Genomic DNA, 569,637 nt, shown 5'->3' with positions numbered 1-569,637 from the left:
ACTACGGACGCAAATATATTCCGGCCGCTATCATCCTGTGGCGCTGTTCTGCGTTTCTATGAAGAGCGGCTCCTCTCCGGAAAGTTCATTCTTTTGAAACTTCGCTGAAGGTAAGTTTGGGCTTGATTTCCTTCTAAATTAATGAGGAAACCTTTCGTAATTGTGCATAGGCTGTGGCCAATTTTGTCCTAAATTAGCAAGGAACATGTTATAATTGGCCCTAAATTATAATGTATTTGTCATGCTACAATATACTCATATCTTGTCCAGCTAGTTTTTTATATTTTATTATGGTCATAACTCGTCGCCAACTTTGTCGATTATTTTATTCCACCCTCGGTGACTGCTAAAGACAAATTACAGGTGAAATATGAACGTGCAGAACAAACTATGTATAGCCAGATCGCTCCAATGAAACGCCAAGGTTGCATTGAGATTCTAATTCAATATTATCTGTGCTTGTCTTAAATTACACGATAGTGATGAATGAACTTGTTGATATTTTTATATTCAAGTAATCGATTTACTTGTCGTGGCACTGAAATCTCGGTAGTTGGGTTGTAAACGACGTGCTCAGCACCCTATGTAAAGAATTATTATAAATCTTAAATTATGAATGAATATTGTCATTCTACACATCAGAATGTAAACTTATTGGTCTGTCGGTCTCTGTGGGTTTGTGTGTTGGTGGTGTATTATTATTATTATTATTATTATTGTTGTTGTTGTTATTATTATTACCTCGTATGGCAGAACGCTTTGGCAATCATTCGACAAAGGGGGGGATCCCTCAGATAAGATGGAGGTGCTGGGAGACTATGTCCTGCAGTTCGGTAAATATAAAGGGAAGTCATTCAGATGGCTTTTGCACAATGACGTAGGATCCACCGTGTATCTTATCAAGAACGTGCAGAGCGAGGAGGCAGCAGGTCTTCGTATGGCTGACAGCCACAGTAAGGACAGCCCCAGTCATTTGTGAGTTATGCCCTCAGTTTCCAAGAAATCCAGGCTCTCCTCACTTATGAGCCGGAAGAGGGGATGGAGCTGGACTGCCTCATCTGAAGACGACCAGCTGGTTGGATTTGGTGCCCGAGCCAAGAGCACGTGGAAGGAGATCTGGGACAGCAGAGGTGATGGCTATGCCCGATTTTGTCATAGGCAGGCGCTGCGTTCCAGGTACACGAATGTCCAGGTTGCAGCAGAACCTGCTGAAGAGGCAGCAGCCCACCACATCTTCACACCTGCTGAGCATCCCATGAAGGCCCCAGCTGAGCCCCTGGGTATGCTAATTCCTTCACTGTGACAAGTTCAACTTTGGGAAAAGGTTTTTTTCTTTTCTACTTATAACCTGTAGCTCAGTATTTTTGTCTTAACACAGCCATGGAGGAGGACGTGGAGATGGAAAGGGAGATGCTGAGCATCCATAACTCTGATCTGCAAGTCCAGAAGCTGTAAATACACCGTTACCACATTTATTTCATGTCAGACCAAACAAAGTCCATGCCGTATCGATTTCTATTGTTTTTCTTTTCATCTGTGTGCAGATGCTATGCCAGTAGCAGCAGCCGCCCTGCCCCCGCCTCTGACGCAGGACTCCATTGAAAAAATTGTGCAGGGCATTCTAGAGATGCAGCAGCAGCAGCAGCGCAGCACCAGAGCAGAAGATGAGACAGACGAAACCCTGTCTGGCCTGTGGACAGCCCAAGTCTCGGTATGGGACTGGATGGATCTTCCATCCACTTTTTCTATCAGCAGGGTCCTGTTCGCTACTTCTACTGCTCAAGGAAGGTGCATCAAGACTTATGCTGCTGAGGGACTCTCTGAACCCCAGAATGCCCCTTTTGAACAATTTGCCGCGTCAGAGTTTTTCCAGAGGGAGCTGGAGGCCACCAAAAAGCGTGTGGAGGAAAAGCTCGGAGACAGAGACCCGGCTCAGCACCCTGATCGCCTCTGCAGGTTCTGCATTTGACTCTTAAACAGGGACCAAACAGCCCACGATACATACAAGGTTCCCTGGAGCTGGCATGTAAACACATTTACTGCCCATCCAAAGTCTTTTCTCTATATCGGGACAAGGGGATGGCCCGAGAGATGACTTGGAAAGAGTTTGGGCCACTCCTTTCTTTGAGGCAGAGAGACGAAGATCGGATGGAGGAAAGGACAAAATGAACTACATTGCAGGAATGCATGTTGCACTACTGTACATGGTTATGAAAGTAATGTGCACTATTGTACATAGTTTTAGATTTAATATTTAACTCCTGTACACACTTTGAGATTTATTGTTGCACTCTTGTACACACTTTGAGATTTAATGTTGCACTGAGATTTAATGTTGCACTATTGTAGATTGTTTTACATTTAATATTTAACTCCTGTACATAGTTGAGATTTAATGTTTTATGAGTGTGTTTGTGTTTGTGTTAAATAAAATTGAATTTCCCACATTGGTCCATACTGTTGTCAACATTTCTGTCTTTGCAAAAGCCAACTAAGGCGGGCCGAGTCTGAATTGAAAACAAGATCCTAAAGAACTCATGTATACTACTAACAACACTAATATTCCATCTGTCTATCCCCAACTGAATTTGTTCCCCACCTATCCCATCAGATTATTTGCAGCAGAATAAGGGATAACGTAGCTTTTCCCTGTTCATATCTGCTACTTGCAATTTAGAATTTGTCACTAAAACTATGCTATGATACAAACTACACTTTAATAGACTGCTGTGCTCCTAAAAAGAGCAGCAAGCATTTGTGGCTCATTAAACTCACAGAAACTCACAGAAACTGCTATGCTCTTTAACACATTTTTATTATCGTGAATTTTAAAACACATATCTTCGATTTGATAATGGCCCAAGCTGGATTCGAACTCGCCCCCTGAGGTCTTCGGGCCGCTTCGATCTGATTGGCTGTTCTCCGTTACAACTATTCTCGACTGGCCCCGCGCGGGGATCGAGAGTGTTTAGCTAAACGGCCCCTAAACCGTTCCCATTCATTTTCAATGGTAGTGCTAAACCACTACGGACGCAATATATTTCCGGCCGCTATCATCCTGTGGCGCTGTTCTGCCGTTTCTATGAAGAGCGGCCTCCTCTCCGGAAAGTTCATTCTTTTGTAACTTCGCTGAAGGTAAGTTTGGGCTTGATTTCCTTCTAAATTAATGAGGAAACCTTTCGTAATTGGTGCATAGGCTGTGGCCAATTTTGTCCTAAATTAGCAAGGAACATGTTATTAATTGGCCCTAAATTATAATGTATTTGTCATGCTACAATATACTCATATCTTGTCCAGCTAGTTTTTTATATTTTATTATGGTCATAACTCGTCGCCAACTTTGTCGATTATTTTATTCCACCCTCGGTGACTGCTAAAGACAAATTACAGTGAAATATGAACGTGCAGAACAAACTATGTATAGCCAGATCGCTCCAATGAAACGCCAAGGTTGCATTGAGATTCTAATTCAATATTATCTGTTGCTTGTCTTAAATTACACGATAGTGATGAATGAACTTGTTCATATTTTCTATTCAAGTAATCGATTTACTTGTCGTGGCACTGAAATCTCGGTAGTTGGGTTGTAAACGACGTGCTTCAGCACCCTATGTAAAGAATTATTATAAAGTCTTAAATTATGAATGAATATTGTCATTCTACACATCAGAATGTAAACTTATTGGTCTGTCGGTCTCTGTGGGTTTGTGTGTGGTGGTGTATTAGTATTATTATTATTATTGTTGTTGTTGTATTATTATTATTACCTCGTATAGCAGAACGCTTTGGCCGTCATTCGACAAAGGGGGGGATCCCTCAGATAAGATGGAGGGTGCAGGGAGACTATGTCCTGCAGTTTGGTAAATATAAAGGGAAGTCATTCAGATGGCTTTTGCAGAATGACGTAGGATCCACCGTGTATCTGATCAAGAACGTGCAGAGCGAGGAGGCAGCAGGTCTCTGTATGGCTGACAGCCACAGTAAGGACAGCCTCCAGTCATTTGTGAGTTATGCCCTCAGTTTCCAAGAAATCCAGGCTCTCCTCACTTATGAGGCCGGAAGAGGGGATGGAGTGACTGCCTCATCTGAAGACGACCAGCTGGTTGGATTTGGTGCCCGAGCCAAGAGCAGGTGGAAGGAGTTCTGGGACAGCAGAGGTGATGGCTATGCCCATTTTGTCATAGGCAGGCGCTGCGTTCCAGGTACACGAATGTCCAGGTTGCAGCAGAACCTGCTGAAGAGGCAGCAGCCCACCACATCTTCCACACCTGCTGAGCATCCCATGAAGGCCCCAGCTGAGCCCCTGGGTATGCTAATTCCTTCATGTGACAAGTTCAACTTTGGGAAAAGGTTTTTTTCTTTTCTACTAATAACCTGTAGCCGGTATTTTTGTCTTTAACACAGCCATGGAGGAGGACGTGGAGATGGAAAGGGAGTTGCTGAGCATCCATAACTCTGATCTGCAAGTCCAGAGCTGTAAATACACCGTTACCACATTTATTTCATGTCAGACAAACAAAGTCCATGCCGTATCTGATTTCTGTTTTTCTTTTCATCTGTGTGCAGATGCTATGCCAGTAGCAGCAGCCGCCCTGCCCACGCCTCTGATGCAGGACTCCATTGAAAAAATTGTGCAGGGCATTCTAGAGATGCAGCAGCAGCAGCAGCAGCAGCGACCAGAGCAGAAGATGAGACAGACGAAACCCTGTCTGGCCTGTGGACAGCCCAAGTCTCGGTATGGGACGGATGGATCTTCCATCCACTTTTTCTATCAGCAGGGTCCTGTTCGCTACTTCTACTGCTCAAGGAAGGTGCATCAGACTTATGCTGCTGAGGGACTCTCTGACCCCAGAATGCCCTTTGAACAATTTGCCGCGTCAGAGTTTTTCCAGAGGGAGCTGGAGGCCACCAAAAAGCGTGTGGAGGAAAAAGCTCGGAGACAGAGACCCGGCTCCCAGCCACCTGATCGCCTCTGCAGGTTCTGCCATTTGACTCTTAAACAGGGACCAAACAGCCCACAGATACATACAAGGTTCCCTGGAGCGGCATGTAAACACATTTACTGCCCATCCAAAGTCTTTTCTCTATATCGGGACAAGGGGATGGCCCGAGAGATGACTTGGAAAGAGTTTGGGGCCACTCCTTTCTTTGAGGCAGAGAGACGAAGATGGATGGAGGAAAGGACAAAATGAACTACATGCCAGGAATGCATGTTGCACTACTGTACATGGTTATGAAATGTAATGTTGCACTATTGTACATAGTTTTAGATTTAATATTTAACTCCTGTACACACTTTGAGATTTATTGTTGCACTCTTGTACACACTTTGAGATTTAATGTTGCACTGAGATTTAATGTTGCACTATTGTAGATTGTTTTACATTTAATATTTAACTCCTGTACATAGTTTGAGATTTAATGTTTTATGAGTGTGTTTGTGTTTGTGTTTAAATAAATTGAATTCCCACATTGGTCCATACTGTTGTCAACATTTCTGTCTTTGCAAAAGCCAACTAAAGGCGGCAGAGTCCTGAATTGAAAACAATATCTAAAGAACTCATGTATAATACTAACAACACTAATATTCCATCTGTCTATCCCCAACTGAATTTGTTCCCCACCTATCTCATCAGATTATTTGCAGCAGAATAAGGGGATAACGTAGCTTTTCCCTGTTCATATCTGCTACTTGCAATTTAGAATTTGTCACTAAAACTATGCTATGATACAAACTACACTTTAATAGACTGCTGTGCTCCTAAAAAGAGCAGCAAGCATTTGTGGCTCATTAAACTCACAGAAACTCACAGAAACTGCTATGCTCTTTAAACATTTTTATTATCGTGAATTTTTAAAACACATATCTTCGATTTGATAATGGCCCAAGCTGGATTCGAACTCGCCCCCTGAGGTCTTCGGGCCGCTTCGATCTGATTGGCTGGTTCTCCGTTACAACTATTCTCGACTGGCCGCCGCGTGGCAGGCGAGAATTCTACCACTGAACCACCAATGCATAAATTGGGCCAAAAACCCGAGATTTTTAAAGAAACTTAACCTGTTAATTAACCAGACTTAACTTAATTCTCAACTATAAACGAGAATAAAAGCGTTCCAAATAATGGCGTCTCTTGAGTAACTATGCTGCCATCTAGTGGTCAAATAGAGGTATCTACACGCATAAATTAACACGCACTTCACGTGGTAATTAACGATATAAAGCTTGGACAGAAATTGTCACACACTTAACAGCTTGAATACGACCACAATAATGTCGTCTGACACTAAATAAAGGGTATAATCCTCAGAACAACCATCGCAATGCAACCACCCAATTAACAAACAGAAACCCAACTACCAAACATAACAACATAAAGCAATAGCCACAACCAAACTATAAATATGACACAGTCAGGAAAATGACTTAAAATTTGTCTGAGATAAACAATACCGTCCGAACTTCATCTGGGCCGTCTCTTCAGGCGATGAAGACCAACTGGCTCCGCTCTGACGCGCTCCCAATTAACGCTGACCAGTGTGGTGTGCTCAGCGCCCCTCACTGCGCATGCGCTCAGGCTGTGACCCTTGGTTCCCTTGCTGTGACCCTGGTATTGCTGGATTATTACCTCCATTTCCCCTGCGCAAACTGACTGTTTATCAACCCTCTTTCCCAATAAAACACAAATTTCTGGCATAAAGAATAATAACTAACGCTGTATGCTTGTGCAGATTGTGGATTGAGAACAAAAATTCCATCTTTTTCCTTTATTTAATAAGACGTCTACTGTAGCTTTAGGAAGGTTTAAGTACTGCGGAAAACGTACTACAGGTCAGAAAGCTCCCGTTTGGCTTTGATGATATTTTGAGAGTTCCGTCCGAGTGTGCCTTTTTTTTAAGACCCTAACAGGTAATGTTGTGTTCATCCAACAGTTATTGTACACATCAGTGGATTAGGAGAGATTAGGAGAATCAACAGATCATAGTACACTGACGCTGGGGGTGTCATATCCCTCTATGGACACAAGGGGGCGGTGAAGTCCACGACATATGTCAACCTTGGGCATTTCGTTACAGGCCCCGATTTACACACTGCAGGTTCTGGGTCTGCGCAAGTATTTATGGACCGGAACAGTAAGACAACGACTGCATGTCATACGCACGACTTCTGTTTTAAGTCGGGCAGTACTTTTGTAAAACGACCCTTCTTGCTAATGTGAACATTGCTCGTTGAGCAGAGCTTGGAAGTAGTCAAGTTTCGGTTCAGCGAAATCTTGTTCCGAATAATCTTCAAAATCATGGTCTCAAAAAGCAGCAGTACCTTTGTCATACTGTATAGCCTTTTGTTTTTATTACATTTGAATCAGTTCTCACGGAGGATTTATTATTACTAGTGCATTTAACGTGACGGTTACGTCATTTTGCGTAAGTGACTTTAACCCAACTAATATTAGTAACTCTCCAAATATGAGACATAATTCTAATGCACTGTGGGGATTCTCCATCCAGTCCTGTCATGGGATTATTAAAATCATTTTTTTCAGGTTGTTGATTACATGTGCAGGTGTAAGAAAGTGATCTGTACACAGGCGAGATCACCATATATCCCGTAGACCAGGGGCCGGCAACGCAAACTGTTGAAAGAGCCATATTGGACCAAGAAAACAATAACAAATCCGTCTGGAGCCGCAAAAACTGAAATGCCTTATAATGAAGGCAACACATGCTGTAAGTGTCTATATTAGCTTTATTAGCCTACTATCAAAATGATAATTAGGCTACAAATACATAACGAGCATCCTGGAGCGAATGACGCACCACGTGACCACTCTGCTGTACGGTGGTGCTTTAAGTTTAACTTCCATTATAATGAGATGTGGAAATTAAATATTTATTATACAAATTTTTACAGCATTGGAAAACTTTAAGAATGTTTGTCATGTTTTTCCTCCTACAGAAATTATATTAAAACAAAAAAATATATTCACACATCTTTTCCCTATATTTGCTAAAGCTCCAGAGAGCCACTAGGGCGGCGCTAAAGAGCCGCATGCGGCTCTCGAGCCGCGGGTTGCGACCCCTGCCGTAGACCTTCCAGTTGTGGGCGACACAGATCTCACATTGGCATTGAACAGTACCTCTCTTCTCTGGAGCAATACCCCTCATAAAACTAAGAATTCCAATCTTCCACGGACCAATAAGGTAACACCTATTACTGCTTTTTATGACCAGGTTTGCATCCTCAGTCACAAGAATGTTCCTCTTGATTGTGGGTTAAAAAAACCAACTATCTGTCCTTTTTTTCCTCAGACAACCATAACAGTAAACAATGTAACGCGCTTTGCAGCTGTTTGAAGATGGTGGAGCTGACTGCACACTGTTGGCGCTTCACCCCTCCGGTGACCCAACACAAGGTCCGGAACCAGACTTGTGATCCCCCATCAGACGTGAAAGACAAGCAGTAAAGTGTCGTGTTTCACAACTCAGTCTTGGCTGTATACCTGCATGACGAGTGGTGGCCAGTGGATGATGTATTACGAACCACAGTCGAATCCAGACGTGGTTTGTTATCGGTAACAGAGCGTCTTTACGTCAGTGAATTAAACAAATTATGCTTCTTATTGTTTAGTAAATTAACTGGCCTGAAATGTGGAGGGGTAAAAGTACAATAGAGGAGCCTGGAGTTAAAGTACACTGCAACGGAAGATAGAAACTGGATCAACTGGAGCCTCAAAACTATGTGAAAGGCAACAGGAACATGTGAATGTAGTCTTTTTTGGTAAATATAGGACTTGTGGGAACGTTGGTCCCTCCTAAATCAGTGTTTTTCCTCTCCAGGTCCAGTCGATTGTGGAGAGGGTGATAGTGTTCCTGCTCAGTTGGGATGTGGACAGATCTTTGGATGAGACCGTGGCTGTTTCCGAAACCACACACTCGTTCCCTATTCACTACTCACTACATGGGGGACATGGATTGAGTGAACTACGTAGCGCACTCAATTCAAAATTAGCTTTCGGACACTACGGCGCACGTAAAATGACGTAATGTTGTCGCATAATAATAACGAACCGTTCCCCGTTCCCCGGGAAAAGTGGCCAGGTCCATTTAATTATTTTAACCCATCCGAAACATACCCAAACACATTCAGCGCTCGTTTCTTTGAAAGTGCAATATTTTACCCTATTATTATCATCTTTATATAATAATAATAGATTAAAATATTAATGTCAATAACAATAACATAACACTTCCTTATTATCTCAAATAATTAGTGTCCGGTGACATTTTCGCGCCATGACATGATGGTACATTCTCAAATATCTATATAAGTAATACAGGAATTTTACATACAGGAATTTTACATCACAAAATGGCTCCAGAACTGCTTTTCATTATCTTTAATATTCTTTTGCTGCGATCCCGCCGTCTGGTGAGGAACAGACGCGTCCGAAGGACAATTTCAAACTGTACAGATATCAAACTGTAAGTGAGGGGGGGGGGGGGAACATTTGATGGTAGATGATTTCCACATTTATGTGTTATTTAAGATGATCATATTGTATCAAACAGCACAGTGGAAAATTGCCTTTAAAAAAAACAACAACAACTTTGTTTTACCAACAGAACGAGCAACCATCACAGTATTGTGTGCAGAACAGGCATGTTCCATTGCTGGCGATGTACATTGATGGCCAAACTGACCTGAATCGAAAGCGGGTAAGGACTTCATCGTGACGCAGGATGGACGACATGCAAGTGGCCTTTTGCCCGTTTTGTGGCAAACATTTGAGCAGATTGACGCCGATTTGTGGTTTCTGTGGTCGGTCTTTGGCGTTTTCTGAAGTACGTACAACGTGAATCAGCTGTACCATTGGTTAGCGGCTGCTAACTTTCTAACTGAAGAAAAGAAGGACATTGTGGCAGACTACGTCCGAAGGTATGTCATTGACCTCAACTCATCTGTAATTGACAGGTAAGTTAAATTTTCATTTGTTTTTTGTCGTTCCACCCCACCCCCCAAAAAATGAAATTTGCTTGAAATGTCTCATGGCATGTATATCTATGGTGTTACAACTGCTAGCCTATATGTCTGTCTCTCCATTCTCTGCCTTATGCTAATGTATAAATACTCAATATAACGAACAAATATAACCTTATAAACTTATAAAATATATAAACTTAAGATAATACAATTTAGGTAGTTTAATTGGTTGTTGCCGTTGGCACTACACAGCAGTGAAAGTGTTTGTGTTCACTTTGTAGATTCAAAGATGGCCTTTCAGCCCTTCAGTTTCTGACAGCACTACAGCAACACCCTTCTTTGCTGACCCCAGTTCTCTGCCACTCTGAAAAGCGACTAACTGGCTTTGACATTGAGAGACTCTTTACACCTGACGTCAGCCCTGCATTTGCATTTAGGCTACTGTCCTGATTAGTTGGATCTGCAGAGTATGTACTGGAAGCCAATAAATAAAATTCCTGAACAACATTTAGGGCTTGTTGTTATTGATATGCTCCGTAAGGTATCCCAGAGGGGGCTGCTAAATAAAACACCTGATTATTAAATTCATGTTTCAGCTCCCGTTTTTCTTTCAGGCAGCCTCTGGGACACCTGGAGTGGTCAGGGCTACTTGCTGCCTGGGTTTGGACACGCCTGGTTCAAAGCCTGACATAAAAGGCACAACATCAAAGACTAAAGCTCTACTCCTAAACATAAATCCTAATATACTTAAACTATCTACTTGTGTTAGTGAAACAGCATAACAGAATAACATAAGAGAAGCTGCTAAAGTGATCTACATTTTAAACAAAAAAGTAAGAACAGGAAGACCAATGGAGAAGATACAGGAAGAGAACAAAAAGCTGCTGAGGTCAGTGACGGAGCTTCAGCATGAAGTCAGGCAGCTAAAAGAACAGCTGGCTGAGAAGGACGAGCAGTTGAGCCGGAGCACCAAAAGGCGCCAGATAAGAACAGTGGCTCATATGGACACCCTGACCCAGCTGAACCAGGCAAGGGCTGATCTCACAGTCAGCCAAGAGAAGTGCGCTGATCTGGAGGAGAAGTTGCTTAGTGGAACCAATGACAGCCACCAGAGTCCGGAGCACGGAGACCACGTAGAGCTCTCCAAGGAAGAAGAGGCTCTGAAACTGCAATTCTCAGAAAAAGAACAGCAGATGGAGGCGTGGATGAGGCAGAGGCTCATTGGCGTGCAGGAAGAATTCCAGAGGAAGCTCTTGGAGGAGAAAGTGAAGGACCAGCGTGAGATGCGTGAGAGAGAGGAGAGGCTGAGACAGCAGCTTGAGAGAGGGATGAGGGAAGAGAGGGACGACTGCTTGAAGAAGCAGCTGACCACGTTGATCGAGTCCTGGCAGACCGAAGCTCAGCGGTGGAGAAACCACCAGTCGGAGCTGGAGGAGAAACTCCACGAACAAGAGACCCTGCGCAAACAGCAAGAGGAGGAGAGGAAGCAGGAAACTGAGCGCTTCCAAGAGAACTTCCAGCAGCTTTGGGTAAGCAGCCGCAGATTTGTTTGTCCCGTCACTCCTGGTTTTGGAAGTTTAAATGTGTGGATGTGAAAACTAAAACCAATTCCTCCTTTCATCAGAACTACATTGAAAAGAAGGAGAAAAAGAAGAAGGAGAAAGGGGTCTGGAGCAGGATTCTAAAATTTTGGAAAAAGTGAACCCCAACACTTTTCCTTGCTTCCTGCCCTCAGTAGTTTTCCACTCTACCTGTCAGCCACTCCCACCTCATCAGGCCAACTCCACTCACCTGTCGGCTCCGCTGCAGCTCATCCCAGACCTGCCTGTCTTCATCCTGCCCGCCTCGCCTGTTCCCCAGGAAACCTGCCTGCTTCCTGTCTCCGACCACGCACTCTGCCTCCGTGGCTCCAGCTATAATCTGCTTCCCCGGCTTCGACTCCTCTGCCTGGCCTCGACTCGTCTGACGCTCGCCGCTCATCGGTACCTCTGCCTTGCCGCCCGGCTCTGGACCCTCCCCTCGGCCGTTCCACCAAGAGTAAACCCATTCCCTTCCCCTAATCCTAAACCCAGAGGCTCCTTTTGGGCCACTGGTCTGAAGAAGACTGTTTCCTGAAATCACGGGGCTTCATAAATGCAGAAGTTGTCCTGGAAAAAATGTTCTATGTATCTAATGGCTTTTAGTTTTTGGGGATTTTTTTATGCTGAAGTAATTCACAACATAATTGTGGGATCCTAAAATGAGTTTTTCCATTAATATTGTAATTCAATAATTTCAGACTGCTCAAATTATTTGCATCCTTATTTGAAAATGTAAAAAATGCAAACACTCTTTGAATCCAGCAGAAGATGAAGGTGTTCACACCCCCATGTGCATCTGCTTTCATTTATTTTATGCATTCTGTCATTTTTGCCATTTTCTGTTATAATTAAAATACATTGAAACAATCAAGCGTTTCCTTCAAAATAGTCAACAGGGTCGCAAGAAGCGTGTGGAAAAACCATTGCGCAAAATAACTGCCCATGAACTGAGAAAAGTCAAGCGTGCAGCTGCCAAGATGCCACTTGCCATCAGTTTTGCCATATTTCAGAGCTGCAACATCACTGGAGTGCCCAAAAGCACAAGTGAGCAATACTCAGAGACATGGCCAAGGTAAGAAAGGCTAAAAAACGACCACCACTGAACAAGACACAAGCTGAAAAGTCAAGACTGGGCCAAGAAATATCTCAAGACTGATTTTTCAAGGGTTTTATGGACTGATGAAATGAGAGTGAGTCTTGATGGGCCAGATGGATGGGCCCGTGGCTGGATCGGTAAAGGGCAGACAGCTCCAGTCCGACTCAGACGCCAGCAAGGTGGAGGTGGGGTACTGATATGGGCTGGTATCATCAAAGATGAGCTTGTGGGGCCTTTTCGGCTTGAGGATGGATTAAAGCTCAACTCCCAGTCCTCCTGCCAGTTTCTGGAAGACACCTTCTTTAAGCAGTGGTACAGGAAGAAGTCTGCATCCTTCAAGAAAAACATGATTTTCATGCAGGACAATGCTCCATCACACGCATCCAAGTGCTCCACAGCCTGGCTGGCAAGAAAGGGCCTAAAAGAAGAAAAACTAATGACATGGCCTCCTTGTTCACCTGATCTGAACCCCACAGAGAACCTGTGGTCCCTCATCAAATGTGAGATTTACAAGGAGGGAAAACAGTGTCTGGGAGGCTGTGGTTGCTGCTGCACGCAATGTTGATCGTGAACAGATCAAAACACCGACAGAATCCATGGATGGCAGGCTTTTGAGTGTGTTTGCAAAGAAAGGTGGCTATACTGGTCACTGATTTGTTTTTGAATGTCAGAAATGTATATTTGTGATTGTTGAGCTGTTATATTGGTTTCCCTGGTGAAAATAAATAATTGAAATGGGTATATATTCGTTTTTTGTTAAGTTGCCTAATAATTATGCGCAAAGTAATAGTCACCTGCACACAGATATCCTCCTAAAGTAGCTAAAACTAAAAAAGCCCCACTCCAACTCCCAAAAATATCCAGCTTTGATATTAATGATTCTTTTGGGTTCATTAAGAACATGGCTGTTGTTCAATAATAAAATTAATCCTCAAAATTACAACTTGCCTAAAAATTCTGCACTCCCTGTAGTGCTGCTGTTCCATTGGCTGGTTCTACAGAACACTGTCTTTGATGTGCTCTGATGATGAACGGTTAAAACTTTTAAAGCCTGACAAAACCATAAAGCCTTGTCAAAGCCTGACAAAAAAGGACATTAAAGGCACAACACCAAAGACTAAAACTCTAGTCCTAAACATAAATCCTTATATACTTAAACTATCTACTTGTGTTAGTGAAACAGCATAACAGAATAACATTACAGAAGCTGCTAAAGTGATCTACATTTTAAACAAAAAAGTAAGAACAGGAAGACCAATGGAGAAGATACAGGAAGAGAACAAAAAGCTGCTGAGGTCAGTGACGGAGCTTCAGCATGAAGTCAGGCAGCTAAAAGAACAGCTGGCTGAGAAGGACGAGCAGTTGAGCCGGAGCACCAAAAGGCGCCAGATAAGAACAGTGGCTCATATGGACACCCTGACCCAGCTGAACCAGGCAAGGGCTGATCTCACAGTCAGCCAAGAGAAGTGCTCTGATCTGGAGGAGAAGTTGCTTAGTGGAACCAATGACAGCCACCAGAGTCCGGAGCACGGAGACCACGTAGAGCTCTCCAAGAAAGAAGAGGCTCTGAAAGTGCAATTCTCAGAAAAAGAACAGCAGATGGAGGCGTGGATGAGGCAGAGGCTCATTGGCGTGCAGGAAGAATTCCAGAGGAAGCTCCTGGAGGAGAAAGAGAAGGACCAGCATGAGATGCGTGAGAGAGAGGAGAGGCTGAGACAGCAGCTTGAGAGAGGGATGAGGGAAGAGAGGGACGACTGCTTGAAGAAGCAGCTGACCACGTTGATCGAGTCCTGGCAGACCGAAGCTCAGCGGTGGAGAAACCACCAGTCAGAGCTGGAGGAGAAACTCCACGAACAAGAGACCCTGCGCAAACAGCAAGAGGAGGAGAGGAAGCAGGAAACTGAGCGCTTCCAAGAGAACTTCCAGCAGCTTTGGGTAAGCAGCCGCAGATTTGTTTGTCCCGTCACTCCTGGTTTTGGAAGTTTAAATGTGTGGGTGTGAAAACTAAAACCAATTCCTCCTTTCATCAGAACTACATTGAAAAGAAGGAGAAAAAGAAGAAGAAGAAAGGGGTCTGGAGCAGGATTCTAAAATTTTGGAAAAAGTGAACCCCAACTCTTTTCCTTGCTTCCTGCCCTCAGTAGTTTTCCACTCTACCTGTCAGCCACTCCCACCTCATCAGGCCAACTCCACTCACCTGTCGGCTCCGCTGCAGCTCATCCCAGACCTGCCTGTCTTCATCCTGCCCGCCTCGCCTGTTCCCCAGGAAACCTGCCTGCTTCCTGTCTCCGACCACGCACTCTGCCTCCGTGGCTCCAGCTATAATCTGCTTCCCCGGCTTCGACTCCTCTGCCTGGCCTCGACTCGTCTGACGCTCGCCGCTCATCGGTACCTCTGCCTTGCCGCCCGGCTCTCGACCCTCCCCTCGGCCGTTCCACCAAGAGTAAACCCATTCCCTTCCCCTAATCCTAAACCCAGAGGCTCCTTTTGGGCCACTGGTCTGAAGAAGACTGTTTCCTGAAATCACGGGGCTTCATAAATGCAGAAGTTGTCCTGGAAAAAATGTTCTATGTATCTAATGGCTTTTAGTTTTTGGGGATTTTTTTATGCTGAAGTAATTCACAACATAATTGTGGGATCCTAAAATGAGTTTTTCCATTAATATTGTAATTCAATAATTTCAGACTGCTCAAATTATTTGCATCCTTATTTGAAAATGTAAAAAATGCAAACACTCTTTGAATCCAGCAGAAGATGAAGGTGTTCACACCCCCATGTGCATCTGCTTTCATTTATTTTATGCATTCTGTCATTTTTGCCATTTTCTGTTATAATTAAAATACATTGAAACAATCAAGCGTTTCCTTCAAAATAGTCAACAGGGTCGCAAGAAGCGTGTGGAAAAACCATTGCGCAAAATAACTGCCCATGAACTGAGAAAAGTCAAGCGTGCAGCTGCCAAGATGCCACTTGCCATCAGTTTTGCCATATTTCAGAGCTGCAACATCACTGGAGTGCCCAAAAGCACAAGTGAGCAATACTCAGAGACATGGCCAAGGTAAGAAAGGCTAAAAAACGACCACCACTGAACAAGACACAAGCTGAAAAGTCAAGACTGGGCCAAGAAATATCTCAAGACTGATTTTTCAAGGGTTTTATGGACTGATGAAATGAGAGTGAGTCTTGATGGGCCAGATGGATGGGCCCGTGGCTGGATCGGTAAAGGGCAGACAGCTCCAGTCCGACTCAGACGCCAGCAAGGTGGAGGTGGGGTACTGATATGGGCTGGTATCATCAAAGATGAGCTTGTGGGGCCTTTTCGGCTTGAGGATGGATTAAAGCTCAACTCCCAGTCCTCCTGCCAGTTTCTGGAAGACACCTTCTTTAAGCAGTGGTACAGGAACAAGTCTGCATCCTTCAAGAAAAACATGATTTTCATGCAGGACAATGCTCCATCACACGCATCCAAGTGCTCCACAGCCTGGCTGGCAAGAAAGGGCCTAAAAGAAGAAAAACTAATGACATGGCCTCCTTGTTCACCTGATCTGAACCCCACAGAGAACCTGTGGTCCCTCATCAAATGTGAGATTTACAAGGAGGGAAAACAGTGTCTGGGAGGCTGTGGTTGCTGCTGCACGCAATGTTGATCGTGAACAGATCAAAACACCGACAGAATCCATGGATGGCAGGCTTTTGAGTGTGTTTGCAAAGAAAGGTGGCTATACTGGTCACTGATTTGTTTTTGAATGTCAGAAATGTATATTTGTGATTGTTGAGCTGTTATATTGGTTTCCCTGGTGAAAATAAATAATTGAAATGGGTATATATTCGTTTTTTGTTAAGTTGCCTAATAATTATGCGCAAAGTAATAGTCACCTGCACACAGATATCCTCCTAAAGTAGCTAAAACTAAAAAAGCCCCACTCCAACTCCCAAAAATATCCAGCTTTGATATTAATGATTCTTTTGGGTTCATTAAGAACATGGCTGTTGTTCAATAATAAAATTAATCCTCAAAATTACAACTTGCCTAAAAATTCTGCACTCCCTGTAGTGCTGCTGTTCCATTGGCTGGTTCTACAGAACACTGTCTTTGATGTGCTCTGATGATGAACGGTTAAAACTTTTAAAGCCTGACAAAACCATAAAGCCTTGTCAAAGCCTGACAAAAAAGGACATTAAAGGCACAACACCAAAGACTAAAACTCTAGTCCTAAACATAAATCCTTATATACTTAAACTATCTACTTGTGTTAGTGAAACAGCATAACAGAATAACATAACAGAAGCTGCTAAAGTGATCTACATTTTAAACAGAAAAGTAAGAACAGGAAGGCCAATGGAGAAGATACAGGAAGAGAACAAAAAGCTGCTGAGGTCAGTGACGGAGCTTCAGCATGAAGTCAGGCAGCTAAAAGAACAGCTGGCTGAGAAGGACGAGCAGTTGAGCCGGAGCACCAAAAGGCGCCAGATAAGAACAGTGGCTCATATGGACGCCCTGACCCAGCTGAACCAGGCAAGGGCTGATCTCACAGTCAGCCAAGAGAAGTGCGCTGATCTGGAGGAGAAGTTGCTTAGTGGAACCAATGACAGCCACCAGAGTCCGGAGCACGGAGACCACGTAGAGCTCTCCAAGAAAGAAGAGGCTCTGAAACTGCAATTCTCAGAAAAAGAACAGCAGATGGAGGCGTGGATGAGGCAGAGGCTCATTGGCGTGCAGGAAGAATTCCAGAGGAAGCTCTTGGAGGAGAGAGAGAAGGACCAGCATGAGATGCGTGAGAGAGAGGAGAGGCTGAGACAGCAGCTTGAGAGAGGGATGAGGGAAGAGAGGGACGACTGCTTGAAGAAGCAGCTGACCACGTTGATCGAGTCCTGGCAGACCGAAGCTCAGCGGTGGAGAAACCACCAGTCAGAGCTGGAGGAGAAACTCCACGAACAAGAGACCCTGCGCAAACAGCAAGAGGAGGAGAGGAAGCAGGAAACTGAGCGCTTCCAAGAGAACTTCCAGCAGCTTTGGGTAAGCAGCCGCAGATTTGTTTGTCCCGTCACTCCTGGTTTTGGAAGTTTAAATGTGTGGGTGTGAAAACTAAAACCAATTCCTCCTTTCATCAGAACTACATTGAAAAGAAGGAGAAAAAGAAGAAGAAGAAAGGGGTCTGGAGCAGGATTCTAAAATTTTGGAAAAAGTGAACCCCAACTCTTTTCCTTGCTTCCTGCCCTCAGTAGTTTTCCACTCTACCTGTCAGCCACTCCCACCTCATCAGGCCAACTCCACTCACCTGTCGGCTCCGCTGCAGCTCATCCCAGACCTGCCGGTCTTCATCCTGCCTCCCTCGCCTGTTCCCCAGGAAACCTGCCTGCTTCCTGTCTCCGACCACGCACTCTGCCTCCGTGCCTCCAGCTATAATCTGCTTCCCCGGCTTCGACTCCTCTGCCTGGCCTCGACTCGTCTGCCGCTCGCCCCTCATCGGTACCTCTGCCTTGCCGCCCGGCTCTGGACCCCTCCCCTCGGCCGTTCCACCAAGAGTAAACCCATTCCCTTCCCCTAATCCTAAACCCAGAGGCTCCTTTTGGGCCACTGGTCTGAAGAAGACTGTTTCCTGAAATCACGGGGCTTCATAAATGCAGAAGTTGTCCTGGAACAAATGTTCTATGTATCTAATGGCTTTTAGTTTTGGGGGATTTTTTTATGCTGAAGTAATTCACAACATAATTGTGGGATCCTAAAGTGAGTTTTTCCATTAATATTGTAATTCAATAATTTCAGACAGCTCAAATTATTTGCATCCTTATTTAAAAATGTAAAAAATGCAAACACTCTTTGAATCCAGCAGAAGATGAAGGTGTTCACACCCCCATGTGTATCTGCTTTCATTTATTTTATGCATTCTGTCATTTTTGCCATTTTCTGTTATAATTAAAATACATTGATATTTTATTGTGCTAGTCATTTTACCATTCAATCAGTGCATCCTTTTAAGTCCATCTCCAGCAAAATGAATAATTACCACAGAGATTCGACTGAATATTGAAGGGGGAAAAAAAGGTCACATGATCCTAATTTTAAAAATATTCCACTAAACAACTTAATTGGTTGCCCCCATGATTGTTTCTAAGCTGACTATAGATACACTGATCAGTACCGCATTACAGTTTATTCTTGTACTCAAGATTTGTTGCACTCTACAGCATTTAATGTACACAGGATAAAGGTAGAGACTACACTGTAGTACATGCATGATGACATCACACTGTGAAATCTCTGGTGTGGACGTTCCATTGTTCCCCTGCAGGTTCCCCCTCAGACACAGAAAAGTGTCCCAAGGAGCACAGAGGCAACACCCATCAGGCAGCTGATCTTCAAACCAACCATCAGAAAATAACGCTGCAGTAGACGACTGTTCAACGTACGATCACAACAGTTCTTAAGGCAGAAACATCTTGGAGAGGAAGATGAAGGATGAAGCAACAATGAGGCTCAATTTTGGAGAGGAACGATGAAGGCGTTTAACGTAACGTGTTTTAAATGATCAGGTAGTGTGTTGTTCTTTCCTGTCTGTTCAACCAACACATGAATGTTAATCTTGTAAGATCATCATTTCATAACAAATCTTAATTTACTGTATAAGAAAAGATATCTGTAAATAATAATTTTTAAAAAAAGCACCGACATGGTACTGCAAAAACTTTCTCCTGTCATGCTAACTGCTTTAAAGGGGCATCATGGGAAATGATGTCACATGATCATATCAGCCACACCCACATCTGTACAATAAAGCAGATTCAATGCCTTATAAATTGATTATTTAACTGGTATGGTGATCTTAGACTATTTTTGTCAAAATAGGGAATAAAATTGAGTTTGGCACAAAGTCTGGGGGAGAAGGAACAGAGCGCAGATCTTCTAAAGGCGGCACGTGAAGACAGTCATCATAAAACAAACCACTGAACAATCATTGACTGCATACGTGAATTTAAAAATAATAAAAGGAGCCCCACAAAACTGCACAGCTTTAATATTCCACCTTTTTCTCAATCTCTTGGCAGCTTGTGTCTCCAGTCTGAGGGGGCCGAAGACACGTCACATGATTTTTGTGCTTGTTGCGTCATGTGTGAGTTGGTTTGGAGCAAAGTTTTGTGCCATCGGGGAGGACGGAGATGATCCCTCCATCGCGCGGCCACCGTGAATATCATATAAAAATGTATGGCGAGAGTTCCAAAAGTGAGGTCAAGGGAGGAAGCAGCACCTGCTCTCACGTTGTGAAGAACTCGAGCCACGCTGACCCAAATATTCCAGCAGATATATGCCAGTTTTAGTCCCAGCCATCACAGCCTTCACTGCAACGATCACGGTTTACTTTTCCTTCATCTCCACTTCCATGAATGGGTCTGTGTATAATTACTTGGTGTCTTACAGTTTCATTGTATTGACTGACTGTAAAAATATAGTTATGCTGCTCTATTACCCATAATAACTGATGCACTTTTATACAGGAAGTTCCTGTTTGGTATGGCTTGCAAACACGTATCTGTGATGGAGAATGTGTTCTCAACACTGTTGCTGTTGTATTAAGTTGGTTTTAATGGTCCGTTAGGTTCTCTAAACTTGACTGACACGCTCATCGCCACCACATGGCAGCACTCACACTAGGATTCAGTGGCTTCACTTTGGTAGCGCAGGCGTGAGAGGCTCGTCGTCCATCCTCACGTTAGCGGTGGCAACAAGCGACTGATTTTCTTTGATAGGAGTATAAACACAGGCAGGGCTGTGGTTGGCTGCAGCCTGCAGGAGCTCTTCACCATCAGGGCTGCAGGCCATTTGTACAGAGCGCTCAGATCATGGTAGTATTGTGCCGTTTGAGCTGGAAGCAGCAGGAGGAAGATCACATTTAGATCTCCTTGATCGTCCGTTCAGAGGGCCGGTACTCCTCCCTGCCTTTAGAGGAAGACAGGTAGAAGGACTGGGTCTTGCGTTTTAGGCGAGCTCGCTTGTTGGCCAGTGACAGGCTGTGCTTGCTGGAGGCGATAATGTCAGTGATGAACTTCTTGCAGTCCACACACACCTCCATGCTGGCCCAGTCTTCCGTCATCTCGGGAGGAAGCTCCAGTTCATCGTGAGATTTGAGGGAGCCGTGTTTTGATAACCTACAGGGAAGAGAGAAAAGGGATTAGAACACGTCTTTCTGCATTGAGCTGCTGGACATGTGTTGCAAGTCTGTATGGCAGCTTGTTAACTTTTACTGTCATTTATAAACATACTGTAGTGATATTTGAATCCATTTAATTGTGATGTACAGCCTAAGCAGCTGTGGGTGCTGCTCTTACTTGGACATGGTCTTCTGAATGCCATGGCGCTGTTGGCTCGTGGAGGATTTCTCAGATTTGGCAGCACCTACAGATCCAGTGGGTTTTCCAGCTCCTTTAGATGCTTCTGTTTTGCCTCCTTTGAATGTGCTCGGCTCAACATGGTCTCCAAGTCCTGGCAGACCAGACCCTCCGGCCGAAGACAGCGCCTGCCCGACGGCAGCGATGGCGGCGAGCTTGTCCCTGGGCAGAGTTTTTGTCGAGCCAATGGAGTAGATGGGTAAGCTGGAATAAGGTTTAGACGGGAGCCGCATCTGTGAGACAGGGGAGAAGAACCAGAATGACAACTGAGTAGAAGGAATATGAAGAGGATCACCACTGGACATGGATCCCAGTTAGAACAAGATTTGCAAAACAAATAATAACCAACACACCTTTTTGCAGCACTGTGAACACACAGGCCTGTAAGGAAAAGGGAAGAGACGACAGGATGCAGAATTAGACTATTTTCATCATTATTTGCGTCTTTGAAGGTTGACAATAATCTGAAATGTGTTACTTTTTGCAGAACTGGCAGATGTAGGACCACGTGAAGAGGGAAAACCTCTTGGTTCGACAACAGAAGCAAAGCTGCGGTTAAAAAAAAAGCATAAACTCAATGATGAAGAAAACAATTCAAACTCTGCTACAAGCACGAGTGTCATTAAAAACCACCTTTCCCTTCTTCATGGCGTTGTAGACGTCTTTGTACTGCTGGAACTTCTCCAGCTCTGCCTTCACCAGCACCTGTCTGATGTGCATCACCTCCTCCACGGTCAGGGACAGACACTCCACAGGGAAACAGAACTCCTCCTGCACCGACACACACAGTCATCAGATATGCCTCCAATTTCACCCAACCAGGACAGACAGCAGCTGAAAGCCCCCCCCCTCCTGCTCACCAGCGACTTCGAACTCTGCTTGGTGGGCGGCTGAAACTGGCGGACGTTGGTCGGGGTTTCTTTCTCGATGGAGTGCCTCCTCTGGGGGGTCTGACGCCTCTCCGGCTGGGGTGTCGAGGAAATGGGCAGGAACATGGGGGGGGCTGGTGTTCAAAGGAGGACAAAATAAAATCTTCAGAATGAATTTTATGGCAATAAATTTTAGGTTTTTAACAGTTTCTAGTAGAAGATAAATGCTAATATTTCAGGCTAATTGTGTAAGCATTTTCTTTCTGATTGCCTTAAATCATGTCTACGGACTGTAACGGCCTGTATACACACTTTTCTTCCCCACTGCTGACTCTGGGGACGTATCATCCATCAGCGATGTCGCCACGCTGGAGCTGCTGACTGATGTGCGTCCTAAAAACTCATCCTGGATTAGAAGCACAAACATTTTGACCACCTTTCACTCGGCGCAGCCGACAAGCAAAAAACAGCCCCAAAGGCTCAAACTTGGACTGACGTCAGAGTCGGAGCTGTCCAGCTCGGCCAGGCTGGGAGCCTTCAGGAGCTTCTTCCTCTGGGGTACTGACTGAGACCCGGAGGGTTCCGCCAGAGAGGACACATTGGCCAGGGAAAGAGTGCTGGACGTCCTCCTGCCCATGTAGGGACTGAACTCATCTGCAGAGACCCACATGGCAAAGGTCAGTCAGACAAAGGAGGAGGAAAAAACTCAAGATGAATCTTAAACATCTCCTCATATAAACTGTTCCTCTAAAGTAGATGGTTCTTTTTTTAGCCTCTGGAGAGAAGCAACTTTCCAAATCTAATTCGATGTGATGTCAAAGATTCCGTGTATATGAGGAGGTTTTAGATCCACCTTAATGTTGGAGAAGGATGAGGCAGGGTGAGTTAAGCTGGTCTGGGGGGAGGCAGCCTGGTGTTACACAGAGCATGGATGCCTGATGAAAACTCCACAATAGAACTATTGGAAATGACCTTTTCTCTGCAAAACTAGAGTGGGCCTGAATCTCTAACAGGTCAAATTCCAACTGGCTGAAGCTGGTGCTGGTGCAAAATAATTTGTAAAGAGGGTTTACACAGAGGTGGGGAAAGTGCTGGAAGTGACAGATCAGAGAGTTTCCCTTCTTCGCTCCTGTCCTGGACTCAGTATGCACATATTACATTGGTTCACAGCCAAGGAAGCAGACATACAGGACCGTGAGGTTATGGGTCAACAAGGCCCTTCAAGGCAGGGCAGCTCATACTTTACCTACTCCAGTGCGGAACAAATCCTGTGGCATACTGCGAGTAAAGCCAAAACCTGGAAGGGGACACCTCCTTTATTAAGATCACAGGATTACCTCATTTGTCTCATCATTACCTCACGAGCCTCATTTATCCCCCTCAACCCAGGACTTCTACTGTGGACCTTCACGTCTGCACACATACAGACTCTCTGAAGCATGAATGAATGGGTGTGAGGCGCTAAATGATGTGAGGATACACAAGCCTCGGCAGGAGGAACAGGACTTTGATTGGCCGCCTCAGCAGAATTCACTTATACTCATAGATCATACATCCAGATATAACGTGAAGCAGATCAGCCTCTGCTCTGATCCATCTGCACACTAATTAAACTCTGCAAAGTCACTGGGGTCACAATAAGTCTTCTGCTGATGATTCTTGAAGGCTCTTTGGTGGCTTTGCTGCCTGTGCACATTTATCACCATGCCAAGCAAAAAAATGAGCACAATTTTATACTTCCTCAGTTATTCTGGGCCGCTCGCAGGTTGCTGAAGACTGAAAATAGCAATAAAAATACCATCATGTCTAATCCTCTTTATGAAGCTTGCTTTTCCTTACTGGTTTTTTTTTGGCGTACTGTACTATGATTTTTTTCCCAGGTTCACCAACTGACTGTCAGGTCAGTCGACCTTTAACGGGCTCCTCCAACTTGACCGGTGTGTCACATCAGCCGACCACCAACCACAAATGGGGAGCGTTCGAATGAATGATCGATGGATGGATGGCGAGCGCGGGCTCAGACAGCAGACCACAACGACGGTAGGGGGGCATAAAAAATAAGGGAGCAGAAGTCAGGTAAGCAGCGGTGGGGGGTGCACTTTACCTGACGCGTCAAAACTGAAAGACATGCTAAGTGGGCGAAATACTGCAACGAGAAACAGCCATGGCATTTGACGGTTATCGACTGGCATCAAGAGGTTAATCACACCGGTTTGAGCTTTTTATCCCATAAACCTGCTGCCTGTACTGGACAACGTGCATGCAGGTGTGTGACGTACATGTTACAGCTTTGAAAATAACTGGTATCACTAGAACTGAAACCATGTCCATCTGCCACTTTTAGCAGTGTACACAAAAGGGATCCAATTGTAATTTAAGCACTGCTGGACATTTTTACAAAAGCTTGTGTGTTTAAGTCCACGTGTGCACGTGTGTGCGTTCGTACCCAGCTTTGCCCTGCGCATCTCGCCCGGCGACACGGGCCTCAGCTTCCTCTCAGCTTTGATTTCCTCCAGGATGCGTTCGTGCAGCGTGGGAGGAGGCTGCGTCTGAGGCTTCAGTTTGCGAGCAGACACCTGCGACAGGGAGCACGTGCACAATGTTGCATGAGCGCCACCGGCTGCGTCTGTCATCAGATGTGTATCAACAAGCAACCCGAGAAAGTTAAAAGCGAGCGTTTCTTCTTTATAAAGGGAAGCTTACAGGGTTGAGTGGAGGTCTTGAGCGGATGAATTCCAGGATAACTTCATGGGCACTCTTCTTCAGCCGAGGAGGGATGTCTCCATTCACCTTGACAACACAACAGAAATACAATATCTTATTTCATCTTTCTGATGTGGATCAATGTGTGACGGACAGAAATGTTCATGGTGTTTATATCTATCAATATAGAACACACTGAGCTTTTTCTAAATGTTGAATAAAATGAAGTTAGAGCAACTGAGTGGGACCACAGACGCTTCAACAAGACAGGAAAGTCAGAAAGTGCTTTCAGTTGATGTGTCGTAGGCACATTGGGGGTAGATTTCTGATGACTTAATTGCTGACATAAATATTCAACTAAAAGATTAAATACAATTGGAGAAACAAACAACAACAAAACTAGCATTCCCACTAACGTTGCTGTTACATTGGCTGGTTCTACAGAACACTGTCTTTGATGTGCTCTGATGATGAATGGTTCAAGGCGGGCATGTCCAAACCCAGTCTTTGAGGGCCACAATCCAGCCGGGTTTTCTATCCCACTGAATGCATTTCCAGCCTGGTAGGACAGAAAACCCGGCTGGATGTGGCCCCCGAGGACTGGGTTTGGACATGCCTGGTTCAAAGCCTGACAAAAAAGGACATTAAAGGCACAACATCAAAGCCTAAAACTCTAGTCCTAAACATAAATCCTAATATACTTAAACTATCTACTTGTGTTAGTGAAACAGCATAACAGCATAACATAACAGAAGCTGCTAAAGTGATCTACATTTTAAACAAAAAAGTAAGAACAGGAAGACCAATGGAGAAGATACAGGAAGAGAACAAAAAGCTGCTGAGGTCAGTGACGGAGCTTCAGCATGAAGTCAGGCAGCTAAAAGAACAGCTGGCTGAGAAGGACGAGCAGTTGAGCCGGAGCACCAAAAGGCGCCAGATAAGAACAGTGGCTCACATGGACACCCTGACCCAGCTGAACCAGGCAAGGGCTGATCTCACAGTCAGCCAAGACAAGTGCTCTGATCTGGAGGAGAAGTTGCTTAGTGGAACCAATGACAGCCACCAGAGTCCGGAGCACGGAGACCACGTAGAGCTCTCCAAGGAAGAAGAGGCTCTGAAACTGCAATTCTCAGAAAAAGAACAGCAGATGGAGGCGTGGATGAGGCAGAGGCTCATTGGCGTGCAGGAAGAATTCCAGAGGAAGCTCCTGGAGGAGAAAGAGAAGGACCAGCATGAGATGCGTGAGAGAGAGGAGAAGCTGAGACAGCAGCTTGAGAGAGGGATGAGGGAAGAGAGGGACGACTGCTTGAAGAAGCAGCTGACCACGTTGATCGAGTCCTGGCAGACCGAAGCTCAGCGGTGGAGAAAACACCAGTCGGAGCTGGAGGAGAAACTCCACGAACAAGAGACCCTGCGCAAACAGCAAGAGGAGGAGAGGAAGCAGGAAACTGAGCGCTTCCAAGAGAACTTCCAGCAGCTTTGGGTAAGCAGCCGCAGATCTGTTTGTCCCGTCACTCCTGGTTTTGGAAGTTTAAATGTGTGGATGTGAAAACTAAAACCAATTCCTCCTTTCATCAGAACTACATTGAAAAGAAGGAGAAAAAGAAGAAGAAGAAAGGGGTCTGGAGCAGGATTCTAAAATTTTGGAAAAAGTGAACCCCAACTCTTTTCCTTGCTTCCTGCCCTCAGTAGTTTTCCACTCTACCTGTCAGCCACTCCCACCTCATCAGGCCAACTCCACTCACCTGTCGGCTCCGCTGCAGCTCATCCCAGACCTGCCTGTCTTCATCCTGCCCGCCTCGCCTGTTCCCCAGGAAACCTGCCTGCTTCCTGTCTCCGACCACGCACTCTGCCTCCGTGGCTCCAGCTATAATCTGCTTCCCCGGCTTCGACTCCTCTGCCTGGCCTCGACTCGTCTGTTGCTCGTCCCTCATCGGTACCTCTGCCTTGCCGCCCGGCTCTGGACCCCTCCCCTCGGCCGTTCCACCAAGAGTAAACCCATTCCCTTCCCCTAATCCTAAACCCAGAGGCTCCTTTTGGGCCACTGGTCTGAAGAAAAGACTGCTTCCGGAAATCGCAGATCACATCCGAATTTGCTACTGTTTTTGCTGTTTTGCTGCTGACCAATTGATCCTGAGCTCAAGTGTACTGCTGTTGGGTCCATATCCACCCCGTCACACAACTCTTACATCACCAAAATATAATCGTCTATTCTTTGACACATTGTCAGCATTTCCTGAAAATTTCAGTAAAAACTGTTCAGAACGTTTTGAGGTATTTTGTTCACAGACACCGACTGTTGTATGACCTCTTTGGTGGAAGTAATAAAACAAAACTTTCTGAGGCATGAACACACACACACACACACACACACACACACTGACCATGACTTTTCGCAGTTTGTAGCGTCTGGACCTGATGTCGTCCATCAGCATCTCGTAGGGGGTGAGCTGGAACTCGATGGGCAGAGGGTTGTACTGGCGCTCCTGCACCTTCTTCAGCTTGACTCCATCCCGCAGGTTCCTCATCACCTGGACCCAGCACCGAGCCTGATGGTGTGTGGGGGGGTAACATGGATGAGAGGGGGAGCTGCTGAGCACTACACGTTTGAATGAATGACCACACAGTGATCGAAACAGCTGACTTGGGCTAAAAAAAAATCTATTTTCTAAACGAATTTTGGCGGCGGCCTGGAGACCTACCCAGTCAGCATTCTGCAGCTCGTTCAGGTCTCGGCCAGGTTCTCCTGATGACTCTTCCTCCATTTTACGGAGGTTCTGGATGTGAGAGATGGAGATTCAATATTTTAACGCCCAGGAAATGAAGGAGCTAAAAATGAAATATGAAGCATTTTTCTCCGACAGGAGCAACATCTCGTTCGACATGCATCCAATGCTGGAGGAAGGGGAAGGTCACTTCCTGGATTTGATTTGACAACAAATGTATCAGGTGACATCACAGCAGGGCCGTCTCAGGCTTTGCTGTGTAAAATGATGCGGGGGGTTGCTTGAACGGTCGCTCACGGCAACAGCTGAGCATGTGTCTGGAGTCAGAGAACAGCAGAAGATGTCTATTGATCTTGAACGCAACCCGTTTTTGTTGGAAGGGAGCGTTTTGTTTTACTCCCATTATATATGACACAGGTCTACGCCAGTTAGCTGTCGGCGTCCATCCTGGCCTCCGTCTGAACCTGAACCTGCACAACATGAGGTCATTAGTGTGTTGCAAAACACTGACAGGCTGACTGACAGCTTCTCTGGGGGGCTGAAAATGTGTTTGACGCTGTTCCTCTGAACATTAAAATCAGATTTCCTTTGTTTTTACATCTCATTCTGTTCAATTCCACAAAACTTAAATTAGATTAAAGGACAGCATTAAAACACAACTGACTGGGCTAACAGCAGACAAGGCGACAGCTCGTTCTTTTAAACAAAAAGAAAATGCGCAGTATATAGGGTATCTGTCATTTCTGTAAAGAAATGCTCATCCGGCTGCAGAGACAAAATATAGAAAACATCAATATTTTGGCCTAATCAGTGCATTTTATTTAAATGGATAACGGTGTTAAGGTTACACACAGTTGGTTCTAAAGGTCTCTCCTAGCATTGAAACTGTAATCACAATAGTAACCATGGTGTTGAAAGGGTTCACTGCTTTGTTTTTCAGGTTAAAAGTGTTGTCATCCGTCACACGTCCTCTTCTTTAGCCTTTTCTGCCCCGCAGTGAGTCCTCTCTGCTAACAGAGAGTTACGCAACCGCTCCTCTATTCATTCAGATGCATTACACACTGAGGGCATCGGCAGCATCAGTGCATACCAGGAAGGAACCCTGTCGTCTCTCTCTCTCACACACACACACACACACACACGCTTTCTCTCTCTCTTCTCACGGGAAACGTTCCAAGTCACAGCTGAGCTTCAGACCTTTGCCTGAAAACAACCAAAACACTCCCACATTTTCACGCTCACAGCCCCCAGAATGACGTGCCACACTTAAGGAATTATAACTCACTTTTGTTTGGTATGGTAATGGGAAAACAAATCATTGTGAGGGATTTTTCAGGTTTTTAACTTAATTATAGCCCGTTGCCCATTGAAAATGTCATTTTTAAGACTCTGAGCAGATACAAATTTAGTATAAGCATCAGAAGTGCAGCAGTGGCCTCCGCCTCAACTGTGCGCACACATGACCGGCAAAAGAAAAGCAGAATTAATCCTCTGTGGCATGTAGACGAGTTGAAAACACAGACCGACCTTGCAACAACCAGACCTCAGAGGGATTATGTATCATGTCGTGAGTATCAGCTGTGAGAACCTAGAAGCCCCTGGCAGCATCGGCGTGTCGTCACACACGGCCACCTCAGACGGGAGCATCTGAACAACAACCTGAACCACGTGTGACCTTATTAAATATGAGGTATTCAGCTGTTAAATATCCCGTAGATGATTGGGGTTGGTTATAAATAAGTAACCAAAACCATTTTTCGAGGTCGTGTCCATTGACTGTTATATTCAAGGACGTCACCATGGACGCGCCTTCACATCAGCGGATGTTCTCCACTCTGTCACACAGTTAACACAGAGGTCAGCACTTCTCCGCCTCTCTGCCTCCTAACCATCCAGCTCTGTACACTGGAGTTAGGTACACACCATACACGTTTGTTCTCCATTTGCCCAGCACTGATTGCGCCGAGTGCGGCGTCAGGTACAATTAAGAGTCATAACCTCCATTTGCAAATATCAAAACAGCCTCTGACCACGGGGGAGATGAGGAACCCACCTCTTTAGCACTCTTGATCTTCTCCAGGAAGGTGTGCAGCTCCCTGGTTTCTGTGTACAGAGCCCGACACACGGCCTGGTAGTGACTGGTGGCATCTGACAGTGCAGGTAGATGAGATGTGCACAGCTGTGAGAGAGCACACACACTTTCAAAACGCACCTCACCTCAATGGCGTTTAAAAGCTGGGTGTTTACATTCACGTTTGAGCTTTATCTTTTCTCGTTCACACTCACAACAATGCTGTTCATCTGTATTAAGGAAGCAAATGCGAGTTAGCGGAGCTACATTGTGACCTCGGTCAGTCTACAGCAGCGACAAGAGTAAAAGAGCAGTGGGTCAGTGGTGGGTGAGAAGTCCTTGGATGACAACAGTAACTGACAGCTAGCTTCTACTACGAGTGTGTGTGTGTGTGTGTGTGTGTGTGTGTATCTGTGTGTTATCAGGAATGCTAGACTAACGCAATCAGGGTTCGATGTATGCAAAAGATGATGTTAGTTTCCTTTATTACAAGAGCCCAGTACCTGCAGGATGTCTCTGTAGCCACTGGGGATGCTGTCAGACTCATCCTCCATCTCATCCTCTTCCTCCGTGGCCTCGTAGCCTTCGTCGGGGCAGGCGTCCCTCTCGGCCTCTACCATGTTGGTCATGAAGGCGATGAGCTCCTCCAGAGGAGCGCTGAGCTCCCGCTCCTCATTCTCCTTCAGCCCGTAATCCAGAGCCTTGTAGATCATGATCCCCAAAGACTCGATCACCTGGAAAAGCACCGGATCAGACGGATCCTCTTCACCTTCTCCGTGCGTTGTGTGAAAACAAGTGTGGATTTGTGTCTTTGTTACGTAAAACGATCCTCTGTCCTGAACAGCTGTGATGTGCCTGACCTCCCGACTCGACCTTTAAGGGAGAACTCCCTCCATCACCCGATTCACGCACGCAAACAGGCTGCCTGAGAGGCTTTGACAGATTCACACTAGAGGCAGATTACTGATCTTGTGATCAACTGACACAGAGCAAAATGGCCTCATGGTTGCACGTCTCACATGGGTTCCTGTGGATACAATCGGCCTTTTAAAGGCCGGTGGGATCTTAGAGTTCAGCCACTACGGCAGAAGCTTTACGATAACTGACGTGAACCAAAGATGGAGGCGTCACCGCCATAATGGTGATGGCTAGTTTTGGGTTTTGAAAAGCAAAACAAAATGGTTTTCACCTGAATCTTGATTTAGCAGCTTTAAGGATTTGTTTTTTGGTATTTTTGCCTTATGTTATTTTAAGACACCTCAACTAGTGAGGCAAGTTCCTCCCACAGCCCTTTCAGAAATCAAATATAATACACACTGACATGGTTCATAACGACCTTAGCACACTGATCAGGTGTGACAAACGTGGACCGGAACGTGTGCATTCATATTCCTCGTCAGCACTAATCAATCAGGTTCGGAGTTCACAAACAGGATTTCACTTCTTATCTGTCCCAATTTGTATACTTGAGGATGCTGCTGTGAAACAAATCCATTTTATCTGCACTCATTGGCTTTATGCTCAAGACAGGAAGTCTTATGGGCTGCTCCATTAACGGATTTACCGTGCAATAAGATAAATTCTAAAAATATTAATGGAAAACTAAATACGTGTGTGTGTGTGTGTGTGTGTGTCTGTGTGTCTGTGTGCGTGCGTGCGTGCGTGTGCATGTGTCTGTATATATAAATATACAAAATACTATTTTAGCTTTGCTGCTTGCAGTTTTTGGCTCTTTCGGTACAGCACATTTATGGTCGATGGAGGCGCCGCCGCCAAAGCTAAACCAAAGAACAAGAGTGGGGGAGTGAGAAGTCACACTGGGGATTATTCTGCAGCTCTGAACACTGAGACAGGACTGATGGGAGAGTTCCAGGGGAGGAAGCCAGACAGCACAGAAACCACCGGAGGAGGGGGAAGGGGTGTGACCTGAGACACTGGAGAAAATCACTGATCAAAGCATGGGGGGGGGGGGGGGGGGGCGACGAGGCAGGCACATCAGGGGGTCAAGGGGGAGGAGACAGGTGAGGTGGGAAACAGAGATCCAGACCAGACCCACCCACCCTCCCACAACACATTAGAGCTGAGGTTCCTGCGGCAGGGAATGGCTGAATGCCACCTCTTTGTCTGGACCACAGTAACTGCAGGCAGGCAGGCAGACAGACAGACAGGCAGGCAGGCAGGCAGACAGACAGACAGGCAGGCAGGCAGGCAGGCAGGCAGGCAGGCAGGCAGGCAGGCAGGCAGACAGGCAGGCAGGCAGGCAGACAGGCAGGCAGGCAGACAGACAGACAGGCAGGCAGGCAGGCAGGCAGGCAGGCAGGCAGACAGACAGGCAGGCAGGCAGGCAGGCAGGCAGGCAGGCAGGCAGACAGACAGGCAGGCAGGCAGGCAGGCAGGCAGGCAGGCAGGCAGACAGACAGGCAGGCAGGCAGGCAGACAGACAGACAGGCAGGCAGGCAGGCAGGCAGGCAGGCAGGCAGGCAGACAGACAGACAGGCAGGCAGGCAGGCAGGCAGACAGACAGGCAGACAGACAGGCAGGCAGGCAGGCAGAGAGACAGACGGACAGACGGACAGACAGACAGAAACTGCAGGGAAAATTTAAAAAAGGCGTGGAAATAGTGGCTCACTGCATCAGGCATCATCCTCCACAGTATCTGAGTTAAACTGAAGGGAATCCACTTACCCTAAAATAAATCTAATGAATCAATATGGATAAACAATCCTGCCGGTTGTAAAATATCAGGCGGGGCCATCGTGGAAGGATGGAGGGCATCCAACAAACCTAACCTGATCAAAAGGATGGTCTGGATAATTGACTCTTTATCAGTTTAAAAGCAAAATTGTTGGACCTAATAACATTATCTTCACTCCATCTCTAGTGATGCTCAGGAAATTTCTCTGAGAGAGACATGGAGTGCACGTCTTTACATTTTTTCGTGACCAGGCCCAACCTAGAACAATTCTGAGACTACTTGTGAATTGCTCTCTGTTATTTGGACTGAAAACAGGAGAATTACCACTGGGATCATTGACACTGCACATTTGCTCTGAGCCAGAGCGACGTTTACGGCCACATGGAGTCCACACAGAAGTGATGCACAGATAATGTGTGCCAGCGTTGGCTGCCCGTGCTCATCTAGCTTTAAGCTAATTCAACACCGTACACGTGCAGCAAAAAGCAGCAAAAAGCTGCCACAACTTAGCAGTTTTTGACAGTGATTTTGAATTGTGAGTGTTCATTTCTAGTGCAAAGCTGCTTAAGGCAGCTTTGTCTATGCAGTTTCACGTTCTCTGCCTGCACAGTCCGTCTGTTATCACAGCCACGTCGCTCCAGAGCCCCTGGGGCAACGATAATGTGCAGCCCTACGTGAATTATCAATAGTATTGGTGAAATTATCATTTTGGCAGACTCCGGATCCACCACAGAGTACTACTGTAGCACAAAAACAAAGGAACGCTTCCTTTCTCATCACATTCCCACATCAATTATTCCATGGCGTCCCAGCTGTCGCCCAGTCCAGCAACCCTCTGTGAGTTTGGAGGACTCGACGCTGTAATGTGGGCGACGGTTGGAGACGCACAGTGGAAAATGGCAGGTTGCGATACATGCATTACATCCAAAACCCAACTGAAGCTATTTTAAAATCACACTGAAAAGCGAAGATGGATTCTGATCTTGGAATCTCTTATTATTATCAAGATGCTATTAAAAGTCCAATATTGAACTTAAGGTGCCAGCTTATTGGTCCTGTTAGCGGTCTTTATGCAGAGCTAAGCTCATTAGATTCTGGCTCTGGGCAAAACATTTCTAAGGTAGCACGGAGCACAAATCTCTCCAAGCATGTGGTCAGGAAAAACATGGAAGTAAAGCAGATTTACAGCGCAGTTACTCACCTCTGTTGTTGTGCAAGGGCTGTATTTACCTGCAGGGACACAGGAAAGCACCAGTCAGACACACAGCAGCTGTAAGCATGAAGCAGCTTAAACACGTGCCTGATCACAATGTCTGCAGGAAAAAGTACAGCCCGGCTAATGCATCTGAAGGTTGAGGGGAGCGTATGGTTTATGCACTATGGCCTTGTTTGAGTCCTCAGTGCCACTTTTCACTGCAATCTTCAGGGGAAAAGCTCAGTCTGAAGTGTGTCGACGGAAAAAAAGTCAATGAAAATGCCAACAGACATTTCCAACCAGCCAAGAAAATTACAATAAATCAACCAACTAAAAAAAGTCAGAGGTGATAAGTCTAAGTTTAAGGAGGGCGTGGCTGTACACTGACACATTTTGGATTTTATTATGGACCCCTCTTCTATAGTGAAACTGGGTCGGTGAGTAAAATCCAGTAAAGAAACTGGGCCAGTGTTAATAAAAAATGCTTCTTCATCTCCAGCTGCTGTAGTACGCAGAGAACCTTGTGACCAATGACGACAAAACCCCGTGATTGTGTTCCCTTGAGAAAAGATCCCCCTGTTAGATGTTTCCCCAGCCCAGCTTTTACCTCATGAAGACACATTATGTGAACAAACAGCCTTTTTTGTACTGAAACACGCAGCTCTGACATCACCGAGGCGTCAGAAGGTCTGAATTCCACGAGGAAGCTTTGTGACACGTCCGCTTACGGACAGTGGCGCTTCTGTACCTGTACAAGAACCGTCGATGGGGAAAACATGCAGCATGCCTCATGGTGATCGGAATTTCCCCCGAGGATCATAAAAACAAACAATAACCTTGTGCTGGATGTTGACGTCTTTCTCTTTCTGGCGTCTCAATAATGGAGCCGAGTCCGTCCATCTGTCGGGAGCCAATTATTTACGCCGCTAATGAACGGCTGGCAACGCTCAAACCGTCGAAGTGAGATGTGAGAACATGCCGACATTACGTGAGGGAAGAGCCACAATCCTGCTGCTTTCACAGCTTTAGATGGGAGACGTTACAGTAGCCATCAGAGCGCACCTCTCATCTGGCACTGAGCCTCGAAACTAGATACATTTAAATGTAAAGTGGTCCTTCGGCCACTCCATCTTGTTTGGTTGCTCGTGTCAGGATTGTTCATCTGAAGAACTTTGCCAAAGGACCCACTGAATGTTATTTCCTTTTATCTGACACCTTTAAGCAGCTCTGGGAAGTCTGCACAGTTAAATAAGAGAGGTATAAAAGCCCGGACCCCACCCCTGTGATGGTTGCCGGCGTGCGCCTAAAAATATCCCATTCATGCGGAGCAACTAGACCTACAGGCCACAGCATCATCATCGGCGTTGTCTTCAGCATCATCATCATCATCATCATCGCAGCTGTGCCGCTCAGATTTGCTCAGGAAACTTGATTGTGCGACGCACTCGCTGCATTTATTAAATCATAATCCAAAGCACTGACTCAGCACGGCCCTGTCTCGCACGTCCAGCGTCCCTGAGGCCGTCCTCTCATCCATCAAAGACGAGGACGGAGAGGCTGACAACAGATCTGTGTTACGTGCGTTTTGAACGTGTTTTCACACATACACAAACACACACATACACACACACACACACCTATATTTGATCAGACTGCTTTCCTGATAGGATTATACATGCACGTGCCTTCAAAGAGGGGGAAATCAGTGAAAACATCTGGAGAACCATGAGACTGGGAGCAGTGGGGGGTCTCCACTGGTATTCTTTTGTTTACTGGTGATGGGGTCAAGTGTGAAGAAGCCGAACACTATTTTACATCTTGGTGCAAATGAAGCTGGTGGGCATTAGGTTCAAATAAATACTCTCATTATAAGTGCCTGCATGGGCCTTGAAATCCCTTCGGAATATGTGAGGACCACAACAAGAGCTCAGCTCCGTCATGGCCACGATTTCTGTTTTAAGGCGGATTCCCTCTTAATAAGGTTTTACCTTCACAGTCCTGGTGTTCCACCCTCACGGAGCCGTCTTTCTGTATCCCAACATCCCCCGGTCCGGAGATCCTCCTCGGAAGCGCCGCAGAGGACGCGCCGGTGGTGGCGGCCGCGGAGGATCTCCTCCTGCCCCGCTGCTCCTTCGCCAGCGTCCGGCAGCACTGGTAACACACGGCCCAAGCCTGCTCCTCGTTGATGGGCTGACTGTAAAGTCTCAAGATGTCCTCCAACGACAGGCAGTCCTCGGTGGGTTCGTTGGGCGAATTCATCGTGTGGTGGCGCCGCTGCTCCTCCCGGTGAGCGGCCGCAGCAGCATCCGTCAGCCCCGTTTGGTCCCCGCGGCGGCGCTCGGCCATCCTTTCATTATGTCAGCGCAGGAGGCCCGATGAAGAGAGCAGGTCCAAGGCCGGAGGACCTGGAGGCATGGAGGCTTCCCTCTGCAGCGGCGGCACCGGGGCTGATTCCCCGCGAGGGTCACGGATGAGCGGCGGTCATGAGGCGGTGGGGGTGATTATTGCCTTCTTTTGCGTGCGCACGTCTGTGTGCGCTGTGTGCGTGTGTCTCACATCAGCACCGAGCGATCCAGGCGCACTCCTTTATCACATGACTCATAACACACGCAAGTACACACTCACACACACACACTCACACACACACACACACACACACACACATTAAAAGGCAATTCATTTCAAATGCATATTTATGTCACACTGAGGTAATGCATACGGACAAATACAATATTTGACAAATGTAAATTAAATGGATCACTATTAATTATTGAAACAAATACGGTCGCTGTAATTATTTACAATAATTCTTATATTAAGATTACATATAGATTATATAAGATGTACTACTATAGTCAGCTTTTATTTTTAGACAGACGGACGGACAGATAGATAATTCCAGATAGTGTGTGTGTGTGTGTATGTGTACAGATTTCCCTGAACCAGCCTGTGGCTCTGCATGTGATAAGTCATCACAAGTTTTCACGCTGGATTGTTTTTACTATTCAGACGCTGTCTGCGTGTCCCATTAATCTGCAACTAACTAGTAATTCTAATTTCAATATAAGGGGAAAGACAAACATGTCCTTTTAGATATATTCACACACACCTCCAGCAGATTTATTTGTCCATCAATCATGTTTAATGACTCAATGGATTACACAATAATTAGATCTCTTCTGACAGCAAATATACACAACATGAGACAACACACACTCATATATAACATGTTTCTTGCACGGCATATGCAAGGATTGATCTTCAAAACATAGATCTGGTTGCCATGGGCACAGGGCCCACGTGAGAAGAGAACCACAGTCACAGAAAATGCAGCGGTGGAAACACACCAGAACTTAGGGAATGTCACAGCCAATGTGCAACTCTGGCCTGACTCCTTTATCCGTTTGTTGCTCCTGAAGGAAATACTAAAAATAAAAGTGTAAACAAATACGATCATTTGTCCTCCCTTAGTGGTAAAAGTGATGTAAGCATTTTCAGCACAAGCAATGAACATGCGGCGCTGTCGGACAGCGACGGGGAAAGAAAGCAGAGCTTAAGAGGAAGCTTGTACCAGGGAAAACGCCACTTAGTCAACACACAAGTTAAGCACCCAATAATTTAAACTTTCAGGTCCAACAGGTTGCATTCGATCTTGTAGTAGACGTAGGGGTAATATTCCTGCTGGCTGAGGTTCAGGCCTGGGATGTCCATTGCAGACTGTAAAAGAAAAAAAGCTCCTGTTCAGGAAGAAGATGCTGTTTCTGAGACTAATGTCACGCACTGGATCTACTTGTGAACATTCTGAAATGTTTTTTGTTGTTTGGTACCAGACAGAATGGAAGCTATGAGTTAATATGTCAAAATTAAAGCACAATTAAATAAAATGCACTATAATTTCATAATCCTGCAGTTACCACGCATGGCCACAAGAGGAAGCCAACATTATTCTCTGAAGATCTACATTATTTCATAAAAACACACAAAAGAGTGATGGAATCATCATATGCAATAAAGCGTTTAGTCAAGGCTACTTAAAATACATTAATACATTTTTTAGTTGCTGCTTTGTTGCTATAGCAACTGCATTAACTGATCAGAGTACTTACGTCAATGATGGCTGCTGCACTGCTGTCCAGATGTTTGTACAGATCATTCAGCACCTCCCTCAGCTTCTTCATGGTCTTCTTGTTTGGTTGCAGGAGCATGGCCTGGAAGTTCACTGGCAGCCCATATCTGGAGAACAGACACCGATCTTTCAAAATGCTGCACGCCATTCAGCTAATGTATGTTTACACTAAGAGACTGAGCAATGTGGCGACCGCACCTTAAAACAGATTCCACAAAGACCCGCAGGGCTTTAATGTGGATCCAGGCGATGAAGGCTTCACTGAAGTTCACTTTAAGCCATCGGACAAGTGGACCCTGCAGAACAAAGTAAAGGTTGGGGAGAGGCAGACAGGTAGGCTACATTTGCTTTCAAACCCTTTACATATCTGTCAATTGGGCTTAGCAGCAACATTAAATGATGCTGAATTTGCTTAAATACAACTCAACAAAAAGCCGATCTCCTACGTATTTCCTGAGAAAAATTAAATCTGTTAAAAATCGGTTGCCATGTAGTTCCTTTCTTCGGCCACAGGAGGGCAACAAACAGTCATGTTTGTAAACCTTGACAACAGTAGAAGAGCTTGTACCTCTGCTCCTTAATCAGTTCGCTCCTTGTTTGCACATGTTGACATTCACCATGTCCCATGTCACTTAGTGTTCTGTAAACCATTTAAATGTCACCAGGCTCAAGCCTGTCAACTAAATACTTACAAACTGCTTTTTCTTGTCTGTTGAGAGCCGCGCCATCTCCTCTTTGTCGGCCTTCATCTCCTCTTCATTATACTGGAAGTCTCTCACTATGAATCTAAAACCACAAAGCCAGAAATCAGACTTCTTAAGCTCATAGAGTCACTGCCTGGTTTGTTTATTTAGCTGGAGCTTTTTGGACTTACTTGTTCTCTCTGGCTTTATGTTTGAAGTCATCAACAGCTTTCATGAACAGAGTGACGCTGTAAAGCCCACTGTCACTGTCCTCGAACAGCAGACTGCAATTTAAAAAGGCCATATCCAGAATTAACAGTGTGTGTGTGTGTGTGTATATATATATATATATGTATATATTATATTTGACCAATGTTTCAAAGATGACATCACTTACTCGGAGGATCGAGGCACCACCATCTCAGCCAGCGACTCGTACGTCTTCTGCCACTCAGTGTACGCCGTTCTGCAACAACAACTACAGGGTTAGAAACTACATCGCTAATTAAAAGTCTCAAAGTGTTGCAATGGAAAAAACAAACCTGTTTCTCAAAAATGTGCAGAGTAACAGTGAAACTCAAAAGGTTTCAAATTTATTTAATCATTATTACACATAAGAACAGCACATGACTAATGTCGCATGATAAAATTACTCACTTTGGTACAACTACTAGCAGAGTTACGAGGTACTCCGAGTTAAGCACAAAGTGTTCTTTTTTGACTATGTCGGCCAGGCTCCTGGTCAGCAGGCTCCCCCTGGTGGTACAAAACAGTGTTGCAGTAACTCAATGGCAGGTTGAGGGCTCCTCTGAAATATTGGAATTCTCCGACTCACTCTTTTCCTTTGGCCCCTTTTAAAGACACGTTATTTCTAATAAAATCATGAATTTACTTACGCATTCTTCCTTTCCAGGTTTTGAAGGTTGCCCTTCAGGTTGTTATAAGCCGATGCTCTAGTCTTCAAGTCGTTGTCTATCTGGGTAACTTGCTGTAAACAATGGGAAAACAAACACTCTAACATCTTTATTCAGAAGACTTTGAAAAAAGATTTTATTATTGCTATTATTCCTTTTGGAACAGTACCTTTGAAATTATTTCAGAGATGTTCTTCAGGGATTGTTTGATGGGATATTTTGCCATGTCCCACTGAAATCTTGTAATGTAGGTCACTAGATCCACTGGCAAAATATAAATACAGCATACTTGTATTTTAAAGTATACCACAATAATGTTATTATACTGTCGCCATGTAACTACAAAGATATAAATCCTAAGGTATTTGTCTGCTTTGAGTGGTTTTAGGTTTTTCCGGGCACAAAGGTAACAAATATGTTGAGAAATATTATGAGAAATATGGAAATTGCAGATAATAGTACTGATATTATAGCAGTACATGTTTCTAGCTTTTCTAGTACGAAAGTTTGGAGCTGGTGTGCTGCAGAAGTCACTGTACCTCCGTTAGCCAGCAGGTTCTCCTGTACTTTGTCTCGACTGTCCTCCAGCACGTCAGCCATGTACTGAGCAACCTTTTTCACCACACTGTGAACGGTGGGGAGACATCAAACACATCATGCTCAACAGAAAACATCAAACACTTTCTCAAAGACTTGTAAAACTCATTTCTAACATGGCAATGCTCGGGAGAACTTCAAAGCTGTCCACAAATATGAAATCAGGGAAAGATGTTTCCTTTTATAGCTTTATATGCTATAAATGCATGGACAAATCTAAAAAAGTAAAATGACAAACTACGGTAATGCAATCCAGCATAACTATGTTGCAAGGCTGATGTTTCACAGTCTCCTGGTATCTATAGAGGAAGCAAAGCAGGACGGTTTGTCATGGGTGGGTTTGAGCTCTGGGTGTCAACGTCACCAAAAGATGAGAAATGGCAAACATGTTTGCTGTGGATAAGTCACCAAGTATAAATATGATAATGAAATTAGCTGCCAGCCTGTCATCCAAGTGTAACTCGTCAGGTTTGGAGTGACCTGCGAGACTCAGGCTGATGTGAAATTCCTCATTGTTGCAGTGTACAGGTAGAGCTTTGGGAAGGCTAAACTGACCACATGAGGAGGCCAGAAGTGATACACAGGTTAGAAGAAATCTTTTTTATAGTCTAGAATCAGCACAGTAGCATACCTTTCCACAAAGGAGTCTAATTTGGCCAGTTCATCTGACAGGCCAACCAAGACGTCCAGCGTCCCGACCTGCATCAGAAAATAAAGAGTGAAATTTCAGTGGATTGAGGCCCTGGCCCAGAGATCTGGGTCTTTTTCAGTTGTGTCAGCAGGACTGTGTTTAAACAGTGATGTCTGGGGTTCAGTCTGCAGTGACATGCAGGGCGCCCTATGTGCTTAGGATGGCGCCTCTTTGTCCAGAGCCATTCATGCAATGCTAACAGTTCCAGGAGAGCATTACAGCCCCATGTGGGGGCAAGGTCAGTGGGGTTACTTCACCTTCAGCGCCAAAAGGAACTGAGTTGGACAAGCTAAACTGCTTCTGTCGAAAAACTTTCTCGATACCGAAACTTCAACATGCAAGCAATGGATCCGTGTACAGGCTGGGCCACATCCACACAATCCGCTAACTCTTGACAGTGGTTATAGTAGGTAAGTGGTTTCCATTAGCCTACTTTTCATGCATCAAGTGTATAATTTAAATTTTGCAACTGAAAAATTCACACCAAATAGATTAATTGATTATCAAACCAGGGCAGAATTTCTTCATATTGGAATGACATAGAAATCTACCAGAAGCAGGCAGTTAAGCCAATAAACCCTGCTAACCTTAAGGTCTGGGATGCTGAACTTATGGTTGGTCGAGAGGTTGTTTGTACGTGTGGTGGCTGCCATCATCTTGTCCCATGTCTGCTGGCACGTCTTTTCTCCCGGTGCAGAGATCAACCAAAACTCTGTCATGGTTACACTGGCACAGGAGACTGAAACAAGAACTCTTCTCAATTACAGCGGGAAAACACTTATCTGCACATGGATTACATTAAGAGGCAGGACTCCTGTTTTACTAAGCATTTAAACTCCTAAAAATATATTATGCTTAAGAAATTATGCTTAATCAACAACCGAAATAATGAGATCATCCTACACCTACACTCACTGCTCCAGTTCATTCCACACGAAGCTAACGTTATCTCCACCCCTAAAACACTGAATCAATTCTTGACGCAAAATGCTAAAAAAACAAAACATGATATGTTGATAAATTCGAATACTACAGAGCAGTATACAATCAAAATAAACCAGTATGAGGTCAAAGGAATGTAGCTTCAGGGGATTAGCCAGCAGTCCTTGTTAGCTACTTAGCTTTGGTATCAACCACATCAACATTAACACAAGAGGCAAAGCGTTTGGTACTGCAACTTCACTCACCTCTAAATACCAAAATACCACGCTGTCCGTAAAAAGAAAGTAGCAATATCCTCTCTCTAAGGTGTATTAATTTTCATAGTGGCTATTTTAAAAAAGGCAAATGAAGAGTAATGACAGCAGCATCAGTCAGCTGACCTGCAGTGGAAACCGGAAGGCCTCACGCGCTGTTCGCCTACTATTAAACAGCGACCACAGCTGGTGAACAGTGGTACTGCAGGGAGCGTTAACGTGTGATGACGTGATTCCAATAAATTTAATAATCAGGCTCAAGCGCAGGTTGGAATGATCTTTGTTAGCATGATTGCATTCTATTTTAGAAGATCGTGTCAAGACAGTTTTATTGCTAAAATGTACAAAAAATATTGTTATTGTATATTTATATAACCTTCTTTAAATAATTCCATCTCCCTTGATGAAAATAGGAATCCAAGAGCATTTTTACCTAATGAGGAGACAAACGTGGGTGGTAATTCAGCAGCATTTGAGGCCTCAGAGTAACTAAATTTAAAATTGTCAGGGTCAGATTTCCTGACATTGGGTGTCTCCTGGACAGAAGCTTTGGAAAACGCCCCCATAGGGACATGTTTATAGTTTGGTGGGTCTGGGGTTCATTGTTTGGGACACAATGCTCGGTCTGCCTGGAGCCAACCCTCGACATCAAATAGCAGGGTGAGCTTGCCCATGGCTGGCTAAAGGCCAATCTGCTGGGAAGTTATCAGGACACGCACACAGAATACAATCAGTCGGGCTACAGAACGCAGACAGTGGTGTTCACGTGTGCTGCATGTTGAAGAGAAAATGAATACAGAATAATGAATTGATATGTCATAATTAAACTGCATGCTTAATGTCCCACTCACCTGATACTTACCTGGCACAGGTGTCTTACTGGCTCGCCAGTGCTTTGCACTGTCATTTGTCTTTAAAGTGGTTTAAATTGTTAGAATTGCTGCTCCATCACACAATAAAATCCCATCTTGAGGCCATTTTTGATACTTTGATAGAAAACTGCAGGTGTGTAGGAATCATTAGTTACGCGGCAGCATCAAACCCATCAGACACTTGCTAAAGATATTGCTTTTATTTGCTTATTATTGTCCCTCACATTTATCCCAGAATAGTTGCCTGCTTGAGCAAAGATGTATTACACAGCAGACATGATTTCCTCATAATCTGTCTCTCCAGTAAACTCCATAGTGGCTACTGACAGACTTATGATGTTGCTGATTTGACTTCTTTTGTCATTTATCTTGGGTGAAAGGAAGCAATATTGTTACTGCTCGACCGGTATGAGATTTCTTGCTGTACCTCTTCACCACTTTGAAAGCTCACTATTGTTAGTACTGACAAGTGGCTTCCTTTTAAAATGGAGACACTTTACAATTAATGACGGGCGGGTTTCAATACAGATAGCAGCAAATTTGTCAAATATTTTGGGGTAATTATGACAAATATCTCAGGAACATTTGCATTCCCGCAGCTGTTTGGTTTATATCTGTTAAACTGGAGATTTGGGGTATTTGGGGTTAATCAGGTGGGGACTTTCTAAATCTGTGTGTTGATGTAATCTATTTGCAATGTTTGCAAATAAGAATTCCTGCTGCACAATGCACCCACTGGCGTATTTGCCTTCGCAGTGGGTGGTACGCATGTCTCGCCGTCTCATACCGAGTGGCTGCGGTGGCTATTCTGATCCAAACAATGGAAATCAAACATTGTGCTTTACTGGAAGCCACTTTAGATTCTATGTGTGATTAGACTAACATATACATAGTCTCATTTACTGTTGGAGAAAACAGACACAAAACACGGAACAGCTTTTGTATTGCAGCACAAGGAAAAGTCGTTGCCTCTGCTGATTTCACAATAGACTAAAAGCAATTGTTTTATTAATGCAACAAGCATTTATGTTTATTTTCCCCTAATGGGTACTTAAAGTTCACCAAACACTCAACCACTACTGTAAAACTTTTAAGGATCACGTTTATAGTGAACACATTCAGCCCGGCCCCATCTTGGATTGAAGGTTTCAAACACATATTTACATCAAAATATGATTTAATAATCCTCACACAGACCTGTAATTTTTAAAATACAGCTTGTGACAGGAAGAGATAAAAATTATCTCTCATCTTCTTGTTTGGGCCCCAATGTTTACATTAAGACAACAATTCTGGGTTTCTGCTGGTGTACTTTTCAAATACTGTATACATTAAAAAATTTAAACTCTATATTATGACTGCATTCAAATTAGCAAATTTATGTTCTAACATGATTATTGAAGCCATGATGTCATTATTCAACAATGTCAGCCTGGAGAAATGGCCCGTCTGTACTGCAGCAGGTTTTCCTTGGCACCCTCCTATTTCACTGTTAAGGAGGGAGACATGCAAATTCATCTCCTTTTCTAGAGAAAAAAATGGTTGAGGAGTCTATTTTCAGAGAGCTGCATGACTTGTTAGACTCACATCAACAAACAGCTTAGGAACAGGGATATATAGTTTCGGTTTACTGTACTTGATTTGGGAGTCAACGGGGCAGTCTGCAAAGAGAACTGGACATTTTGAGCTTCCTGCTGAGCAGCCACAAATGCTATGAAGACATAACACAGGTATTTCTTACCAAATTTGACTCTATGATGTTATATGCGGCATCATTTCATTCTTTTTATCTATTAAAAACATTATTGTTGTAACCAGGCTGCTGTTAAATATGCAACAGCAGCCACCTGTTACTAGGTTGTAAATCCAGCAGAGTTGGTAGAGAATCGGCTCAGGGTCCTGCGCTTGCCGATGATGTCAGAGGCATAAGAGGTCACGCTCTATCTTGATTTAATTTTTTAAGCATAGATCAAACATTACTTTTCTAGTATACAATAGTATGACAACAGAAAAGCCATCAAACCCACTGATCTACCCATCAACTATAACATTTGTGTAGACTGATTCGTAATTTCTGCCTACAATGTGCCCTAAATGTTCTATGGCTTCCACTTAGGTTGTTCTGCTTGTGTAAGATTTTGACATTTATTTTAATATGATTGTGTAAGGACCAACATAAATGTGCACTGTCTGTAAAATAGGATTGTTGTAACGCTTGTGATAATGTGCCTTTTTAATATTGGTGAAAGTCTAGTCATTTTTAAGCAACAACCGATGGGAACACTTGATCAACCATAAGATTTAATACATGTACATCTACTTCAAAATAGCTTGTAAGGTACTTTGGCTACACAGTGAAGTACTGTAAACAATTAACATAAGAGTGAAAAATAAAGGTTCAAAACCTTGCCACTGTCAAAAATTCAAGATTCAACAATTTTAAGATGAGTGGGGAAGGGGATGAGAGAATGATTGATTTTCAATCTATGATCATCAAAGGACAAAAAGTAAAATAAAAATATAAATTAAAGATATATTAAAAAGCGTTTAATATAAAGAAGCTCAAAGGAACGCACAGTTTAGGTTGCAACCACTATTTCAAAACGCGAATAGATGTATTTTATTTTGTTGTTTAACCGGATGTGCTCTCATTTCCCGTTTGTCTGTCTGCGACGCGTTCGGACGTCACAGATTATCTCAAGAAGCTAGTGCACACATGGTCGAACCCTGAAACGATCCTGCGATTTAACAGTATTCTCAATGGCCTTTATTCTTTCCTCTTATAATAGCCACATCACTCTTTAAAAATTCCGCCTAAAAAGAAAAAGCGTTCTCTCCCAACTTTTGGGGTTTCAGCCGACGTAAGTATTGAAGGCTAACCTTGCTTTTAGCACGCTACTTAGCATGTAGTGGCCTCGGTTTCTTGTAAGGTCTAGGTTTAGCTGCCTTATACGGATAAAACTGTACTAGAGTTGAGATTAGTTACTTTAATTACTTATTTTAAAAAAGAGAAAAAAATCAACCGAATGACGAAATAAATAACGACACCTCTTGTTGCTTGGCTAATATGCTAATAACGTCAAAACAAAATGAACGGTTTGCGATATTAAACTTAAGAGCTACTGCATAGTTGGGGAAACGTTACCTGTGTTTTTGTAATTGTGATTCTCGACTTTTTTATTTGGTTGTTAATCCTCTCCCCTCGTTTTTGCAGGTGTATAATAATTATCCCAAAGATCTAGGGGCAGCTCTATACAAAGAGTCATTCGACTTCAACGCCGAGCCACCTTGGGATCCTAGCTGATAGTGGACGAGCTCCTCTCAGGACTCATCCATGTAAGAAAAAAATGCAAATGAGTGCAATTTCTCCTTTAATTTTCTGTTGTTGCAACAGTGAAAGAGTATGCGCATGCTCCTCTGGAGCTACACCTTACTTATTTTTAGATCTTTCATTTTGGATCTATTTTAAGCATCTCTTTTCTAACATCTCAGCTGTTACTTTTAGCCCGGTTATGCTGCATCAACGCCCCACTCACTGGCAGTGTTGTCACAGTTCAGCATTTTCTGACCTCAGTACGCTCGCAGCCGCAGGCAGGTCACATCTGGTTCAGTCTAGACTGCGCTGGCTGGTGTATTGTGTAAAGTTATGGCGAGTAAAGACGTGACACCAGCGCCGCCAGTATTGTAACTTGTTTAAAAAGAACCTCTGTGGGTCAACAACTCGGGGATTCCAGCTGATTGTTGAGGGTAATTGATGGTAAAGTAAATGAACTCTGTGCCCCAGACTGTGTGTTTGGACAGCAGTGTTTCAGAAGAATACCGGTAGGTCTATTCCACAAAGCTGTGCTGTAATGTAGCGGCCGCACTTACTGATTGGATGGACGTGACTGATTTGATTGTGGATCTCATCGGGCAGGTTTAAGTTGCAGTGACTCCTAAAAAAGTCACACTATTTATTCTACAAATGTGCCCCTTTTCCTTTCTTTCATTGGTCTAACGAGATTTTTTTGTTCTCACTTTGTGTACAGTTTATTGCTTGAGACTAGGACCCCAGGGGCTCGAGGAGGTGTGAATCAGATCTCTTGGATTAGCCACATTCTTTATGCCTGCCGGATTAGGAGAAAGCAGAGGACAGGATGAAAGAACTCACTAATGAATTACAGCATTCTGTCAGCCTCCTGGAGGGAAACGCCTCCCTCTGCGATGTGATAGACAATTACATTTATGAGCAAACTCTGGTAAGATGTATATAAAACCTGTTAAAGCACCGTACGATGGTGTATGGAACTGCTCACTGTTTTCCATTAATCAGATTTGTTTCCTTGTGTCAGGCTGGGAAGAATGCGTTCTTCATAGCAGATCTTGGCGTTGTAATGAGGCAACACGTTCGCTGGCGAACACACATGGCCCAAATCAGACCGTATTATTCTGTCAGGTGCAACAGCCGACCCACTGTTATCGACATTCTTGCTGCTCTTGGCACTGGATTCATTTGCACTAATAAGGTATTTTCTCATGCATGTTTGCTGTTGTCAGTTCTGCTTTTTGAAACACGGGCAGTGTCGCCACCTAGTGGACGCCAAGTCTCAATGCAACAGTTTTGATCCTGTGTGTAAAAAAAAAAAAAATGTTTCGTGGATGTTTTGTTAAGTCAAGCCTCCTGGAGTGAAAGTATTTTAATGGGATACTCTCTTGTCTTTGTCTCTGTGTTTCAGACTGAGCTTGAGCTGGTACAGAGCCGAGGTGTTCCCTCAGAAGACATCATTTTCAGTGGCGTCTCTAAACAACTATCCCAGCTGAAATATGCTGCCAAGAATGGCATTGACCTGCTGGTGTGTGATAATGAAGTGGAGCTGTGCAAGATTTCCCGCTGCCACCCCAGTGCCAAGTATGTGTTGACATTGAGCTTCACACTGGCGCTCATGTGACTTGAAAGCTGGAGTATTTATTGTGATTCCACTCAAAATACTTATTTATTCTGTCTCTAAGCCTGCCAACCTGTTTTTCTATGTTCAGGCTGCTGCTGCAGGTTTCAACGGAAGCTTTTTGTCAGGACAATGACCTGGTAATGACCTTTGGCTGCTCCCTTAAGGACTGCAGGCATCTCCTGGAGAGGGCCAAGGAGCTGGGTGTGCAGGTGGTTGGAGTCAGGTGAGTTCTGGAAAAAACTACATGGAAAATTAGCACTGTTTCAATCAAGGACAACTGGTGATCAAATGTGACTCAGTAAAATCAGCGTGTAGTCACGACTAATGTGGCCTCTCTTACACAGGTTTAACATTTCCAGCTCCTGTGAGGACCCCCAGCTGTATGCTCACGCCATGTCTGATGCCCGCTGTGTTTTTGATATGGGAGTAAGGGATAACCTCATTTCAGTTATCAGCACCTTGATCTTTTTATTGTGTGTAGGTATTCTGACGACACTTGTGCACATTTTGATTGTTTTAGGAGGAAATTGGATTCAACATGAATATTCTGGACATCGGTGGTGGTTTTAATGGCTGTGAGACTCAGCTGGAACTGGTCAGCACCTTAATCTTCAAAGTTGATAGGACTGAATTCGTGGTGCATTTCTAACATATTCCCTGATGTGTTATTACACCCATTTAACACAGCAGCAGAATAATTCAGACTAATAAAATAGCGACTCCTTTCATGGGATTTGGACAGGACCGGTTATGTTTAATGTCTTCTGCAGGTCAATAACACAGTCATGTCCATGGTGGACCTTTACTTCCCTCCTTCCAGCGGGGTTTGCATCATTGCCGAGCCTGGCAGCTTCTTCGTGTCCTCTGCGTTCACTCTTGCTGTGAACGTCATCTCCAAAGAGGTGGTGGCCCGTGATTCCCACGACCAGGCTCATGGTAAACCACCCGCAACTGCACCGAACTCCGGCTCGTGTGTGAATCCGACTTATTTTGATGTTTTGGGTCCGCCACCAGATGAACCATCGCCCAATGACGAGCCGGCGTTTCAGTACTTCATGAAAGAAGGTGTTTATGGCTCTTTTGCCAGCAAGCTGTGCGAAACCCAGATCGTTGCCCCGTCTGTTCACAAGGTGAGTCAACTAGATCCTTGAAATGCACAGATTTCCCTCATGTCTTGTGTAGCTTCAGTGCGCCCACATGCACTAGTTCAGGTTGTGTCTCCTCTTGAAGACGTCTCCTCTGTTTGCAGAGCACGTGCCTGGATGCTGCACTGTTCAGCAGCAGCCTGTGGGGTCCCTCCGGGGATGACATGGACCAGGTGGTGGAGCACTGTCTGCTGCCTGAGCTCAACATTGGGGACTGGCTCATATTCAGCCAGGCGGGGGCCTACAGCCTGGGTCAGCCCCTCTGCAGCACCGACGACTCCCCACCACCGCATGTTTGCTACGTCATGTCCTCAGCAGATTGGTGAGGAGGCCAGCAGTCTTGTATTTGTTGCACCAGTTCGTTGGCCAGCTGTTAATACTTTGGTCTTCTCCCAGGTTTGAGATGCAGGACATCGGCATCACCTACGAGGGGACACTAAAAAACATGGCACTGGTTCCATATTTCCTGGATTCCTGTCAAACCGAGGCTGCGCTGTCTGTCCCAGCTTAGCAGTCCCTCTCTTCTGTACTGCTTCCTGCTTTCTAGCTTCCTCTGGGCCGCATTCCGCCAGGCCGTTCTCAACCCAGCTTGAAGTCGCCAGGAACAGACCCGGTTTATCTCTTTACTCTTAATGTGAAATGTTTTCATGCATATTCATATTTGACAGATGTTTTATCTCTAGTTGTTGCCTGTTTTGTGAAGTAAGATGCGTTTGTGTGTGAAACAAAGGCTTTGTTTTGTTGTTTCTACATTATACTAAGATGAAGCTTCTTTGCTATCAAATGTGTATTTATGGTTGGATTTCTCTGTATAGTTTTGGGAGATTTTTCTTTTTAAATATTGACATTCATTGTGTAATTGTTGTGTTTTGCTCCGGGAGGCGTGTTCACTCCAGTCTGATGCAGTAAAGTCCAACTGTCCAGGGTTTCCAAAATAGCCAAAATAAAAGTAGAGAAAGGCTCTCGGCACGTTTGGGAGTGACGGCGTTTAGGCGGGAGAAGCAGGACTGTTATTCAGCAGGTGCTACAGTTGAAACAGGAAGTGTTGGTTGGTGAATCGGCGGACATGGAAGCATTAATTTAAACGTAAAGCTTGACCCCTCCCCCACTGCTCTGCTGTTCCTCTTATTTCTGCTTATGAGGAAAGTAATTGTTTCAGCAACTGCATCCCTCAAGCTACAGAACCGTCCTTGCCTCGCGTGTAAGGCAGGAAAATGTACCTGAGGTTTCTCAGAACACTAATAAACATCCTTGACAGAACCGTGAATAACTGTTTCCATCGTTGAGGCCTGTTTGCAGCCGGAGACAAACAAAAGGACCTGATTCTAACAGTGTCTTTAATAGAGAATTTTCACTGCGGACGGTCCTGTGCAAACGTATCAACATTCTTTGGTCAAACATTCTTTGGTGTGAAATGAAGCTTTGATTAAGGACTTTCAGTGTAGCCACAAGCTAAGACATCAGTTTGTGCTCATTTGTAAACAGTCGTGACCTCGACACTGCGATCACAAGCGGTGGACAGTATTAGCACCGTGAGTCTTCCTTCCATTTTTTAGAAAAGCAAACGCCAGAAAATGTCAGTCTCAGTTTTCGGCCTTGTTGATGGGCCTCCCAGTGTTTCCTAAAGTGCAACGTCAGCACAGCGGGTGGCTCCTCGTGTCCAGCAGGGCGCCCTTCCTCATGGCGAGGTGCCGCCGCGCGTGCTTGGCCAGGTGGTCGCTGCGCATGAAACGGCTGTGGCACATGGGACAGGCGAACCTCTTCTCCCCGGTGTGGGTGCGGTGGTGGCGAGACAGCTCGTCGGAGCGCGCGAACTGCCGCTCGCAGTCTTCCCACTTGCATCTGAAGGGCTTCTCACCTGTTCCGAAACAAGTTCTGTTAGCGTTCTGTGTTGTCTCTTTGTCACACTGCAAGGTCTCACCTGTGTGTGTCCTCATGTGGGCCTTGAGGTGGGAACTCTTGAAGTAGGTCTTTTTGCAGTCCTCCTGGGGACAAATGTGACTGCGTACACGAGATGCACCTGGGTACGGTGGGCTAAGTCTTTGCTCCACCGGCGCGGCGCTACACGGCGCCGGGGCGATGGCCGGCAGCTTGGTGCCGCCCGGTGTGACGAGTGTGGGCTGGACATACAGTGTGGGTACAACTGGCTTTTGGAGGAGCAGCATCATGGGGGCTGTGGTCACCTGGCCCTCTAACAGGAGAATCTGTGCAGGGGGGGCTGCTTGGCTTTGTGGGGACTGTAGCGGCGCACGCACTGCAGCCGGCGGGGACGTGACGGGTAAAAGGTGTTGCCTCCCCAGATCTGTGAGGGGGTTCTGTGCAATGTTGGTGAAGGACAGAGACAGAGGAACCTTTTGACAGTAGACGGACTCAGGAGGACCACCAGGGACCGCTGGAGGTAGGGTTAAAACAGGCCGTGATTTGTCGCCCACGCGTGAAGGAGGCGACTCGAGTGATTCAGAATCCAGAGTCCAAGTGGCTCCAAGCATATGTGTCAGGGTGTCAGTCAGAGGCGTGTGAGGTGACGTAAGCCCTGAGCCCGACTGTGCCGCCAAGCGCCGTTCTGGCGCAGTACCACAGCTCAGGTGTGAATCCAGGCTCCTTGGATTGGAGCAGCAGGAGTGGCTCTGGCACTCTGACGTGTGACGGATGACACTGATACACTGGAACTGCTGCTGAGGTCCTGAGGTCTCCTCTGATGCCCCCCTGGTTGGACCACGAGCTGCTCCAGGTCTGTGCAAGGACGCTGCTGAGGGTTCCTGGGTGACGTCAGTGTGGTGTGGACTGTACGGGGGTGTCAGACACTGAAATAAAAGGAGATGTTGGAGATAGCGTGCAAACATAATGCACATTTTAGTGCTCTTAGTCCTCACAAGGGAGCCCTTACCAACAGAGATTCTTGCATGGCAACAGCACCAATGGTGGCAGAGTCGTCCTCTGAGCAGTCCGAGGATGGAGTCAAGGGTCTGGGGTGCCTGGCCCTGAAACTCAGGGTGCTACTGTGCGTCATCATGGACATCAGCGCTTCCACAGCCTCCATGTCTCCAACGCCCAAGCCCACAGACGGGGGTGCACCCAAATTGCCCGAAGCCCGTGCCTCGACTTCCATCCTTCCAGTCTGATAAGAGGAGAGAGCTGGGTTAAAGGGGGGGGGGGGGGCTGCTCGCCGTGCACGGACAGTTGATCTGAAGGGAACATCTGCAGAACGTGTCAGGCTGCATGTGAAGACAGCCTGGCGACTGGCGGCTCTTCCGGGCTGCCCTTTCACCCAATTCTCTGAGGACAATCTCACAAACTGTTCTGCTTACACAAACACAGCTCCGTGACCTGCTAGAGCGCACGCGCGCGAGCACGCACTAGCCTTCCCCCTCACATCCCAGGTGAAGCCGGCTGAATGCATGACCTCTGACCTATATACCCATGACCGTCGGCTCCGCTACACAAGCACATCTAAAGGCACATGTGGCATCACATCACGCTTGAATATGTACAAAAAACCACCATTTCCTTCACTTATCTTAGCAGCTATCAACAAGTTGGAAGGTGGAAAAGCTGTTGTGAAGTGTTGTTACGGAAAAGAAAAGACCGACTTACGTCCAAGGCGAGTCTGGAATCCCCGATGAAGAGATTTAGAAGCCCGCTAACGTCTCGTCTTAGAGACTTAAAGTGAAACTCGAAACTAAACCCGGGTTTCTTCCCCGCGTCCCTCACGTTAAGGTTTCAAATGCGGTGGGGGGGTTGCGGGGGGCGGGGCCAAAGGCGGCACCAATTGTGAGCAAAGGTGTGTTCGGCGCGCGCCAATGGCGGGGGAAGCGGCGCGTGATCGGGGGCTGCGGGGCGCGTGGAGGCGGCGTGGTACACAGCGACGTTCCCTCCGGCGCAGTCGAGCTGACCTCTGACAGACTTTCTGCCTATTTTAGGATGTTTTTTTTGCCTTCTAAACACGAAACGTTACAACATTTTCAGGTGTTGTTGGTTGCAAAGGCACTGTTTGAAACAAACAATCAGAAACAAACAAAACAACAACAAAAAAAACCCAAACTTTATTTGTACATGAGCAGCAATGTGTCTCCATCTACTTAGGACTGTAAAAGATTTGTATTCATGAACGCTCGTCTCAATTTGCCCGTCGTAAAAGCGGCTAAAATGCACCCAGAAATCTGATTGAATGAGCTGAGCGGGATTGTTCCCAAACCGATGGCGTTCCAGATACTCGCCATCTTGTGGGGGAGAGGTCATCCCACAGGAGCTGGCGTCAGACAGCCGTGTGCACGAGGTGAGTGTCATCCGTCTAGACCTTCCAGCACGGCCCAGAGAAGCAGAACAAAAGGCTGACTGTGGGAACACAATGGAGGAGTACACATGCATTACGCTGGGATGTTCCTCAAAAGCATCCAGGAATGAGCGAGAGGAAGCAGCACAGTTCCTCTTGTGAAGAAAGTATCACGTTTCTCATTTCAACGCCACCGAGGGCAACGGCAGAGTATTGGGGCGCACATTCACATAGATCCGGTTTCAACTTTATGATCTTTGGGCCAATGAGGTTGCCCCAGTTTAACCAGGATGATGCAATGGAAACCCAGTTTCTCACCCAGTTTCCCTCCATGATCCTTGAATTATGCAATGGAAAATGCTTTTTCAGCATCAGCGCTGCTCTGGCTTTGGGCTCTATGTACATACAATTCGGACCGCACATGCAGAAGCTCCGATGGGACTTCAAGGCCTTAAAAGAGAAATTGTTCAGAGCAGCCTGACAAGAACTATTAAGTCTCCTTTTGTCAGTCTGAAGAGAGAAGTTTCCTTTAAACCGTGGTGATGTTTCTGTTTTTGGCTCCGTCTTTTAAAGCCATTCAACGGTGCCGATGAGTCTAATCTATTAACGCTGATTTATTTAAGGTACATTTGCATCGAGTGCACGCCGCAGCCTGAATAACCTCGCTCTGATGACGGTGCCGTTTGCTACTTTGAACCCACGTTTAACACCAGAGGCCACATGATAACGAGTGCTCGCTGTCTAAAAATAGCTGAGCAGGTTTCAAGGGTTTCCTTGAAAAACGCTGGTGTTTGCAGGCCGTTGAACTCTGTCCTGCACTCGGGGCGTAGAAGAAAAGGCCAAGTGTGGGACTTTGCCAATGCTATCATGCCAGTTGAGGCATTTCGGCTGCTATCAGCTATCGACGACATTCATTATTCGGCTCTAGATTACATATTTGCACATCATCGAGCTGGTTCTCTTCCAACTTTCAATGCCAATTAGACCAGAAAGGCGGTGGAAAATGTGTCAAACGCTGCCACCTGCTGGCGATAAACTTGTAGCTTTACAGATTGATGCCTTTTTCTATTTTATCACTATTTCATCACCAAACTTTGGCTGTATTTACCGTTTCTTGGTATAAAACGAATAAATTGCCATTTGAAATATTGCTTTTTTGTTCAAACGCTGATGATTTATGGTGAGGCATCAGCAAAGGGCCATTTCTCCGTGCATATTTACCTAATAAATGACAAAAAAAAGCCCAGGTGCCCTTAAACTCCCCCAAAATACCCCGCCACACAAAAGGGAGTCAAACAATTCAATGATGCCGTGTTGCACAATAACTTGTACAATATTGGTGAGACGTGGCCTCCTTTTTTTAAACAAGAACGACACCCTTGGCTGCTGTAATCGTGCACTTTGCTGGAACACGCTGCAGGATCGCTGATATTCCGCCCCCCTCCTGCGCTGGTGTCAGCCGGGTTCGGCGGTTCTGGAGCCCCACCAGCCTGGACGGGGCGAGAACAAAGACTCGGGTGCGTGAAAGTGGAGTAATTCTCCGATCGCTGCCTTCCTGCCTTTCTTCTCCGGGCCAATCGTGTCCCACTTTACACGCTTCCTGTTTGCGCTCCGGGTCCAACCAGCGGCCCGGTTCCATGTGCGCCGATCAACACAGAGAAGAAGCTGGCCGGAGAGTTAAGATGGCGGCATGTGGGTGAGCAGGCTGGGATCTACACTCGAGCTTTTTCCGCCATCAAACGATTCCTATGAGTCCGCAGACGCGCAGCGACCGAAGAGTAATCGTTTTCGCCTCTTTCACGCGCCTGTGTGCCGTTCCGGACCGAGCCAATGACATCGATACACTTCGTGGTCCACCCGTTGCCCGGGACCGAGGACCAGCTCAATGACAGGTATTTCGCCGCGGCCCGTGGAAACGCGTGATTTTAATCCGTATTTCCGCGTGTCGGACGTTGGGAATTATGCGGCGCGGTGTTCGGCGTTGTTGTTGACGTTGCCATGTGTGCGTTTTCGGGGTTATGTTCTTTAAAAGACCCCCCCCCCCCATAAGGGCTGAAACAAGGCCCGGCATCTCAAACGCTCCTGTTAGCCTACCACTACCTAAACACACCGCCTGATGCTAACGCAGACGCTAGCTTGTTAAATGACTGTTTGCGAAGAGCTAACGCTAGCAGGCTCTCTCCTTGCTTCTGTGGCAGGATTGGCTCACAGTCAAAGTTGAGATAGACAATGCGGGTTGGGGGATGGGAAAAGACCGTGAATTAAGCATCGCGAAACGCAATGTTGTTAAAGGGGCAAACGTTTTGGCGCAAATAATCGGCCACCTAGGCATTTGGCGAGCGTTTGTTTTTGTGTTCGCCTCGCCGATTATCACGATCAATGAAGTAGCTAACGTTTGCTAACTAGCTAGCACAGCTAGGATCGTTAGCACGCCGATTCTCAAACACGCTTCTAACAAAGCCAAATTTTTATGTTTCTTTTGTTTTCGTGCCACCAACCTCAGGCACTCTGCCATAGACTGCTTGGCTGTATTGCTTCTAATCACTGATTATACTTTGGTTTGTTTTTTACATTGCTTATCGGGCTTTATATCTAAAATATACAGGGGCACGGTTAGCATATTTGCATACTCATTAATCCAGTCACCTACTCTGATAAGAGTCCAGGTGTGTTTTTGTGCACATAAGAATACAACATTTCTTCTGCATGTCTCAAAACAAAACTGGCTATTGCAGGTGGACATCTTTCTCCGTTGCAAACTGTTTAAAATATTCTAAATAAGAGTTCAATGTAAACCATCTTGTCTTTGACGTGGTTGGAACAAAGATTCAGCAATGGGCCGTGTCTTTTATGATGAACCCACTTAAATCATCCATTGAGATTGAACTGATTAATGAGCTGTGCTATTTAAAGACAAATGGGTTGAGAAGTGTTTTTAGCATGACCTGGAGACCAAGACTTGCAGCTAGGTTCCCTTTTTCATTTGCATTTTCAGGTGATCTCACAATAATCTGGCTGTGTTTCGCTCGGGGTGACGGGAGAACTGCTTACGTACAGCAAAAATGGCTGGTGCTTGTTTACCGGACAGATTAACGAAGGACTGGACGTGTGTTTGTACTTTAGTCGGTGTGGTCTCCAGATGAATGATGTTCTCTCACAGGGGAAATCACAAAGTCCCGGTTGATGGGAAATAAAGAGGCAAAGATGCCAAAGTCCAGTGTCAGATTGCTTCTCTGATTCTAAAATCCAATCTTAAAAGAGAAGCGTTGCTGTTAGCGGTTGAGCGTTTTTGGTGCTTTCTGGTTGGATACTTCAGGGGTTCTGGTTCTGATCCCTGGAGCCCGATCAAGAGCCTAAACGCTTCTGGCAGAGCCGAAGGGGATCGGAACACATCGGCGTGTCGGTGTGGAAATGATATATTGTGCAGACTGGCTTTTCGAACATGTCAGGAAATAGTCCCAGCCGTCCCAGCTGGCGTTTGCCGGCCCGCACGGAGCCAGCTGATGGAAATGCCTTCAACTCTTCGGGTCGAGTCTGGTTGGTTTTAGAACTGGAAGAATGTTGGCTGGAACCAATCAGCAGGCTGGGAGGCAGTAGCAGCGTATCTCCTGGTTAAAGTGGAAGCACGGTGAGCAGCAAACATCCCGGAGGCCGCAGCTCCCCGTGACATGTGTCAGTTGGAACCCACCACGAGGCGGCATCGGCTAAATCCACGTCCGTCTTCACGCCACTTAAGACACGTCGCGCTTCTAACGTGGGCGTGCACAAAGGGGCAGGTTGAGGACGCGGAGTGTGAACGGAGGCAGCGTTTTCATTGGCTCGCGTTGGTCCGATTTAAAGAGTCGGCCATTAAAGCCACTTTGTTATCTTTACTGCCTCCAGGCTTCATTGTTCTTGCAGCCGCTGCCTGACTCCAAAGCAGATCTCGGCGTCTCATTTCGATGTCCTAAAACTCCAGAATTCCGTGGGTCATCTGTGATTAGGCCTCACCGCCCTGCGTCGCGTCTGCATCCCCAAATGACCTGTACCTCAATTTAGTCTTTTTCTTCCTGTCAGGCTCCGCGAAGTCTCAGAAAAACTCAACAAATACAGCTACAACAGGTACGTTCATTCGGCGCGTGCTCTCTGTCGCCGATATTGTGGCCTCTTTTACGCCGTTACTTAGCTTTGGGTGTGTTTTTTCCATCCCAGCCACCCTCACCTCGGTCTGCTGGAGCAGGCCACCCTAAAACAATGTGTGGTCGGTCCCAACCACGCTGGATTTCTGCTGGAGGTAATTGAATTCTACTCTGCAATGATTACATGTTGTTTACACCCACAGAAAAAAGGCTTGTTGTATATTGGGGACGTTCCAAATTTGGCAGTTTCCTATTTTAGTGTGACGGGATTTGAGGGTTTGTGGCGTTTTCGGTCTGATTAGGAAGCTGCAGGTGAGAGTAACAGGAGTTCCTGCTCCCGGTTGGATGAAGCGCACTCGGCATTTCAATCCTGGCCACTACGGGCGTCTGTTTTCCAGGATGTAATAAGCAGAAATCCATCATGTTTTTTGTTTTTTCAGGATGGACGGGTGTGTAGGATCAGCTTTGCTGTCCAGCCCGATCGCCTGGAGCTCAGCAAACCGGATGGCAGCGATGGGTGAGAGCCTTCTTTCAAATGGAGTCTGTCCCACAAAGTGTTTCAGCTTTGGCTTTGAGCAGGATTACTCGTGGAGACGTTTACTACGGCGGGCTGCATGCTCAGACTAACTAATGATGGCTGTAGCCGTCTGAGTTTGGCACACGTGCTGTTTCCGCCTCAGCTCCAGGCCTTAAGGCCGCGTTATTAGCATGGCGCTGGGCTTTAAAGGTCTCCGTGCGAGGCTACGGAATTCTCCGCTGAATATAAAGAGATTTAAAGTGTCTCCACGCTGAAGCGAGCCCACGAAGCCCCGTTGTTGTGGGCACGAGCTCGTTTTTCATGAATGTCTCCTGCTTGTCGTCAATATCCTGGTACCAAAGCAACAATGAGTCCAGGGTTGTTTCTGCCTTCAGCCGCCATGTGCATGTGAATAAGGCCGACTGTTTCCTGAAGAGCGAGAGAACGAAGTGGTTTCGAGTTTTAAAAGCCTTAATAGGAGCTGGGAAGAGCATGAAAGGTTGTCTTTGGCTCCCCGGCTGTGGTTTTTCCTGCAAAAACGGATTCATTTTCTCGAGGTTTCCTGCTCTCTATCCTGCTGCTGTTAAATGTTAATTCTGTTGTTGTCATTTGTTCTCTGTCATGAAACGTCGGAAGGCTGTCACATCCACAGCAAAACGCCGTTTACACCCACTGTTTACTGAACAGAGAGAAATTGATTTAAATGTAGTTATTTGTTATAACGTTGTGATTAATAAGAATAAGAAAAACCCCACGAACTAGCAGGAGGAACGAGTTGCAGCCAATTCTGTTTCCCAAGGGTGTTGCCATGCTAGTCTCCAAAACCCCCCTCCCAACTGACAGTATATTATTAATATACTGGAACACGGGGTATAATTTAAGAAATATCTGCGGCCTATTTCAGGGTCTATTAACCCATTTAATGTAGGAAAAAGGAAAAAAACAAAATCTTTGGTCCAGTTGAGGACTACTGTAGGTTTGTAACTGTATCTCCCATTTTTTGTTTCCAGTTCAAAGTTGAGCAGTGGTTCAGGGACAGGAAGGAGCTCCAGGCCAGGCAGGACTAGTGATCCGCCCTGGTTCCTGTCTGGCTCTGACACACTTGGCAGACTGGCAGGCAACACCCTTGGGTAAGTCCTGGCAGGGTTGGCAGAGACGAACGGTCCCGCGAAAGCCGCAGTGCTTCAGGAGCGGGTTCCCCACACGGTCCCACACCTTTAGGATGCTGGATGTTTGTGCCCACCTGACACGAGTGATTAAATGTCTTTCTAATACTGATGGTGAAGTTCTGTAGAAGTGAACAGATTAGAATGTCACAGCCAGCTCGACCCCCGCGTCACGAGCCCGCCCGCCCCCCCTCTGGCGTGCTCGCTTTGTTTTCTGACCGTGGCCTTGAACTGTCTGCAACAGGAGTCGTTGGAGCTCGGGCGTGAATGGAGGTAACGGAGGAGGCGGAAGTGGCGGCGGAGCCGGGGGAGGCGGCGCAGGAGGGGGCAGCAGCGGAGGAAGCGGGAGCGGCGGTGGCGGCGGAGGGACGTCCGGGAGGTCGTCCACGGCGGCTCGGGATTCTCGTCGGCAGACCAGGGTGATCCGCACGGGCAGGGACCGCGGCTCAGGCCTTCTTGGTAGCCAGCCACAGCCGGTTATTCCGGCTTCTGTCATCCCAGAGGAGCTCATCACTCAGGTGCAGCCATGTTTGGGCTCTCCTTCTTGGTTCTGTTGCTCCGCGCACGTGTCTGGTTGTCTGGAGGAACAAGGGATCATTCTTTGATTTGCGTTTGCACCTCCAGGCTCAGGTTGTCCTACAGGGTAAGTCCAGGAGTGTCATCATCAGGGAACTCCAGCGGACCAACCTGGACGTCAACCTTGCTGTCAACAACTTGCTGAGTCGGGACGATGAAGATGGAGACGACGGAGACGACACGGCCAGCGAGTCCTACCTCCCTGGAGGTTTGTCCAAAAAACAGCGACGGCTCCAGAATCACCCCGGATTAGCGCTCAATCGCGCCTGGTTAGATGGTTCTTTTGAATCTTCCTGTCCTTTCTTACTGTCTTTTCCCCCCAAGCAGAAGACCTGATGTCGCTGCTGGACGCAGACATTCACTCGGCTCATCCTAGTGTGATCATTGATGCCGACGCCATGTTCTCTGAGGACATCAGTTACTTTGGATACCCGTCTTTTAGACGCTCCTCGCTGTCTCGCCTGGGACCCTCCAGAGGTAATTCAACAAGTCTCCTCTGACTAGTGGAGCGATAGTAGGGTGTTGGACAGGCTTTGGTGACAGCACTGGTGATGGCTTTGTGTGGAAAGGGAACCCAAAGGCATATTAATGATGAGGGCAAAAAGGATTGATTGGAAATAATGGTGGTTTATTTTGGTGTTGCTTGAGATCAGTTAACAGGCAAATCAAATTACAATCAGGCTACCTCCTTACCAAATGTGTACCTGCTTAATATCGCTTTGACACGGGTAAAATTGGGCTCTTTGGGCCGTCCAGGGAAAGTGTCTCTGCAGTCTTGTGACTGAATTGTTTAATGGGTGTTTTAATTACAGGCTATAACTATCTGGTGTTGCATGGCTGTAGTGCATACTGTCAGCTCTCTGAGAAAGGCCCGCTAGGCTCACCTGTCCAGGGACCCTTAAATATATTCTAAAACCCACCTAGTTCACTTTTAGCCCATTTGCATGCATTCTTTCTGTCTGTCCACCTCCTTTCCTATCTCACAAATGAGTCACCAGTTTGATTGAGGCTCTCTCTCAATTTCCAGCGCTGCAATTTTGCACTACAGTAGTGATTTTAAACGAATCTAATTTTCTCTCTATTCTTAAAACAATGTTGACGGGTCTTTCCCAGAGAGTGGCTTACTTCTGTCCCACTGGTGTGACCTTATTGCATACCAGTTCTCCTTCTTCCTTTAGAGCGCGACTCAGAGCTGTTGCGTGAGCGCGAGTCTGTGTTGAGGTTGCGTGAGCGGCGATGGCTGGATGGAGCCTCGTTCGACACGGAACGAGGCTCCACCAGCCGTGAAGGTGAGGCCAACTTGGACAAGAAGAGCATTCCTGTCCAAAGCCCAGTCTCTTTGGGAGAGGAGCTCCAGTGGTGGCCAGACAAGGTAAGCAGAGCTAATGGCTGTAGGTTCAACCGTATAAATGCTCTTTGGAGTTGATTTGCCAGTCAAATGGCTGCTTCCATGATCCCCTTTGACCCCCACAGAAAATGTAGTGAAATCTTTCATTTCTTTCCCAGGACGGTGTGAAGTTTGTAAGCATTGGAGCCATGTTTTCAGAACTGGTGGCTGTCAGCTCCAAAGGGGAACTGTATCAGTGGAAGTGGACTGAGCCGGAACCATTTAGAAATGCACAGGTCTGACCGAGAGGCACTTAAAAACTGAGGTCATTCTGTTACGTTGGCACGGTAATGTTTATTATTCTGTATTTTGCTTAATCAGAATCCTTCCATTCATCACCCACGTGTGTCATTCCTGGGCTTGGCCAATGAGAAGATCACCTTATTGTCTGCCAACAGTATCAGAGCGACTGTAGCTACAGAGACCAACAAGGTACATCGTGATTGCTGATTTTTTTTTTTTGACATGCACAGATGATCTGTTGGATTTGACCAAAGAATCATTTGGGTGCTCATTTGAAGATGAACTGTGTTGAACCTTTAAGTCTGGGTCATTTCTTCGCTCTTTTAAAATGAGCTAAAGTTCCTTTTCAGCCTTAAGAACCACTTTGTAGCAACAAACTGGTCGTTTTCACATAGCTCGTATTTATGTAATGAACTTATTTTGACCTGTGTTTGTTCAGGTGGCAACGTGGGTGGATGAAACACTGAGCTCCATGGCCTCCAAGTTGGAACACAGTGCTCAGGCTTTCCCCGAGCTACAAGGGGAACGTATGGTGTCCCTGAACTGCTGTGCACTCTACACATGTGCACAGCTGGAGAATGGCCTCTACTGGTGGTGAGTTCAAGTATTTTGACATGAGGTTTAGAATTTACCTAAGGGCAGTGAGTCTGTTAAGGAACAAACTACATTTAAATTGTAATTCAAAAATATAAGGAACAAATCATGCCTTTTCTTCTTTCTGCTGCTGAGCTTGGTTTAGTTCCCAGTTAAAACTGGTGTATTCTCCCAACATAAATTAAGATGTGTTGACGACAGAAAGGAGTCAGACTTTTACACCTCACTGCTCGTCCTGTCTGCAGGGGTGTTGTGCCTTTTAGTCAACGGAAGAAGATGCTTGAAAAGGCCAGAGCAAAGAACAAAAAGCCAAAGTCTAGTGCTGGCATGTCCTCGATCCCCAACATCACCGTGGGAACACAGGTGAGAGACAAAATATTGACATGTGTGCCGCCCTCGTTTTAATAGTTTTTCATTTTTTCCTCAAATGTAATTCTAAGTAATTTCAACAATTCCTTTTTTCCCTGTGCACTGTTTTTCCTGCTTCCCTTCTCAGGTGTGTTTGAGGAATAATCCCCTTTATCATGCTGGTGCAGTGGCCTTCTCTGTCAGTGCTGGCATTCCTAAAGTCGGTGTGCTTTTGGAGTCTGTCTGGAACATGAATGACAGTTGCAGGTTCCAGCTTCGCTCACCAGAAAGCCTCAAGACTATGGAGAAGACCGCCAAGACCCAGGAAATCAAGTTGGTTCAGTTTCTGTCTGGCAGCATACTGTTAATAATAAAACAGAGTAGCATAAACACCATTCTTTATGCATTCTTTTTTGACCAAACAGGACAGAAAGCAAGCCAGAGCTGGTAAAGACCGAGATGGGTCCTCCTCCTTCCCCAGCATCCACCTGCAGTGATACCTCGTCCATTGCTAGTAGTGCCTCACTGCCCTACAGTACGTCGGCTCTGCTTACTGCTTCTCCCACTTAACTTATCGTTGTTTAAACTGCACTTTCATTTTGCTTCTCCTTTCTTTTTCTCTGATCTTATTACTAATTTTATCCTGTCCTAGTGCAAATAACACACGTGTCCTTTTAATAGAATATTGTACGATCGCCAGACTAAATGTCAGTATTCTGTCCTCGCAGAACGAAGGCGTTCTACTCCTGCTCCTAAAGAAGAAGAAAAGGTGAACGAGGAGCAGTGGCCTCTCAGGGAGGTGGTGTTTGTTGAGGATGTTAAAAATGTCCCTGTAGGAAAGGTAAGGGCAGTACAATAGCCACCGGCTCTGTCGAGTAGCTGATGATGATGTAACGGTAATCACGCCGGTACCTGATATTTTGTCCCAGGTCCTCAAAGTGGATGGTGCCTATGTTGCTGTAAAGTTTCCAGGCACATCGAGCAGCGTGAGCAACCAGAGCAGTGCTGCTCCAGCTGATTCAGACCCGTCATCGCTGCTACAGGATTGTAGACTCCTTAGAATAGATGAGCTGCAGGTAAAACATCTTAGAAGGTTTAAAGTGTTTCTGACAGTCAGAGAGTCTCTTCTGATGTCACTGTTGTCATTCAACGTTTTTTCTTAATATTATTAATTTTGTAGGTAGTAAAAACTGGTGGAACTCCAAAAGTTCCAGATTGTTTCCAGCGCACACCCAAAAAACTGTGTATCCCAGAGAAAGCTGAGATTTTGGCTGTGAACGTTGACTCCAAAGGTTAGTTTCTAATTGATCGACGTATTTGTGTGTTTAAGTGTTTATCGAACCAGTGTTTGTAACCCCGACATGTCTCTCGTCATTCCAGGAGTTCATGCAGTGTTGAAAACTGGTAACTGGGTACGGTACTGTATCTTTGACCTGGCCACAGGCAAAGCTGAACAGGAGAATAATTTTCCTACTAGCAACCTAGCCTTCTTGGGGCAGAGTGAGCGTAACGTTGCTATTTTTACAGCTGGGCAGGTGAGTACTTTCTAAAACCTACTGATTTGTTGATACCCTTACTACCAACAAATCCTAATGTTCAAATTGTTTCCCCCCCCCTCAAGGAATCTCCAATTATCCTCAGAGATGGAAATGGCACAATCTATCCCATGGTCAAAGACTGTGTGGGTGGGATTCGGGATCCTGACTGGTTGGACCTGCCACCCATAAACAGCCTGGGGATGGGTGTTCACTCTTTGGCCAATCTCCCGTCCAACTCCACAATTAAGAAGAAGGCTGCTATTATTATTATGGCTGTGGAGGTAAAAATGTCTTCCAAGCATGTGTTTGCTCTCAGCTGATGCTTTTCGAACATGGTTGTCGCTATAGTATTTCCATCTGTTGGCCATGTTTATTCACTCGGATTCTCTGTCTTTCAGAAACAGACACTCATGCAGCACGTGTTGCGTTGTGATTACGAAGCATGTCGACAGTACCTGGTCAACCTCGAGCAGGCTTTCATGTTGGATCAGGGCAGCCAGGCCCTTGGAGCTCTTCTAGATCATCGCTGTGATGGAAATCGCAACATCCTCCATGCTGCTGTCTCTGTCTGCTTCCCTGTTAGTAACAAAGAGACCAAAGAGGAGGAAGGTGAGCTGCTATTCTAGCAGTATGATTTAAAAACATCAAGTTGCTGTTAGAATACTGTAATATTAATGGATTTGAGATTTGGTTTACCATTTCTCCTCTAATGTCCGGATCTTGTGTGTGACTCTTCTACATGCTAAGTGTTCATATTTCATTTCAGAAGCTGAGAGGTCTGAGAGAAACACATTTGCAGAGCGCCTGTCGGCTGTGGAGGCCATAGCCAATGCTATTTCTGTGGTTTCAAGCAACAGTTCTGGGAATAGGACTGGCTCCTCCAGTAGCAGAGGGTAATAATAATATTCTCTTTGTTGAGTTGAGGCAGAAAATTGTCTTGGAGTATATAAGGGAGTATTGAGCCTCTCGATATTGGCTTTCTCCTGGAATTTGGAGGCACAGATTTTCTTGCTAAATTGTCATTGCGTTTTGTTTCTGTATGTCTAGCCTCCGCCTCAGGGAGATGATGCGGAGGTCTCTGAGAGCAGCAGGTGTTGGCCGTCATGAGTCTGGCCCATCGTCTAGTGACCACCAGGATCCCGTATCGCCACCAATTGCCCCGCCAAGTTGGGTTCCTGATCCTCCACCCATGGACCCTGGTGAGTGTATCGAGATAATGACGCTTTAGTTAAAAATTTCAGATTTCAGAAATTTTCAGAACTTTAAACTGCGTGATTAACGGCTCCAGTTTATTACTCACTGACACTTTGTCTAATCTAATCTTAAATAGCATAAAAGGTAGCATGAGGATTCTTTTATGTCACTGTAAGCTACTGAGATAAGAGTAATCCTTTTGATAAAGGTGTGTTTATGTGAGTGAACAGTTTATCTTGTTAAATGTGAATTTATTCAAGACGTTAAGTTGTTTTATTTTTTTTATCGACAGATGGCGACATCGATTTCATTTTAGCCCCTGCTGTAGGGTCACTCACCACTGCTTCCACTGGAACCAGCCAGGGCCCCAGCACCTCAACAATACCAGGTAAACGTTACTATATTATACCCTATATACCGGTACTCATATGTACTTTAGCCTTACTTTCATTCACATAAAGAGTCTATTTCAACTTTTAGCTGTATAACAGTTATCTAGTGTGTTTTAAACTTTGGTCCAACATATGAGATCTCTATTTTCTCCACATATACACAGGACCCTCAAATGAGTCTCCTGTGGTTGAATCTAAAGACAGGAAAGCCAATGCCCACCTCATCCTAAAGCTGATGTGTGACAGCGTTGTTCTGAGGCCGCATTTAAGGGAGCTCCTTTCTGCTAAGTATGTTTTCTATTGTAAAATATATCACTTTCCTTTGCCATAGATAATGCTTTTTTGGGATGCACCTGACATTCTCATGTCCGCTGTTTGACAGGGATGCACGTGGAATGACCCCTTTCATGCTTGCCGTTAGTGGGAGGGCGTACCCAGCAGCCATCACAGTACTGGAGGCGGCTCAGAAAATGGCCAAGGGTATTTCATCCTTATCTTTTCATTTGTAGTCAGGCCATGTCATGTGAATTGAAAATGTGTTTGCATGATTGCAAATCATTTATATGCCAACTTCTTCTTTAATGTTTCCCTCCCTCACATTTCTCAAATGCAGTGGGTGACCCAGGCATCACAGAAAAGGAAGATGCTGACTCGGTGTTCATGGAAATGATTTGCCCTTCTGGGACCAATCCAGATGATTCCCCTCTGTACGTTCTCTGCTGCAACGATACCTGCAGCTTCACTTGGACTGGAGCTGAGCACATTAACCAGGTCAGTGTTTAAAGATAAAACCTTATAAAATTCAAAGGAGAGAAACCTTGACATCATCCTGACTTTTGATCTAGGACATCTTTGAGTGTCGAACGTGTGGACTGCTCGAGTCTCTCTGCTGCTGCACCGAGTGTGCAAGAGTGTGTCACAAAGGACACGACTGCAAGTAAGTTGTGGTTTTCTTGGAATCCTAAAGAATGGCCATTTCTACTCCTCAGCATGAATATGAATATTCATCTGCATCTGCTGTGTTTGCTAGGCTGAAAAGAACGTCCCCCACAGCATATTGTGATTGCTGGGAAAAATGCAAGTGCAAAACTCTTATTGCTGGACAGAAGGCGGCCCGCCTGGATCTGCTGTACAGGTTACTCACCACCACGAACCTGGTCACTACGCCAAACAGTCGGTAAGACAGCTGATTCTTTTGTGTACTGATATTTCTGATGGGTTTTCTTAATTTTATGGTACAAAATGAGGAACTTTGAGGAATGTATGTAGTGAATTTTCATTTCCCTCTCTAGGGGAGAGCATATTTTACTGTTCCTGGTACAGACTGTTGCCAGGCAGAGTGTTGAACACTGTCAGTACAGACCACCACGCATCAGAGAGGACAGGAACCGCAAAGCCACGAATGCTGAAGGTATGATCTGGTTCCTACCTGCATGTTCTGCATATTTTCAGTTTAAAAGCTTTACTAAAGGCAATGGTTTTATCTTTTATTTTACCGCAATCAAGCCTGTGACACTACAGCCTCAGTGTTGTCGGGGGACCGGCTATATTAAAACATTAATCTGATTCCCTGTCTCTTAGACTCTGATATGCCAGATCATGATCTGGAACCGCCTCGATTTGCGCAGCTGGCATTGGAAAGAGTTCTACAGGACTGGAATGCTCTTAAGTCCATGATCATGTTTGGCTCAGAGGAGAATAAAGACCCGTAAGTATGACAGCAGAACTGCAAATCCACCAATTAAATTTCATGTAGAAATAAAAAGTAAAGATGGTTTTGGAGCAGTACAGAATTACTCCATTAATAATGACAGTAATATGTCTCTGGTGTACAGTCATGGATTATCCAAAGATTTAGGGCTTTTTACCAATCACACATCACCCAAATCTGATAGTTATTACTTTCATTGCTTTGTAAGCATCTCATTACTTTACCACTGGGATTATTACTTCATACCGTATGATATACAGGGCTGTTCTGTTCTGAGTCCTGGCTTTCTGTGTGTTCTAGTCTTAGTGCCAGCAGCAGAATCGCCCATCTCCTTTCTGAAGAACAAGTCTACTTGAATCAGCAAAGTGGCACCATTCGCCTTGACTGTTTCACCCATTGCCTCATTGTCAAGTGTGCTCCTGACATCACTGTGAGTCCAGTTAATCAGCATTATGGCTGCACCCAAAGTCTTTTTATTTGACTTTATATGTATTTTCAATTAATTAAGTGGTAATGATTACGTCTTAAAATAATATTTTCATATTTTGCTCATAAACTCATTAACATGCATTTTTTTACAATTCATTTTTTAATAATCTCTGGAGAATTCTCAGTGTCAAGAATATTTTTTATATTTGAAAACATGCAGTAAATATAAAAGTGTATGTTCGGACACACTAAAATTCTGTTGTTATGTATTAGTTCATAGATACTTTACTGAGTACGCTAGTGAGGGAACTACAGAACAAGTACACTCCTGGACGAAGAGAGGAGGCAGTGAATGTCACCAGGAGGTTCCTGCGCTCTGTCGCCAGGGTGTTTGTGATCCTAAGTGTGGAGATGGCCTCATCCAAGAAAAAGAAGTGAGAACACATATCTTCACCATTTCAGCGTAACAGAATCTAGAGGGAATTGTTTGACCTTGTCATGACCTCTTCCCTTATCAATTTCCTTCCTACAGCAACTTTATCCCTCAGCCCATCGGGAAATGTCGCAGAGTTTTCCAGGCTCTGCTGCCCTATGCCGTGGAGGAGCTGTGTAACGTAGCGGAGTCACTGATTGTTCCAGTGCGAATGGGCATAGCGAGACCTACTGCTCCGTTCACTTTGGCCAGCACCAGTATTGATGCGGTTCAGGGCAGCGAAGAGCTCTTCTCTGTTGAGCCGCTGCCCCCCAGACCCTCGCCTGACCAGTCCAGCAGGTTTGCTAAATTGCAGCATTTTCATGGCTAAAACCCGCTCGTGTTTTATCACCTCATTGGTTTAGGGCAAAAAAACAATTGAATTGTCTTTTTTACAAGCTGAAAAAGGCTCGGGTGAATAACATAATTGTTTTCATTAACCTTTACAGCTCTAGTCAGACAGCTGCGTCTTACATCATCAGGAACCCCCAGCCTCGGCACAGCAGCCAGTCTCAGCCTGTCAGAGGGAGAGACGAGGAGCAGGATGACATCGTGTCAGCAGATGTGGAAGAGGTGCAGAAATACATCTGTACTTATTGGGTTGTCCCCATTTTAAAATTCTCGCTTTTAAAACTACGAAATTAGTGTTACTGTACATTAGATTAGATTCAACTTTATTGTTATTGCACATGTACAGGTACATAGAGGAGTACATGTATAAGGATGTTGAATATGTCCTCTAGGTTGAGGTGGTTGAGGGAGTCGCAGGGGAGGAAGACCATCATGATGACCAAGAAGAACAGGGAGAGGAAAATCCAGAAACTGAAGGGCAGCATGATGAACATGACGAGGACGGTACGAGACACTAGACGTTTTTTTAATTTATAAAATGCATGAACTAAACCAGCGAGCTGTAATGCTTTTGGTGATTGGAAATCTGAACTAAATGCGGGTAATACAATGAATAATGTACTTGTTTGTTCTCTCAGGAAGCGACATGGAGCTCGATCTGCTGGCTGCCGCTGAAACGGAGAGTGACAGTGAAAGCAACCACAGCAATCAGGACAATGCCAGCGGCCGCAGGAGTGTTGTCACGGCAGCAACTGCGGGTTCTGAAGCAGGTTGGTCAACTGCGTTTTTTTCTTTTTTTTTAACCGAGTTATTTTTCTTTTGGTTGTTTTATCTTTAACTAATTGTCCTTGCCTTCTTGCTTTTTAAGTTTTTGTGGAAATGTGATCACCTGCCTTATTTACCTCCTCAAACTTTGTCCAAATCGTGCAAAGGCTGTGACTTGGGCTGGGGGGTGTGGCTTTGGATTCAGATCATAGCGAGACAAAACACACATCATATTTCATACATTTGTGATCAACATTGAGGGAGGAGCTCTAATAAATACAAACACATATTATTATATCATCTTGGATATTAGGTCCATTCCCAGAACGTTTCCCTGCAACACTATCAGAAATTGGCTAAGAATAATACTCGTGCCATATCACATGGTATGTGTCTTTACATTGCCCAGCCCTGGCTCCGGCTTTTAACTAAATAGAAAAGCATTTCTCTCTGTGGTTTAATTCCCCTTTGAATTGCAGACTAATTCAGTCCTCGCAAAACCATTAGTCTTTACAGTCAGCATTTTGGTTTGTGGGGATTTGTGTTTGGAGAGCAAATGATAACAGCAGACAAAATGCTTCCTGGCTGAATACCCAATGTATTTCATTTGCAGGCAGTAGGGTGTCCTTGGCATTTCCTATTTTTGGTATGAGATCCTCTTTACTATAATGCTTATACAGATGTTAGGGCAAGACTGAATTTGCAAAATGCATACAGATTTATTTTCCTGCTGAGAGTTTCTTCAGTTTGACCTTCTCTCACATTTCACTCTGTTGTCTCTTGTTCTTTAACTAATACTATTCCTCGTCACACACACAGTATCGCTGTTCCTTCACTTAAATAACAGACTAATCAACTTGTACCTTTTCCAGACATTGTGGTGTGTGCACCCCCCTCCTCCTTGTCATCTATAATATCGGTTTCTTACTAATGGTATTTCATTTTCATGTTAAATATGCAGTGCTGTTTATTTGTTGTTGGTCTTTTCTCCCTAATACATAGAATAGATGATGCAGATTAGTAAATTAAATTGTATTTCCACTCACATATATTGAAGTGAGTGCAGGTGTAAACATTTCCAACATTCTGAGTGTTATTTGGCCCTGTAGTGGTGTGAATCACTAACCTGCACTCCTGCTTGAATTTATCTTATGTGAAAGGCACAAACATTGAGGTGAAATGGCAACACAAGCCACTAAATATGGCTCCTTTTTTGTTTTGTGTTTTATTTTCTTGTCCTTTATTGTCCTTCTCCCTTAAGGTGCGAGTAGTGTCCCTGCCTTCTTTTCAGAGGATGACTCTCAGTCCAATGACTCGAGTGACTCAGACAGCAGCAGCAGTCAGAGTGATGATGTGGACCAGGAAACGTTCCTTTTGGATGAGCCTTTGGAAAGGACAACCAGTTCTTCCCACGCCAACAGTGCTGCCCAAGCTCCCCGTTCCATGCAGTGGGCTGTGAGGAACACCCCCAGCCAGAGAGCCTCTGGAAGTGCTCCATCCAACTCCTCAACACCATCTGGTCCGTGGAATTTTGCGTATTTTTTTTTTTTTTTTTTTTAATATCTCCTTTTTTTTTTATATACAGAATTTGTGGATTTATATAGTCATTTTTGTATTCCTGTTTTTCTATCCACAGCAAGTTCCACGGGTCTGATATATATCGACCCTACCAACCTACGGCGTTCAAGTGCCATCAGCTCCAGCGCTGCAGCTGCTGCGGCAGCTCTGGAAGCTAGTAATTCTAGCAGCTATTTAACATCTGCCAGCAGCCTGGCCCGGGCTTACAGCATTGTCATCAGGCAAATCTCAGACCTCATGAGTCTGATTCCCAAGTATAACCATCTGGTCTACTCCCAATACCCCGCAGCTGTAAAACTCACCTATCACGATGCAGTCAACCTGCAGGTAATAAACACGATTCACTTTATGAAGTGGAAATAAAACTCTGCATATGTTTTAAAAGGTTGCAGTCGATACAGTTGTAAGGGTTCTCATGTTTTTATCTTGTCAAACAGAATTATGTTGAAGAAAAGCTGATTCCCACCTGGAACTGGATGGTGTCCATTATGGATTCTACTGAGGCTCAGTTACGTTATGGCTCAGCGTTGTCATCTGCTGGAGACCCTGGCCACCCCAGTCACCCGCTCCATGCTTCACAGCACTCTGCCCGCAGGGAGCGCATCAATGCACGAGAGGAGGCCAGCCTCCGCACCCTGGAAGGTCGAAGGTAAAAGTAAAAACGTGAATTAATCAACCCATTTTTTTAGTCTATCTTTTTCTAGTAAAATTCTCAGACTAGCATAATTTGAATTCCCCCGCCCCAATGTATTTAAACATTTTTTGTTGTTTTATGTTGGTTTCAGGAGAGCAGCTACCCTACTGACAGCTCGCCAGGGCATGATGTCAGCACGGGGTGACTTCCTGAACTACGCCTTGTCACTGATGCGCTCCCATAACGATGAGCACTCTGATGTGCTTCCCGTTCTCGACGTATGCTCATTGAAACACGTGGCCTATGTTTTCCAGGCTCTTATTTATTGGATTAAGGCCATGAACCAGCAGACCACTTTAGATACCCCACAGATGGACAGAAAAAGGTGAAGAAGGAATAGAATTTTTTTTATATTTGATTGTAGAACTGTGTAATCATGTTGTTGGTTCATGTGAAAATTCATTTTAACAACAGCTTTTGCTGCTTGAACTTACTTTTTTTTAACAATTCTTGTTTCTCTCTTGTAGAAATCGAGAGATTCTCGAACTTGGTTTGGACAATGAGGATTCTGAACATGAGAACGATGAGGACACTAACCAGAGTAAAATGATAAATACAATAAATAAGTAACTAATAAGTAACTACTTGGGTATCCTTCAAAATATCCTGATATGTGTTTTTTTTTTTTCTCATTCAGGTTCAACTTTGCAGGATAAGGATGAGGACCCTGTTCCCGCTGAAACGGGTCAGAATCACCCTTTCTTCCGTCGGTCTGACTCCATGACCTTCCTTGGCTGCATCCCGCCCAACCCCTTTGATGTTCCTTTGCCTGAGGCCATTCCACTGGCAGACCAGCCGCACCTCCTGCAGGTCAGAGTTGCGCATGATTGAATTTGTGTTATTGTTTTTGTCAGGTGATGGTTAAGATCTGATCGGGCCTTAAATTAGTTTCCTAATTGCTTCCTCTCAACAGCCCAATGCCAGAAAGGAGGATCTGTTTGGCCGTCCCTCCCAGGGCTTGTACTCATCCTCCTTCATGGCAAACAAAGGCCTAGCTGAGGCAAGCGTGGACAGGAACTGCCTGGAGGTAAACATGGGCTCCTCTCTACCCTCCCCCTCTCAGGTATACCACCCCTCTTCACTGAACAAATGCACTGCCAGCTGTGTTCTAATATCCAAATATAACAGTTAAAATGCTGAAGTTACTTGGCTTTTAAGTACCGGTAGTGAGCTAAAAGGATTCTTTTACAACTTAGATTTCCTCCTCATTATTTCCTATGGTCATTGGGGGAAGTACAAATAAAACACTGAAGGACGTAATGGCTAGCATTTATTTATTTATTTATTTATTTAATAGAATAAAAGCCGAGAGTGGATTTTAGAACATGGGCTGTCTTCTTTGTATCATTTTCATATTTCCATGTTTTCATCATCACTGTCATCTTGTAAAAGCTGTTCACCTGACTAAAAAACTTCTCCGGACCCCTCCACAATAGATCCTGCCCACTAAGATGTCTTACTCGGCAAACTTGAAGAATGTGATGAGCATGGAATCTGGCCAGCGCAATACTGGAACCCAGTCCATTGCCGACCATGAAATGGATACTTCAAAACCAGGGCCTTCACCCCAAGACCTGGCTGCCCAGCTTAAGAGCAGCCTCCTCGCCGAGATCGGCCTCACTGAGAGCGATGGGCCTCCTCTGCCCTCATTCAGGTGCACATCAATACTGTGTGTTGTCGAGTAGCCAGAACTGGCATCAGTTCAATTGGGTTTTAAATGATAGTAAACATGCAGGAATTTGGGGGTTGTGGTTTTGATTTGATGCAGACGGAACTGTCAATGATATTACCGAAGATGTATTTATATAGCAGTGATCTATCTGCTCACAGATTTCAAGTTATTTTTGTTTTTCTTGTCTAGACCCCACTGTAGTTTCATGGGGATGATGATCTCACACGACATGCTGCTGGGCCGCTGGCGTCTCTCACTAGAGCTCTTTGGGCGCGTCTTCATGGAGGATGTTGGAGCTGAGCCCGGATCGGTACAATGAGACCTGGAAATTACAATGTCTTCATAGGGACAAATAACTAAAATAATTTGGCCTCCTGTTGTGTTTCTTAGATCCTTACAGAGTTGGGTGGGTTTGAGGTAAAGGAATCCAAGTTCCGACGGGAAATGGAGAAGTTGAGGAACCTGCAATCCCGTGACCTGGCCCTGGAGGTGGATCGGGATCGAGACCAGCTAATACAGCAGACCATGCGCCAGTTGAACGCACACTTCGGCAGACGCTGCACAACCACGCCCATGGCCGTGCATCGGGTGAAGGTGACCTTCAAAGATGAGCCAGGCGAGGGCAGCGGCGTCGCCCGCAGCTTCTACACAGCCATCGCTCTGGCCCTCCTCTCCAATGACAAACTGCCCAACCTGGACTGTGTCCAGAGTGTCAGCAAGGGAATGCAGGCCAGCAGTACGTGTCATCACGATTACAATTCAAGTATGACAATACATAGAAACTATACTGTACATCAATGAACTTGATTTGATTGTAATGATGGTGGTACTTTTCTTATGCTGTTGTGATTTTTTTTTTTTTTTTTTTTTTTGGTGTATTTGTGATATGTTGTAGTTAGACTTTAAAATTAAAAATTCTCCAATGTCATCTTTAGATCTAATGCAGCGTTTGAGGAACAGAGATCGTGAAAGGGAGAGAAGAAGTGGAGGGCTTCGAGCAGGATCTCGGAGAGACCGTGACAGGTAGACATCGCCCGTCATGCAAGACTAGACTAACTTTTAGTGTTGGGAGATTCCTGCTGTAGACTGAATCATTTCGTGTTATTTGCAGAGACTCAAGGAGACAGTTGTCAATCGACACGAGGCCGTTCAGGCCGTCATCAGAGGGAAACCCCAGTGACGAGCCTGACCCGCTGCCTGCTCATCGACAGGCGTTGGGTGAAAGGCTCTACCCACGTGTCCACGCAATGCAACCGGTAATTATCCGCACCCATCAGACCGGACTTGAGTTTATTCAATGTTGAAATAAATGGAAACATACTTGGTTTGATCTGCTTTTTATCCACCAATCCAGAAAACTAATGATGAAATGAAGCAAGCTGATGAAGACTTCTGTTACAAGCTGTGTGTGTATTGTTGTTCACAGGCCTTTGCCAGCAAAATCACAGGCATGTTGCTGGAGCTGTCCCCAGCCCAGTTGCTTTTGCTTCTGGCGAGTGAGGATTCTCTTAGAGCCAGAGTGGAGGAAGCCATGGAACTGCTCATCGCTCATGGAAGGTATCATCACCATAATTAACCACATACATTTTCAAACTGTGCCAGTTAGCAGTGCTCACAGTGGTGACGTTTATTTTTACATGTCAAAATTCTCTGTCCCTTCCAGAGAAAATGGTGCCGACAGCATATTGGACCTTGGTCTTCTGGAAGCTCCGGAAAAAGCACAAGTAACTAACATTTGTTTCAACACTAGGGACTCACGATAAACAAGTTTGTTCCGAGCTGGTTGTACCTGCAGGCCACTTTGTCTCATTTTTAAACTGAACACTGTTGCCAGTGTTTTGAAGGATTGAGTGTTTGATGCTTAGGTTATTCTGCCTCCTTTCATTGGATTGTAGCAGCAAGAGAACCGCAAGCGTCATGGCTCAACTCGAAGCGTAGTCGATATGGAATTAGATGACCCAGATGATGGAGAAGACAACGCTCCTCTCTTTTACCAGCCAGGCAAGCGGGGCTTCTACTCCCCTCGCCCTGGCAAGAACACAGAAGCCAGGCTTAACTGCTTCCGTAACATTGGCAGGTAATGAATTATCTCTTTGTTTGGTTACATATGGGGATAATTATATCAAATTGCTTTGGTCTAGGAGGAATATATAGTTTGCCAAAACCCTGGAAAATTGTGACTTTGGAGCGAGAACATTAATTGTTTTGTTCCTCTGCAGAATATTGGGGTTATGTCTACTTCAGAACGAACTCTGTCCAATCACGTTAAACAGACATGTCATCAAAGTGCTGCTTGGAAGGAAGGTGGGGGTATCTTCACTCAGAGATTCTCGTATGTAATCATTGGTGCCTTCCGGGAGGAAATTTACATCCTATTTTTGTTGCTGCAGGTAAACTGGCACGACTTTGCCTTCTTCGACCCAGTTATGTACGAGAGCTTGCGGCAGCTTATCCGCCACTCTCAGGCTGGTGAAGCAGATGCAGTATTTGCTGCGATGGATTTGGCCTTTGCCATTGACCTCTGTAAAGAGGAAGGGGCAGGACAGGTAAAAGACCACACTGACACTGACGATGCCAACAAACAACATGTGATCTTGATATGATCAATCCGTAATGCTTCGACTCCACAAAGTCATACGTGCACCTTCCTTCTTCCTGGACCAGGTGGAGCTTCTCTCTGGTGGGGTCAACATGCCAGTAACACCTCTTAACGTGTATGAGTATGTAAGGAAGTACGCTGAGCACCGAATGCTTGTTGTTGCTGAGCAGCCTCTTCATGTAAGTAAACTAATTGAATACCTGTTGACTCCTTTATGTGGTTGCGTAAACACTGAAATGTGTATTCCCTGTTATGATTTCTTTTTTTTATAGGCGATGAGGAAAGGTTTACTGGATGTACTCCCTAAGAACGCCCTGGAGGACTTGACCGCGGAGGACTTCAGGCTGCTGGTCAACGGCTGCGGGGAAGTCAACGTCCAGATGCTCATCAGCTTCACCTCCTTCAACGACGAGTCTGGTGAGCTGCTCGGTCTGGATTTGCTTGTTTCTGCTTTAACGGTGGAATGACAGATTTGTTGTTGACATATTTCACGAGCAAACATGTATGCTTCACTTACAGGGGAAAATGCAGACAAGCTACTGCAGTTTAAACGCTGGTTTTGGTCTATTGTGGAGAAGATGAGCATGACTGAAAGGCAAGATCTGGTAAGTTTGTTTTCTGGTACATTTCAGTACACATTTGTAGAAAAACTGATTTATTGAAGTTCATCTTATTCAAACTTAAATTATGTATAGGGTTTTTTTTCCTAAAAAAAACTTGGCATAGAAAGAAAATTATCATTACCTTCCAGGACTGATTTAGTCTGGTATGATATGAGAAATGTTAAGCTATGATTTCTCTTGGCATCAGGTGTACTTCTGGACCTCAAGCCCTTCTTTGCCAGCCAGTGAGGAGGGCTTCCAACCGATGCCCTCCATTACCATCCGGCCTCCGGACGACCAGCACCTTCCCACAGCCAATACTTGCATTTCACGTCTTTACGTGCCACTCTATTCGTCAAAGCAGATACTCAAACAAAAACTCCTGCTAGCCATTAAGACCAAGAATTTTGGTTTTGTCTAGAGGTTCATTAAAAAAAGAATAAAGAAAAACATGTTTACTGTTGTGTAATATTTACCTAGCAACATTTTTGTAGATTTATTTTTTGTCTATACAGTTTTATTAAATTCGACGTACTGTCGCTTTCTCCCCAGGTGGTAATATATGTTTGTGTTGTGAACACAAACGGCTTGTTATTTTTATTTCAGTTTTTATTGTTTTTTTTCCTTTGTGTTCCATGAAGAAGGTATACAGTACAGAACATTCCTGCATTGGCACTGTATAAAGTAAAGCCCACAGCCCTTCAAGATTGGCTAAAATCTTTGCTTCCCAGGAATGTGGTTTGACAGAAGGCTGTCTGCCGAAACCCAGCCAAAGATGACAGCAGTAGAAGTATTTAAAAGAAGACACACTGTGATTATAAGTTTTTTCCCCCCTTCCCTAGAAAAGTACTATCACTGACAGTTCACTGCTGCCTTTGTGGAAAGTCCTCTTTTTTCTTGTACAGTGGGAGTAGGGAATTTCAAAATAAACTTGGATGCAAATTCATTGTCTAGTGTCTTTTATCAGTGGAATCTGTAAATTGAGATAAGACTACAAGTAAGACTTTGTTGGATCTGCACCGAAATAAGATTAAAATCTGTCAAACCGTTAAAGATGCGTACAGTTAAAACTACAAACATGGCGTCAGTTCTGAAGCGTTGGCCAATCGGCAAAGAAGAAATATTGGCCCCGCCCCCATATATGTCACCGCCCAATGGTGTTACCTTCAGGTAACTAATTCTGTAGCCTATTGCAAATTCACATTTCTTTAAGCTCTACAATAAAAAAAAGGGTAAAGCTGGCTGCATAAAGTGATTATCGTATAAGTAATCACTTTCTGCACTTACTTTTTTTTGTCTTTATTTAAATAAAATGAATGTCAATTGAGCTGGGACGTACATCGTTTCGGAATATACGAGGGACATTGAATACACCATTTCTCCGTCAGTAGAAACTGATCCTTTTGAGGTGAACCTGTCTTACTGGCGGTCACAGCGGGTGCATTGTGGAACCCAGTTAACGGTTATTCATTGTTTTACCATGGTGTCGCCTCGCTCGACTGCTAGTTAGCTGCTTTTTAGCGCAGCCATTGCAAGATATTAGTAGATAGCCGGCCGATGTTGCCGAGGGAGGAGGGGTGTAGTTATTGTCTTCCATCATGTCGAAGTCGTTCCGTTATTTTTAGCTAGTGCCTCAAGTTATCGTCAAAGGTTAGCCTGCAGCTAGTAGCGGCAAGCAAAGCGTGACTAATCGGTCTGTTCGAAAGAAAATAGGAATGGAACAGTGGCAGGACTCGGCCTCTCAGCAGGTCAAGCTGCTTACAAATCATCTGAATGGACTTTTGTCCAAAGGTCTTGGGCTACTACGCTCCGAGCTTGGAGTGGATTTGGGACTGAAGCCCGAGCTTATTCCGCCATGGGTGATCCTCTTAGCGGCATGTACCGGGCTAGTGCTGATGGTGGCTCTGTGGGCCTCGGTGTGTCGCGCTGTCTTCAAGAAACGAGGCGCTGCAAGACCTGAGGACGATGGCGTTGAATTAAAACGGACCGCCAGCAAACCGGTGAAGTCCGAGGAGCCGAAGAAAAAAAAGAAGAAGGTAGAGAAGGCTCCTGTACGAAATAAGACTATTTTGTCTTTGACCCTTTCTCAACCAATAGCTGTAGCCTTAGCAACGCTAGCTGTCATGCTAACTCCTAAATGACAGTTGGCTAGCTAGCTTCAGGTTTCTGACAGCTCTTGCTATGCTAACTATAGAGCTCATTCTTGTTTTTTGTGAGGAGTATCAAGGGAGCGTGCATTAAATGACATTTTGATCCTGTGCGTGTGTTTAGAAGACCCAGTCAAACGGGAGAGCTGTCGCCGAACCGCAAGAGGAAGCCAAAGTATCGGAAGAGTTAGTGCCACATCACCAGCCGCCCCCATCAGAAGTCAAGGCTGAGAAGATTCCTGAGGTAATTTGCCCCAGATTCTCTTGCAGTGATTCTAAAGGCACATCGGCTGCCAGTTTAAGGTCAGGGTCACAGTTTGCCACTGAAAATAGTGCATAATTTGCTTTTCTCTCAAGTTGGAGCCTTTTCCACGAGCAGTGGCCTAGAGGGTGCTAAAGGGAGAAGATGCTAATATGTATAGATGGAACTAGTGCTTCCAAGTAGGACCTATACCATGTAGGGAATCTTTGACAGTGGATGGGGTTACACTTATAAATAGCCTTGGCTTGATTATTCTGGAGTCTAATGATTTGTGCCTGAGGTGTGAGATGTAAAACCGTGTGCTGCAATTTAGTCTCCACCATTCTCTATCACCCAACCTTTTACACATTCATTTTTAAAGTCTGTTTAATCCATTTTTATTCTCCTTGTAGGGGAAGAAGACAAAGAAGAAGGCCAAACAGGCTGCAAAGGAGACCAAGTCAGCTGCAGTAGATGGCAAAGAACCAGAAGAAGGTAAAATAATCAGGTGTCCTCTCCTAGTTTTATTAGTTTGATCGGAAATTTTAGCTTGAATTCAGATGTTTGTTTATTCAATATAAAATGTTGCCTCAGTAGTAGTGAGAACATAATTCATTGAAATAAAGTTATAGGTTCAGACTGTTTTTCTGTGTCTATGCCGAGTTTGTAATAACGTTTCCTCAGTGTTTCCTAATCTTTTCCACACTAATCCCATTATGGAGCTTTGCGGTATTTTGCAACAAATTCCACATCGTGGTCAATGGTTCTTTTCAGGGACATGGGAGACCAAGGTCAGCAACAAAGAGAAGCGCGAACAACGCAAAAAGGACAAGAGCTCCAGCGATGGCTCAGCAAGCCCTGGAGGAGGGGACACGCCAGTGGGCACTCCCTCAGAGCAGCCCAAGGCCGCTGCAGCCCCCACTCCTGCCAACCAGAAGAAGAAAAAAGGTGCATCTTTAAAAGTTTCTTAAACCTTCTCGATACCTGTGGTTGTTCCACACACCACAGGCCGTCTCTGGTAAACCCTGAAGAGAGTTCCTCTTATCCTCGACACACCGGTGTTGTGTTTAGTCGCTCTCTTGTGGAATAGACAGAACACAGAAGCTTTAGGGGAGTTGAAATGAGTCTCGGGTGAGTTTGCGCTGAGGTGTTTTGCTCCCTTGACTAAGAGGTTCACCTGGAGCTACAGGTGACAGGTAACTGACCCTGTTAACTATTTCACTGCAGGAGAATCTGCAAAAGTGAAGGCAGAGAAGACTGAAGTGGTTTTACCTCAAGGTAAGTGGGCAAAACCGCATTAATGAGCTAATTTAAGCATCTCATTTAATTGTCTCCACCAACAAGCCTTTTCCTCCACAGTAGTCACCAACAGCAAAGCGGCAGCTGTGTCTGCCTGCGCGCCTGAGGTCCCCATAAAAGCTCCCGCTCACAACGTTCCCACCAAGACGGAACCCTGGAAAGCCAATAGAGAAGGGGAGACTCTGTGGGGTGGCGACATCGACGGTAAAATTGCATTTTGTCTGCTAACATGTCTTCAATGGTGCTTCGTCGAGTCACGACAACCTTTGTCATCACAGCCTGCAGGCTCAAAGGTCATTTTCAACAGCCTACCTGCAGCTCCTTTAATAGCTACTGTATATTTAAGGCCAGAGAAAATAAGGGTTGTCCTATAACTGGAAGTTATGTCGCTTCCTCACGGCAAGATGGTTTAGCGTAGCTGCCACATGACCAATAATAGTAAACGGGGATTTTATTTCAATAAAAAGGGATTTAAGCCTCGTGGTAATTACATTAACTCATCTCCCCTGCCTGAGGGTCAGTGGTGCTCCAACACGTAGGAGGACATAGTGCTGTAATTACATTAAACATACTCCTGCAGCTGCCATCAAAATTACTTTAAACAGCCACCACTATTTTTGTTGGGATCAAGTCGCGTCTGCCTCCCCCAGTTAACCTCCAGATGTAATTTTCCCAATCTTTGTGTGTCTAAATATGCTCTTGAATGTCATTTAAGTGATGTCACTCGTATGATTGCGGTGCAGAATCGTGGACTGTGATTGAGCCTGGGATGCCCACAACTGAGCGGAAACTGGTGACTTTCGCTGGGCTGAACGCTGGTGAGGGCACACGCTGATGTCGCCACTAGATGGCGCAGTTTACAACACTTTCCTGACCCGCGCTTTACTGTCTCGTAGAGCCTGTTAGGGATCTGCCCTGGCTCAGTCAACCCCGAGTGGACGACGAATGGTCCGGACTGAGTGAGTGAGGACTCTGTTCATAACTTCCTCTGCCCTCTCAGAGCTTTGATTCAACTCTAATGGTCTTTGTGCTCCCTCAGACGGCAACTCTGTTGACCCCAGCTCAGACTGGAACGCACCCGCTGAGGTATGGGGCAACTATGAAGAGCCCACTTCAGCGCCACCTCCCACCCAACAGCAGCTGCTTCCTGAGCCCACCAGGGTGAACCTGCTGGCTGGAGTCGCGGTAAGTTTTTCCTGACTAACGGGTCAGTCACCGACGTAATTGTTGTGGTATTTGTCTCTTTTTCTCGGCACCTGCGCACGAGAAAGATGCTGGAAAATTCAATAAATGGCGCGTTGTTTGTTGATCTCGTTAGGACGATGATGAGGACGATAAAGGAGAGACTGTTGGTGACGCAGCAGCTAAAAAGAAGAAGAAAAAGAAGAAGAAGAAGGCTGCTGAGGAGGCAGCAGCAGCAGGCCAGGTAGTGTCAGAACACCGTTGAACCCTTGGCGTCTGCACGCATCTGACAGTTTGCTGACATCTCATCTTTTTATTGTGCGAAGGCCGATGGGCCGGGGAAGGAGGCGCCTCCTGCACCGACGAAGAAGCAACCCGTTCAGGAAAAACCTACCACCGTCCCACCTGTGAAGGTAGCTGCTGTCGAGGTAACGAGGTCTACAGTCACGAAACCTTCAAAGGTTATATTCATTCAGCCGTAAGGCTCTGAAACAGTTCACTCCAGCTGCATCTGGCCAAACATCTTTTCGTTGTTACCTTCTCTAGCCCAAAGTGGAGAAACCAGTGAAGGACAACATCTCCCAGAAGCCCCCTGTCACACAAGTGCCACAGAAGCCAACGGACGTTGAACCCACTGCCAAGCAGAACAGCGTCTCTGCTCCAACACAACAAAGTCAGCGCCTTTTTGTGATGTTTACTGATGTTAAAAGCCACGCGCTTTGAGACCAAACTCCTTGGTTTTTGTTTTTCTGCAGAAAAACCTGAAGATAACCAAGCCCCGAAGCCGGCAAAGAAGAAGAAGGCCAGAAGAGAGACATGAGACCCATCTGTATGCAAAAGACTTCCTCTCCGGTTTATGCAACACCCTTTTTTTCTTTGTCAGAAGAACTTTGACTAAAACTCTTTTATTTTTTTTTTCCCTGATTGGAGCAGAACATTTAACAGCAGCCTGGAAGTCAAACCGGCTTTTATAAACATGAAGCATCACTGGAAACTGATCGTGGATACAGTGCAATCATTTGTAAAGTGGCGTCGTTGATTTTCACCAATGGATTTGATTCTTTTGATTCTGTCTTTAACTCCACTGAATCTAGTAACCAATTGGAAGAGCTGTATTGTAGAATTTAGATGTAGAAAATACTGGTCACATTCGGAAATGTGCCCTCGTGGGAGGTATGGCGGCTTTATGGAGAGCCAAAACCAATCCTTGGGGTCGCACGACACTGGGCCATAACCATAAACTCTGCTCTTGCTTTTATAATCATTATTTCTTTTTGAACCGTTTGTGTAGGAAGGGACAACAAGCGCGGTTGTCGGAGAGGAGCCAAGATCAAACGGATGATTCACATTAACATTTTGGGTGTAACAGGGTGTGTAAATGTGCGACTTGGACGAGGTTCGAGGGTCAGAAAAGGGAAAAAAAAAAAATTCAACATTTTTATTCGTGACGGCTGCATTTCAATCGACTCGGTCCACCTGGTTTGTCCTGTCTGATATCGTGCTGCAGTGTCTTGACAGCTTTTCCCCCCTCTGTGATTGCTTTCACCCACGACCACGTGGGAGCCTCTGATCGTAGGCGTGATCTCATCAGTCCCATCGACATCGTCGTGATTTTCCACTTGTGTTTGAGTCGGCGGAATCTTTTGTAAAACTTGTTTGTAATAAAAGAAAAGCTAAAGCCATATGTAAAAAGGTGAGTTTTTCTATTTATTTACTTATTTTTTTGGGGGTGGGGGGGACTCCTGTATTGTAGGTGGGGTTTGCAAGTGACATTTTTCTCGAATTACTTTGAAGGAAGCTGTTGTAAGAGATAAGATCTGCAATAAAAGTGAGGATGTTAACAGGTGAGAAAATAACTAATCTTAATAGTCCATTCATCTTGATCTGAGATTTGTTGCAGGATTTACAAACTTCTATATATACATATATTTAAAAAAAAAAAAAGCCTTATTTTGTCATTTCCAGCCGTAAACATTTAAATGTCAAAAGCTGGTGATCTCAGAATAAAATATTTGGGCTGATCTGTACGTAACTTTCTGGAAATTACTGCTTACATCATAGGATTTGATCCCACCAACCTCCGGTGTTTATCTTCAGCGGGACTAGTTAATGCGGATTTATCCAGCCGTGTCAAGTGAGCGCATTTGAGCAGATTGTGACCGGAAGTTCTTGTATTACTACGTTAAAGTTCGAGTTTCTACTGTATTTAAATTAAATTTAAAGTATTCAAAATCTGTATATGATTTGGGGTTTTATCATAACATAGAACACGAAGTGATATATATCATTTAAATTCAATGTGCACGACACCCTGTGAAAAGTTCTCGACAAAAGTTATATTTCACGCTGAAAACGAGAATATGGAGGTTTATTTTGAAAACCGGAAGTGTCACGCTAAGCTGACGCCAACTTGACGCCCGTTCTACAAATCAGCTTTCGCCGATAAGTGACGGACAGGTCAGAGGATCCTGCTGGTCTTGACGGAGAGGACCGAATCTCGGCCGTCGTCGCCTCGAAACGCTCCGGCAGCGGTGACAAAAGGGAAGGATAAGATGATATCCCCGTGGGACCGCTGGTTCTCCACCAGCTGCTGCCTGTGTTGCCATGTCCGCACAGGAACCATCATCCTGGGGGTCTGGTACATGGTGAGCCCCGTTATCTGTCACCGTTATCTGTGTGGATATTTACTGGCCCTGTATGGTCACTCTGTTGCTGTTACCGGGTTACTGCCGTGTAGGTCTAAAATGAAACCCAGACTAAACTTTGTAAAGGAAATATGAGTTTTATGCTGTTTATAAATAATGTAGCACAGAGGGTTTAAAAAAAACAACACTCCTCCTCACCTGTATGAATAAATCAACAGCCTCGTCAGGTTGCAGGTTTTGTGTCAGCCTGCCTATTGATTTCAGAGAAATTTCCATCACATTTGCCTGATCAAAGGGGATTTTATGACGCCTGTGCACATTGTGCACCGCTAATTTCGCCATAATCTGAAAGAATGACATGATATATAGGTTTAAACTCTGGAGCGTGTCTCTGGTCACCACCCATCCTTCACCAGCCCCTCTCCATATACTGTCGCCTTGATCTGCCCATATGTGCTCTCTCCTAAGCTCATCAACGCCGTGGTCTTACTCATCCTGCTCACAGCGCTGAGTGATCCCGACCAGTACCACCTGACCAGCGCCGAGCTGGCGAATGACCTGGACGTCATGGACGACGCCAGTAAGTAGCCCAGAAGGCCCAAAGTCAGAGAAGTTTCAGAGCATTACAGCCTAACAGGTGCCTACACAAGGAGAAAACCCTTCCTCTTAATCAAGGTGGACACTTTCACAGTGGGAGTGGAGGTGGGACAGCAGGAGCTGCTGGGAGCCGGATTGGGAATGACTGGGGTGTCCCAGTTCCAAGAGATTAGAATATGTGATGATCTCACACTGCAGGCTGGTCTGGCAGCTGCCACCCCTGGATTAGAAACTCAGCCAAAAACAACGCAAAACGCTTGCGTTTGTTGGAATAATAACTTTTGCTTCTAATCCGGCGACTAATTTAGCCAGTTAATATCTGTAACAGATGGTGCTTGGTTAGACTTCATTTAAACTGAAGGATTCTATTTATTATTTATCATCTCCGTCCCCGTTACTGAGGCAACAGGTCATTCGATGCACGGCTTCTTTATTTATTAATGAAAACACATTGTTTTACCTGGCTCTTACACCAATGTTGCTGTTGCTGATTGGTATTTGGGGAAATCTGGTACTTTGCTTCTGATCCTGTAATTTACCCGTGAATTAACCCACATTTCTTTAATAGATGTGGTAGAATTAAACTTATATGAGGGGTGACTACATCTCGGGTTTTTAGTCGTTATTTATCATTTATTGGTCCTTTATTGGTTTTACTTAAATATAATCACCGTTTTCACGGCCGCCCTAAACTCTTAACAACCACAGGACTCAGAAATGTTGAGTTTTCTGCTTCCTGCTGCTTTTCCGGCGCCGTCCTTATGTAACTGGTGTGAGATGAGTTCATGCTGACATGGAGGGAAATGACAGAGTCGAGGTTAAACCCTCTGCCTGGTTGACAGATGCAGCCCGTCGTTTATCCTCCTGCCGCGGGGCAGCTGCTCGCCATCTTCAGACATGTGATTTGCAGTCCGCCCGAGTGACCTTTAACCGACCTTTAACCTCTCTCTGCTTCAGACATGTGCATCGCCTCGGCCATCTCTCTGCTAATGATCCTTATATGTGGGATGGCAACGTATGGTGCTTACAAGGTAAACAAAGGCATCATGACAGGTAAAGTTCAGTCTTAGTTAAACAACAAAGGCCTGTTGTAACGAAACTCTTGTTTCAGCTGCGTTCTGCCTGGATTATCCCATTTTTCTGCTACCAAATATTTGACTTTGCCCTCAACACGCTGGTGGCCGTCAGCATCGTGGTCTACCCCAACACGATACAGGACTACCTGCAGCAGCTGGTGAGACAGGCCGTTTTGGCACAGATTACGCGTGGCGTTGATGCGGAACTCCTCCCACATCCTTCTCCCTTTGCAGCCGGAAAACTTCCCTTACAAGGATGAGATCGCTGCTCTCAGCAACGTCTGCTTGGTCCTCATCGTCCTGCTCTTCATCGGCTGTATTCTGGCCTTCAAGGTAACCGGTTGCTCACTTGAGCCGTAGTTTCAGACCCGTTCGGGCCTCCTACATTATATCTGCAGCAATCGGACTCATTTATGTGAGACAGAGTGCCTTTGTTTAGTTAAACGAGCAGACGCTCACCTGTCAATATAGATGTAGAGCATGTGTGCAGGCCGACATTTGGACCTGACCCGTGTTTTGCGTCCAGATCTATCACTCGTTTTCTGCGCAGCCTCATCTGCTGGCATCAGAATTAACCCGCCTCTGCTGCTGCTAAAGGATCCCTGCATATTCCTTTGGGGACCGTAAGAAAAAGGCAGCTGTCAAAGCATTAAACCGACTTCTTAATTGGTTTATTGTGGAAGTTTGAAATCGCAGTCTGACTTTGGTTAGATGGCGGCAGCAGATGGTGTTGTGGTTGGCCCGGCTGCTCCAGTAGCTGGTCTGAGAACCAGATGATCAGCGGATGACAGAGAACAGCAGCAAAGGGACGGAATCCTCGGATTGTTTAATAACACAGACTAATTCACCCCGTGGTTATTTGTATTTTACAAGTTTACTTCCGTTCAACAGTGATTCGGACCTTTTACTACTTTCCGGTGTTGCACACAAAAAAAGAGTTTGTGCACAAAATGAGACACAAAAAAGATTGAAATCCTTTGGAGGCACATTATTTTGCTTTTTGACTCTATAAAGCAGCGTTTTCTTTCACGACCTATTAGCCAGTTAATCATTAATAGTTTCATTACCCTTCATTTTGCAAGTCTCTCATCAAAAGACGGTTCTTATTTTAAAGGAGGGCTGCAGACTACAAGTTAGAATTATAACGTCCTTGTTGTTCTTCCAGTACTACTGTGGTGTTGAACCGTCATATTCATGAGTTGGTTGAAGAAACATGCAGGAATAACTACATTTGTTGGGCCTGCAACCCTCCCGCTCCCATTGAGCTGATGGACCACAGGCGCTGTTTGCATTTCTGATTAGTGTTTCCTCTCTTTCCATTTGATGTCAGGCCTACCTGATCGCGTGTGTGTGGAACTGCTACAGATACGTAACCAGCCGAGGCTCCTCTGAAGTTCTGCTCTATGTCACGACCAATGACACCACAGTAAGTCGCACACCCATTCACAGGAGGCATTAGCCCCGCCCCCTTCCCCAGGTAATCGCCCAGATTATGCTTTGAGATCTGCTAAAGCAGTTTGGATTGTGTTGGATCTCAACCAGCACCAGATTTCATCGTAACCCTTCTATTAACCTCCATTTGAGAACGTTTCTTCCTGTCAGGCCACCAGCGCGAATGTTTTTCTTTTCTTGAAACGAGCTGTTACAAACGTCTTTGCTGAAACTGTCTGCACGCAGCCTCAATAAAACAGACGTGTCTCGTGTGCAGTTTACGGCTGCACAAATATTTTGTTAGCATTAGCAGCAGCAGAACTGATTCCAAATGACTTACAAGTCAGCAGATTGTAATAAAATCATGGGAAAAAATGAAGAAAAAGCAACTGCGGTGCAGCATGTTGAGACCCTCTGGTCTCCAGTTTGACTTTTTCAGTTCTGCGTCTCTAAGAGATGAAATAGGCTCCACATTCATGATTCAGACATCAGTGTACGATCTTTAGTTCAGGCCAGTCTGGCAGCTGCAGACTCATCCTGTTGGCGGGGGCATGAAGGTATAGAGCTGAGCTGTTGTAGAAGCTACTTTTCCACATGCTAGCATGAATGAATGCACAGACATTAGACGGCTGGCAAAGTCATTATGAGGGCAGCAGAGTAGCAGCAGCAGCAGCAGTATTGTGTCAGCCCAGGTTGCCCCGGTTGCCCAGGTCCAACCCTCCAACCGCAGTAACCATGCTCTCCCTCCGTTTTGGCTCCTTACACTTAAGGCAGAGGGCTAAAGAGAAATCAGGAAGCTGAGCAGACGCAGGCGATCTGCACTAATTGACTCCAAATGAACAACAGCTGTGAGGAAATAATGGTTCCACAGGTATTTAAAGAACCAGCCTGCTCGGGTTGACGGTTCCGTACGCCGTGTGTGGCTCCACGTGAGGTTCAGGGCTTGTGAGACAGCTTTCACGGGTCGCTGATGGGGAAACCATGTGTCACTGACATCAGGGTCTGAAACGTGTCAGAGAAGCAAGCAGTTGGGGTCAGGCCTGTTCAGAACCCACCGCAGACCAGGGGTCAGTTTGTGGCTTTGGGTCGGCAGCTCACACGACGTGCACGTTCGTCAGATGGTCCAAGTTTGCCAGTGAGACGACTTTCCTGACACATACAGCTCAGGTAGAACAATTTATAGCAACCTATAAAACCTTCAGAGAGAAACGTTGATTAAACTTAATTTCTCAGCACAATTTGCTCAAAGTGTCCATCTGGGTCCTCAGCTGCTGAAGCTTTCAGAGTGCATCTGATCCACCTGGTGGACAACGGCTGGCTGGACCAGCCTGGCCTGACTTCTGTCAGTCAGCCAGAAGTTTGAGGAGCGGCATCAGAAAGAGCCAGATTAATTTTTTGTCATTGGGGCAAATCTTGTGGTTATTTTGTGCGTTCCAGTGATTAATCCACAGAAAAATGAGAACTGCGAGAGATAGCGAAACTCTGGACTTTTATACTGGAATACCCACAGAACTCTGATCTGCAGCCTGCGTCCATCAGCGACCCACACGGGAGGATTTGGCCTCTGTAACAGCTCTCGACAGTTATTGATCGCTGTTAAATCGGTGCGACGTCACTCTTGCAAAGCAAAGACGTGCACGAGTGCACATGCAGTGAAATCCCAGGAGAAATGGCTCAGACATGTTGTTTTGTCATAAAGCTGATTTATTGAACGTTGGTCTCCAGGGTAACGTCAAAAATCCTTTTAAAAAGACTAATAAAGAGTCTACGAGCGTCAGTTCTTTGCTGGTTTCCTGACCTCCGCGCTGTTCCCAGGTGCTGCTGCCTCCCTACGACGACGGCGTCGGCGTCCCCGTGAAGCAGGGTCCCCCGCCGTACAACACGGCCACGGCGTGAGGACAGCGCCACCATCCTGCCGCCTCCCTGCACCTGACTGCCTCTCCAACAGTGGATGGACCATCGCTCCACACACATGCACACACACACACTCCAGAGTAAAGCCATTCGTGTGCACATCCCACCCTGGAATCCCTTCCCAGTGTCACTCTTCCGTCTTCTTGGAATACTGAGAACCTGTCATAGCTAATTTTCTATATTTTTATTACTTCTACCTGTGCTGTGTGTACCAGTATAGTGCCGTGTCTGTCCTAGATATTTTGTGCACAATTGTGGAACTGGGTGCACTCAGAGTTTTCCTGTCTGACTCTTCTCTTCTCCTGATCAGGCTTGGTTTGCCTTCATTCATAACTTTGTTTGTGATGGGTGCTGTTCACACAGTAGATATGAAGTGTCCCCTGGACAGAACTGGTCTCTGAATATGAAACATTTCGTATGAAAGAGGTGCTGGGAGGGCGATCACGGCCTCCAGGAGCTTCTGGACATTGGTCAACACTCCGTTTTCTTTCCACCAGATGAAGAAAATGTGCTGCGAGGACACTGACGTCAAATCTGAGGACGGCACTTGGAAAATATAAAGCTGTGACATTTATTAAAGTGTGTTTCCACCGTCTGGCTGTGTTTTATTTTACTCTGCAAAGGCAGCAGATGTTTTGGTCTGTTCCTGCAGACGTGTCCATGGACGTGAGAAGTGAGCGTATAAATGTGCTCATCGTGTTCCAGAGCTCATCCAACCACTTCTGGTAGAGTTAGAAGATTCCTCTGGAGCAGATGTGTGGAGAAGATGTGCGAGAATCCAACAAAGCTTTGTGTTTGAAGCGTCCACACCTGTAAAAAGGCTCTAGAGGTCCTGCAAAAGTCCGGATTTGTCTCTCTGACCTAGCCTGAGCAGAAAAGCTGCAGAGGGGGAGTGAACAGACGAAGAGTGGAGGGAGGAAGGGGGCAGAGCCAAAAAGCCTGCGAGAGGTCAGGGGTATGTACGTCCTCTGCCGGAGTAGCCCGTCATTCCTGCCGGAGCTGCCTGGACCCGCGGCTGGGACTAACCGACTAGCTCGATGCTGCAGGAAGGTTTGAGTTTCATAACAGAGTGAGTAGAATTTTAAACACTTTTCAGAAAGGTGCGGGATTATTGCTTAATCTAATAATGCATTTAAAAAAAGTGTGTCTCATTTTCCACAATAGCAAATTTGAGCATGGCCGAGTTGAAACAAAGGTAGAAGAATAAAGGCCAAAAAAAATTAAATAACTAAAAAAACACTTTAAATATGATTTCAAATGTAAATCAGGGGGTTCCTTCAGCAACGTCACCCCACTGTCTCTCAAAATGCAGTAAAATGATGCAGTAATTCCATCCTTACCTTGTTGCTAAAGTGTTTCTCCGCAGGAACACAGGGATTACATGTGACAGTAGCAGACCCATCGATAGCTGATCAACTCCCAGGACACCGTGGGGGGAGCTGCTGTCGGTTCCTGTGCTTTCCTCAGCAGTTGTTGCCCCTCATCACGATGAAGCCGCTGGCCCTCGTCCTCCTCTCTCTGCTGTTCTGTCTGTCCCAGGCTGGAGTAAACAAACACCGTCCCAGATCTGCTGCAGCCAGAGGCCAGAATGAGACAACAGTGCAGAACAAAGCAGTGGGTGAGTGGGCAGCCGTGACCTAGACTTGTGTTTTCAGGCGTAGCTGAACACAAACCTTTTCCTCTCTGGTCCCAGAGAATCCTTGCAAAGCCGTCCCGCTGGACTTCGTCTTTGTCATCGACAGCTCGAGAAGCATACGCCCCAACGACTACGAGAAGGTCAAGACCTTCATCGTTAATCTGATCCAGTTCCTGGAGATCGGGCCAGACGCCACCCGGGTTGGTCTGCTGCAGTACGGCAGCGTGGTCCAGCCTGAATTCTCCCTCAACACCTTCACCAGCAAGGCTGAGGTGGAGCAGGCAGTGAGGAACATGAGGCACCTCGCCACGGGAACAATGACCGGCCTGGCAATCAAGTACGCCATGGAAACGTCCTTCACCGAGGAAGATGGGGCACGAGCAGCACACTTGCACATCCCGCGAATCGCCGTGATTGTAACCGACGGGCGGCCGCAGGACACGGTGGAGCAGGTGGCTGCACAGGCGAGGCAGGCGGGCATACAGATCTTTGCAATTGGGGTCGGAAGGGTGGATATGAACACGCTGAAGACCATCGGGAGCGAGCCGCACTCTGAGCATGTGCACCTGGTGGCCAACTTTAGCCAGATAGAAACCCTCATCTCAGTCTTCCATTCAAAATTGTGTGGAGGTGATCTCTGATCTCCACTTCCTCTCCAGTATCCCTGCTCATTTTTGAAGGCTTGCATGTTCCCATCATTCATCTGTGTGTGTGTGTGTGTGTGTGTGTGTGTGTGTGTGTGTGTGTGTGTGTGTGTGTGTGTGTGTGTGTGTGTGTGTGTGTGTGTGTGTGTGTGCGTGGGCTGTAGGTTCGGAGACCTGTGAGCTGGTGGACCACCAGTGCCAGCACACATGTGTGAGCAGCCCTGCCTCATACAGATGCAAATGCAGGGAAGGCTTCATCCTCAATCCTGACGGGAAAACGTGTAAAGGTGAAGGACCTGGCTGCTGACGCTCAGCCCGTTAGCAGTTAGCAGGTTTGATGAATTTTGATTCATCTTTGCTCTGGTGTCTTGGCTGTAGCCGAGGACCTTTGTGCAGAGGTGGATCATGGCTGTCACCATTTCTGCGCCAGCCTGGCTGATGGCTATGAATGTCGCTGCCGACCAGGATACCAGCTCAACCTGGACCTGAGGACGTGCAGCAGTAATCACCTTTGTTAACCTCTTTATGCTGATAAGTGTCTTCATCATCACTTTACAGTTTAGTATGTCTGTCAATAGGTCCAGTCAAACCGGTGATGGACTTCAGTGTAACTACAGGGAGGATGATTAATGATGATGCATTTAGGTGCACGATGGACGGCCACATTGCAGGGCTAACTTCAGGCAGTCATGTGACTGAAATCAAATGAAATAAGAGCAGGTTCTTCTGCCGGTGACGTCAGTCCACCCACAGTTGGAAAATGTCCCTTTCAGTTCCTCTGCTTGATCTTAACAGCTGGGGTAGATTTCCTGGAGGAAGTTTGCTTTTGCAATCATAGGGGCAGTTGCTGGAACTCACATCTCCGCTTGATCCTCCCCGTCTTTGCTTCACACGTCCACACCTTCAACTGAGTGCATTAAAGGCAGGAGTAGTACCGGTTACCGTGGCAATAATATTCATCTTTATTAGAAATAGACTTCTGCGACCTGGGAGACCACGGCTGTCAACACGACTGTTTCAGCACCCAGGAGTCCTACATCTGCAGGTGTAAGAGGGGCTACGTCCTCAACCTGGACGGAAAGACCTGCATCAGTGAGTGTTGGTCCTCCCCACAAGTGTCGTGATCCCCACAGAACTTCACCTTTCTGTTTTTATTTCAACTCGTCCCTCCAGAGACCAATCACTGTGCCGACGGGGCTCACGGCTGTGAACAGGAGTTTGTGAACACCGAAGGCTCCTGTGTGTGTAAATGCAGGACGGGCTTCGTACTCAGGCCTGATGGGAAAACATGCAAGAGTAACTCTCCCAGGTTCTCATCCCATGACCAGATGTTGCCTGCTGTGTTTGTCATCTCAGTGGGTTTTTTTTTTAATCTGCAGAGGTGGATCCTTGCGCTGATGGGAATCATGGCTGCGAGCAGGACTTTACGAGCACAGAAGATTCGTGTGTGTGTCGATGCAGAGCCGGATTCACCCTCCGACCTGACGGAAGAACATGTCAGAGTGAGTCTGACCGGCCTCCTCACCATGGAGGACGTGTCCTCTATCAGATGGGAGGGAGAAGACAAAGTGTTCCTACTTAAAGACATTTCTGAGAAGAAGTGCATGTTGCTGGACTATTTCTGTCTCCTGCAGTGTTTACGTGTTACATCAGTTGTGGGGTCATCTTTAATCCTCGCTGTCGCTGAAAATTCAGCTTCGTGGATTAAGGGGATCTTCACGCTGCTATCTCTCTGATAATGATACGAGTTTGTGCTCGTGCGTTAATTCGACAGCTTCTCTCATCGATGAAAAGTGTCTCAAGAGAAAAACACAGTAATCTGTGTTTCCTTGCAGGTCTGGATGTGTGTCTGACGCTCGCGCACGGCTGTCAGCACCAGTGCATCGGCACCACTGACTCCTACGTGTGCAGATGCTCCGAGGGATTCGTTTTGGCAGAAGATGGGAAGAGCTGCAGAGGTATGTCTTAACTTCTGTTTTACTACATACATGCTCACTGGCTGTCAGGTCACTTCAAGGTCATCTGATTAGTTCATCAAATCCGATCTTTAGGACGGAAAACCCCCAGATATTCAAAACTAATCAGATCCGGTGTTCCAAATGTGAGACTTTATTCACACTGGTTGCTGTGGTAACCACAATGGAGGCATGCTTTGGAATTTAGGACACATACTGGGTGCATACTTGCTCCTGACAGCAAGGAAAAGTGTACAAATTCATCACAATCCTTTTTCCATTTAAACTGAATTGAGAATTCACAACTTGCGCTGATGCTTCCTGCAGAGGCGGCGTGTGGGGACGGAATCATGGATCTGGTCTTCGTGATCGATGGCTCCAAGAGCATGGGCCCTGCCAACTTTGAGCTGGTCAAGCACTTTGTCATCAGTATTGTGGAGTCCCTGAACGTATCCCAGATGGGCTCGCACGTTGGCCTCCTGCAGTACTCCACCAAGGTGCGCACGGAGTTCACCTTGAGGCAGCACACCTCAGCTCAGAGCATCAGGCAGGCCGTGTCACGGATGCAGTACATGGGGAGGGGCTCCATGACGGGCTCCGCTCTGCGTCACATGTTTCAGTTTAGCTTTTCTGCTAAAGAGGGGGCCCGGCCCAACGTCCCCCATGTCGGTATCGTGTTTACCGATGGGAGGTCACAGGATGACGTGTCTGAGTGGGCAAATAAGGCCAAGAAATCCGGTATTCCTACTTTATTTCCATATTTCATTGGAATCGTTGGATTTCTGTCATGTTGTTTTCTGCCGTTTTTAGGGGTCACGATCTACGCTGTGGGCGTGGGCAAAGCCATCGAGCAGGAGCTGAGAGAAATAGCTTCAGAGCCTGATGAGAAGCATCTCTATTACGCCGAAGATTTCCAAGATATGGGAGAAATTACAAAAAAGCTAAAGTCCAGGATGTGTACAGGTGCGTTATTGGTTAGCTTTAAAAATGTCCCAAACTATTATTTCAGGCTCCGGCCTGCTGCCCAGTAACTGTAACTGGTGCTTCACTGCCACCTGCTGCTATCAAGAAAAGATTACAATAGATAGAAGAGGAAGAAATTCCCACTTATCATTTGTTTCTCTGCAGACAAACCGTCAGATGAAAGCATGTGCCAATGTGAGAATATGATACTGTTTCAAAATCAGGTGACCGAGAAGCTGAACATCCTGGTGCAGAGCAATATCCTTTTAGAGATGTTTTTCTCTTTTTAGTTTCAGATGGTTTCTATCACAGGAATTGAAATCAATCTAAATATATTTTTGCAAACAACTGAGCAACACATGATGCAACTTTCACTAAAAAATGATGCAGAAAATCCCATTTATTCCTGTTGAAGTTTTTGGTTGTGATTTGCAACTGTCCTTAACATGCACACTTGAAGCCGTGTCATCGAGGCTGCAGGCACTTGAGAGCAAAGCTGCGCTGAAATAAAGAGACCCCCCCAGCCCCCACCGATGCCTTCAAGGAACCCTGTAATCCCGCTCTACACCTACACTGAAATATATGCAAATATGTAATTTCTACTTAAGTTATTAATATCCTTTTGTACACAACATAATGGCTGATTGTCAGTTTCTTTGTGAGGATAAAAAATAAGTGTGCAGATGTCTGAAAAATAAATATTTTTACATTTGACAGAGTTGGTCTCCAGTTGTTTAATTTAAGCTGATTCACAAGCATCCCCACAATAAACCGAGGATGATACTGTGCCTGTGCCACACTAACTTTTGCCAGCAGGTGGATTCCTCCTCTTACATCATGTGCACATTTTCTCCTCCTCCTCCTCCTCCTCCTCTAAACCATGTGAGTGTAAGTTGGGAACATCCAGCAGAAGAGTCTCTGCTGCTTCACTCAGGCAGATGTTGGACAAGAGGGCAGCACGCGATGCATAAACAAAGATGCCGGAGGAGACGATGAAGGACTCTTAGGGGCTAAAGGACGCGGTCTCTGTTTTTGATAGTAAAGCTCACTTATATTCGCTAAGTCTTTATTCCTTGAAGCATCTCTTATCTTTGTACCCAAACATGGGCTGCTCCTCATCCAGCGCACAGACCGTAGAACAGGAGAAAAGACCAGGCACAAAGCCAGAAGAGAGCAATGGAGACACACAGGGTGAGCAGTCCTGTTGATCTTTGAAGTGTCTTTCTTGTGCTGGTGAGCAGGAATCATGGCTTGCACAGATATGTGCACCGTGCCTGGTCTTGCTGATGCGTGTGAGAGTTGTTCCGGTACACCGTGTGCTTTCTCACTCCAAAGTGCTTCAAGAGCAGAATTATTTATGTTCCCTACTTCTCCTCAGAGCGGTTGCTGTTTTTAGCCCATCCTGTCTGTCCATTCAGAATATACCGCGAGAGTGTTTACTGCCTCTCTGACTGGTGGGATCCTGTCTCTGTTCACATCAAGGTCCCCTAAAGGTTTACACATGCTGGGAATTAGCTTGTTACCCAACAGTAGCCTGGAGCGAGAGTTGCAACCTAACCTGTTTGTTTGCTGCCGCCGATTTAATGACTCTGAAGTTCTCGCCGTGCCTCAGAATGGCGTGAGGTGATTTCAGCTTTCTTTGCTTCTTTACTTACTATGTGTGCTCCCCATTAATTCGGTAAACAGCAGTGTGTGAGGCAGCGCAGCACAATGTTTACAGCTTTGTGTAAAAGGACATAAGAGGACGTATGGTCTTTCAACCTGCTCAAGCTCTGAAACGACCTCGGGTCCACTCTGTGTGTTGTCCTTGTGTCTTATTGGCAGAGGCCCTTCAAAAGGACAGAGACAGACCACGATTGTCCCACTCACGAGACTTGGCTATGTCATACTGGGCATACTCGTCTGTACAGTATGTTCCCGTTACAGGCTGTGTGGCTGGATGGGTGGAGGTTTAAACCCCCTCCTCACCAGCAGTGGCAGTGTTTTGACTGGGACCTCTGTAATCTTTGGCTGCTATCGTGTTGACATAAGAGTCATCCATGCCTGGGGAGGATGTCTCCATGTTCATCCAAACAAGAAATCTGCCCTTGTCATCAGTGGTGGTGGAGCTTTGTGTTCCCTGTGAAACGTTGGCTTAAAAAGCAGCTTAAAGACCAAGAGTTGGGCTGTGTTTGAATAGGATTCATGCCGGGTTGTCATGTGTTAAAGGTGGCAAGAGGATCTGGATCAGAACCTCCTCAATGACCAGTCTGCATGGCTGCGTTCCCCAAAACTCACTTTTCATATTCACATGTTCTTTTCCTGGCTGACTTTCAGCTGCCCGGCCATCACATTCCCTTCCACCCATCACTCCCAAATCTTTCTACCAACACTGACAGACAAGTAAAACCAGGAAGCTGCAGAGTCCAATCCGATCACGCATCTTTGGTTTGATTTGAATAAAACGCCTTTGCCAAAGCCCTTAGCTGTGACAACAGTTTTAATGGAAAATAAAAAAGAAATCAAAATTAAAATTCTTTTGTCGGACTGTTGGGATCCATTTAAAAAATGCATGTTGCAGTTTACTTCTCAACTGAGACCTGATGGCTTCAGGGGTCGGGGAATGTTAGAAAGGAAAGCACACGCATAGTCACATGGGTTTTATTTTCCTTGAAAGTGGCTCAAATGTCCTCAAGGCTTTGAAGAACAAGCAGTTTCAAAGAATCTGATTTTCAGCTGAGGAAATGAAGAGGATATTTTGTGCCGCACGCATTCTGCTTGGCTCACTCGCCTGTTTCTTTCCTGACGGAGTCACGATTGTTCGATGGTCAAAGCAGAGCCAAACATCAGGATTGTGTGATAAAGCGGTGAAACCCATGCTCTCCTTGCTCTGCCCAGATTTGACCAGCTCCATTGTGATCTTGTTGGTCACTGCTGAGTCACTGATAACTGTTCTACAGCTGAGAATCCTAAATAAGATCCTCTTTTCGTCCCTTTTTTTTTTTGACAGCGGTCAGAAATGGCCTCCTTGCTGAAGAGGCCCAAACCATCGAGGACCAGCTGCAGTTGCCCGTTCAGACTGCCTTACCAGAAGATCTCCAACCAGTGACTGATAATGAAACGCAGGATGTATTATTAGCCACGGAGGCCCAGGAGGATCTCTGTTTCCATGAAGACAAAGATCCTTGGATGGAAGATGTTGCCCCTGTTGATCCAGCTGAAATCTGTGCTGAACTTGAGGCTTCTGAAGAGGCTGTGGAGACCCTCCCCCAGGAAGATGCTGGTCCCATAGAGACCCCACTAGAGGACGCTTCCATCGACCAACCCTTGAATGAGGCCACACAGAAGGAACCGGAGTTTGTAGCTATGCTGACAGAGACTGTGGCTTTGGTGGAGGAAGTTTCTGCCGAGACAGCTCCAGAAGTTACCATTGGTTCTGCTGAAACCACCGGTTCTGAACCATTGGAGGCTTTAATGGTTGAGGAAGAGGCAGCAGTGTTAACATCTGACCAAGCTGCCAGACCAGGAACAACTAAGTCCACAGAGCCAGTCCTGAGCGGGCCCACGGAACCAGGAACAACTGTGCCCACTGAGCCAGGGTCAAGTGAGACCACAGACCTTGCAACTGCTGAGCCCACAGAACCAGTACCTGATGAGGAAGCTGAACAAGCACCGACTGCGCCCACAGAGCCAGCACCCAGCGAGCCCACAGACCTTGAAACTGCTGAGCCCACAGAACCAGTACCAGGTGATAATCCAGAACAAGCACCAATTATACAGACAGAATCTGGACCAAGTGATGAAGCAGGACTACCAGTAAGTGAAACCACAGAAACGGCATCCAGTGAGTCTGCAGGACCAGTACCAAATGAGGCTGTTGGACCAGAATCAAGTGACAAGACCGACCCAGCTCCAAGCGAGGACAGAGGACCAACAATTGAGTCAATGGAACCGTCTCCGAATCGTGATACAGAACAAGCATCAATTGACTGCAAAGGACCAGAACCTAGTGAGGAAGCAGCACTACCATTAGGTGAGCCCATAGAACCAGTATCAAGTAAATCTGCAGGACCAGTACCATGTGACAACACAGAACCAACCCCAAGTGAGGACAGAGGTCCAACAACAACTGAGACAGCAGAATCTGCACCAACTCGTGAGGCACAGCAAGCAACAATAGAGACCGAAGGACCCGAACCAAGTGAAGATGTAAACCCACCATTAAGTGAGATCATAGAACCAGTATTGTCAAATGAGGCCTCGAGACCAGAACCATGTGATGATATAGAACCATCTTCAACAGAGGATGCAGGGCAAATAACAACTGAGGAAACAGAACCCGAACTGAATGAGCCTGCAGAACAAACGCCACTGGAGACTTCAGGACCTTCACCAAATGAAGGTACAGAATCAGTGATACACAAGATTGCAGAACCAGTAGAACCAGTAGAACCAGTCCCACCAAGTGAAACTACAACTGGAAATGAGGTTCTGGGTGTCACTCCAGTCCCAGCTGAAGCTGCAGAACCTTTAACAGAGGAAGCGGCTGTAGAATCGGTATCGGGTGAGGTTGTAGCTGCATGTGAAGATGCAGCGGCGACTCTGGATCTGCCACCAGATGTGGCTGTGGCACCAGATGTGGCTGTGGCACCAGATGTGGCTGTGGCACCGGATGTGGCTGTGGCACCGGATGTGGCTGTGGCACCGGATGTGGCTGTGGCACCGGATGTGGCTGTGGCACCAGATGTGGCTGTGGCACCGGATGCACAAGCAGCAACAACAACGATGCAAGCGATGCCCGTCGAATGTCTGGACCTGGTAATAGATCCAGAGATCGCTTTAGCAACCATTCCACAGCTGCCTCCATCACCTCCCCCCACCGGTACGACCCAAGGCCACCATCCGCTCGCTGAGGAGGAGGGAACAGCAGTGGAGGCATCCAGCCCAACAGAACCCGCCCGTGCTCCAGCCCCCAAGGACAGACTTCCCGTCGCCACACTGGATCAGGAGGAAGAGTTTCCAGCATCTAGACCTGAAGAAGCAGAGACGGTAGTCAGCACGCCCATGGCAGAGGCTCCCATGGACGAGTCCACCTCTTCAGAACCTGCAGGTATGAAACCCAGCACGGTCATATTGTTGTAAATATTTTGAGTAGCTAAATAAAGCCCAGCTGAAATGACGCCGCCCAGGTGACTCATTAAAGTCGCATTTTAGCAGCCGTCGGATGCCCCTCCCCCTCCATCGATGAACAATCCTGAGGCCACGGCTGTCATGTTCAATTTGACGCTGAGGACTCACAACAGATTTTACCTGCCTGATAGAGCACGAAGGGCAAATTCTGACAGATGGATTTCCACCCAGCGACTGTCAGACTTCCAAACATCACTGCTGAAGAAAGATCACGTGCAAACAAGCACGTGAACATTGGCTGGGGATTAATCCAACCACTCATTCCAACTTTCAGGGATGTCCAAACCCAGCCCTGATCCAGCCTGGTTTTCTGTCCTGCCAGCCAGACCCCTTTACCTGGGATCCCACTTTCAATCAGGAATGCAATTTTCTGCCTGGTAGGACAGAAAACCCGGCTGGATTATCCGTCGGGACTGGGTTTGGACACCTCTGCTCAATGGTAACTGAGCAGATAGCCAACACATTTAGACAAAACCCCCAAACTGTTCAGCCACTCTTGCTAAATAGACCTCCTTTGTATGCTGCTGTGATCGGTGGCAGCTGACGGTGTAATAGAATATAACGAAAGATCACGAGTGGCTGGGAAACGATTGCACGACAGCTCTCGTTCATTGGGAAATGACAGCAGAATAATCACAGCCTGCTGCTCCCAGTTACAGGGACAATGTAAAGGCTCTATAACCTGGGAGGAAAATGATGGCCTCCTTTACCACAACAATGATGTGGTGGAAATCTCCCATTCATGGAGTGTACACAGATTTTCGGAGCATATTGAGCATATTAACTCGTTCGCTGTGTATTCACTGGTCATTGGTCGGTAGTGACACAACCGAAGCCTCTCTGGCCAAGCTGCTCAGCTCTCAGAGAACATGTTGTTCTTGTCTGGAGTCCCTCCAGGCAGCATGTGTTAAATTCTTGCATAACTTTTATGAGCCTTTTTTCTGGAGGTTTGGCAGAGTGTGCACGTGTGCCTTTATTTCAGCGACCACGCAGGTGAATTACTAGAGAAAAAACAGTTGACCTGTGTGTGTGTGTGTCTGTGTGTGTGTGTGTGTGTTTGTGTGTGTCTGTGTGTGTAGCGGGATCTGCACTGGAGCTAAGTGACAAAGCCAAAATGGATTAAGAAGGTAAGAAAAAAAAAATACTGTATAGACTTTAATGCCTTATTATTTATTCAAACATGTGACTATTAGAACACTCCCATCCATTAATTAATCACTAAAGTTTAAAATTAATTTTAAGTAATGTTTACTTTTTGTACCCAGTGACAATTCTAATATGGTACAGATAACAATCAATACAGTAAATGTCATAAACAATATTAATAACCATAAAATAAAGATAATTCATACATTGTTTAGGCTAATAAGGGACAACAGTACATGTGTCAAAAATGGTTATTAATGATAACAGGTAAGTATAGACTATAGTAAATATTTGTCAATCCTTTAATAATCAGAATGCATTCTAAACACTCTTTTTCTTTTCTCGTTACAGAAGGAATAAATCCAACAATAACCAAAGATTCCCAGAACTCCCGGCTGTAAAACTCAAGGAAAAATAGAGTGAAGCTTATTTACGCTATGATCCATTAATGAGGCCTTAATGACATAACTGTAAGAAAATCAGGACCCCCCCCCCCCCCCCCCCCCCCCCCCCCGCCTTCATTATCTACTTTGTAAATAAGACTTTCACACCTTTCATCCTTCATTTCATTGATCGTAAAAGATGCCAGAGTTTAGTCTGGAGTGATACTTAGATTTTATTTTGAAAATCACTTAATGAAGAAAATGTATTTGGGTTTATTGAGACACATGTGGGCAGCAAGAGCCACATTATGAATCCCGAGTCATTTCCAGGTTAATCTCAGTATTGATATAGTGGGACGGGTTATTTTCCACCATGAGGCCCAATTGTGCAGCTGCAGCACAGCTGGCACATCCATAAAAGCCTGAAACCGGAGACATGATGTGCCTGCAAACACTAGTATATGTTGAATGTATTGCATATACATGTGTAGCACGAGATCTCCCGCAGAGGTTTTATTTACTGGTAATCCTCAAACCTGTTTTTTAAATATTGTGACGGATGATGGGAACTAAACCTGTACTGATATTTGCTTTTTTCTTTTCTACTTCATGATTCTTCATTTTCTTAGAGTGTGCTCTAACGTAGTGTACAGAATAAAAGATTTAATCTTGTTATTAAAGACTCCATTATAGCCTGAGCATTCCATCCTTCTTTCATTCAATAGATTGAATAGAGACCTTCAGAATTTTAAGTTCAGATTTTTATTTTTATTTTTTTTATAGTGCATTGGTCAGAGGTCCCAGTGCAGCAATAGCTTCAATCTCCACTAAACCACCCTGAAAGGAAAAACAAAACATGCATTTCAGTGCACAGCAACAGAGGAAACTCGCACGTCGGCATCCGTCACTTACTCTGGGAAGAGCAGCGACCTGGTAGGCAGCTCTGGCTGGGAAGTTTGCAGTGAAGACTAAAGACAACAGCAAATTTCACGAGTATAAATGGGTGAAAATTCAATGATGATGGAAATGTATTACTAAAGCTGAACATGACGAAAGAAATCCAACACGTATATCCATACACGAGAGTCCACTGACATCTAGTGGCAGGGGTCGGAATTACAGTAAATTAAATCTAATGTCAAAAGAAGGGAGGTTTCATTTGGGCTGCAAGTAAAAATAATGACACTTACACTGCTTGTAAACATCGTTGACGGCGTTAAAGTCATTCATGTCGGCTAACAGCACTGTGGCTTTGACAACTGCAGGAAACAATCGATAACAATGCTGACTAAGGAGATGGAACTTTAAAATGATCAGGTCAGATTATGAGGTGTCTCTTTACCATTGTCATACCCGCATCCAGCAGCCTTGAGGATTTCACCCATATTCACAAGGGCCTGCACGAAGAATTTCCAAATGTGGATATATCACACCCAGAACAATGAACGAAATAAGCAATTGAATTAATAATGACTGCCCCCCCCCCACCCACCTGTCTGGTTTGAGCCTGGACACCACCTCCCACCAACTGCCCACTTGCAGGATCCATTCCCAGCTGTCCTGAGATGTACATGGTCCGATCTACCAAGACAGCTTGGCTGGAAGACAAAGGGAACACAGTTCATCTGTTCGAGTTCAAATTGTGGGTTTTAATCTTGCGCATAGAATTATAGTTTAAATTTTAAAAAAAATCTTAACCAAAAAGCATGTCTTAACTTATTGAATACCCTTTCTCGTTATTATAGTTACAATTACTATAAACTCGAACATATTTTAGGGCAAAGACACTGAATCTGCAAGATGCTTGTGTAGGAAAAAAAAGCCAGTGTGCAAAGTTCAAAGTACAATTCAGGTCCAAAATCATGTATTAACTCGGTTAATTTTGTCCCCATTCACCTGCTTAACACGGTGTCATAACCGTTTAAATAGAATTAGTAAAACTATAAAAGCCCAACATCGATAGTTTATGATTCTTTAAGATAATTGCATTGCATCATGTTTCTGCACGTTTGAGTCAACCCCAACTTTGGGTTCCCGTGCCTTTGGTCGAACTTGTATTGGAATTCTCACCTGTACGGACCAATAGCAGCAGGAGCATTTGTTGTGTTAATTATCCTCCTGATAACTGCTGACATTTTACTCATCAGATCCAAATCAATAACAGGAACAAGGTAAAAAATGTAAGCAGTCAGAGCGTGACCAGCGAGGAGGAAGGAGGAATGCAGGCGCAGATGAAATACCGTAAAGTGTAAAGTAGAAGCGCATGTCCTCTTTTTTAAAAAATTTTTAAAATATTGAATTTCTAGGGAAACGCAGAAATGTTTGGTTTTGATATAAAGACATATAGGATGCATCCATAAGGAAAGATTTAGATGAATGTGCATGAATCACTGATGTTTTACTATTTTGGTTGCGCCATTACACCACATAAATTCACGACCACCGCACCACCCGGAAGCAAATAGTAGTGCGGCATGACGAAAGTCACATGGAAGTTTAATTCAGTTATCTAAACAAGAAGAAATGTTACATGGGATTTATGTGTTTCGGTAATATCTACAAAGTCCACATGTTAGCGTGCTAGTACTTAAATAGTTGGAATGCAAACGTTGGTTTAAATCTGCGTTGTCATGTAGCAAGTTGAGCGTCAGCTTTGAATCTAAACACAGGAGGGAAAAAAGACCGAAGTGCCGAATTGGGATTTTCTTCTACGTAGAAAATGTCTGCTTCTAAAGTGAAAATGCGGGAGAGAAAGTTGAAAAACCAGCCCGTCAGTGTGCAGTATCTATCCAGCAGCACGCAGCATTCTGGAAGCAGTGGTATTTATTTATTTATTTTTATTAAATAAGTTGGTGTAAATGGTTGACGCAATGCGATTCGTGTCCGGTTGGCCGTTAAGACAATAAGACACATTTTTATTCTCTGCGATTAAGGAGCAGTTGGTGATGCTGGCCCATCCGACACGCACACATCTGCAGAACATGCAAAGACTCCACAGCAGCCGGGTGGATGGGTCCGTGGACACCAGAAAGATGGTGGAGGCTACACCAGGGAGATGCCCAGCTGCATCACTGGTAAATGAATTACGCAAGACTTGGTTTTCTAAAAAGAATAATTGGAAGAAACTCATATAAAACTGGCAGTTAATTAAGGACTTTCTGTCACCTTGTCTCATGCCCCGCTCAGCTGTTGCCTTTGCCCAGGCCAGGGCAGCAGAGGTGAGTGCCATGCTGAAAGCTGTCACCAAAACGACAGGCAGCTGTCATGTGTTTGGAGCCCTGCCCAAGCACATGAGGAGACGGGCCATGAGTCACAACACCAAGCGGCTCCCCTGCAGGCTGAGAGATGTGGCCAACAGAATGGTTAAGTTCACTGGGGTTCCTATTATCAAATGCACCAGTTGGAAAAGGGCTGATTCCCAGAGGCTGGTGCATCTGCATCTGACACGTTGACGCTGACATTTCTGTTCCTGTTCCCCTCCAGCGGGAGAAGAGCCTCCAATCTGGTTCAAAGAAGAAGGAACAGGCAAAGAACAAGAGTCGCAAAGCCCGTCGCAGGCATGGAAATCTGCTGCTGGAGTTTAACCGCAGGCAGAGGAAGAACATTTGGCTGGAGACCCATATTTGGCATGCGAAGCGCTTTCACATGGTTAAAAAATGGGGCTACTGCCTCGGGGACAGACCCACATACAAATGTTATCGGCCATGCTACAGGGCAATGAGTAGCCACTGTTTGCTACAGGTAACACTTTCAGAAATGGAATCTGATGGGATAGTTTTTGGTTAAGGTTGCAAGTTAGGACCTCAGGAATAGGCGTGAATGTCTCTGGTTTTGTTGACCTAGGACCTGTCGTACTACTGCTGCATAGAGCTGCAGGGAGAAGAAGACAAGCTGCTTTTGGCTCTGTCACAACTGACCAGCAAAGAGACAGGTGGGGATGAACAATACATCATTTTGGACAGCGTTCTTTACTCATTTTATGGGAATGCAGCACAAAGAGCATTGCAGCATACGATCCCCAAAGGTTGTAGTGAGATGCTGGTGGTGTGTGTTTCCAGGTCCTACATTTGCTGCAATCTCAAGTCTGTCAGGGCAAAGACAGGGGAGCTTGGTGGTGTACAGAGCAGGAGAATACCCATCGCAGCCCCTGGGCCCGGTCACCTTCCTCTGGAGACCCCGTGCACAGGGCTCAGGCCACAGGCATCTGTGGATTTGGGCTCATCCCACCATGAAACAGGTACTCAACTGATGAAATCGTGCCTCGTATTAGGAAGTCTTTCCATGAGAGGAGTTGAAGAGCAACCATGTGATATTGTACCAGTGTACATTTTTAAAAATGTATCTTTAAATCTCTGCTGTGTCTTTTGCAGGATCTTCTGCCTGAGTTACAAGTGGTGTGCCAGTGTTCAGAGGCTGTTTATCCTCTGCTTCTCCCAGTTGGAATACCTGCTGGGACAACCCATGAACTGCAGCCTAAACCTGAAAATTCCTCTGAGGTTGAGCAGGTTACTGGAACAAAGAGGAAGCGATCGAGTGAGGATGCCAGCGTACCTCCAGCCAAGAAGATCCTGGGAGATGGAACCAGATCTCCCACTACCCCAGTTACCTGGAAGTCAAGCTCAACTGGGATTGTCATAAAGTCAGTGCAACACATTTACCAAAATGAGTGACTGACCTTAGATTGGATTCAAAATAAATGCGTTTTACTTGGACGTGTTTCAGTGATCTCACAATGGAGATTGTACGCTACCGCCTGATTGGACCGCAGTCCCACGCTGTTCTCGCAGATATTTTGGAGGCTGCTACAGAATGTGATGTAAGCGATTTTGGCCCAAACCTGGTTGAAAAGAAAGCTGTGGAAATGTGTTTGTTTGGCACTGTTAATTTCATTGTTTCAGGAAAAGAGTAGAGCTCACCCCTCCTCCCTCTGGTGGCCTGAGCACTGCCGAGATGAGAACAAGATGAATCTGCACAAGCAGCAAGCTGAAGTCTATCAGACCCTGAAAGGTCTCCTGTTTATTCCCAGTGTCGAGATCATCCATACACACTGTGTCTCATGTATATCATGATTGTGTGATGTGTTCAGGTGTTTCTAACTCCGGAGAGCTTCCCCCGGGAACAGTGCTGGGCTTGACTGTGGATGACCCCAGGTTGACCTTACCATCAAAGAAGGTTAAAGCTTTGGCCAGTGTGAAGCCTGCAGAAGGTAAAGTCTGGCCTTCTCGATGTCGTGGAGCCCGTTGGGTAGTTTAGAAATTCCTCAGATTCACCGAGGGATTGGACATTTTTATTCTATCTCCAAATGTGGCTGATTCTACTGAGGTTGTTACCGAGGGTACTGGTCTGGTTCTGAGCTCTGGGGGGCCTCTGCCTGGCCATGCAGATGTTCCAGGTTCGAATCCTGGCAGGACCCTGTACTCCATAGACCCCCTCAGTGAGTGACATCAGCTGACTATAAAGACTACAGTATATACATTAAATAGGTCGATTTGAGAGGAATTTCCTAATACTATTTCACACAACAGACCCTCATGCTCTACAGACTTAGAAACTGAAATTTCAACTCCTTTGGTCAAACTTCCACCGTTGTGTGTGTTTTCCTTGAGTGTGAGCCTGCAGTGGTGCTCTTCATACGTCTGTGGCTGTGGTGCTGGTCATAGAGGAGCACGCCGTGTCTCTGTGCTTTGCGTGCTCGTTTCAGACGTGGACGAGGAGAAGAGACGGGAGCTGATGCTCCGTGGCGTACCTGAGCACTGCTGTCAGAGTCACCTGTGGGAAAAGTCTGTCCGCGACAACGTCACCGATCACAAGATATCGGAGCAGGTGATGCATTTATTTCTCCCTGTCACACAGTAAACGGGGGCGCCGCGCTTTCATTGGTCACTCATCTCTGCCGACAGCAATTAAACCGTATGAAAAGTGAGGTCCTGGTGCCGGGATCCAGGCTGACACCCACTCCCCCCCAGGGCCGAGTCCCCATCCTGCTGGTCCACCAGCCTGGCAAGCAGGTGGGACGTGAGATGAGCTCCTGGGGAGCTGGATGGGACCTGCTTCTTCCTAAAGGGTGGGGCATGGCCTTCTGGGTCCCACTGGTAGGTAACACAAACGGTGCTTTTAATTGTTTGGTTATTTGAGTAATTGTGGGCTTGTTAAAGGCAGTGTTAAAAACAAACAAACAACAAGCGTGTAAGACTATTTTTCATCTGAAGCCTGTGAGGGATAGGCACCATGATCCCACAGCTCATCACCGTTATGAGTCCTCTGTTAAAAGCATTAGTGTCGCACTGAGGGTTTTTTGTGGGTACAGACTTCCTGACCCCACTGCTGAGACAGCAGGAGAACCCAAACAGGTCAGACTGGTGGGTGCTTATGTGGGAGAGCCCTAAGGTCCAAAGAACAATTTAGAAAACAGTTGTGACACTTGATTATTTAGGCATTTGAAAACCAACAGGAACCGTATGTGTCCCTAATTAAAGTGCTCCAAACCTGTATTTCTATAGCAGACGTCTGCATGGAAAACTCAAGATGGTCTTTTAGGTCCAGTGTCGACCCTTTCAGCGCCCTTTCTCTGCTCCACCAGGTGTACAGAGGAGTCCGCATCGGAGGGCTGCACATGAGTCTGAAACACTCTCAGAACAAAGGAGCCCCTCACTTCCCCCACGATTACCCAGACTGCCCTGCAGGAGTTCATTTTCAGGAGGAGCAAGAGGGAGAGTTCCTGGACAAGTTCAAGAGGTCAGGAGAAAACTGAGATCTGCGTGTCCTTAATTTTACCCTCATTAATATTATTGTCAGAAACACTCAGAACTGTTTTCAATAGGGACGTCTTGTACTGCCAAAGCTTTTGTGTATCTTGAAACAACATTTTGGCGTCTTGCTTGTATGTCAGCCCACTGATAAAAAACAGAATCTTGGCTGGGATGTAGACGTTTTAACAGACGGACATGTTTCAACTATATTCTTTAATCATTTGTTGGCAAACTGGAAACTACCCTTTAAGCTTTGGGGGGGAAACGTTTTCAGTTGAATTGGCAGATTTTTTTTCCCCCGCTAATATCGGTATAAAGTGGACATAGATGACTCAATACGATAGCCGCAGAAGGCTGAAAATGTCAGCGTTTAGATTATCTTTCACTGTGCGGTTTAACCTCTCACTCGGGAATCACGTTGGAAAATGAAAGCTGACTGGTAATCCAGCCAGTCTGTCAGCCTGGCGCTGTTTCTATCAGTTTTATTATCCCCGCTTTAATCGATTTGGTAACATGGATGCTGCCAGGAAAGTAGAACCTCGTCCACGTCGTCGTAGCAGCGCGGCCAACAACACCACCTGGCAACAGTGGGGGTGAATCATTGTGTGAAATGAAAGTAAGGTGCTAATGATGCCGCCATTCATGGGAGCTCTCCGTGCTTTGTAGTGGTCTGTTACTGGATGACTGTTCAATCATGCCTGCAGCTTTAGTAAGTGGTGAAAATATCAGTGGATTAGAGGATTGGATGGAGGGAAGCACTCCAAAAGCTGCGACCCCACTTAATTTCCATCGCACGGATCTTTTCCCACTGTGCAGACGAGGGTCCTATTGCTGGGATATTCCTCCCAGACTCTTTGCTGCCTAGCAATCGCGATGTGTTATATAAATTGGCTGAGCTGCCCCGGCAGTTAGACAAGGACTGACCTTCCGACCTGTTCTGTAGGCGTCCTCCTGCCAAAAGGACCAATTACATTAAGCACGGCTGTCTAGCTCCGTTCCGTTGCCCGTGGCAACAGCTGGCAGAGGAGTGGGAGCTTATTTTGGGGGAAGGAGAGAAGAGGAGGGGAGAGAGCCAGGCCCAAAACATGGCACCGTCTGACACAGTGATGGAGGAGCCGATGACATCACAGAGAGATGTAGCGAAGCCTCGGAGCCGTGCGGCTGTTCTGAGGTAAGTGTTTGATTCATGATTGGTCCCTGACCTTTATTCAATTTTCAGTATAAGTGCTGATCAAATCACTGTTGGTTTACATCATACCAACCCCTGAGATTTCTTCCACAGAGTTAAGTGTTGATGACTTTTTAAGGTCCTTTCTGAGCCTCGGGGCTCCGGTCATCAGCTCCTCCTCCTCCCAGCTCCTGACAGGCCTGATGTATGGCGCTACTCCCACCTCACTCCGTTTCATCATCATGTCTCTGATGAGAATACCCAAATTACATCCAGCCACAAATTGTAGCAATACATCACCCAGATTAGTGAGGGGAAGAGTAACATCTATCCTTATAAAACCATCAGCGAAGCTCTGAGTAATCAGAAAGAAAATGGATCTCCGCTGTGCGATGGCTTGTTGTTACTACGAGGGGTTCAAAATGTCCTTCAAACCTGTTTAACTTTGTTTTAAACTGGCTTGTTTTATGCTCCAAAGGAACAGGAAGTCACTGAAGCTGCTCTCCGGTTGGTGCAGGCCGGTGACATCCAGAGGTCAAAGGGCATGCCGCACTGCCGAGATGCCCCCGCTGGATCGCTCGGGTGTGGCACGCTTTATTGCCGCGCACGAGATGAGTCTGGTGTGGGTTCGCCTGTCGCTTCTTTCCAAAGGCAAACCAGAGGTCCACGCTATGGTGTGCGTGCCCACTGCAGAGGACCTGCAGCTGCTGGGCAAAGGGCCGGGCAGCAGCGGCCCCCAGGAGCCCCCCCACAAAGACCACCTGAGAAGCAGAACTAAACACAAGAAGAAAGCCAAGACCTCTTTACCATCTAAGATGGACTCCTCTGAACCAGCTACCTCTGAAGACCTGGAGCCCTCCTCGGACTCCACGCTGGGGCTGTGGCCGGACCCGCTGCCGAGCGTCACCTCTCACTGCTCCCGGGTGACACTCGGCTGGGTCACCCAGGGAGACTTCTCCCTGTCTGCAGGCTGTGGGGAGGCTCTTGGCTTCATCAGCGTTGCCGGACTCCTCGACACCCTCGCGAAACAGTCGATGGAGCACAGGGGGGTGGTGCTGCTGCGTAACCCCGCCTCCCTGCATTACCGCTTTGCTAAGGTCAACATAGAGGTGTGACTGGAAACACACCTCTGTTTCATGGATTATATGATGTGCGTATATGTGGCCGATGCTCTGGAGGTGAAAAGTATTGAGTATATTTGTTGCCTGTGGTGAGGCATTGACTTCTTTAGTATTCTTCTTTGACTTATTTGAAGGTAATAATTAAGAGAGCCTTGGTGTGCCACAGCTGAGGTCCACAATCAGTTCAGTTTACACAATAAGATCGAATGAAAAAGGGATGGAATTTAAGTATTTCTTTATACGCCTTGAAAATGAGCTAATAAAGCTACTCATGCTGAACTTGACTCAATGAATCCTTTGTACATAATTACTGTATCTGCATTACAAATGCATGTATCAACAAATGTTTAACTGCATCCTTTCTTTAAATAGTAGAATAGGCACTTGTTTTCCCACACATCCCATAATGTGTAGGTGGCAAGGAGTTTTGTTGCCTGGCAACACTTAAGTTTGGTACCAGTGGAGCACTTCATCTTTGGGTTTACTTGAGGTAAATCTGGCTGGGTAGGCTGTGCATTAAGACAATTTATTACTACTCCATGGAAACAGGGTTGCCAGTAATGTGTGGTCCAATTATTTTCACATAAATAACATCCGCAGTCAGAAGGAATTCATGTTGGCCACACGGGAGCGTTGTGTAACTGCTGCTGGTCTACATTTTCTGTTGATGTGACCTGATGTCAGTGAATTTGGTAAACTTGAGTTTAATGCCATTGACACCCACCACTAGAGGGCAGTAGTGCGCTTTATCATATCAGGAATAAAACGACATCTGTTCCCCCATTTCTTTTTTTTAAAACTAATCACACAAACAAATTTATTTGGTCCATAAATATAAAATACATGTTACAGTGGCAATCCCTTAACAGTGTTCCTCTGGGCTCTGTTGCTGCACACTCTGATCATAGGGTTTTTCCCATCTGGCATTTCCAGCAGCTGTGGGGAGAATCTCTTTTTTGGATGTTGCAAGAGATGCCTGCCATTTTGTAAAACACAACCTGATTAGCACGGCCATTGGTCCTGCAACTGGGGTCAAAGGTTGCAATTCATATCTGCTATTTATGTACATAAAGGAGAGCGGCAGCAGAGGGAGCGGCTCCTACGAAGCGTCCGTTTGGACACCACTGCTGCACATGAGTTTGGCTGCCAGTGCTCCATATGCCAGAGTCTTTGCTTCAGGCTGCACTTTGTCTGTGTGGCTTCTCCCTGTGCACAGGGACAGCACAGCTCATTAGGTGGACCACGAGCGGGTTCAGTCACTGTCACGCCCTGCTAATCAATGCATCGCACATGTGCCTGCACAGGGAGCACAATGATGTGGACGGTTCATTAAAAACTTACTGGGAATCTTCTCCATCCTGATGAAGTTGAGATCTGGTTCTTTACTTTTGGGTCTGTTTCGTGCAATGAGAAAGACTCCAAGGAAGCACAAAAGACAACTGGAAAGAAAAGAGAGCCCGCCATGAATGCCCGTTTAAAAACTGCAAATATTGCTGTGCTTTTCAGGGCTTACCCAAAGAGAAACATAAAAATGTTCAGTAAAGCCAGGCCTTGGAATTCCTGGTAAAACACCACCCCTGAAAAATAGGAAATGCTCATTAAAATGCATTTCATTTCTCCGGGAACAAAAAAACTTAATTAGCTCAATCCTTTGTTTGCACAATCCTGCAAACCCTGAGCAAACATGCCGGCACGAGGAACATTTTAGCACACGGAGCAGCTCAGAGGAACCTAATAGAAACCTGGTGGATCTTTCCCTCCAGCCTGGTTGGAAGGGAGTGAAAAAAGGCCCATGTGGACTAAAGTTCATCTTCACGATCAACCTCCAGATGTTCTTACATCGCCAAATACATCAGCAATTTGTTGCTCAATGCGCTCGACTGTGTGGGCGGAGGAAGCAACAGTTATACCAAGAACAACATCAGAGCCGATTTGTCCAATCATCTCTCGATGACAAACGTCTCCCTTATGGAATTTCACTGTGGAAAGACGGAACGATGTGATTTAAGCCAAAAGCTGAAAAGTGCCGTCGCTGTTTTGGGCTGCCGGAACCTTTTCTGCTCCCTTTGTACTGGAACCAGATTAAAATGACATGTAATCTGGGAATTTGGTGTACAAATTAAGCGATTTGTTCTGGCTCTCTACATGGAAATTCCTTTTAGATACTGACTGACTGCAAAATAAATAGCTTCCATAGTCAAAAAGAAAAATCCTAATTAGCTTTTTCCTCTGCCTCACCGTCCTGTTAAGACTAAATGCGATTATGCAAATGAGAATACCTCAGTAATGTGTTTTTAATAGGCAGATGTAGCAGTTTACTGGATTTAACTGGATTTGTCTCATTACCTGGAACCCACAGTTAACACACCTGCAATGATGGCACTGGCAGTGAAAAACACAAAGTTGATGGGAACCACCTCTGTGGCGTCAAACACCTTCATTGCCTCATTGAGAAATCTATGGGGAGGGAAGAAAAGAAAAAGAGAAAGATATAGAAGCCATAGGTGGCAGCAAATGTAGCCATCAGGATGCTGGAGGTGCACATAGTCATTATTTGAGAGTTTTGTCATCAGCCTTGAGTGCACACAAGGGCTTTGAGCAATAAAAAGAAGAGTAAACAGAAGGAAACTGACTGACTTGATCTGGAATCCACAGGAGGCGAACATGACGACGAGCATGACGTAGAAGATGGGGTAGATGAACTGCAGCTGACCTTTTATCGACTCCGTGATCATCCCTGACACAGCTTTGACCGAGATGACGGTCAGAGAGGCTGCGGAGGCATAGATGAGAGTCAGACTCGCTCATTCATGTATTAAACTCGCTGCAATAAAGAACTTTTGATCTGTATTGATTTGTCCGCCCCCCCCCCCCTGACTGGAAACAGGAGGGCGAGTGGCCATTTTTGGTAGCCAGGCAACAAAACGAGCTCTGGTTACTGAAAACGGTTCCAGCTGTAACTCCTGACCCTAACTGGGAAGCGTCTGCTTGTCCGTACCGAGCAGGGCCACCAGCAGCATCACCACGACGATGTGCTTCACGTTCCTCCTCTTGTACAGATACAGCAGGACGGAGAAGACCACGACCTCGATGAGCTGCAGGGAAGAGCACGTGACACATGACGCGGTTTGACTCTCAAACTGGAAATCAAACAGCGCACTTATCCAGCCTTTCATCGCAGCCTTGAGCCGAGGCGGAGCGAAGAACCGAACACACACACCACAAGAGCCTCGGGCCTCAGCTGAATTTGGCTGTTCAAGGACCTCAGCTGAGCAAAACTCCAGCGGACGGAGAGAAAGACAGCACCGTTGAAGTGAAATGGACCGACCTTGAAGTACTCAAGGACTCCTGATAGAGTTTGTGGAACAGCAGAATCTTTCATGTCCATAAGCTGCATGTCCACACATCCAACTGAAGCAGATTTTAGCTCTACAATGGTCACCCAGTGTAAATATCAACTTCATCAACACAAAGTGGTGTCAAAATAAGTATGAAGACATGACAGGGATAAGCCCCTCCCACTAGATTAGGAATAGAAATCATGAGATATTAAAATGTTTGGAGTTGAGAATACCATTTCTGAGGTTTATATTGGATCCGCTGGCCCTTGTGGTAATAAAAAGAAGGCTGAGATATTTAATTTCCCTCAGATTAACGTCTGCCTGCAGGTGATCCCAGACAGAGGACGGAGCTCCTCGGCCCGGCCGGTACTCAGTGCACATTGCCAGGAATGGAAAGCAGATTCTCTTTCACACGCCATCAATCACTGCAGCCAGAGGCGGCGGGACAGTCTCAATTAACCGGCTGTCTGTCCATCCATCTGTTTCTCAGCTGCCTGAACGTTTCTCTTTTGTCTTTTCCCCCCATCGGCTGTTTTTCCTCACGCTGAATATGTTTGTGTTGCTTCAGAAAAGAGTCGAATGTGTGGAATGAGAGGATAACGGCGGCCCTGCGACCTTTACAGCTGACCCCCCGATGAGCTGCTGGACTGGCAGGTTTTATTCCTGTCGGTAAAAGACCGAGATGTTCCATAATAATGAAATAAACTGCTCCTGGAAACGTGATGCTACATTTTATCGGGGATCGAATCGAGGCCAAGGAAGATCTTGCCCTCACTTCTGACACAACCTGCCGCTCGGTCTAAGAATGTACGGTGATTTCTTTGTGATATCTGGTGGTAACATTTGCAGCTAACGTTTACATTTCGGTGATGAGGTTTCACTCTCCGACAGCTCTGCACCACATCAGTCACTATGGTAACGGCTGTGTTTATGCCAATCCGGCCTGACACAGGCGAGGCACAGGTAAGTGTTGATGCACTTGTATGAACATATTAGGTTAAAGCAGACAGACTCAGTGAAACAAGAGCTCTTTCCTTGGACGCAAGGACCGTTTACATCATCTTTAGCTCCAAAGGTCAGGCTAATCATAGCCCCTTTTCCAAAGATGAATAAAAAATGTGACACTGTAATTAACTGTTGTGACTGAGGAGAAGATTAAAGGTCGGGAGGAGCAGGGGAGACAACAGTTGGATGCACACACAGGAAAGATATCGCATTCATCAGGGGGAGCAAATGGGTCTTTTAGATCGATGCTCACGAGGTAAAGCAGGAACTGCCAGGAGAACATGTAGTACTGGACCAGATGAGCTGTGATGTGCACGGAGCTGTGAGGGGCAAAGGTCACCAGGAGATACGTGCCCGTAATCGCCAGCGTACCACCTGTGGCCGAGAGAGAGCAGAGAATTAGGCTGTTTTCGCCCTCTGAGCTTTCAACCATCACAAGCTCAAACTTCTGCCCCTTCAATGAGAGGCAGGAAACAGTAAAGGTTCCTGCTCAATCAGGCTGCATGTAAAAGGGCTTCACCCATTTCCTGCCTGCACAAATACAACATTAGTGCAGTTTTGCCCAACACACGGCGATGGCAACCATGAGACAACAGCGAAGCTGGGCAAATATCCCTGATGGCATAACCAGTCGAGCATATGGAGGCTGCATGGGGCTGATATTATTGTTCTAGCAGCTTCGGTGACGTGCGGCGCTATCGCACTTAGTGGCAGCCTGAGCAAACTGCCATGGCACACAGTGGTTTTCCATAATAAAACAATAAAATAACATCTGTTGAATAGACCTCTGGCCACCAGCAGCCCCTGAATTAGCAGGCGTGCACCTCCAGCCAAACGTTCACTCACCAAAGATGTCAGAGGCGCGCACCGTCTCCTTCAGGAAAACCACAGATATGATGGCGCTGGCTGGGGAGTGGAAAAAAGTTGCTTTTAGACATTTAATCATAATGAAAAAGCATATCGTAAAATGAGAGGGGACAATAAGAAATTGGATTTGAAATGGAAACATTGCAGCTTCTTAAAGTGAAATCAAATCATCGCTTGGTGTCAGTCAACTGTGACCACGTGACTACGTTTGACTGAATACTGACCCCATAAAATAGCAATTATGTCAGCGATATTGCATAAAAAGACCACTCCAGACAAATTTAATAGTGCAGCGTTAAATGTAATCATTCCACATTTATGATGTACACAAATTCAATGCAGCTTCACACACACACACACACACACACACACACACACACACACACACACACACACACACACACACACACACACACTCTCTCACTCATGTCCTCGCCATGTAATCCAGGGGACACGCTCGTATTGATCATGAAATCTGTCAGCCGGCGTTGTTGAAAATAAAACTCGTTAGAATTTCATAACGGTGGCATCAAATTACAGCGGGGTTCAGTTCGCTTCCACATTCTGTCACAGGCTCATTCATCAAAATCACAGTCAAGGATCGCGGTGCTGGAAAGAAATCATTTTTACACCAGCAAAGCCTCAGATCAGTCATCTTAATGTTTCCTTTAGGGCTGCACGTTAAGCATCTGGTTACCGGAACAGATTAGTGAGGAGCAGGCAGACACACGGGCGACCACACAGGCTGATTTACAGCCAGAAACCCTTAAAAAAAGCATTTATTTTGTTTAAAACTTACAATTTTGAGACATCATTTTAAAATTCTGACATATAGTCAGAATAATGGAATCTTAAAAAGCTCCGATTCATGAGTTTCGGCAACTATGAGTGATTCACAATTGAAAATTAGGAGCTGCGAGTGATCAGGTCTCATCAGCAGCAGCAGCCGGGATCTCCCTCAGCTGAAGACACTCAGCCTTTAGAAACCCGTCTGCTGATGTGACTGACCCGTCTGTTTGCCCAAAGAGCTCAAAGTTGTCTGTCAGTTTTGGGTTTGCTTATTATTATTGTTGCTTATTTGAATCATCTTGCAGACAGACAAGAGCATTTTACCAAAATATGCGTTGCAATATTTAAAAAGAAGTGCCAGAAGCAGCAGTTTTTTAACTCAAAGGTTTCTCAGAATCACTCAGAACCTGAACAAATCGAACAACAAAACGGATCCCAGTCCATTTCTGCAACCCTCCCCTCCGACGCTGCCCTCATATCCTCTGAGAAAGCTTTCTCCAGACTGTCTGACTGATAACTTGGTTCTACAATTTTGAATGGGCCAGAGCGCAAGTGCCAAGTAAATGAAAGCCTCTCCATTAGGAGGATTTGTGCGCCTGCTGAGAGCCACGACGATCCTGCCTGGCCCAGCGGCATCACCCTGGAGGGCCTGGTAGGTATAAAAGGAAACGGGGCCAATGGAGAGTTTAGCCCAGTTATTTGTCACTGGACTTGTGGAGGCTGTCAGGGATGAATATACCAGTGTGGGTCCACATAAAATGAAAACACCATTTTCATATATTCACATTATTACAATAAATGGCAGCAAAACGGGTTTTGGTTTTAAGGACTGACATTTTTATTTTTAACCACCAATGGTGCAGCCAAAATTCCTCGCTTTTCAGCGCAGCGCGTCGCGTCGACTCAGTCTTTTGCTGCCTGTAACCATTTCGTATTTCCTCAGCGTCGACTGTGGCAGCTGGGTTTGTGGCGAGAACTGAGACATCTCTGTTGGGAGCCGGTGCCAACCAGCTGCTGCACGTGACGCCGCGCCGAGACGCAGCAGAAAACCCCCCCAAAAAATCAGACAGGAAGTTTGTGTGCGGCTCTGCCTCCGTCTTAAACAGATTAGCTGCAGCTAGCGCTGGATATTCTGTCAGATTACTGCTGCAGGATGACAGACAGGCCGCACACAGGGATGGTAAACCGCCGAGCGCAACAGGAGCTTCAGCCGAGGGGGCAACTTCGGGCTACGCTAGCAAACTCATTACTAAATACAATAAGTCAACCCAAAGCTTCATCCCTCAAATAATTTGAGTGGATTAAGGGATGAATAAAGGAGGGAGGGCTGCATCAGCCTGCACGGACGCCACGGCCACATTAGGAGTTTATTAAGGCTCTCACTGACAACCTGATGAAACAGTCGGCTGTTAAATATTTCACACTCTAACTGTGTTCACATACACATTTAGGACTCCTTTGCCTCTGGGGCCAACTGGATCCAACCAGTAACCATAGCAACTCCATACAAAGTGAGATTCACACGTTTTGATAGAGTGAAATATGAGACAACACGAACCGCTGGGGCGCATGTGGCTTTTTGTGGGTGCGTCTCAGCGTTGTTCTGAGGTGCACGTACACGTACACGTACGCTTGGATGTGTCTCGATGGGGGGGCTCCCAGAGGGAAAACAAGCATGTCATCTATTCTGTAACTCGTGCGGGAGTAGACGTGCGCTCATGAAAGCAGCAGCAGCAGCAGGAGTTTTCCCAGGGAAGCTTGAGTGGAAAAAGTTGGACACATTCTGTCCACGCTGTCAAAAACTGGTGATTTTTAAAGACGCTGTCATGAGAAACGCTGACTGGACTTGAGAAGCGCCAGACAAGTGTCACCATGGGGCAGCAGCAGACAGATATTGCACCAGTGAAGGAGGTAACTGTACAGACAGCGGAGGTGCAGGAGGGGTGAGCACGGAGAAATCTACTCCAGAACTAGACAGGATCAGTCCAGGTCGCACAAAAATGGATTCCCATCTTTTTAGACTCTTTGTTTCAATACTCCTGATCCCAGCCAAACGCTTTTTGTTTTGGCACACGTGAGTCGGGGTGGCTGCATGAGGGGCGATGCTGCCACACCATGTTAGACGGGGGGTCTCCAGGGCCGGGGGGGGGGGGGGGGGGGGGGCACTAACCCCTCTCAGAGCTGCACCCTGACATCGAGGGACGGGTGGATGACAGCAGTGTCATCGTTCCCTCCTGTGTTCCTCCCGTCCGTCTCATCCGTCCTCCTTCATTCCTCAGCCCCCCACACTTGCCGAGGCCTTTCCTCCCCTTTCTTTATTCACTCACGGCTGTCTGTTGCCCCCTGTGTACCCTGAGGAAACGGGTGCAGCGGGCCTTTGGGCTCGTGTCTCTACATACAGAGCCAGACCGAGGTGAGAGGTGGAGCCAGGATGGTGGAGAGCTTCACTCTTTCATGCGTTCCATCCAGAGACACCTTCCTCTCCTTTCACCGCTTCATCGTCAGACATCCGTCCCTCATCCAAAGCCGCACTGTTTCCTCCAACAATGGCTGCGAGATGACAGCGTTTGCTGCCCCGGAGACGTCAGCTTGACACGGGCTGACATCAGCTATGGCTCTATAACTACCACGCTTCTGTTGCCGTGCTAACATCTCTTACTGTGATGGACGAGCCGCCGCAACCTTAACAAGACGCCTTTTCATTCCAGCCTTTATGGAAACGATTCCTCCACTACAGAGACGCCACTATAGCAAATGCGTCTGAAGCTCCCCGGTAATAGCTGTCATTAATATCTGTGACTCACTACCTCCTCCAGCTCAGGAAGCGACGGGTTGCGCGGACGTAAGAAGCGAAGCTGTTAAATATTTAACCTGTGTTTCGAGTGTTTTCCAGCCAGAGCCACCGGGCTGACTTTGTTTTGATTGGCTAATGAACCTGGCAGAGTTCATTGCAGTTTCAGTCCATGGCGCTGCGGGTTGTAAAGACACTTCAAAAGAGTGATGCTGGATTTGTCATCTCACCCCTCCGGAGTGTGTGCTGTAAGCAGAGTGATGAGCCTCTTTTCATTTAATGAAAAATCATAAAAATCCACTTTTCGAGGCCCAACTTTTATGAGACAAACCCAGTGGAAACCAGTACAGTTCCATTTTTAACAGAGGAAATCAATCTTCACTCATGGGTAATGCTTGTGTGTGTGTGTGTTGGGGAGGGGTTGTAAAGTTCACACCTACCTATGACAGACACACAGCCCAGCGGGGCAATGAGCGTCGCCGGGGCAAAGCCATAGGCAGCAAAGTTCCCCATCTCCCCGACACCCATGAGGACCACGCCGAACCACCACACCGGGGAGGTGTAGTAGGGTTTGGAGCCTCGCTCAGCCTGACGGAGATGAGTGTATTTCTGTTAAAAGAGAGCGGCATGAGGCAAGCTTTGGGTACATGGGTTGTTTTTTTTACCCTTTTGCTGATCATTAAACGTTTCTGACATTTCCCTGCCCCAAACATCCCAATTCAAACCAGTGTTATTGAGAATATTACCATTAAGGGGTATTATTTAATATTTGAGCCACCATGCAGCCTGAATTACATTTAAATTACTATAATTTGAGAACATGCTTAAACCTCTAATAAAACCAGAAGCAAATTTGCGCCTTTACTTAAGCATCCTGATTATGAATGAGGTGCACGTGGATGGAGCAGAACAGCCAGTCCTGTTTTTGCTGCCGGCTGTGAACGTGTCAGCAGATCGCACAGATGCTGTGCACGTTTGCTAAAATTCAGAGGCGCACGCTCTGTCAGCCAGAGCCAACTGTCTGGGGGGAAAACAGCCTGGCTGCGGGCTGTTAAGCGCCCGGTGTGCTGGGTGTCTGCTTCTACCTGCATGTATACCTACCTGCACGTTGAGTGAAATGCTGATGAGGACGTTCCCACATATGGAGATTATGATTCCCAGGAGATACATCTGTAGAAACAGTACACAGACCACAGATTAGATGACCGTCTACTTGTCATGCAACAACATCAAACGCTGCTGGAGTTCTCCAGGCCGGTCTCCCCTGCAGCTGCTGCAGCTGTCACCAAGAGTCTGAGGGTTCTGTCGGTGTTTTGTCCTTCAGAGTGTTTGTGTAACAATTAACTTTCCCACGATATGTGACACCTCACAAAGGGCTGGCACAGACCTTGAGGCTCTCAAGCACCCTGATCAAAACACTGATGGATTCAAAGCTGCACACTGTTGCTTAATCTGCTGGTAAACGTAAAAATCAGTGAGAAACATGAAACCAGATCAACTTTAGGCCGTGGGATCAGCATGTAAAATGACCACAATTACAGATTTTTATGATTTCATTATTATTTTTATTATATATATATATATATATAGGAAAAGAAAACATTTGAGTTCCTTTTTTGGGGTTGGCAGCAAAAAGATAAGTGTTTTAAGTGATGAGAGGATCCATTTGAGTGTTTAACGATCCTTCCTGGCTCCGTTCCCCCATATGCTTGGAAAAATGATTGCCAAGAGGAAATTTAATTTTAGGTCATAATAAACATCCAGGTGGCTGTGGGCAGGCAAAATGGACAAAGAAATGGAGGTGTGCAGTGGGAGTGAGATGATGAAAAGCAGAGAAATTCGGTCAGATGTGGCTGGCTGTTGTTGCACCAAGCGTTTATCTCCGAGACAAAAGCCAGGGCAGAGATACGGCGACGGGAGTTTAAACTGGAGGACGGGGCAGAGCCAGAGCCGCAAAATGAGAGAGGAAGTCGGAGAAATGATGCAAAAGAAGATGAGATTTCAAATAAATGAAATAGGGGAAATTGAAACTCTCTACGGGTTCAGCGATCCGTTCTCCGTGACAGGCGGAGGGTTATTGTCACATTCATCTGATAGTGGTGACAATGAGATAACGGCTCTGTGGACAGAGGCTGGCGGAATAAATAAAAGTAAATTAATTTTTCCAGCTCCCAAAACGCAAGGCAATCTTTTTCAGGGGTTGTCCGTCGTTCTGAGAGCTGAGAGTACAGAGCGTCTTCCTCCGAAGGCGCTTCTTCACGGAGCCATTTGGCAGAGATGGATGCCCAGCGTGAAGGGAAAAAAAGGCGCAACCTGGTGTCAGAACAGAGAAAACAGACGCTTCTCCTCATATGTGCTTCCTGGCACAACCGGCAGGTGAAATAATGAGGTTGAGATGCAGGTTCCTGCAGCAACAACTGGGCTTTTTCATGTTTTCCCCACAGGAGGCGGCGGCTGATCACCACAGCGCTACGTCCACAGGCCTCCATCAAAGGAAAGCTGCACTTGGCAAGAAGAAAACACGGATATGACTTTCAAGGGGCTCATTTTAAAGTGTCTCCAGTTTATTTTGAGGTGTTGGCGAGTATTTTCATCATCTACTACCTTAAACATCAAGCATGTGACATTTTGGTAGCAAATATTGTAGTGTGGGTGTGCTTTTACTGAGCAAATATTTCAGAACCTTTAAAGAGCAAACAAAAGCCACTCACAAGCTGATGTGCGCTTACGTTGATGTGTGCCGTGACCAATTTTAACTGACTTTTAACACCTGGCAGACAACAAAACAGGGGATATTTGATCTCAAACAAAAGAAAAGCACCCAAATCCACTCAGGATATGTTAAAAATGACTCTGAATGAAGCGTGACACCTACATTTATGTTATCACACACAAAGTACCACCAACAACCTGCTTTAATAAAGAAAGTCCGCTAGTGTTTTTCCTTGGATGTGGCTCATTATCTCCTCGCTGATAAAGATTTAAAGCTGCGAGGATTTACGGGTGATTTTATAATTCCAAAGCACATCCCAGCCTTTCACCTCTGCTTCATGGTCTGTCTCCTCACGCTCTGCATTCACCTTGACAGCAGCTCTGATGAGATCACAGCGCTCTGACACACACGTGGAGCGAAGATACCACTCTGAAAGTAAACACGCTTTAGCCTCCTGTGTGTGCGTGCGTGCGTGTATGTGAGTGCGTGTGTGCAATGATTACAAGGTTACAGGTAAACAGTGGGAGAATTTTGTGAGATGATGAGCGCCAAGCTAATCGGATATGTGGAGGATCTCATCAGCTGGCGTGCGTGTGTGCACGTGTGTGTGTATCTGATCACATTCTCCTTTGCCGTGTGTAAAAACACAATAACAAACTGTATCATATCAATGGGAAATATGTAAATCTCCACCTTTCCACAATAATTCTTGCACTAATTAGTGAGATCATTATTCATCGGCGTGCTAACTTTGTCTGGCAGATAAAGGCAACAGCATTAGCATGATTACACCCGCTAGTAGTTCAGGTCAGGCGCTGTCTGTCATCAAAACAGCAGTTTTTTTGTAGAGTAAAACTTTACAAGTTATCGACCAGACCTTTTTTATAGCCTATGGAGTGGGCAGCCCTCAACCTTGCCCATGTGGAGGCTGTAGGCTGATGCTGAGAGGAAGCAGAAGGGCTGAAGGACAAACAGTGTTCGTGTAATAAGGTGTTGAAATTGCAATCTGTGACTTTAATTACATGAGGGATGAGATTCAGCTCATATTTTATCAGGCTGATTTGATGTACTGTATTCAATTCCAGCCTGCAGAAATGAAATCCTTAAACTAATATCGATAAAATATGAAAAAGGTATTTGGAGCGTTATTGGAGAACTGAGGTCGATGTGTTCGGGTCTGACCAGCAACAAGAGCAGCAAGAGCAGGTGGACACACACTCGGATGGGTTGAAGCAGGAACCTACGGCACGGCAACATGTTCCCCACTGAGGAGTAACTCCGTGTGAGAGTGAGAAGAAGCAGCAGAAAGTGTTCCTGTGACAGGAAATGCAAACAAAACCTTAAAGGCAGGCCAGGCCGGTGCACAGGGAGTGCCCCTAGAGCTGCTCTGCAAACATTAGCAGAGCAAAAGACGACATCTCTTTTGTTATACACCAACCCTGCTCTTAAAAAACGTCCTGCTTTTCTGCCAGTAAACTGCTCACGTTACTATTCTATCAAGATTTATGGAGATTTATTGAAGGTGATGAACGCAGGTAGATATGAGAAGGGTCTGGCTTCTCCCAAGTTGTGTAAATCCCTCAAACCACAAATAAAACAAGAGTATCACAACTTCTTGTTGGAGAGAACCCCACTGCCTCTGGAGCTTTACAGACACACTGGTCATGAAGCCACATAAGAAATCACCCAAAAAAACATCCATCATCCTATTAAATCCTAAATATTATATTTTCTTTTTGCAGGTAAATGTTGTACTGGGTCTTTTCCTGACCTGATATCTACCTCTTGAAGATATTTATAGTTGAAAGAAGAAAACAAACAAACCACTATCTAAATGCCAGATTGTGGGAAAAACCCGGCTGACCTTTCACTGAAAGCTGCTCCACAATTTGTGCTTTTAAAGATACATTTTCAACAACTGGGTGAAATTCGATGCCGTTCTCTTCAACAGACCAGAACCCTGATCTGTCACTAGCTATTTGTTTTGTAATTAAAGGTATTAACTGAAAGGAGTCCAGGTCTGACATTTGTTGGAGTCCTCTATAATTGAGGCACCATTTGGGGTCATTTGGTATTAAAAGAAAAATCAATTACGGCGACGCTCACTTTGAAAAAATGTAATTTCTGTTTGGTGGCTGCAGAAAATGTCAGGGGAGGAAAAGTGATGGTAAAGAACCTATGGGGTAATTGGGGAACAGCAAGAGGGAGAAAGATCCTGGTCAGTTTTGAACGCCGCTGCAGGAAGCTGCGACTTGAGTGAGGTTTAGAAGGATGCCCGACATCACTTTTGTGGAGAATTCAGGCACCCATGCGCGCACACTCGGGTGTTGTCATGTGTGCTCTGCATCCCGAAACCTGAGCCACTGACGACAACAACAACAACAACAACAACAACAACAACAACAACACTTCCCTTCTGAGAACCTTTGGTTTCCGCTGGCAGGCTGCCCCACTTTAATTAACACCAAGTCCGGGACAGAGGATATATTACTTCTGAGTTGACCCTAAACCCAATTTAAATTCCTAACGCAAAATCCACGTCTCACACGCCTACAGGAACACAAAGCTGCAGGAACGTCTCACGCAAAGCAAAACCGGCCCCCGAGACATGAACACGTCAGCGCAACAACAGGTGAACCAGCAGCAGAGGCAGGAGCGGCTTTGCATCTGATGAAGGGAGTGACAGCGCTGGTCCCGCTCCTCCTTATCACTGGGACACTGACCCACAGGCAGACACAGCACAGCTCTTTGTGTCTCCTGACAATGGGGGGGTCTGTCTCGGTCCGGGCTGGTCTCAGGACGAAGCCTTTCACTCTCTGCTCTGAGGGGCTGGATGGCCGAGGAGAGCTTCAGTCCGGCGACGGACGCCAGCCAGAAGGGCAGAAATGGTTCACCTGTATCAGCAAATGAGTGTTGCTGCGGCCTTTAAAGGAGAGACAGCATCTTAATTTCTTCTCTCTTGAAAAGTGATTACAGTTATAATAATATAATAAATCACACTTGCCCCACGGATTATGCAAAAGCAAACAAGTCTGATCTGTAATATTTTCAGACGTAGTGTTGAAAACATTCTCCGTGGGAGGCAGTTAAAGCCCGAGACAGGCTGACATTGTGCCCTGGGTGTGGAGATGTTCTTCTGGGACGGTGTCAAAGGACAGAAGGGGACGTGGGACCATCAACCAGCGAGGCAGGACTCGTACAGTAGCTCAATTCTCTCATCTCACCCGTGGGGACATTACTCAACCCCCCCCCCCCCACCAAACACACACAGATGAGTGTGTGTGTGTGTGTGTGTGTGTGTGTGTGTGGGGGGGGGGTGACCACGGAAGATGAACGTGAGGAGAATGTGCCTGAATCCAGGCAGAAGGACAAAGGATTGACTGACAATATCAAAGACATAAGATAAGAGGTTAATGCACTGTGTCCACCTTCAGAAGTTTAAAAGGCATTCCAATAATGATTCAGTCATGATCACTTTGCAAAATAGTCCCGAGTGCCAACGCCAATAGATCTCTGCACTGTCCAGCTACCTCATCTACACTGAGTACTCATTATCCAGAAAGCTTTGAAGGATCAGTTCAAGTTTAAGGATTTTTTAAGGATACTTAATCCCCCCTTCGAACTTCCTGCTCCACACTGAAGGGTAGAGGAGGAAGTTCCCGAAAGATAATACTCTGAGAGTTCCAATGCTGCAATAAGCATGATTAATCTTCTATACTGGTTTCATTTTAATAGACATTTTAACGCAATCACGATGAAACTTTCCGAAACTCGTGACATCTTCTGTTAAATTCTGACCTGCAGTGGATTCTCCATGACTTCAGCGCGCCGAGCGTCCACCAGAAGCGCATGCTGAGAACTTGCATTTCTCTCCATGACCTTCGTTCATAAAAGGCTGTCCCTCTATTCCGTAACTCCCACTATCTTCACATCATCGTCCGCTGGTCTTCTCCTCACGCCATCCCGTCCACCCACGTCCCAGTCGCTTCACTGGAAACTCTTGTCAAAAGTCCCACACAAGCCTATGAGGCGGATCTGGAGTTTGTGGTGCGTTCATGTGCAATCAGAAAAAGAGGTTATTAAACTATCAATTAGAATAAGAATTACAAACACACTTCAAACACTTGTGTTTAACTGTTATATGCGCAATTAATTTTGAGAATTTAGCTGTTATAAAACATAGTGGGTAAAATAAAATTAATTTCTTAAGACATTTGCCATATATCATCTCTTTTACGACATAATAAAATCTATTGAAGGCAGCAGAGAACAGGTGTGGATCTGCGGCTCGGATCCGACTGCCCGAATATAATGGCCGCATACAGACTACTGTCATTAAACTTTTTGCTTTATTTTTTTGCTTGAAACGCTCGAATCCCCCCTGTTTTAAGCGCTACGTGCTCGCAGGTTATAAACACGGTGCCCCCTGCTGGGGAGATCCAGAAATACTGTCATTTTTTAAATAATGACCCAGATGGCAGCATAATTTACCTTACACAAAGAGGCACATTATGCTTCACTAATTGTTGTGCTGATGGAGCTTTCACCTCCAGAGAACGGGTGTTTCATCACATCCATCGTCTTTTGTAAATCTCACAGGCAATCTGAAAGGATTTTTTTAAAAACTAAAAAATGCATTATTAATGTAACAAAGTGATAAAATCAAAGGCAGTGTCTGATCTCCATTCTGTATGGCTCCAGATGTGGATAGTGAAAGAGATGAAGTGAGATGCACTCTTGCTGCCTTTTTACGGGATCTCATTGATCTGAGTTCCTTTTCCTAACAAGATGAATTATGGAGGCTCATTTGTTCGGGTTCACTTTTACAAAAACAAGAATATCATGCATGGGTGACGCAGCCACTGGTGTAAGAAATTAGCGCACAATTAATATATTGCTTATGTAAAGTATTCTAGCTTCAAACAACATTCAATGGATTCAATCTGAGAGCAGAGTTTGCTTCTTAAATTTGCTTTAAACCTTGAAGACCTTGCCTCAGATTAAAAGTGGAAAAGGTCAACAATGGCTTGGCGCTGAGGACGGTTAGAGCAGAGGGAGTCCTTGACATTAAGACCATATTTTATATTCAAGGGACACTCTGCCAGCAGAGACAACATCCACCTCCACGTATTAGAAGACCATTACTGTTATCACAAGATTTCACTTTTGTAATTATCACCATGGTGCTGCCTGTAGGAACATTATCGCGTGCATTAGAGTCAATTGTCGCTAAGATATACTAGCAACAGATGCTCATTGCTGTTATGATTTGTGCAGAACATGCACACGTCCACATTAACTCTCCTCAGCCGTATCTCCAGCTTCCATCTGTATTCACTCTACTCCTTCGGTGTCTGCACTCTACCCTGAGCCAGACAGCTTCCCAGTCACGATAAGCAAGACCCAGTTGATGTTGCTGTGGTGTGAAGGTGGAGAAGGCACAGGCCAGTTAACACATTAGTTCAGGTGGAGAAATAACATAACTAAACCAATATTATAGACAATTTTGATAAAATATGAGCGCAGGTTGTTCTTCCATCTGCTCTGGATGGGGATTAAAAGACTTTACCATCATTGAGTCCCCTCAAAGGTGCAGATGACAGCCATCCACTCTCAACAAGTGAGGATTTAAAACTACAGGAAAGAAAGAGGCTGTATAGTGGTAACATAGATACATCAAACCAGCACAAATCTGAGAAGGAAAGCAGGAGGAGATAGAAACACACAGCCGAGCACAAGGTTTTCAGCCAGCAAATCTCAAAAAAACTCCTACACACAGACTCTCCTGAGCCCACAACCTGAGCTTTGAGAAGATACGTCATCTACTGTGTCCTCAGTCTCTCACTCAGTCTACTTTTCTAGTACGACTTGAGAGTTAAAGACATGGTGTTAAAAATACTTCTGATAGTACATTTAAATTCAGATTGCAAGTCCAGTTTTGCACCACCATCTATAAACCAGCTAGCAACAAGCTCAGTGGGCTCGTTGAGGAAAATGCTGGTAAAAGTCACTCCTATAAAGCAGCAGATTAAACTCAATAAGGCTTCAGCGAAAGGAGGATGGAATTTTCGTTAGCATGGCTAATTAAGAGGAAAAAAACACCTTGGTAATCCAGATCAAACTCCTGGTGGCATATGTGATTGCAAACATCAAGCTTCTTTACCCACGCTAATGAAATCCGAGGAGGTGTTTGCATGCTGTCGGAGATAGCTATTAGGACTGAGGGAGCCCGCAGAGCCATTATTTTCAACTAATTCAGACACAGAAAGGGAATTTCTCCCAGCAGGTGAAGGATTAACGCTTGATTCTATAGTCCTGAGACATCACCAGCCAAATGTGATTTGGTAAGTGCATGTTGTGTAAATGCTAAAAGTGGATCACAAACATCAAGACTCTCACTGAAAAAGGTGAGAACGGTGTCCAGATCCTCAATACAACCAGGCTGGATGAGGTTAATTAGAACCTTTAAAGCTCCATGGATCCCACTCACGAGGATTTTTGTATAAAACTGGGGACTTTTGCAATTCTAAAATTAACGAGAAGGGGCTGTGCATCCCACTGCTGAATGTATGTGGGTGTAACATGCAGTTTTAGAATCCTTTAGAGTACCTGAAGAACATAGGCTTTGGAATTAAACCCCAAAAAGCATCCAGGATGACGAGTGTGCGAGTAAGAAAAACGAGAGCAGATCTATACAGGAACCCTCGTGGGCTTCTGTTAAGCTCCAATTGTTGGGAGGAAAAAGATATGAAACATTAATGTGCTGGCCTGGGAGGGAAAAAAAATAACTCTGGGAAGCAAATATCCCATCTCGGAGTAAACAGTTCCTGTCTGTAGCCTCTGGTCACAGTTTCACACAAGCGTTGCAATATAACACAGCGAGTGGGAAATCACTGCCTCCAATAATCAGAACGTGTTTTCAAGTGAAGATAAAGCAGCGTGAGAACAGGTCGGCTATCAGAAACGTCAGGTTACCGCAGAGCTCACGGGACCAATATTAAAGCAGCCCCTCATGCAGCCTCATTCAGCCGAATGAAGTGGCTGATGCGGGTTTTAACAGCTACTTAAACCCAGCTGGGGCTGAAAATAAGGCCGGTACTGATGATCAAGCACCAGAAAGCAACTTGTTTCTGCTGCTTTCATGCTGACCTTGCGTGTGACCTGCCCATAATATGTGCACTGCAAACTAGAAGAGAGACGCCAAGGATGCACCACGAGACGTTTATGCGTTTACATTTGAATCATGAGGGTTTTACCAGGCGTTTCTGCAGTGGACCGACAGCAGCAACATTTATCCTTAATTAATACACGCTAATTTCAAAATTGAAAAGAAAAATCTCACGAAGATCCCTTATTTTATCTTGAAACTCGTTGCGTTAATCCATACGTGTGAAATGGGACGCGGTGAGGTTTATTTATGGTCAGATCGTTGGTGTATGTTGTGCCAGCGCCTTGCGTGTGCGCGCTGCGTTGGTGACTCCCTCTCCTCCCGGCCTCGCCCGTCAGCACCGCGATGCTGGGGAGGATGGTGCAGAGAGAGAGCTACGTGTTGCTGCGCAGCAACAGATAAAGAGACAGAGACGGAGAGAGAGGAATTCCCTCGCACAAGCGCAACGGCGGCCGTCAGGGCGTGAGTCACTCCCAGAATTCCTCCCTGAATTCACGACTGAAGGAGGGCTGCGCCGGGTGGAGGCGGGACGGCAACAACCCCAGCCCCCGGGTCGATTCGGGGAAAGTGGAGTCGGTTTATTCCTACCTGGAGGCAGCATCGTGTCTGACGTATAGTGCTGAGGTGTCCTCCTCCTTTGAGCAAGCAGAGGAAGCCGTGCAGAGAGAGACGCGCCTGTCTGGACTCCACGGGGGCAAATCTGCGCGTTTAATGTACAACTTGGCCACAAACTGCAGGCTGTTGTCAGTGGAGTTGAGATGCGGAGCCTTCTTGCTGGAGGATTCGACAAACTGGCGGGTCTTTAAAGTAAGTTCCCCCTTCCTGCGTGCGCTTTCGTTGAACAGGTTGGAAGCGTCGTTCTTCGCGCGCACGTGTAGTTGTATAATTTACTAGTTTTATACTAAAAATAGATCTCACGTTTATCCAAATTCGACTAAATGAAGTCCGATTCTTCTGTTTATCCGTGCCTGAAGCCAAGTGCGCTCTGATTGTCCGCTGTCCGCCTCTTTGTGTCTCTGCGCGTCTCCTCTTCCACTCTCTCACCCTGAGCATCGTGTCTCTGTCCGTGTCACCAGCTCCAGATATGACGGGTCAGGTCTTGGGGGAACTGCACGGCGGGGCTTCTATGGATGACAACGCCGGCATCCGCATCAACGTGGGCGGCTTCAAGAAGCGCCTCCAGTCAGACACACTTTCCCGGTTCCCCGAGACGAGGCTTGCGCGTTTGCTCCACTGTCGCTCCAAAGAATCCATATTGGAGCTGTGCGACGACTACGACGACGCGGAGAAAGAGTTTTACTTCGACAGAAACCCCGCGCTCTTTCCGTACGTGCTGAACTTTTACCACACCGGGCGGCTGCACGTTATGGCCGAACTTTGCATCTTCTCCTTCAGCCAGGAGATCGAGTACTGGGGCATCAATGAGTTCTTCATCGACTCCTGCTGCAGCAGCACTTATCACTGCAGGAAAATGGATCAGGACCGGGAGGACTGGGATGACAAGAGCGATGAAGGGAGCACCACTTCCTCCTTCGATGAGCTCCTGGAATTTTACAGCGACGCCTCCAAGTTTGACAAGCAGCTGCTCGGGAGCATCAGGAGGCGCGTCTGGTTGATGCTGGATAACCCCGGCTACTCCGTGGCCAGCCGCATCATCAGCATCCTCTCCATCCTGGTGGTGCTGGGCTCCATCGCCACAATGTGCATGAACAGTATGATCGAATTCAGCTTGATGGACAGTGAGGGGCAGCCCGTGGAGGACCCCCGCTTCGAGGTCGTGGAGCACTTTGGCATCGGATGGTTCACCCTGGAGCTGGTCGCCAGGTTCGCGGTGGCGCCTGATCTCCTGCACTTCTTCGAGCACCCGTTAAACGTGATAGACCTGGTGTCCATTCTTCCTTTTTACCTGACCCTCCTGATAAACCTGGTGGTGGAGAGCAGCCCGGCGCTGGCCAACCTGGGACGCGTCGCACAAGTGCTGAGACTGATGAGGATTTTTCGGATCCTGAAGCTGGCCCGCCACTCCACCGGGCTGCGCTCCCTGGGGGCCACGCTGAGGAACAGTTACAAAGAAGTAGGCCTGCTGCTACTCTACCTAGCAGTAGGGGTGTCCTTTTTCTCAGTCATAGCCTACACGGTGGAGAAGGAAGACAACGAGGATCTCACCACCATCCCGGCGTGCTGGTGGTGGGCCACGGTCAGCATGACCACCGTGGGTTACGGAGATGTGGTGCCCGTGTCCATAGTGGGCAAGCTGACTGCCTCGGCGTGCATCCTGGCGGGTATTTTAGTCGTCGTGCTTCCGATCACGCTCATCTTCAACAAGTTCTCCCTCTTCTACAAGAGACAGAAGCAGCTGGAGATCGCGATGAGGAGCTGCGATTTCGACGAGGGGATCAAGGAGGTGCCCTCGGTCAACCTGAGGAACTATTACGCGCACAAAGTCAAATCCCTCATGGCCAGTTTGTCAAACATGAGCCGCAGCTCACCCAGCGAGCACAGCCTGACCGAGTCGATACACTGAGGCAGTTTCAGGCTCCGTGACCCCGCTTGTCCACCGTGGCTGCATGAGGAGCGGCTGAAAACGCTCCCTGAACTCCTTCGCTGTCTGACTGTTCGCCCCTTCGTAGTCCAGTGCGATAACGTGTTAGTGTGCGTGTCGGACACGTCGAGAACGTGAGCAATCGCGCAAGACAGCCTCAATGTGATGTTCACTGTGCAGTCGTGTGGCCGGAAAGAGCAGAATACGGCAGCCTGACCCCGGCAGAGAATGCTGTTGCTGTTCGCAGTCCTACTGTAGGTGGTGTTCCGCTGTAGTCCACCCTCCAGCTATGCTCGTTGTGATCAAATATGTCAGCCGTGTCACCCGTGGGGAATGTTGGTATGTGCTGTAGCTGTGTGGTTAAATGAAACTGTATTAAAAGAAAAAGCAAACCTCAAACAAACCTCTTCCCATTTCTTACGGTCTTCAAACGCCTCCTCGAGCAGTGAAACGTGTACATTTGAAAGGTGAAAGGCAACATTTGCGGCAGAGACTGATGCCACATCCAAAACAATCCGACAGGCGCAGCAACAGCCGCTCGGAGCTGACATGTCCAATATATTTATTCAGGAGATTCGGCCGTGGCTTCAGTGCAGCAACAACAAAAACGATTCCTCGAATATTAATCAGTGTTTTGCGAATAAACTGTCACAGAATTGTAAGTGATGCACGCATTAGCACGGCGGCTAAGACGCGTTCCTCCCCTTAAATCTCGCAGGTGCCTCCTTCACGTTTTGTCTCGGAGCATTTGTGTGAAATTGAGGTGAGCTCTCTGCACCCTCCTCCCTGCATCTGCTCCACGTCACTCGCAATAACACAGCGGGGGGTCCGCGCTGAAGGCCCAAATCAGTTTGAAGGAAAAGGAGCCTTTCGGTTCATTTACACAGTGGGTTTGAGACGCATCGCCTCAGATTCCTGCATGGACGCGGCAGCTTCATTCACATAGAGAGCTCCTTATTGCAAAAGTGTCTTTGTGAGTTCTATAAAAGAGATTAGTCACGATCTTTTCAGGCCAGTATGAAATCAGGTCATCTCTGTGAAGCTCAGAGTTGTCTATTTTAGGAAATAATCAGAGTTTCATAGAGAGATTAGCAGTTCCCGATCATACAATAGATAAACTACAAGGAGGTCGTATGTGACAAGACTTTTCTTTACAACAGTTATTGCAATAAATCTACACTGGAATATTTCCCAGAATCCTCAGTGTGATGATCTGTTTGATCTCAGGTTTTAGAATGATGGTGTTGGAGCAAAACCCTTGGGGGCAACGAGGAACCTGAACTACGCCGCAGGCTGGATGAAATGACCCAGTTCCAGGAATCAGTTCTGTTAAAGGCGACGTCATTGCCATAAAACTGCATTTAAGGCACCTTGTGGAAGGAAACTTGTGGTTTAAACAGAGACCCTGAAGCATTAAGCTAATTAAAGGAAAGTGTGCCGGGTGGACTCCCCAACTATAAATTGTGTGAATGGTGAGGGTTTGGTGCTGACCTTTCTTTGATTATAAAAAAGGAAAAAATGCTCAGCTCAAGTATGTGCAGTAATCACACAGCATAGGTTCAGTTTCTTTATTGGTTCCTCCCCAAAAGTCAGAATTTCAGTCCACGTGTTGGTTGATTATTTCTTCACATCTCACCTATGAAAATCCTCAATGATGTGCAAGAATGATGAGATTTCTGCAGGTTTCTGTCCCCCTTTTATATTTCACAAAAGGACATCAGGCCATGATTCATTCTGTAGAGTTAAGATCATTTTTAAAATGGTAAATCTGATGCACTGTAGCAGCATGATCGTGCTCACTTACTAATTAGGTAATCCACTAGTTGCCGGCGGTTTTCCAAGTATTTCTGTGGAGCTCATTTGAAAATGTTTCCTTAGAGGCCAATTAGATCAGTCATATTTTTTCACTCCTGGACCTTTAAAATCCCCAGACCATCACTGCCTGGGGCACACTCAAAACACAGCGCAGGGCAAAAATAGAAAAACAAGTAAATGCTTTTCCCGCTGACAGCAGGTGACATTTCGACAACGCGGGCGCGTCGAAGAAGGACAGCGGTTAACCTTTTCATGCTCGGGAAATGGCAGCCAATTATAGAATTTGGTAAAAGATAGCGATGTACTTCAGGAGTGTTGGAAATGCAAGAGGAGATGTGGCCAGTGTCACTCCTGAGTGGAGGTCACTGAGATTCCTGCGGAGGAAGATGAAGATGTCTGGAATCTCTGCTGGCTCCACTGCATCATTATCCTGATAGATGTGATGGATCCTCAGCCCAGATGGCTGCCCAGATTGTTGCTTTCTTCTTTAACCTTCAAATCCAGTTCAGCCACTTCTAACATAATAAAGAAAAAAATACATTTGAAAGAAAAAATCTTCCACTTGTTTAATGGTCAAAATACAAAGACATAGTTGCTCATATGCTAATAGGCTAATCTGAATAATCAGCCACAAAATCAAAAGAGTTCATCTTCTCTACCAGACAGTGACTTTTCTGGAATGTTTAATAGGTTTTAAATGAAGTAAAGGGAGGAAATTATGAAAACGAGGGGACAGTTTGGAGGCTATATCATGTAGGATCCACATGTAGGATCATGTGTTTGAACATACTGTTTACACTCCAGACAGTGTGTCTAATGTGGAATTTATTGGATCTGGCAGCGCACATGTCATCTTCAGCTCGACGTAACGGTGATGTAAAACTCTGTTACTAACCAGACAATCTGTGTTGCTACACATTACCATCTGCTACTATTTCCTTCCTTTCAACGCGGGGGGATGATTGGATCTTTGCTTGTATTTACTCGTCCTTGATGTGACATCGGAACAGTGTAGCTGAATATCACCTATGGGTTGGATGCAAATCCAGAATGCAGGCTGTGTCGACAAGAGCCGCTAGTTTTATTTCAAAGCGCATGAGTGAGAGCAAAACAGTCACGGATCAGGCAACTAACCCGACTTTGCTAACACAGCTAAAAATCTGCCTTAATGTTGCGAACAGGAGAGATTTCTCTCCCCCAAAACTAACTTCTGCTCTCAGACCCATGGTGTTCTTTTTAGTGTGACAGCTCAGCAACTCATTTGTTGAAACAGACACTTTGGGACCTAAATCAGTTACTGCAGAACTTTAATGGAAAGCACTTAGTGCATAATGTGTTAACTCCTGGGTTGTATAATTTTAGTCTTAACAGCCGAAGAAGTTGCTAATGTGCTTTGGCAGTTTTATTTGGATGGTAGCGGCTGATGTAAGAGCAAAATACTTAAATTACAAGCCTGTATATTTCAGGACCCTTTAAATGCCAGCAGAGGAGCTGAGTCCGAGCTAAGTGCCAGTGCAAGCTAGAGTGGATGCTTCAGTGGCTTCACTAAACATGACACCGGGGGGTGCGTTAACCCTTAGTTTCCCTGTCAGAAGGTGTTACGTAATACCAGTAGGAGCCGGAATACAAAAATATGCCATTTTGGTGCTCCTACAGTTAAAATCCACGGTCCAATTCAGTAGCACCAATTAGCCTGACTTGCAGATCCACTATTTGGACGGTTCCCATCGGGTAGATTGCAGACACATTTAAATCAATTCCTGCCCCCAAAACACAAAGAAGAGAGGTTGCATTAATTGCCAAAAAGATGTTTGTACCTAGTGAGATATCATTTTGAAGTCCGGCAACCCTGTAAACATCGTTATAGAGCAATGATATCCGGTATTTTCAAGCACAAGATCCGTATCACAAGATCCGCAGGCCCGTCTGAGTAAAGAAAGAGTTATCTGGAGATAGATGCCGGGCAGCACAAGTGACACAATCACTCTCCTCTGTTAGCAGATCAGCACAGTCTTTCTGTCTCAGCAATGCATCGCTTCTCCAGTATGTTCCTCTCCTTTTCTCCATCGATTTTCCAGGATCTTCATCTTACTCAACAGTGGGGGCTTCGTTCAGCAGTGGGGACTGGTGATAATTGCCTAATTTGTTATAATTGCGGTGCTGTACCTCTACTGTGGTGGTAATGGCCTCTGAAATCCACCTGGCATTAGAATTTTAGCGCTGCAACCACTGTTGGGGGGGAATACATGCTGTCGAAATGAATGTGTGTTTCTGTAAATTCCTACTTCCAGGATTTCCAATCCCTTTCTATGAGTAACCAGAGTCCTTCAGAGGACCCTTTAGTACAGACTCAGACCTGATGTGATCATCCTGGAAATTCCCATTTTGATTCAGAGGTGTGGGGGAAATGAAAACTCACGGCTCGACTGCCTGAGCCTGAAAATTAAATTTCAGCATCACGTTCCTGGTGCAGCTCACATCTTGAAGCGTTGCTGCAGAGGAATACACAACCAGAGGCCAACCCAGTGATGGCAGAGTCTGCAGCACAGCTGGATTACACATTTAAAAATGGATAAAGGGAGAGTGAGTGGGTGATTACGTTTAATGGTGATTTAAAAGGTGGAGCAGCACGTCGAGCTGCAGTGAGATAGTGATGCTGTGAGCATTCATCTCTGGGTTATTCAGAACGCTGAAGGGACCAGCTGAGAGACCCTGGGTCTGATCATTGTTCTCCCACTTGTGGCCACAGAGGTGTGAATAAAGAAAGAAGAAGAAAACAAGTCGGTCCACAGATTAATGGCTTCTCCTTATATATCATTACGGGGTCCACCGAGCCATATATCTATTACTGCGAACACCAAATACTGTGTATTCTGCTGATCTCCTCTATAAAGAGGTCTTCAAGTGGCCTTTACGAGGTCTTTCATTAAGGGTGTGTTTGTGTAGAGTTAAAACTAAATGCATTAGCACTGTAATCAGTGTTAATGTGAGTCTGTTTTACTGGATACGCTCCGTAAAAACCTGTTTTTAAAACCAACTGCCTCATCAAATAAAATTACTGGTGCAAGAGAAAGAGTTCAGGACTAAAGCAGACATCTTTAATCAATTAGTCTCGACTGTGTTTGGGCTCACACTCACGTGCCGGTCACCCGTGCACGTCCGTGACTCTGTGTTCTGGTACGGATGAGGCGTCGCTCCCAACGGTCCATCTCAATTCCAGTCACATCTGTGGGAGCTGCACTGCGCCGACCGGGCACCTACAGGAGGTGCTGAGGCGTGTGGCTGGTGCGCCGGAGTGAGACGCAACAACAGGACCTTTCTTAAGGAAGCCCTCCGTTGAGGGGGCGTGTCGCTTGTGCACCTCAGGGACAGGACGTAGTGGTGTACATGCTGTCAAATGCATTCTGGTGAAATGCCACAACGATATCCCCTTCCTGAGAGGAAGGGAATCACCCGGATCTCCAGGGCCGCTGGGGACCGATGCATCATTTGTTAGAGCCTATTACTCTTTCATGGACCTCCTCAGTAATTGAGTCCTCCTCACATTCAGGAGAAGATTCTCTGGAACCGCATTTAATAAAAGTACATTTCTCAACATTAAATTGTGATTTAAAAAGAGTTGGGATATGGAATTTTGTCTCTATCGAGTCTCTCCAACTAATTTCCCTCTGCTTCAGATGCTGAGCGAGGAAGTGCACGTCACAGTCCGCCTTTCACAAAGAAGGTCAGCATTAATTAAACTTTGAGATGACGGTGATGGATGGTTGGTGTTTCCTCAGCACACTCGGTTATGGGCGGTTGTAAATGGGGCCCATCACTTGGATTTAGATTTATTTATCCTAAGGTGGGAATTTACTTGGGTTTTCCTTTGAAAATGGAAAGTCAGACTCTAATAATTCAGACTCTTTCATGCCTCTGCACATTCTGACAGGAGATCCTGCTAACAATATTATGATCTGAAACTCTCTCAATACCTTTTTTTTGCTTGCTATTTCAATGTGATGTGTGTGTGTGTGTGTGTGTGTGTCTCTCTCTCTCTTTTTTTTTCTCTCTTTTTTTGTGCATGCAGACACCTGGAGCTTGAATAGAGCTTGATCATTCATTATTCACCAGTCAAAGCTGCTGCACGTCTTGATGTTTGCATTTAAAATATATTTCATGCATTTTCCCTTTTTGCTGTACCAACATGGTTGTGCTGGAAAAATCAAGAAGAGCCTCTGCGTGCAGCTCACCAACAACATCTGTCAGGTTAATGACATCACTGCTAAAAAGTGATAAAATCTGGAAGAGCAGAAGGAAACCACAAGGGCAGCACTTTGGAAACAAAGCTGCTTAAACATTTAAGCATTGTGGGGGTTCTGAAACCTTTGAGTCACATGAGCAACAACCTAAATGATCAATTTTCAGGCAACATGCAGCAGAAATGATTGACAGCCGTTTCCTCACATCTGTTGTGTTGTTAATGCTTCCTGCTTACTTAAGGTCACACTTGGCTTAAATCATCGAATTCCTGTCAACTTGCTCATTAATTCTGGCAGCCCCCCCGTCATCTGCCACCATGCCATCTGTTATTTTTTGTTTGTGTTGTGGCATAAATTAAAGAAGAATCAGAATCTCCCGTTTCCTTTAGAAGCCACTTCAGTAGTCTCTCTGCCTGCATTTAAACAGTCGCTGAGCTTTAACCGCTGATGAAGAGGCCTCCTGCATGAGCCTGTCAGATCTGCTGAACGCAGCCTGCAGACGAGGCCATAAAAATGATAGAACTCTCCCAATGGGAGCGGTTTGGATTTAAGGTTAATTACCACTTTGTACTCTCGGATGTGTCCAAAAAACCGCTCCTAACACACGGTCTCGTCTCATTTACAGGCTTTGGAATAGATAAAATTTTCATTCTTAAAAGTCCTCTGACATTTGCTGCCATAATGTGAGCCATTTCAATTTCTTTGTTCTTGATGACACTGAGATCTTCCTGTCTGAATAATGTACAGTTTACACTGCAGGGAAAAGGGACTAAATTTTAATGAAAGTAGATGGAAAACTGAAGGGAAGAGCCAATCAGAGAGAACCATCAGATTTTAATGCACTGGTGCAGACGTGATTGAAAACGTTGCCCTTATAATCATCCAGCATGTGTTGTTTTCTGCTTGTGTTGTTACATAAACCTCAAAAAACACATTTTCATGATCACAATCTGCTTTAATTTCCTCCTCAATCAAATGGAACATTAATTACCGATTATCTGTGTGCTAATCGTGCACACCACACTGATTTGGATCCTCAGAAGAGTAACTTTGTGAAGAGTTTGCAGATTTAGGAAGACAACCCAATCTGGATTTAAAAGCTGCTCGGTGCGCTCAGAATTGATTTGATGGAGAGAAAACTGCATTTTTCTCCAAGCAAATGTAGTAGAAATAGACCCACAATTTTATTTGGGTTTTATTTAAATGTTGAGAAATGTCAAGAAAACAATGTGTAGCATACTGATTTCATGACCTAATGCCCGAATGACCTGTGTGCAAATTAGCCATATCGTTTGAACGTTTGGAGGTGCATCACAGGTTCAGGCATGGCGAAACATCGCAGTAATGAAGCCGACCTCTCTGAGGCTTCTTTGTTTATTCATGCAGAACAAGAGCGAGGCTTCAAAACATTATCTCAGGTATAAATCAGCATCCCGGAGATCAAAAGGAGGCTCAGCAAAAAATAGGATTCTATATGTGCAGCAACGCAACGGTGATTAACCTGACATGAAGGGTCTTTTCTTGAAGCTCGCATTGTTGTGTTCATTTCCTGTCACACTCTCAGCAACCCATTTGTGGTGTTGATAGAGAATGGAGTCATCTAAGGGAGCAAGTCTGCATTTCCCCTCACTTTCCACTGATATTTAGGCTTTTTAACTGGGTCATGGAGCAGAAAAGTTCAAAAAGATTTATGGGAAAGCTGCACAATGTGGTCTGGAATTTATGTCCTGGCTGACACAGACGGTCAGACTCCAAACACAGAGGACCAGCAGACACAGACGACCCTTCGTTAATGGAGAAATGTGGGACAGTTGATCACAGGGGCGCCGCGCAGATCTGACGCTTTATCGACCTAAAAACGGCACAGCCCCTCACTGCTCAGCCACGGCTATTGACCTGCCGTCTGCGGCCGGATGGATGGAGGCTTCCTGGTTTTAATGGGCTGCGGTTGCAGCGCGGTCAGCCATTCACGGCTCACAGATGAAACACAAGGGGAGTCGCGGTGTCATCCATTTGTTGACAGACACCTTCTTCACACGTTCTGATCACAGGCAGCCGGGCTGGGGAAATCCTCCTCCACCGAGACTGTGTTCTGCTGTCAGGGTGGGATTGAGCGTTGAGCTGTTAATTAAGATGAATCAGAAATATACTCTGAGGATACAATAATGACTTTCGATCCTGCCCAGTGGTTCTCGCAGGGCGACCCGCATTTGTAGCCTTTGTGACTGTTTGGTTTGATGTTCAAATGAAGGGAGGATTTGATCATTAGATGAAAAGCAAACCAGAAAACACTCATCAAATCAAAAGATCAAAACCATACACACATTCCATGCTTTAATGGGATTATCAAGCCTCAGGTGATGGAAACCTCTACGATCCTCTGGGATTTAGGTAAAGCATGAGGGCGGAGGAGGAAGCAAAGTGAGTAGCATGTAGTTATTACACATGACAGAGCGGAAAGTGTTTACGCAGGTACAGCTGCAGCATTTGCAGATGTGATGAGAAGCTTTAACGGTAGAACAGGCACTGGGAACATTTAACAATCAGTTTGTTTAGAATCCCTCACAATTATAGCGGTGATACACTGCAACTAACAGCCCAAATAATCAAACCCAAACTATTTGATGTTTAACCCAATCTGCTGTTTTTGTCATTAACAGCATAAAGCTGCGACAAAATGTGGGGGATCCACTTTGGGACACTGCAGGAGCAATATAGAGGGATTAAAAGGCAATTTGAGGACCATTTGTTGTAAGTAGCATTCAAATGGAAACTCTTATGGCTGTGAATCAGACGGCCTACACAAAGACCATCATTAAAAAAACAAACAATAACCACATTTTTATGTTCCAAAGGGTCTGCGGGACACAAGCAATGGCCCCCAGATTGTGGCTGAATGCAAACAATTATCTAATGGACAACATTCATTGAAAGCAACGAATAGAATTACATATTATAAAGCTGTAATTTGTGTTAGTTATAATTGCAGATTCAAATGTAGGCAACAGTGTGTGGCTGGGAATCTTGAGCACCCCGTGTGTTACTCAACTGTGCATACGTGTGTGTGTGTGTGTGTGTGTGTATTTGCCGGTCTGCTAATCAGCCGCCTTCCCACAGTTGCTCCAAAATCACTTTCCAGGAGGCAAATGCTGATAGTGAGACGGCACCTTGATAGCATTTTCCATCAAAACAATCGACTCTCCTGGAGACCAACAGCTGGCAGTAGCCCAACCCTGCAAGTGGAAAGATGTATTAATGGCGGACTGATAAAGCTCCTTCCCAGAGGGGTGGAGGAGAAGATAATAGGAGTAAGAGTGTGAAGGAATGATTTTCACACTCAAAAAGACATTAGTCTAATTATTCGTGTAGATTTATATTTTTTTTAAATCCTTTGTGGGGTGGATAGAGGGATAGCTTCAGTTGAAGTTCCTGACTGAAAACCTTACCTCTTCTTTCAGAGTCATAGGTCAAGATTTGGTGATGATCAGTGAGGGAAAAAAACCCTCTGGACCCACTTCTTTTAAGGTTTCTGACATAGCTCATTAAATATTTGACCCCTGGGCCTTGGAGGAAAATGGATGAACAGATGTAGCTTTGACAAGCATAGAGAAGTGCCTGAAAGGATTCTGGTTAAGGTGTTCTCAGATTGACGCTGTAGTTTCCAGAGTGACTTGATGAGCTCAGTGGACTCAACCTGCAACAGAACCTTGCTTATGTCAAGCTGTGACACGCCCCCACCCCCCACCCCCTGCTCACAGACAGGAATGAGATGTTTAAATATGACAAATGTGTAAGTGCACGTCTTCAGACTGAACACGCAGCAGGTTGGTCACCGTGCTTTAAGCACATGGATAAAAAGCTTCAGCAGAATTAATAACTGAAGGATTATGCACACTTTCCTTATCTGGCTCTGCCAGAGCTCTCCTGACAGACCTCAGCTGCCCTCCTCTTCACGCATCCTTCCTCAGGCACTCTAAATGACATTTCTGGCAAAAGTCAAACGCGTATTTCAGTTTTTATGTTCGGAATTGATGCACCAACAGGAAACCTGCAAGCCAGGACCTTTCCACACGTTACTGATACCCTACCGCCTGCATTACCAACCAGGTGATAATAAAGTACATATGTTTGTTTGTTCTTTTATTGCTTTAGTCTAATTAGCCATTATTAGTATTGTAACTGGTGCAGCTGCAGTTCATTTATAATTCATTTTGTCTGCATTTGCCTCCGTGCTCGTCTGTAATGAGCTACGGTGATTGTTCTGGGCTTTCTCGGATCGTTATGGTTTGTTTGTTGGGGCGCAATAATCCTGCATTCTTGGCGTTCGTGTCCATCTGACGAGGTTTGCTGGCGTTAGGGTGGAGCTGAGCTCATTAGCTGGAGCACCTGTTCTTCATCCGACCTGCTGAGAGGTTCCAGCGCTGTGGACGCCGGCACACTCTCCTCACCGGATTCTCCGTTTCCAGCCTGACCTAGCTAACTAAGTAACTACCGGTACTAAAACTGCAGAAGACTTGAATGTCCGATTGCACCAACTGAAACACAGATGGGAACGTCCTGGCCCTGTCCCAGATGTTGGAGGTCAAAAAAATGACAGCTACAGGGTCTCAAATCAACCTTGGCTATTTTTCATGTGGCGAATCACGTGACTGTTTCCATCAGCGATGACAAAACAAACCGTTAAACACACACTCAGAGCAACACACAATGCTAATTTGTGGTGAGCAATTCTAGTCCTAAAACGGTTGAAAACAGAAGAAGCTCATAGCAGTAAGACACAATCAGTCCATCAATGCAGCTGCATACGTGGCACAGATTTAAGCATCCTGCAACATGCAGGAAGCCATTAGGATTTGACCCGTTCCCTTGGAAACGGCTCCCACTCTGCTGGTAGCTGGGAGGACGTTATACTGTGGCTGTGTGTTTTTTTGTTTCTTCCTTAGATAAAATAAATGGAAATCGTGACCATCATATTTTTTCTCTGTAATTCTCACAATATTCAATTCTATGTACTTAAGCATTTATTGGATTCTCTTTTTTCTCACTTACTATTAGTTTTTCTGAACTGCTAAACCGCTAAACTCTCCATTCACACAATTATTGAATCAATCAGTCTTTTGCCAAAACCATAAACAATTTTCACCTAGTTAGACACAATTTGCAGACCTCATTTCCTCTTCTTGCAAAAGTCTAAACTGGCATCTCACTCATTAAACCCGTTTTTCACTTGTGATGTTTAATGGAAGACACAGGTGCCAGAAGTTAAACACATTTACAGCACAGGTGTGACACAACCGCTTAAAACTATTCACATTTGCAGCTGCTTATGTGATGGCACCAAAATAAGCCAGTTCTGAGTGCACTGTCAGCATGGCTGAGTTGAAAGTTGGTATCAAAAATGGACGGAATTCTGAGAGGCGGAGGAAGAAAAGTGCATGGAAGAGGAGGAGGAAGGGCAAGAACAGTAATTTCAGAGGAAATCCGTGCAGCTAGACAATGTTCTTGTTCATGGAACAAAAACGAGGGGAAAAAGGACAAAGTGTACAAGTCATTGTCTCACATTCATAGAAGAGAACAGGAACAGGCTCTTCTCTAGGGTCAACGAACCTTTTGCAAGTTTCATATTTCTGGTAACGTGAGGGTGGTCTGCAAACAAAACTGTAGAAAGAAGGACCAAGTCGAGAATCCCCCCCCCGAAAGAGAAAGGTTCAAATTTGTCATGAAACAATGACGACAACCATCAGCAGATCTGTTGGGTGCAGAGGGAAAGAACGGAAGGCAGAAGATACCAACTCTGGCTTCCTGACCTTTGATTACAATGATTACAATAAAGCAGTCAAGCTATCAAATTTGGCATTATCAGCATTATCGTTATCAGCACAATTACATTTAATTGTAGATTAAAAACTCTTTATTAATGATTTTAAAACAAATCACTTTAAAATGAGGACACTTTAGCTTGATTATGTTGAGACAGTTGGAATGTTTCTGCAGCACGTCTCAACAATCAGACGCCACTGACGGGCCATGATGGATGATTCAGGGAAAAGCAAACTTTTCCTGCCACACAGCACAACCAGATGCTGTCAGGAATCACCAAATCACCTATATTTTAGGGTAGTTCTTGTGTGACAAGGTGAAGAAACGCTCACCACTGTTCGGGTAATACAAGATTTTGGTAAAATAGGGCAAGACAATGCCTCTTAAAGACCTTCATGTTTCCATCTCTAATTGCATATATATATATATATATATATATATATATATATATATATATATATATATATATATATATATACACATATATATATTATATATATATATATAATATTTTTTTTAAAAGATGTCTTTTCAAACTTGATGTGTTTCCACTCTGCATATTTCATTTGCACAATTCCAGGGGTTTGGAAACACCTTGTGTTAGTCATGATGGGCTGTGGAGCAGCTGGCAGCAGCTGAAAGAGAAGCAAATTATAAAGATTTAAAGTTTGGTTCCCTGGTTGGAAATAAGGCCCCTGAACCTGGATGTACTCAATGGGTTTGTTGGTCCTAAACTGAGTATTTAGGCACAAATCAAACCCAACTCCATACCATGCTGGAACCATGGATTAATGGTTCTGTTACAGAAAGTTTCCAGTGAGTAAGCCAACATGAACACTTTTGGAATAGCTGCTATTTTTCTTTTTGAAGCTGGGTTGTATGAGCCTCTCTACTTATGCCTCGTATTCAGTACATTACCTGCAGTACACAGCAGTCAGCACTCCTTCAATTTACAGAGATGGGAGCAGGAGAGCTGCATGTGGATGGGGGGAGGATAACAACCATTAACTTCCCAAAAGAAGTGCCACCTCAGATCAAATGCATTAGTTCCACTGTGCGCAGCTTTTCTACATTCTCCATATGTGTTTATTACAGCTAATCTGCAGCTCACATCATAGTGCACGGCTCTGACGCATCTATAAATACAGGGTTCTGAGCACAAGACCCAAAAAGGTCATATTTAACCCTCCATTATGTTTGACTGTAGGCATAAGTACCTCCTATAACCCCACTTCAAAGTAACTGCACTCCTTAAATCAGGTGTGGGGAGCTTTTTTATTACTATTAAAGCCATTAAAGGAAGCATCAAATGTTGTACATCGCATGTTTATAGAGCTGCTTCTGTTGGATGAAAGTCCTAATGTCTTTTGGTAACTTTCATGGTATGTCTTTATTTTAATTTAGCATAATTTTGCTTATAAACGGCCTCTTTTCCGCCCTTAAACCGTCTGCACGTGGACGGCGGTTCAGTGTAATCCTGCTTGTTCGGTGATAACAGTGACCACAGCGTTGGGTGAACGTCAAGAGCGGGAGCCAAAGAGAGGGCGCACTCGTGTGTGAATATTCTGGTCCTCACCAGAGACAGAGCACAGTTTTAGCTTCTAAAAGATCGCAGCACTCATCCTTTAATTCACCGAACTTCCATCTCAAAATGAACAGTTGACTATGATATTTGTATTCCTCCCATGTGTCAGTCTTAGCTCAGCTGTCCAAAGGTGGCAGACTAATTGGGCTTTACCTTTGGCAGATATTAATGACCCCCTCTTCCTAGAGCCCTGCCGTGTGTGTGTTGCTGGAAAGCCTTTGCCACTGACCACCCTGGCCATTGGTGCGGTAGGTAAACCCCTGTAATAAATTCATTTTTATGAGAAGTGGGTGTACCGCCTTCCAGTAAAGTCATCTCCAAACAGGAAAGCAGAAACTGGTGGGTGGCACACAAGAAAGGCATAAAACGGTGATTGTCAGCTGCCTCACAAAGGGGCCTCTGTGCCCAACTCTTTTTCATTTGCACCTTCTTTCAGTGAATTCCTTTGTTCCAGACCGTGGCCGCTCCTCATATTCGCACCCTCCCTCACTCTAAGCCACCTTTTCTCCACTCTGACAGGTTCCCCCATTCTCTGGCCGCCCTCATCCTCTTCATCTGTGCCGCGTCCCTCTTGAAGAGGAGATGATAGCGCTAGTAATTAGCCTGCGAGTGGGGCGGGAGGCTCGTCGTGGGCCACAGGAACAGCAGCCTATGCTTGACAAGAGGCCAAAGATAATGAAAAGATCCGGGGTGAGAGCCCCGGGAACTACCGCGGTGCTCTGCTGAGCTGCTGAGGAGCTGAGTTGCCAGTAGTTGCAGAGGATTAAGGGCAGCGAGGGCAAAACAATTACTGCCAGTACTTTCCCACAAACCGAGTTGTCCCTGCACAGGCAGCGACACACTGTTCCTCCTCTTGTTTGCAGAGTGAATTGTGAATTTGCTGCAAAATTGGTAGGTGGTTAAATATGAAGCGTACAGTCTAAGTTCTTAGTTACAACCTGGAAAAAACCTGTTCTCCAGAAACCTGATTCATGTTGATATCAGATGTTGATATAAAAACAACACAAACTTAGTAACTGGAGGTTATTTGTTTAATCTGACTGCCTTTCAAAATTCACTCGGAGAGCTTTTTCCTGTCCAGCGGCAGGTTCCAGATGTTGGCTCCACACTGGGAAATCCTTGTGGAAGTAACGTTCTTATCAAATCTACAGTATCATTTTAATCAGCATGTACCAGCTTTACAAGAGTTTTCCAAAGGGCATGTTCACCAGTGTGTTGTGTAATAATGGGGGAAATGTCACATTTAATGTATTATTTTGATGAAATGAGCCAATCTAAATGGAAGAAAACAAGACAAAGGCTAGACTGCTGCTGAAAAAACGAATTTTGCATTTTCCATCTCAGTCGTCTTCAAAAAACACTGTGATTATTTCATTTTCTCGTTCCCTGCATTTTGTGTGTGTGTGTGCGTGTGCACATGTGTCTGTTAGCTGAGTGATCAGAATCATAAAACAGGAAAATGCTTCAGAACCTGAGCCTTCAGAAGCCGCCTTGTTAGACTCTTCAACTGGAAAAGTCAGACTACCTGCAGCCAGACTTTAAAAATCAAAACATGTGGGGCATTTGCTTAATTTATTATGAAGCTAATTAACATAATGAATCCTGCTCTCCTCCTGCTGAACCTTCATGCACTGCCAGGCTGACAAAAACCATCTTGTAATAAATTTTATTGACCAAAATGATTCTGCTCTTGTTTGTTCGGTGTAAAAGAGCACATGAAATGTTAAAAAAAGCACGTGTTTAAAACTTCAGCTATTTGAAATGCTCTCTTTCCTGAAGCGATAATGATAATTCGGGCGGTTGTAAATGTCTGTCCCCAACTTTGATGTTTTAGAAGCAACAGCGAGGGCAGCACATGGTTACCCCGGCGACACTGTTCAGCCACCGGTTGACCCAACATCTGAATGTCTCCGGACTCTCCTGTAGGTCTGTCACCAGATATTCATCTTGTCACCAATAGTTGTGTCAGAGAAATATGATGAGTTCTTCTATTTTCAATTGGTTTCTTCATTTGTGATGTCTAAAAATAGACCATCTCCCTCCCACACGTAATTATAACTTTGCGATGCTTCTTTATCTCCCTGATTACAGCAGTTCTTACTTTTTGAAGTCCCCTCTTTGAGATGCTGCAGATCCACGCTTCTTTTCCTCCTCCCTGCCGCACCACAGACCTGCCGTTTTAATTATTTGGCTCACGGCACTCAAGCCTTCTAAACTGCCTTCTATCATAGCATAGATGTTTCTGAAGATTCATCACAGACGTCTTATAACAGAAAAAACTCTGTAATCCATTTTTTCACCACCCTTCACACATGAATGGTTGTAATTCATAGATGTTGACTTACTTAAAGTGCTGCGGTCACCCCCCCTCCCCCCGAATAAAAGCCTGCTCTGACCCGGAAGCTTGTGTAATCTTCTGGGATGTACAGGTTCTGCTGTAAGAAGTAATCAAGCTCAACAAAGGCAATTCTAAATTGTTTTTATTAAGTGGCATCAGCTGAACCACTGTCCACCCAAACCCACACACACTCCTCGCTGCCCACTCGCCACCAAACAACATGGAGACTGCGAGCATAAAGAAAGCAAACACAAGGGAGGGTTGGGAGCATCCTTCTGCTTTGCTCAGACCTTAAATTTAAGTTTATTGCATGTTTTTATTTATAAAAAGCTGTGACCACATCGGTCCAACCATCTTAGTTTTAGCAGTTTTTTATACAATTGTTTAATATTTTAATTTGGAATGTGTCACAAGGGCATCAGGTCAGTAGGCACATTTACTGGCGCCTGTTCTGCTGAAACAACAGTAACACGGTTCCTGCATGTTTGTCTCTGCTTATGTTGTTGTTTTTTAAGGAAGCAAAGGTTGCGTTAGATTCTCCTCAAAATGACAAACCGCCTCCAGGCGAGCAAGCCAACTGTCTACCCAACACTACGAGCACAAGCTGTCCCACGCTGGTGTTGATTAAAAAAAGGGAAAACCCATTTAAATTCCTGGAACCACACCAAAGTTAAAAGCTTCTTCCTTTATCCAGGTCCCATTTGTGTATTGTTAAAATCCATACAGTCATTTCTGCAGGACAATGCAGACAGAAAAAGGGCTTCTCAGCAGACATTAACTAGTCAGACACAGAAAATAAAAACCTCTTAGGTTCCACAGGTTTAGATTCTTCTAGAGATGTGTCAGATATTAGAGAAACTAATCTCAAGTCATGGCTTGTGCAGCTTTGTAGCGAACAGTCAGTTGTCAGATGCTCCCCAATGATTTAATTGGTGTTTTTTAACCTTACCACAGATGCTGTGGTGGGATTTTTGTGCATAGAACAACATGATGTCCTGCAATAAACAAACCACACTCAACAGTGAGAGGTCAAGAGGACAAAAAGCCGCCCTTGTTAATAGAGAGAGGCGAGTTAAATATGAAAATCCGAGCTCAGGAGCAGAGCCAGTCCTTCACTCCCAGCTCTGCCAGTTCAGAAATACACCCATCCCAGAAGGAAGGATGAACTGTCTTCAGCAGTGTTTCCAGCAGAGTTGTACCAAATAAAGACCTGAGGAGAGTGGGCTGCATGCTGCACCACCAAATCTGCACGTTTGTTCTTATAAATGCTGCAAGAATTCAACTTCCTCAAAGAAAATGACACTTGCAAATCGCTCAGAGATGCGACTTCACATCTTATTTTTCAAAGTTCAATTAAGGAACATCAGTCAGGGAGCAATTTTAAATTTATTCCAGGCCAAATACAATATGTAACAGTCTCCTACTCTCCTCCCACATCCTCCACCCACTGTTTGACCTGATTTTAGTTGACTTTGGTTATTGAACCAGTAGATTTTTGTTTGTGTGATACAAGTTGTTCAGTGCTGCTTTTAGCCGAGCAGGGATGGAGTGACTCACCTGGTCCTACCTTAGTCCCAGCACCGCCCTGGCCCACTTTCATTGCTATTCTCCACCTCACTTGTTCCTCCTTGTATCTATTCCAGGGCCTCCACCCTCCCCCTCATTGTCCACCCCTTCCTCCCTCCTCGCTCTCTCCTCTGCCTCCATTTATTTTGACTTGATTTGTCTGGAGTCTTGTTTTCTTCCAGTCAGAAGTTATAAGTCTCACTCACCACGGAGCCTCCTGAGGGACCTAAACGGGGGATGTTGATTGAGGTGATAAGTGAAGTCAGCTCAGTGTGTGTGTGTGTGTGTGTGTGTGTGTGTGTGTGTGTGTGTGTGTGTGTGTGTGAAAGAGAGAGAGAGAGAAAGAAAGAGAGTTATATATTTAACCATATTAGTTATGTTTTCTTCTTTCTTACATTGATTTTTGAGCTTAAATCAAAGAGTTTCTCTCTCTGGAAAGCTGGTATTTTGTTGATTCCATTTGGGTTTTCATTTCTCTTCTCACTGCATGAATATAAATCAGAAAGTCCGATGAATGTCACACTTTCTCATATCGACTTATTGTCACATAATTCATTCCAAAAAGAAAAAAGCCATTACCCCCTATTATCAGGGGGCAGCTGCAGTGGTCACAGTGGGTTTAAAAACTGGACCAGAAATTATAATTCCAGCTCACGTTTTAGCAGATGAGACAGTTCTCCTGTACTTTCCATTTTTTAAAAATCGCTGAAAGAGTCTGTTCTGTAATGTTTCCAAGCATCAGAGGGACACACTGAATCCTTGTCGCATTCTCTCTCAACTCCTTCTTCTTTTGTCCTGCTCAATCCTCCCATCACCTCATCCATCTCTGTTGCTGGGTTCGTGCCAGCAGCATGACTTTGAGGTGCGGCTCTGATGGCTGCCCCAACACAGCGCTGTTGTGGGTGGAAGCGCTCCCCCACAGAGGGAGATGTTTGGGCCAGCCGCTAAATCGGATCTGGGTGGAACATCACTGTTATTCCCTCAGACGTCTGGCACGGGTTTCTGAAAGGTGACTCACGAAGGCAATGCAGAGCAGAATCCGTGCACAATTGAGCACACCGCTCTTGCAGACAGTGTGAGCCCGGAAACAAAGACACTGTACAAGCGTAAATGTAGAAAACAGATTGTGTCTCATTCACACTTAAATCTAAAATACACTCATGCTCCTGCAGGCTGTCTGTAAATAAAATTTAGGGCAGCAGCAGATTAATATCCTCAACTGATGGCTCATGGCTCAAGCTGTGGGCCTTAAGCAGGTCTGGAGTGGGAGAAGGTTTAAAGCATCACAGCAGAATTATGGTCTATATCTCACCACCTGAAACCACCCAGTGACTGCTGTTAGGTTAAAACCTAGAATACGCAATCAACTGGTGTCTTTGGAGAGTGAAAAGTAGTGTAATTCTGCCATCAGGGATGGAAGAAAAATGCCCTGACATCCAGTTCTCTCTGATAGAGTTGGTGTCCTGAGAGGACCATACGATCAGACCGGATAAGAGTTGTTCTTGCATCTATTGTTTGTCATGCTGTCTTTTATTAGCTAGCATTAGTTCTTTCCCTAATCAAAGAGTACAATTAAGGCATTGTGCTCAGAACAGTGCAGTTTCATTATGTGGGCGCTGACAAGACACATGTGGGTGGCATTTCTAAAACATGAAACACTTGTTTTTATGAATCAGAGATGTTGAAGTGATCGCATCATTTCAGTGTTTTCATTTCAAAAATACACCTGGCGCTGCCACCTAAATTCTAACAAGTAATTCAGTGCGGGGCTGGCTGGAAACAGGAAACAAAGTAACCCAGTTGAGATGTTTGGAAACCTTCTTCTTCACGATGAGCTCTTCTTCTTTGTAACGATGCTTTAATTGCTGTCCACCTCCCTTTTCTCCCCTTTCTCTCTTCACAGGGAAACGACTGGTGCTACACTTACATCTAGTGGCCATTGAGGGAATTGCAACTGCAGAGCCCACGCCAACATCCCCGCTGTGCTACGAAGATCTATCAAGTACAAGATGATGAGTTCCACAGGAGTAACCCCACTACTTGGAATCACTTCATTATGAGTCCACGCTGCAGTGACTCTACATGTAACCCGTGTCTGCCTGCACAGACCCTTGGTTCTCGCTTATTCCAAAACAAGCTCGTAACATGGCCGTCATTCATTACTACCCATGCTGACGAGTAAAGTCCTTCAAGGTCCATTTTCCTCAAAGTCGTCAAGTTTGACCACTGTCGCCAACTCCACTTCCTCTGGGTACCAAATCGACCTCTGTGCTCTGTCATTGCCATTGAATCCAGCTCTGCTGTCTGGTTTGTGCGTGTATGTTTTGGTGAATCACTTCTCCATATGAACAAGGATCCTTTATTTCTGGCGTACGGCTCATTAGCTTTATCCTCCCAGAATGATGCAGCCTGTCTTCTTGATTTCTCTTCTGTCCTCCATAGCTTCATGCAAGCTTTAGTCCCTTTGGGAGCAGCCATGTCACATCCCTCTCCTGTGCTTCCAATTCATCTCTCATCATTTATTCATAACACAGCTTTAGTACATCTCCAAGTTCAGATAACTAGTCAGAGTCAGACTGAAGCCTCATTCTTTAAGTTAACAATGGGGAACCTGAGGGGCTTCACACCGGCCCCCGGTCCCTTCCCCAGCTCCTAAGCTTCATTCATAATGTCCTCTCTGGGTAGAGGGGGATTCCGCCGACAGCTGTTTGAAGTTCCTCTAAGGGGAGGGCTTCTGCTGCCGTATTTAGGAAAAACATTTAAAGGACATTTGGTGCCTGGGATCTGACTTCAAATGGAAACTCAATCAGGGTGTGAAAAGACTGCAGCAGCTCACACTGTTGGCTGTTGTTTGTAGCGTTCAGAGTGGGGAGAAATCTGCTATGACCTAAAGCCCTGCTGGTTGGAATGGGCTGAGATGGGGTGGGGAGGCTGCAGCTGGGCCACTGAGGTCCACAAAGTGGAGGCATGGCAGCAAAGGCCGCGTGATGTCACTCAAACCTGGAAGGAAGCTGCAGAAATCCCGCAAAAGCACAAATTCTTTACAACGATACCCCCGAGGATGATAAAGTCTTACACCTCCTGTGCATTCACGTGTCCATTAAAGCAGCCGAGCATGCAGAACTGCTGCATTTTGAGGAGCGAGGACGTGTGTGGATGTGCATATCCATGCAAACATCGGCGTGCATGTCACAACAGTGTGTGTAAGTGAAGGAGACGTGGAGCGAGGGAGATTCGGCTCATTGCCTTTTGCCACCAGCCGGATTCCCCCAGTGGGCTCGAGGCGGGTGGCTGTTTAAACAGATGCCTGACCCGATCATTACGATGAGCCGTGGATGATGAAACAGCATGTCTCCAACCGCAGTCAAACTGAGGAGCGGCAGACTGCTGACTGCCTCGTCCCATGGAGCTCTGCTGTAATGTCAGTCGTTATTTTTAGTGTTGTGATTTTTGTTCCGGTTCCATTCAGGCCTCAGCTTTATGCCACGCATGCTGATCCTGTTGTACCGATCTAATAAGGAAGGATGGATTGTGGTTTCCTCCCACAATCATGCTATAATATAGAGAGGACACCCAAACCTTTGGAATGGAACCCAAAACCTTCTTGCCCCGAGAAGATGGAGCTCATGAACATGTGGGGGTTAGTAGTCGATTAGGCTCACGTGGTATAACTGTGATTATGTACCCCGGTTTGTTCCTGGAGCCTTGAGAGGTGCACAGAGGAAGGAGGTAGTGAGGCCGGAGGAACTTTTTCATGTTACCCCAAACCACTTCCACTCCCGTATCTCTTAGATTGTATCGCATTATAGCATCGTGCACTATTTCAAACTGGCACAGAAGAAACGAGGTCCATGTTTCCCCCTAATTGGTCATTTCCAGGGAAAGCTTTGGTTTGCAGAACCTAAGCTGCAGGTTTCCTAAACAAGCAGAGACATGGAACAGAGGCTGCGTTTGGGCAGAGGGCCATAGTTAGCCGGCTGATTGAAGCTTTGGCAACACCTCGCATCAGCATTTGGTTTCCTCTTCTCCTCATGTCAGTGAGCAGAGCTGGACACCTGGGCAGTTTCAAAGTCGCCAGTGAAGGCAGGAAGGCTTGAACGCAGTTTGTTCCAGCATCTCTGACAGTGAAAACTGCAAAACCCACTGATGCTACTGATTATGAAAAGTGGGGCCCTTCCTGTGAAGCCTGGACTACAGAGCTGAACAAAGTGGAATATTTTGAAGTTGGAAAACCACAGTTTACTTGTCCATGTAACTATCTGTTGATTGCCAGGATATGCAACAGGTATACAAAGGTCTGTGCCCCCCCCCCCCCCCCCCCCCATGTCCACCCCACCCCCCTGAACGGAGGAACCTGGAAATACTTAAGGCCACGTTGACTGTGTTTAACCTCAAACCTGAGCCATAAATTTCTTCCTTTTACACTTCTAGAGGCCCTGCTTTAAAAAGAAACCTCTTTATATCAGACCTTTAGCTTCACATCACCTGAGGACATTGTATCCACAGGACTGTAACACTTAAAGTAATATTAAAGGCAAATTAATTCACTGGTCCACATGTGCTAAAGGAATGCACATATATGAACCCTCATAGGGCAGCAAGGGACCAGACTGCTAAGCACAACCAGATTTGAGTCATTTGACTGGCTATTAGATTTCTAGCTGCAGGTTATTAGTGATGAGTGAATTCATATCTAATACATATAAATGTGTAGAGTAATTCCGTCATGTGCACATATGCGAGTGGCTACGAGGGGACCGCAGTGAATCAGTGAACAGTAGGTGACCGCAGATCCGTTTTTACAGGCACAGGGACGTGTTGAGCACATGGGGGCAGTGTACTGTAAGGCTGAACCTGCCCACACGCAGCCCCATTAGGCTACATGCTGGCGAGCAGGTCTAACAATAGACTGACTGTTAACGGCGTTGGAGCCGGGGCGCTCCTCACCTCCACCAGCGGAAATCACTGACGGAATTTCTGGGACCTGCAGAGCGCCGAATGAGGCCCGACACACACCGACAGTAAAATCCATCCAAATCACAGCAATGGATGTGGGATTGAGGGTTACCCAAACATGTGCGGGTCTGGGCCACTTGCTCAGAAAGTCACACAGAACCAAATGAATTGCTTACGTAGGTTAGAAAGAGGTCTTTGCGGAGGGAAGCGGGAAGAGAAAACAAGGTCAGATTTGAAGTCGTTTGAGAAAAATCTGAAGACGAGAGTGTGAATAAGCGTCCGAGGTGGGTGTGTATTTGTGTGTGTTCGTCTGGGAGCAGGTTTTACTGTAATAACATCGGCAGGTGGCCCAGCTAGCCCTCTCCCCACCAACGCCGCCACCCAACTCCCCGCTTCACCGCAATGGAAAGCAGGTGTCCGACCCTGGTCTGGGGACAGAATTGAATTAATGTGCAAAAACAAATGACTCCATCAGCAGCGTCTAGAGGGGCACCAGTGACATGCCTGAAGCCTTGTACAGCCCGGAGCCGAACACGCTGTCACCCGACACTTGGCCTGGCCGGGCTAATATCCACACCTATTACACAAGGATTCATGTGAAAACAACAGTCGGGGCTAAAGGTGAGGATGAGAACAGAGGGGAAAAAACAGGGAGCGAGCCGGAGCGTGGAGGTCACGGAGGACAAAGCCGTATTTTTGGAATAACCTAGAGAGCTCATTTAAACCGTAACTGCGTGTTTGTCTGGGATGAACATCCAAAAAGGAGCGTGTTAGTCCATGCAATCCGCCCGGCTTTGAGGAAATGTTTTGTCTAATTGGATGTGACGGTAGTCAATACACACAGGCGGGATCCCACCCTTGAATGACATGCCCAACTCTAATACTGTCTCCAATTTCAGGATTACCCTGATAATAACTCAGACTGCCATTTCCAACACACACACACACACACACACACACACACACACACACACACACACACACCCACACACACACACACACACACACACACACACACGCACACACGTGCACAGGCAGTTCTGGCGCTGACATTGTGTCAGGGCACAGAACGAACGTCTGCAAACATTAACTGTGCTGCCTCCAGTGAGACTCTTCTGGCATGGCGCTCCTGAGAACCATCTCAAGGAGCCGTAAAAACGACAGAGCCAATATCAGTGATGACCACAATTACAGGCTATCAGGGGACCGAAGGGTCACCGGTCTTGCTGAGGAATGCGTCTGCATTCGTGCTGTATATAGTTTTTAAATTGCGCTATTGTTAGAAGCCAGCCCACACTTATACCGAAGAGTTAACGAAAGTGCTGGAAACCAGAAAGCGTCCAACTGGAGTTTCCATTGACTGTTTGGCAGAGGTTCTTTTCGGTGTTGGTCCTCCCGTGTAGTAAAGTCCACGTCCCCCCTTTTTTACGCACCATTCACATCCAGGCTGCTATGATCAAGAATGCAGTATATACAAATGTTTCCCACTAGCTTCCAGGCAACCAGCGGCTCTCCCCTGTGATAAGCATCAAGCTTCTTTCCATCCCCTACTCCCACCACCAATGCTCGCTCCTTTTCATCCCTCCACCACCACCACTGCAGCTACCACTAACCTCGGGTAATCTTATCATTTCCCATCATTATACCCTTCTCCCGCTGAAAAAAACCCAAAAACGGCCCAGCAGAACTGATGTCCTGAGACTCCCTTGGCCTGAACTCACCCTCCCAGAACTCTTTTCTATCATTTTGTGATTTGTAACAACCGTGCACCCCCGCTGCCGCTGGTACTCAGATTTAATTTTCTGTCACTTTAAATAACAGTCAGTGGGGCAGACGGGTTCGGACGGAGGCCACCGTATCCCATAATGCCCCAGCCAACAGCCACGCTGTGATACTAGGGGTAAAGCTCCCGCCAGGCTGGCACAACATGGCGAGGTAGAGCGAGGTGAGGCGAGGCGGCCCCTTAATTTCAGTCCCCCCCCAATTTGTGAAAAAATGTGCAGTATGACATCAGCACCTATCAAAACAAGCGAGCAGGGGAGGGGAAAATGGAGGTCATCCCGTGGATCCGGTGTGGCCAGACGGTGGCAGATTGAGTTGGGGTGTGGTGGAGATGAGCAGTGCGGCGGTCTGGCCAGCTGGGCAGACGCGGGGATCACATGAGGGCTGTCCGGAATCTCGAGTTCCTTTGCTCACTAAATCCCAGCTGACCAGTGGCCCGGCATTGGACGGGGAAAGGAAGGGGATGGGGGGGTATTGGGGTGAAGCGAGGAGGCGTGGGGGGTCGAGGGAGTTATCAGCTCTGATAGCATTATCTGGGAGCAAACAGGGAACTCGCAGGGCTGCGATGTATAGGCGCTGGAGAGATTGTGCAGCGGAGCGTTGCGGCCACTGTGCTACGTACAGGCCAGTCTGCATTTCCAGACTTTCACACCAGCTAAAGATATCGAATCATCATGCACACACATAAACACACACGCCGCAGACGGCCAGATCATGAAGATCAGTGCAGAGGACACTGAAGGTGCCCTTCTTTTCAGTTTATCCACACAGCACAATGCCAATTTATCGCTGAGGCTCAGACGGCTTCTCCAACCATGATCCATCAGAGTGTCTTCACTCAGATGGAGGGAGAACATTAATCTGAGCCTCAGTTCAGAGGTTGGTATGAAAAGAATTTAATTTAATTTAAAAAAAAAAAAAGATTCAGTGAATTTTTCCCATTTTGTTTGCCAGTAAAGAAATAAACGCATTAAAAGGTGTTGGCAGTTGGAAGTGGTTACAAGATGACTGAAACTACCAGCCATTTATTTCCCTATCTTTGCAGCCCCTGCTATCTCTCAACTCCAAATTTATGACCTCGCTGCAAGGTCAGCAGTGGGGTCAGACGTTTGGCATTCCCAAATAGCAGAGGAAGGATTAAAGTCGGGGGTTGGTGAGGGGTAAAGGGAAGGAGTGTGTAGGTGAGGGAGGGAGGAAGGACAAGAGCCGGGGAGGGAGAGGGAGAGATAGCAAGTAGGAGAGACGTGCGGACGGCTGCGGGTCAAATGCCTGAAAGCAGGAGTCAATAAAACAGAGGCCCAGTTTAAAAATGTGATAAGAAATTACCCTGAGAGTGTGCTGTATATCACACCAACAGCCTCGCTCTAGCTGCCATGTTTTGACCATAGATGGATCTTTTCCACGCACAGCAGGTGGTTTTCAGTTCGAGCAAGCGCCAAATAACTCTGGCTCCCATAAACCGAGGCTCTGATCCTGACCTAACGGTCCTCATCATTCCACCCGCTGAAGGTTAAATGGAGTGGCACGCTTCCCTTTAAGTGTGGGCTCGCAAAACACGGAGCGATGAATTTCTGAAAGATGGCCGCACGTCGAACCTCATTCCACGAAGTTATAAGTAGGCTACACATAACTATTGGGGGGGATTTCAAAAACTTTTCATCACTGACTTAAATCAAAACATTCAGTTGGGGTTTTTTTTGGATTAATTAGCAAAAATCAAGTGGAAATAACTGTTGGTGCGTTCCAGCTCGAGACAGAGAACTTTAGCGTTAAGGCCAACGCCATGTAAGCTATTAGAGCAAATCAGCTCTGCTGCTTGGCCCTTCGGCTTCATCATAACCACTGTCATTAATTTATTCAGCTCAGCCCTGCTCATCAGCGAACGCAGCTCTGCTGGCACGCCTGTTAATGAGCGTTGCAGCAGGAGGAAACCGCATCTCCCTTATCGTAGCGTGACTTATACGGACCCCATGCGCTTTGCCTTCAGCGCATCACATTTTCATTCGATTTGATTAAAACACAAACAAAACCCTTCTTCCAATGGCAACAGCCTTGTTTTTCGGCTGCTGGCATTGGGCAGAACAAACCGTGCTGCGATCAGGCCCCAACTTCAGACCCCAGAGTTAATCCAGATTGGAAAACAGGACCCCCCCGGGGGGGTAATGAATATCTCCGTGTGCTATTGGTTGTTCTTATGTGGCCGAATACATCACAAGCTGACAGACATTTGCTGCTCGGTTAACCGTTCCTGTGTAGGACGTGTCAACTTGTTGCAGAGGAACAGCAGAGACCCAGAGGTATGTCCGCCAAGCACGTCATCAATAAATGTGATTGATGGTGTAATCAACAGGCTCTAAAGTGAATGAATTTATTACTGTCATCTCACTCAACCACTCAGCCCACAGCTGAACCACCCACGAGCAGCCAACCCCCACTCACATATCACATACCCCCACACACACACACACACTCTCACACACATACACACAAAGACAAATTGCAGCGCTCTCCCACGTGCAGACACCGCTCAGATGCTTGGACGTGGACATCAGATTTTTCAACCTGTTGCTCCAGAGGGCGAACCGTGAAAACAGCCTTCAAAACAAAGAGATGAGGAGATGAGTACGGAACGAAATTTGGAAGGCAATGAGTGCTTCTCTGTACAGTCAATATGTGTGTGTGTGTGTGTGTGTGTGTGTGTGTGTGTGTGTGTGTGTGTGTGTGTGTGGACTGGTGGTGAAGTCTATTATTTCTACCATGACTGAGATCCAGGAAGCCGCTCCATCTGCTACCAATGTAGCTGCTTCCATTAAATTTCCTCCCACGACAGGGCATCGTAGAAAGTCCACCTCCGAGTCTGTGTCAACCTACACGAACCTCCATCCATCAGAGGAAAACACCACAAAACAGCCACAGTGAGACACCCAGAGCTGGGGCGGGGGGGACAGCCAGAAATATGAGGAGAGCAGGAGATGAGGCCCTCTGCTACTTGTAATGCTGAAAATTAAACCTTACACGAGAGATTTGAACACCCAGCCCGTGACGGTAGATACTGGTCCTACCGGAGGGGTTGAGTTAGACATCCGACAGAAGCGTCTGCCTCTGCTGTAACCTTGACCTCAGGCCAGACGGCCCGCGTGTGACCAGTTTCTCATGTTCTGTGTGAACAGCAGTTCATTTTAAAAATAGACCTCGGTCCTAAGGAGCTGAAACCAATTTCAGCCCACTCTGTCGCTAACTGCTTTGGTTCTGCTGGGTGGAGACGAAAGACGGGGTGAGCGCTGACAAATAAACACCACTCAGCATCAGCGATCCACGCTGAAGAGGCCCAGAAAGGCCCTCCCGCCTGCCACTCTACCATTTGTTCACCTCACCAGTGGAAAGAATAACAGGCTGTGGTCCAGTTGTTGTAGGTGGCTTCAGGAGACCTTGGCAGCGTGGTGACGCCAGAGCCCTGGCACCACCTCCTTACATCTGCAGAGCATTAGAACTGAAAGGGACAGGGCAGGACTGCAGGGCTCAACTCATGTATTGATCCGATGCACAGAATTCAGTGGCGGATACAGTGAACTTGAACTCAGTGACAGCAGAGAAGCACCCCCACAGCCCTGTCTCCGACACCGCTGAAAAATGTCACCCACGCAGGAGGGTGGGTGAGAGCGGTGCGGCAGGGGACTGGATGGATAGATGACTGAGCGGCACCGACCGAAATAGCAAAAGTCATTTAAACAAGTTAACTAATCAACGCTCATTATAGACAATGTCTAGCCAGAACACAAACAGAGGCTCAGTGGAGGCTCAGGATGAACGGACAGGCTGTTATTGATGGGCTGAGGTCGTTAGCTGAAGGCTTCACTTGCTAATGCTAATAGGAAAAACACATGCGCAATGCCAAAATACCCCATAAGTGTATTGGGTTCATTTGTCCCCAGTTTTAGTACGTTCCAACCATGATGCTACTGTTAGCTGTTAGCACGACCTTTTTTTTTTTTTTGACACTCGAATCCAACATGTGGTTAAATAAAGAACAGATGCCCCTTTTTCTTTTTCTGAATGACAGTCGGTGAGCTCTGCTCCACGTACCCTTTGATCCCAACAGTCCTCTTTTCCTTATCTTGAAAGATAATGAGAGAGTTGCAAACAAGGTTGGTAGCCAGCTATCAGGATCCCCAGATCGATTAAAAAGAAAAAAAGGAGGGGGGGTGGGAGGAGATATGTGATGTCTTCATTATGTAGCTGTCTGCGGCTTCCAGAAGAATGGTACCAATAAACACTTTACCTTTGTACTGGGCAGTCTTAGCGTTGATGATGGTACAGGCAGGCTCAGATGAAGGATAAGAAGAATATATTTACATAGGTAAACACAGCGTGATAACAACGATTTTGAATGTACAATTTATGTTAAATGAACCGGAATATTAAATGATGGACGTGTGTAAAAAGCAACCAGACAAAATCAAAGAACAACTGGACCAACACTTGTATTGAAATACAAAGACAAAAATGGCTGTTTGTCGACTCAACTGCCCGTGCTTATCGCATCACAATCAATATTATAGAGCTTTAGCGACATCCCAGTCTGGGCTCCCAGGTGCACTTTATATTCTTACCCCTCTCCGTCTGCCATCCACCGTTCTTGCAGGCCTCATTGCTCTAATGGAGCCTTTAACTGTTCTGCCATCAGCATCGGACCATCAGCCACAGGTGACATGTTCTAGATGGTGACGACGCTATGTTGTGGTCAACTTATTGATGTGGAAGCCAGATAGCGGCCTTATCATTATCTTATCACCTGTATCTGCTTGCACAGAGCATATGTTAGCCCGGCTCTGCTGACAATCAGCTCATTTTTATGCTCTGTGCTCTTTGAAAGGTCGTAATGACAGCCATCATACCATGAGCTTAAGAGGTCACTGTCCAATGGTTCTCACACACCCACACAAACACACACATATGCACACATACACGGAGAGACGCCTATATGTACACATCCCTATAGCAAGAATGAATGAAGAAAAGATCAACAGCCTGGAGACGGTGACGTGAAATGTTTGGCTCCAGGCTGAAAAAGGGACGCTTCAGTGGGCATAAATTCAAATTAAACCAGATATATGCAGCACTGTATGAATTTCCGTTTTAAAGTTAGATTTGTTACTAAATACAGACAGATGTTGATGCTTTTCCAATTCGCTGCGTAAGAATTGTGGTGGAAAACAAAGATCTATATATTAAACTTCTTAGGACTATTATATTACGACCATAAATACAGTACCTTTGGTTACTACTTGAAATGCACAAACATAATAATTTACTGAATCAAATCATCAAAAACTGTATTTAATCATTTCAGGGGTGGGGGAATCATTGATTTGTGGATTTTAGAGCCTTTTCTCGGCACGGAGGAGCCCTGAGCCTTTGTTCTGACCCGTCTCTGAGCGGTCCCTTTAATCTGAAAGTCAGAGGAAAAAAGCAGTTCAAAGTCGCCTCAAGAAATCAATGGACAGTAGCTCTGATAAAGCCTCCCTCCTCTCGTCTTTTCAGTCTTCATCACTTTGTCATCCACGGACGGATCCATTGCACTGCCAGCACGTGTGAAAAGAACCCAGAACTTTGGCTTTAATTTTGGTTGAAATTGTAGCACTTCACCAACCTTTTGGGTTGCATCTTTTTGCCATTTCCCTGACAGAGCTGCACAGCTGATAAGGCTGACAACACCGACACCCATGAATTGCCCCGGATTGCTTCTGAACCTGCAGATACATACAGTTATTATCTGAATGAAGCCGGACTGAGGACAGGTAAAGGTGGTGCGCGATAAGCCTGTTAGATATGATTAGGAGCTGCGATGCTGACGGTGCTGTACACGCAGAAAGTGCAGAGGAATGAGCCGCTTTTATTGCTGGCAGCCGAATGACATCTTGATCAAATGCTGCATTTTCTCCTCCGTGCATCTGCTGCAGCTTCTGGTTCCAAACGCTGAAACTCCTGGGTTGCACGAGGTTAATAAAAAATCTTTTTCGGGACATTTTTTTTTTGTTTTTTTCTCACATATTGTAACAATTTTGACAGAAAAGCCCAGATGGCGTTCTATTTTATTAAACTAGATTAATTTTCCACTCGTATGCTGACTGGCTGGGAAGCTATTCTCCGTCCAACTGTGACAGGTTGTAGCGTGTTTGGCTGAATTCACCCTGACGTTTTATCACGGTGATTTAGGGAGAAACTGACACAGATTCACTCTGACAAATAGACATGCCTGAAATAAAAATAATCCAAATGTGTCCAGGATTATAGGTCTCCCTGGCTGATGGAATACAGACGAACGATGTTATGATGAGGTTTATTTATGAAGCTAAAGGGTGTCTGAGGTCAACACGTATGCGCACCCTGCCAAGCAACAATGAATTAGCAGGTCGATAGCGGCTGAAATGGATAAATATGCCTATGTCAGCAATTCTTGATTCAGAAACGTTGCAGCTTCTGAGGAGAAGAGTTGGATCTGGTGCCGCCAGCCAAGACCGAAGTGTCCTGCCTCTCTGCAGCTCACCCTCCTATCAATAGAGGGTTAGGATGTGGTCCAAATAAAACAATCTTCCCCGCCTGGAATGCATCTTCGACTTTATTGTGAGCAAAGGTCTGCGGCAGCTGGCACTGAGATGTTCGAAGCCGAAATAATCTTATCTGCCATCAGCTATAAATATTTGACAGAGAAGGAAGAGAGAGAGGGAGATGAGGAGAGAGGAAGATGCGTGGAGGAGGACAGGCAGGGGTGGCGGGCTGTCTTTTGAAAACTCGGTGACAACTGAGCCCGGGAGATTTCAAGCAAATTAAATGTCAGGCCAGGCGGAGGATTTGCTGGTTCCTTTTGAAGCAGGAACAGATTAAGATGCTTGTTTTTGGCTCTCGAACTGGTCAGTCAAATTTGCAGCACAGCACTTCCTTTAAACTCAGCGTTCCTCATCACGAGCTCATACTGCTGCATGGAAACACAGGTGGTACCACAAATAAACACCATAAAACCGTCTGGACAGCTTTTATATTTGTACAGCCCTCCCATAACACTCCTAATCAAAGGAAACAACTCCCAAAACACATTTCAGGTGGTCTGAACATATATGTGCGTGGGTGGGTAGCTGGAAGAGGGTTTGCGGAGGGGGTCATTCTATTCTTGCATCCAGCTACGTCAGATTTTTCTTAATTCACTCCACATTACCTACCGACTTTTTCTGTTTCTCGCTCCAACTCGCGGTCCAAACACTCACACAAAAGTAGAAGATTATAGGAAGAGTGGAAAAACAAAACTAATTACTCCAGGTATTTCAACCAGCCAGCGCTGATTAAAATGTAATTACACGGGTTTAGAGCTCCGGCTGAGGCTGGCACTGGCCGCAAATCTCCCGTTGGAAGAAATGTTCCCCGCACAAAAACCTGGCCGCCGCTGAAAGTGACGGCGGAAACATGGGGGAAAATATATATTATGTCATTCGGCCGAGGGAGCATCATGAAAGAAGTCAAGGTTCTTTTTCAAAATCAAGCAGAGATAACTGATTAGCTTAGATTAGCTTAGCTCAGTTTAGCACTAAGACGTGGACATGTTTTTTGGACGGATCCCCTGGCTCTGTCTAGACTAACAAATCAATCTGCTAGCATGTCTAAAACTCAAATTAATGGCTAATATCTCATATCTGGGAGCTATTTAGTTGTGAAATGCTTTCATTCTACATTTATTTACACAGCAAACCGATCCAATGGCACTACACAGTTTTACAAGTTTTGTGTCATTGCTAACAGGCCCGTAAACACTCTTTAAGGGAACAAATGTTTACTTTAAAACCCAATGAAACTCTGGATCTTTACGAAGTTTTTTGTAAAACCACAACACAGGTAGCGACTTTTTACAAGGACATCTACTCGTTTAATCACCAATTAACTACTGTAAACTGTTATCTTTGGGTGAATGCACCTTTGAACGCTATCACAGTTGAAGAGACGCACACAAAGGGTGGTTAAGCCATAAAATTAGGGTAGCTGTTTGACAAAAGGCAGATACCAGCCTGTATGAGGCAGAGGTGAAGGCTGCATGCTGAGAGAGCTGATAAGAGTGGCTCATCTTTCCTTCCACCCCTGACAGGAAGATTTGGTAGCTTCAGCTATAATATACAGGAAGAGGAAGCAAGACAATGTATGTCATATATAATAGTCTTTTTTTACCCCCTGGTAATTAATTTTAAAGAAGAAAAGTGGAGTTTGGAAGGGGCTAATCCTTGCAATCAGAGCTTTCAAGCATCACCTTCCTCTGATTTGTTCACGTGTAGGAGTAGAATCAAACCTGAGCCTTTCATGAGAGCATCTCAGCCAAAAGCCTGATCTCTTTCTGAAGAGGCTCTGCCTGCAACCTTACGCAATGTGACAGTAAAACTGCAACCATAAACTACTGTTTATGCTGCTGTTATAAAAGAAAGGTGTGTTCCCCCTGACCGCGTCTCCTCTGCAGTCGCATTATTTCATGGTTTTTATAAGGCTGTCGGTAAAATGAATCGAATGCAAATGTTTGGGAATCAAAAGCAAACACCATCGTGAATGCAGTTAACTGCACTCTTAAACCTGGAGTGTGACATTATTCTTATGGCCTACTTCAGATTCCATTAAAGCTTTATTGGTTGTCGTTGCGTGCTGCACCATTTTTATTTTACCTCTTTGCGCGCTCTAAAAATACATCGAGATCCTCTTCCGAAGGAGTCATTTACAGCTCTTTTCCATCATCTCCTACTTGGAAGCGTGTGCTTATAGCTTCACATTACACCAGAGAGCGGAGGGGGAATGTATGTTACCGGTTATTAGAAGTGACAAAGAAGCAACACGCGCTCCTTCGGTCAGCTCCTGTCTCCAGCATGATCATACATGGTGAAGGGAAACTGCTCCAAAAGCAACAAAAAATCAGTATTTAAAGTGTCACGGTGCTATTAGAACTGCATTAAAAACCTGTATAAATATGCCAAGTCCCTTGACAGCCGCAGCGGTGCAGAACAGGACTTCCTCCTGCTCTAGAATGTAAATGCAGTCTTGGAGAAGATGAAGAACAGAGGCCAGGGACTGGGAGGTGATTTAATACAGCTAGCATTTAGAACAACAAAGCACAGACAAAGCAGCCGCTTGGACGCCGCTTCAAAGACGGAGCGTTAAACACTTGCAGAAAGACATTCTTTGGACGCACGATCATTCCGGGGAAAGAAGAAGAATTAGGGAGGAAGTTGAGGAGGAGGAAGCGAGACACGAAGGAGAAACACACAAAACTGTCAACCTGATGATACTGCTGCGACATGAAAGGGAGGGAACGTTCATTGAGTTTTTTCGCTGGGGCTCAGCTTAATCTGCCGGGTCCATCTTTTCATCCCTCCATCCGTGCCTTTTCCTGCCCACAGAAACTTCGCTCCGCCGTTGCTTTTTAAATTAACGATAATTCAGGGCAGGTCAGCTGGTGTCCCGCAACTCCAAATGACCTGATGTGAAGGCAGTGGAGGCGCTGACTCAGCAGCCAGTAGAGGCCCCTTTCAAGCCAGTATCTGTCTCCCATGAGGGGGCTCAGTTCAGTTCCTGCACCAAATCTTAAGCTGATTTTCAGGCCTGCAGGATCAGGACCTTTGGCACTGAGATCTAAGAGTCAGTACATTCATAACTGGAAATAATGAACTTCCTCCATGTATCAGCGCCATACACCAGAGCCAGTCTAGCATGTGGGTAAAAACTGTTTTGCTCCGAAACAAGGAACCGCTATCATTATTAAATTTAAGTTTGATCCTAGTATCTCTTAGACGGCATCAACATCTTTCTCACCCTGGACATCATCTCGACCTGGAAAGGAGCTCGATTTTCTTCCGCAGATCAGAAAATGTGTCCCTCCAAACCCCAACTCCTGCATGCCTCTAGATGTCAGGCGTTTCCTCACTTCAAGTGTGTGATGTATGTGTGTGAAGACATGCTTCATTTGCATATCAAAGGGGGAACAGAAGAGGCGTTTGGCAGATTCCAGATCAGTCTTTATTCTAAATGCTACTGCAGGCAAAGAAAGGGAGTTTTCCCTTTTAATTATTTACCAGTCCCCGCTGACTTTCACTCTTAGTGATTAATCAACATTAAGAAAAGCCTTCCATCAACTGCTGCATGTTTTGCATTTCCTTCTGCATGTGGAGGATCTGTCTCGGGCCCGGCTGCTTGGCCTTATTACAAGTTAATTGAAACCTTGTTTTCAAATACCAAGGTCAACATTTCCAGCCATGTTATCCCAATTAGTCTGCAATGAATCCCTTTAAACAGAGGGTATTGAATGGCCAGCTCAAAACTGCTACTTGAATTCCCAATGGGACGCTCATGTTCCGAGCCTGGGAAATGAGAGCGGGCCACTCGGAACGAGGGACAACACGGTGATGGGAGGAAGGAGGGGTGGGTGTTGGGTGCTGCCACTGCCCCTGAATCCACTCGCAATATGATTAACTTTATTAAAGGAAGTCTCTGGGAATGAACGGAATGAAAAATAAAAGGTTCTGCATTGCATATACTGTTCAAACAAGGTTCGACATTCTCTTGGATTATGGTACGGTACAATCATATTTTCATATGAAGTTGATGGGTTGCAGACGTCAGCCCCCTGCCCTGGAGAAGAGACATTTCTCAGCAGAGCAGGAAAGGCAATGGTGTGCCACGGAGGATGTCATGCAGGGTTTGGTTCCAACGAGAGGCTTTATCAGCTGATTTTCACTGATTATGGAAGAGGAAAGGAGAAGAACTTATCATTAAAGGCAGCTGGTCGGAATAAAAACCAGCTCTCTCGCAGCCTTCAGTGGCACATGATTGCACGTCGCCGACCGAGTGTCAAGCGCTGCCTCCGCGACACTCACTTTGTTGGGGCTGAACGTGTTAACTCCTGCACACATAGAGATTCTGTGACACTTATTTGCTGTTTTTTTGAAGTGCTAATCCTCATGAATAACACAGCAGGCAGTAAATCACACATCTTGACAAGCAACCCCTTTTTTTATCAGTTCCTCGGTCGCCCCATGCCGTGTTTATGCTTTTAGAGTATTTTCTACATTAAATAGGGATACTTGTTGATCAATGTAAAGATAATGACCGTGCATGTTTGTGTTAACCTTCTAGTTGTGTTAGATTTGGGAACGTTTATAACTTTGTTGTATGATCTGTGAAGGACTTTATGATTCTATTTTCCAACAATCGTTTTAATTGTTGATTGTCAACTACAACTGCGACGATCAAGGCTTCTTAGTCCTGAAGTTACATTTAATGCCAGTCGGTTTAGCCTCTCTGCATCAGTTTTACCAGCCCTTTCAACCATTTTTTTCTCATCGAGGACTAAAAATAATGCTGGTTAGTGCAGAAAGATTTAAGTTCAAATCACTTTAACCTGTTGGCACTATATGCAGAAGGGTCATGGAAGTGCAGGACTAATGTCTGTTTAATATTTCATGGCAATTCATCAGATGTGATTTTTCCAGGCAGGACCCCTGGAAAATGATTAAGCTGTGGTTGCCGCATGTATTAATGCGGTACTTCATAATAACTCGTCTGATAGATTCAGCACAAATGAAGAAATTCAGTATGTCAGCACTGCGAGAGTCCTGTCAGGAATGAAATGGGGCACGGAGGTCAGCGCCGCGAGCAGACGCCACGATGGCATCGCTCATGTGTGTCGGGGGGAAGATGAAGCGCATGAAGTCACCAACATTCCCCCCCTGATGACACCCACCGCCAGCCCCAGCAACAGGGTCTCGTTGCATGTTATAAAGACAGAGATCACAAACACTCTCTGATGGCTGATTACAGATCTCAAAGCAAGTTGCCGCATCTGGAAAAGAACAATGCCTTCGTTTCTTAATAGAATCAAGCAGATTCTGCTCGACGTTTTCATTTGATTGTTCTCCAAGAGAGTCGCTGCCTAATTTCTGCCTACAGTCATGTACTATATTACCCAGCGCTGCTGCAGTTTCCTGAAAGCAAGCAAAAGCAGCTCTTCCAAGGTTCAATGTTGCTCATTACTGCTGCACTGAGGAACTTGATTAAAGAGTTCAGAGGTAGTTTGGATGATTTCTGCACATTTGAAATGCCACAAATTCAAGACTGCAACATACAAGATTCTAAAAAGAAAAATAATGAGCTCATAATAATTTATGCTTCAGATTATGCTGAGAATAATTAGGCTGATTCGGAGTAAGCGCTATTAAATGCTTAAGCACAATAAGTCCCTCTATAGTATATAAATGATAAAAGCAAACCAATAAAGCTCTAAATGCAAAAATGACTTCATGTTTCCATTTGAATAAATAGAGATTATTGGGGAGTCATGAAGAAAAATGAGGGTACATGGCTATAAGCTCAACGAACTATGCCACCTCAGTGTTACTGATGTTAACATTCAAAAAGAAAATATTGTTCCTGTAATTCTCCTTCAGTCGAGCGAAGCCAGGAGCTGCCAACGCGGACAGGCAGCGTGAACAAAGGCCCCGGTACGACGACTGAACGTGAGGGTTCGCATCCCAGCAGCAATCAATATCAATATTCCTCTGATGTGAGTAATAGCAAGAAATTACAGTGAAGGCCTTCTGGGGAATTCTCTGCTGTGGTTTCACAGCCTCCAAAAACACAAGCAGACATTGTCATTACTTTGCCTTCAAGCCAGCCATGTTGAGCACCGTGGCTTCTCCTTTCACTGCATTTCCACTCCAAATACACAGATCACTGCACAAGGTTAAGAAAGCATGGTCTGTGTATTTTGGCAGGTGGAATATATTCTGAAAGAGCAACAGATCTGCTATATTTAGTTTTCAATGGCTGAGGGAGCAGAGGGAACAAGGACGGCATGACAGAGGCGATAGACAAGGTCATGTGACAGGAGCTATTGTTAAAATGAATAATAAAGATGCACAAATGAACTTTAAAATCTCCGGAGACCCTTATGTGAATGTGGCTGTCCTTATGTCACCGAGGAGCATCCGGCCCATCCAAACTTGGAACCTCTGCTCCGTGGTACGGCGAGCTTACAGGCGGGCGTGGAAGCAGCAGCTGGCTGTACCACATGAGAGTAGAAGCTAATCTTGTTTACATTCAATCTGCCATTTCCTCCCCGCCGAAACCTTGAGAGAGCAAAGTCATGTAATACTCACATTAGAAGTAAGTGTAGCAGAAATGGGCCTACTGGCAGCCGGCAGCAAGAGGCTTTTGCGGCCTGGCCAAGACGGCCTGCGGCGAGAAGCAATCGATATGCCCAATTCTCCAACACGTATTCTCAAATGACAATAACCCGCATTTGGACCTCGACCTCCTCCAGGAAAAATAAGGGAGCCGATTTTCTGCGTCCATGTGAATTTTAGCGGCTTTTTGCCTCGCTGTCGACATCTGCCCGCGAATGTCAGCTTGTGTCTTTATAGAAGGTAATGAAAACATAATAACACGATCGTTTTACATTACACTTCACCAGCCGGGTGTCCGGCGAGTCTCTCACAGTGCATCAGAGTGACAACTTGCGATTTAGGCATTAAGATGATGAAGTGCTTGATGATGCCATTAGAAAAGGCAGCAGCGGTTTGACTTGTGCGCAGCACATTACGCCTGCAGTAATTCGGCAGGATGCTGGTTTTGGGTTCGATCAATCTTTCTTATGATGCTCTTGTATCAAAATAGGCCGGCATAGAGCTTCGTAAACATCTCCTCTGCAAAGTCTGGCAGAACGTGGGATCTGCTTTTCCTCTGCAGCTGTATCGGTGGAGAGAACTCTGCCAGAAATGGAGGCCTACAAGAAATGAGTAGCCAAATCTGCAGCCGTCACAGCCCTCTGGTGTGTTCTGGAATTAAATGTGAACGTTCCTATGAAAGTGAGACATGTTTCAGAGCACAATATGTGGTTTTTGAGAAGGAGCCTACCATCTCATTGTCGGAGCCTGTGACCAGCTCGGAGTGCCCACAGCGTAGTGGGGAAGGGTGCGGAGGAAGCGGACTGCTGCAGCGGTGTCAAAGCTGCTTCCAAACCAGCCGTAGCTAACCATAAATGAAATCTACGACTGGGAGTGCTCCTCCCTCAGGTGCTATACGCCTTTGATTTTTTTTTTTTTCCACCGCCGCTTACGTTCCTGCTGGATTTATGCAAGGTCTGCTGCTACAGTATGGGCCCAGTCGCGCACACACGTTCGCATGTGGGAAGGATGAACAAAAAAATACATCTGACTCTTTAATGGAACCAGCTGCAGCCACCAGAGTTACCGCTCTCTTTCCTAAGGGTTTAAAAGAACATTCCCAAAGAGTAAGTTGAGGTAGAGTTCACATCTAAAGTGGCGATTTGGTGTTTGTACCTTTGGATTGAAGCTACGAGGCCTGTCATGTAAGCAGGGAACAAAAGGAAATAGGGATAAAATATGTTAAGAACACAACGGAAGAGAGTGTTCACTTTACGGAAACAGAATTTCAAACTGAAACCGTGCAATCACCACATTAAAGGGCTCCCATTCTTTGGACCACCGCTGGAATGCTGTGTGAATGCCAGGCCAGTGTTTTTCATTAGATTTCTCTGTTTTTTCAGTTGATCTGGCAAATTAACTTACAACAGGCTGAACACAAGATGCAGCCTTGGAAAGGAGCACAGCAGCAAATTGCATTCATCAAAAACACTCCGAGCGACTGTTTACGTGATCAAAAACCAAACAAAAAAAAAGGGGGTTCATGCTGAGAGTGTCTCTGGGATTACATATGGATATAAGAGAACAGTAAGCTCTGATTATGAACGCCCAACCACATCAAGGAGGTCCACATTTAGCCTCCATCACTGTCACTTATTTATCACTTTGAATTATTCTTGGTATCTTTATGGGACTATTTCTTTCCATTGCCGCCTGATGGGGATGTGATTGCTCACGCTCATTCAAATACTTCAAGGATAAACAGGCCTATAAAAGCTGCAGCTCATATCCTCACTGACAATTTAGCACTCTTAAATTTATGCTACCATTATTTCTAGAGAAGTCACATACTACTTTATGCCAAATTGCGGTCCCACCACAGATTTTATGGAGTAATTCCTTTGGGTCAGGATGAGATGAGGAGGCAGGGTTATGGTTTCTTCACCAGCCACTGGGTGAGCCTTTTTTCTCCACTTTTAAAGACATGTGACAGTGCACGATGGCTGTGTGAAGACATTAAGATGGCCATATGAGATATGTTAGCGCGGGTGGTGTCCCAGTTATCTTTCGGAAAACACAAAACTGCTGTAGCTCAAGCTTTTGATGACGCCTCTAGTCAGCTAAAATGGCGCTCTGGGCTCATGTTACAAAGGAGAGAGTGAGATCAAACAGGATCATCAGTGTGACAAGGAGCTCTCTGAAGGTCCGGTGCACCCTGGACAAATGACCCTGTGAAATGCATCACCAGTTCATGCTAGTATCCAGCCTATTTCCCCCTCATGGTCATGATTCATGATGAATTTTGCAGATTTGTTGGCTGTAAATCAGAAAAAGAAATCAAGCTGCACCTCACCCTTTACTCTTTTTTTCCCTTTTCAAATGATTTCGTGTTACACATGTTAAACCTGATGTTTAACATGTTTTATTGTCTACAATATATATTCCAGCCACATTAAATTCAAAACCTCCCTAATGCTCCACCTTGCTCCCAAGGTCTCAGTGAACCTTTGTAAAAGCCAAAATAGGGGGTTTTTGTAGGGTCACACCCTTGTAGTTTTTATAGATCTCTTTAAATCAACAAGTGCTTAGCAAAAAATGGATAAAACATTTTTTTTTTTAAATGCATGCAGGTAAGTAATGGGACACTTATGCCGTTAGGTCACAGACCACCCAGACTTCAGTTGGCTTGTTTGCAGCTATTTGGCAGAATACCATGCAATGTTATCATTGTAACTAGCTAAAATCATCTTTTGCGGTGGGACTGATTTATTAATTGTGTTTTGTTTCATTACAATAACATATGAATAATAATATGGAATCTGCAAAGGAGACTTTTTTTTTCTGCTGGCCTCCACAGGGAGGTCAGAGGACAGGATTAGACAGAGCGTAGCACTTCTGCAACTGGTAGAGATTCAAAGTCCTGCTCAAGGACACTTCATCGCGGTGGAAACTTGCCAGAAAAAGGCTCGAGGGAATGTATCGGTGCAGGCTGCATCTGTCTGGACTGCTATATCAGGTTTTGTGGGTGCATGTGTGTTCATTTGTGTTCAGACATTGTTCTGTTCTCTCACTTGCAGTGTATATTTTGCCGTTTCCTTCATTCCTCATTAAACTCGTCAAGTACTGTGCATCTCCGGCCGCAATGCGTCGCCCACATATAGTCCTCCAATGAATAAATACCCACAGGGAGCTGGGAATTACTCTCTGACCCCTTTCTTGGAAAACTGGCCAATTGCAAAGAAGAGACACAAGGATAGATGCAGAAAGATACACCAGTGTGGGAAAAACTGGATGTCGTCAGTGAGAAGCAAGTGCCCAAACCACAAACTTCTGTTGGAAACTTGAAGACCTTTCATAATGGGAATTAACGGAACAGCTCGAAGAGTCAAGCTTCTTGTCTTCTTTTCTCAGAATGCATTTATCTGGCAGCTCTGGGCTACTTTTTAAGAGCAATTCAAGCAAACTCAATCCTCATGAGAGGCTGTTGAGGCTTTGCAGGAGCTGCCTGCCCAACATTTGTTGGATGAAAAATGTTGGATCATGTTGGAGTAAACATTTGCATATTCTACCGTGCAAACTCTTTAGCATCAGAAGAGTTACCTCCTGTCTGGGAAATGTTTATCATGCTGCATGATATTTCCCTATAAGGTGACCTGATTTTATTATATTGACCTTTAGAGAATGGAAGACCCAGTGGAATCACAGCTTACCATTAAATGTCCAGCCAGTCCACAACCAGCTAGTTTCGCATGACCTTCTCTGTCACTGACTATATTCCCAGCTTTTATCTCCCAGTGGATTTCCCTCATAAAGTGCAGCTAGCTCAGGCTCTTCAAGGTTGACTTGAAGATGGAGACTATCTCATCCTCACCGAGCTGTGTCAGAAAAACACATGAAGTATTTTTCCAGTAGTTACAAGAGATGCTCAGTCTCTTGATCATCAGCAGAGAGAAGCTTTCCTCACTGGCAGGTGCCGACATTGGTGGTCTGGCAAAAAAATCATGTGGTTGTAAAAGCCGTGAAAAGAATGAGTCTTTAAAAAGCGTCATCCGTTAAAACATGGTTCATTTGACCTCTAAGAGATCAGTTCTGGAAAATGCAGAAGTCCATCAGTAAAGTTCCCAGAAACACATTTCACTCCTAAATTAAGCAATAGGGGCAAAAAATGTTTAGCATGTTTAGCATTTAGCAAAAAGACTATCTGGAGGTTTTTTCTATTTGCCCCGACAGTTGTGAAGGTTGTGAAGTAATACTGCTAAAATGCAGCCCACCACTAGAGGGCAAGTGAGACACTCTAGCTGCACTTTCCAAAGCTCTTCTGTTTGTTTGTTTTTTATTTTCATGCTGAATATAAAAAAAAAGTGTAGTGGTTTTCAGGGACTGTAACACACATACCTTTCCCTGACTCCAAAGTGCACACGTGTACATTTTTGTATCACTGCTGAGCTCAATGTCTCAGCCTTTTATCCTTTTTAATCCCATTTAAAGCCACCCTGTCCTGCATTAAGTTAGCCCTTTAACAAGTCTGCCAGCCAGTTGCCCAGACAGTCAGCCAACCCCTCCAACAGTGGCCTACAAGGGCAAAAGGTGTTCTGAATCAAACATCCACTGGCTGAACATGAATCACAGACACCCATGTGGCAGTGGCAGAGAGGCAGGCTGGGATATATAGAGGTCTTGGAAATTCCCATCAAGGGATGCCCAATGTTCGGCCAGGCACTCAGGCAGAATGTGCACTTCGTTAGGTGGAAAGTGGCTGGGAGAACCAAACTGGGCCAAGTTTTGTGAGGTTCAGGAAAGGCTAATAAAAGTTAGTCAAAAAAACATGCAAGTGCACGTTAACCAAGAGACATAACAGACAACAGAAGTTTCATCAGAGCCGTTACCAGTAGGGACTGAAGGTTAATGTTATTCCAATGTTTGGGGCTGTTTGCTCACGTGGCATCAAGTGTCAGGCTCATATCAAGACAGCAGGTTTCACTGTGACAACAAACATGCAGCACCAAGAGCCGCGACTCCGTCGGAACGATCCGAACTTTACCAAATGTCCCAAGAAGCTGAGGAATCTCTGAGTATGTGAATATCCAGATTTTGTCAGATTCCTGCTTTTGCAGCTGGGTTGGAATTACTCAGCTTGCCTTACACCATTATAGTACCGGCTGGGACCCCCGGCGCTGTAGCTTGACTCAGACCCAACAACCACCCAGCTGTCTGAGCTCGGAGAGCTCACATAAAACACAAGCTGTTTCATTGCCTTTACGCATACGGCTACACTTATACCACACCTTGCTGGCTTGACTTATGTAAAGGGAATTTCTGTCGCAATACCGCAAAGACATTTGGTCATGCATGAACGTCGAGACAAAGAGAGTGAGCAGGAATATGAAGTGGAAGCTGAATATTTATGGGGTTGCGCAGGATTTGAACAAAGTTGAAATCTGTAGGCAGCAACTGGTGTATAAAATTTCCTTTTTTTTTGAGAACTTTTAATCTAACATAAAGAAGGCACAAGCTGGCGGTGTGGTTAAGTCCCCAACACCAGGTCCCAACTACTCCTGTGCAGATGTCAGGAGCCCCTACCCCCATTCTGTATCCTCTGCTGGAGGATGGAGCCTCACACACCCCTGTGTTTATCCTCTTGGACAGTAACAAAACGACTGGGCTTCCGAGGACTGTAACTTTTTATAGTGTGATGACATCACTTGTAAAAGCAGCGAGGTAAACATACACAACTTGGGCTCCTGCTCCTCCAGGTTTACGGTTTCCTGCCTGTCCATCCAGAAGGGCCAAGCGTAGCCCGTGGTGACCCTCAGTCTGCTGTTTGACTCCTGCCTGGGGTTGGATTCACAGCCCAGTGAAACCACCCCAGCGGACCCTTTGCCCTGTGCTGTTAATTTAGTTAGAGAGGACAACGTTTTCCCTCACATCCTCCTCTAACACAAAGCACACGAATGAACCTGTTGCACTTATACAGTGGCTGAAAAAAGGAATTGAAATTTGAGTGAATAATTACGGGAAGTAAACTAATCCCAACATCCAATTTATCCAAAAGGAAGAGGGAAACAGCTGGAAACATTAAGAGAGCAGAATGGTTATTGGATCTAAGGGGATGTGTTGTTGTTTAAAGCAGTGTAGGTGTGGAGGGATTAGCATATCGAGATTCATCACATCTTTTAATCAGAAGTTAAGCAATTCATTTGGTGAACAAACAGATGATATAAGTCTGTTGTGCTAATGCCTGCAGTTCCCTTAATGTGATTTTTCATTATCTGATCATGAAATGAATGTCTGGTTAGCCGCATTTGGCTCAAAAACATCAGTTCTGCATCTCATGTGGTTGCATTTAATTAAGTCTGCTCATATTTTCCCCCCCATCTTTTTATGTTCCTCAGATGAACAATGTAGCTGGACGCTGTCCAGACGGCTCCGCTAGAACCCGACCACCTTCGATGTGGTCAGGCTAGTTGCTCTATAAGCAAATTCTCCTCTGGGACTGTTCACCGCCTGTCAATCATTGCATCTGTGCGTGAGTAAGAGAAAATATTTTTAAAATGATGGAGGGAGCTTGAGAGGGGAATGCACAAGCCAACAGTGGTAGGCCTGATGAGCATCAGCATCACAAAGGAAAGTCGTTATCTCTGCTGCTTTGGAACCACTGTGGCTGTCAAAACACATCAAGTGAGGCGAAGAAGAAACAAGCAGAACTGGACTGTAAAACCATCAGAAACTGTTGATCTCCAGCTGCAAACTCAGGGAAATGGAGCGAGTTTCTGCTGGTTACTGGCCCGCTGGGTGACAGTCAATAAAGTAATGAGGAGTACTCGTCTCTGCTTCCTCCCCGTGGTTTTTCTGACGGTGTCTGCTGACCTTTGCTGCACTCCCCTTTCCGCCCCCCTCCACCCCACCCATCCACCGAAAGTCCCTAACACACAAAAGCTAAATTAGAGCTCGCAAATTAGCCATGTGGACCTTGGTAAAATTTTCCAGTTTCCCGGTCCAGGCCAGCTGCATCTTGCTGAAGCAGCATGTGCTGTGCTTCAACGGGAAAAGCCTACATCACTTTTTCTAGGGAACGTACGACAAATATTCCTCTAAATCCTTCTGTTGTTTCACATCTTTGCACCAAACTTCAACTCAAGATGTTAAGCAGCACTGGGGGTTTTCCGAGCTTTCATATTGAGACAACAACAACTCCATTTCCAGAGGAAAAACCCCATTTTCCTTCAGTCTGCTCGTTTTGGAGTGACGTGCAGGAGTTACTACGTACCACCAAACCCACCCTGCCAAATTCTATAAAAGATTGTTGCATTTACGGTCTCATTTATAATTACCAAGTGCGCTGTTACCAAGGGAGCAGCAATCCACTTCCATGTCTTAACCAGTAATGCATCCACTGTGAGCATTAGCAGAGGTTTATAAATCGAAAAAGTAAGAATAGTTATGGATATGGAGCTTTAATAGAGCTTTTAACAGCTCCCAGGACTGTGGAACCAGGCTCCAGACCCACGAGAGCCTCCAACAGGTCCTACATGCATCCCAACGACTGTATTCCCCTTCTTCTCCTGCCTGAAGAATGGCCGTCATTCTCCACATGTGAAACCTATACTACATCATTTATAGCCATTTCTCTCTTGTAACATCAGATCTGAACCATATTGCCCAGAGTATTAGCTTGAATCCAATACACCCTTAAAAGAGATAAAACTCATTTAATAAAGAGAACCCATCCACAGGGGAAAGATATGAAAGCACATTTAAAAGGTGTCAAAGTTCCTCTTTCCTGATTACATGTGAGTGCTTAATATTGAAGCTCATTTTATGCTCAATTGTGAAGGATGCTAGAGAAGCATTTTCATTTCATGCCCAAAGAATGAGGACGTGTGATGAGAGCAATGTTGGATGTGCACAAGCTTCCACACCAGCTCAAGACTTTCCTGTAGGTGTTTAATAATACAGCCTTGGTTCATCCAGCCCAACAATTTGAATAAGATTATGTGCTTCCCAGACCAACCCTTGGGCCCTTTAACTTTCATAAAACACAGTCCGGGAACACACTTACCCCATCCATCACTCTGACGTATGCCGCGTACGCAGAGACACTTTCTTTTTGCTGCATTGGCGGGCAAAATTCAAAACTTTCAGGAAATATTAAATCTCGTCAAAAGCCATCCCGCGCCGAGGCTTTTCTTCACCTGTCTCTTCCAGGACAGCGCTGTGTGAATTTTAAAAGCAGCAGCGACATGAGGGGTGAGGAAGGTATGATTTGTGAGCCACATCACACCTCTGTCTGCAAACCCCTCAACGTCCAATTACAGCGTGTGAGCACCAGTGACAGGAGACTCTTTCCTTCCAAGAGAGGGAGCGGATTATGCGGTTTTCTTTCCTCTATGGCATAAGGAGGAGTATTTTACCAGAACCTGGGCACCAACCAGAAGTCCATGTAAAAACAAAGTTAGCTCTTTTTCTCCGCGTTTCCCCTCCCGTCAGACGCAGCGGCACACAGCGCTCACATGCTGTTGCCACAAGGGGACTTTTTCCAGCTGCTTCAAACAAATGCTCCAGTTGTGACTCGACTTCCCTTTGGTTTTACGACAAAGCACCAGTGTTGGTGTAAAACAGGTCATTGGGACCTCCCCGGGACCTGTTTGGTGAAGCCGTGCAACCTGCCAATAACTACAGCTGCCCAGAAGCCCCCACCCCCCACCCCTCCATACACACGTACTTTGACCAATAACTCCACTCTAACCTGTGTGTCATAAACAGCTTAAAACCCTATTAAAAGCACAAATACGTTTCAGAAAATAAGTAGACATTTATGAAACAACATTTCCTGTCTGAGACTGTATGGCTGCATTGACTGTGCGGCTGCAGAAGCATATAATGTATTCCTGGTGGCAGTCAAACCTTTCCCTGGCTGCAGGTTGTGAACATGCATTCTATAAATGCATCAGTAAAAGACGGTGATTTACAGGGCTGGAAGGGAAGTGATTACGAGTGACTGATGAGAGAGCAAAAGCAACCTCCCCAAAGACTGCACCTGTGTACATTAACATTTACTTAGTGCGCCTGTGAGCTAGCATGAGTGCTGTAAAAACGCCTGAAAGCATCTTTTGTGTGTTTGTGTGCGTGCACGCGGGAGTCTGCACGCTAAACGCAACCATGCAGGCATCCGAGCGACTAATTCAACCCACAGTGGAACAAAAATCCATCAATAACGCAAGAATCTGTTCAGAAAAATTACGCTCTTTTAGTTCAAAGCGCATGAGGGAAATGAGAGGGGAAGGGGCAACAACGCTGGACCTCAGCCAACCGGGGTAATTTTTAGCATTTAGGAAAGCATTTTCAGACTAATAACATCTCAGTAAGTCACTTGCAAAGGAGTGATAACATTGGAGAAATGCAGGACTTTGCGGGTGATTTTAATTGTCCCAGTCGTTGCTGAGAAAAGTGGCTGCCTGCAGAGGAGCCGTCTCAAAGGCCCTTCACAGCCAAAAGGTCCTTCTGGTAACAGTGTCAAGATGTGCACTTGGTTTCTTTTTTTTAAATGAAAAGCTATTTCCTGACCCACTTTGTAATGCACACAAGTCTGGCATGTCACAAAGGGAGAAACAGGCGAGGGAATAAAGAAATTATATGAAATCACACAGGATGAAGGTTATTGTTGTTGCTGTTGATGTGGGGAAATGACCGGCTCTATTGCATTATTCATTCCTCACCCAATGGAACAAATTCACAGAAATGTTTTCAAGGTGGAGTGATTGCACTAACTTCTGAGGAATAATCTGGATAAACAACCCCCTCCATAGCCGCTCTTCACATCTCCCCTTTCCATCCCTCTTTTCCTCACATTTCCAGCCCACCTCCCTCTCCACCCATGCGCTGCTGAATTTCCCATCACTTGTCTTCATCCGTCTGAGCTCTTCTTCTGATCTTTGCATCCCAGCCCAGGTAGTGACGTCCTCAGCTCTAATTGGGGCTTCTTTTTTTTTGAGACCGTCGTTTCTGACATGCTGGATGTGATGCTCGGCTCACTCTGCTGATTTATCCTCCCAGTGTGCTGCAGTCATTTTGTTAATGTCTCTCATCTGCTTATTAGCAGCGCACGAGCTCAGCCAGGAAACAGGTGCCGGGAGAATTTTACCGTCCATCACTTCACAGCCAGGAGCCGATGAGCAGAAGGGAGTGCTGGCTGAGAGACATACACGCAAATAAATCTAAACAGCATGGGCAGAAAAAAGGTCTCTGAAAGGGTAGGCCCTTTGACATACTGACTTAGTTGCTGATATTTTCCCAATAAACTTGTCTCTGCCTCACAAGAAATGCTTATCAGATAGTTAGTTACTCCACCCAAAGATAAGGAGGAGATTTCTGAAACACTGTCCAAGAAATGTCCATCCAACGATCTCATGGAAAATTATGAAGGTTGGATTAAATTAAAAATCAAAATACATGAAAGCCAGGCCCAGAGTCCAGGGAGAAGAACTAACCACTGCATCAAAGTGATTGCATTTACTTTGGCCACGATGTTCAGAACAGATCATCTTGGTGCCCCTATGTTGTCAGGATTGGTTACTAGGGAATCAAAAAGGACTCCTGCCTTTCACTCGCTGGCTGAACTTTGGAAGGATCCAATAAATTGCTGGAGTATGGTTGCCAAGCAACAGATAAGGATTCATGGGATGAGTACGCCCGGAAGCGTTTGCCAGGCATCAATTGGCTCCATTCTTTTTCGTTCAGTTTAATTTAACTTCATTTGAATGTGTTTTGTTACAATCAAGATTGTCTCTGGGGACTTTATAGAAGTCACACACACACACACACACACACACACACATGAAACACAACAGTGGCAGGAACTAAAACTGAATCAGGTTGGTGGTGCCATCAGTGGAGTCAGTGGGATGTCTTTATCAGCGATCAGCAACATGGCCTCCTGTCTCTGAATGTGTTTTTCATTGATTTTATGACGTGTAATGGACCACCTAACGTTAAAACCTGCCAGTTTACCTCATAGGGTGAAAATGTGAAAATGTACCCCAAGACATAAATGAGAAAAGTGAAACATTATTGCTTCCAAGTGACAAAAAACTGAATTATTATCCACAGCAAGTCCAGTCAAACAATTCAACTGGACCGAGTTAATACACTGAGGTACAAAGTCAGTCAGAAAGGAGGCAGAACTGCTATGATGTCATGTGTGGAGGGCAATAAGACATTAAGACTACATTGGAAAAGCTCTCCAGCCCTCACACCAGCAGGGCAACTGGATCCAGAGAATCCCCACCCGGCATACAAAAAGGTGGTGCCTGCCACAGTTGAGCCATGAACAGTTTCAGACGGTAACAAAGCGAAGAGGCAGCGACCCTAAAGCAGAGTGAACAGGCTGCACGAGGTTTCATGTGACCCTCTCTGCCTGTATTGTGGCTTCTGAGGATGTGGAGCCTGGAGTCTGCAGCTACCCCTGCCCTCCTGCTGGCTTTTTACACACACACACACACACACACACACTCAGCTATGGCCTGGCACGTCATAGCCTTACAGTATTTCTCTTTCTTCCCCACTTCCTTGACTATTCTTTCCATGTTTTCATCCCTCGTTTCCTGCAACACTTCCATCACCTCTGCTGTCCTCACATTATTTCAGCATTTCAGATATCAGGCAGTCAGTTTGGACGGGCGGCAGGTAAACATCCTGCAGAACAGGGTGAAATCAGCTGATGAGTGGGACGTCTGAACCCTAATGATCTTCCACAGATCCCTCCTTGCTCCTGCTCTTCACTGCTTCTTCACTCTGCACGCCATCAGGCCTGACAACATGTAACCAAAGATGTCATGTTAATGGCAGGGAGCGCTACAGAAGCGCTTGGCCAGCGCAGACAAGGGAAAAGGAGGAAGCTATTTGCTGACAAAAGGGATTTGGTGCCGGGCGAGAGCAGCATTAACTGGTGGATTTTATTAGTTGAAAGAGCACGATATCATGGCGGTTTTCGTTTTTATGCTCCTCTGGCAAAGTGGATGACGCTGAAGGGAGCAAAGGCGTTTGGTCACGCAAAGGTGCCAAGCGCTGTTAAACAGATGGCAAGAGACCGGAGAAGAGAGGCAATGGACAGCAGATGGAGAAGAGATCATGCAGAAGGCCTAAGGAATGCATGACACACTGCAAGTCCCCTTTTCCTACTAACATAAATGTTCAATCAAAATCCATTTTCTTTCTTTTCTCATGTTCTGTGTGAGATGAAACAATCCAAAAGATATATATTTTTAAAAAAAGTTGCGACTGAAGTGGGTTTGTTCCTGAATTAAAGTGTAATTTAAAGTTGGAGGTGTAGTTCATGGGTAGAATATATTATTTAAATGGCACATTCTGTTCTAAACATGTTATTTTTGCACTGTTCGGTGACGCTGCGTGAAGTTGGAGTCACCTTGACGTCATAATAGTTCACTGTTAAGCCAATAGGGGGCGCTCTCTGACAATAAAGCAGATGGGCAGAGCTGCATCCTGGTCTGGACAGAGGGGGGACATGCGTGATGTTACCATCATCAGCGGAGTCACACAGATTTCAGAGTGGGGATAGGCTCAATAACAAGTGTCAGGTTCAGATTTTACAGAAATGTTTGAATGTGTTTGAGTTTGTGTCCCTCAGCAATATGTTACTTTCAGATTTTAGTCCCTCCAAACATACAATAAATATGCAAGACATGGCAGCACTGGCCAGAAATAAATAAAGTGTGTAGTATGTATATGTACCATACTTGTGTAGACTTTAACTGTTTAAATCCGGTTAAAAAGAAGAAGAAGAAGAAGAAACAATCCAGGAAAAAGAAAAACAGTGTGGCACATCTCCCTTTCCTAGAAGTGCAGGGTTTTAGGTAAGAAGTGTGTGATGTGGAGGAAAATATGACTTTGGGGGTCTTTGAGAGAAAAACCCCACTCCGTGAGCAGCGGCGGCAGCAGCAGCTGAGGCAGGATGAGTGTATGATGAACGTAGATGAGGATGTGGGGGCTTCGAAACCACAGCAGGTGAGAGTGACAGGGTTTACCTCCCCTGCATATATGGATCTGACATCCTGTCTGCTGGCAGAGACGCAGCGACACAGACATACACAAACCAATGATGCTCTGAGCCAGGCCGGCTGCTCGGCATGACGCTTCCTCAGGTACAGCAGAGGTAAGAGCACCTGAAATGACACCACATGAGAAATACTGCTCAAAACATGTAGGTAGAAGCTATGGGACTGAGACACCAGATACAAGAAGGACTTTTACTAACAACTTAAGAGTAAAAAAACCAAATCAAGCTGTATATATTAATGAAAGCCTTAAATATTGATAGGAGAATTGGAAGAATAGTTTTTCAATTATATTAACTGATGAACATAATCACAAAATAGCTGTCATGTTTCTCATCTTGTTACTCCATTTCTGACGATAATTACAATATTATCAATTCACAGCTACAACAAAGAAAGATCGCTTGAATTGTCAGTGCATATTTCTGCCACAGTCCAACCCTAATCCGGAACACTGGGTGGCTCTGCAGAATTAGATGAGGCCTCGAAGAATAATAATAATAATACTACTAATAATAAGGTTTCTTCTCTGTTGTTCGGTGTTGTTGGAAGAGGAGTGGTGGCCATTATAGACCTGGCAGCTGCAATGAGCTGCAACACTGATACTCTGTGGGAGTCAGATTATCATAGAGAATGATGGCGGCTGCAGGGGACTCGGGCAGGGCCAAAGGCCAAAGCACTAACTCTGCCTCTGACATATACCCTATCTATAAAGAATATGGTAATCCTATATGGTGCAGATCGGTGTGGGCCTGACAGTAAAATACAAAATAAAAACCAGAGACCACATACAGAATGTCCCGGTCAGAACAAATGAAAACGAGATAAAATTCCAAGCCTTTTTTGAGGGGGTCGTTTTATACTGAGCATAATATTACAGCAGAAACCAACATTTAAAATCGGGATTAATAACATTAATCATTTGTTCTAGCTCACAACGTCATTGTCAAATCGAAACAAAAACAACACACATTGGGGGGGGGGGAATCCGAATGAATGTGTTGATAACTTTAAAGAATCGTAAATATTCCAATTTATTAGAAATCAAAGGCTTTTTGTTTAACAGCAGCCAATAAATCTGATCTTAAATAAAAACAGGGGCCACATCCCCCAGGAAGTTCATGTTTTTGGCAGAATTTGCACATATTTTGTCAGACTTTAATGAATTTCGACTGCAGAAATTCCCTGTAAAAGGAAAAGTAATCACCGACGCTTCTGGCTGCGGACTCGGCCGACATATATTCAAAACCGTAGTGTTTGTATTTTTGATTCCCAGGGAGAAAGAGTAAATACAGTTTACATTGTTAGAAGTTTTCAGGGTGAAATTGATATGTTGAGAAAGTGCCACCATCTATAAGTTAAAAATTCGGGGGTGTTGGGTGTCTTATAATCTGTCGGCAATTGTTGAGTGTTTTGACAGTGAAGATGGGGGCCCTGGTGATGTGAAACCGAACAGAAAACCACAAGCATGTTGTGTGCAGAGAACGTTCTGCAGCTCTCACAAAATGAAAATTAGCGTTTGGATGGAGGACAGATCATATACATTAAATCATATACATTCTGCTCCCTGATTGTTATCTCTCCCCGTGCTGATTATTTGCTGCGGTTTGAAGGCGACCGTGAGGAGGCCAGAAGCTCCAATTATTGGTCGCGGTAATAAAATATATTTGATTTGTTATTCTTTTAGTCTTTGGGGCAAAATTATAGGGTTTTATTAGACCGATTGTTATTTGACAAGCCTTCCCCGCAGTGATACTGTTATTTTCATTAAGGCATATTTTCAGCGGCATGGACAGAAAAGATCAAGTTTGCGCCGAGACTCAGCTTTCTGTGCGGCAGAGGCGCCACTAGGCGGCGCTAGAGCCGCGTCAGGGAGAGCAGCGGCTGCAGACTCCTGTCAGGGCTGCACCGAACTTTATGAATTACATTATCCCGTCAAAAACAGGAGTTTCGCCCTGTCAATTTATTGTGCGATAAAGCTAAAGATAATTATCCAGGAGAACAATAAAGGCGATGATTGAATATTTTAAGAGTCCTATCTGTACATTCTGATCAGTCACCTCAGGATATCCAGATTATAACTCCTGGGGTGAATGCAAAATTCAGTTATGTTCAGTCGGTTTTAATAACGTTTCGATTTAAGATGAAAAAATATGCAGCTTTTTTGTTTATCTGTGTGTGTGTGTGTGTGTGTGTGTGTGTGTGTGTGTGTGTGTGTGTGTGTGTGTGTGTGTGTGTGTGTGTGTGTGTGAGTGCGTGTGTGTGTGTACGCTTGTGTGTGGGTGAGTGTGTGTCCGCCCGCGTAATCACTGTGCGCTTTAAAAAAGCCGACAGAGGAAAGTTTTCGAGAAAATCCTTTTTTTTAAAAAGTTGATGACAAATATTGACGCTGTCAGTCGGTTTTTACAGCAGATTATTCATTAAATGCAACGTGTCGGTTTGGAGAAACAGTTGATGGATTAGACCGCAGGTTAATGATCATGTGACAGCTAAATCTGCCCTTGTGTTTATTTATCATCTTTTAATCCTGCCTTTTTTTGTTCACATTTTTAGACAGAAAAGAGGGAAAACCAAGCAAACGGCCTTTATTTGTATCTATATTTATAATAATCCACCATGCTGCTATTCTCGGACTTCTTTTTGCGCTGTCAAGAACTTTTTCACTCTTACCACAAAGAAATAAAACGATTTAATGTGATGGCTCTTGCGTGTGCCTCCATTTTCGCAAATGGGTTTTGTGTGACTTGGAAAAAAAAATCTTGGGAGCTGTCGGAGTATCCAAAGGCACGTTTTAAAAAGCGTGGAGCTGGAGGAAGAAAACGATCAGGGTTTCCTCTTGCGCGTCCAATCGTGTCTCCAAAAGAAGGTATCAGTGTTGGCTGCGTGCTGTGAGAGGTGTCAGAGGAGGTAGGTTAAACTGAACACGCTTCTCTACTATGGTCTGGAGCCCTAGTTGCTATCCAAACACAAATAAACAGAGGAGGAACATTGGAGTTAATGATAGAGGAGGGGGGTGGAGGCGTGTCATAGGGCGGGGTGTGCTTGCCTGAGCCCCGTAGCCCTAAAAAGTTCAGCCCGGTGCGCATTACGCACACTTCCAGACCCAGCTCCGGACTTGACTCCTGCGCCGCTGCCGCTTATCCTCCAAACTTTTGCTCCTCTTTCTACAACGTCTCAGCCCGCCACATCTCTGCGAGGCTCGGGGGCATCTGTGCTGTCTGCATGGCTACATGAAAAGTTTTTCGGACTTTGAAATTGGGAGAGTTTTCAGCAGTGCTTTACTGGAGCGCGTCGTTACTGTGGATTACTGACACTGCGGGGACCTTTGGCAGATTCTTATCGGGGTAAGATTCTACTGGACAGGGTGTATCTGTGTACAGGAAAAGGGGAACCGAGCTCACTTACTTCGCCTTTTAGAGCTTTCTAACTCGGGATGCGGTTGAGTACGGTTACAGCTTAACCCCAAAACACCGAGGCGACAGAAAGGTCATCATTTACTATGCAAAATCTGCAATAAATGTTGTTTTAGTCGTGATTGTTGCTTCGTGAGGACCAGCAGCTTGAGGTCAGAGTTCGCGCATCAGAGGTCTCATGTCCGCGGCGCAGAACTTGAAACAAGTGGCCTCCCCCCCACCCCCCAAGATCTGTCTGTGTCATTTTCCTCATCTGATCCCTCCTGTTGGGATGAAACAAAAACAGGGGCTGTAAGAACATGACAAGGAACATGCTGGGTATGAAGTCCAAAGGTTATTGAGCGAACGGGCAGAGCAAAGTTGGGCAAACGGGCAGAGAACATCGGGCGGCACAACGATTTCTGCTGCACCTGTGCACAATTACATGCAAATCCCGTCTCGTCAGCAAAGGGGAAGAGACCTGACAGAATAAAATATCTTCCCGCAAACATGAGCAGCGAAACAAGTTACGAGCCGCCCGGCTGACATGTGTTTCACCCGGCAGAGTAAATAAAACCCTCGCCACTAAATCCAGGCGGGTATTCAGTTCAAACCTGACGCGCAAAATAGCGGTGCAGTTTTCTTTTGCGGTAAAATATAAAACACGAGGGTTCATTTGTCTTTAATTTTAATTGCGGGGCCAATGTGAAGGGCTGGCCTGCCGCCAGTCCTGTTTTCACCATCCCCAGTCTGGAACCGACACGGTGGAATTTTCTGTGTGGGAAAACACAAAATCATCTCCACCAACACGTCCTCTCGTTTCTCGCACTGTCCACTCGTCGTTTTTAACCAACATTGGAGCAGCCGTTTTTAATTTGTGCAAACAATCCTCCGCGGAATACTTACTGAAAATGTCCAGAGGTTATTTGCTACCACCGGAGATTCTCAGATAATATTGGGCCTGTAAAACCGGTGTCAATTATGGGCGACATTTTCAAACGAAGACAGATCCAAATATTCATTGAGGGTTTTGAACCTGAATAGCAGACAGAATTAGTTCGTCTGTGGGTTTAAAATCACGTCTGCTTGCAGAGTTTCGAGCAAACCGTCAAAGACAATAAGCTCTGTAGCCCAGTTCCTCCGGAGTGATCAGCACATGTACTCAGTGTCACAGGAGGCGTTTTTCCGGGATTTACAGTTCAGATGAGTGATGCGTTTTATTGCAAAATAGTTTAAAAAAAAGAAAAAAAAAAGGATTTCCCCAATAGAATTGAAATATAATATTTTTGCTCTCTTTTGTATTATTAATTTCAGGGGGGAAAACAGAGTCATTCGAATGTCAGGTATATGGCCTTGCAATTTCCAAAGATATAAATCAATAAGAAACACGAAATAAAATAAGAAAATCCGCAGTCAGACTTTAAGGTACACGGAGATTATAATGTTGTTAGCTCTGAGCAAAGATGTGTATGAAACAGAAAACTTAAACTGCGCTGTGTAAGTGCTTCTATGACACTTATCCTCATGTCTATTTTTGTATTTTTTTGCTCTCCAGAGTTAATCACCGTGTGTCCTGCAGTCTTCTGAGCCAAAATGGGGAGCAAAGCTTTGCATGCTCCGATCCCACTGCACCCGGCCCTCCAGCTCACAAACTACTCCTTCCTGCAGGCCGTCAACACTTTCCCCGCTGACCAGCTCCAGGGGCTGTACGGCCTCAGCGCGGTGCAGACCATGCACATGAACCACTGGACTCTGGGTTACCCACACATCCAAGGACTGAGGTCGACAATCACAGAGATGGCAGCCGCTCAGGGTCTGGTCGACCCAAGGATTCCCTTCCCGGCGCTTCCTTTCACAGCCGCAACCCAGCTTTTCCATCCAAAGCAAACAGGCGTCGCGCACGGCATCCCCTCGCTGCACAAAGACAGACCGCGATTTGACTTCGCCAACCTGGCCCTGGCCGCCACTCAGGAGGACCCGCCGAAAGCTGCGGACCTGGCGAAGCTGGCAACCATCTCCGAGCTGAGCAAACTGTCCCCGGACAGAAAACCCACACGGGGCAGGCTCCCATCCAAAACCAAAAAGGAATTTATTTGCAAGTTCTGCGGCAGGCATTTCACCAAGTCCTACAACCTCCTCATCCACGAGAGGACCCACACAGACGAGCGGCCCTATACCTGTGACATCTGCCACAAAGCCTTCAGAAGGCAAGACCACCTCAGAGACCACAGGTAAGACCTGTCCCATACAGGCAGAACTATTCATTTACATCCAGTTTCAATGGGAAATGTCCCTGAATGTCCAGTGCAAGACGTTAAATACCTTTTTAAATGCAGCAACACACACCTTTTCTCAATATTTCCTCTATGATGGCGCTAACACGCTTTACGCTCAAAGTCATAAAGTTGACTGCGGGGATTTTTTTTTGCCCCACGACTTTGGATTTTGTAGCACCTACGCGCAAATTTCAGGCATGATCAGGCGTTTGATGAAGTGTTACTTCTGTTTTACAGATACATCCACTCCAAGGAAAAGCCGTTCAAATGTCAAGAATGTGGGAAGGGATTCTGTCAGTCCCGAACTCTAGCTGTCCATAAAACCTTACACATGCAGGTAAGCAAACATTAAAGATTAACAGACACCAATATTTTATTGTCACTCCACACAATATACACGTTATGATCACAACTGACTTAGTTTACACGGTCTGCTGCATGGGGATACACGTAGTCTCAGAAAACCCGCTGGTCAAATTTAAGCAAAGAATAACACGTAAAATACATGAAACATTGTTACAGCTGACACTGTCACATACCTTAGATGATTTAACAATACAATTGACAGACCTTCTGTACAATTTAAGGGAATAATTTTTTGCTTGCTTTAAATCTAAACAGGAATCCCCCCACAAATGCCCCACATGCGGAAGAACCTTTAATCAAAGAAGTAACCTGAAAACTCACCTTCTCACCCATACAGACATCAAGCCCTACAGCTGTGGCCGCTGCGGAAAGGTGTTTCGGCGCAACTGTGACTTGCGACGGCACAGTTTGACGCACAGCCCACACGAGGACTACTAGCCTGCAAAGACTAACAAAATAACAATGGACAAAACGCAGGAAGACGAGGCAACGATTATTTTTCTCTCTCTCGCTACTTTAATTGAAAGACAATCTCCAAATCTGGACGCGTTTTACTGCAGCGCATGTGAGGCTGGGATTTGGTTGCACCTGAAGTGGGACTGCAGCGGAGACAAGCGCTGCTCATACGCAACCTGTAAATATAAAGACCGTGTACATACTGTTGTTTTTTTTATTTCACTTTTTTTGACCCTGAAGTAATAAAGTTGTCAAAAGCAGTCATAACATTAAAGTATGTTAAATTGTATTTTAGAAATAAATATTTCCATTATACATTTGCTCTTGCTCTGTCTTTATTTCATGCGTCAACATTCACCTATACTAACTATAGGAATTTATTAAAAAAATAAAAAAATCCGTTGCAAATATTTCACTGAGTTTCACTGGTGCAAATTTATTGAGCTAAATCGTGGGATGCCATTAGGAACAGGTTAATGCACAGATCAAATTATAGAAGAGGGACGGCCACATGAAATTGATTACTATAACTACACATAGCTTATTTACAGTATTCCAAGTCGCATAAAGATTTTCTTCCATAATTATCTTGGATTACCTGTTTGTATTTGATGCATTACGCGCCCACGTTGAGCCGCTCACCCCTGACATCAGTGACGAGACGCATTAAAGCAGCAAACGACAGCAAGCAAAGGAAAGAGAAGTCAATTATGGGGCTAAAATATATATAATAATTTCTAACTTAGCAGTGATTCAACTGGTGTCTGTGAACACGTGTTACAACCTGGTGAACACACCTACAGCTGTCAGCTTTTAAATTATTTACGCTGTTTCCCCTTCATTTTGATTTGGCAATTGCGTATTTGATGGTTTGTAATTCGCAGAGAAAAAGCAGCTTCAATTTTAAGTAAATTTTCATGTACTTAAGTGAACAAATAGGCAGGATTTGGTTACTTGGCGGTCTAAAATAACTTGTTTTCATAGGTAATAAATCATTAAAGACGATCAATTTTCTCCCGATTTTCACAGATTCTGTGGCCAAATGAATGACTCTCTGATTGTTTTCTCCTTAATTCGGAGATAAATCCTGCTCATCTCTCTGGCCTTCAGCTGTTTCCTTCTCTGCTTCCTCACCTGACGGTGCAATTAATCGCTTCACACTGCGTATTTTAATGGGTTCGAAAATGGGCTGACCAACATCTGGCTACAATAACAACAGACATAAAACAACACCCTTGGCTGCTAACATCCAATTAAATTGCCAGTTTGTTACGCACTGATGACCCTTAAGTGCAAAAACGGACAAAATAAAACACATCAAATTGTGGATAAAAACACCTACGTAATAACTGTATGTCTACATAAACGTCCAAGGACCAAATTTCTAATTTACTAATACATCTCTGATGCAGTTGTTGATAAAACTAGCACACATAGGCCCATATATTAATGTATTTCATAACTTTAAAAAATCTGCTCAAAAACAATCCATATACACTGATTCTAAAGACAAGAAGGAAAACGCACACAAGCACCTAACCTTGGAATAAAAGGTAGACTGGACTATAAAATCATTTCGTAATCGTTAAGGCACAGAAATTTTAGGGTCTGAAATATTTTTTAATCATCTAAAATTGGGGATTTGACCAACGAGAAACCAGGATTTGATCAGAAGCGATCGATTATCGCTAAAAAGAAATCCTGCAGACGGACAGAATTCATTTTAAAATTATTTATTGCCACAATCGTTCAAAATACTGTCAGATTGGAAAATGGAAATGCAATTTTACGCGTGTCATCTTGGACCGGATGATACAGAGCAGGTTTGCAGCCGAATTAAAAAGATAATAAAATATGGAGTCGGTGACGTCGGAGACGACATGATCAAGGCAAGGCTTTGATACTTGAGAGCCTGAAGTGACCTTAAAGAAGAATAGCTGCAGAGCACGTCCACACTTGGCACAGAGTGGACAGTCACATGGTGAACTTCATTCGTGTCCGGCCAGTCTGGACTGCGTACCTCGGAGAATAGTTGACAGAGGAAGAGGCTCCACTGCTCCTCTACGGCTCCTCCACGGCTCCTCCGTGGCTCTTCTTTGACTCCTCCAGGTCTCCTCCACGGCTCTTGTGTGATCGCCACAAGATCACCAGCGACCAGACATTTTAAAAAGCGCACAGAATCCACATTAAAACTTAAACATTAACTGATTTTGGAAAAAACAATGCAGACAATTTGCACCCAGTCTTGTTCATAATTCGGACTCCTTTTGATGTCACTGCTGAAATCAGCCATGAGAAAAACACATGGAGCTGTAGAAGAGTTTTGACATATAAATCGATCTTGAGTCCAAGTTTCAACAGCTGTGTTATTTTTTTCCAATTTGTTTTAGCCCATACAGTTTTAATACCACCCACCATTCTGAAACTGAAATATATTACTACTGTTAGTTCTATTATTACTAATAAGGCTTTTTTAAAAAAAAAAAAAAAAAGATTTGTGCAGTTGTTATCCTACTCCCTGCTTTAAAGATAAAGGCTGATCCCTCTAGAAAACATCAAGCATCCTCTATCTTAATTACTATACGTAATTAACACGTCGTTATATATCTATAATACACTCTTCCACATGTTTAATAAGCAATTATTTCCTCAATGCAAACACCTCAAACAATTTTGCTTTGCGTTTGGATTGGTCCCTGCTCACAATCCTATACGCCAACAATCTGTTTTTGAGACAAAGTGTGATTTACAATTTGAAGGCGGACCACAATAAACGCTTTAAAATGATCCATTCCTCTCAATGAAAAGCACATTGGCGCTCAGGACCTGTAGATTAGGGCTTTTATTTGCCACCCCCTCCCCCGGTGAAGGTGAGTTTACTGCCATATAAGGCAGAGAGGGGCGTGTGGCGTGTAGAGAGTGATGCCTTCCTGAATGCCTCGGAATTTACAGTAGGAATAGAAAGGTCCGCAGCATAAAAACGATAACATTGAATTGTCGATAGTCGAATATGAATGTAGGACTTTAATAATATTGCAATACATAGTTCTACTTGTATAAGTCGGATACATAAGGATTCAGGCATATTATTCATATTTTATCACATGTTTTTGTTTGGGTTGTAATGAAAATTGTCGCAGCATTACTTTGAGTTCAAACCCTATCAATAACATATTATCTAGCTATGCGGTTTATATAACTCCGAGTATTTATCTTTTCTCGCAAATTATCGCTTGTAGTGCGCTCTCCAACTTATCAAGGTTTTTTATTTCCGATTACCATGAATGCATCACAATGAATACGGAAGCCGCGTTGGTGTTTACTGATGACGTCTACTTCGGAGCAGTTGAGCGATGTGGCTAACACTAGCTAACACCTTGATAATGTTATAGCATACGTCAAGTTCAAGAAACAGTTACGGTCTGTACAAGCGGGAGCCGAGTAAGTAGCCGTAGTAATATCTAAAATCAAAACCCTCAGACGTTTTAGATTTCCAAAACAAAGTTAGAGCTACTTCCTCAGAACAGTTAGCTTAGCGTCCCTCTTGTCTGCTGTGTTATGTATGACTATAATGACAGTTCACCATAGTTAGCCTTTCTGGCTAAGTACAGCAAAACAAATAATACTTTTTAATGCATAGGGAAAAAGTGGTTTAAGTCGAATATTATAGATTTATGTTCTATTATCAAACCAGTGGAAAAGTGAGCTGTAAATAACTGTTGGCATGCCTTTTTAAGACGTATGTGGAAAAATTTGGCTTAACAAGAATCATGTAAATTCCAAAGGCCATATTTAGTTTAGTTTTTAAACCTGTGACTCAAAAAATGTTTATAAAAATGATTCAATGCCAGCGAAGTGCACTATCACAGAAAACTGGTCCATTATGACCACCTGATTCATCCCAGGGTTTTGTTAGAATAGACCTAAATTAACAAGAACAAGTTTAGCTTTTCTTCCACATTTTAGAGCCTCTGCATCTGCTAAATGTGTTTAATACGATACTCTACATATATGGATGAAAACAATCTGCTGAGAAACATTGGAAATGCAGTTAAGAAGCCATATACCGTGCAGTAATCAGCCATACTGATGATTGATGGGCAGCTGCAGCTAATTTATTTCAATTTTCTAATAATGTGGTGACAAAAATGGAAAATTTAAGGGAAATTGATTTATTGTAATTAGTGTGACACTTATACCATGTTAGCTTCTTACTAAACGGTCAATGAAACAGAAAGATGGAGTAAAAGTTGAGAAATGAATACCTGATATACATCTAAGTTTTTTCCCATCTCCAAAGACAAAGACACACAATACATTTAAAACAGTTTTCCATGATTTACATCAACAAGTCGTTTTGGCTTATTAGATTTAAAAAGATGTACAGTATCTGTTTCAGTTAAGATCCTTGGGTAACATCACTGGACAGTTTCTTTGATAAGACATGCTTGTGAACAATAGCTGGAAGAACTCCAAACCTCTCAGTTTTGAGAGATGCATTTTATTCTTTTGATTGAGTCGAGATTAAATCCATACGCATTTAGGGAAAAAAGAGAGTGATTTACATCATTTTGCACAATGTCTTTGTTTCTCAGGACAGAACAGCCAAGATGCTGGAGTCTTATGTCACACCGCTCCTGATGAGCTATGTAAACAAGTATATTAAAAATCTGAAGCCATCTGATCTGCAACTGTCACTCTGGGGAGGAGATGTGGTGCTCAGCAAGTTGGATCTGAAGCTGGATGTGCTGGAACAGGTAAAATAATTCAAATGTGTCCTTCTTGACACTCTTTTGGGCATTGTTCTGAATATCAGCATGTTTGGGTGTGGTTTTACACATGAGACGGCAAACGGAGGAAACTTGTAGAATGGACAAAGCAAAGGAAAGAAGCTTGGCTACTTCAGTGAAAGCATCTGTCATGCTTCCACGACAAAGGCCAACCTTGACAATATAAAGAAGAAAACCGAAGGAAACACAGAGACGTTCCATTTTGAAGGAACTATTCCTAAAAATAAACATGATTTGAGTCCGTGCTTCCTCTCGGTCAGCTTCAATTCCACTCCTCTGTTTGATTGTCACTGAAGTACACCAAGAGGGTTTCTTATGTATGTAAACACATGCAATCCTTGAAGTTGGTATTAGCTGTAACTAGAGGCGTTATATAAGCAATTATTTATTTTATCTGTCTAGTCATGTTTAATTTCAGGTGTTCTGATTTGTCTTAGAGGTTCATGAGGTTCATGATGAGTTTGTGGTCTTTTGAAGTGAAAGTGAAAGGTCATCACATCATTTCCCTCCTTATGAAGACAGTGTTATATTGAATATTTAGAGGAAATGTATTCAAATGTGGTAACATATTACATTTTAATGCAGTATTATTGGAGTACTGCTGTCATATTATCACACCGCTGCTACTAGTTTTACAACAATAATACCTTGCAAATGAAGGAGGTATTTATGTTGCATTTGCATGACTTGAGTATAAAATCGCAAATAACTGTAATATTTTCTGCCAGGCCTAACACGGTATCTTTCTGATGATACTGGCATAGAGTCGCTCACATGTGTTGCCTTTCACTGTTATTTTGACTCGGTGTTCTTGTACACTTGTTATATCTGGATCCCATTATTCTGCCATGAGTTAAAAGAATTTTCTCTGCAGTGGCTTCTTCTGACTGCTTTTGAAAAACCAAATCTAAACACCATCTAGCCCAACAGAAACTGGGATTAAAGTTCTTATTAGATGCAGCTTGAGGGAATCGGACAGTGGGAATCTTGTCAGGACTTTGATTGGTAACTCTACATCAAAAACTGTGCAGTTATCATTTATTTCCATTTTTTATTGCATTTTATTTGGGCAGTACCTCATGTAAAATGTGCATCATCTTATAGAAATAACTTTTTTTTGTTGAACTTTAAAGCACGCATGCTGCACACGCATGACGTTTTTTTTTTACATGAAATATGTTTGGGTATTATTTTTTTTGGCTTTGAATTTTGGCTTGAAGAGACATGTGAACCTCGTGTGTAGGCAGTTTGGTTTCATGGGACTAGTTCTCACATAGAGTGGTTCAAGATGCACAACAGTTATTCATTTGCCTCTGAGAAAATCTGACTGATTTTGTTAAGAGCATGACCAAAATTCAATTCATAGCAGTTGTTTTTGCTTTGCTTACGCAGAAGCCACAGCAGCCATTCCACCGCGTGGCCCCCCACTGTTGTTTGCAACCTATATGTACTGTAACTACAACCCCACTTTCAAAATCCTTTAAAATTATGGAGACTATCAACAACAAGGAACTATATTAGAGGTGTTGGACTCATAATTTGCTAATTCGGAGCTTTCTGAATGCCGTACAGGTATGTTTATTCGATGTATTTCACATGTACAAACACAAAACACATGGGGAATGAAATATACAAAACATAAATGTGACTGACAGCAGCACTGCCTTCATCAATTTTTACAACAGCTGTTTTACTCTTGGCAGATATACGACTGAAGTTTCTGAACACTCATTTATGATATCACCCACAGTTCAATAGTGTAAATATCTGAAATGCAAAGTTTTATTCTCACATTATTGTGAGGTGCCTGCAGGATGTGTTCTGGCATTGTTCTGCTGGAATATAGAAGCTGATGTCACACGTTACCCAGGCCAAAGAGGGCACTAAAACACACACATTCACACACACCATTACAGACTGGCATTTGAACTTTGTGCTGGGAGCAGCTGGATTAAGAAAAACAAGACCACAAAGTCCTTTTCCTTCACTCCTTTTATGTCCCACCCTGACTCTTTATTGTGGACATTAGGTTTATTGGAGCCAAGACAAAATGGGATGAGGCCAAGTGTTGAATCTCTTCTAATCTTCATGCACTAAGATTAGCAAGAATGATGAACCCTGCATGTTTTCTATTATGATGTAAACTGCTGAAGTTGTTTGCTTGTTTTCAGTGTTGTATACTTGCACAAGTACTCAAGTGCTCAAAAGACAACTCTCAACAATTAAAGGAACTCTTTGTTCCAAAAGTCTCTTCACTTAAGAGTGAACAGATAATTATTACTTGAGGATTACTCCAAATTACATATATGTACAAATATAAATAAGCCGAATTTGTAGTGACTATGAATTGTCTGGTTCTCTGTTGGCTATATCTATACGTCTATTTATTCACAGGAGTTAAAACTGCCGTTTACGTTCATGAGTGGCCATATTCACGAGCTGCGGATCCACGTTCCCTGGACCAAGCTGGGCTCAGAACCGGTCGTCATCACTATCAACACCATGGAATGTATCCTCAAGTTGAGAGATGGTGCCCAGGTTAGTTAGACTCTGGTTTTCCTTATATGAAACATTGTGTTTCAATTTCTGACTATTTTCCCTTCATTAGCAAGCCTGTCTCATTTTTTATAATGCTTTTAAAACCTTGAAATGTCATCTCACATGTTTTTCACTGTAATATAATAAATGTAATCACGTCAGGGCTCCAGTGCTCCTTGAAACTGGATGTCTTGATACCACGTCTGGATCTATGGGTCATCAACACAAGACTGTTATATCAAGAGTAATGCCTAAAAATGTATTTCTTGCATTTTATTGTTCAAAGTGCCATATAGGATTTTATGTTCTCTTGCCACCCATGCAGTCTGCAACGTTATAAGTGTCTGGCACTGGCTTTTAAGGGAAGGTGGAGGTTTTAAGGCCAGCTGCCCTAGAAGAAACACATTTAATCAGCTAATCACACCAACTAAGTCAAAAAGATCTGTAACATATGAGCCTTAGCTGCCCTGAACTAATGGGAAATATTGTACTCTGCAGGTGGCTACTGCCTGTGGAATCAGGTTTCTAGTCTGAGGAAATTTTAAACTTACGTACTATTCATGTCTGATACACAGCTCAAGGTCATTTACAGGTGCCTTCGTTTTTGCTATGTATGTTGTTTTACACCTATTTGTTACAGATGTTTTCTAAAAACAAGAAACCTTTCCAGCCAAGAAAAGATTTTTGAGGAATTGTTGCTGGTGTTTGAACAAATTATTCAGTGGTTTGTATGCCCAAGAGACATAATTGGGGAAAAAAGCCAGACTCATCATTAGAAGTCCTTCGAGCATGTAAAATCTAAATAAGCCACTAAACACCAAGGCTACCGTGTTCCTCACCCAGACTAGCGCCCATTCCAGATATTAAAATTCCATTGTTCGGACATGAAAAGACAGCCGCGTTTGTGGGAATAGACTTACCCAGAACCACGTTTCTCTAAAGGAAACTCTGCAGGGTGTTGCAAATTTGTGTGTCCATACATGTTTAACACACAGAGTTATGACAGTTCTTCCTAAAGTCCTCATGTGGTTTGGGTCCTATTCCTGTGTTTATGGAAGCTCAGAGACAAGCACTTTCTGGAGTGGAAATGATAAATGCTTTTATTAATAAGGTTGGTTTTGATAATTGTCTTGAAAGCCTGAGAGCTGAGCGAAGCAAACCATCCGTTCATCGATGAATAAAACCTTTGAGTGGAACAATTTGAACCTTTTGGTGTTTGTGTTCCACCTCAAAAGAGGAGGCTAATGTTAGGTATTTGGGTTGCTTAATGGGACCTGTCTGCAAAGAGCAACTCACAGTCACAGTTCCCAGCAAATGTGGAACTCTAGCTGTTTAGCCACATTTAGAGATTACAGCTGCGTAAAAGTTGTATTGAAGCGATATAATGCAAAGTGTATGGCTCTAGACAAAAGTGTTGTCATATAGTTTAAAGGAAGAGATGTATTTTCTTTTTTTTAACCAGAACACAAACTGTTCCCCATTTCATTTTAAATGTGAATGAGATGAACAAAAATTCATGCAGCTCATAGATAAGGCTCAACTTTGACGTATGAGTGGAATTATTAGCGTGGACATCTCCATGTAAAATTGGACAAAGCCTCACTGTGTGCTTAAAAGCTTAATGTATATTACAGGATATTGGTCATGGAGATGATTTTCCTTTTCCTCAGACATTTGTGACCTATTTCTTCCTGTGCAAATGTTTCTTCTCTGTAGCCACCCTGAGTTACTTGATATGGGTCAACTCTTTGTTCTGCGCCTTTTTTACTGTAAAAATTAAAAAGCAATATGAAATCGTCAAGGGATCTTCTTGAGACCTTTGGAAACAGGGATTATTAATAGAACTCCATGAAATCTCTGTCAAGAATTCTTTTTCTGTTCCATGGAATTCTCTCAGGAGTTTGCAGCTATTCACATCAGGGACCGTTTTCTATATTTGGCAAGTTTAATGTTCTCATTACGCTAATGTTGGCATTTTAGTCTTTTCATCTCAGAGGTGGTTTGTTTTAATACATCACTGTCTATATAAGATGGACTTTTGGAAGAGTACGGTAATGTGCACTGGGACAGTCTTGTTTTTGTGTAAGCAGCCAGTTAGTGACCCAGGGTCTTAACAAAACCAAATGACCAACATTGATGTCATTTTGCAAATCTATGGACACTTTATTTCTTTCTGACATCTTGATAAACTGCTCCAGATGTTGAAGATGAGGTGTGATCGGCATTGACTGAGAGGGACTGCCTGGACAGCTGTTACGGTGGATCATAACACTCCCAGGCACTGTTTTTTTATGAGACAAAGATAAGGGTTTGCTTTACAGAGGAGAGACTCTTTGGTTTTGGCTCAGCTCGTCGCTTGATCTGGGAGTTTTACTGCTGCTGAGAGCATTTGCCACTGATGTGTAGCTACGGACTGAAGCATTGCCTCAAGATGATTTGGGGAGGTGCCTCTGCGACTTGCTGGTTTGGCAAATGCTTCAGCCAGGCTCTTTTCATTTGTTAAATTCCTTCTCAACTATATTTAGGGATTTACACCTACAAACCCCTGGCATTAACCACGAGAACCCCCATTTTGAAGATTTTCTTTTCATGCCTTACTTGTTACACTGACAAATCCACCATTTATTTAACTACAAAAGCTTCAACTAGACCAAAAGCCATGGCTTTCAATGTCAAACAATCACTTAGGCCTTTTTGTTTCTTCAACAGAAAATTCAAAAATAGACAATTTTGACATGATGCTACTGCATGACTGTGTGGTTTTGCCTCTCGTGGGTTCAATCCACAAACCACTGGGAAATATGGGAGAGCAGACTGTTAACAGCTTTGCATGTGGGTGTTTGCAGCAGCCCATTGTAGCAACGGTCAATGATACATAATTCTTATTATGTGTGAACATGTTTGCAACAATGAAAGTACAACATTCACAAAAAAATGTTGTGTCAGGTTGTTGTGGTGTGATGACTGTTCCACTGTACAAAAGACCAGCACAACACTACCAGTGCGTTTTGCCAAAGAGTTCCAGCAGAAAAGGTTGAAGAAAAAGTGGAACAAGTCAAAGAAAACAGCCTGTGGAAGTTTGCAATCAGATAGCACAAACTGGATAATCTCTGTTCCAATGCCATCCGGAAATCTTGCCTTTGATTCTCCAGCTCGCAGGGAGCAAGTGGCTTACAGAGATTGCACCATAAATCCATCTGATCATCAGCACAGCGGGGCCCTGGCTTCAGGACTGAAGTGAAAGAGGGTGAAGACACGGAGCTTTGTAGAATCTGTATTCTCTGAATCCAACCCCCTGTAGCAGTAACAAAATACATCTCAGACCGTAAATAATAAAAAGATGGAGTAATGTTGGACCGCTGTGAATTCCCCAGGCAGGTTGGAAGCCTGATCTGATGTGAGAAAGGAGAATTGTAAGAATACAAAGGTATACCGAGTACGTATGAGGCCATATATTTGGGCATATTCCAGTAAAATGCATAGTTCATATTTTACCAATTTGTTTAGCAGAAACCAAACAATTGCAACATATGTTGAAGCCTTGGACATGCCTGGTACCTGTGCAGTCTAAAGAGCAAAATAAAGTTGTGTTGACGTGATACGTTGGCATGAGCACGCTCTGTTTGTCGTTGCAAACTGATTTAAAGCATCTGCACAGTGAACAAGTGTGTCACTGCAGCGGAAGTCTGTGCACACAGTTTCCATTTTGTGATCTCAGCTAATACTTACAACCCACGTTGTCGCTGTCCGACATTTATTCGGATTTTTGCCTCCACTAGACAGTCCTCAGACACAGGAAAGCAGCGAGGTCAGAAATTAAACCCAGCAACTTCCTGCATCCAGTGACTCAACTGGTGATCAATACGCACGGGTCAGGATGCTGCCACTCCGGGTCTTAATCCCTCGCTCTGAGGCCATCCGGACTACAGCAATCACTCCATGGAGCTTATTACCTTCTAGGTGCTCCTGGTGATATTGCAGTCTGGGGAATGATTACCCAGCAATTAAGACTAATGTTGGCTTTATTGGGGCAGAAATTCTGGGGAGATATTGTGTTGCAATTAGGCACACCATTTGCTCCATGAGTCTTAAATCTAAACATCTGTGACAAGAAGTGATTGGATTAAATGAACCCAACAGGACATGATGCAGCAGGCACATGCATTTAGATTGTTTGTGCATGTCTGAATGGGTTAAAGGTGATGTTTTTAAATTGACAATTGCAGTTTTTATGCAGATGTGAATACAATACTTGTTATTTAGTAATAATTGAACACATTCTGTGTGAGATCTGTATTTAGTCTTGAACTCATACATGTGCTTTAGCAATTATCAAAGCCACAGGAATTGATTGTGTTTAAAAAGTCATTTTATTGCTACTTCTGTGCTGCAAAGGTTGGATTCCATTTCTCCAAAAAATGTGCCAGAATTGGTTATTTCCTTTCTTTCCATTTCGACCTTTATGTGGAATGTGTAGAAAAGAATCCTGCCTTATTTGAAAAAGAGATTTTATTATTTTGCCCTTATGCAGCTGATGTGTAGATATTTAGCTTTACTGGTAAAGGTTTCTCTATCATTCAAACTGTAAATTTGGCACTTACACTCTGCAAATTTAAGTAAAGAAATTAGATGTCTTATTTGCACCGATCAACAATAACTAACTAATAAACTGCTAAACCAAAAGGATTTCCCATGGATTACATTTTACAGCTCCTTTGGAACCTGGTGTAGAAAAACTATGCAAACATAAGGTTTGTTGTATTCTTCTTGCGTGCTCAAACCTCCGGCAATATGGCTTTGGTATTTCTCAGCGCTGGGAGGCCCACTCCCAGTTCTTCCCCTGCATTTTGATTTATTTTATCTTTCTGGGATGAGAAGATTGACAAACTCCCAGAACAAATATGCCTCTGCTGTGTGCAGGGGTACGGTTGTAGCTCACATGTGTTAAATTATCGGCGGAGACTCGGCCACTGTGTGAACAGTTGTTGGCTGATGTTGAGATAATTAGATGGCTGATGCGTATTGTGTTGGAAACAATGCAGAAAATACTGTGAGAACGATTCGTGCTGCGGTGATTCTATGCAGTCTCATCTTTTTCCATGCCATAAGGGTAGAACTTGTACGGTGGGATCGCTGCAAACGGCGGCTTGAGTTTAGTTATTAATTGAAAAGATAGCCTGGGTAAAGCCCTGGGTCTGGAATTCCCCCATGTGTGTCATTGACTCCAGTATGTGCGTCTCCTTGCACATGCCTGTGTGTGTATGTAAAGGGTCTGTGTGGAGTGTTTTATTGTAGCTAACACATTGCAGTTATTAGCATTAGGGGGTAACTGTGCCAGCATAAGCAGCATGCCTCACATGCTCAGCCTGGGCTTGTGGTTAGCTGATGGAGACATCTGAAGGACCAGAACCTCTCAGATCTAAATCAGGAACAATTTCTCTCTCTCTTTCCCATTCTCTTCTCTTTCTCTGTCTCTTTCTCTTGGTTTCTTTATTGGCTGACTTGAGTTTTTCCCTATTTTTATGTGTTGGACCACTTTCGGCTCCTCACCCTCTCACAGTTTTCTCCTCTATTCCATTTTTCTCCTGTCTATGACTCCCAAATATGTTTGTCTGGTTCGTTAAAATTATAATCACAGCTCCAACACTTATTTACCTAAGCGTGAGTGACTGTATGTGCAGCTGCTAGGTGGCAATGTGCCCCCTTTCAGGTTATTACTGCTGCAGCTTTTCTGCTTCTGACCTGTTAGATCACCAGATGTTGACTGTTAGCAGCTGGTAGCACGTGTTGAGAAGGTGAGTCTCATTTGTTAGTGCTGTTCTATGTCTGGTGGTTTTATTCATTAATTTTGTGTACAGACTATGTAGGCTCCATCCTAAATGTAAACGCTTGGAAGTAGATTGAAGAAGAAATGCATCATGTTTGAGATTTTTGGAAAAGTCAATATAGCAGTTGCCAGTCACATTCAAACTGATTTATATATCACTATGCCTGATCAGAATCATTGTAACCCTTTTATAAACACTTTGAATTTAAATGACTACAATTTGAATTCATTTAATCGAACAACTGTGGGAAATGAAATGCTTTCACCAGAATCAAACGCCACTCGGTTCACTGCATTATAAAGTCCCACTGTTGATCTCTGCTATTTTGTAACAAAGGAGTGTGTTTCATGCATGAATACATGGCTTTGAGTTTTACTAGATTAATAGAGAGTTATGCACACTTTAACTGGAGCTGCGGCAGCTTCTGTGCCATAAACGCAGGAAGAGTTTCTGATGATTTCTGGCTGTGGTATATGAACCTGGTTATGAAACTGTCTTGCACAAATAAGACTGAGAGAAACCTGCTATCAGTATAAAAACTCTTCATGCAAGTGAAAACCATAGATGCATAAATCAGAAGTCATGATTCCGCCCCGTGGGTCTGGGCTGTAACTTGGAACCCTGTTTACATTTCTCATTATTCTGGCATGTTGGTGCCAGATCTTAAACATCGTCAGTTTGACTTGGGTACAGCGGTGGTGCTTTTGGCAGACTTGCACGATGACATCATCAATCTGACATCATCAATCAAAAGTGTGCTCTCTAAACTTGCTTCACCTCCCCGTTTAATGGCTATGTTATATTTTTCTGCTTCCAAAAAAAGGATAGATGAATCGATTGATTTTGATTGTAACAATTTGCAGACTTTAAATGCGCTTCGTAACACTTCTGGTATTACAGAACTTGTAAATGATTCTCACCCCCTTTGGAAGCGTAGCCACAGAAATCCCAAACAGCTGTCTGCTCTTTGTTGTGGTTACTTTAATTATGACTATAAGAGGTTTAAAAACACAAATTACACTTAGGTCATCCAGATATACTGTAAAGTTTTTTCAACTAAACCACAAAAGATGCATATTTCAGAAATGTGTCATATTTGTTTATCAGATGATAAATATAGGTTAAGTAGTGGCGTGTGGTTTCATTCAATAAAATTAGCTTGCATTTTTTTCCTAGGGAACATCTGTAAGTTGAGATAAATCAGAACGTATGTTGTGTGAACTTTACATGTATAAGTGGAACAGGGAGGCTCCACCTGTTCAGCTTTAATATTATTTTGTATGGACTTAATGTACTGTCATATTTAATTAATACTGTGCATACATGTGGGGATTTTCTTTCCCAGTAGTGTGTTTTCTTTGGGAAAGAGAGAGTGATATAGACCACATTTTGTAATGAGCTGTTTTCATTGAGATAATTATTCAGACTGCCACATGGTGTGATATTTATCAGGACGATAATCCCCCAATCTGCCATGGACTCCAGCTGTGCAGCTCCATGGCTCCTTACATTTCTGTGTATCAGATGCTGGTGTGTATTGCTGTATAAAAGCAGTAGGTGGATTTCTCTGTGTTTTACTGAACACAGGGTTTACAGGCATAGATCCAGCACTCACTTGACCATTTCCAGGTTGTATATCTCACTAACCAGTTCACTCAACATGGTTATCAGACGGCCCTGTTAGGGTGTCCAGTGCTCTGCTGTAACATATTTGCAGTAAAACCACCTAATCACCATAATGTGAAAACACAGACATCACTCTTCTCAGTACAGGTTTTTAAAAAGCAGTCTCATATCATCATATTCAATGCCCAGCTGTCATTTTTTTTTTACATATATGTGGGTTTGAAGAAAGTTCTGTAACTGAAATTATTTTCCGAGTGTTTTTGTAGGAGGAGGGCTGATTGCTGGATTTTCCCCAGGGATGGCGTTCTGTGGGCTCTGACATGGAGGACAGGGCCTCTACTTGTGAGACCCAGAGTTTATGTCTGTGTTTGTATGTGTGTATGAGCGATTTGGGGGGAGGCGAGGGAGGGTGGGTGGGTGGGGGGGGTGTCTGTGTGAGATAAGGAGCTATTGAGTTTCCTTCATTTATTTTCTCACTCTATAGGCGTTCGCCCTCCACCGCCTGGCCTCCGATTTCCAGGCCTGCCGCTTTGATGTCAGCATGAGTTCGTCAGCAACCTGTAGAGGAAAAACAACAATAACAGAGAATGTGTTTTTCCAGCAATGGTCCTCTGCAAGTCCTCATTAATCTGCTGAATTGGTGTGAAATTGACCAGTTTTTGTAAATGTTTGTGTTCAGAAGATCAGGCCCTCTAAGGCATTTAGGCTGGGGAGATTTAATTTGAGTCGTTCCAGTGAGTAGCTGAGATTGATCATTATTAAGTGACACGATAACATTAGCAGCTTAAATGCATGCAGTTGGTGCTAATTTTAGTTATTTATTCAACCCAGTAAGTAGTCCCTAAGTGTCCACTTATGGGAAAAAAGTCTTGCTGTTTTCTCATGGTAATTTACATATTAATTGCATTACCGGGAGCAGATAAAGGTTTTTCGCGTTCTGGTGTGTGTCAGTTACAGCTTGTTTGTTTGTTTAGGAGTAACTGTGACAGTATCTGCAGGGGCGCTGTTTCTAATAGCTGGAGGTAGCGGCAGGGTTCAGCCAGTATGTTGAGTAGCTTAGATGTGGGTCGACCCTCCAAACAGACCCAACACGCTGCCTATCGCTCCCTGACTGAGCCAGACGTCTGCAGGAGGACAAAGGTCAGGCCTAGCTTTCCTGTGCCCTAACCCTCCATGGGTGCCCACTTGCCCTCTGAGTAGGGGGTCCCCCCAACCTGTCACTCACGCTACCCATGGCTGTTCCATTTTTCTGTCTATCTCTGTCTTTCCATGCCTCACAAACCGATGAGGTTTATTACTTTCGTCCCCAGTGTCTCACTTCATCCTCCTTTGTTATTTTTTCCATTCTTCTGCCCTTGTTTTCCTCTTTTGCTACCATCATCTTTGGTCAACAGCTGAGTTGACGTGCCTGCAAGGGAAACAACCCCCCTCCTTTTCCTGCTCCTTCTGTCTTTCCCTCCTCCTCTCCCTCCATTCCCCCCTCCCTGTCCCGTGCCCTGCCGTGGCATTGGAGGGATCAGTTTACCCGGCAGCAGCTGAGGCAGGCTTCATTTGTCCCAGGGCTTCCCCCTGAAAGGGCATTTTTCACCTCTGGAGACTTGCTCACTGCCTACGGTGACATCGAGTGCCTAATTGCGCTACCTCCAAATTTCGCATTCTTGGTCTTCAGTGGCAGTTTGAGTTGTTGAACTTGATGTACTCTTGGCCTGCGGTGCGAGGCATTCCTTTACGTATAGATATGGGATTCTAAATGGGGGAGGCTGTTTCTAATTCTAAAGTGCTCAAGTAACATATTGTGAGGTAAACTAAACACATCGCCATCTGTGAATCTGTCATTATAAACTGACCTCATGTAGAAACGACTTTTTCTTCAGATTTTATTGCAGTAACATTGATTATTATTGATGTAGCGATGATCAGTTAGCAAATTGTGAGTAATGAGCACCAAATTCCCATTTTGCCATTTGCCAATCTCTATTCTTAGAGCAATGATTCAGTATTTATTATTCATTGACTTCTGTTTACCAATCCCCATCACTCACTAATGGAGAAATCCTACTGCAAAGACCCTTATTGAAATAAATTGTGAATATTTCTGCCAGAGCTTCTTTCATCTCCTTTAGCAATTGCATGTTTACTTAACTGCACGGGGGGATACTGGCTTCTCCGTCAAAATATGCAAAGTCTTAAATACTGACCTTTCTTATGGAACCACATAGAGGAGGGTAAACCTATTTTTCATTTAATGTCATTAAAATGTGTGTTAAATGTGAGGTGCTGTCTTAGTGTACAGTATGTTCTGCATGTGAATTTCCAGAAAGGTGTGGTGGCAGGTTTTCATTACCTCATTTGAGTATGTGTGAAATTGTGTGTGTATAGAGTAGCCAAATATATTTGTATTTGACACCCTCAGTGTTTACATTAGTCAGGATAAGGGGTGACTGCTGAGACACCGCTGCGCTGATCCGCTGTTTAAAGGCCGAAAACGTGTGATCAGATCCAGATTGTCCCTCTGACTAACTTACCACCCAGGCTGACTATGAAGGTTACATGCTGCCCTAATCCTTAATCCATGCCAGACTTTAGGTTAACTCCCTTCACTTTGTGTCTTTCCTGTCTTTTTTCTCTGTATATTTATAATTTCTGTTTGCACTTTTTCCTGTTTGCTTCGTCGTCTTTGATGCACGTTCAGTGTTGCAGGCTGGTATCTACAGTAAAGTGCATTTTGAGGTATTCGTTTATCATACAAAAATAGAAACGTAGAGCATTAGAAGTTGTAGTTTGTTCTTAGCTTTTGATGTGGCAGGGAAATTTTCTCCATGTTTATTCAAGTGTTTATAAAGTTGCTGAAATTCATTATCGGAGGACAGTCTGTGCTCTCTGTTTATTACAGATATTGCCAACTATTATGACAAATTTTGCACTTAAACTTAAAACAGTTGGAAGGCTACCAGGCCTTTTTGGAATTAACAAGTAATCTCTGTTTCTTCATGTGTAAACCTTTCTCAGGTTTGTTGCTTGTTAACAGCGTATTATATAAAAACAATAGTTTCAAATGCTTTTTCTGGCAATTGCACTTCTTGTCCAACAGGAACAAAGTTTTGGTTCGGCCAAGGCCCCCTTCAGACTAAACCAATAAATAACCTACTCACCCCAAATCTTTTATCATTTAGTTTATCTTCAGGCTCATTTGTGAAGGTGACATCCATTTCATCATACTTCCTATACAAATATATAAACACACACTCGCACACACAAATGCACACGCACTCGCACTTGCATTCCTTGGCCTGGTGCAGATGACATGTGCTGTTGTGGAGGGGAGACCTTAACCCCTCTCTTCCAAGGACCAAAGTTTATTTGGACAGCTCAGGGAGATGGCTCTTAAATGAGGATGGGAGGAAGGTTACTCGGAAGGTTTGCAGTGAAGGAGGGGCTCTACCAAAGTTGTATATGGTAGATACCACACAGATGTGCTCAGAACTGTAGTTAAATAAATACTTTTAAAAAACCTAATTAATTACATGGGGATGTGTGCTAACCCGCTACCTAAAATAAGTACAATACAAATAAAATAAAAGTAGTGCACAACCATTGTATAATATATAATGCAAGTTTAGGGCTGCATGATGGGAAAAAAGTACATTCCATTTATTTGCATTTTCTTCTGATTCATAGGGAAAATTGAGTCTGCATTAATTACGTTCCTGAACCACAGTCACATAGTGCTTCATCTTTCACACAATGAACCATTTAGCATCTAACAAACAAGCTAAACTATATTTAGCTATGTTGTTTTTTTAGATTTGAACATGTATCCATACTGAAGATGTCCCATGGAGAAAAAAAGCTTTGTCAGGTCTATGTGAAAATAATGACTCTCTTTTTCAGGATTCTGCCCTGCTATCCTGGGATAAATGCAGCATTTACCACACATTTCACTGGATGGCTTTTTTGTGTGTCTTTTCCTCAGGATGACCATGAGAGTGGCTCTAGCTCCACAAGTCGCAGTGTCTCAGACAGCTCCAAGGCTGTGGCCAAGCCGCGCCGCCTTCAGCAGGCTGCCCCCAGTGACCCCGACCTGCCACCAGGTGAGTGATGGTCCTGGGGCCAGTAAACCTCTTCCACCTCCCTGTTCGGAAAATGGCAACAAGGGCAGAAATTACCTCTGTGGGGGAGGATCGAGACACGGTGTGAGACTGCGATTAGTACCATTTATACTACAGGAAAATGTTTTATATCTTGCACTGAGCCACGGAGGCAAAAAATATATTGATATATACGATGTCAGCTCACCGGAGTGGTTAGTGTCAGGTTCCTTGGTTTGTAATAATCTGTTTTACATTGAAAAGTGTTGTTTTTGGAATTAAACGGCTTTTAAACCAGTGTAAATCAGCCAGAGAAAGTGTGGGGGCTGTGGCCGTGATAAATCACACAGTGATGGTTCTTATCAACAAGGCCACTTGACCACATGCCTCCAAAAGGGCCAGGGATTCCATGCCTGCTTCACTCCTGCACTTAACTGCATCTCACAAAGCATGGCTTTGTTTGACTGGGACTAGATAATGGCCTTTTACTACTTCATGAGATATATTTTTTGTCTATTTGAAAGTTACGAATGCACCGTGTGCACACATTATGCTTCTGCATGGAAGGCTATATGATTTGAACCATTATGAACAAGTTAAATAAGTGGCCTTATTTGTGAGACGGGAGTAGGCATAAAAATTAAGCAAATAGTAGGTTGGGGTCTTGAGCTTTTACTGCTGGGTCACAGTTTAACCCAACCAGTGTGCTCACTCCCAGAGCCCTCGTACGCATGAATATGTGAACCTACACTCCTTGCCATTTGTATCTAGGGAGGATCTATTTCCAGGTCTGATGTTATGAGATAATATCTCTGCCCAGCTGTTAAAGCAGGGTGCCTCACACACTCACCATCTCCCTTTAGGCCCACCAACAGATCTCCCAGGTGTGTGTGTGCACGCGCGCAAGAGCGAGGCTGTATGTGTTCAAGTGTATCTGTGTTAATGTGCATGCAAACCCCACACTGTTCCAGTTCTCAACCCATTACAGGGTTTAGAGACGACGGCAAGGTCAGAGGTCGCAGCACCTCGGTAATGTCAAGGAAACAGACGAATGCTGTAATTCCAGCCTTTCTAATTAAAAGGTAGAGGTTAAAAGGTAGATGAGGTAAAACTAACCTGTTATGACTCAGACAGAGGATGTTTTCCCAAGAATAAGATACAAAATCAACTAGTCAGCAGCCTTAAAAGTAGTTCAATTTTTTCCCCCTAAAAGTGTAGACATGGCATGACATTAATTCATCTATGCTGACTAGGTTTTATGTTTTATGTTTTTCAATATTGCCATCCTGATCTTTACTGGTATTCTGGCAGAAATAAAAGTTCTAAGTACTTTACAGTTGATTGTTGTTTAAACCTCCCATCCTTCAGCCTCATTCATGCTCTCTGTTGTTTTACTACAGTTATCCTTCTGGTGGTAACATGTACCACTATGTTCATTGTTTGGTTCTAGAGGATGACAGAATGTCTAAATGTGGGTGTGTTCAGGAAGATTCTTTGCATGAAAGCCATCTCGGTCCTCTTGCCTCGCAACATCTTACCTTTTGATCAGTATTTATGGTTATGAATGCCTGCGTCGCATCTATTCATTCTTCTTCCTTCAAAACAGCAAAAACAAAACAGGGGCTGACACTAAAAAGCAGCCACCAGCAATTATCCAGTCATTTGGCCCTAAGCTCTCACATGTTGAATGAATTTATCCTCCCCATTCTGCCTGTGGTGGAAAATAGTGATGTTAATTCATATGCCATGGGATTGGTAGCCACACAAAGACCAGAGACCAAGTGCTTCCACCTTGAGCAATTCTGTGAGTGATTATGTTTACTGCTGCTTGTGGGGGACCGTTGGCCACTGTTGGTGAGAACAGTGTTCTTCTATTCAGCAGAGCTTTACTTTGATTCCACTCACCCGGTTAAAAAATAAATTTTGTGTTATGAATGAAAGTGGATGTAATAGTGCAACTACAGGTTGCCATACCAAAGCCCAACATTTTGATAAAGATAAAGTATATAAAGAATTACAGACATTTCTTGAGGTTGTTTTTTTTTTTTAAACAGAATCAGATGTTTATTATGGATCTTTCTGCAGATTTTTTAGCAAGTACAACTCATACACAGGACACAGTCCATCTGTTAGGGAGTTGAACAGAACGGCTTGGGAAATGTTCTGATTTGTGACAACTTATTATTATTTTTTGGCATGTGATTGAAATCCTAATGGATACACAGCATCTGCAAGCATAATATTTGTAAATCATGTTCTCGGTAATACCAGTTCCATGTCTCGATACATTCTTGTTTTGTGTATAGTTATCAGCCAATGTTTACACTGTACACTGGTCTTTTTCTTTAGGGATCCATTTCCTTGTTCTTTTTAATTTTTTTTTTTATTAAACTCAAAATATTTAATCATTCTTATTTAGAATGCTCTTCAAACCAGGGTTGCAAAAGTACAGACATTTTTTGAGAGATTGTCCCTGGGTTTTTGTTGTTATTGTTATTGTATTGTGCAATTATGTAAGGGCTATACAGGTTTATTTAATTTTTACTCTTTCCTTACTTCCACCCTGTTAAACGATATTCAAGTTTTAGAATCTTTCTACTCCAGCATTGCCAGTGGTAATAATTTTTGGCACTGTTTGTTTCCACACCAAACCTTTGCTATTTTTATTGATTACTTTGGCGATAAAGGACACTGTTAGTGGGGATTGTATTTTTTATTTATCAAAACACTACCAACCCTATCAACATTTTTGGGAATATTAATAATAATACTATCTATTCTATCTTTGCTTGGAGCATTTTTGTTTGATTCAGTCCCTTCCTGTTTATGTAAGAGGCCTTTGAATGAATACAGTCACAATCAAACAGTCAGAACACATCCGCCTTTTTGGTAGCAATAATAACAGTGCAGGAAGCAGGTTACAGTACAGTTATTGTCCGATGGACTTGTCAATAATTCTCTTCTTGGCTAATGACTGGCAGAGCTCGTAGCTCCTAATGATTTCCATATAGAAGAAAAATGGTGAGCACAGACAGAAAAGTGTTTCTTTCCTGTACCGTACAGGGTAGAGTTGGCCTGTCCCCGGATCACACAGAGAAGCATTTTTCCAGTCATTTTATGGTTGAACAGTTTTAAGTGGACTCTTTCCCTGTGGGCTGCAGCACAGGTGCTGGCTGTGTCAATTGTTTACAGAAGTTCAGAGCTGGTGCGATGAATCGCAGAAAGATGGAATGGGGCCCTAGAGTTGGTGCAAGGCGAGAGGAGGTACCACAAGTGCAAGTCAGTGCAACAGGCAAAGAGAGTCACACACACTGACATGGGTAAATTAGATCCAGAGAGGGCAATAGCAGGGGGCAAAGTGCTGGTTTTACTGCCCAGGCTGCAGGTGCGACAGCACCCTTCTGACTGACCCCAGAACCACAAGCATGCACACATGGTCACATTCAGAAATGCAAAAGAGCAGCCAGGCACACACTCACACTCACACAAGCAGATGCATGCATGCTGGGCCACACACAAGTGTCACGGATGCACGTTGCGTTTATGGGTTGAGTTTATATGATGTCATCTTCCCTTCCGGTCACTTTCTTTGGTCAGATGGCAGAAATATGCTGATGCTGAGACAGACCTGTTTACAAGTATCAGACCAGTTCACTGATTCACGTCAACGGCCCCATTTAATGCTGTCTAGTCGTGACCCTGCGTGGGTTGTGGGGTCACGCTGTGGCTTTTTCCAGATGCATATGGGCGACGGCAGGGTACACCAGCTCATCGCAGGGTTGGGTGCCTTGCTGAGGGGTACCTTGGCAGTGCTCTGAAGTTGTCCTGGAACCTCTCCTGCTTCCAGCATGCCTTCCAACTTTTGTCCACCACTGGGGCTTGAACCGTAAACCCTGCGTTCAGCCCAGTCCCTCTACAGCTACCACCGCCAAACAAACATTTGGTTTGGAAAATAAGGGAAAAGCATTAAAGCTTTATGTGTTTTCACTGTTTAACAGTACATGGAAGAAATGAATAATGCCATCGCTCCTGTGGTTAAGAGGATTTATGGCCGGATATTTTTAAAAATTATGTTTGAGAACCACCTGTCTATAATATTTTAAGCTCTTTCTTGTCCAGTTGAGTGATGGCCTTATGATGTATGTTTTACTTGCAAAGACTATGTTTTTGGTTGTCACCATTACTGGTAGAAGGTACTAGTATTGCAGCACAATGGTTCCCTTTAATGCATCCAAATCGTCAGCATTGTAAAGTACTGGTTTTTGATCTCATTTCAAGACCAGATCACTGGTAATTTGACACTACTTGCATGTATTTCTCACCCTTTTCCAGCCTCAGTGCTGGTTGAATCTCTGCTGTGGTGGATCTGTATGTGCTGACCTTTGGGTTGCAGAGCTGAGAGGAGAGGAGAACCCTACAGAGATTAATAAATTCACCCAGGATTTGCTCAGGCAGCATGAGCAGTAAAATGTTTTCTTATGGATATTTACACAGGCTACTTTAATTGTCTTTGACCTCATATGTACAAAGGCTTGATCTTGGACAAAAATAACACGTCAGGACCTGCATTTATTTATGCTTGCACGAAGATGGACGTGGGGGGGTATGGCGCTTGCACTAATCATGACCTGATTCCGTATGTGAAGCAGAAGTGTATTGAACAATGAACACATTATTTAAAATAACTACACAATGCTGACAGCTTCAAATACAGAGCGATGCTTAGGACTGAAAATGGTGTCCTGGTTTGAGTTTGGCTGAATGTTTATGATACAAAATTTTCCCAATCATGTCAATGATGTAATATGCAACGCAGCGCAAAATAATATTCCCATTAATTATTTCTGATGTGTTCCTAGGGTTAAGTTCAATCTTGTGTCTTCTTACCACACTGTCTCTTGACTTGTTTATGTTCCTAGGTTATGTACAGAGCCTGATCAGACGTGTGGTGAACAACGTGAATATTGTGGTGAACAACCTGATCCTTAAGTACGTGGAAGATGACATCGTGCTGTCGGTCAACATAACTTCAGCTGAGTGCTACACTGTGGATGACACATGGGAGAGAGCCTTCATGGACATCACTGGTGAGCAATGACTGCTTACATTCCTCGCTAGTAGGATTAACTAGTAAATCCACAAAGACAAGAACCTATAAATTACAGTAAGTGTTTAATTTTGTTAGTTCAAACTAAGGTCAAAAAGACATATTAGCTTAAACATAGCTGTGTGAGTACTTCTTGATGTAGCTTCTTATTTAGATTATTGACAAAGTACCAATTTTAATCATTTAATGTGTAGATTTAGTTCAGCACGGTCAGACACTGGAAAGAAATCCCTTTTAAGTCTGAAAGTAGGTGACTAGAATGTGTAGTCCCAGTGGCACAATGCATTGTGGGTAGATTTTCATTTTCACTTTAGAGACACTAAAAAATAAAGAGGCTTGAACAGGGTTCTCAGCACCATGCTAGAAAATAAGATCAATCGTAAACTGACATGAATTTAAGGATTGGACAAGGTGTAACCACAATGCAACCCAGGTGAATTTACTGTTCCTATTTGCTTCAACATATAAAGAATGATTAACCTTTTTCATTACAAATACAAGTTGATTGGAGAATTTGGATAGGCCACATAAATAAAATAACCTATTTTTAATGTTTTTAATGAGAAATACAAGTAAAAAGCAGAAAGCATTTGTTTATGTGCATGTGTGTTAGACAGGAATAGCTCTTTTCCAAAATGCCATTTTCACTCTTTTTTAATAACTCATATTTTTTATTAGATTGTTTTGGGTCATTCAGAAGATGGGCTTAAATAAGCCTTAAGCAAAGGTTCCAACAGTAGTTCCTGGCATGGTAGAGAGGATGAAATAATTCTGTGAATGATGAGTCCTGTTACAAGTCTGCCAGGGGTGTGCTACTCTGTGACAATTTAGAATGTGATGATGTGTTATCTTCTGACAAAGGCAGACGCTACAGACCACACAGACAGAGAGGCACAAAAGACTAATTTTACCTCTTATAAATGTCACATTACATAACTCTGATGTCTTCTCAGTGTCATCACCCATGGTTTCCATGGATAATGAGGATTTACTGTCAGATCCCACTCTGTTGTGTTTGCTTTTGCCCTATAGATCTTTGCTAGCATGCATATTTTGTAGTTGTTTAGCGTCAGCCACTCTTATGCGATGCAAATGTGATGATTTTTTTGTTTTGTTTCTCATTCTCCGCGAAGCGCCAGATCTGGTTCTCAGGAAAATGATCAACTTTGCTGACTGCACCGTGTGTTTGGACAAGCGCAACGCCAGTGGAAAGATTGAGTTTTACCAGGACCCACTACTGTACAAATGCTCTTTCAGAACACGCCTCCATTTTACCTATGACAACATCAATTCAAAGATTCCATCCGTTATCAAAGTGAGAAAATCTGTATTTTAACTTGAACTTTATTACCAGGAAATATATCACTGCATGGGATTATACCTGTATTCTGGAAAGTTATACTTCTATAAAGTTATCTATCTCATGAGCAAATTTAATTACATTTACTTAGGAAAAGCTTGTGTAATGAGCCGCTGCCATTAGTATACGTTACTTCTCATTTTAACATTATGTCATGGATAAACTATCTGTATGCTCTTAACATTTGCTTGTGTGCAGGTCATAATTAGTGGACAGTAGCAGCATGAGGTCCTAAAACAGAAGCAGCAATTGGATTCTCTTCATGCAATGTTATCCTAAATCTGTCTTCTGTTTCCTCAGATCCAGACTATGGTGGAGAGCCTGAAGTTGTCCATTACAGATCAGCAGCTACCGATGTTTATCCGGATCTTAGAGCTGATTATTGCCCTCTACTACGGGGAAATTGGAGGACACAAAGAAGGTGATGGTGAGGAGCAGGGAGGTGCCATCAGAGAGCCTGGAGCAGTTTTATCTGGTGAGTCGGAGCTAAGTTGGTCTTAGGTTGTTTCTTTCTATCAGAATATTGATTTATCAAAGGCTAAACACTAAGTAGTTTCAATTATGGTTGTGTACGGTGTGAGAAATTGGCACTGACAACAGTAGAATTAAGGCAACGCTTTTCTACAGTAGCTTCAACAGAACATCAAAACGACAACATTTTTATGTCAGTATGGTTCCTGTGGCAGACATGTACCCCAGACTAAATGTGATCCAAAGCTCTGAAGTGGTTAATGAGCCATCAGACCATGTATAAAGCTTTGATTTTTCTTTTCTTACACAGCATTTTTGTCTCATTACACTCTGCACGTTGCCTTGTTCTGTTCCGGGGCTATGTCTGTCCACATGCTGCTGTTGTTTCTAAACGGGACATTTAACATCACTTTGACCATGGTGTGCACTCCTCCTGCTTTTTCCACAAACAAAAGCTGAAGCACGTAACTCAACACAGACTGTTGTCGTCAGCCTTGATCCCCTCCATGTGCATACGGGCAGGAGAGAGGATGATGAACGGAAGAAACAAGGATGACTGAAACACAGCACCACTGTCTTTCTGATTGGAGCGGGCTAGATCCAGATACTCTGCATCCAGGAACAGACATGCAGTTGGATTTTCTCATCCTGATACAACCATAGGCATAAGAACTAAAATCTCAGCTTCGTTCTGTAAACACCTTTCGCATTTCTTTTCAATTGTTTATTCTAATCTCATTCTAATAGATCAGGAATGAATTCCAGGCCCTGCTGGTCTCAATCAGCGTCTGCAGCACCGGGAGCAAATTCTGGTGCAGGGGAAGTGTTGGGTAGAGGGGAGGCAGTCGGATCACACAATTCAGTCCATTCCCTCACTTGTACTAACTTCCCTGCCTCTTGGCCTGGAACAGAAACTGCAAGTTGGCCCAGCTTCCAGTTCGCTGTCCAAAGCCAGATGTAAGAGTCGGTGTCATGCTACTGCTATGTGAGCCTCTGAGAGTGAATTAGTATCCTATCACAAAAATATACAAGAATGGACCAACATTTGGAACCTGAGCACCCCCAGATCTTGTAATCCTGGAAGTAATCGAAAGAATGAAGAAACTCAAAGGGGGTTGTTTTGTGTGTTCGTACAGGAGTTTGTGGGCGTGTGAGTTGAGAACATGGACACTGGTTATCATTCATTTTGTACTTAACTTCCAAAGCTGTGTTCCTTTAAGTGTGCAAGCAGAGCTATGGCTTAAGTGTTGTTATTATCAAAATAGGTTTTAATTAAGTGGTTATTTCCATGGATATATGCAGAATACTACAACAGAGGTGTGTTCTGTGGTGTGCAGTGACCGGTTGGCTTTTTCAGTGTTTCTGCATTTCGTAGGTTGTAGTTTTTCAAAAGAGAACATTGTCACATAATTAGCGGAAGATGGCTCATCTGTGGCACTTCTTTGTATTTATTGGATTTCTCGTAAGCTATTAGCTGTGAAGCCATGCTGTGTATTCTTTGCCAGATGCCCGCTAATGAGTGTGTAATCATTTTTCCCCTAATGTGAAGGCATTTTTTTTTTGCCAATTAACAAAGTGGAAAAGTCTTGTAATGTTTGTATATGTGCCCATGATTCACTGTGGTTCCATGCTGTTTATTTGAATCATTCTTTTTTTAGCTAAGAGCCGACGTTTCATTAATGAACAGCCCCAATAAGTGAACAGCGTGGAATACTCATGTGTCGCGAACGAAAACAGCCTCTCGGTCAGGATTAGAAGGCCCTTTTCCTGGTGTCTGAAATCCAATGAAGTCTGTGAAATACTATGAAAATTTCAGCGGTTGGAAATATAAATGACTAACATGCTTGAAAGGACCAGCTGGTCACGGCACCGAAAGCCGTACGGTTTCAACAAGTATGTGAAGAATTATGAACTGAGGCCTGTGGCTGCTGAAGTGTGGTTGGGTCTCTACGTGCTTACTTCTCCGCATAACACATATGCAATCCTGAGTTGTCTGTTTGGCCGCATTTACGGAGTTTGTTGGGCATCCTCCGCTCTTCCATGGGCCTGTGAAACAGAATAACCTGTTAGCCACAGGCAACAGGCTTTGTCTTTCCTTTAAAACCCATGTGTAGCCCTGATGCTCGCCATTGACTTTGAGGCATTGAGTTCAGACGCTGCTGTGTACATGGATGGCAGTTAAAATGTCAAACACAAATCCATTTTTATATCTGAAAGTGTTGTTTGCAGCAAAGTAGTTAGTTTTTTTTTCATTTTTACTGTATTGATATAAAAAAAAAAATGAAAGTGTGCTTGGGACAACCTGTCCTTTTTCCCTTCATAAACATAGAGGGACACCTACTGGTTTGTGAGGGAATTGATTTTTTTGTTCCTCCTGTCACTGTCTCAGTGTCAGTCAGCTGTTCACTCACTCACTCACTCACTCACTCACTCACTCACTCACTCACTCACCCACTCACTCACTCACCCACCCACCCACCCACTCACCCACCCACCCACTCACTCACTCACTCACTCACCCACTCACCCACCCACCCACTCACTCACTCACTCACTTACTCACTCACTCACCCACTCACCCACCCACCCACTCACTCACTCACTCACTTACTCACTCACTCACTCACTCACTCACTCACTCACCCACCCACCCACCCAGAGCCTGGGCTCACCGGAGACCAACCAACCAAGACCTTGACACGTCCTGTTACGTAGGTCTTTGTGTAGCTTATGCACATTCACATACCCAAAAAGAGATAAATTCTGATCCAGACCCTGGTGTGTTCTGCACCTTTGTGGTCACAGTGGATGGTGCAGGAGTGATCACGTCACTCGGGGAATTTTTCACTCACTTCTTTGGATTAATACTTCAAAGTCTCCTTAAGCCCATCTGTTTTGCTCACTTGATTGGTAATTCAGCTTTTATTTTGATTGCCGCGCAATTCAAATGTGGGCTCCGTCAGATCATGCCAGGATGTGAAAGAGCTTAACTTGTTGAAGTGACACCTCAAAGGCTTCTTTGCAACGGAAGGAAAAAATGGGGAAATGAGAGATAGAATCAGACGGAGACCTGGGGAGGCGCGAAGGTTAACTTGGGATTTCCACGTGCCAATTCGCAAAGTAAAAGTTTTAATTAAAATATGTCATAATTTTCACCGCCTCAGCCTCTGGGATTCCTGAGCTGTGACCTCACGGACAGTATTGTTTTCTCACAGAGGACGTGAGGCCATGAGGAATGGGATTACAAATTCTTGGGTATTGACATCAGCTTCCTGTCTCTCAATGTGTGTGGAAACACAGATGATGGGATAAGTTCAGAGGTTGGGATCGTGGACCCGGGCCTTGTTGGTGTTTGGAGAATCTACGAGCCCCCAAATAGAAAAATGACAGTAAATGGTCCTTGCAACACCACCGCTCATGTTCTTTCCGGTATAGCCTGATCAGTGAATAACAGCGCGTTGCTTCCTTGAGCTTTTTTAAGTTTTCCATTGCTCACACAAGGTACAGCTTTTGATTGTCGTAATGTCTTTAAATTCTCTTCAAAAAGCCTCCAATTTTCCTCTGCACTCCCTGTATGTTTGAATTGCATCAAGCTATGTCTTACGTTAACCAGAGACTGTGACAAATCATTGAACCTTAATAATGTTGTACGCTCATGCGGTCGAGCCGTTCCAAACCATCCAGGCCTGGCACCCACACAGCTCTCAGCTACTCACCCTGCCTCTCAAAATCATTTGGATCTGTGGACTTATTACTATGTTCTGATCCAACTCCACGCAGCATGCACTTGTGGACGTAGCCCGTCTCGGTCCAGCCACCCACACTGACCACGGCGAGCTGCTGGGTCCTCTTTCGGGACACTGGCTGACATACTGCACCCTCTGGCCTCCACTGCCTCATTGAGACTTCATGCAACACATACATCCTCGCACACCTGCGTGTTAAAGCACTGGCAGCAACTACTGTGAAACTGCCTTGGCTTGTACTCGGTTTTTTTGTGTGTTTTCATTTGACGGCTGAAACATATTGCTTATATTAAACTACCCTAAAGGCATGGACAAACAAATTCAGTTTACTGCATTAGGGTACGGAGTTCCAACATTCCCATTTGTGCAGACAAGCTGCCACTTTACATAGCTTTATTTGATGAATTATATGCTTACAGAAGGGGAATAGAATGTTTTTCCTTTCTAAAACATGATTTGAACTGGTCTGTTAAGTTGTAAAAACATCAGTTTTTTTTTTATCACATTTAAAGATTCTTTGCTTAAATGTACTCATTGTAAACATCCTCAGTAAAAGTAAGGCCCCAGGTGCTAAACTTGCCTTTTCTCAATGTGTGTTTGTGTATTGCTCATATTTGCTTTACAGATAGTGTAACCTTTTTTTTTTTACCTTTAGGGATGGATGTGGACATGGAAGGCCAGGGAATGAGCCAGTTTTCCAGTCCGGACCAATGCGCCTTGTCCGAGGAGACAGACGAGGGATGGGTGTCCTGGGCTTGGTCGTTTGTCCCAGCCATCATAAACACTGAAGAGGAAAACGAGGACGGTGTTTACCAGCTTCGAGAGTCGGGGGGCATCCCCAGCAACCCGCAACAACAAACCCTAAAAGATCCCATTGTGTCCATTGGCTTCTACTGCACCAAAGCTTCAGTCACATTCAAGGTAAATCAACTTTACCAAGTGACCATTTCACATCTAATTTGAATGGAATATTTCTAGGTATGACATTCATGCTAAAATATTTGCACACCTGCGTTTAATTAAGGTTTTTCTTACGGGCATATAAGGTTTTTGTGGGTAAAGATAAGAATTCAGTAAAAATGTGCTGAAATTCTGCACATACTGTAGTGATTAATATCAAATGTCCCGACTTTAGATATTGTCAGTTTAAAACTAACATTCTTTTTTTTCCTCGATACAATAACAGTGTATTCAGTTTGAGTCATAAAAACAGCTTGATCCTCAGGAAGTTCAATTCCTCTTTGTCTCTGTGTGCGGTACCGTGGAGGGAAGCGTAACCGCTAACTGGTGTCTCGGGTCACGTTAATGTTTTAAACATTATACATGGTATGATGACTATTCAGGAATGGATCCCAAACTTTAATCCTGCCTGCTCACTCCAAATAGTTGGAATTCATCTACTTTTCCTCTTTAGGTTGAGGTACTACAGCTCACATTACTACTAGTGTGTATACGTGCTTGTACATGTGTGTGTACGTGTGTGGAGGTACGTCTCAGGCCAAACAGACTTTAGTGCTTTTCTAATAATGTTTAAATTGTCCCTGTATTGTTTGAGTTCTTTTAATCAATTAATTGCCTCTCCTCTGGAGTAATTGCAGACAGCTGAATGGATGTTTTTTTTAAAAAACATTCTCCTCTCTTTCCTAGAAGGAAGTATTTAGTAGGAGGGAATTTCATGTCTTTGAACAGCCACTGCCTGAACCTGACTTTGACATGTACGTGAAATCAGAGAGGTATTTTTAGATTGCTGACCCATTACTCCACAGATCTGTTTGATCAGTGAAATTGGCAGAAGACTTTAATGACTTTTGCACACATAATGCATAGTTAAGCACTGACCATTTATTCCCCTCTTCACAGTTGCACACATACTGAGCTCTCATCGCATGCCAGATAATTATTCTTTTCACAAACCATTCTGTCTGTATTTTTGGTGTTTTCGCTTATTGCAACAGCAATTTTACTCGAGTCTTTTTCAGGTTTTACATCATGCTCGTTTGATCTTTGCACTTTGTTGAAATGCAGGGACAAAGTGCTTCCATATTCAAATCTAATATTTTAACATTTCCAAGAAGCCCCATAAAGAGTAATTTCATTTGTGTTGGCCTCTGAAATACTTTTTGTGGGATATAATAAAGAAAATGTGGTGTAGTGGCAGCAGCAGTGCTGTGTTCCAGTACCATTGCCCTCCCTTAGTTGTGTTGCTTCAGGCCAAAATACAGTCAACAAAGCCCCAACAGTCAAATTTAGGCAGTAATAAAACACTGGACGTTCTTGTTATATAAACATTCATCATGCTTGTCTCATTTATGTCAGCGTCACCGTGCACCGACATTGCACTGCTGCACCCGTGATCCTGAGGTTTGGGGCGTGGTGGTCACCGCACGTGATTAAACCATCAGAATTGAGACGGGGGGAAAGGAGTGTGAGAGAGTCTGTCCCATCAGTGGGGATAATAAGGCACAGCTGCTTCTTGCTCTGCACCTGCTTCCTGTGTTAAAGTTGACTGGGTTAAAGTCTGCACAATTTTGAACTACACCCACAGTTTATAGACTGGCCAACTACAGAAGCATCGCCGCACTGCACCTCTCTCACCCCGACAATTAGTTTTATTAACTAATCTGCTGCTCTGTATTCTGGATGACAGTTTGCACACTGGGGAACTTCTGCACTTTGTTGCTTCTGTTGCTCAGAGGGAGTTCTCACGTTGGAGGGCAAACCCAGTCTTTCTCTCTGCACTTCTGAAAGGTCATAAAGAAGGGTGGATTTCCAATGGTTTCATGAATAAAAGAAGAACCTTGTATAAGGAAATACTGTCCTACCGTGGACCTAACTGTTTTATGTATTAAATGCGTCTTTACCAGACCTTGTGAACTTTACTCCCTGCGATTGTTCTTGTTTATTCTTTGGCTGATGCATCTGTTCATGCAGTCAGCAACATTTAGCATTTAAGAAAAATGTTTAACTTGTGAAGTTCATGGTCTGGCTTTTTGGTTCATTGAAGCTGATTCTCTCCCTCGCTCTTGTTTCAGCTGACAGAGACCCAGTCAGAGAGCAGCTACTACAGTCCTCAAAAAGTCAAATCTAGAGAGGTTTTGTCGTTGGAACAAGAGGGAATCACGATCGAGGTAAAACCCCCTGGTGCAACTTCAGACCTGCAAAAATAAGAATGTTGCCTAAAGATAGAACAGGATTTATCTTACCTTATTTTTTTTTTTACAACAACTTCTTTATTTTATCCTTCATCAATATGCGTGTGCTTGAAATAAATTGTGTAATATACCCATTACCATTTGTTCAAGTTTAGCAGGAAGCTAAACAGCAGCCCCAGATCAACAACAAAACAAACAAGATACTGTAATCATTGTCATCATTAAGACCAGTACGGTCATAACTAAAACCTATTTACATGGCAGGTGTCTCCCTCGACGATTGTGTCCATAAACACCTGTTTAGATTGGTAGTTGCTAACTAAACAGGCCTGTAGCTTTCACGTGCATATTTGTGTATAATTTTTAAATAATACCCAGCGTAATTATTGATAATACCTATTCAAACATGGGGGATTACATGTATTATTGTTGCATTTTATTATAATTATTTTAATGTTTTCCTGGTATGGCTGTTAGATCATATTTTCCATCCTCTAAGTTTAATTTATATTAAAAATATGATCACTATCAGTGTCTTAACATTTCTTTTTTGTCATTTCATACGTGGCCTTTATTTAATCAGGAGATCTGGCCAAGACAGCAGCAGCATAGTTACACTAAAAATAACAGACAACACCTAAATAAACATAACAACTAAACCTTGTCTTGCCTCATGGCTAGAACAGACTGATAAAGAACCTTGTTTTTCTTTTGTGCTCCAGAGATCCTTCTTAACTCCTTTTTAAATTATATTTGAATAAATGCCAGCATAGGTCACTAATCCACATCCTATTGTGAGCGCAGCATGGAATTTCTGTCTGATCGTTTCCGTATTTGACCGTTGGCTTGTAGAATACATTTAAACCTTTTTCTCTGATTACCTGGTTGGCGAAGGAAAGGAGTTTTCTCTTCCTGAGTTTTTGACCAGATGTGAGAATTCTGAGATTTCCAATTCCAATTTCTGTAATTTATGCTTTTACTTTCTTTCTGCTGGAAAAAGAAGCCTGAACTGGGACCAGAAGTGAAAGTGTTGAAAGGCAACAGGATGACTAGTAAAACAAGGAATACTGGGCCTTGTAATTATTGTGTGGTGAAATGTAAAGTTTTATTGGACTGCCCCCTGTTTAGTTGTCTGCTCGCCGAATTAACGGCGCACTGGGTAAGAGTGGGCCGCACCTTGCTGGTTACAGGGGCTGGAGGACTGTTAACCACACATACGCACCTTTCGAGGGTAAAAGGAAGCTGTCTGACCCTCATCCTTTTTGAAGCGAGTCCCTCAACCCAGCACCACAAACCACTGCAGCCACAGTCAGGTCATCCAGCAGACGGCTGTGATCCATCCACAATGACACAGGATGTGACCTGTCATTAATTTCTGAGTGTATGTTTTACTGCAATGTTAAAAAGTAATATGGTCAAATACATTATTGCCCTGCTGTGGTTTTATTGGGCCCTTGTTTACTAATTTAAGAAACCTTACATCCAAGCTGTTTTCCTTGGAGCAGAGATTATGCTTATGCTGGCATAGTTTGAACTCGCTTTACATTTTTAAGTGCCAGTCAAATTTCTTCCATTTTTTTCCCATCAATTAGATTGCCCTCGGTTTAATTTACTGAATGGTTGTTATTATTCCAAGGTAGAATTCCATACTTTCCTAAATGGTGGGAAAGAACATAATTTTATCCAGTGTTTACTCTACATTGTTGTTCTTGTTAGGGTCATTAAATTTAGGATATGAAATTGTTAACTTTTTCCTTTATATTTAGGTGCTGATGATGGGGGAGCCGTTCTTTGATTGCCAGGTTGGATTTGTGGGTTGCCGGGCCCTTTGCCTGAAAACCATCATGGGAGTACGGGACTTTGAAGAAAACATGCATCGCACCGACAAGGTAAAAACGTCTGCTGCTAATGGAAGAAATGTTCAGATTTATTGAACAGTTAAGCATTCACCACTCTTTTTGTGCTTTCTGTTATGCTTCTCTCTTTTTTCTACAATTCTGTAGGACGCCGTATTCTTCAGCTGTGGCGACACTCTAAGTAACAAAGGAATGACCTACCTTACCAACTCTCTGTTTGACTACCGGAGTCCGGAGAATAACGGCGTTAGGGCTGAATTTATCCTGGATGCAGCTACCCACAAGGTCAGTCAGTGGACATGACTCTGGATATTCCCGCACTTCCTGCAAAATCTTACTCCCAGCCAGGCTGGGCATGGAGAGAAGGTCACTGCAATTCAAACTGAGTTACTCCGTCTTGCCACTGCATCACTTACAGTGACTCCAGCCAGCTAAACACGTTAGTTGTGACATATTCCGTAGACTCACAATCAAGTGATTTTTTTTTTACTCCGAAGGCTAACCACTAAACATCTGAAGGGCACCCACAGAACTGATAGCTGAGCCGAAACCATATGGCAAAAATTAGTCCGTCAGTTCCAAGTCAGGCCAACAACCAGCTCGACACGCACCTCACAGCTGGGCCAACAGGCCTTCACAGCAACTGGCTGTTGTTTTTCAACCAAAAGCAGTTCTCTGAGAAAAAGCTTTATGAAATTACTATTCTTTCATGGCACCTGCCACTGACATAGTCCTTACTCAACAAAATTTGTGGCCAGTTCATTTGGCCATTGAAAGAAGAAAAGAAATCACGCGGTCTACAAAGATATGTTATTAAGACATATGTTTCTTTATTTTCTGAATAATAATGGGTTCACTGAAGACCTGTGACTCATTACTGAGTTTTTTCTTTTCAAATATTTTGCTGTTGATGTAATTTAAGTGAAAAACAAGCACATTAATTCTGAGTGATTTACATTTAAATGCGGCAGTTCATCTTAGGCAGTCGTGTTCTACAATTCTGTCTCGTCTTTCAGTCATTTTAGTGTAATGCAGTGCAGTTGGATCATTTTTGCCTTCTCTCAGCTGCTTTCCGCAGTAAAGGAATGCTCTCTACTATCTACGTTGTAGTGTTAAAGCCTTTAATCCTGACAACTCTCCGCCCCCATCACCCATCGGAGCTGGAGTGTTGACTCTGCTCAAAAATGTTCATGACCCTCCATGGAGCAATTGTTTGGACATCTATTCTTCCAACTATTTGTACTTGAAAATCCTAAGAGTCAAAGGTTTTAAGTGTTAATTCATTAGTGGTTTTGAAACCAGCCAATAGCTTTGATCCAAAAGCATGCCAGTGCCATTAGTGGTCCTGAATAAATATTACTCATTAACCTGCCTCTCTGATAAGGCCCTATTGAAATCTTTGTTTAGAGAACTAGTGGGCAAGTCCCAGGTGGGGGTGTTAAGTGTGGGTGTGTGTGTGTGTGTGTGTGTGTGTGTGTGTGTGTGTGTGTGTGTGTGTGTGTGTGTGTGTGATTCTCTCGCTCTCCGTTTCTTGCCCGCTCAATCATTATGTCTGTTTACCAGTGGTTTGATGTGCAGTAGAAGTATAACTTTCAATTATTGTCTAGGACAGGGTCAATAGCTGTTGACCCACAGACTAATAAATGATGACAAGTTATGGTATAACAAAACACTCACAATGAGGTGGAACAAAAATAAGTACTTAATCCACAGCCCTCAACAAAATTATTTTAATTAACATGTCACAAACAGAAGAAGTTTCAGTGATTAGGGCTTTAATAATCTAAATATGTCCGTGTACATATAATTATTCATATTAGTGCACAGTAAAAACAAATTGAATGATAAAACAGTCATTGACATTTATTAATGGCTTATCACCACATAAAGACTGATGTTGATTTTCAGTAAATTGGTCCCTCGTGCATCTCTTTGAATTATAATTTACTAAAAATGTTAGATAATCGTATCCCGCTAATGTCATTTTTTTGTAAATTGTTCCAAATATAAAAGATAAAACCCGTAGCCCAATTAATAAACAATTCAATTTATCAAAAGATTGCATTTATCTGTGATTTGACCCCCTTTGCCACATCCACCATGACCCCAGTCACTGCCACTCTATGCTATCGGCATGTTTGCTCCCTGACTGCTGTGTTTACTGACTCCACTTTGTTTGACAGGAGACCTACACGGAGATAGCAGGCATGCAACGCTTTGGTGCTTTCTACATGGATTATCTCTACACAATGGAGAACAGCAGTGGCAGAGGTATTGTCTGATTCCTTTCCCCTCACCAGGTTTGTTTGCAAGCCTTGCCACCTTTTCTGATCTTCCTTGCCGCTCTGCTTTGCTCTTTCTTCTGTCTGTTTTGAAGCCTCTCCTTCTTCCTCTGTCTTTCCCCCTCTTCTCTGTCAAACAAGCCCCCTGGAGTGTTGGAGAAAAAGGTTGTCTTGTTTGAGTCCCAGCCACCTGGTCCCTGACCCTTCTTGTCCTTACTCTCACCCTAAACTTACCTGGAGGGCAACTGTCAGAAGTGTTTAGTCTGCACTGATGCATATTTGAGTTTCTTTCTCCCCACTGCTTGTTGAAACATTGTGTCCCCATGCTCTGTACCTGTAAGCTGTTAAGAAAGTGAATAGGCTCCCTTTGCCTAATTAGGTGTCACTCTTCCTGGCAAGGCCTTAAGACTGGCAGCATTTCTCATTCCTTAGCTGCAACACTCAGGAAGGTCTATTCATGGTTGACAGGCTTTTTATTTGAACACTGTGTGTAACCTGATTGGAATTCACAAGATCAACACAATTATTCTTTTACCTTTTATCTACATTTATTTCTTAAAACAAATCACTAAATAGATTTGATTTACTCCATGAACAAGCCAGACACGAGAGAAGCTTTTTTTCCTTCTGCGAAAGCTGAACGAACACATTAGCTGTAGTTCATTACTAAATATCACACGAGCATTGTCTTATTTTGTGCATTTAAAAGCCCAGTCCTATCATAGCTCAAGAGAAAAGTTCATTCTCTACTTTATTACAGAGGCATTCATTTGAAAACAACCAGGAAGTCTTTGCCACCAGAGTGCCTGTACTGTAACAGCCCAATGAGCTGTGAAATAAAACAGATATTTGACAATAACAAGGAGACAAACTAACCTTCCAACTACAGAAGCTACAGACTACTACAAACATTTCTCTCTTCAGTGATCTGCAAAGCAATTGCATTACAACACACACTTGTTAGGGGGTGGGGGTGATGGTGGGGGTGGGGGTTTGGTTGTGGTCAGCGGGACATTGCCACAAACTGTTTGGAGACCTGCCTTCTGTGACGGGTCCCGTTCTGGAGATAGTTCATCTCTGGTTTGGCTTGGCACGCTTGAACTGCTAATGGAAATGTAAATGACGGCATCATGTTTTGGCTCACCGAGGCCCAAAAATGCCAGTGAAAACGGGCCATGTGTTGCTTTACCAGCCTTCCTCATTTTTATGTTTATTCTAAACCACTCAATGTCTTTCTGACCAGATTTCTGCTTCCTTTGCTGTCAGCTAAAGATAAAAATCCAGATAAAAAACCCCGCTGATATTGTCATTCTGAGCTGTCAGAGTAATTTCGGACAGCAGGATAACTGTCATTCTTTTTTCCCCCTGCTGGACGATTTGTACTTCCAATTGCCAGTTGGAATGCTTCTCTTCTGTCAGTGTTTTTTCTCTTTTCGGACATGGATCAGATCTAATGTCAACCAAACAAATTAGATTCCATTGCCATGGGACTGACATAAACTCTGAGTCAACCGAAATACTAACCAACCCAGGTCACACTCGCCATTGACTTCACATTAGAGTAATGCTGCAGATTAAAAACTTTGTTTTTAATCTTGGGAAATGGAGACACTTTTAAATCGTCTAAATCCTGGATAATTTCATCGTCCTCATCATTCCACTGGCCATTGTAACTGCAGCCATATGGTTGATATTAGGCCTAATCCAGCGCTGCCAAATGTCACTGAAGAAGGGAAAGGGAAGTGGCATTGTTCATTGCCTTTTATAAATCTCCTGGCTTCAGTTGGAGGTTCACGCCCCCCCCCCCCCCCAAACTTCGACGCTTTTTTGGCCAAAATAATTTGAATTCATATGCTCAGCTCTTTAGGTTGTTAGAATGTTTGCAGCAGTGGAACACTGGGAATAAGAAGAGTTTGTGACCCTTTGTCCTTTTCCTCCCTCACTGCTATTCATCCACTCCCGTCTTTTATTTTTAATCTCTTCTTTTTTTATTGCTGGGGAGCTGACTCTTTTAAGTGGACCTCTGTTACAGGGGGCTGCAGTGAATGAAGGGACAGCTGTGTGAGAGTAAGAGACATTTGGAATATTCATCATTCCAGTGGTTCCTGGCTATTTGAGCTCATTTGTGCTCATTCTTGTGAAGAGTTGAAGAGAATCGGGAACCTAATTATGAGCTAAAATATGCCTTTGAACCTGTCGAAATATATACACTATACGACAAATGGTGCAAAACAACCTCAATTATCAGATTTAACTTTAAAAATGCATAATATTAACTGGTTGATTGAGAAGTCAGTTTGTAATGTGCGTTTTCTTTATTGTAGACTTTAATTTTGAATTTCCCCTTCTGGCTGCAGACTCTCCGGACTTCTCAGGGGGTGTGGAGGAGCCTCTTTCTACTGTTCATGAGACTTCGGTAAAGAGACTGGTGGTAGGACCGCTGGATGTCAGGCTCCACAGCAGTGCTGTCCACCGCATCCTCAAGATGGTTTCATGTGCAATGGACCATGAATACGAGCCCTACTGTAAACCACATCAAGGTCTGATATTTGAAACATTAATGGTGTCAAACATGGATTTGGGCCACTTTACTGTTCTCTGTCAGCATGAATTGCAGCTGTCGCTGATATATCAGTAGTCCTGAAGACTGATGCTAAAATTAATGACAAAATTCTCAGTTGTGTATTAGGAAACAACAATATTTAGAACACTTCTACGCAGAGAGACAGACCTGCTAAATGGTGCATCCGATGAACGTTGTTACGGTAGTTGTGTTTAACGTTTCTGGCCCCAAAGTTACCACACATTGCAGAGTTGTACTATGGTTGTTACTCTTCTGTTATCTTGTGTTTTGTGCCGTTCTTCCAGTGTGCTGAAACTGCAACATCTTGCACTTGACAATATCCTCATCACATTGTTATTTCTTTGCACAACCCATCTTTCAACACACAGCTGTACATGAAAGTAGTGACCTTTTGGACCTCGTGAAGGAGGACGAGCCAAACACCTTTGTTAGTGATCATCCCTGCGCAGCTATTCATGAGCTCATCTCTGGGATGTTGTGAAAGGAGACGGAATGTGTGCATGTGTAATACTGTATCTGTAGGAATAATTGTTTTTGCGAAATGATAACATCCCTGAGTTTCGGTTGTTTCAGCATCTGTAACAGATAATAGATGGTGGTGTAATTACTACAGACGCTTGACTCAAGCATAGTAGACAAGTGTGTACTTTTCTGATTTTTTTTATGTGTCTATGATTCGGGCTTTTACAGGAAAGAAGAGGGTGGGGGGGAGAAAACATTCTTTACCAAGGAAGCTATCACAGATGTGTGTTGAAATAACATGTGAGATTCAGTGGCGCTTCAAGATTCTTCAACCCTTAAATGATTTTAAAGGGTGGGCTGTGGTTCAGGTAGTGGTTCTGTCTGTGTTCACTGATAGAAGAGTCTACATGTCTTTGATCAAGACATGGAACCTATAATCGCACCCAATCCTGCATCTTCACTGTGTAAATATTAACCCACCACCACCAGTTGAATGTGACAATGGATGGGTGGGTAGTCACAGTGACTAACAAAAACTGTATAGTCAGTTTAGCATCAACTTTGACCATTTTTGCAGTGCAAAAGCAACAACAAATTAGGAAGTGTTCCTGTAAGTATTCCCCTTATAATACTTAAATTAGTGAAAAAATGTTGATATTATTCGTGTCAGAGATGAGGGATGTACAGCAGTTATTTCTGGAGAAATTGATCTATAGAATGCTTATATGCCTATACATGCATAAATCTATAAAAAAAAAAAAAAAAGTTGCATGTGTATGTTGGCATACTAATCTCCTTTTTTTTTTTTTTTTTTGCAACTTTTCACCTATTTTGTGTTCGATAATCACATCTGTGTATCTGCCCTAAGTGAACCATGTGTATTTTGACACTGGTTTCAGCACTGGCATGAGATTAGATTGGACACGGCAATGCCAAGTAAACCTGATATGGTCTGAAATGGTTGGCCAGCAAGCTAAATGGCCTGTTGGCTAGCCCACCTATGAGCTGGGAATGTAGCCTAACAGAACCTTTACTGAACAGAAACAAGCCCAAATCCTGGGACCAGAGCCAAGGTCATTTATTAACAAAGCCTCAGGTTTGGGTGCTTCTCAGGCCCCTTCTTAGACATGGTTTGGTGTTTAATACTCAAGTTGTTCCTTATATTGTGAGCACTGACCTTGTGAGCATAATCCGTGCTGACTTAGTTCATTTGCTGCCTTTTGAATTCTGGTTGTTGATTGAATGAGTGGTTTCATGAAACTAGGCTCTAGAAACAAAGCTACCATGAAACATCCACTCTGACGTGTATGCTTTTTTAAAATTTGCAAATAATGTGACGGTTTCTGTTGTCCTAAAACAATCTCTACTCATCAAGTCCAAAATGTTTCACCTTTCCCAGTCCATCACTTTATTTATATACCGTACTAAGACCACACTGAGGTTAAATCCACTTGCATGATTTTGATCCAGATGTACAAATAGGCCGACCGTATTAGGCTGATTATGAAACAGGTTGACAGTTTTTTCAGATAAGAAAATCTGCTGTCTGTCTGAGCATTTGTTCCAAAGCTAACATTATTTTTTCTGTTGTGTCATCGTATCTGAAGAAATGCCTGATGAGAACCGTGGCCCAGCTACCCCTGAAGAGATATCAAGCTTGGAGGAATTCATCCCAACCAGACTAACGTGTCTCACGCTGTTGCAAGCCTCAGTCACTGTCTGCATGGCAGAGTTCAATCTCCTGCACGCATTATTGCCAGTTATTATGGGATACAAGGTATGGTGCAGCTTCTTTTTTCTTTCCCATCCAACTGCCTATATTTTAATTTCTTCATATGCTATGGGTTATTTCATGTGGAAATCTAGTGTATAAGGAAGAGAAGAGAAACAAATCTGACCACGATGTGCAGACACTACACTAATTAAACGTATACTTGCTATAAAACCTACCTAATAACCAAAGCAGTATCTTATCAGTATATTTTGAAAATTATATACAGCATATGTCTGTTTCTAAGGAATGACAAGCACTCATAGCAACGTCACATGCAATAAGTTGAGCAAACATGCAGTCATAATTTGGGTTTACTTGCGTTTTTCCCCAAATCTACTCTAGGTTTCTATCAATAGTCAAATTTAGTATTTACACACCAAAATATGCTTAATTCTTTCACAGACTTTGAGTTAAGTAAGCAGACACTTTCGGATTATGCATAAATTAGAATCTTTGGTTTTGTACCAGTATTGAATATGTTTGATCAGACCCTTTTAATTGTCATCTCCCAGAATGCATCAGGATTATTCAACGTGCCAGTGTTCCAGCCAGTGCGCCCTCTACCTGCAGTCCAGTTCCACGTAGAGAGGATAAACGTTGAGCACTCTGTGCCCATGTATGCTCCAGAGCTGATTGGCACTGTCAGCAGCCTCAGCCAGCCTTCAGATAATCTGTTACATCACTGTTATGCTCACCTCTACCTCAAGGTATGGATGGAAATGTTGCTTTCTGAAACTCAGAGACAGTTGTGCTGCATTACATGTTTGCGACAGACTTTTCTAGAAGGATCTCATCACAATGACAGCCACAGGGTGTAGAGGGGCTATGGCCAGTGATCCTTGGACAACCTTCAAGTCAAGGCTCCTGACTGCATCAGTGTAATGCACTTATAAAAGAAATATTCATAAATAATAAACAGAAAATCTAAGTGGATAAGTGGAGCTGTTAAGGTTCAGTTTACTTTGTGAGAACACACTGTAACTTCTACTCACGACGGTGAAAATAATAGAAAAGTGAAAGGATTTTCTTCCTGAATTGTGTTGTATGAATCAGTTGGTCACAGCCTGTCCAGTCTCTACTTAAACAGCTCTAAAGACCCTTTTAATGCCCTTGATGACCCCTTTCTACTTGGTCATAAAAATTTCAGCACTAAGCTTCTTGATGAGCCCCAGCCCATCTCTGGTCTCCTTCATGATTTTGTTTTACATGGAAAACTGACAAGATGCTCTCGGATTGTGAGTCACATCCCCATTTTTGTAATTGTTTCTGTGTATCTATAATTTCTGATGTTTTCTCCAGCTGTAGTAAAACATTGCTTTGTTATTAATTGATTACTAATGGTAATATATAAAGACAAATGTAGTGATAAAGATAAAAACTATTGCATTTAGGGTTTCTAGGAATTGATGATTGATTCATCTGCTGTGGCTAGAGCAAATTCAGTAAGTCCACCTTTTAGGAAGCCTGGATAACAGATCTGGAGTAATCTGGAGTAGCCTTGTCTTGCCTGGTGTCTGTGTGTTTTTAAGGCAGGATGTTTGCTGGACATCATGCTGCTAGTTCTTATCACGGGGTCACTGCAGGGTTAACACTCACCCAGTCAGTGGCCAAGGATTATTCTGACCAATCAGTATCTGTATCTGGCAAGGTACTATTTCTTTTGGATTTTGGCAGTGGGATCATGACAGGGTGGAGGTCATTCTGGCTGCAATTCACCCACTTCAGGAAGTGATTTGAAACGGGTATAAACCGAGGCTTATCTTAATCAGTGTTTTATTGACACAGACTGTCAAAGCTAAGGTGTTTCTCTCGGCTATTGTCTCACTCTTTCATGGCCGGGGACAAAAATTCCAAGTTAACTTTTTTGCTTAACAAGGAGACGAAAGGACAAGATTAACCAATCATATATTTGCTAAATAATTTATTTATTTTCTGAGAAATGAATTTGGAATTTGCCTCCCAGGGGATTTGCAGTGAATCATTCCGTATAACCACGAGCTTACATTTCACTGTTGGGGTTTTATTATGTCTACATCTGTATCTGGCAATCAATTGGTTCAACCTGATATACTGTTTTGATGTGTAATATGAATGTAAAATGAATTATCATTTTAGGTTTGTCCAAATGTTTGTCTCTCTCTTTTGTCTTGGCCATGTGGTTTGGGAGACCTGCTTGAGTCCTGCTGTATGAACAGCAGCTGCATGTGGGACAGCTGGGCCCAGCAATCATTCACTCCCTCCATTATTAAACAGGACTTCATCCACCAGGCTCCATATTAACAGTATTTAAATGTTTCGCGGCATTATATAGTCGGCTGTTTAATCCTACTGTGTTGATGACAGTGATGCTACACATTGCAGTTCATTTCCTGTCAGAAAAGGATCCATCGCATCTACAAAATGAATAAAAAGTCAAATAATCTGATTGTGGAAAATGACTTGAGCATCGGCTACTTTAAGAATACATGAATTATCCGGGTTGTTGTGCTGAGGGATTATTTAATAGCACCGCACAGACTGTATAAAGGCCTTTGTTGACAGCTTTACAGTGATTCCTTCTTGTAATAGTCGGGGTTTATTTCTACAACAACAACAACAGTTTATATGTGGCAGACGTTCCATGTCCCTTTTTCCTTTTTAGATCCCTCAGTTTTACACTCCTCGCTCTCCAACGTTTTCCTTTTTTCCCCCCAGATCTTTGGTTTCCAGGCAGGACTGACCTGCCAGGACAGTACAGGGGAGTTCCTGCCTCTCATTCCCATCATCCCCTCCTTCAGCACTGCACTCTATGGAAAACTGATCCAGATGCCGTCATACTGGTGAGTTTTTATAGGTTAAAATATTCTTGGAACATGTAGAAAATGTTCTGTAGAATAATGACTATATTCCAGGAAGCCCAGTAACTGGTGGTGACGAATGGTACTGCAACAAACAATCATATTTTAGCTCATACTTTTAAAACCAGCACTATAATGGATCTGTGCATGCATGGCATGGAAGTAAGAGCATCTGTATTATGTTGAGTCCTTCTTATTAGATGTGTACCGTAGTCATTACTTTGTACTAAAATGATGCATAGATATAGAAAAATAACCTCTAACAAAGTTTGTCAAAGACAAAAGAAGCATATGGAATAAAAATTGCCATTCTATTACACCAGGTCCATAGATTATTCCCATAATAGCCCATAAAAATTCCCCAAAAGACTAATGATGTACCTCTTTTTTATGTTTGCACTTGCAATCTCCTCTGTTTACACTTTAAGCATGTGTGTGTTTGCCGTCAGGCCTGTGCACCCTACTTCGCATCGGAGATCGCAGCCTTTTGCAGGCTGCACATCAGAGGGTTTTAAAAGTGATGAATGGGCCACTTCTTCAGTGGTCAGTGGGGGAAAGAGAAAAACGGAGTCATCGAATATCATCTGCAACAATTTCTCAGATGGCTTAAAGAACAGGGGGAGGAAAATAAGACAACACACTCTCAAGAGGTCATAAAGCAGAGTTCTACAATTCTGTCCTTGTCCCAGACAGAGAATGAGTCACTGGAATTGTCCCTGAGAGAGGTGAAGAGAGGGTAGAAGTTCAAAAGAGGATGCAGAGGCGGAGAGTTGGCACACAGAGCATGATGCACTTGGATAATGGAAGATTTGAGCCTCGCAGCAGTTTAAAAAAAAAAGCTGTATGCGTTGTTTTGCATCATCAGTCATCAGTTTCTTCATTGAACATAACACATTTTATCATGTTTGAATTAGGCCTGTCTTCAATCAAATGCACAGTAAATGATAACAAATTTATGAATCTGCCTTTGAAATACTCATCTTCTGCCAATGTGTGCGTGTGCTCACACATGCACACCCCCCTCTGTGCTCTCTCTGTCACACCTTGCTGTCAAAGAGCCTGTTAAAGCAGGAAACCTGTGTGAGAGTGTTAGCATGGGAATACATTTTTTTCTCCTATTCATTGAGATTTAAAAGGGCTGCAGATGGTTTTGTGTTCTCTTGACTCTTTCTCCAGACGAGCTTTGTATCTTCTGTACAGTGGTTAGCTGGCCACATAGGAGGGTGAGTTTGACTAGAGACAGAACCTGGTTCCCTGCTCTGTCTGCTCTCAATAAGAAACTGCTAGCTGCTTGTTTGATCTTCCACCTCAATTCTTTTTTCCTTGTCTGCCTCAAATAGTGGATTCAGATGTCAAGCGGATGGTATTTCTTTTTTCTGACAATCACGAGATGTTTTCTCATCTCTCTTGCAGACCAATGCCCTTCTGTGGCTCTATTTCAAGCCTGCACCAACACCAAGACATATCATTCATACTTTTTCAAAGGTTCCCCTTGACATACTGTATTAATAAACTAGCTGATCGCATTAGAATAGTTTGTCCATATTTTAAACAATTGATTGCTTCATCAGAATAGATAATAGAAATCCAATGTCCAAATCAGGGCATTTATCATCAATTCATTTTAGGGGCAGATTTTGTAACGTTTCCTCACTTCTTTCCTGTTAATAGTCTTGAGAATAAAGTGTTTCAAATTGGGCCATTTGTGTCTAAGCAGGAGGTGCAGATATCAAGTTTCATTTGGCTTTGTGTTGGCGAGGATTAAATACACGTGACGTCTTACTCCTTAAAGAATGATATTTGATGATTAGTGGATTTGAAGATAATGAACTTACTGAAATGGAGGAAGTGAATAATAGATATGATCCAATTTGCTTCTTGTTGTACTGATACTGTATCTTCGACACATGTGAGATGTCACTGGTTTGCTATTTGGTGTAGAAATAGGCCTAGGATGATTAATGAAGTGAGAGGCTGAGAATTAATTTTAGCTTTAGCCTTATTTTTAGTCGTTGAGCTTGAGCAATCACTGAAAGATGTACAGGCTGTCCTCTGCCGCATGTGAGAGTTGATGGACAAGGTAAGGGAAGCCAAAAGATGCACTCCACCAGGTGGTAGCGTTTATGTTTGACTGTTTGTTTTGGGGCCACTCCTCTGCACTGATGTAACTCCAACAACACCCTTTTTTCAAGATGTTCTGCTCTCTGAGAAGACACTGAGCAGAGCTTCAGAACTATTTTAGGAAATATGAAACAATGTGGGAGGTAAAAGCTCATGAAGGTATAGAACTGAGACATTAAAAAAGTGGTCTTTGAAAATGATCATGAAGACTTGATGTGCTAGTTCCAGATTAGCATCAGTGTTCCTCTGTAATCTATGAAAAAGGTGACTGAGAGCCATGAGCCACCACACGTTCTCACCTCTGTGTTGTTGAACACAGTTCTCAGACTTTCGCACACACAAAAAAGGGATTCGTCATTGTGCGGCCTGCTAATGCTTAAGTAAGCATATATGGCTGCCAGGTGATCATTGGGGACTTGGACAGCCACTGAACAGCTGTGAGCCTCTTTCCTGATGAGTTGGCCCAAGGTACACCATGAAGCTCATGTTTTCTCCGTCTCACCACAAAAGGTTCCGGCTTCTCACAGTGGGCAACGTGAGGTTTTCACTGGGGAAAAGTGTGCTGCTCTGACATCGCTTCCCTGCTAGTCTTGGCTTTTATGTGGGAGTTTATTTTTACATGGTACAATAAGTCTTCTAAATTAGACTGGAATGTCAGGTTTCCCTTAAAAAAACAGTTTTTAAGAATTTATCATTTTCCCCTTTGTCTTGCAAGACCATCTCGCGTGAGAGGCATCAAACCAATAAGCTGGCAATACTCTGCCAGTAATAATGTGAAAGTAGGCGGCATACAAACGTAATCATCCACCCCCGAGTGATCTACGGGGGCTGATTCAGTCCTTTCACATTGAGAATGCCAAGTTGTAGCATTCACACTGAAAAATTTTCCTTTGTTTTTTCTGGGAATTTAAATCTTTGGTTTCAATAGCTCCAGTACAACAAGTAACTAGATGCTAATTATAATGAAGTTAATTTTCTGGGCAGCGTTGACATATTTGTTCCAGAATCAATGTGGCGAATATGTATCCACAAGCAAGTGATCATGATTATCAAAGGGAAATCAGTCAACAGAGAGTAAAACAAGAATCTATGGAAAAAACAAGGTAGCTAATCAGAGTAAGTCCCTATTGCTAACTGAACCTCCACTTGCAGTAAATATGAGTTCAACTGCAATGAAGGGATCTAACACTTATGGAGACTGAGAGGCAAAGAATGGCACCGCTGCAACAGAGTCGCAATTGGTCTACCAGTGAAATTTATTATTCCAGACAAAATCAGTGCCTGCAACAAAAAAAGTGGGGAGAGGAAGGTGCCACCTGCAGCGATCTCCCCCAGTCGCCACCCTCTCTCTCAGACACACGAACACACGTGTGCATTCACTCGATTTTCAGCCCATCTAGCACGCTTTTATACTGGGCCACCTGACAGCAGCAGCAGCATATGGAAGTAGGCCAAGGCCGGGGCCCACCAACCACACCAACACACCAGCAGCAGCTTTGTCAGGCCCCGTCACGCTGCAGGTCGTAATTCAGTCCCATGCCAGCTTTTATGTGGCATTTTTAGCAGCCCCATTGCTCACCCAGCTATTTCTGAGGGAATAATTTTGTGAAGCATGTGGCATTACAGGTGCATGCTGTTCAGACAGGAGAGACTGACCAGCCTGCTGAATGTAGAAAGGAATGGCAACTCTGTAATTATTGATATAAGTCATTGGTTAGTTCAGCTTTAGCACTACCTGTAGGACCTTTTACTGTGGAGTTAAGAAGTCCATTACTGTGTCTCGACCAGTAGTCTAGACTCTAGATTAGCTCAAGTTGTGATTTATGAAGGCTGCTTGAAGCATCTGAGGCACGAGGCTTCTGGTGTGATTGTAATGCCTCATTACTCCTGTTCATAGTTAGTCATTGCGAGCTGCTGCTGTTCTATGTCTTCAACCTCAGCCAAGAACAGGAGGACAAATGCTTTCTGTGTCCTTCAGTGGGGAGCCACGGAGATCCAAGTCAAACTCAGCAAATGTACATGAACTGCATTCACTGTGGTGAAAACACTGGCTGTGGCTGTTATATTTGTCCACCAGCCATTTTGGCAAGCGACATCATTAAATAGTGGAATTGAAATAATCATTTCTGGCTGATGACATCTGATTAGGGAGTGGCCGTTGGATGGAAAACTCCAATTTCTGTTCACTTAGTATACGTTTACTGTATATGACTTATGAAATTTTGTGAATGATGTCACACACGGCTTTTGTGGCATCGGCTCTGCCCCTCAACCAGACTTTGATTAGTTTTGATTTCTTTAATGAACCAATCACTTACATTACTCATCAAGGTTTGTGTGAGCAGGTTTAAAGTTATGGAAAGCTTTTATGATGAGGGATAATTCAATGATCTTAAATCAATGTGTGGTTGCTGTGGTCATGCTCAGCTTTGAGTTGTGGTTTGGAGGCCATAAGAGCAGCAGGGAATTAATTTAGTTGAGCCAGGCAGGGACTGCGCTTGGGTTAGGGTTCCCCTCTTCTTGAAGAAATAGAGGAACATTTGAAGAAGGAGCCGCTTTTACAGGATGAGGTTGAAGAGATGGAGGACACGGAGTGACAAGTAGGTTTTATGTATTAACAGGTGTGTATTAAAAGCCTGGAATGACATATGATGTAATATTGTTCCACTTTTCTCTCCAAAGCACAAGTGTGCAAAGGATTGGGAGCCGCAATGCAGAACATATTTTGTGTGGCACAGTCTATAAACTATGTTGGCTCATGTTGTAGATGACTTTTATTTTCTCCTGTACATCTGGTGTCAGACAGTTTTATTTGGTTTTATGGCTGTTGCAGATCAATGGATGTATTGAGGAGCCTGGAATGGAGGAAATGGCATCAGCAAATGTGAAGCACGAGCACGCCATGATTGACACGTCTGTTCTGATGGAACATCTTTGCCGTTCTTGCAGCATGTGTACGCTTACTGCCGCAGGGGCCAGAGTCTCCCTGCTGTAAGAGCTTTTCGCTGAACTTAAATCAGAAGTGTCATTTGGTAGCTTAAATCAACACGATATTTAACTCGGCTGTATGACGTTAATCGGGCCTCAAGGTTCTCCAGTGGTTGTTTTCTTGGCATCTAAAAAATACCCGTATCTGTATCAAGTGTGTCATGAGGTGTATTTAGATATATAAGACATAATCACTGAATTCAGGAGCAGCTGTGGATGTTTTCAGTCAACTGCAAAACTCTGTTAATGCTTGAATTAGTCATCTGAGGAACTGAAGCTTGAGGGAGGGAAACAGTGGGAAATAGGGAAGGGTAGATGGATTATCAGCTCTGAGTGGATTATCATCTACTGTGGTGTGCATTCCACTGTCCTCCCCTTCAGGCCTCAATAAAGTTCTATTGCTTTCCAGAAAATAAATTTCACTGTTTACAGAGGAATCTGATGTGTGATTGAAAGAAGGCTATGTGGAGTTTAGTCCCGTCTGTATTTTAATAAGGACTTATGTGAAGGTCAAAGAATATAGAGAAGAGCGTGCATCATTAGGGGGGGCAGCTGCTCCTGTTTTTCACCAAATAATCGTACAGCAGAATAACTGTCAGGTCTTCAGTTTCTTTATGTTTTTAAAAGGAACTAGAGGTTCTAGACATATCTGATCTAGGCAGGATGCTACTTGCTTTCACAGACGCATTACATACTCAAACGCTGGCCTCTTGATGCATTTTCCTTTAACGCCTGATGAACCACGTCATTGCCAATTTCTCGCCTTGCGGTCTGCAGCTGTCTGCACGACTTGATTAAAACATTTCTTTTTAGTAATCCCTGTGTAATGAAGCCCTCTCCTGAGAAGAGAGTGTGTGCGCTGCTGCATGTGTGTTGGGTCAGGGGTGATCCAGATGGGAGGAAGGGGAGAAATGTGTTTGAAAGAGGGAGAGTTGAGTGTTTCTGTCTATGAAGAGTTCGGGCTGTGTAGGGCCGATGATTGAGAAATGCACACATAGAGCACCTTTGACCCCAGAGTACCAGAAGAACTTAAAGCTGTGGTCACACGTTTAGTCCCTGCACCACTGTCTCCTAGTGCCAACTCTTAGAGTTTGGCATATCATTGCACACAAGTTTTTGCACTTCTACCTTGATGTTTTTTCTGCAGGAGGAGTTTTAAAGTTGCACTCTTTCTCAGGACACTTAAGACTTGTCGTAACTGTTGTCGTGTGTCCATAGAAAAGTCCGTGGTACTTTTTAAAATATCTCAACAGGCTGCAGCTGTACCGACATTTTCTCAGGCCAATGACACCGTGTAAACCCAGTGAAACAATTCTCTGGAAAGAACATTATGAGAGTGTGCAATAGTCATCATTTGCTTTTATATCAGTGCTTCATTCATTTATTTATTTATATTTGGACATTCCTGTTTTTCCTTGCTTCTGCGCTGTCACTGTGATAGTTTTTATGTCTCCTATGATGTCAGCAGGTCTGTCCAGCGGACATCCAGGTGGTCAAGTTTTTTTTCACCTCCCGAGTGGCTTTTTAGGTGTTATTGTTCAGCGTGAAGTGTGTGCATGATTTACAACGTTCATTTGGAGGCTTCGCAAGACACTGTATTGAGTCGTTTGTAGATAAAAGAGGGGACTGGAGTGCAGCCCATAACTCACTCTGGTTATTTTCAAGAGGGGTCAGTGACCTTGGCATGGAAGGATGGGGAAATCTGCACTACTTCAAATCTATCCGCACCTCAAAGAAAAGGGAAAGGGTCAGTCCTCCCTTCCCGCCATTTTCAGATCGATTCCCTCCGAAGTGTTAAAATTTGGAAAACAATAGCAGTGAAGGACTTCGGTTACCGTTTGATGGAGAATGTTTGTGTTGGTTAATTAAGGTAGGGTGTCACATTGAGGGATTTGTAGAACCTACTAGATAAGTTATCACTTGTCCCAAGACGGTGGCTATCTGTTTTATCTATCAGACAAATATGTCAGCACATAATGGATTACATTGGCATGGCTGTGGACTCAGATAAGTTTAAGTCAAGAGAAAGTAGCAGATTGGGAGTCAAGTCAAAATGATTGACCATCTTGTTGACTGTTTGCTTGTTTTACTGCCTTAGATTTGGTCTCAGTTATCTTCTTAAGCATTTGCTTCAACCTCTAACAGGGTATTTGAGAGTCATGTTGTAATTCAAGTGGAATTTCCCATTTAGCTCCCATTAAAGACAAAATCCACCTGCATCCGGGCATGTGTGTGAATGTGCCTCCCTCCCCTGTGCTCCATTGACGGAGCAGACACCTTACTACACATCTCCTGCTGCTGACCTCCCAGCACCCGTAGCTGTCTGTGTCAATGTATTTTGGAAAGAGTGAGCGAACCGGTCTTCGCTTCTATACAGGATATGAGTAATAACAAAAATGAACATTCTGAAAAGTGCACCGCTTCCAAGCCTATATTCTGGGACTCTGTATAAACCATTAGGACCAGCTGCATTTGGTGATATTCCATCAATGAAGACAAGATGCTAATCTTATGAAAACAAACCACATTCTTGGTGTTTAATAGGAGGTTGTGCTATCCCGCCCCCTGTTAAGAACAACTGTATGGCCAACATATGTAGTCGATGCACACATAGTGGTAAGAATAATTTTATAACAAAGCTTGTTAAGGGGGTTATATGCTTGACCACTGCACAGCCTGTCAGCTCTGACCTTGATGCTGCTTCTAATCACGTTTTGGCCAACAAACACGCCATTTTTTTTTCTATCTGTATCTGCGAGAAGACCATGATTTGACTGGAAACCAGTGGTCTGAATTGGAACCATGCTTTTAAAATGTGCAAACCTTTAAGCACAGACATGAATTTACCCAGAGGCTGTTAAAAAGGATTTTAAGGCTTAGTTAATGACACAGTCTGTTAGTTATCTGGCTCAGAATCAAGTCTGGATCCAAGACACAAATGTCCTCTTCAAAGTCCACATACAGTACTGTGAAGTTTAATACATTTTAATGTTTGATATAATTTGGTAGCCTGTTTAATATCTCCAGTTGAGCATACAGACCTAGGAAGCTGAAAGAAAAGAGCACCACAGCTGGTAAGGACACGCAGCACTCTGACTCATGCCCCCTGCATAACAACATGTGCTGTTTGGCCCAATTTTGACGGAGACATTACACGGAAAGGCTTTGTGCCAACTACCTACCACTAAACAAAGCCAAGCTACCTCTCCACATTGCCTGGCATGTGCCAGTTCTGCATCGCTTGGTTGAGGTAGCAAAATAGGACAAGTTGAAGAAAAGATTGTAAATGATGAAGGTTTTCATAGCTCCCTGCTAATTCTGACTTCCTTTTCATGTGTGCCTGGTGGTCAGAGTGCTTTAGTAAAAAAGTTATTAATTTAAAGTACTCCTGGGAAGTTAGAAACAGCCTGTTCAGGTTTAAGCCAGAGACCTGCATTCTTAAATTACAAGTCAGGATGCAGAGTGGGTTGTGGGCCCTTTTCTTGTGGGTAGCCTCATTATAATAGTAGAAGTATGCTTTAATGAGTTTTTCTCCCCAGGGTCCAAACTGTTTACAAGATAGATTCTGCATGATGGCAGTAAATTGCATTTTTGTGTTTTTCCATGCATATGCATTGCAATACAATACGCACATGTTGCAGTGTAGTCATTTGTTACTATTGCAGTTGCACGTATTAGTACTGCTAATTTTGCCTCTTGGACACCGTTGTTTCCTTCAAGGCCTGTGGTAACAGTGAAAAGTGCTTGCCAGAAAGCTGTTTACCATGTTGCAGCAAGAAACACTGACTGTGCCAGTTAGTTAATGAAATACAATGAGTGCCTGGCTGTCCTCAGATCCAGCATTCCCAAAACACCCTAATGAGTTTCTGCTTCTCATTTAGTTGCTGTTTGCAACGAGCTGGGCATGATATAATAAAAACAGGTGCATAATTAAAGTTTTCGACGACCACATGCACATGACAGCTCCCCTGAAATGCTATAAACACTCAAATAAGCCAACAAACTTTAATCCCTTGCCAGTCCTCCTATTGAAGTGGCTTTGCAGACACATTTGCTCTGCATGTGGGGACATTGTTGTTGCTTGGTCCCCTTCACTTTCCTTTGTTCAGCAGCAGCATCAAACTGCATGCGCTCGCATGCACACATGCACCAACTGGCATGAAAGCATTTGAACACTAGAAAGTGGTCGTGAAATTGGGTTCGATTGATGTTACGCAGTAGTGATTTCTGACGCTAGAGGAGCATGACATTGTGGTGGTGAAAATGCACCATATGTTGTTAGAAAATTCCAATAGTGTGTGCACGCTCAGGGTAAACTCATTGACCCTGTCACTGTCAGGGTTTTATATTTCTGTAGGTTATCTTAACGCCTGTATTTGTTCAGTACCTGTGTACCTCTTGGATGTTCCGAAACAGCAGGCAAAACTCTGGGGCTGCATAAACCTAACGGCTCATGTCACCCTGCTCAAACCACCCAGGAGCAGAACAAAGGATAAAGATAAAGAGACAGACTGAGAGGGAGGGAAGCAGAGGAGTTAAACGATTGCAGAGCTGCTGAAGAGAGGGAGAGATCCCATGACACATCTCACACTCTGAACAGGGACCAGACCAAATGCAAGTGTGATTAAATGAACTGTAATGCTGATTCCTGACACACCACAGCCATCCGAGGAAGACGTCATGTATCCATTTTTACCCAAAGGTCCGCTCCTCTTTTCTTCTTTTTCGGCACACAGATGCATTCAAACAGGCATATGTGCATACATATACACACCCAAATGTTTGTATGTAGTTGTAGTGCCAGTTTTTGAAATGTTATGGAACAACATCACAGATTTGGAAGGAATATGGGAGTGGAAGCAAACTAGTTTGTTTTTAGTTAGGCTCCTCGGGTAAGTTTCCAGTAAACAGAGGTTCAAGGGAAGGAAGACATATGGGGCTGAGTGTATAAATATGGATTTTTTTTTAGTGTTCATAATGACACATGGCCCATCACAGCATTGTGAACAACTTTATTGTGATAAAAAGGAAGCGTTCAAGAATTGTTATTTATTCTTTCTAAATTTTTGGGCAATTATTCGAAGCTGGAATTGACATTGAAACAAAATTTCAGTTAATTGCACATCCTTGATGAAAGGAACTGTGCAAAATTGGGTGTGTGTGTGTGTGTGTGTGTGAGGGAGAGAGAGATGATAAATGAGAGTATAGTCTACTCAGGCTCTGATGGACAGAGGCCTGAAGGCTCTGACTTTACTGTTACCTCATCCTCCTGAACACTCAACTCAGCTCATCAGACACACACATGCACAAAACACACACTCTTAAACTCTTTCCCTTCGCACATTTGAAGACAAATGAAATGTTAAATATGTAAAGATTCTTTTCAGGGTCAGGTTTCTGAGCTGTACATCTCGTCACATAAATCATCATCACAGGATTGCGGTGGAGGAGATGGGGGCATGCAGCAAAGAGGCAAACTAGGAAGACCTGCCAAGTAACTAAGGAAAGCTTGGCTCCGCAGTGGCACTTATTCAGTTTGCCTGTTGGAATGTCTTTCTACCTATTTGGCGACTCGAGGTGCTTTATATTGCGATGTGATATTGATGGATTCATGGACGTCTTGAGGCGTTTGTTTCCACGGGTGTCTATTTCATTAAGTGTATGTTGGCACCAATGTGTGACTCCACTCTCCAGCTTTTCCTTTATTATTGTCACTCCTTCTTTCCGACTGTACTCTACCAACAACTTCTACCTTTGTTTCAGGAGCAAGAGGTCTTCAGTCCCCACCACTGAGTTCATTTTCGAGCTTCCCCACTTCACTGTCCAGGCGACGAGGGCCCAGACGCTTTTGCTGCAAGCAATCTGCCAGAGCTGGTCCCACAGTGTTTTTAATGGTGCACCATCATCCCTCAGCGAAAACCTGCTCAATGAGGTGTACAAAGCTCCAGGTAAAGGACACAATTGCACCACACGCCACCACCTCTCACTGGAGACAACTGTATCCTATTGAGGCAACAAGTGCTTCTTAAAACAGGGTAGTCTGAGAACAGCAGGCGGCCCGCATCGATTTGCTCATCTGGACTCTTTTAGGCTATATGCTAATGAGTTCATCGTAATTGATGATTTATTGATGTCTCCTTTCTCTTATAAATTGGATTTGGACTTTTGCTTTAGTTCAATAAAACAAAAGATGTTTCTTAGTACAAGTAAATTGTCAAAAGTGATGTATGGAGTTGGCTGGAGGTTGAAGATATCATGCTCCCTTATTGAGATTTACATCTGTTTCTCAGGGCTCAGCATGAAGAACTTGTCTTGTATCCATTGTGGAGTAATGAGACTCCAGACAAATTCAGCAACATTTAAATGCATCATATTACCTGTGGGACACCTTAATGAGGCTTTTTGATAAAAGTCACCCCCGATAAAGTAAGAGAGGGTAACCTGAATTTAGTAAAACAGTAGCGTTTCTCATGACAGTAGCATCTGGACAGTCCTCTAGAGGGCCAGGGATTTTCCAAGTCATTAGGATCATGTTGTTTGGTATGCTGTCAGCATTCTCCCTCCGCTGAGCCAGCCAAGCTACCTTTTTCAGTGTTGTGCAGCCGCCAAAATTTATGAAACTGGTCTCCCGTGGAGTGAAGTCAAATATTCCTCTCCCCTCGCTCTGCCTTTCTCTTGGAGCAGGATTTGAAATGAGCATGGAGAAACAATTGCACATCTGGTCCATGTGCTGGCAGTTCAGAAAAAGAGCAGTGGGAAAAAATAACCAAGGGGAATAGGTGATGTGTTGTGTAAGTATTATGTTTTGTGGGGGGAAATTCAGCAATAATTCCTATGATATAACCAAATATTTCTAGTGTGCTATCTGCTTTATAAATTGTGGTGACACTCATAGTGCTTTAGGAAGATGTTAGCTGTCCCGATCCCTTTCAATCTTCACAGTGACAGCTTAAGTGGAGGAAAAATGGAAAATGAGGAAATGTAAGAAGAGAGGAGTGAGTGAAGTCTGCAGGGTAAACTGTTGAAGACTGAGCGCTATGGTGCTCACCCAGTGAAACCTTGCTTAATCGCTTTGGTTACTGTGGGCGCTGTGGTCCTCCACATGGTAACGTCATGATGGGACCATGCTGGCACTTCTGTGCAGGCCTTCTCTTTCACTCATAGCTTCCCTTTGCTTTTACATACAGTACATCCTTAAATAGCCTCAAACTGGTACATTTTCAGCTATTTTTAACTCACTGCTTGCTGCTTTGGCATCTTTTAAACAAATTCTTGGGGACTTCAACGGTAATGGCTTGCACGATGCCACTCTTCTGGCCCTTCATGTAGTAAATGTGTTTGCAGTCTTAGAAGTGGCTTTGGCTCACTGTGACTGCTTGTGGTGAAGGAAAGGGATCTGTTTTAATGCTTAAAATATTCAGATCCTGTCCGTCCAGATTAAGGTCTCGAGCTTATTCGTTCACCCACCAGCAGCCGCGAGGCCATTACAAAGACAGAATGCACACCTGCAAGGACATGATATTGAACATGCAAGAAAACACAAAACTGCTCACTGAACACATGCCTTTTCTCATTTCTTCAGGAATTCCTCTCATCTCTCCTTTGATGTTGAAATGGCTTTCAATAGCAAAAGGTGTTTCATATCGGTCTTCGATGATAACACAGATGGTCAGTGTCCTTCACTGTGCTGCCATTGGTGGATAAGATTTCCTTCCCTGTCCAAAAGACATTTCCTTATTCAAGAAGGGGGAAACTCGACAACCCTTCAGTTGTAAATTCAATGCTCAGAGAGACTGTGAAATGTTCTTCAAAACAATTGTTTTACTCCGATTACAACAGAAGTCGCTGCGGGCGTAGCTGCTTGGACATCAGCTTACTTTTGTGCTCATTGGCAGCTGCAGTAGTAACCCCACGGACAGCATGCGCACCCTAGTCTGTTTTCTGGTCTCCAAGGCCAGAGGTGCTCGAGTGTAATCACAACACAAACTGTGAAATCATATTTTCCGACAGGATCAGATGTTGTCAGTCTCTGCCTCCAACATGACAGGCTGGTTTGTCACGCAACTGTCTTATTTCCAGCCTTGCTGTTGTGAGCCCGGCCCAGACATGGGTTTTCTGTGGTGACGCATCCTTCCACTATTCTTTTTCTGCATTCGAGGGAGGCTCATATTATTGTTTACCGGTTGTTGAGCAGCAAACATTGCAGCGTGTCATGGTGACAGCTGAGATGGACCATAGGGGCTGTATGTTCATGGAGACACTAATGAAATTCTTATTCCCTCCCTTGATCTTCTCGAGTACTGGTACCCTTCAGGCATCCTACCATAAAATTACAATGTTTATATGCAGCCTTGCCAAACTGACAAGTCTAAAACCATCTACTCTTATCTAAACTTTCCAATAAAACCACCTTTAAATATCAATAATATCCCAAACTTACATTTTCCTTTTTCACAATGATCTTGTGGTCTGTAGTAGCCTTCATATTATAGTAGTAGCAGTAGCTGTAATTGTAGTTGAGAGGAATTCCTGCCCACCACTGTTTTTAGCAACTGCTAACCTCAGTTTCTGAAACACTCACTGACCGCAGTGACCTCCCACACATTAGTACGTGAGAATAGAGTTTAGTCTTGTGCGCAGTTTACTATCTGTCTGACTTAGACAGATTTTCTTATTTGTCAGTGGATGCTGTCACCAAATATGGAATATTCAGTGTTTAGTGTAGGTTAGCCAGTATTTTATTGGCTTACTATTTTTAAGCTCACTCTGTCTAATCTGTATCCTGCTTGTGTACAAATGCTAAGAAAAGCCATATCATTGTTCATGTTATTTTTGGGGACATTTCTCAGTGAAAAGTAGAGTTGGTGTGGCAAAGTAAATCTCACAGGTGACAAAAACAATTCACTGAGACTGTTGATGGAGCTAAATTGTTTTATTTACACTGTTGAAGTTCAAAATGATTGCTTTGTGGATAAGAACAAAACCTCTTTCACTTGTTTCTCTGGTTTTGGCATTGTGGGATGTGTTTCTCCTTGAAAGACAGAGGATCAAGGGAAGTTAAGATCTGCATAAAATTGGCATTTCCAGTCGTGAGTGCGTTCAGCCTCCCAGCAGCTATCACAGCTGGTTTTGTGGCCAAAGCGCTCTGTGGTGGTCTCCACTGGAGTGGGGAATGTGGGGGAGGTCGGCCTGGTAGAGGTTGGTTGTTGGTGGTTACCAGACGTGCTCTAGAAGATTGCTGGGTGATATATGAGCTGTGACATAACTTTAGCCTGACAGATATAGGTGGGAAAGAACATAGGAAAAGGAAAAGAGAGAGTTAACAACATAATGAGGAGAGGGAAACATGAAAGAGAAAGGGAAAATTGAGACAAAAGTTATAGAAAGTGGGGACTAAGATGGAGGTGAATGGAGGTTGGAAAAAGGTGCAGAAATGCATCAACTAGTGGCTCTTTATTAAAACCAGCTTTTACCGCTGAATCGCAGATCACATTATTGATATGCCTCACACACACGCAACTAATGTGACTATATACCAAAGCCTGCCTACCACCATCGCTGGCAATTGCTATATGTACTCCTGATCTCATACCTTACGATCCCATTTAAGGTAAATGATGGCAAGAGTGTTTGGATATAGTGAGCATATGCTCTCACTGCGTAGCGACTAGAAGCATGTTAATAATAATAGCCCTGGACTTATGCTCTCACTCATAACAGTATCATTATTAAAACAAGACTTTTATTTATACAAGTTTTCCCTGCATACACACACACACACACATACACACACACACTGGGGGATGGGACGGTCGCAGGCAACCAAAAGAGAAAAAGATGCTAAAGTAGACACTCTTCAAGTTTACGTCAGGGAGACTTATTTATACTTTCCTTCACACTGCTATTTCCCTGTGCTTGGAAACAAATGCAGTCTCTTTAAAGACCATGTCATCAACAGTTTTTACACGCTTTTGCACTGCATGAAAAAGGCTGCTCCTGTCATGGCCAGCAGTTCACATCCCTGTGATCTAACTGCCTCCGAGAGCACGAGCCTGACGCAAATCCCCCTGTGAGGCTGCGGTGCAATAAGTGTTGGTAATAGCTCTGTGTCTTTGTGTTATTGGATGGGGCAAACGCATCTATTTAATATCATCCTGTCGCATCCATAACCCATCCAAGGAGATTTGTCTCGTTCCAAATGTGATTTGCTATCATTTTCCCTCCCTTTTGCCTGTCCCAGTGTGGCTCTCTTTCAGCCTTCATGCAGCTGTTGGTAGCAACAGTGGTTATTGTTCTCTGTTCAAGTTTCCACTGTTTTCCTAGGCAGGTTTTGGCTGGCACCACCGTCTTGCAACTCTAATGTCCCCCATCTATTAATCAAGGCTAGCCAGAGGAACGTACAGCTTTGCCCTGTCATATAATTGGCTCTTGCACTGTTATTCTATTATTCCTCAATGAATATGAAGGAAGGAAGACCGTAAGCCTTCTTTCATGGTCTGTAATTGTCACAAATGTCAGGAAGGGGTTGGGAAGCCTAATGAAAACCCAGAGATGTCTTTTTCTGTATGGCCTCTTCTCTCAATCACGTATCCACATTTCTTTGAAGAAGTGACTCGCTGGTCTGAGGGAAATTTCTGCCTGTCTTCTTGTCTTCTCACGGATTGACATCAGGACAGGAAGAAAGCGGGAGGGTAAGAAAAGAATGAGGGCTGTTTCGTCCATATGTAGCCTTATTTCTGACATTAAAAACACGTTGTGTCAGCATCAGAGAGCTGATAAATAAATCTTGGACGGAACTTGAGACGACTCTTGTCAGTGAAAACTTCAATGAGCTACAGACGGCCCTTGCTTCACTTCTGGCAGATTGCGATGATGTTTTAAGTCAATCCAGACTTAGGCCTTCCTCTTTTCTTTTGTCCTGCTGCTGCTTTCTGTTTTTTGTCTGTCGCTTACTTCACTGCAGAGCTAATGAGAGAAGCCCGCGCTCAATGCAAAACAGAAGTTGTTGTACAGTGTTGTCCCAGCAGCGGACATCAGATTACATGGGTATTTATAGTATTTTTAAGGGGGTGATAGGAACACAAAATGCCTGAGGACTGGTCCTCCGTGCAAGAGCAGCACAGGTCTCAATGCTTTCACCAAACAACACTTTTCTCAAGCTTAAAAAGACACATTCTGCATAGGTAGTTGTCAGGGGATGTGGAGTTGTTCGTATTTTACCACGATTCGTCATTCATCATCTCCCTTTTCTTTGCACTGTCCACTGCCTATGCCAAAAAAATGTTTGAAAGAAATCAGAAGTCATCTGAGAGTATGCCAAGGATTTTCTCCCTCCTGTTTCTTTGAAATATTGCCCATTTTGCTGTCATGGGAAATAAGATGTGATTCCACACGTGTTGGAGAACATGGCTGTTTCTCAGAGTGGATCTAAGAACCTGAGTTTCACGCCCAACTTATTGTTGTGGCTTTTTCATCGTGATATGAATCATTTATGGCTTCTCAATGGTCACTACAGTATACTGCTACAACTATCACACTACTGGCAGAATATATGACTGGAACGTGCTAATTGATCTCAAAGTTTGGGCAGGGTAGCTCATTATTCTTAGAATAATTTAGGCAAACAATATAATGAAGTCAAAATTGGAAGAGTAAAAATTAAGTAGGTTGTAAATTATCTAATTGGTGTGTTGTTGTTGTTTTGCTTCTGATGATTATACTTCAGGTACAATGTATTATTTGATCAGCTAAATGGATAAATCAACTCAAGGTGATGTGAAACCACAACTCTGAAACATTAATCCAACTCTTTTGCAAGTCAAATTGACTTTGAAGCACCCAAAGCAGTTCTGACTGCTGTGAATATCCTGAATTAATGACAGGCCCAAACAAATCTGTTTGTATTTATACGGTATCATCTGGTAGTGTCTACAGAGCCGACTGCCTACTGTTACGCCAACCATCCCATCTCACAATGGTGACTAGTGCCGACTGTGCACATAGCTGCACGTCACAAGGCCATAAATTTCCACTGCAACTCCCATTGAAGTGCCTCAGCAGCACCAAAACCCCAGTCACGTCTTGGCTACCACCGCACGCAGACAGTCAGCCTCTGCTGAGATGACACATAAATACTGATAAACTAAACCCCACGGCTCAGTTGCTCTGGTTTTGTGTCCTGCGAGGGAAGAGGAAAGCAGGTAGAAAGCACAGAGGCCAGCTGAGAGAGTCTGTTTTACTGAAGGAGGGGCTGGGGAGCAGCCATAGATGTGGTCTATAGTTCTTTTTATTTTAAATTGATATTGAACTCCAGATCTTATCATCAGTTGATTGCCGTTTTACATGTTTGGACATGGAACACTGTCTTGAAGCATGTTTACTCGTCCCATCCATTTTTCAGTTGTTTTTTCACCCCTCTTCTTTTTTTCCCCTCCCTCTGCTCTGACCCCCCCAGCAGTCTTTCAGGCCCGTGACTTGGCCCCTTAGTGCGTGTTGTCCAAATTGCTTCCGCCTGATGACTTCTTAATTGTGTTAATTCGGTGGCAGCAGGGAGAACCGAGCCCTCAATGTTCAGAGAACATGTGTCACTGTTTTAGTGGGCAAATTGAAAGGCAGGCAGCACCTGGAGAGGATGGTAATCATCAAAATTGGACTTCCAGCCTCCGCTACCACCAGCACTTAGGCCCCATCATTGTCTTTATACAGACAGCCCCAAGGCGGCGTGCCCCATTTCTTGCTCCACTGCTCCAAAGGTCTCCACATTCTTTTTTACACTTGCGTTTGCTTCGCAAAGTTCCGGTTCCTGTTACATTTATTGAAAAACAAAGCAAAGCCTCTTTCCTGTCCCAATGTCTCTGCACGACTGTTTATGTTTTTTTTTGTTTTGCGTCAGTTACAGGCCAGGTGCCAGCAGAACTTTGTCTCCTTACTGCTCCTACTTCATCCTCTCCTGACTTTAGAGAGACAGTTATTGTTTCTGCACCAGCACTTAAAGGCTCAGCTGGCTGCTCTCAGCCTGCCCAACCTTTCCACATCTTTTCTCTTAGCCCACAGGTTTCAGAGACCCCTTTGCACTTTAGAATTTATTTCTTTCCATCTATGAATATTTACCTGTCCATTAATGTTTGGCAACACACTGAGTTCTCTCGTAATCTGATGATCAATACATATAAAACTGCTCTCATGCATTAATACGCGGAGTGGCTTTTTAAAAGTAGTTGTATTCTTAAAACATCCCTGCGGTGGAGTTAAAACTGACTGAAGATGTAAATACCTGAAATTTATCGCAGCCTTAGTATTGTGAACTCGACAGCCATTTTCCAGTGTCTTACCACATCATTTCACCTTTTAGACCGTTTAGTCCCAGTTTTATATGAACTCGTCCTGCATTCCGATTTATTTCCTACCAAACATTTTGAAAGTTTTTGATGTTACTATGTAAATTTATCCTTCAGGCCTTTTCATGTTGTTGAAGCATTTCTAAAAGTTGGTTTACCTGGCCCAGTGTATAACGTTCACATACCATTCCTCAAAGCCGCAGTGCAGGACACGTTGGAATGTGTAAAACATGGCTTTCAACTCTGCAGATGTCCCTCTCTCTCTCTCTCTCTCTCACACACACACACACACACACACACACACACACGCACACACACACACACACACACACACACACACACACACACATGCTTGGTATGGGATTCCAGAAACACACAAAAACAGTCCACATCCCATGCTGCCTCTCCTCTGGTGTGTCATTTTTTAAAATAATGGCCGGGTCCTTCTTACTTCATTGTTTCTTTATTGACTATCCATCTTGCCTTTCCCTCATATTTTCCACACTCTCCTCAGGATGGCGAATCCAGCTGCCCATAGTTGCCCTTGCAGTGTTTGATGGAGTGCTGTAGCCTCTGGCCCCTAGCTGTGTGTTTATGTACTCCTTGCACCTGCCCTTTCTTGAAGAGTAACAGTACCACACACGTTCCCTCACTCAGTCACACACTGAAACAGCAAAGCACACATGTCTGGCTTTAATACATACACTCATGCATCCTACAGGCATAAACCAAATACCCCCTTTAAGTCGACAAACTACCAACCACTGTGCTTTCCCTCTTCCTGTGTATCCTACATTTTATAGTCTGACAGCTGGACAAAACATTGTCCGGAGCCCCCCCATGCACAGCAGCCACCACCCCAGCAGGTGCTTCGTGCCCTTTAGGACATCTATGTGGGCTGTGGGGTGATATGTTATAGTGATACCCCCATGCCATTTATCAGCGATCTAACGGTAGAAGGAATACCTCCTGTCATGTTCCAGATTGGCTGGTTCTTTTAACATCTCCTTTATTTTCCAGGAAGAATGAAACACAGGGAACAGCCAGTGTGTGTGCAGAGGTCCACTCATCCCAGCGGCAATAACTTTTCCTTCAGCACTGAGGAAAAAAAATGGTCATTGGATCTGGATATCTGTTCTCAGAGATAGTCTGTTCTTTAAGGATTGATCCGTCATGGTGTTTCTAGATTTACTGAGAACATTTAATACCGCCAAATGTCTGGTGCAAATCTTTTATGGCAAATGTATGGAAGTTTTTTCTCTGATAGGAACCTTTTATGAAGCCTTATGTAGTGCCTATTTTGTTCCCCAGCTGTGCATCTGGTCCTAGATTGTCTGAGGCCTGTGGCTGTGCATTGATGCATCCATGTGTCACCGTGCAAAAAATGTGTTGTTTAAACTTGTTTTGACCTAATAAATTTAAATCTCATGCTGGGATTGACAGTATTAAACGCTAATAAACTGCTTTCTTACAATTCTGATGAGAGAACACTTGATGCTAGAGTAGCAGGAACCCAGCAGCAGGAGACATACAACGTTGCACTGTTTGACCTGCAGCTGCAGTAGGTAGCAGGCCGGGAGACAGAGGGAGTGTTATTAACGTTCCCATCTTCCATCTGGTGTGATCGAGGGCCTCTCAGACAGCAGGTGAAGAGGTTGCTGGGTAATTTGTCTGAGAGAGGGACAAGAGGGAAGTCGGCGGTTAGGGATTTTAGCAATTTCCAGTAATTTCCATGGTTAAATACAGCGTGTGTGTACTGTGAGTGTTGGCTGCCACCACACTCCCCGTTTCATAACTGCCTGTAAACGGTTACTTGTTTGAGGCTAAAATGATGTTATTGTTGTGCACCACAGCACCACCAGATTTTGTGAATAACCTTTAAAATCAAATCAAATCAATCTTTGTCAAATGTCAAGTGGAGCTGGTTTAACCGAAAAGACTGAGAAATGAAGCTAAAATTGATGACTGCTATCATTTTTTTTGTAGTCAGGAGCTGATAGCAATTTACACTTAATCAGCCTTCATGCGTTGGTGCCTGTTATTTAGCTTCTTTTTCCGGTTCAAGCGTGGTTGTTCCACTTTTCTGATTTGTTGATGTGAGAGCCAGTGAGATATTTTTGACGGACAAAAGCTACACAGATTTGTAAACTCGCTCCAAGTACCCTTGCAGAAAATGAAGTGTTATCACTAGGAGAGGGGAATATTCTTAAAGCTTTATTGGAACAGGTGATGTAAGAATTTAATGTGATTCCCCTGGCCAGTCCAACTCACTGGAATAACCTAGCATGTGAGGGATGGAGTTTTCTTTTCTGTAACAACAGGCGGTTTGGAACAAGACTCAAAACTTTGCAGTATGGCTTAGCCATCCAGCTATTTCTTCCTACTCCTCCTCCACCTCTTATGTGTTTGAAATAGCCTCTCATCATCGAACTAACATTTCCGTATCACCGTAGCAAGAATGTAACCATGCAGACTGCTTCCTTGGCAGGCAGAGGAATCTTCCACACTCAGCTGGCTTTAGGAGAAATAATTATTTCGAAGATGTGCTGCTACACTGGTGTTAGCTGAATGGTAGTTGACACTAAGCTGGATACTGTTTTTAATGTATTGGATATCTTTTGGAGCAATCTATCAGACTGTATCTATCTGTCGCACTGTTTCTCATATTTTTAACAGTCCCTGTAAACTAACATAAAATGTTGAAGTAATTGTCCATGTTTTGGACAACCATTTAGACAACCACTTTACAATGTATGGGATTTTAGCTCCAATATTGTGGGTTTCAGGCAGCCTTATAAAACAGTTTTCTTGGGTTTCATTACTTACTGCAGTGTGTCCAAACCTCCATTTATGTCCTGTCCTTGTGTCACAGAAAACCTTCTAACATCCTGTAAATGTTCCCCAAAATGTGTGTCTTGAAAGTTTTGCGCCCTCTCAGTCCACATCCATGCACAGATAGATCCCCACATTAATTCATTTGAAGAGTTGTTTGATTATGCCATACAAATATATTAAACCTTCGACATGGATATGGTTTCTGTTTTTAGGTTCCAGGTCATTCTTTGCCCGCTGTTGACGATCTTGTATTTTAAATTGTCAAATGTTGTTCAAAATTATGCGAAGGCCACGTTGGGTCAAGAGCAATTATAGGCCAAACAAGTGTTTAACAAATACACGGCAGCGGTGTTTAAACCTGTGCGACTGCACTTCATTTTCACTTTGCTTTTTTTTTTATTAGGTGTGAAGTCTCTGGGCCCGTCACCGACTCTTGAGGGTTCAGTCCAAAACTTGGAGCTGAAGTTCTGCAGCCGCGCGATGGTTAAATGTGCCTCAGGAACCGTGGGAGCTGTAAAAGTGTGCGCCAGGACCCCAGGTGTGTGCAGCTGTGCCCTGTTTAAAATTTTACTGCCTGTGTAGGAGGGAGTGAGAGAGACTGACTAGACTCTTCTTTCAGGATTTCTTTAAATGATACATTTACAAACTCTGCTCTGCCTCTCCCTTCTTCTTCTCCCACTCAATCTTTATCTTGATTTTTTTCGTTTCCAGCTGTGTGTTCTAGTTGCTGCTTTCTCCTGGGGCCTGTCATTGGTCCCTGGCCATGTCTTTGATGGCAAGGATGTTATTGGATCTAGTGTAGTGCACATGTCACAAGGTCAAATGTGACAGTATTTGGCAGATTATCCTGTAAAATCCACATTTTTCAATAATGAAATGCAAGAAGAAAAGAGATACAAGAATATGCACATGATGTAAATGTTTGAAAGCTGTGCATTAATCTACCTTGAATCTTGTGTCTTAGGTCTGGGAGAGGGGGTGAAGGAGAAGCTCGTGCCCCTGATCCAGGGCCCATCTGACACCAAAGAACTCCATATGAGCCGCTGGCTCAATGAGATTCGAAAACCTGAGTCTTTGCTGGCCCCTGACCTGCTGGCCTTTTCTGTCCAGGTCCCTCAACAGGGAGATGACTGTCGGAACTCAGGTACCCTCTCCTCTCCTCTCCTCTCCTCTCCTCTCCTCTCCTCTCCTCTCCTCTCCTCTCCTCTCCTCTCCTCTCCTCTCCCCTCCCCTCCCCTCCCCTCCCCTCCCCATTTTGATGTTCTAAGCTCATTTTGCAACTATGCTTGTCATTGTTAGTTGGATTCCTCTCCTCTCTTCCTCCCTCTCCTCTCCTCTCCTCTCCTCTCCTCTCCTCTCCTCTCCTCTCCTCTCCTCTCCTCTCCTCTCCTCTCCCTCTCCCCCTCCCCTCCCCTCCTCTCCTCTCCCTCTTCCCTCCTCTCCCCTCCTCTCCCCTCCTCTCCCCTCCTCTCCCCTCCTCTCCTCTCCTCTCCTCTCCTCTCCTCTCCTCTCCTCTCCTCTCCTCTCCTCTCCTCTCCCTCTCCTCTCCTCTCCTCTCCTCTCCTCTCCTCTCCTCTCCTCCTCTCCCTCTCCCTCTCCTCTCCTCTCCTCTCCTCTCCTCTCCTCTCCTCTCCTCTCCTCTCCTCTCCTCTCCTCTCCTCTCCTCTCCTCTCCTCTCCTCTCCTCTCCCTCTCCTCTCCTCTCCTCTCCTCTCCTCTCCTCTCCTCTCCTCTCCTCTCCCTCTCCCTCTCCTCTCCTCTCCTCTCCTCTCCTCTCCTCTCCTCTCCTCTCCTCTCCTCTCCTCTCCTCTCCTCTCCTCTCTCCTCCTCTTCCTCCCTCTCCCTCTCCCTCTCCCTCTCCCTCTCCCTCTCCTCTCCTCTCCTCTCCTCTCCTCTCCTCTCCTCTCCTCTCCTCTCCTCTCCTCTCCTCTCCTCTCCTCTCCTCTCCTCTCCCTCTCCTCTCCTCTCCTCTCCTCTCCTCTCCTCTCCTCTCCCCTCCCCATTTTGATGTTCTAAGCTCATTTTGCAACTATGCTTGTCATTGTTAGTTGGATTCCATCTCAGTTATTGAACATCTAATGCAACAATCTTGATTTGTTAGGTTGTTTATGTTATGCAATGCCCCCTTTTCAGTTACTTCTTAAGTGTTTCCCTTTTGAGACAAAGCTGGCAACTCTTTGTCTCTTTACAAACAGTAAACTTTCTAAACAGCAGTCCGTCTCTGTCAGTGCCGGGCTGAGCTGACTGAAAACAGCCACCCTCTCGGGGTTTGTTGATGAGGCTATGCTGATGTCAGGTTGCAATTTGCGTCCTTCCACCACAGATTATATTTCACGTGTTAGTGCGTGAGTGTGTAGGCATGTGTATTTAGAGGGGGCGTGTAAGATTGTTCAGTAGCCTTTCCAAAGCACTAAACATGCAATTCAGATTCCACAGCTAGAGCCCCGTAGCTTGATTTACTAAGTTGGACATTTAATGACTACAACTGTGTGCGTCTCATATGTCTGCAGCAGTAGCCAGGTATGTCCTCATCTATCCAGCATGGGGTCCAATGTTCTTTCATGCAGAAATTTGTCCTGCTGTGCTTTCTTCCATCAGTATTAATATGTCATCACTAACCTTTCCCTCCCAACTGCATTTGTAAATTGTTCTCCTACCAGGCAGATTTGTCTGCCCCTCTGGAAAGATTGGAAACACTTTGATAATGATGTATTTTACGGTGTTTTTCATACCATGGCTTTCAGTTGCTCCCAAGTACGTAAAAAGCCTCTCACAATACACATGATCTTTTATCCGTCCCCTCTTGCCTCAGCCCAGCAACGTATACAGGAAAACCTGGGTTGACAGTGTAAAACAATACACCTCCAGTATTTGTTTTCAGACGGAGTCACAACTGTACATCACTTTTAACGCAGGGCTACAGAGATCCATTTTGTGGCCATTGCATGTGAAAACTAGGCTCTGAATCACGTCTGGCCCCTGAGCATTAAACATGTCAGCACTGAGATGGCAATAGAGCTCGTGTCTGGTGATTTGAGATTGAAAGTGGAAAAATGCAGCTGCAGCGCTGGGGTGCACTGAAGTCAGGAGATAAGTACGGTTTAGAGACTGTAGAGTTGGGAGGTCGTTGCTGAACAGGAATTTCATTGCTGTTTAACTGACACTCAGTCAGTCACTGACTGCCAGGATGCTCGTCAGCACGCTGCTATAAATGGAGAGATGGAGATCTTTCATAGGCAACGGAGTGGCTGATAAATATGAACATTGTCATCCATTCAATTATTTAAAAAAGTGACATCAGAGTCGATTTTAAAAACAACATTGTGTTTTTGACAAGGTATTGCGCAACTCCTTGTACTCTGTCAGGCTGAGATATTTTTAGGAACTCTTGTAAAATCTATTTAGTGCACAGCCTCAGACTATTACTTTGATTTAGAGTGCATATTATTTCAGCAAAGCAATGGCTCATAAAGACAGTGCATATTTTTGAATATTAAAACCTGATCCAAACACAAACCAGAAGACCAAGAAAGTGAAATGGGGGGGGGGGGGGGGGGATGATGAAGGTGAAAGGGTAGGAGGGGCTCACTCCCAGAAGCCCTGGATATATCTCCCACAGATGTGGAGCAATACTTCTCATCACTACCTCCCAGCGAACCCTCTTTTCGCTCTCTCTGGGTCGTTGTTTGTTATTTCTTTCCTCGCTGTGTTTTAATACTCTTTCAGCATCCCACCTTTAATATCATTTTATTTATTTTACTACCATTAGACATAACAACTGATACATTATTGTTGCAGTTTAAAGCATGTTAAGAATGTTACTGTTTTATTTAATAACTTGCAAGCAATGTTTTTTTAACATTTATTGTTCTGTAAAATGTAATTATGGAATGTAATGGTCCATTGATTAAGACACACACACACACACACACACACACACATCACAATCTGTTCTTTTCAGCCTTACATCAAAGGTTGGTCCACATGTCCCATGTCCCTGCTGTCATCCAGAAGGTTGGCTGAAGGAGACTGTTAAAACCAGCCTAATGAAATGATGGATGCAACGCCTCTGTCAGCCAGAGATGAAAGGTGTAATGGCACCATTGAAATGGGCTTCACCATTTGCTCCCATAGGACAGACTTAGAGGCTCAGCGTTTTGTGATGGTGACATTTCTGAATTGTTGGAACACTTGGCCTTGCCATCAAACACATTTTATTCCTCCCATGTGGCTCTGTTGATTCCATTTTGTGGATTCTTAAAGTGTGATCATTATACGTTGAGTGGCAGACTTGGGTAAAAGCCTGAGAGAAAAATCTTACAACATAAACATACTGGAAACATTAAGGTGTAATGGGCCGCAATCAAGTTTTATATTCTATTTTACTTTTGATTAGTCAGTTCTGGTTTAAGGATAAATTGCAAAGTCTCGAGGGATTGGACTGGCTAGTTTTAAGCGTAATTATTTAAGGACACAGAACTTGGACATCAGGTTTACCAGTAGGCATTCAATGAATTGTAGCACTTCCAAATCCATCTTATTTTCACGCTTTGCTGTGCGATTGACTACTGTTGAGTATAAACTGAGAGAAGCCTTGCCTTTGCTTTTTCCCCAACGGGTCATGTATGTGTGATCCCTGTGTTGTCTCATTCGCTAGAGGATGTGACAGGCCCTGGAAATTGCCAGCACTTTCCCTATGGATCTTTTAATTCATCCCAGAAGGTGATTCTCCCACGTCTTCTATTTCTCCCTTTTTAAGAATCTAGCAAATCGTGCCCTTTCCGTTTCATTTTGCCACTATAGCTCTTGGCAAAATCTAGGAAGAAGGAAGCATCAATAATATAGCAACCTTTGATGCACCATTTTGTATTTTGATAACAGTTTTGAGTTGTCTTTAAATTCTTCCCCCATGTTGCTTTGGAATACAAAGTTAATCCACGTAGATTGAGATAAATCCTATTGTGACATCTGTTTTCTGTCTAATTGTTTACCTCTGAATTTAAATTCCAGTTTATGTAAAGAAAAGATTAAATTATTTGTCTGTCCAACGGTATTGAGGAAGTCTCTTTATACTTGTAGAACTCTTGCATATCCAGACTAACATGTTTTTATTTAACAGAGTTGAGGTTGGAACATTCTAATAAATTAAACACAATTAAAAACATGGGTTTGAACGAAACGGCACTGCTTTGAAATGCCTTCTATTACAGATCCAAAAGCAATTAGTAATTTCATATCTTGTACTTTAGCCTTTGCATTACAACAGTCCCAGATGATTTCTGTTAATTGAGAAGTCATTCCAGATGGGCTCACAGTTATACGACCTTTTTTTTCCCCTTGGCAGCGGCTACTACCCTGTTGTTTTCGTCTGCAAACATATTTCACGTGTTCTCCTTGAACAGTGAGCCATCCGTGATACATTTACGTAGCGTAAAAAAAACATGGAAGAACTCGCCACAGCTATAAGACAAATTGTGCTTGTGGAAAACAACAGACAGAACGGTTGATTTTAAGCAAATATGAATGCAGTAAACAATGGACTGGCAGTCTGGAGGCTGCTGGTTAGAGCCAGTACACAAACTGGGGCCAACGACCTGTAATTATTCTACCAGTATACATTTTTTTTGCATTTTATTAGAGCAGAGCAATATGGATCATGTGAACCGAAGGCCTTTGCAGTGTTCTTCAAACTGATCGTGAGGGCTGCACTATGTGTTAATTATTTAAGTTCTCCAGAGAAAAGTTGATCATTTTGATCCCTGGACAGTGGCTGATTCTTCTTGGCTTGATCTTGGGCCTGTCACTGTTGATGGATGGGGAAGACTAAAGGGGCTTTGGAGAGGTCCAGACGGGTAGAGGGCGAGAGGGCATGTGAGAGGCTGGAATTTATGCTCAATCTCATGGCAAGCGACAGTCTGCAGGTGTCCCCCCCAATCCTCGACTGCACCAGAGGAGGAGGGAGCAACAAGTCGGGTGGGCTTTATGATCATAGAAAAGACTAAAAGCAAGGGAGAAAGAGAGGGGGAAAGCATGTGTTTTCCCCAGGCACGCCAGCAGCTGCGAGACAATGATTTATGCTTTTCTCAGAACTCTGGGATCTCAAAATGTTACATTTAATCAAGCACACTGAGAGGAGAGCAAATGTTAAAGATGTTCCCTGTAAAGCTCTGCAGTTTTGATCTCTTTACCATACCATGGGAGCTGTGGGAATGAGGGAACAAAGTGATCTTCAATCCTAATTTAAACATGTTGGAGAGAGGTTACATGGTATTAATCCTTGGAGAATTCCCCTGGTGCAGTAACCCAAAACATATTTACTTTTCAAACAGATTACAGTTGTTCAGTTACTATTATTTTCCATTATTTATTTTTATAAGAGGCAGATAGCATGAAGACTCTTAATAATTAGAGTGAAATACAATTTAGTGCCACCATTATTGTTAGTCTGTCAGGTCCTGGCTGCAGCAGTCAGAAACAGGTGGGGTCAGGCTCTGTACGTCCAAATGACTAATGAGAGCAGGTGGGAACGAAGCGCCACCTGACTTTGATCTGTCACTTTTGCACCAAACACGTAAATGTGCTCACTGAACGGTGCACACGCACACAAACATCCATAGAAACACTTTTCACATATGGTCTGCCGGTCTCCTGGCCTCTGCCCTGAAACCGTACCCTTTCAATAGGTTGCGCTCACACCATAGATGGGGTGTGAATTTTGGGATCTCCCTTGGTAGCCTCCTCCCATACAGTCTTTCAAAGGACTTCTGTACATTCAGTTGTCCATCTATCAAGCTCCTTTTCCCTCCTTTTCATGTGTTCCCTCAATCCACTGAGTGTTAAATCAACAATCTGGCTTTGTCTCAGGCAGCAGCTTGATGGCTTTAAGCTGCTGCTCTGAACATTCTCTGCTTGATAAGTCTACAGTAAAAAGTGGTGCTAAAAACACATTTACTCTTCATCCTTGTGAGGAAACAAACACAGCAGCCAATATTTGGAGGAAATTAGCAAGTTTTCATGATTTAGGTCTGGAATCTTTTTAAATACAAGACATATTATATTGGTACCTGTCCATTAATGCTCACATTTTGGTTTGGGCGCATGAAAGCAGTGCATTAAGGTTTGTTTATTTGTTTAAGCAGCCTTGAACTTCCTAAAGAACCTGTTTAATCTTCGAGGCAGCCGTTCTCATCATCTCTTGTCAGTCAGTGTGTGTGAAGCAGAGCAGGTAATGCGGAGATTAGACCCAAGGGAACCCACTCAGAGCTGGCTATTGAGGTCAATCATGGCCCATTACTGGAGCTGTTCATCTGTGAAGTGCTGGGCTACTTAGACCACTCTCACAGTGCTTAAAGCCTGGTTGGAGTGTGAGGCTGAGGGGCAGGGGGCAGGGATTGGGTACAAGAGGATAAGAGCTGAGACTGGGGATGAGTCTGGGCTGGAGTGTGACTTGGACAAGAGCTGCTGTTCAGGATAACCTCTGCTCCTATGTGATATAACAGCTTCCTGCAGAGACCATTTCATTCTTTCTCCAGTTCAGTTCATTTCAGTAGCAAATAAAAAAATTGCCAGTGTGTTGGAGTTGTTCTCAGAATGGAGAATAGATGAGACTCTTCCTAGAAAAGAGAGAAAATGACACTTTAATGATTGTGCAGGAAAATAGTCATAGCAACAGTGAAGTACAATAACAGAACTCACCAAACACTGCAAAAAAATGATTGTCAATGACAAGTTTGGCCATTTATTATGCATTAAAATGTGATTGGACGAAAGCTGGAATGGGTTGCCAGAATCCCATGACAGACTACAGCCCAGTGAAATGTAGCGGTCTCTGTTTTTCCTGATGTTTGTTGTCGGACTAAGCCGACATAGTAGTGTATAAGTCAGTCAGATTTAAAGATTTAGCCTGGGAGTGTGAAAGGAGGTCATTTTGGGTCACTGCTGTTTAACTTCTAAAAGTTGTCATTTGGGTAGGACACGCAAAGGAAGAAGTAATTAGATTTTTTCACATCATATGAAAGTGGAAACAGCATTAGAGCAGCACTTTCAATAAAGTCTATCTGGCAAAGACATAATGAGGCTCTTTCATCACATTTGGTGAGAACTTTCCAATTTTAATATGCTGTTTTAACCATGTGTATATGAGTAGTTACAGGTCAGCTCGAGTGATAGTTTTGGCAGTGTGCATGCAAACTTGTGGACCCTTAAACTGAGACAACATCTTAAGTATTGAGTTCTTCTTCAGGGAATAGCAGATGCTTGCCCTTTGTTACTGAACAGCTGGAATATAATGATCTAACTTGCCAGCTACTGCATGTAATGTCATTCCCAGGGAACTCTTGTTGTCAGTAAAGAACCTAACAGAAGTTTACTGAAACACCCAACAATATACACAATCAATGAAAGTTCCCATGTGAGCCTAAAGTTATTACAATGAGAAATTGCAAGTCGAGCTTGAGAGACAAATTACATTGCCATCTGTGATTTTTCATTCATCATTAGTAAGTTAGGAAGAAAAGCAGATGAAGAGCTTTCAGTACAGTTTTAAGCAGGAATAAACATATATACTGTAAATAAAAGAGAGTGAGGTGAAGTGGTAGGACACTGGTAGGATACGAGTTCTTTGCACTTTCTTCTGCACGAGGCTGAGTAAAAGGGTGGAGGAGGTCAATTTAGTTAACCTTATCTAATTGAATGTTGTCACTGGATCAAAGGTCGCCACATTCCTCACAGTCGGATCAAACGTCACACAGCACAATCAAAACAATTGGCTTCCCCGGATCACCTAATCAGGGGCTTGGAGCTTTATTCTCGCAAATTAGAGGGGATAATGTCCAGACTGACTGTAGAGGGCCAGTTTTAAATTACCTAAGATTGAGCCACATAGATGCACTTCATAAATGGTCTGAATCTGTGATACATTAGAATAAAGTAATTGTGCATATTCTGATTAAACAAGCACTTTTTAAATAAGTTATATTAGTAGCTCTTGCCCGTAATTTTCATTTCCCAGCTTCTTGAAAACCACCAGACATACGGAGACAAGCTGTGGTTTAGCTGTTTTCCTTTGCTACAACATTTTCCTCTCCATCCTGTCTTTGCTGACAGAGACTGACATTATTATTAGTAATTTGGTGTTGCCTCCACATCAAGCCTCTTTTATACAACCGCAGTTTATCGCTCTCATCGTCAGTCGGTGAGCCACGCTCGGGCCTTTCATCTCTCATCACTGCCGTGCCAGCTATGAGTGAAATCAGCCACCACCTCCCCATGCCATTAGATGCTGGTTACTGATTCATTCTCTGAGAGTTTTGAAGTCCCATACAGGCTAACTAGTGTTCAGACAGATGCCAAATTGACCCATTGAAACTGCACTGAAGTCGGCTGGAGTTCTGTGCCAGTAGCCAAACCGATATGTGTCTCGCTGCTTGAGTGCCCGTCAGAAAACACACGATGGACGTGGGAAGGGGATGAGAGGCCATTAGCTTCTTCACAGCTCAGCTGCCGTGGCGCACCTCCCTCTCACCATGCCCGTCCCTCTTCACTTCCCCCTTTACTCCCTCCACTTTCCTCTTGTGCTATGCTCCGCCAGCATTTTCCCAGGCTACATTGTTGACCAAAAAAGCATGCATGCACCCAGTGGGCAAAGCCATATTCCACAAAACTGCAGTCAGCATTAGTTTGTAAATCAAAGCAGGATGCATGTAATTGGCCCAACCACAGTCACACAGAGAAGCAGCACTGGTGAGGGTGAAGACTTGAAAATGTGTAATAAGATGAGTTGAACCACATTATGGATATGAGAGGGACACACACACACACACACACGCTTGTACGCGCTTTTTGATGCTGATGCAGTGGTTTTTTGAGCAGAGCTCTGTACTATGATGTGATTAATCAAACTAATTTAGCTTGTGATAGTTGTCGGGCTGTGGTGTAGCTATGGGCAGGATAGTAGTGACAGTGGGAGAGATTTCTCACAATTCTCACAGAAATAAAAAAAAAAAAAAGGCAAAGTAATTAACAGAATCAGCCAGTAGGAACCAGACCCAAGGGGAGGAGGGGATTTAGTGAGGCTCAGTCAAGAATGGAATGTGACACAACCCACACTAATTTTAAATTCTCCCATATAACTGGCTTATTCTCACACACTGTCATCCACACACCAAACACTCCCAATAGTACCAGTTACAAGGTCTTTGGCTCTTTGTCAGAGCTGGCTCATGTTCAGAAGCACTCTCAAAGCCTGCACAGTTAAGCATAATCTGTTTATTTGAGGGTAATCTACATAAATTTAGCTAATTATGCATTTGTGGAACATATGCAAGGTCTCTATTTTTTTCTCTTGATTAATTCTGTTTTGTCAACTATTGGAGTTTGTTCCAGGGACAGACAGAGGAATGATTAATCAGAATCTTGCCTCTATTGTCGCATTGTTTCCCTATAATATTTATCGCATTTAGAGGTTTTGGTTTTCTCTGGTCCAGTGATCTCATTCGTTGTCAGAGTCCCCCCAAGACCACACAGGAACATCATCATGTCCCATTGGAGAACCAAGATTAATTTTGGAATGACTAAGAACAATTAGGTTTCTCCAGATCCTCTCAGCACAGTGATTGGCAGTGATTCTAATTACTGTTTAAATGACTTATGAAGAAATAAGTTCTTTACAAGTTGGCTCCATAATTCCATTCTAAAAGTATTGGATCTCTTTCCACTAAATTTTTATGGTACAGTGTAAAATTCTATTCTATTCTTATTCTCAAATTTCCTGAGGTGATGTCATATTTTTTATTCAATTAGTTGATTTATTTAAGACATTAGGGAGGCAAGTCTTTAAACACACAGTGCCTTTCTCCCACAGACACCTATAAAATAGTGAGTGGTATTTTCAGAATTATTGGGGGAAATAATAATTTATCTAAAGATTTGGGGGCCTCTGTTTGCTGCTGACCCCAGTGTCACAGTGTGACTGAGATGGTTTAGCTCAGCTCTGATCAATAATGGCTAGAGGGAGTGGGCTCTCAATAGCCTGGTTTATGTCAGACTACTCGCGCTTCTCTCCTCTGCTGACCTGCAGTCGGAGCTTGAAACATCTGAATTGGTTCAAGAATCGCTGCTCCTGGGTTTCTGTGCAGCTGTTTTTAGAATTCATATACATGTCTATGTGCAGCAACAGAAGTGCACATTTAATCCACGCTGCCTTTACATTTGTATTCTAAAAATGAGAGTTTGTATTTTTTAGACTGCCAGTAATTTAAGCACTCTCTAAACACGAACTCATCGTTTTGTCAGTTGGGACTGATTTAGAGCATCACCCAGAGCAGAATATACAGAGCAGGTTAACGTCTCTGTGCTGACTCTAAGCCCCATTCACACCTTCATCACCGCGTCTGCTCTAAAACATGGGTCGTCTCACATGCCCCCCTTTTCTCTCTGCTCCTGCTTGTTCTTTCGTTTTACAACCTCCAACCTCTTCCTTAAAATTTCAAACCTATCCTGGTCCCAGTGTCTTACCTTGCCACCCTCTCACCCCACTTAACCTCCGCTCACTCTCCCACCAGGCTGTGGCAGAGATGTTAATGTTGCCTGTTGAGGGGAACGCATTTAGAAGGCGACTGGGTTATCTGTCCAGTGCAGGCTGCAGTGTCAGAGGCTCCAGGTCAGAGAGAGTTCTGGTGTGGTGGGTGAGGAAGCTTTCATAAATTTAAGATTAGTCTTCCAATCAATTAAAGTTTTACGGCCTTTTTGTCAAATTTTTGACCCAAAAACAATAAGTAATACAATAAGTTCTAGAATTCCCTTGCGGAAGTTCCAAGTTCATCTAGTTCATCTGGCCTCTTCTGAGATTAAAGTAGCTTTTGGTCTTTATTAATTTGTACTGCATATATCCAATGGAGCCATCTGGTGATAACCTGCCCTCTGAGCGGAATTCTCTCTGGAAATCAACCCCTGAATGAACAGTACCAATAGTCCTGCAGATTCACCAGGTTTTCCTAACTCGAGTTCCTCTAGTTTCTTCTGTGAAATTTTAGGATGAGAGTATAACTAAATAAAAGGATGATGAGGACAGTTCAAACACATTCATAATCTCAGCCTTTTCTCCCCTCATTGACCTTTTTCTAACCCCGAGTCTTCAATCTAAGGTTTTTTAAAAAACATATTAGTCATTTTGGCATTATTAGAAACATCAGAGTTCTAGAGAAACTGACTGTAATTATGGTAAGTCTCTGGGATTTCTTTTATTTTCACAGGAAAAGAAATAATAAGCAAAGAAAGAACACTGCCCGGAACTGAGAGGTTGTCATTATGTCATGACGCATAAATGCACATTCTGACATTCTGATCTCTGAGATCAGAGGGAGAGCGAGTGAAGGGCGTGGAAAAATATCAAGCTTGAAACATGCTCATTACAAAAATTAAAAAGGCAAACATTTTAGCGCGCCATACGATCCAGTGTTTTGAAAGCTGCGGCTAATGTGCGTCTTTGCCGCCGTGTGTGTTAGCTCAATCAGTTTGCAAAGTGTGCAGACTCTGGGGACCTGGATTGTGGTTTGATGCTGTCACAGAGGCGACACGTTTGCTTCTGGGAGTGTCTCAGCAGAGGTGAGAACATTTGCCAGAGAGCCGAGTCTAGCTCTTTGGCTGATGGAACCATTAGGGAAGGTCTTCTGACATTAGCATCATACAGCTTAAATATGTATTCATTGCAGCACCTGGCTTTGAGCGTGTGTTTGGTTATCTGTCTCTGTCGATGTGTTTTAGAGTGATGTCAAGTATTTGTTGAGCAGAGGCTGTTCTGGCTTCAAAATGTTCTGAAACAGTTTTTCTCTTGCTGGGGGAGGAAAAAATGTGTTAAGGCAAAATCCCCAAATTAGGAGGCACACTTTCCCAGGGACCAGCAGGCAGCTAATTTATCTGAGTGAAGACGAGATGAAAGCAGTGGGGGGCACTCTGAGCTTCCACTGTGCATGCGCTTTTGTGTGCGCATTAAGGATAGGAAGTGTGTAGGTATTTTGTACCCATGTGTTTATGTTAAACTACTGCAGATGTTAAGGGTTTCTGCTGTGCTCCTGTTGGTCAGTAGCACCCAGGGGCTCTTGTCAGAGGTAAATGCATTTAAAGCATGCAGCTTATAATGTCTTACTTTAGAATGAGGTGAGTTTAAACTTAGACACACACATACATACACACACACATATACACACAAGTGAAGACACACATGGTTCCACCACAAACATCTACTCACCACCATAGGATGACGTCTGAAACAGCCTCTGTTAACCCTGAACAGCATGGAAGTGGTTTGGGGTCATTACAGCATCAAGTCTTTCCCAAAGGAAGGGAGGTTTTGAGGGGATGGTGTGTGTTGGTGTGAATGCACATGGAGAAACCGTAAACACATCTATCACAAGAACTGGGAACAAATCTGGAATTTTTAATGTTTTTTACGACTAACCAGTCATTACAGTGACATTACACAGATAGTATAAAATCAGTGTTTTAAACTCACTTAATGCTTCTCCATATCAGTAAAGTCAGACTACTGACTTGGCAGGTCCTGCTTCAATAATAACTACGGATTAATGCCATGTAGACGCTTGAGTTATATGTATAAATGAAGAGAGTTAAAACAATAATAGATGACCGTGACATAACTGAGAGAGATCTGTGAAAGATCTCGGGAAGGGAGGAAGTGAAGACACCTGATTGACTGCTGAATGAGACTGTTCTGTTTTAAAGTGTCACTGGGAGGCCTGGTTTTTAGACAAGCAGAAGATCTCTGGCCAGGTGTAGACACTAAATCCTGTATGCCTCTCCACACGGGGAGATCGATGGCTTGTCTGCATGTGTGGTGCTCTGCATGCAGTAGAACATAACCCACAGGGGCCTGTTACCTCAGACCAAAGGGTGGCTGGGAAAATACATTTATAAACAGATTTAAATACATATTTGAGAGAAAGGCTTCTCTCCACTTCACAGCACAATCTATTGTTTCTGGATTCTACAGTCCAGATAAATTTGCAACTGTTCTGGAGTCAAATTTCTTCAGATCCAAGCTTGGTTCAAGTTCTTTCTCACTTTGACTAATGAAAAATTTTAGCATTACCAGCTTTTACAACATTTAAAGACGTGAGTAGCACCCGCTCCCCTGTGGGAACCCATTTGGTGGCGTAACCGTCATTTGAACCCTTTTTTGGTCATTATTAGTACACTGAATCACAGTGTAGAAGTATTATCCTCTTTAAGCATAAGTTATTGACTTTTGTTCTTTGTGTCCCAGCTTTATCAACACATTGATCTAATTCTCATTTTTTCTCTGATTAATCACTGTTTTGTGACCGCGTCATTGTCCTTTTGTTGCACTTTGCATATTTTTCACTTGTCGTCACTTCACCAGTTGTAGCAAATCATTAAAATTTAAAAGGAGAAGCCTTTTATCTGTGTAGACATGTACTAATGTGCAGTTTTGTTGTGGTGGAAATCTTGGACCAGGGCAGAGCATTGTGCTTTGGCACACGTGTGTCTGTCTGTATTTTCTGATGCGAGTGGGTGTCCACATTTATGTGCTTCTTTGTTGCTGAGCTTGGCAGCAATTGTTCGCTTCTCCAACATTGCGGAATGATTAAATCCCTCTCGTGCTGCCATCCATAACTGCGTCTGACAGATTCTGCTGGCAGAAACCCGGGCTTGAGCAGCAAGGAGGTAAAGCGACGTGTCAATTCCAGGACCGTTAGAGGCTCCTATAGCAAAATAATAAGCCAGGCTAATCTGTAAGCCCTGTGATGGCCAACACTCTCCCACCACCTCTGCCACCTTCAATGTGTTGGCGGCCGCGTTTCAGTGCCGCTACTTCTGGATCCCTCTTAGCCTCCAGGCCAGTCAGCCAGTCGCCCTGTCGGCCCAATCTGCCCAATCTGACCAGTCTGTCACTTTTGCTTAAGAGCCTCTTTAATGCCTCTTGCTTAAGATGTCAAAGGTCATGCCGTCGTGCTTTTCCACAACAACGGGGGGTGTGTGAAATGATGGTGGGGGACTGGTAGTGTGACATTGTGATAAGAATCAGGCAGGGTGGGGCTCGTCAAGGGGGCTGGGCTACCGTGTCACATGATGGATTTATGGCTTGATAGATCGAAAGTATTTTATAACAGGGCAGACTATGGGGCATCTTAATATAATGTAGCCAAGTTCTAGAGATGTAAATGATTTTTTTTTTATTCAGAACATAAAAATAAATTGTCATTGATCATTCACGCATGAACAAAAACCACCTCACCTGTATCAGAAAGAAAATGTCATTTATTTTTCTACTTTTTTTTATTGATACTTTTTAAATAATAAATAGGAAAATAGCATAATTACATTTTTAAAGCATAGATTTCCTTAATATTAGTATACATAGAATTAATAGAAACTTGATTAGGCCTATTCCTCCTTTTATAATGATATTAATGATGAATGGGAAGCCTGGCATTGGACAGCACTATAACATCCTTTCCTCTCTCCTCGAACCTCTAACGTTCTGTCATTCCAGCCCCCTGCTGTGACAGGCTTACAGCGCTGTTCACACTTTTCTTATCTGAGCTCACAGACTGTTGGCGCTATCAGAGACCTTCACAGGAGCTTCTGCTGCTGCTGCAGAGGCCACCATGCCCACAGCCAGAAGCCGAGAAGGAGAGAATGTGATTAACTGCTGATGGGCCATTGCAAATATCATTCAGATAGTCCACATAACTACCAAACTAATGGTTTCAAGTAAACATGACCTATATAGCCCAACTAAATCTGATGTAATCTTGTGTCATCTGGGGATCTGAGTTGATATGATCTGAAACCAAGACGCCTTATCTTGACATCCAACAGAACCACTCAGCTGGTGCCTTCACTCCAGGTGGTAGTGTCAATGTGTGGGCACGTAGTGGCCTGACACAACTGTCAGGGTTTTTGGGATGTCAAAGTAGTCTAAAGAGTCTCTAATGAACCCCCTGCCCTTGTCCCAGGTGTGAACATGAGGTCATCTTTGGAAGGGGAGGGAAAAAGCAGCATGGAGCAGCAGGGTGCTGGAGACGGTTGTCAGAAAAAGAGACTAACAACAGACAATTGAGATCTCACTCCCTCAACTGGTAGACTCCGGATAGCAGGTTAGCTAGAATAGAACTTCACTGGCTCACCTTAAGTAGCTTTAGTGTTTAGAAGTGTTTCCATGCGAGTAGATAAATCAGCAAAGCCACTTTAATATAATGCAAGCCTGAAACAGAGTACCACTATAACTCTCAGATCCACGATGAGTAATTGTGTCAACATTCTTGTAAACTAGACAGAGCAGTGATGACTGTAGCGCTTTTAATGTGGACGTTTACACACACAGTGACATACATCTGACGCAGAAAATGTGACTTCGGTGAGGCCGCCGCACCGAGTTGCCACCGAGTGAAAAATGCTGCTTTTTATTAACATTGAAAATTTGGCCTCTGAACAGAGGCTTAATAAACACCATTCGCAGCTTGAAGACTGAGGCAGCATGGCTGGTTGTGGTCTCCACTTTAATACATGTGAGTAATTACCAGCAGCTTTTGAAGTGAACACAAAAATTCTAGAGAAACCCAATTACTTTGTGAGGACTGGGACTGAGGGAAGATATACAGGGAAGGAGGATTAAAAAGCTGTTAGCGGTGATCATTTTCACTTTTACAGATCATCAGATCAGCAAGTACTGTACAGGGTATTAGAGAGACAAATAGGCCAAAGCTCAGACGTGTGGTTGGCAGATCGACACACAAAGACTGGGCAGCCTTTGGCACTGAACAGACCTGCACAGACTGTTTCAAGAAAATCATAAAGCCAGCAACGCTGATGGTAGCAAGTAACCACAGTCACTTCCATATGTGGTGTCACTCATTTGCACTTTTACGAGCGAAAGCAGGAATAGTCCCTGTCTCCCAGGCTTGTTTTGAGCCTCTCGCTTTTGCATGATTTTCCCAAACTAAATAGCTTATTGCTCACGCTTTGTCAGGATGATGCCGTGATGGGTGGGGTGGGCGAGTGTCGAGTTTGGATGGAAATGTTTGCGGTTTGCTAGCAAGAATACTTGGTTTTGTGTGAGTGTGCATCTTCCTGCGTTGCCACATGTGTTACGCTGGTCCCTGGACTCTTCATCTCTGCGGTTTGCCCTCGCAGGCTGAAGACAGGGAGGCAGAGCAGGAGAAAAACAGCATGAGGCAAAGAGACATGTAAAGCAAGTTAAGGACAGGCTATTAGACAGACAAACAGGCAGACAAACAGGCCAAAGATCAGACATCTGGTTGGCAGAATATCACACACATACACACTGAAAATTGGACCATGTTTGTGGCAGAGACGGTATGAACCAGGGCAGAATGTTTGAAAGAAAATCATACAGCCAGTAAACAAACTGTAACAGGGATATCTTTGTTGTGGAATTCAAAATAAGACTTTAAGTCTACCATTCACAATATTTCCATTAGTGTCTCCCAGAACTATTCAGTTCCAGCGCTCGAGTGTATTGTCTTGCATCTTGAGGCAAGGCCGTTGAGGTTTACAACCAGTAATACATACAACCCTGATTCCACAGAAGAAGCGGCACATAATGTGAATTAAAAACAAAATCTAGTCATAATGCAGTAATATCCATATCACTGCGTGGTGAACCACAAGCCATACTTACTTAAGGAAAAGCCTTTTAGGGTGCCCCCTTCATATTCAATGATCATCTTCACCTGTTTCCTCCAGGCCTGTTTACCTGAAATGCCGGCGTGCATGTGTGTGTGTGTGTGTGTGTGTGTGTGTGTGTGTCTAACGCAAACATTTCAAAAAGAAGAACCCCTTTTTCTGTTGATGACAACCGAAGAGGTCATGTCATGTTTGGTAGGAACTACAAAGCTCTCTGCCGACTGCAGCAGTAACGTCTCCAGGCCTGTTTAAGGAATGGGTCAGTGCAGAAACACCAGGGCGCCTCCCTCTGGGACCTGTGGTTGTACTGGGACAGCTCTCTGGGAGGCCAGTGGGTCCTGTTTGTGTGTGCATACATCTGTGTTTCCGTAGAAGCCCAACCAAACAATAATGCCGATGGGCCCGCTTTAATATTTTTAGAACACTGTCTAAATTAAGGTTTTTGTGTCTGAATGTTGGGCTCCGTTCAGATATGGAACAGCCAAGGTGCTGTCAGTGTTTGAAAGCTGTATTGTTTACCAATTACTCCAGTTTTTAACTTTGCAGGTGAGCATTAGTTGGGTGGTCTTTTTTTAAAGGAAGTATCTAATTCAAGCAGCTAGGATTTGTTAGACACTTAGTTCTAATCTTACTTGTAACATTGCTTCTCTTCAACCATCTCTTGCTCTTTTTTCCCCCTGTCCTCTTGCTTTCCCCTCATATTTCTTTGTTTGAAACGTTCCTTCCACTATATCCCTTCTCTCCCTCACAGAAAATCCCGTCTCATCGAGTCCTCAGTTGTGCTTTGAGCATTCCACTGTTTCTCTGGTCTTTCGTTGATGTACCAGGCTTCAGAAGGTCCTTGTTACATCACTGCCCCCTTGTGGTTTTCAGTCCATTATAAGGAGCGTCACCCCTAAATCCCCCCTCGGTGCAGGGAGGTTGATCGTAGCAAGTACCCACAGTCTTTTTTTTTCACTCACCCAAGCAAAAACATGTAGCGCTCTGTAAATACGCAGCGCAATTGTGTGAAATTCTCCAAAAAGCACACTTGGAGTGTGTGCGAAGCACAAGGAATGTGACCATTCAGAGGTCCTCTCCTTTACAAATAAATATTTGGTGATGACAATATAGAAGATATGTTAAACATGAGGAGGGTAATTTTCTAGTCAAATAAACGGGAGCCCTGGCGGTGGTGAGAGGGGGCACATGTGTGTCTGACATGGTGGGAAGAATGAGAGAAAAGTGATGGGGTGATATGGAGAGAAGGATAAGTATGTAAAAAACATTATGACCAGCGTTGGATTACTTATGTAATCCATATATTAATACAGGTAATCATCATTATTGTAAAACAAAAAAAGAAAGATAGACGATAATGTAAAATTTGGAATTTGTCAGTTTCAGATCTAACTTTTTTTACTTTATTGGATGAAAAGGATTATGCTTTTTTTATTTAATGAGGCTTATTTTTATAATATATACAGGTTAAATGTACATATATGACCTTTTCTACGTTCAGATAAGTTATGTCCCTTTTGCTCATTAAATGGTCATCTAAATTTATGTCTCTGGGTGATATTTATGATAAGCCATCTCCAGAAATATATTATTTGCAAACCACACCTTTTTAAAACCAAAGGCATAAATATTACTCTGAACGTATCACCACGTGCAATCACAGCACGGAGTTCAAAGCGAGCGTATTTTATTGCACTCTGAACCAGACTTGACATTAAACTTGAGTACACGTGTTGAACTTTGTAAATTCCAGATAGTTTCAGTTGTCTGGCTTATTTAACCAGCCGTATTTCCAAATGTCAGGTACATTTTTAGAGCCTTCTTTTAGTTTTTAAGCAGCTCTTTAAGCAGTTATTTCACAAACTCCTTCTCCCAGTTGTTGCAAGGACTTTTTGTGACAGTCCCCCCTAATAACCTCATCTGTCCCCCCTAACCTTGAAGGATTTGCATTCCCTTTAACATCTTATTTACTGTCATGTTGAGTGAGGGCCATCACCCTGTGGGGAGGGGGCCATTTATGCTATTTGGGACCCATGTCACTACTTCTGCGTGCATCAGTGGTGCATTATGGGACTCTGTTTGAAGGATGTACCCTCACCACAGAGGATTTCTGAGGTTTCATGGGCTTCGCTATCCTTTCCTGGGAGCACTTTTGTGGTTGAAAGCAATAGATGTAATCAGTGCATAGTAAAGCATTCAAGGTAGGTCATTGTGGGGTTAGCCAGCAAGTCCGCTGATTATGTCCACACTCCTTTTACTTTATGGTGGGCAGAGATGAGAAGAAACCTGAGAAGGACCCAAAAGGGAATGATCATGATCAGAGGACAGTCTCATCATCACAGACCCCTGCATGTTAAAAAGATAGAAATTATCAGCAGCACTGCTGTCCATTTGTTTTACATTTTAAGTACATTAGGATTCTTCAGTAGTGTCGGGATGTTGAACTTGGAGAAAGAGATGTCCGCGAACCATAAGTCAGACCAACTCCTTCTGCTATAAATAGGTATGTGTAGCTATACGATATGTAATGTTGCTTAGGTCATTTTACCCAGTGACACATAAAGCTCCCATAGGGAATGTCTGCTGTGGTGGGTGTTAACACCCGTGGTTGTGGGGTGACTGGGAGACTTGTCAGATGGCACAGACGCCTGCACGCCTGACAAGATGCCAGGGTTCATTTCAACTGCAACTGCCCAACACTTTCAGTGTGAGTAGCGATTTATTGTTTAGCTGTGAATCCATCAGTGATTTTTTTTTTTTTAAATTTCATTTCACAACTTATTTGATGGGTCCAAGAAAAACAAACCCACACCTGAGCTGGATTTATAGCTCTGCCTTACGTCAGGCCCATTATCCAAAGGATCAAGCGCATGTTTTTCCATAACTCTGTGTCTGTGCATCCTGTATGCATGTTTAAAAACAGTTTGTTTTTGCTACTGCTTTACATAGAACATCTGAGCCTTTGGGGTAAAGCAGCTCAGTCTTTTGCAGCAGGGAGACAAATATTAAATGAGACAACTGGTAACCTATGATGCAACTGCTAACCTATGATGCTAATTGTTAGCATGTGTGAATCTCTCAAAGTAGCGAGACAACTGTAGAAACCTGTGTTGAAGGTACACAGCAAAGAACTATCACCATGAACTCGTGGATCATTCTTAGCAGCTTTCACTCTCTATTATTACCATTTCCCGCACCTTGCAGCATATTTCGAAGTCTCTACTTCAACCTATTGGACAACAGACTTTGCCATAACACAGTTGTGCTGTTTAATGCATGTGTATGCATCTTTATGTGCAGGCACCCTACAAGTTAACCAAACTAGGACTTTACTGGTGAACCAGCTCCCCTCAGGGAGCTCTTAAGACTTGTAAATGACATCATACTGGTTTGCTCTATGTCTTGGATGCTGTTTTACAGCAGGAATCCAACATGGCAACACTGTCTCCTGTCCTGTCCAATCCATGAGCTGAATACAATCCTTTAAAATGAGGTAACACACTGTGGACCTTTGGTGACCATCCACTGGCCCAAGAATAAGCGAGCCGATGATGTTAGCTCATTGGCTGGCTTGTATTACTGATTATGTTCGCACTCCTTTAATTTTATTCAACCCTACTGACTATTAATGAATGTAAGACAGGCTCACCATTCATATTGTCTGCTGATTTCCGTTGTCCTCTGGAATGGCTTCGCTAGCTGCTGCCAGAGATGCTGTGTTTATCAGAAAATCTCAGTCAGACCCTGATTTTACAATAGGATGCAAAAGAACTCCCTGATATCTGTTTACTCTACCCCTGCTCGTAACTGAATGGGCCAGAGCGTAGATGGTTTGACAGTCGATTGAATGGAATGATCTCTAATTGTGTTCAACATTCAAAGGTAGTTTAAAAAGATGGGAAGTGAGAGCTCACTTTGTGCCTGCTGATATTTAAAGAAAAACATGGTCTTCTTTTCCCCTTTCTGGGAGGACTGGTGGACTCATGGGATAAGAGTTTCTAATCATATTCCACCAGTGGAACTCCTTTGATGTGGGTTGTTGTTTCTGTGGGACTCTTTGCCTGGACGCATCCCCCAGCAGCAGCTGTGTGCAGGGCGCACAGAACAGAGGCTGAGCTGGTGTGTCCTGAAGCTCTGTATACACACACCACATTGACAGGATATACAAACCTGGCCCCCGCCACGGCTCTGTCTTGCCTTAATGAACCATCATGGTAATATTCTTCATACTTAATTATTATTTTATCTCCATCGTGGTTGTGTTTACAGAGCCTTGCAGCTGTGTCTCCAGGTTTCCTCCAGGTTTTGGTTTGACTCATTACAACTTTATGTTTAGCATCACTCCATGCAAAGCTATGTGACACAGCACCTCTTTATCAGGGCCAGGTTTTCATGGGAGGTTGATGTGTTCCAGCTCTAATGAAGCCTTCCTTGACATCCCTTGCCTTTTCTTGATATTACTGTACCCATTCTTCTTCTCAAAACACAGCTGTGCTCATGGGTGCCTTCATGTACAGCTCTGGTTGTAGCAAGTGCCCTTCTGCAGCTCCAATATTGTAATGGGCAGCTCCCCTCACAGCTGAGGTAGGGTGTGTAGACATAACAGTGAGGATGAAAGCAGCCTGGAGACAGATACTGTAAATTTTCAGGCCTTAGTAGCACTTGAAAGGGTGGTGGTGTGCTGCACGTACGAGTGCAGTTATTAGGGGAAATACCCAGAGCAAACACCCATATGGACCCCTCTCTATCTCCCTCTTTCTCTCGGTCTCTCTCTCCTTCCCCTTCCTCTCTCTCGCTCTCTCTCTCTCTTTCTCTCAGCAGTTGTGTTCATTAACTTTGCAAGTAATTATTTTTGTTTTAGTCTCATATTGCTGACATCTCAACTCAGGAGCTTCTCAATCAGGATTAACCCAAACCGCAAGAACTCACACTTCACAGCCGTCTGGTACGCCGGCGTGTGTTGCCTCCAATTTCAGTCAAATTAAAGGTTTATTTTATTTAGTCTTTTTTCACTCAGGCCCTGCACTGTGAGAAAACAAACCAGATTGCTCTCCTTTGATTCGATGGTTGCTAGTGGCTGTCCCTGGTGTTCCCTTCTCTCCATCCTTCTTGGTTAGCACAAAGCAGGCCTCTGTGCAGGCCCGGGCTCTATCGATCAAACTCACACAGGTGGTAGGAATACGACCAACTGCTGAGAAACAAATGCCTCATATTTTCTCACGTACATGTAAGTAATGGATGCACAGAAGTTAGTGCTGTTTGAATTTTAACTTTAGCACAGTGAGTTATTTATGTTTTTCATTTTGCACAGCACTATGCAGGAGCGGTCCTGTGCTTTGGGCTTGAGGTTTGTCAGTGTAATAGAGTTTTACCCTGCAATGTAAATACAGTAGATTTAAAGGAACCATCTAATATATACACGCCGGGCTCACTCAAAGCTGTTTTCCTCTCTTTGCCTTGAGGGCCTTAAGGTCCACAGGACCACTCAGCTTGTCTTCCTTCCCCGGAGACACTTAGCTTCAACAGTAGTAATAAACTCTCATCACTCTGAGTCAGGGTATGTATATATCTGTCTGTGGAAGTGTGTATATGTGTGCGTGCACAGCGGTGGCAGCAGCAGTAGTCATAGATGAAGCAGTAGTTGTAAAATCTCATCACGTTTAGTGGTCCTCAGGGGTTCCTGAACTCCTCTCGCTGTGTGTGGTTTGACCTGCTGTGGCCCCTCAGCCCCCCACATGCCCACTTAGATAAACAGGCAGTAAACACAGGCAGTTCTAGCACCACTCTCTTCCCCTCATAGCATATACAAGGCCCCCAGATGAAAGGAATGGTTGCCGACGCTAATAGCCACTGAAGATTAGCTTCCATCGGCCTCTTGTTTTTCTTTATTAAGAGCTCAGCCTCTATGTTTGCAGAAAATTCTAATAAAGGTGAAGTTCCACTTCTGTGATCACCTTTAATGCATCTCAGATATATCACCTTGGCCTTGATCTCATCTATAAGCTTACCATGCAGCAGCTTCTTCTTCAGTGTCCCAACATTTTGGGAATGGAAACATCTTTTGTCCAAACTGTAGCTTTTAAATCAAATCATTTTTTAAATTTATTATGGTTAAAGTAAATAGGTGGAAAAATTATTTGAAAAGCTATGAGAATCTCTGTCCTGTTATCTGTGGGCTCTGTCCTGATCATACGCTCAGATTAGGCAGTGAAGGATAACCCCAAAACTTCAAGCCACAGATGCTGCTGCCTTTCTCCTCTGAAAGACTTGTCCTCTCCCTCCCAAACCTCCCTCTCTCCTAATTCACCTTTTCCTTTTATCATTTGCCGTCCTCATCTCTCTCCCTCCCGTGTGTCCTTTTCTCTCTATCGCCCTGCCCTCTCTATCTCCCTCTCCTCCCTATCTGTCCCGTCCATCTGCGGTGAGCCAGTCTGGGGAGTGTTTCACGTGTGTTTGGAGTAGCTGACTCATCACTGCTTTTGTGCCATGGTTTGTTAATACAGAGCAGCTGATAGTAGTTTGGAAGCCCTGCGCTGCAGGTGGCCCAGGCATTCTTCTGTGCGTATGTGCATGCACATGTCTGTCTGCATGTCTGACTGTATTAAATACAGCTCAGATGGGTATAAACACTTCTTCCTTATCGTGAGCGTATGTGTAGACACGAGTGACATGCTCCAAAAACAAGATGCACACGCTGCCTTTTCTCTGGTGTCACTGAGGTGTGTCTAAACCGGCTTCATTCAACAGTGACTGATTACAGGATGGAGATGCGAAGGAGCCCTTCCTCTGAAGACACGTGCACTCACACACGGCACGCTAAAGTATGCTGCGTCCTTCTTAAGCTTAAGTACTTATCAGTCATCAGGGCTTGTGGAGGCTGCATCAGAGTTGCAGTTTGGCTTGTAATTGACACACCAGCGGGAGGGCATTAATCTCTTCCAGCAGTTTCAGTTTCATATAAACATCCATATATAATCTTCATCCATACTTTACCAACATGTCTTGGAAAGCTCCCCCCCCCCATCTGCTAACTAATTATACATCTTGAAACATCTTATCTCTGTTTGAGCTCATACTTCACAATGGTGACACTGCAGTGACTCCACCTCCTTGGCTTAGGAGATCCAGCCAATCGGAGCAGTTTTCCGCTGTTCTTTACGTGGCTTTCATCCCTTTATTCCTTTGTTCCTGCATTGTCATTAATTTCTCTCATCCTGAAACTATTAGACCGAATTGCTAAATGGTTAAATGTGCAACCACTTCACTGGATTTTTCTTTAACTTAAGGAGGATGAGGTGGATAGAAGTATTCTTGATGTAAAAAAATAGATAAATAACGATGTGAGAAGGAGGTATTAAATCTCCAGTCATAGAATCCAGGAATGCTATGTGCTGGTGCTGCTGTAGTGTCGTGTACATGAATATTAAACATAACATTACTTTACATATGGCTAATTCTTTCCCCTACTGACATTGAAGCATGCGTTCTGTTCCCCTGTTGCCACATAGTCTCTATAGACTGTGCTCTCTAGCTGAATCATATAATTATTGGATATTTGTCTCTTGACTACTGTGAAATATTGCTCCTCTATCTGTAACTGTACAGACTAGCAGACAAACCCACTTGCGTGAGTATGCTAATGCTTATGCTCGCAAATGCTCAGTGCTGTGAAGAATAATAACTGTGTGCAGAAAGACCAAATGTACTGAAACACTCAACGGAAACATGCTGCTATGTTCCCTCTGTGAAAAATATATTCTGTTATACTGGCATTTGTTCTAAGAAAATACAAATTTCCAACATGGATCAACAAGTTCTTTTTTTTTTTTTTTTTTAATAGCGCGCACTGTTGTGTATGTTTTCCCAGTAAGGAATCCCCAGGCACACAGAAATGATGTTTTTCCCCTCATTTTTGGCAGCAGTCTTGACATTTTCTTTGGAATAAATATGAGAAACCAGTAGCTAACACGAACAGTAAAGAGTTGAACATCCAGGACGGAACGTCAAAAGCTGGCTTCGCTCTTTCATTGATCTCTGTAGAGCAGTGCCTCTTATCACCTGCCACGATGCCAGATTGTAATAAGTACTGAAAATGAACCTGAATTTACTCATGGGCATAATAGACAAATTGGCTGACAGACACAGTCAAACCAGTTGACTGGAAGTCAGTCCCACCAGCAGACAGATTCATGGACGGGGATGATTCATTGTGTACTGCTGTGCAAATGTCAAGTTCTTCAGTGCGGCATTCCCGGCTTCCTGAGTGACCTAAAATCTCAGCCAGAGGGCTTTGATCTGTCACTGAGATCATTTTTAAGTCTACTGAACTGACAAAAAGCCAAACTGAATGACTTGGAGAGCAGAGGTTCGTGCCGGGAAACGGAGAGACCTGAAAGTAATTGAAGACAGAATTTGGTCCATACGCACCCCTCATGTTCTCTAGATGTTTGAAAAAGTGGATGACTGCAGCGGATGCGACTGCACGCCCGCTGTCTGGAGGTTTTTTTGTTTTTTTAAGAAGAGCTTAGTCACACTGACGTTTGCTGAAGTCGGTTATTTGGAAAACAGGGACCGCAGTCATTGCCCTCTAGCAGCTGAATGCATTCCAAATGGGTTTTGTATAATTCCACTGAAACTATCTCTGAAAAATCTAACTGTAATATCTCATAGCACACTTAGTAATTGGGAAATTCAGGTGTGTCACGGTGACAATCTAAACATTGTATTTAAGGCTGTACAGAAATGGTGATACAACCGTCTGGACTGCAGTCAGACTGCAGTCAGACGCTGCTGAGACATCGCTGTCTGCATATCCATACGGACACATAAACGCCCTTTCAAACCCTCTGTGAAGATATTTCACTGATAAAACAGCTCTCAGACTTCGCACATCACTTTCAAAACTGTTTAGAAACGTCCTAATTATAATTGAATATATCATATATTTGATTTTATTTGAATGTATAAGTGCTTGCGGTTAAAAAGATGAATAACTTATACATATAATGTCCATTTTCTGCTGCTTATTGACCTCTGTCCTATAAGTATATACTCACTTTTTACTATCTCAGAGTGAATCTAAATTCAAGTTCATTAAAACACTCAAATTAAGTAAACATTTGAAAGGTACAGCTAATCCACATCATTTGTTTCTCCAAGTATTTAGTTTCTGCTCTGTATTGGCTTTGATTCCTGTGCATCTAAAGAAAAATATTTTTAGCATTTGCACACAAAGTGGGCCCAACTTATTAGTATTTGTATAAAGGCAGACTCAGGCCATTATTCATGTGATGAATGATGTCCTCTGTTGCTTGCATAACTTCTCAGATATTTCTACCCTCTTGAGTAACATCGCTTGCAAGTAAACTTTATCCCTCTGCATTAAGCCTTTCTATTTGTTACTGCGCAATCATACAAAAACACTTGAAGGGAGCTCAGCCAATGGCAGAAATGGAACCGCTTACAATCGCCCCGTTCATGACAAGCCGAGGGAACTCGGCTTGAACTGCAGAGAAAGCCCCCGAGCCAGCTTAACGATAGCAGCGATAAGGAGTTTTCAAGGTAACTATGCAAAGCTGAAAGTGTCTGTGGGAAAGCAGCAGCAGAAGCAGAAGTCTGTTTATTTTAATGAGCTCAGAAGTGTCTCTCCTGTTCCTCTTACATTACTCTACAGCTCATTTAGAGTTCACACAGTGCACTGTGTGTCCATGATGGATACAGTAATGATACATTAATGCAATCAGGACAGAGTCTGTTTTGTCTCTCATTAAGAAGGCTAGCTATCTTGCTGACAACGGCTGGGTCACATTTGGTCACCACTCTAAGCTTTTTACTTTGGTACGATTGCAAGAGAGGGAGACGGAGTGTGTTTTTGTGGGCACATCACACAGGTTCAATGAGAAAGTGGACAGGAAGGGAGATAATAGTCGAGTGGACAATAATCAATAATCATGTCCAGCTGGGACACACAGGCACCGTTTCTGCTGCGTCTGGGTGTTATTTCAACACCATCAATGTTAATTCAGATTTATTAGGAAAATTAATCTACTAGAAAGAGAATGGAGCTTCTTATTGACCTGCAGAACCATACTTAACCATATGACCTACCCGTAAATGGCAGTAGAAAGGCTTTATACATGCAACCCTGTGGGTTACTGAATCACTTGCAACTGCATAATAATTAAAAGTGGACCATGTTATACTAGGAGAGGGAATATGTGTTTTTTTCCACCAAAGTAATAAATTCCTCTACTTAATGCGGCTCCACATATGTGCTCACTACATGGCTGTTGCATGTGTGCTCTACATCTACACACACATGCCATACACTATGCCGACATTTGAGATAAGCTCGTAGCTCACACACACTCACTCATTCATTGTCTCTGCCTATCTGAACTCGACTGTGTGATACATCCGGTTCATGTACGGAGACTTAGCGAAGGTATCTCATCAATCGTACTGATTCACGGCCAAATCCTGGGGCTTGTTCACTTATCATCTCAATAGGGCAATTACTTCTGCAACATGAGTCATCCTCTACAGGGCCGCTCTGCTTTTGTTTTGAATGCGTGTCAGAGATCATGCCTCTCTTGCTGGCTGAGTCTCCAGCTTTCTTCCTGCCCATTAACTTTACCCACAGCCACAGCCAACCGTAATGAGGTGGGCCAAGCATGTCAGCTGCACGCTGCTACAGTTGGGCCGTATTGAGAGCCTCTTAAACACTCTTATAGACTAACATTTTCTTCAAACCGCACATACATACACAGAGAGACATACTGTATAGAGCTGTGTCCAATGCAAAAAGTAATGTGGGCCCAGAGCAAAAGCAGGTTTTCCGTGGGCTCAGTTCTGTTTCTAGTCAAACCTGCCGTGTCCTTCCAGAGCCCCTGGGCTCCTGTGGTGGCATTGCTGCTGGGTCACAGCACAGCAGGAGAACAGCAGTTGTGTGTGTGTGTGTGTGTGTGTGTGTGTGTGTGTGTGTGTGTGTGTGTGTGTGTGTGTGTGTGTGTGTGTGTGTGTGTGTGTGGAAGAGAGAGAGATTAATGAGGTTATGTGTCCACTCTTCTCCAATGGTCACACGAAATGGTCACAAACAGAAACACTTCCTCATATTCACTAACCTGAAAAACACTTCTGCCGCACACACACACACACACACACACACACACACACACACACACACATGCACAAATTACACACTGTTCTCTGCACCACCCACACACAGCTGAGTCCTTTAGCAGTCTCTCGCAAACACACACATTCATAGGCACACAGACGGACTTGCAGAACACCTGTCGAGCTGCATGCTCACTCCAGGACACCTTCGAGTCATGAGCTCATCGGAAAAGCAATTAAAGGCAGCATAGGCCCCGCACACTGGCGTAATGTTTTGTTTTGCTACTTGGCTTCGAAATTAACCAAACCTGTCAGAAGTCATCTGGCTGACACGAGCTAGACTATTTTTATTTATTTTCTATTGGAGAAGCTGGACGTTGGGACCCGGCGCTGCCTCATGTCCAACAATGAAGCGATTCTGAGGAGGCGATTAGTTGGCAAGAAAATGGATCCTTCCCCCCTTCGCCAACATGGGGGGTGGACGTGCGAGCCCCCTACACCACTTCATCTATTTGTACCACTGATGGTTGGGGTCACGGCCCTGTAGTTGGGGTGGTTGTGGCCTTTGTAACCCCAATCAGGGCTTTAGTCTCCACCCTGGGACTTGGTTTTGAACTTGTACTGACCTAGCTGCCAGCAGTATTTAGCGAATTTCGTGCTTGTAGTTGCTAAATAAATGCAGGCTTTCCATGCCAGTGTATAAACACTCTGCTAATAATAGTCTGAAGATAGAAACATGTGTGACTGTTATTGGGTGTTTTTGGTTCAGAAAATCAAAGCATTTGTAGATGCAGACCTACGCTCCGTCTGGCCCAACACAGCCTCAGGCTGTGAGCAACCTGATGTCAGACAGGAGTAAAACAACACCAGCAGCCCGGTGCTCTCTTTTAACTCTTCTGGCCTTAAACCACTGAAGAAAAAGAAACACCTTTGACATTAATAGGCTCACTGTGGGTGACTCAAGGTAAAGTGCGCCTTCACAGATTCTTGCACATTCTGCGGTTGTGTGGTATTTCGGAGTCTGGGCCACCGAGCAATGTTCAGCTCTTTTCTTTAGGAATCATTTAGGAAGTAAGAAAAACACCTCTGTTATCATTGTCATCACTTTGCGTAATTACCCTCATGCCACCCCGCCGGAGCGGAGAAAAACAACAGTTAGCCTGCCGCCGAGGTCGTCCTCGAAGCACGCAGGCCGTTTCACGGTGCTGCGCGCTTCAAAGGAGGTGTCACTCTCCTGCACTTGTGTCAACACTGTGATGAAACAAGAAAACATTGCGGATTGTAAAGCCTCACTCTTCAAAGCTTCCAAAGCGAGGTCAACATATATTCTGTTTCTGTGTCACCGTGGGACTGGCAGCGAGAGAAGGTTGTTTGCAGTGTTAATCTCAGAAAGAGCATTTTTCTAGCCTTCCTGTGACGGTTAAAAGGATGTTGGCTGCCTTTGGCAGACAGCAAACAGACCTGACACATGACGCCACTAAGATGACAGCTGTTGGCATTAAAAGACACGAAAATCTAATGCACTTTGTTCATTTCATCCAAAATCGCCGTTTAATACACTAAACATGTCGGCACTTTCATCAGCCTTCATAATGATGAACTCTTGCTATAATTAACATGTGCTGTTTCGCTCATATATTACTTAAATGCAGTCAGTCCACCTGAACACATCGTTAAATGTTATATTCTGAGGCTGTGCGAACCACACACCACAGCTGGCTAATCCAGTTGAGACAGTTATCTGCAATTAGGCATTTCATATATTTTATTTGCTCATTTATCTTTGCAATAACCATCCATCTGCTAAATGACATAATTTATGGCGCCATAGGTCATTTCTTTTGGATGCTTTGTCATGCTCGGATCCTTCTGAAGACCTCAATTCAGGGAGAATTTATTGAGTCCATCTTCACCAGTCAACCCATTCCCAGCCTTTTGGGTCCTATACTCTTCATACCGTTCTGGACTATGATAAAAACCACTTGAAGCTGAGCTCCAGCACTACAGCCACAGCCAAGGCCTATTAAGCGGCCGCACTGTGGTATAGGAGTCGAAGCCACAGGACTGAGGTTATGGAGCCAAGTCAGGAGGGGGAGAGGTGGACAGACAAAAAAATGAGAGCATGTGGGCATGGTTTCAGGACTGGTGCATGTTGTAAAGGAGAATTAGAAGGGTGGCAAAGGGGAAAGTATACCATTTTCAAGAGGAATATATGCATTATATGTATGGATGAAGCTCTGGTGACAATTAGCAATTTAAAAAAATGTGATATAAGGTATAAAAAAGGAGTGTCGACATGAGGCTGGGACGTCTGTGCCAGTGCAGAAAAAATATGTGGTGCGTTGAGCTCACACACTATTACTGATGCGTCGATCAGGGGTGGGGAACTGTTTTTTACTATCTAGGGCCACTTTAACTTTTATAACATCCTTTGAGGGCCATACCAAAAGTTTGCACAAACATTGCGCTAACCTTTAATGCAGTGTTTGGACCTGGGTGATGATGATGCTATTCACAGCTGCTTTTCCAATGTTCAGTCAGACCTGAGTAGAATTAAGTCTTAGGACACTGAAAGGAAGCATTCAGGATGTTCTCTATAGAGAAAATACCACATACGCACAACTTATAGGTGGAATATTTGGTGTGTTTTAGCAGTTAACATTCTCACTTTCTCTTAAGCTTAAAGGTCCAGGCTTACTTGTCTCCTGACTGTTACCTGCTGCAGAAAATCGTACAATTTTACACTGTTTATAGTTTGATAGAGGTTTAATAGTTTTTATTTTGACGTGTCCATTACACGGTTAGATAGAGCAAACACATTTGTGTGCTGCAGCGCTTTACACATTACTCACACTTTCAGTCATGCTCTTTTTCACTACATCGCTGCTTTAATGTGTACATTTTGGCTCCGAGAAAGCATAAATGCTTGTTTTGCTAAACAATTTCACATCTCTTAAGCATGCACCATGCACAATTACAAACTCTCGCACTCACACACACACACGCACACACACACATACACACACACACACCGAGCTCACAGGCCACAAATCACTGAATGTTGTAAAAGTGGAACAAATGAGAGCAGTTTTATTTGCATTGTTCACTGGGAATAATGGATGAGGGAGCAGTAACTGCCAAGTTAAAGAGCCGGTGTAACACAAGTATTTGTGCATGAGAAGCGATTGCAACTTTGCTTTTTTCCTGCTCACAGTTTTTAGGAAAAGGAACAAGAATTCAGGTTTTCGCTCGACTAGAGTGAAACACATCGCCATCTACATGACTCACACATGCACACGGGCATATGCAAACACACACATACGGATCATTGCCTCAGGCTCTGAAACAGAGACCAGAGTCTTGTCCAAAGCTCCATTAAAGTGCTGAAAGTCCTTCTCGAGCTTAAACATCCTCCTATCGTCATGCTGGGACATTCCACCGCACGCCAGAGACCCCGCACTAATCCTGCCGGCATGGGAATCATTATTGATAGGATCCTAATGCATTACCTCAGGGCTCGCTTATTGTTGATAAAGATTATTATTTAAGAGTAAACCTAAACCCAGAGAAAGTCTCCAGTTTCATAGAAATTTATCAAAAGAAAATGTTATTCTTGGCTTAGTGTCATACCACTTTGAACAGTGGAATTGAAACAAACTGTGCTTCTTGCTGTGTTCCAACAAGTAGGTTCACTTTCACCCAGGCAGCTCGTTAGGGCGCCACATAAGGAGGAAATTACACTCAATCTGAACAGAGTTGACTTAAGTCACTTTCGGTTGGTGTTAGCTTTAGATTTGCATTGATTGATGGTTGTCACTTGACTCGTTTGTGCAGGATTTAGTACATCTTTCATGATACACTTCAGAGTCGAGCTGTTTAATCTGTTGATTTATTGTTATCCTTTATTTTCCCCTTGACCAGGTGGAGTCCTGCTGGTCAGCGTCCAGGGCGTTGCTGTCAATGTGGATCCAGTCTTCTGCACTTGGCTGCTTTACCAGCCTCGCAGAGGGAGCAGCAGACAGCAGCAACAGGTACCTGTCTGCCTTTCACTTGTCAGCCTCCCTCCCTGCTCTTGTGTGAACATTTCAGCATTTCGTTGGACAAGTCTGACACAGTTAGCCTGGAATTTGTAATAAAAACCTGCAGCGTTTTCTACTGCTGTGCTAATTCGAAGAACCTGAATCAAAAGTCAGTCTCTTATTCACCTCCCTCCTCTTTTCCAGCTTCCTTTTTCCATGTGATCTGCTCCCTGTCTTCTATCCAGTCTCTCTCTATTTATTTGACAGGGGTCATGCTGATGATTATGGACATTGAATGCGCTGTGCCCACACTGCACACAAATACACACATGGATATGTGCTCAGTCTGGGATATAGCACAGGTTCACCCCATAAAGGCCCATAAATATACAGTACATGAAAGTATCATATTGTAATGCCTACTTTAAATACTTTTCCCTGGTTTATGCCTCCTGTAGTTTGGAGAACGTTTGCCATCATGTGTGCTCGATAGACAAAGAGAGAGGAAGTTAATTGCACTCCTTACCCTGGGGGTCGTAAGTGTACAGGGATAAACAGATGTTATGAGTTGAACTGCAGCCAGAGTGAAAGATAGAAAACACTGGCTGCTGTGTGTGTGGAAGGGCTGCAGCATGCATGTGCTACCAGGGGGGTGTCGACTCCAGCTGCCTGTTTTCATGGCCGTTCCTCCTGGCTGCTGTGGTAAAGGCCTTCAACTGAAGGCCAGATATCAGCCTGAGAAGGACAGGCTACATGGCCACACCTAATCAAAATTCAGGACCAAGTTCCTGCCCGTATCTGCCCTTTGGTAAGATGATGTGTTGTGTTTGGGGTTTTTAATTTAGTGATCGGGGTCACCATAAAAGTGACAACACAGGTGGAAATTTAAGCTGCTTCATTCTCTGGAAAATGATACCGCTGTGGTTTAGCTATAGTGTATTCTGTTTAAAAGCTTACTTTGTATATAAAGGAACATTAAAGTCAGATTTCATCCTATTTAATATGCAGGGAAAATTGAATCTAATAAATTTATACAGGCATTCTCAGACGGGAACGTTTTCTTTTGTATTTTTGAGAAATACAAAGGGGAATTTATAACCAATGGAGAAAGATTCATAGTTGTAGGACATTTATGGAAAAAGCTGGAAAAGAGCCATTGGGAGGACAAACGAAAACCACCAGTTAGGTAAAGTAAGAAGAGTAAGGAGTAGAAAAAAATGGAGAGTGCTGGGCAGTGTTGGGACTGAAGGCAGCTGGATCTAAAGTGAACCGAAACAGTGAACAGGAAACAGCAGAAATCAGAGAAGTATAGGTAGATAGGAAGCGCCTAATGAAAAGGAGGAAAAGCCCAAGATCCAATCATGTAATCCTGCGTGTGTGTGGGTTGGGGGGGTACTTGTACTATGTCATTCAGCAGGAATGAGCCTGGGTCATTGAGTAAGGTACCTGCAGGGTTTCAAAACGTCATTTTGTGTCATAGCTGCGTTTGACTGTGTTTCTGTTTATGCGTGTGCTTGTTGATACATCTGCGTCTCCGTAGACTCCAGGTTCGGTTCCTGCAGCCAAGACGAAAGAGGATGAAATGTCAGTAGGGAGCACACCGCTAGCCAAACAGCCATCCAATCATGCCTCAGACTATGCCAGCAGCCCCGTCAAAACCAAGACCGTGACAGGTATGTTGACCAATCCATGAAATATGTCACTTTTTCTAATGTTTTTTTCCCCTTCATTAATGGAACAACAGTCTGGCCTATTATCCCGTTCTATCAAACCCTTGTTTTGGTGCAGTGACATATGCTTTATAGGAGACCCCAGAGTCTGCTGTCATTTGCGTAAAGCCGTTAAACTGAGGACACAACATATCCTCCACTGCTTTCCTCTGCTAATATTATGATGGGCTGTAGATGCCCAGAATAGATGAGTGGCTTGGCTGTGCTGAGATTTCCTCAGTGCCAGCTTTCCACTTTCTGAGACCCCTTCTCACAAATCCAAAGAACTTCACATAGACACACATTCAGGGATATGAGTACATGCACATATACTCACACATTACTGCAGGTACTTGAGTACCCTTAAAGGAAAGTCTGAAAGCTCTGGGAACAAATGTCAGCGAACACATGACACTCTATGCACTCGATGTACTCAGTGGAACCACACGCACATACAGGACACCGCCTCCCTCACTGTACTGGGAGGAATAAACTGGGCAGGCGCTGTGATTAGGAGCTGTCCGTGACACAGCACAGAAACTGACTGAACGGGGAAAACTTTTCATTTGAACTAATCTGGTATCTCTCCCAATCGTCCACCTTCTCCTTTACTCAGGTCCTCCTGTAGACTTTCATTCTTTAGGCTTGTCTTCACTCACATTAGGCCCCAGCGATGAAAATGTTGAAATGAATGCATGAAATGCTGGTGTAAGCTTCTGCGAATGTGTTCCCCACGCAATCCTGTTTGGAGTGAAGTCACTCTGTTGCTGTAAATAACCCCGCCTGTGCGTGATGTCCCACATGCTCCAGTGTTTTGATAGGAAAAATGCTCATTTGACAGTTTGGGTATAAAAAGGACCATTAGGGCTGGTCCTGCACTGGCTTTAAAAGCCCTCAGCTGCAAGGCGTCTGTTTCTTGTTTGATCAGTTCTGCACTTTACATATGGCAACATCTTTGCTTACTCACATTTCAACAGTCTATTCTCTTATTAGGGGTCGTCAGTAAACAGTCACTTTGGCTTCCCTGCACATGAAGCTTAATCAAGGCTGTAACTTGTCAGCAGCACTCAGCTAACTAGAGTACATTGGCTATTAACGTGCATGACCTCCAGTTTTCCAGCTGTCGCTCTCTCTGACGGCTTCCTTCATTTCTCTGTCTTGCTTTTTGTTTTTCTGCAATTGTGCCTGTTTTTCCATTTGGCTAACTTTTTGTTCTTTGTTCTTTTCTCTCTTTTATTATTATTTTTTAGGTCTTACCCCCCCTCCTTTTGTAGGCAAGCTGTTCCATTTCTGACACTCCAGCACGCAGGTGTTTGTAAATGGCTGTAAACAACACCGAGGCTGGGCTTTACAATGAACCGAAGACACGCACGTTCATATATTCTCACGTAGCGTGTAGGCTGTTGAAATGTTAAGTGGTCGGCACATCTGGCCTGTTACTGCGTCTGTAGGCATGTTTGTTGTTAGATGTACGTATTTGTATAAGGCGTCTGTATTATTGGATTATATTAGTACATGAGAAACATATACAGAGCCAGACTCCGGTTATTTTCTTATCCAAATATTTCTCTTGTGAAGTGAAAACAAGACACTGGTAACTAAGAGCTGGTACCTTTGCAATTCAAGCCTCTGTGCCTTCACCCTAGCAATCAATGGTGGAAAAGAGCAGGTAACTAAAGGAATATTATCTTCTGTGGAGTTTGCACAGGAGTAGATGTAATGAGAAGTTACAAATCGTTTCTGTGAGCAATCAGAATAAGAAAAGGGCAGAGGCTTTTAGCCCCTGTGGTTTTAATCAGGGTGAAATAATAAGCCTCCCAGCTGTCAGACGACCTTGATAGGCTACAGCTCAGGAAACCCAGAGCAGCAGGTACAGTCTCCTTCATTCTACATCATCTGACTTACATATGAGCACATCCTTCCTGCAGTCCTGCAACTACCTTTCCTCTCCAGCGAGAGGTGTCCAATGAGGAAGACCAGTCCAAGCACATATGTTAACCCAATAACTGTAGTTTTACTGAAAAGAGAACTGCATTAAGCCCAGACTCCTTAAAAAGGCCATATGCAAAGGATGTTGGAGTGGATTCTTTTCCCTTGTGAAGGACTTTCTTCACCAAATCACTTCACAAGAAAAGCTGCTGACATCTAACATGTTCTGATTGGAATCACACTCTCTGAAGATGATGTACCCGTCCCGTCACCATGTGTAGAGTACACCGTGAGTACGATCTGCTTGTTTGAATGGAAGGTGACTCCAGCCGATCGGGTGTGATACACAGCAACGTTTAGGTGCAGGTTTCTTTCTTTTGTGCAGCATTTTTTAGTCACCTCTGTGTACGGAACAGACACGTGCAGGTTGTTTGCCAGTAAAACATCATGCTTATTCATTCAGTGTTGCTGATACTGACTTGACCTGCCCTAAATGATATCATGGGGCGTCTTCTGGGACGATTGCACTGGTGTTTGGCAAATTTAGCTAGCGTTCAGTCATATTATTTAGCATGTGTGAGCTAGTTGTGTGTGCAGGTTGCTATAATACTCCCTTTGAGGTTTGGTTTAATTTGCTTTTTACACTTTTGTGTTGATTTTTTATTTATTTTTTCTACTCATCTGTCACAACATCTGTCTGAAGGTTTCTACCTTTGTGATAATTGAGTCAAAGCATAAAGGTGACACCTACTGAACCAATTAGGCACATGGCCTCTACATGTATGTTGATGTATGAAAATATACGCCTAATTTGTGATTGTGTTTAAAACACAAATGACAGATTTGCAGGTTTGCAGTGAGGGTGTGTGATTTGTTGTGAAATGAAATCATCTGATGTATTGGATATGTGGAATATTGATACAGTACTGTTTTGTTCTGCTTGATTATAAACTGGCCAGAGTATTGATTTTCTGTGCCGATTGATTATCACAGTTTTCCACTGGAGGTATGGGTTTCAACGGAGAAATCACCTAAGGGAACTAGAGTAAAATCCTAATCCGCTGGAAGAAAATCATTTTCGGAGGTTTTGTTTTTTTGTTTTTTTGCAATTCAAAGCCTGCTCAGCTAAAGGTCTCCTGCTTCCAGTTGGCTGTTTGAAAGCATGTCTGGCACTTTTATGATGTAAAGAGGGTATTATGTTGTTTTGTTACCACATTCAGCCTAGCTACAGTTTCACAGTAATCAAGGGGGGGACTTTCCTGCAGACCTAAGGTGTCTGTTAATGTGTAGGCAAATGTGCAGAGACACACTGGGCCAGTTCACTCGGGACCCTTTCTGCAAAAGCACCGAGGGCAAGGTGATATCATACCGGGGTTGTCTGGCTGCCCAGTTTGAATCTCTAAACCCACGTCCACGTGAATCCATCTGGCAATGAAGTATTTGACTTCATTTCTTTCTTTTTTGTTTGCACATGTTAAATAATCAGCGCACTTGTTACAAGATACCAGTGACTCTCGGAAACAGCAATTAATTGTACTGGGATCACCTCCAGAGGGAGGGTTTAACTTTGAAAATAACTAATGATTAAAAAGAAAGAGAGAGAGAGAAAATCTGTTTTTTTAAAACTTAAATACACTGCAAAAGAGGAAGTTCTACTCACAGCTTTGCCTTTGATCAGGATTATATTTTATCACTGCATAAACTACAACATTCACAGTAATTGACTTCTTCAGCACATTTTCATAATTGTATTTTGGTTGGCTCAATGATTATTATTATTACAGATAATATTGGTCTGTCTTCATCGCTCTTGGTCAAAGTCCAGCCACAAATACTGATGAATAGGCTACAAGCAGGGAAGGTTTGCAGTTTTTTTTCATTGAAGAATTCAACGATTAATTCACAAATATTGCTCAGTAGCATCAATCCGGAGGTGTTAATTCTGTAAAATTAAGACAGTAGAATTACAAGTTTACATAAACCCGAGTTGTTTCCCCTCATTTTGAGGTTCAGTCCCACCTGCCCGCACAATTACACCACAAATTGGTCCACATAAAACTAGCCTCTAAGTATTTTCTTTATTCGTCTCTAATGAATGTTCTTGTTGGCAGCAGCCCTCAGTTCCTAATCGAGGGGCTCCCTAGACCCAAGCTTTTCATTGTTCTCTAACATCTACCAGAGTCGTAATGATCTCACCGGCTAGCCATCGGCGCTGTGAGAACATACGTCTTTTACTGAGAAACTTATCTGATGATCTGGCGGTTCTTCTTGAATCTTGGAACAAAAGCCATAGCCTCAATTCCTGTCTGCTTCACGGGATTAGATATAATCACCCTGTTTACTGACAGGACATAAGGAAAACTGAAGAAACGGGGACATTTGTATTGATGATATTGGAAGTGTGTAAGTTGTAAGGGTGTTTGTGACTAATGCATAGACTGGAAAGACTACTTATATGTATTTGACCATGAATAACAGTTTAAGAAGACACCAAGCAGGACTGAACAATCACACTAAACTCTAATCCATACCCAAGAAGCATGATGAAAGTCAGGAAGGTTTTTATTGGCTGCTGTGCACGCTTCAGAGGGGGGATAATATTTTCACTCTGGAGTTATTTATATAGTTTAATTTTACTGGTAAAGTCAATAATTTATCAAGGTAATGATGGTTGGGCTGGGGAAAGAAAACAAGAAAAATGAGGAATAATGAGATAGGAGGCCCCCAAAGAGGAATGCCTGTAGTCTGTAGGGGACTTGTGAGCTCGATTAAAAGGTCCGTGGCCTCTGCGCACCGATGAGCCCATGTAAACCTCAGCCCGACTCCCCAGACAGGCAGAACTGTCTGTGGATGTATGCTCTTTCTGCTTCCATGAATGATAAGCGTAGGGGTTGTGGATGTTGGCTGTGGTTTTTGAGGTTGAAGTGAGAGACCAGAGAGGGAAGTTGGGGCCGAGCTGCGGTTAATTCAGATGTGGTTAGATTAGTGTGAAGCTGGAGGTGGGTTCTTTCAGATGACTGGGGAAAAGGAAGGACATTTGTTATGTGTGAGGAGACGTGTCTTTGTTTTCACTCTTTGCAGGTTATATAACTGAGTGTGAGCGTCTCTCTTCCTTCCTTATTGGAATAGCGATAAAGACATTCAGTTGGATGTCGTGATGTGTGTCAAGAACTTTGCACCGCTGTTGTGAGGAGCTTTCCATTTCTATGGCGGCGTTGTGTGTAGAAATTATACGTTTGTTTGATCTGCACAGTTCCCACAGCAGAGTTCACACCCTTCTGTGTTCGCCAGCCATGTTCTCTGCTCCTGCACTGTTGTGTCATACATCACCCGGTGAAGCAACACTGATTTGTTTCTTACTCTAAGTCAACAGGCTGTAACGAGGCCTTGGGTCTCTGCATCGTCTCTGATCCTTTGACACCAGCTCAGGCAGCGGACTTCAAAGACAGCAGCCTTTCACATGCTGGAAGATGTGATTCAACGTTGCAGATGATGAGTAATTACCAGCAGAACATGAGAATGTTTATATGGGACCAGACTGGTGGCTTTGGGAGGAAGGTGGAGGGAGTGGCTGAGAGTTAGAATGGAAGAAAATGGGGATGGTTATGTGGTCACATTTTGCTCATTAGGCTAATAGCCCAGTGGCAAAACAGAGCGTGGAAACGGGACGGAGCTACGATGGCCACCCCACTTTCAGAGCACTGTTAGGTCTTGTTAGCCTTGGGCAGGCTTAAGATCTGCAAACTCCTATCATATTTTTATTTTATTTGAATTCAGATCTCATGCATTCTCTCTGTCTTTGTCATTCCCTCCCTTCCCCCCTGCCTGATTTTTTTTTCCCCTTCCCAAAAGAAATGTCAGGCGCCAAGTCACTATAACAAGATATGGCAGTTTCACTCCAAATACGTAACGACCCCAGGATTAACAAACAGGGTCCTGGAATGGTATTTAAAACAAAGCCGGGCGCTGAAGGGAGACTGACCTTGCATTGTTACTGTGCTTCATTTCAGCACTTTTTCACTGGCCTTGCAGTCTCTCTGGGGAAGGACTTTTACAATCTGGCCTACCCCCAGTGTCAGAAAAGGTTTCAGGAGATGGTTAGCCATGAGGTCAAAAGAGGTGGGGCAGTAACTTTCTCCTATAAAGAAAACTACAGGCAATATTACCTTTGAGCCTGAGCCAAGATGAAATAATCTCAACAGGAGTCACTCATTTGATGCAGATTACAGTGGTTTCACAGTGCATTGATTGAAATCCTGGTTTCAAGACTGCTAATAGAATTTTTGTGCTGGCTTCTTTTCCCTCCATTCTCCTTTCATCATTCCCTTAATTACCTGTAATTGTGTCATGTGTTCTGTTTGTACAAAGGGAACACTCAACCCTCACCTCAACAGTCTCGGGTGGTGTCACAGGTTAATGCGATATATTGGAAGGTCACGGCCTTGTGGTTGTGTCTGATCAGTAGTGAACCTGGAAGGTTAGCTTCTAGGAGCTCCGCCATGTTGAGGCCTGGCTAGCATTTGAGTCTGGAATCTCTTTCATTCTTTTCCGTTGTCATGGCAATGTTTGTGTGTATTTGATTAGTATTGCGCTTTACCGGTAGACTGAGTGGGCAGAGAAAAAAATTCTTCTGAGGTGAGGAAGCAAATTGAGAAATATAAGCTGCCAAAAAAAATTGTGCTGCGTGGTTCCTCAGCACATGATGATGCAGTGTTTGCTGGTGTTCTAACAAATATGAACCCGTTCATGGTCCCGAGATACCTGATGCTGCGTGAGAGAAAGTGCTTTTAGAGAGGCCAGACACAAAGATCTCAGCTTTTTGTCTGCTTTTTTCCACTAAAACACATACACCTGTGATTTTAGTCTTTTCAGCTACACACACAGACACACACACACACACAGAAAATTGCACACAATTTTAATGCATGACAACCATGGTAACTGCCATTTTTACTGTTTCCCTCAGCCATACACTCCTGTTGCCACGCCAACCCCTTGCCTATTTTGGTGATTCTGGGGAATGTGGTGTCTGACTAAGCGCAGCAGTGGCCCGTGACATCACTAGTGTTTCATGACAACTCTGGGAGAGAGGTGCTGAGCAAGGCAGAACTGTAAATCCAGGACTATGTCTTAATGCGTCTTCAGAGAAACCCCCTTGCTTCACCCTTGACACTCTGATAGCTTTAACATCCGCAGACCTTAGATTAACCTGCTGCAGTGTATCTGTGTGTCTGTGCCTCCTCCTTTGTTCCTACGATCCCTCTATGTTTTTTGCATGTGTCTTTACCTTAAACAACTGTCTCGGGAGTGTTTTAGGTGTGTTTTAACCTTTGGGATCACGTGGTGTGAGCAATAACTAATGCAGAGGTTTGTTACCAGGTGAACTGTATGCTTGGCTGTTGCCATTAGTGTCAGACAATCAAGCTTTGTCTGGACCGCAGCAGGACATGTCATGTCTCTGGTCTCACAGGTCCTGCTTGCTGTAGAAGGAACCTTCGCGCCAACATTACATCACCTCAATGAAGTGACACCTAAGGGTCATGTAAAATGATATCGTACAACAAATGGAAGTAACAGAGTTGAATGATGGATGAAAACCATACCTATATACTCTGTATAACAGTATATGTTACAGGTTGCTACCATGTTTCTCTGGTAAAGCAGTTATTTCATCTGTCTGTCAAAGGTTTAACAACCAGTACATCAGTAATGGGCAGTACTGGAAAATGTAAAACAACCAAAAGTGACCACTTTTTTCTGTTTAATGTGTTCTGTGTTTTCTAGAATCGCGCCCTTTGTCCATCCCAATGAAGGTACTGCCTGACACAACAGCCGAAGAGGCCTGGACAACCTCCGAGGAGAGAATGAAGGAGCTCATTGCCAATGCCTGGGACGCTGTTAAACGCCTCACTCTGCAGGTACCAAACACTGCTCACTCTTTTCTCCTCCTTTTTCTGCTTACTGAACCTCCTCGGCTGAAAAGAACTTCTTGAGCTACCTATAATCTACTGATTAACATTCAGTAGGAATAGTTTGGCCTTACTGTTTGTCCTAATATTCACTTTCAAGCTGCTTTCCTTCAGCCCTCTGTGTGGTTGTGGACATGCGCCTCTCAGGACCGTAGCTCTTATCCCTGTTTTACATAGCGATGCATACGTAGTGTCTCGTGTCCCTTTGTGGTGGTGGGACATTCTGCACGGCTGTCTGCTCAGCAGGATGCTCATGTCTGTGTATCTAACCAGATAGTCGAGTACTCCCATTGTGTGACTCTGCGCTACATCATGACTGCACTATTTAGCAGAGGCCACATCACAACCAGCCCCAGCTGAAATGCATCAAGGAGTGCCGAAAACCCACTGACAGTGATCCACTTGCTGTAGGAAGGGGATGTCACGGTGTGTGCTCTTGTACTGTATATGTGTGTCATCTGGTGAAGTACAGTACTGACTGGTGGTGTCTGTGTTCAGAAGTGTGTGACCATTTATGAATGCTGGTTTTCAGTCTGCAAATATTATTGTGAAAAGGGTGACCACAATCACCCAGAGTATTTATTTTGTGTTTTTCTAACTACAGTATGCTGGTTTTCAGTTTAGTCACTCGGAAGTATTTTAAAATATTAGAGTTGTGGCTCTACGATTTAGACACCAGATCCATAGAGATCCCACAGATAACTGCAGCACTGACAGCTCGCTGCCAAGAACACAGTCAAACCGACACTCACATCTGCCGATATCGGCTTTTAGAACTGCATTGCCGTCTGTGCAGCATTAAAATGTTGTTTTAAAAGGTTTATCCGTGGCAGGAGGGACATTTTTTTCAGGGTATTAAATGTGTAGTAAAACAAAATCAGTCTGTAATTGGCTTATAGGCAAGTTTCTTTGCACGTATAAACAATAACCTGTGTTGCAGAAGTCCAAAAACTATTCTTAATTCAATTTAATTCTAATTGCTAGGACCACACAAACTGATGTCAGTCAAACATGAAAGAAAACATGACGTATCCACATTGAAATAAAGCTCCAGAGCCCAGGTCTCATGTCAGCCCGCTGAGCTGTTTACAGTACTTCCACAAGAGTTAACTCAACCCTCTAATAGTTTGCTGAGCCCGTCATTGCCTCCACTTTGGTCTGTCCCCTTCGGCAGCACGACTGGGACCACACCACGTACTGCAGCAGTAATTAGGAAACAGTCTGTCCTGTTGACATGAGAGTGGAAGCGGACCAAACCAAAGGACCCAACAGCTGGTACCCAAGGCCTTGGATATCCACAAAATTAAACCACTCCATTTATTTTAGCATGGTGTAAACATAATACCTAATGGCTCACACTTCTCTAGCACATGTAGCTAATTTGCTATGCGGTGCTTTCTCATTTTACAGTATGGGGTTAAGAGTGATGGAGTGAAGATGGTAGAAAGAGACAGGCAGAGAAAAGTCCCAAGCCTATTTATTATTGTACGGCTGCTGAGACCACTTAAAGCTGTTTAAACAGAATTGAAACGGATGATAATTGGTAATTTAAATAAAATCTTATAGTCTGTGTGATAGAGGTTAGTCATGATGGTTTGTCACTGGGGTCTTACACAGATGTTAGACCCTGGGCTGATATAAATGATACTAGCTATAAAAACTGTGATAATTCATATAAAAAAAGGACATTGCAGGAAGATTTAACTTCTAACTGGTGTCTCCAGTCATTTGTTCTCTCAGTGTCAGCGTTGCGTCCAGTCAGTTTTATTCATCTCTTGAGTCTTAATACAGAACAGCATAGATTTTTGTGACACTTGCAGTTATTTTAATTTTTCATTCCATACATTTGGATAACATATCGACCCTGTCCAAGGCAATACGCCGGATCGTTCTCCTATGTTGCTGTGAGACGACAAAGTCTCAAAATAATCTGTGTAGACAGATCTGTCCTGCTGTACTGTCTTTTTTTTTTACTGGATGACTCTCTACTTGAATGCAGTTTATGTAATGTCTAAGACACATATCCCACTCAATGTCTGACACAAGAATAGCTGCTGGAAAAATGTGTTATTCCTATTTGAAGCTTTCGGCTCTGAAATGCACCCTCTTTTCCTTACTGACAGATGCAGTGAGCTTTGAGGCTAAATGATGTCAGCAAGTTTTTCCTGATCCATTCAAAGACATCTTCTTATAATCTGAACAAATGATCTCTAGAATAAGTCTTAGCCAGAGCCATAGGCCGGTAAAACATTAATTCTCACATCCTAATTTAAAAATATGAAACTGTTGCTTTTAACAGACAAGTTTTCCCACATTTGTCTGCGTTTGCTTCATTGAGGTGTTCTCTGGTGAGTATGAGCTGAGAATGTCAATGATGCAGAATGACATTCACAGTGTTTTCCCCATGTTGCGACAACCATGGTGAGGTCAGGGAATCGTATTGCCCAAATTGAGCCCCTCACGCCTAAAATGTCTGACATTATGTTCAGACAGATCATCCGTGTCGTGTACACAGAACAGTGTGTGTGTTTTTCCTTGTAGCAGGCCGCTAATTCATGCAATGCTGTAATGTGTGTAGGTGGTGTTACTTTAGAAGTCACTTCATATTAGGGCTGATGCGCAGCGGTGCAGTTGTAACCATGGATACTGTGACCTGGCACATATTGAAATGGCCACCTGACCTCAGCCTTGGTGTTTTAACCTCAGCATTAGTTAATAAATCTAACTGTGGTGCTTGTTGCATCCAGAGTTCCCGCTTTACCTTTCCTCTCCTTATGTCTTATTTCATCATTTTTCTCCCTCCAGCCAACTCTCTCATCCCTATTCTCCTTTCACCCTGTCCTGCCCAGTGTTGGTCCCATTCTCCCAGTGGATATTCATGTCATCTGCTAGCCCAGATAATAATTACAAGTGATCAGAATGGTTATTCTATCTTGGGAATTTTGCAATAATTCCTTGTATTTAACACATAAATGTGTTCAGTACTGGCAAATGAACACGTTGCTACCAAAACTGTAATGGGATCTGCTGAAACAGAGAGACGGTTGCCATGGAAAAATGAGGTAACACTGCTCCCTGCAGCTGCCATGCATTAATGAGTAGGATATTTTCTTTGAAAGAGCAAATTTGAAGAAAAGCAGTGGGGTAACCGAGGTAAAGTGATAGAGAGGTGACAGAGGTGGGGAAACACGAGACAGGAAAAAGAGTGGGCAGAAGGTAAGATTGGAGGAGAGAAGAAACTACGTCAGGTAGAAAGGATCATGTGTACGTTTGGTGTGGCTAAGATCAAGTTGGCCAGATGGTTTCCATGAACGGGATCTGAAACTGACCCCTGATTGGAGCGCTTTTCACAGGCACATGACTTCATCCTCTACCTCCATCCTATCATCCTTCCTTTCAACACCTCATCCTCCCTGTCTGTCAGGTCCTAGAGCTTCCAAATGAGCAGTTGTTACTGCTTTAACTCCAACCCTTTAAACACCATTTCTCCGTGTGGATTGCAGTTATAAATTGCCAACAGCTCAAACATGCAGCAAACCCAGGGAAAAAAAAGCCCATCTTAAATGTAAAGGATATGGGGTAAATGATAAATCTTTTCAGACTCTGCCTGGGAATTAATAATTTGTTATGGTAGTTGATTATCCTCTCGTACAAAACTTTCCCACATTCTCCCCAGTGCGTTCCACTTACTGTGTAATAATTCTGTATTTCAAACATGCTTGTTTAACTTACAAGCAGTTACACAAAACATGTGCCTGCTCTGACTGGACTCCATATATTTTAGTGCATTTATCACAATATAAAGCTGTCAATAATTGGAGCTATTAGAAATTGGCATGCAATGTTGTAATCTGAAGTCAGGCTAAAGCTGAATTTAATTCTATGGGCCTGGCATTTATATGCTTATTATGCATCGCTGTTTATGCTGAAGTGATTGTATAAGAGCTGGCAGAACCTGGTGCTTAAGTAGAATGCCAAGTACTGATTGGCTGTAGTACTAACATGGGGGTTAATGCTGAGGACAGAATCCTGAGAACAAAGTGGAAGAATGAAAGTATATAAAAAGGAAAATGGCCGATGCACAACAAAGGTACCAATAGAATATGATGTGCCAGAGGCAGAAGGGTACACGTTCTCCTCCGATTACGCCTTCGGCCTCTCTGGAATCGCCTGATCTAAATCAAGACCTTAAAATGAAACATTAGATGCCTCATTAGCTGTTTACTGGGTGAGAACTATGGGTGTGTGTGGAGAACAGCGCTCAAGTGTGGCCAGAATCCCGTTTCATCATCTGGTGTTGTGTCAATACACCAATGACCTCACAGTCATTATAGATACAGGCACATATTTGACCCTCTCGATGGGCCGCACTGGAAAAGTGCTTACCCGGATTCTCTTGTGTCTGTAACCTCTTGAACCTAGGAGGCCCAAAGACCTGGGACTGATTTTCATTAGGATAGAGACCAAACATCCAGCAAAGCAGCTGCAATTTCGGGTTAGGGATATTTAAAAAGGTTTCTGTGAAGAAAATGTTGCTTTTTCACCCTAATCTTCTTAAAGTGTTTGAGGAAGCTTGTTTAGAGGTGAGTTTGGCTAAATCACCGGCTCGTGCATCCACCCTTTGTCTTGGGACGGAGAGGGAGGCCATGCCAAAGCCAGGTCAGATCAGATCAGCTTGGGTCTGACAGTTTGGCCTTCATGAGTTTGTTGCAGCACATAAATCAGCGATGGTGAAAATTTGCCAGAGTTAGCCAGTAAAAACTCTTTTCATCTGCAGTCCATCATTGTTTGATCCAACTTGGCCTAGGATGATGTACTGTTCAACATAAGCGCCATCAGCTCCTCAGAGCAATCATCTGGCCATATTGTAGATAAACCCCGCTTCATAGTATTGACCAACGCACAGTGCGACGTTTTCACGGTCGGTGCTTCAGTTGGGAGGGCTTCTGTGCAAGTTGCCTGTGCTTTAGCTTGTTCTCAGAAAACAAACATGAAACACAATTTAGCTTTGCCTTCCCCCCCAGTGACCCATTAGGCAGGATCAGGCCATCCTCAGGTGTCATGGCCACCCCTCAAACCACATCTGTAGTGGATCACTACGGTTAAAGTGATGAAGGTGTGATGGCTTGAGATCAGGGGGTGGGAGCAAGCCAGACAGGCCAGGCCAGCCACACTCCTTAGGCCACTGTTGGATCAATAAACGCAGCGATCAAAGTTGCAATTAACCCACCGCGCTAACACAAACAGCCAAGCCAGCAGAAACAAACAAAGCCTTCAAGTCACCTAAAGCGTTTATTTTTGCAGATTTCCACCTCAGCCAAGGAGACCTCCAGCGCTTGTCAGCTTCTGTAAGCAGTGTTAGAAGAGAGGAATGCGGGGCCACAGGAATGGCAGGCTGCCCAAATGTGTAGCCGTGCCAGGCCACCATCTTATTGCTTGTGGTGGCATGTGGGTGAGACTTGGCCTATCTGCTGTCAAGAGGCATCACGTTCAGATGCCTTTCACATAGACATCAGAGGGAGTCGGGGTGACTGCTTTCTCTGATTGCGAGAGATGTGTGTATATCCTCGCGCCGCAACACACATCTGCACAGTGTCATCTTCAAATACACACATTAATCATGTTCATTTATAGTGAGAGATTATTTACACTGGTTTTACACTATTTACCATTACCCTCGCTACTCTAAATATGTTTTTGGACAGAGCTGAATGCAGGAGGATGTGAAGGGGCAGCACAAGGTTAAAAGTAGGCGTGGTATCCACAGAGATCAGATTATTTTGGGGGGGTTGCACTGTGGACCTTCTGTTCATCTCACCAGCCACTTAGGAAACACAGCGTCCCATCTGGTGCAGGAACAGGAAGATTACATTTGGAGAGGTATCAGGTTTTTAAAAACAAAGGGATGTGTTTTCCGTTTGCTGCCGATCTCTCCGCTGAGGTTTTTCTGCTCCAGAGTTGCAAATGTTTTCACCCGGGATGCAGGCGGGGTGTTTCTAATTTCCTCTCCCCTATCTCTGCGATTTCCTCTGTGTCATGACTCGCGTATTGTGTGGGGCGGAAAAGTGTGCGGTAGAGTAAATGAGGGGAAGTTGTGTCCGTCCTTTTGTGCTACAATGTGAAAGTTTAATGTGCGATTGTGGGTTTTTTGGGGGGGTTAAAACCACGGCAAGGTTATCTTGGCCTGCAGGGCTAGTGCTGCACAGCGCCTGGCTCGAGCCTCCCAGTTTCTCTTCCCTGCAGTGATATAAAAACAATAACCCCAACAGTGGATCTGACCACTGCGCCTCAAGATGAATGTCTGACACATTGCGCTCACCGCCTATGTCCAGGATACTCCGCTCTGACAGAGATGGTATTTGTGCTGTCAGAACCGTGCAGCAACACAACTGTGCTGCTGATATTCTTTTTAAAGAAGAGGCACTGAGCGTTACACTGTCATGTAGCATCAAACTATACGCAGTGTTCGTACAGCTGTCTACAGGCGGAGCTTTTTTGATTTGCTGTTTATCACTGCAAGGGGCTTATCTGCAATTTACAGTGATCCTTTTCATATCGTCAGTTTTGTTTTTTTGTTTTTTAAATCCCAATTAAGAACGGTTGCCAAAGTGTCAGGAGCACAACATATTTTTATGCAAGGGTCAGAGTCAAAGTTTAAAAGTTTAAACACAGAACTGAACTTAGCATCATACACAAAAATGTTTGATAGTCAACTGAGTCATCATTGATTCACTGTAAATAACATTTTAAACCATGGACCACGCCTTCACTGAACCTTAAACTGGACATGTACAAACATATTTTATTCTTATTTATTGATGATATTAACAGCGCACTCTTGGCTAAGAAGTTGCTTTTCATTAAAACAAGACTCACCATTTTGTCTTTCACTAGCAGGGCAGATCCCAAGTGCCTCCTGTGGTTATATAGGCCATTTCCACATGGCCCCAGCCTTTTAAAGTTTGTTTGGCCTCTTGGCTTCCTCTCTCCTAGTGCCTGCGCTGCTGGAACCAGATAAACCATCTTCTCCAAGACACACACCACACAGCGCTGCTCCTAAGAGGAGGAAGTAAAGGATGCTTTTTTGTTGGATTGAAATCAGCACTGTTTGAATCGGGCTCCACACGTGTGGACCAGGATGATCACGCCTAAGCAGAATGTACTACAGAAAAATGGAACGAGCCCATATTTACAATCTGTGATGTTATGCCAAGCTTGGATGAGAAGAACAACATAGACAAAGTACAAAAATGTGTCTTCAGGCATTTTACCAATTAATCACAGTGCTTGCCAAATGGGAATGTTTCGGTTTTTAAATATTTCAGGCTTTTTTGTGCATCTCCCTTTTCTAGCAATATTTATTTACTTCTGACATCATATGCTGGCTTCCTCATCCAGAATCCAGATTGAATTAGAGCCTGGGTGATTGTACATCAAAGTGTAAAAGGATCCGTGTTCATTTATACTCCTAAGCAACAGGGATCAGGGCCTAAATCTCAGGATAAGCTATGGTCACCTACTAAATAATCAGGCCGTCACTCAAAAAAAAAAAAAAAAAAGCAGATACTTCTACGCTCTGAGGGCCTGTGTCTTTTTAAATCTATAAACTCCGGGGCTGAAACCACCGCAGGACACTAGTCTCTTATTTGCAGACCGAGGATATGCCAATGAAAAACAGCAGAGCAAATGAGACACAGGCAAACACACACTTGACTTTGACTTACTGTCCTCACTTCTCTGTTGAAGCATAGAGTTTCTGCAAGTCTGGCTTTTTGGAAGTATCTGGTGGTGTAACTGAGTTCATTGCTATTGCAGGTGCCATCCTTCAGAGGAAGTGGCCAGCAGAGCACCAAGTCTCAACAAGGATATTAAAAATAGACACTGGTGGGGGGTGGGGTGGAGGGGGGTCGCTGGGAGCAGCACTGGGATGTTAATTCAGGTGTTCTCGGTCAAGGTCGTGTTTTTGTTATTGTTGTTGTTATTTCATTTTTAATTTAAATGACTGATGACTGTAGGTGCACGGCGTAATGTGATCTGCAAACCCGTGTGTGGAGTGCTCATGCACTGTACGTGGACGTGCACATGTGATCCTTGTGTGCATGCTCTTTTGTGTGACATTTGAGCATGTTTTCACAGTTAAAGCCTGGCACGTGCAACTTCATAAGGAGTTCATTGGCTTCAATATTTTTTCTTAACGGAGATTTCCTGCTCAAAATTGAGGGTTCTCTGCTGTGTATACAGAGAGAGAAAGAGACTTTTCATTTTTCAACTTACCCTTTATTTACACCAAGTCATGAAAATATGTTTTGTTCCCGAAGCAAGCTGTGAAACCAGACACATGAGACACTGAGGACACATGTAGAGAACATCCTTCTTACCACATCACCTCGTTTGTGCCCCATTAGTCCAGATTCCCCATTTGGGAAACCAGCAGATGTTCTAACGTCTCCCTTGTTGCTCACAACGAGCATCCCTACTCAGCCCATCGGTCCAGGTGAGCTGTATGTCTTTTTGTGCTTCATGTTCCATTCATTATCCTTCGTTGGAGGTCAGCCATCCTATTTGCAACAGGCGACTCGTGCCGAACCCACCAGCCAGTCAGGGTCAGATCCGAACCGAAACTCTGGGCTACTTTGACTGTCTGACCCAAGGCAGAGGTCAAAGGTTCAGCAGAGGGAGGGAAAAACTAATCCTGTCACCAAATATAGACACAAATATAAACTCACCTTTCCTCCCCCCCTAAATGACTCAGTGTGGAAGTCCCATGCCACTAACATTTAACTCAATTTGTTATTTCTAATGATTTTGTTTCACTTTGACAGGACATGATGTCATTGTGCTAAAGGAATGAAGAATCAAACTCCCTGGTCCTTCATTTCCCCAGTGAACACACCTGCCTTTCTCAAACTTCAGCATGGATCCGGACTCCTGTAATTAATGTGGCTCAGCTATACATACCCCCCTGCATATGTCTGTGCCGTATTTACAGTTTGTTGTACCTGAGTCATTTCCAGAAGCGATCTATCTATCATTTCTTTCTGCAGTTTTATTCCACATTACCCTCAGCCCCACAGAGGGTAAAGTTGTGTAACAGATATTCCACTCTGCAATTATACCTCTGGCTTTCAGATATTTTTTGTGCCCGTTTCTATTTTTAAAGTCTTTTTCCTTTTGCTGCACTTGGAAAAGCTGCCTTTCCACAGTCCTATTCTAACAGAAAATAAATTTCTGCTGTCCCATTATGGAGAAGAATTGAACTGAGTCTGCGGAGCCTTGTGACTCACTTGTAAGTGCAGAACCATGTTACAAATTTGGCCTCTGAAGCATGTGACACAGCTAGCTGGATTGCAGGTTGACCTGGGACACCTGTTGGGTTCCTGTGCTGTGACAGGACAGCGAGCACGCTTTCTCTCATTCACACACACGCGGTCACAAACACGGATTTTCCTCAAGAGCGTGTGTGTCATTGTCACACAGGCTAACTACTTTCCGTGCTGTTTTTATAGGCCTGTTAAAGAGCTGTTAAACACAATTGTGTGGAGTACCAAACATGAACCTATATAACCTCCAATGAACTTTTGCACCTGTGACTCACTTTCTTTTCTGAACTGTTCGTACTGGATCCCCCCACCCCCCCTTTCTTAGTTGATGCAAGAGTTCCATAACAGTTTCTTTCCTCATGCATGGTCGCGGTGACAATGCTAGACACTGATTGACGGGGCGGTGGAGGCCTTAACGTTGGTCAGGGAGAAGAGTCGTCAATATATTTGGCTCTACTCTGACCAGTAATGCACACGGGACATTCTGACCACAAACACTTTCTCCGTTTGGATCCGTCTGAACTCTCCAACATTGCCAACATCCCCTTCTTGCTCTGTCATTTTTTTGGTCTGCTTATTGCAGGTCTTCTACTGTGTGTGTGTGCGTGCGTGTGCGTGTGTGTGTGTGTGGGTGTCACGGCTCAAATATGAGGCCACAGAGAGGGAGCCCTGGAGGTCTGTGAGGTTAACCAGGGCGACCTGCTGTTACAGGGTGGAGGACCGTCAGTGGGTCTCAGAGGGTTCTAACAACACGTTCCTGTAAGAGTGATCTGACCCCAGAACCAAGAACGGGGTTTTACAATCTTCTGTGTGTGGGGCGGTGTGATGACATTCAGGTGTGATATATGTTCTTTAACCGAGGAGTAAAGAGCTTTCAGCATGTGCTCCTTGTGGTGGAGGTCTTTCTGAATTGTAAACAGCGGGGGTGTGGTCTCTGTCTTGACCGTTCATCTGTTTGCAGGATTCACTCATACCGCGGCTCATGGGACAAGGGAGGCCAAAGCAGAAATGTAATTCTCATGAACTATTGGACTCTGGCACATTTCTGCAATTCTCAATTCTGCAGTTGTCTATCGTAGTGTGTATTTTGCATTGGATCCAGAGGCAGATTAAACATTCCTAAACATTCTATTATTAAAATAGCAAATGAAGTCTGTTGGCAGAGCTGCACTCTCTGAGCCCTTTTACTGCTTATTATATTTTGATCTAACTTGTTTACTGTATTTGTCTTGGACACGACTTCAGCCAGTAACTGTGTTGCCTCCTGCAGTAGGTATGGGTTACAATAATTATTTTGTTCAGAGACTCTCCGGCCCCACAGATTTTCGCACGATCAACCCAGACACTGGCAACATCCTTCGCTAACGTAGCTATTATTCATTTTATTCATTTATGTTCTTTTGTGTATTTTTCCTCTGATATTTTACGTTGGTATCTTTTGCCCTGTGACTGTGATTTAGATCCATTTTTAGCCATAAAATCTGCTCTCCTTGTGTGAAGTACATGGATAAAATACTTTAACCATAGCAGCCAGTCACCTTTTTCAGTTTTTGAGGTGGAGAACCATATAGCTGTAATGAAAATGACCATTGTGTTACCCGGCTGTGGGGGGGACACTTTTTTTCCATTGCTTACTGAGACCAATTAGGGCTTTTTGAATGTATTCTGCTGCAGCAACCAGCAAGTCAAGAGAAATCCAAGCTATCTTGTGGCAAATCTGAAGCTGCCATGCATGTGACATCATCTCTGCTTTTGCGATGCCTTGTGGAACAGCAGCAAATCATTATAATGTCTAAGCAAACACAATTGAAAGGGATTAAACTGTGTTTAACTGGGCCTAAATTCTATTTTGCTGCATGTAAAGTGTCTCATTTTTTGTCCGTTTTGACTTGATAGAACTTCTTGTGCCACAACAGCGTTACGCGTGCAGCACAATCAGGCGCCGGAGCGTGATTAGGAGTAATCAGTAGTGAACAGAAGATGAGTGAGTAAATGAGTGAATGGATAAATAAATGGAAAAATTACTAAATAAATATTTAAACATCCTGACTTTTACATCTGGGTCTTCTCAAATACAGACACGCTGCTTTAGTATTTCCCAAGAGGGAACCTTCATCAGAGAGCGTTTATAGCCCTGTTTATTATTTGGCTATGATTATGTCTAAAAGTTTGATATATGGTGACAGATTAAGTCAACCATCAGATATCGTATAGGAAGTCACATCATTCATATACCAGTAGTTGGAGATGTACCATGACTCATTTCATACAGCAAATGTTTACGTTTTGGATTTCATTCTGGTTGTTTTGGTAGACCTTTGCAAAGCCTGACTGTAATAGGATAAAGCATATACATAGTGTTTACTGAGACTTCCAATTTTGGGCACAAGTGAGATGTTTGGAGCAAATGTTCTTCAACAAAACAACTGATTAATTGAATTGAATTGAATATGCTGGAGTGAGGAATAGCTTAAGCAGGAGAAATGCTAACGTACATGATGAACCCAAGATGTCCGGCAGGATAGCGTTAGCTGGAGACACTGAGCTCAAGGTGCAGACCAGAGGCACAGTGTTAAAACCAGCGCTTTCCGTGTGCCTGCCTGCTTTACAGCTTAACCCCACTAAGATCTGCAGCAGACCGGCCAGTGTCAATGGATTTTCTTTCTGTGCGCCGGCTCTTAAAAAAGGCCAAAGACTTATGTGTCAGTGTGCAAAAGTGTTTCAATTTCCAGCCCCCCTTTGAAGAGTAATCAGAGGAGGAAGCAGCGTGAGATGAATGTGTAACAGTATATCTCACTCTTTCTCTTTCTTCCTTTCTCTCCTTCTCGCCCTCTCGCTTGCTCAGTCTTTTTCTCGGATTCTGCCATTCTCAGCTGGGGGAACTGGCCTTCGTTTACAGGCCTGTCAGCAGCCTTCCAACATTTGTGTGTATTATTAGCAAAAGGCCGTGCAGTATATGCAAATTTCGCAGGAGGACATGACTCTGCACATGTGCATGGAATAATGCGCGTGCACACACACACACACACACACTCATTATTCTGGCAGCACCTGCCGTCTGCCCCCTGGACTCTTCTCCCCTGTTAAATGCTCTTTTAAATCATGTTGCCCTGCTATAATGGAAAAAGATGCTGCTCATACCCCTTCTGGCTACTGGTTACTGACTTAATGGCTTGTAAATTTCCCTTTGTTGGTGAAAAGGTGAGTATGATGTAATCCAGTTGGAATGGACCTTTTAGATGGACTTATAAAGAGAATACATTTCAACACTTGAAGTCTCTGAAATTGTGTTGCATTTCCTCCCAAATAAAGCTGTAAACCTACACTTCTATTGTTCAATGGCAATCAAAAAACAGTGTGGGTGGCCGTTTATGTTTATGTGCCCTTTACTTTCCTCTCACCTCTACAGTTGGAGCTGCAGTCCTGCTGCATGTTTCTGCCAAACGATAGCCTCCCTTCCCCCAGCACCATCATCTGTGGGGATATTCCCGGTACGGTCCGCAGCTGGTACCACAACCAGGCCTCCATGCCTGGGACTCTGGTGGTCTGCCTGCCACAAATCAGCATCCTCAGTGCCGGACACAAGTACATGGAGCCTCTGCAGGAGCTTCCCTTTGTGGTCTCTAAGCCCATCTTAGAGGAAGGTAGGTTTTCCTACCAAAAACTAAATTACAACCTGTTAAAAAGATTGATTAAAGTTTCTGGGAAATTAAGTTGAAAGAAATGCTTCAGGTTTTGTAATAACTGAATTTGCTTTCATTGATAATTAAAATGAATGCTTTGCTAAAAGTAAATGGCTATATAATATGAATTCGTCATCATTACGGGCATTTCAACGCTGGGCAAACCTTTGACCCACAACTACTCATTTACCGCTGACAGAAGACAAACAAACTTAAGGAGAGTGACTTTGAAACATGGGCCCTGCACATGTGGCGTGCACACCTGGTAGAGTTGACATAAGCAACACTCAGAACTTTGAGTGGTGTTTTCTCTTCTAAAGAAGAAATAAAACAGTGGGGGTGGCCCCATCCTTTTATAAATTTACACTTTGCAGCTACGTCACTATTGCACACATATATTATTATAAACTAGTGCTTTGAATGAAAGCGAAGGCAGTGATATTTGCATTTTGACATAAATTGGACAGGCCGTTCTTCAAGGAATTTTCCCAACACAAACAAATGTTCAATAGTTCTGTCAAGGCTGGCACGCCTTCAGACTGGGCCTTTCCCACCGGCCTCTTTTAGGCAGCACATGTATCTCCTGGCTTGGATGTTTAAGACAGCTTGTTATATCACCTTTGGTATTTTTTATTTTCCATCTTATCTCGATGTTCCAGTCCATCGCTCTTGCAGATTCACATCTCCTCTCTGTTTCCTTGCATTTTTCTTTGTCCTCCTCCGAATTTCACAGTTGTTCTGCACTCGTTCCTGCATTCACGCTCTCTGCCAGCATCAATATTCCATGTTTTTCAATAATCCTTATTTTTCCTCCTCTCACGTCTACAACTAGGCGATGCCTTTCCGTGGACGATTAGTCTGAGTCAGTTCAGCCTGTACACGTTGTTGGGACAGCAGAGGAGCCTGAGTCTGCTGGAACCTATGGGCTGCACCTCCACGTTGGCCGTCACATCTCATAAGCAGCAGAGCGGCTCTGAAGGAAGGCACTCCTTTGTAGTCTGCCTCCATGTTGATCTGCAGCCCATTCATGTCAAGTGCTCCAACCCTCAGGTCAGTGAGACCGACGAGAATTCTGCAAAGTAGTCATCAGATGTACATGTGTATTTATACAAATCACCCGGCTGTAAACTTTCCTGAAATAGGAACACACGCACTCTGGCATGAAGATGGGATGTCTGCTTGATTTTCTGTAACAGATTGACTTCGATAAACAAACTGCCTCATCTTCTTAACTCTTATAATTTTCATGAAAATTAAAATGTAAATAGAAGAGTGTTGCCTTATTTGTTTTGGAAAAACAGTCTAATTTTTGAGTGAAGGGGGGGTGGAGATTTGCAGGCCTCCTCATCATTGTTTTACAGCATGTTATTATGTTTTAGTGAGAAGCTAATGAAAATGGACAGACTGGAGTCGGAACGTTTTGGTCTCCCTGTTGTGTCCCTGCGTTGTTTCGCTGCACAGCTACAACACTCTAATCTTCAGAATTGAATTTGCTGTATTGAATTAGGTTCCTGTTTAAACACCTTTTTGAGTGCACACACTGTTTCTCCAACCACAGCGATGCACATGAAAAGGCCTTAATCTTTTACAATGACAACTTTCCCAGAGAGGGGAGAGCTGCTCGTCTACAAAGGGGAAAGTTTCTTTCTCCTGGAGCGCCTGGGTTTGGCAGAGCTCGGAAGGCTTATTGCGATTATATGATGAGTCATTATTAGTTTTTTGGTCCAATGAAAACTTCTCTTATTCTTTTCTTGTCCTTCATCACAATTCCTCTGTGCTCCCCTCCCATGCGTTCACCTCCTCTGTCTTCCCGTCGCTCCTCTCTTTTTCAGTGGAAAGTCAAATACGTGAGTGCTGCACCATCCTAAGTCGTGCGGCAGCCCGTTGCTAACTAATGCCAGAACAATATTTCTCTCTTCACAACAAAAAAAGCCTCTCACTACAGATTATTCCCATTAGCGCTAGCATTTGTGGGAATTTACATGCAAAGAGTGCATGTTACAGTGCTTGTCTCAGTCTCAGTATCGCACTTATTTTGAGTCATTGCTACATTTGAAGTCAACTAAACAAACCGAGGAGTTTGGCTCCTTAACTTCTCCGCTGCATTTTTGTGACATTAAATCAGATTTTCCATAATATGCGATGGATTACTTCATGGCACAATCAAAGTATTTTTGGAAACTGGAGTAACGTGGTCTTGCTTTTAATCTTTTTCTTCTCTAAACTTGATTTCTGCTGCCCCAGGTATCATGGAATATGTGGTTTTAATGTGTAATTCCATGAAAAACTGTGCCTTTTCCTAAATCCATGTATGGTAATGGCTGCACACATGAGCGAGCACGTTTGTGAACGGGTTTAAGTCAATGAATGCAGCTGAAATAGGAATTCTGAGTGAAGGTAAGTAAAATAAGGGACAAATGGCAAAAGAGAAGACTATGTGCACATGTGCACATAATGCATGGAATATGAAGAGGCAGCCAAAAGAGCCTGATGAGCTTTGATGCATGTTTCCATTGCATGTTTGCTTCATTTCAAAGCAGAACACCCAAAAGCAACGGAGAAACCCAAACCTACAGCAGTCTAAGCCTTGTTTCAAACCTGCACTTATATTAATTTGAGTATTCTGATATAAAAATGGACGGTTTTGATCAGCGCCATCAGTTTCCAACTATCATATTGTGTTAAATCATTTGACTGTGTCAAGCTTTCAATTGTTTCTTTTAGGATCACAGAAAATTAGGTCTCTCCCAGTAGTGCAGCCACACTGTTCTTTGACCTTTGTTACCCACGGTAGCAGAAATGTTCACGGAAATTACAAATTTTGCACATACAGCCAAAAACCAAACACACTGAATGACAGTCACTCAACCATCTGCACGATTTCTCTGTTGCTCTTTATTTGTTTTAGTGAATGTAGAAGCTTCAGCACAGTCGTGAGCTGAGGCCTGACAGCACTAACAGAGACAAAGAAAAGGATATAACTGATTAGGGAATAGATTTGGAATGTAAAATGTCAGAGGTGAGATAAAAAAATTAATTGGACGTTGTTTTGAGAGTATGATGAAATTTAAAGATGGATGGCTAACAGATGACGGATGCATGGAAGAGGTATACAGAAATATACAGGCACTTTTTTTTACGTGGAACAGATGTTCCAAACCTCTCTGGTTCTGTGTTTTTTACTCCTGTATTTGGTATTTTTCCCTCTCTTCCTCCACATGTGCATTCTGAGCACAGTGTGTCTGGATGTTCTTTGTTGGACTTCCAGGCTGTCAGAGGAGGGAGCACGGAGCCGTGCCTCTCCTGTCAACAGGGCACTTTGGCTGGGTATGGCAGACAGCTGTTGGCCTCGTCCCTGGACGGCTGCTGGATCGGAGTTCGCAGCTCTTCCTTGACATGTTTGAAATGACCCAGCTGTAGTGTATTGTGCTGCTTTCGTTTGATTTATGCTTATTTATGAAGGGCCTCCCTGTAATGCGCACGCTAACAGCCGTGCATGTGTGTGAATTAAGGAAAGCTATTTTTTACATGCGCTCTCATGTGCCTTTCCACCTTTACTTTGCGGTAGAGAGTCGGGGGTGTTAGTTGGCCATAGAAATGAAGCGTTTGAAATCCAGAAATTAGCTCACTGTGAAACAGAGTCACTTTTCTCCCTTTTTTTTCACAACAGCTCCGAGTGAATGCATGAATTACTGAAAGCATCACATCACATTCCCCCACTTTCCCCTCATGTTTTCCACTCTTGTTTTTTTGGCTTTGTTGTTATTAAAGCAGAGGCTCATTTTATGTGAACACATGATAAATAGTTGAGAACACTTGACGCCGAGCCTTCAGTTTTTCCTAACTGTGGTGAGTTTTGGGGGGAAATTGATGACACAACTTAACTTTCCTCTGTGAGTGTTTCTGTGGGGGTTTTGTTGTTATGGTGCAGTGAGACACGTGTACGAGCACGCTGAGCTTTTCGGTCAAATATCCATCCCATAGACGCATGAGCACATACTTGAAGTTTGACATCACCTTTCAAATTGAAGTCTCTGATTGACAAGCAAGAATGCCTGGAAGGCTGCTAGACTACAGTAAAATAAATGGGAACAGATAGTGATTCCTTTCTGTCGAAGGTTTCCTCCCTTTTTCTTTTTTATTCTCTCTCAATTTTAACTAGATTTAGTGTCACATAACTGCAGAGCTGCCAAGCCAAATTATCGTAATGGCCTCAGAAGTCAGAACAAGATGAGAACACCCTGATGCAGCTGTTTGACTCAGACCTTGGCAAATATGCTTTGAATCTTGTTTCAAATATTAAGATGACTTGTGGCGTGTTAGTTATCTTTTAAGGCCCCAGCACAGTAGGATTCATGTAACGTATTAAATGTGTATTCGGTACAGTTGTCCTGTTTGCTCTAGAGTAGTCAAGAACCTAATATATGGATTTTTCCTCACTATAATCTAGTACAAAAATGTTTTTTCCTTTTTCCTCTCATACTGTCACCATGCAGGTTCAGTTGTTGTCCCGGCTCCTCTTCAGCTGGAGCAACACATGGGCTCGCCTCCAGCGACACGGCATCTTCCGACAGACCTCCAGCATCCCAGAAGCTCCCGCCAGTGCCACTCCGTCCTCCCCAGTACGCAGCAGTGCTGGCACCGCGCTGCCAGACACCAGCACCTGCAGCCCCTCTGCAGATCTGGGCTCACCCACAGAGGTTTGTGTTACTCCCGCAGTTGCGTATTTATCCAGGCTCGGGCAACTTTGTCTTCGAGAGTACAAACATGCAGCAAACAATCAAGATATTTTAAGCATAGTTGAACCAAATGAGAGAATCAGTGGTTCGTTTTGATCCGAGCAGGTAAATATCAAGGTACAGGAAGACCGTATCCTAGATTTTCAGAAGAATCAGTTTTCCTTTGCGCACATCACAGTCACGTTCAGTTTCATCTTCCTCGTGTGGGGTGAAAGTTGAAACCACAGTCCCAACAAGTACCCCACACAGCAGGTTATTGGTTACATATTAAAATGAATTTCTTTGTGTGCGTTCTCTTGTCATGCCTCCTCTGTTGGGCCCTTTGAATCATCAAAGGCCAAACGATTCTCGTTTAATGTCAAAAGTTAATTAATGTCAGTAATTTTCTCCATTTCTCAACATATGAAAGGAGACTTTGAAAGGGTCTTTGCAAATCTATTTTTTAACTCTTTCATAAGTCATAAACACACATTTTGAATGTGAACCAACAGGTTCCCTTTACTTATTTCCCTTTCATCCCTCATGTAGGTGTGATTCAGTCAATATCATTTTCTTTGAAGCCTTTTGCAAACATAACTGCAGTGATTGATTACTTTCAGAGCAGAAATTCTGTTTTTTTTAGTTTTAGCGCATACTCTAAGCAGCGTTAAACCCAAGTTTGAGTGTAAACCTGCCAGTTATTTTGGAGGCATGTTCGAAGTTCGTGCATTTTCTTCTCTGCGTATAATGGGCTTCACTGATGTGAGGCTTTTTGCTCCTGTTCAATACAGTAGCAGCAGCAGCAGCACCCAGCTGGGGGTCCACGGGCTTGTGTAATGTGTCCCCCCGTAAAGTAGAATGCAGGAGTGTTTATATTATGGTCTGTCGATGGTCCTGGTTTTAATGTGCTATGACCACTCGGGCCTTGTCAGCAAAGAGGGGCCTCTGAGATCACAGCACAGCCTCCATACCACCCTGAAAGGCAGTCCAGTGTGGACCGGTGTGAAAAACGTGACCTGTGTGTCGATATGCATCTATGTCTACTTTTATTTCCTTACGATCGGCGTGTGCGTACCTGCTTCATTTATGGATGAGGAAAGTGGAAGTGGAGTGTGGCAGCAGAGGCCCTACAATATAGTGCCTATATAAAAAGGCCGGGGAGGCCCCTGACAGCCCACTTGTCACTGTTTACGTAAGTACAAACACTGGTAGAAGTATTTAGTCCTCTGGGAGGCTGAGTGATTGAGCAAGAATGTAGGAGCTGTTTTGATAAGTCTCAGCAGTAGTGGCAGCAGTCGCTCCCCAGAGAAACGCCCCCAGCCCACCTTCCTGGTCTTCCATGGCTTCCACCCCATTCATCCGCCCTCAGCTGACACAATATTTTTGGACATTTTCATATACACTACTACCTTTTAGTCAACAATCCCTTTGCTCTTCCTCTGTCTGCTGTGTCATTTACAGCTGGACCACCAGCAGCGTCAGCATTAGCATGAATCACATCCTATGATAATAATCATTACAGCGCGGGATGACGTAACCTTCCCTGAACTGATGCCAAAAAAGATGAAAGCAGTCCATCCATGTGTCATGTTTCAGTGGTTTCCCTCTTCTCTTTCCATTTCCTTTTTTCTTTCTGTATCATCTTGGCTTTTCTTTCTCCCTCCACCTGTCCCATAAGCTTTCTAACTTCTCCCCTTTTTTTTCTAAACTGCTTTGTTCTCCATCTTTCTTTGACACTTCCCAGCCTGCTGTTGTCTTCCTATGTTTGGATGTGTCTGATGAGGAAAGACAAACTCTGCAAAGAAAATAAACCCAGATCCTCGGCCCGTTTATAAGGCAGAGGCCCAGGAATTAAACTGTATACTTTTCAGCTTGGCTTGTGGAGGTGTGGGAAAATAGCTCCCTTTCAAATTCATGTGTTTTGGCCTGTGTGTTTGAGGCCCCTGGAAGCTGGGGAACATGGCAGAGGCCACCCCTACCCTCTCTACAGCAGCACATCTGGTCTTCAAGGCCTCACCTTGATATGGGCAGAGGGGGGAATATTCTAACGCTGATTAAAAATGAGCCTTTGAGCCTTTTGTAGGTAGTTTTAGTGGTAACTTTCCTCTCCTACAATCTGGTTATTATTTTGGACTCTACTTCATTTTTTGTAATCAAGACACAAAAATGCAATAACTGAACAAATGCATTAGTTTCATTTCTTTTTTTTTTCCATATCAGTGAATGTATAAGGTTATCGTTCAATCTCAAACGCAGCAGTGGCAGTGGGATTCTATTTTTGTTCTCCTCTGACTATGATGCTGTAATTCATCCAAGAGGTGGTTGGGATGTTCCTGACAGTTGTGATCCTAACAGACTGTATCCAGTCTAAGAGACGCAGTGGTCTGAACGTCCCGCAGTGCCAGTGGCCGCTTCTGTTTCCACACATGATATTACAGAGCTTAATCCTACTGACCGGCCAAAACTGTAAACTAAATAGCTGTAACCACACACACACACACACACACACACACACACACACACAGAGCTGTGTTTTGACTCCAGTTCAACAATAATTAGTCCCCAAATGCCATTTGACACTAGAATATCTCATTGAAACTGACTGAACGCCATTACAACTGAGCTCATGTTACTCACTGCCTGTCACCATTATTACTCACAAATGACACACACACATATGCACACACACACTTTAACTGGTTGGTTCCATGAAAACATAATGACGCTACTTTACCCTTGATTGGAATAAATGCTAGTTCTGGAAAATTAAATGATTGTGTGTTGTTTTGTGGTATGTTGGTCATATACCAAGTGTATATGTACCGGTATACTGTATATGTATGTATAGGCTGTACATTTGGTAGAAATGGGATATGTTCCAATATTCGTTGGGTTATGTTTGTTTTACATGGCATGAAACTACATTTTCTGTTCCATATTTTGACTTAACATAGAACAGTCGAAATCTCTAAGAAAATAAATTCCCATTTATCAGTTTACATCCTCAATTATACGGCAACATTCACAGAAAATTGCTACGTGTTGATCCTTAATTCAGTTGTGTCGTAGGCATCTGTTGTCACTGATCTCTGCTGTCAGCCACCCTAAATCTCACAATTATTTAAAATTTGCAAATTAACATGAGGTCCTCGTCCCTGCACTCGGCTGCGACACACTTTTCTCATCTGGTTCCTCTTTAAGACACTGTAATCAGTCCAGCAGCTGTGGCGTTTCTAATTGGGAGAGTTGATAACCTCTTCACCAACCACAGCAAAGCTCAATAACTGTGACACATCTATCATGAGCACGTTGTGGGAAATTTAAGATCCCACAATTCCAAAGCTGCACATTTCCATATTGTTAGATTGCAGGATTTTATACTTGGCAGAGAAGCCACACAGAAACTTGTTTGGAAACCAGATTTATAGGAAAAGAGGATAGGAAATATATTAAAAGTCCTTCCAGTGCTGTCACCTTTAAGTCTTTGCCAAAGCCCCAATAATGAAATGAGAGCTCACAGATATTCTCCTCTCCTCTTCACCCCCTACACCTTCTTTTTGCTTCATTTGTCTGGACTGTCCTTCATGCGTACCCATTTTTACATCAGACTGATTGGCGCTGATGTTTTAAACGTCCCACCACATCACACCAGCCCCCCTCATTGACCAAATCCTGTTTTGTCTCCTCAGGGTGACTCTGTGCCTGCTGGAGACGATGGCCCATTTGCTGATACAGTGACTCTGGAGCAGAAAACCAGCAGCATTGGTGGAACCAGTGGGAAGATCAGTCTTTGGATGCAGTGGATGTTACCCAAGGTCACAGTTAAACTGTTTGCCCCAGAGCCGGCTGTCAAAAAAGCAGGTAGCTTGCTGTCTTACTCTTCCAAGGTCCAAGTAATTTAAAGTTTCTTGTCTCAGTCACTCATTTAGGCGTTGAAAAGGTTATTACAATTGGTGTAGTATTTCTTTCTATTTATAATATATAAAGCTAAACTACTTTGTAATGTTCTGAAAGCAATTTACGAGTTTTTACATGCTCACTGCATCAGCATGTAAATTTAGTTAACCCCTGAGTTCTTTCTCCCTTAATTTTCAGCACTCAGGGGGAGTTAGGCATCTGCAGAAAATGAGGGATGGAAGGAAGAGGCAAATAAATAAATGGGAGATGAATCCCAAGTGAACCAACTCTTGTTCCCTTCAGATTTACTGGGGCGATGAAAGACAAGATTTACCTTTAATTGCTGGCTGTAATATTTAGCATCTGCTAACCAGATCACGCAGCTTAAAGGTCTTTTATAGTGGAAACGGAATGTTTTGAAGGACATCACAGAGATGGTTTGACTTAGAGACATCCTAAATAGGAATTACTTTGGATTTAGGCTTAATGTGTGCCATGTGAGTTGCGAGATGAGCTTGCCTCTGGATTTTCTGCGTGCACCACATTAAGTACATTATTAAAAACAAGCATTGTGTGTATGCAATCTATTAGATGCCTAATATCACAAGTACATTCTTGGAGATAAGTAAGCCACAGATATGGCTGGAGACAATCTGCTATGATGTAATATGTTTTTCAGCTGCAAGGAAATAAGATTCTTCTCTCTCCAGCAAAAAGGAAAAACAGCCGTTCCAGAAGTGCTGCTCCTCGGGTATAGTTATGCTATTATGTGTTGGAAGATTAGCGGGAGAAAATCAAGCGTGAGTCTCCAGAGGCTCTGCTAAAGGCACAAATCAGTGGTACACTTTCCTTCTTTCAAGAGGAGCCAGAAAGTCAAAGGGTGTAAAGGTTTCCAGGACTCTTATGGGATGGGTTTAGAAAACTCATACATCAATAGCAACACCGTGTTTGGAGACTATGAGTTTCTGAGTATTTAACAACATGGGAGAGTTCTTTCCACACAGTATCCACAATAAAGATGACGAGCTCTGTCTTTCATTTTTAATTATCTGTTCCGAACTTCTGTTTTTTCACAGTCGTGCAAGACTGCAGTACAACAAACATACTGTCACATACTTGAAACCCATTTTGCAAAGTATGATTGTGGTTTCCCTGTGGAACTAATAGCAACAGTCCTGCAATTATACTTTAAAAGTCTTACAAAGTACAAAATAAGTAGGGTTTTAATCAATAATATCTAGCGGGGTGTTCATTTAAATACAGTATTTCAGATGTTTTAGGATCTGATGTGTGTTTGCGTGCTTTCTTAGATCTATACAGTCGATCTCACCTAACACAAAGCTTGTAGCTGTAGCATTACTGCATGCATGCACATTAACATTTGCCGTTCTTATGTGTTTGTGCCAGAGATCTGTGTCATCAGTGAACTAGAAGACCTGAGTGCCTCAGTAGATGTCCAGGATGTTTACACAAAGATCAAATGTAAAGTGGGCAGCTTCAACATCGACCACTACAGATACAGGTAAAGTGCAATACATGAACAGAAGTCATGGACTTCACCTTGTCCCGATGATGTGGCACCAGCAGAGGCAGACACCCCTGCTCACAGGCAGACTTGGGTTCTGGACGGGCTCAGTTGTGATTTACAAACCAGAAGAATTTAGTCAGTCCTTTTCTCTGTGCCTGTGGTGTCTGAATAGATTCGCAGAAACATTAACACGTTAGGGAAGCAAAAGCTCGAGGCCATTTCCACTCCATCATAATGATTCCTCCCCATGTCTAGGTCCAGTCAAATTGGGCTAATTTAGGTTTGGGCTCTGACAAAACCAGGAAAGCACGTCCTGCATCACAGTGAAACAGATACCACACACGGTCTCCATTATTAGTGATTTGTCCTTATTTTCAAAACGCAGAATGATCCACCATTAATAATCAGTATTGTTATTGCACCATGTTTCCTCCACCTCTCTTTGGATTGCTTTCCTCATCGCCTCAGCAGCTTTCAGCGTATGACATCTATGTACCACAGTCCATACTGTGTTTGGAAGAAACCATTTACCTGGAGACATTTTCCCACCATCTTTTCCTGAAGAGATAATGAAGCACAACCTATAACATTCCAATACGTTGCCAGATTTAATGTTTATATTTCTGTGCCTATGGGCCTGAGACAGTGCTTCCTTAAATGCTTCTTTCTCTGATTAAGGCAAATAGACATGACGCTTGCCAGGTCAGATATAATTCTGATTTGCCAGATCTCCATGTTGCCCAGTGAGGGATTGAGGTGATGGTGCTGGCCTTTAACTGAGCTGTCAAGGAAAGTGTCTTGAAGACCTCCCTGTTTCCCTCTAGTCAGATGATTTATATTCTGTCAAACTACATGTGTTACGTACAGTTTGGAGAATTAGCCTAAGCCTGTGCACAGCCAGTCGTTCGGCAGTTTTGGAGCTTGAATGTGTCTTGTGTTATTATATCACGGTACTCTCTTAATCACAGGTGTGTGTCCAATTGCTTCTGAGATGGAGCCAACCTTAAACTCAGACCTTTCTAAGTAGATAATCATTCAATTTTCTCATTTTGAGGTTATTTCTGTTTAACAGCTTGTTTTCAACACAATTTAAACCAACCATAGTCCTGGCAGGCTGCAGCACTTTCTCATCCAAGCCAGGTTAGAACCATGACTGTTTAGGACACCGTGGAGGACCTCTGCACTCTAATCTGCATTATCCACATAATGCACGTGGAAGCCCACAGAGGTTGGGATCCGTATTAATCATTCTGAACAGATAATTGTAAGGTATTGCATCATCAGGTGCAGGTTACGTGCATGCAGTGGGTCAGCTTGGATTAGTCTTGACAGGGGAAACGTCTCCTCTAACTGGCTATCTCAGAGCTGTGCAATGGATGGAAAGTTAAATTAGCCAGGCAAATACGGGAGGTGAGTATATAATTGAGTCCCTGATTATATCAAAATAGGATGAGGAGAAGAAAGTTTGAAGGATAGAAGAGAAGGGAAGGAAAGGGAAGTCCATGGGGAAGAAAAAAATTGATGGGCGTTGAACCTTATAGGTGTAGGCCTCAATCATCCCGTAGCACCATAGTTGATTTAAAGGAAAATATAGGCAAGGCAGCAATATGACAACTGAGTATTAACCTCTGTGGAGGAGCTTTAGTTTAGAATTTCTCCTCCTTGCTTAAGTTTGATCTCCACTAGCACCAGCATACCTTGAACTGTTGTGAAATTAGGCAGAGGATAGCCACCGGTGACAGTCCAAGCCTGCTCGCTCCAATGAGCAGCTCACAAGAAACGAGGCTGATGTCTTCCAGCTGTTCTGCCAATGGCTCAGAGAAAAGGACGACCGGGCTGGAGCACGATGGGAGAAATGAAGAACTGCGCTGTGTCCGAGTGCATTCATCACTTCTGCAGCTGAGAGACCTGATTACAAAAATGTTCACATAGGCACAAACGGACACACAAGATAACGAAGCGTGAAGCACACACACACGCATTCCCACCAGAAGGTCTCTTCAGCTTCCAGGATTCTACTGGAGAGTCCTGAAGAGTGTGGGGGGTATTAAAATGATGCAGATGGTGTATTTTTTTCTGTATGAAATGCTTTTCCATATGTGGTCTCTGCATGATTTTGGCATCCCAGCATAAGTGTAATAACTCTTTGGATGTGCTGCATCTGTGTGTGTTTTATTCATTGTAGACCGAGTGCCTGTGGTGGGCTGCATTGTGCCTGCCTCCATGGTAACTTCTTTTGATGCCTTTTTCCAGGTGCATTCCTGTGGATGGCTTCAACAAAACATCAACATCAGAAAACATAAACTTTTATAATCCTTCATTTTCAGTGTGTTCGTCATCCAGCCTAGTGGTGCTGCTGTTATCATTGGTACCAACAGTATATAGAGCCCAAACGCCACATTAAACTGGGCCTTGTGTGTGTCTCCAGGCCTGGTCAGGGCTGGCTCTCTGGTCAGTATGAAGGGATCCTCCTACAGTGTAAAGAGAGAGCTGTGGTGAGGCTTCTTCTTCAGCCCTGGCCGCTTTAGTCTCTCTGTGCAGTGCAACTGTCACTCTGCTGCTCCTAATCAAAGACCGTGATCTCTGCCTAAGCTGGACAGACAGGAACACAAAAGATGAAAATACTGGACTCTACCTCACTTGAGTATCCACACAATTGCGACTCTGGTGCACTTCTCATGAGACAGAGTAGATCTTCAAAAGCATGTACCCTGTCTGTCCAGAGGTTCTGATTGGCTGAATAATCAAGCCAATAAAAACCGATGACCGCTGCTCTTGCTTGTCTCCGAGGAGACAAGAACGGGTTCTCCATGAAACGTTCAGTATTTTTGTCCCTGATGGTGGTCTTATACTGGTACCCATTTGTGAAACAGAATTCACGTGACCTAATCAGATCAATGAAATGGATAAACTAGATGCAAATCAAAGTCTTTGAGTGTTGGATAATCTTTACAATCAGTGGATAATTTTAAGTCTAAATTAAAGTTTTTTCTTTAAAGATTCCAGAATTAAACTAAACTAGTGGGATAGTATATGACCATACCACATATTTGCTTCATCAAGCTCTTATAATAATAATAAAAAAACACTGGCTTTAAATATTCTAAATTTTTCCTCTTTTCCTGTATCCAATGTCCTGTTTCTGCGCCCCTCCCTTTTGCTGCCTCTTCTGCTCCTGCTGGCATACCTGCTCTCTTCACTCTTCTCCCCTCCAGTGTGGAGGAAGGTGTTCGGAGCTCGGGCAGCTGTGGAGGAGTGGTCCTCTCTTGCACTGACAAGCTGAACAGACGGACTGTTTTGGTTCGACCCGTCAGCAAGCAGGACACTTTCAGCCATTTCTCAGGCTTTTTCTCTCCTGTAAGGATCAGACTCCTTCCCATTTTGGTTGACTCTGCCGTGCCTCCATCATCAGTGGCATAAAAGAGTTGTGTGCTGATCAAATGTGCCTCTGAAAAAATAGCAACAATAATGTAATAAACTAACATCAAATAACGTCATTGATATAAATCTGATTCACTCCACTGATGTGGCTTGGCCTGGCAGACTCAATTGCAATATCTGAACGGGATTTGTCTCTCTTTTAATCATGTAAGATTTTCTTTGAGTTAATTATTTTCTGCTTTGCAAAACTGGCTTTTCTGATCTTTCAGAAACAGTCTTGTTATTTTTCAATAGTAAATATTAGCAGAAGGCTGATATATGTGCTTAAAACCTCTGTTTTCCGCTACCAGCTACAGCTTGTTTTCTAATTTAAACATATCTGTTTTGTTTTTAGTCTCAAGGAAAAGCTGGTCAATGTAGTGATATTTATGGTACCAGTGTTAGTTAAATTGGACCTAAAATTAAAATAAACACGTTAATTTATAGAAATCTAGAGAACGTTTTTACTTGTCCTTGCTCTGAATTGTTCTGTTTCCTCACTGGTCAGACTGCGGCGAAGGTCCTGGAAGGTTCTCATCAGCAGCACGGCTTCCTCTCCATCACATACACCCAGGCCGTCACCAAAAACGTGCGGCACAAACTCGTCACCCGGCCCGAGCGGGCGACGCGCAGCAGCGTGACCACAGCCAGTCAGCGGTTTACTTCTGACCCTCTGGCAGATGGCTCTCCTCATTACCTTAGAGAAATACTCCTTACAGCCCAGCCCTTCGATGTGGTGCTGTCTTGTCCCCTATTGGCGACTGTAGCAGGGGTGTTCCAGGTAGAATGTGATGTGTAACTTGCTCATTGTTACAACTGTGAACTCAGTTGGTTTTGCAACAGTCATATCATCCTTCAATATACAATATTTGTAGTTTTTGACCGAGCTCTTAATAAAGGTATACTTTTTAAATGGTTCCACAGTCTAAGGTTCCGAGGCACTACAAAGAACGTGGCAAATCAGCCGGCCAGCCAATGAGAAGCCACACGCTGACCTCTCGGTGTTTGCCACTCATCTACATCAACACCAGCGTGATCAGAGTCTTCTGCCCCGGAAGACAAGACAGGCAAACAGCATCAGGTGAGAGCGGCCACACGATCATCCGGTGTTTGGCATGGCAGATTTTACTGCATGTTTGGTTTAAAATTTGGGTCTTTTCTCAGAAGCTCATATGAAGAGGGAAGACACCCTGGTGTTAAAGCTGGGGTCCCTGAGCATGGCTCCTCAGGCTGACAACCCCCTGACTCGCACTGTTCTGCGCAAAGACATCTACCAGTAAGACAACTGTGTTCCTTTGACAGTCCTATTAATATATTCTTATGTGATAAACAGAAGAATTCAAACTTCGGTTTGCACACACTCCACTGTTATCCTCAGCATCTCCTGCTGAAGATGGTGTGTTTATCAGTGAGCCACACAGTCACGCTATTTAAATGGCTCCGCCTCCACTATCTTTCTGTCCTCATTCATTAAAACCATTCTCCCACCTTTATCACGGACTGAAAACTCAACAACCTATAGTTCTTTGTAGGTGGCACTCAGACTGTCAGACACCCTGTTACACCTGACTTAGCTGTGTTATTTGCATGTGTGAATGGACATGTCGTTGTCTTTATAGTGTTGGAGGAAATATTTCGGGTGATGCAGCTGACAGTGCCACATGGTGATTTAGCTACTTCATTAATGACAGAGCCCTGAGTGACACTATGGGGGTCCGCTGGGCCCTCCAGCTGAAACATAAGACTGTTGACACAGGGCCCCCACCTCAGTGCCATGTGGATCAAAGCTGCCTGACAGGGAAAATCTGGACTTCTGAGGGAAATGGCTTCGCACAAAACACATTTGCCTGCATAGGCAGCTAAGAGAATCTGGATTGTGTCATAGCTGCCTCGAAACCGCAGGCCCATGGAGTGTGTGTCTGTATGTGTGTGCATGTATGTATGCGTGCGTGTGTGTGTAAATGGCTAGATATGGAGCTGGCAAACACATGTAATGAGTGAGATAAAAGTGGTGCCAAATGCTTTGTGCAGCTGCAAGTGAGATGTGAGCTGACACAAGACGTGAAGTAGAGAGTAAGAGTAAAGAAAGAAGAAAGCGGACAGCATAAAGAGAGGCCACTTTAGGCCTCACCGCTGCCTTCAGTTGGTAGAAGTGTATGCAGGGAGATTGCATTGAACAGGAAGGCAGAGGGGGCCTATGGGCATATTTCACTGCGCCCAATATGTGAAGATGAAGGGGAATACCACACCCTGCCCAACATTGTCCAAATGTCTTCCAGAGGATCCGAGCTTTCTTCCTCAGTGTGTTTGATTTACTCCTTTCATGTAAGAGGAGCAAAGATGGTATTGATCAGTAACCATAGCTACTGTTCTGCAGGGACTTTTCAGGGATTTTTTTTGTAAATTCCACCAGTCCCACAGAGTGTAAAATGATGCTAAAAAAGATGGTTGTTTTGCTTCAAGTTAGTACAGTTAATTAACTTTAATGACTTTGTTTGCATGGAAACTATGTCTACTTTTAGTTTGTTGACATGTCATGTTATCGTGTCAGATGATAAATGATTGTCTTCTGGGCATGGAAAAAGCCTTTTTTTTCATCTTTTGACTCCAAAAGCAGTCCAATCTGTGTGGAATTGCCTCCTATATTGGTCAGTAGTGATGTTCATCATCTAGATTTACGGCTCTGTGGCTACCCACTCCTTACATGAGTTCCATTCACACAAGCTACCAGGCAGACCTGTTTACTTGCCTAATGCTACCTAAAAAGTCATTTTTTTGCAGCAAAATGTTTCATTCAAGCAGCGTACGCACAAGAGTACACATATCTGAAACAGCAGCAGGCACATTTATGTGTACAAACACGCCCACAGTCGTCTCTTAACCTCCACGCACAGAAGCCAAGAGCCACCACTTGCCTGTGCTCAGTGAAACCCTGGAATTATAACAAACCACTCTGTGTTCATTCTTCCAGTCGGAACCACGCATTATCCTCACCACCTTCCCTGCTTATATCTGCCCTCCAATTTAAGATGGTCACACTTCTGAGTCACATGATTGATAACCTTGGGATCGCAGGCTAGTCGACACGCCGCTACCAAGCATGTCACGAGCTTCATCTGTGGTGCATTCGGCTGTGCGTAGGCTTCCACAAGTTGTAGAGAGAAAGTCAGCCAGTCTGTAATTGGGCAAACCAGTGTGTGCTTCAGGTTTATAGCTAAATGTGGCAAAAGGGAGAGATATATCCGAGTGCCGGTAGCCATTTGCTGCAGTTCTGTTTAAAGCACACCACTAATTACATCCATCCTCATAATTGAGTGACTGATCTACGCAGCCGTGCTGTTATTGTCTACTGTACATGAAATGATTACCTTACAAATGCTTTGACTGTGATTTACTGTATTGCCACCGTGGAATACACGAGCAAGAGGCTCAAATTGAGAGCATGTGTAAACATCCTGATGGCCATATTTTTTATACTCCTACTTACAATTTCTTCCTTTTAAAACTCCTCAGCTTTCATTTTTACTTTGTTTTTAGGGTGCGACACATATTTACTGTTTAGAGGAGGTGATATATTAGAGACAGAGAAAATAAACCTGCTGAACTGTAGAACAGGCAACCACCTGGTTCATTTGGTAACAATTAACACCATCTCATTTGATCATGTGATGTGGAAGTGCGTCTCCCCGGAGGAGTCCACCACAGCTTCTTCTCTAAGCAGGAGTTATTACACAGAGCTGCAGGCTTTCCCTCTCTCTCCCTTTCCATCTTCAGCTACAAGGCCGCTGTCAATTGACACAGCTGAAATCATTTTCCCATTCTGGAAAAGGGGGCCTTTTCCCAAGTACATGAGCTTTAGCCCAGGGAATGTCCAACATGTATTCAGCTTCTACTTTCTTGTGGTTTCAGTCCTCTTTTAAAACTTTTTCATCCTCTTTTCTTATGTGAGGGTTTTTTTTTTCTTTTCATTTGTGGAACACAATCAAAGGCTCGTCATTGCGTTACTTTCAAGTTCCATGTGGAGATTGGATGTAGCCTTTTAGTGTTAAAGACAATATATTGGGTCAAGATGCCTGGTGACTGATCTTTTATTAAATTGAATAAGGTTTAATACTATGATATTCATCCATATCTGATAAAAGTTTCTTTTTTCTCTTTTAGCAGAAAACAATTTGGGAAGCATCAGCATCGCCCAGGAATCTTTATATGATAAGTGATTAACCAAGCCAGTCTGTCCTTCTGTCCCTGCTTTATTCACGTGTTTTTTCGCGTGCGTTTCCTAAAATATCCTCCACAGTTCCCGGCACCCCCACACCTACGTGACACAGCTCTAGATTCCGTCACATGCTCAGTTGCGTCACTGTCTGAAGGAGACCCAGGGAGCATCCCGCTGCCACAAAATATGGATTTGTTTTGAGTTCTGCACTTGCCTGCGTTTCCAGGGTAACAGCAGAGAACGCTGCTGCGTCACTGGTGATGTAGAGCAACATGTCAACATCGATTTTCTGCATCTGTTGACTCAATTTCGCTCTCTCCTGGGTTTTTTCCATACAGTTTCCAGTGGTGTAATCAAAAACGTGTTTAAAAGGTTCGATCCTCATCTTGCCATGTCTTTACGGCTTATTTCTATAAATATTTAAAAGTCAGTTTAACAGTTGGTCTGTTTTATTTTATCCAACCATTTGCTTCTACCGTGTCTATGTGTGCATTTACATCTTCGGGTGCTCGTACTGGAGCCTCGGTTAGACTGTTTTCACTCCTACCATGACTCAGGGAGTAAGCAAACCCCCTTATTGCTTTTGCGTGGCTGCCTGCTTAAGCCCACATCGTATATGTACCAATAAGCGGTTGTGCTGGAACCCCCCCCGCCTCAGATAAATGCCGCCTGCCAATGCCAGGACGCTGCCTGCTACCAATAAAAGTCTCTCACTTGCACTACATTGTACAAACCCTCCTGCTTTGGCTGTAGTGAAACACTTTGATTTTTGTTACTCACTCAATCAAATGTTTTATATGTATAACATTTTAAAATTCTTCCACAAAAACAAGTATTCTGACAAACTTGTGACTCTGGACAACTATTCAACTTAAATTAATGTGACATTAGTGGTATAATTTGAGAAGACGAGAATATTTGTGGCAACTGTGGGACTGATGCAGATTTCAAAACTGGCTTTTGTAACATATCATTAATAATTCGATGTAAAGACTTTATGGTCACCATCTCGAGACAATGCAGACGGTTACATGGAAATAGATGGAGCCAGTTGATGGATGTTTATGCGGGTTATAGCATCTGTCTTCAGTCAGTACTTCTATTTTAAACGGTGTAACATTGTTTTATTAATGCTGACTGTCCTGTGGGTGAATATTTCTGAAGGCAGCAGTGACGGATGTTGTAGTTGTGTTGCTATGAGGCTGAAGCTAGTAAAGGTGCCTGTGGGCTGTTTAAAGGTGCCTTCCTGTCACAGCATCAGCAGTCACCTCAGTAAACTCACCGAGGTTCACACACTACTGTTCACAGCTGCGGTGGGATTATGAGATCCTGCCAGTTTTCCTCTGTAATCTCTTGTCCTCACGCTGGTGCAGAATTGCTGAGTCATTCTATCAAGCGTCCGACAGCTGCGGTTCTCTAAATTTCTTTTCTTTTGGATGATATATTATGCTTTTTGCTCTCAGCTAGTCTTTCTTTCTTGTCTTCTCCCTCATCTTTCTTTTGCTCATAAAAACCTAAAGTTCCCAGCAAATGATTCATTAGATGCTTCAGCGCACACTTGCCTCATCGCTCACTTTAGTCGGCTGCCAACTGCCCCATTTCGCCGTTTGTTTACACCAGCTCAAAGTGCGCTGGCTCTACTTTGCTGCCACAGAAGACAGGAAGAGCGACCGAGGCCACACACATTGACACCCAGGACCAGCACTCATACACCCTGATTTAGGAGTTGCTGTGGAAGTTGCTCAGGCTGCTGAGTGCGTTTGATGACAAACCCTTTTCGGCGGCGATGTTGGCAATATCTGCATCACCAGAGCGAACAAACAGCCTGGCTGAAAAAGGGGTTTGAAGGTAATGAATCCAAGCCAGACATGAGCTTTCGAACTCCACCACGCTCTAATTCAGTCCTTCCTGTTTTTCCAATCAGTCATACTCACTCTATTCTTCACTCTTGCTTTTCTTAATTTTGTGTTTTGCCAGTGTAGCATGATGAAAGACCTTTGGGTAAAACCAAAGTGCAAATGTTTAGAAGGTAAACTGGATCCTTTTACTGTAATTTGTTCATCAGTTGATGTCATCTGCTAAAACCCTGGATTTAATATAAATGATTTCCTCTCTTTTGGTACCACAGTCTAAGGCAGAGCAATTTTACTTTGTCAAAGGAAATTATTTATTTATCAGGCAGACTGAGATAAAGAGCTCATTAACTGAGATGAAACCAGGGGCTCCAGAGACCTGGTTTCATTCTCGTTGAACTTGTTTTGTGCGGCAAAGAGAGACATCCATCCTCAAAGTGGACCTTTTCTGGTCAACTATACATAATTTAGCTCCATTTTTTTCTCTCCCCTTTCTCTTAACCGCCCCCCCCCCCCCCCCCCGTCCTCCTTCACCGTCGACGTTCTCTCTTCTGCAGCAGAGGAAGATAAAATGAGCAAGGATTGGTGGGTCAGCCAGGATAAACATTGTTTTTTGTCAGCCCCGCAAATGAAACACCTGGTGCTGGTAAACGTACTGGACATATTTCACGTTGCCTTGACACTCAGGATTAATGCAATATCAAATTGTTTTAAAAATGGGGACAGACTCTGCAGAGTAAATCATACATCCCCTTTTATTAAAGTTTGTCCTTGGATTTATGTTGTTTGAGTGGGGCAGGATCGGCCGCACTGTGCTGACGGATGAGATTTCTGAGCTTCAGAAGGGCTCACGTATGAAACAGCGTGTCTTAATGCGAACAGGAAGTTTAGAATCAGCCACTGAATACTGCTGCGGCTTTGAGGTGGATTATTTTCTCCTCCTTATTTTTGGGTCAAGATTAAGTGATATTTTTTATCCCTTTTTCTTCTGCGGGAACCAGCACGCTAAATAGAGGACTGCATCTGCCAGATACGGCCAACGATTGGCATAAAGCACGAGCTTATATCCAACGAAAAATGGCATTCGCCACCACAGCTGTACGAAAAAGGTGACAACTGGGTTTGTGTTTGGAGAGATAATGTTACCAGAGCAGAATCCAGCAGGATGGAGATGGATGTTGGTGGATATGATCTGTAAACTGTGAACCTGAATACCTAACCGCTGTGTTTAATCAAGTCAGCCATTGCTATGAGGCAATAAGTTTTCTTAAGGGTGTACTCCCTACTGTCCTTCAGTCCCCCTGGCTGGGAGCCTTGAACAGATTAATATAACTGGGATTTCCATGAATCCGGAAAAAAAACTGGCGGCATCTATGTGCTGATGTACAGTGTGATATTCCATCTCATGTTCTGTCCCTCTAAATCCACTTATCCATCATTGGAGAGCTTTTGACCACAGCCCTACACTTTGAATTTAGTCAGCAGTGCCTGGCTGTATACGAGCAGGGATCTGTATACAGCATCTTGCGCGCTATGTTGTGGTGTCTGCTGACTTCTGTATACAGCCTGTGGTTCATTCCATAAATATCTGTGGCTGCTGTGATGTTATTCTCAGGGCCTCCAGTCTGTGAGAAGATTGTACCACAACACTTGTGTCCCTCGGCCTGCAGTTAGAGGTTTAGTGGGATTACGGGAGTGAAAAAACCTCCAGCAGTGGCCCAGATATACATTTTTATGGCCCTTTCACTTTCATAAAATTCTGATGTTTTGAAAGTAGAAAATGAAGCTGCCATTTTGCGTCAGTTGGTTCAGCCTGTACAAAATCTATGATATTAATAACGACATTTACATTGTTAATCTATAGTACCGGTAATTTTTTTTTTTTTTTTTTTTTCAGATTCTATTGGAGTCTACAATAATACGTTCATTTTGTTCTCTTTTTCTTGAACTTTTGCTCTTGAACGCAGCGTGTCGTTCTGCTTTCCTAGCTCGGTTGCAGTCAAGGTGACGGACCTCAGCTCAGAGCTTCCCGGAAACATCTCTTATGTTTTGGCATGCTGCTGTCATTCAGGTCGGGCTGCATGCTGACAGAGGCGAAAGGGATCACCCCTCAGCTGCACAGCTCTCATCAAAAAGCCTGAACCAGGGGTTTACTGGCCGGCCATCAGCCTCCGCGTCCAGTAACTGTTCCTGTCTGGTGTGTGTGTGTGTGTGTGTGTGTGGGTGAGTGAATGGTTCATCCTGCGGCAGGATATAAGGGTTCTAAGAATACACCCGCCACACCAACCTAGGAAGCTCTATGCTATCGACTGCAGCATTCTACCGGTGTTACCCTGTCAAAGTGTGTGTGTGTGTGTGTGTGTGTGTGTGTGTGTGTGAGAGAGAGAGAGAGAGAGCGCGCGCAAATGTTTTGTGTACGTGTCCATGTGTAGTGAAACTCCAGCCTTGTACATGATTGTGTTTTAGTTCCTTTTCTCCCTGCTTATGACATGTTGATGTTCTGGCATCCTGTGTGGTTGGTGTGAAACTGTCATTGCACTGACAGGGAGACTCGGACTGGCCAGTCACACCGCAGTAACTGGTGCCAGGTGGACCATCAGGGGATTCAGCAGTATCATATTGATAGTCAGTGTGTCTCCACTTTGTCTAGTTCCTTTTCTTATAATTTACATGGAAATAGCTGAACCAGAGCCATGTGTTGATATTCACAACTCTGGCCGATACACTCAATTTGGACAAAGATCCTGTTTTGCTTTTTTCTTAACCCTTTATGTGAACCTACAGTGTAGCAGGCATCCAGCTGTTAAGGACGTCTAGAAATACAGTCAAGCTACACAGCAGACTAAAACCTGCAGCTTTCAGACGTCGTACATGACGGCAAAGTGGCTTATGTTCTTCATGGCAAATCGGACAATACTGAATGGTGATGTGGAGATTTGTTGCTTATATCTTGTTGATGTGCGCTCTCACATATCTGCACTACATAAACCCACCAGATGTGACTTTACCAGACCTGAAGATGCTGTTGAGCAAGCACCTGTGTTACCTTGTTTTGTAGACTGTTGCTTTGAACCACTGGAAAATATTAAAATGAGTAGGCTGGCAGGAAGGTACAGTTGTTACGTCACATGCACAACACACGCACGCCAACATGCATGTGCGTGTGTTAATGTCAGTCATGTTCCTTTGGCTTAAAGTTTTGGACAACCGCAGAGGGAAACGTGAAGCCACCGTGTAGACAACTCGACTGCGGTGGTCTTTTTTCTTCTCTCCATAACTTACACACACACACACACACATCCACCCAACCCATGTAATCAGCACCCCCACCCCGTCACTTTATCATTGCACGCATGCGGCGCTCCAGTTACACACATGTAAGCAGTGCAAAAATGATTAACTCGAGCAAATATGCTTTGCTCTCTATATATTTGTTCTGAAATGAAATGCCCAACTGTTGGCAAACTTTCCGCTCATTCCTCAGTAATGACGAGTAGCCGATGTTTAAAGCATCAATGTTCCCCCTTGATATTTTTCCATCTCATCTCCAAACAAATGGGAAGGCATTTGAAGGGCTTTGAAAGGTTTTGTTTAACTCTCCCCATTAAGTGTAGCCTGGTAATGGACTGATATTTGCACATTAAAGCCACAGAAATGTTTTTTGGTCTCGTTGGAAGTCTGGGGCAGACTTCCAGCTGACAGACAGATGTTTGACAGGCAGTAAGGCCGCACATCACGACCTGAGGAGTCACTCTTTCTGTCGCAAAGACTTTTGTAACTTTGGTGTAAAATATTCATGCAGCTGAGAGTGTAACAGAATGCAGCGTGGTGAGGGTTTGTGCTGAAGGCCCCGTGTGAAGGATTTGGAATCATCCACCAATAAGAATATGAAAAAATGAAAGAATTTCTGTCAGCTTTCCAGCGATCGGGTCGGTTATAACGCGATGTCTAAATTCACCGATCCAAGCAATAATGTCATTGTTAGCCGTAAAACTTTTTGCAGACTCTCCTGTTGCATATATTTTGTGTTTTATATGTCTCATTTACTCCGAGGAGGTTTCACCGCATCAAAATGTTTGTTTGCTAATGTTGTTGCTAGCCAATGATTCAGCTTTCAAAAAACTTTATTGTCAATCACATAATGACAGGCTAAAATGTAAATGCCCACAAAGATGTAAAACACACATTTAAACCAAAGAGACATGTTTGTTTTTGCTTTAGGATAGACACAACAAAATAGACATGTCTCACTGGTTTAAATGTAAAGATTTTTATGTTTTGTTGTGTAAAAAAAGCTCAAGATTTTTCTTTTCTTTGGCCTCTGAGTAAACAGTACACTAGTGTATGATGATTGCATCATTATCGCTTTATTTAAATGTATTAATTGGTGAGTGGCCCTAAAAACCCTGATAGTTCAAAGCCTAATTTTCCCGTCATTTCTTTAAAGTTGTTAAAAGTGCTATGATGGCTTCTCCCAAACAAAAGGCTTCAGCAAATACTTGAGGTCAGAATAAAGTCTTTGTTGTTTCAGGGCTATTATACAAATGTGGAGAAACCCAATGAATTTATTCTGAAATTAGTCAGTAGTTTTAAGAGTTTTTTTGTTTTTACTTTAATGTAATGTTCATTAGCCTCCCTGTTTACAGAAAGATCAGGATTCATGTCCTCCTGTTCCTCTCCACCCAGCCCTTTTGTGCCAGGTCATCTCACAGGATGTTGTAGAGGTTTCCTCACCTTCCTGTGACTCTCTCCTCTCTGCTCTGTGCTGCTCGTGTCCCTATCCCCCTGCCATCTGTCCCATAATCTCTGTCTTCTGTGCAGGATGTTGTTGAACATTTTTCTGCACGTACCCTCTCCTCTTCTTCACCTCCCACTCTGTTTGGTCCTCTCACTGCTCCCTCTTGTCAGTCTCTCTCTGGTCAGCTCACAGGAAGCTGTAGAGCATTTCCTGCCACCAGGGCTGCAGGAAAGAGGCCAAGTGCAGCTCTGTTTGATGTGCCATCTCCTCTAATTCATTTCACCTGGACTGCTCTCTGTGCACATTTTCTTCTCAACAGAAGCTCCACTCACGCTCTTCTTCTTTGCTTTCTTTGCAGCTATTCCTCCTTTTATGTCTCAATTTCCCTGTAGCATCGAGCAGTTCGGTCCCAGATACTGCCGAAGCTCAGTGATGAGGATTTTAGGCATTTGTTTTTATTTATTTTCCTTTTTTTTTATTTCTTTTTTTTTTGTTTCTCCACATTAAACATGCTCAGTGCCTGAATGGTTTCTGGATGTCTGCATGGTGGCCAGAAGTTTTGCCGTTGTGTTGCACAAATGCCGTATTTTCCCAGCGTTGCCTGTTTGGAGTTGTGGTTTGTCGGGAGCCTGGCCTGCAGGGCCACTTCCTCCTCTTTTCTGGAAAACTGCACCAAAAGAACGCAGTGATCGGCAAGGCAGGAACAAGATGTTACACGATGAAGCGGTAAAGGACTGTAAAGCGTTAGGTTTTTATCTTAAACACAAATATCTTCAGGATTAATTAAATGGGGTTTTTTTTTATAGCGCATTAGTGTTTTACATTCTTGTGCGTTCACTTTTTCTGTTAATTTGATCCTCATGACTTCAAACATGCTGTCTTTTTTCATCCTCCAAAGTAAAAACAGAGAACAAACTTTAGAAATACTCCTGTGGGACATGTTGGACAGGACAGGCTCCAGCTGAAACTGATTGAGTCGAGCCTCTATTTCATCTCTGGGCTCCTGTGTTCCTCTGAGATGTACCAGCTCTAACAAACATCCCTGCACACAACACGTTATGCTTTTGTACGGAGGCTGCACCATTTTCTATATTCTTCCATCTTTCTTCCATCCTAAAGAAACAACATCACTTTGAGGACTTAGTTAAGCACACAAGTTCTCTCCCTCCATCTATTTCTTTAGTTACAGGGGGAGGGGAATGTAACGTATAGAAATGTCACTTTGTGTAAATACACTCAGTGCTTTGCTTGAACGTGAGCTCCATTTCAGTATTATAAACACCGGATCTGCTCTCCTTTTCGGTGTAAGTATTAGCTGATGTAGGAAGCATGTGTGCCCCAGATTATTGAAATTATTTTATAACGTTGTTCTTTGCTGACATCCAACATACTTTGACACTGGTTCGCCCCGCTGTCTCTGAGTCCTTCGTTTTTTCCAACCTGTCTCTGCTCTAAGCCTTTGCCGTAAGTTTTTAATTATATTATGTCAGTGCTTCCAGCAGCAGTTTGTCATTTACATATAAGTGTGTCTCTATATATTATTTATTTATTTATCAATTTAATTATTGACTTATTTATTTATTTTACCCTGCTTTTGTTTACTCGACATAAATCTGAATTAGAACCCGATTTTTAAGGTCAAGGCAACGTCGGGGAGCGAGACCTACCATTGTAACTATCCAATTTCATGTTTGTTCAGCCTGTCTGCTAAACCTGTAGCACACATTAACCTAATCAAATATAACCATCATTTCCCCCAACTCTGTTTAGGAAAAATTTCATTCTTTATCCGACGAAGGATAAGGCCTTGATATGTAATCCTGCTGCTTTAAACATTTGTCAGAAAGCAATAATTGCTGTGAGCGGATAGTAATCAGGTTCAAGGTGCTCTGCCAAAGGCCCTCAACGTCACAGATAAAAATGAGCATCTTCACAAATGCGCACAGCATTGCAGCTCGTGTTGTACAGTAATGGGATCCATCTTGGTAATTCTCAGCCACTTAATCTACTGTATAGCAAGAGAGCGAGAGAGGGGAAAAAACCCAGTAGTGCTTCATGCTATTTGATCCATAAAGTGTGTCTAATTTTACAGCTCCGTAAAATACCCTCCCTGCTGGATCACAGATCGAACAATTCATGTGTAATCCTAAATCACAAAGACCGTTCCAAACTATAATCATCCTGTTTTGAGAATAACAGATAATTGATTATACTGTTTGTTCCTCACTTAAATTGTGAATGAATTTCCAGCTGTGTCACATTTGTTTGCCTTATTGGTCTGATGCGTTGCTGGCATGGTCTTGAAGAATGTGGATTTTTCCCTCAGTTTTGTTTTTAAGATTAAGGAAGGATAAGAGGAGTAAGTCATTGTGTGCACCTCGCATGTGCTTCTTCCAGCTGTGGTGTTTTTTGGGGTTTTCTTTTTTTGCTTTATCATCACTTATTGTAAATCTATTTGAAACTCTGTCAACTGGAAAGCGATTTTAAATCTTTCCTGTTTCAGATAATATTTGATTCAGTACAGGTTTTGTTTGTCAGGGAGGGAACACCCACAGAACTCTGCCAGAGAAGAGGACTGGACTTAAATTTTTCATCAGCAAAGGGATAATTTCCTTTAATTACTGTAAAATTAGCATTGAACCGTGCACTGTTCGGCTGGAGCCTGATGAAAATGACATGCACATGAGATGAAGCCTGATCCTTGGCTACTCCTGCCATGTTCCCCACTGCAGCCAGTTATGAATAATCTATTCCATACATGTGTTTAGTGATTAATTAATGATAAAGCCTCTCAAATTCAATTGTTAGAGGGATGACATCATTGCAAAACATTCTTAGAGGGGACAGAAATCTGGTTTCAATCAGAAAGACGTCAGCGAGGCTTCCCTTCGCACCTCTGCATCAGAGACCCACGGCTAATGTGCTTCATAAAGGCGCCTTTTTGTCTATTTCTGTTCTCAGAGCTGAGAGGAAGCATATCAAATCTGCTACAGTGAACAGAGGAAGTGATTCAACGGGCCGTAGCCCACTCACTTCATCTGAAAAAATTAGAGCTTTGTCCGGCGCTGACAAGCGCACGCAGTTAACTTGGTCATTCAAAGTCTCCCAATGAGTTCACTTGTATAATATCATTAATAATCTGCTTTTAGTTGAATAGGTGGATTCGAAACCACACGCACGTATCAGTCATATTCAGCAGCAGCTACTTCAGGCGGTGCAGATTTGTTTTCCACAGATATGATGCAGATGTTGGAGTGAGCGGAACAGAAGCACCTACGCGTTTTAATAAATGCTTTTTCGCAGAGCATTAGCTGAACATTTGGAAGAGAACTAGAAGACGCTAAGTGATGTGATGGCTGTTGTTATGCACCTTTAAAAATACTTTCTGACATGAATATGCCTTAAAGGTGTTCCCTGTGGAATACTAGGTCTATGTTTTACTGTACAGTGAATCGTGGAATATGTGTGTGAGGTACAGTTTATGTTAGACCATAAATACATAGTATTTAATGAAGATGGTAAGAGCCCAGTCTAAGTATGCTCTGTATCAACAAGAAAATCTTTTAACGTTCCTGTAAACAGGATATGCAGTACTTGCTGCGCTACAACATGTGTCGGCAGGCTGTTGCTCGGAGCAGTCGTGAGCAATACGCTTAATGTAACCTTTGAGTATTCATGTTCAGGCTCATGGCGAGAGGCAGGACTACAGACTGGACGGGGCAACAGTCCATCACAACACGCCTAGATGTCATTCAGAACACCGTGGGGCAGTAGAGAGCCTCCAGTCAACCCGGTGTGCATGTATGGACGCTTTAGAAAACCTTAGTAACCCTAAATTGTTATTTTTTGCTGGCAGGAGTCTGTCAATAAAAGAAAAAGTAGGCACACGGATGGTGACACATTACTTTAAGTTCACAGTGTATTATTAAAACGTTTTCCGTTGGATTTGTACTTGACAAAAATGATGTATTGTCAGTTTTGTTGTCTCAGATTTTTCCCCCCTCTGGTTAAAAAATATCCAATTATCAAATATTATTCTTGCAGCAATAAACTTCTGCAAGTAAGCGGGCCTTGTATTCTGCTGACTCGCCTGTTCCCAGCAGCATTTTCCCTGGTTCCCTCCAAAAGCAGCTTAAAATTCAAATTCAGAGCCTTAATTACTGTAATTGGTAGATGCAAATTAACAGCAATTGGATTTGACTGGGGCCATAAATCCACAGCTCAGATCTTGCAGAATTTCTGGCAATGCAGAGCGGACCACCGTAGGCAGGGGTATTTAACTTACTAAGTAATTGCAAGTTTCATGAATCATAATGCTTATGAATTCCCCCTTGGCATCATCGCAGGCCCAGTGGGATTTTGCTTTAAGCCACTGAGTCATAGCGAGTCGATTGAGAAGCCACTGTGCATTCTGTTTCTCCTCAACAGCAAAGCCACAGAGCAACTGCCTGGTGCTAATTGTGGTTGGTTAAGGGCATTCGGAGCCATAGATTAATTAAAATGAATGATAATAGTGAATCACTTTACCCATCTTGCATTTATATATCTATCAGGTTGTTTCTGCATTTTCAAGGAGTCGGAGCCCAACGTGATGAAACGAACTGACACTGAAACGTGGGCATTTTTCCGCGTTTGCAGTTGGAATGTGCAGTAGTTGAGGTCTGTTCAGCATTAAGGTCAGAAAACATTCATTAAATATTGCACTTCAGAGTACAAACTTAATTCGGCATGAACTGACAGAATTAAACCTGAGAGGTTGATATAAGGTGTAGTGGAAAGCAGGGCTCCAAGTATCTTTAACACACGTGCACTGACATCCACTCTGGCCTTTGTCGGACGTGTAAGGAGACGTGTATTGCATGTGATTGTTGGGGAAATGGAGTGAAAAACAGGTCTGGGATTTGGGGGTTCAAGTTGTGGGTTTCAGAGTGACAAGATCCAGAAGCCAACGGTGCTGGTCTGTGCCCCAGTGCTTCCCGCCCCTGCTGCCTCGGTTCAGGGAGCGGAGATGTTGGAGGGGGGATGAAATCTTGAGAGGGTACGGTGAAAGAACAGTTAAAGTGAAGGGCCGGAATCCACCCTGCCCCACAGGATCTCCTCTGCTGCAGGCTGTAACGTAGCCCATGGCTCCCACACTCCTGCCATCAGGGCCTTAGCCTCAACCAGATCCCTCCGCGGTTTGTTTTACAACCTTGAACCACATTTAGCCTTCAGAAATGTAGTAGGTAATCAGGCTCTCCCAAGAAAACTCCTGAACCGTCTCGGCAAACCCTTTGGCTCCCTTCAGTATTATTCAGTAACAACTCTTTAAATATATTTCACTTTATTTTACTGTGCCTAAAACCACTCCTGCCCTGCGAGCCCTTAAATGAAGACATATTTACAAGTTGTGAGCAGCAGCAAATGAAACCCAGGGTTGTCTCCTAATGAGCTCATTTGCCATTTTATACACTACACGTACGTTACAGTGGGTGTTAACTGGTGTGTCACGGACGTGCCCAAAGGCTCCCACATTCATCCTGCGTCTGTTTAGTAAGAATGAGCATCACGGATTCTCTGCTCCGGGCTTCCACTCAACCGAGGGTGTCTCTTTGTGTGTATTTTCTGTTTTTAAGGAATCTGAAAGACAATTTAATTCATCAGTGATGAGGAACTATTTAAGCTCGCTCTCCAAATCCTGCAGCGCTGTCATGCCTGCACATATTTGTCTGCTGGTTCCCACTGGAGGGCTCAGCTTGGATGGAGGTTTTGACTCTGAGCCATAACGGTGTTGGACGGGTGCCTTCATGTTTCAGCTCTGATGCAAAATCAGCTCGGTGGCTTTTTCAGATTCAAATCCAGTTTAAATTGTGTCAGAGGGGAGTCTTTTTTTTTCTTTTTTTTTTTAAAATAATGGCCACGAATGCCATGAAACGGAGCATTCTTGCAGCTGAGCTTTTGATCCATTTTTTTTTTTATAAATAGCAGAATTTTGTCATAAAAAATAATGTTTCTCTGTGGTCTTTTCCTGCAATTAAAATAAGATTGGCTCAGGAACAAGGGCAGAGCGAAACGGTTGTGTATGAGAAAAATATTCTCTCACTCTCTCCCTTCCCTCCCTCATCTGCGAAAGCAAGCAAGCCATTTACGACTTGTTATTTTCCTTTTGCTCCACGGTCTCCACATGGCAGTGGCGAGCAGATGTTTGATAATGGCATGGGAGAGCCGGTAGGGTGTGTTCCACCTGCTTCGATCTGCGTGTTTTTATTTGGTGCGAGCGTACGGTTGGTAGAGTTAAAGTGCTGCGTTTCCCAAGGCATTCTCCGATTCTCCTGGCCAAGCCGTGTGGTCTTCACATGACCAATCAAATATGTCAAACCGCCAGTGTTTTCCCCCCCACATGTACAACAAAAAAGTCTGGCTTCAATTATTATTGCACCCCAAGGGGAACTTCCAAAATTCCTCCCCTCCTCATTTGTCAGAAATGAAGCGCTCTCGTTTCCTGCGATCAGCTGAAATATGTCTTTTGATATTAAATCACACCCGTTCCCACTGAATGCATGACCAAGACAAATGTTTATCATATTTATTTATGTCACTGCAGATGACCCTGCGGGGCTCTGACGGCAGGGGAGCCTGTTCTGTCAATCGGGAGTTTACGGATCGCCTCGATCAGTTGATGTTTAAAGCTAATTTGGAAAGAAAATGAGGGACCGGTAACTGTGGTTCGTTCGATGTGAAAAATATAGTTATATAATATAGTTATATAGGGAGGTCGAGCAGGTACTCTTACAGAATTCCTAATGAATCTCAACTGTCAAATCCCACCAAAATCACAGCGAGTTTTTGGTTTGATTTCTGTTGTACTGTGTTGATAAATGCGGTTCCCAATGTTGATTAAGGATCAGTTTCACTTGTTTGTAAGTCAACAATCCAGAGTTAATCCAGTTATACACCTCAGATCTCCCAGAGCCATTGTTGTTGTACTTGGTGCTTTTTGTCATAACAGCACGCTCTGGTAGATTCCGTTCCACTGCGGCTCAGGGGGGAAAAACACTATATGAAAATTGCCATTGACGTTGCAGAAACAAGAGTGCTGCTGCTGCAGCTGTGGCTGTTTTAAGCTCTTATTTATAGCATTTGAGCTCTCATTTGAATTCACCAGCACACATAAACATATCATAACGAAGCCAATGTGCTGATGTCATAGGCAGATGTTGAATTTTGACTATTCTCTTTGCTGTGAATTAGTCGGCATCTTTTCTCGAGCTGACATCATTTTTCCTTGACGGTCCTGTGATGGTTTCGTTGCGCATTTGACTGCAGTCACAGGCGGAGCTGCCCACTCCCGGCGTATCTCCCCATCAACGCTACCTTGTTACAGTTTGTGTATACTGTAGAAGCCCTGTGTTTCTGGAGACAGACAGACAGACAGACAGACAGACAGACAAAGGGAGGCAGTGAGAGCTACTACTGTGCCGTTCAGCCGGGGCTTTAAGCAGTGTTTACCATCAGTGATAAGCTGGCATAAATCAGAACAATTATAAAAGGCAAACCATTCCACCTGACGACTGGGGTTGTTTATCTTACTAGTACCAGAGGATTTGATTCAGTCGTAAATCATCCTGCAAGAAAACTTGTGCTACTTAACCACTCAGTAGCCCAGAGAAAAACATCAGCAGCGTTTGGCAGCTAGTGTCAGAAGCTCTTTCGATGGTCACATGTAATCCAGTTGGTTTAACCACGCAGGTGCATCATCAGTTGAAGTCTGTTTATTCAGAAAACGTTATCAGCTTTCACTGACTCGCCACTTCTTCTCTCCAGACGAGCTTTCAACCTTGGCATCCTGCACGACCCGGGGTCAGAGGTCGAGGATCGTCAGTACCAGATCGACCTCCAGTCCATCAACATTGGAACGGCTCAGTGGGAGCAACTCAAGCCAGAGAAGGAGGGATCCAAAGGAGGAGCATCGGCGGAGAGTGAGAGGAGCTCCCAGAACCCGGCTCTGGAATGGAACATGGCCAGCAGGTCAGTATTAGCATAATCATCATGAGACCAAGATTCCGAACGTCATCTAACTCGTTCATCCAAATGTGGGCCCGTTTAGACAATCTCTGGGGCAAGGGTGAGCAGGAGTAGGTGATCTGAATTTTAGTTGACGTGGATGTTCACAGGTCAGATTTTGTGTGCGCTGCCACTCTGGGGTTGGGTGGGGGGGGTCCTGTCTGTCACCCAACAGCTATGGGGATAAACACCTCCGGCTTCCACCTTCTTTAAATGTCCTGTCTGATTTTGATGGTCCAGGTTTTGTTTGGCTAGTATGATGTGTTAAAGTTGGTCCAGTTTTCAGCATGTAAAACAAAGTTTTTTCCAGAATCATATAAAAGCAAGTCTTGGTGCTGTTCTAAAGGATTCTGTATTCATCCCACGTGGAAGCAGCAGCGAGTGTGTCCACACCGCGTCTCTATGCAAAGTCATAAATATAAACGATTTTATATATATTTTTATAAACTTGGGAGCTAAAAAGCAGCACAAATGTTGCAGCCCATTTGGCTCCCCATGCGTTTTTCCACCCGTGTTTTGAGAGGGAACAGGCCCAAAAATCACAGGCAAGGACCAAACTTAACTAAAAATAAGCTAATGTGGAAGAGCGTGACAGGAGCCTGATTGAAACTCGTCAGTTTGCAGGTCACCAGAGTCTGGATGAAGGTCGGCTGCTGAGACACAACACCTTTAACATGCAGACACGGTCAGACCCACTCTGCAAGAACCCTGAAACCAATGTTTAGGCCCCATGAACTCTGGTGTTTTCGTATTATTCTAATCATTATTATTGTTAGTACATGTCTTACATAAACACTCTGACTCTGGCTTTTGCCATGAAAACACAGTGCTGCTGCCATTGGTGATGCTGAGAATTAGCTCCCTGGCCTGCCACTGAAAAAGAAAAACATGGCCTTGCATTATTATGATTAATTAAAGCATCACCCCAGCGGTCAGTTCTACATCCTTGCCTTTGTGTTGCTCTGCCTCTTTAACTTCAAGACACAGCAGCAAAGATATTAGGACAGCGTCTCGCCTCCGACCTCTCCGCTAACGTGTTTTGTAAATCTCTCCTCTCTCTGAACTGTTTCTTAACAATGGCTGCGGATTGTTGTAAAACAGCTTTTACAGAAGGCAGCGGACTTGGACCCGCGTCAGGCTCATACACCCTATTACCGAGTCTGACAAGCTTGTATAAGCAAGGGGCTACTTAGGTTTGTTCTAGACACTTTTTTTTTTCTCCCCTCAATTTGTTTCCGTGTTGATAAAGACAAGTCTGCTTTTGCCTCGTGGAGAGGCCAGATTCTCTGACAGGGCAATGAGGTGAGATTCTGGGCTCACACTTTAGGCTACAGAAGATTCTAAATGCTTTTGTGTATACTCAACTTTCTTTGGACATACTATACAGCACGTCTGGATTTCAATTCAGAACTTGATGGATTGACCTGACATCTAGCCTCGCAGTTACTATACGGTCTTGCACTATAACAAATGCTCCTTTATTTTTATAGTGACTTTTTGCAAATCTGTGGTGTCCAAATGACAAATCACCTAATAATCAGAATGTTTTATCTCTGTCTTTCCCCATTTTCAAGAATCCTTCTGTGCGCTTATGTTGAAAAGTTTAAGCTGGACTTTTATCTGCATCTAAATTACTCGGTGGTTCAATTTTCCCCTCTGGGGCCCAAAAGATTGTAGGTTTTGTTGAAGAATGGTCTTTGCTAAACTGACCTGGACAGTATACCCTGGCTGCAGCCACCCTTGTGATCCAGCCATCATGGAACATGTGATTTAGAACGTTCCGACACGTTCAGGAAAAGGGAATCAGGTTCACAGCTTCACTTGTCTGCCGCAGTCACCCGCAGAAGCTCGCCGCCTGTCTTATAACAGGTCCTGACACTTGCACCCGCCTCCAAGGCTCGCACCTTTTGCTTTTTTCCAACATCCCCTCTAGTTTTTAAGTCGTGGCGTGTTCACTCCTCCGCTTCTTGGGGTCCGTATCCCATAGTTGAGGCTCCACGGTGGCCTCGGTTGGCTTCCTGAGGTTTTTGTGAGGACATTCCAACACTGTGGATCCTCTGACAGGATCTGTCCTGGTCCCAGATTGCTGGGTAGGAATGGGTCTGAACTTTTCAGCTCCTATCTTGTGAGCGATCTGCTGCACAACTCGCGCATTTACACACACTGGCCAAGATACAGCTTTGTATTATAAGTCGTTATATCCATCTTCTGTGCTTAACACAGAGTTTTCCAGTCCATATTACTGGTAAGCTGAGCCTCATGAGTCGGAGCCCTGCTGGTGAATGATAGCACCTGTCCACTGCAACGGGACACTCGTTGTTTCACTCTTTGTCTGAGGGGAGATTAGCCGCCACCAATTGGCCTCACAGATCATTTCACCTCCAAGTATGGCCTCCCTCAAACTCACTACGCAAAGAAATGCATCGGAAAATAATCCCTTCAGGGCACTGCAATGCACATTTGTGTATCAGAGGTGAATATGATATTGGTCCTTGTTAAGTACTGTACTCTGGGTCACCTAGAAACAGGGTGGTTTTTAAACCCGGCCAACTATAAATATTGAAAGCTGTTCCTCTTGATTGTTTTAATAGCAGCAGATGTGGCAATTAACACCACCTTATAAAGCCCGCTGGTATATTTGTTTTACTGCTAACAAATGTTCCCACAAATATGACCTGATTGTGGGAATGGGCATTAGTGAAAAGAGAGAGCCAGTGTGAGATGTTGTCTATTTGATCTCATGTACACAATTAAGGGCTGTTTATAATTGAGGCTTGTCAAATAATGTCTCAGTTGGCCCCTGCAATATATTCAGGTTTCCATCTAACAAAAAAAAACCCTATAGGAATGTTTCACAGTTTGGACCCGCATGAGAAAATGTATTTTAAAGTCACTTTTGACTTTATTGTGTTAACCTCTTATACGTGAAGGAATGGGACACATTTTACAACTTTACAGATTATTAGATTATACCAATCAGCCAAAACATTAAAACCACAAAGACAAATGACGTGACTCACCCAAACATCGTTAGGGAACGAGCACAAACCTTAAAATAATGTGCTCCACCGCAGCACAAATCACATTCGGGAATGGTTCGACTAACATGACAAAATACCCACAGATTTGACCTGGCCATCCAAACTCCCCAGGTTTCAATCCAATTAGACATGCATGAGATGTTGCAGAACAGTGGGAGGAAGAGAGAACCCCACAAGACCCAAAAGAACAACATGGCTACTGTCCAACAGTAAAGCAAATATGGTTAACAGATGAAGACTAGCAAACACATGCTAAACACTTTTTACCCCTCTGTTTGCCTCATATTCTGTCTTCATCAATTTTTTCTGCATGTCTTCTTTATTGTCTTCCACTATTTTCATATATAGAGCTGGAAGGTTACCTTGTTTTTATTGCTCCATCCTGGTCCAATTTTACTCTGGTACGACATTCACACATCATTTCTGTATGAGCGGTGTGGTTTTGGATGCTCAGGTATCCTGGGTGCCAGGTTACAGTTTAAGCTAAAATTAAAATACAGTTTTTTGGAGCACACAGTGAAATCTGAGCAGAGCACAGAGCGATAATGAGCAGAGTGGCCCGCAGCCGCCCTGAGCCTCGCACCGCTAACGTGCTCCGGTTGCTGGAAGGAAAGTCGACATGTTTGTCCAAAAGAAATCCAGCCCAGTGGAAGCATGAATTTTGGTGGGAACCAGTCTAAATCAAGTTTACATTATATATTTTTCTAACGTTAAAGCGAAAAGCTTTTGATTATGTGTACATTTTTGTACAATAACGGTACCCTTTCTCAACTCGTGCTGTGTCTTCTGTTCAGTATCAGGAGGCATCAGGAGCGCCGAGCCATCCTGACACCGATCCTGACTGACTTCTCTGTCCGGGTGACGGCCGCGCCAGCCATCATCTTCAGTAAGAACGTGTCTCCTGACTGCAGTCAGCCCGAGGTCAGTATCAACTCCTGTTTTATAAGCAAAGTGAAAACCCTCATTTTAAAATCACGGGTTCGGATCTAAAATGTCACTCAGAGTCGTCCGTATTTTCCCATTTTGCTTCATAAAGCGTTTTCATTACTAATGCTGACATCGCTTTTACTCTGACCGTGACCTGCTGGTGTCATGCCTGATATCATTACCCTCACAATCCATATGAAAATAGACTTTGATTATATCAAATGTCATGAATCTTTACCTTTTTGCCTCTTAACATACAGTAACTAACTCATTAGGAATTCCACAGCTTGTCCCTGGTGTATTGGAGGCTCTTGACCCGCAGAGTTCAAACCTTTCTGCTTATACAGCTGATGTTTTCTGGCATGGCTCTCTTAGACTTCCTGTCTCTTTGATGCCTCGTCCGTCCACACTAATGTGCCCCTTGACAATGCCTCACAGCTAATCCATAGTTTTCACCAACACACACACACACACACACACACACACACACACATTGTGACATTGTAACTCCCAGAGATATTGAAACACAGCGCCAGCAATAACAAAAACAGCCCTATTGAACTGTGCAATGCATATACCATAACAATGTAATTATTCAATATTCTACTACTTTTCACATGATTTTTCAGCTACATTTATTTAATATTAATGTATTTACTGTGCAGTATTTGTTTGGTTTGGTATCAGGTCCTCATTTGTTTACGTACTTTATAATCTAAATTTACCCGCTGCTTATAACCATCGACACAAATGTATCTATAATGACATTATGTGAAGTTACTTTTGATTCCTACTTTGGTGCCTGTGTGTGGTTCAACTCTGGGGTGTTAGTGAATGATATCCTGTTGGATGTAGCCTCCAGGCTGTGGTTGAAAACGCTGGCTGTGGGTGGGACCCTGGAGAGGATAAGAGAAGGGGAAGAGAAGGAAAAGGAACAAGTGAGCTAAGATGGCAGATAAAAGTAGACTGTGTTCATACAAAGGAGGACTCAATGCTGCAAACAAGCCTGATGTTTTGCTCAGCTATTGCTCTCCCCAGCCACCTCCTCCTTCATATCCCTGCTGTCTTCTCTCCCTCATCCCTGTGTAGGAGGTGGTGGTGTGTGGCCACTCCCTGGAGGTGAATGTGACGAGCAGCCTGGACTTCTACCTCAGCGTTGCCCAGGTGCAGCTCCTTCAGCAGCTTTTCAGGGACAACATGGTGGGGATGGACACTCCAGAGAAAATTGCAGAGGTACACGAGAACCCACCTTTGATTTCAGCTCACTACCATCAACATGCTGATAATAAATGTCCTTCCAAAGCGCCACAGTTTGAGCTAAATAAGCTGCGCAGCTTAGGCTCCGTGATGGCCGTGATCATAACAGTGCCCCTAGCGATCATCTGTGACTGTTGTGGTTTAATTTATAATGTTTAAATATTTACTCACTCAGTGCGAGTCGGCCCTCTGATGTGACCTTAGTTTACTGTGCTGTGCTCATCTGCAGCGGTGAGGGCTGTTCCTATTGTTTACAGGACAGGGAGCTCCTAGGCGCCATTTGCGACGGCTGACCTCTTATTAAAGCTTTCTAATGGAACACAATATAAAAATATTTACCAGCTGTGATGAGGATGGGAGTCGTTGAGGAGGAAAAAGGATGTGGCCGAGAATGGGAAAGGAAATGGAATGAAGTGAAGTTTGCGAGTTGACACAGGGATTTTATTGGTTATGGGAGGGTGTGTGCAGTACGCACGTCAGCCGGGTCCTGCGTCTGTAAAAGCTGCTGTAATGTGAAGCAGTCCACCTTCCTGGAAAAGCAGAATTGCGTAATAATCCCACTCACTTTACCTTTATCTTTAATAAAATAGATGCCCAGTCCAATCTATACATTCTGAAAAGATGCTAGCTGTCTACATTTGAGGTTTTTTCCATTTCTTTAGTGCAGTAGTGTGGAAACTATGAGCTGCTTCATCACATATTATACCAGTGTAGATATTGATCAGTTATCTTAAAGCCATTGACTCCTGATTTGGATTGATTCATGGCCCGATTCTCTCAGTAAGCTAACAATGTACATAATTAGAAGGTGCAAGGTGGAGGAAGAGTCGGCATTTCCCTACAGAAATCGTCCACTATAGCGACTACAGTCTTTAGCTAAGTAAACAAACCCATACAGCAGGATAAGAGTGATTCAGTTCATCCATTACTGGAGAGAAAATACCTTGATCTGTCTTGCAGATGTTTTTGCGTCAATTGTGCCATATTAATATCAGATGATTGATATCTTGATCTTTATTTATTTGCTTTCCTAGCAGTGCCATTATAGAGTGTAACGGTATCACCATTAACGCTGCAGTTAGCCAGTATCTCTTCATCTTGGTGCAGCTGCAGAGCGCGGAGGTTACTCTCAGCAAACTTGGCCTGGCTTTGGCTTTGCGGACGGTCTCTGTAAAACTATTTGTACCTCCATCTATCTCAGTGGTGTAAGTCTTTTGGCATCTGCATCTGTCCGGCTGCTTGGCCCAGACCCCACAGAAGGGAGGTCAGTGTGGCTAAGACATAATCACTCCTGATGCGTAGAGGTCTGCAACGGCTCATTGTGCATGCTGGAGAGCCCTCTAGTGGTGCTCTTTATTACCACATAAGTGTGTGATTTCATGCACGGGCAGGCTCCTGGGCTGTTTCTCTTCTTTCACAGTCCGCTCTGCCAGCAGCCTGTCTACCCCCTGCTAACGTATTACACACACCAGCATTAAATAATATCAGTAGTGTGTGCACAGACATGGCTGGGAGTGTATGATTTGGAACAGGTAAAGCGTTTGGATATTGTTTGAGTCTAACTGGTTAAAAACAGATGCTTGTCTACCCCCTGCTAACAGGTAACAAATAGCGTTCCCATGCATGTAAATGTGTTTCCATTCCACAATGAGAGTCAGAATATGAACTTTTTATCTATGCTTTTTAGGGAGTTGTCAAGTTTGTTTGTTCTTTCCTCATACAACCTGTTCAAAAATTCCAATTAATGGCCGGTGTTGAGTCTTCAGCACATGTTGGGTGACTATTTGTTTAAACTAAACCGCACTCCTCAGTCTCTTATGTTCAAATCCCTTTTCCTCTTTCCTTCTTCTTTCATTATGCTCCTTGCTAGACATTTTGGAAACAGGGCTGTTTGCCTTCAGTAGATTGTGCACAATCCCGTACACTGATTTCAAACAGTTCCCTTTTTTCCTCACAGCTGCGTTTTATTGTCTGAGTTAATGAATTTGTTTTGCAGAGGCTTTTACGTTCCCTGGCAGTGATGAGGCGAGCAAGGCGCGTGGGCAATGTCTGCAGCTCTTGTGTGTGATCTCAGTTGATTCTCCTCACCTTGATGTACATAATAAAGCACACATTTACGACCCTTCAGTGTATACACAAGGATGTCGTCCCTACTTGTTTCATATAGTCAGGGTCCTTGTGCAGACAGTTTTCCTGTCTCCATAGCAATTCCGGCTAAATCGTGATTTGCAAACAACTTCAAAATGGGATCGTTGAGCAGACGCGTTTGTTCTTAAAGTCGCGCCGATAGCTTCAATCTGTCACATTATGACTTCATCTCTTTATTTTTTGGTGGATGTTAATGATGATAAAGCGAGGCTGCAGCGGGGTCAGGCCACTTTCAGCAGCAGGAGGGACCACAGTCGGGGAGCTATGAATAGATGATTGAGCAGCTTCTGGAACTTATCGTACCGCTCTGTCATCAGCAACACACCCTCCCATGCACGCATGTTCAAAACCTACACACAAACATGCTCATGGCTCCCACATTTTCTGCATGCAGCCTTTTATTTCAGTGTTGTAGTACTGCTTTATGGCAGCTGCACAGTCTGTGTTTGGAATCTATGTCTATGGTGGTGCTGAAAGTACACAAATTGTTTATCTGCCTCCCCTCTCTCGTACCCTTTTCCTCCACACACCTCCACGACGGTCTCTGATTGGCTCACTGGGCTCCATCTGTTCCTTAATATAGGCGACCACTAAAGGTTCCCACTGTTGCATCATTTCCATCTGAACTGGTAGGAAGCAAGAAGGTTTAAAAACAAATGCAATTAAAAAAAATGCTTCCATCATCTCATGTTTGGCATGTATCTCTTTCCCTTTCTATCTGATACACACACACACCCAGACACACACACACACACACACAGAGGCAACCCAGGTCAGCCATGTGCTCGTACCACAGTATGAGAGGAAAATACCCTCTGGTGCAGGGGAAGTCCCGCTCTGCTTCATCTTCCACCTCATCCTGGGATGATTACATGCATGGGAAACAGGGCTTTAGACTTCCTCCAACACACACAGACACACACAGATGCCAGTACACATGCAAACCCACACGAGGCAGTACCCATGAACAGGGCAGTTAGGCCTCACAGGATCTTGTGAATTACAGTTTCTAGTAAACACATATGGGGGAATCCTCTTCCCAATCAGTCATTGGTGGTCTTATCTCCATCCATCCTTCCTCTTCTGCTGTTTTTCTTCCTTTTTTGTTTTTATTTGTGCGTCAGTTGACTTTGCTCCTCACTCTATCAGCTCCGTCCTAATCTCCAGAGTCTCTCATCCATTTCCTATTGCATTTCCCTTTCCTCTCTTTTCCATGTTCACCGTCTTTTCCCAAATGTATCTCCTGTTGAGACTGGCGCAGCTCCTTCTTGGAAATGTGCCTCCATCCCTGTCTGGCCTGTAGAGAAAGTTCTTGCTCTGACACAGAGTTTGACTGGTGCTGTTGTGCAGATCCAACCCCTCCTTTTAAACTCTCGTTGGTTGTAAACCTGAAGCTTTTCAGTGTTTTGCCATCCTGTGATGTGGGTCTGTCAACAAATGCACCTCACATCCTCCGAAGAGAACAAATGTTCCTTCCAAGTGTTGCTAAATATAGCCTGTGAGAGTAGGGGCTCACTTGCTCACCTACTTTGACCTCTTGTATAACAGCAGTTTTAGCTGAATTAGTAGGAGTTTTAGCTGAATGACAAATGGACACGAGTGGCTCATCTAAGCTGTGGAGCTGTAGATAAGCCTGGCTGAGTGGGTGACCTGAGGTTGGATCCTGGTCTGTTTATGTTCCACATAAACCATTCCCGAAAACGCTCCTCTCCGTGATGAGTGTTTCATATTGTCTTGTAGCTGCTTAGTTTTGAGATCTGAAAGATTCTCTCTCGACCTTCGATCTCTCCAGGACAGTGAGGTGTCGGAGGAGCTTTATCGTCCTCTCTGGGCCAACAGAAACACAGAGACATAAGACAAGAGCGAAAACACGAAACGCAGAACAGAAAAAGAGCAGACGGCCGAGACAGCGTGAGAGCGGATGGCCATGCGGCAGTGCGGGGAAAGGGGAGCAGTGAGAGAGGGAGGAATTCAAGCGGATGAGACCTGACAGACTGAGAGAGAGAGCTTGAATCTGGTGTTTTCCTTGATTCCTGGTCCTGTCCAAAGCATTTGACGATGAACGTGAGTGCTGATGTTTCTGAGAGGTCAGCTCTTAAACAGTCAACCTGACTATTAACCCTCTCTGAGGGCCAGATCCCTTTCACACTGACCTCTTCCCATCCTGCTTGATAATATTTTCTTTCGTCCTGTTGCTGCTACGAGTAATAATAAATAAGGCTCTCTGCGCGCCCATCTCCTTTTCCATTTTGGCTCCTCAACATTTTCGTAGGTAAGCGGTGTTGTCTCAGCTTATCTTAGACCTATATATTTTCCTAGCCAGCATTCATCTCGCTGCCCTTCTTTTGTTATGAAACTGTATCTCTCCCCACCCCCCACTTTGTGCGAATCAACTGCTAATTGACAGCCAGTCATAACAACTCACCTTCCTCATTGAGCCCCGGCACTCCATCCAAGCCTGTCCTCGGAGCATAACCGTGGCATATTCCTAAATTGGCCCCTTGGAAACTCAATCTATTCGAGAGCAGTAGCAGCTGAATTTTCTCTCTCCTCAATCGGTTTTGGCGAAATTGGCGTGAAAACTCCAGATAAAATCACGAAGGTCAGAATTCTATTAGAGCATGGAAACAAGTGATGCCTTTGAGCAGAGGCGCTGGGGCCCCCACTGTAAGCTACGGGATCGAGTGTCAACTCAGGTGAGCAGGAGTCAGGAGCGACCCCCCCGACCCTTCACTGCTTGCAAGGCAAACAGGGTCATATTCTCAGGGGACCAGTAAAACCAGTGCACACCAGTGGCACAGACACATTCCCAGACCACTTTTTAGTGCAGATATGGAAGATGTTATGGAGGAAACACCTTTAAACTCAACACCTGTGTAAGCAAGAATTCACCAGAGTTACAAAGGATGAGGGCCTTCCTTGGTAGATCAGTCTGTCGGGGACTGGGCCGAGCAGCCCCGGTGCGGAAAACACTTTGGTGGGAGGTGTTCTGGTAGCAGGCAAGGTTCCAGGACACCCTTGAGCAGGGAAGCAAACCTCCAACTGTTCACGCAGGGCCCTGTGAGCCAGTACTGCAACAAACAAGCAAGAACTGTAACTGAAGTCTGTTCTTTTAGCCAGGTGCTTGTATTGTGCACAGTAGCTGTCATATTTTGTCCCACGCCTCTTTAAGGGTATATTTCATAAACCTACAGTATGCGTTCAGCAAGCGTAAGCAATGGGTGAGGTCTCTGGGACTGGCTCTGAAACCCGATAAAGGCGTGCAGATACAAATGATTTCCACACAATGGCAGACACGCTAGGATAGGTGCCATACAGCCGCTTGAGGTCCATGTCAGAAACATAACTCAGATGTTTTGGATCATCTGGAGGTGAGCTTGATTTTACACTTCACCTGTTTCTGTTTGCCGGTTTGGAGCCGCTCCAGTGGTTCACATGTGCATGACAAAGATGAATCGCCAGACACGCCTCACAAAATTCCCACATTTGGGATGGGCGGCATCAGGCCTTCAGTTGCTGTGTTTTGAGCTGCTCGTATTTCGGGCAGCAGAAATAATGATTTAAAGGAAAAAAAAGAACTGGATTGCAGTTTGTTGGTGTTCCGCTAATGTTAAGCCACAGAAACTAGGCAGCCCTTCCAACTGATCGGATCAAGTCCCGAAAACGGGTTCTTGACGTTAGCATGTCCTGATGAGCCAAGGTGTTCTGAATGCCACATTCTGGTTTAGTTTGGTTTACCTTTGGCCCCCTCTTGTGTGTCGGATGTGTCCTCGGACCCTGTCCTCTCTGTTCTCATTGTCTCGGCCCTCCCTGCTGACCCAGATAAAGGGGACTGAGGGTCTTGGATCATTCTCCTTTGCGAACCTGACACACAGTACATTGGCGCCTGTGTCTCACTCAGACCTGGGAGCACATCCAGGGAGAAATTAAAGGAAGATTACCTCCATCCCCTTCTTCTAATTTCAGCTCTGTAAATAGTCATGGAGCCAGGATTGTTCATCTTTGGGCGCCTCTTTTAATTTAATGGAAGCCTGCGAGTGTGCTTTTGTCTCCGAGTGAGCCTTTTGTCCCCTGGGTGTGAACCGATCATCACAGCATATCTCAGCAGACCTCGGGGGGCTCATCTACCCCTCCTTAGCACTAAGCCATGGTGTGCTCCAAACATCCTCTTCTCACCTCATTGTTTTCTGTCTGTTGCTGTTTCTCTGTGTTACTAAAGCAGAGAAGAAGGACATGTCAAGCAGCAGTGCAGGGACACACTTCAGAAGAGGACTTAACGAAGGACTTCTTTTATGCAGTCTCTGACATCTGCTTTCATGCTGAGCACACGCCAAACAGCAAAGTCTTATTTGTTCTTTGCTGAAAACTAAAGCATCAAAGCTAATGATGTCCGTTTGAAAATCTGGTGGGGTGGTTCTAAAGTTTGGACTGAGCTCTGATGAGCACCTGATGATGCCTGCGGGACAGCTGTGGTTTGAGTCTCATCCCCGGGTCTGTTCACGAGCCACATCACTCCTGGTTGGTCAGGTCGCACAGACCTTCCATTGTGGGTTCGTGCACAGAATATGTCACCAACCTATTGACCGGGCCATCTGCCTAGACCTGCCGGTAGGTGCAGACCGTTTACACACAGGGACACCTGGACTCACTGGAGCCCAAATGATAGATGATAAAATTACAGCAACAAGTCTTAAAGCTAAACAGGGACTCTGACCACTAATAGGAGCCAGTTGTTCCCTCCCACGTTCTCATGAAAAGAAAGAAGATAAGACAAAGGAAAGGAAGTCTGAGGATGACTCTGCTGCTGTAGAGGCCAGTTCAGAATAATTAAGACACACCCCAGGCTTCTTCTGTCTCTGATTCACAGTTGCTGTAGTGTGTCTTCTAATCACACCTTTGTCCACATCTGGCCTTCATCTTCATGGAGCAGTCCTGATGTAAAAGAAAGGGTTGAGCCTGGTTACCATAGATATTGGACATAAAGTTAATATAGACTGAATATAGAGAACTGTGTTTTATTTAAAGGTTTAGCTTCATTTTAGATATTATGATAATTATTTTTTGTAGTATTCTTTGATTTTTTTTGCTTTATGACTGATCTCTTTTTTTATTCTAAACGATAAAAGCATTTGGTAATAAAGTTCAGCAACATCTCCTCCTCGCCAAGAGATTATGCTGGATGAGCAGCGAAGGCCTGTATATCATTTCTGAACTCTTGCATCATGATTGTCGAGCCGTTTTCTTTCTTTTCTTGGAGATGTCTCTCAATCTTTTTAAATCATATTTGATTACCTAAACTTGCATGCAGGGCATGGTAAGTTTGGCAGGCTTCTCTGAAATTCCACTCTCACAATAGGGAGGCCTCGCCCTGGAACCTAATGTATGGAAGCTTCCGAGCCCATTGAGCTTCAGTGAGGAATGGCACTCGGTGCACTTTGTGGCAAAATATTTGTCAGCAAAGTAAAATCATATGGAGTCAGAGCTGGTTTTGAAGTTCAGTCAATTATTAAACAGAGGCCTTTGCTGCCACATCTCCCAGAGCCATTTTTATCAACAACATGCTGCCGTTTCCCAGATGGACCACATTAACTCACTTTCACAATTTTTTATTTTTTTTTTACATTCGCCAGCCTTTATCATTTTGCATCTTTTGTTTGAGAGCCAATGCTTTTTTAAGCCATGAAGTAACTAAAACAAACTGCAGAGAATCGTGATGCTTTTAGGGCTTTTGCATGATTTCCTTGGTTGGGTCTAGCCGCGTTACATGGACAAAAGCAGCATAAACTACAAACACCAACGCTTCTCTGAGATTTGTTAGAGTGCAGATTGGGGGTGTGGAGAATAAAAAAGTGCTCTTTCTGCTGCTCTGAGAGTCAACTTTAAAATCCCAGAGGAGTGAACCCACCCACCAATGTGAGCGGGGGGAAGGAGCTTGTTAAAATGACCCCACTCGGCGCCCTGGCTTTGGAGAACGCCGTGTTTAAACTATAGTTGACAGTCACTCTCAAGCACTCAGCATCCATTTGCAAACTAGAGGGTCGCGACCTTCCGTTCCGTCTTTGTTGTGGTTCAGCTGAAGTGCATAGCAGGTTGCCTTTGTTATTGAAACACAGTTGAATGTAGTAAATGGCTGCCTTTGATGCCCTTTTTTTGCTTTGTGGCCGCTGTTCTGGTGCACAAAGAACAGTTACTGCGCGTAATGTATGTCTTCCCTCTTCTGTTTTCCACAAGAAAATGAAGGAATGAATTGTGGTCTTTCTGGCATTTGGTTACATATTATTGTTGTTATTTTTGATTAAGATGGGGTTTTTGTTTTTTTTTGCACTGAGGTTTTCTTTCATAAGCACAAAAGCACCATTGCCCGCTATCGGCTTTATGGTTCCGGTAAACAATAGCAGAGGGTAGCACAGCAGGGGGCTGAACTGTAAACTGATTTACTAAAGATACAGAAGTTAATTTCCATGCAGGCATCCTGCAAGCCACTGAATAGTACCGTCAAGAAGATTTAGGTGCATGACTTCCAGGTTTTTCTATGGGAATTCTTTGGGAGTCATATGGGAAAATGTCATAAATATTTAACAATTTTTTTAACCTCAAATGCAGGAAAAGGAGCTCGTCTGATGATTGTTCTCCTGTAACAATGCTTTCATTCTGCTGCACAGTAGCTGCCCATGAAACATGCCTACTGACTTTAACCGGATGGAAACACAGTACATTTAATATTTAAAATGAAATGACAAAATATTGACTCTTTATTTTTCCAGGCATATGACTGGGCACCTTTACACATTTACCCCTCTTTACCCCTCTAAAATCTGCCCGTTTCAGGCTTCAGCCCTGACTTGTGCTTGTGAAACGTTTTGAAAGAAATAATAGTGACCTTTGTTACTTCTAATCTCTTTATTGTAGTCTCTCCTACCGACCACCACGGACTTGTCTACCATCTTAAAACATCCAGATTTTCCATGTTCCCTGATCTCTGAACCTGAATCTCAACCTGGTTTTCATTCATCTGGAAACAATCAAGTGCATATGTGGTATTCAGAAGTAAGAGTCCTGTTGTACTGGACTATCGGGGTGGCAATGGGATGATTTGATTCTTGCTCCCACATATTAGCCTTCATCCCGCCAAGTTGTTCCGAGTTACGCTGACAGAAATAGTGGTCGGACGTGGTACACATGATATGATTGGCACTTGGAAGCATCACCGTTTCACACTTTGAGGATTATCCCTCATTTTCCAGAATGTTCAGCCTAGAGACTCTGGCGGGATGACCTCATGATTGGCTGGCGGTGCTTGGAGGGGTGTTTGCCTGCACGCAGTCGCACATTCACAATCACGATCAACTCCTGTCCAGAGACAGATTGCACTGGGAGCTGGAAACAGCGCTTCACTGCAGCTGTTATATAATAGGATAGAAAGTAATTGTTGGAAATGGGGATTTTAGTGGAACCCAGGCTGCAGCTGTAGTGTTTGTATATTGATTTTAATTATTATTATTTAGGTCTGTGATAAATTGGTTGGCACATAAGCGTTATGTAGGTTTTGGATTTTTATATTTTCTTTTCAGTGATCAAACAGAAAATAGACACATAAGTAAAGAAATGCTACGGCGTCGATGTGCTGGAAGCGCACTGGAAGTGTAGCACAGATCAAACCCTGCTGCTTCCTGCGTGTTTTTTGTTTAAACTTGTGGATGGACTGATTGCACGCATAGATTCAAAGTGTTTGTTGTGGCTATGTTTTCTCCTTGTCGTCTCTCCTCTGTGCCTCCATTCGTGTTTCTCATTTTCTGTAATTTTGATTGCAAGGGTTTCTAAATATAGAGCAAAAATGTGCTTTAGGGGTCCCCTCAAACAGAAGACAGGTTGTTTGCTGTAATTGTAGATGTGTGTCCAGCCTCTTGAGAGAGATGGGAAGAGCCTCTTGCAGCTTCTTCTGCCTGTTTTTTTTTTACCCAGCAGCCTATTTGTCCCTTCCAGAGTGCGGTGTTCCTTGAATTGGACATTTTTCCTTTGCCGAGTACCTTTTTGAATATGTTCGTACCTCGGTAAGCTTAACACATCACACATGGAGACAGGTCCAGGCCCTTGTCAGTGTTCTCTCCCCTCCCCGTTGCTTGGAAAATCTTACATTTCTGCAAAATAGAAGTGCACACATCCTGTCCTCATTAGACCAGGGAAAAAAGAGGGCTCTGGCACAGGCGATCCTATGGAAGCCCCACACATGAGCTTAGCTGAACAGAAACAGGCAGGCAGGCAGGCATGCTGCAGCATTTTATATGGCCCTTGTTCTTAGCCTTTGATGACACTGTTTAGAATAGGAAATATCTAATAAGTCAAGTATTCTGTCTAATGTGCTGCCAGTTGGTTTAGTATTTGCCCGGAGGTCCTGAAACCCTATCTGTACCGCAGTAATAATATACATTTAAAATTCTCATAGAGCGGGTGAGAGGGAGCGATGTAAAGAATGGGTGGAGGGGGTAGCTGCAGAGAAAATGCTGTAATCGCTAACATGTGCGGCTTTTAGGAGCAGATGAGGGTGGGATAGGATGGGACATACCTAGGGACTCTCTGTACGTCTTCCCTTTTTTCAATTCATCATATTCATGTCTCTAAAAGTCAGCAGTAGCTAATTGAAACCGACAGTGTGGCCATTAACATGAATGAGAAACAGGGGAGGCCTTTGAAATGGGGTCACGTATTAGCCGTTTTATTGGGAATGAAGGTTAGCAATAGTTCCTGGAGATGATGCACCTAACAAGATTAAAGCAATAGGGGTGAGGCGTAAATCAGCGTTTTTGAGGGATTTTATGTATCAGCATCCACAAAACATCTTTCATACAAATTGGGAAACGTCTGGGAAAATATGCGCCCATGTGTTCCGTGCACTTTACCCATAGGTTTAATTCCCAAATATAACCTGTGCGTGAGCCTATTATTCAGTCAGAACTTTCATGTTTCTCGTTCCCATCCGTGGGAGCCAGTGGAGGCTTTTTTTCCTGTAATCCTGAACATGGCATGCTTTGGTAGCTGATTTCATTCTTCTGGAGACAAAGCAACCAGCTCACGTTGATTTATATCATCTGTCAGTGAAAGCTTTTTATTGCCTCAACAGCTAGAACCCTCCTGACATCCGTTTTTTTGGAGCCAAACATAAAATCTGAGCCGCTTTATACACAGTACCACTTCACTGCACGAAACAATTCAATTTGTTGGAGCCAGGCCAATTTCCAAAGACATTTCCAATATTGCAAGAAGTGCAATATGACTTTAAGACCACAAAAAAGTTCTAAAGTATGCCTTTAATGTCTCCCTGGCTATATGATCATCTTCTACTTTGGTCAATTTGTACATGGTTTCAATCAAGCAAGTTATTTGGTATGTGTCCCTTATAAAATCTCGACTTTAAAAACCATTCCAAAAAGCATTTCTCATCCATTTTATGATCCACTCTGGCAATTCTAACACAACATTTTGGTTTGGTTTAGGATTAAACAGTTTGTGTTACACTGCAAAAGCCTTTGTTACTACAAATTTTTATACTCGGTGCATTTATCGAACGCTTGCTATTTAATTTACATGTTAGCTTGGAAGCTGTTGAGTAGGTAGCAGCATAGCAAAATTCCGTATAAAACTGCTTGTGCTTTGCCTTGACATGAAACTTGGGCAAATTGGGCAAAAGCAGTTAGCATTATTTATGTTTGTCTTTGGAATTTGAGAGTTTCTTTATTTGTTCCGACGGGAAACTCGGGAAGTTTGACTTGTAAAACAATTAAAATGAAGTCTGTCATTAGCATAAACGCAGCCCTACCTTTCATTGTTTGTCTGCAAAGGTGCGTCGATCCGAGCAGAAACGCCGCCGTCACGACCCGGCAGGCAGTGGGGACTCCTCCTCTCGTCACAGCGGCACCGGGCAGGACAGCGGGTTCGGCAGTGACAGCGCTCGTATCCGGATCGTCCAAATCGAGCAACAGAGCGGGGCTAGCCACCACTGCATCGCCAGGCCTTCCCACAAGTCCACCATCACCAAGAACCTCAGCTTCATACCTTTTGACATCTTTCTGACTGCAAGCAGACTCTCGGTTATGACGTATTCCTGCTCCAGCTCACAAAAGGCCTTTCACCCGTCCTCCGACGCCCCCAGCACACCTGAGAAGGAGACTGGCGAAAAGGTAAAACCATATGAGAAGAGCAAGCTCATCATACAGAGGACATGACTCCATTGGTGTCTTCATTTCAGGATTGATTGGTTGTCTGCAACATATAAACAGTTTTTTGAAGTTACGTCATCGTGCGATTGGTCTCTGTACTCTGGGCAACAAATCAACACCATCTGGCCTTGCTGAAATTGCATAGAATCTATACTTTTTGTACCCTGTTCATCATTGTAGCTGTACTCCGGGTGGTGCTTGACCTATCTGTGATCTGCCCCACTCCCTGGTTTCTCATTTATTCATCATTTCTTCAGTTAATCAGACGCTTCCCAGATGGGCCTTAAGAATTTGACTCGTGTGTGATGGCAAAAATGTTTGAACATAAAGCTTTTCGTGTAATTTGGTTTAAGAAACAAAGTAAGTGTTATCACTCTATTCACTCTAGGTGGGTAAAAGTGCTCTAAACCAGCCCGATGTTCAGTCGGGATCTACGCCAGCCACAACCTCCCCAGCTCCTGATCCCACTCCAGCGGCCCCGGGCTCCCTCGCCGGCCTGACCGCCGATGACATCCTCAACAGCAACACCTCCCAGCCGGCCTCCCCTCTGCTGAAAGGCACCCTGCTCTCCTTAGAAGGCCTGGCCAACCCTAGCCGCTCATCAGCTCGCCAGGCTCTGGGGATAACCATAGTGAGGCAGCCAGGGAGACGAGGGGATGGGGACCAGGTTCTGGAGCCTCTGCTGTACCTCCAGCTCATCCAGCCTTCTGCACTGCTCAGCTGCCACCATCGCAAGCAGAGGATGGAGTTCTCTGTCTTTGATGTAGCGTTGAGAGGAGTCGCCTCTGACTACAAGTGTCTGGGTACGTGGGGCAAACGTGATTTCCCTGCCCAATATTCATCCAGTTTTGTAACTTTTTTTACTGGTTCGTGCTTCCTCCAGACACAGGGAAGACTTTGCCAGAGTCACTGGACTATAATGTGCTGTGGCTGCATACAGTAGCAGGAGAGGTGGACAATAAAACCGGCATCCCGCCCCCTCTGCTGTGCTTCCAGATCAAAGATTTCCTCAACGGTCCAGGTGGGGTTCACACATACATGTGCACAGTTCCACACATGTCAGCTCTGTGTACTCAGGGTTTTGACTCTTTTACCACCTTTCAGGCACCTTTAATCCGGTTTCAGGGGAAACATTAGATTCTTTGAAGAGCCACTCGTCTACTCGCTGAATAAACACATACCAAAGGCAAACACAAAGCTCCGCTCTTCTGCTAATGTAGCCCTCTGTTATTGCTTATATTACTCACTTTGAACTGTCGAATACAAGCTCCCGCGGATTTCGGTGTGTGTGTAACATCAGGCTCCTGTGGATTTGACTTTCACAGACTTTGGTTGTCTATTTATAGAATGATATGATATCCATATGAGCTTTAAGCTAAGGTTGTTGACCTTCGGGTGTGGCTGACATCCTGAGAGAATAGAACAGCATTGATTAGAAGTGTGAGTGGGCTTTGGAGTGGATGAGTGTGAGCAACCTTGCAATCCCCAGGAGGATTTCATGGAGGGTGCGTAGGCGCGGTACATCCTTGAGACTTTAACTTCCTGAACCCAGAAGGCCAGATGCTGCAGATATATAAACACTATGACATACTGTATTTTCACTCACTGTTTGTCTTTCTCCTACAAACTTCATGAGCACTTACTGTGCATGTGTTGCATGTTTAAATGACCCTGCATGTCTGAACTTAAATTATGGCTTGGGGTGGTGTGCAAACACGTGCTGCCCCCACACGCATCTTTCCTGCTATTAATGCAAAGCCCTCGGTGATCTACTACCTCATGGCTTCAGGAAAAAAACGACAGAATACAGCCTTCCGAACACAAAAGAGACACAGTTCAGCCTGCTGCTCCTTCCAGATGATGCCAGCAGCAGAGGGAGTTCTACCCGACCCTCTGAGTTCCTGTCCTATTTAAAGCCTGTGTGGTCTCAGGATGACTCTGAAATTGTTCTAAATTCTGAGTCTCCCAGGATCATATAGTGACATTAAGAGGAAGACGAAAGACGTAGGGGATTAAGATAACAGATTTAGGTTAACTTGGTTTATTTATCTATTAGGAATGTTCAGGGATTATTTAACAACTGTGAATTATTAACAGGATGTTTCTACAGCATCACCACATGAGAGTGCTGCCTGTTATATCTCTAAATATAATTAAATTAGGCTGTACTTATGTCTGATTCTAGTGTTTAGGTGAGGTGCAGATGTTAGTGTAGTGCAATTACAGTCAGGTGTTCCCTTGAACTGGCAGAGCAGACGACTGTCCTGCTCTCCGTAGGATAAATTCAATCCCCTTCCTTCTCTGCACGCATCTAAACAACACCCTCCCAGATGACAGACAGGATCCAGGCTCGATGTGTGGTTGCCCCAGGTCAAGCTCTGCTGGAAGTATGGTGAATTGACCACACATGCTACTGGTTCCCCGTCACCCATTCACCCACACAGTCAAACATTCACAGGCTGTGTGCAAGATAATTTCCCCCTCTGGGATCAGGGAGAGAAGGAAGATGTTTATTTTCCTTAAAAATGCTGAACTGTGGAGTTCTATAGATCAGAGAGGAAAACGGCGATCTGATGCTGTTAGTAAGGTTTAGTCATTTGTACTTAGCAGACAATAATCTTAGTCAGGCCCGACCTAACTTCAGAATGTATGCTCTGTACATTTACCTATGTTTTATTAATAAGGTATCAAATATATATTTGATACAGGATTGCAGGGCATGATAGTTAAAGGTTCATTTGATTTTCCCCCCCATCTGGCTGTTTGATGGTGAATTGGAAGTGAAGTATTTATGTCTGCTGTGTGTGATGCCTTTTTACCATATTCCGTGCTTTATTTCACCAGCAGAGTAGAGCAGACCACTAGAAGGACTCAGAAGTGGGCTCACAATTTTAGCACCATTCAAACCTGCCCCTCCAAAACGACTGGCTGGGAAACGCTTGTAAACATGTGTACCATAAAGTTGATGATGTTTCAGCACTGTCACTCATCAGCTGCTCCTCACACACACACACACACACACACACACACCCTTCTCATGCTGGTACATACAGGAAGCCACGTGTTTCAGAACAAAGAGGGTTCAAGGCTTGACCTGCCAACACATTCATATGTTTTTTCCCCCCAACGATGTGGGGTCAGCGACTGACCGGCGGACACACCAACACAAACATACACTTTTCAACTTTTACTCTCTTGTCCTTCCTACTCAATTCCCATCTCTGAGAGGGTCAATGAGCAAGTCCAGGGATGTAACTGCTACCACTTGGAGAAAGAAGCGTAACAGCTGATAGATTAGCTAGAACAAATTGGAACCATTACTCTCCTGTGTCCCTGCTTCCCGTCAAGCTATAGGTTTGTCAGTTACTGTATACAAGACCGTGCCCCTCCGAACCATCCTGAACCACTTTAATTTGAGTCAGATGTCATTTGAGGCACTTGGTATAAAGCTTTTTTTTCCTTTTTTTGGGGGGGAATTTGCCATTCTAGAATTTTTTTAAAAGAAATTAAAAAGGGTTTCTAAACACAGACGAGCACATGTTTCCATCAAATGTGGATATTTTATAATTGGACACAGTGCCACCTGCCTCTGCCGCCAGAGTTAAGTGTAAACGTCAGCAAGTATAATCAAAGGCGGGGTGGAATGAAAACAATGTTCTTGGGGGTTCTATGCATACATGCTCCCAACACCGGGTTCAAAGTAGGGACGGTGTCATGCATGACCGAGTCAGAAAGGCACACTAACCTGGGGTAATAAGCATGTTTGATCCCTTCCATCACTTCACAGGCCCATATGCATATGTGTGTGCCTCTGTGGGACCTTGATCTTGCACTTTTCTGCAGCCATGAAAGAGGCTGACACTCGAGAACGGCCAGTCTATATTCCCTCCAGCCTGTTCGCATTAAGTCCCGGGCTTTAATGGCATGCGAACACCAACAGTACCTCTCACTCCCCAGGTCTGATGCATGTTCCCCGCACAGGGCTACCACTGACACCCTCCAGCTTAAAATAGCCTTTAGGTCTTCCAGCTGAAGCCAAGGTGTTCCCAATAAAAACACATGTGTGAGATTGCCACTGCTGGCCTTTTCTTGACTTCCCCTGCTTGGCCATTAAAATATAACTTAAACATAATTCTAGAATGAAAATATCCTCCCTTTATCAAACAACATTATACTTTTTGCTTATTAAAAAAGGGCCTTCATGAGTAGCATTGTCTCATTTTAACAGTTCAGTTGATTTGTTTTATACGTTCATTCCCTCTTGTGAGTTTTACTTTCTTGCTCTTATCCCATTTTGCCTGAACAGTAAAACTTCATGGGACATCACTGTAAGGGCTGTTTTGCACAAACTCCCACATCAGCTCCAGAGCAACAACCATCCAACCGTAGGGAACTGACCGTGCTCGCCTCGGAGCCGTATAACGCTGTGATGTGATTTTATTAGAACACTGACAAGATTCATCTTTTGACATTGTGCCACAGCAATAAAAAATGTTCCCCGTCAGTTACCAGATAAAGCTGGTGGGAAAACTGTACCGATGCTGCCTTTTCCTTTCCTTCCCAGGTCTCAGCGGAGCATTCATTCAGAGTTCTCTCAATTTAAAATCCAGATATGCACGCTCCTGTTGGCATGTGCCAGATTTGCTCTAACTGCTTATGGAGTTCATAAATTTAGAAGCGATAAGTGTGTCAGTAAGCTGGAACGGTGCTATCGCAAAGCTTCCCAGTTCATCTGCTGGTTTAATTGGACATTCTATCCCCAAATTAATGACACTAGCACATACAAGTAGTCTGTGTTGCATACTCTAATTCTTTGTCCTGCATTTATGAGAAATGTTGTCAATAAAAACATGCGGTCTACAATCATAAATCTTTCAGTGGAAATTCTAATATCTTAACCAGCATGAGGTTTCCTTATAATGAATTTGTCAGAATTTTCTTGTCGTATTACTGTCAGAATGCGAGCGGATGCGTAGGTGATATGAGCAGGAACCTGCACCCAATTCCCTTAGCCAAGCTCTAAAAACCTAATGCCGTTGTATATTACATAGATTTAACGTATCATTTGGCTGAAGTCAGTCCAAGCTCAAAATTCTATTTTTAAAATGATTGTTTCACATGTGGAAAACTTTGAGCTTGACTATTGCAGCATTGGCCACGCTGACCAGATTATTTTCGAGCTAACCCAGTAATGTGTAGTCTGGTATCACACAAGAACCACGGGGGCCTGTTGGATTTGGCTGTCAGAAGGAAGGATATCCAGTAACGAAGGCCAGAACAAGACCTCAATCTTGTCCATGAATATGCGATCGGCTTCATTTACAGATTGTAAAGGTCTATTGGTTTGAATGACAGAGGGAGATGGAAAGAGCTTAGAAAGAGGTGGAAGGACTTGCAACCAAAAACAGAAGGTGAATGAAAGGATGAATGAAGAGGAGAGGGAGCAACGGAACCTGGATGAACAGCTGCATATGGACTATTTATTCTAGAGCTGGAAATTTTTCCTGGTGATAAGTCAAGTGGAAATGATAAGCTACATTGCACAGTAAATTCCACCTCTCTTCTGTCCAATTTCTGTCTCCAGCTGCCATTCTAGTTAACCGCGGACCTCACTTCCACTGGATTAAGTCAGACAGAATCCTCAGGGCAGAATCTTTACTTGCACGTCTAGGGTTGCCCGCCTGCCTCTCTTGGCAGTGCTCCCCTCCGTGTCATTCACTGCTCCTACCTGGGAAGGAGACAGACAGGAGGCCCGGAACCCACAAAACCCCTCAGAAACGCTGGTCTCTTGATGAGCCCATGAAAAGCAGCTGTGCTTGTTTCAGCTGCTTCGCTCTCCCCGTCATCGTGACCAAGTGGAAAAATGGGATAATGGAAGTGGTGTAAAACAGCATCGAGTTAATTCATGCGTCTTCGTAAATTCCTGTCAAGTGTTTGAAGGCTTTAGTGCACCAGCAGAAAGAGGGGACTCGGATTAATGTGGTCGGCTGGAAGAAAGGATTCTCTTCTGCTGGTCCACAGTGTCACGTCAGGATGCTCAGGCAAGATGGCCACTAATTGTGTGTGTGAGACAAAACAAAGGTTGAGACTGGACCCAGCTGTTTTTAAAAAGGATTTCACATGCAAAGGCGGTTGATTGAGGAAAGAGAATGGGTTGAATTTGTGATTAACAAGACATCATAGGAGCTGAATTGCAGCACATTTCCTCAGAATAGTGGCAGTGAAACCCCCTTCTTCTTCTTAAAACCCCCAAATGGAACATGCTCATTTTATTGGCCTTTCAAATGACAAGAGCAGGCTTTAAACTGAAATGAGTGGAGCCAAGGGTGAATTTATTCAAGTTCACATCTTCTTCCCCATCATCTCTTCTTCAGAAACCAACCACAGAACTGTTGCACATCAGTAGCTTAGAACCTTTTTTAATGAGGTTTCTGCCTGTTTCCCACAGGTGAGCTGAATGTGGAGGTGTCACGTCCTCTGAAAATCAACCCCACACTGGCGAAGCTGGAGCAGATCAAAGCCTACCTGAAAAAAGTCTTCCCGAACCACGCAGAGGACTGCTCCAGCAAGCCACCGTCTGTGTCCTCCACCCCACTGTCCTCCCCCACAAAGGCTTTCCCCAGGGCCAGTCTCTGCCGCACGGATCCCCACGGTCAGGCCTCCTCCCTGGATAAGTCCGGCAGCCTCGGAGCCCTGCCACTGACCTTCCACAGGGTCTCACTTCAGACCGCACAGATTGTGATGGTGATGGAGACAGGAGCTCATCCGTTCAGGCCCAGCGTGACCCTGGCTTTGTCCTCCATGATGGCAAACCTGAATGTGAAGTCGGGACTCAGAGCAGAAGGTAAGTGAGAGATTTTTGGGTTCATATTGCTGTTATTATGCAGTATTAGTGCTTTTAGACTAAGCCCGTTGTTCATGTCATGTTTATACCAAAAACCATCCTGTAAAGTGTAAATGAATGATGGTTAATTCATATCAGATAGCTGAAAAGTACCGCCGTATTACCAGAGCTGTCTCTTTGGTTTTGTTTGAAGTTTTATGTAGCCGTTGTTTCATGGCTCTCTGTAGCTTACCCGTGGTTGTTATGGTCTCCAGTGCTTCACATTCGAGTCAAAACATTTTCTTTTTTCTTTTCTCCGACCCCTAACTTAGACCTCTCAGGGCTCGCTAAATGACCCGTGCTGTATGACTCATTGGTGCTTTCTTCTCCGTGTTAAAAGAGAAAATACATCAAACCAGCTTAAAAACCCACCGCTGGGTTTCGAAAACATTGCCACTTGTTTAAAAGAAATTCCAGAAACAGGTGGAGCTGCATTGGAAACAACTGTAATGACTTCACCACATTTGGCAGATTTTATCTTTGAGGGGGAAAAAAAAGACTGCAGAATTGACTAAATGTACATGCTTGTTTTGTGGTATGTCATTTGTCTATTACCAACGTTCACCACGCATGCCAACAGGAACAAACCCAGGCCAAGTGCAGTTAGCTTTAAACATCCAATAAAACAACATAATGGAGAACAATTTACTCTGCATTACAGAAATTAGATTTTATTCCAAACTATGATTGTGTACTTAAATAAATCTACTAATTCAAAGCCCACAGGCATTATATACCTCTGTGTATTAATATTCCATTAATTTATTTGCATAAAATATAGATGACATCCAAGCTGCACTTCACAATTTGTAAAGTAAGTCAGCCCATGCTAAAAGTGCAGTGCCTTAGTGTCTCAGTTCACAGCATTTGGTCAACTTTTCCATTTCCCACCCTCATGTTGTTGAAAAATATGTGATGTCTTAGCCTTTTTTTGGAAGATCTGACCCTCTATCATTTTCTCACATTGGGAACCAAATACCAGTGCTGTTTCCAATATTATTTGGATTATTGTTGTTTTTACACATGCTAGCAAAGCCGCGGTCTGCCAAAAGCAAGGCTTTTCAGTAAACTGTAAAGTGAGATGTTTGTGTTAGTGTTGGCTCTAAATATATTGTGAATCTGTGTGCATTTGATTGCATGGGAACGTGTGTTTTGTTGCCTGAGAGGGAATATATTTTCATGCTTTCATGCACAAGTGTGAGAGTGCGAGCAAGATGTTTGTTTTCATGTTCGGACCAAACTCATCAAGGCTGACTGTTATCCAGAAGGCACCACCGTGTTTCCATTATGAATGTCCGGGTCGCTAATGTAAATTTGAAATCTCCCAATTCTCCTGCCTTTGGGTGTGAACCGAGATGCTGTAACAGATTATCTTGGGTTTTTAGCATTTGTTTTGCAGTTTTTGCTACATTTTGTAAATAGTTCCACGGATAGAAACGGGAGGATGGAACTCAGGCGCTGCCCCTGCAGAATTACCGTGTTTGTACCTGAGAGTTGGTGTACAACACATCACCTGCTGACTGAAGAGGCCAGAAAACAAAATGGGCCGGTTCAGAACTTGCATCTGCCTGACAGATGTTGTATCACGTTACTTCAGATTAAGTCAGTTTCAAAAATGTTAATTAAAACCTCCAGTAATTTGCAATTTGTATACACAAATATGCATAACTGTGCGGTGACAGAGTGCATATCAGCGCTGCCTTGTTCTGGTTCCTGCCAGTTCCTTGTCTGGTGTTTGGTGTCTTTCACGCAGCCAGAGAAGAATATGAGTTTTTCAATTTTTTCCTCAGCACGTCAGCCTCTCAATGGAGATCTGTTCCCTTGAATTCTGTCTTATTTACAGCAAACAGCAGAGCAAGATTAGCACATGGTATGATTTGAATTTGAAATGACAAAGGGGAAAAAAATGTGATTTTCTGGTGTTTAATCGAGCCATCAAACGGATGCTTTAATTCATTTCTGACAACACACTGTTTTTCAAATTTGGAACAAGTCTTCATCATAATTGCCATTACTGCTGGCGTCATATGAAACAAAGGCTTTTCTCAGCCTTTCCTGAATCAATTGTATGCCTATGGGAGGTTTTGACCGCCTCACATCACAGTTAATCCTATTTACACTCAGATCCTATTATTTTGTTGCCACCCTCTAAATCACTTTATGGCATCAAATGTCTACAAAAGAGACAGAAAACCTGCTGAATACCACGCGTGTCTCACCCCTTCCTTCCTCCTTTTTCTCCTGATACCTTCAGGATCCTTTGTCACAGTGCACTGTCGGCTCCCTGAGGGCTTCCCCAAATAGTATTTCCAGATTTTTCACCATCAAGAGGAGACAAACTCCCTGCAATTATGCTGACTGATCAGTGGTGACAGTGGATGTATCTGCTGACTTTTAGCCCTAACCGCCTCCATCACTCAGCGCCCCTGGCCCTTCAGACTGCTGCGCATCTCAGAAAAAGGATACTTTGGAATTCTGTATTGAGACAAAGGTTAGGATTCCCCGTTTGTTAGGCTGAGCATTTGAACTTCCACAATAAGTCAGTGGGAATGACCCCCATGGGAGATGCTGTACATGAGAGATGTAAGACAGGAGAATATAGTATTACTGCTGCTGCGCCATGTCCCACTACTGTTGCTGCTGTTGTTGGTCCTCAGTGGCAGCCAAAGATTGATGGACTACATCCGCTACAGACCTTCGGAAGATGCCAAAGCAGACCGGAGAGGAAAGAAGATAGTTGTGAAAGAGGGGGAGCAGGCTGATAGAGATAGAAAGGAGACGGGAAGAAAACGTTATGACATAGTGACGGAAATATGTGGGACAGGAGACACGATTAAAAACGAGTTTGGTATTGGGTGAAAAAGAATATGATTAGGACAGAAACGGCATCAAAAAGAATGTCGTACAGGACGGAATGTCTGCTGTGACCGGAATCTCCATATGCCGTTACACACCGCCTTCATCAGCATCTGTCCTGAAGTTTCTGAAATGGGGTGAAGACCCCCGTCATCCTTATCCACAGAACATCTGGGGCTCTGTACCTGGTCACGGCAGCCCCCCCCACCCCCACCCTGCCAGGGGACAAGATGGAGAGAGAGGGGATTAGGTTGACAGTGAGGTGCGTTACCAGATCCTGTGTTAATGAAAAGCAAGTGGTAGCCCTACATTCCGAACTCCGTCACCGCTCCCCAAGGTAGGGGGGCATTTATAGTTCAGTGAAAGAGGGGAGGGAGGCAGGAGAGAGAACATATGTCTTTAAAGAATACCTAGTCAAGACTACCCAGAAAGTGCCCCTGATATGCCAACACACACCCTAGCACACAGACACGCCTCTTTACATGCATGTAACACATGTATGAACCCCCCCCACCCCGTGTAAAATCTTTTAATTTGTTCATTTTATTTATTTGTGTTTACCCTTTATGTCTTAATAGTCTGATAAGAGCAGAACTTGGATTTGAGAGACAAGCCAACCCAACTCATAGTTGTCATGATGAATAATAGAAATAAAAGACAGACATAAACAGCTGTCCTGCAAAATATTCAAACATTGCTCTTGAGATTCCAGTTGGTTATTCAGGAATATCTGACTACTGTTTTTTTTTGGCAGCTATGGTTAAAAATTCCAAATGTTTCCTCTCTGTCTGTGTCCGCCCATCGGCTATTAATGCGGAATGATGTTTCCATTGAACTCAGGCAAAAAATAACCAAATTCCCACAATTTAGAAGAAATGATCAGGCGTTTTGTCTCGGGGATACAGTTTCCTGTGAACACGGCAGGGTCATGCAATCCCAAAACAGGAATTAGAAGATCATGATGAAATACAACTAATTGTTAACGGGCTCAGCCCTATAAGATTACAGTGTCGTTGCCTTACACCTCTAGGAGGGCGCTTATCTCTTTTTTATTCTAGGCTTTCGACTGCATTTTCATGCAGGTGGTTGAATGAGAGGTTCTCCTTTCAACAAGCCAGTTGGGGAGTTTCCTTCTGCTGTCTAATAAATCTCAGTGGAGAAAGTAAAACCTGCATCCACAGTTGAAATATCTAACGGCTCTTTCTGCATCGTAACCCTAGAAGATATCAGCAGGTGAGCGGCCAACTCGCATCAACAATGGCTTTCCTGAAAGAAATGAGTCATCCCATAATGATATTTCCCCCAGAATGATTTGTCTTTTCCAGGGAAGCAGCCTCAGTTCTTCTGATGTTGATTAAGATGTTCCTTAGTCAGTTAACCAAAGCTGAAAAAAAATGCCTGCACTTATGCATCATATCTTAATCATATCATAACTCACTGTCTCTGCCTAACACCCTCTGGTTCTGTCCCCCCCCCTTCCCCCTCCCCCAGCTACATCTATTGTCTCCTCATTAATCACCACCTTTTCCCTCCCTTTCCATCTCCTGGACCCTTTCTGCTTCACCCCACGTGAACCGGGAGAATGCTCAGGTCAGAGTGTTTCCTCGAAGGACTGAAATATGTCTGACCCTATTATCAGGTGTTTCCAGGGTATTAAAGGACAGCATACAGTAAACAGCGTACAACTTGATTTTTTTTTCTTTTTTCTCTGTGCTGCTGTTGAGAATTCAAAGGTCAAACATTTAAGCAATACAACCTATAAAACATAAGTTTAAGGGAGTGTGTCACTGGTTTCTGTTACTTTCCCATAGCTACAGCCAAGAATACTGCAGCGATAATTTCTCCAGTTAAAGGTCATATTTAAAAAGCCACATCTCGGGGCATTATTAGTCATCTACGGCTGAGGCTTTTCAAATGGGTTCCTGCTGTAGCTGCCGTAGCTTCAGCTGACCAGAGCGGCGCTCTCTCGTCAACAAATAGGACTTCTTTTAATGTTTAGAGGACCAAAATTCAGATTCCTGTGTGTGACAGAGATACTGAATTAAAGACATTTTCCTTACTGATGCAGCACTGTTACAGGTTTGGAACTTTGACCCAGAGCAAGTGAACATACTGTACATTTCATTCTACCATCGATCTCCGTTGTTGTTTAGCATCATCGAGGCAGAGCTGGGGTAGCACAGTTCGTTCTAAATCATTTAAAATCCATATCTGTGTTTCTAGATCCACTCCAGGCTGTGTCACTGCAGCTCCAACTGCAGGACCTGTCGGTGAGGACGGGGCTGAGGGACCACAGCCGTCTCCTGCTGGGGCCGTTCTCCTGCAGCACATCGCTGGAGGCTCGCTGGTGTCGGCACAGCGGCAGTCCCGGGCCTGAGCCCGGCCAACCAAAACTGCTGCTGGACCTGAAGGGGGGGCTGCTACAGGTTTGCTCATCTGTTACACAAGCAGTCGTATTCAGGAAACGTTTGACTTATTGTCGCTGCAGGTTGCAGAGGTGAGGGTCACATCAGCCTCTGCACATGGTTAGTGCTGGATGTTTGGCTAAAGGGCATTTCCACAGCACAGAAGGCCTCGCTGGGGGGTTTGGAATGACCCCCTCAATCGTGTGGTTAACTTTCTGTTGTAATGTTTGGAACAGTTATACACAGACGCGAGCGTGCGCAGCTTTATGCCCTTTTCCTTCATCCATAGTTCTTCGTCATCTCTGTTATTTTTCCTGCATCTTTGCAGTTAAACTGGAGGTTTCAGTTACATATTTTTGGTCGAGTGGTGGAATATTATGAGGCTATTTTTAGGGTCTTTATATCTGATGTCTGCCTATTTTCCTGGGATAGGTTACATAATCCCCACATTGAAAATTCCCCTTTCGGCATGACTGAATGTATCATTACTAACACATTATTCCACATTACTTCTTCAGGGGGAACCCCCTACTGCTTCCCCATTTTTCAATGATTCCCTCAGTGCTTATTGCGTGCCCATTAACAGAAACACGACTCGCAACTCAACACTTAATACGTAACCGTACATTTCCCTCAGTAAACATTGGCGTTTGTGGTGCATTAATCAAGTTCTGTACTCAAGACCCACTGGAATTCCTTCCGATTCGTCCTTCCCCTGCTCTCTTTCCAGCAAACCTGGGAGAAAAATACCCAGATTTTCCTGTTTTTAGAGTGTAGTCATAGCCCACCCTTGCAAACTAAAGAGCGGTGGGCAAACAAGCAGGCAGCTCCATGTGTGAAGAGTTCTTGAGTCAGAGATTCCCGGTTCTGAGGCCAAACCCCAGGCAGTCCCCCTTTGATGCAGCTTGGGAAAGGGGAATGCCGTGGGTAAGCGAGAAGGATGTAAGCTAGTGTTGTGTAATGAAAGGATTTGAAGGGGTGATGAAGAGGGTAACCCTGACTTCGTCTCCTGTTTTGGAAAAATATTGCTGACGTCGGCTTTTGTGCAGCAGCTGTGAGCCTGTATCACTGTTTAGATTGTTTTAATGATAGTCTCTCTCTCTCTCCCCCTCATACATCTTAACATTAACTGCTCACACATGTTACCGGCTTTGGTGTCTCAATAACTCTACCCTCTGTCCTCTTGTCCCGGTAGGTCTTCTGGGGACAGGAACATCTGAACTGCCTGAAGCTTGTGGAGGAGCACCTACAAGCCTACCTTAACCTCCAGAAACCTCCAGTTAGCTGTCCGCAGGGCAAGGCCTGTCACACCCAGCCGCCCCCTTCTCCCGCCTCTCCATCCCCTCGGACAGAGCACAGCTCCGATGACCTGCGAACGGGCCATTTTCATTACGTCCAGGATTCAGGTGAATGTTTACACTCGCTGCATTAATCCTATTCACAGGGGAAATGGGCTTATTATTCTGCAATGTGAGCAAAATAGAGCTTGGACTGTGAGAGGTGCTGTCGTCATTACGTGTTGGGTTTCAAGCAGAGAGGTTCAAAGATGAGGTCATGTTCTAAAGTTTTATTCACATTATGTTTAGTCACGTGCGCCCACTTCCGTCCTCACTCTTGACTCTCCTGTGGAAATTTTTTCACCAAGCAACCAAAGAAAACACAATTCAGGAATGACTGGTTTTCATCGCTCTTGGAACATTTGAGATAGTTGCGTATCACACACAGTGTTCAGAATGTGCACCACATATACAGGAATACTAGTTACCTGTACGGTTAACCCGGTTTGAGATCCTAATCTTTGTCCTCTTGAACAAGCCTTTGTTCAGCTCAGGTATTGAAAGCTGTTCTCTCTGTCGTTGGTAGCCTCGAACAGACCGAACCAATTATAAAGGGCATCGTTTAGGAACCCAAGAATTGGCCAAAGATGTCTCCTAACGGTTTCATACAAGGTTTTTGTATCTGAATCCATAGGGTGAAAATAAACCTGATGAGGCATTCATGTTTGCCCAAACTGAAAATGGAACCCTATTTTTTGCTAAAGTGAGATGTCACTTAGGATACACATCGTCCTAAATCAAAGTCAGATCAAAGCTCTCAGTGGAAAGAAGTTTCATCAGACATGTCTGCCTGGTTCCACTCTGAGTAACATGCTGTTTATTCCGCTCTTTGTGCTTTGTGTGCACTGTGAGTGTGTGCTGTCCTCTAAGTACACACACGCAGGAACATTATACACAGGGGATCAAACCGTCTCTCTGGCTGTAGACCAGCCGTCCACTCTGTCAGCTGTGGTTGAGGCTTTGTTTGTTGCACTGTTCCACTAGTCTTTGATGCATTTAATATGCTGGCTGAGGCAGGAGAATGTACAGTAGTGAGCAGCAACGGAGAGCACAATCTGTCAGCAACATGTTCTCGGCAGCCAGAGAAACCCGGGCCCCGGCGCACAGAGCAGCAAGTGGCCCTTGGGGCTCCAGACAAGGAAGGATGGGATGTATGGGGAGAGTAGGAGATGAAAGATGGGTGGAAAGAAGGAGAGGACAGAGTCCCTGATTCCTCCTCCCTCAAACTAATTCAAATTAAAGCAAAACCTCATGAAAGTGTTTCTTCTTTCATCCACGCTTGTGCAAAAAGAATAATACATTGTCCACCTCCATGTGGGCAGCTCCCCGCTTCACTTAAAAGGAAAAACTGGATTTTGCAGCCTTTTGAAGTGTTTTCTACAGAAAAAGACTTTCTGGGTTTGTACCCCCATGGGCCAAACAAAGCAGCGGCTCTCTGCCTCACTGTTTTTCTCAAATAAACATTTTTCCAAAGGACTTGTATCCCAAACAGCAGCCACGACTCAAGTCAAACACCACTCAGACGTTTGGATCCACAATTGTCCAGCGTTTTGCAGGTGCTTGGCACGCTTCAGTCAGTGGTTGTTTATTCAATAGCAAAAATATTTTCTCTGACACTATGTTTATATGTGAGCTCTTACAATATTAAACATTGTGAAACCATGGAAACGTCCGTGCCTTTTACAGAGTTATTGTTTTGGAGGGTTTGAATAGTAGAATTAGCTATTAAAACATCGCCGTGTGCAGAAAAAAGTCCTCTTTTCTTGCATCGAGGCAAATTTCAGAATGTCAACAGAATAACACAGTACCATGCCTCACATTTTAGACAACCTCTCTGTTTCTTGTTTCTGCAAGCATCTGAAAATGTTCAAGTAAGCCGGTTAAGCCTTTAAACATGCTCTTTGTTCTGAAAAGTTGTGTCGTCGTCTGTTTTATGATAGCAGAAAAATGTTGCACATTAAAATTTGATTCTACTGAGTCTTGAAACATAAATTCCATGGCCTCCTTCCATTTCATTCTCTGCTGTGCCGACACATCATTTTTTTATCTGACCTGGCAAGATATCATCCTTTTCTTTGCCTTCCTTCAGCTCTTCTCCTCTCTTCATTCTCTTTGCACTTCACCATATGTTCTCCTTCTAGTTTATGTCTTCCTGTGAAGCGCAGCTGAAGTCCCACATTTTCATCCCTGACAATTTCAAATCAAGGTATTTACATCTCACCGGTAAATCTTCTATCTTGCAGTTTCCCAGAAACTGCCAGGACTGCACGAGGTGATGTTTCACAGCGAGACGGACGACAGCCCGGGCGTGATGCTGTGGAGGTACCCTGAGCCCCGCATCCTGACCTTTGTCAGGATTACCCCCGTCCCTTTCAACACCACTGAAGACCCTGAGATCAGCGTGGCTGACCTGGGAGATGTCCTGCAGGTACTGAGTGTGATTAGCCAGCACGCTCCGCCGTTAAACAGGCCAATCTGTAGTCTCGGTGTTCTGTCCTGTGGTCTGCTGGTTAGTGTCAGATTAGGAATCAGGTCCACACACTAGTGGAGCTCTCTGTTTAACATTAACAGCACTATAGAAGAAATAAACCCAGGAGTCTAGAAATTGGGCCGTTTGCCATTGTCATTCCCTGAGCACGCATGATGAAAACTTCCATAGCCTGTGTGTTATTGGATGACAGACCCCCCCCCCATCATCCTTTCAGACTTGTAATACATGTTTGGACATCTGCAGAAGTCATCCTGAATGCTCTGGTGTGAATATCCAGGTGTCTTCCACTGTAGATTCTGTAATTTGGCAGGTTTCAGCAGCTACTGAGTGTGCACGACCCCTGTGGGGAACAGAACACTCCACTTTTCCTTCCATCACTCATCCTCCACCTTTGCATCCCCTACTTCACTTTCCAGTGTATCATCCTCCAAGACAACCGAGCTCCCACTTGACACTTCCCCGTCCCCTTTTTCCACATCAGAAATGTGCCTTTTTTTAATCTCAGTGTGCTATTTTACGCCACACATGCAATTGTTTTGGCCATACAGTTAGGGTTGTAATGTCGCCCTGTCGGCTACGCTCCACTCAAAATATTCTGTTAAAATGAATGTCAGCAGCAAATTTGATCATATTCTCACCTCATTAATAAAGACTTTAACAAGATTTTTTTTCAACTTTAGATTATTCTGCTTCCTCATAGTTTTATCTCCTATTTCACTCCGTCAATAAGACAATCGGTCAGACTTTAAGTACTTTTCAGAAAAAAATTAAATGCAGCACAAGGACAGAGTTTTAGTTCCGTGAACTCTCTTTCTGGTCATCATCAGCACATGTGCAGCTGAGTTCTGAGTAGGTTTTTAGGAAGGCCAGAAAGAAGATTATTGCACTAGTCCATCCTTCAGGTGTTAAACGCATGTATTAGAATCTCTGTGTCGGCTTGAGAAAGAAATGGATGCACTGGCAACATTTTTAAGATGATAAAAAGTGTTCTTAGTAATATGGCTGATGTGGTTTCTAAAGGCCACGCCTAGGTTCACATTCAACATTGTCTGATGCGTTAAGTGCCAATTATTAAGGTCCAAAGCATCTAAAACATCGCTCTTCAGAATGGGCTTAACCACCACATTCTTAAAAGCAGTAGGAAAAAACACCCAACTGAAGGGAATAATTTACAATACTTACTAAATCCCATCTAAAAAGTCATAAACGGTTTTTATAAAGGAGATGGGAATGGGATCTAAAAAGCAGGTTGAGGGTTTACCAAGGATTTCAGTAGAGACAAGCTCTTAGTCAGAGTTCTGGGCTGTATTTGCTGACCATTGTTGAACCAGAGCAAATCTAATGTTGCCAACTTTGTCTCTGAAATGGACTGTAAATTCCCCACTCCTTCCACTCCATTAAAAATTAATTCTATTGTCAAAAACAAGTTTTATAAGATGGTCAAAGGTTGAGAATAGTATCTCGAAGTTGCTTCATATATTGTTGAACAATCTAATAAAAAATAGGTCATTTTGTATAACTGTATCAGTTTGAGATGAAGACGAACCCCAGAGATCCAGAGAAATGTCTGGTTGTCCGTATATTTGACATACTGGTTGTCCGTATATTTGATATACAGTAGCATGACAGTAGCAGAGCGGAGATGTCATCAGTGTGTGTCGTTGTTTTCAATGCTCTCAATGCTGTACGGAGATGTGTTCACCTTTGTCCCAGAGTGGGAATTGTTTGCGATCAATGCTGGGTGCCTCATGTATTGGGAGGCATTCCATCTTTGTTGAAAAAAAAACAACAAAAAAAACAATGCCTGTTCCCAAAAAAAATCTAACCTGTCAATAGAGACTTGTGAGGGGAACAGACTGACTGTAGCCAGGTATGGAGAGGAAGTTACCTTCTGAAACATCCAGTGGGGTCACTCCAGAGATAAAAACAGTCATTTTACCTGCCTGTGTCTCTGTCCGGCTGGAAGACAGATGGTTTTGGAAGGTGCTGCCAGATGAAGTGACATTGATGGAAGGCAGTAGATTAAAGATGTTTGTTGAATAATTAGAACCTGAATAGGCTCACGACACATTGGATTCTCCTGAATACACTGATGCTGTTCTGCACACATCTTTTATTCGGTGTGTGATTTCTTACGTGGCTGTGTACAAATATGTGCGTGCGGGGGTGTCTGCATATTTGAGTGGGCGTGTGATACACAGCATTAAGTTGAGACCAAGTGCCTGATGAACATGTGGTTTCCACATCTTCTGCTCATCGCTCATGTCACCTGGCATGTATCCTGTCTCCTCTGACATGTCTGTTAAACAGAATCAGGTGATGGGAATTCCCTGCAGGGACGTGGTGAAAAGAGGAGGCTCTCAGCATCAGGTCGTTACTGCAGACGCTGCCTCTGCTGAAGAGCCATAAACTTTAGGGAAGGAATTTTGATCTAATGTTACTGACAGCTAAAACAATAGCTTGCGTTTGCTCGAAGAAGTTTATGGTTCCAGCTAAAAGGGTCCAAGTTCAGCCTCTGCCCACGAACACAACTTTTGAATTGACAAAGTTTTGGGTCAAAATGCTTCTCCGAAGGTACTTAAAACATAAACAGTATCTAGTTTGACATTATTTATGGCTCTTTGAGTCCATCATGGACTGTTCTGTGAGAAAATGGCAGTGGTCTTTCTTTTGGTTACCACAACTCTCTGTTAAATTGTAGAACATGGAGTTTTTGAATGCTGTGATTACACATAATTATGAGAGTTTGGATCATTTTCTAATATATTGCACAGTCCACATTACCTCATATTGTTCTGGATACCTTTTACCACACGTGTGTGAGTTAGGGGTTTGGCTTCGCAGGGTTATTTCAACAGGACCTATTGGTCATCAGCCAAGTCATCGTGATCCCTTATTTAAATGATTTCTGTCTCTGACAAATGGTTCTGTTGCTTTCCTTTTGAGAGAACTTCAAAAGTCTCATTTATTTCATTTTATTCATTTCTTCAAAGCACAGCAAGAAAGCCTAGTTAGGGAGAGCAAAAATGTAGCCATAAAAGTAGGAGGAAAGGAAGCATGAAATAGCCAAGTCTCTATATAAAAGGGAAATTTCATTTGTCTCATATTCACTGTGCTTTGAGAGGTCGAGCAGCTAAAGGTTCGCCCCCTCAGAAATACTGGGAAGCCGTGTGAAGAAACTGGGGGCCGTATTGAGTTGTTTTGTCATCCCTCTTCACTTTTCTTTGGACTTGCTTGTTTTTGCAGATCAGGTCTCCATCAGCAGGTGCAGAGTGATCACATGATTTGACCAAAATAAATGGGGACCGTTTCCACACCCTCTCCATCTTCTCATTATAATTATCCTCTTTAATTTCCCCCTCTTTTGTCAAGGCCCTAACCTCCCGTTCCCTTTACTGTCTGTCTCCAAATAGATGGTGGTGGGGGTCGATGGAGGGGGCTTCTTTGGCCGAGTCATTCTGTTCGCCTGTCCCCTGAGCAGATCATGTTAACATTTTATAAAATCAAGATTTCCTGCATTTAAATAGTTGTGGTTTCCCAACTGGTTCCAGTATCTCAGAGGGGGAATTCAAACCTCCTTCCATTACTCAAAGTCAAATTGCTCTCTGCGCTCTTTTCGTACACGGCGGACGTGGAGCGAGGGGAGGGCAGCTGAACGACAGATTCCCTACAGGGCATCTGCTGGTTCCCACCTTCAGAGGGTCCGAGTGATGAAGTGATAGACACAGAGAGGAAAGTGACTCATTCTCACCTTCTCACCGCCGTGTGGTCCAGTTCTCTGAATCATAAGCAGGTGTCTCCGCTGCTCTTTTTCCATTGCCGTCATTGATCTTCCCCTCCTCTTCCTCTGTGGGGTTCCGAAGCCTGAGAAACAAGGAGTAAACACAGGAGCTTTGATTCGGTCTGACCCCAGATCAAGGAAACGGGAGGAGATCTGCTTTAAGTGGAGTAACTGCATCAGCATGTAGGCAAACAAATGTATCCCATTCTGCTGTAATAGACACTGACGTTTGGCTCCTAACGTTGCTAGCTTCTCTCCTGCAAATCTAAGAGAATGTGATCATGTGTGCGCTGTTTGAGCACTCACATTGACTTTTTCAGACAGGCATGACCGCATCTGCTCCCCTGCCGGTGCCTTCTGGTTTGACCCTGCAGTTGAGCCTTTCATGTCTCGGTCATCAGGTCTCGGGACCGTAATCGTGGCCTGCAACTGATATCCTCCGGCCTCTGTGGCCTGAGATGAACCAATAACCTTTAGCCATCGGCTCGCAGCTTCACAGTCGTGAGAAGCCACTTTTCTTTTTTCAGGAGGCCCAGTGTGACGAGATTCTGTGTCTTCATAGTGACACTTTAAACCAGAAAGAGACTTTTTAGCCTAGATGATTATTATTTAGATGCGAGTGAGCAGGTCTACATAAGTTAATATGAGCCACAGTTTAACTCACCTAAAAAATAGCTTAATAATTCTCAGCATGGTCCTGTTTCTGATTTTTCACACTGATTAACATGAACAGATATTGGCTCACCAGAGACGGCACAGCAGGAGTCATTTTCAGAAGAATTTTAATTATATCTGCTGAGTAAACATTTGCTCAGTTCGATGTCAATTTGATTTGTGCGCCGCCGGACATGAGCGGTAGTGAGAGGTGGAATTTTTAGACATATAGGCATAAGTGAAATAACAGAAGAGCTAATAGCAGTGTTGATGTTGGTAATAAAAGTAATGGGAGACAAAGTTGTGGATGTCAGCAGTCACGGCCTCACTGGGAGCCCGGGGAGTCTTCAGTTGCAGAGACGTGTTTGAATTCATGCAGCAATCACACCTGCGCTGCTCGTGGAAATGGAAACGGTTCCTTAAGTTAACCTTTTAAAAGGCTGTGATTGATCATTTTCAGAGCAGTAAATCCGTGCTGAAGGGTTTCTTCTTTGGCAGAAATGGGTGGAAATCTAATCTGGACGGACTCGATGGTGCCAACAGTCCCAGATTGAACTATATTTGTAAATACATTGAAATGTTTAAACTAATTGAAAAGGCCTTTACTTTTTTGGACCGACTCCAGATCCAAGCAGAATTTCAGATAACGTGTACGACGACTTTGGCTGATATTTGGCGCTGCGCTCTTGCTGGCAGAACACGTTTGGTGGGGTTTTGAAGCCAGTTCAGATTGGACCCGTTGAGCCAAGGGAATGTCAGCTATTCAGGGTTACAAGTTGTTTATCAGATAAGGTACACACAATCAGGCAACGGAAACTGACATTGCCCAGGCTGCATTATACTCTCACATGCATGTGCACACCTGCGTATACACATACTGTATGTATACATGCAGATTGTCTTTCATATGTACAATTATGCTCCCCCTCCCTCTCTCCTGGACTCGTATACACAGCCCATTTCAGTATACACAGGTGCCTCCTGCTCCCAGTGCCAGACGTGCTAAAAAAACCTTTCTTTTCCATCATCAAGAGAACTTTTCTTTAAATTAGTTATCAATTTCATCTGCAAGACCGGGGCTGCTATTCAAAAAAGGAAAATGGCACAATTTCAAGCATGCAAATGTAGTCCGCCGTGCCATATAGCTACCTCACATATTCATTTTCGATGTCGTCATGTGTATAAAATATCACAGGTGAAACAAAAACACCTTCTGTGTTTTAGCAACGCAGCTCTGGCAACTCTCTGTGGAGATTTCCTGAATTTCCGCTCCAGCGGCTCAGCATTGGGGTTGCGGGTGCACCGCTGTGTCAGGTACAATTATTGGAAGCTGGTTCCAGGAAGACCTGTGTGGTATTTTATGCATAATGTAAGTGGTGGTTACCTCATGCATTCCTGCTCAGAAGTACAGCGCCACAGACGTATACGAATAAACCGACACACACATTTTATCTACACAAAATCTTTCACATGTGCACATCCTGGCCTGTTGACAGCTGCATAAGTCTGGTAATTGTCAAGGGAACGTTGTGCCTCCAGATAAACAATCGGATCGTCACAGACACACATGTGCAGGCACACACACTCCCGTCACACTACCTGCAATCCTTCAGGTGTCCTGCTAAAAGCCTGCTGCCACCATTTATCCATCACTAGACGGGTTTTGCAGGTGGTCGATGGAATTTGAGGATCTGGTTTAGTTCACACGGGAGCAGCAGACACATTTAGGCTAATTTTGGCCCTGTATCAGAGGACAGAGTGGAGGCCTAGCAGTCATCACAGAATGTGAGGAACACTCGGCTAACCTGACTGTTATTCAGTCTGAGGAAATGCTCCATGACTTCAATGCTAATGGCTGTTTTTAATTTAGTTCCGCTTTGGTTGTGCAGTGATGCTTTGAAAAGTCCAATTTCTTTTCTGGTCGTCTGTCGTCAAGTAAATGAGAAATTAAGAAATTCAAGGCAATGATATGGACATTAAGCTATTTACATGTCCAGTCCTTGTCCCAGACAAAGATTACCCTTGACTCCAATCAGAGTCCCTAAAATATTCGTGTTTGATGCTTTGCAGATCACAGTTGCTGCAAGTAACCACAGTATCCACTGACAGGAAGTTGTACCTCTTTCCCAATTGCAAAGCATTACGCTAAAGTTAAGAGTGCTGTGCTCTCAGGATAATGGGAGGGGAAACCATGATAGTTTTTGTTTGAACTGAAGCCTCAAATCTGAGGCAAACGGTATCAGGACAGGGTGCCGACATATCGAGACACATCAACAGATTGAGATTATCCAATAACGTAAAAACATGTCTCATGTCTTAGCTGCAGTCTCGTGTCTTTTCTTTCAGGTGCCCTGCAGCCTAGAGTACTGGGATGAGCTCCAGCAGGCCTTTGTTCCATACCGGGAATTCAGCCTTTCAGAAAGCAGGCCATGCCAGCTCCACATGCCCAGCCTGAGCCTCACCAACCAGCAGAAGGAGCTGGTCGCCTCAGACCTGTGGAGGATCGTGCTTAACAATAATGGAGATGGAGGGGATGAGCAGAGGTGAGATTTGTTCTACTGCGTGTGTTGTTCCTTATCCCGTGCTGGTGTATAGGTGTATATGTTCCCACACACAGATGGATCGAAAATCTCTGTGCCGTCCAGTGTTAGGAAAACGGAAAGAAAGCGCACACAGACCACCGAGCACAGAGCGCTAGCAATGTGTCCCTCGCCCCACATCTGGTGCGCAGGAGCAGGGAGCGGGCTTGGAAGGCGTTCAGATCAACCTAATGAGATTTCCCAGCACACCAAGTGCCTGTCAGGGCCCATCCGGATTCCTTCCTGCTTACCTTGAGTGTATCTAATCGACGGGAAGCCAAAGGAGTAAAGCCCCCTTTGGGTTGGCTCATTAGTTCCTTGGATCAGCCTTGGCTGAGTTGGGTTGGACTGGGTTGGGTTCATTTGGGTTGGGATTGGTCTGACTGGCTTTGCCAAGCGCCGTAACACCTCGGAGCACATGTTTTTGTTCCCTTCATCCCACTGCCACTGGGTTTTCCCTTCATCTCTCCCATCACAGCCAGGAATCTGGTACATCGTCTTTGCTCTCGTTCCATCCTCATCTTATTTTACTCTTATTTTTGCATCGAGATTTACTTTCAGTGGAGAAAATTGCCGAGCCTACATTCTGTGTGGCTTAGAGAGCACCCGAGGAGCAAAAAGGGAAGTTTAAGAAAACATGTAAGAAGAAAGAGAAAAAACTGAGTAGCAGATACATTGTGAAGCAAAATATACATCTGCCTTTCATTACAATCATAGTCCACACACTGCATATCCTTTATGTTTAAATTATTTGTCTTTTTTGATCAAAATTGATTCCTCTTTCCTTACTCGCTCGTTTCATCTGCCTTACTTTAGTTTCCACCAGAAAAATAACTTGGCCCTGCTGCCAACTGGAAGTAATGAAAATTGTCAACATATGATGCTTATCTTTTTTAAGGAGCGCTCTGCTGCACCAGCATTTTTCAGGTTTTGAGCGTTTCCTGCTGGGGTTTTTATAGTGGATCATGGTAGCAGCAAATTATAGAGCAAATGGTCATTCACTTCAATTACCCTCCATTCAGCCTCATCAACCATGACACACAATTAATGTCCATGGAGAGGTTCTCCAAAAAACCGCAGTAGTGAAAATGTACCGAAACTCACCGTTTCAGATAGCAAGGAGGCCCTCGGCACCACCCCCTCTACTCATTTGTCTTTGTCTGACTTGTCTTGCCACATATTTTTGATGAGAACAATTTGGGACTCACTTGAAAAGAGACAAAACTGTTAGGCTACAAATAAGAGTCAGGCTGTGACTTCATCATTATAGAACTATGGAGCTAGCACATAACTTTGAGCTAAGTTAATAGCCTATGCTAATTAATACCCCATATATTCATTTTTGCTGCACAGGTATCGGTACTCGTCTTGTTTGCGTCATCTTTTTATAGGAAATTTATTAAACCTTTCTCATCGTAGTGGCAAATATGTGACCATCTGCTGGTGTTGTCTCTCCTCCAGTTCGGACAGTGACTGTGGATCCCAGCTTCCCTGTGATCAGCTGGTGTCTCCAAAAGCATTGGCGGCGTGCACCCGTGTGGACTCCTGTTTTGCACCTTGGTTTGTCCCCTCTCTCGGGGTCTCCCTTCAAATAGCTCAGCTGGACATTCGCCTCTGCCACCACCTGGAGCAGCTCGGCACAGGTACGGGGCCTCGGCTTTACATTCTTTACATTCAGACTGGACAGCACGATGTTTCATTGTACTCTTCCTTCTTCAGTTCCATCTCGACAACTTCGTCCCTTCCTGCCAGACAGGAAGTTACCTCAGGAGCAGGAGTTCATGGTGATTAGTGCTCGGGAGCCTCGGGTCTTCCTTCGCCAGTGGAGCAGCGGACTGCAACGCTGTCAGGATTTCAGCTTTGCCACACAGTTAGAATGCAAACTTCTGGAGTACCGAAACCTGACACATCTTCAGCTTCTTCAGCCCAGTTTACTCCAGGTAGTTTTTCTTCATTTTAGCATATCCAGAACCAAAGTGCTGCTCAGGTTGTGCCAGAACAGGCTTGTTCATGAGAACTGTTTCCTGCTTGTGTCTTTCAGGGCCAGGCTGCATCCACCTTCTGCCCTCAGAACACTACTCTGGATGTGAATGTATTTTTGGACCCACTGTTACTCAATATTAGTCAGTTTGCCATCCACACTGTGGACACAGCTCTGCACAGCTGGAAACAGGTAACACACTTTAACCTTAAGGCACCTTCTTCAAAAATGGGGCAGTGTTTCAAAATTGAGGGAAAGATGTTAAATCAGTGTAGGTAAAACTATTATTGTATCGTAAAATCTGCCGTGAAATCAAATACTCCCATTTATCATCGTGCAAGTCAGGGTCATTAATCTTATACGTGGACCTGTGGTCATCAGCGATGTGGTCATTTAGGAGGAAAACCATTGTACACAAAGTTGTTTGCTTTTGCATTTAAATGTGTTGACATCTAAGGTAAGTCGAGTTTGCCCTCTAACTTTGATCATTTACACTTAGTCTTGCCGTGTTTGTGGACCCACAGGAGAGGAAATCCCTACGTGCAGCATGAGAATATGCTGACAGACAGCCTTCTGTCCCTGGTGGAGTATCGGCTAAACAAACGGCAATGTGGATTTCATGAGAATGGTTCGCATGGTTGCATGCCAGCACTAATAAAATTTGCAGGATGGAACTGCCTTACGGTTTGTTGTAAACTATGACTCCGGTTGCGTCTGTTTTTGGGCTTCCAGTCCTATGGTCCTCGTCATGTCTCAGTTCTCAGCTCTCAGCACTCATTCTGGTAGCCAGGATATTTGTGTGTGAAGCGATGCCCGAGAAAACACGGTAAAACTTGAGGGGCAGCACCTGCCAAGACTTCATCTGGTCCTCATCCTCCACCTACTTGTCTACTCTCTCACACACACACACACACACACACACATACATAGAAGGCGGTCTATGTCTCCATGCCCCATGGTGGATTAGCCTGGCTCTGTGCTGACTCACACTGGCCTCTGGATACAGTACTCTGACGGTTAGAGATGCACTCTGACTCTTGTTGCCAGGTGAATTACAGCTTGTGTTTTTCTAGCAGCAGCTGTGATCTTTTAGTTGTGGAAAATGAAATTAAGGTTGTATTGAAAATGTTCTCTAAAGCAGTTGTTCTGGTTATAAGTGATTTATGAAGCCGAATCTCTTCACGACTGTTTTGGGTGACCGGTCAGGCTTGACCCTCGGCATCATTGTTGCATCACTTAAAACCTGCAGAGATATCTCGTACTTCTGCCAATTAGTTGCGCCATAAATAGACTTTCAGGCGCTTGTGTAGTTGGGTCGCTGCATTTATACGTCGCTGTTGATAACGACCAGCGCACCGAGGCTGGTTGGTTACTGATTGGGTGCTATATTTGGCTTTATGAACAGTCCCATTTCCCTGCCAGCATAAGTCCCACACAAACAACCACAGAAAATGTGCTGCTTCACTTCAACAGCTACGTTTTAAAATAGACCGTCTCTCTCAAAAATACATCCTGTAGGCTGCGTTTATTTAAGTATGGGATAAATTAAGAGTGTTCTTTTGACTTTATAAGTTTAAAAGCCAGTAGTCCCATAACTTGTACTGAACCTTTTAACTACCTCCAGCCTCCACTTCAGAACACGCAAGAGAAAACACGTAATAATTGTAGGGCAAATTTACTGCATGTGAACATGGCTCCTCTGTAATAAGAAGTAGAGTACAAAAAGTTGGACATATTAAATGTTTTTCTTAAGTAATTTGAAGGTTCTTGACATTTTAATGACCAAGAATTGTTTATATTTTGGGAGTATTTATGGGGACAATACCTCTGGGACACTTGGAACAAACCTTGTGTGAGTGATTAAACCCAAGCTCCTCTGTGGCGGCCTGCACATTAGAATACGTGGAAGTTCGTGTTAAGCTAAAATGCATCTTTGATGTGATGGAAGCTTAAATTCCAGACACATGCATGCACACCAAAGCCTGATCCTAATTGTAAATATAATTGCAAACAGTTGGAAATGCTCGCTGAGCCTCTCCTTCCGCAACAGAAGGATGTTTCTAAAGTATGTAATTGTTTCAGTGATTTTCATGTTTCCTGGTGTCAGGACTGGCAGGACAGCCTATTGTGATGTGGCCTATTGGGTCTGCACTGAACCATTGAGGAGATTTGTGAACTATCACACATGCCCCGTGCACGGTCACAGCAAATCACCTCAACCAGAAATGGCTGGAACAATTCCAGATGCAAGGCAGTAAATAGAAATAAATACACTTCGGTATGTGGTTGCAATTTATCCTCATTAATCCAACATTTGTTATGTGCAGGATATGGTTGGGCCTGGGCAGGGCCTGGTTACTGTTAGTGTGAACAATTAATTTAAGTATTCACAGTAAAATAAAAAATAGGACTTTATATAGACTACTTAAACCTTTAAGAGGAGTTCAAATATTTTGTTGGAAGGACAAAGTCAACATTAGGCTTCTGTTCCCAAACCATTTTATTATTTTCTGACTCTTTTTGCTGACCCCTCTCCCCGCTCAGCTGCACCGTTCAACACGTCTAAACGAAAATCTTCTCCCGACTAACGTCAGCAGCTGTTGCAAAACTTAGGTACACACACAAAAAATAGTCATTAATCATATCATCGGACTTTCAGCAGTTCACACTTGAGGAATGCAGTAAAAATGGTGAGTTGGAAGAAGATGTTTTTCTCAGTGTTGGTCTCATTTAATGATGAGAACACCGGTACGAACACAGGCAGTTGCCTAAACTGTAAAGATGGTAGACAGTAACCTTAAACCACATGTGGATGTCACTATATAGCTCTAGCTATATCTCTATCAGCACATCGTTAAGCTTGTGATTTGGGTTGTTAGTGTGGAGTCTACATAGCACTGAAAACACCAAGGTCTTGTAAAATTGCATTATTATTATTGTTGTTGTTGTTGTCAATTGCATTTAATGGCATCTATTGAAAAATTACTTTTGTTGAAAATATAAACATAAGGAGTAAGTACAGAAATAGCCTTTTTGACTCCTTTTCTGTTGGCCCATGTGGTTCCAGATTCAGGTCCTTTCCATTCAAACCCACATTCAATTTTTGCTCCCCCCCGGCCCTTAACCCCAGGGAAGTGGCTTTGGTGGAAAGCCACACAGAATCCCAGTAGTATTTACACGCCGCTTTCTCACAGGATGTTCAAGTTTTACATGTGCAATCTTTTTCCCTCCTGTTACTTTTTTCCAGTGCTTCTTCCATTTTTCGTGATCCTTTGCTTTCGTTTGCAGCCGGGAAGAGACGAATACAGGGATCAGATTCCTCGTTGTAGCAGATGTGTAGATTGGAATCATTTATAGAGGATTATACAGGCAGCTTTAAGATCTGCTCATTGTTACTGCGTACCTTTTACAGGTTTACTATCTGCTGCGCGGTGTCACATGTCACAAGTGTGACTCGGGGTATTTGTTTACAATCGGTTTTCCAGACATTTTAATGTAAGTTGACACTTATATATGTGCCCCATAGATCTGAGCTAGACTGTAAAAATGATAAAGTAATAGTATCTGAGTGGATTATGGACCTTTCCTAAAAGGATTGTGTCTAAAGTAGAAGATATCTTCCTGCTCTCTTTAACGAGGAAACAATGTCGGCTGTTTAAATGTCTTTGTCTTCATATTTGACCATTTAAACTGCCTGGATAGTCCGGGAGCGTTTATAGTGACTACAGGAAGCTTTTCTGTTGTGTGTATCATGTTGCCTTGTGAATTGGAGTGGAAAGAAGATCCCATCAAAAAAGAGCAGGCCTAACAATGGCTCCTTGAGACAGCAGCAGGAGGTTTGTCACAGATTGTGATCCCACTGCAGTGGATTCATCCTGGACACAGCTGTCCTGTCTTTAACTTGCTCCCTCTACCTTTCTCTGTCAAAGTTATTTTCAAAAGTTGTCTTTTTACGGTATAAATCCTCTCCCTGTCAACCCCAGTGTCCAGTGGGCTGGTTTCTCTTACTGAGTGGTTGCTGAGAAGCTGTCTGAACCACGGTTGTGTGTCTCAAACATTAGGGAGTGGTGTGTAGGAGAGATCCCATCAGGGCCTGAGAAGCTTTGGAAAGAGCTCAAATAAAACGCACCCACATGCTCACTCGCACACTGTGCGCAATTCTGAAATGTTGCACTCATGCAGGAGATGATGCACTCCTCTTTCCATCGATGCAGTGTCAATAACAGGCCAGTCAGCCCTCGCTCTTGCATGCAACATGATGTCAGAGTGGACATCATCCCCGTGTGACTCTCATGAGTTGGATTTTCTGTGTGCCTTACAGACACTCGTCCATGTTGTTTTCTTCCAACAAACCGCAATATATTGATGACTTTAATGGACAGGAATCCCAGTATAAATGCTCCTTTCACAATATTGCGTGGATCGCTGGGAGAACTTTGCACGTATTAGCTGAGTTGCCATTTGATGACATCTCTCATGGACTTTGTCTCTGTAGTGCAGCGCCGAGCTGAAATAATGACGGAGAACCTTGAGATTCTGCCTGAGAAAGAGGTCTCCTGTAGCTGTTGTGTGGGACCAGGGGTTAGATTTGGCCCCAAACCTCAGAGTAAACTGCTTCAGTCTGGATATCTGTCAGGTTTTGATATGATTCACTCCCTTGTTGAGGTTCTGTTGCTCCCACAGTTGATATCACTCATCTGGTTCTCCTACTGGCTGACAGCTGCGCCACGAAGATGTGCATTTTTAAGATTAAAAATACATACATTTTGCACATCTGCATATGTGATTATATACACCCTGCGCAGACACAGTGCACAAAACACATGCCACAAACGCATCACCTGGTTTTATTCTATTTATAAGAACTTTGTCTTATACCGCCCCTCTTCTTTTTTCTTGTCTCTGTCGTTTATCTGCCAATCCCCCCCCCCCCCCCCCCCATGAATGTTTTCTTGCAGAATGGAAACCCAGAGGCCGAAGAGCTGCTGTACAGCCACTATGTGATCTGTAACGACACCCATGAGACCCTGCGCTTCGGCCAGGTGGACACCGATGAGAATGTGCTTCTGGCCAGCCTCCACAGCCACCAGTACAGCTGGAGATCCCACAAGTCCCCCCAGGTAATACACACACACACACACACACACACTTCTCTTACCCGAGGGCTCTCAAATATGTGATGGCCCGAAGCCCTGTGGTTTTGGTCCCAGCGTTGAGTAAATGTGCATGCTCACATTCATAGAAGTGTGTATGCCGTCCTCAGCATGCAGCCGCTATCTGTGTGTTTGTCTCAGTGCTCCCAGACAGTTCCGTGACAGAATTGTTAAAGAAGATTAATTATATTTAACCCACGGTGGTTTTAAGGTTGAGTGGAGGGCGGGTTGGCGATGTGTGGGTGTGCGTTTGGTGCACACATGCTTCAAGACCCCCATGTGTTTCGTGGCGAGAGTGAGAAAGTTGAGCCTGAGAAAAGACAGCGATAATTGCTCGACTAAGTCAATAAGTCAAGTTATATTAATCATCGTCCATGGTTAATCTGTGCTCTTACCTCACTCTTGCTTATACATCTAACACACACACACTCATCCCTCTAAATCTTGTTTTTTAGCAGTAAGTCAAAATGACCTCTGTATTTTTAAGACCGTTTCGGAAGAAAGATTGCCCAAATGGGCCAGATGTCATCATGGATGAAGAATGTGATTCCAGGATGGTTCTGTCATGTATTATTTTATTATGTGTTTGTGATATATGAAATATGTGTTCCTGAGATGAATGTGATTTGTGAAACTAGATAAAAAAAGAAACAGCGCAGCTTCGCCAAAAATATTAGTTAACTCATTGAGCATGATGATTAAATGCCTCCCAGTGCGTCCAGCCCGGCAACGTGTAACATACACTCCTAATTACATTTTGGGGTTATAAAAATAGTGACATTGATAAGAGAGAAGGTTGCATTACTGTAACGGTTATGTGCAATTCTGTTTTTTTTAGCTCTTGCGAACAAGGAGTGTAAGGGATGTTGTTGTTGTACTTGCATCCCGTGATGCTTCGGAGTGTCTAAAACAACATGATTGGGACACATCACTCTTCACACCTCCCCTCTCTCTCAAGCCCCGTTGCCTCTTGCTCCTTGTGAGGCTGCTCTCTCCTCTCACCCCACAGAGACCTTCTCTTTTACTTAACTTTTAGTCTATTTCAACATTTTTCCCAAACTCCTGTGACAGGTAAGACATATACAGCACTTACCTGATTAGTGTAGCTGAAATGCTGACCTCTCCCCATCTAAAGTCATCAGATGGATTTCCCAACACATGAAAATGTGCATGTGTGCTTTCCGTGACTTGTATTAATCTACATTTTTATTTATTTTAGTTAGCATATCCCTCCATCTTCCTCTCATCAACCCCAGCACTGGCTCACATTAACTACCTTGTCTGGCGCCCCTGGTAACGCTGTCAAAGCCTTGTTCCCATTATGTCCCCACTCTGTCCATGAATGATCCCTAATTCCCCTCCATTATATCAGTAAAGATTTTGGAACTTGGGGTCCCCAATGCAATTAGCTCACTCACACTGGGGTAATGTTAATGCTCTGCACAGTATTCTTTGTCATTTCTTGCTTTGCAGCTTGGGGACACGAAAGACACGAGACAAAACTACTTTCAGGCCTCACACCCGGAGCCGTAGTTTTAAAACATAGGTGCATAATATTCCCCTGTTGACATTTGCTCGGTCCCCTCAAGTCTGTATTGCCGATGCCTCACCTCCATCCGCTGGATGACATCAGTATATCTGGACAATCTCGGCCTCTACAGTGTCTGCTGGTCTCACATGGACATTTCCCAACACTCCACAACAGCAAAGTGTCCCAGCAGTGTCCTTGTCACTTTGTAAGTCCCCCACGCAGCCTGGTGTCCTGGTGTTTATGACCATACAGGCGCAGCTTGTCAGTCATGTCTAGCTTATCCAGGTCAGCCTGTGACCAGGACAGCGTCCTTTTTTTAAATAAATTAGGCTCTCATTTGGGATGGTCAAATCAAATTACGGTTCCGTGCCTGAGTCCAGTACAGGGTGTCCATTTGGCATCTAGGATCCAGTGAGTTCTGTGCTCTGCAGGCTTTTGCCTTACTTCATCATCCAGGCGCGTTCAAAGGCTGCATTAGCTTAACAACTTTATTGCTGTTACCAACGTCCCCATACCCAGACATACCCAGACATGTGCAAGTGTCTTTGTCTTTGTTCTGCCTTTAAATCGAACCCCCAAAAATGTAAGCTTATATTAACTTCAATTCTTGCCTTACTTCTGTATGAAGGAAATACTGGCTCTCTCTTACGCACACATATTTCTCACACATACACAAGAGCCGTGTCCTGTGGAAAAGCCAGGCTTGTCCTTATGGTCCTGATCTGATGTGCATGTCCCAGCTGACCTGTCTGCCCAGCACATGCACTCACACAAGCCAGAGCTACTAATTTGCTGTTGTAAAGTAATCTGTCCCTTTTTTTCCCCTCTGCCCCCCTGAGAACTTTCTGGACATGAGATCATCTCGAAATGAGGGGGAATGAAGGGAGCTGAAAAATGGCGGGAGAGAAGAAGAAGAAAGTCAGAAAGTTGAGGAAAATGGGAAAAAAGTGGGGGTGACAGTGGCAAAGCTGAGGGACGTCAGCGGGGAGACTGTACAGACCAGCGTTAGAATAAACAAGAGAATGTGGGAAAGATAAGCAGAGAGAAATTACGAGCGGTGCTCTTTACGTTCACCGACTGCTTTTTCATGATAAACAGCCAGTAAAGAAAGGAAATAGAGATGTGTGTTTTGTCACATACAGTTAATCTTGTCTTAATATGTTATTGTCAGTGTGTGGACACGTTGAGTCTCAGCAGAGAAAGGAGCCGCCGTCATTTCAGTATGAACTAAAATATTTAAAAAGCCACAATTCCCTGTGCACGTGCACGTAAGAGTGTTTGAGCGGCTCTGACCAGGGTACCCGTCCCATCCAGTTGGCAGACCTCAGAGTATCTGTCCCTTAGAGAAGGTCAGCTGGACTCACACCTCTTTTATTCACACCCCCACCCACATCTCATCCCCACACACTTATAACCTTAAAATGCATTAAAAGGTTTGATTGAGACACTCGTGTCCTTAGTTAGTCTGGTTTAACACTTCATACCCTCACGTGCACACGTACACGCAGTGATAAAATGTTTCCGAAGGCCTGGAGTTTTTCAGACCTTTCACTCGTTCAGGCTCAGCATGCCTTCACATCCCGGCATTTACAAGCCAAGGTGGATACAGTTATAAATGCACACAATTTCCTCCATTCATTTCACTTAATTAAAAAGAGCAATGAGCATACAGTATAAAACACAAAACGTGCACTGTGCTTCCCTTCTGTGTCTCAGGGATCTGGCACAATGCGGTGCGGTGTGGATAGCTGGAATATCTGGCTGCTTGGTACAGGATGCAGCCGAGCTGTGGAAATCCCTGCGGGAAGTGTGGTTAGGAAGGAGAGTGGTGTAATAAGCCCCCTGGATTTGGGAAGTACTTTTTAAGTGCCTTCAAGGAATATTCACAATTCATATAAATTGTAATTTATTCCAGAAGCAGACGTCTACCGATAATCTCTTGCTATTACTGCCTTTCTGTGGGTACGTGTGTGTGTGCGTGTTGACGGATCCTCAGGGAAATGTGTTGGAGATAACAGCATAGGGCTATTAGTCTGTGGTTAGATTGGCTGTTATTAGAGAGAGGAATTAACGAGAGGTATTTGGAATGTGTGTGTGTGCGTGTGTGTGCGTGCGTGTGTGTGTGAGAGAGAGATGGATTTATTTCACATTTGTATTGGTTGAAGCTGACACGGACACACAGTAAAGTTCAAAATAAGTGTATTTCCATCTATTGATCCTTCTGAGACCTGCAGGTTCTTTCTAATCAGGGTCACAGCGGTGCAGGTCTGACCTTCCCCTCCATCACAGGGGCAATCAGGGGCAGATTTTAGAGTGTGTTTCTGGACCGTTGAGGAGTGGTACCCATAGAGAAATCTCTACCTTCACAGTGACTGAAAAAAGAGTGGGAAAAGTCACATGAGTGCTTAGCTTTAACCTTTAACCTTTAGTCTCTCCGACAGTTCTTTCATTCGCGTGTCACAAGGAAGTGCGGATACATGAAAAGTTCGCCCCAGTGAGTCATTGTGAAGAAATATCGTTTTGTAATGGTGCACTCATTTTTTCTGTGCTGTCATCCTCTGTTCTGTTCAGGCATGTCTTCTAAAAACGTTCACCACAGCGATGCTCAAGGAAAAGCCTCTGTTATTGTCCCAAAGATTAACTTTCAAAATGCAACGCGCCCTGGTTATTTTAACAAGTTCTGTCTATGGCAACAAGATACAAACTTTGTGTGAGTCAGTGGGTGAGAAACTAAGCCGGCCTTTAGAGGGAGGGGATCATTTTCTTCATGGCTTCTTTAGTAGGATAACCTCAGAGTAACAGTCAGTCATCATTAGGCAAGCTTAGGGTTTTCTTCAGCTTTGCACGATTCGCATTCCACAACCAGGGAACTTTGGAACGTCTGCGGTGAATGAGGACGACACAATTGGAGCTTCGATAACTCAAGATGATGAAAAAATATATATTACTTGATCTAGTCATGTTTATGCAGCGATCCAGTTGTTGTAAAAGCTGAAGGTTAAACCTGGATATGCATGCATACTGTCATCAAGTTCCTCATTTATGAGTTCATAAAGCAGCTTCATGCTCCAAAGTTCCCTAACCCTAACCTGGAAATCAACTTCAAATCATGTCGTGGTCAGTTTATCTTATTTTAATTATCTGTATTATCACTAATTTAATGCTTCTACATCTGCTCGTCTCTCAGAGGACATTTCCCTTTGTGATTGTAATGCTTTTTTTTAGCTCCAAGGATAATTTTGTATAAGTTCACTCCAGCCATTGTGGATTGCTAATGTTTTTCAATTCCCACTCAGTTTACTGGAATATGCAGCATGAGACCAGTGCATCCCATCTCCTTCAGCCTGTTTCTCTTTATCGGCCCCCGGCTGTCAGAATCGACATCAAGGCTAAAGGTTTTGCCTTTGAGAAATTGACACTTGCTTTTTATTAGTATTTAGTCTTTGCATATGTCATCTGTACCATCAGTCACTTTCCGAAACCCTTTTCCTCCACTGTGCTTTAGGGAGCAGGCTTGATTAGTGATTAATCAGACCTGTCTGAACAAAGTTAAGAACTCCGTGTTTTTCTTACTGTTGCACAGGCAAAAAAAAAGGAACCTTTTTCTCAAAAGTCATGTTGCCGGTAATTTAAGAAAGCCCTGACTCCTGAATGTTCTTGGGATTCTGTTCTCATCTTTCTGCAACATGTCCGCACATTTTCAACAGTTCGATTACAGCTGCAACGGCCAAGAATTTCATGAGGAACACAGGAAGGACACTGAATCATCACCTTCATGCAGGATTTCTTTAATTCTCTGTGCATGTAATTCCTGCTCATCCTTCCGCACTCGGCCCAGTGGGTTACAAAGGTTTATTACCTCACTCTAACTCAGACGCTGTGTTATTTTATTTTAGTTCCATGTTCTATGGCAGAACCCTTGATCCACCATTGTGTCTACACATGTTTGGCTGTTTATTTCTCCTCAAACAAGCAGTGTTGCTAACATCTTTTAGCACTGCTGAGCAGATTAAAAGTTATGTTTTCATCCTCCCCATCAAATATCTTAAACGATAACGGAGCTTTAAACTGGCATTAGCGTCTCTGTTTGGACAGCAGCACTGTTTCTGGTTGCTCTCCACATGAGAAATGTTTTAGGGAGCTTTAAGCTTGTGACATCAGATTTATGAGTTGAGATCCCAGTTTTCAATTGTTGAGTTTTAGATGTCGTCATTTTCGGGATTTCTTATCATGTTCAGTGTCTTTGACATAACATGTGTTTAAATCTGCAGTCAGCTCTCCAGGATGCTTTTTCAGCAGCTAATGTGAGGCTGTTGTGTGTTCCGTCATGACATCCTGGGTCCTCCCAACACTAAATTCCTCCCATTGACCACCTCTAAGTGCCCTGGGCTTCACTTGTGAGAGGTTCCCTTTACTTGTGCAAGCACTGCGACTGGCGTCTTGATTACACAACTTTTCCATTTGCTTTATTTGCATATCCAAGTTAAATTACCCATAAAACGCTCAGGTCTGCACAAAAGTGACCTTTCTGGTCCCAAGGGTGCGCCTCTGGCTTCAGCACCATGGATAGCACCATGCTACAGTCTGACCAGTCCCACAGGAATGCTAATCTTAATGGACCACGAGTCACATGACCCCGGGAACCATGTCTTTCACTGCGTCCAACATGAATGTCCTTCAGGTGGAACAACCCTGCTGACTTGGATTCGCTTTTCCTTTTGCAGTAAAATAGTGATAAATGATGTGCAGTAAATGTATTTTTAACTCCATCATAAGCGGATATCAGGACTCAGGTTACCAGCACACAATTTGAAACAGGAGAAACCTTTTTTTTAAAGCTAATTGGCCATGTTGTGGTGATATGTGTTCTTCGTTTTCATAGACTGCATTTTCATTACGCAGTCTACCACTTTGTGGTTAGTGGAAGCTGTGTGGGGTTAACCCATGAAGCATTTGTTCTTTTTCAGGAGAGCTTGTGGTCTCATTGTTGTAAAGCAATCCTCTCAGTAGTGGAGTGTTACACCGTGCTGTGCATTGTACTGGCAAACCACTGGAGACATCAGCTGCATTTATGTTGTCTGAGTCTGACTGCAGTCAGCCACAGTTGCCGGTAGATTAGACTCTCTGCAGTTGATAAAAGTGTCTCCGGTCAGTTTGTGTTTCCTCAGCTTCACGGGTACGTAAGGTATGCATTTATTTATGTGTGAACAAATATCACTGCAGTAGGTCTGGCTTTAGGTGCGATTGTTTCCTGGTGGTAATGATGAAATAACCTATAATCTCACGTGTAAATCATGTCCCTGAGAGGCTTTATTCTCTAAATCGTAGTGATCCTTGTGTCAGGGCACCTTCTGTCGGCTCTCATCATTTGGTGCGAACACTTGCTGCGTCTGCGTCTCCGTCTCCCACCACCCTGGAGGCCCTGGATGTCTGAAATGCCTCTGTGGAAGAATCGGCAGGAGAATTCTGGAACACAATTAATCAAGTAGAAACCTTTCAACATCTCTTCTGTCACCACAGATCCACACGATGTTGTCTCTCTGTAACCTTGTCCAGCACATGAATGCCTCTTAGACTTGAAAATCTGCTCTTTGATGCCCTGTCCTGTCAGCCAAGGATAGAAGGGTGGTGGACAGCTGGTGAAGCCACCATAATTCCCTCACGTTTCACGGGTTACTCCTCACTGTCCTGGAAGGAGAGTTATTGTTTCTCGCTCGTTTTCCCTTAAATGTGCTTGCTGCCCCTTCCCTGTCTGGAGGACGGGTTCCGTATTCTTTTATTTTTGGGGTATAAACCTGCTTCTTCTTTTCTGGCTTGCCAGTTCCCTGGTCCCCAGGTTATTTCCACGTCTCTCATTTAAACTGATATGCCTTCGTTCAGTTATATTCATAAAATTTATGACCAGCAGCATACAAAGCTGATGGTTTTTGTACAGCCCTGCGCCTCCAAGACGTGCCTCCTCACTTGTTGTTTTTAATTAAAATGAATGGAGGGATGGTTGTCATGTTTAGACCACCAACAACCACGCAGCACTGTCAGCCCATCTTCGCAGCATCCACTGATTGTGTTTCCATTGCGGACAGACGGAGTGTTTGTGTTATGTGCACCCAGCTGCATTCCTGCTGGAGGACATTGGATGGTTGGCGGTTTCAGTGGCTGAGATGACTGGTTGTGCCTGTCGGAGGACAGGATTGGGAGCTGTTTGCTGCATGTGGGTGTGTTCATGCGAGGAGGAGAGTGATTTTGTCTCCGTCCCGTTTGATCTGCGTCCAGCTTTTCCTCGTGTTTGCTCCACACTCATTATCAAAGCTCTTTCTGCTGTGAAATGAGGTCACGGCTGCGTAAGAGTACGGATGGTTCTGCCGCTTTTTACAGGAAACTTTGCTTCCTCTCTTGTGACTGGATTGACCAGGAATTTGGGTGGTTGTTTGACTCACTGAATATGACTTCCAGTTTAGATTGGGGGTGATGATCATTCCCAGAAACACCTTTTTCTGCGTGTGTCAGTTCAGTGTTTGGGTTTTCGCCATTAGTTTCCATAGCAGCGGGGTTAAATGTGCAGGGGTGTTCATGTGGTACCGATCAGGTGATAAGATCTCACTCTGTGGATTTTGATTGCGTCACTCTTTGATTTTTTTCATCTTCAGCTTAGACAATGTTCAGTAGAACCAATAGAGACCACAGAGTGGTTACTGGGTGTGTTTGGCATTCTGCAGTACCTGCAGTCATTTGAACTTGATTGGATTGTGGTAAATCCACTAAGCCTCATGATAAGCTCCTATTATCCAAACCATATTAAACCTCCTTTCATCAATGCCAGGTTTGACCACTAAAAGGCAAACGTCATACTGCCGATGCAATGGCCCTGATTGTGTGAAGGCTACACAGCTGTCAAATCAGATGATTCATCTCTGCTCCACATCTGTATCTTGTTTATATTAGTGTACGTGGATGACACTGTAAGCCTCTGTGATGATACCGGACCCGGATTCACTGTCAGTAAATTTAAAACCTTTCACATCGGGACAAATAATTCAGATTACTGTGTGTCTTTCTAAAGTCTTATTGATGTAACGCTTCAAATGGTCCAGTTGTGTCCAGGATATTCAGATAAATGTGTGCATTGTGTTTACATCAGGGATTAGTGTTAGAAAAGCAAGAGAACGATGTGACCCCGGTCAAATCTGGCTCTCTCTGTGAAACTGATAGTAGGAAGATGACAGTGTAATTCAGCCGTTCAATAAAAATATGTCATTACACCCAATTATTCAATCAAATAATTCCCAAGCAGATCGTTCTGGTACCAAAGCAGAAGTTGAGTGAGGTGCTATCAGCACAAGCGTCCATTATCGGCCAACTAAGAATCACAGTCTGGCCCTCGGGACTCAAGATAAACAAGGGGAGACGTAGATTTCAATTTCACATTTCTTTCACAGTCAATACCCAAACTGGGAGTGGATCGGAGAATGACAGATGGGTTCTTAGTTGGTTTTGGACACAAAATCTTACATTTGCAGCCAGAAACTGAGGTTGTGTATAAGCTTTATGAAACAATTTGTTTAAATGATATATATATAATTCAGTCTAAGAGAAAGGTTGTAATGAGAATTTGTTAAAACTTATTAGTCAACTTCAAAATAAAGATTTTTTTTTTATGTTTACTCCACTTTTGTTTATCATTTAAACTTGTAAATAATTTTTCCAGCATTATTCAACAAAGAAAACAAGTTGCAGCCCAAAAGATAAATTTAAAAAAAAAATATATATTCAGCAATCTTCACTTAATACCCCCGGATGGCAAAGTGACAAGAGTATTTTACAGTCTTTGCAAACAGATTAAAAAGGACAAAGCTAAAATGAACCATAAATATTGCACAGACAGAAGTATTCAGACCTTTGCTGTGATACTTGAACCTTGACCTTCATTTCTGTTGTTTTGAGGTGTGTTTTCGTTACTTTCATAGGTGTTGACATGATTATGATTTCAACACTGAGGGCTTTGCAAATAAAATACGCACCCTTGTGTATATTTAAAGCTCGCCTGGAATCATTTCTCATGCAAAAGGAAGGCGAAGCCTTTGTTAAATCTTTCATGTGCTGCGTGGATAAATCAAGTCTGTAATCTTTGGTGAGTTTGGCTATAAAATCTGATCTCTGCGCTCCTGTGGTCAGTGTTTTCGTACTGGGAACCAGCACAGCAATGGTAAAATAAAGGAGAATTTTCATTGTAAATACACTTTCTCTGCACCCACGCTGGCATGTGTTCGTCTAACTTTACAGTTGGGAGCATGGGGGAGCATGGCTGTTTTCAGACTTAAAACTTAAGTTTTCAGAACTTAAAGGTTCATCCTTTAACTCAATTATCCCGCAGTTTGGTGTGATTCACGATTTTCCGTTGTCAGATTAAGCCTTGTGGTCCTGAGTATTCCTGTAACTGTAGTTCTGTGCTCACTGTAACTGTGCCGGGCCAGGCTTAATCCATGTGCGTGAAACCGCCACATGTGGCCGACTGGGTTTCCTCAGTGTCACAACAGTTGGATAAGTCACAAAGAGGCATAACTGCTTCTTTTTTTCATTCTTCTTGTCCAATGTGCCTGGTTCATCTGTGTCACTGCTGTTTTTATTTCCCTTCCACCGCCTGAGTCAGAGCAGTGATGAATTTAAACAAGAACAAAGTCTCTATTTGAAGTTTGAGGAGACGTTATTATGACTCCTCTTCTAAAGGTCAAGTTGAACCGCAGGCGTGATAAAGTACACATCGAAAGAGGGGTTAGAGGAGAGCGAGGTTTGAGATATAACCAATTGTTGCTTGCAGATTGGCGTTATAGCACATTGAGTTCACAATATAAGTGTTTGAGCAGGATTACTCAGGTTTGAAAACTAAGTGCTGGTATTCATTTGTGCAGAGTAGGATGGCATTAAATCCCACATCACTGTGATTTTTAAGGTTGATTTGTAACAATGTGATCTTAACTCATCTCAGCTGTAAAGCTAAAGCTGGGTTTTGGAGTCTTCTGCTCCTAAAGGTCAAGCTCGCCCTTCACCCCCGGGGTCTTTAATGGCTCTGACACTTTTGCTGTCAGGGATATAAGATATTATGTCATCTCCACTCAGCCAACAGTGAAGAGGGACGATCGGAAAGAAAGCGAATTCAGGCTTTGATTAAGAATGTTATTGTAATGAAATCTGCCTTCAAACGGTGTGGAAAGACTGCAGTGAAGAGAAACATAGAAGGTCTTGACCAGGGTGCCTCCGTGCCCTTTGACCCGGGGAGTAATTTGTTTTTCTTTAAACGGATTGTCTGAATGTTCGACACGTTGAAGTGACGAGCCAACGTGTAAATTCTTCAAAAGCCGTCTTCAGGGTATCAGCCGGGTCGCTACTCCTCTGGGAGCGCTCTGACCCGGTCCTCCCCCTGCCTCACGTCTCCCCATGTCTCTCACTGATAGGCATACTTTATCTTTCTCACGTTTTCCCACTCCTGCCTCTCTGAGTTTGCATTTGTGTCAGCGGCGGGGCTGACAGAGACGGCTGGGGTGAAAGGTCAGCCGCGCTGCCTCAGGAGGGGAGACAACTCCAGCTCTCCTCTCATATTTATGGTTCTGCTCCTGTATTGTGACTCTAATCTGATGACAACGCTGCGATTGTTTGACAAATGAGTTTCCCCGTCCTGTAGTGCTCAGGACCCTGTGGTGAGAAGTGGACAGTTCACCTGCGTATGAGCTCACTGCAGCACAGATGTGAAGCGTTTCTGTAGCAGATTTTCACGAAGTATTTTACCAGCCCACTAAGGTCTTGTGTTTTGATTTAAAGGAGCATTATTTAAAAGGCACCAGCTTCACGGAGATGCCGTTCGTATTTAAATCTCTCATGTGTGCTGTAGTACAGCAGGACGTCAGTGTGGCTGTGGAGCTGATGGACACGCAGCGTAAAGTATCTGACTCTTATTTAGACATGTGGAGGACAGACCTTTGTGTATCCATCTACAGGACACACACACACACACAGTCAAAATGAACTTCCATCAGCTGTTTTCTCATTCACTGTGTGCAACCGTCAACTTCCAGCAGCAGGCCAGTTGAGTACCAGTAAACAGGAACTTTGTTTCCTTTCTTCCCCCTACCAAAATATTCCAAACAATGACTCTTACTGTTTACTTGCTTTTGCTTGGGGATAAATACAGGGCATGAAGCCTAACCTCTCATGTCTGGTGTCTTCTGTCTTTGCTGTGTTTGTGTTTCCCGCTGGGGTCGTCGCTCCAGCTGCTGCACATCTGCATCGAGGGATGGGGGAACTGGCGCTGGTCAGAGGCCTTCAGCGTGGACAACGTGGGGACGCTACTAAGGACCATTCAGTACAAAGGACGCACTGCTTCTCTCATCATAAAGGTGTTGCAGCTCAATGGCGTCCAAAAGCAGGTACACAGATTGCTTGAATTATCTTCAAGATAAATAGACAAGTGATTAAAATCTCAGATTTAAAATCGGCCGTGTCATGTTTGAAATCATTTTAGCAGCCCTCTCTTTGAGTTAAGTGCTTTCTAATCTCTTTTTTTAGCCAATTTCTTGTTATGATTCAGTTGTTGTGCAGCTAACAACAGTCTTCTGTTTTAGTGATCCTTGTTTCAGCATGAAAGCAAAAACACATGAGCCCGAACCCCTTCCACAAAGATAATGAGACCCATCAATCCACCAGAAACTTCACAGGAACTCATAAAAGAGCATGAACGCGGTCTCAGAGCAGGCTTTGCCTTTTTAACACCAAGAGTGGCGGATTGTGTTTGGATTCTTCCACATATACAAACCAGAGTCTTCCTGAAACTGCAGTGATGCCATTAACATACAGCTTTGACACGCTGTTATGTAAACAGTGTCAAACGTCACACGTCTCCCGCTCATCCCCCAGACAAATCAGGCAGGCGCTCACCCTCTTCCCACCATCTGCCCCGGGTTTCGCTGACATCTTGTTCTAATTGGACGCACCGATTATATCTCGGTCGCATCCACTTCACAACAGAAGGCTTCAGATGGAGATGGTGGCTGCCGCTACAGAGGAAGTCACACCCTGTGTGCCTGTCCGCACCACCTCTTCTGGTCTTACTTCATGGATCCACACACTGCTGTACTTCCCCCTCCATGTCTAGCTGGCAGGGGTCTTTACATCATATATACCAGCCCCTTGTTACAGAAAGCCCCTTCATTAAACTTATTCCCACGTCATGTTGGACACATGCCTGGAGACAGTCTAAACATGTCGCTTGATTCCTTTTGATACCATCAAATAGCATCTGGTCGTTTCTTTTTGGGTTAAAATGTTTAATTGGTGGTTACTTTAGTGGGGGGGGGTGTGTGTTAAGGGTGCGGTTCTTAGCAGGGGCCTTCTTTGTGTAGCCTCATGTTCGGGTTAGGTTCCTTTCACATTCCAAAGTTGAAGCACTCTAGATTGCTGGCACAGGTGTGATTAGGAGAAGGCTTTGTTTGGTCTTGGTCCTGCGTGTCCAGCCTCAGAGACCATTATCACACCGATGTCATCCCAAACAGTGTGACAGCATAGCAGTTTGGAGACCTTTTCTTTTCTTTTCAATTGGGCTAATTTGCTCTGTGACGTTCATCTCTCCAGGTGATAATATGCGGGAGACAGGTGATGTGCAGCTACCTGAACCAGGACATCGAGCTGCGAGTAGTGCAGCACTATGTGGGGCCCGACAGTCAGACAGTGGTCAGGGAACACTGCGACTGCCTGGAGGTGGGGGCCAAGTTGCCTTCCTACGTGCTGGAGGACAGTGAGATGACAGAGCTGTGTGTGAGGGCCAAAGGGGATGAAGACTGGTCCCAGGATGTTCAGCTGGAGAGCAGAGATAAGAGCAGGTCTTGCTCTGTTGTACAGGTAGAGTCTGTCGTTTGAATTTACATGAACGTGAATGAATCTGAACAAGAAATATCCATCTGGTTGGTCTTACTGTTAGAGGTCAGATTATTTGTTTTAAATGTCATTTTTGAAAAGAGATGTTTGATAAGGGCATGCATGTTTGTAGCTGGTGACTGGACCACCAACTGTGGCCAGTCTGATCCTTTTCTCCTGGGTGGTCATGGTGGCAGTTTCCACGTTTCTCCTCACTCTTAGGTAACAGACTGAGATCTTTCCCTCAGATAGGCTTACAAAGGCTCTCCAAGCCATAACCTAACCATGCTGAGAGGCAGAAAATACAGTTTATGTTCTCTCATAACAACACCAAACACAGACAGGAAACTTTAGCTGATATGTGGGCACGGGGAGAAGCTTTGAAGGAACTTTCACGCTGCTGGAGCAAAGCCATGCAGCCACTCCTTTACTTCCTGCTCTTGTTCTGGAGTTGTCCTGCTCTGTATCTGTTTCTGTCGTTCTCTTCCAGGCTGTTAACAGCTTCTGTGTATGGCTCTGATCATCTGTGAGCCCAATCTCAGCTGTTATCAGTTCTCCTCAGATCAGCCATTCATTACACATACGCAGTGTTGGCTCCCAGAGGAGGCGCTGCCTGCTCTGGTAGCGGGGCCAAGATCTGTCTATCCCCGCCTGTCTCCTGCTGTTTCACTGTCTTGTTTCCATCCTTCATTTGTCAACTCCTCTTCTTTATTTACTTCATCCCCTGGAATGCCGCTCATCCACCTGCTGCAGCCTTTACAACTGTCTCCCCCATCAATGTCTGCCTCTTTTCTCATCTGTCTCCTGGTTATCTGTGCTGGTAATCCATCTAAAGCAACTCCTCTTCCTCGTATCTCACCTTCTTCCTCCCTAACACATGTTTTCACCATCTTTCCTTACTTCTTCTTTACTTCTGACAATGTGCAGGAGGTCATCCTGACCTCATCCCCGAGTAGAGTGTTTTTAATGGACCAGGCCTTCAGAGTATCAGTTTCACTCCTTCCTACTAACAAGACTGTTTTGCAAGGCCAGCAGCATTAGGAGAATGTTCGCTGTGTCTCTTTGTTCCATTCTTCTGTCCCCACCAGCAAATGAAGTCCCCAGTCTGTCATAAACTGGTCCACATGTAAGATGCATTAGCATCACATGGTTTTAACAAACACCAATGTCACATTAGGAGAGCTCACTCTGCAGTTGCCTCATTTTCAGCTACATTTTGCGATGGTAACTGCCTGTAATGGCCCATTATCCCGCCCTAACACCCATCAGTTGTCTCAGCTGTGAGATCATGTTGCAGGGCTACTTTTAATTACTTTTAACAGAGTGTTAGATTAAAATAAACCCCAAAATGTTTCACGATCAACCATGAAATCATAATTGTCACCTAATTACATGCGGTGGGAAATCAGATATCCTTGTTTTTACATGACGCAAGCAGACTTTTTCTCACCAAGCCGTGCAATAATTCACAAAGGAGATGTACTGATTCACAAGTGTGAATGAATGTGATGTAAGTAATGATGCTGTGAATAACAGCTGGTTATTTCTGCCAGGTGCCTTGTTCCAGTGGTGCTTTGCTGTACGTGTGGTGTACACTTTTTACTGTTGAACCCAACTCTCACGTGCAGCAGAGAGTGGTGAGTAATCTCTGATGGTTTTATCTGTCGGTGCACCAGTTCGTCTGCGCATCTCACTTCTGGTGTTTGTGAATGTGAAACTGTTTCAGGTGGTTTTCAGTCCATTGTTTTTCATGAAGAGCCACCTGCCAGACCCAGTCATCCTTCATATAGAGAAGAGGAGTCTGGGACTGAGAGAGACTCAGCTGATCCATGGACAGGGACACCAGGAGCCTCTTTTAAATGCAGAGTCCGACATCACCCACCATCTCACTTTCCAGGCCAGGTAAGGCTAAAAGACATAGAGTAATTCCTTTTTGATCCACGGTAACTGTATCGAGCACCAATTAAAGATGAGCAAAGCAAGAGTTAAATCTGTCTGCACATCACCTGATTTATCTACCTGACAATTAATATCTTTAAAGTCCACCTTTTCTTTATATTGTTTCAGCAACTTGCTCAAACTGCAGTAAAAGAGTCTGTCTAAAATGGGTGCAGCACGCTTCCGATTAGCAAAGATGCAGAGACACTTAAGATTCTCTCACACCACATTCTGGTTACTGTGAACCAACATCCCAGAGTCCAGGCACTGTTCAAAAGAACAGGAAGCCAGCATGGCAGCCACCGACGCACAGTTTCAGTTCCTCCACGTCAGGTTGTACCGTAATTACACCTCATTTAGGTAGAGGCCCTAACAGACAGCAAGCGTTTGGCCCTACGTTGTGTGTGTCTGTCTCTGTGTGTACACACACGTTTGCGTGGGTGGATGAGTTGCGCAGCAGATGTGTCTTTGTGTCTGTGTGTGGTCCGTGCGTGTCTTGTTTAGCCAATGTAAGTGTGACAGTTGCCACTTCATCATGGGCAGAATCTGTCGCGTACATCACTGCCGCGTCTGTTCCTCAGTCCCACTTTGTCAGCATGTGTTCACACTTTCTCATATTGTCCTCGGCCTCTCGTGGAGATTTTTCTTAGAAGTTGTTTTTTTTTACACTCTGCTTGGTTCAGCAAATTATCACAGTGTTGTGTCGCATCATAATGTGTTGCAAACAATAAAGGAAAATCATCCCTCTGTGATTCATTTGAAGATTATATGGTACCAATAACATCATTTTCACTCCCTGTGCATCATGTCCTTGTGTGTAAATCTCAGATTCTTTAATCCAAAGTGTCTTTCAGTGACAAGACACTTTATTTCTTCAGCGTGGGTGGCTCTGTGTTGTGTTCATTGTCAGAATATCTGCAGTTTGTGTAGTGTGATGCAAATACAAGCTCGGAACTTTGTCCCTTTGGTTGCAGCTAGTGGTGATCTGAATAAACAGAGGAACTTTTGAATGTAATTGGCCCCTCTGAGAGAACCGATGTGTGTGTAGATGCCTGGTCACAGCAGATTTTAGCCAGCAGCTGACTCTCCTGTCTGATCTGCAGCTCTTCTCTGGTGCAGGCTTATCTAATGTTTATCTCCCATCTAAATCTCCATCTTTTGATCTCCCAGCCAAAGGCTTTCTTGCACCTTCACTTTACACACGTGCACCAGTCCCCCCAAAGCCTTTCCGTACCATCCGATTTAAAATATTTGCTGGTCAGCAGCTCATCTTTCCTTCCTGTAATTACACATAGTTGTGGCCTCTAACGTCTGAGGGACAGAACAGAGCTGTGGTCTGTGGCACAGGAGACACAGACAAGTCCCAGTCAGAACCTTTGTGTCCCGCTCTCCTCGTGTTGGTCACCACAATTGAAAGCTTAGGGGGGGACGGGGGGTTACATTCAGATGCCTCTTCCAGTCTCCTGATCCATGAGAAAAAGCCTGTGTTCCATTTATAGCCAAACAAGCTTTATTAATAAACTTCTGCCTGGAGTAAGGGGGCTGTCTAGTTGAGCCAAGTGGAACTGGATGCTGCCTAGTCACTGTGAGGCGCTCAGTGTTTGGATTTAATTTCTTTTTTCTTTGGTGAAAAGATGCAGTTGACTGAGTTCTGAGGCTAGTCTGTCCAATAGGATTATATTTACCACATTTCAGGGAGAGAGAAAAAAATATAAAAAACAAAGGCTGATTCAGCTCTGCTGGAGTGTTCGTGATGGCTGTAGGAGAACACTCTTATTTCAGCCACTGGCTGCACAGAGGGTAGGTCATCATAACCTCTGCGTCTTGCTGAAAGAAGGAAGCTGATTTTGTTTCTACGCCGACTCTGTCTTTCAGGGAGGATGAAGACGCTTCCCAGTGTGCTGTACCCATCTCCACCAGCGTCATCAAACAGATCCTGAGCAAGGCTAGAAATGAAGAAAACCTGGAAGACATCCTGGCCGATTTCTACGGCCCAAAGACCCCCGCGGGGCCTCCCTGGCCCTACGTCAGCAAAGACGCTCACAGGTGAAATTCACCAGTCCGCCTGTCTGTACAAGGTAACTGGTAAAATAAATGATGTGGAATGATGCTGCCCTCAGTGCAGACCTCACATTCATCTGCACTCTGAGTGTGTTAAAGAGGGAGGCTGCTCTTTATTTCTGGGTCTGATCATTTTACATAAAAAAAAAGGCTTAAGTGCAAAGTCAGCGCAGGCCCGTACATCAAATCCCCATACAAATCATATGACTGAGATTTGAACTGTCACTCTGTCATATTCCCACTTTCTCACGCCAGTCGCAGAGCCTTGGGTCCAGCTCTGAACAATATTCACTGTGTGTGTAGACGTCTCATGGTTCATGTATAGGTTCTGGGGTAGCGCACACATGCGCATGTGTCCACAAACGTCACTGTGGGAATCATCTTTTGTCACAAAGCAATCACATGTTGATGGTGGTGATAAAAGACGCAGCCACATGCTCTCCCACAGACTGCGTATCTGGACGTGAGCCATATGTTTGCTTGCGGTTGACAGGCGTTCTCTCTTTTCTCTGTTTTCTGGGCATTCACACACACACACACACAGATATACTGTTACCCTCAGCAAGAGTGTGGACATGTGGCACTTTATTTCAAATCTGTGCCTGTCATACACATCACTCACCTTTAAATGTCGCTCGCCCTACACGCTGGAGAGCTGCTATCTGGTGGTTCGGTATCGGGTTTCTCACGCTTCCCCGTGAGGGGACAATTCAGGACTGTGGTACGTTTCCCACCGTGGAGAGTGTCAGTTTGTTTGAAAGCCAGAAATCTGTGTTATGTTCTGGATTATGAGGGGAGGGGATGGGAAGAGACGGAGTTGTAAGTGTCGTGAGGGAATTAATTTCTATCTGGCACTCAGCGTTTTGAGAGCCAGTGAAAGCCACAGTTTAATTTGTCTATTTTTGTTCAATATTGATGATCTTGCTGATACAGTTTGCTCTTTGGAAAGAGGCCTCAGTGTTCACAGCACAACCGGGAAATCAAACCATCTGAGCTCCTTGGCAGGGAGTGTGTTAATGTCGTGTCTTTAAAGGGCAGAGGAAGTTGAAAGTGGTAAATGTTATTTTTCTTCCCCTGTAGGACTTTTAATGGCAGTGAGGCACCTCCACAATCATTAAACAAACATCTTGTAGTGGTTGCGGTTGGGGTGAAATCTTGCTGCAGGTTGTACGTATGTCTGTGTGTGCGTGTGCGTGTGCGTGTGTGTGTGTGTGTGTCTGTGTGTGTGTGTGTGTGCGCGCGCGCAAGGGAGAGTGCTTCTTAAAATACACCCTTCTAAAATCTCTAGCGTTAGCAGGTTTTGACAGAAGCTGCTTAGCACATTTCTTTCAATTACGATTTTGTGAAGCTTATAATGTGATTTATAGGCCGTGCTGCCCTCAGCCTTGAGGTCAGTTTCCTATTTAAAGACGCACGCACGCACAAACACCAATAAATGATAATGAAAAACTATCGTCAGCACATTCGTTAGCCGCATGATCACGGCAGGAAGTTTCTGGGTGTATGTGGCAGTTTTTAGAGGGCAGGTTAGTAGTTTGTACCGAGTCGTGGCGGCCTTGGGGTGAGTGAAGGCTGCGTCTTCTTTGATGGCTTTGAACGCCAGGGTAAGTCTGGGAGAACTGTTTGTTTAGCTCTCTTCTGGCACTCTGGGCTGTTTGGGGCTCACCAGACCACGATTACCCTAAAATAACTGCTGGGTGAGTTGGAAAAATCGCTGTTTCTGTCTGTTTGACTCCATGTGACCATGTGTGTTCCCAGATGTCAACTGGGTTCTATCTGGTTTGATTTGACAACTTGCTTTTTTGTGTGCGCGTATATGTGTATTCTGCCCGTCAATGTGTTAATGATTTCCGTAGGTTTTAGTGCGTTTATGTGCAGCACATTTAAAATGCATATACACAGCTGTGTGCTGTCGTGGCTGATTTGAAAAGGCCAAAGCTGCCATTCTATGATGTTTTTCTGTACCCACAGGTCGGTGCTGGAGCCCCTGGCTCAGTGGGACAGCCCCATGCAGGTAAAGCTCTCCTGCTGGAAGTTTGGCCTGAACACTCTGCTGATAGAGCTGCTGCCCTGGGCCCTGCTGGCTAATTACTCCCAGTGGGACCTCTGGCTGTTCGAAGGAGAGACCATCGTCCTGCAGATACCAGCAGGCAAAGTCATCGTGCCCCCCAACCTGAAGGTAGCATGTGGCTAATATTAAATTGTCTTTGTTAGATTCTATAACTTAGCTACTATAACTCAGAAATTATTTGGCTCCAACTTATGATACAGTAGAGCCGGTGGAAAACCTCAAAAATGAACAAAACATACACTTTTGAACGTTCAGGAAATCTGCTTTTACCGGTACCTCATTTCAGTCTTAGCTGAGCATTTTCCCACAGTGGAACACTGCAGCAACGCAGGGCTTTCCAGGCACTGCTTTTCTCTGGCTTCAACAAACGGGAACAAAAGATTCAGAATTATGTAAAAAAAAAGTAAATAGAAACAGCATTTCCACAACAGCCTGCCTTCAATTTGGTTTAATTAAAACAAAAAGATGAGAAGATGAGATTTCTGTTGTCAATCATTTAGCTTTGTTTTAAGTGAAGAGGCTATTTCATCAGCATGTTGCATAATGCCAATCTGCATCTGCATATGATTGTTGTGTCAGAGAAACATCTGGGGAGCACCAACAAAGTTCTCCATGTCAACAACAGTGATGGAAGTTGTACCCTCAGTTCCAGGGCCATGTGTAATTAAAGGCAGGGGTCATTGGCTGTCAGAAGCATTCAGCTGATCTGCTGATGGAGCCGCAGTCTTGTCCAACGTGGGACTCCCCAAAATTCTGTCCATTTTGATATAATTTATGTCCCCAACGTCCAGGAAGCATTTCAGCTTGGTATCTACTGGGCAGAAACCAACACCGTTCACAAGTCTACAGCACTGAAGCTGGTCCACGACCTGACTTCTCCTCGGTGGAAGGAGGGATCAGACTCAGAGGTGGTCACTCTGGATGAAGAGGGCTATGTACAGGCTGACATCACTCTGGGAGCGTCCCCCGGCAGACAGAAGGTCAGAGACGGGGTCAGATTTTTAGAGCTTTTTTAAATTACACAGTCAAGACTGCTAATTGAGCGTCACTGAATGCAGAGAGATGGATTCCAGACAGGGAAAGTGACGGAATTCCTGGAATTCTCAGAGGGAGGCAGCCCTATATATTTTAATGGAGACAAATGGATTTGCAGTTTTCGATGTAATCACTGAATTAACCTTTATACCATGTTGGTTTGTAGTCGTGATTAAGTACCGGTAACTTGATTAAATTGGAAACTAGTTTAGTGCCGTTTTAAGACAAATGCTGCAGATAAAATACCAGAGAACATCAGTATCGCGCACATCGAATTACCTCCATCAATGCTGAAATGAACCTTAATTTTAACGTTGCTACGTGCATCCGAAATAATCCAGAATAGGTGCCACAGCCTGACCTGAAAAATAGGGTACCAGTGAACAATGCCTTTCTGTGATTTCCCCTTCAGCTGTGTCAGTTCTGTGTGTCGTCTGTGGTGAGACACGGCATCCAGATCCTGCAGATCGAGGACAGAACCATCCTGGTCAACAACACTCCGTACACCGTCCAGTACCGGCCCCTGCTGTCTGACCGCTCTCTGGGAAGTGATGATCAGGTGATGGCTTGAATCAAACCCTAAACGTGTTTCCGACCGCAGATGCGAGTCTGAGAAAGTTCCACAGGAAGTCCAGGGCAGCTTCCTTTTTGACTTAATGGAAAAATGTCAATTATGTCAACTGTGGTGAAATATAAAAGCACTGGTTCAGGGGCTTTTGTGTTTGTCTTTCTCTGCCTTTATTCGAAACACATGAAACCACTGCTGGTGCTGGTACTCATTTGGTACATTTGAGGAGTTTCAGGCTACACAGGGCTAACATTTCATAGATCATAACACCTGCCCGGTCTCTAAGTCCCCACTGGCTTAACTCTTCCTTCCAGCTCTCCATAAAACTGTGAAATAGTGTAAATCCTGAGCCTGTAGCTTCAGTTCCTCCCAGCTACCTCATAACCACAAGGCCCGTATGTGTGTGTTTTATGTGCGTGCATGACCCTGCATCATGTCTGTCCTGTCCTGCTAGAGAAGCTTCACACAGGCAGAATATTCCCTGTGCACATTACTCACACACACACGCATCCACCCCAGCACTAGTGCACATACACACTGCGCAGATGTAAGCCGTTTTCCATCAGATCATGTTGCTCCCCCCTCTCCGCTCTCCTCGCCGCTCTCAACATGTGGCAATGGCACTTCATAGGGACATTAGACAAACACCCAGAATTGGATACAGGTTTCCCTTCTCGCTTTCATCTGCTGCTTGTTCCCAAAAGAGAGAAACAATGTAGTGATGTCATTTAACGAGCCTTCGGAGCCTCTTAAAAAGAATGGCAGAGCTCGCAAGTTGCCACTAATTGACTGAAAACCTTAAAAAAAAGAGAGAGCTTAAACAAATAAATAGCAGGCGATGTGTATAACAATAACACAGACCACAAACAAGAAAAGGAATGCCTTTCTAGTTGGTCTATTCATCATGCTTAATGCCTAATCCCCGGAGTTCTCCACTACTGGCTCACCGCAGCAAGAACTCTCTGCTACCAATTTAGCAGTGAGCATTCTGGGAAAAAAGAAAAGGGAGCAACAGCAGGATGGCTTTGCCCCTCACAGGCTGTTGTACTGATGTCTCTACTCTCCCCCCCTCCTCTGATCTCTCCCCAGGCCTGGGAGATACCTGAAACGGTAGTTTTCAGTCTGGCTCCCTCTGAAGACCAGTCATCCCTTTCCTGCTCAGTGCCATACTGGGTCCTCCTCCAGACCAGTGTCCCTGGGACCGTGGAGTTACCTCTGCCCCTCAGGCACATGCTCTTCAGTCTTCTCCCACAGCCTGAGGGTGCAGACGCTGCGTGGAGTCTGCCCGCCGCCGTCCGGCCAGACTTGCCGAGGCAGAGTGTGTCTGTGCCTGGGGAAGGAGACTCTGAGGGTGGGCCCAGCAGCAGGTGGGTGAACCAGAGCATTTGTGGTTTGCTGGCTGTGACAGTCCATTTAGAGCAGGGTACCAAAGCCGATCTGGCACAGGACTTAAAGTAAGGAGGTGCTGTTTGTGGTCACAGCTTGTTAAATATTGCGGCTTAAGCAAAAAGGAGAAATACCCTCAACATTTCCACTGTCAATCTTTGTTTCTTGTGTCTTTTGGTTAAAGTTTGGCGGCAGTAAAAAGCTACTTCACCCTCCACTTAGCACAAACACACTGCACAGGCTACGCACAAGCCAGCTGGCCGTCTGTGCTCTCGTTGACTGTATTTAAATATAACGTACGCAGCCAAACACAAACATAGACACACACACACACACACACACACACACAGGGAGTGACAGAGCGTTGAGGCCTGGCTCTAGTTAGCATCCTGCCTGTAAATGCGCCTTAGAGGTTTACGATGGACATGATGTGACAGGTGAGACGTAGGTGGGCGTGCAGGATCGGTGAACCTATATTTTTGTGTGCTTATTGTTGTTTTGCAGATGTATAGTGCTGACGCATCAGGAGCACCTCGGGGTGACGTACATCTTTCTGAATGTGGATCCGTCTCCTCGCATGCTGATCCAGAATCAGTGTCCGATTCCACTGCTGCTCAAGGAAACAGTCAAAGGTTGCACACCGGATTCCAATCTCCTCCCATCTTTGTCCGTTTAGTGTCTTATCTCACATGATGTTTCTAATGTTTCCTTTTATTCCTATCAGAAACTCCGAGGACCGACGTGTACTGCCGTCTCTTGGAAGCGAAATGCTCCGTTCATCATGAGCTCTACCACCATTTTTCCAGTTTCCCCGAGTGTCGGCAGAGAGACGTCCTGCCCTCGCTGCTGCTGAGAAGAACCACGGGACACGGCTCCAAAGACTGGACCGACCCCATCGATATCAACTGTCCGGGCTCTCAGGTAAACGCACCGTGTAGCACAAGCTGTGGTTGGAAAACACTGATATTAAAGTGAATAAAAAGTAATCCCGAGGTTAGCTTCACTTGATGATTTCTTTCTGCCCATTATTTATTTTTGAGTTTTTCATCATGTAAATTTACTCCACTACAGTTAACCACTTTCAAATTTGCAAACACTCACTGACGGGCAAATCCAGTCCTCCGGGGCTGGATTCAAGCCGGGTTTTCTGTCCTACAGGTAAACAACACTTTCACCTGGGGTTCCGCTTCGTGGAAGCGTTTCTGCCTGGTAGGACTCAAAACCCGGCTTGAATCCAGCCCTCGAGGACTGGATTTGCAGGTCCCGGCTGGAGTTTTGGTTGGTCAGTGGGGCAGGGGTTGGCGGGGGCCTGCAGGACGTTGAGGAGGAGTCTGCGCTGGGATGTTTGTTGTGTCTGTCAGACTGAGTTTCTCTGGTTACTGTGAGGTCTCAGTCTGCCCTCTGTGGTAGGGGTGACAGGTCAAAGGTCGTGCTTGTTATGACTGCTCAGCCAAGCGTTCGGCAGGGGTCAGCTTCCTTTCGTCACACGGGGGGCTGATCCCTGTGAACCTGGAACGGTGGGGGTTAAAGCCAGACACATGTATTCTGGGAAAGGCATCTAGAGAGAACGCAGCAGTCTGAGCCAAACTATGAATCTCAGAACGGTTAAAGTTAGTTTAACACATGCGAATGTTGGATCCTGCTCCTATTTAGGTGGTGTTCCTGTTTGGTTTTGGATATCTCTACATCAATGTGAAATATGAAAAGGGAACCATGGTACTGACTCTGGCACCAGAGGGCAGCATGGACGCCGTCACCGACCAGCACAGCAGGTACCAGAACAAGAGCGGCGGGTTTATTGCTCTTTAATGTGCAAACCAAAGGGAATCTTCATGCTGCATTTTGTTCTCTCTAACCTGAATGTGCTGCGCTCACTTCAAAGAGGATTATTGTTAACAGCCATGTTTTCATGTTTCATACCTCACGTAAAGCATCAGACACCGTTTTCACCACAGGAGAGCTGCGAAACATCTGGCCTGTCATCAGTATAATCAGTACAGTAAAAACATTGGATTATGACCTAATTCCATGACATCAACTCATAAAACACAAAATGAATTTAATTACATCTTCCATAAATGTAAACAAATGACTTCATCCAGTGGCCAGTGTTATGCTGCTCTGGTAAACATCCGTTCTCTGTCCTCTAACAAATTAGTACTTTAGTGTATTTGTTCATTATTTATTCAAAGGTCACTCTTCTGACATCAGTAATGCTGTTTAGGCCCTTTAAGCTGTCTTTTGGATTGCTGCTCACTGAAGTCAGCGTGGTGGTGAGCGATGACATCACCAGTCCGTCCGGTTCTGTGGAGCTGCTGAGGCTGACCCTGACCAAGCTGCTGGTCAGCCTGGCTCCGGCGCCGTCCTCCCTGCCCCCCGAGCTGGCAGATGATCCCGGCATCAGGCCTGCACCCGCCTTCGCCCTGACGCCGGACGCGGCTCTGATCGAGGTGTGCTGCTCCAGTCTGCAAGTGGACAACCAGCTGTACAACCGGGCCAGCTTCCACTTCCCTGTGCTGCTGTGCCAGGACCAGAGGGGGGGCGCAGAGCCCGGCAGCCCCTGGAGCAACGAGGCCAACCCCGCTCAGTCTCCCGAAGCTCTGGAGGAGTTCAGAAGCTCCTGTTTCCTCCAGCTGAGGGTGGTGCTGGCTGCAGACAGAAGCACCGTGGAGGAGGTGGGTTTGATACTCCTGTTTTGTTTTTGTTTGTTTTTTTTGCTTTAGAACTTTATTAACACTTCCTCCATTTACAGTGAGACAAACATGACAGCTGTGAATTCTTCCCCCTCAGGTGACCTTTCAGCTCCAACCAGCAAGAGTTTACATTGAAGACACCTTTGTTTACTACATCAAAACCTTGTTCTACACCTACATCCCTGACGGCGCCAAGGCCGGGACCCGGACCGGTCAGAACCTCGGCTCAGGCCCCGTGCTGCCTGAACAGGTGCCCGTTTAAATTCCGCACCAGTGAGACTGGATGTCGTCACGACTGAGACCTCTGCCCTCTCGACCCAGGTGCTCCAGTCGGCCCAGGCGCTGGTCCAGCCGGTGCGGCTGCAGAGGCTGACCATCCAGCCCGTCAGCCTGTTGGTCAGCATCCACGCCTCCCTGAAGCTCTACATCGCCTCGGACCACACTCCCCTCTCCTTCTCTCTGTTTGAGAGGGGGCCCGTGTGCACCACAGCCCGGCAGCTGGTCCACGCTCTGGCCATGCACTACGCAGCTGGAGCTCTCTTCAGAGCCGGTACGTGCCGCACCGAAGGAGTCACGCACATTTTTTCATTCTCAAAAGCCTCGTGTTCACTTCAAACTAGCTTGCGTTTTGTGTATTGACGCAAGACCAGCGTCGTGTTCCGTGTTGAATTTTCCATAATTTACATTTTTTTTATTCATTACATTATTTATTACATCAATATACATTACAGAGGGAGAGATTTACAGTCACGTAGGCTCCCATTTGTATGCAATCAAGCAGGAATGTGTGCTCAAGTGAGAAATTTATTCTCGCTAAGTCCAGTGTTGAGGTTTGAAATGATTACACCCCTGGGCTCCTGCAGGTTTGTGCCACAAAGACAAGTACAATTATGCAGCTGCAGGAAGCAGAATTTCAAAACACATTTCCTTTGCTTCCTTGTCACAATTTACTGTTTAATCAGATGTTTTGAGCGATAGCTCGCACACTGGCGACTCACAAGGGGTCGGCCTCTGACTGATCGGGTCCGGCCCAGCTTTTGTACTCCTGCCGCGTCCAGTCACAAAGCCTCCACACATGTTCTGATTTAAGGCCGTCATTTCCAAATTCAAAATCACCGTTCAGCACAGACACTTCCTTCCCGTTGTCTCTCGTTAGAGCCCTCATTTCTGCTCGTATTTCAACACGTCAGCTCGCCGCCTTCTCCTCAGCCCAAGTCATCACAGAGCGAGGGGCACCGGGAAGTATTGCATTCTGGGACTGATTAATACGAGGATGTACAGCACTGTGATCACACGTACACCCGCAGGCGTAAAACTGCTCACACACACACACATGCAAAGACTTAAGGACATATGGATATAAAAAAGCGTACATTATGCCCTTTCACTGCCGCGCACGTTTAAGAGCACTCAGTCCAGTGAAGATCGGCTCCCGTCTGGGCTTTATTTTTTTTTTACCAAAACCACAACTAAATGATGGCTCGGCCCCACTGGAGCCGCGGTCCCATCACTCGTGCACAAATTGATGGAGGATAAAAACAGTCTGGCTTCTTTTTGTAATTAATGTAATAATTGTAATCATTTTTGCAATTGTCAACATAACGGGTGTGTGTGGATGGAATCATGATAGCAAAACACTTTCTTCTGGGTTCTGCACTGGTGTTGGTGAGCTGAGGATGGTGAAAATAAGGTTCCTCCTTCTGTGCGGAACATTCCTGCTAATAACAGGTGTTCCTCTTGTATTTCTTTTGATTTTCATTCAATAGTATGTCAGCAGAGGGGCGGGTAAAAAATTTACTGTGGGATCATACGGTATGTATTGAAATTGTGTATTATAAGGCCATTATGTCTCCTTCCAAAAATAATACAGTTGGAGTTTATTCATTTGAAGGTTTTGCTTCTCGTCCAAGTTTATCTTGTAAAGCTAACTGAAAGAGCAAAGTCTCCATAAAACAGCCATAAGGCTGGTTAGCATAGAGGAAATTAAAATTGAAAGCACTCTGAAATAGTTTGTAAAACCTTTATTCTTTGCGGCTACTCATCATGAAAAATAAATATTCCTGACAGGGCTGATTAATGACGAGAAGCCGGATCTTCCAGCACCGCATCGATTACTCTCGGAACGCGATTAGTTATAAAAATACAAGCCCGGTATTGTTCCATGTCTCAGGTTGGGTGGTGGGGTCTTTGGAGATCCTGGGCAGCCCGGCCAGCCTGGTGCGCAGCATCGGCAACGGCGTGTCCGACTTCTTCCGACTGCCGTACGAAGGCCTGACCCGCGGGCCGGGGGCCTTCGTCAGCGGGGTGTCGAGAGGGACCACGTCCTTCGTCAAGCACATCTCAAAAGGTGGGATGCAGATTGATGCGTTCATGTTCGTGTACGTTTGCTCAGAAGATCTCGTTGAGCAGCAGAAGCCGTCGCCGCGTTGGTAAATCTTGATTTTGTGTGAAGGCACCTTGACGTCCATCACCAACCTGGCAACCAGCCTGGCCCGGAACATGGACCGCCTGTCTCTGGACGAAGAACACTACACCAGGCAGGAGGAGTGGAGGCGGCAGCTGCCGGAGAGCCTCGGGGACGGGCTGAGGCAGGGACTGTCGCGCCTCGGCATCAGCTTGTTGGGTACGTAGAGCAACACGCGGGTTCAGGGTGGACATGAGGGCTCTGCTGCTGAGAACAGCAAGAGTCGCTGTTTATCTCTCTGGGTTGATTGTTATTTATTTATTATGTCTGTGAGGCCATTAAGGAATATTTGTCTTCCATGTTGTTCTATTTTGTCATTTGGCCTGCAGAGAGGTTTAATGGACATCAATAAAGTTTTATTATCTGTCACTGAAGATGGAAAACACGCCAGCGTTTTCAATCACAGCCTTGGCATTGAATGAAAAAAGGCCTAAAACTAATAATAAAAACAAGAAGGCTGTTTTCAATTAGCATTAAGTCTTAAAATGATGGGACTTAGCTTAAAGTATTTAATTATCTAGAAATGATATATCTGTGCTTAAACTGGGGCTGTCTATTCACTGTTAATACACACACACGCACGCACGCGCGCACACACACACACACACACACACACACACACACACACACAGGGAGCTGTGAGACAGCAGTGGAGACAGCACGGCAGGGTCTCAGTAAACACCCAAGTGGGCAGTAAAACTCAAGCGTGTCTCAGAGACGCAGATCAGATCATCACTGAACCGGGACCAGCTGCTGTCGTCACTCTGGGTTTCACTGGGTTAGAATTCTTCACATTCTCCCTCCATCACAACATCTGTGTGGAGCAGATGTTTGTTTCTGGCAAAAAGCATCTCACACTGTCCCCTGACGTTGAGTCCTCGTGTCCACCTTCAGGGGCCATCGCGGGCATCGTGGATCAGCCCATGCAGAACTTCCAAAGGAGCTGGGAGGTGCCGACGTCAGCAGGCAGCAAGGCCAAGGGGGTCATCTCTGGCGTAGGGAAAGGCATTGTGGGGGTCTTCACCAAGCCCATCGGTGGAGCCGCTGAGCTGGTGTCTCAGACTGGATACGGTGAGTTCAGGACGCTGGGAGATGATGTTTGACCGCTTCGGTTGTTCCACGCCGTTGCCAGTGCACATAAAAAAAGGAAATGACATCATAACTAACACTTCATATTCCCAGAGTAACTCAGATTAGATGATTTCAGTGTGTAGAGTTTAAAAACATCTTTTAAAAAAGGCTCCGTGTCACGTTTTACAGCGTGCTTCCTCTGCGCATGAGGAATAACGCGTTGGGAATGTTTTAATTCAGTTCAGGTCAACTTCTTTGATTTGCATTTGCAAACTACTGAAACGTGTCCACTGTCAGTAAACACGTTCTGCTTCGTGGCAACAAAAACCCGAGTGTGAAGGACGATTTGGCCCAGTTTTCAGATTCACCCAACAAACAGATCTCATGTGCAACTTTCCAAACAGCTCGAGGCAACAATATTTACAAGCCGAAGTGTTCGGAAAATTCCTAAAGCCATTGGTGGATGCTCATTCACTCCACTTTTCTTCTTGGCTCCAGTCAGAAGCCAAGTGTTTATTGGGTCCAGCCTTGAGTAGATCAGGATGCAGGGGAACGTCAGAGTGACCCCTGGGACGCTAAAAGACACACTCTAATCATAATCGCACGATTACAGGCAATTGCTGTTTGGAGCCTGGCTCGTGTTGGGGGGTGGAAGCTGGAGCAGCTGGGGGAGGACTGGGTCAAAGTGTGTTAGGGACGGGTTGGAGCAAGGCTTTGTCCGCAGCACAGATGCTACCGTTAGCAGAGAAATGACTCAACGACACACACACACACACACACTCCCAGGGTACACATCAACACCCTGACAGAGTTACACTTGACTATATTGATCTTTGTCGGGATTCTCACACTCCATTCAATTTTATGAAACACAAAATTATACACGCAATGACACACACTCTCGGAGTGACGTTACCAACGGAGCTCACGGCTTCCTTTATGGCCCCGCTTTAACTACTTGATGACTTCACTGGCTCGCTGCTGCTGCTGCTGCTGCGCCGCTGACAGAGATGAAGGGAAATTGACCACACGCAGGTTATGAACTCACTCGAGATGCATGTTCATAATAATGTGCACTCACACGTGCTAACCGAGGCTGCCTTTCTCCATCAAATGTAACCACTCGTGTAGATTAATGCAAACTCTCTGTCCGTGTTTGTGTCCCCCGACAGGGATCCTTCATGGAGCTGGACTGTGGCAGCTTCCTAAACAGCTGTACCTGCCCACAGAGGAGAAGTCGGCTCAGGCCCCGAACAGCCACCTTAAATATGTCTGGTATGGTTCTCTCTGCAGAAGCAGGACACGTGCTCCAGCCTCTGCTGTTCTTGGATCCTCTCCAGGATCTGCTGCTCTTTCTCTCTGCATTCTCTCATCATTTTTTTCTGCTGTGTTGTTTAAAAAAAAAAAAAGCCTCGCAGTATTCATTTCTCACTTTGAAAAAAGAGGAATCTGGAAAGAAGGTTGACCTTGATCTCACACATGGTAGCCAGCCTGCTCTCCCTTGTTCTCATCGAGCCATGTTAAAAGGTTTTTATAAGCGCTCTGCCAAAAGCCGCCAGCTAGGAATTGCTCTCGTTTAAGCGTTGAGTCTGTCCAGAGATGGTTCCCAGTGCCATCACATGAAGCACGAACACCTCCCTTCGAGTGCTGGAATGACTTGGATTGAAATTTCTAAAGGTCGAATGTCACGCCAAGCGGATTGTTAACTCCGGGGTCGGCGCTGGTAAGATCAGGCTTGACACGCATCCACACCGAGGGTACCGTTACCTTCCAACATGTAAGATTGTCATCAAACTTTAAAGGCTAGAAGGGCCTCTGTGTTGGGTCGGTTATTGAGAGCTGAAGATAAGACGTTTAGGGGAAATTATATCGAATGTTCCACTGTCTGCCTGGGTTTCCATAGTGATTAAACATCTACTTCTAATAGCAGTCGGTGTTGACACTCCTGATGTGAGAAAAGGCCAAATTTTAGATACAATAACACTTCAGGACATTCTGTTTCAGCTGTCATCGCCGTAGCGATACACCGCGCTAATGTTAGAGGAAGATGAAAACATAATTAGGCTGAGATAATGCTCCCCTGCGGCTCGCTTTTCACGCCGCAGTGCCGTCACGCTGGCTTCTATCAGGCGTCCATCAGTTATTTTTATTACTACAGGTAGCCCAGACAACTTTAGAGGTCACGGTGGAAGCAGAGTAACACTGAACAGAGCCGCGGCGTTGCTACGGCGCCTCCCCTCCACATGTGCTCTGTGGTATGAGCACCTGCCGTCCAAAGTAAACACGCTGTCAGGGAAACATGAGCGAGCGTTTGATTGCTCCACATGCATTCCTCTGTCCAACATGTGAAGCACACGGATGATGTAGGTGACGGCATGTGTGCCCTCTGGTGAGGGACCGCCTCTTCCTGTTCATGGACATGGAGCAAGATGTTTTATTGTTTAGAAATCTCACCTTTCTTCCAAGCTTAACGGGCTTCTGAAGCAGCCATCTTCTTCTCTCCGCCCTCAGGAAGATGCTTCAGTCTCTGGGACGACCGGAGCTCCACATGGCCCTGGAGGTGACCATCGTGAGCGGGTCAGGACAGGAGCACGGCGGCTGCCTGCTGCTCACCTCCGAGGTGCTGTTCGTGGTCAGCCTCAGCGAGGACACCCAGCAGCAGGCCTTCCCCATCACAGAGGTGAGGAATCCGTCAGGTTTCTCAGTGAGCTGGTGCGTCCCGCCCTGGTGTGATGGGCCGTCCCGTCCTCTGCAGGTGGAGTGTCAGCAGGAACCGGGAGATCCGCGCCAGCTGACCCTGACGCTACAGCAACAAACGGTAGCCAGCGATGCGGAGGTGAGTCCAGCGGTAACGCTGGCGTCCAAATCCTTTAGAGGAATTATGAGTCACACCTATTGTTGGAACTGGCAGACGTCATTACACTGTTAATATACGGTTATATTAAGTGAACGTCTTCCTAAAAAGCGAGATGTGCTCAGCCTTCAGTAACGTATGACCTCATCTAATGCTGCCACAAAAATATCTTCTGGCAGATGTCTGGTTCGGTTTTGTTCAATTCCTTTAGAAGACGGTCTAGTTCCCGGAGTGTTTGGTTGGTATGACAACGTAAATCACTCCATCGTGTGTCCTTGATGGCACATAATTGGACAGCACCTGCAGCTGATTTAACCTGATTAGGGCCAGTGTGCTGGTACTCATCTGTGCGCGCTCCCTCAGGGCGACGGCGTGCGTGATCGCCTATCGGAGCAGCAGTATCAGCGGCTGGTGGATTACGTGACGCGGTCCTCTCAGTTCCTGTCGCCCTCGGCCGCCTCCCTGCAGCTGCAGCCCCCGGTGACGCTCGCCGAGCCGCCGCCGTCCGTTGCCAAGTCTTACTGTTACCTGGTGGACCCGGCCTTCGCCAAGGTGTTTGTGAGCAAGTTCATCACGGTGAAGAACAGAGCGCTACGCATCGGGTTCCACTGACGCACGGCCGCACACTAAAGGTCAGATTCAGTCACGCCTGAGGAATTCCTGGGACTTAAGGCCATTTTTTTTGAAAATCTTTATTTAATCAAGGCATCAGATTATTCATGTCTCCGGGATTGATGCTTCAGAAAGACCGTATTTGTACAGTCATAAGGAAAGGACAAACATCTTGATCGCCCCCTAGTGGTGACCTGCAGGATAGTTAGAACCCCCTCCCCACACAGGCCTAAATACTAAACATATATTTTCATGAGCGTTTGTGATAGTTTTTCACATGTGATCGTTCTCTTAAACACATAATTAAGCCCGGTTGGTTGAATTTAAAGAGAAAGAAAAACATAACTGACAACTGATTAGTGCCTGATCAGACTCCAGATTCAAACCGCTGCACGTTTTGGCCGCATTTGTGCAGGAGGAAGTGGAGACATGTCAAACTTTATATCAACGTTCGCTACAGAAAATCCATTTAAATCAAACAAACAGCCCAGACATTTCAGAGAGCATGCACTGTTCTAAACGCTCTTGGGCCAGCGGCGTGCGCCGCGTCAGCTCCGAGCTCGTTCAGGCAGCGCGTGCGCTCTTCAGCTCTGCTGTACGTCCGTCACGGCCGTCTGTAACGGCTCACTCTGCACCATACGCCTTTGATGTTTACGTTCCCCGGGTGCCGGCTGCATCTTTTGCCAATGTTAAGTGCAATATTATCTACATGTTGACGGAGGCTCCAGGCCCCAGCTGTCAACCAAAATGTTTTTTCTTCTAGATGATGTAACATACCTGTAGAATGATAACGGTGATCTTTACATTGTGTTGATGCCAATCCCCCACGATGCAACCTTATTGTGTCAGTTGCCTTTTATACAAGTAAATAATATATTTAAAAAAGGACTTAATAAACTAATTTAAACATTAAAATGTTACGTATCATTGAAACTGAGCCCCTATCTACACGTCCTCATATTTTCTGCATTTAAATGAAAACCATTTGAGCCGTAACCGTTCCTACGTGCGTGTCCGGCCGCTCCACACAGATAATAGTCCGTCTCAAACCTGGTGGGTCTCACTTGATGCGGACTTTCACACCCCCTGCAGGAAAACGAGGAGATTCGGTCTGAGACAGAACAGCGTCCGCTGCGTTTGTGTCCCATGTCACTTCCGGTCGACCTTGTCCCGTTTGTGGTCCGTGGAGCGCCATGACGACTGCACGTGGCTCACTTTGCTGCTGCCTGACAGGACGCTGGAGTCGGAGGAAGAGTCTGGAGAGAGACCGTTAAATACAGCATGAAAGGAGCCTTAAAGGTCGCAGATTGTGGCCATTCTAAAGCGCACGTGCAGCCCGCCACTGTGATCGCCATGTGCACGGGTCCTCTGACGTCCCGTTAAAACACAATTTGCATTACGCGTCATTTCAGTTGGTTCTCGCTCGGGCGGGGCTATGACTAACTCCTGCATCACGCCTCATTTGCACATCCATGCAGCGCGGGCTCGGTCTAACTCCTGCACAGAACATTGAGGCTTAATGGACGGCTGAAGTGGCTGTTTTGGCTGGAGTTCTCTGTCATGAGACAGATTTGATGTGGACTGGGGCCAGTCTGACAACGCTTTGGCTTCCTCCACCAGATAATATCAGAGTCGGGGAAACAGTTTGGATTTTATCCGTGGGAACAGTGAGATGTCATTTCACCGTTTGACTGGGGGGGGAGACACAGACAGAGAGAGAGACAGACAGATGGAGGAAGAGTGGGAAAAAGATGGAGACGGGGAGATAGTGACGAGAGAGGAGGCGAGACAGACGCCAACTGTACCTGAGGCTGAGGAGAATGAGGCTTGCATCTGTTTCTTCAGCAGCACCTCCTCTCTCTTCAGAGCTGCCATGTATTTGGAGTAGGACCACGACAACTGTGGGAACATTTCCAGAATCCCAATCAAATCTAACCTGGTTAGAAAAAGGAGCTCAAGTTTCATCCTGGTTGCTTATGGGTGGATGTGCTGAGGTCTTGTTTGGATTCATGCTGATTTTATCGTTGTTGCTACATACGTGTTTTTAGCAGAGAAAATCACTCAATTTGTACTGGCTCGCTCCGTCCCACACACAAACACGTCTGCAGCTCTGAGTTATGAAGAGCAGACTGCTCCGTACCGATTTTATGGGACTCGCAGACACTTTGCTGCTCTGCATCTTTAACCGCCTTTCCTCACTTCTTCCCTCTTCATCATCCGTCTCCTCTTCTTCACTGTAACCAGAGTGTGGCCCCTCCAGCTCCTCCTGTTTAAAATAAACAGAGCAGACTGAGGAAAGTTTTCTCCCACTCCATCATCCTCCATTTCCATCAGCTGGTCCTTACCTGAGCTCTCCTGCTCTCCTCTTCCTCCTCCTCTTCCTTCCTCCTCCGTCTCCTTACCCTGGCGGCGTGTTTGAGCCGTTTCTCCTGCAGCAGAGGGAGGAACTGCTCCTCTTGGGTCCCTTTTCTAAGCTCCTGGAACTCAGGCCAGAACTTCAACAGTTGGCTGAACACAGACATCTACACACAGGGACAGGGACAATGTCCTGAGGAAACAACAAAAACAGGAAACACACACTCACACACTCACTCACACGCACACAACCTGCGCCTCTCTGAAGATGTATGGACCCAGCTCCCTCCGCTTCTTCAGAATCTGCTGCGCCTGTTCAGGAGGGACGTCGACCTGCAGGGCGGGGGGCATGGAGGAGCTGATGAAGCAGTTGATGATGGTGGAAATCTTTTGCTGGATGGTGGCCTCATCGCTGTGGGAATGACAGAGGTTCTGCAGAGGAAATGGACCGGGAATGACATTCGGTGGGGGGAATTCCGGTGGGACTGGAATTTGACTGGAACTCGGAGGTACAGGTGTTAAACCAAAACCTGACCCGATGCAGCAACTCGGTGCCATAAATTCATATTTTATATGTAGCATTTCTGTCTGTTTTTTTCCTGCTGGTTTGAGGTTTTGCTGCAGACGTACAGCTGAGGAACACAAACAACAGTTGTTATTTTGGGTTAAGGAGGAGATGACAACTTGTTCCAAATGCAGATATGAGGCAGCGCAGGTCTCACCGGGACCAAAGCTGAGTAGCAACGAACGGAAACCTACAGAATCGACTCAGAGCTAAAACTGACCAGAAGTGGTTCATCTTCACCCCCCCCCCCCCCCTTCCCCGGAGGTGAGCAAGAATTCAGCCCCAACCATATTAGAAATATGGAAAACCACCTACAGCGATCCAGATTTATGATAAATGTGTTATAACCACGCACAGAATGCCACTCTGGAGCTAGTTTGACACAATCCTAAATCGTAGACATATGTTCCGAGCGACAAAAATGTAAATAACACATTAACTCCGGGCTGGAGGCATTTCATGCAGAGTGATTAACGTTGGTTTTTGTGTCTGGGCCACTGTCAAAAACCACAATCCTCAGAGAGGCGGGCCGAAGACTAAAAAAACACGATTGGTTTATTACAGTTAATACAATTACAAGTTCTGCCAAGGAGGTCACAGTCTTACCGTTTCATTACTGGCTGGTTTGTTTGCAGGGTGATGCAAAACTAGCTGGATGGATTTCAACTACATTTGGAGGGAACGTGGAAAATGGGACAAGAGAGTTTATTTAATTTTGAGGTGGATCTTGGAATGTTGTTTTTTTTTCTTTTGGGAATTTCAGAGGTAAACAGCAGTTTCCATGATTTAATGATATGTGGTAAAAGACACAACGCTTCAGGTCTTAATCGAAGAATGCCACCTATTTCACCGACGCATCCAAATTTCAGACCATTTATCTCCGGAATTTATAGGAGGGGAAGTTCAAGGTGTACACCTGCAGACCTCAGAGCAGCAGATCCTGCACCAGCACCTTACCTTGTACCTCTGCACCTCCTGCCAGAACAGCACATCATTTTCCAGGAATCCTCCCTTCAGACCGACAAAATGCTGGAATTGCAGACAGGTGGCGGGATTGAGGAGGATCCGTCGGAACAGGAGGATCTCTTTGGAGGAGCTCATCCACAAGCCTTCGGCCTGAGGGGGAAGACCACAGAGAAATGAGAGTTAAAACCCGGGAAGGATGACAGAACGGCAGTAGAGGATGATCGGCTGCAGGTTACGCTCAGGAAAATGATAGCATTTAAGGCTAATTTCAGATTCCGTTTGATGCCAGGGATGAGCTAATGATCATAAAGACGAGCGCCGCAGTCGTATGCGATCTCTTTCCTGCAATCATCCTGCTAAAAATGTGACATGTTCATGTTTTCTGTCTGAATTCCACCGCGGAGCTGAGACGAACAGCTGCCTGGAAAATATTCCAAACACCATTAAAGGAAAGTTAGTAATGCTGATGCTTTAATCTTATTTATCCTGGATCCTATTTGGGAAAACTAACCGCAAGGCCAGAAAAGTCTCTGACAAAGCCAGCTCTAGCAGCCAAGTCATGAACTAAATCGCACATGATGTCAGGCCAGGAAATGCCTGATTTCTCTCCATTCAAAATATGCAGCTTCCTCGGAGGATTTTCTCCTGCTTACCTTCCAGGCTGCTCTCCTCGCCCTGCGTCGACGGTAGAGGCGGTGTGAGAGGCTGCCTGCTGCCTGAAGCTGACACACACACACACACACACACACACACACACACAGATCAGAAGTCAGTTTCACAGATACCCAACACCTTTACACCTCTCCGCCCTGCAACGCAGTAACAGAAGCTCAGCTGATCCCGTTCCTCCTCTCAGACTCCGCTGACCTCCATAAAGCTCATGGTTCTGGAATAATATAATGGCTTTAGCTTAAGCATCGCTGATGTTTCTTCTACCATCATGGTTTTAAAGAGTTGGCCCGAGCTTATCCTCCGGGGCCTTTGTGGAGTCGTCCGAAAACAAAGACAATAACAGAATAATGAGGAGCCTGGTGAAGGGGAACTGTAAAATACCAGATGGACGTTCACTGGAGGACTCTGGAGCGTGTTAGCAACAGAAATAAAAATTCATTGCAGTTATAATCGTTACTGTCACAATTGAAGGGTGTGCCTTAAAGCGAGCTATTTACTTGTTTTTTGTGACGTAAGGTGCATTTTATTTTTATAGATGAAACCTGTTTTTCCCTCTTCCAGAGTGTAAACTTTGAAACTCATTACTTAACAGGATCCCCGAGAGGAAAGGCTGTAAACTTGATCACATAATGAGGCCGAGTGGAATCTGTGGTTTATCCGTCACCAGGCAACCCGAGAGGCTGAATGGTGTCATCGTTTAGCAGTTTCTAACGTGTCACTAATGTGTTTCTGACTGTTTTATCAAGGTCGACTGGAGACCAGCATCCGTAGAGCAACTAAAACAAGGCATAATCGATATATTGGGGTATTGCTATCACAGAAAACCTCAGGTGGATACAAAATGATTGATTCCTCTCATGGTTCCGAGCAGCGTTACTGTTACTTAGTGTTACTGTTACTTATGCTTAAGTGTTACTTTATTTATTTATTTCTGTGGAGGAGATGTAAAGTCTGAAAATGTTCCTTGACATCATCTTTATGCTATTTTTTTTTTCACCTGTACCTCCCATGCTCTCATTCACTGGTCATCTTAATTCCATCCAAAATTCAAATCCTGGGATGAGTCGACTAGATCTCAGCAGGGGTTATTCGGGTCTTTGGCGTAACCTCGGGACAAGAGCGTCACCTTGAGCTGGTGCTTCTGTCGCTCTGAGAACTCCGCCGTCGACAGGAACCGAGGCAGCCACGTCTTCTCAATGTGGCTCCTGACGATGTCCTGCAGCTCCAGGACGACGGGGTCCGAGGGGGGATCCAGCTGCAGACGCTCCAGTCCACCCGCGAGATGCAATAGCTGCACGTGCACGCAAACGTACACAAAATCAGAGACAGGCGGCAGTGGTGCGTCTGGTTTTAATGCTGAAGATGAGCGAGTGTACATGTCTGTCGATTTGTGTTGAGCAACATGAAGAACATATGAGGAGGATGAGGGTAAACGCCAAAGGAAAACTGCCCACAGTGGGAGACTCGACCCAAGACTCCCGACTCCTGCTGTGCTCTTCATCATCTCCATCAGGCCCGCAGTTCTCTTCATCTCCCCGTCTGCTTTCTGTCTTCATGCATCGACCTGGCTGCGTCTCCACGGTTTTTTTTTTACGTCCCCTTTATATTTCTTCTCATCTACTTTTGCACACATTCGCACTGACACTCCCTCACACACACGCGGTTCAGAAATGAGAACCAGTCGAGGCAGTGGAGCCGGCAGATGAAAGGAAGCCCGTCTGTGACTTGTATGACTGAGTGATTGAAGGAGTGAAGGGCCAAAGCAGTAAACCTGTCAGTCTCTCCACATCGCTCACGCAGACAAAAACCAACTCTCACCAGAGCTGCAGCCACATCCAGACTTAGAAGAACTGCAACTGGCATCTTTGCTGAAATCTGCAGTCGCGCTCATTATTTTGATGGTATTTATGGGATGGCGATGACAAAAGGCCCCGCGTGAGAGTTAACCAGACTGATGCACAAACTTTTACAATCACAAGTTGGAAGACAACCAGGTTGAAAAGGGATGAAGCTGATGAGGTCATGTGTGCATGGATCTGCTGGTAATGCTGAGGTGGGCACTGCTTGGTGCGACTCATCTTGGAGTCTCTGCTGAGAGAACTTCCTCACACGATCCAGACGATGGGACGTGGGATAAGCACATCAGGAACCTGCCAAGCTCTCGGTAAAGGGTTCATGTTACCGATTCTAGTGGGGGCAACTCAGAGGGGTAAATTAGGCTGGGGGCTTCTGTCACACACAGACACCTTCCTGGTGTCCCATCTCAGCTCGGTACACATCAAAAACCTTACTCTCATGATGTAAATGCCAGGAGACAACTCATGCTCCTTGTGACTGGAGCTGTTCTTTGTCTTGCTAGATCTGAACCTGCCCCTTTACATAGCATAGTTCCCCCACTGACACCCTGCTGTCAGAAATTTAAGCATGAACGCTGCAGGACGCAGAGAAAAGACAAAGACAATCATGTGAAAAACCGCAGCAAGCTCATTTAAAATCAATTCCAAATGTGGAGGAACTGATGGGCACCGTGTTTCCGCCTCGCCTGCCTCTTTCCCACAGACTTGACTATAATTTTCAAGACAGCTTTGATTTTTTTCCCCTTTATAATAATGCCAAACGTCAGGATTTAAACCACGTGACTTACATCATCCTGCTGCTGTGTTGTGGCGGGGCTCTCCTGCCCAAAGAAGTAGTTCCCATTGAGGTAATTGTTGGCGATCTGAGACCACCGCTCCTTCTGACCGGTCTTTCTGTACTGCTCAAGATCCAGCCAGCAACTCAAATGGACACTGAGAAGATTCACACGTTCACAAACCGTCATATTCATGTCATTCCAGTGTATTACTACCATTGTCCACATGGTGGCGCACACAAGGTCATCAACTCACCCAGCACCCTGATCCTGTAGGAAAGACTTAAAATGGCGGATCTCGTGGTGGTGACGAAACAAGGAATCCAGGCGATAGCCACGGTAACTCGGAGGCACACTGGACCAGAAGTCAGACAGCAGGGGGCCCTCGGCAGAGGACGGTGGAGGCGGCCGTGGTGACCGACAGTCCTTCAGCTGCTGAGCAGGTAAAGATGAAGGAAGGAAGAGAAAGCAGATCACGTCACAGCCTCTGTAATGCTGCCCTAAAATCCCTCCGTTCAGTTTTTAATAACTGCAGTTGTGTTTCTTAATGGCTCATAATCGAGTGGAGACTCGTGAAAGCTGCCAGACCTGCTTCAGCTGTAGTTGTGAATCCTCAAACAGACTTTGAAGCTCCTGGTACTCCTGGCTGTTGACAGAGCGTGCATCCTTCCACACACACACCTAGGCACGCATGCGCACACACACACATATACACACTATGAAAATATTGGTCACAGTTTGCAAACAGGTACAAGCAGCACACAGAGCTTTTGGACAGTTTTTAAGCACATTAGTGGACCTCGGTGGCACAGGCGTCACCTTTTGGAACGACTCTTTGTCTTTGGTGACCAACCGTGTCCACGGCTCCAGCAGGATGTTCAGCACATGTTGCTCCACCTCGTCAAACAGCTCTTCAAAAGCAGGCATCATTTGGCGGTAAACCTCCGTGCTGATCTCCTCATCAACACCAATGGTCCTCCTCGCGGAGCTGAGGAGATAGGTGGAGTAAAGGAGCTGAGAGGAGAGGAGAATAAAGATGTCACCACCTCCAGAACATTCCTCCACAAACCTGCCATCGCTTCCATCGTCACCACTCTTCACTGCTCTGACGCGCGATATTCACCGTCTCATCACTGCTGCCGCCACACCACATAAATGTCACCGCTTTAACCTTCTCGGCCACGACACAAGCTAAACGTTTCCCCGGTACCCCGAAGGTTAACTCAAGGGAAAGGGATTTAACAGAGCAGTGGACACGTTATCGGGGAGTCTGACGCACTGATACGAGTAAAAATTCAATCATTTCTGCAGCTGTACATTTGTGTGTTACTTTCTGTCCTTGAGTGGGCGAATTTTAGGCTTTCCTAAAAATATATGGACACATCTGCAATGTGAGGACAGCTGGGTTTGGGCATTAAAACTTTAGTTTAAAACAGCCATGAAGACACATCAAATGTGCGTTCAGGTTCTTTGAAACATGATCTTATCTCTTTAAAAAAAGTGCAGCCTGTGCATAGACTGTAAAGTTCACCACAAAAATGTCCTCACTGCAGAGGTTCTTGTGTGTTTGCTGACCTGTGCTTCTCTCTGGACTCTGTAAGGATCCAGTCCATCCTGATAAAACAGCTCACGGTAGTTCTGCAGGTCGGCCCAAAAATGAGCCGCATTCTCCCACAGCTGCAACAACAGCAACCATGATGAATCTATTTATCTAATTACATTTCTACACAGGGAGACGCAGTTGCTTCACACTGGGACCAACACCAGAATGTAACATGAATGATGCTGGGGTACCTGGTTTCCAGATTGTTCACAGAAGGTCGTGAAATATGATCCAGCACAGCCGTCGGCGTTCAGAGCCTCCAACATTGTCTCCATGCATGTGCTGCTCAGCAAGGGACCTCTGCCCCCAGAGAGCTGATGAAACACATACAGCACTTTAAAATGCAGCTTCGAAAACCTCTTTTGAGCTATTTTTTCTGTAATTGATTGAAAGCTTAATTACAACCGTACCTGTGTATGGATACTTAGCTGGGCTTGGAGCGTGGCGCTGTCCCGGTGGGCCAGAGAATCAAGGGGTGGCTCTATGATGAGACGCTGGTCCTTCCCAAACCTCCCGTAAGGGGAGTCGTCAAAGTTTCTCTGGAAACGCTGGGACATCCAGAACCGTGGAGCCCTGGGGGAAGAAAATTACTTGTTTTTTTTAGACATTACTAGCATGTGCCACATCCAACCTATACCTAATATGAATCTTATAAAATAAAGAGCGAGGAGCACTGTCTTGTGATTACACACAAAATTGCCTGACCACATATATACTGTGATCAATGGTAACAAAAGCAATGTAGCAGCTTCTTCCAGTGCAATTCTAAGCGTAGTGTTAAATCTCACCAGTAGTGCAGCAGAGACTCTGTGAGGTTGGGTTGAACGGAGCGCAGGTTCTCTTCTGTCCAGCAGGGGGAGGTGTTCAGGCCCAGTGGGGAGAGCAGCGCCGCAGGTAAATGGGTGCGGCTGCTGCTCAGCAGGTACCAGCCCCTCATCAAAGCCAAATATCTGATCACATTTGTGAGGATTACAAGCGCAGCAGTGATTAAAGGTGATGGTTAATTTACATCAACAAATTAAAGGTCACCTGTTCTTCCGCTCTCGGTTCTGCACCAGCTTCAATCTCTCTATATCCATCCAGAGGTTAAACGTCTTCTCACCGGGCCTTCCGTGCAAAAACTCCTTAAAGTCATCCAAGCCAGGTCTACTACCATGGCAACAGATGCCATAGAAACAAATATATGGTGCATTTTTCTGCCCCAGGCCCCCACTCCCAGCCTCCAGCCGTTGAGCTCTTTCTTCCACTCTCACACCCCCCGTGCCTTCTTGAACTTTTCCCTCCCTCCCCTCAAGCGTTTCTCTGCAGCCAACAGCTGGAGCTTGACATTCACAGGGTCCGGGGGGGCCGGTGCAGGCTGTCTGTTCTGCTGACCTGCTGACATCAGCAGAAGCAGTTGTCTGGTTCGGACCCTCCATCACTGTCTCAGCATTGTTGAACACCCGACTCTCCACTGTGGAAACTAAACACTCATGCTGCAGCTCAACGGACCTGTAACCATGGTTACTGCACTCTTTCTGACGTTCCTCCCTGTTACCAACTGATGGCAGCATTGTGACGAACTTGGGTTCTTGCACTTCCCCATAATGGAGTTTGGCGTGATCAGAGGATGGAGCAACAGGCTCGGGTGAGCTGGAGGAACCCTCGTTAGTAATGTTGCTCCGTTCGTGCTCAGGAAGCTGACATGTTAAATCCTTTATTCCAGATCCTGAACAGGTAGGAACAAATAGAAAACATTCACTTAACTGCACACAGACAGAAGACATGTAGTTTAAACACACCACTATCTTCTACTGAGACGTCCTCTGCAGACTTTGAGCACATCTGGAGTCGCCGCATGTCGACGTTTCCCTCATTCATTTTAGAGGAGCGGCGCAGTGGAGGAGCTGACTGGATGGAACGTCCTCCGAACTTCAACCTCTGGGTAAAAACTTTAAATTCCTGCTGAAACAGCTTAGCAAGCCTAAGGGAAAACAAAGATGCCAATACCTGCTCACAGCCAAACGTCAATAAATACCAATCCAATTTAAATCTGTAAGAGAACTTTGAGGTACTAACAAACCAATTAAATTACACATAAGGAAAAATTTAAATAACAAAGAACAAAAATCAGAGCAAGATAAGAACAAAGTACCCTTCATTTGGGTTAGAGTAGTAAACATGCTGGGCTCTCACCTGTATTCACTGTAGCAATCACTCAGAAGAAATAAGGGTAATCGTTCCCTTATCATCCACTGAATTCCTTGTTCTCTGTCCAGACACTAAAGATCAGACAGCCTCAGTACGTAAGAAAATGTTCCGATATCGCTGTGAACAGGAATAATCTTACAGTGACAGTGTAGCGGTTGTCCACAGGAGGGCTGCTGCAGAGGTCAGCAGGGTCCCCAGTGAGGAGCTGTGATTTGCTGCGCCGCAGCACCGATCTGATTCTTCTGCAGACAAGCTCTGCTTCATCAGTCGCCACCTCGAACAGCCTGGTCTCTGGGTTATATAGCAAGCCCTCCTGAAATGACTGGAAAGAACCGCATAGCAACCAGTGATTTGGGTTCAGAATGGGATCATATTCATGTCAGATATTAGGACTAATTTACCGGCAGACTTAAAAAATCATTGAAGAAGTGAGCCAAAAGATCATCAGAAGCCAGAGAGATCTCCTGCAGGTGGAACATTAAATTCATGATGCATCCAAGAAAATGTTATTAAATGTCAGGGTGAATTTGTACTTACAAAGTTGCTGGCAGTCAGGAGGGGAAAATCTTGAAGACAAAGATGGGTTAAATATTAAAAGGATTTTTTTTTTTTTTTAAATACATATTGCAATTCTTAAACGTGTCACCTGATGATGGGATTCCCCACATTGTTCAGGAAAAATGAAGAGAGCAGAAAAGGTTTTGATTTCAAACCGAGCAGTGAAGCCGTAACGACACTTCTGAACATTCAACCTGCAGCTCTCAGATTAGACACACTGCAGGTTGCTATGGAAGTGGAGTCATTTTCAAAACACAGGGGGCAGTAAAAGTTTAACTAGGATTCCAGAGACTGGAGGTCTCCTCCCTGCCAATTCTCACAAAAATCACCCTTTCACTAAATTGATTTTTTTTTTTTTACCTAGACAGAAACTTGCATCTTTTTAAAAATGAAACATGTGATTAACATTGTTGTAGCGAACACGTGCCACTAGGTGACGCCAAACACCAAAGAAAAGAGTACTGACTTCAATCTATAAAACTCAGGAAAATGTTGTTTTTTCTTTTTAAATGAATTTATTTTAAAATTGCTCTGAAAAACACTGGTAAAAGTTGAAAATCTCGAATCCCACAAAAATGTTACGTACAGTTGATCAAGGTGCACCGACAGCATAACTCAACCTCTGGCCTGTTGACTTTATACACATAATTTAAAAACACACAAGTAAGAACTAGATCGGAGAAAAATTGAGGCAACTACAGTACAAGGAAATGGACAAAGACACACTGAAAAGTACAGAAGTTGTTCTCATGTACTGGCTACAGATCAGTCTCCTGTACTTCAAAAGTCCTAAAAAATAAAGTGACCGAAGGACATAAATTGTTCATTGTGCTCACAGCCTCCTAACGTTGCGCTTGCTTTGAGCGCTTCCTGGGAGCAGCTTGTCTTTATTGTGGCGGCCGACAGACTGGCTGCCGCACTCCCTGGAACCGTGGAAGGTGCATAAACAGGCCGTGCAGAACTGGAAACCACAATCAGCTCTGCTGCAGATGCCCTCTCCCTTCACGGAGTGGCACCTTGCGGGGTGCTGGCATCGCGGGCAGGGCTTCAGGCACTCGTCGTTGAAGAGCGTTTTGGCAACCTGGGAGGGGAGATAAAAGAGACCTTGAACCAACCGACCACTGTCGACACACATTTTCATCACTGAGCTTCAACTCGCCTCAATAAATTTATCCCGTTTGCTGCTGCCCGAGTGTTGCAAAGGTGTTAAAGTGCTTTTGGCTGACTGGGGGGTGCAGAAGCTGGAGCTTCGAGACTGGGCCTGAACACTCTTGAGGGCTGACCTCTTGAGAAGCGTGAGCCTGGTCTCTGCCTCTGGCACATGGTGAGCTCCCCCTGACTGAGAACACACCCACAGTCAGAATACTCTTCTGGGGCAGAGGTGTGCTGTGCCAAAAGGGGTCAACCTCACCTCCAGACCGGCGTCCACTTCCATCAGATGGGTTCTCCTCTTCAAACAAGCGCCCTCGTCTTGTTGGACCACCTCGCTCCAGCTCTTACACACCTGACCGCACCTAGCGAAGACGTGGAGATCACGTTGAAGCAAAAGCTTTAGTCGCGGAACAGAAAACATTCGCATCCCACCTGTAGACGCTCTCAGGGCTCAGCTCGCCAAGTATGATGGACAGGACGTGTCTGAGGCTCCTCTTCTTCAGCTCGGTGAGTATGTCCACCTTCCCCAGGCCCATTTTCCTTCCGATCAGCCCGGCCAGGGGCAGGGAGGTCCTGAACATCACAGGGGTCTCCGTCAGCGCTGCGGTGTATCTCAGCTGTTCCTTCAGACTGGGACTGTGGCCTGTGAACATCTGGGCTTTCTGCTGGCACATGGCATGAACCAGCTGTAAAGCCGGGGTCAGAGACAGATTGACAGAGGTCCTCCTCCTGTGAGGAGTCTCATCTGGAACGGCAGATGTGCCACGCAGGGTCGCGTTTTCTGGCTTGGCCCTTGTTGCTCTTAAGGGGGTGGCGTAAACCGGTCTCCCAGGAGCCAGACTATCGGCAGAGATGGCAGCGTGTGGCGGGGCGTTCTCAGCAAAGACGTCATCGTCTTTAGAATGGCTGCACGTCTGCTGGGACCGTGCGTGCCTTCTGTCCGCGAGGTCCTCCTCAGATTGCGAGCCTCCTTCTTTGAGTGTTGAGAGTCTGTTCTGGCGATGCAAACGGGATCGCCGCTTTGACTCTGCCAGATTTGGCGTCTCGGCGTGTCCGCGGGAGGCAGAGAGCAGCAGCTCCTGGAACGAGCCATCGTAGTCCACCGGGGAATCTTTGTCGAGGGTCAGCGAGCTAAACCCGCTGTCTTCACACGCAGACCTGCTCAGGGATCACAAAGGTGCACAAGAGTTCAATCATTTATCGTTTATTTCCTAGCCGTTGTATTTACAGCAAAATGTAAATAAACATTAAAATTACATGGGGGGGGGGGGGGGGGGGGGGGGGGAGTATCTGAAAAATCAATACCTGATAAATTTGTGTGTGTGTGTGGACGATGGCGTGCACAAGGCGCTCGTATCATCGTACAGATCTGTTGCGACGCTGCCGATGGGCGACCGAAAGCTTCTCTTTGACGAGCCAGGCAAGAGTTTGTTGAAGATGGGAGTTTCTCGCTGATCGGCGGCAGAAAGATTCTCACTGAACTCTGCGTCCGACAGTGAAATTCTGCTCCCAAAACTGGAGAGTTGAGCAGAGTTGAGTTTCCCGTCGTCCAGAGTGGAGGTCCTCGTCTGGGTGAAAAGGAGGCGACGTTTCCTGCAAGATAAGGGGAGATCCTGCGCGGGGTCTAAAGGGCCTGTGTCACCGTCTATGGAGTCAAATGAGAAGCTGAGCCATCCCAGAGAGGCGTCGGTGCCGCTGGAGCACGGCGACCTGATGTCAGCTTTCACCGGTTGGGTCAGTCTGCATATCAGACGTCTCTGACGCAAAGAGGAATCTCTTCTAGGAGTTTCACACCAGCTAGGTGTGACAGACGGCCTGAGGTTCTCTTTAGATGTTCCACCGCATTCCTCTGGAGACAAGGACTTGCAGGAGTCGGCTCCAGCGACGCTCGGAGGGCTGCGGAATAACCCGGAATAGCCGCTGTCAGAGCAGTCATAACTCTGTTGGCCTTTGCAGCTCTGGAGGTAGATGTTGGATTCAGGAGTGCACTGCATCTTCTCCTTACACGGTGCACGTGTAGCAGAAACACAAGGAGGGGGGGATTCAAATGACCTGAAGGGGGGAATAAAATACATTTAAAAGACAAGCGAGCAGCATGAAGTGTGCCTCTCTGAGGATTCTGTTGATCTGTATGATCAACATGACTGAATCATTACTTCTTTTTTTTTTTTTTAATTATGATTCACGTGTTACCTGAACTCTATATTAAAATCACAGCTGTTTTACCTCGAAAACTAGTTCTCAAACAAACTCTAAATTGGTCCCATCAGCGTTGCTATGACACCGCGGGTTGTTCATTTAACTGCGGGTCACAGGTTCCTTCCGGCCGCTCTAAACTGACCCGCAGCCGCCAAAAGAACAGCCGTCGTTGCTGCAGACCGGATGTCGTGTCGAAGATCATAAAGGAAGCGTCAGACCTGCTCTAAAAAGCGAAATATCGCAGAGGGTCCGTGAGATTTCAAAATAAAAGCACTGTACAGCGTTTGGATGTTTGGCTCTTTGATTTATGTACATTAACCTATTAACATTCTAAAACCAGAGGATTGGAACGCAAATCAACTACAAACGATCATTTCTGTTGTGCCTCATTTGGTTTCACGTGTATGCACATTTGATTTGAACCGCTTGCGAAACTGCTTCTGTACCACGCGTGGAACATAATAGCGATGGGAATCTTTAAATAGGCAATATGACATTTTGCTTCTATAATCATGTGAATAAACCACTGATTAATATCCACTGATTAATGTGCCCAATTAAGCTTCTGTAAACTAATTCGAATATAAAAGTTATGTAAAATGTGGCTCCTTAACGCATCTCTTATATACAATGGGTTCATATATTGGTTAATTTCCTTCTATCCAACTGACATCTCTGTCAGTCTCTGTTAATTAGTCTAACAAGAAAACACCTGCGTTAATTATTGACCAAACTAATGCAGATTAAGAAACTGAGGCAAATCCATTTCTCAAAGACACAGAACTAATTTAAAGCCGCCTGGAGACGGTTGTTGGACCCTCAGTTGTAGTTTTGTCAACCAGGTTAGCAAACAAAGCGAACAGCTCTTTAACTTACGCTCGGACCAGATATTATTCTTACCAGTAGGGTCAGAGGGCTCACCTGTATATGAAGGTGGGCTCCAGACGGTGCTGTTCTTTCGGTCCGGCCCGGGGTTCTTCTGCCCTCTTGTCTACATGGTCTCCTGACGCCACTTTCGAGCCTCGTTTTCAAATTTGGAGCCCACTTTCGAGCCTGTGACGCACTTCCGGTTTTTCTGTGTTTATTCATGACCGCATTAAAATATAAAATAGATATAATTTGACCATATTAGTTGTTCCGGAAATGAAAATGGTTAATGATTTCTCCAAGTTTGTATTTACAGGTGATTCATTATTTTAATTTCTCGATATTTTGACTCCGACCCTCCACCCCCCGCACAATATTTTTACTTTTTGTGTTTCGAAATTCTACCTTCTTCATTTGCCTAAATAACCTAATATTTTCTTTGATTTACCACACATCTCATTAATATTATACCAATCTTCCGCTTTACAGGGTCGTTATTTTTGTTATTATTAGTTGATGTTGCTCTTAGCTGGACATATCTGATTGTTTAACTTCGTATTCTATCTCATTTTTCTTTCACTTGTTAGTTAACGCTCGGTTTTACTTTGGTTTGTTAATTTTCAACATGTCACAATAGTTTTATTTTCTGTGTCCTAGCAACAGGTTTATATAATTAAAGTACAACCTATTTATTTAACGTCCATGCATTTCCCCGCACTTCTCAAAGTTACAACTGCTTCTCTATTAAATTTGGCCCTCCTGTTTGCAGAAGCTAACCTTTTCTTCACCATTACCAATTCAACATTTATTTATTTTTTTGCTATAAAAACATTGTCAAAACAATCAATTATATTATATCTTTTGAGGCTATGAAACGACGCCAATTTCCTAATTTTATTCGTTTTAATTGTGCATTACATAACACCAGCGAGGACGGCTGACGTCGCCGTGAGTTTACGTAGTTACCATAGTAACAAAATCCCACTTAGAGGACGCTAACCGAAGAGGGGCAGAACTTTTCAGAACTTCCACAGGTAAAACTGCTTCTTACAACTTCAAAACATAGTTAATGAGGGAAGAGGAAACCTTTGTCTGTTTCGGCTCTGTGGAATCATGTTTTAATCACATTTCACGTCCATGCGGCGAACAAAGAGTTAAAGTTAAAGCTGCTGAAAACTAAACAGTCGCTGAAAGTCGCTGGGGAGCAGCTGTTCCAGAAGCTCCTCCACTCGTTAGAAAATACCTGCACATAGATTGACGATATGCAGACGCACCCGAGCACAACACAATTCTTTATCTCTTAGCAGGAGTGCGTGTGAAATAATATCAGCGCGCCTGGGGGTCGTTTAGGCGTAACCGGAAGACATCGCTATCCTTTCAAAATAAACTTATGTTAGCAAAAATACATTTGTTCTGCAACATCTCTCCGTTGGTTAGGGGATGCTAAACTGAATATTATTCTTTAAACCCTAAAGCCAAACGAACAACCAACTAGTGCCTGTTCACGGCATCCCAAATGAGGCCTTAAGAACAAAAGTCAAAAGGAGTTTTGACTCACTGTGTTAGGACTGCCTCTACACCTCTGTTATTAACATCAACAGAAAGGTAATTTGCTTCAATAGAAAAATAAATAAATAAACAGAAACTAAATCCTTTCCATTGAGACCAGGCTGGTGACCTGGTTAAATGCTCTTCCAGCAGGCATGAGTTTGGATGCAGGAGCCTCCATTATGAATAAGCCCCCCAGCGTGGACGACAGACAGAAGATCCCGTTGGAGCACCTGGACTACGAATACATCAGAAACAGCAAAGATTCTAAATATGTGGAAAAGATCTTGAGAGTACTGCGGTAAACTCCATCAAAGTATATTCTGTTGGGTTATTGATTGCTATTCTATTCAATTCTATTAAGGAAACCAGTGCAGTTACCGGTAATTGCAAAAAAAAAACTTTTAAACCATATTTCCACACTTTCATATTCCGTAATCTACTGTTTTGCTAAAAAGGTCTGGTGATGAAGGCTTTTATCCTCATCTGATCAAGTTCTGCGAGACCCACTTAGAAAAACTGGATCTGAGAAGTGAAGCTCTTGTGAAGGAAAACCCTGTTGCTACAGCAGCCAGTGTCCAAGAAGATGAATGGTGTCAAATCATGGATGAGATGAGGGTTTGTTTAGCTTCTACAACCCTGTGCACAACCTCCTGATTGTTCAGAATATTTTCCCAAGAATAATGAGACGCATGCTGCTTTATTCCTTGCAGACCTGGGAAAAGGACATGAAAACGGCTGAAACTTTACCGCAACGGCGCTCACTGATGGTTGAAGAAAATGTGCCGCCTGTAAGAGGTTCTAACTGTTCCGTTCCACTGTGTCAGGTAAAAAATGGCCTCCATTATTGTACATATCGGTACATGTGTTTAGACAAAACAGAAATGATTCATTCTTTTATGCCAGAATCCTCTTCCAAAGAAAGAGAGGAGCTCGTCAAAACATCCTCCCCCACGGGATTATCAAGAATGGGACAAGTGAGTCGAGCTTGTTTCTGGATTCAAATAAGAAGACGATGATTACTGTATTTTGATCTTATGTCCTCTAATTACATTGGCCCAGATTAGTCTAAAATTGGGTTTTATGGGAAAATGTTTTACTTTTTTTTAAGGTTTGATGTTGAACAGGAATGTGAAAAAATCAACGAGACTACCAAGAATGAACCACCGGCCAAAATAAACAGCAGCGGCCTCAAAATCAAGACGCAACTGGATGCTTCATGTAATATATATTTTTTAATGGATCTCACATTTATTCCTCCAGCCATTGTAAACATTGCATTCACCGCAGATGTGCGTGCATGTGTGCGTGTGTGTGTGGGGCCTTATGTTCAGTGCTGACAGACCAGGAGACGCTCCGTCTGGCAAACAATGAAAAGATCATCGGCAACGAGGCTTTCAGAGCACAGGATTATGAAGAGGCAGTGGTGTATTATTCCAGGTCAGCCTGCTCAGAGAGCTCAATTATTAGTCCATCAACCTGAGGGCTCTCTTTTGTCATCACAAGTAAATGTATTTCTAAACCTAGCTATCGAGTTGGAGACAGTATATTTAGTTTTCCAGCAGGGGGCGCCATTATACTCAAAATTCTTATTTGTCCTTCTGTGGTGATTTCTGAACCACTTACCTGCTTTTTGAAGAAAACTATGACTGAGCGGTGAATTCTGACCTTCTATCGCAGGAGCCTTTCCATTAAACCTACTGTAGCTGTGTACAACAACAGAGCCCAGGCAGAGATCAAGCTCCAACACTGGCCCAAAGCTCTGAAGGACTGCCAGAGTGTCCTCGAGCTGGAAGCAGGAAATATAAAAGGTGGTTGAAAATAGAGCAAAATAACTCCCACATGTTTCTGCAAGTGTGGGGAAACATTTGTGTATCTGCTTGATTCATCTGCAGCACTGGAAGCTGAAGGCCTGCAGGAGTCATGAACATTTAATTCTGCTCAACCTTCTCCAAGGAACCAAAATGTTGACCTAAATAGCTTCTCTGTGCAATGTGTCCATTATCATCAGGTCTGCTACGCCGCGCCACTGTTTATTACCACATGGAAAAATTTCAGATGGCTGCAGAGGACCTGAGGGCAGTGCTGAGGGAAGAGCCCCACAATCCTGCAGCTACTGTAGGTCACAGACATTTTCACTTTGCATCCAAGTGGCCTCAATGTCTGCCGGGGAAGACTTCAACTCATGCGTAAGTTTGTTTTGGATTTAGAAACTTCTGACTGAAACAGAGAAAAAAATGGGCGAAGGTCAACCAGTGAAGCGAAGCAAAAAAATCATCATCCAAGAAGTAGAAGATGAGAGGAGGGATGAGGATGTGACTGAGACTGGTCTGTACACAATCATAATTCATACCCATACCCAGGTGATCTATTTTGTGTACATTGCCTAAAGGTACTGTGATCTCAATCAGAAACATGTCTGATCGATGTACTATGAAAGTTACTACTTGAAATTCTCGTTCATTTTATTTGTCCATTTTTGCCTGAGTTCAAAACCTCCTTATGTTCACCGGTGCTCTAAGGTTTATTTTGGCACTCTTATGTGGTGCATCTGTATATTTGTGGTTGATTCAGGTTAAACTTAGCCTCACTGAAACTGAATCAGCTCTTTATAGATGCACAGGAATACACGTATCCTGTATTCAAGCAAGAACCGCGCTTCTAGTATGTCATTATGTTGATGACAAACCTTAATGCTCCTGTGGTCGTCATCAGTGGTCACCAGACTTCAGCCACTACAGTCGCAGCTTCAGCCAGCAGTCGGGTTCATTTCAGCACAGCTTTAGAATAATCCAGCTTTGGTTTCCACGGGGCAGGTTGACAGGGCGGCTGTAGCTGCATCGGCTAGATAATTGGGGTGATGACAGTCACATGATCAAACAATCAAACTCCCAAAGACAAGACTGGATTTGTCTCTCCACCACGTCAGACTGTGTAACCTACATGCCTACAGCTCACCGCATGGTCGCAGATGTTTGGGAGTCTCTGCTCAGGATAGAGGAAACCCCCTCCTGTCAGGATACTGTGACATATTACGTGTGCATGTGCGTGTTGGCTGCCCCACCCCCACTCCTCTATTCTATAATTCCCTGCTGAACGTGGCGGTTTCCTGGAACTCCCACTTTGAAGTCTATATACAGTCAGTGTGTGCTCCCCTCCCCCATTGTGATGTAACTGCTGACTCCTTCCTGTGGGTGTGTCTCTGTTCTTCTCTCTTCCAGCTTGTCCGGTTGAACTAACCCAGCCTGTGGGAGGGGAGAAGTGCTCAACCGCTCCTGCCGAAAGCGGAGACATGGGTAACGCTCAGAAGAAGCCCCACGGCAGGGGAGATGGGGGCCCACACAGTGAGTCCAACAACACCCACCACGGACACTGGAAGAGCAAAGGAGGCAGCTCTGACAAGTACAAACTCACACCAGAGTCCAAGGAAAAGGTAATAAACGGAGCAAGCAAGAGAGGCTCAACTGCTTCAGTCCAGGCTGATCAGAGCAGTGACGCAAAGGGGACGTCAGATGGAGGAAATGGAGGGGCAACTGTCAACCTCGATGCCCCCTGTGGAGCCCTGCCCCCTCCTCTGGCCCGGCTAAAGAATGAAGGGAACCTGTTGTTTAAAAATGGACAGTTTGCCGATGCACTGGAGAAGTACTCATTAGCTATTCAGGGCTACGCCGATTCAGGTGAGTCGCTCGTGTTTGTGTGGTTTAAGTGACTTCTGATGGCGTTCCGTGTTGCAACCTATAGGTGTTGCGTAATCTTTAGGCGGTCTGTCAACTCCGCAATAGTAATAATAAATGAAATAGCTTTGTGTGTGTGCTACAAACACTGGTGGCCTACAGGATATTGGAATTTACAGATTGTGTCATACATTTAGTCATAATTGCTCCTAAGACGGGTTTCTGAAACTTCTTAATATATTTAAAAACCGAAGGTCATGACCTTGTCACTATAGAAGCCACCATTAATCACTTTTGCACGTGTTGCGCCACAAAAAAGGCAACATTATAAATGTACAGGTGGAAGTAAATAATGGGACATGTCAGTTTACTGTACAAAGAGTAAAGAAGCAGATTTTTTTCTTTTTACAACCCTGAGGTTCAAGTGTCAGATCGTTTGTTAGTGATGATTTACAGCCTCCACGGGGCTGAACTGGCGTATGTGGACAGTGTTTCTGTTTTAGCCTCAGTCCAGCACTAAGCCTCTCAGCTCAGGTCTGTCCAGGTCACATGACTGCCAACCGCTCAGCGTGAAATCGAGTCTTTACGACTGCAGCCATAATTCTTTTAGCGGGGGTGAATGTGAGCGAGCGATGGAGGAAGAGAAAGTGCAGCCTGGGCCAGAGTGGACTCACACGTCGCTCCTATAGTAGCATCCCTCCTCTGACTGCTTCAGGGAGCAAAAACACCTTCAGATGCACAAAATCCTTCCGTGTTGAGGAAATTTGACATTTTAGAACAAGGATGACCCAGTTAAATCAGATGACTGCCGTCCTGCCTGTGTCACCGTCATCATCCATAACCTAATTTCAGCTGATCCGATGGTGCGTTAAGCTGAACATGTTTGCTGTTGCCGTGTAAGCTTTATGTCCAAACTATTCCATTCTTGTTACCCACTGCTGTTGCTACAGAAACCCACCGTGGTGACACGGTGCACCAGAGGCAGAATGTGGCACCTTTGTGAACAGCTGAATAAACTCAAACTGCAGTTTTCGTTTGACCGTCTTGTGTTCTTAACTGCTCTCCGCCACGCAGGCATCGATAGCCCGGAAGATCTCTGCATCCTGCATTCCAACAGGGCAGCGTGTTACCTGAAAGATGGCAACAGTCAAGACTGCATACAGGACTGCACAAAGTAGGGCCCTTTTTACCCACCTCATGTCTTCAGAAGTAATAAGAGCAGCTTGGATATTTCCTGTTCATTCATGTTAATTGTACCGGACAGATCTGACGAACAGCTTTTCTCTCTATAAGTAGTTTTATAATTAGGATGTCTTGAGGGAATCTCCCATGTAAATGTCATTAAATATTAATGGGTGTTTTTTACCTAAAGGCAAACCAGTAAAATGATCCCCCAGACTCCAGCCTCATGGTGTGTAACTATCCCCATCAGAGCCCTGGAGCTGCAGCCATTCTCCCTCAAACCTCTCCTGCGCCGGGCCATGGCTTACGAATCCCTGGAGCGCTACCGTAAGGCCTACGTGGATTACAAGACCGTCCTGCAGATAGACATGAGTGTGCAGGCCGCACACGACGCCATCAACAGGCATGAGCATCTTCACATCATTGTAGATATCTGGAAAACAGGAGGAGACAGGAGAGAGGATTACAAGCTTCCATTATTCATTCACATGAGTCTTCCTGTTATATTAGCATCATAATAAAGTGAGCAAATGAAATGAAGTACACAAAGTCTTATTAGCGGTGGACAGATTTAGCCTGTTTACTGAAGCAGAAGCTTATTCTGGGTGCCAGTGCATGCAGACTTGTGTGATGTAATAGATAAACTCACCTGGCTCAGACATGTCTCACCTTTCGCCCATGTATGGTAAACACGCCGCATCATCGCAGTCACTTGCTAAAATGGTCCGCAAACCCTGTTTCTCAGTGTGCTGACTGCCTTGAAACCTCCTGCAGGATCTCGCGGGTGCTGATCGATCAGGATGGCGCAGACTGGAGAGAAAAACTTCCCGACATTCCTCTGGTGCCTCTGTCGGCACAGCAGCACCGCAGAGAGGAGCCACCCAGCGCGGAGGTCCTGAAGGCACGAGCTGAGAGGGAAGCCAGGGATGCAGGTCTGTCAAATTCAAAAGGAATCAGAGGAATCTCTAACCTGAGAACAATGTAAATGTCCGACATGTTCCATAAATGAGCCGCCTCTGTTCACTGGCCATGAGGTCTCTATTCCCTGAAGCTATTACTTTAAATCATGCAGAGCTCCTCCTCCTTTGAGGCTGAACGCTGACCTGGCTCAGACCCATCAAACATGTTCATTTCTAGGCTTCTGTGCTTTTTACAGTAAAAGAGAGGAGACCTTTTGAACATATGGCACATGTGTCAGCGAGTAATGATCCTCACTTTGTCATTCAGAGAGAAGAGCAGAAGTCCGGTTTGGTAGTCTGAAACAAGACGGGAATAACTTTGTGAAGAAGGGCCAATACCAAGATGCTCTGGGAAAGTACACCGAATGCCTTAAGTTGAAGCCAGAAGAGTGTGCTATCTACACCAACAGGTTGGAGGCGCCTTCCCCACACGCTCCCCTTGTGCAGCTGCTTGTGTTAGAGTCATTCCTTTTGGCTGCAGTATTAAAACCAAGTGATTAATTACCCCTGGCTGTCATCTGTCAGGCACAGCCTTTAGCTCTGTTGCTAATCCCAGCCTGTCATCACATCACTGTCGTCACTGGCAGCGCGTTATCCTTTGCTGGAGGGGCCGAGCGTCAGGATACAGCTGCTGCTGCAACACACGCAGCCGTCGTATCGTGTTGCACGCGACACGGGCAGAGCAGGTGTAGCAGCATCCGCTCTCATCCTGTCTCCTCACGCCTCTTTCTCCTTCACAATAGCAGCAGGATTGTTGATTGCATCACAACTATGATGTTGACATGATTACTATTTCATTGTGTGCTGTGACGCCACAGCGGATATTAGAAGATGGAGTAAGATCGGTCAAGTTGCATTAATGGAAGTAAAAGCTATCTGAGAAAATCTTGGGCATGAACATGTAGTCCTCTTTTTATAGTAAGATCATTTCTCACATGGTGTGTGTGTGTGTGTGTGTGTGTTTCCAGAGCACTGTGCTTTGTGAAGCTGGAGAGGTTTGCTGAAGCCAAGGAGGACTGCGACGCCGCTCTGAAACTGGAACCAAACAATAAGAAGGCCTTCTACAGACGAGCCCTGGCCCACAAAGGCCTCAAGGTGAGGAGAGTCTGCTGTGGCTGACACAAGCACCTCTTGAGTGGAGGCAAGAAGACGGATGGAGAGTGAATATATTTTTATTATCCACCTTCAGGACTATCTGGCGTGCAGCTCAGACCTACAGGAGGTGCTGCAGCTGGATCCCAATGTGCAGGAGGCCGAGAAGGAGCTGGAGGAGGTTACGGTGCTCCTCAGAGAGAGCCTGGCCGCTTCTCTAGCCAAGCCCAGGAAGACTGTCCCCATCACAGAGGTGGTCTGATGAGATGAAACAATCTAATCAAGACGTTACTGGACGCTGGTGAAGCCCAATGCTGGAAGTGTTGCTGAAACAATTCCTCTGTGGTCCTTAGGTTGAAGATGATGAGGAAGCGCCCAGCGTTCCCGATTCAGAGAGCAGCTGCAGGGAAGATGACATCAGCATCAGCCTAAATCCCAGAAATGCCTACGAGTTCGGCCAGGCTTTGTCAGCAGCTTGCTCCAGCAGGAACACAGCAGCCGGCGCTGATTTGCTGGCCTCCACCGCTCCGGAGAAGCTCCCGCAGCTTCTGAGCTCCCAACTGGACGCACAGACCATCGTCTTCATCATGCAGGCACTGGACTCCCACCTCCTGCACAAAGACCCAAACCTGGTCTACCAGCACCTCAACCACTTGCACACTGCTAAAAGATTCCTGGTAAGCCACAGCGCCTTCTGGACAAGATCGCCTCTGTCCCCGAGCGCTAGCTAACAGGCCACCGTCTCATCTGTTCCAGGTTGCACTGATGCTGCTGAAGAAAGAAGAGCGTCACCTCATGACTCAGCTGTTTGAGCACCTGGCTGCAGTGGAGAGCGCAGAGTTCACCAAGAACGACGTCCAGAACCTGGCCAACAAGTACATCTGAAGCCACGGCTGTGCTTCTGCTGCTCCAGCGCAGCTCTTGGATCTATGCAAAACACTGCACAAAAACTGAATACACAAAAGCAGGAAGCTGCAGAACGTGTTCCAGCACAGGATCAGCATCACAATAACAGGCAGAACATTTCGCTATGCAGATTTAAGCACCTAAAATGCTCGTTACGACCAACAGGGATGAAATCTTTCGCGTCACCATTCTGATAAATAGGGTCCAATGTGCGCCGTGGCATAGAACCGCTTCGTTTGCTCATTGCGGTCTCACATTCCCCGGAAATGACCTCCAGTTGTTGAAAATGTCTTCTGCCACTGATGATAATAGATCACCAGCTTATATCAGAACCGATCTTCAGGAAATGCCAAATGTCAATAGCAGAGTCCTGCTGAGGGGACGTAAATGTTCCGAGCTGCACAAAAAAAACAAAGTATCATTTACTGTATTATCCGTGTGGGAGGTGGTCCTGCATGGCCCAGCCCGTCATGTTTAGGAGATATTGTAAATACATATGAAACTGCAGTCAGGAATGTTTGCTAATATTTTCCAAAAGAGACAAAGTCATTAGTTTTAAATATGAGACACTATGCATCTGCGCTGCCATATGAACGTATGCATATTTTCATGACTGCATGAATGTAAAGTGTCCAGTTTATTTATGACCAATTTATGTTGAAGTCATTCAAAGAAAATGTAATATTCACGCGGTAAAGAAATGGGGGAAAATAAAATAAGAATGGAATGCTCCCTGAACAGAAAAGACAAGAAACTTGTTTTAAATTTTTATTTTTTTTTCCTGATATGTATGTACACGCATATAGTAAAGCAAGTTACCAAACTCCTCTGAATCTGCAGGAATTACAAATTATATCTGGCACTAGTTTTCCAAATTAGGATCGGGAAACGGATGTTTCGGTGAAGAGCGGAAACAGAACCAAAGAAGAACAAAAAATAAAATAAAAAATCCTTTAGTGTGGGGTAATGGGGTAGACCACGGAGCCATTATCCACCCACAGTGTGAGTGTTCGTTCAATGACAGACAGGGGCCAAAATACCATTCAAGAGACTATTATCTACCTGGTAGAGATTCACCTGAGCAGTGGAGACAGGCGTTAAAGTGGTGAAAGCGGAGTTTGACTTCAAGTCTGCCCAGCAGCACCTATTGGCAACATGAACAGGGAATCAGAGGGACAGATCCGCGAGGGAGGGTAAACCAGCACTAAGGTAGCCCTGTTCATCTCCTCGCAGAACATTAATGTATTAAGAAATACAGTTAACAGTGCAGGTGCATCGGCCCAGCTGGGGCCACAGTTATTTGCGTAGCATTTGTGAAGGATGTTAACATAAAAAAAGACAACAATCCATCCATCCATCCATCCATATAATCGTAGGTCTTCATTCATCTGTGTGGTGTAACTAAGATGCACTATACTGCGTTTCCAGGTAACAAGTCAGAAGAGAACTGAACGAGAGCCTGAGTGCTGTCTTTGGTAGGCAACTGAAAAAGAAAATCTTTGTTTACCGTATCAACCACAGTATGCCGAGCATCCGACCTACAGACATTCTGCAGCCTAGAGTGAGTGTTGTTGCTTGAAGACACGGTGGAGAAACACAAAGACGACAAACGGCTTCTTAAAGGCACCATGAGTTAAAGAAACGATATCAAAGCTCTCTTACTCAGCGAGGCGAGACCGTTGGCCTGGAAAAAAAACAATAAATCACCTTTGAACAGGACCAAAATTCTTTCCTTAATACAATTTCACAGAATTGCAGAACTCGTTGGCTAGTCTGACTTTGAGCTCAACAAACGCGGCCTTCCAGAGACCTCGCTCAAACAAACAAACAAGATAAGCCGGCCTCCAAATTCATCTTCGCACTAAAATGACGCTACAGGTCAAAGCTCAGTGGTTACCGAGCTGCTAAAAAGCTGCCAAGCACAGTGTCTCACAGCTATTAGCACACGTCTGTCTGTGGAGACAAGGTAGAATCTCAGCCCATTCAGCAGTAGTGCTGAAAATGATTCAGATCGTTTATCCTAGCATTAGGTCCAGGGAAAAAAGACAAAATAAAATAATAAATACAGCAAAGAGCAAAGGTTTCTCTGTTACTGATACATTTGGGCAAAAATTAAAAAAAATAGTGAGTCATATTGCCTGGTCCCAGTTTGCGTTCACGTCAGGAAAAGCGGTGAAATTAATATTCTTGCATGTATTTGCATCTGCAGAGAAAAGAACCAACTAAAAATATCAAAAAAAACGGCACAGTGGTTTTGTTTAAACAGACAGGAGGCTGCACCATCTGCCCGAGGGGAGACGTAGAAAACTGACACAAGTGTGAGGAGTCTGTGGTTTGCAAAGAAAGACCAATTTCACGCCCCTCTCACATGGCTGGAAACATCTTAACACTTGCAGCGAAGCCTCGGACAGACAGCGGACACAAAGATCGTTTGAAGCTGAATGTAAAACCCAAAATAGAACATCCCATTAAGAAGGGAGGCGAAGGAACGGCAGCATAAACTGTAAGCAAAGGTGGTTAGTTTACGGTGGGAAAGACTGTTAACTGAAAGCCTCTGCAGCACTTAAGGTATTGAGCTTTTATATGTCCGTCTGGATGCAGGAGTTCTTGAGCTGCGGCTGGGTCTGGACCGGGTGCTGTGGTTGGTGATGGTGGTTGTTGTTGGTTTCCTTCGGCAGCTCTCTGGTGTTGCTGTTAGAGTCCAGCTCAGCAGGACACACCGTGTTGATATGCTCCTCGGTGATGAAGCAGAGAGAGGAAACATCTGTGCCATGGCCCAGGGAGGCAGTGGGAGAGAGAGGAGCTATCACAACTCCTTGGCCCTGGGATGACGAGGAGGAGGAGGAGGAGGAGGAGGAGGAGGAGGAGGAGGAGGAGGAGGAGGAGGACGACGCAGGGCAAATTTCTAGACGGTCATTCTCTACCTCCGGTAAGGGGCTGACGGTGGCGAAGCGTGTGTGGTAGTCGCCCCCGGCGGAGCCGTGGCTGCAGGACGTCTTCATGCTTTCCAGATCAGAGCAGCTGAACTCGGAGAAGTGGCTGGAGTGAGAGTCGGCCACGGACGGCAGGCTCCCGCTCAGAGATGGAGAGTCAAACTCCGAGGAGTTGGTGCTGCGCTGCTCCAGAAGCTGAGCGTCCATGTCCTCCCGGGTCTCATTAATCTTGGTGCTCCCGCTGCCCTTCTTACGCAGCTTTCCTTTGCTCTTTTTCCCTCCGGAGGTAGAGGAGGATGAGCACGATGCTTCTTTGGCCCACTTAGTGGAGGTTCCTTTAGCCTCTGAGGAGGGGCAGCCATTGGCGGGGCACGTCCACCCACAGCGGCCCGCGTGGCTGCCGTCATCGACGCTGCTACTGCCGCTGTGGTGTCGCAGTTTGCTGGGTTTGGATTCAATGTCAACCTGGACCTCCATACTGTTTCCATCTCTGGAACACAGGAGAAAAAAGAAACCCATGGGACCTGGACCTCACACAGCCAGGGACAGGCTCTTCCCTATTGTTACCGTCCTGATAAAATAAAAAGGCAATAGGAACCCACCTGTCAAGGGGCATGTAGGCGTTAAGAATGGATCCAGCCATTGCTTTGGTGCTAGCGTTGTCACTGATTGTTCCCAGGCTGACGGTGCCAGACTCACCGCTCAGGCTGCAGCGCTCCTTCTGCACGTCGGCCTGCACCTCCAGCCTGACAACAAGACGGGAGAGTTTAGACACGGCAACGGTTACAACGTCTGACCCCCGCTCTCACGTAGCGCTCCTTCAGTACCTGTTAAGGTAATTGACCATGGCACTGCCAGAAAGGCTGCCTGTGATGCTGGCTCCGGCCAGGGCTATGGTGGAGGCTGTCTCGCTCAAGTTGTCCCTGATGGCCCCTAAACGGTCCATGTGGCTCCCGCTGGCACTCAGACTGCCTGTGAGCCCACTAACGCTCCCCTCCCCTATACTGGGGTTATTCCTGGTGTCTGCTACTGATGTGGTGTCTACAGGGGGCAGATAATCGTTCAGACACAATACAGAGGGTTGATTTTTGTGCACTAATTAAGAGTCATGAAAGGGGGCGGGGCCGCTGGGACGCACCGGTGGCAGCTGCCCCGCTGCCGACGTTCATTTCATTCTCGTCGTCAAATTCAATGCGAACGCCTTTGCCATTCCCAGCTGAGACGCCACAACCTCCGCTACGGCACAGCGAGATGGGCACCACGCCGTAGACGTAAGCCAGCATGATGGGAACGCCGATGCCTACATGAGCACAGGAGCACATTTTGAGTGAAAGCAATAATACGGTAATAGTAATAACAGTAAGAAGAATGAAAGAAAATAAAAGTTATTGACAATATTGACATGCAATGACCAAAATTGTAATTCTTACACCTTTCTTTCTTACTCTTTTGTGAAAGCTCTTGCAAAATCCAATCAAAAAAAAACTTGAGTATAAATGTGAAGTGCTGACTTAAACCAAAGAAATTTCTGAAGCTTGCAAAGTCAAGCAAGGATAAGCCAATAAACTGGAGTGGGTGTGTGGTGTTAAAGGGGGGCGAGGCACTGACCAACGGTGACTGCAGCAACCACCGGGGAAACAAGGACGGAGAGCGTCACTCCTCCAGCAATCACCAGGTTCCTTTTGTGATTGGAGATATCTTTGCCTTCGTAGCGGTTGTGGATCTGAGAGAGGGAGGGAGACGGGAGAGAGAGAGGGGTTAAGTGAGGGTGCCTTGAGTTTTTGTTTGGCAACTTGAAGCAATTGTCTTATCTGACTGGTATTTAAAGACAACCTGATACGCCAACTAATCAAATAAAAGGATATTCCTTGAGGAAATAGACAAATTCACAGTTACACAAGCTGCCACTTTCTAAAATAAAAATGTCCAAAGGGACAGAGCAAACCAGCAAATAAACATAAAGACCCAAGAGCCACGTTCACACAGTGCTTGTGGAATGCCGATAACTCATGATCAGATGTTTCATCTGTCATGTGATTGTCCCTGACTAGTCATTGTTTGGAGAACTGGTTTGTTGGCACTGGCTTCTCCTTGGCAGCTCTGATGGGGGAATTCTGGAAAGTCTAAATACTTCTGTTTCCTTGACGTTGCACCATTTCAGGAAGCACAACTGCAAGTTTCTACAGAAAGACGCGGTTCACGTTAATGGAAAATAACCTCAGAGCCCGAGCACACTGCGTGGTGGTGCGCGAGTTTGCTTTAAAGTCGAATTACTCACCGGCCGACCTGGGAAGGGTTTCTCAGAAGAATGTGCGTTTGTCTCTACAGCTGATAATTGTGACGTGTGTGTGTATAGTTATGCAACTATGACTAAAAAGGTCTGGAGTAAGAGAAATGAAAGCAGTAACAGCGTTCCCAGCTCAGTTCTGTCAATAATGTGACTTTTTTTGTCATATCACCAGAGTACAGGAGCCGAAAGGTGTCCGAAAACCTCACCTTTCTCCCTACGTACACGGGGATGCCAATAATCATGGCAGGTATGGCTATGCCAGCAATGAGGGCAATGCCAACAGGGGCGCCAACAAGTGTGCCAAGTTGCCAAAGAATCTTCTTCTTCCTGCTCCATGGCTTCTTTCCCCAGAAAGTACAGCCTGATGGACTGAAAAGAAGGGAAGCAAAGAAAAAAAGCTGTCAGAATAGAAACGAACATTTGGGTTTGGCTGCCTCGGAGCGGCTGCTGACCTCAGGTAGTGCAGGTCTGATATTTCCTTCATGCACAGCCAGCAGAACTCGCAGCCGCAGACGGCGCAGGTCATGTGATTGCAGCTGCCATCGTTCATCTTGATGATGTAGGCGGCACATCGTGGACATGGCTTTATGTCGTCGGCTAACAGAAGAGGAGAAAGTGTTTCAGCGTACTAGTTATTGAACATCAATTTGCCGTGTGTGTGCGTGCATGTTCAGCTGGAAACACGCGATGCGTGTCGCTGCGCCCGAGTTAACGTGAAGCACATAAACACAGCTGTAAATCCAGGGATCTTTGAGACTGTGAATCCACCTGCGGCTCCGCTTTCTTGGCTGTGGCTGAGGGAGGACGAGCGCACCGTCCTCAGGCGAAGGCTCTGGGCCCGTTGCTGGCGTGCTGCGTCACATGTCTGGTTAGGGTGCCACAACTGCTTACAGTGATAACAAAACTCTGTACCGCAGCCATCCCTGCCGCATGTAATCTTTGGACAGCTGGCACATCCAAACGCTATGACTGCGTATCTGTTAAGGGGGAAAAAAAACGGCGGGCACAAATTAAGATCAAAGAAAACCGCCACTAGTTATTACCAAATCCATGAAATTGAACTGAAGTGGCAACAAAATAAAGACGTTAACATCAGAATAATGGCCGATGGTGATTTTTCAACCAAATCCTGGACACACAGCTGCTCTGGGGAACCCCCGAAGAGTGAGACATACAGCGGTCCTGTCTGTGAGGAGCGGAGGCCTCCCACAGTGGCCTGGAGATAAGGTTTCAATCACAGAACCAGGGAGAGCCTGGGAGATTTCCTCTCACGTGGATACGTTTACACTGCCGGGGGCTGTGTTTAAACATCTAACTGAAAGTGAGCGATCACATGGACATGTGAGGCTAATGTAAAATCTGTCGCAGTAAACATATTCGGAAATATTGGGGAAGCAGAAGTCCATATTCTAAGTTGTGTGGGAATTTAATTTAACGGAAATTACCGTACTCTCAGTTAAAGTCAGACATGTTCTCCTCGTTGACATTTTAAAAGTAGATATCATGCATGAGTAGGTGCCAGGAAGCTAGGGCTTTCCCTAAAGTTAAAAAGTGGGAGGGACTTTAATAGGCTTTTACCATCAAAATATATTTGATGCTATTCTGGTTGATGTAGAAAACAGGACATCCCACCAAACATAACATCCAGTTGCTTGTGTATTCAAGGTTATTCTGGCTTTAGAACATTGCTTAAAGGTGGGATGGGGATTTATAACCATCTGATCAAACAATTCCTGGAAGAAAGGGAAATTATGGTGTGTAAGGAGAAGCCTAATTAACGACACCAGCCTTTTTAGTAGCATCGGAGTGGCTCTGACTAAGGAGGAAACACGCCCGATGATGTTTGTAACCGAGCTGTGCATGCAGCTCCTTGATGGGGTTGGCTGTAAAGGGGTCTATACTACAGCGCCGCTCGGCGCTGGCTAGAGCGCGGCTGTGCTGTCATTCGTGTGGAAATATTTTAAATGTGAACAAGAAGGATGATGCTTTCATTTAAAATGTGTTTTTGCCTGGTCTGTAAGCAGAAATGTGCAGGTTGTTGAGATCTGGCAACTATCTCCGAATGGCTCCAATTACCTGCTTTATTAGCCAGGTTCTTAAATAGATGCATGTGGGCTTTTTTTTCTTTCTCCATATAATTCATTTGTGAAACATAGCTGCTTCGGTATTAATACCTTTCACATAAGCCGTGTATCGGGAAAGAGTATCGGATCGGACCGGTATCGACGAGACAGTGGGTCTCAGTCATGAAACGTGAGCAGAGACGATTCGTGTGGAAACTGTTCGTAGACGTTAATTAGAGTGAATCTCGCATTAATCAACATTTTAGTGAGTCAGGTCTGTTCGTAGCTACTAACAAAGTCTACACATGCTGTCGACCGTGTGAAGCTCTTGTGTAAATGTACAAACACATGTAAACAATGCTCGTCACTACTGTAAATTACAATTTAAATTCATATTGCCCTGTTTTATAAATAAGAACTATATTAGAACTATAAAACATTTAGTTAGTTACATTAATTGGCAATAGGTTTAAGATCCAGATTAGGTTGATGATTGCGGATTATGAATACAAAACTGCTGTGGGCTGTAATCACTTTTTAGAATTTTTAGATAGCGCTAAATTCCAACAGTTGTCACAGATTAGGATTAGGTTATGTCAATTACACACATAACATTGTTGGTTTCACATTTCTACAACGTGGAGAGAAAATTGCTCGTATTGTTTGGTACTGTACGATTGAATTCAAGGGTGGAGATTTATGCTAATAGCAGATTACCGGGAGCACGCTGTCAATTACCAGCATTGATGATCTACACGTGTTTACGATCAAACCTCAGTTTTCTGAGCACAGCTTCACGTGTTCCTGAATCTGTTTGCAAATTTACTAACGTGGGACGTCCCTGAGTGTCAATATTCTAATGGCAAGTATAATATTGGAAGTGAAAGTAATGCACTTTTTAACATTTCCAGAAGGATGATGCATTTAAAGGTTACTTCTTACCCACAGTCTGGCGCGGGGCACCACCTGCAGTCAGGGTCAGCCACAAGCCACCTTCTCAACATGAACTCCTCATACTTATCCATGAGCGCCCGGTCTCCAAGGATGATGCAGATGTCGTGTGGGTTAAAACGCTCCGAGCATTCGGGGCAGCTAATGTTGACACGAGACTCTGAGATCTCAATGCGCAGGTACTGGCGGAGGCAGTCGATACAGGAGCGATGGTGACAGGTCATGATATCAGGGAAGCTTTCCCTAGAGTGGTGCAGAAGGCACAGAGGGCACTCCAGGAGCTCAGGCCCCGCCCCACCCCCCACTTTGGTGGAGGAAGAGGTGGATGAAGAAGCCCCTGCAGCAGATGAAGTGGAGGCGGCAGCAGCAGCAGCAGCAGCAGCAGCAGCAGCCGCAGCAGCAGCAGCAGCAGAGGCGACTCCGGGCCCAGCCGCAGAGAAGAAGGCAGAGTTCTTGTCGTTACACATCTCAGAGTGGATGCTCTCAATGCTGGCGATGCCATCTACTCCTCCAAGCCCTCCGGGTCCAGGGTGTTGGAGCTCACGGGACCTTTGCCGCCCTGATTTGTGTTCCCGGGTACGCCGTCTAAAAAAGGAGGCCAGGGAGAGGCGTCTTTTCTTGGGGGCTTTCTTCACAGAGGGGAGGGAGATGGAGGAAGCAGTGGACTGGAGGTCCCGGTCAGAGCCCATCACCCCACTGTTCCCAGTGCCTAACTGCTGGTGCTTCTGCAGGCTCATCTCTCCGGAGGGAGGGGAGGGGTGTGCCAGGGGGGAGCCAGGGCTGGGTAACCTGTCCCTCACATGAGGATGGAAGTCTGGGAGTGGGACAGGGCTGGGTGCAGGGGTAAGGTGGTGGATGGGGGAGGAAGAAGAGGGGCCAGGGTGGGGGGAAAGGGCACCAGAGGGCCCGTCTGTGTTTAAGACATGGTGGCTTCTCCTGATCAACCTCGTGGTCACATCTATTAGCCTGATTTTGGCGAAGGGGTGGGGATCGCAGACGGTAAAACAGGAGCAACAGAACCTGGGGAGAGAGCGCATCATTTCCTGTTGTTATTAAGTGCAACACTGAAAACTCAACAAAACACAGTGTTATCTGAAATGCTAAAAATGAGACACATTCCAACAAACTGTAACTCTCTCCAACCTAATTCTGTTCTATTTAATTATAATTGCTGAAAGCCTATGTTTATGTAAACTTTGGTTTACAAAATAGCTGAAAAAAGGCGCTAGTGGAGTACTGAGGTCACTGAATGAAGCTTTATTCCGACATAAATGCACAATTTAATCTTGTTATCAGTCAATAAGCAGAGTGCAGGTTTACACAGCATTGCACCAGTCACGCAGTTGCGAAAAGAGGACATGAGGCTGTCAACCTTGGACTGTGCTAATGCCAAGGGGCAGTGCAAGATAAACAATGACACATCCAGTGTTCCGCTGGTAAAAACCAGAGAGCAGAAGCAGTATAAAACAGGATTTTATGAAGCTTAATCTCTTTCTCTAGCTGTATTTCAGATGTCAACTACTCTACAGTACAAGCAAAAGCATGCTAGAGTAATAGCCACTGCAAACATACACCGTTCAAATCATGTTTAATGGATCAGAATACAACTAGCAAGACATTTCGAGTCCTGAAACCAACACATAAGGGCCTAACCTGTCCAACAAACTACTGACACAACTTTGGACATTTAATAACTGTTGACTGTATATCAGTTTGAACAAAACTCAACTGATTATGTTTGCTTATGTTATAATTTCTGTCATCATAGTCACTTAAATGGAATCTCTGTATCTGCGTGAGTCACTGACTGACGGACCAAAGTAATAACAGGACAGATGGCTTCTGAGCCAACACCATGACGACTTCACAGCTTCGGGAGGATAATATTCACCCAGTTGAGAGAGAGGAAGGCAGAGGGATGCAAAGAGAAAGCAGGACACAAAATATGTACCGTGATGGTGGTGCGACATTTAGCCAAAAAATAAATAAATCTATCACTGTGTCAATCCCATCATGAACAACTGATTGAGTCAAATACAGGAGTCCGACAGAGTGCAGCGAGTAAAAGGCTAATAATGTGCACTAAAGCGTGTCGAGCAAAGCAGATGTGATGTCCTGACCTTCCCAGGGCATCTAAACGAGTGCAGCCGTGAGTGTGCAGGTGTATCACTGCTGGAGGGAGACAGGTGTTCAGAAGAGTGAGGATAGAGCAGGACCTGTGGACCACTCAAGGCATCTCCTCTGAAGGAAGCATTCATGTCAGCTAAGGCTGTGGCTTTCTTGCACGGTGCAAATATTTAAGAACATTAAAGCAAAGCTCCAAAACAAGCACAGGCTGTGTAATACGATTACGCTTTAACTCCAACATATGACTATGTTTCATCAGTTCCAAGAAGATCGCAATTCTTTCTATTTCATAACAGGGTTTTATTTAATCTGAGCACAAAAACTTCCTTACCTAAAATAAAAATGCAAGTGTAAGAAAACGAAACCAGAAAACGACTAAAGAATAAGTGCTGGAAGATATACCGGACAGACTTGATTGGGAAGCCAGTGAAAGAACAGCTCCAGCGCTGACCTCCGCTGACCTGCTGCAGTCTGAGAGACCAGCGTCCAAACACAAGCTGAGAAGGTCTCCTGCCTCAGGAGCTCACGGGCCACATTCAACACAGAAATGACTGGTCACAAGTCACCAAGGAGAGGCAGCTTTCTGCATAATTCCATCTTTATGCATTATTTAATGCGTGTCTAAACAGTCGCTCCATACTGATCTAAGATTACGAATAAAGGCGGGTTTTCAGGGCCTGGACTGAAAGTATCTACATGGCCAGTTTATGCAGCACAGCAAACACACTGGTCACGGTGTTATCAAGGGTCAAGATTAGATTTTCAGCAGTGGCATCAATTTAACTGCTTAAAAGTTGTAACAGCTGCAGAAACTTGGATTAAAATAAACCATTTGTGGACCTGCAGCATAAATACAAGCATGTTTGCTTTAGAAAATTCATTGGGACAAAGTAGTTTTGTTTTGTGAACATTCTTTTGATTGTGTAGTGTGTCTGTATCCAAGCCTCATCTTTTGTATGACCCCGACAGGAAAGACCACCCTGGATGGGGCTCAAGAAGCCACATCATTCTACGTTTACTCGTTTCTGTAATGAGCTGCGTTTCTGAACAGTAACCTCACAGAGACGATAGCACAAGTTGAGAGCAGAAGTTGAATGTACTCGTCATAGTTATCAAATGTAATATAGAGAAGGGGAACCAAACCAGCACGCGGGCCTGACAGAGAGAATGACAAGACACAAATAGAAGTGATGGCATGACTGGTAGATAGAGAGATAGAGGGGGAAAAGGCATCAGGGACAACAGACTATGAATAATCCAAACAGGGGAGTGGTGAAACGAGGAGCAGCTGTAGTTTCACAGTCTGTATTAGTCCAGCTGCATTCCTGGCCTGCGTGTCTCCGGTGTATTGCTGCGTCTGTGCACATTCCCGGGCTTCTATGCCACTAGAGTCACTGTGTGCGTTGGGGACACCAACACAAAGCCCCTCCTGGCTGGGTAGACAACACCTATTAGGTAATGCCAGCCACAATTCCTGATCACAGAGAAAAACAGACTGTAAACAGTAGAGGAGTTAGAGGACACGTGTGCCTGCCATTGTTAGAAATCTAAATCTGCCAGATTAGAAGACACAAAAACGGCGCAAACGACTAAAAGAACAGAGCTAACAAGGGCTGCATTGTTTAATGCACAAAGAGAGGCAGGGCAGGCCAACAGAAAAGAAAAGTAAAAGTTTCCAACCCCGACAAAGCCAGTACAGTCTCCAACAACCCCCCTTTTCCCAGACTACGCCCCCCTTTTCTCTCTAACTTTATTCAAGATGGGAGGAAATGAGGTAAGCATCCCGGCATTTCGGCTGAGTCGAAAACCCAGGAGGAGGATGTTGAATAAAAGGAACGAGATGCGTTTCCCGTGGATGCTTATTATAGCAGCAAATATTTCTGCTGTGAACAACAAAATAATTAAAGTTCCAAATGGGCTCTGATGAAAAAAAATATCATGCGAGCAATATTTAAAAGTGTTAACACAGGACGACCTCGACAACAGTTAACAAAATAACTGCAGATTGATATTAAAGGGGGTTGTGCTGGCAGGGGGGCTTATAGAGTATAAACACTGAGTACCACCTTCTCCAGGTCACTGAGCCTTGCTGAAGAGGTGCTGTGAGGAGCTCTTGACATTTTTGACAGTAAAAAAAGCCTGAGGAAGAAACAGAGCTGGCCTCCCTTCTTTCTAGAGTTTCTACGCAGTCAAAAACAAATGGAGGACATTCGTGTTGATGAGCTCAGAGGAATAAAAATTGCCAAGATTCAGTTGAACCTGTTGTTCACACCGACTTGCTCTGTCATCAAGGCCCAAAGATGCTTCCTCATGAACAAGGGGAGGACACTGAAAACTTATTTTGCTTAGAGCGCATGAGCCCATACTGGGGTTGACCCCCACCCCCCCTCTGACTGGGCCTGCAGATTTCTCCCCCTTCTCAGAGGAAAAGCTCTTGAAGCCTTCTCAACACTGGGTGAACAAGCATCCAATAGTTATCGAGCAGCTAAAGATGCACTCGTTGCTAGGTTTGTTTAAACATGACATTTAAAATGCCAATTTCTACGATTTCTACCCTTATCTCCTAATTTGGAGAGGGAATTTGCAAACTTATAAACCATTACAGGATACAAAACTTGCTCCAGAAAATGGAGACACTTGTACTGTCCAAGCCTGGGAATACCAGGCTGTAGGATTCCCAACTTTACTCTGAAAATTTATTCAAGGTCTGTGCTCTTCACAATAAGTTTCAAGCAATTTGTGGGCAGTATTTGCAGTGCAATTAACTTAAAATACTTATTATACAAATTGATGCTGTGGCTGCTATTAAAGTTCTTTCTGGCAACAGTGTAGTTTTGACATGAGGATGTGCAATCATTTACAGACTGCTTTCTCTAATTGCTCCCCTTTGCTTTTATCAAAAAGACACTAAAGAGGTCATATAAGTGGTGTGAAATGGTTGGAAAAAATGAGAATAGTCTCCTGAGATTCGGAAACACAGCCACATAAAGATGTAAGATCTTCAACTCTTAAATATTTGTAACAATCAAGACTCTGCGCACTGACTCCAGTTTCAAGCAAGAGTGGCAAGAGAGAAAACTTTAACAGGAAACTTTATGTAGGGAATTGCATGTCAGGTAGTATTCCATCTGAGACGACACCATCATCAATAATACCCCGATGAAGTGCCTAATCCGCCACCACCACCTTGTATTTAGCACAGAAGAAGAGAGAAAGGTCACGCATACAAACAGGTCACAGATCAGGGTAGCATATTAGGCTCCTACACTTGCATTTTGGACCGGCAACGTTAAGACAGCATAAGGACTGCGCACACCTAAATGTAGGACCCATAAACAATATATATGTAACATTGATCTTAAACGACCAAAGGTTTCTAATTAAAGAGGTTGACATTATTTCCTCAAAGGCCCAAAAGTCATTTTTGCATCCTAAAACCTGAAGTCGTAAGGGTGACACATCAATCAGTAGCTTCCTTCAGTTTCACTTGTGTCGAAAAGCACTGTTGGACAAAGTGAAATTAAAGAAGTAGCACTTTGTCGAAGACCAGCTAACGCTTTTCACCCACCACTGTGATCCAGCGCCCGCGCCTTGATAAGAACTATCGGTGAAATTTCTATTACCACACGTAATTCCGTATTATAGTACACGACCCAAACATTAGATTGATAGCTAGGTTAGCTAGAGTTGGTTCGATTTCATGTCCGTTTACGTCACCTCGCAATTTATCACCGTCTAGTACACGTGCCGAGACAAAAAAAAGGCGATACATGGCGATGGCGAAATATAGCTGTGAGCTCCTAAAAACGCTCCATGGTGTCTTCTTTCCTAAGTGGCGATAACCAGAATACCAGGCAGCTAACGACTAAACACAGCAAGCGTTAGCAGCAGGCTAACAACGTTAGCTTGAATCGTTAAGAACATACCTTCCGTTGCTTGTGACACTTGTGCTGCGGACACTAACGAAGACAAAAGGCGGCGTCCTGGTTTCTGAGAGTATTTTAAAGTTTTGTGATCAACGTAACCACCAAACTGCTCTGATTTACTCTCCAAGCAATACTTATTTTCTTCTGTCTTCGGTCCCACCTATCCGCTCTGCCATAAACGACAACAGCTCCTTCCGAGCTCGCTCTGTTGTTCGTCAGTCTCGTACGGAAATTCAAATAGTATCGCGAGATTTAGTCCAAAGAGTCGAGGTGGTCGCACTAAGGTGTCGCCACATAAAGATTGTGGAAAATCAAAATATATGTGAATGACAAGCGATTTTCAAAATCTCTTGACCAGTGACCACTTAAATTTGAGCAATATTCAGTGATTCGATTTGCATAATCTGATAGAAATGTATTTTTTTTCTCAATTTACTTTGTCTTAATAATCTGAAAACTGATATTCGGAAATTTGATTGTTATATTTGGAAAAAACGTAGAGCAAGCCTTTTGGCTTTGCGTTGATTACTTTATAATTTTATCGCTTTTAATATTACGTGATAGTATTTAACATCGAATGCAATACTATCGTCTGATGCTCCTCGCTGACATTTTCTGTCCATAGCGACTGGTTAGTACCTAAACATTTGCATGAGGTCACAATGTATTCCGCATGGTGAGATGCATACGGGAACAACGATCGAACAGCGGTATACAAATCTAATCCGCTGCCAAAGCGGATTACGCAATAGTTCTGCCTGTTTTACTACTTAAAGAGACAGAAGAGGAAAAGTAAACGAGTTGGCGTAATTCTGGCCTTAAATTCTTATTCACACACTCCTAGAAATGCTACATACATTATTGGGATAATAGGGCTAAATCCTTAAACACAAAGTGACGATAATAATGCCAAACTGTGCAATATGCACAAAGATCTGCAAGACGTGTAGTTGCAAATACAGCAGGACCTATTAAATAAGGCCCACAAGTCTTCCCATTATTTGGCCTTATGTAATAAAAAAACAAATCAGAAAAATAGAATGGTTTTGACTTCTATGTGAAAGTGAAACAATGGAAAAATGCTTGGCGCAACAATATCCTATGGCTTTTGCAATATGTTCCCTATTCTGCTCCATTATACAAATGATCCCTTTTCCTTTGATGTACTCCTTAGAAATGTGATTTCTACGGAATGTGATTTGACTCGGACGACTAAAACCCCGGAATGCTCGTCATTTATAAATCCCTATATTTACATCGTATTAACTTGTTTATACATTCCCTTAATGATCGGTATAAGAAATATCTCGTCTAGTCCGATTTCAGAGCAAGTTTGAAATTGTAGAGAAGCATGCAGCAGCGCCACCTAACGGCCCACAGCCGACCTACATATATCTCAAGAAAGGGGTTCCTAAAGTTCATTATTTTGTATGACCAATGTGGACAACGGGACATTAAGACTCATAATTTTGAAGAATTTATTACAGCCAGCAGTTCACAATACAAATTACCTCTCAAAATTGCTCAGCTACCATCTTCATGAACACGGCTGGTGCTCTGAGCACTGACAGTAAAATGACATAAAACAGAGGAATGTATTCTAATTTATCATTTCAATTTTATCGATTTTTCATTTTTTTTTTTCAACAATTTTTTTTATGATCAAGGTCTAGTCAAACCATACCTAGACCTGGCAGACTCAATCGTTTTCTTTTTTTAAGACATGATTTCTCATTTTTCGATGTTTTCAGAGTTTTAGGTTTTTCAATGTTTAATTTGTTTTTCTCTTTTTCCATCGGTGAAGCAGGTTTCAAAATGCTCATTCTGTAAAACAGACAAGTACAATCCATTAGCTCGGTCATAAACAAATCTCCTCAAGGCTACAACAAAACCAAAGTCCAGGCACACACCTCAGACACTGGGAACCCCAGCAGGGGTGGTGGACTTCTGAGCAGCTTCCTTGGCCTGGTGGGCCTGAAGCACAGCAACCGCCTCATCCATCTGATAACAAAACATTAATGATCAGCTGAATGATAACACTGAAGAGGATAAAAGGCAATAAAACAATCCAGATAGTCAAACAGGTGTGTAAGGACTAACCTTTGAGCGCAGCGATTCGGGGGACTCGAGCATGTGTAGAAGCTCAGAGTTGTCGATCTCCAGCAGCATACCTGTGATCTTACCCGCCAGGCTGGGGTGCACATCCTGAATCAGGGGGAACAGACGTTCACCTGAAAATAAATGAATAAGAAAATGTTTAATAACATTCATTTAAAATAAAGAGATGCTTTTCCAAGTTTAATGTGAGACCATGTCCTACTGACCCAGCATCTGCTTCTGTTCCTGAGGAGGGGCAGATGCCAGCATGGATGCTGTCAGGGGCTCCTGACCTTGGACAAGGACAGCCGGCTGAATGAGACAAGGATGGGACGTTAGTGCACAGGGATCCAATCAAGTATACAGTTGAAGGCTCAATCAAATGCTTATTTCTTACCTGCTGCATGGGTACCTGTGGCTGGGAGGCCATGTGCTGCTGGGGGTTGCGCACACCGGCAGCATACTTGTACTGGGGCATGGTTCGTACTGGAGCAGCGGCAGTGGTTGATGCACCAGCAGCACGCTGACCTAGGGTCTGTGCGGCTGAGCATAGTAAAAAGAGAGGCACCAAATAAGCGGCAATAGAAGGGCAAAAATGTGCATTTGTTCCCAAAGCATGAACACTCACGCATACGCTGGGAAGCCATCATGCGTGGAACCTGGGCGTTTCCAGCGGCAGTAGGACGGATGGCGTTTAAAGCCTGTGGCCTCGGCGCGGATGGGCGCATAGCACCTGGCATGTTTTGGAAGTCTGGACAAAAAGGGGAAATCTTTTTGGATCCACTGATGTTCATGGTTACCAGCAGAAATCACACCCCAAAGTTTATGGTTAGCGGCACGTAAAAAGACATGGCATAAATATACATACGCTGTGGGCGCACTCCTTGAGTAGTCCAGCGGGGGCTGGGGCGGAGCTGGGCCAGCTGGTTGGCTGAATAGTATGCAGCACGGTTTTGGGTCTGAGGAAGACAGCAAGTCATTCAATGAAGGCTAAAACGGAGCTCATATTCGTGTTCTGCCATCTTTTAACTGCTCTGCTCACCTGAGGTATGGCTGCCATGAAATAGCCCGAGGGTGGTGCAGGTTGATACGGGTTGAGGACTGGGTTGGGCACAGCACGCACAGTGGCCATCCTCTGCATGTACTGATTGGTTAAATGGGCCTGGCGCTCCTCCTTGCGCTGAGCCAGAGCCACATACAGTGGCTTTGTGGCAACAATGCGCCCATTCATCTCCGTTACAGCCTTGGTCGCCTCCTCCGGAGAAGAAAAGCACACAAATCCAAAGCCCTTGCTGCGGCCACCCTCCATCATCACCTAAAACAAAGACACGGATTAATATCCACATTGAGGAATGATTTTTGATCCACCACAATCTTATACAACTTTACCTTAGCACTCGTTATGGTTCCGAACGGAGAGAATTCTTTACGCAGACGCTCATCATCCAGGCCATCATCCAAGTTTTTCACATAAAGATTGACGCCCTAAAAAGGGGAAGATTTGACATTAGATTCTCAAGCAAGGCCCACCTTTCAGTAAACAGTGTCTATGAAATATCAATATCAAATATCAACCACCACAAACTAGTATTAAACATACGAGGTCCAGATATATTCAATTTCCAGAACAAAATTCTGTTTACCTGGTATCTGGTCATGCGATCCTGTTTCATCTGTTCAAATTTACGCTTGAGCTCATTCTGGCGTTCTCCTTTCTTCTGCGCACGGCCAACATAGACCTGCCTGCCATTCAGTTCTTTTCCATTCATGTCATCTACAGCCTGCAATAAAGCCAAAGCCCAGTGAAGATCATCAACAGCCAATATTAGCTCAGAGTCAGGTGCTGCTTTTGCTTCAGATAATGTAACAATGCTGCCAAGAGGTCAAAAAACCTACCTTCTGAGCATCTTCATGTCTCTCAAAGCTGACAAATCCGAATCCCTTGGATTTGCCACCATCATCTGTCATCACCCGGATACTGAGGGCTGGCCCTAACAATTAAAACAACTTGATTAGCCATTTTTTTTTTTAAAAAATGAAGCTGGTTGGTAACCAGATTGCCAACAGTCAACTGATGTTTCTTACCATATTTGCTAAACAACTCCTTTAATTTCTCATCATCCATGTCTTCTCCAAAGTTTTTGATGTAAACATTGGTGAATTCCCTGGCACGTGCCCCAAGCTCAGCCTCCCTCTCTTTACGAGATTTGAATCGTCCAACAAACCTGTTAGTAAAATCATGTTGTAAACCTAAGGCATTAAAAAGTCATCCAATGTTAACTTCCAGAGGTGATAGCAGGTCATCATGGAAAGTTAAAAGAAAAAAGTCAGTACATTATCAATCTACAATCCAGATCTTTTAGAATTTATCACCGTTAACTCACAATAAAATCAGTCAGGCTTTGGACATTAACAAAATATTTAGTTGCGAACGTTCCTACCTACAGAATGCAATTACTGGAACTTGACAGTAAATAAGGAATTAGATTGCAGCCAAGATGCAGTTAAACACAACCTATAGAGCTAAAACAGTTAATCAAAACATCCAGGTTTCCATGTTAGTAATATTGTATTCTCACTTACACTTTTCTGTCATTGAGCAACATGCCATTCATTTTCTCAATGGCACGCTCAGCGGCCTCATGGGTCTCAAAGTGCACAAAGCCGTAACCCTTTGAGCCATTTTCATCACAAACCACCTTTAAAAAGGGGGAGATTTGAGCATGTCAAAACTATTACAAATACCAAAAACCCATGCATTCAAAAACACCCACTCCAAATATAGCAAATCGTGTCATGCAAAACTGTGCTTTCTCCAAACCTAATGCATATAAATGCTGCTCTACATACCTTGCAGGAAAGAATGTTTCCAAAAGCAGAGAAGGTGTCATAGAGAGCCTTGTTGTCAATGGACTTATCCAAGTTCTTGATGAAGATGTTGCCAACACCACTCTTTCTAAGTGAAGGGTCACGCTGAGACCACATGATGCGTAGAGGCCTTCCTTTGATCACGTCAAAGTTCATGGTATCGAGGGCTCGTTCAGCTACAATCACAGACGAAACAGAACAGAAATTAGTCCCTCTTAGAAAATATTAACTGTGGTAGATTTAATAACGATTCGTTTTGTATGAAAGCCAAATCACATGGCTCAACTATCTTGTTAAGCATGACTACTACAGCACGCTTTACCTACCGTCTGCAGGCTGCTGGAAATTGACGTAGGCATAGCCAAGGGATCGCCGGGTAATCATGTCTCTGCATACCCTGATTGACAAGATGGGTCCGGCAGGGCTGAATTTCTCGTAGAGCATAGCCTCAGTAACGTCTGGATGCAGGTCTCCCACATAGAGGGAAGCCATTGGGTAGCTGGGCGCGCTGGGATTCATGCTAACCGACACGTGTTCTTAGGAAGCACGCCTAAACCAATGTACCCGTTTACCGATGTTAGAATGTTGACAGTTGTCAGCAAATATACCCTCGTCCTCACTACAGTACGGCTTATCCGACCGATCTCTGTAAAAATCGAATACTCACGTCCTTAGAGGTTAGCAACGTGGGCTAATTAGCTCAATTAGCAAAATGTCGGAACGTGGCCTAGCAAATATGGTTGAGGCGTAAACTTCAAATCGTATTGTTAGAGATAGCTAACGACATAAATTGTTGATAGCTACCAATACGAATAGTCCAACTTCAAAGAGAGCCGGAATAGCAAAAAGGTTGAAAATATAACCGATAAACGCTGTTCGCACACGCTCAACAATGATGCTAACTGCTTAGCTTGCTAGCATGTCGTTAAATCCTCTTCTGCAGTCTAAGTCTTCTTCGCCTTTTCTTCGTTTGGCAAATCAAATCCTGCTTCACCGATGTTTTTTTTTTTTTTCTTATAAAAATATGTCTGCGTGTGCTTTTTCTAGCTTTTGGTTTGTTTCATAATAATAAAATGTGTGCTGAGACTAGCTCCAAAGCACACCCTACGCAGACGGATTACAGGAATGAAAAGACAGTCGGTAGAGGTTGCTTCCGATTCCCCCTGAAACCACAACGCTTTCATCACCGAAGATGACGTCAAATATCGCGATATTTTACGCAGTCTCTCCCCCCCCCACTCATCTTGCGTCGTGATTGTAGTCATTAGGCTATAGTGTAAAAAATGACGGGGTTTTCCTCCATAACAGTAATACTTTAGGCACGTTTTGATCAATTATAATTTTGTTATTTAATATTCTAAACATTATATAAACAAAAACACGGGAGTTTAAGAGTGTTGAGGGAATGAAATCTTAAAATAGAGAATTGATGAATATTTCAGACAACTTATGGGTAGATTCATAAAGCAGAAAAATGTTTTAAAGTTGTTTAAAATTGAGATTTAAAAGAATTGGACTGATGAAACTCATCTCTTGTTGGTTCTATTTCCTGAGCTGATCCGCTCATTTTTCCCCTCATTAAACGGTCTCTCTTTAACACTCCTACTTTGACCATGTCCTTTGGGATCCCCCGCCCAGGAAAATAAATTCAAAATCAAACAGTAGGCTCAATATTTTATTCATTGTAAATGACATGGTTTACCCATATGCAGCAGTAATGCTTGAATGTCCTTATGGAAAATTATAAAGGTGAACCCAGCTGGCCCACCTTACAACATCAGATTATAATGTTTGGAGAACCAAATAAGCATGAATTTGCTCTTAACAGTTCCTAACACTCATAAAAATAAGTCTGTATGCCTTTTTTGTTCCTCGTTTTAGCTCTCAAGAATGTTAACCATTACATGAAAATACAAAAGCTGATAACCCAGAAGAGTAAAAAAGGACAGGAAATGGAATGCAAGTGTGTTCCATAAACAGCCCTGTCTCATGCAACCATTTTAACTTCATTGTCTTTACCCATTTTACCCCGATGAGTAACAGCATTCCAAGGTTAAGAAAATGACTGATATTGGAAAAAAAAAACTGAAAAAAACCCAAAACAATAAAGGACAGGGTCTGGCTATCTGGGAACATGCAGAAGAACAATCAGAATGTAAAAAATAAACTTGCCAAGGCTTTACGATCTGGAAACTGGCCCACCACCACTTGAATGCAACACCCATTCCCACACAAGGTTGAGAGACAACAAAATCACCCCAGAGAAGTTTACCTGGACCCTTTAACCACATAATTTAAAAATGCACCCCCCAAATTTCCCAAACTATTCATAGCAAAGGAATAAAATGAACCAGAGAAAATGAAGAATTGGACAATAATGAAATGGTGCTTCTGAAGATATTCATGAGGAGCTAAAATGCTGGCAGGTAGTCAGGGATGGTGACCTGGGTCTGGCTTAGTTGTTGCTCTCTTCTCCATCCTCTCCCTGGCAATCAGAGGTCCACAGCTGAAAATGGACAAAAAAAACCCCAAAACAGTCAAAACACTGGATTTTGGCAACATCCATATTCAAATAAATGTGAGGAGACCAAAAAAAGGGGGGGGGGGGATTAAAAGTAACCTAGGTCAAAGGTAATATGAGGAAATCAACTTTGAAGTTTGGCAGTGCTCCGAGTTTGATCATGGCAATTCCTGTTTTTGGGTTTGAAAGTTCTTCACATGCCCCTGTGATTATTTTCTTCTTCATGATTTCAAAGGACGGTGGATTTTGCTCACGCTCCAGCGCGCAGGAAGCCAACTGAGACAACCTTGCTGGTCAGAATTGTGTAACACAGTGAGAAGATGAGTCATCTCTGTCAACATGCACAGAAGATGAAATTCTGCAGTTTATTTTATTAGACTGGCTGCGCCTTTTATAATAACTCGTGTTGTTCGCAGCCGAGACAATCGACCCTCTCATCATGATCGCCGTTAACAGAAGCAACTAAAAATACAACGGCCAAGCTGGACTTGAATGTTATCAGATAGGCTGTGAGATGTGGAAGACAGGTTTAAAAAACAAAAACAATAACGTGCCAATAAAAATAAAACCCTACCGTCAAGTTGTCCCTCAATAACTGCATGATTAGCATACTATCTTTGTACGAGTCTTGGCCAAGACCGTCGAGTTCTGCAATGGCTTCGTCAAAAGCCTGGGAAAATTCAGAACACCGTTAACTGTTGAAATGACAGTCACCTCCAGGTTTCTTGTGTCACATCAAGTATTCAGAAGATTTCTACTTTGTGAACATACACCCTTAGCCAGCTTGCAGGCCTCCTCGTGCGAGTTGAGAATCTCATAGTAAAAAACGGAGAAATTCAGGGCAAGGCCGAGTCGGATGGGATGCGTGGGAGGCATGTTCTCTTTGCTGATATCGAAGGCTTTTTGGTAGGCGTCTTTTGATTTGTCAATGGTAGCTGAGGAAAAGCAAATGATGACAATGATGATTGGCAGAGGGCAGATTAGCAATCAAGATGCAGCCCATAAAATCAAAATGGGAAAGTACTGATATCTGCTAATATTATAAGAACGTTATAAGCATTTTAGGCCGTAATATTAGGTACTGACCAAAATTAAGTATGCACGTCTAGTGTTCATTCTAAGCTACATTTATTAAATCAATCCAAATGCACATTGTAGCACTGAGCCATCAGACCAACGAAGGCTCAAGTGATTTAAGCACCCACCTGAAACCCACACATGATTAAGCCCTTGAAGGTACTTGTACTTTAAACCCATCCTTTATCGGGCATTGTGCACATCATCTTATTGGGCTAATGCAGATGCTTCCAATGTCACTTCAAAGATTATATCCAATAAAAATGCAAAAACAGAAAACACTGAACTTACCTTTCCTCTCATCTCCTGAAGCTACCTCAGCCAAATATCGGTGGTAATCTCCTTTCATTTTCAAACAGAAGACTTTGGATTCAAAAGAAACAGCTTTAGGAATGAGATACTCATCCAGCAGCTCCTGTAGCAGAGAAATAGAAGATGGGACATGTTTGCAAATGACTTGGCTTCACCATATTAAAAAGATGCAATGTTTTGCATTCGTTCGCTCATTATGAAGGTCTCGGGGAGAAAATGGTGCGGGCTAAGTTTACTTCACATGATTAATACACTTAAAACCAACTCAACATTTAGTAATAGTCCTAAGAGCTCCAAGTGAAGTGATGTTATTTTACCAGCACTTCGTTGCAGGTGCTTTCCAGCTCCTTCTCAATTTGTTCCCGATACTCCTTAGCAACAGCACTCTTATCATCAATGCTCTTCTGTTCAATGCTGGAAATGACACGCCACGAGGAACGGCGCGCACCCACGACATTCTTGTAGGCCACAGACAGCAGGTTTCGCTGCTCATCATCTAGCTGGGGATTCTTCTGGGTCTCAGCTTTCATTGCAGCAGCCATGTCTTCATAGCGCTCACACTGCTCAGCCAATTTGGCCTGCTCTACGAGGTCAACCATGACTGCTCACTGGATGAAGGAACACAGAGAAAAGAACATCCATACATTAGTCGAGCTCATCATTTCAAAATTTTAACAAGCGTTGATTATTTCAGTACAAATTGAAAAGCACAGGCTGCAAAGAAAGAATAGATTTGTGCATCCGATACGTTCACACTACACCAAAATCAAGCAATCAGATTAAATAGCGAGGTCTTAAATATTTAATATGTAAATATATCTTTGTTCTAATGCCCGAATGCTTGGTGTTCTACAGAGCAATGCGAGGGCAGACATACCATTCTGACTATGTACCAGAACAATGGTCTCGTTGTCATGTTTAAGTGGTTCTACAAACTACGGCCATCACCATTTATACATTTAACCATTTTATGCAGTACTCAGGTTACAGCTGTGTGTTTTTTTTTTATTATTAAAAAAAGAGCTTTGGTGACAATCTGGAGGAGCCCACAAAATTCTAGAATTAAAACAGATAACCTCTGCCGTGTTTCTGTCTTATACACATCACCCTTGGTGACCCATGATTTCAGGTTAATTGAGAAATAGAGGGCCTGTTTTTAGTAAAGTTGTGACCTTTATAATCATGATGCATGCAATACCAAATGATTAAGTACAAGAGCAAGGTGCTTATGACTTGACAGTTGAATGTGTCAGTGAGTCACTGGGTTGGCATGAGTGAACCCCTCCCAATAACCAGGATCCAAAGACCCAAAGAGTTAGTGTGTCAGAGTTCACAACATGAGCCTCGCCGAGTATCCCAAGACATAATGCATTTCTGCATTAATTTAAAAACAGCATGCACAAAGTAGAAATAATGAAAATAATGTTGGAAAAACAAAAAGGTTACAAAGGACACAAAAACAAACTGGTCACTGATCAGTACCCCCACAAATATTTTAATTGTCATCACTGTAAAAACAACTCACATGATGCATCACACTTTGATGCCCTGAGCCAAATACACAGAATTTTATTAGAACAAGTAAATAACTTAAAATGGCTCTGCGATTAAAGACCAATGCTGCATTTGGTGGAAGACTTGAATCAACCTTTGTGCAGTGAGCCAGAGACATTCTGAAATATTGGGTGCGTTTTTGCAGAATACAAAAATAGACAAAGCAACTGAAGACTGTGATCACAAGGGCCCAGCTCAGCGTGGAGGTTCCTCTAATGACCGTGTTTGAATAGATCTCTTTATGCAGCGTATGCAATTATATATCTATAGAACAGTACGAGCAATTGATTTTAAGGCTCCTTACTGCAAAATACATATATTCCCACACTGCGTGATGTGTACGCACAAACTGTCCGTGAGGTCAAAACATCACGGAAGCATTTTCCCATACTTGGTATGTGAGCAGCATTGGGAGGAGATCATTTTTCACCGCGGGGGGGGGGGGACAATGAACACAGCAGGACAGGGAACTACCACTTTCGTATGCAGGGATGAAACAAAAGTTACAACGTGGGACAGGAAACGCCACCGAGTTAAATATTTGACGCTGGCTGCAGCGATGTATTTGCTCGTATAATGTTCAGCGTATGTACAGCGGGCTCATGGCGGAAGTTCCGGTGTCTGAAAGAGCGCGCGGCGGACTGATTACGTAAAGCCGACAGGCGGCGCTTCACGTGTCGTCCGGGACGTGGTTTCGCCTCGCAAACGACAGAATGTGCTCGCCAGCAGCCGTGACTTTGGCTTTGGTGGACATCTGTGCATTTTCCTCACGTCTTCGCCGCCTGCTCCGCTCTCGATCCGACGCGAACGCGTGTTGAGGCAAGGTGAAAACAGCCCCACCGAGTCCCAACACAGACACACCACACCCATCCCCGTACCTGTAGCTCTGCCAAGCGGAAGTTCACATTTTAAAAGGATAACGCCTAAAACAAAAGCGAATCTGGTCGGCGTGAGAAGAAATCCATTTATGCTATAATAGGATTGATTAACACAACCAGATCCAGTAGCGTTTTAAAAGTATTAAGCCGTGTTCTTAAATTGGGGGCCTCGTGACCCAGTTCCAGTATGGCGACGACTATTTCCTGAAACAAAAGCACTCCAAGCCAAGCGTTACTGAGCTACCAAGGTTGTCAAAAATGTTCCAGTAAACGCTGCGATGACACTACACTTCACATAGATTCAAACCATCTGAAACCGGAACCGAAACATTTCGTGTTGCGAAATGGTTAAGGTGGTTGTTTCGGATATTCGTTCTCGGACAGATGTGTAGATAATCACCATTTCGTCTTTGAAATTCGAACAAAACCACAAGTACTCCAAAACGCGACTCGCAGCAGACAGCGGGACGATGAGCTCATTAGATTATAATAGTTGAAACGAGGGGAGGAGAGCAGAACGAAGCTCGAGTTTATTAAGCGCCCAGGGCCATCACCCACTCAGGCTGATAAATTAATAGCTGGAACACGTTCAACAATTTGAACAAATGTATATCACGGTTGCCGCTGCATCAAAACGCTAAAACCAGGCATCAGACGGCTCCCTAAGTGCAGTCAACTATTGTTCTTTGGTGTGACGGTAGTCGCCGCTAAATGTAGCGCCATAGCTCACAGGAGAAAATAGCGTTTTCTATCTGAACGGTTTAATAAAATGAGATGATTTGGAATCCATGAACCCAAAGTTTAAAAACTAATGTCATACCTGAGTGTTTGAAGTAGCTGCGATGTCGGCGTAGCAACCTACAGCTGATCCTTACGGCCAGTCAGTCTGACTGCAGTCGACGGGGTTTCCCTCCAATCATATCAGTTTCATCCAGTAAGGGGGCTACTGACGTAAACGTTTCCCGGGAAACCGAAAGTGAGGCATGATGGGAGTAGTAGTTTTCTATTGCAGTTACTTCAAAGTCAACGTCTCGTTAGTATGTTCGATGTTTTATCACATTTTTTTGTGAATATCTCACATTTGTGACGAAAAAATAGACAGAAGCTAATTACATATGTTTACAACTCCTTACACATGACATTTTTATATGAATAGCTGCTCAGAACAACTGTGCAAAAGACAAGGTACCACATGCCTTTAGTCTGTGACAACACAATTTATCATAATTCAAAACTGTGCCCAGCACATTTAAATTGTATCTATTATTTTCTGAATGGGAAGACGAGTGGATATAAACATTTAGACACAGCATAGGCACCACCTTTCAATTGCTGAGTGATTGCTTTTATTAATTTGCCACTGAATTAGCTTGATTGCCCACTGAATCACCTTAATGACACACGGAACAGCAACGCCACCGTTGCGCAAAAATGTGTAGTGTAAAGAGAGCGATTCAAGAAAGCAGTTCAGTGAAACAAAAAGTTCTTTTTTCAGTGTGTTTTTCTTGTGCTGGAACTCATTCAGTCGTCCAACTGGTTCTTCTTGTTGGTCTTTACTATTACTCCACCTCTCCCTTCATGCACCATTGCAAAGGGTCACCCTGTGCATGCATGAATGAATAACCCCCCCCAAATAGGTCTGTCTCTAAACATGTTTGTTTTTGAATTTGTAATGATTGTGTAATCTGTCTCGAATTCCTTGTACCCTGTCTGCACATGGACTTGGTCAATATAAATGATTCTATTTGATCATCATCCGAAAGTTGCATATATATCCACAGTGAAAAAAATAATGGCAACAATTTGTGAAGGTTTAGTTTAGTCTCATATTCTGCAGATTATATCTTGCAGCCCATATCAATAAGTATTTCCTTGACTAACAGTTGCTCTTTCCACTGTTGCATGCCCTACATAAGGTAGGGTGCTTATCATCCTGGCAACAGTTACTGTTATTAGATATTGATTATAAATACTATATATGTTTGACTATATTCAGGAAATATAAAGTACAGGAAAGGGGTAGCTTGAGTATTTTTCCTAATGAGCCACTGTTTCTACTAGTCAAAACCAGAGGGAAGCTATTTTTGCCATGTCACATGTTCTCCCACTGGACTATAATTTCAGGCTTGTAACCCATTTTACAGTAGCTCAGATAATAATGTGTAAAATGCATGAAGAAAAGTGCTCAAAAACTACGGGTTCCTCTCTCTCAAGCAAGATCCAGGAAGGGTGTGGCACCCCGGACTTCAAGTAAAGGAAGCAAACTGGTTAGGCGAGTTCTGAGTCAGTTGATGTCTTGAAGCTTGCAAACTAAAGTCCACATTTTAAAGGAAAGATTTATGTAATGATCGGAATCACTTGAACTGCAAGTAAGAATGTGGTTAGAGAAGTGTTTCAAACCCAAAGTCATCACTGATGTATATGTTGATTAAAAGCCTGGTATTCTTGCGACTATATGTCAAAAGTAAATCTTCAATCTCTATCCAATGAAAGCTTTTTAAGTAAGACCAGAAGCAACTGAAATAGCACATTGTCACTTCCATTGGTTTTAGATTTCAGATATTAGAACCAGTGATTTTCCACTTGTGAATTAATTACCTCTGCCAAGGAGGTTATTTGACAGCTGGCATTTATAAGTCAGTCTGTTTGGGAACAGAATATCTCAAAAATTGAAGAACAGCTTCTAATTAAATTTTCAGGAAATGATGATAATGTGCCAAGGAACAGAGGATTAAACTTTGGTGATACAGATGTAGGTCATGATATGTGTGGAAATGAGCCCCCCACCCTTACCCTGTCTAAAGCCTAATTTAAGGCTTATTAAATAAACCAATTTCAAAACAATTTATAGAAAAGTATCACCTTTAATAAAAGGCCACACATAACATTGCATGGACTTGGATACAATTATTGGAAATGTGAAAACATGGCTCATAGTCAGTCCATTCTAAGCACAGTAATACAACCTCAGTGATAGTCCAGATACTATAGTTATACCATAGTTTTTTTTTTATGGTGCGTGCTATGGGAAACAAACAAAGAACCCCACCAATAATACAGTTTAGACTTCAAATGCTGAGCTGCTCTATGAAAGGATTAGGGAAAAACAGCAAATGGGGGAGTTTGAATAATAAAGTATATTACAGTAGTGGGCACAATTATATCACATTCCTTTTATTTACAAAGACAGACAGCGAGCAGTTAAGCAGTGTTGTCATTTATGACTGCTCAAGGATGACTCTAAATTTCTTCTCCAGTTAACTGCTTCAGTACATCACAATTAGCTACAAATTAGTTACCTTAGTGGCATCACATAAAGTCCAGAATGGAAGTCAAGATGCATTTAGATGTCTATTGGGATATAAACTCCACGACATTAGTGTTTTTAAATGATGATGAAGAGACCGTTTAAACCGGTAAGTAACCAACATATTCCCAAACAAAAAAATGCTTTTATTTTGGGCTTCTTAGTAGATGAAACTTAGATGTTTAGTGGGTTAAGTCATGAATACATTTTTTTCCTCAACCTATTTAGTGCAAGTTACGATTGCTTCAAAATTCAGAGCTTTTTCTCAGGACCTTTCCTACATAATTACCGGTACCAATAAAGCATTATTAACAATTATTTATGTTGCACTTCAAAATATTTCTTATGAAAGATTGCAACTATAGTAGCCTCATCTATCTTACTGTTAGAAAGGTGACCTTTATGCTTCCACATTAACCAACTCTGGTGGCATCGGGGACTTTGGATGCTTGCTTTCAAAGTGCTGCTTAAAGGTCTTCGGGTCTGGCATTTGTGTCTGGAAAAAGCATTTGAAAGGGGGGAAATCTGCATTTAAAAAATAGCAATGTCTTAGAAATTCATTCATTAAGTATCTCCTCCTCAAACTGACCATAAAGATCAAAATCTGGTCATTAGTTGTGTAAATAAAGTGGTTTAAAAGCCTGCAAAGTGCCACAGATTTAATGACAGTAGGTCTAAAGTCATAGGGTGTACATTTAAGATGATCGTGCACTTCCATAAGGGCATCAGAAAGGGGTAAAGACCCCGAGAAGACACATATATGTCTCTAACATGTACAATGCAAGATATTAACCATTCTGAGTAACAGTTGAAGTCAAAACAATTTAGGATGTAACAGAGATTATGACGTTCCTCAATCCAGTAAAAATTTTCAGTCAAATGAGTCATCTCCTTGTTTTTTTTTTGATGAGAAAAGAAGAATTCACTACTCGTCTAACGTTCAAAGCACATACCCTACAGACTGTGCATGTGTACACCAAAGCTGCCTTGGCTGCTGCCTTTTGGTCATGGCCTTTGCCTTTCTTGATGTCTGCTTGCTTTTTGGCATTCTTCTGCTGGGCCTGCAGTTTCTGGTGCCCGCGGGTCATATCTGATGCTACACCTGCGGAGGGAAACCCATAAAGGATGCTGACTGGACAGCAGTCTTATGGAGAACAGGCAAGAAAATCCGTGAAATAAGACTTGCAGGAAGAGAGCACTGGTTATGAACATAAAATTAGGTTAATCAACACTTTTTGGGTCACAAGGACAAGGCTATTAACACACAAATTTCCCAGAAGAAAAGCACGCTGCAGATGTTAAAACTTCATATGCACATGATAGATAGAACGAGGTCATTGCATATGTAATATATATATATATACACAGTATATATATATATATATATATATATATGACTGGCAGTGACACGGGGGAGATCAACACACTTCATCTTTATAGCGGCATACATGAGAACTCAAAAACATTCTATTGCAATGATATCAACTATTTTCTCATTAAAGCACAAGTAAATACAGTATATGTTGGCTCTTTTCACTGCGATTTCCATTAGATCGCTTATCATCCTGTCAAATGCTAGTGTTATTAGATATATAATATTAGATATTAAATAAGACACAGCATCGAAAGTGACTTGGTTAGAAGTGTTAGTCACAGTGTTTACGTTAATCGTCGCTAATCGAATGCGCAAATACATCTCTGTATCAACAGAGCAAAAACAACTTAATCTCATTTCCTAGTAACTAAAAGCCGGGAGCTTTAACATTAGCCGGGTGCACGACAAAATATAAAGCTAAAAAAACCAAACCATAAACATTTAGACACAATTAAAACGATAATAGGTAGTCGTGGAGCGCCATACTACATTAGCTGCAAACGTCTTACCAGTGAAAAACAAATGTCTTAACGAAGATATCCACTAAAATTGGTTTTAAATTTAGGCTTCTGGACTTCCTTCCTCTAAGCGAGGGGGTCTTAAATACGCATGCGCAAACCATACAGTAAGATGCCTTCAGGTGCTATAGCGTGTGGTCGGAGCTATAACAACTACATATACACTACCGCAAATTACAGACTTCAAAAGTAAACATAGCTTTCTCCCAGTTTCCCCAGATAGTTAAAAAAAACGCAGGACAAACAGTAAACTTTTGAAAAAAATGTCCGTTCTATACGGTGTAAAACCAAGTTCCCGCCACAAGATGTCACAATGCTAATTACCATCAATTTTCCCTCTTACATATCTGTGCTGGAGTCGTGGAATCATTTTTCAACTAGTAACACATAGCAGTCTATCTGACTTGCTAATATTGGCATTATCCAATAAAAAACCAAACTGTTAAGAAACAACATCGACCTAAAAAGATTACTTTGGTGCCAGATAATACGATAGCCACTTTTCAGTGAAATCGGTGTCGATTTCCGGCCATGAGGTTTTTAACCAATGGCAGGCCGACTGAGCCACCTGTGGCAACATCCAACCAATCAGAAGGGCCTCTCTCGCTTCCTTGTTTATTCTGCTCTTTTTAGGTACTGCTGCAAAACCCATCTCTTAATTTACCAACGTTGCGAAACGGGTTGTCAATCAGTTTCCTGGACGAGATGTAGATTATTTTAACGCGGGGTCAGATTTCCTTTCAGGACTCATAGTCGCTTGTGTTTTTGTTGATTGTTTAAAGTTAAGGAGAGCCAGGATCTTGTGCTTCTTCTATTCTCTCAAACTTACCTGCACTAACTAGAAAGTCCAGTTTCACGGGAGAGTCATGGACCTGGACAGGTAAGAGTAAACTCCTCCATGTGTCGGGCTGTAACTTCTGTCAGTTGAAATAAAACCCAGATGTTGAACAGTTTATGGCACTGGTTTAATTCTGCACCGTTCCTTTACGTAAATGCAAATTAAGGCAAACTCTGAATGAAGGCACCCACTGTAATAAAATAGATATCAAATTAATGGAAATGAACTGCCCGATTTCACTGCAATGTGAGTTTAAAAGTGCAGTTATGTTTTTGAGTGACGTTTCATAGAAGCCATATTAACTTGGTTTAGTTTTTAAACACCTGGATTAACACTCATTGTAAAGAAAATGTGATTGTTTATACAATTAAGAATTTTTAATTCCACTTTTGATTTCTCTTTTATATTCAATGGTTGACAGTTGATAAAACGTTCTTAACGAGACAATTCTCTTTTCTTACAAAAAATTGAATTTACCTGATCTTTTGTTGAATTAAATGGAACATACAAGCAGTTGAACTTGCACAATACATGCCACCAGAGCTGGACAATTCTATTGAAATTTTGTGAGAAACAGCCTCGGGCAGACTTTGTGGCTTGGCAAAACCAAATTCTTGCAAAGTTGCCGATCCTTAGTAATCCCTTCATCCCATTAGTAAGCGTCTGGTGGTGGTTGTACCAAATGAGGTGGCTGCACAGTCACGCAGAGGGAGTAACAGTGACGATGATGCATGGAGGAGCTACCTGGAGAACCCCCTGACAGCTGCCACTAAAGCCATGATGAGCATTAATGGGGATGAGGACAGTGCTGCAGCGCTCAGCCTGCTCTACGACTTCTACAAGGTCTGGAAAGTGTGACATTTCAGTCAAAATGAATTGTTTCAGATCTCATATGGTATAATTGCTTCAATATTTTCAGGTTCCCAGAGAGAGGAGACAAGTATCCAGTGGTGTTAAACCTACGGCTGTTTCTGCCAGTGGGCCTGACAGCTGTGGTGGCCCGGAGATGCTCGATCACCATCTTCAGGCTCTCCGATCCATGCCTGTCAACCTGTCCCTCAACAGCAGCAATGCAGAACATCAGGGGTCCAAATATAGCTCTCCTTACCCCACTGGACAGTCCAGAGGAGGCGATGGAAAGGGCGGAGGTGGGCTACCTCTGGTCAAGACAGAAAGCGCAATGTCAGTGGGAGTGGCCTGTTCTGGAGCTGCCTTCCAAGAAGAGCCGATAAGGATTGTGTATGGGCAAAGTGACTTTCCCCTCGCTGGGTTCCTGAAAAATGAGCAAAGAAGCGCTCCAGACAGCACTAATGATAGTTCTGCAGGAGAGGTGGGGTTTGTTAGAGTGGATTTCGCCCCTCCATCATTCGCAGCTCTCTCCATTTCACCATTGCCTTTTTCTTTACAGGCATATCAGATAAGTCCCTTTTCAGGAGTAGGTGATTTCCACCATGGTACCCGAAAGTAAGTGAGTTTTCATTGATAACTACCGAGACAGTATCAGGACAAAATACGAATATTTTCTTTGTTGCAGAAATTAAATGTCTTTCCTGCTTTGGACCTAATGTGGTTTGGCAAAAATGTCTACTCAGAAGAGAAAATCCTGGATGTGCACCAGTATTTAGCATCGTCTTCTATGGCGCGTTCACTATTTTCTCGCTATTTTGTTGATTTTCATTAATTTTGTTGTTCTGCATTTTTATTTTTGGATAACTCTGCTCAAGGATAGCAAAACGGAACTGTTGGTAAAAACAGGAGTAACTGACTCTAGCTCAGTTGTTTTTTTTCCCCAGAAAAACTCTTGTTGAACCTGTTTAATGCTGTCTAAAGGTTTTATTTTTAGTTTTGATTTAACTGGAGAACATGTCACATGACTATCCTTGCAATGGTTTTTCTTTAGCTTGGGCAACATCAAATTCAGCAAAAAAATGATTATAATAATTACAATCATTCCTTTTATTGTCATCCACCCCACAGCGAGCAAGTTATGGCTGGGCCTATTTTGTATCCTCCAGCCAAGAGTTTAGTCTCTATAACACTGCTCACAAGGAAGAAAAATAACCTGCTGGAAGAGCAAATCACCACAGTATAAGACTGCAAATTAAACAGTTTTATCAACCTACCTGTGGGTAAAACAAGGTGATCAGGAATTCACCCATGAAGCCACAATTATTTCCCTGATAAGCCAGTTATCGTGCATTGCTGTGCAGTACTATGTCTCAAAACTGATGGTTTTTTCCCCCCGAGGGTCTCAAATGTGTTCCTGTTATTTCAGTGATGGTTTCCGGTACAGTCTGGAAGCGAGCATGTCCCTGCGGCCGCGGCAGGGGGAAGGACCCATGGCTTACCTGAACCGGGGCCAGTTCTATCCTTTGATGCTCTCGATGTCCGATTTCCCATCATGCCTATCTCAGCTCAGAGGTAAGATGCAGCGTGACCTGACAGCCACACACAGGCCTGATGGGAGTCCATCCAGCTGTGACCAGTATGCCGTGGGAGTTTCGGAACTGAAACAAGATAGTATTGTTCAGGTGGGTGACACCTGAAAGAACAAATGAAAAGTTGTGTGTTTTTATTTAATAGAATTGTGTTTTGTAATACTGTGTATTGTTTATCTTTGCTCTTTGTTTTCAGAGTGTAATCATGGTCGTGTTCGGGGAGGACAAGTGCCGAGATGAGCAGCTTAAGAATTGGAAATACTGGCACTCTCGTCAGCACACGGCTAAACAGAGAGTCCTGGATATTGGTATTGGCAGACGTTTAAGTCAAATCATATCCAAAGTGTGATGATGGGGAATAGATCCTCAAACAGAAAGAGTGTGTTGACTATTGCATTTAAATCATCCACCATCCAGCATGTATCTGCTAATGTGAGAGGGTTTTAAAAGGCCTATTTCAAGATAAATGATTAGCTGCATTGTGTTTGGAGGACAACCTCACACACTTAAGGACAGACCCACACTTCTAGCCTGTTGTTAGCCATATGCTAACAACTGTTGAGAGAATTGCAATCTTGCTTTGAGTCATGTATCCTGAGGTAAAACCAGACTTAACTGTCAATGCCTGATTCCCACAGCAGCACTGTAGGGAGAGACACCCACTGACTCTATTTGCATAGACGTTAAGAGAAGAAATAGGCGGGGTTCTGGGCTGAGGCCCACACAGTCAACACGAAGCAGGCCTCAGCCTGTGGTTCACTACCTGTGGAATGAAGGGAGATTTCAGAAATGGGTGCTGTTTGTGGCAAGTCGATGCCAGTACCCTGGTATAATCTATCATCTATGAGTGGATATTAGCCCACGTTACTCACTTAGGAATTCAAAATAATGGTTCATTCTCATTTGGTATTGGTTAGAGTAAAGGAACTATACAAAGTTTTAGTGGATAATGGATGAGCTGATTCAGCGATAAAACACTGTCCCGATGACAGAAACTGATATATGTTGTGATATATGCTCTCCAGTAGAGGATTTATTGCTCCATTGAGTGAATGTTAACCAGAAAACATGAACATTGTAAAGGAAAATGGGACAGGTGTATTGAATAGCAAAATAATTATCCACCTCACTAGACTGAGCCGTTGAGTGGTATTGTGACCGCTATCTATCTTTGTCTCACCTACAGCCGACTATAAAGAGAGCTTCAGCACTATCGGGAATGTGGAGGAAATTGCCTACAACGCCGTCTCCTTCACATGGGACATCAGAGAGGAAGCAAAGGTAAAATAATGGAATAATTTTAAAACCAGGTAAAACTGGTCATTCAGGCCTTTTTCTGTGCTCTGTTGTCAACACATTGACACTATCGTCTCAGTGGGGCTGATCCTTGTTGCAACATCATCCACACAACAATTCAGTGTCCAGACCAGCTGATTACAGAGTGTGTGAGTGTGTGTGTTCAGACATGTTACTTTATGAGGTAATACCTGATTAATGTAATGGAGCCTGTGTGAAAGTGTTCTGTTTATTGTAACTTCACCTTCTCAGGAACTAACTTGGTTATGTGAACTAACCTTGGTTATGGTTATTTTATTCCGCTGCTACTTTGGAGCCAACTGGGGAAAGATTGCTGAAATGAAACACCCCACAAGATCTCTCAGTTGTTGAGACGTCTGTCTGCATCTTCTATTATCCCCTCTTGACACCTCAGGGTTAGTAACGGGGCTTTCATCCGGCTCCGCCCTTCATGTGAAAGGGAGAATCTGTGGCTTTGCCGACTGTGGAGACGGCAACAAAGTTTGATAAGATGCTCAGATTTCAAAGCATTTGTCAAAATGGGACGGAGGGGAAAAGTCAAATTGCAGAACATGTGTAAGCTAATCCACACCCACATGCAGCATCAGCCCACCCTCTAGGTGTTTGGCCCCAGGAGGTGGCTCATGGAGCTCATTTAACTGGAATGCACTTTTCTAACAGCCCCATTGTGGCAGAGGAAAGTGCTGCTAAGACTTACTCTTCACTTTGTTTTAGTTAATTTTATTGCAACTTTTTAGTGCAGAGTTGTCCAGCACAGGTCTTTTTCTTTCTGATGTGTCCTGGGATTTGTTTTGAGTGCCATATCAGAAGAGCAGCCTCAGTGATTTTTGTCAATTAATTAGCTCCATGATTCGATTATTTAGAAAAGTTCCACCTAATGCCCCACTGGGGATTATTATCTTTTTTTTTTTTTAAATGAAGTCTACATGTTTCAGTTGAATTTGGTTCTGAACAGCTATTAGACAGTTGAATGTTCCCACCAGGCTTAGCTGAATTTTTACTGTACATTAGCTGGGATGTGAGTGAATTTGTCCCCATTAAAGCAGTAAAATGGCAAAAGATGAAGAAAATACAGATATGATGTCAGGACAGTGTTTTGTTGTGAATGATCCGGTTGGAGGCTTCCTACAGTTTGTTAATGCCTGTTTGAGCTCTGAACAGCCACTTAAAAAGCCCTCTTGAACCCTTTTCTTTTCAGGAAAACATGAATGCTCATACATGAGCACTGTGTAAACATAACAAACCTCCTACACACACACACACACACACACTAGCAGCAGGGTGACCATTGCTTCTGGGTGAATGGCATCAGTCTGTGGAGGTGAAACGTTGTGGAGGTGTGTAGGAGGCTCATTTGTGCTTCAGGCCTTTCCAGCCATCAGCACCTCTGCATGTTCAGACACGCCACTGTTGCCACTGTTGCCGCTGTTGCTGCTGCTGCTGCGTAGTGGGAAAATTGCTGCCAAACCATGATAATAATTTTTGCCTGTTTGCCTCCCGACCTCGGGCCATCAACCCTGAAAAACTGGAACTTTCCTCACATGTTTATGGGGGTTTTTTTCATTACAGTCTCTAATTATGTTTATATCTTGTATCTTGAGGAATCATTAACCGCTCCTACTGCTGCTCACAATGTGTGTCAGCTTATGACTTGAGTTTATGCGGTTCTCTCCTGATATTGCACCAAAGATGAACCAGATCAGCTGTGCAGCATTGCATTTTGTTTGACTTCAGAATCGGACAGACCATAAGCTTTTAAATCTATTGATTTATAATTTTATTAGTTGCTGGTAGAATGCCTAGCACTTTTATATTTAAGTAAATAAGCAACACTGACTTTATTTATGACAGGGAAACGGACTCTGATTTGAATCTTGTTCTCCTGTTGTAGGTGTTCATCTCTGTCAACTGTCTGAGCACGGATTTCTCCTCACAGAAAGGTGTGAAGGGGATGCCCCTGATAATCCAGATTGACACCTACAGCTACAACAGCGGCAGCGGCAGCAGGCCCATCCACAGGGCCTTCGCTCAGATGAAGGTCTTCTGTGACAAGGTGGAGATGGCAGAAGTGTGATCAAGAATTAGATGGCTATATTGTGGCGGTTCCGTTCATTCGGCTGCCTGTCTGTTTTATAGGGTGCTGAAAGGAAGCTTCGCGATGAGGAGAAGAAGCAGCTCAGGAGGAGAACTAAAGGTTGGCTAAAAATAACGACAGAAATAATGTGTGCCTGATAAATGGTTCAGGAAACCACAGCAGAGCTCTGCGGTCTCCCACGAAGCTCGATTGAATTGATTTTGATGCCATGTCCTCTCTGGATTAGGGAAAAACAGCACTATCGGGCAGACCTCACCCATTAAGCGAGCTGATAGCACCCTGCTGAAGCCAGTGACCGACCTGGACTCTCAGCCTGTCCTCTTCATTCCTGATGTCTACTTTGGGAACCTGCAGAGGGCTGGACAGGTGAACACACTTGAGTGTTTCCCATACAAACACACAGTTACAGTCCTGAGGTGCTAAATGACTGTATTATCAATCTATGCAGGTATTTGCTGTCAACACTGAGGAGGTCAACAGAGATGGGTGAGGCTCCTGCTGCTGGTCTGACATTCAAGGAATTTTACAATCATCTTCTTAATTAATTATTGCATAAATCCATATGCTTTACCTTTACCTTTCTATATGAGGTCAAGTAATATTAGCATGTAGCCATATTGTATATACCGGTACATTAAAAGTCACCACTGTGGTGTGTGTTTGTGTCAGGAGTGTTCTGGTGAAAAGGATGTCCTGTGAGGAAGATGCTTGTCTGCCTCCTTCAAAGAAGTGCAAAGTTGAGCAGGACAGAAAAGGTTTGTGAAAGCCCCGCCGCACATTTTTCATTGTCTTGATAACTGATCGACCGACTCACCAGCGATGTTGTTCAATATTTGCTCCACTCCTCATTAGTCCTGCTGTACGTGAGGAAGGAGTGTGATGAAGTGTTCGATGCCCTGATGTTGCACAGCCCGACCCTCAAAGCTCTGATGGAGGCGGTTGGTATCAGTTTTTACTGTTTAATCAGAGACAATAACCACATATGACACTTTGGGATTGTTGGATACCCTCCACAGATCTCAGAAAAGTATTCAGTCCCAGTCGACAAAGCCAAAGTCTACCAAAAAAGCAAGAAAGGGTGAGTTGACATGTGAAATGCAATCTTGTCTTTTCATCCTGTACATTTTTCTTATACATAGAATAATAGAGATGTATCTACGTGCAAAGTAGGGTCAGTGTTGATCATATCATACCCTGCTCCCTGTTTTAATTGAATCCATCTCGGAATACGGTTGCATCATCAGGGAAGACCCTCTTACCTTGTTGCTGAGTTAAAACCAGGTGGTGTGCACCATTCAGTAAATAACAAATATAAATGGTAGAGCGGCCTCTAGGGGGCAGTGCAGGGTTCCAAAAGTAGCTCTGGCTTTTTACAACCGATTTTCTTTTTCTTTAAAGACCAGAAAGAAACAACCAAGTCATTTATTTGTCACCTGTTTCATCTTGGCCAGGGTCCTAGTGAACATGGACGACAACATCATCCAACAATACTCAAATGAAGACACCTTCATCCTGGGTATAGAGAGCGCCGCAGACTCCTTTCGTGTCACTCTGTCTGAGATTTGAGGGGTTTTAGCACTTTGCTCACCTGTAGTCATCGGACCGAAGCCCACCCATGGATTAAAAACTGTCTTTAGGAGGTAACAGCACCAGCATGTGTCTGAGGAGGTTGAGTGGGCTCTGCCGTCCTGTGATGAGCTGACGTGCACTCGTTCTCGGAGGAGAGCTTTGACTTTTTCATGTAATTGTAATCAGCAGTCCTGGATTATGGCCTGTCCTCTGACGGAGAGGTTGTTCTTTTAAAAATCATTTCACCATTCTTCATATTCCTGTGGCCGTTGTTTCTTACTCTTTAACTGAACAAAGAAACAACACGTCAGGTCTCCATGAGGCTGTTAAACGGGTTATTTTTTTGTTTCTTCTGAGTGTTTGTTGCTTTTCATCTCAAGTCTAAAATATTTATAAGTTGTTTCTACATCCTTTGCTGAGAATAACTGCACTGTTTACACCTGACACAGCATGATGTACAATCTTTTAAACGAGTCAATAAATGTAGTTTTATAAGTATGTGCTCTTGTCCTGTTGCATTTGATATAAAACATTTTCAAATTACTGCCAACAACATTATTATGGGACCAACCGGCCTTGACAGAGCATGGCAAGTGCATCACAATGGCATGCAGGGAGAATAAGTGTTGGAACTATGGCTAACGTTGCATTTTATGGCCAAAAAAAATGGGTTAATAATAACTCTTTTATGAAATTAGATCTACTATTAGAATAACTGGTGGGCAGGACTTAGTCAATAGTGCCGCCCTAATAATAGCTGTAAACGGAAGTTCTTGCTGGATGAATTGAGCCGATGCAAAGTACCCACCATGCAAATTCTTAAGCACAATAAACTGTAACTTTAATTCTTGCCTTTTGACCAGAAAACAGAATCCTGCCTTCCCAAACTGCAGTCACTGGATTACAGGATAGCATACAAAAACCTACAAAACGCAACAATTACAAACATTTTTTTCAACAGATGACAATTGTACAGTGTAAATCAATACAATACTGCTTTTGTTATAATTTGGCACTTGACCACAAGATGCTAGTTTGTGTTTTATAACAGAAATGTTCCACCGACTCGCCTTCAATGAAAAAAAAGGCAATAAAAGTAACAGGATAATGCTTCGTTGCAGTAGTTGTATTGTTCTGTATCCTCCTCCTCCTCCAGACAGCAGTTCTTTATTACTAGAGATTCTGTAATGAGAACCAAGCAGAAACTGACGTGGTTTGTCAATCTGGGGGTTGACGAGGATTCGAAAGGAACCGTCTTCTCTGCAACATGGTACAACAGTTTATCAGTAGCAGGAAGTGCAGCAATACCCCTGTGAGACCCAGAGTCAGCTGAATAGATACTGAAGCTGTGTGTTCAATAACAATAAATCCTTCTGTGTGGCCTATTTTGGTACGCTACCTTGCTAAAAACACACTTTAGAAGTATTCATTGATGAGCGCTCGTTCACAGAGTTTTTGTAAAATGTCCACATCTCCTATCACACCGACGGGATCTAACATTTCCTAAAACCTCACTGGAGAAGAAAATTAGCAAAGAAAGAATGTGAGCACGATATCGAGAAGTGCCAGTGATGTTCTGGCCGTGTGTAGGAAAATACACAGCAGATTACCAGTCCAGCTCTGGTAAAGGAGGCTAGCTCACGTTAAAAAGGGACTTTCTGAGTATAAAAAGGTAAACGTTAGAGAAAACCTCAGCAAAGTGGAGATGTACCAAGCTAGGGAAACTGGCAGTTACGTTTTATTCCAGCAATCTGAACAATTTTGGCTTGAATTTAGATTTTAAGTCAGTTATTCTAACATCTGTTGGTGATATTTGACTGAAAACAGATTATTGTACTCGTTGTTTCAGAAGTCAGTCCTCAACAGAGTCCTCTTGAGTCTCAGTGTTCTTCCACCCGTCCATCAGACGTGTCAGCATCAGATTCCACCAAAGTCTTCAAAGTCATTCTATAACACTGTCAGGCAGCACAAACAATGAGAAGCAAACACGTGGAAAAACACACATACATGCGCACAAGTCACATGCATACATGTTATTTAGCCAAGGCGCCCCTGTAACCGACGGCTCGGGGGCTGATTCAACATGCGGCATCTACAAACATCTAAAACTGTATATGAAGAACTCTGGTCTTCACAAAGTTTAAAAAACTAAAACCAAGGCTGGCATGCTCGCACAACAGCTTCATAAACGTCGTTGTTAATGTCACCACAGTTATGTTCTGAGCCGTCCAGACAATCAGAGTTTGAGTTAAAACTCCACCACGTGCTGCCCCAGGTTTCTCTGACAACACCAGCAGAAAACCCATCGCTTTCTTCTACGAGTATATATAAGCACAAACCGAACAGATCTGGGCAGGTGTGTGGCAGCGCAGTATCATGGTTGTCTAATTATGTTCCCGCACGAGATATGAAACCAAAGTTTATCAAGTTTGGCAAAAACACAAACGTCCACATTCTCACAGTAGAAAAAGAGGAAAGTGAAAGCAGAGGAGGACGGAGCTCCAGCTCTGCTGATTAAATTGTCTCGCCTACAGTATGTCCTGTTACTGAACACTGTCTGTTTGACTCATGCACACACGGCGTCTAGATACACACTGATACAGAGACTCCAGTTGATGCTGTATATATACAACCTACTGCAGACCTTTTTATACTCTGACATGCAAATAGGAGAACTGAGGGGTCAAAAACACTCCGAAAACCTCACGAGGGTTCCTCAAAGTCCCCGGGTTCAGTCTCAGCTTGGAGGGTCTAAAAATCAGCTGGGGGGTGGGGGGTGGGGGTGGGGGAGGGGTTAAACAGGAGAATGCGACTCCCGAGACCATCGTCTTCAGTGCATATCGAAAGCTTGTCTCCTTCATCATCATCATCAGCTTGTCATTCTTCATCATCGCTCTGCTCCTAAGTGGAGAGTTGAGTTGTCCATCAGAGACCCCCAAAGAAGCACTGAGGAGAGACAGATGGGAGCAGCTATTAACATAACAGCCAAGGACGTATGGAAAACCAACGTGATGCAAAACGTATACATGAGAAATAAATCATAGAACGTTTGGGCCTTGATGACTTGACCAGACCTACATTGAAAAGCTCTGAGCCCTAATTTGTCAAGACTTCTTTTCTCAAGGCACAAAACAAGTATAAAAGTATGAAGATTGTTGCAAACACTCAGCAAGAAACCTGCCAATATTATAATAACCTTTTTAGAATGTGCCGTCATGTAACTATAGATCTGACAGTGCCGACACGTTCTCCACGTGGGGAGCTCAGCTCAGCTGCTCCAGCAGCAACACCTTCAGCTACTCCACCAGTCTTTAATAGCGTTCCATGACGCTAACCCTCCATGACGAGGTGGATGACCTCTCCCACTCCCAGCACGGCACAAAAAGCCTCCGAGCAGCTGCCCTCTGCCAGGCACGTTTGCTGCCCAGGAGGCAGTTTTTATAGAAACCACCGACACCAAGTCAACTTAAACTTGCTAAAGGCTTGTCTTACAGGGTCGTGTCGACGTTGCAGGTTTAGAACTGTCCAGCACTGCTGGGGTCGCACTGTAACAGGCGGACGATGGAGGGGTCACTCTTTGCTCCTTTGATGAACTCCTCCAAAGACAGCTTACCTAAGGAAAATAAACAAAATAAAAAGCCCTATCATATTTAAAGTTCTAAATAATAGGTATCATGTATATTGCCAGTAAATCCTCCGGGTTCATCTCCTCACCAAAAGGTGGCAGTGTTGGGTCAACTTGTTCCTTTTAGCCTTTTATTTGATTTTATTTTTATTTTTTTCCCCTCTCAGTGACTGTCCCTCCAATTATTCTTAGTATAAAAAATAAAAGAAAGAAGGCATCTCTGCTTGCAAGTCAGAACATTCCCTCTTACTTCAGGCCTCTCTTTTTTCTGCCCCAACATTTATTCCTCCTCAGTTCTTCTCTCCTCTGTTTTTAGCTGTGTCCTCGCCTCCTCTGACCCACACCTCTTACCGGTCACTCGCTGTCCTTCATTGTGCTTTAAACCGCTATCTAATGGATTTATTTTTTTGTGTCGCACATAATGCAACCGTCTAAAGTTTAACTTTCAATTCAATCTTTGGGAATACCAACTGTTAAAATTAAAAATATTTTAGATGATGAACAAAAATCAGGCATACCATCTCTGTTGGTGTCCATCTGCCTGAAGATCTTCTCTGTCCTCTTCTCAGGAGTGGACTCATCCTCAGGCATCTTCATCACAGAGGACACCATTTTATAGATGGCCTGTAAAGGGAGGTGACAAAAAGGAGGTGACAAAATCTCAAAAATGAGCCATGGATGTCTGAACATATAACGACGTGGACATCATAGAAATGCATCCAAGCCTTTATAAAACTCTGTTGGACGGTTGTCCTGCTTTATGAGCCTCAGCAGAGACGATCACAGTCCAGTCACACATGATCCCTCAGAGACTCTTTTCCAGTCTTGTGTCTCCATTGCTCTCTGTTGTCACTCTGTAAACACTGAAATTCCAGCCCGCTGTGTCCATCTCTAATAAGGGGGATGGATTTGAGGGGAATGAGAGCTGACACGTGAACAGAAGAGCACTGATTGTGATTGCAGTGCAGCGGGAGCTTTAAATAGGTTGTGGGTTTTTCCTGCTAGTAGCAGGGTAGCTCATCTCCTAGGTCACGGGGGGCTGCGGAGCACGCTAGAGCCGCGATTAGCATCAACCCTCACCTCAGCCTGGAGCCGCATCTGTTCTGAACAGAAATCCTTCAAACTACTGTGTGTGTGTTCAGTATATTTACCCAATATTACATGTTTGTGGATTTAGCCATTAGTCTAATCCAGATTTATGTAGGGGGAGATAAGATTAATTGTTTAAATCTCTGAATAACAAGCCACCAATAAGCAGTGGGAGTCTTGTTACACAGTGGAGCTATTAAAGGAGATGGAGGAAGATCAAGGGCCACACTGGTTAAAAAAGTACTGGAAACACATCAGCAGAGTGCATGACCCCCAACCCCGCCCCCCAACCCCCCCCATCCCGCACGTTTTAATGCACTTGTGCACAACGATCCGCACATCTAGGGACATGTGAGTAGCAGACATAAACATGTCACAACCTATTTATGTTGAGATTTTTAAGATTTACCCCACGTTTTCTGAGTTTTATGGCATCTCTCGGCCCAGCTCAATCCTGCCCCCTTCTGGCTGATGACAAACTGAACTTGCTGCTAATTCTTAAATTGAAACGTAAACGAGGGTTCTCTGGGAGAGAAATCTTGTCTGTTGAAAGAATATAAATAGACTGTCAGGTGTTTGTGCCGTTGATGAGGGGGTCCGGGCATTATGTTACATGCTGAAAATAACTACTAAACCATTGGGGGAATGATTTACTGTGCCCAGATAGGTGATAATGCTTGTGAATGTCATGTTTATGGGTGTGTCTCACCATCATTAAATACATTTTGCAGTAAACAGTTTGTATATTATTCTTTCTCTTGATCCATTCCACCTTCATGGTTCTGCTGCATCGAAACCACAAGTTAAAGAGAGTGAAATAAGGGGACGCCTCCACTCTGGGAGACTTATTTGCTTTTACAGAGCCGGCTGAGCACCACCACAACAAACACACACACACTCACCATCAAAAATGCCTAGCTGGGTTGTAATCTAGTCCCTTCAGGTACAGCACTGCACTATTTCAGATTCAAAGTGAGGAGAACAACCAACGACTGGCAAGAAAATGTGATGCTTTTATTCCCATTCATGTGTTCATGTTGACTAAGATTCTTCTCTTTCAATTACGCCCACAACAAGACTAATTATGAGCATCACTAGCACTCGCTGCAGGAGAGACCATTAGCAGCAAGCCACAGTTTCCAGCCACTGCAGCAAAAATGGAGGAGAGCGTGAATGGAAACGTAGAGGCTGTTGAATCCTCCAAGGGGGGAAAAGTGTTACAGCTGAGTAAAAATATATTGTCTGAAACAAACTGTGCAAAAACTGGAATTGGGGGAAAGGAGAAAGACACAAAACCTCCAGACACGGTTTATTCAAGTGGAAGGTTGTGAATCTAAAGCTGCCTAAAAGATAAGAAGGCTGTGAAGGGGGAATGGAGCTACTTCACCTTCTGCTATCACCAACTCCCCCTTAAGATACTGACGATGCAGCAGACTCCTCGGATCAGGACTCTACAGTTAGACATCATTTAAAAACGTTTCTCTTCAGCCTGCCTTCACTGCAGAGGAGGACGTGTTTGAAGGAGGAGAATCGAACGGCCAGAAAAAGAAGGCGCGAGGATACGAGGGAGGATCGATGGACACAGTAGGAACATTTAATTCCGGATAAATTCAAGATGCTTCGGGCTCTTTCCATGACTGCTCTCAGGATAAAAAACACCAGCTTATTGATGGTGATGGCTCTCTGCTATTGGAGTGAAGCAAATCAGCAACTGTCACAGGTGCAAACCCATTTGGTAACACACACACACACACACACACACACACACACGCACGCACACACACACGCATGCATAAAGGAATAACTGAGTCATTGCTGTGTATACTCTTGACTACTGCGTTCACCTCTTAATGGTACAAGGGCAGAAGGTTTATGAAGTCAAGACGACGATGAAGTGACAGGACTTAACATGCGGGGGCTAACTGAACCTCCAAGCAATTTAAATGTCATTAACTATAGATTTACTTATTTTCCAGAAGCAGCAATTGCACCTTTGACAGTGACACGGAGACACGGTGGTTATGTGGATAAGATCTGAAAAACATACAGCATAAAAGTACCTGTTGATGTTTTTGGCTTTTTATGTATAATTTTACATTATCATGGTTCCCTGGAGCTATCAGACTTGCTGGCGCCACCTAGAGGCCACAACAACTGTAAGAAAATTTAAAAAAATGAAAGGACAGGCTCATAGGTTTTGAGTGGTTTGTATATAAAAGAAATTAAATCTAAAAAGGGATATTTATTGAACTATTTATGAAGTACAGCAATGAAATAATAGAGGCATAAAACTGAAAGTCAACCATAGCAAATTCACAAATAACCAGTAACAGAACTGGTCAAAGTAGCTGAGAAGGAATAGTTGATACAAAGATGGTTTAACAGGTTCCAGAAACGAGACTCGGTCACAATTATTATCACAAACATTAGTAAGACTTCTCACAGAGAAGAGAATCAAAGCAGAACAGCTGCCGTTCAGAGTCCTACACACACGCAGACACAAATACTGTGTGTGTCTGTGTGTGTGTGTGTGTGTGTGTGTGTCAGTGTAAGTTTACATAAGATGTGCAGGAAATGCTAGCCAAGCATTCTTTTCTTCAGATAATCTGCCCATCTAAGTTTTGTGTTTCACTGAATAAAAATGTGATTTTACACCATATCTAAAACCAAAGGCCTAAATAACAAACACGTTGCCACACAAACACTGTCAGTTGTTTGGCAAGAAGACGGCTTTTGACAGATTTTCAATAACCAAACAATGTTGTTGTAACATTTGTAGTAGACGGATCAGAGTGAGGTTTCAGTAACCAGGCAACTTTAGTTGCAATTACGGAACATTGGAAAGCAATAAATACCTCACGGTTTTCAGATTTACTATAATTGTCAGGACAATGACTGTTTGCCATCAATCTGAAAACCTAAATGGATCATTAAAGTTCCGTACTCCAAGTCCTTAGATGGAGCTACGCCCAGCACCAGGCCTGCGGGATCTTCCTCCCTACGTCAGGCACAGCTGGAAGAACTCCTGTATTTTTTTTAAACACCAGAATGATTTTCCAACTCTCATAAAAAGTGTGTTATGATACAGTGACAACCTTGTTAATACGACTGTGTTTAACTCTGTCCTGACTGGTGCTGCAGCGTGCATGTTAGCCCTCCACTTGAGGAGCTTTTTTTCTCAGCTTCAGTTATTTAAATTCAACTTGCACGCACGCATCCGCAGCATCGCATCCACCCGCGCCGTGCACACTCACCTGAACGATCTCCAGCATCTCGGCTTTACTGATGTACCCGTTTCCATCCAGGTCGTACATACTGAAGGCCCACTTCAGCTTCTGCTCCAGCTTGCCACGCGACGTCACGCTCAGCGCGATTATGAACTCCCTGAAGTCTATCGTCCCGTCGCCGTTGGCGTCAAACGTGCGAAACACGTGCTCGGCGAATTTCGAAGCATCGCCGTACGGGAAGAAGTTACCGTAGATCTTCTTGAACTCCTCCATGGAGAGATGGCCGCTGGGGCAGTCTCGCAGGAAGCCCTTGTACCACTCCTGGATCTCGTGCTCGGTGAAGTCGGTGCTCTCCAGGAGGTCCTGCATCACCTCAGGACGGAGTTTGCTGTTTTGCTTCCCCATTTCTGTTGGTCCTGTTCAGTTCACAACTGAGGAATAGAGGAAAGAGAGACGAGGGGGAGGGTTTAGGATGAGCACCTTCATACAGGATTGAATTCGTTTCAAGTGTCCAGTGGCGTACATGTGGTCACTCAGCTATAAGATAAATAAAATGCATATACAGGCCCTGGAAAATGTGTTTTAAAAATCAAAATCGCCCTTTAAAGCAAAGATCCATATAAAGTTCTGATGTTAAGATGCAGCCGTATGCCATATGACCCCCCCCCCCCATGCACAGGTAGGCGATGGATGCCAACCCTATTTATGCTCTGCCTTGTAAGAGAAGCGTCCTCCTTTAGGACGGTGCCTGGGAGCAGCCGACCTGGAGCAATTTATTGCTTTCAGACCATAAAAGTTATGATGCTCACAGAACAAAGTGTTCGTCGTGTCACAACGTTGAGCGACTGTGGAGATTAGAGACACATTCGGGCCATAAAGCGATGAAAAGGCGTTATGTCCTGTACGTCCGGCAGTCCATCGTCTGATTGGCCATCCACTGATATAGTGTGTTATGATATATCCCATTGTCTTTATGTGGAGGCTAATATTGATTTATTTTTTTAAAAAAAGGTTCCTTTTATCACGGAGAGCTTTATTTTGCACAAATATTTTTTACTTTCCTTTCATGACGTCATTTATCTCACATATTTGAGCGGAGACACCAGGGTTGTGTCAGTGGGGTTTTACTCTCCGGAGACGGGGTAGATCTGCTGACAGACCAGCTCAGTTTGGGAGGCGCTGACAGCAAAGCAGCAGAGGAAGAATCTTGTTGTTTAAAAACACAAACAGGAAATGCCTGCTCTCGGAGAGATTGTGCTCTCGCCCCTCCAAAAGCCAAGCGCGTCGGTGAGGATATATTGTACCTGCGCCTTGTTTCTGCATGTTCTCCTGCAGAAAACAGCTTTTTTCAGCTCTATGAAACATCAGAAATCAGGAAATTAGCCATTCACGCACGCTTGACAACCTTTTAAGGCAGCAGGCACATGAGAACTTGCAGTTTCTTTCACATCCTCCATTGGATCTGCAGCTGACCAAACACTCAAAACAAATAGCATAAAGGACTCTTATGTATCAGAGGTTTAACTAAAAAGGACTTCCCCGAGGAGAAATGCCACAAAGTAAACTGAGATATCTGAGGCGTGATAACGTATCGGGCTGATGAATTACCTTCTCCCAGAGACGGAGGGAAAACCGCACCCTCCAGCAATAAAGCCTGGTAAAAATAACCAGTCAGGAAGTTATTGCTACAAGTTCTTCTACTGTGAATAATGACAGAAGTGGCTCCAGTAGATGGACTGGACACACCAGAGGAGCATAAGGAGAATCCCTTTTGCATCTCAGTGATGCTTCGGTAGAAGCAGAGGAGCTTCATGCATGCACAGAAAATTAGAACAAAACTTTTTGCTCTCGTTTCCTCCCCACAGTCGCATATTTACATTAACCAGAGCCGCTAACCTGCCCTCGGGTGTGTGTGAAGGCTCTCTGCCTCTTCACAGCAGAGCTGGCGGTGCTGTACCTTCTTTAAAAAATATACAATTTACCAACATGCATAATATGAGTCTCTCTCACCGTCCACATCAAAACACCAACAATGATCAGACATCCCCCCCCACGACTGTCTTCATGTGGCAGCTTTATTACCCACGTGATGAGAACAGGAGGCTGCTGGTTTGTCACCACCTCCGTGATCCCGTTACGCAGCTTGTGCTTCCGTCTCGTAGCCGTTTACATTTTCTGTGGTGAGAACAGGCCGCTTCAACGACGGTTGGTTCATTCAAAACACGCCCAGGACAGAAGCGTGGGGTGAGCCAGACTCAGAGAACCCTCAGCATCATCGTTCACCTCATGCTTCATAAACACAGTCGTTTAGGTTGACCGCAGACATCGTTGGGTCGCTTCCCCCAGTAAAAAAGTAAAGAAACTAAAAGAAAATGGAGCCTCACGCAGCAATGATGGCTCTTCTGAGTGACCCCATTCACAAAGTCGCTGTCTTTGCTCCTCATTTCATATTTCCACAGTCTCCATCTCCTCTTATATCATCCTACACACGAAAAGCCCTCTCTCTTATGCAATTTCAGTGCAGTTACCATAGTAACCTTCAGAAAATCCCACAGCCATTGATGAGCGTCTGGCTGAGAGTGCTGCATACACACTGCACTTCTCGCAGTCAAGTACACATAATCAGTGATTGTGATTGTGTGTGTTTATGTGTGTGTGTGTGTGTGGGTGGGTGTATAGGTGGTTATGTGGGTGCAGGTATCTGAGGCGAGTAGCATGAAGTCAACCGTGATCAAAATTACAACAGTCCTCTCTGCATGGATCCTTCCTTCCACAGCATTCTTCCCACTCTAAAGGCTGTGCAGCAGACCAATCACGTGGCTCAGTAGACAATTAAGTTGAGTCTCAGGTGAGCGGCCTTTTTTTCTCCCACAATCCGCTTAAAGGATTAGCTTAAAGTGAAACTACCGAAAGATGTTTTAGAATAATTCCTTTAGACTTCCTCTCATTAAAGGTGGCTGATTTGAGCCGTCTTCGCTGGCTGGGTTTTAAACATTTTTTTTGGAATCTGATGAAGAGATCATTGTCACTTTCACTTTCTTCTGCAAAAACTTCTGGATGGATTCTCTCAATGGGCCTTCAGCGGCGTTTTTGCTTATGGGAGCTTCCAGTTAATCACATAACATTGTTGTAAGTGGAGCTAGAGGAGAACTCTTTACTGGAAACTTGCTTTTTGCTCACTCAAGGAGTTGCGCAACAGTGAACTTAAACGTCAATACACCTGTGAAAGAGTAGGGCGACATGCTGAAGCACAAATACAAAACAGAAATGGAAATAAACAAAGCTGCCGACCGATGCATCTCTGGCCAACAGGGCTTCAGGACAAACATTCCTTTTTCAGGTGCTGATAAAATCAACCAGCCAACCCAAAGCTGGATGGAGAAACCTGCAATAATCTCAATCAACCAAAGTAAAATGTACCAAATTTTAGGTTAAAACTAGTCCTTAAACAGTGGGAACCATTGCCACTTCCTGACAGTGACCAGTAGGGGAGGTTGGAAAAGGCAGACCGGCCCTGGCAGCATTCCATTCAGTAGTTAGCCACTGGGTGACCCACTGGGTGACCCCAGAGTAGGGCGTTTGTGCTACTTGGACCACAGCCAGCCTTCCCAGGATCAGACAGGAAGTGCTTTTTGCATGTTTTTGCAGTCTTTTTCCATCATTTTACACTCCACTAATGAGCTCTGGGTCTTCAGACACGTTTCAGGTTGCTAATAGCAGCCAAATATGGTGGAATTTCTTTCCTTATTGTCCATTTTAATGAATTCTGTGGGAAATTCTGTGCCATTACGAGATTCTCTGCATTCACAACAGGCAGCCTCTACTTAATAAAGTATTGCAAATATAAAGAAAGACCATGTCAGTGACGTAGCGGTGGATGTTTTCTGCTCCACGATGCTTTTGTGAGGTGATAACACAAATCTTCCAGTCTGCAAACAAAGCCAACTCCAGTGACCAAGGAGGACGATAAACAGCTTTTAGGTCTTGTCACCATCGATTGGATGGGCTGAAGTTGCACACAGTCAATATTTCCTGCCCTTTTACTATTAAATAGCCTCCTCAGCTCCCACTAGGTTGCTATGGTGACAGACTTGATAGAGGGAGGGAGAGGAAACAAGCTCACATAGTCCGCACACATCCAGGCAGTGAGAAACATGAAATTATACACTTCCTGGAGTTCATTTGAAAATGAATTTAAAGGCTTGTTACTTCAGCACAGGAGCTAGAGCACACGCATGCGTATGTGTGAGTGTGTGTGCGCGCACGTGTCTGTGCGTGTCCTGTGTGTGCGCAGGACATGCTTTTTTTTTTTTTTTAAATCTGTCTCACTCTTTCAAACATTCCGAGTTCTACAGATGAACGTGAACGCTTAAGTGCAGGTCACATTTATAGTGGACTGTGAGGCCGTTCCTCTGTGGTTTGCAGGCCTGCATGGTTTCTTTGTTCATGACTTCCTCTTTCCCAGCAGGACTCCTGCCTGAGACTGAGCTTAATTTGCCAGCTCCGTCTGCCTGGATCATTGGATCCGTTTGGTTGAATGGGTGATCAGGCACCAAGTCACCAGCAGGGGGCAGTTGATGATGATGATGACGGCGATGATGATGATGACGATGATGATTGCTAGTTTCTGACATTTCTCCACCTCTAACCACTGTTTGACGTGCACTAGAAAACATCTTACTTGCTGTAAATGCTGGCCGAGGGTGCGATTTACACTGATCAGAACTATCACCTGAGGAAAGACAAGGAATACAGTTTGGGATTTTTTTTTTTAAAGAATCTTTTAACAGTTTTTTTTTATTATTAGTTTTTTCATTAAATACAAACTCCCCCGCCTTGATCACCCTTGCTACGGTACTTAAATGGAGTAGAAAGAGCTTGTGTCATGTATGAAAGCTGAACTAAGCCTGATAAGATGTGTTTACAGGACAGCTTTTAAGGGTGTGCTCGTTACAGGCCGAGGGCAAGAGTGAGCCTAAAAGGGTGCATAAGAAGAGGAACGTCAAGAAAAAGAAAGAAGAGAAAAGATGACTCAGTCAGAGCCTGAGAGAGAGCCTGGAGAATAGAAGAAAGCCCCTGAGGACATTTAAAAAAAGATCAACGGCTTCCTGTGGTCAAAGAAAATATAGAAACAGGATACAACATCACGGAAAATAACAAAGCGAGAGGATGTGACATCGTGGTGAAGATCGAGGGTCAGGACATTATAGCAGAGAAAGATTCACAAGAAAATTTAATATTTTGAATTTTTGAAAAGGTCAGTGGGGGGGGGGGGGGGGGGGGGGGGGGGGGGGGGGGGGGGGGGGGGGGGGGGGGGGGGGGGGGGGGCAATAACCATTCCTTTTAAATCTGCAGGAAACAGTGATTATAGGCATGAAAAGGGTGCTGGGAGTAACTGGACCAGAGAGTATGAAGGCACATAAATGGAGATGAAAAGCTGTCACCGTGTGTCATCGCTGTCAGAACCAACATGTTCCGACCAAATCTATCACAATAACATGGAAGCGTTCTGCTTTAATATCTCTCTACTGTCAACCCGCAGCACACACAGCCTCACAGAGCGATTTATGGAACAACTTTAATCAAAACGTCGATTCGGTGATAGAATCCTGCTGTCTTTGCTGGGGGAGGAACGTGTTCTGCCTTGTAAACAGCTGTTGACCTGGTCATTCCCTCCTAAAACCCTCTAAAAGTGTCTTTACGGTCAATCCCAGATAAGAACCATGGCTAATTGACTGGTTTCGTTCTTGGCTCACTTCTACAACCACGGCCGGTTTGGCCTGATCCTGACGTGTGGAGACCTGCTCTGCCTGATGCCGACTACTCGCTTTGGTCACATCACTTTGAAAAAAGGCGAATGAAATGAAAATGGTGACCCAGCACCGAGCCAACCATCATAAAGCTTCGTTCTGGGCTGCAGATTAATTGCCTGCTCGGTATCAACAAGGATGAAACACGTCCTCGCCCAGTGATCACATACGCTAAATTTAGGCCTGAAGTAATGAGCGCACAAAAAAAAGATCCCCTTGATAAGTATCAGAATTCCAACTATGATTTGACATAGAAAGAAAAATAGGCAAAAGATGCGAAACAGCTGAATAAATATTACTTTCCAAAGCCTCTAAATCACTGCGCGGTGTTATAATAAGCTTTCAAACTCACGGATGTAGCTCTTAAACGGAACCTTCTGGCTCATAACTCAGCCTGTCGCCGGTGTCTGCAGCCACATGCCGCAGCATCACAGTCACTTTTATTCTCTTAACACGGAGCTGAATTCAGACTGAAATCCTGCTTGACAAATGTGTTTAAATTTGAAGGGACCTGAAGGACAGCTGTGTTACTGAACACTAACAGGACTATTTTCAACGACAGCCAATATAGTTTCCCTCTTTCTGCCTCATTTTTAAAGAACCAGGCTCATTTTTTCCTCTTTCTTGTTAAAATAAGATGCCAGCAGATGTAGTCGATATTCTAATGTGACACCGAGCTAAAACATTGTTCAGTTTCTATGCAAAAAGACACATATTGGTCTAATTTAATTGACGAATGAATCCTTTTACTTCTATTATCTCTAACCACATTGGGAGCTGCTGAGTGGGGTCCATGCAGTCTACAGTGGAAGGATGCTGCTGATGCTAACAGGTGGAACAGTGAAGCAGGACACATTTGTCATTTGAAAGGAAGTCTAAAAAAAAATTATATTTTAGAATGAGGAGCAGCAAGCTGTGCTATTTAAAGGTCATTATAAGTCTCTGCAACGATAACACGTCTGTTTTTCCCTCATCCTTTTCTGTTTCGAGCACATTAACACTCACATTGTGCAGAATCTCCAGATGCCAAAATATGTTTAAAGCAGCTGACTGACAACTAAAGAAAGGTCTAAATTCTGCAAGGCTATATCACGAAGGAAAGTTCCCACTGGGACTGTGTTTCAGCTGAATGACCTATGACCTTTTAAAGAAAACCTCCCGGACAATGAGAAGAAAACGTCTGTCCAGCTGTCCCTGGAAACTGCCGCCATCAGCATACATCTCTCATTGTGAGCTGTCATTTAACGGGTAACGCCACAGATGCCTTGAGGACTTTAATTTCATTTACACTCTGCCCCCTTAAACCGGAATGTTCTGCAGCTTAATTCATTGGGTTCCTCCAGGACTCACTTCGCCTTTTCTCCCACCAACTGAAGGATGAGCAGGGATGAGAGCAAAATCCTTGTATTTAGCTAAAAGGTTTAACACCATTTGAAACCCTTAGCACCTTCTGTTTAAACACTGACTGGACAAAGAGATTCATTTTCCAAGATGCAGACCTCAGTGCAGCCTACTTCTTCAGTGTTTCTCATCAAATATGTGAATGTATTTATTTATTTATGATAGTTACTCGGGTTCAAGGCTACAGGAACACAACGATAAAAAAAGACAACTAAGACGACTAAATTAGCACTAAAGATGTTGAATGGTTTTGTTTTGGTTTTGTGTGCGTAGGCAGTTAACCTGCAACTGTAAGTGAGCAAATGTTTACATCCACTGATTATGTTAAGCACCAGAATAACTGAACTTTCTAGTCTAAACTTTACTGTCATGATAAGAAGCCATTGAGAACACACAGCGACGCCCTGACTGTGCATCCTTCCAGCGTCAGTTACCGACAGCCACTTCCTTTTGTTGTACCCAACATGTAAAAGGTAAATAAGGCTGTGAAATGTGTCAGTCACCTAAAATACCGACAGAGGAAAAAGCAAGGAATATCACAGCAAGACAAAAATGTGAAATATATTCTTAAGCATCACGGCGCTTTTTGTTCCTGAAGCTAGCCGTGAAATGATAAACTTGGATTTTGCAGTGTTTGTGGTGTATAATACTTAAAAACAAGACATTCCCTCACTGATGTTAATCCATCCATTTAATCTGATATCCGATGTACTATTGATCTTTCATTTCAAAATATTTACAATGTGCCATTTTCACCTTTTCATAAAAGCTGCTTCAAACAAAATATGACACGTTAGAGCAAATAATATTGGTAAATATCTAGTTTTTGTGCAGCGATTGTATGTTATATTCTTTCCTGAGGCTGAGTCCTCTGGAAGGCAGCTCCAGTGTGAGGAGGGAGGACCTTCCTCGCTTCACCACTTTATCTTTTCTTGCCTCTATCGCCACTGCGGGTCATAAATCAACAGTTATATAAACGGCCTTCAAGTTAGTTTCCACTAATGTTACATGAGAGCTGCTTAAGTACCAAACCCGAGAGCCTTGGTTTGGTTTAAACTCAATTCAACGCTTCCCTGCAGGCTTTTACAAATGGGCACCGTTACAAGTTCAGGCTCTGGGCGGCAGGTGCCTGCACATTGATGCTCATCTTAGCTTCTATTGTACATTGAGGGACCAACCCAGTTAGTTTTACATTATTTAGTTTGCAATATCATAAAACAAGTCAAACTGCAGACTATCTATGTAAAATAAAAATATGAAAACACTTGCATTGGCCTCTTACGGCCTGTTTAAATGGGCGGAATGGCCGAACGGGTCGTGTACACGAACGGTGTTCTGACACAGCAGCAAAGATCAAAGCTTGACCCCGCAGACACAAAGTCCACTCCTGATCTCTTTCGCTGCAATTGTTTAATCAAAGTGAGCCAGGATACTTAAGACCAGGGTCCGGCTAATCTCCACTTCACTGAGTTGGAGGAGGAAGAAGCCGCTGAGGTGAAAAACAGCGTGTTGCCTAACAGAGAGGTTTTTAAATGTAGGCTTATAGTCGGGCTGGGGTGTCTTCCTCACACTTCAGATGTAGAGAAATGCCTTTTTGCAGTACATTTCTCCAAGGTCTCCCCATCCCTGCTCAAACAGGAGCAGGTGGCAGCTGCTGAACTCCCCCTCAGCCAGCTTCTTACTCTCTGGCAGCAGAGTCCCAGCCCACACGACTGCCTCTAACATTAGCAACGCTTGCAGGGAAAGCCATGTGGAGCTGCCCGTCACCCCCAACCACAGCGAGCAACACGCACGGTAACGAGTGCACTCCCTCCGTCCTCTTAGCATGCATTCCTGAGGCAGCTAGACACCAGCTAACCCCCCCCCCCCCCCCCCCCCCCCCCAGCTGGAAGAGACCAACAAGAAGCATCAACTGCAATTCTTTACATTGAAAGTATAATCGGCTGAAGTGTAAATAAGAAAAAAGTCTGCAAACTCTTGAGGAATTTCTCTTCAAAGGCAACTTCACTCCACAGAGAACTCTCCAGGGTCCATGCACGCTGCACCATGCACACCCCTCTGGAAGCACCCCGTCGCTGCTGAAGCACACAATCAGCAAAGACAAAAATGCAGAAGGCTTACCTCAGTTTACAGCTAAAGAAGCAGCCGTTCAGCAGTCCATTACCCGCCTCTTTCCCTCTAGAAGTTTGTGGAAGCAGCAGTTGCAGCAGACGACGCAACAGGCAGGGATAAAGAAGAACAGATGAGGACAGGAGAGGGAGGGACAGAAAGAGAAAACAGCAGGGGGGAGGAGAAAATGGAGCGAGAGACTGTGACAGCACTAACGCCAAGTGACAGACACGCCGCGTCGCCGCGTCTGAACAGGAGGTGAGCGAAAAGCACAAACTGATCCGACCCTCTGACTGACTGGATGCCTGCCTCTCCGGCTTGACGTCAGCACAGTCATGTGACCTCGCGATGGTGTGGAGGGGAAGTGAAAAAGGAGGGGGAGTCAGAGGGAGAGAGATAGCGATGGAAAAGCCTGCGTTGCCATGGTAACAGGCACACGGCACAGCAGTGATTTCAATAGGTCATCTGAGACACACACACACGGAGGAAGAAATTAAGAAATGAAGAGAAATGATAGATCTGATTTATTTGTATACTGAAAACATCTACTGCAAGAAAACTACTTATATAAGCAATTTTTATTTATTTCAAGCTAAACACAAAGCTACAGGAACATGTGGCAGCCTTGTTCCCTCTATTAGAGACTAACTGACAGTCTAAAGGTTTTAAATCTGCTAATTAGGCAGGTTGTGCTGATTTTGTAAAGTTTTCTCAGAGGCCGAGCTAACAGGCTAATGGCTGTTTTCCCAAAACTAATCTTCAGCAATAATGTTACACTTTAATAATTATGACTGCCATTGGAAAGTTGGCAAGAAACCTCAAACTTGATGTTTTTCAGATGTTGATCTAAATGCCATGCGCACAATGATCATCACCGCTTCTCAAAAAACATTCGGACATTAGGAGAAATCTATATTCGACACCTTAAAATTGATCAACTCCATTATTTTTTAAAAAAAAAAGCTGATTGGGGCACATAGCTGCTCTGCACTCACTTCCATTCCACTGTCCAGTTTATCTGGGCCACGGCTTAAGTGTTGAACAAAGAACGGGGGTGTGCAGTGTGGGAAGAAAAATGATTTCAGGGCTGACCAACTCCTTACACCCCCCCCCCACCCCCCCACCCCAGCTGCGTGCATGTATAGAAAGCCTTGGGCTGCAATTCATCTGAATAGCATCTGCTGAGGCTGAATGGAGCGTGGTGGGGCCCTGAATAGGGTGGGGTGGTGTAAAGTGTGAGGCAAGGTCAGCGGAGTGCCCCCCCCCCAGATGGCCGAGAGTGAGGGCATGCGTGCTTGAGCAGGGATGAGAGAAATGTAATTCAACAAAGCCTGCAGGTACAAAGAATGTGTGCTTCTGTTACTGTCTGTGTAAATGTGTGATACTGTAGCATGTTGTGTTGTGTGTATAAGTATTTAGGGTGTGTGTGTTAGAGGATGTTGGGCGTGTGTGTTAGGATGTTGGGAGGGTGGCAGGGACTAGAGGGAATTCCTTTCTCCTGAAGATTCAGGAAGCAAAAGCATGAGCGGAAGAGAAAGTCACTTCTCTTTCCAGGACCAGTTCTTCTGAGGTCGTTCCTTTGGGGAAGTAAACACTGTGTCACCGTTGGAAACTAAATAACTCCATTATTGTCTGCAGCAAGGCTCTTAAATCATCTGAGGCTGGAGCTTTAAACAATAGGCTCTCACAAATTCCGGCAAGTGCAAAGTAATAATAAGAGATGTATTCAAGCAAACAAGTGATATTGCCAAGAGTCCAGCAGTGAGAGCTGGTTCTGCCTCCGCTCCAATTTCAGATAGTGGAGGATTTTTATGGTTAAAAACACTCTTCAAGTTTATCTTGATCTTCCTCTTCAACTGATAAATAGGAATCAATTGTATTATTAAAAAAAGTGTCTAAAAGCCTGCTGATTCAGCTGACTCTAAAAGTCCCCTCAGTACGGGTGTGTAAATGATTTGTGTGTGTGTGTGTGTGTGTGTGTGTGTGTCCCTCCATGGTCTATCTCTGCCTCACACACAGTGATAAAGGCACTGGGGATCAGGAAGAACGATGAGCATCTTAAGGGTCTTAAATGATACAAAAGCTGCAGTTGGGTTGTCAGAGTAACGGCTCCACCTAAGGGCTGCAAACACCCCTCTCCCTGGCTGCATCCTCACCTCTGACTGGGGGGGCCTGAGGGCAGTGTACAGATAAGATCTCTCCACGTGTGCCTTAGCCTGGCCCTAAGGGCTTCTCCACAGCTGGACGTGGCCAATGCGCCTCCCTACGACGTCACGCTAGAGGCATTTTCGCAACTTCCATGCAACTGTTCCTTCCTATTTTCTCAATGTAGCATAAAACTTCTAATATTCATTCATTCAGCTCCTCTCTAATACCCCCTATTCGGTGCTGCCTGGGAACTGCTATTTATCCAGCCATCTTAAAGAAACAACCCTTCAGGAAAAGCTTTCATCGAGTTGCGTCAGATAATCGTTGATCTAACCGCACAAATACCTTCAAAGGAAGTCACCCTGGAAGGTTTCTGGTGATAAAAGGTGCAGGTGTGGCTCCATGACGCGCTGTTGCTCAACAGGAAGTGTTGAAAACAACATTCCTGCAAACACAGCGCACATGGCCGACGCAGCGCACTCTCACCTCATAACTGACAGTTACATGGCACTCAGCACTGACCACAAACCCGGCTGGCGGACGGGGAAGTGCAGTTATCTCCCGTACACCATATGGTCATAAACTGGTGTAATAATACACCGACCCCAAAGACAGACGGGGTGGAGATGTCACCGAGGCTGCAACCGCTGTCCATCACCTCCAGACAAACAAACATGCACCCCTGTGCACACACACGCGGCACGATAACCCCGCGACGGCCATCGGACGGCTGTTTATGTTCTTATAGCTGCAGATGCATCAGTGCAGTCAAATGCTTCAAGATTTACTGAAATTAGATTGTGCGAAGACACATGTGCTGCTGGCGTGTTACGCAACGGCAGCAGCACATGAGGTGGGAGAGCCAACACACCTCAGTGGACAGGCTCATCCCAAGCACCTCAGCACCTCGCCGCCTGCCAAAACAAACCGTGGAAGCTTCTCCAAGACCTGCGTGGTTAAAGCAGGACGCTGCAACATTACTGGATGTCAAAAATGATTTCTCTCCTCTAAAATGTGGTAAATGTGTCCCCCCCCGCCGCGCATTTCTGTAATTAAACATTTGATGTGTGTTCAAATGTGGAAAAAAAATGATTCAAACTGCATTTTAAACAGTCTAAATTGCAAAAAGGCAAAACCAAACTGTGTGTTTCTTACTCACTGCATGAAGAAGAGACGTAAACCCTGAAATTCCTCCTTTGCTTGTATAGAAATCCATCTATTTACTTATAGATTTCTGATAATTGCCATTTCTAAAGAAGAAAAAAAGGACAGTCTCATCCTAAAAGACTGGAAAATCCAAGTAAATCATGTAATGTGCATGTTTGCCCACAGAAGTCTTTTTATACCAGACAGATGGCTAAAATATGGTGTTGTAGAAGAAACGCAGTGGTGGAGGACTGTGTGCAACTCATGTGCAGCAACAGAGACCTTACACAACTTCCCTCCACCCCAATTTTTTTGATGCGACACTAAAAGCAATGATCTCATAAGAATGTCTTTTTTTAAACAGGAACAGGTCATCTGAGCCCAGAAGAATTGGTAGAACATTTCAGCGTTATATACACAGCATTATAAATAGGATGTTTAAGAGTCGGGGTCAAATACCAGATTGGGTTTGGTGACAAGGACACGAAGGTGAGAGGACAGTGACGGACAGTCATGAGCTGCTGCTGCTGCGAATTAGAGAATTCAACACACACCGCCTGCTGTTGGTTGTGTCGCCATTGCCGGTGAATTAATAAGTGACTGATGGTGAAGATTCCACATAGAACCAAAACCACCTGTGTGCCAACAGCTAGAGCTCAGAACCAACTGCTCCAAAGTCCTGAAAGTTGATTTCTTCCAGCACCATTAGCTGTCTGGGCTATTAGCTACAAAAACCATGACTCATGGTCTATGGGTGGGGGGCAACATAATCAAATATGACATTCCATTTATAGCTTATAGAGGTGGGCAGGAAAGACATGCAAAACTGACAGGGAGAAGGTTTGTTACACAACCTGCAAAGTGTCTTCAGAGTTAGCGAGTTGCAGCGCAACCCACAGCATCCTGGGTGATTCAGGGGCTAAAAACAGAAACAATTGATGACCGGCCTGTCACGTCCACTCTGCTTTATGGCTTGGGACAGGCTAGACACAGAGACACAGGATTAATCACCTGTCTTATCAGTTGGGGACAGCAGCTACTACATCCATTATGTCATTCTAGAGTTTAGGCGCAGAAAACACAAACAAACACACACACACACACACAAAGACAGCACACAAAGTCTCTTTCAGGTCCATGTCGGTAGGAGGAGGGTTGGTGTTTGTTCACAAGGCAGCTGTAACGTGTCCAGATGTTGTCACAGCTGGACATGGGACCCAGTGTGTGTTTATGGTTGACAATTTACAGGAAAGAATGTTCAGCCTGTTTATCTGTTCGTGCGAGCAACAAACAGATATGTGCACAGATACACACGTATATTCGTACCAGGTCGATGAGCCTGTGCGTGTGTGTGTGTGTGTGTGTGTGTGTCAGACCGTGTATGGAGGAATCTGGGGGCCTGGGAACTGTGTGGAAACTGTACCGAGCGGCTCATCTCAGAGTCATGTGATGCAGCACTGACCAAAAACAACAGGGGTCACAAACACTCTGAGTTGGAGGATCAGGCTGTTTAGTCTGGACATCACACACCAGAATCTTTCCACAGGATCGCACAAAGTTTGTGTCTCTAAGATTCTCCCTGCTGGGTTGCTGGAGGAGTGGAAAATATGAATAAATCTACCTTCCATGTTGCAGCCCGTGGGGAGCTGGACTCCTAAAGTCCCTTCGTCTTGGCCTCCCAGAGCTCAGCTACAGTCTCCAGGCCTTCACAGCATGAGCATCATCTCTCTGGAGGCAAAGTGGAAATGCTATGAGAAACTTCCCTGCTTACAGAAATGGAATGGGTAGAAGCTGGAGTTTCTAACCCTGGCGACAGGAGCAGCGTTTCTCACACCTTTGCTCTGACACGTTTACATTTTTCTTGGTACAAATTCAGCTTCGCGCCATCAGATTCCATCACAGTCAGATGTGAGAGGAGCAGGAGAAGACTGAGATTTGTGTCACAGATAATGTTCCATCCATCACCATTAATGCCAGAGAGCTGCTCCCAGAAAGAGAAGCAGAACCACGTGTGTTTATGTACATCCGTTCTCCCATTTTCCCTTGCTGGCCCTATTTGACGTGGAAACATAGGTGAGCAGACGATGGTCGGCCCGAGCGTAATTCATGGACCATTGTTGAAACTACGCAAGTGCTCAAAACCAAGAACACGTCCTGCCTGACATCAACGACGCGATTCCGGCCCAATGACAGAATATATTCTGTCACTTTAGTCTGACAGTGGAAGGAAGCGAAGAACGGAAACACAGTTAAACTAAAAACAACTGGTCTGAAATGTCCAGACCCGAGATGCTGAAAAAAGCCGATGATGTCACTAAACAGACATTTATCAAAATGGTCCAAACTCTGGCACGGCTTTGCCTGAGAATACTTCTCCATTTTCGTTTTTTGATGGTTCAGAGGAGGCAGAGAGGCTGCAGAGCTCAGGTTGCCTTTGAAGACAAACTGTGACAACAGGGAGACCTCTTTTCACTGGTGCCATGGCAACGTGCTGTATGCAAATAGTGCGTAAGGAAGTAAAAAGCAGCTCGAATCAGGTGTAATACTTGAACAATACTGTCAGCAGGGAAAATCTGTGTGTGTGTGGGGCGCAACTGTCAAAGGAGTAGAATGACTGTAATTCAGGGGATTAACGCTGTATTAGCCTCAGGCTCCTGGGCTTTGGGTTTGTTACACTAATGAGGATAAACCACTCTTAGAAATGGTCAAAAAGCACCAACAGTTGGACCGACTGCTGCGTTTTACACGTTTACGTTCAACATTTCGGGTAATCGTATAAAAATATCCTATATAAGAATATTTAGGGTGTCACAGATTAAGTCCTTGTTTCCTCGGGAGAGTGAAGATGTTCTCTCATCGGCTCCAGCATCAGTCAGATGTTTGGAGGGATTAGAAGGCAACAAGCTGACAAAACAATGGTAATGCTTTTTATTCTTCCAGCAGGCTCATTCTAGCAGCAGAAGGTAGGCTAGCATAAAAAGAACTCACTGGGTAATTTATCAGGACTGGATATATATGTGTATTAAACACACACACACACACACACACACACACACACACACACACACACACACACACACACACACAAAGATGTGACTGTGTGTAGATCGTCTCCTTGGTCTCCAGCCTGGGCATTGTGGGTGTCTGGACGAGAGACGCTTCCTTACTTATCCTCTAAAGAAAACTAGACGGCGGTGGCATCGTGCCGTCTTCCTCTATATTTTTGCGGTGGTGCACGCCCACGTATACCCCCCCTCACAAGCACACACACCTGCTTTTATTCACTCTTTTGCTCACACTCCCCTCCTCACAGCAAGACCAGCCATCAGCCCACTCGTTACCGTTTCTCACAAACCAGAAAGCTGCGCTCTCTCCAGCAGCACGCTGGGCTCCGTGCCTCCCCCTTACATAAAACTGCGCGTGTTCACCTGCGCCCCCCCAAAACAAAGCAGTTCAGCGCCCGTCATAGCATAGGCAGGCTCATTAATGACCGCCAGGTTGCTGAAGTGAATTCTGTAAATTCTCCCTATTCAAAACCTCCATTGATGCTTCAGCCTCACATGAGTCGTTTCATTGCATTCTGGGAGACGTAGTTCTGAAACGGCTCAAAATGTAATGAACTGAATCACAGACTGTGTAACTGAGACTCGCTCTGAACACAGACAGATTATTTACATTGCTTGCATTCCCCGTCCTGAATTCCCCTCTGAGGTCGAGTTAAACAGCAGCACCTTCACATTGCAGGAAAGGCCTGGGCGGATTCCAGGTTTTGGCCTCCAGAGTCGCGGCCAGCCGGGGTGTGAAGCCAGAGCTCATCAGGGAAGCTTAGCAGCATGTGTGTAAACAACTCACAGCCTATTGTCTGGAGGGTGTCAGCTGATTGACGATGGACCATCATCTGTAGCACTTCAGATTTAAAAGTCACCCAGGGTGCGACCCCAGTATGAATGTTGACACATGTAATAGAAGCCGACATGCTTTATGACACCCTTGATGGCAGAAACAGGTGAATGGAATCAAATGTTTGGTTAGAAGTAAGAAACCATCATTGTCTGCAGGCTGCCTGTTGGGTTTTCTGTTTGTTTCACACGCCGGGTCATTATTTTCCACAGCATTATTTTCCAATGGTTTATGAGAGGAGCCAATATTCCAATATCTACTGAGCGTGGGTCCAGCACACAGATCTTCAGCCAGACGCTAAGGTTGAGTAATAACAGCCGACACCGAGGGTGCAGGTCAGAACGCAGCGATGGACCTGAGCGCATCCTCAAAAATAACTGTGATCTAACAGGACCTCGACCTCGCCGAAGAGCCCAGAATCGACGCATCACATGAGGCAGAAGTATGAGGAGGCCTGAGGACGTCACTGCCATCTGTATTCTGCTCCATCATGGAACAAACGCTGGCGCTCAGCGACGCTGGCTGGCTCCTACTTCAGCTGTGTTCTAATCCTATAAGATGGGTAAAGGGTAGAAACAACAGAATGTGCAGCCGTTACAGTGATGACTGATGGTTCGGATGAGCCACACGGGCCTTTTCAGTAATGGCTAATCATGACATCACACGTCATCATTAGTTAATTATTAGAGTCCAGCTTTAAAAGGAGCCCAGAAGGTTTGGGCCTCCCTCTGTGTTGCTTTTCAGAGGACACCACAGAACTGTGATCTGTTGGATCCTGACGTTTTATTTGGGTTTAATTTAGGTCCGTTCATAAGCGCCTCGCACCTCGCCGCTAACGCTACGCTCACAGAAACACTTCAGTGTGGCGCCTCCGCCAGACCTTCACACTCCACGTTCCTACAAGCTGTTACCTCTGTGCACGCACGCACGCGACGCGAGGCGCGATCCCGGCTGATCCCAGCAGTTGAGCCACGGCGCCGCGCGGAGCAGACGCAGGGGAACAGCTGCACATATTATGGGATAAATCTCAACATTTAGGATTTCTGTTACTTATCTTCACAGGACGGATGGAATAGCTGTTTGTCTTCAGGATTCCCTAATATGGAGCATCCTGATGGCAGCGTGGTCTGAAGGTGCAGGGCCGGTATGTGACCTCAGGGTCTCCCCAACGCTTAAGTCTGGAACGCTAAAATTAACCTCCTGACAGGACGGATAAATTATTCAAATGTTTGATTGTAGGGCGGGGGGGGGGGTAGGTTAGCTTCAGTCGTGCAGCGTCCTTGGTTTCAGTGAGGAATGCTAAAAATGCTAACCATCTGTCCTGGGAGAGCGCAGGGACAAATGTGGAATCAGCTTTCCCACACTGTGTCCATGTTTGACAAGGATGAGGACATGCTGAAAAAATGACGTCAGGCTGTGATTTCGACACTGGAAACGAGCTCCTTGTTCTCACGCAGCCTAAAAGTTCACTACAAACTGCAACCATTACCGGGACCAACGCAGCATTTTACTGCGACGTGGGCCGGAGAGCAGAGATACTCTGGAATACAGTGCAATTGATTCCACCTCCATTGTGTCCTAAACCGTCTCTGACTCTGTTCCTGTTGTTCTTCCAACAGCTCTACCATTCAAGAGGTGACTGTATAATTCACTTATCGGGTTGTTTGGACTGTGTCAGAAACAAATTCCAGCCCACATTCTGCCGCCAAAGGCTCTCACTAACGTGTGTGTGTAGCAGCACTGTCAGACAGACTGGGATCCATCCAGTGCAGGGTAATCTTTAACAGTGGAGGTTCTCCATCAACTCTCCTGTTTTATCACGTATAGCTGAAGATCTAAACACTGATCACAGCAGCTTGTAACACAAAATGCTTGTGTCACTCACTGGGTGGAGTGAGTGGATGGTTTCACACTTCGTGAGGTGTCTGCTCTCACTGCTGGGCTTTAATAGATTTGATTGATTCATTCATTCACCAGGATGTGTGTGTCTGCACATACAGGCATCTGTTTACTGGTGTGTGTGTGCAGGCTGAGATGGTGAGCACCTGTCACAGCTGTGTTGATGTATAGGTTTGAGGTCACAGCCCGCAAACCCAAGAGATGGACCGGAGCCCAACTAAACCTGCTTTAGTTAACGCACCTGCTGAGGCTCATCTGGAGCTCACCGTTGACCCCGACGCTCTATAACCGGTAAATAAGGGACCTGCTGCTAGGAACACACAAAAGGGGCCAAGACTTTTCAAAGAAGTTGCCAAATCCTTTTCGGGAGAGGGGGGAAACTCGCCCGTTTTCCCACATTTTATTACTCGACAAGCAGGAAACGCAGAGTAACAATGTACCTGCAGCTCAGTGTCAAACTGGTTCGGCCTGAAAAAGAAACCCACCACAAGCTGGAGGGTAATGGCAGATCAGAGCATTGAGGCCCGACAGACGCTGCAGCCTGCATCTGTCAGGAGCAGCATGCCAGACGACGATGCCCCAGATGTCAGCTCATCTGGCTGCGCCATAAACTGAGGGCAGAGTGAGAAGTCTGCTTTGCACATCCAGGTAAACAGTCAGTAACACCTTCCAACAGATGCAGCCAGATGTTAAACACCTTTAAACAGCATGTAAATCCTAAAGTCTCAACCTGACACTGATTAACCCATAAGTCAGGGAGCCAGATGTGATTATAAACTCACAATTATGAAAGACTGAGGATATTTCCATTTGCACTTCCCAGTTTACAACAAGAGAAAACACCTTTCGCATAACGCAGCATAAATTTACAGAAACAACCACGCGTTCTGCCTTAAAGAGATCCATATTTAATATGCACTTTAATTATTCTGTCCAATAATCGGACCTTCTCTTGCTCTTTACTTTAATGCTTTATGTGCCAACGAGCAACCTCCTAATGAGCTTTAATGGAAACTAAACACTGGGGAATTACGGCAGTAGAATAAAAGAATTTACGACTGAACAAAACAAGGTCAAACTAATCAACTTTCCTACGGCTAAAAGCTAAATTAGCACTACATGCACTAATGTGCATAAAACGCTCAATAGTGAACGATAAGATGACAAAAAGGCGAAATTCATCTGTCAAATTCACTCGTCAAATTTCGAAAGAAGGAAAAAGGACACATGCGTTTTTTTTCCCCCCAAGAAGAAAATGACGCTTGAAGTAATACAAAGGCCGTAAAAGTCAAAACCGAGACTGAAACCTACTTAAAATGTTGCCAGTTGATTCTTGTTCTTCTGCCGGGAACTTTGTAAATGACACAGCTGATGCACACATGACCGCATGTCTGCACAGCCAGTCACCGGTGCAGAGATGGGTAATAAAATAGACAGTGGGATACTCGACAACGAAACCAAATACTTCCGGTATGGGTTTGACAGCGTAATCACATTTGCTACAATAATAAATCAGTTACTTTTAAGTTTGGAAAAAAATCCAAATGATCTAATTTTTAAAAAAGTATTCTATGAATACGATGGACGACGACACGCTATACTAAAGCCAGGGTCATTTCCCGTTTCGAGAATTCCATTAGAGTGAGGGTTCTGCATCTCAAAACATCTCTGTAAGAATTAAGACGTAGGCTATGTTACCATCTTGTGGTACTTTTTAAAATTACTACAGTAAAGTAATCATCGACAGTAATTTAGTACACGAATAAACAATTAAATAGAGATAGGAAAAATATGCGAAGGTTACGTGGCTTAAACTAGTCTAACTAACCAGTTTACTGCTGGTACACATTGTTTAGTCATTTTTCTGTCTTTTCCCAAACATGCTGTAAGATTTTGTGCTTGATTATTTTTAAAAACTTGTCAAGTCAAGTATTATTGCCATAGTTTAATTTCACCAGCTCATGCAGCACTCAAAACCATCCATCACTGAATTGTGACAAGGAACATTTAAAACTATACATGCCCATGTTTTGAGTCCTTCGAGCGTAAATAAATGTGGTTATATTAATTGTATAATTTTTGACTCTTCAAACGTGCTGCTGTTCCATGTTTAACCAGTAGGTGTCAACAAAGTGCTGTAAATTTCGATTTACTTCCTCTGCAGCGCATTTAAGTATTTCCCCCACTTTTTCCAGGTTCTTTAAACCCCATTTCAGTATTTACAGCATTTCCATAATAAAAACAAATCACCAATTAAAGAAACGCATTTTTATTCCATTACTAAACAATTTCTACCGTTGAAAACGAATGAAACAATTAATAGAAGGACTTATCTACGAAAGTGAGGAAACCTCTTAAAATATGTAACCGTCCAGATGATGAAGCTCATCACTCTCTGGCACGTTTAAAAGCACGGACCCCACTCGCACTGGAGCACAGATGAACATCTCTCCTCCTGCAGCGCTCCCTCATGCATCAGTCACATGTGTCCACAAATCTCCCCTCACTTTAATGAGCAGAGAGGTAATCAACAAGAAGTGACGCCAGGCCTGCTGATAAATTCTGCAGCTGTACTAATTGGGGTTATAAAGGGTCAGAGGACTTTGCCTGAAACATAAAGCACCCTGTCACCCTTTCTCAACAGAGAAAATCGAAATAATTGCAACCATAGGTTTAATGCACATTATCTTTTATTAAAGAAACAAGTCATCACGGGACATCTTCGTGCTGTCTTAATTGTTTTTCTTTTTTTGCGCCGGGGGGGGGGGGGTTGAACTTGTGTGTGAGTGACAGTAGAAATGTAAAGACTTCATCCCTCTATTGTGCAGAGACAAACGCACTGTTGTGCAGTTGAATCTTTGCTGCTAATCTCAGACAAGCTGATGGAATAAGGGGACTAAATGACCATTCTTTACCCAATAAAACCACCAAAACAAATTAGCAAAATTCCAGTAAATCTGGGTGATCAGAGAACAAGAAAATGTCCCAAACAAAAACGGCCCCGGAGGAACAGATAAGGTTTATCTGAGCTGCAGACGGAGAGGATCAGAGGCGGATAGCTGACAATAACCGAGTCTCAAACAGGACAAAAAAAAGTTTTTAATTATTTCCTCCGCATTTTGGGGCATGGAATTGCTAATTATGTCAACAATGATTCGGTAGAAATTCTTATCTGTCCGCGCCTTTTACGCAGCGCACCCTTTTTTCCCTTTAAATGGATTAATTAGGCGATCACAGTAATTACTGTTTATATTGTTGTTAATGAGCCCAAAGGCAAGTGAGCCTCACTCATCCAAATTACACTCATGCGGCACGGAGCCAAGCCAGGGTCCAAACCCAGCCTCCCTGCTGGGCGCCCCAAACAAATCCTGAATCACACCGAATTCATCAGCGAATTCGCAGCCGTGATGTGTCGGTTCCCTCCTCCTCTCCGTCACTCATCCATCTGTGGTTTCCATCTCTGCCGCCTGTCAAACCTGTCTGACATTTACTGGCTGCATCCGCGCGCGTTGCGCCTCATCCGCAGTTATCTGGCGCACAAAGGCGCGCGTCAGCGCGGAAAAGGTCTTATTGTAAATATGATAATTCCATCAGATGCTGTAATCAGGTTTAAGTGAGTGACACGCACGCACGCACACAGAAATATCTGAGATATGTTTTTCGTGAAAAGGTCAGAAAATAGTTCACAGCAGTTTTTGGAGTTTGCACTTGCTCTTGTTTTCCTGCTGGTTTTAGAAGAGGTTAACTGTGATTTCATTTAATCTCCGTTTGGGAGGTTTAATCTGGGTTATTTGCAGGGGAAGCTCATTGGTTTTACTGCCCAATAACAGAATCCCTCCTCCAGAGAGCCTGGCTGCTTGGAGCAAACTGGCCTCACTGGTATCAGCCATAAACACCTTTCAATGCTGAAGAGGCAACACTGACCTGACCTCTGACCCCCTGCTGCTGTAGATCAGTAGGGAAGTTTCTCACCTTCTTGTTATCATCACCAGGGTGGTTACCGGGCCAGACACCTGGACATCCCAACGTCCTGGAGTCCAGTCTGGCGACTGTGAGCTCTAATTCGTGCTGCAGCGTCTGTGCTTTCGTCTGAAATTACTTCTAACCCATAAACTCAGCCGCTGTGATAGAAACAGGCTGCAACCTGCAATAACGAGACCTGCAATTAGTGCTGGCCAATCAATGGGCTAATTGCAGTGTGAGACCGATAGACTGTGTGTGTGTGTGTGTGTGTGGGGGGGGGGGGGGGTCTGCTGGTACCATATCGATTTCCCTCAAACCAATTAGCTGGTTTCCAGCACTTTGGAGTGTTGGTCCCCAGCCATCTGCTACTGTAACAGAGAGGAGAAATCTGCTGCACGGATGCCGTATACATCCACTTCCTGTCTGCAAACGGAAAAAAAACAGACTTTCTGTTAAACAGACGTGAGGGAGCACATATCAAGAAGAAAGATCTTAAAATAAATGGTGATGGCGTGATCCAGCTCTCTCCCTCCTGTATTTATGCTAAGCTAAGGCCTCAGCGTCCCCGTCTGCCCATCTCCCCCTCAGATTACACATGAAAAATTCATCTTTCTGTCACCTTCCTCCCCTGATGAACTCTTCCTCTGCTCCTTCTACTCTTCCTCGCTGAGCTGAACACACATGTATGCGCCTCATATTGATTTGGAGAGTAATTTCCTTTTCTATTTATATGCTAGTAATGTGCAAAAAGGCCCGTCCCCCCCAGTGCAGCCATTAATGCCTGCGACCTGCCCACCCACCCGTAATAATAGAGCCACTTCAGCTCAGCACTGCAGCGTTTCCCATCCTCTTCCTCCTCCTCCTTATCCTCCTCCTCTCCTTCTTCCTCTTCCAGGGGCTACAATCACAAAATTCATTTGGTGCTTTTTTTTTGCAGAGAAAAAAAAAACTCCAAATAGAGCTCTAATTATAATGACCTTCTGTGAAAAGGTTGGACCTTAATTGGAAAACAGCCCCAGAGAGGAGGCCATCTCCTGCAGAGGGGGGAGGGGGTTGAAGACGGATCAATTCTGGCATGAAAATGGTGAAGTGATGAAAAATATAAGATCCTTTTCTCCGCCTCCCCGCGCCTCTTCGTTCCAGTTTGAGGGCAAAAACAAGCTGTTTATTCAAATGTGGATGGAAGCAAAGCTGATGGTTTATTTTTCATGCGTGTGACAACTGCAAAAAAGGATTTTCGGAGGAAAACACAATCAGGGCAAATCTGCCGGCCTGATGTGGCCATTTTGGGACGATGAGCATCGCTGAGTGTTCAGACAGGAAGGCAGGATAGAAGCAGGAAAATGACTTATCACACCAGCAATGGAGAAAATTAAACAGCCCTGATGAGTAAGGAAGCACAGAGAGAGAGAGAGAGAGAGAGAGAGAGGGGGAGGGAGAGAGACAGACAGAAAGACAGACAGAGAGAGAGAGGGAGAGAGCTCCATCTCTTCTCTGCCTCTTTCAAGCTGAACTGTTCACAATGGAGCTGCCAGCAAGAAGAGAAAACTGCTTCCTCAAGCACACTCTCGTCCCTTTATTGTCTTCAACAAAGCCAGTTTATTAATCCAAAGAGCAAAGAAAGAAGAGAACAAAAAAAGGGTGGATGAGGGAGAAACGAGAGCGGGGAGAGAAAGGCCCGTCCAAGCAGTTTTGACTTTCATCTCATTTTTCTTTGAGAACGGAGGTGCGTTTAGAAAAAAAAAATCAATTACGGAGCACACCTGAATATTATTGGGAGCACCCGGCCGCCCGCCCGCCGCCCGGCCCCCAGAAAACCAAATTACTCAGCAAACTTATCGCTTGCTGTAGCAGCTCTGGTATTAAAGAAAACAATCAAGCGGGCCTGGATTAATCTCTGACAGCCGCCTTATCTTTAACTTGCACCTTTGTTATTTTCTGATGAGCTGCTCTTTTTTTCCCCGCCACATTGTACCATACCTCAGTGCCCCCTTTCATTTTCTCTATGGGCCGCGGCGGAGGACCTTTCAGTTTATTAAAAAACCCTTTATTTGTGAAGAACAAAGAGGAGGCGAAGGCAAACAATAAGGTCAGGCAATCTCCTTTCTGCCAGCAGTCGCTCACCTGTTATGTGGAGTGTTATCAGCGCCGGGGAGGGATTCGCTGTAGGTGAGAGAGGCGGACAGGGTGGCAGGCGGCTGCGCGGGGGGCCGTGGAGGGGCTGCGGGGGATGGGGGGAGGTAGCTGATTGACACATATCAGCCTGCAGTCGGAGACCTTTCAGATGCTCTTCATATCAAAGGGGCAGAGGCCTGTGGCCACGGCGCACCGCTGCTGGGGTGTTACACAGGAAGTGGGAATTCAGAGGGTAGGACACACACACATGCACACACACACACACACACACACACACACACACACACACACACACACACACGTGGATGCAAATTATATTACAGAATATTGCCTCGCAGTTATCAACAGAAAGTTCACTGAGCTAGCATTAGCTTTAGCAACTTTGAAATGCAGGAACTACAGGGGCCCCTACAGGAGTCCAGATCAGGGTTTCTTTGCAGAACAGCCTTTTCAGTCAAGTCCCACATCAGAATGTGACAGAAGAATGTAGGAATCTCTAAATTTCTGCTTCATTTCTGCCTCGCCCCCACTTTGACTCTTTTTGCCCCGGATTTTGGTCGCTGCTACGGTGTATCGGGAGCGTATCAAAGAGTCACCGGTTCCTTTCGGTTGTTCTGCTGTGAATGCAAGACGTGCTTGGAGCCTGATTAGCTGCATCTGCTCCCCGCAGGCTCAAACAAACAGCAGAGATCCAGCAGCACATCCGGCCGCCCTCAGACGCAACAGCTTAAACAAACAGAGCAGATCTTTGATTGAGTTTTTCTCTGAGTGATATCAGCCAAAATCTCCCACCAGCTTGATTCCATTAAATTCCACTCATCCCAATCTCAAGGGCTGGGGTTCACGACAAGTGCTGCTGTTCACCTTTCCTCTCTTATCTCCCCCCCACCACAGAGTTTCTGCTCTTCTCTTGCTCTCTCACTCTCTGGGCCTTCTTATCTCGCTTCTTCAACGGCTCCTCCAGCGTCTCCTCCTCCAAACAAAGACGCTCACCTGAGCAAAGTCATCAGAAACCTTATGGACAGTAGCCTTCTGCCACTGGAGCTTCTGTTTATGATTAAAAGTCCCTGGAATCCCCCCCAGCCCCCATAATGTGCCATCAGAGCAGGAAAATATCTCAGAAATCTAGCTTTTGTTGTAGAAACACTGAAAATGTATTGAGAATAAAACAATATGTTTAGATTTTATAGCAGCTATTATTGGAATACATCATAATGTTAACCCTCCCTTCTACTGTTCTGTATGTATATTTATTTAGAAAGCCCCTGTTTACATATCTATGTGCATGGCTTTGCTGTCGGTGCCGTTAGTCAAACATAATGTGATTGGATTTTTATGTGCAGACATGAGAGGAGATTCCTCTGGATTATTTCATAAATCAGGCCTCTGATCCAGCTTCTCATCAACCTCTGATGGCCTCCATGTTATTTCCCCGATCAGCCGTGTTTCCACAGGCGGGTTCCACTAAACTGTCCACCTTAGTGCCTGTGTGTGTGTGTGTGTGTGTGTGTGTGTGTGTGAGAGAGAGAGAGAGAGAGAGAGATCAGAGTGATGTCTCAAAAAAGGACGTCTGATCCTCAGATGGATGCTCCTCTCAGGCCTGTCTGTGTGTCTCGTCTTTCTCCTTCTCAGCTTCTTTCTTCTGTCTCGTCTCCGTCTTCTCGTTGGCGTCTCTTTTCTCCCTCCTTGGCGAGGATATTGTGTCCAACTCAATTCAGACTCCGGAGAATCGACATCCGGCCTTTTCTTCTGACTCCGTCCATATTTTACAAAGAGAAGCACTCAGAGACACAAGGATGAAACACAAAAGAAGAAAACCGACTCTCAGCCATGGCTGAGCGCATATTTCACTGGAAATGGTCCTGGAAACTGTGTGGACAGTAAAGTGCAAATAGGAAACTTAAACCAGGTCTAAAATTTTATCTTAACAAATGGCAGGTTGAAAATGAAACAAGAGAAAATGGATTTGCTGGCTCGCTGTCAGACTCCAGTCCGACTGTAGGAATGATCCCGTCTCTGGTTCTCAGCTGTGAGGAACCTCGGCGTTCTGTCAGGCCGTCACTCTAGGTTACATCACACGCTTCTCCAATGAGGACTCAACTTCCTGCTCCTGAAGCCGCTGAGGCGAACTAGACGGTGAAGGAATTAGCAGGTTTTCCATAGAAGATGGACGGGAACAACTGGCCTGTATGAAAGCAGTGGGATCCATCGGCGGGGTTTGGTCTGGGTCAGATCCCAGAGTGTCACCGGGGTGGAAACAAGGGTTAGGGTTTCCTGGGAGGAAAGAGAGCCGAAGGCTTCATACTCAGCTTTTGTTTACCTGCAACACCAGCAAGAGCTGGAATTCCATACCTGCACTCTTCATCCATGCTGCATTATTTAGAGTTTTTGCAAGTTTTTACTTCTTAAATCTTGCTTTCATCGTGAAAGGTTGGACTCAGAGTGGGCCGCAGCCTCACTTCCAGCTTGTTTCCTCCAGCATGGCTGCTGCCACGTCCTCCACCTGCTCTCCTGATGGTTCAACCATCAACGACTCCTCACTTCACACCAAAAATTACTTATAAATGAAAGATCAGCGCTGGAGACGGAACAAGACGACACGGAGCTCCTCTGTGTTTCTGGGAAGAGGCGGGAGGGCTGGACAAAGAAAGAGGAGAGGAAGAACGCCAGCCAGGCACAATCAGAGAGAAGCTGATTACAGCAACAGACTAATTACGCTGCACTAACAGGCCTCCTCCACCACAGCCACACCTGAGACCTGCCGCTGGCCGAAAAGAGCGCTCATTTCAGCCACCGGGGGGTCTGCAAATACCCTCTAACAAATAACACGGCTCCTGGATTCAGACAAGTGCACCTGCGCCAATTAACAGGTTCCTAATTGGCCGGTACGCAGCGGCGTTTCTTTCCCTGGGCCGTCTGATTGACCCACTCGGGGAGACGGTGTGGCGATCGGTTAGGAAGCGGCACATTTCTGTCACAGAGGTCATTACGTGCAATAGATCGTTTGCCCCTGAGATAATAACAGCCTCAGCGCCACCGCAGAGGGGCCCGCCGACCTGACAGAGCGGTACAGGTGTAACACGCTGACAGCGTGGGAGCAGTAATGGTGGGGGGAGGCTATTTAGGAGATCCAGGAGCTCCTGACACCAATAAAAGGACAAGGTCACAAAACAGATCCGAACAGACTATCTATCTATCTATCTATCTATCTATCTATCTATCTATCTATCTATCTATCTATCTATCTATCTATCTATCTATCTATCTATCTATCTATCTATCTATCTATCTATCTATCTATCTGTCTATCTGTCTGTCTGTCTGTCTGTCTGTCTGTCTGTCTGTCTGTCTGTCCGTCCATCTGTGATGTAGATCCTCCTTCTCCCTTTAATATTAAAGATCTCTTTTCCTTATCCCTGCTCACTCTCTTTCTCTCCCCCCCCTCTCTCTCTCTCCCTCTCTCTCCTTCTCTCCCCCCTCTCTCTCTCTCCCCCTCTCTCTCCTTCTCTCTCTCTCTCTCCCCCTCTCTCTCCCTCTCTCTCTCTCCCTCTCTCTCCTCATCCTTGTTTTTCTCTCTGCAGCTGCACACTTAAAGAGTCTGGCTACATTATTCTTTTAATAAAGGCCTGGGCAGGGAGCAGGGTGGCAACGGATGGGAGACAAAGACGAGGCTGCCGCTGCCACAGCAGCCTTCAAACCTCATTAACTTCGGTCTTGTTGCAACACACACACACACAAACACACACACACAAACACACACACACGCACACACACACACACACACATGCAGTACATGCTCTTGTCCGCTAAACAATGTTTGCTTCAAAAGCATCATTATTTTGCATGTGAGTCAAAACAATTAAACAGGAAGTCAAATTGCCCAGCCAGGATAATAGATGCAAACGTGTCAGTGTGTGATGCAGTGGTCCGAGCAGGGTGCTCCTCAACGTGACGTGCCTACCGTGGTGACACCCGCGCAGAGCCTTGGCTCTTCTTCAGAGCTGCTGCTTATCAATCACGGTGTCATATTGTTGGATTGATGCAGCCCATTGAGCACCGCCGCTGATAGCGACTCATTTAGCAGCGCGATGGCTGACAATCCTCTCGGCACGTGAGCAGGGACACGTCAGTCACAGCGTGAACGTGAGGGGCTTATGTTGGGTGATCGTTCTCTTCTTCAGAGACGGAGGTTTGTGTGGAGGAGGTGTAGGACAGGAAGGAACTCACGTTCCCCAGTAGAAACAAAGTTTGAGTTGGTCCGACTGGAAAAGCTGACTACCACAAATCTAGTGAGTGACGCAAGTGCAGGAGTTATCACGGTCCTGCCAACATCATAAACTGCACATTTGAGGGTGAGAGTACACACTTTCAAACAGGTTACACACAGGTTACACACAGGTTACCCAGCAACACCAGTGAAGAGGAGTTCTAGTTGCGACTGGACCTGGACTAGGAACCTCGCTGCATCCCGGCCGCGGGTGGTACCAGGCCAGCCGATTGCCAGTACGTACAGTAAAAACAAGGGAGGGGAGTTTGGAGGGGGTGCCGGGGTTGTTTGTGCCACTCAGTCACCCACTAATGAGTAATCAACTTTCACAGCTTGAGTGTTGAGGTGGTAATTCGGGCTGCACACCATGTTCTCCAACCATGGAGGAGCGATTCATTATCATGAAGATCTGTATAATCAAACAATTAGTGAATTTCTTCTCATCAACAAGGCCCGCTCCCTGTCTGACGCGCCTGCCGGTGATGGGGGGGGGGAGCACGCCGGAGGATGGAGGGAGATGATCGGCCCTGACAACTGGCTGCCTGCGTGATGTTCCCTGGCTGTCTTCCAGTTGGGGGCGTTTGCGAGGGTTAAACAGCTCTGATGAATGCTCACACACTCGGTGGATGTGTCAGACTGAGGAGGAGAGCCGCTGGGACTGTAACTGACATGACGGTAAAATGTGAGAGTGGGGGAGGGAGCGGGGGAGGGAGGGAGCGAGGGAGGGAGGGTTGTTTATGGGCTATGAAGACAGAAAGAAGGAGAGGCATCTAAATGTGTCAGGCCTTGTTCCTCGTTTGCAGCAGCACTTCTGGAACAAGATTCATTTAATTCTTTATGGTGCTGGGAAATGAAAACAGAGCAACATCCTCACAAGATGCTGCGATTCCTCCCGTCGGCTCAGCTCCGGCGGAGCAGCCTCGTTCCTGAGCTCGGCCGCGCCCGCCCGCTCCTCCCAGATCAGAACCACCATTTATTATTTTCACGTTAAAAAACGTCCCAATTCCATCGCCGGCTCGAGGCCACGTTTCCCTTTTAAGTTTTTGGGAATTAATTGTTTGGAGCTGGAGCGGAGATATCTCAGCATCAGCAGCAGCACTAATTTGTTTGTCGGTAACGGGAAAATTACAGGAAAAGGAGGTGCAGTAATTCACATAATGAGCCATCATTGCTGAAGAAAAAAGCTTTTTTTTATTTTCATGGCTGCTGGAGATGGAAACGTTGATGAAGGGCCGACGTGACGTAATGCCGTAGACCAGGGATCCAGGCGCCGGATTCAGGAAGCCAGATTGTAAACAAGCCGTCCGCTTATGTCGAGGACGTTTGGTAAAGGTTCAGAGATCAAGGAGACAGAATGACCGACAGAATCAGACAACTGAGGGAGGACAAGAGGACCGAAGCACGACCTCGGGATGACCCTCCTGCAAGCAGAGACTCTTCTTGGATTCTTGGGTCAGTCTGGACGGTGGATGGCAGAACAGTGCTGTCAACACAGAAACAAAAGGACATGATGAAGCGAGGGAACAAAACTCACCAGGGCGTTTTCCCGCCTTTTTTTTCCCCCGCGCAAAGGTTAATTTAGTCCATTACGTTAAATGAACATGGGGAGAAAAGTGTGTTGTTGTGATGTAAATCAGTCGCAGTAAATTGTTAAATCTGAAGACATCTGGAACCTGGACCGAGCCATTCAGTCTTCTCAGAGGGGATTTATGGGCCTTTCATATCAAAGTAAAAGGTAACTCACTATATTTCATGTCGGGGGGGGGGGGCAGGATTTTGGCTAGCCAAGCTGTCGGTATTATGCTGCTTTTGTACCGTTAGCGTCCTCCAGTACATACATCACGCTGTGTGTTGATTCAGTCATGAAACACTGGTGCAGTTTGATTATTAAATGTATTTGTAGCTCTGATAACGTAATCAAAACATCGGCGCGATGCCTCCTTATTGGTTTTCCATGAAAACAATATCAATCTCCGCCTGTGAATAATTCACAGCTGAAATCAAATTTGTTTGTCCCAGTTGTGATGAATAGGATTTCATAAAGTGTGTGTGTGTGTGTGTGTGTGAGAGAGTCCTCATTATTTTCACTGCAGTGTGTGTGCCAATTATATTATACTGTATATTACTTATCCAAGACAATATGGTAGCAGGAAGACATTATGTACACGATGAACACATGATATTAGGCTGATCCATACCGATGAGAGTGTCCTTTAAACTTACACGTTCCACCTGAGGGCCCGAGTCCTCGGTATCCCGCCTCTCTAAGTCAGGTTATTTATCTGCTTCTCTGATTGTGCACGATTCTGAGAACCTTGTGACTTTCTGCATCTCACTGTGCATCTCGGTGTGTCTGCAAAGCCCCCGACAACGTTGCTGGACTTAATCATGACACATCTTAACTGTCAGCAGCAACAGGAATGCACATAAACACCCACCCTGACCCGTTCTGCAGTCAGCGCCAGCCTCCGCAGCAGAGTCAAGGAGACGACTTCCAGCAAAGTCTCCTAAAGTACTTTATCTTTTACCCTCCTCATCTCAATAAAAAGTTTTAGTTGTATCAGCACAAATTAGCATTGATGGTACCTAGCTAATCTCACACAGCTGCAGAATGGAGCGTTGGGGAGAGGGTGCAAGGCCCCGGCCCATCTGTGAAGGGACCGGCTCACGGTCCCCTGAAACCAACATCACTTTGGCCTTGTCAGATGGGCCCTGCAGTGTGTGTGTGTGTGTGTGTGTGTGTGTGTGAGAGAGACAGAGAGAGAGAGAGAGAGAGAGAGAGAGAGAGAGCGAGACGGGCAGAGGGACTGTGTTGGTGTTTCGGTGTGTTTGCTTGTGTTGCAATAATTTATAGAAAACTGTTTGTGAAATTGCGAACTTGAATGTTGGGAATTGCTGTAATGCAGATAAAGAATTCTCCAGAGGGACCCCCCCCCCCCCCCACACACACACACACACACCTCCCCTCTTAATAGGGATGACAAATGATGTAGGTGTACATTTAAGATTTACAGGTTTCCCCCTTGGCGCCATCCTAATCCCCACTTTCCTCATTCATTTTGTGGAGTCTCTGTCACTTCCTTCCTTTGTCACCGTGTTTCTGTCTCCGGATCTGTGACCCGAATCCTGTCGGGCTGCAAATCAGCAGCTGTTTGCATTTTAAAGGAGAAATCACTGGAAGGAAGATGCACGTGTTATCTATGCAGACGATGGAGGGAGGGATCACATCCTACATTTAGCAAAATGTAGCAAATTAGAAGCAGATATGTTTCTACTTCCTTCAACCCTTAAAATGACCCAAAGCTAAGAAAAGTCCACTTTTCATGTTAAATTTGGTTTTAAGGTTTCACAGTTATCAATAGCTAATTAGCAGGAAGCTCATGTGTTAGCGGCACCAGAACGTTGGTCGTGTTCGCTTCCCACACACATTGTATCAAGACACACTGGCGGTGTGTATCTACACTCAGGTTACGTCTGTGGTTCTGGTCCGAGTCAGAGCGCGGGTGGTGCAGGAGGCCCTCTGAGTGCGGCGCCGGTTGTCTGGTCCGTCCAGACGATAACAGCGCGTCCCTGTCAACGGCCAAACGACTGTCAGAGGTCTCAGAAGTAAAGAGCGCAGCTACAAGATGACGCCCGCACCCAGAGACCAGAAGAAAATGATGCTTTAAAATTTGAAATGAAGGGAAGCATCACAGACCTGTCTGACGCTGCCGGATCTTCTCTCCTCCCCCCTCCCTCCCCCCTCCCCCCTCGCAGCCCTTCACCATCCACAGAGACCATTAAGTTAATGAGACCTGAGGCAGAGGCTGCTGCTGCAGGCTGCTCCTCCGCTTCTCCTCCCTCTCTGCCATCACCTCCATCGCTCTCCTCCCTCCTCTTATTCTTCCTCTCCTGTTCGGTTTCCTTTCCCCCCTTTTCTGTGGGTGTAGATTTATTATGGGATGCCTGTTGTCGCCAGCAGCGCCACAGCGGTGGAGCGCTGCTCCTGGGCCAGCTCAGGGGACAGACATTTCATTTCCGCCCTCTTAACGAGTCAGTGCTGAGTGCGGGCTAATGTGTGTGTGTGGGAGCTATGAAGGGAACTGGTTGATAGGGATGTGCAGTGAAGGGGGGGGGGGGGGGGGCAGGCTACATCGTTGTCCTCCTCCTCCTCCTCCACACTCTCAGACAGAGATAATGGGGGAGCTGATAGCAGCCTTGGAGACTGCTGAGGCTCCGAGCACAGATATGGACTGATAACGCCTCCACCACCTTGCCTGCTGATGTTGCTGCTGGATGTGTGTGTGTGTGTGTGTGTGTGTGTGTGTGTGTGTGTGTGTGCGCGTGTGTGTGTGCATGTGTGTGTGTGTGGGGCCTAGCACCGGTTTTAGCAAATGTAGGTGTCTCTGCAAGTTTTTCTCTGTAATTTTCCCCCCCACGTTTACGACAAATTTTGTTGCCTTCACGTGCTTTCGGGAGTTGTGTGTTTACACGAACGCACCACGTGCAACGCTGCTGAGAGCGTGTGTGGAAGTGTGTGTCCTACATCTGCTTCTCTCTGTGTCTCTGCAGCCTCCTTCATCCCACCAGACATCCGTGCCTCCTTTTTATGGGCACAGGAACAGCTGGCCGCCCCAGTAGGGCATTCTCACAATGAAAAAACTACAATATTCCAGTCTGGATCCACACACACACACACAGACTGAAAAAAACGCACTCTCCTGGCTGGTGTTAATACGCTTCCTGTTGTGCAGTTGTGTTCCAGCACCATCAGGATCTAACAGCCGGACTGGGTTACTGGTGCAACCACATTAGCAGACTTGTCATTGTCATTGTTACTGGCTGATGCCAAAGAAACGGGAACGAGAACAACATCATGCGGATCCGTGCGGCTGATTTTCTTTCTCTTTCTTTCTCCTGTCTGTCTTGCCCACACGGCTGTGATGAATGGCAAAAGGGGAATCTTTTTTCCCCCCTGTACTTCCCACAATCTTCTCATGCGACAATCACATCCTGACAGTCCAAATGAGAAAATGATTAATAGGGCCTGTGATTAACATAATGAGTTATTATCCAGGACAGAGAAATTATTTCATCAAGCCAGGCTATATTTATCTTTGTTCACCTATGCACCTGTTCTGCTCACTTCACAATGTTTTATTGCGTGTGAGATTATGGTGCTTTTCCATTTGTGGCTACATGCTGATTAGTTTTGAGTGGTGACAATGTGATTGGGTATAAATTGTTTCCTTTTGTGCTGAAAAATGTATATTCATGAGTGCCGATGCGCAGCGTGAAATCCTGTATGTAATTAATTTCACAGAGCAACACTTTGTAACAGGGTCTTCAGACGGATAGATGCATCATTCAAGTGAGATTCCAGGACATATATTCAATTTTCTAGCTCTGATCCCGTCGTGGATCCAGCTGAATTGGAGAAAACAGTTGCACAGCCTTCCATACGTAGAAGAATTGTTGGTAGTTCTACTTTAACTTTAGCTATCTTCAATATGAAGTGAAAAAGAAACGTATTTTAAAGAGTTTGATTTTTATAATCTGCCAGGACATTGTTCCAGTTGTCTGGATCAGTATGTGACAGAGTAAATTAAACTTATGTATGTTCTATTTTTGTATGCGTCGTTGTGTGGGAGTGAGAGGTCTTGTTTGTGTTCTATATCTTTGTGGGATACAGATGTGTGTTGGAGGAATGCTGGCGGGATTTCACCCACATCGACGCCACAAATCCGGTGAGATTCCCAGATGTTAGCACACGTTTATTCCTGACCTGCTGCATGAGGTCCTGCATGAATTCTGTATTTTTATGACAGCGTGCAGGTTGTCATTACAGCATTCAGCTAGCTATAACTCAGTGCAACTTTAAAGAGCTTTCTCTATATTTTTCATTTTCCAAACTCTTGTGTGAGAATATGCCAAATTCCAGCATCTTTATTTAAATTTACACAAATCGCTGTCAATATAATCACTGTCGAATTATTGTTGTCAAACTTCTTTCTCTTCTTTGTTTGTGTGTGTGTGTGTGTGTGTGTGTGTGTGTGTGTGTGTGTGTGGGTCTGTGCTGTATTAACGCCTGAATCTGTTCATTAGCTTCTTATGAGCTCAAAAGTTGAAACAGACAGATAGATGGTAAAAAGTACCCAGAATGCCTTGTTCTTAGGAGCCATAGCACTTGTGTTTCGCTAATGAGCACATCCAGGGGATGATTCTTGCACACACACACACACACACACACGCACACACACACACAGGCTGACATTCTCATCACACAACTCCAGAGAAATTCTCCTGAGAAAGATAGCTGCCAGGCACGAAACTGGGGAGAGAGAACTAGCAAAGCAAGAGGTGAGAGTGATGTGTGGAGGAGGAGGAGGAGGTGGAGGAAGAGGAGGTGGAGGAAGAGGATGAGGAAGGCTTTCGAAAAACTACTGCAGTCTTGTCTTTGGCTCTGGAGCCGAGCGGGTTGGCCCCTCTCACTGTATTGGCAGCGCCGAGGACGGCTCAATTACTGAAACAGGAACAGAGTTTCTCCTCTTTTTTAGCAGCAATTAAAAGCCGAGTGTAGCACATGATATGACGGTAATGACCATAATGGATCGCTGTCGAGCTTTAGACGTCAGATAATGTTGTTGTTTATCCAGATGATTGTTGTGGTTTATTCATAAGCCCGGGAAAGCTGCCCCCGCCCCCTGACAGCGCAGCATCCTGAGCCTAAACACAAACAGACGTGTGTGATATTGAAGGGTGGCCATCTGTCCAATCAGGGAATCAAGTCAATAAGGGGAACCAGTTTGGGGGCGAGACCTGATCTGGGAGGCATTAGCATGTGAATTAGTTGTTGAATGTGTGCCAGAGCCGGGAGCCTAATCGCTGCCAGCTAGATGACAGCGGCCCTCTAATCGATGGCTTGATATCTATATGGAAACATATGGAGGGATCGTGTGAGCAGACTGTGCTGTTTCGCTCTCATCTGCTTTGTCTTGAAAATGCTGTCAGCGTGGAAACATATGAAGACTGAGGACGTGATGATGCTGAGGTGTTGTGTTGCGAAGAAATAGTCCCGCCAGACATCGGAGGAAGACCTTTCTGCGCTCGGTGATCTGAGCATCTCCCGCTCCCTCCGCGTCCGCTTTAGTTCAAAGAATCCTCACAACACAAATGTGAACAAATTCTCTCTAATGAAATTGTAAATAATGTATTGGAAGATGCATCGTGGTGCGGCGAAATTAATTTCCTCCCGTTTCCAAATGTAATAGCAGTAATGCGTTTACGCCAGGTCTCCATTCGTCATCTCGGGGCCTCAATCTGATTTGTGCTGGGTCTGATGTGGTTTCCCCTCAGGCACTCGCTGGAATAAAATCCCCGTTTTGACCTGGCATTACCATCACAGAGAGGATTTCATCTGAGGGAATCTGATAGATCCGAGTCAGAGGGAATCTCAAAGAGCAGAATAATGTGTGCTTGGTGCTGTCGTCCCGCATCAGGACCGATCCGGATGACTTTTTCCTCTGTTTTAGCCTAGAAAGATGAGGCTTCTTTCCCCAGTTTCATCAATCACTCTGTTCTGTTGAGACATTGAAAAAGCTGCTGTCACAACTGCCTTATTGCAGCAGGACCCAAAACCTTTAGTCCGGGTTTCAAAGCAGTTTCAAAAACATCTGTTGGGATTTTAAAAGTGGATCAAGTTAAATAAGATGTTCTAAGCACTAATATTTAGAAAATAAGAGTTATTCTATTTCCATAGCTTCCCTCTCTTTAAACTCCCTTTTGAACTTGACTTCTCTTTATCACTAATGACCCTCTTCATGTAGTGGTGCGCTTTTCTGCATCTGCACAGGAATTCCGGGTTATAACTGATTTATTACTATCATTTGCTCACTGTGCTGCAACACGTGCATCTGTTGAAAGTTACAGATTTCAGAAAAAAGGCAAAGTAATCTCCTGTCCTCTCTCAGTGGAACTCTGTTACTCTGGAATCTACAGCATATCTTACTTCATATCATGTTTAAAGAGCAAATAAAGCAAATAAATGAAGCCGCTAAAGGTCAGTGGTAATAAATAAAAGGTTGATTGACATGAACTGGAGGCGGGAATGTGCAGATGGACCAGGTTCAACCCCTCCCACACCTGCATTTACCTCCTCCAATCTGGATTTACACACAGGAGGACCTGTGCTGGAAGCGCAACACATCCTTCCTCTTTAATGGCAAAGTAGTGTAAAATAAGCCTCATTAATTAAGCTCATTAGGTGAACAGAAACCTGTTTGACTGGCGACAGTTGGAGCCCGTCTGCTTGGATGCAGCAGCGGTATTTAACGCAGCATATTGGCTGTCTGATGGCTGCACCTCAGGGTCATGTTCTGTGACATGGCTTTTGTCCCAGTGCCACCCGGCAACACACACACGCACACACACCCTTTAAGGGGTTTGGCAGACCCCTGGTTCCCCCTCTCTAATCACTGTGTTCTCCAGGGGGCTCAGCCATTCTCGCCGCTCTTTGCGGAAGCTTGGCATTTGTTGTGAGATCTCATTTCTGTAATTCATCGCCCGTCTCCTGGGAGCTGCGGTTGGCACCGGCGATGCCTCCCTCCTTCTCCATCCCTCTCTTTCTGTTCCGGCATCTTTCCCCCTGTCTTCTTCTCTTTTGCCCCTGTTGTTGGGGCCCTGAAAGAGGCTCTGGCTAAACGCTAAACTGGTGGGTGTGCACACATTAGCTCTCCTGTGATTGTGTCTGACGGCCGCTGCAGGCAAAGATCACACAAACGTGTCGAGAGCGTTTGTTCGTTTGCCTCCTTCTAACCGCGAGTGTCTGCCGAGTGCAAAGCGACGACCAAGGCCGTTAAATTAAAAAGAATGATCGGCGGAGGGGCATCTTCATTTTCCTCTCACATGCAAAATCATTAAGTATAAAACCGTTAATATACATCTCAGATGAAGAAATAATTACGCATCAATTATCACTAGTAATACGAATGTGAGAAACATAATCATGATTAATTAGACATCAGTAAAAATGTACATCTGTTGGTAATTTGGGGGTAGCGGAGGCGGGGCAAAAAAGATAAATAACAAGTCATTATCACGCGGGTAAGAAAGCGAGGCAGCAGATTGCCTGAAGTATTCACTTGCTCGCAGAGAAGACAGGAAACATGGAGGAGTGTTCAGCTCTTGTCTTCCAGTCTGAGCTAATGCAGGTGAACTGCTGCGGTTCACATTTTGTTTATGAGTAAACGGCTGTTGGTGGCAGACATTTTAAGCTAATAGCCGCTTTAAATAGCTGCAATTAGCGAGAAGCATGAGATATTTAATCACTCTAGACCAATTAGTCTGTAATCAAGTAGTGTCCAAGTGCGAGCACGTTTGTGTCCTCCGCTGTTCCTCTGTGAGCATCCGCTATATATTTCTCAGTGCGCTAGGAAGAGCGGTGATTAACACGCAGGGATATAGGCCCCCGCGGAACGCCATAATGTGGAGTTAAATCAGGGAGAGACGGAGGCGAGACACCGCATCCAAACTTGTTATTGCAGTCTAACATATGCAGGAGGTTAATTCACAGCGGAGCGTCTCTGTTTCATGTTCGGGTCACGGTGCAGATTAGTGAGTCGGGGGCCGAGGTCCCCCCCCCGTGTGTGTAAGAGCACCTTTTTATTCTGTATTTTGAAGTAATCAGAAGGGGTTTTTTCGTTTAGGGGGGTGAAAATGAGCAGGTGAGGCTTCCAAATGACAGAATGTCTTTTGTGATTTAGGCGAGTTAGTTTTAGGACGTGGGAAAATGCACAAAAGTCGGCACGGCCACACTCGCTCGCACCTGAATGGACGCTTGGATGCAGTTGCAGTGCAGCCAGTCTGTTGTTTGGATTACAATGAGAGTGTATTGATTGGTCACAGGTCGGTGGCTCCACTCCCTCCACCTGCAGCTCCTCTGCAGAAAACAGGTTTAGAGAACTGGTGTTGGCCTCTCGTGCAGCATCCTGATCGTGCACGGCCACAGGAACAAGGAAAGACTTTCCAGGCCATTTTATTGGTTCTGGTTCTGATCATGTGGACACTTGGAGAACATCTGTGAGCATCAGGCTCCACTACAGAGGCGTGTGTATGCTGGGTTCTTATCCTAGAACCTGCAATGTAAATCCTCTGGAAGAGCTCAAACCTTTTATTTACTTCTCTCAAGAATATTTATTTGTGAGTGCATTCATGGAATTCCAAAGGTGGGAAAAACATCCAGCAAAATCTAACATCACAGTTTCCAATGTGTTTAATAGATGTTGCTTTTGTTTCCTACGAAATATGATAAACCGAAGCAGGAGTAATAAACAAAACGTAGCAGCCAGAGATGATAAAGTCCCACGAGCTCCCCCCTTCCTGCCACTGCGCTGCTGCTTCTCTCCCAACTGGGATTATCTGGGAAGCTTGTGCAGTGCCAAAGCCGTGGGGAGGCAGGACAGGGCACCAACGGTCCGGGTGTGAATGTACGGCTGCACTGCAGATGAATCAGGTATCTGCAGAGCCGCAGATCCCGGCGCTGCCTGCATCCACTACACACACCGCAGGCAGGAACCTCCTTAAAATGAGAGCTGATCCTTGAATTTCCTCAGTACACCAGAGGATGAAACGAAACGGCGGCACCCCCGCCGAGCGGCAGCTGAAATCTGGTTTGAACTGCCAGGCTGGTGTTCTCACAGACAACCACAACATCTACGTACATATGAGGAAGCTCCAACAGTCGAGCTGGCCACCTGTGCGCTTCTTTAACCTGTTATCACACACACACACACACACACACACTTCACATCAGCAGGATAGTTGTGTCAGGGGCAGGAAACCCCGCTCTCTGAGTGTGCACTATAAACACACACACAGGTGGCCTGTGTGGCCCGTTTGTCCTCAGACGGCCATGGCGGTGTCTGAAGAGTCTCTGTAACGCCCACATGGCATCTCTCACCAGCGTCAGAGACACTTTCAGCTGCAGCCGGCTGAGGCTCACACGCCAGACCGAGGGTCAGCGTGCCAGGAGCAGCGTCTGTGTGGGAAAAGGCAACGCGAGGACGGATAATCGGTGGAACTAATGAGTGAGACGTTCCCATTCATGGCTTCAGAGCCCCGTCAGCATGACCAGAACGATACACAGTGTCCTGCAGCTTTCAATCCTTGTTTTGGTAAATTGGGACAATAATTCAAAGATGGTGAGGCTGAATTTAGAAAATTCCACTGGTCACTAGACAAGTGATCTGAGTGTTTGTTTGTTTGTTTTTCATTTCAAAGAGCTGTCAAAAGAGTCAAAATTCCTCCTGTCCGTCCACCATCAGAGTCTAAAAAAGATGTTTTCCTCCAGACTGTGCTTCTTAATTTTCTCATACGAATATTAAACGTGAGCCCAACATGACGTGAAGCCTCTATATGATCCGATCGGTGCTCCTTATTTCTCAGAAATGTGATCGTAATAATCATTTTCACGAGGAGTCTGAACAGTTCAGCCGAACGATTAAAGACACTAAAAAAAACAGCGTTATCCTTCAATCCTGCTGAACTTGTCCGTAATACCAGCTCAACATCTGCTACAGCATCGTCGTCCTCTAACGTCCACGTGACGAGCGCGAGCTGCTGCCATCGCAGTCGTTACCCTGCACCTGCAGCCTTTCTCGCCGCCGCGGCGCCGACACTGAACGGAGGAAACAATGAAGATGCACCTTGAGACAAAACTTGAGACCACACACAGATTCTTCCTGCAAACTTTAATTGTTTTGACAACTCCTCACAAGCCAGCGAAGGCCGAGTCCAACAGTGCAGCTGACAGTAATGTACAGGTGCCCTCTCACACTGGCAGGAGGGTGGTGAGGTAAATTCGGTGTTCAACATCACATAAAATAAAAGTCGTGTGTTTTTTTTTTCTCTTTACACCAACGACGGCTGCTGACGCTCCACAAAGGCATCGCCTGTCTGTGCACAGCCGACTGACGTCCAAAAGGAGTCTGTTAATGTTCACACGTCATTAACTCATAACCAAAGTCAAATGATTTGATGGCATCAATCATTAACTCCTCAGGGATAAGCTCTGGCTGCACAAACATTGCACAGAAACATTGTTTTTGCAGTGATTTTCCTTAAGCAAGAACATTACAAACACTGGGAAGTGCTTTCACTCGGCGGTCACGTGTTTGCTTTTTTTATTTTTTTTTTATACAGCTAGGCTGGGTACAATGTTCTGGGATGGAATTGGGCCTCCCTTGGTAACTAATCAAACTACAGACCGGTACTTTGCTCCAAGCGGTCAAAGTCGCTGTAGTTAATAAGTACAAAACCATTTAAGAGACAGTAAAGTGGGGCAAATCAGAAAAGTTTTGTTGACCTCCGGCACAAACAGTATCTACAGGGGGGTTGTTGAAGGTGGTGGTGGTGGTGGTGGTGGGGGGGTTGTTCAGTGCACATTCAACATCTCTGCAACCAGCCTGACATGCTACATATTCAAACTAATCCAAAAACACTGCCAAGACTTAACTGACGTCATGTGAGGAGGTTACGGGCAGAGCGAGACACTCAAAGTGGAAACACCATATTTACAACAACAAACAAACAAAAAAAAAGCTTTAATAAAAATATTTTATAATTACAATAGTCTATTTGAAGCATATAGCTCTTCCCTTCACATACTTTTATAGAACATTTGTGTATCTATATGTACAATCTTAATTGTCTCAAATCAGAATTTTTCTTTCTTTTTTCCTGTTACAGTATCAAACCTTTGAAGATTCCAGGGACGACGTCCCCGATCGACACAAACCATCTATTTTAAACAATAGATGTCCAAAAAAAAGTGTACGGGGACAAGTTTAGTAAAGCTTCAAACTGGGGTCATTTTGAGTAATTCTTTAAGCACATTTCACAGACAGTTTTTTTTGCCGACGGGTGGTTTCCAGCGGAAGCTCCTCAGATTCCTTTTTTCTCGTGTTTTTTGGGGGGAATTTTCATTTGACAGGAAGCAAAGTTAGAACTTACAACAGGCAGAAGGAGAGCATCGTGTCTACATACTGGTTCCTCATGAATTGTGATTTGATTTGGGCTGAATTCCTCCCGGCAGTGTTGAAATCCCCGTGTGATTGTGCCTCCGGTTGGGTGTGAGTCCCTGGCGAAGCTTTGCTAGCTTTGGAGCGTCTCTGTGCACACCTGTGGAGGGGAAGAATAGACGCGGGGGGGTGAGCCAATGAGCTCCAGACTGACTGGCGCCACCAACAAAACAGAGGCCATGCTTGATCAACAACCCAAAACAAACCAGGTCAAACAACAACCAGCAGCTCTTCAGGCTGTTGGGCACGGCCGCTGGCAGAGGCCGACAGCGGCACACAGGAACACACACGCACACACACCGGGCACGTGTTTTTACGCCCTGGCCCAGGTGTGTTTGGGTTCGAAGCTATAAATCTAACGGCAGCTTAAATTGAGGGACAGAGAGCAGAGAAAGAGCAACAAGCGGAGGAAGGAGTGTGAGTAAGAACGAAGGAGAGGACAAGCTGAGGTTTTAACCCTCGCCTCTTGCCAGATTGCTTCACCGGTGACAGTTATTGCGCAAAACACAGCTGCCTCTGAGGTTGCTGACAAGCTCTCCTCAATTATTTCTGACTTCAGTAAGATGCCTCCACAAGCCTCCCCGAGCCTAAAACTTTTGATTGCGACGAACATTGATGTGAGACAAGCGCTGACTGATGCCTAAGGTCAACTTACCAATGCAGTGTTTGTGTTCAGCGGCATAAAACAGAATCCTCCGGCTTTTTGACAACTGACGTCCTCTGAAATTAAAAGAAAAATATATGTTAATGGATTCAGCTCTTAAGGATAACGCAAAATATAAACTATGTTCAACACACACGCACACACACATGAAGCAGCAGAGCAGAAGAAAACTGGCCCATAATAAATTCTCTTATAAGCTGTTGAATAACAAATTGGCCTCATTGTGCGCAGTGGAGTGGGTTACAGGATGGGGCACTTCACCAGTCCTTGGATAAGGTGGGCCTCTGACACACTGGCTTTATCATGCAAATCACCATCCCCGCAATCAAGTGCGCAGTCTAACCGCATCTAACCCGCAAATGTTTTCTTTTTCTTCTTTTTCCACAGCTGAAGTGCAGCGTGTGGATTATTTTCTGCTCTTTCTTTAACGCTGAAAGGACAATGACACCTAATGGGCACGATGCGCTTTGTCTGCGTCTGACAGGCGGACAACAGTCTGGCACGGGGAGGGACGGGAAGTTCTGGAAAATCTCCTGGTGCGATCAGGAAAGATTTACCTGGTGGTGGTCGACGTTGAGCACAGTCAGCGGCGTCCGGCTGGGCTTGGAGGCTGGAGGAGGGCAGGTCCCGCTCTGCTGTTTGTGGAGAGAAGGGTGCGTCTCTAGGGCCAGCTGCAGGTCCAGGATGTAGTCGATGACATGCTGGAGAATCTCCACTTTGCTCACTTTCTTATCCTGCGGAATGGTGGGCACCAGCCGCTTCAGCCGGCTGTAGCAGTCGTTCATGTCGTACTGCAAACAGAAGAGATCCTCCTCTTCCATCCTGCACCGGGCAATGTTGTAGCTCTGCTTGGTCAGACAGTGCAGGGAGAGCTGGTTGCTGCCGGAGGAGGAGTCCTGGGGGCGGACTGGAGTAACAGCTTTCATCTTCGAGGACCAACGGCTCAGAGAACAGAAATAAATAAACAGATAAGAAATAATAGGTGTAGCAGCAGGCAGCTGAGATCGCGGCTCGGCGCAGTCAAATTGTAAACGTTGGTTTAATTCAGTAGCGAAAAATTAGATCAACCAAAGGCTTCTGGTCTGTCAACACATCCCGCAGAGGCTCGCAGCGCTTCTCTCACTTCGGCAGGTTCCGTGTGAGAGGAATGAATAGATTTCCTCCATTTATAGAGAGGAGGGGAGGTGCCAAAGCAGCCGGCTGACAGATCAGGGAGAAGCTGGTCAATCACCGGCAGCCCGCTGCCCACCGACCCACAACGGGCTGAGAAAAAGGCGTGTCTCGGTTTACGTGCTCTGCGGTGGGCTGCTGTGCGTGCGTGTGCGTGCGCGAACGAGAGGGAAAGAGAGCGAAATAATATTATTTCATACTACGAGAGACAAAGGGAAAAGTCTTGGATAGTTGTGCGCGCTGACGTCCGGCCATTGTTTATCTTTACTGGCTCGGATTTGTGCTTATTTTATCGGACCGAACCGGATCCGATCCAGTCTTTGATGCGTAATTACGCACCGCAGCCGATCATCCAAAGGAGAGCTGACCGTGGAGCCAAATCAGAAGATGCAAACACATTTTACAAGACATAAATCGAAGTATTTTGTTGTCTGACATGTGCGGACATCTGACATGTGACCGCGGAGTGTGGTTTCATCAGATGGTTATTTCACAAGAGAAAACGACTTCGGCGTAACTATGGGAGCCGACAGGGGCCAATCTCCTCCGGCTGCGTGTTTTTGTGTGTCTCCTACATTCCTCCGCTCCCGGGGACGCGTCGGTGCTCCGCTCCCTCCCTCACAGCTCTATTCAGTGGGCCCGCTGGATAGACTGCCTGGCGCCGCACACGGGGCGCTCATCCATACCCGCGCCTCCCTCTCTCGCTCTCTCTCTCGTTTTCCACCCAGGATGCAAAGGGGGACTGAGGTCTGACTGTTGCAGGGATGACACCCACCTCAGTGACTCTATGAAAGTCTAATGTTCCAAACTTTATGGCAGCCACTATGGTTGAGCCCCCACAGCCTCTTCTGTCAGGAATATTGAAAGGCTTCAATGGCTTTAAATGGCTATTTTCCTCGTTGCCCCTTCCTTACTCTGTCTCTATGTCTGGTTTCTGTTGCCATGGGAGGTGACTGGTGAGCTCAGTAATGTGAGTTACAATGTTTGGTTCAGGGGCAGCTTCAAAGGGGTTAGTGTTATGAATCTTTGATGGTAGCCTTTCCTCCAACAACATGGTGCATGAACTGCTGAGCTCGTGACACGTGGATGACGGACTGTTCTCTCAGGGAAAAACACTGACCACTTTCTCCTCAGTTAAGAATAAATAATGTTCCACCTTGACTATGTACGTGCACCCTAAATGAGAAAAGCATGAATTTCAGGCTTTTGGCTCCTTTGCTGGAGTCTGTGTTAAATAAACCCACATAAGATAAATCACTCAAAGTCTTAGAGACTTTAGAGAGAACAAAGGCAAACTGTTGTATCGGTGCTGTTTGATATGAACCGTGTTTGCTTCATTTCTTCTCCTCTCTCGATCGTTAGTGTTTGCTGTTGCTGATTTTTCAGGAAGCAACACATAATCTTGCTGTCTTAGTTTTTGTTCCCTGGCTGGTCTGAGATTTTGGCTGTGCTTGAGACGTGGCCTTTGACAGCTATCTTTTATGCTAATTTCTGCCACCTTCAGCACTGGAGTAGAGCTTTATATTTCCCTCAGGTTTCCTGTTTTCTTTATACGAGCAGTTTGCTTTCTCTCCATGATTCTCCACAATCTCAGACTTAATACTTCACATCAATAATGTAAAATGTTGACTAATTTGGTGTTTTAACTTGCAAAGTATTTGGCGTGGGCTGAACTGTTGTATCTGCAGCCTGTCTTGAAGGCATCCAGCAATATTGCTTGAATATTAAATATAATCAAATAATCGTTTTTTAAGTGTGGCAATTGGTTTTCAAACCACATCTGTTTGTATATAACGTGCATTTAACCAAAAAGGAAAAATCCAGCAACAGCATCATGAATCTTCTAGATGAGCTGTGAACATTCTCACTTCTGTTTGTTGTCGTATTTCACTCGTACTTATCTTTATTGTCGCGGCCTGTCAGTGATGTACAGATTAATACAAAGCTAACAACTACCAGTTGTCCAGGACAAAAGGGGAAATGTATTCGTGGGTTATGGCTCTCCTTTTCTGCCTCTGTGTTTGCTTTCTCAAGCTTCCTCCACTTCTGCTTCTCTAATTGTGGCCCTTCTGGCTATACTTCCCTAAAGATTTATAGCAGCGCTGACGGGAGACCAGCTCTGGGTAACTGGGGACTCATTACCACCGAATAGGTGAGCCCGAGAACTGTTTGTTGTGGCTACCCAATGTGGAGACCAAAGCTAGAAAACATATTTGCTCTTTACGACCGAACAAACTGAGAGTTAGTCAGAGAGGAGCAAGTGTAAGCTGCGGAACTTTGGTGGCGGGCCGAGGCTGCAGTCACCGTGGCAAAAGTGGAAATTGCAAAATGGCCACATCTGTGCAGGAGGTTTCCCCAGGATGCAATTTTAAGTTACGACAGGTGGTGACACACAGGCTCTCAGGTGGCCCAACAGTTCCTATTCGCTCCGGGCGTGCAAACACGAAATCATCTTCCTTTATTAACCAGATCATCTTGAATAACTCTAAATTGTACTTTTTCCAGAAGGCAAAAATTGGTTAAATGTGTTGTTCACACCTTAGAGAGGAGTTTATTAGATTCGCTTATCGCCTCTCGAATGTGTTCAGATCAACATCAACTTATTTCACGTCAGGGTCAGAGGTCAGCTTGTGAATCTGGTGGCCGAAAGATTAGTCATTCTTCTGTTTATACCACTGAACCCCCAGCCGACACATCCACTGGCTTGTTTTCACTCAGCCTGTCTCACCGTGGGGGGGGGGGTGATACTGTCTGGGTGTCCGTGCAGCACAGCTTGTGCAGCAGTTCTTAATCTCTTAAACTACCACCTGTGCATTCACGGTAGCTGCTGCTCCTCCCGCCTCTGCTGGTATCTTCAGAAACCCAGATCCATCTGTGCCGGCTGTCTCGGCTGCAGCGCCGGCGAAGGGGCGGAGCCAGACTTTTATTTCTCGTTCTCTCCAGGTGACACAGTTTGCACAACATGCTTCGTTCCCTGATGGACTCCCAGCTAAACACATGTCTCTGTGTCATTTACACAGGTGCATTCGGTGTTTGCACTGTGCAACCGGAGCAACCATCCCCCCCCCCCACACACAGACACACACACACACACACACTCACATACACACACACACTCACACACACTCACATACACAAATCAGGAGGGACACCTGCGGGATGTGAATAAACTTAAACAAAAAACACTCATGTACTGTAGGTCAGAAAAACTTCCCACAACACTATTTGAATATTTCTTTCCACTGGGAATTTTTCCTTAATCCCCTCAGCCGCTGATTTTACTTCCTTGTTTCCTCTTAATGGTCATATCAAACACCCCCAACCTGCCTTTCTGATGCCACTTCACTGCCCTGTTTGTACTCCAAACTGTGGAGAGACCCAACATGTTGGTACAGACATTTCAGTGAGTGTGTGCTGTTCTCTTGCTGTGTGTGTGAGTGTGTGTGTGAGTGACAACAGGTGCACCTTTGTTACATCCTGTTGCACAGCTGCTGCCATGCTTGTTGTCTCTATACTGCACCAGGGCCCAAATCTCCCTTAAGCTTTGTAAAATATTTACCATCCTGGTTTTTATATTTGCCTCATAAAGTTCCCGTGGAGACCTTCAGCAGAAGACTTGTTTCCCTGCTGATGATGCAGTTTTCTAGCTTTAGGTCCAAACCGAGGGAGAACCCTGCAGTAAGGAAGACAATCATATCTCTCTGCAGGTTCTGAGCTTGAAACTTCTAAAATACAAACAGATGATTCGGGAATATTTGCAGGAGTCAAAAGGGTCCTGGGGGTTACTGCAGGTGGTCCGGGGCAGTGCAGTGAGGGTTTCTGTTAGACAAAAACACTCCCGGAACAAGAGTCTGCATCTGTGGGAGTCCTTCACATCAAGTCCAGTACTTCCTGCAGGGACATTTCCTTGCAGCTTTTACTTGAACCTCCTGTGCCGCCACTCCTCTGTGCCACCGAGAGGAGTGGAAGAAATCAAAAGCCACTAATTCCTGAGAGAGAGTGTCCAGGGGGAAAAAAGGGCTGCTGGTGACACCAACATCAGAGTTAATGAGGGGCTCGACCCCGTGACCTGCAGGGTCATTAGGAGGTGTATGATGGGGTGTGTTGATGGATTACAGCTCTTGCGTTACTGCTCCGCTCTGGCACTTGAAAAGAAGCAGCTGAATGACAGCTTGACTGACATGTCGATTGACCGCTTTGGACAGTTAATAATTTGACATGGTGGAGGATCGATGTTTGATCGTGGGATTTTTTTTCATTTGTAGCATCGATTAAGTTACTGCAACATATGGACTTTGCTGTGTTTACTGTATTTTGAATTGGAACTGCAAAAAAGGTGATTTTTTTCCAACTACAGGCAGAGCGTGGGGAATCTTTAACTTGAGCTCGTTACTACCCTGGAGCTACTGTTTTACTTTGGAATGTGGACATTTATAAATGAATGGCACTGATCCTTTTCATTAGGAAATATTCTCATACTTTACCCGCGCTTTTCTGACCCTCCTGCTGTAGACTCCCACCAACCCGCCCCATCAAGACTTCTTTTTTCCTCTTGGAGGGACTTTTAAGGAAGAATGTCATTCACCACATTCAACCAAGCACCCCCCAAATCTCTGCCGCAAACACGCTCCCACTGATTCTCTCAAAGAATTAATTGCTGCAAATAATCTCACCATCTGCTTGTGGAGGTCCATACCTACGAGGCTGCTCGCATCGCAGAGGACGGGGCCATTCAGGCACCCTCCAAATGCTGCTGTGGTGCAAAGTGAGGGAGAGAAGGAGAGAGGGAGAGGTGGTAAAGGCTTGCCAGGAGGCTGAAAAGAGGAGGGAATGACAAAGACCACCATCTGCTCCTTGTCTTTCTTGTCAGCGACCCCGGACGCCAGCAGAGCCCCCGAAACTCTATGATCCAACAGCAGACCACTGACTGGAATGTTATTGAGAGAGGATGGGGAGGAGGGAAAGAAAACCAAAGAGAAATACTTGGATGTGGAAGTCCTGTCATCGCACGCGCACACACACACACACACACACGCACACACACACACCCTCTTCACCCTAATTAGTTTAACTAGAATTTCAAGTTTGATTTTTATACCTTTATACTGCAAAAATGATGTACTGTGTGTGAGAGTGTGCACGCACTCGTTCATGTACATGTGTGTTGTGGGGGGCGGAGACTAAGATTCACTTGCAGTGTTGGAATGTGGTGTGGTATGCAGTGGAAATGATAAAAGTTGAATGAAGGTTTCGTGCCCTATAGTGTGTGCTGTGTGGGCGGTTGCTCTAAGTGCCTTTCTTTCCTGAGCGCGCGTGTGTGTGTGTGTGTGTGTGTGTGTGTGTGTGTGTGTGTGTGTGTGTTCTTTGTGCTGTGTGGTGTTTGCGCCCTCTCCACCTCCACATCCCTGGGAAAGTCTAACAGGTGTGCCTTCCACTCCGGCGGCGGCAGCAGCAGCAGGAGCGTCAAGCGGCTGAAGGCCGACAGGCTGCTCCGAACTCCCTCTGCTCCGAGGCCCAGCATGGATCCTGTCTGTCAGATCAGATCTTGACCGGCAGCTCCTATACGCAGCAGTTTTTCGAAACTTCATTGTGAAATTGATTCCCTGTAGAAAACAACCAACAAACAACAAAAAACAAGACAAGGATCCTCCAGTGATCCCCAGACCATCGCCACCAGCCAAAAGTGAGGATGCAGCAGGCAGCAGAACATTCCGCACATCACCTCCAGATTGTCACCTGTGTCACACCTCCTCGGTGTGAACCTGTGTCAGCTGTGAAGAAACTTTCATTTTCATTGTTCTCTGACAAACCCCACCCGGGCTGCATTTCACCGGGCTGTGAGCACGGACCCCACTTTTGGAGTTCGGGCCACGATTCCACCCTCATGTGGTCTGTGTCTGACTCTTTGTGAAGAAACATGCACACACGTGGCCTGCTGGAGGTCAACCCTCTGGACCATTGGTGTGACATCCTGGAGGAGCTGCCTGTGTGGGCTGCAGACACTGCTGGTAGTGAGGATCCTGGAAAATGCAAAACTAGCCAAGAATTAGCCCGGATGGATGAAGAGAAATAGAACATATGAAATTTCCTTTCTATTTCTAATGGAGCTGAATCTTTTAGACACCGACATTCCAATAGAAGCAATTCACACGGCAGTTTTAGGAGTGGAAAACTGAATAAATTTTTCTCTATCACTCTTCACAGCTTCAATTCATCTCTTCTAAAGTAGAGTAAATGCTTGCTTAGACATTCCGGCCCTCTTGATTTATTTTTCTAACTTTAAGCCCCAAATTGAGACACTGTTGAAGCACCTTTGCTTTTGTGAATTCGTCTAGAGTTGCCTCTGTGGCAAGAAAAAATAAACGGCGTGATATTTTTAGAAGCACGATGTGGTTCAAGGTTCCATCTCTTGATTTCCTTACATCTTCCACAGCTTATACTGGAATGGAACCTATATGAGGAAGGCTTTACCCTCAGATCTGCAGTTTCAGTCAACCTAAAAATGTCTGAAGGAAGACAGTCTGATGTATTTTGGAGAAAGGGAGCTATCCCCCCTCCAGTAGTTTGAGTTGGCAGAGACTCTACGCAGTCACACAGGAACTTAGAGATTTAAAAAAAAATGGGCTTGTCATGGAAAATTGCCTGCTTGGTCTTGAGTCCAAACAGCTTTATTTGGATGGAGAGACGCACTGGAGCCTATCTGAATTAAAAAATGTGACATTAGAAAGGCTTATTTTCACAGGCAGGGGTGAAAGTATGTGCTGAGCGCTCTGAGCACTGAGCGGCTCCTGAACTTGTGTTTGCAGTATGAGGAGAGAAGCCAGCACAGATGGTTAGGTACCAAAGGCAGAGGACTTTTTCTCATGCCTTTAAATGGGAGCCTTTTTCCCTTAGCTAATATTTAGCTCCTTCAAATGCTAATGGAGGGGGCTTCGTTCTCCAAGGTTAGCATAACAACCCTGCAGAGCCTTTAGATCTCAGACATTTGTTTACCAGATGAAAGCATCTGAACGTGGTAAGAGCAGAGCGGGAGACAGTTGTCCCCCCAGAACTGGACCTCCTCAACTACCACCACTGCATTTCCAGTTACACGTTCACATTTTGGTGTTGATTTCTAACCATTTATTTCCAGCAACAGTGTTCTTTCTCTGATGAATTCAAGGAAAATGTTTTAATGTGACGTCACGTTTCTGTTTGGGGGGGAAGTGGGATTCTATATCACAATAAAGAAAAGCTGGGAGAAGAGAAAGCTGCGTGTCTGGAACGGCTTGTTATGATCCCAAAAGGTTGAGAAAACAAATTAGAATCTGTTTGTTTTTTGATAATTCATTAATGTTGCTGATTATTATTCTAGAAGCAGGAAACCCTTTCCCGCACTTCCACTGCCGGCAGATACACAAAGGTTCAGGCAACAGAAAGAGTTTATGTTTTTAGTCTGCTTTAAGCTCCATTTTCTTTCTCTAAAAAAAGAAAATCATTTACATCGCCATGGCAACATCGATACACGAGACACAAGTACCAAAATGAAAAGAAACCACAATGAAAAAACAAAACAGCAGCTTTAGTTGTGATCAGACCTCTCAAATGTTAACGTTAAAAGCCCACTCCCTGTTGTGTATGCATCAAAAGAGAGAAAGAACATAAAGCTCCATAAAAAGCTCCATTATAGGTAGCAACATTCCCCCCATAGAACGGTTCTAGAGGCAAACAACTCGTATTCTACTTGAAAACTGTAATAAACTCCGATCTCTCCTGCATCCCTGTGATGCATTATTCACTTCCAGTTGCCAAGCAGAGACTCAAGAGGATCCTTAAGAACCTGATACACTATTTATGCAGTACACTGCAGTGAGCACACAAGCGCACAGAAATCATGATACACAATGTTTTCATAAACAGTAGCTAATAAAATAAGAGCCGCTGCCTTTGGTCCGTTTCCTGTCACGCCGTCACCTCCTCCCTGGTGCTGTGCCCATATTCTGCAGGTTGTTTGTGTCTGTCTCAGGATCCAGGCCAGCCATGACGTCTTTCACTTGGGATTTCGATACTAGGAGCATTCTCAGCGATGATATATTTGAAAAGAGGAGATAGGAAACACATTCCTAGGAGACTCTAAATATATTTCTGGGAATGTGTATGATTAATGCCCCGTGGCTTCTGAGTGGATCAGTCTCCAGCCAGCGTGGTAGTGATAGAGAAACTGAAGGTCATTAGACTGAAGCATGGCTCAGAATGCAGAAAAATTCTACACATTTACTTAATTTCATCTGGAGCAACAACTCTCTCTACAGCTTTTTTGTGAGAACGTTTTTTCTAACGTACTGGGAAAGAATGGTGTGCCGAACAGCAGAGAAAAGAGTCCACATTAATCCTAAATGGTAGATATCACTGTTTAGTGCAGCTTGTGGTCTTTCAAAACTGGAAATGTCTGATAAAGTTTATGCGTCACGGCCAACAAATATGCCTCACATCATGTGAGGACACCACAGAATAAACAATAAGCAGTTCCTGTTGTATTCAGTACCCTAAAGAGGGTGTATGATGAAGGTTTTCTTTCCCATTATGAACCCTCATGATCCATATTCTCAATCTCAGAATGTGATCAAACCTCTCCACACTGATAAATAGAAGCTCTGAGTCACAGAGTCCAGATTGAGAAGCCTGATATTTTGTAGTCAGGGAGGCTATTGTGGCTATTTCAGCGTGTTTCAGGTCACGGCATTCAAGGAGCTGCCTGCTCATGGCTCGTAGAGTAAATGAGTAAGAAGGAGACTGCGGCAGATGTGTGTGTGTGAGAGAGAGAGACAGCAGAGGGGAGATAGACAGATAGAGAGAGCACACACTTTCAGAAAGGGACAGAGAGCCAAAGATAGGGCTCTTTGTGCTGATGTGTTCGGTGACCTTGCACTCTCAGTGATGGGCTTCTATCTCCACTTGCACAATAGAACAGCAAAATAGGATTCTTAGATACATCAGTGCACATTGGAGCAAGAGTGGATCTCACTGATGCAGCAGGCCAGGGCCCAATCGTCTGTATGCACACATGCGCGCACATGTGTGTGTGTGGGTGTGTGTGGGTGTGTGTGTGCTTGCGTGCCTGTGAGCATAAATGATGTGATAGTGGAAGAGCAGAAATAGAGAAAAAGGAATTCCATCTATCACAGAGGCTGGGCGGCCTTGGCCGTGCCTCGGGGTGTTTGTTATAATGGTGCCCACGGTGTGTGTGGGCGAAGTGCAGCAAACAGCCCAGTAACACAGCGCAATCTAGAGCCGTGGCGTTGTGCTCCAGTCAAGGTGCAAAGCACGAGAGGGAAATGAAACGAACCGCTGAGAACAGCTTCATAACCACCGCAGGAAGCCAAGACTGAAGAGGGTCTGCACCAATAATAATAATAATAATAATGATAATGATAACAACAACAACAACAACAATAACAATAATAATAATAATACTATTAATACTACTACTACTACTACTACTACTACTAATAATAATAATAATAATAATAATAATAATAATGATAATGATAACAACAACAACAACAACAATAACAATAATAATAATAATACTATTAATACTACTACTACTACTACTACTACTACTACTACTACTACTAATAATAATAATAATAAGAATAATAATAATAATGATAATGATAATGATAACAACAACAATAATAATAATACTATTAATACTACTACTACTACTACTACTACTACTAATAATAATAATAATAATAATAATAATAATAATAATAATAATAATAATCATCATCATAATCATCATCATCATCATCATCATCATCATCATCATCATCATCATCATCTTATTTTGTTGTTCTGGTAGTTTGTTCTGGTTCTGATCCCTCTGTAAACTAATTCCATCGCCATGGTGACGCTACACAGCGTCTGAATGATGGAGCAGACAACACAGAAAAATACAATCATGATCTTTTTATTGCTTTTGAATTAGAGCCTAATAAGAAATGCATGCCCCCCCACCCCCACCCCCACCCACCTTCCCTCTACCTTCCATCATCTGTCCCCTCAGCTGTGATGCGATAAGACAGGTATGGCTACTCCCACGCTGGATACATCTTGATACATGGCTGGCTCTGTGGCGCGTAAACCCCAAGGTCTTTGTGCTCCTCACGTTGTGCTGTTCAATCTCTTAGGCAGGTTCCCAGGAGCAGCACAAAGCCCTACAGCTGAGACACTGCTGTCCCTCAGCAGACAGAGAGAGGGAGAGAGGGAGAGACGGGCCAAAGAACGACTACAGAAGAGGGAGATGGTGAGTTTCAGAGGGGCTGCTGCTGCTTTTGGGGGCAGGATTAAGTCCTTTTTTGTAGGATAAGGAGCTGTCTCTGAGAGAAAGACAGAAAAGACCTCTTGGAGGAGAACCAGGTTTGATCCCTCCTCCCTTCTCTCTTTTTTCTTTCCTTGCTTCTTCCCTCCTTTGTGTTTCCCTCTCACTCTCTTTAATCCAACGTGACACAGTTACAGATGGCCTATCAATGCCACAGCCCGTCAGAGCCCTGGTGAGGGGCTCGCCGGGACCCGATAGGCTGTCCAGCATCCTGCATTCCTGCATGTGTGCGTATCCATGCGTGCACCTATCTGTCTCTATCCACCATCCGGGACCAAAGCAGGAGGCCGACATCTCGAACAACATACATATGATGTATATGTATGGCTACATGACAGTACAGCTGATGGCAACTGGGATAGACCCCCGCCTCCCTCCACGCAGTGAGATCTTGAGAGGCAGAGAAGAAACCAGGCTGACACTTTGACGAATGGATGCAGTGTGTTTGTGAGTGAGGGCCTCCTGCGTCTCTTCCACCCCGGTAATGGCATCCCAGAGGAAAAGGCCTTTGACTATATGTCTTATCCCATACATCTGAGCCTCTGATCTCCTTGCTCCATATCTGAGTAGGTACACCTCCTAATTGAACCTGAAAGTAGAAAACACATAACTCTTTCTTATGTTAATTAACCAGCAAATGCAAAATATGCAGCTCATTAGACAGGTGTTATATTAGAAGCATATAGAATCAAACCTATACAAAGAGACAGTGTAATCTTCTTGGTCCTGAACATGGTAATGAATATGCTAATGAGAGAGGGATTTATAGCCTTGTGATGAGATCTTTGCAATTCATAGACGGGGAGGCAAATTCGGTCAGATTCCCATTGTGTTATGGAGGATATTTATTTATACACCAGTTTCCCTTAAATAATCCAGCATTTCAGATTATCTCTTCCTGCTTTCTGCACGAAACCACTCAGAAGTCAAATAATGTCTCTAAAAAGCCGTGTAATGAACGGAAAGACGCGTAGAATAAATATGATTTTTAAATTCTCCCTTCTGTTGGCTCCACTCTGGCACATCTGTGACCTTTTGACCCCATTTTTCCAAGGCCTCCATTGGTTGACCCCCGGGAGGTGGCAGAAGCAGCAGCCCTGCTGCTGACTTCTTCTGTACCGTACGAGTACATAGAAAACACCCTGCTGCCACGACAACAGGGTCAGAACATCATTTTCACTTCATCCGCTGCATCGTGTTCGACAAACCTTTAAGGCAGAATGCGTCCGTAACACATACCTGTGGAACGCAGCGCTGAAAAACAACAAAACCCAACAAAAGTCTTGTCAATTATATTGCTCTGTCCCCACACTGAAGCTGAGCTTCATTACTAGTTGTTACAGAGAGAAATAATGAGGGAGAAAGTTGGTAAGAGGAAAAAAGAGAAGAGAGATTGTGAAGTTGTGTGTGTGTGTGTGTGTGACACTGAGGTGTGGGGCGTTGTCTGCCACTGGGGGCCCCTGTTGTCGACTGCCGGCGTATCCCAGAATCCTATTAGGAGCAAGTCACACTTGGGTGGCACATTCATCATGGACCCTGCACATTCAGATTGCTGTTATGAATATAATTAGAGAGGAGCAGAGAGGGGATGTTCGGGGCGCATGCACACACACCCACACACACACGCCCGCCCATAAACACATATGTGTGTGAGTATGATGTTGTCCAAACAAAACACAATCACGTCTGACATGTGGGCCGACGTGTTCAGTGCGAATGAGACATACGGGCGCACGCCCCCCCCATGTGCACACTTTGGGCCTGACTTGTATCCCTCCGATTCTCATAAAGCCGCGGCGACACGCGCAGACACCTACGGTGACACTTCATTTTCACCCCGGTGCTCGGCGCGCCTCGCTTCACCACTTCAAGCACAGGCCAGCCAGCTCAGACGGGAGCCGCCTGCGTCTCTCTGCCTCTGCAAAACAAAACTTTTACACAGAGCAGGAAAAACAACTTCATGAAATATACTTTAAAAGACGACGGAATAAAATTGGTCGAGGTCATCACCGTGGGCTCCCTTTTATTTTCAGTGTTTTTTAGAAGCGCCGCTCCGCAGGATTCGGAGGGCACTAATGGATGAAAAGTGGGTGATAATACCGGGCCTCACACAGAACAATGGAGGTCAAAGCACCACGGAACAGGCACAGTTTCAAGGAGAACCATCAAAAGGCAGGAATCTATTTCAACGTAGCGCCACATCAGAGCTGCGGTTAAAAGATGAGTATTAAAGAGCTTGCTCGTGCCATCCGTGCATTCAGTCGCAACGGAAATAAAATCTCCATGCGGCAGTTTGGAGCCGATTTGTCATGTGTGAAAGAATGTTTTCTTCCTACATTAACATACAGCAACGGCTTAATTTGAATCTAGATGTTATGGCCAACTACACAAGAACGGAGACCAACCTCTGGAATGACGTCACACATACAGATGCATGAGAAATATGCATATAAATCAAGCCTGAAGATGCCATTTATGGATTCGTCCATATCCTCCACCTATATCGAATGGAATTTGGTGTCATTCATATATGAAAACACAGTGATGTGTGTGAATAGTGGCACCATCTGAACGTGTGAATGTAAAACTCATGTATGAATGCATACATTTCTGAGGAAATACTAGTCATGGTGTCTTAAAGTGCAGAGGTTAACAGGAATTACTCATATTGAGCTCTTACAAGCAGTGATTGCTTTTATTCTCAGCATTACTGGGAAAAAAGTTCAAAAAGCTTTATCAGCCAGAGGCTAAACGGTGGATGCAAAGCTTTATTTACCAGCTGAAGGAATGCCGGACCTGTGATGGCACTCACACTGGCTCCTTGTCATCCTCTCCATACTCTCTCTCCCCCTTTGTCTATGCCTCTCTCGCCCCTCCACTCAGCACTAGCAGGAATCTGGCCAAGACTCCCAGAAAGCCAGCATGTGTTTACCACCCTCTGAATGCGCGCCACGTTGAGAGCTCTGCCTGCCATCTGAATGCTCTGTAATATCAATAATTGATGCTCTTGAGGAGTAGTAATTAAATTAGTTAATTATGCCGGTAAAATTACATGTAATTATGAGACTGGAGGGTATGTTTAGTAAATTAGTCCCATCCACGCTCACTGTGTGTACTGCTGCCAAGTTTTATTCCTTGATGACTGGGTAATTTTGATACCCTCTCTGTTTTTGAAACAAATGCTTCATTTGCACCGAGGCTCTGTCTGATCTTTGTTAGCTTTGTTACTGGAAGAATTCCATGGCTTTTTTCCCCCCATTTTAATAACAGAAGAAAAATATCAGCTGCTTAAAAACAACACAATAGGTGTTTGAAACAGCACTTTGGCTAATTTCCTGCATGGATCAAACCACAAATACGAAACACAACATTTTTTTTGTGTAATGTTAAACATTTATAACGGTGCCGTGTTTCTTAAAACACTGCTAAGGAGCTTAATTTAAAGTCTTAATTCACTAAGCAGGACACATTTGGTGTACATAGCAACAATCAGCAGTTTCTGGGATGCATCTTAACACGAGCACATTGTTTTGCCATGAAAAACCTTTCACTTAAATTAGAGGGACAAGAAATTCTAAAAGATTAACATTTAAAAATGTAACAACCTTTATTTCGTGGTCTACCCCATCTCGTTAATCTGTTACTGCATTTGAACACATGCACATTGTTGATTGAAGTCTCGGCCAACGTTATTTTCCTGACTACTTGCAGGTCAAAGGTCAACTAAATTCTGCAAATAGACTAAGCAGTAGTGAAAATGTCTGTCAGCAGTCATTTACTTACTGCAAATGTGACCACAATCGCCAATAGTTTGGATTTAATCGAGTGTGAAACTAAGATTGTTAACATCTCTGCAGTGCCGAGATGACGTTTAATTACAAAAAAACCCCCAAAAAACACTCATCTGGTCTGTTAATTATGCTTTAAAAAGAAGCCAGTTCAGTTATCTGGGTGTAACGACCTGCAGTTGCATGCTGGGCCGAGGCTCCATGTCATTACCGGAGTGAACGCCTGCAGGCTGCGGTCCAACTCTCTCTTGTTTGACTATCTGCTGTGGAGGGAGGCTTATCTGTAAACCCTGCCATATTGCAGCATCACATTTCCCCCAAGATCTCCCCAACAGCTTGTTGTGCTGCTACGTGGGAGATAGACGGCATATTGTCTAGACCGGGCTGAATGCACAGAGAAAAAACAAAACAAAGCCGGGAAACAGTGTGTACACTAGTTAAGGAGATTAAACCCACCCACTTATTAATTCCCTGCGCATCATCTGGGAGTCACGGGTCAGTCTGCAGGATGGTTACAGCAGCAGCAGGTCTGCACGTCATCTCAGCATGACAGCTGATGTTTATTGGGCGTTTCCGCGAGCACGGCGCCGGCTGCAAGCCTTTAAAGTGAGTGCTGTGCAAATACTCACACATCAACACACAAAGCGTATTAATAGCTGGCAGAGATCTGGGTCCACTCAAGCCTCCTGTGGCATGATGGGATGGCTATAGAGGCTGTCAGGTTTAAGAGGCTGTCAAAATCCAACTTTGCCTCAGGCTGGATCCCTTTAATTTATGATGGTAAAGAATCACAAAGTGCCGCCGCCTCTCCAGAGATGCCCTGGCAAGTTAATTGCATTCTTTCACTTCTTACCAACTCGAAAGACTTGAGCACACACACACACACGCGCGCGCACACACACATGCACACATACACACACACACACACACACACACACATACACATGAGGATTTTCCTCCAGGATGATAAACTTTTTTTATTCGATTTATTCAACAGAAATGTGAATCTTCCTTGAAACATCCAGGTTAGCGGAGCAAACTGTGCTGGGGCTGGAGAAGAGATCTGGGTTGACTGCAGAGGAATCGTCACGCAGATGTTAATTCATGCTGTCATACACGCATGTGTCCCGACAAGCACAATGACTGGCTGATTAAGCAATAAGGAAACAAGTGACACAGAAATCCGTCCCCTTCCTCTCGTCTCTCCTCCGAGCCCGCCGTGTCTTCCTCCTGATGTTCATTTCGGGTGACTGAAATGTGACCTCACTCCTTCTCTTTTCAACATTTAGTTTTGTAATTCACATAGCCATGAAACCTATGCTAAAATCATGCTATCAGCTATTAGCAGGTGGTGGAGCTTGAAGCAGATTCTCGTACTGGCTGGTGCTGAAACGTTTGTTCTGCAGCCATAAAGAGAAAAGTCTGGGATCTTCAGGCTTATAGAAAGACCTCCGCCGAACTTCAGCATTTAATAAATGAGTGGTCTTCAGGGTGTAATCCCTCTACATACAGGAATTGAATGACAGCTCTCTAGTCGGGAAAACAAATTCTCATCAACAGGCTGTATATTAAACCCAGAAGATGTTTAAGCTGTAATAAACATCTGAGCTTTATAAGCCCTGGTAATTATTCAGAATTGTCCAATAAAAAGCATGACATGTGGCTTAAACGCTCGCATTTTTCATTTATTGGATCCCACGCTGATGCTTTGTTTATGTGTGTGTCCAGCGTGTATGTGTGTGTATACAGCACATTTTCGTGTGTGTGTATGTGTGTGTGTGATAACGTGGATGCGCGTCAGCTGTCATTTTTCTTTTATGAAGACGCTCTCCTTTGAACTGATGGCAAATGCTAAATAACACTTTAATTGCATCCCATAATCCTCCCATGATCCAACCTCATGGTTGCATGGAACAAAGAAGCCTGACATCAACTTCGGAAAACCCTTCATCTTCAAATGTGGCGTTATTAGCTGCCAATTGATCGTTAAAATCTACAAAGATATTTAGGAATTATTTTGCTAAGGAAGCTGAGCAACTGAATGAAAGAAGAATTGCTTAAAGTGAAAGTTGTTCTTAATACTCAATGGTGTTAAATGATTAGAAAAAGAACAGAAGTAAATATTTGGGAACCTATTTACCAACTATAGTGAATCCAACACAACCCGGACCTGTGTTTGTGCCTCAAGTCCAGTAGTTGAGTGTGTGTGTGTCGGTCATACAGGATGGATGTGGAGTGTCTGAGTGAGTTCTCTGGAGTGTGTGTGAGTGAACAGGTTGAAGGATGATGGAGTGCTGAAGAGGTCCGGTCCGTCCTCACCGCTGCGTCCTGCCAACGCAGCTGTCATGGATAGCTGTAGTGCATGCTGGGAGATTCGACCTTGTGTGTTTGAGTGTGGAGGTGAGTGGATGAAATGTGGAAACTGGAGGAAATCAGAATTATGTGAGAGCTCAGCATCTGGCCAGTCATTTCTATTGATCGTGTGCGTGTGTATGTGTGTGTGTGTGTGTGTGTAGGCAGCTGACAGAGCCTCAGATGACACAAATCCAGAGATGTTACTCTAACAAATGGAGATGGGTCTTTAAAGGACTGGAGAGCTTCTTCAGCACAGTTAACCTGCAGATTTGGAGGAAAAGAAAGCTAAAGATGTGAGGAAAACTGTGGAAGTGGATCAGGGGGGGTGTTTGGAAGAGTGGGAGCCACTTTCAAGACTTTTGCACAGAGAAGAAAAGATTTTTATCAAGGGCAATGATGCAAAATGAAGCAATACATCAAAAAGGAGGAAATTAATGAGGAGTATTCAGCCTGCAAATTCACTCGGCAACAGCAGAAAAAGAGAGGAAGAAACAGACATTTAGAGGAAGGAAGAAACACCTTCATCCAGACTAATGATGTAAGGTGGAGAAATATGGGCTTGAAAAAGGTTAAAAAACACACAAAGATCTTTGAGATTGCAAATTCTGAGCTGTTTGGTTGGAGTGCAGCAAAGGAAAAGGACAAAAAGGTTAAAAAAAAAAAGTCCATTAAAATGAAATAATTCAACACAGGCAGCTAAACTGAGCGATCCACACGTCAAGGATAGAGTCAGGTATCTAACGAGTGAAGGAAGCGCCTTTTTTCAAAATAAAAAGCCTGGCAAGCTGGACGATGTGCTAATGCTGCATTCCCCGAAATCATTTAAATTAATGTCCCATGAAATGGGTCATTAATGAGGATGCATGGGCCATACGTGGAGACCGACAGACGAGGGTTCCGCCGCCATCGCGTAGCAGACGTGTCATGCAAACAGTCCAGACAGCCGCGGGAGTGACGAGCAGGAGAGGAGCAGCTCAGTGAAGAGGGGAAATAAAATATGCAGCCTTGCTGGTTCTTTTAATCTTTATTTCAAAGCATCCGGCAGAGAGTGAATTATTTAACATGCAGTGGAATAAATGCTAACAGAAAAATATAAAAGAAATGTGGGACGGTGACCAGTTTGACAAGATTCCTCTCTGGGTTAGAGAAGATAAGACGTCTGAGTTTTGCTTTTAAAGGGTAGAAAACCGTGGTCAAAATAGATCAAGAGGACTGAATTGTTCTAGACAGTGGCGTCAGTCTTAAGACTGTATCACGTGTTCATTTTATAGGAGGACGGTTTTCTGAGATTTAAAAAGCACTACGGGATTTCAGTGTGTGAACAATGAGTGTGTTCCTTCCTCCTGTGGTACCATTTATGGCTCACCAGTCGAACGCCAGCTTTCACCCGTTATCCCCGTAAGTGACGACAGCGTTGTCATGGAAGTGTAAATAAGACAGAGCTGATCAGCTGACGCAGTCAGGAAAAGCTGTGGATGGTGAAAAAGTGCAACGTCCAGGAAGTGCCAAACACCACTGGAGCGCCTCTGACAGGCGACGATCACACAGCGAGCGTGCATCTTCACCAGATTACACGGAACACACGTGAAGGTGGCTCATTGTGAACTGTGATCATCAAACCGAATTTTGCCTGAATAACTGAATAAATCCCTAATCTGTTGGTAGCGCGACGGCTAAGATATGAACAATCCGCTTCATTGTCGGAGTCTCTTTAAAGAGCTCTAATTACATCAAGCTATCACATGTGCATTGTTGGCAAAGCTGCGGTAAAGGAGGCATTTGGGAACGAGGTGGGTGGAAATGGTAAAGGATTATGTCAAACTGTTGCAAATCTTTTTCAGGGATTAGGAAGGCTTAAAGTCAGGAGAAAACCCAGGGGTGTCTTCGCCTGCGCGCGGCGTCTGGCTAGACATGCAGCACACAGGTACACACAAACAGAGCATGTGCTAACAAATTACTCTCACATAAGCTTTCCATCCTGTGCACCCATCCACGCATGTGGCGATCAAATCCTCCTATGTGTGCTGGTGTGTGTATGTGTGTGTGTGTGTGTGTCTGTGTTATTAAGGTGTGAATAGGCTGTGGGTCTGCCCACCCCTCTCTCCAACAGGTTTAATCTGTGAGATGACCCGCGGGGTCAAACCCATTCTCTCGGACGTGTCCCTTATTGTCGCAGGCAGTTTAGAGGCTCATCCACAGTCAAGCCCAGTTAAAGCATGAAGGATCTGGGGGCTATCAGACAGTGTGGCATCACATCACGTCTGCGTCTGTCTCACTGTGTCTGACAGGAGAGGCAGAGAGGTTTCAGACGCGGAGAAACAGAGGGAGATAGCCTGACAGCTGTCAGATATGTAGTGCAAATGACACGCAGACAGACAGACAGGTAGACGGCGACATAGACAGAATGACAGCGGGAATAATAAGCAGGAGCGCAGGCGAGGATGGACCGGAGGACAGGCGCACGCGGGGGCACAGGTGCATCACTGCAGCCCTGTCGGTTACTACTGAAAGAGGACAATAGAGGAGACGGAGAAAATACAGTGGAGACGGGAGCCGTTTACAATGAACCATACGCGTTTAATACGGACCCGGGCTGGCGGTGGGTTTGCCCAGGTGCTACCCTTTGTTGGGGCATGTGTGTGAATTTGTTTGCACTGAGACAATATGACAAGTCATCTCCATTTGAGAGGGTTGTGTGCAATGGACTGCACCTCCCAGCACCTCCCAGCACCTCCCAGCACCTCCCAGCACCTCCCAGCACCTTCCAGTGCCACCCAGCACCTTCCAGCACCTTCCAGTGCCACCCAGCACCTTCCAGCACCTTCCAGTGCCACCCAGCACCTTCCAGTGCCACCCAGCGCCTTCCAGCACCTTCCAGTGCCACCCAGCACCTTCCAGTGCCACCCAGCACAAAAACCACAGGTCCAGCCTTCAGCTGTCATTCTACCTTTTGCTGATTTCTAACCTCTCCTTCCAGAAATTCAGCTGGTCGCTGGTAAACTGCACGTGAGCTGAAGCATTCGTTTTCCCAGAGCCGTGGCAGATAGAGACAGATGGTGTCCGTTTAAAAAGATCCCATGGAAGTGTGTTATTTCTGGTTCTTACTGCTACTCTGGGAAACACACACCACTGACGCAGGCGCCCCGCGGCGTCTACATGCAGATACCCATAATCCACAGAGCATGTGCCTCTGTGTGCACAAGCGGGGAGAGGCAGCAGGATATCTACCCATCTTTGCCCTGTGCGAACGTCTACTCTCACCATTCACGCCGCCCTGTTTCAGGAGCCAGGCGCCAATATCAGCGTTTATGGAGCACCCCTCCTTCCACCCCACCCAACCCCCCGCTCTCCCTCCCCTCCTGCTCTGGAGCATTTGAGCTATGAAAATAAAGGCAAACAAAATTCTGCTGATGCAAAAAAAAAAAAAAGAGGATGGGAAAGGCACACAGTAGCACCTGGTGGCATCGCATCAATTGGTGGCTGTTAAATAGCTGCCTGTTTGTGCCAGCTGCTGCATTGTTGGACTGAGACAATGTGAGAGTTCCAGTAGCACGGCTGGCCGCTGGTTCATCTGTGTGCATTTGTGTGTGTAGCCTGACCTCACCCCCCCCCCCAGCACCACCAAGGTATGTGGGCTTCATCTAGAGTTCACGTGGCTGCCACCGGGGGAGTTCTGATGGATTCACGCAGCTACACCCACCGGACATGCGGACTCTCTGTTTCCAGCGTTGCTGCTGGTGGATGCGGTGGATGCTTCTCTGTGGGGGCTGTGGGAAAAAATGGTAATTGCTGTTTGGCAATGCGTGCTTTCACGCTCCATTGGTTTGTCATTTTTCAAAGTGTAATATTTTCCCTTGCACGATGAGCTCCACACGAGGGCTTCCTCAACAGACGCTTTGTCTGGAGCTCATTCAGCACAACATTCTCGACGATGATGATGATGGTTGTGGTGATGATGCTCTACTGATAGATTGGGTCATTTGGGGGTCGTAACATAGAATACGCGGGACATAACAAATTGCAATTCAGCGACGCTCCCGTCTTGACACATTAATGGGACACAGCTCACGGCGAACACGTTGGTGTAAATATAAAGTTGAAACATGATGCAGACCAACAGAAATACTGTCCAGGTCGGCCATTTTGTGGTTGGATTTTCTCAGTTCTCTATTATCTGAATGCAAATGAGAGCTAATATGTGTCGGTACCAACGTACAAGCACACACACACACACACACACACGCGTCGGACCTTTGGCTGTTCCACTCAGCTGATCCGGGAACAGCAGAGATTCAAAGATTTAATGAAGCACCGATTGTATTGCTTACATTTTGTGCTGCTGAAAGGAAAAGTTCAACCCTTATAGATTCTGCCTGGCAGACGCCTGAGACAACAGTGCGCACCTCCACATCATAATTTAACAATGAGAGACAAACCCACTACCCCCCACCCCCACCCACCCACCCACATACCTTCTCATTAGAGGTCCCTGTTATCCCTCCAACCGCACAGATTTTTCCTCTGCCTGCTATTAATTACAGAAGTGAGGATTCCTAATAAGCAGTTATTCTTTTAATTAAAAAGTCTCCATAAATAATCACCTCATAATCCATCTGTCAGATTCCATCCAGCTTCTACTTAGTTAGAGTTTAGAGGATGATCTATCTATCTGTTCATCCCTCCATCCATCCGTCCCTGCATCCATCCATCCATCCATCCGTCCCTCCATCCATCCATCCATCCATCCATCCGTCCCTGCATCCATCCATCTATTCGTCCCTGCATCATCCATCCATCCATCCACCATCAATCCATCCCTCCATCCATCCATCCGTCCCTCCATCCGTCCGTCCGTCCATCCCTCCATCCATCCATCCATCCATCCATCCATCCATCCATCCATCCATCCCTCCCTCCCTCCCTCCCTCCCTCCCTCCCTCCATCCCTCCATCCATCCATCCATCATCCATCCATCCATCCATCCATCCCTCCCTCCCTCCCTCCCTCCCTCCCTCCCTCCATCCCTCCATCCATCCATCCATCATCCATCCATCATCCATCCATCCATCCATCCATCCCTCCCTCCCTCCCTCCCTCCCGCCCTCCTTCCCTCCCTCCCTCCCTCCCTCCGTCCATCCATCCATCCTTCCCTCCTTCCCTCCCTCCCTCCCAGACTTGACTCTCTTGTGCTGATTCGGCAGTATTAGCCAAGGCGCTCGGCTGTGTTAAATGATTTATCCAAGCCAATATTCCTCCTGGAGGGTTCTGAATTTCTAATAAGGAAATATTCCTCCTGTGCCGGTGTGTATTTATCAGTAAGCTGTTTTCCCTTCTCTCGCCTTCCACCACGGAGACAATATGCGGCCGCAGTCGCTGCTCACTCAATATTCCTCTGACTCAATTTCCTTTAAAACCAATTTGCTGAGATCCCTTTTGCATGTTTCTCTCCTTCCTTTGCAAATAGGGACTATTTACCAGCTGCTGAGCTTTGCTTTTAAGTGAAGAAATCGTGACTTTAAAACAATTTTAGCTGAACCAGGCTGCCGCCCGTTAACCGAATGCCTTCAGACAATTACATTTTCCAGCGCTGCACTCATTATTCACTATATATGAAACTGAACAATGACCACTAGTGAAGCCAGTGTGTGAAGTTTAAAAGGCCTCTCCGAGCAGCGCCTTGGTCACATATGGGAGGGAGAGACGGAGCTGATCTGAAATGAAAAGTGACTCAGCAAATGGATTTTTTTATTTGCCTGTTTACAGAGAGAACAAAGGCGTGTGAGGGATATTTAACGATCATGGGACTAAGATGTTTGGGCAGCAATAACTCCAGGATGGCTGCTCTGTGCTGTCCAGCACATTTAAAACAACGTTGTTTGCCCAAGGTGAAGTCCCACACCGTCCGTGACAGGAACACATGGGTCGGTCGCGCCTTCAGTCACGCCGGTTCCAGGCTAAAGCTACAGAAAGTGGACTGTGTTGACGGGAGGATTAGCTGGTACCAGCTCGGAGCAGTGGGTGACACAGGTAAGTGATGGATGTCCTAAACAATGAATGCTGGTAGATAAATTCCGCCCATTTGCTCATTCATCACCCACTCTTGGAAAAACAAGTGGAACCTTTAAAAGACGCCAAGACGGTTCCCTGATATCGAATTTATGAGTTAGAGTTGCATTAAATCGATTCATCTGAAGACATTTCCAGCGTCTGGATGAGCCTGGACCCAGGGCTCTCCCTTGTCTCCTGACGTTGTCCTGACGTTAAAACCCGCTCGTCCTGCTATGCCAGAACTCTTCGGCTGCTCTACGTGTCAAACTCTGTTGACTGAAACACAGCTGTGTTACTCCGAATGTAACCAAACACTAGATACACTCCACTCATTTCCACATTCCCACCTCTCACATAGCAAGACATACAAATAAGGTGGGTCCCACCCTGGAGGCCCCACACCCACCCACACACACACACACACCCTTCGACATCTATCAACAATCGTTTCTTTACATTAGCACTGTGTAATACCTAACATTGACGTTTAAACATGCTTGTTTTCACACTCCTTGAGACGCACACACACACCTATGATCACATGAAGCCAATGACCGGGGCCACAGTCATGCCGGGCCCTCCCTCCACTCACACCTGTTCATCTCTACCTGACCGCGGCCCAACCTGACCAGACTCAGCGCCAGTCTACGTGCTCACTGACAGGTGCTCCATCTGTGACCTCCAACAGTCGTCACGCGGTACGAGAACTTTCCAGCTCAGGAGGAACGTGGCGTTCTGGAGGCCGCATGTATCAAAGCAGGTCTTATCAGAGAGATGTGTGTGTGCAGGTATTCATGTGTGAGTGGTTCTGTCCTGCTAAACGGGAGGTTGCAAACTGAAATGGTTTGAAGTGTGCATAAATGTCGTCCAGTTCTCAGTCCATTTCAATAAAGCACATCTGTCTCGGTAGCTGCAGCCAGCTGATGAAGATCCTGAACCAAGGACAAAGCCGGCCCCTCATTAGTTCTCTCAAACCCATATTAGACATTATTCCAGCAGGGCTGGAGAAGCAGAGGCCTGGCTTAATCCCGTGGCGTTACAAATGGTATTACTGAAGTGTGCGCGCAGTTGCCACCATATTCATCTCCCAGAGGAATATAGGTTTCAAAGTTGCATAATAAAATCATAACAATGGCTTTTGACAAAATATGCAAATACTGCCTGTTTTCCCCCCCTCGGATTATGTTAATTTATCTCCAGTAACCTGGTATCTGCAGTATGCATAACCAAACTCTGTCCTACAATATGTCCTGTGGGTATGATATGGGAGGAGGCGCCATGAATGTGAATGCAAATACAAAGGCTGCTGTAAAAACAAAGCCGGGATTACGATTGGAGGAAAATAAACCTTCCCTGGACAGAAAGAAAACAGGGTCCTTCCACTGTCCTGAGAAGAATCTTCAGACAAACACTGGCTCCGCTTCCATTAGGAAGCAGATTTAAAGGTCAGGATTGAGAAAATATCTCATCCCGAGGCAGCGGAATATGTGGTTCATCTGGTTTTCAGATAGATCAACTCGACGGCGAGCGATGGCAGAAGAACGTGTCTCCAGCTCGAAAAGCACCGAGAAAGAGGGAAGTAAAGATGCCATAGCCGGGGTTATCCCGGTCCACAGCGACAGAACCTTGTAAAATAAATACGGCTGCGCTATAAACAAGTGGGATGTTTATTTGTGTTAAGAAGAAAAGCCATTTTCCATCCAGACCACAGCCATAATGTGGAGACTGTAAGGCCTGACCGAGGGAAGTTCAGGAGTCCTTCACACAAATTTAATTACAAAAAAAAGAAACCACAAAGGAAATCTAGAATAAAATATTTCATTTAAAAAGCCTCCATTTCAGGCGTTTGCAGCCCTGTGATATGACGCAAAAACATTTCCATTTTCCCAGCTACACCTGCTCTTTCATGTCACCTCCCAAATCTGAAAAGGCTGCACGCAGCAGAGGCAGGCAGGCGTGCTGAACAGGCCCAGAGCACCCAGCGATTACAGGTCCTGAGTCCCTCTTCTGATCCAAGCGCCGACACATGGGACCAGTCGCTCGCTAATAGAGACATTTACACCTTAGTAAAAGTTGGCAGGTGTTAGCCTGCCGATGTCGAGAGCAGACGCATGCCGGGCGTCATTAGGCGCGGTGCCAAGGCTGCTCCGGCTGCCAGGAGCACTCGCTCGCTCTGGAAGACGCTTTGCTTTTCCGACACACGTGTTTGTGTTTCTTTTTTTAGCAGCAGGGGAAAGCGTCCTCGGTCAGAGAGGTCCTCTTTCGGCTCCGCGGAGGATCAGGACGGTCGGTCTGTGAGTGGAGCAGGACAGCGGGTTCAAGGGTCAAACCCCAACACTTCATCAGGCGGTCTCGGTGGAGGAGCCAGGCAGACAGAGAGGGATGGACGATTCTCATTTAATAAGTTATTTTCTTCTAAAAATCCCTTTTGCTCCACGATGCCCGTTTCAAACTGAATGAGGATCCGTTTTTCTATGTGCTGATGTTTGTGTTCAGTCTCACTTCACACAATAACCTCAATGTCTCTTACCTGTGCCTCATAGGTTCTGCCCCTTCCTCTTGTGGTCTCGTGTTCTGACAAGTTTCTAGAGTATTACCGTAAGACCCCTTTCAGCCTGGTGATGACTGAATTTCTACTTCGAATTAAAGGATTGATTGTTGAGACACCTTGAGCCCTTCATAATTATAGAATATAGAGTCTGATCCCTTTAAAAAAACAAAACACCATTAACATGCAAAAGGAGGCTAAATTAAGCTGGTCTGATAAAACTAGACTGGAATGTGTGCAATTTACCTGTGATGTTCATATTTAATCAGAGTATAATATAAAAAAAACACATTTTCTTTTGTAGCTAAACTCCATTTTCTTTCTGCACACTTTAATTTCAGCTTTATTCTTTCTAAACACAAACCGTCCTCCCGGGTCGGCTTCAGCTTCAACTCATTTGATCAGCTGATCCAGAGATCTCTGGCTGATATTACTGTCACACACGCACACGCGCGACCTTGCACACGCACGTGAGTAATGAAGTGTCGATGCTGCAGTCTCCCCGTCCTCCATTTACATAGAGAATACATTACGGAAGGCTTCATATTAAAGCTGCCACACTTCACTCAATAAATTCAGTGAGGTTTTCTTCAATAGAAGCAGAAGCCAACATAAAAAGCTCTTAACAATGCTAATGGCAATAATTATTTAGGAGCAGAGGATACACACATTTAGCTTGGCAATCTGAAATCCATCAGCGGAGGTGTTAATATTAAAGAGATGCTGATGGCACAGAAATAAAAGCTTCTGAATATGTGATGACAACCGGGAGACCATAACAAACACCACTTTTATGTCGAGTATTACTTATTAAAATTGCGTCTTAAATATTTATCACTTTATAGATGGCCCCCGCCACTGTTTTCTTTTTTGTTTCCCTGTAGATTTTCCCGTTTGAGGTGCGAGAAATGCATGAAGCCGGTTGAAGCCGCCCTGTTTTCCTCCAGAAATGACCTGATTAAAACCTACTGCCAACAATAAATTGTGATGAATTATGCAGAGTTTGGTGAGGAAACAAAGCAAAAGGAGGTGGTCCGTTTAAAAATTTAATCTGGGAGCTTTTGCTGTTGGTAGACGTTGGAGAACGCTGCATATTAATAAGGCATTGTTAGCAGCAGAGTGTGAAGAATTGTTTTACAGGTGGGACGTCTGCGCGTACAGATGTAGCGCTGCCCGCCGCACTTCCCTCTGCCGTTTGTCTCCGTTTGCAGGCAGCAGCCGCTTCTGCTGCAGATTAAGTTGATCATTCATCTCCGAGGTGCTTTTTCATCAAGTCGTAAACAAAATAAATACCTGCTCTCACATCGTGTTACAAAAGAGATGAGTCAACAATGTAAAGAGGTGAGCTGCTGAAAACAGGGCCGCTCTGATACATCATCATTACTCACTGCAAAGGAGACGAAGCACTCACGAGGACCTCCAGCTACAGCCGGAGGACCTTTTCAATGTAATTTGATTGTATGAGTGAGACAAATCCAGATCGATACGTATGGAGGAGCTTTTGTGTTGAGGAAAAAGGACTCAGAAATGAGCACGAGTGCAACGAAAATCAGAGAAACATTTAATTTAGACAGCCAGGCCGTGTTTATAGCAAATAGAAGAGCTATGGAGAACATCAGGTCAAGACCCAAACAATAGTGACAAATGAAGGTGATTGCAGGTGATTACTTTTGTGCTGGATTTTGATCAGGCCTGTTTAATATATAATAACTTATTTTGTCATTTTTGGGAAAAGCTGCTCCTTCTGTCAGGATTTCTAACATGCTGGAGGGTTTTTGGAGTCGGCCTTTAATAACCCTGGACTGTGCTTGCAGCGATTACTTTTCCCTCACAACACCCAAAGACACACATGAATGCACGTACAGCCTCTGATTTCAGACAACAAACAAGAGCAGGGGAACCAAAATAAAAAGCTCTCCTGGATCCCAGCAGGTTTCTGGTGTGTTTCATGAGAAGGAAGCGGGTTTTCTGTAGATGATGGAGTGATGCATTTAAACAATAATCTACTGCTGCAACACTGAGGTCAGCTTGACTAAAGTCCTGGATAAATTCGGCCTACAGATAAACACCCTCTGGTTTCTGTGTGGTGGGCCGACTAATATCAGAGTTTCGAGGATCCCGCTGAACTCAACAACAGAAGAGCAGCTCTTAACCCTCTTACAGCCCCGATAAATTGAAATCCAGGAGGGGGGCTCAGCACCTTATTTTCTCCAGGTTGCGCCTGGCTCTCCACACCCACCGCCTCTCCATTTCTGTGCTTTGATCAGGCTATAATATCATATGCGACAGGGATGGATGCACCCGTCTCCTCTGCTCCCGCCGTCGCCGTCCTGTCCAAATAAAGGAACACAGAGGAAGGGCTTTTAATGAGATCAACACAGAGCGCCGGTTACATTGATAAGTAAATACTACAGCTTTAAATGCCTCTCGCACTCAATTGGCTCCCTGCTATTGTCACCGGGCGCACGCCTCAGTGAACACTAAATTTCCACTGTCACACTCCAATAACCTTAATTGTCCAAAATAAATGAGCTAATTTCTGAAGTTCTATTTTCATATGCGGGAGATAAGGCAACTTTACTGATTGATTGGATTTTTTTTGTGCAAGCGTGTGTGTGTTTCTGAGCTCGTGTGTGTTTCTGAGCACTCGTATTTTGAGTGAAGGCTTGTGTTTATTATGCCTCTGTTATTCTCTGCAAGCATTTCTCTGACCCCTGCTGATATTCATCCGGCTTCCACTGCTCAGAACGAGAGAGAGGGAGAGAGAGAGAGAGCCACGATGTTTGTGTGGTTGGGATCCTGTGTGTGTGTGTGTGTGTGTGTGTAAGGGTTCCCTATGGATTCGGTGCTGGATCCAGCCTGATCATTTGCATTTTTTCATTTGAGCTGTTATTTGCAGCATTGCATGCAGCACCAGCCCCCCAGGGCCCACCGACTAATTCAGTAAAAAGGCAGGTAAGACATAAATTAATCATGGGACGCCTGAGAGTTATTGCGCGCATACACAGACACAAACATGGAAATTATTACACAAGAATTCACATGCAAACGGGGAGAAAGAACGCCCACACACACACATCACTGAGATTCAGATGAAATCTAAAAAGCGACTGAGGTCGAGGGAGAAAGTTTTGGAGTCCATCAGACTGAATTACTGAGCCGGATGCAGAGGAGTAACTTTTAATGGACTCACATTTGAATACCAAAACTTCCTCGACCCTCAAGCACGACTTGCATTTCAATGCGGGAATTCGCTTTCAAGCAATGGCGGAATGCTGGATTCATTGAAACAAGCAGCTAATTGTCTTCCATGACTGCAAAGTCAAGTAAAACCAGCTCAGTGTTTGGAGTAAAAGGGTGACAGTTTGTTGACTGGTTAACTTTTAATGAGCACGTTTAACGTGCACTCAGGACTTACAGAATAATGAAAGACACCTGAACTTCATTGTTGAGTTAAAAAGTTCTGTCACACACACACACACACACACACACACACACACACACACACACACACACACACACACACACACACACACACACACACACACGTTTGATTTGAGTGTGTCTGTTCAGGCCAGAGAAGATCAGGTGGGTCACAGGTTCCCCAGGTCATCAGGAGCAACCGGGCTCACTAGTGACAGCAACCAGCTGGTCCTGGGAGGTTTTCTAAGCAGGTGGGTCAGAAGCACCTTTGGTTTGTTTGCTGATCTTTGTGCTTGATAGTTGTGCGTCTCTTTAGCTTTTGGTCTCAGAAGAGGGGAAAGTCCAGTTCCACCAACACACTTTGGATTCCAGGGGTCACATTTATATTTAGTTTGTGTCTCATGAGTGGGTGGTTTGTGCTCCTTCACACAAACACGTCTTAGTGTCGACAATACTCGACATTACAGCAGCGTTTTTAATAATTTAAGCGTGCAACACACATTTTTACTGCATTCCACATCTGAAACCCTCGCAAGTATGCCCTTTAGATTTCTGAGGGCTCCACACTCACTTCTCCTCGGTGACCCACTGTGGTCCAAACGCAGCAGCTTTGAATCATATTTCCCTGCTGCAGTTCTTGTGTTCTAGTTGTCAGCCCGGAGGCGAGTGCTGCTGTTTCACATCTCCAAGCATTTCCAGCACAAATGGAGGCAGTGAATTGAGTTTTTTTTTTAGTTCCTTCAATCTCCCCGTGGTGCTCCGTGCACTCTACTACCATACTTATCAGAGCCTTTGTTCCTGAATGCAGCAGTCTCAGGCAGATTGGTCCATCAATACACTATCAGAGGAGGTAGGCCTGATAAGAATTCTGCTGCTATCTGTCTGCTGCGAATAAGCTGTCTAGAGGTCCCCACAGTGCAGGTCAGCCCAAATGCACTAACACACACAGTGTTTTCAAACACACACACACACACACTGATGAGCTGCCTAAAGCTTCTATAGTGTAATCCAGCGCATGCAGACACACGGTTTTATCAGTAAGTGAGATGGGATTCGCTGCAGCAAGGGAAGATGTTACTAGTTCATCTGGCGTATCTCAACTCCCGACACAGTATTTTTCCAACAGTTGAACTTTGGGCAAAGAAAAGTTGTCTTTAAATGAGAGAACGGGATGAAGGGAGGAACCACACAGGAAACTAAAGACTAAAGTCACAGAAGAAAATCAAGAAGGTGAGAGGTCATTTTCCAGGCATTGATTTAGAATCACAGTAAGGAACCAATCCTGATGAAGCTCGTTATAAAATGTCTGGCTACAAACGGTCACAAAGTCGTCTGGATTAGCAGATGGGAGGCTGCTTAAAGTCTAACTGACCAAGTGTGAATGCTCCGCCTGTTCCTGCAGGAGCAGACCATAACTTAACAACCCAAAAGGTTAAACTGGGTCTGACACTGAAGCGGGTCCATGTTCATCGCCACATCTTTCACCACTAAATTCTTTGTTCTCAAAGTCAATTTTTGTCATTTTCTTCATACCCAACCATGACTTTAAAATATTAAACAGTGTCACTAAGCCATCAAAAACTTTGCTCCGCAAGATATCTGAAGTTAAACTGTTCTGACTGTGTTTCCATAGCAACCACCTATAACCAACAAATGGCTTAAAGGTTGCTCCCATTAATTATTCTGCACCCAGATGTTGAAAGTGTCTTTTACTTTCAGCCCAAAAAAATCCAAAAAAAGAAAATAAAAGCTTAGTCATCAGCTTGTCCCATCTGTGCTGTGTTTAAAGGAAGCATCCTGGGACTGTGAAGGTTAAAAAAGGATGAGCACGACGAGCACCGTCCCATTAGAGCCCGGATCAGAAAGCGAGGGACAGGGATGGAGGGAAACGGAGGCGACGAGAGCCTGATTAAAGATGCTGGGGTGGAGTGCTGGTGTGTGTGTGTGTGTGTGTGTGTGTGTGTGAGGAAGTGAGAAATGAGGAGGCTTATCTTTGGCTGTGACCTGAAACAGCTGTTTCTCTGTGGTGCGTTGAAGATGGATCCTCGCTCATTTCCTTCCCATCCTGCCACTCCATTTATGCTGCCAGTTTACCGTCTTCAGAGGGACGGAGAGCTGCTCTTCCCCGGAGAGAGAGAAAAAGAAACAGAAAGAGAGAGAAAATCAATCTGACTTAGTGATCAATCACGGCGCTGAAGAAAAAGTGTTTTACAAAAGAACGCCACCATGTAAGTGTCTCCTTCTGTTTTGTGTTGCAGAGACCTTGGCACAGACGGGAGGTGCTCTCTCAGATGAAACTCCTTCTCCAGGGCGATGCTGTGGCAGCCTGGCTGCCGCATATTTGACACTGAGACAAAAGTTTCGCTCTGAGTTGGGTTTTAAGTGGCGATGCGGCGCATCGTGCCTGTTGTCTGCAGCTCAGAACACAGATGAGAGGAAAGGACATAAAGAGAGGGGGTGGTTTCTCATTCTTGCTCTTAGGGGTCAGAGAGGTCGGATTTATCTATCAGCCCTCCAGTCTCGGAGTTTTAGGGTGATTTTTTTTCTTTTGCAGGTAACAGGTTAGGAGAGGGAGGAATAGAAATGCAGAATGAGGGAAACCAAGCAAGGACGAACACCAGAGAGGAGACTTGAAGAACAGTGACGGGAGTGAAAGGACGGTAGAGACAGAGCGGAGCGTGGAATGAGTGGCCTACGAAGGTTGATGACCAGCTCCTGTCAGTCAGGCTCACACAGAGAGAGCAGGGCCCTGCCATCTGCTCCAAAGTTAATGGGAAGGAGACGAGGTGGGGAGGCGACACAGCCCAGAGTGGACGGGAAGGGTGAGAAAATGGAGCTCTGGTGGTGGAAGTGGAGACCAAGGACAGGGCAGATCATTGAGAGAGAAGAGCTGATGATGGATTACACAAAAGGGAGTTCCAATAAAGGGAAGAGGACCTGTTCTGGCCACTGAGCGCTGAGCTACCCTGTGTTCCTGGGTGCTCATTTCAAACCCACCGTGAGGTAATACAGAAGGAGGGGGGCAACGTTTTCCTCCTCTTTGGCTTCGTCAGACTGAGTTTACAGCTGTTTCACTACCTCTACATCTACTGTGGATGCATGCAATGTTCCCCCTAAGCTGCGCGCTTGCGCACTGCTTGCACATACTCAGCGCATAAGAAAATCTATGCAGCACACAAAATAAAATTAAACAGAAACGTATTAATTAATATCTAATTTTAGAACTGATATAATCTAGTTAATTAGACCAGTAATACTGTTTTCTGTACCATTTCGCAACGTAACTCAATGAGCGACAGGTGTCCAGCCAATAATCCGAGTTCACCTACGCTACGCAGCCAATCAGCATTGACAGTGTTTGCGTATGTGCCCTGCCTTTACTCGCCGTGCACGTTAGCTAGTTAACAACAGTGCAGCGGAGTTAAGAGACGCAAATGCTAATCCCTTATCATGGCTAAACGAACGGGCAGAGACACATCCACTCATCAAGCCAAAGTAAAAAAGAAATGCGGTTCTTTTAAGATGGAATGGCTGTCGGAGTATGTGCAAATAGAAGAACAAGCGGCTTCAGAATGATGATTTTTTCCCCCAGATTTAAAACAATTTTAAATAAATAAATATGCACATATATGTATATTTATTGTGCAAAATGTGAATGTTTTAATGTGAACAAAATTTTATGTCTGAAAGATGTTTATGAGTCATTTCTTCCACAACATGACCCTCACCGATGCCACAACTGGACCTTACCCAGGCCAAAGCGGGACTCTTCCTATGGTTAAAGCAGGACTCTCACATAGAACAGTACACATCTCATGAACAACAAGATTTTTGTCTTTTTCATTTCATGTGCTGCTGTCATGTGATTCTTTTAATAAGCCATGTAACTTGCTATGATCCGAGGTCTTGAACAAGCCTGATACTGGTGTGGCCACAGCGTACCCATCTGATGTTGCTCACAGTGGGCCCCAGGGTGCTCAGAGAGCTTGTGTCTGCTCAGACACATGAAAAATTAGAGGGAACATTGGATGTATGTCGACCCCACCGGAAATGACCCAGAAGTGTGAGGATGAGATTTCAGATACACTAAAGAGGTTGTGGGACAGTCGCTGGCTGTAAATGTGTAGAAGCTTCTCAGTTAGAAGCAGACGTTTATAGTGAAAGACCTGGTGTGCAGCTGGTGATCCGTGCATATTGTTGTTTTGTGGCGGTTGGCATCAGGCCAAAGGTCAGACTGAAGACCACCAGTAATCTTCTGCATTCCTCACATAGCTGTTGATTCTCAGCATCTTGTGGTGAATGAAAGCTTAAGACCTAATCAATCGCCTTTGTGATCGTCTGAGAGCTTCTTGAGGCCATGTAGTGATGCCCCGCTGAGGTCACAGACCTTTGGCAGTTCAATTACTCCCCCCATTCACAGCGGGGCTGGATGGTGACACACAGCAGGCTCAGAATAACTATATTAGACAGGCGTTTAAACTTCTGCCCGATGGCGTGGTTGATCTATTTTATTTATGTTTTTTTTATCTTTTGGAGGGCCCTCCAAGGTCAGAGCCTGTTACAGGATTCGTCCTCTGCTTTATAGTCTGTTTGGGTTGTAATTCCAGCT

General features: G+C 44.5%; 25 protein-coding genes and 4 long non-coding RNA genes across 62 annotated transcripts in view; 14 read left to right on the top strand and 15 right to left on the bottom strand.

Annotated features, from left to right (window-relative positions):
- LOC115250526 (uncharacterized) overlaps positions 1-6,493 on the bottom strand; it is a 7,521-nt gene extending 1,028 nt beyond the window's left edge. Inside the window, exon 1 of the long non-coding RNA XR_003889094.1 lies at positions 6,452-6,493. This is a non-coding gene — a long non-coding RNA (uncharacterized lncRNA). The remainder of the gene's footprint in view (positions 1-6,451) is intronic.
- A 532-nt stretch (positions 6,494-7,025) lies between these two features.
- Positions 7,026-8,048, top strand: LOC115250527 (uncharacterized). The gene is made up of 3 exons (XR_003889095.1): positions 7,026-7,131; positions 7,587-7,725; positions 8,012-8,048. It is a non-coding gene; the product is annotated as an uncharacterized lncRNA (long non-coding RNA).
- Positions 8,049-9,255: 1,207 nt separating this feature from the next.
- LOC105419149 (uncharacterized) lies at positions 9,256-10,798 on the top strand. Of its 2 annotated transcripts, XR_003889093.1 has the most exons (3): positions 9,256-9,480; positions 9,622-10,446; positions 10,594-10,798. It is a non-coding gene; the product is annotated as an uncharacterized lncRNA (long non-coding RNA). The 2 variants fall into 2 exon arrangements; XR_003889092.1 differs by lacking the exon at positions 10,594-10,798 and having other exon boundaries at positions 9,622-10,486.
- Positions 10,799-18,496: 7,698 nt separating this feature from the next.
- On the bottom strand, positions 18,497-35,882 carry LOC115250515 (protein spire homolog 1-like). 2 transcript variants are annotated; one of them, XM_029839311.1, is made up of 17 exons: positions 35,288-35,882; positions 33,306-33,334; positions 29,913-30,143; positions 29,392-29,517; positions 27,315-27,389; positions 26,997-27,161; positions 24,613-24,699; positions 24,356-24,485; positions 24,014-24,055; positions 22,406-22,563; positions 22,222-22,315; positions 21,901-22,043; positions 21,674-21,811; positions 21,519-21,589; positions 21,394-21,421; positions 20,981-21,273; positions 18,497-20,800 (listed from the first exon to the last, which is right to left on the bottom strand). In XM_029839311.1, the coding sequence occupies exons 1-17, from the start codon at positions 35,643-35,645 to the stop codon at positions 20,545-20,547; spliced, it is 2,424 nt and encodes an 807-aa protein (XP_029695171.1). In that variant the 5' UTR covers positions 35,646-35,882; the 3' UTR covers positions 18,497-20,544. The 2 variants fall into 2 exon arrangements, with proteins under 2 accessions (XP_029695171.1, XP_029695172.1); XM_029839312.1 differs by lacking the exon at positions 24,014-24,055.
- A 536-nt stretch (positions 35,883-36,418) lies between these two features.
- Positions 36,419-41,666, bottom strand: LOC101079962 (V-type proton ATPase subunit C 1-A-like). The gene is made up of 13 exons (XM_003965860.3): positions 41,498-41,666; positions 40,898-41,049; positions 40,251-40,318; positions 39,562-39,647; positions 39,192-39,286; positions 39,005-39,096; positions 38,766-38,864; positions 38,506-38,574; positions 38,300-38,392; positions 38,118-38,211; positions 37,624-37,721; positions 37,406-37,532; positions 36,419-37,016 (listed from the first exon to the last, which is right to left on the bottom strand). Exons 2-13 carry the CDS (start codon positions 41,027-41,029, stop codon positions 36,918-36,920), a joined length of 1,152 nt encoding a protein of 383 aa, XP_003965909.1. The 5' UTR covers positions 41,030-41,049; positions 41,498-41,666; the 3' UTR covers positions 36,419-36,917.
- A 3,352-nt stretch (positions 41,667-45,018) lies between these two features.
- azin1 (antizyme inhibitor 1) lies at positions 45,019-49,718 on the top strand. Its single transcript, NM_001308261.1, is given in 12 exon segments — positions 45,019-45,239; positions 45,593-45,714; positions 46,407-46,616; positions 46,710-46,883; positions 47,094-47,266; positions 47,395-47,529; positions 47,651-47,732; positions 47,827-47,901; positions 48,077-48,242; positions 48,321-48,436; positions 48,556-48,773; positions 48,848-49,718. Coding segments are annotated over 10 exon segments (1,356 nt in total). The 5' UTR covers positions 45,019-45,239; positions 45,593-45,714; positions 46,407-46,514; the 3' UTR covers positions 48,963-49,718.
- A 53-nt stretch (positions 49,719-49,771) lies between these two features.
- On the bottom strand, positions 49,772-52,200 carry LOC101080192 (Krueppel-like factor 10). The gene is made up of 4 exons (XM_003965861.3): positions 52,046-52,200; positions 51,339-51,569; positions 50,373-51,255; positions 49,772-50,309 (listed from the first exon to the last, which is right to left on the bottom strand). Exons 2-4 carry the CDS (start codon positions 51,558-51,560, stop codon positions 50,086-50,088), a joined length of 1,329 nt encoding a protein of 442 aa, XP_003965910.2. The 5' UTR covers positions 51,561-51,569; positions 52,046-52,200; the 3' UTR covers positions 49,772-50,085.
- A 1,982-nt stretch (positions 52,201-54,182) lies between these two features.
- On the top strand, positions 54,183-76,616 carry ubr5 (ubiquitin protein ligase E3 component n-recognin 5). 13 transcript variants are annotated; one of them, XM_029839507.1, is made up of 59 exons: positions 54,183-54,616; positions 56,781-56,825; positions 56,916-56,997; positions 57,283-57,359; positions 58,370-58,489; positions 58,770-59,043; positions 59,150-59,309; positions 59,426-59,578; positions 60,262-60,473; positions 60,608-60,724; positions 60,810-60,920; positions 61,171-61,325; positions 61,571-61,688; positions 61,822-62,006; positions 62,099-62,208; positions 62,402-62,514; positions 62,603-62,749; positions 62,854-62,965; positions 63,054-63,208; positions 63,295-63,492; positions 63,610-63,820; positions 63,978-64,104; positions 64,259-64,410; positions 64,698-64,793; positions 64,962-65,085; positions 65,180-65,277; positions 65,411-65,568; positions 65,643-65,734; positions 65,828-65,974; positions 66,090-66,208; positions 66,379-66,505; positions 66,809-66,938; positions 67,211-67,371; positions 67,470-67,709; positions 67,859-67,982; positions 68,153-68,264; positions 68,399-68,530; positions 69,139-69,171; positions 69,787-70,044; positions 70,162-70,430; positions 70,541-70,752; positions 70,889-71,122; positions 71,265-71,338; positions 71,435-71,607; positions 71,711-71,824; positions 72,234-72,451; positions 72,659-72,779; positions 72,860-73,232; positions 73,405-73,492; positions 73,581-73,725; positions 73,896-74,026; positions 74,133-74,193; positions 74,365-74,546; positions 74,689-74,773; positions 74,860-75,015; positions 75,134-75,247; positions 75,341-75,485; positions 75,588-75,673; positions 75,879-76,616. In XM_029839507.1, the coding sequence occupies exons 1-59, from the start codon at positions 54,555-54,557 to the stop codon at positions 76,089-76,091; spliced, it is 8,541 nt and encodes a 2,846-aa protein (XP_029695367.1). In that variant the 5' UTR covers positions 54,183-54,554; the 3' UTR covers positions 76,092-76,616. The 13 variants fall into 13 exon arrangements, with proteins under 13 accessions (XP_029695367.1, XP_011603572.1, XP_029695370.1 ...); XM_011605270.2 differs by having other exon boundaries at positions 71,711-71,860; positions 74,368-74,546; XM_011605272.2 differs by having other exon boundaries at positions 54,184-54,616; positions 59,429-59,578; positions 60,280-60,473; positions 71,711-71,860.
- A 442-nt stretch (positions 76,617-77,058) lies between these two features.
- On the top strand, positions 77,059-82,231 carry LOC101061181 (protein LYRIC-like). 4 transcript variants are annotated; one of them, XM_029838821.1, is made up of 14 exons: positions 77,059-77,721; positions 77,942-78,061; positions 78,472-78,553; positions 78,833-79,006; positions 79,286-79,336; positions 79,418-79,561; positions 80,101-80,175; positions 80,254-80,316; positions 80,397-80,542; positions 80,676-80,783; positions 80,866-80,967; positions 81,086-81,212; positions 81,295-81,368; positions 81,473-82,231. In XM_029838821.1, the coding sequence occupies exons 1-13, from the start codon at positions 77,386-77,388 to the stop codon at positions 81,357-81,359; spliced, it is 1,593 nt and encodes a 530-aa protein (XP_029694681.1). In that variant the 5' UTR covers positions 77,059-77,385; the 3' UTR covers positions 81,360-81,368; positions 81,473-82,231. The 4 variants fall into 4 exon arrangements, with proteins under 4 accessions (XP_029694681.1, XP_029694682.1, XP_029694680.1 ...); XM_029838822.1 differs by having other exon boundaries at positions 79,421-79,561; positions 81,295-82,231; XM_029838820.1 differs by having other exon boundaries at positions 77,060-77,721; positions 81,295-82,231.
- Positions 82,232-82,943: 712 nt separating this feature from the next.
- LOC105416641 (lysosomal-associated transmembrane protein 4B) lies at positions 82,944-88,797 on the top strand. The gene is made up of 7 exons (XM_011605283.2): positions 82,944-83,184; positions 83,653-83,764; positions 84,739-84,812; positions 84,893-85,015; positions 85,092-85,190; positions 86,188-86,283; positions 88,104-88,797. Exons 1-7 carry the CDS (start codon positions 83,092-83,094, stop codon positions 88,182-88,184), a joined length of 678 nt encoding a protein of 225 aa, XP_011603585.1. The 5' UTR covers positions 82,944-83,091; the 3' UTR covers positions 88,185-88,797.
- Positions 88,798-89,111: 314 nt separating this feature from the next.
- Positions 89,112-94,116, top strand: LOC101061411 (matrilin-2-like). 2 transcript variants are annotated; one of them, XM_029838819.1, is made up of 13 exons: positions 89,112-89,271; positions 89,556-89,820; positions 89,896-90,468; positions 90,647-90,769; positions 90,861-90,983; positions 91,452-91,574; positions 91,656-91,778; positions 91,862-91,984; positions 92,318-92,440; positions 92,765-93,175; positions 93,248-93,400; positions 93,566-93,658; positions 93,855-94,116. In XM_029838819.1, exons 2-13 carry the CDS (start codon positions 89,691-89,693, stop codon positions 93,908-93,910), a joined length of 2,154 nt encoding a protein of 717 aa, XP_029694679.1. In that variant the 5' UTR covers positions 89,112-89,271; positions 89,556-89,690; the 3' UTR covers positions 93,911-94,116. The 2 variants fall into 2 exon arrangements, with proteins under 2 accessions (XP_029694679.1, XP_029694678.1); XM_029838818.1 differs by having other exon boundaries at positions 89,113-89,271; positions 89,569-89,820.
- Positions 94,117-94,287: 171 nt separating this feature from the next.
- Positions 94,288-100,796, top strand: LOC101061637 (proteoglycan 4-like). The gene is made up of 4 exons (XM_003965864.3): positions 94,288-94,591; positions 96,390-98,489; positions 99,649-99,696; positions 100,067-100,796. Exons 1-3 carry the CDS (start codon positions 94,504-94,506, stop codon positions 99,690-99,692), a joined length of 2,232 nt encoding a protein of 743 aa, XP_003965913.3. The 5' UTR covers positions 94,288-94,503; the 3' UTR covers positions 99,693-99,696; positions 100,067-100,796.
- A 48-nt stretch (positions 100,797-100,844) lies between these two features.
- Positions 100,845-102,351, bottom strand: LOC101061859 (2-iminobutanoate/2-iminopropanoate deaminase). Its single transcript, XM_003965865.3, has 6 exons — positions 102,169-102,351; positions 101,591-101,696; positions 101,441-101,495; positions 101,289-101,357; positions 101,011-101,066; positions 100,845-100,935 (listed from the first exon to the last, which is right to left on the bottom strand). Exons 1-6 carry the CDS (start codon positions 102,240-102,242, stop codon positions 100,876-100,878), a joined length of 420 nt encoding a protein of 139 aa, XP_003965914.2. The 5' UTR covers positions 102,243-102,351; the 3' UTR covers positions 100,845-100,875.
- A 104-nt stretch (positions 102,352-102,455) lies between these two features.
- Positions 102,456-109,420, top strand: pop1 (POP1 homolog, ribonuclease P/MRP subunit). Its single transcript, XM_003965866.3, has 15 exons — positions 102,456-102,917; positions 103,032-103,172; positions 103,285-103,460; positions 103,582-103,839; positions 103,942-104,029; positions 104,157-104,335; positions 104,469-104,737; positions 104,821-104,914; positions 104,997-105,105; positions 105,185-105,304; positions 105,800-105,921; positions 105,999-106,190; positions 106,679-106,833; positions 107,791-108,018; positions 108,494-109,420. Exons 1-15 carry the CDS (start codon positions 102,818-102,820, stop codon positions 109,128-109,130), a joined length of 2,868 nt encoding a protein of 955 aa, XP_003965915.3. The 5' UTR covers positions 102,456-102,817; the 3' UTR covers positions 109,131-109,420.
- A 503-nt stretch (positions 109,421-109,923) lies between these two features.
- Positions 109,924-124,691, bottom strand: nipal2 (NIPA like domain containing 2). Of its 3 annotated transcripts, XM_029838840.1 has the most exons (12): positions 124,441-124,689; positions 119,031-119,099; positions 118,370-118,538; positions 114,329-114,388; positions 113,736-113,857; positions 112,135-112,231; positions 111,774-111,909; positions 111,505-111,593; positions 110,650-110,713; positions 110,478-110,575; positions 110,204-110,342; positions 109,924-110,112 (listed from the first exon to the last, which is right to left on the bottom strand). In XM_029838840.1, the coding sequence occupies exons 1-11, from the start codon at positions 124,516-124,518 to the stop codon at positions 110,236-110,238; spliced, it is 1,089 nt and encodes a 362-aa protein (XP_029694700.1). In that variant the 5' UTR covers positions 124,519-124,689; the 3' UTR covers positions 109,924-110,112; positions 110,204-110,235. The 3 variants fall into 3 exon arrangements, with proteins under 3 accessions (XP_029694700.1, XP_029694701.1, XP_029694699.1); XM_029838841.1 differs by lacking the exon at positions 110,204-110,342 and having other exon boundaries at positions 124,441-124,691; XM_029838839.1 differs by having other exon boundaries at positions 109,924-110,342.
- Positions 124,692-128,186: 3,495 nt separating this feature from the next.
- On the top strand, positions 128,187-130,747 carry LOC101074784 (potassium voltage-gated channel subfamily S member 2). The gene is made up of 2 exons (XM_003965838.3): positions 128,187-128,617; positions 128,887-130,747. The coding sequence occupies exon 2, from the start codon at positions 128,895-128,897 to the stop codon at positions 130,332-130,334; it is 1,440 nt and encodes a 479-aa protein (XP_003965887.1). The 5' UTR covers positions 128,187-128,617; positions 128,887-128,894; the 3' UTR covers positions 130,335-130,747.
- A 49,963-nt stretch (positions 130,748-180,710) lies between these two features.
- Positions 180,711-187,510, top strand: osr2 (odd-skipped related transciption factor 2). Of its 3 annotated transcripts, none has more exons than XM_011605287.2 (4): positions 180,711-180,804; positions 185,654-186,329; positions 186,612-186,711; positions 186,996-187,510. In XM_011605287.2, the coding sequence occupies exons 2-4, from the start codon at positions 185,692-185,694 to the stop codon at positions 187,176-187,178; spliced, it is 921 nt and encodes a 306-aa protein (XP_011603589.1). In that variant the 5' UTR covers positions 180,711-180,804; positions 185,654-185,691; the 3' UTR covers positions 187,179-187,510. The 3 variants fall into 3 exon arrangements, with proteins under 3 accessions (XP_011603589.1, XP_003965888.1, XP_011603590.1); XM_003965839.3 differs by lacking the exon at positions 180,711-180,804 and adding an exon at positions 183,766-184,050; XM_011605288.2 differs by lacking the exon at positions 180,711-180,804 and adding an exon at positions 183,770-184,050 and having other exon boundaries at positions 187,078-187,510.
- Positions 187,511-190,503: 2,993 nt separating this feature from the next.
- LOC101062313 (vacuolar protein sorting-associated protein 13B) lies at positions 190,504-421,632 on the top strand. 2 transcript variants are annotated; one of them, XM_029839039.1, is made up of 68 exons: positions 190,504-190,637; positions 191,792-191,953; positions 194,381-194,524; positions 205,952-206,069; positions 210,986-211,153; positions 212,307-212,488; positions 212,834-213,008; positions 217,406-217,671; positions 219,783-219,878; positions 221,669-221,791; positions 221,906-222,043; positions 223,942-224,029; positions 226,398-226,580; positions 228,694-228,863; positions 229,373-229,567; positions 231,555-231,679; positions 242,570-242,754; positions 253,382-253,516; positions 253,943-254,122; positions 285,705-285,814; positions 287,343-287,475; positions 295,225-295,358; positions 308,139-308,373; positions 309,245-309,462; positions 312,909-313,112; positions 316,820-316,991; positions 318,435-318,549; positions 321,771-321,912; positions 322,484-322,756; positions 322,900-323,056; positions 323,140-323,251; positions 340,586-340,789; positions 344,661-344,787; positions 345,883-346,026; positions 358,035-358,373; positions 358,801-359,215; positions 359,296-359,433; positions 364,861-365,256; positions 370,375-370,577; positions 371,752-371,962; positions 374,137-374,321; positions 381,166-381,362; positions 382,860-383,041; positions 383,118-383,338; positions 383,440-383,571; positions 388,338-388,499; positions 400,326-400,481; positions 401,683-401,949; positions 403,518-403,601; positions 403,691-403,866; positions 405,778-405,948; positions 407,935-408,142; positions 408,826-409,014; positions 409,482-409,628; positions 410,727-411,004; positions 411,528-411,655; positions 411,748-411,944; positions 412,677-412,795; positions 413,248-413,698; positions 413,814-413,966; positions 414,038-414,266; positions 415,887-416,063; positions 416,169-416,339; positions 417,075-417,251; positions 418,424-418,526; positions 419,763-419,931; positions 420,007-420,087; positions 420,469-421,632. In XM_029839039.1, the coding sequence occupies exons 2-68, from the start codon at positions 191,807-191,809 to the stop codon at positions 420,715-420,717; spliced, it is 12,159 nt and encodes a 4,052-aa protein (XP_029694899.1). In that variant the 5' UTR covers positions 190,504-190,637; positions 191,792-191,806; the 3' UTR covers positions 420,718-421,632. The 2 variants fall into 2 exon arrangements, with proteins under 2 accessions (XP_029694899.1, XP_011603591.2); XM_011605289.2 differs by lacking the exon at positions 321,771-321,912 and adding an exon at positions 320,984-321,050.
- LOC115250451 (uncharacterized) lies at positions 344,720-346,464 on the bottom strand. Its single transcript, XR_003889002.1, has 4 exons — positions 346,390-346,464; positions 345,575-345,689; positions 345,032-345,231; positions 344,720-344,801 (listed from the first exon to the last, which is right to left on the bottom strand). It is a non-coding gene; the product is annotated as an uncharacterized lncRNA (long non-coding RNA).
- A 38-nt stretch (positions 421,633-421,670) lies between the features above and the next one.
- rgs22 (regulator of G protein signaling 22) lies at positions 421,671-432,472 on the bottom strand. Its single transcript, XM_029839040.1, has 23 exons — positions 432,347-432,472; positions 432,238-432,266; positions 432,102-432,164; positions 431,840-432,022; positions 431,686-431,771; positions 431,292-431,473; positions 430,540-431,218; positions 430,299-430,460; positions 429,921-430,083; positions 429,702-429,824; positions 429,483-429,584; positions 428,727-428,921; positions 428,496-428,588; positions 428,164-428,342; positions 427,920-428,064; positions 426,402-426,566; positions 425,257-425,325; positions 424,595-424,753; positions 423,325-423,504; positions 423,063-423,239; positions 422,858-422,983; positions 422,523-422,616; positions 421,671-421,973 (listed from the first exon to the last, which is right to left on the bottom strand). Exons 1-23 carry the CDS (start codon positions 432,366-432,368, stop codon positions 421,867-421,869), a joined length of 3,483 nt encoding a protein of 1,160 aa, XP_029694900.1. The 5' UTR covers positions 432,369-432,472; the 3' UTR covers positions 421,671-421,866.
- Positions 432,473-432,753: 281 nt separating this feature from the next.
- Positions 432,754-436,672, bottom strand: fbxo43 (F-box protein 43). Of its 3 annotated transcripts, none has more exons than XM_011605290.2 (6): positions 436,531-436,672; positions 434,716-435,462; positions 433,843-434,568; positions 433,670-433,772; positions 433,418-433,597; positions 432,754-433,339 (listed from the first exon to the last, which is right to left on the bottom strand). In XM_011605290.2, exons 2-6 carry the CDS (start codon positions 435,402-435,404, stop codon positions 433,091-433,093), a joined length of 1,947 nt encoding a protein of 648 aa, XP_011603592.2. In that variant the 5' UTR covers positions 435,405-435,462; positions 436,531-436,672; the 3' UTR covers positions 432,754-433,090. The 3 variants fall into 3 exon arrangements, with proteins under 3 accessions (XP_011603592.2, XP_011603593.2, XP_029694769.1); XM_011605291.2 differs by having other exon boundaries at positions 436,510-436,668; XM_029838909.1 differs by lacking the exon at positions 436,531-436,672 and adding an exon at positions 435,637-435,777.
- A 790-nt stretch (positions 436,673-437,462) lies between these two features.
- spag1b (sperm associated antigen 1b) lies at positions 437,463-446,582 on the top strand. Of its 3 annotated transcripts, none has more exons than XM_029838906.1 (19): positions 437,463-437,510; positions 438,175-438,325; positions 438,483-438,642; positions 438,738-438,851; positions 438,931-439,001; positions 439,136-439,245; positions 439,359-439,464; positions 439,705-439,835; positions 440,036-440,142; positions 440,235-440,352; positions 441,246-441,701; positions 442,773-442,872; positions 443,131-443,283; positions 443,655-443,812; positions 444,108-444,249; positions 444,808-444,934; positions 445,029-445,184; positions 445,285-445,608; positions 445,688-446,582. In XM_029838906.1, the coding sequence occupies exons 2-19, from the start codon at positions 438,180-438,182 to the stop codon at positions 445,814-445,816; spliced, it is 2,808 nt and encodes a 935-aa protein (XP_029694766.1). In that variant the 5' UTR covers positions 437,463-437,510; positions 438,175-438,179; the 3' UTR covers positions 445,817-446,582. The 3 variants fall into 3 exon arrangements, with proteins under 3 accessions (XP_029694766.1, XP_029694767.1, XP_029694765.1); XM_029838907.1 differs by having other exon boundaries at positions 437,481-437,510; positions 438,178-438,325; XM_029838905.1 differs by lacking the exon at positions 437,463-437,510 and adding an exon at positions 438,016-438,081.
- A 10-nt stretch (positions 446,583-446,592) lies between these two features.
- Positions 446,593-460,365, bottom strand: LOC101063199 (E3 ubiquitin-protein ligase RNF19A). Its single transcript, XM_029838908.1, has 10 exons — positions 460,128-460,365; positions 454,066-455,094; positions 451,829-452,037; positions 451,513-451,657; positions 451,267-451,429; positions 450,379-450,493; positions 449,909-450,070; positions 449,598-449,811; positions 449,373-449,516; positions 446,593-449,260 (listed from the first exon to the last, which is right to left on the bottom strand). The coding sequence occupies exons 2-10, from the start codon at positions 454,809-454,811 to the stop codon at positions 448,417-448,419; spliced, it is 2,742 nt and encodes a 913-aa protein (XP_029694768.1). The 5' UTR covers positions 454,812-455,094; positions 460,128-460,365; the 3' UTR covers positions 446,593-448,416.
- Positions 460,366-461,591: 1,226 nt separating this feature from the next.
- On the bottom strand, positions 461,592-466,239 carry LOC101075227 (polyadenylate-binding protein 1). The gene is made up of 15 exons (XM_003965840.3): positions 465,419-466,239; positions 465,075-465,268; positions 464,808-464,923; positions 464,310-464,449; positions 464,121-464,215; positions 463,868-464,005; positions 463,614-463,709; positions 463,267-463,539; positions 463,093-463,183; positions 462,853-462,975; positions 462,622-462,767; positions 462,452-462,536; positions 462,228-462,358; positions 462,038-462,128; positions 461,592-461,951 (listed from the first exon to the last, which is right to left on the bottom strand). Exons 1-14 carry the CDS (start codon positions 465,609-465,611, stop codon positions 462,039-462,041), a joined length of 1,911 nt encoding a protein of 636 aa, XP_003965889.1. The 5' UTR covers positions 465,612-466,239; the 3' UTR covers positions 461,592-461,951; position 462,038.
- A 514-nt stretch (positions 466,240-466,753) lies between these two features.
- On the bottom strand, positions 466,754-472,385 carry LOC101075448 (14-3-3 protein beta/alpha-1). Its single transcript, XM_003965841.3, has 6 exons — positions 472,255-472,385; positions 469,320-469,610; positions 468,982-469,105; positions 468,385-468,548; positions 468,188-468,283; positions 466,754-467,598 (listed from the first exon to the last, which is right to left on the bottom strand). Exons 2-6 carry the CDS (start codon positions 469,599-469,601, stop codon positions 467,548-467,550), a joined length of 717 nt encoding a protein of 238 aa, XP_003965890.1. The 5' UTR covers positions 469,602-469,610; positions 472,255-472,385; the 3' UTR covers positions 466,754-467,547.
- Positions 472,386-474,278: 1,893 nt separating this feature from the next.
- On the bottom strand, positions 474,279-477,162 carry LOC101075667 (zinc finger protein 706). Of its 5 annotated transcripts, none has more exons than XM_029838397.1 (3): positions 476,959-477,162; positions 475,695-475,885; positions 474,279-475,237 (listed from the first exon to the last, which is right to left on the bottom strand). In XM_029838397.1, the coding sequence occupies exons 1-3, from the start codon at positions 477,002-477,004 to the stop codon at positions 475,142-475,144; spliced, it is 333 nt and encodes a 110-aa protein (XP_029694257.1). In that variant the 5' UTR covers positions 477,005-477,162; the 3' UTR covers positions 474,279-475,141. The 5 variants fall into 5 exon arrangements, with proteins under 5 accessions (XP_029694257.1, XP_003965891.2, XP_029694258.1 ...); XM_003965842.3 differs by having other exon boundaries at positions 475,695-475,843; positions 476,959-477,160; XM_029838398.1 differs by having other exon boundaries at positions 475,695-475,843; positions 476,978-477,159.
- Positions 477,163-477,233: 71 nt separating this feature from the next.
- Positions 477,234-485,389, top strand: LOC101063423 (grainyhead-like protein 2 homolog). Its single transcript, XM_011605294.2, has 15 exons — positions 477,234-477,514; positions 478,129-478,315; positions 478,392-478,802; positions 478,881-478,936; positions 479,748-480,003; positions 480,107-480,218; positions 481,097-481,191; positions 483,119-483,280; positions 483,364-483,421; positions 483,549-483,688; positions 483,771-483,808; positions 483,992-484,077; positions 484,175-484,260; positions 484,339-484,400; positions 484,774-485,389. The coding sequence occupies exons 1-15, from the start codon at positions 477,501-477,503 to the stop codon at positions 484,886-484,888; spliced, it is 1,878 nt and encodes a 625-aa protein (XP_011603596.2). The 5' UTR covers positions 477,234-477,500; the 3' UTR covers positions 484,889-485,389.
- Positions 485,390-485,707: 318 nt separating this feature from the next.
- On the bottom strand, positions 485,708-512,677 carry ncalda (neurocalcin delta a). Of its 3 annotated transcripts, XM_011605295.2 has the most exons (6): positions 512,557-512,670; positions 507,068-507,174; positions 492,860-493,263; positions 489,035-489,140; positions 488,384-488,504; positions 485,708-487,837 (listed from the first exon to the last, which is right to left on the bottom strand). In XM_011605295.2, exons 3-5 carry the CDS (start codon positions 493,235-493,237, stop codon positions 488,407-488,409), a joined length of 582 nt encoding a protein of 193 aa, XP_011603597.1. In that variant the 5' UTR covers positions 493,238-493,263; positions 507,068-507,174; positions 512,557-512,670; the 3' UTR covers positions 485,708-487,837; positions 488,384-488,406. The 3 variants fall into 3 exon arrangements, with proteins under 3 accessions (XP_011603597.1, XP_011603598.1, XP_003965892.1); XM_011605296.2 differs by lacking the exon at positions 507,068-507,174 and having other exon boundaries at positions 512,557-512,677; XM_003965843.3 differs by lacking the exons at positions 507,068-507,174; positions 512,557-512,670 and adding an exon at positions 502,165-502,495.
- A 20,645-nt stretch (positions 512,678-533,322) lies between these two features.
- On the bottom strand, positions 533,323-536,490 carry id4 (inhibitor of DNA binding 4). Its single transcript, XM_003965873.3, has 3 exons — positions 535,888-536,490; positions 535,322-535,386; positions 533,323-534,766 (listed from the first exon to the last, which is right to left on the bottom strand). The coding sequence occupies exons 1-2, from the start codon at positions 536,254-536,256 to the stop codon at positions 535,339-535,341; spliced, it is 417 nt and encodes a 138-aa protein (XP_003965922.2). The 5' UTR covers positions 536,257-536,490; the 3' UTR covers positions 533,323-534,766; positions 535,322-535,338.
- Positions 536,491-569,637: the final 33,147 nt, after the last annotated feature.

The sequence above is a fragment of the Takifugu rubripes genome, chromosome 7 (genome assembly GCF_901000725.2).
Source record: "Takifugu rubripes chromosome 7, fTakRub1.2, whole genome shotgun sequence".
NCBI lineage: Eukaryota > Metazoa > Chordata > Actinopteri > Tetraodontiformes > Tetraodontidae > Takifugu > Takifugu rubripes.
This window is presented reverse-complemented; position numbering and strand designations above follow the sequence as displayed.

Excerpts from the sequence above, each read along its gene's own strand:
- LOC115250515 (XM_029839311.1), bottom strand. The coding sequence starts at position 35,645 with ATGGCCGAGCGCCGCCGCGGGGACCAAACGGGGCTGACGGATGCTGCT. Across the intron at positions 22,564-24,013 it reads TTTCAGTTTTGACGCGTCAG|ATGAGTTCAGTCCCTACATG; the intron begins GTAAAGTGCACC and ends GGGTCTCTGCAG. Across the intron at positions 20,801-20,980 it reads ATTCAGAAGACCATGTCCAA|GTTATCAAAACACGGCTCCC; the intron begins GTAAGAGCAGCA and ends TCTTCCCTGTAG.
- LOC101079962 (XM_003965860.3), bottom strand. The coding sequence starts at position 41,029 with ATGACAGAGTTTTGGTTGATCTCTGCACCGGGAGAAAAGACGTGCCAG. Across the intron at positions 39,648-40,250 it reads TTAGACTCCTTTGTGGAAAG|TGTGGTGAAAAAGGTTGCTC; the intron begins GTATGCTACTGT and ends CACCGTTCACAG. Across the intron at positions 38,212-38,299 it reads CATAAAGCCAGAGAGAACAA|ATTCATAGTGAGAGACTTCC; the intron begins GTAAGTCCAAAA and ends TTGTGGTTTTAG.
- LOC101080192 (XM_003965861.3), bottom strand. The coding sequence starts at position 51,560 with ATGGAAGTCGAGGCACGGGCTTCGGGCAATTTGGGTGCACCCCCGTCT. Across the intron at positions 51,256-51,338 it reads CCATGCAAGAATCTCTGTTG|TGTCTGACACCCCCGTACAG; the intron begins GTAAGGGCTCCC and ends CTTTTATTTCAG. Across the intron at positions 50,310-50,372 it reads CCACATGAGGACACACACAG|GTGAGAAGCCCTTCAGATGC; the intron begins GTGAGACCTTGC and ends GTTTCGGAACAG.
- ubr5 (XM_011605268.2), top strand. The coding sequence starts at position 54,555 with ATGACATCGATACACTTCGTGGTCCACCCGTTGCCCGGGACCGAGGAC. Across the intron at positions 61,689-61,821 it reads ACATCACCGTGGGAACACAG|GTGTGTTTGAGGAATAATCC; the intron begins GTGAGAGACAAA and ends TTCCCTTCTCAG. Across the intron at positions 74,027-74,132 it reads CTGCTCATCGCTCATGGAAG|AGAAAATGGTGCCGACAGCA; the intron begins GTATCATCACCA and ends TGTCCCTTCCAG.
- LOC101061181 (XM_029838821.1), top strand. The coding sequence starts at position 77,386 with ATGGAACAGTGGCAGGACTCGGCCTCTCAGCAGGTCAAGCTGCTTACA. Across the intron at positions 79,007-79,285 it reads CAACCAGAAGAAGAAAAAAG|GAGAATCTGCAAAAGTGAAG; the intron begins GTGCATCTTTAA and ends ATTTCACTGCAG. Across the intron at positions 80,317-80,396 it reads CGACGAATGGTCCGGACTGA|ACGGCAACTCTGTTGACCCC; the intron begins GTGAGTGAGGAC and ends GTGCTCCCTCAG.
- LOC105416641 (XM_011605283.2), top strand. The coding sequence starts at position 83,092 with ATGATATCCCCGTGGGACCGCTGGTTCTCCACCAGCTGCTGCCTGTGT. Across the intron at positions 85,016-85,091 it reads AGGACTACCTGCAGCAGCTG|CCGGAAAACTTCCCTTACAA; the intron begins GTGAGACAGGCC and ends CTCCCTTTGCAG. Across the intron at positions 86,284-88,103 it reads TCACGACCAATGACACCACA|GTGCTGCTGCCTCCCTACGA; the intron begins GTAAGTCGCACA and ends CGCTGTTCCCAG.
- LOC101061411 (XM_029838819.1), top strand. The coding sequence starts at position 89,691 with ATGAAGCCGCTGGCCCTCGTCCTCCTCTCTCTGCTGTTCTGTCTGTCC. Across the intron at positions 90,469-90,646 it reads CCATTCAAAATTGTGTGGAG|GTTCGGAGACCTGTGAGCTG; the intron begins GTGATCTCTGAT and ends CGTGGGCTGTAG. Across the intron at positions 90,984-91,451 it reads GGACCTGAGGACGTGCAGCA|AAATAGACTTCTGCGACCTG; the intron begins GTAATCACCTTT and ends CATCTTTATTAG.
- LOC101061637 (XM_003965864.3), top strand. The coding sequence starts at position 94,504 with ATGGGCTGCTCCTCATCCAGCGCACAGACCGTAGAACAGGAGAAAAGA. Across the intron at positions 94,592-96,389 it reads GAGCAATGGAGACACACAGG|CGGTCAGAAATGGCCTCCTT; the intron begins GTGAGCAGTCCT and ends TTTTTTTGACAG. Across the intron at positions 98,490-99,648 it reads CACCTCTTCAGAACCTGCAG|CGGGATCTGCACTGGAGCTA; the intron begins GTATGAAACCCA and ends CTGTGTGTGTAG.
- LOC101061859 (XM_003965865.3), bottom strand. The coding sequence starts at position 102,242 with ATGAGTAAAATGTCAGCAGTTATCAGGAGGATAATTAACACAACAAAT. Across the intron at positions 101,496-101,590 it reads TCCAGGCTCAAACCAGACAG|GCCCTTGTGAATATGGGTGA; the intron begins GTGGGTGGGGGG and ends TTCTTCGTGCAG. Across the intron at positions 100,936-101,010 it reads AGGTCGCTGCTCTTCCCAGA|GGTGGTTTAGTGGAGATTGA; the intron begins GTAAGTGACGGA and ends TTTTCCTTTCAG.
- pop1 (XM_003965866.3), top strand. The coding sequence starts at position 102,818 with ATGTCTGCTTCTAAAGTGAAAATGCGGGAGAGAAAGTTGAAAAACCAG. Across the intron at positions 105,922-105,998 it reads ATCACAAGATATCGGAGCAG|CAATTAAACCGTATGAAAAG; the intron begins GTGATGCATTTA and ends CTCTGCCGACAG. Across the intron at positions 106,191-106,678 it reads TGGCCTTCTGGGTCCCACTG|GTGTACAGAGGAGTCCGCAT; the intron begins GTAGGTAACACA and ends CTGCTCCACCAG.
- nipal2 (XM_029838839.1), bottom strand. The coding sequence starts at position 124,518 with ATGGAGAGAAATGCAAGTTCTCAGCATGCGCTTCTGGTGGACGCTCGG. Across the intron at positions 111,910-112,134 it reads GCTGCTGGTGGCCCTGCTCG|CCTCTCTGACCGTCATCTCG; the intron begins GTACGGACAAGC and ends ATGCCTCCGCAG. Across the intron at positions 110,343-110,477 it reads CAGGATGGAGAAGATTCCCA|GGAGAAGCCACACAGACAAA; the intron begins GTAAGTTTTTAA and ends CCCTGTGCACAG.
- LOC101074784 (XM_003965838.3), top strand. The coding sequence starts at position 128,895 with ATGACGGGTCAGGTCTTGGGGGAACTGCACGGCGGGGCTTCTATGGAT.
- osr2 (XM_011605287.2), top strand. The coding sequence starts at position 185,692 with ATGGGGAGCAAAGCTTTGCATGCTCCGATCCCACTGCACCCGGCCCTC. Across the intron at positions 186,330-186,611 it reads GACCACCTCAGAGACCACAG|ATACATCCACTCCAAGGAAA; the intron begins GTAAGACCTGTC and ends TCTGTTTTACAG. Across the intron at positions 186,712-186,995 it reads ATAAAACCTTACACATGCAG|GAATCCCCCCACAAATGCCC; the intron begins GTAAGCAAACAT and ends AAATCTAAACAG.
- LOC101062313 (XM_029839039.1), top strand. The coding sequence starts at position 191,807 with ATGCTGGAGTCTTATGTCACACCGCTCCTGATGAGCTATGTAAACAAG. Across the intron at positions 242,755-253,381 it reads TGAGGTGTACAAAGCTCCAG|GTGTGAAGTCTCTGGGCCCG; the intron begins GTAAAGGACACA and ends TTTTTTTATTAG. Across the intron at positions 408,143-408,825 it reads TCGTGCCCCCCAACCTGAAG|GAAGCATTTCAGCTTGGTAT; the intron begins GTAGCATGTGGC and ends CCCAACGTCCAG.
- rgs22 (XM_029839040.1), bottom strand. The coding sequence starts at position 432,368 with ATGTGGGGAATCCCATCATCAG. Across the intron at positions 423,240-423,324 it reads ACATCTTCAGAGAGGCGCAG|ATGTCTGTGTTCAGCCAACT; the intron begins GTTGTGTGCGTG and ends CCCTGTGTGTAG. Across the intron at positions 421,974-422,522 it reads CTCATTCTCCTCAGCCTCAG|ACTCTTCCTCCGACTCCAGC; the intron begins GTACAGTTGGCG and ends GTCTCTCTCCAG.
- fbxo43 (XM_011605290.2), bottom strand. The coding sequence starts at position 435,404 with ATGCAGTGCACTCCTGAATCCAACATCTACCTCCAGAGCTGCAAAGGC. Across the intron at positions 434,569-434,715 it reads CACACACACAAATTTATCAG|GTCTGCGTGTGAAGACAGCG; the intron begins GTATTGATTTTT and ends ATCCCTGAGCAG. Across the intron at positions 433,340-433,417 it reads AACGGGATAAATTTATTGAG|GTTGCCAAAACGCTCTTCAA; the intron begins GCGAGTTGAAGC and ends CTCCCCTCCCAG.
- spag1b (XM_029838906.1), top strand. The coding sequence starts at position 438,180 with ATGAGTTTGGATGCAGGAGCCTCCATTATGAATAAGCCCCCCAGCGTG. Across the intron at positions 444,935-445,028 it reads TGGCCCACAAAGGCCTCAAG|GACTATCTGGCGTGCAGCTC; the intron begins GTGAGGAGAGTC and ends ATCCACCTTCAG. Across the intron at positions 445,185-445,284 it reads AGACTGTCCCCATCACAGAG|GTTGAAGATGATGAGGAAGC; the intron begins GTGGTCTGATGA and ends TGTGGTCCTTAG.
- LOC101063199 (XM_029838908.1), bottom strand. The coding sequence starts at position 454,811 with ATGAGCCTGCAGAAGCACCAGCAGTTAGGCACTGGGAACAGTGGGGTG. Across the intron at positions 450,071-450,378 it reads GGTTGCTGCAGTCACCGTTG|GCATCGGCGTTCCCATCATG; the intron begins GTCAGTGCCTCG and ends GTGCTCATGTAG. Across the intron at positions 449,517-449,597 it reads ATGGTCAATTACCTTAACAG|GCTGGAGGTGCAGGCCGACG; the intron begins GTACTGAAGGAG and ends TCTTGTTGTCAG.
- LOC101075227 (XM_003965840.3), bottom strand. The coding sequence starts at position 465,611 with ATGAATCCCAGCGCGCCCAGCTACCCAATGGCTTCCCTCTATGTGGGA. Across the intron at positions 464,006-464,120 it reads GACATGAAGATGCTCAGAAG|GCTGTAGATGACATGAATGG; the intron begins GTAGGTTTTTTG and ends GCTTTATTGCAG. Across the intron at positions 462,359-462,451 it reads GGAACAGAAGCAGATGCTGG|GTGAACGTCTGTTCCCCCTG; the intron begins GTCAGTAGGACA and ends ATTTATTTTCAG.
- LOC101075448 (XM_003965841.3), bottom strand. The coding sequence starts at position 469,601 with ATGGTTGACCTCGTAGAGCAGGCCAAATTGGCTGAGCAGTGTGAGCGC. Across the intron at positions 468,284-468,384 it reads CCTGCAAGCTGGCTAAGGGT|GCTTTTGACGAAGCCATTGC; the intron begins GTATGTTCACAA and ends GAATTTTCCCAG. Across the intron at positions 467,599-468,187 it reads TATTGAGGGACAACTTGACG|CTGTGGACCTCTGATTGCCA; the intron begins GTAGGGTTTTAT and ends GTCCATTTTCAG.
- LOC101075667 (XM_029838397.1), bottom strand. The coding sequence starts at position 477,004 with ATGATTCCACGACTCCAGCACAGATATGTAAGAGGGAAAATTGATG. Across the intron at positions 475,886-476,958 it reads TGTAAGAGGGAAAATTGATG|ACTGCTGTCCAGTCAGCATC; the intron begins GTAATTAGCATT and ends GTTCTCCATAAG. Across the intron at positions 475,238-475,694 it reads ACACATGCACAGTCTGTAGG|ACACAAATGCCAGACCCGAA; the intron begins GTATGTGCTTTG and ends TGCTTTTTCCAG.
- LOC101063423 (XM_011605294.2), top strand. Across the intron at positions 478,316-478,391 it reads TGCTCTACGACTTCTACAAG|GTTCCCAGAGAGAGGAGACA; the intron begins GTCTGGAAAGTG and ends CAATATTTTCAG. Across the intron at positions 478,803-478,880 it reads ATGATAGTTCTGCAGGAGAG|GCATATCAGATAAGTCCCTT; the intron begins GTGGGGTTTGTT and ends TTTTCTTTACAG.
- ncalda (XM_011605296.2), bottom strand. The coding sequence starts at position 493,237 with ATGGGGAAGCAAAACAGCAAACTCCGTCCTGAGGTGATGCAGGACCTC. Across the intron at positions 489,141-492,859 it reads AGATGCTGGAGATCGTTCAG|GCCATCTATAAAATGGTGTC; the intron begins GTGAGTGTGCAC and ends CTCCCTTTACAG. Across the intron at positions 488,505-489,034 it reads GATGGACACCAACAGAGATG|GTAAGCTGTCTTTGGAGGAG; the intron begins GTATGCCTGATT and ends TATTTTCCTTAG.
- id4 (XM_003965873.3), bottom strand. The coding sequence starts at position 536,256 with ATGAAAGCTGTTACTCCAGTCCGCCCCCAGGACTCCTCCTCCGGCAGC. Across the intron at positions 535,387-535,887 it reads TCAACGTCGACCACCACCAG|AGGACGTCAGTTGTCAAAAA; the intron begins GTAAATCTTTCC and ends TTTTAATTTCAG.